Here is a 576716-nt window from a genome sequence, read left to right as displayed (position 1 = left end):
TATTTGCCAGTTACAAAATATTTTACTGATTAAAATCAGTGATATTTCATCAAAAGACACTTTAGTTATGAAAAATAAATTTAATAGTGGTACTGCTTTAAATTAGGGCTATTACACATTATTTTTTCCTAATTTTTTTTAAAATTGAGGTATAATTGATATATAACATTATATTAGTTTCAGGTGTAAAAAGTAACTTGATTTTTGTATACATTGTGAAATGATCATTGTAATAAGTCTAGTTAACATCTGTTAACATACATAGTTACAAAATTGTTTTTCTCGTAATGAGGACTTTAAAAATATTTTCTCTTAGCAACTGTTAAATATGAAATACAGTATTGCTATCTACAGTCATCATGCTGTGCATTATATCCCCATGACTTGTTTTATAACTGAAAGTTTGTGCCTTTTGAACCCCTTTACCACCCCTACCACCATCCCCTGTAGCAACCACCAATCTGTTCTCTTTATCTACACACTAGTTTTTTTGTGTTGGTTTTTAGATTCCACATATCAGTGAGATCATATGGTATTTTTCTTACTTTGACCTATTTCACTGAGCATCGTGTCCTCAAGGTCCATTAATGTTGTCACAAGTGGCAAAGAATTCATTCTTTTTTTATGATGAATAGTATTCCATTGTGTGTGTACATAAATGTATGTATGCGTGTGTGTGTGCATCGCACCTTTATCTTTTCCTCTATCGATAGATGCTTAGGTTGTTTCTATATCTTGGCTATTGTAAATCATGCTGCATAGAACATGGAGGTGCATATATCTTTTCAAATCAATGTTTTTGTTTTACTCAATAAATACCTAGAAGTGGAATTTCTAGATCGTAACATATTTCTTTTCTTTCTTTCTTTCTTTTTTTTTTTTGAGGAAATTCTATACCATTTTCCATTGTGGCTTCACCAATTTATCTTCTCACTAACAATAACACGGGTCCCCTTTTTGCCACATCCTTGCCAATGTTACTTTGGGTACTATATTTATTATCTCTTCTCTTTTTGATAATCATCATTCTAACAGGCATGTAGTGCTATCTCACTGTGATCTTTATTTGCATTTCCCTGATAATTTGTGATGTTGAACATCTTTTCATATGCCTGTTGGTGACCTGTATGTGTCCTTTGGAAAAAATGTCTGTTTAGATCCTTTGTCCATTTTCTAATAGGTTTTTTTTTTTTGCTATTGAGTTGTATGGATTCCCTATTATTTTGGATATTAACGTCTTAATAGTCTTAATAGATTTCTTATTTGCAAGTATTTTCTCCCATTCAGTTAGTTGCATTTTTATTTTGTCAATGATTTCCTTTGTTGTGCATAAGCTTTTTAGTGTGATATAGTTCCATTTGTTTGTTTATTTATTTGTTTGTTTGTTTATTTATTTTATTTTGTTGCCTTTGCTTTTGAAGTCAGATCCAAAAAATCATTGCCAAAATAGATGTCAAGTTGCTTACAGACAGTCTATGATTTATTCCTAAGTTTTAAGTTACCGGTCTTATGTTCAAGTCATTAATTTATTTTGAGTTAATTTGTGTTTATGGTGTAGGGTGGTAGTCTAGTTTCATTCTTTTGCATGTGGCTGTTCCGTTTTCCCAATACCACTTATTGAAAAGACTCCCCTGCCCTCTTTGTATATTCTTACCTCTTTGTCATAAATTAATTGACCATACATGTGTGGGTTTCTTTCTGGGCTTTCTATTCTGTTCCATTGATCTGTGTTTCTGTTTTGTTGTTGTTGTTGTTGTTGGTGGTGGTACCATACTGATTACTATAGCTTTGTAATATAGTTTGAAATTTGTAGGGAGTGTGATGCCTCCAGCTTTGTTCTTTCTCCAGATTTCTTTGGCTTTTCATGGTCTTTTGTGGTTCTATACAAATTTTAAGATTGTTTGTTCTATTTCTGTGAAAAATGCCACTGAAATTTTGGTAGAGATTGCATTGAATCTATAGATTACTTTGGGTACTATGGGCATTTTAACAATATTAATTATTCCAATCCATGAGCACAGAATGTATTTTCATTTATTTGTGTCTTCTTCAATTTCTTTCATCAATGTCTTATAGTTTTCTAAGTACAGTTTTTTTTTTTTTTTTTTACCTTCTTGGTTCAATTTATTCCTAGTTATTTTATTTTTTATCATGTAATTGCAAATGGAATTGTTTTCCTAATTTCTCCTTGGATAGTTCATTGTTAGTGTACAGAAATGCAACAGATTTTGTATGCGGATTTACTATCTTGCAACTTTCTTGAATTTCAATTTGTTTACTATTTTCAACACATTTTTGGTATAGTGTTTAGGGCTTTATATATATAATATCATGTTATCTACGAATAGTGACAGTTTTACTTCTTCCTTTCCAATTTGGGTGTGTTTTCTCTATTTTTCTTGTTTAACTGCTTTTGCTAGGACTTTTAATATTACATTGAATAAAAGTGGGCACCTTTGTCTTGCTCCTGATCTTAAAAGAAAAGCTTTTAGCTTTTCACTATTGACTATGATGTTAGCTGTGGGTTTGTCATGTACGGCCCTCATGTTTTGTTTTTTTTTTCCCTTTGTTTGTTTGGTTTGAGGTATATTCCCTCTATACACCTTTTGTTGAGAGTTTTTAATCATAAATAAATGTTTAGTTTTGCCAAATGCTGTTTTTGCATCTATTGAGATGATCCAATGACAATGTTTTATAATCTTTGGTGCTGATATAATGCTAATATTGTGTGATGTTTTCCTACTTGATTATATCCCACAAGTTCCTTAAATTGTACTGACTTAAACATTTTTTTTTTCCTTTTTGCTGCTGTGGTTGTGTGAGTTTCAATGCCCTGTCTTCAACAAAACTGATCCTTTCTTCTGTTTCATCTAGTGTGCCTTAGAACCCTTTTAGTATATTTTGAAGTTCAGTTATTGTAGTCTTCAGATCTGTGATTTCTATTTGGTACTTTCTTATATTTTCTGTCTCTTTCTTGAAATTCTCACTGTGTTCATCCATTACCTCCTAAGTTTGGTGAACATCTGTATGACCATTACCTTGATTTCTTTATAAGTTAAATTACTTATCTCTGTATCATTAGAGTATTTTTTTCCCCCGAGGTTTTGTCTTGTTATTTCATTTGGAGTATATTTCTCTGTTTCCTTATTTTGCTTTACTTTCAATGTTTGTTTGTTATGTATTAGATGAAACAGCCACCTTTCCCAGTATTGAAGAAGTGGCCTTGGGGATGAGATGAACTTTTTCATTCAACCTTGCACTAAATCTTGGTTGTTTTTCTTTTATGAGTCTTCAAGCAGCCTGTTTTATTTTTAATAGCTCAGAATTGTTGAGGATGTGCTGAGACCCGTCAGTATCTCAAGGGGTGGGATCTTAGTACCTAGTTTCAGGATGATTGGAAGCCAGACACTCAGGAAGCTGATTTGAAAGAATGTGAATCTATACAGTCCTGTGGTCCCACAATCATAAACCCTGCTGGCCTCCAGACCAGATGGTTTAGAGGTATCTGTTGGATGACAGTTGGGCTCCAGAAAGCACAAAGATGACATCCTATGGCCTGTGTTCTCTGAGAACCTCTGTAAGCCTTGAGATGCATGAAAAATCTGAAACCTGTTCCACAGGCTGAAGCTTTAGGACAAGTAAATATGCCTCTTTCACAGCAAGATACAGGTTGTTTGTTTTCTATCTGTGCAAGCCCTGGGGATGGTGGCCTACCAAGTACTGTCTTTTTGATTATTACAGTCCCGTGGGGCCCAGGAACACAAGCCCCCATGGTCATCAGAGCTAGGCAATCAGTGATGTCCCCTGTGTAGCAGCTGCAAAAACCATGGCACCAGACATATGTAAGAGCTCCCCTCTGAGAAACATTGGCACTCTAGAGTGTGGTAGAGAGGGAGCACAAAGATACCACCTGCCTTCCCAGGCTCTGGAAATGTCTACAGTCAGCCCTTAGCTGTGTGTTTAGATAGATTCCTGCCCCTCGGGCTGTAGCTATGATGACAAGCTTATAGGCCTTTTTTTCACAGAAAGATTGAGCTCCTGGTCTGTTGCCTCTTGCTGTGCTCTGGGGGTGGTAGTTATTTAAGAACTTTTTCTCTCTTGGTTACAGTCCTGTGAGACCTGGGAGCATGAGCCCTACGGACTACCAGAGCTAGGCGACCCCTTGTGGCAGATGCAAAAATTGGGACACCAAACAAGGATATAAACTCCTTTCAGGAAGATACTCACAACCTGGAGCAAGGCAGAGGGACAGTGCAAAAACTGTGTCCACCAGCCTCCATTCCTTGAGCACCTCTGTAGAGCTCTAGAAGGGTACCAGACTAGCCCCTCAGGCCAATTCTCCTGGACAAGCAGATACTCTTCTTTCTCACAAAGACTGGGAACATGGTTTAGTCTGCTATCCTTGCAGTGCCTTGGGAGTTGTAGTCTGCCAAAAACTGTCTCCAATAGTTATAGTCACGTGGGACCCTGTAATGCAAGCCCCTTGACCTTCAGAGCCAGGGGATCAAGGAGTGTCCCCTGGGATGCAGCTGCAAAAATCATTGAACCAGATGTAAAAAGAAACCAAAAAAAATGGGGCACCAGACATGTGTAAAATCTCCACTCTGGGAGATACTAGCATTGTGAAGCATGGCAGAGAAAGAGGGCAAAGATAGCACCCACCAAAGACAAAAAAAGATGATACCTGCCAGATTATGCAAGGCAGGGTGTGCAAAGATGGTACTCGCTGGTTGGAGGGTAAAGATGGCACCCACTGTGGAAAAATATTTGGCACCCACTGGCTTTAGCAAGGTAGAGGGATAGCATGAAAACACTAGTGACTTTGTTCCCAGAGAGTATTCCAACAGGTCCCTGCTCTACTGTCTGATAGATGCTTTAAGATTAGCAAATTAATCTCTTTCACATACAGTCTGGACACTTTTCAAATGGCTGCTTTTGTGCTGGGCTCTGGGGTGAGTAAGTCTGCATACAGGCCCTTTAAAAGCAGCTTCTCAGTTCACTACAGCCCTTTTGGTCTCGTGGACGTGAGCCCCATTGGTTTTCAAAACCAGTTGTTTTGAGGACTCATCCCTTAGGTTCAGGTTTTAAAAGTTGGGGTGCCTGATGTAGGGTACAAACCCTCAAGAAGAAGGTCCAGATTTCTGAGTTTCCTACTGATTATGGGTGGCTGCATAGATGGTGGGATTTAGGCAAGACCACATCTCAGCCTTTCCTATCTACCTTGATATGGCCCTTTCCTCATAGGCTGATGTGAAAGAGCTATTCAGCTAGTTTTTCAGGTCTTTTTCAGAGGGAATTGTTTCATATGTAGCCAAAGATTCAGTTTGTCTGTTGGAAGAGGTGAGTTCAATATCTTCCTATGTCACTATCTTGGACCACCCAATCTACACATTATTGTTTTTACATAAGAAAGATAAATTATTGGCTTAGTTTTGAAACAAATTTTAACCATCATAAAAATTGGTCTAATCAAAATTATAAAGTAATTGCTCCCTTTATTTTTGGAAACTTGGTAAACTCGATTATGTGAGGCAGTAATGGTATGTTTGGGGTGAATGGCTTACTTAGCAGTTATAGCAGAATACGTTATTCAGCAATTTGATATATTTTTATCTAGATCTACTCATATGAAGTGTGGTTTCACAAAAAATCAGGTAGTTTGGCACTCAGAATGAATATTCTAAGACCGATTGCTAAGAGGTTGGCTTTACTGATGTAATCAACACATATTCTCTAATTTAACACTGATTATGTCCCAGATACTTTTAGAGGTAATAGGTAATAACTCTTAAACTTTTGTTGGTAGACATCTCACCTGCTTGAAAATTCAGATTTCTAGTATGTATATTGTTCTTTGATTCAGAAACGTTTAGTTGTAAATCAGAGTGACACCCAGGATTCTATAGTTTTAATGTGTACCCTGTTATAAGTTTTCTATGGAAAGCACTGACTTAAGAACAAGAAGGCACATGAGGCTCAGACCCTGCCTTCAGTACCTAATATGGCGAGCAAACATGCACCCTAGTAGGTGTTATAGAATGTGATTCCATAGAAATATGTGTATAGAAGTGTGTGAGTGGTATGAGTACAAACATATATAATCTATAGCACTAGGGGACAAGAAGGACATATCAATTATACTCACAAGTGACTTCTACCATTATTGTGAATATCTACCTTTGTTGTCCAAGTGAAAGATATTCTAAACAAGGTCAGCAGCATGACAGAAAACCAATCAATCAATCAGTGTAGTAAATTAATAATGTACCAGTCGTTAGAAACCTATTATGTGTGTTTAAGTTGGGTTGTAGTAAAAGATGACATATTATTTTAAGAAGTTTGGATTCATGGTATATGTATGGGAAGCAACTGAAGGATTAGAGGCAAAGTAGTGAGGGCTGCATTTCAGAATGCTCCCTAGTAACAGGGTGGAGGAAAGTGCACTGGAAGGCAGGGAAATGACTTGGGTAAGCATTGAGGTAATCTAGGCAAGAAGCCATTGTAGCTGGAAAATATGTGAATCCTCAATCAATATTCACTGAGAACCAAAACAAGGTCATAAGAACCTCTATGTGTACTAAGAGGTACAATAAGATAGCAGATGATTTGCTTCAGGAATTTTGATTAGGGGAATGCTTTTCAAAATTTGTTTTCAAGATACAAATTTTCCCCCCAATAAAACCTTACACAGATCCATATAAGTTAAAAAAGAACAATGGAGCCTCTCTGCTCCAGATAAAGTGGAAGGTATAGGAAAAAATTTCCTCATGAATTTCTCTTCATCTCACTTGCTGACATGGCTGGCTCTTGAGGAAACTTTCTGAAATCTTAGGGTTGTGAACAACTTGAAAATGACCAGATTAGAGCATTCTATAGGCATTTTAAGGTTTTATTATTTAGATGATAATCCAGATCATAAATTAAGATGACCACAGCAGTATTGTTTTAAGAATAAAATCTTAAAGCTATGTGTAAGGAATATCTGTTTCTATAAATATCATAGCTACATAGATAGATAGATAGATAGATAGATAGATAGATAGATAGATAGATCACATCAGATCTAAGGTATAAAGTTGATTAAAAAAGAAGAGGTAGGGAATTGTTTCCAATTTTCATGGAATTTAAATATTACAATTTTCAGACCAACTCATTTTTATATTTTAAAAATGTACTACATTGTGAATAAAACTTCTATGTATTTTTTAAGTCTTTATTGTATTTAATAAATATGGATTCCACTAGCTCCGATCTCTGAAATAAATCGCTATTATTTTCTTTTAAGCTTTAGTCTTTTTTGTCTTTCAGTGTAACACTTTATAATAATAGACTAATCATTCTCAACTCCTTTGGTATTTATTGCAGGGACATTAATTCTGATCGGTTCATTTAGTATTAATGTGGATGTCATAAGTACTTCAGTAGGAATAGGATTTCTACTGGAATTCAGCATTAATTAGCCAGGTCATTACCTCAAAGTGTTACTCTTGCCTTTTAGAACAGCTGCACTTCAGCATACTTTTTCCTGCAAAGTATATCAAGGCTCTTTTGGTAGAAGGGGCGCTTTCAAGTACTTGAATGTATTGAGAGAAAGTTGTGGACATGAACAGGATACAATAGATAAGGTGTGGTAATTGCTAGACAACTGATTAATAGAAAGCTGATGCTTTAATTGAGCTTCTGTAGTCCCTACAATAGCTTAAAATGAATAATGGACTTGATTGCACTTTACAATTCTCTGGAGCTTAAAGAAGCAAAAGCATTACATAAAAAGTTCAAATAGTCCTTCAAGTTTTCATGGAAATTAAAAAAAAAAAGTCTAAAACTATAGCAATTAGTACATTAATGAAGGCCGAACTTGGACTAGAAATACTTGTGTATTCAAAACTTGAGGTATTTGTTTAATGCTAAAAGTACATTTTTTAAAATATTGTACTTGTCTAAAGAAATATACATTTCTTATGCTATGATTTTATTGCATTATTCTAACATGCTTTTTAGTTCTTAGAATAGTTATTTTTATGTGCATCCATGATGCCAAGGTCAGCCTATTATTCATTAAAATAACCAGGAGTTTTAAGTATCTTAACTATATTACTGGGACCTTATCACATTATATATCTTTGTGAAAAGAATTGACTTGATAAAATGAAAATTATTTTAAACTCATATGAATGGAAGGATGAATCTACTTTTTACTCCAGTGACCTCTCAGTAACTAATTTTCTAAGTATTATGGCATTAGAAAAAAAATGCCTTTTTATTCTGAGTTTTATTCAAAGGCTAGGGACACTTTTGCACTGCCCCCTAAGAATGACATTTGGATTCCTAATTTTACTGTAAGGATTATAGCTTTAGTTTGAAAATAATTCCGGGTATTCAATTCATAAAATAATCTTCATCACACCTACTTTCAATTTTTCTATGACTTATCACTGACCATGATCAAAGGAACTCTCAGTTTTCACAAGTGGCAATTATTCCTTTTATGCTACCAAAAGTAAAATAAATTACTAAATCAATTGAAGGCAAGTTTTTAAACATCCTAGTAAATTTCCTAATAGGTAAACTTAAAAACAAAAAATGTTATTTAACACAGAGTAAACATCTTGATATTGAAACACTTTCTTTCAATTTAGAAACAAAGTATAGTGAACAGAACAGGTATAGTGAAAAGAATAGTAGACTGAGTGACAGAATTGCTGAATTCTAATTCTGGAATTCTCACTAATTGCTTAAGTGTGAGGGTCATCATTATTCATGATTAAACCTCATGCCTCTTTGTGGTAACAGAGAGAAGACCAAAATCCTAGGATCTACTCAGTTCTAAAACATTGTGACATATATTACCAGTGGCAATTTTATTTTGATATTTAAATATATCATGAAACCTTTATTGGCATATGTTTCTCCATATTAGGAACTGATAATCTTCCTTTGCTTCTTAAAATATGTGGGAATGTCTGCCTGTAAAACAGTTATAACCCAAAACTTTTAAAGAGGTTATTCTTTGATATATTTTCTGCTGTCTTTCAGTTATTGACCTGTTCAGGTTTTTAGTTGGATCTTTCTTCTTTCCTATCTCTGAATACTGAGTGCCTCAGTTCTCCCTCCTATCACTTCCTCCCTTTTCTGTTTACATTTCCTTCTTAGGCAATATATACCCCCAGGAATTAATTACATTTCCCTGTTGACAATTACCAAATATATTTCTTGTACCCCACACTTTTCTAGAACGTGTTGCATATCCAGCAGACCTCTTTACTTCTCTAGTAGAATGCTTTAATAGGCATCTAACATTGACATAATCCTAACCAAACTCATAATTCCCTTTATCCCAACCAAACTAGTTCCACTTTAGTTTTTTTCTGTTTCATTGAGTAACACCTTCATTAATGTAGCTACACTCTTATTCTCATACCACACTTTTAATCCATCATCAAATATTGGAAGGAGGTAGTAGATGGCAAGAGACCAACACTGAACCTGACGATAACTAAAACAATGTAGACAAATTTAAAAAGTCATAGTTTAAAATTCTTTTGCTATCTGTTGAAGCAGCAAAGATTACATAGGTAAGCTTCTGGACAAAGCTATATGGATGATTGGCTTTGATTTTTTTCCTCTGGGGACATTTGCTGTCCTGAGGACCAGAGCAAGGAAGAAGGAAGAAGGCTGCTGTGGTCTGTGTGAGACAAAGAGGGGGAGTAGGCGGATACTGAGAAACCAGAGGGGATTTCCATGAGTTCTTCAAGGCTGGTGTGACAAGGTTGGAAAACTACAAGGGACCTGGACACACAGCTCATTTTCCCCATAGAACATTTGCTGAAATCTGAGACAGTATAGAGACTACAAGTCAGACTGGAAATATTCAAAAGTCAGAAAAAGATATTCCAAAGTTTTATGCTATATAAGAAGTAAATACCCACCATTCAGAGGTGGCATTATAAACAAAACAGGCAACTGATGACAGCCCTAGAGGAAGTGATGAATTGGAACTAAGATCTGTATCCGCTTTTTACTACAGACACTTAGCATCTGGTACAGCTAAGGGTTGTATCCAAGGTTGGCTTTAGTAGGAGGCTTTCTAGGAAACAGATAAACCAAGAGGGACTGCCAGTCACACAAGGCTGGAGTGACCCTGAAATGACTTAAATCACATGACTCGTCTCACTGTCAATACATCTACGCATTTGGAACTGTATGAGGCAGAAAGATAAGGAGCTGGGGCTCAAGCCTCTGAAAGACAGAAGTGATTATTCTGTAATCATTTGGGACTAAGGAGTCAGAAACTCAAACAGTCCACAATTAAAAGGCCAAACTCTGCGGAAAAAAATGTAACTGGAATTAGACTGTGTTTTACTCAATCTCTAGCCCAAATCCAACCCACCTCTATCCTCAGTTAGACTACAGCAAGAAGCCATTTACCCCACTTATCCTACAAAGGGAAAAAAGCAACTCTGTTACAGAAGGAACATCATCTGGCAGCTATAGAGCCATTATTAACACAATATCTGAGATTTAATTATTAGTAAACAGGCAAGTGTGTTTTATAGCTATTAAAAGAGAAGCAAATAAAATGAAACTAAATATACGGGAAGGGAAAAATCAACATATCCAATAGATTGTTCTCTGAAAGTATTAACAATATTGATTAATCCTCAGCAAGACTAAATGATAAGGAGTGAAAACATAACTTTTCAATAGTTAAAGTGAAAAGGAGAATATTATTATGGAGAATCCTGCAGACATTAAAAATATATTAAGATTTATGAAAACTTAAAAATTTACATATTTATAAGATAAACAAATTAAAAATAAATTTGCTAATTTGTATAAAAAGGACAATATTCTTGTAGTGTCCACGTCAGGCTTTTTTTTTACCCTTGTCAGGGTTAAGTTGGCCTGTACAATGAGTTTCTAAGTGTTCCCTCCTCATAGATATTTTGAAAGACTTTGGAGAAGATTGGTATTAACTCTTCTTTATATGTGTAGAAAAATTCACCAGTGAAGGCTTCTGGTCCTGGACATTTGTTTGTTAGGAGGTTTTTAATTATTGATTCAATCTTCTACTAGTAATCTGTCTGTTAAGATTTTCTTCTTTTTTTTAGGTAAAGTTTATTGGAGTGACAATTGTTAGTAAAGATGAATAGGTTTCAAATGTACAATTCTGTAATACATCATCTATGTATCAAGTTGTGTGTTTACCACCCAGAGTCTGTTTCTTCATGATTCAGTCTTGCTGGGTTGCATGTTTCTAAGAATTTATCCATTTCTTCTAGGTTTTCTAAATACTTGGCAAACAATTGTTCATAATAGTTTCTCATGATCTTTAGTATTTCTCTTATCAGTTGTAATGTCTCCTTTTTCATTTCTGCCATTTAAATTTGAATTTTCTCTTTTTTCTTAGTCTAGCTAAAGATTTGTCTTTTGTTTCTCTTTGAAAGAAAAATCATCAGCTATTACTTTCATCGATCATTTCTATTGTCATTTTAGTTTCTATTTAATTTATTCTTGCTCTGATCTTTGTTATTCCTTCTGCTAACTTTGAGCTTAGTTTATTATTTTTTTTTTTCCCCTAGTTCCTTGAGGTGTGAAGTTAGGTTGTTTGTTTGAGATCTTTCTTATTTTATTAATGTAGCCATTCATCACTACAAAATAATATTAGAACTGTTTTTGCTGCTTGTATGAAACATATTTTCTATAGTTTATTTCAATCTGATAACTTCAAAAACATACAGAAGCTCTACATTTTTACACTATGGTTTAGATATCACAGTTTGCATATTTTACATTGTGTATCCATGAATGATTTTGTTATTATAGTTATTTTTAATATTTTTGTATTTTATCCTTCATATAAAGTTATCAGTGATTTACCCATTGCTATTACAATTTAGAGTATTCTGAATTTATATATTTATCTTTACCAGTGAGTTTATACTTTCATATGTTTTCCTGTTACGAACAAGTGTCCTTTCATGTAGCTTGAAGAACTCTCTTAACATTTCTTAAGGTCAGTTTAGTGGTGATGAATAGCTCCAATTTTTGTTAATATGGAAAACTCTCCTTCAATTCTAAAGAACTTTGCCTGGTGGAGTATTCTTAGTTGGCAGTTTTGCTCTTTTAGTACTTTGACTATATCATTCCACTACCTTTTGCTCTGGGAAGTTTCTGTTGAATAATCTATTCAAAGTCTTATGGCCATTCCCTTGTAGTAAGAAGTTGTTTTTCTGCTTTTAAGAGTCTCTCCTTGTTTTTAACTTTCGGCGATTTAGTTATAAATGGTTCCTAACTTAAGGTGGTTAGGCTTGTGATTTTTTTGACTTTACAATGGTGTGAAAGCAATACACATTGAGGAGAAATAGTACTTCGAATTTTAATCTTTTCCCAGACTAGCGATGTGCAGTACAATATTCTCTCATGATGCTGGGCAGTGGCAGTGAGCTGAATCTCCCAGTAGGCATGGAATTGTGAGGGTAAACAAACGATATGCTACAGTGTATGTATGGTGAGCATTTTTTGGATATTGAGTTCTGAGCACCTTTAAGGTAGGCTAGGCTAAACAATCGTGTTCATTAGGTTAGATATATTAAATGCATTTTAGACTTATGATGGGTTTATTGAGAGACACCCCCAATCATTAGTTGAGGAGCATCTTATAATGCGTCTCAGTGTTGGTCTCTTTCAATTAATCTTATTTGGTAGTTCAGGCTTCTTGGATCTGGATGTCTATTACTTTCCTGGACATTGGAAAGTTTTCAGCCATTTTTTTCTTTGAATAAGCTATTTACCCCTTTTTATCTGTTCTTGTTCTTCTGGAATCTCTGTAATGTGCATGTTGATTTTCCCTCTGGAATCCCATAAATCACTTAAGATATTTCACTCTTTTTTTTTTTTTTTAATTTTTTGTTTTTTAATTTTTTTCCACTGATTTGATGAATTCCACTACTTCCTCTGTGAATTCACTGATCCTTTCTTCCATTTGATGAAGTCTGTTGTTGAAATCCTCTATGGAATTTTTTGGCTCAATTATTTTATTCTTCATCTCTGTGATTTGTTTGGTCTGTATTTTGTTGGTTTGTTTTTTGTTTTTGTTTTTTTAATATATTTTCTATATCTTTGTTGAAATTCATGCTTTGTTCATGCATTGTTCTCCTGTCCTCAGTGAACATCTTTAAGGCTATTATTTTGAACTTTCTATCAGTCAAATCATTTATCTCTATTTCATTAAGATCTATTTCTGGAGATTTATTTTATGCATTTGTTTGGAATACATACCCCTGTTTCTTCATGTTTCTTGACTTTCTGTATTTGTTTCTATGCACTAGATAAAACAGTCACCTCTCTCACTCTTGACAGAGTGGCCCTGTGTAAGACATGAACCTCATCAATCAGCCTAGCTTGGCCTCCTGGTTGTCTCTCAAACTTTTGTGATTGCCCAAGCCACCTTTTTATTTTAATTACTTTCAGTAATTAAAGGTATGCCAATACCAGACACTGTCCCAAAGGGGAGAATTGCAGTCAGCATCTAGGTGCAGGCTAATTAGAAGCCAGACCCTCAGCTTGCAGCTGGGAAAATCACAGTTAATCCCCTTCCAAGAAGGAACTGAGATATGTATATTTTTGCGTATTTGCTCTGTGCTGACCTTAGGTGTATAGCTGTGAGTGGGAGCTTCAATACCTGTTTCAAAACTGCTTCCTTATTTTCTGTAATCCTGTGGAACTCATAATTGTAAGTCCTGTTGGCTATCAGAGCTCACTGATTTGGTGGACCATCCCTTGAGTGGAAGCTGCAGAGCTAGGGCACTGGAGAGACTGGTAACTTGGGATTATCATTATGTGTATATTAGTTCTATTAGTAGTATTTTCCAAACTCTGTAGGCTTTCTTTATGCTTTATTATTTATTTATTTGTTTATTTATTTATTTATTGCTTTTTTGAATGGATACTTTCAAATTATCCGTGTTCAAGCTCTGATTTTCTTCTACTTGATCAAGTCAGATATTGAATCACTCCAGTAAAATTTTTAGAGTATTTATTATATTTTTCAGCTCTAATTTGTCTTTTCAATATTTTTTATCTCTTTGTTAAAATTCTCATATTGTTTTTATGTCATTTTCCTGAGCTTGTTGAACAGCTTTATAATGGAGAATTCTTTTTCATATAATGTATCTACTTCCATTTTTTCAGGGTTGCTTTCTGGAGACTTACTTTTTCCTTTGGGCCATGTTTCCCTGTTTCTTCATTTTCTTAATAGTTTTTTTATTGATATCTATGCATGTGATGAAGCACCCATCGCCCACTATCTTTATAGACTGACTTTGACAGAGAAAGGCCTTAACCAATCAGCCCAGCTGAAGATTCTGGGGCCTCTCAAACCTTTTCTGGATGGGCCTTCTCTGAACTTGTATACGTAGATTCATAATTTGAAGGATTTAAAGAATTTGTTGCCACCCCCACCCCCACCACCAAGAGTTTGTAATCTCTTGCTCCCTCTGGTGTCTGTTTGCTGTAATGTCGGTCCTCTGAAACACCAGCATACCATCCAGATCTTTTTGATCTCAGTGGCCCCTAGTTATCTAGAGTACATACGCATGGTCCCATATCAGCCTGCTGAGTTAGATGAGACAAAAACCTGTCCCTTGGATGAAGAAGATGTGACACACACACACACACACACACACACACACACACACACACACTGGAATACTACTCTGCCATAAGAAAAGATGAAATAGTGCTGTTTGCAACAACTTGGATAGGTCCTGAGATTATTATGCTAAGCAAAATAAGTCACACAGAAAAAAGTTGAGAACCATATGACTTCACTGATATGTGTAATATAAAACTGAAAGCAACAACGAACAAGACAAACAAAGAAACAAAAACTCATAGGCACAGACAATAGTTTAGTGGTTACCAGAGGGTAGGGGGCGAGGAGGGTGGTAGAAGAAGGTAAATGGGGTCAAATATATGGTGATGGAAGGAGAACTGACTCTGGGTGGTGAACACACAATGGGCTTTATAGATGATGTAATACAGAATTGTACACCGGAAATCTATGTAATTTTACTAACAATTGTCACCCCAATAAATTTTCATTGAAAAACAAACAGACAAACAAAATCAGTCCCTTCGGCAGTCCCCCCAAAAGTCCAAATGCTAAACATACATTCCGCTTCTCTTCTTCCCTCCCAAGGTAGAATCCTCAACTTGCGTGTCTTCTCCTAACAGCATAAAGTCATGTCAGACACAGCAAGTCACCTTCTGCTTTCCTTTGTTCTCAGCTTCCTCCATGCATTCAAACTATGTTATTTTAAGCCAATAGCCTTGTGGTATTTTGTTACAGCAACAATAGGAAATTAATACATGGAAGACTCATAATACTAGATATGAAGACGTCATAAGTATATGTGATTAGGAAGACAGTGTGGAATCCATAAACAAAAGGAAAATAGATCACTGAAACAAATAAAGAATCCAAAACCAGACCATATACGGTCATCTGAGAGAAAGCGGCTACTGCACTGCAGTGGGGCAAACAATGATCTTTTTAAATACGTTGTACAGAATACATTTAATATCCATATGGAAAAATGTTTTAACCACCGTTTCACTCCACATATATAAATCAATTTAATGTATATTATAGATATAAATATGAAAGTAAAACAAGACTGTAGAAGGAAACCTTGGAAAGCATCTTTGTGATCTAAGAAAAGGCAAATATTTCTCATTCAGGCATAAAATTGCTAGCTATCACTGAAAATTGATTATAGCCTATATTAAAATAGAAACTTATGTTCATTAAAGCATCATTAAGGGAATCAAAAGTCAACTTACCGATAGGCGAAGACATTTACAACATATATATCCAAAAAGTATGAATGATCTGTTAAAACTTCTATGAATCAGTAAACAAAAGACAGCCGATACATTTTAAAAATAGGAAAAAAAATATTTGGATAGACATTTCACAAAAGACAATATGCAAAAGCAGACTAAATGTATGGAAAGTTGTCTCACTTTAGTAGTTTGCAGGAAAATATAAATTAAACCGAGAAAGTGATATTACACTTTCATGAGAATGGCTAAAATGCAAAAGACAAAAGATAACAAGAATAAGTGAGTATGTGGAAACTTGTGCAATACAAATGAGATATGAAATATTCCAACCACTTCAGAAAATTATTTGGCAGTATCTATTAAATCTGAATATATATTTATCCTATGACTCAATGATTCCACTACATACTGTATGCTCCACAAAGCTGAATTCATAAATTCTCCCAAAAATATCTATTAGAATCTTCATGATAACACTATTCCGAGCAAATGCTTCCATTCCTTATCTCTGAAGGTAGCATGTCCTAGATAGGACCTGCTCTTAACTGTGAAACTCAGAATTAATAAAACACGAGGACTAGCAGCTAAGCATGATGGATATAACAGGAGGAAACTTTGTTTGCAACCTCATTAATATTTAAAGTTTGTTACCACAGCCTAATCTGATAAATATATTATTAGTAATAAAAGTAGTAGTATTACTATTTATAACTATTCAATTATTATTATGTGTTGGGAGTATTTGAAATCATGAGTAGCCAAAAGTGAAATTATGTTTTTTATTAAGAAGAAAGTAGTAATTGCATTTTCACTAATTGAAAAATTTAATTTGCTTAGTAGCACTGTCAGTGATGGGAAAGCATCTGCTAAAGGAAACTGTTGATGCTTGATATATATGTGACCTTAGTTAAATTTAGACCTTTGGTTATAATCTCTTGTTTAATTTAGAGCAGTAATTACATTCAAATATAATCTTAAATATTGTGATTGTGCATATCTGGGAAACTCATTGAATCCTTATAAGTGCTTTTCTTTTATGGAAATTTATATTGGAACTTCCAGGTATCACTAAAATAACTTATTTATGAATAGAATTACATGAGGATTAATAATGCTTAGGGACATCTCTTTCTATCAGGAGTCTTTAGTAGTTTGGGGTTTACTTAGTTTTTTACTTATAAATTTAATTATAAATATTGATCATTGCTAGATAGTTTAAATTTTAAAGATTTTTGTAGACCTTTCAAGATAAGTTAGAGACCATGCTAGGAAAAGAGATATTACAAATGAGCTCTTGAGAATATGACTGATTACATCTCTTAAAACTAGAAAAAAATTAAATCACAGAATAAGGATTTTTAAAAGGCAGGAAATCATTTATCTGAACACAATGTAATAAAACTTGAAATCAATAAAAATGTATAAACAAAATAACTCAACCACTTAAATTTTTTAAAGGCTTTCAAACAATTATTGATTTAACAGAAAAATCAAAGTTGCAAATATAGACTAGTTGGACAACAATAATTACAAGAAGGTCACTTATCTTAAAAGGTTTCTAATACTATTTTCCAGGGAGGCAAAGTCATAAATTATTAGTGTATAATTTACCATATTATGCATTCCAGCCTTTTGCAATTTCACCTGGATTCATCTTTTCATTCTGTGGATTTCTGCCTAGCTTTTTCACATTTGGAACTATTAAGAAGGCAGAATGGGATTAGCTTGCTAAATAGTACAATGTTATTTTTATGCAGGCTTGTGCTGGATTGCTATTTATGACATCCTCAGAATTTCATAAACTGAGAAAGCATTAAGGAATTTCATTTTTGAGGAATTAGATGATGTTGTTTAACAACAGATACTATACAATTTTTCATATCAAATACCACACGTTTATGTACATTCAATGGCTATGTAATAAAATGTATGTTTTCTCTAATTATCTTAAGTCTGCAATTTTTTCCCCTTTTATTGGTAAGGTCTATCCATTTGACTGTCAACATTGATAGGGAGATAGTAAATAAAAAGTAGTGAGGGAAACGCTATACAGAATTATTGTTTATTATTATTTTTTCTATCTTGCGCAAAATACGAGTGTTTGAAAATCAAGGAGTATGCCAGGGATCTCAGAAACAAGGATATATCCTAGCCTTGAGAATGAGCTGGAAGCTGCAATTTCAACTTGACACCTCTGGTCTTCTCTGTTTGCTTCCCCGCCGCCTTAAGATTTTGTTTATGTACAGCACTTTTAAGTTCACAACACAATTAGGAGGAAGGTACAGAGTTTTCCTATATATTTCCTATATATTCCCTATAGACTCGCTTTTGCCCTACAAATGCATAAATACCCCCTTCCTCCCATTATAAATATCATTCCACCAGAATGGTATACTTGTTACCAAGGACCAACCTACATTCACACACCATAATCACCCAGAGTCCATAGTTTACATTAGGGTTCACTCTTGGTATTATACGTTTTATGGATTTGAACAAATGTATACTGACATGTAACTATTATTATACATAATATTTTCACTGTTCTAAAAATCCTCTGTGTCTATTTATACCTCTGCACTCCCCTCCTCGACAACTACTGATTTTTATATTGTCTCCATAGTAATTTTGTCTTTTCCAAAATGTCATATAGTTGAAATCATACAGTATATAGCCTTTTCAGGTTGGCTTTTCTCACTTAGTAATATGTGTTTAGATTCTTCCATGTATTTTCGAGGCTTGCTAGCCCATTTCTTTTGATCACTGAATAATATTCCATTGTCTAAATGTACCGCCATTTATTTCCATTCATCTACTGAAAAACATTTTTGTTGCTTCCAAGTTTTGGAATTTATAAATAAAGCTGTTCTAAACATCATGTGCAGGTTTTTTGTGTCCATACATTTTCAGCTCCTTTGGGTAAATACCAAGGAGCATGATTGTTGGAAAATATGGTTAAAGTATGTTTAGTTTTATAAGAAACGACCAAATTGTTTTCCAAAATGCCTGTATAGTTTTACATTCCCACCAGCAGTGAATGAGCGCGTTCCTTTTGCTTCACATCTTTGTCAGCATTTGATATAGTCATTGTTCTGGATTTTGACCATTCTAAAAGATGTGTAATGGTATCACATTTTTAATTTGCATAACATATGATGTGGAACATTTTTCATATGCTTATTTTCCATCTATGTATGTTCTTTGGTAAGGTGTCTCTTAAGGCCTTTGGCCCATTTTTAAATTAAGTCATTTGTTTAATTATTGTAGAGTTTTAAAAGTGTTTTTTATAGTTTCAATAATAGTCCTTTTTCAGATGTGTCTTTTGCAAATATTTTCTCCAAGTCTCTGTCCTGACTTCTCATTCTGTTGACATTGTTACTCACAGAGCAAAGATTTTAATTTTTATTCAGTTTAATGAAGTCCAGCTTGTCAATTATTTATTTCATGGGTTGTATCATTGATATTGTGTCTAAAAAAGACATCACCATACCCATGATCATCTAGGGTTTCTCTTATGTTAACTTCTAGGAGTTTTATAGTTTTGTATTTTACACTTAGGTCTGCATTTATGTCTTACATTTGTATTTTGCATTTAGGTAGTTTTGTATTTTACATTTTGAGTTAATATTTATGAGCAGGGTAAAATCTCTGCCTACATTCATTTTTTTGCATGTTGTTCGGGAACCATTTGTTGAAAAGCCTGTCTTTGCCTTGCTCCTTTGACAAAGATCAGTTAACTATATTTATGAGAGTCTATTTCTGGGCTCTCTCTTCTGTTCTATTGATCTGTTGATCTGTTTGTGTATTCTTTTGCTAATACTGTCATCCTGATTACTCTAGATTTATATGTAGGTTTATGGCAACCCTGGGTAATAAGCTACCTAGAATTAAAAATGAGTCCTGAATTGCTACAGTCATATGATAAAACTTTAATGAATGAGGACTCGCTTTTTATGGATGAACGAAGAAACTGGTCTCTTGAAATGGAATCTACTACTGTTGAAGATGCTTCGAAAATTTTGAAATGACAAGAATTTAGAATATTATATAAACTTAGTTGCAAAAGCAGTGTCAGGATTTGAGAGCATTGACTCCAATTTTGAAATAATTTCTACTGTGTAACAACATTACATGCTACAGAGAAATTGTTTGTGAAAGGAAGAGTCAATCAATGTGGCAAATTTTGTTGTTGTTATCTTATTTTAAGAAATTACCACAGCCACCTGAATCTTCAGTAATTACCACCCTGATCAGTCAGCAGCCATCAACATTAAGGCAAGGCCCTCTACCAGCAAAAATATTACATTTTATTGAAGGCTCAGAAGATACTTAGCATTTTTTAGCAATACAGTATTATTTTTAATTAAGGTATGCACATGTTTAAGACACAGTGATATTGCACACTTAATAGACTACAGTATAATGTAAACATAAGTTTTACATGCACCAGGAAACCCAAAATTTCATGTGACTCACTTTATTGTGATATTTGCTTTATTGTGGTGGTCTGGAATCAAATCCATATTTCTGCGGTATGCCTATAGTAAGTCTTGAAGTTGGGTACCATTAGTCCTCCAACTTTATTCTTTCCCTTCAGTGTTGTGTTGACTATTCTGGCTCTTTTCTCTCTTCATATAAACTTTAGATTAATTTTGTTGATATCCACAAAAATAACTTGCTGGGTTTTAATTATATTACTTTTTAACTAAATGAGAACTTCATTGTCCTGTTCCCTGAAAATGCTTCTTACAACTCCTCTCAGATTTGAGTTAATGGGAGACACATTGCTTTAACAGAAAACTGCCATTGGTCCACATTTGGCTTTTCTTTTTCCTGAAATAAAAGTCATGGAGACAATGAAATATACTGTTATTAGCAGTAGTAAGGAGAGTGTATCATGATGAGAATAGTAGCAACATGTGGGTTATCTTTTAACCAATTATTTTTTATGAGAAAAAATAAAGTTATCATGTTTATGTATTTGGTACCTTCATTAATATACATTAAATTATTTATTTATTTATTAGCTATAAAATTAAAATCATATCTCTAACAAGTAAAATATAAACAATTAAACCTAATTAAGAATGATTCAAGGGTTAGTATATCTGACGTTTTTAAAAGTTTAGTAGTGTATTGGAGCAGTCTCACAAATTTTTATGGAACAAATGATAGCATTCTGGTAGATTAATTACCATTGTCTACTTCTGTAACTAGCAATATGTAAAAATGACACCTACAAAGCATTTTCTGAACTCCACAGAGAAGCATATGCTAAATGTTGGACAGTACTTATCTGCCCATCTGTCTCTGAAAAATGGCATCTTTAGAGGATTTGGCTGGATTCATGAAGCCCACTGTTCAGCTACTGAATGTTCAACTGAGAATGTTTGTAGGGCTGTTGACCTAAAACCCATTTATCAGAATAACTCCCTGTAGAATTGTCTTTTCATATATTTTGCTGTAATTTTTTTTTTTTTTAATTGTGGGAAATAACAGAAACCAATTTAAAAAACACCTGTATATCTACCATCCAGAATTAACAAATGCTAACATATTTTTGCTTCAGAAGAATTACAAAAAAAAGACCTTTTAAAATACCCTCCATTTTTCTATTTCCCGCCAACTTTTCTTCCATAGATTTATAGTTTTATTCTGAATTCACTATGTATTTTTCTTTCCCATATTTTAATTTCAAATACATATGATCCACATATTATGTATAGTTAATTAGCTTTTAAACTTTCCACAAATGCTGTTATACATACTTATCTAGTGTAGATCCATGGACTAGTCTCCTGCTTAATGAAATGAATATTTGTGATGTACATGGGAGACACACAAGGTTCTTGAAAATTTTATATCGGCAAAAACACTGCTGATTGGACTGAAAGGGAAAGAAAAAGACATAAAATAAAAATTATTGGATTCACAAAATTCTAGCAGCAATGAACTGGCTGATAAAGCTACTCAGCAGCAAAGATATGCTACCGTCTGTGGCAAAATAATGATGATTCAGAGACCAGAGCCTTGAAACAGAAGGCAGAGTGCAATCTGCAGAGGATTATTCCTAGGCCATGAAACCTAGTGGAGTTTGTATGGCTGAATTTCAAAATTGCTTGAGATTAGTGCCTCTGTTTTCCTTCCATTTTCTCCTGTTTTTTAGTGGTGTATTAACTCATTCTATTATTGTCATACCATTGCATGTTGGCAGCATATAACATGTTTATTTAGTTTTACAGGTCCAAACATGGACCTGTGCATTCTAGGTGATCTTCAGCTCTATATTTAAATACTTCAATCCTTTCCTCAGTTGCTCTACTATATTCAACACTTCCATTATATTCACTTTTATTTTGTTTTGTTTTTTAATATAGGTTTTTTTTTTTCTTTTTCTTTTATTCTTTATCAAAGAGTCCTGTTCTTTTTTTATGCAGAACATAGTTTGAGCAAGTGGTATCTGTCTCCTATTATCAGGAACAGAATCTCAAGACTTCTACTCACTGTTCTTGGTATTAGAGTCACATCATAAGGAACACACATCTGAGTCAAGCACTGGAAGGAATGATGCTTTTCTCATGTAGAGAAAAGACAAACAAACTAAGACCAGCTTCAGCAGTGTGTCTCAACCGGTCCCTCCAGCAGGTCTCCCTTGGAAACCAACTCAGGGCAAATGGCCTGCACATGTCCCTCTTGTGTTACCTCAGAAGTACTTCACTTCCCCTCCGCAGGGTACAGATATGGGTGTAGGGTTGGCTAGGGGCCATATGAGACATGTGCTTAAGTAGAACAAAGGAGTATGCATAGAGTGTGAAGAATGGAAAGATATTTCCATAAAAGGTAATGAGCCTGCAAAACTCTATCTCTTAATAAATAAATGTTCCAGGCCCAAGGCCCATTCTTATGGGGCCAAGTGGGTGCTGCAAAACTGTTCACATGATATACCTTTCTCAGCATCTTACATTTTCTGTTCTATCATAGCAATGTAAATCACGTGTCCTGGGCTATTCCAGCATCAGAATGAATACAAAATAGTGTTTCTCTGGTTTTGCCTGTGTGCATATTTCAGGACTTCCAACCATTTCTTCCCAGCTAGTTTGTAGATTTCTTAGGGGTGACTTACATGCACCACTGATGATGTTCTCATTGATGGCCACATGCTTCCTCTCATTTTTATCTGCTCCTCTTTGGGCTTGCTGTGATGCTATCTCCTCATGCTGTTGATGCTAAAATCACCAGTGTCACCAAAGTTGATTAAAGGTACAAGAGTAAGCTAATGCAAAATATTAAAATCTGTCAGGTGCTTGCATTCTTAACCATTATTTTGTTACACATTCTCCAAAATAATACTGCCTTGAATTCTCAATGATTTGCTGAATTTTAAATAAATTATTTGCATTATCATTTGAGTTTTATTTCAGGCTCTCCCAAGACTGAATCTGAGAGAAAAACATTAGAATCTACCTTCCTTATCTATACTTATCCTAAATACCTGAACTAAAATTTTTATCCTTGATACAATTTCCACAGAACAAATTATTTATCTTAGAAATTAATGTAAAATAGATTCTCACTGCACTGAGCATCAAAATCCAGGGATGACCACAGTTTGGGTTCAATCTTGGAATCCTAGAGAATGATAATTAAAAAAAAAAATAAAAGAAAAAAACCACAAACCCTTCTTTTGAGCATAATATTTGAATTAAAAACAGGTACACATTAAGAGATTTCTTAACTTCATAGTAAAAACATCAAAGGCATTTCGTACACTTTCTTTTCCATTTGAAGCAATACAACTATTCTTAATACCCATTCTATTTGCCACTTTATGTAATAGCTCAAACTATAATGTCAACTGTGAATTCACTTAAACTGCTTCTAAGAAAGTAATTGAGAGAACCTAATTTTCTTTCTATGATTTGATACAGGCATAGAAAAATAGGAAATTATCAATTGATCATTTGAAGAAAGGTTGATTGCAAATGTATTTTGTTATTGATGCTATTTTTGCCTTTATCAATACACATGTTGTCCAAAAAATGCAGTTTACTAAGCCAAAAGTATTCCTAATAATACTGCCCAAAGTATTACTTCTCAAATGTAATTAAAACCAAGTACAGTTCAAGAGTTGTTTTTTTATTTGTTTTATTTTTGTTTTTCTTTTCCTTTGCACTACTCTACATACAATATAGCACTAAAAATCCCTGGAGGAAGTTTATAAATGTTTCTAACAAACAAAATGAAGAGAAACATTAGTCAGTTTCAAGCCTCATTTACTCAATGATGGGCGGTAACAATGTCATAAATCACTGACTACCTGTTAAGTCATATGATCTTTTGTGCCATGGGCCTTTTAATAATCCTTTTCTTTAACCAACATGGAAATATTTGAAAAATAAATATTCCTAAAAGCCCAAGAAAGATGAAATAAGAACAGTACATTAGAGTAATGAAGAGTTCTAAAAAAGAATCCAAGGCAGTTGGAGGCTGCAGTTCAAAAATGTCACTTATTAACAATATTTGTTAAAACCATCTTTATAAAGAAAAATCTACATGAGAGAAATGCATATTTAATAACCAACATAAAGTACATGCTGCAGTGCCTTAATAGATAATTTCAGTATTTCCAAAATGAAATATACCTTCATTTTGACTAAACAATGCCCCGTTATTGCTCAGCTAATTAACTACATGTGTGTCACATCATATCTTAAGGATCTGTTTTATTTAGGATGGAAACAAGACATTTTAATGGAAGTGCAAGATTATGAACAATGGTTTATACTTCAAACCTAAGCCATGTAATGAGAGAACACATTTCGAATAGTACAGCCCTATTTAAATGCCCAATTTAAAATTGTAAATCAAATGCAATTTATTTCAACCTGTGATTCATTCCTCACTTCAAAATGTTACTTATTTTCATTAATGGGAAACAATATTTAAAAGACAAAGTCATTGCTAAAAGAAAATGGTTGTTTGGAAAAGTCATAAATAACTCTAAGCACTTTACATGTTAAATCTATCAGAAATGTAAAATAATTACATTTAAGTACTATTTAATGAACACTATATAGTATTTGAACAGTCTATTGATACTTTAAAAATTTTTGAAGCAACTATGTGGAATTCTATATAATTTTGTGCCCTTGTATTTGTTATAAGTTAAAATAATGCTTGCATTCCAAAATGAAGTTATTGAAAACATAAATTGATTCACATATTTTCAGTATAAAATTAAACATAATATGTGTAGACATCTCTTTTGTATCTAATTCTTAGTTACTTTTTTCTTAGTTACTCCAATAATAGAGACTCTCATTTTCTTATTGGTTTTGTTGCTCAGAATGTATCTTCCAAGTGTGAGGTTTACAAGTGCAGAAAAGAATGAAAATGTGGCTCCTTTGAAGATGTTACAGACATAATATCTTTCATAGAGAAAGGAGGTTTTAGACTTTCTGAATGTTTTTGGCAGAATCTATTGCAATGGGTTTCATACTTTGGTAGTATTCAATTCAGAGAACAAATAACTATGCTTTTGAAGGAAATGTTCACTTGTCCCTTTCTTCTGTCTTCGGAGGATGTAGTAAAAAAAAAAAAAAAAAAGAAATGCTATAGAAACTAATCTCTCTGGTCTTAGTTGAATGTGTATACATTTTTTCCCTTCTGTATAATCAACAAACTCAATGTACAATCTAAAAATATGGATTGCTTAAAAATTGCTTCAATCCTTACTTTTTAAAATTATCATAAAGCTTTAAAAATTCCTGTTAATGTATTTGACATAAATCTCACTCTGTAATATAGCAAGACATTTACAATATGCCTGATGTAGTAGAAAATACTAATTGGAAGATAAATTACTATTTTACAAAAAAGAAGTTTTTATATGGCATTACATTCTTCTTATTAGAAATGTAAAATATAATATTTCTAGCAGAATAAGTGTTTAACAACAATTAACATTAAGGATCAAATTAATTTAAAGTCTTAATTGGAAAAATTAAAAAGTAACTGGTTTACGGTCTGTATTCATACTAGCAGTGAGTGACCGGGAGATGTAAAGGAAGAATATTTTTTTAAATATCTAGTGGAAATAAATTGCTTTTGCTATGCGCCTACTAATAATAAGTTAGAACATAGGGGTTGAGTATGTAATTTTTGCCCATTTATCATCATTACAGCGATCAACATCATCATCATCAAAAACAAAAGCAATTACCTTTAGAATATTTATTTAGTTATTATGTATAACAGAAATGTTCAAGTTCCTTTGGAAGTTGGGAATTTGGGTTTCAAATTCCTACTCTGCCTCTTGAACTATTTGAGTGAGTTGGGCAAACTACTTAATGTCTCATTTTACTTTAGGTAAGATGGTTAAAACACTCTCAAATATATAATGAACAATTAATAAATACCATCTATCATTATTACTTTGACTATTATTAATAGTGATGTATTTTGTTCCAAAAATTGTTCTGTAACACATCTACTATAATTGTCTCCTTTTTGTAGATAAATAAACTGTTTAAAAAAGTATCTTAGGTGATATATCTAGAAAGAAATTAGGCAGGGATATAAATATAAGCGTCAGTCAACTCCAGAGCCCAAGCTACCTCTGTGTAAAAATAATGTTAACTGATCTCCCCTAGCGGATAGTGAGCTCACTCAAGATAGGATTCATGTCTGAAAAATGGGATATTGCCAATAAATATCTATTGGATAAACAACTTCTTACACAGCATATCGTGTGCTCGTGCAAACATACAAGTATATCTGACTAAAATGAAGAAGCTAATTTGGTTTACAAAAAAATAAAACCAATTAAATAAATTTATAAAGCAAATCTGATTAAAATATATTTTGAGAAGAAAATGCTCATGTTTTCAATCTTCGTGTTTCTATTTCTAAAGATCTAGATAGAAACAAATCTAGCATCCAGTGAAAAGCAGAGGCAACTGGAGGAAAATAAATCACCAGTCATCATTTGCAAAAGTAGCAACCAATACAACAAAATTCTATCAGCTGGTGAATAATAAATATTTTAACCTGAGTTTTAGAGACGACTGAATAAAGGAATAAGACTCAGGAACATTCAGTCTAAGAAAGAGTAGCAATCTAATCCTGTGGAAGATTAAAACAAAATTTAAGGACAAACCTACTGGTCAACATTCTTCTAGGAAAAAAATAATGAAAAGCAAAAGCATAACTGAGATTAAGTTGGTAATAGACAAGAGATAAAAGACAGCACATTTTGGGAAGGGACTTGTCAACATAAATTGGGGATACAGCATTCAATTACAACAGGTCATATTTTATTGGTCCATTTATACAAGCCTGAGATACATTCTGAGGCAGAAGGCCACAGGCTGTTACCTAGAATATCTTTAAATGGAATCATTTCACAGGAGTGCATGCGCACACGTACACACACACACACACACACACACACACACACACACGCGCACACACAGAGGGTGCCAAAAAAATGTATACACATTTTAAGATAGGAAAAAACTGTAGTAAAATTGTAATACTCAATATATACCAATAACAAAAGATAAATACTAGTCACATTTGACTTCTGGAATTACAAGAGGTTCTCAAAGTGGTTACCATCAGTGTCTAGACACTTCTGATTATGGCGAACTACTGCTTGAGCAATGCTGACCAAAGTGTACACTTGTATAAATTTTTTTGGCACCCCTTGTGTGTGTGTATATATATATATATAAATTAGATATAAACATATGCATATATGTATATATGTATATAAGATGTATATATATATATAATGTATACATCATGATTAGCTACATATGTTGACAAAATATACCTTTAAGAAATCAAAATAAAATTTCATTTAATTAGCTCCACAATTGATTGAAGTAAAATTTCTTTAGGTATACAAATTAATCCCTAAAGAATAAATCCAGTTCGATTAAGAAAGATGCTGAATTGAGAATTAATAAAGAATATCTTGGTAAAATAGTAAAGTAATCTTGGTCTTATACATTTGCATTAAATGTCAATTTTACTGGAAAGTTCTTACTACGGACCTAATTACACACAATTAAAAATAACTTGATTTTAAACAAAGGATGTTTAAGTAAAGATCAGGGGAAAAAAATAGTGAAGATGATAAAGAAACACAGCTTGATACAGGAGGAAAAAATGGTAGTTACAAAACTTGAGTATCCACATAAAACAAATGGTAAAATAAAAATACTTCACAAAATGTGAATCATACTTATACCATTGGGAAGGATATCTAATTTATCTAAAAGTATTCCAAAATTATTGGTGAATATAGAGTAATTACAGTTATTTATTGGCTTTCCCAGTGGATGAAGTCAAGGGCAGTTTTGAACCCAATGATATTCTTCCCTGAATACTTTGATTAAATTATGTGGTTCTCCACTGAATAATCTATCTATCTATCTATCTATCTATCTATCTATCTATCTATCTATCTATCTATCTATCTATCTATCTATTTTTTTTTAAGCAGCCACTACAGTAGTCTGGCCACTCAGAATCAACTCTCTTGTCAGAGGGCATTTGTGAATCTTGCTGATCTGATTCCATCTGATTGATCACTACACATAAGTTCAAGTAGAGTGCAGATACAGACAGATAATTCAGTCAGATTCCAATACAAAGTTCATTAGCAGAATAAAAGCAAGCCATACACTGGAGAGAGAGAGTGAGAGGAAGGAGAGAAAGACAAAATTAAAAAAAAAAAAAAAAAAGGAGCCATAGATAAAGCGGCTGGCAGCTGAAAGGAGAAGAGAGGGACTGCATGCATAATAAATGGCTTTCCTGAAGCCCTGCAATTGCTTACAGTCCATCTCCCATTTTTTGTGTGCTAGAGTTCATTAACATAAAGATTCAGTCAATGTATGGGGTGTTTTATCTATAAATACTTCTTAGTTTTTAGAACATTACAATTCCAGTATCTTTTCCTGGAAGACATACTCAGCAGAGATTTTAGCCAAATTCCTTTTAGTCTATCATCATTTTAAATATCCTCAAATATATTAAGGAAAGAATTAGAGTTTTAAATGAGCTGTAACCAATTATCTCCTTCTGACTATTACAACAGATGAAAGCAAAAATTTTGCACACCTTATTGCATATCACATATCCTTCTAGGCCAAGGGATTCTATGTCACCTGACTCTTGAAATTCTGTACCTAATAGTCCTTTGGGAAGTTTGTTCCACTATAGTGAAATATCAATCCCTTTATTTCCACTACAAATGTTTTTTTTCTTTTTCATTATTCAATTAAATGATTTAATAACAAAGATTCATCTAGTCAACTGTCTCTCTGTGTGCTGAATATACCTAGCGTCATAATAATCATTATAATAGTAACGATGATGACAGCAATACCTGAATTAGTTTCCTATTGCCACTGTAACAAGTACCACAACTTGTGAACATTAAAACAACACATTTATTTATCTCACAGTTCTGGAGTTTGGAAGTCCTAAAATCATTGTGTCACCAAGGCTCCCTTCCTTCTGGAGATTCTAGGGGAGAATCTGTTTCCTTGCCATCCCCAATCTGATATTTGGTATTTGGAGGTGAGGCTTTTGGGAGATGATTTAGGAGGTAATTGGAAGGCTCTACCCTCTTGAATTGTATTAGCACCCGTAGAAAAGAGATCCTAGAGAACTTCCTTGCCTCTTACACCATGTAAATACACAGTGAGAAGAAGACAGCTGTCTATGGACCAGAAAACTGGCCCTCACCAGACACCAAATCTGCCAGGTCCCTTGATCTTGGACCTCCCAGCCTCTGGAATGGTGAGAAATACATTTCTATTATTTATAAACCACTCGGGATAAGATATTTTCATTTAGTAGCCCAAGTGGACTAAGACACACACTTGCCATATACCCAGAAATAATCAGGAAGGTCAGAAACTCTTTGATTCCAATGCTTATTAGTTATGTCCAAGATGTTTCGCCATCATCCATTGGTGGTTCGGTGTCAGCTACACAGACTAGTTAATTCTCAATAAACTCTTTGACATGCTTGTAATCTGGTTGGGGATTAAGACAAATGCATTGCATAATATGTTGTATAATGATGTTTCAGTCAATGACAGACCACACATATGAAGGTGGTCCAATAAAATTATAATGGGGCTGAAAAATTCCTGTTGCCTGGTAGCATCATAGCCATCGTAGCACAAGCAACACATTACCCGTGTTTGTGGTGATGTTTGTATAAACAAACTTACTGTGCTGCCAGTCATGTAAAATATAGCATATACAATTATGTACAGTAGCTAACACTCAATAATGATAATAAACAACTATGTTACTGATTCACTTACTATACTTTTCATTGTTATTTTACAGTGTACTGTTCCTACTAATAAAGAAGTTTGTTGTAGCAGCCTTAGACACCTTCTGTTTACTGTGTCTCTTGGTTGTACCATTTTCTCTTGTACTTGATTTAATATTGTGTTGTTTCATAAAATAACATGTTGTCCTATATCCTAGGAGCAATAGGCTTTATCATATCGCCTAGGTGTGTAGTAGTTTATACCATCTAGGTTTGTGTAAGTATGCTCTATGATGTTCCCACAATGACAAAATAACCTAAAGACAAATTTCTCAGAATGTATTCCTATTGTTAAGGGATACATAGTTGTATATAAACAATGCAAAAGAGCGCATGAAGTGAAATTAACGTTGTAGTATCATTTATTCTTCCTCACTATGATAAATGCTAGAACACTTTCTCTTTTATAAGGGAAAAACAATGAAGCAGGTTTAAAATGGCCAATTTCAGAGGAGAGAGAAATCATTCGTTACTGGGAATCTGTGGGAGTTTTACAGTAGAAGTGGCATTTGAATTAAACCTTAGATTGTTTTTTATTATTAGCAGATGGAAACTTATGGAAATTCCACAAAAGCAAGGAAAAGGGAGGGGTTTATATTTGAGAAATTGAAAATAATCCTTTGTTGATAAAGCACAAATCATGAAACAAGAGTAGAAACAATATTGATGACAGGTCATAGAAGTGTTAAGAACCAAGCAAGATAACTTTGGCTTTTTTCTCCAGGCAAGGAGGAAACATTGAGAGCTTTAGAGCAGGCAAGTGGCATGGTTAGATATGTGTTTCCGTGTGATTCATTTGGCAAGTATATGTAGAACGTATTGAATCAAGTGTGTTTGAAATATTGTAAAGACATCTGAAAGACTCATTTGGTGAAAGTGGCACACAATATACAGAGGGTGCCAAAAAATGTATACACATTTTAAGAAAGGAAAAAACTATTAAAATTGTAATACTCAATATATATCGATAACAAAAGTTGAATACAAATCATGTGTATACATTTTTTTTTGGCACCCCCAGTATATGTTAAGTGTTGTTTCTTCTGCTTAGAACACTCATTGTCCAGATCGTCACAAGACTGGCTCCCTAATTGGATTTCAATTTCTGCTCAATTGTCACCTCCTCAAAGAGGCTGTTTCTAACTACCATCTCTTTCTGAGACACTCCCTCAGTCCCTCTTACTTTGCTTTCTTAGACTTCCTGCTGCCTATTTATGTGTTTAACTTGTTTTCCATCTGGAACTCAAGCCCTAAGAGGACAGTGACTTTGACTATCACATTTACCACAGTGACTCTAGCCTAAAGGAGTTTCTGGCACATAGGAATCCATACATTTTTATTAAAATGAAGAAAACACTTGAGGACAAGGATCCAGATCAAGTTAATAGTGTCATTAAAAGAAAACAGGACACAAAGAATACCTATTAGATCAGAAAGTATAAAAAATACAATTTTCCAGGCCCTTACAAAGCCTAATGCATTTGGGGAAATATACATAAATATATTCAAATGTATTTGAAGATAATCTCAAAAATTAATAACACTTAGCTCTCAACCCTATCCCTACTTGATCTTAACATTATTTCACCTTGGTTCACCAGCCTTGAATTTTTCAATTCCTTGGCCCAAATTCTATCTGCTAGCCTTATTCTAGTTTGCTTTCAATCTCGATGCTTACTTGGAATTTAGATCTTGGAGGCCATGATGAAGGTTCCTTTTTCATCTTTTGTTCCCCTGATACCTAAATCTCTTTCTAGTCTCTAGATAATCTTCCACAAGTAGTGGTAATTTGGACAGAAATTCAATGAAGTGGCCAGTGGTAGTGATGTCACCACCCCCCTCAATTAAAATTTTCAGTATTCGGTCCCCATTCGAAAAGTATTTAATTAGTATCTACCGTAAGTAGAATCTGGCCAACTTAGAGTTAAGATGAAAATGCTCCTTTCAAATGCAAATCAGATAAACATTAGTACCACCCATTTAGATTTTTGGACCAGGTTTACTTTCACATAAGGAATAATGGTCTATATTGGAAAACAGAAAGTTAAACTATGTTCTGTGAAGCTCCCATGTTTGAAGTGTTCATGTTTATATACTAAGCATATATGAATTTAATGAATACATTCAAAATATGTAACTGTGTTTCTTCTCATAGGTTTTTATTGTCACTGTGGGAAAATTGGGAACATTATTTTCTAATGTAGTTTTGTAATATGCCCTTAGCTACATATAACGATCTAAATTTCACACATACCCTGATAGCTTTGTTTCAATCATAGTCTTAAATCATGCAGCTTTTTGTGCTTTAAGAAAATAAACACAAACTATTAGGTTCATATGCATTTATTGTGATATAACAACAAAATAATTGCTAGTCTACTAATGTGTTGGTTTTCATGATACATGTTAGGGTTAGAAACAGTAAGACCAAAAAGAACGATGTATGTAAAGAATATTGATTAATATGATAAAAAAACATAATCCAACTTCTTTTCTATTGCTCAAAATTGTGTTTACTATAGATTTGAGATTTCATTGCCATAAGTTGCCTATGATACCTGAAAAACTTGTTAAATAAGGAGGAAATTTGATCAAAGGAAAGCATTCTGCTCTCTTGTATATCTTGCAAATCTAAAACAGAAATGAGCCAGGGTTTAAACAAGAAGCCCAGATTTTGAAGCATTAATTTATTTTTTCTGCTATTTAAAAATGTCTATGTACAAGAAAGGAAAGAAAGCTTTTAGTCTTAACAGCCTGTCTTTGTCATGAAGAAGTAAACCTTAAGGGATCATTCCACTATTGGGCAATTTCTTCGTTTGAGATATTCCAAACTCTTCCAGAATAAAATGGTTGATGTGTGCCTGTCTTAAATCTTTTGGTAAAATTCATACGGTGGCCAAGACATGGAAACAACCAAAATGTCCTTCGATAGATGAATGGATGAAGAAGTTGTGGTATATATACACAATGGAATACTATTCAGCGGTAAGAAAAGATGATACAGGAACATTTGTGACAACATGGATGGATCTTGAGAGTGTAATGCTGAGCGAAATAAGTCAGACAGAAAAAGCAGAGAACCATGGGATTTCACTGATATGTGGTATATAAAACAAAAGCAACAAAAGAACAAGACAAACAAATGAGAAACAGAAACTCATAGACACAGACAATGGTTTGGTGGTTGCCAGAGGGTAAGGGGGAAGACGAGTGGGGGGTGGGAGATGAGGGTAAGGGGGATCGAATATATGGTGATGGAAGGAGAACTGACTCTGGGTGATGAACACACAATGGGATTTATAGATGATGTAATACAGAATTGTACACCTGAAATCTATGTAATTTTACTAACAATTGTCACCTCAATAAATTTAATATAAAAAAAATTCATTATTTAGCACGTACTACAGATTTGTTTTGTTTTGTTTTTAATTTTCCTGAATAAAATAATTTTAATTGGATACTTTTGTATTCTGAGTATAACACAATGTAGACCTACCTGCTTTTCAGTTAATGTGTTTATGTAACTATCATATAACTATCATTTCTCTTCCTAATACCTGGCTTACTGGGTTTTATTATAGGAGTCAATTAGTTCTAGTCACTAGCTGATTTACATGTGAGATCTTAGAATAGAATAAGAGAGAAAAAGTAATCATTTTCTGGAAAAAGAAAATAAACTGACCACCACATTATATTGAAATTATATGTTTCATGTATTTTTTTTTTTTTTTTTTTTTTTTGCCTCCCTGGACTATAAGATTCTTGATAACCATATTATTTACTTTTTTCAGCTTGACCTCCATTGGACAGCACAGAGCATGGCATTTAATAGTTGCATATTAAATTATATTTAAACAAGCCTAGCAACCACAATTATAGAAAAAACAAATATTTGAAAGTTGTAGAAAAGTTTTATATGAAGAAGAAAAACAAGTTTTCATAATTTTTCTTTAAATGTTTCAAGTTCATTTATCAAAACCATTAATATTATCATCATCAACCCTATGGAACTAATACAGATTTTTATTTTACAGATGAGGAAACTGAGGTTTTTAAGGGGTTAGGTAATTTCCCCCAGTTTATAAATATAGCAAGTAGACACTGATGGGCTTGGAATATACAGTCACACATTACTTAACAATGGGATATGTTCTGAGAAATGTGTCATTGGGCGATATTGTCATTTGGCAAACATCAGAGAGTGCACTTACACGCACCTAAATCAAAAGGCCTAATACATAGCCTAATCCATGTGCTATAGCCTATTGTTCCCAGGCTGTAAACCTGTATAGCATGATATTGTACTGAATACTGTAGGCAATTGTAGCACAATGATACATATTTGTGTATCTAAACATACCTAAAAGTAGAAAGGGTACAGTAAAAATATAGTGTAAAAGATACAAAAAAACAAAACAAAACAAAAATGGTACCCCTGTAGAGTGCTGTTACCATGAATAGAGTTTGCAGGACTGGAAGTTGCTCAGGTGAGTCAGTGAGTGAGAGGCGAGTGGATGTGAAGGCCTAGGACATTACTGGACACTGATGTGGACTTCATAAATACTGTACAAGGTCAGACAATTAAGTTTGCGAACTTGTTGCAACGATGTTGTTAAACTTCTTTGATATCAGAGGGATTACTCATTATGCATTTGTACCAACTGGACAAACAGTTAACCGAGTTTACTGTTTGAAGTGCTGAGAAGGATGCATGAAAAAGTTAGACAAAAATGACCTGAACTTTTCTCCAACAATTCATGGCTCTTGCATTACGACAATGCACCAGCTCATATAGCACTGTCTGTGAGGGAGTTTTTAGCCAGTAAACAAATAACTATTGGAACACCCTCCCTACCACCTGATGTGGCCCCAGTGTCTTCTTTCTTTACCCAAAGATAAAGGAAATATTGAAAGGAGGACATTTTGATGACATTCAGGACATCAAGGGTAATACGACAACAGCTCTGATGACCATTCCAGAAAAAGAGTTCCAAAATTGCCTTGAAGAGGGGACTCGGTGCTGGTGTCAGTGCATAGCTTTCCAAGGGGGGTATTTCGAAGGTGACCATAGTGGTATTCAGCAATGAGGTATAGCACTTTGTCTAGGATGAGTTTGCGATCTTTGTTGTCAGACCCTGTACACTTAGGATACACTAAATTTATAAAAATATATTTTTCTTCTGCAAAATTAAATTAATTTTAGCTTATTGTAACTTTTTTACTTCATAAACTTTTTAATTTTTTAACTTTCAACTTTTCTGTAATAACAGTTAGCTTAAAATATAAACACTGTACAGAGGTACAAAATTATTTTTCTTTATACCTTTATTCTATAAGTTTCTTTCTTTTTAAAATTTATTATTATTTTACTTTTAAACTCTTTTGTTAAAACCAAGCCAGAAACACACACATTAGCATGGTCTACACATAATCACAATCACCAATAGTACTGCCTCCTACTTCCGTATCTTGTCCCATGGGAAGGTCTTCAGGGACAATAAAACACATGGAGCTGTCACCTCCTACTACCAATGTATATGTGGTCTATTGTTGACCAAAATGTCATTATGTTGTACATGTCTGTACTAAGGTCGAGCTCCAAAGTGCAAATTCTTAACTACTACTATACTGCTTAGACTGCTGCATGGATGAGCAACTAAACCAAAGTTGTCTTTGATCCATTGTATTTAACTGGAAACCACCATGTGTCTCTGTCTATATCTACACAAATCAGCTTTTTTTTCAACAGGTTTCTAAGTAAGTTGCTTTATTTCTTTGCTTGTGATCTATTTTGTCAACCTAGAATACAAACTTCTCAAGGGTAATGAACTTGTGTATCTTTTCAACCATTATATGTTGTACCCAGAAGTGGACTAAAAGTTAGTATTGTCTTAGTTCACGTGGGCTGCTGAAACACAATAGCACAGACTGGGTGGCTTGTAAAACAAAATACATGTATTTCGCACAGTTCTGGAGGCTAGGAAGTTCCAAATCAAGGCATCGGCATGGTTGCCTTCTGGTGAGAGCCAGGCTGCAGACTATCAGGTTTTTGCTATGTCATCATCACATTGTGGAAAGGCTGGGTGGTCTGTGATATCTCTTTTACAAGGGCAATAATCCCAACCATGAGGGCTCTGGTCTGATGACCTAATCACCTCCCAAAGATCCCACCTCCTGACATCACTTTTGTTAGAACGGAGAATACAAAAAAAATATATACTCTTAACATCTTTAATACTTAAAACGCCAAACATAATACTTAAAAGGCAGCTCTCCGTGGTATAGTGGAGTCAAGGAGTAAAGCAGTCAAATAGCCTAGGTTCAAAAATGCTCAGACATGAATTAGCTGTGTTACTTCTAATAAATCACTTAATGTGAACTATAAATTGCAGTAATAATGGTATCTAACGCTTAGATTTGTTGGGAGACTAATATGCTATTAGAAATTAAAGCCCTTAAATCAGTGCTTAGCCTATAATAATCATTTAAAATAATTGTTATGGTTTAAGAATAAACTCTAGCTTTCAATTACATTCAATTACTTTATAAAACCCTGTTTCAAAAACAAAAGTAAATTTACATGTTCAGTAACATGCTTTTAACCCCCTTTATGGCTAAAATAAGTTTTTGTTTTGTTACTTTTAAGAGTGATTTGCACTATTTTTTTTTTTATTTTTTTTGTATTGTATTGGGCAATGCTAAATGGCTAAATGTAAACTGTTCCATTTATAACACTAATTTGAGTAGTAGTAATATATATGAATAATTGCATCATACTGCTAATCCAAGTAATAGAAAGTAACACATTATTGTAGCCAAAGTAACATTATTATATTATGCATGTTTATGATCCCTTATTTTGTTAAGATTTTCCTTCAGACTTCTGCTTAACTGGAAAAATATCTAGCATACCAAAGAAATCTTTGAAAGAAGAAAACAAAACTATATTTCCTTAAGCCATTTGTTTGATGTATTAACAATCTTAACTAAAGCAACCCAAGGTATTAACATAGATGACATGACTTATTTCAAAGATCTAGAAATTCATCAATTATAGTAGTGGGTTAAGTATATTTATTCACTATATATTTTTATTGGATAATAAAAAATGAAAATTATTAATTTAATTTCTGAATCAGTATTTCCTAAATTCTATATTAAATTTTTAATTTCAAAATAGTTTTGTTAATTATTTCTACCAAGCTTTTTTTACAATCTTATTTTTTAAGTTATGGTTCTTAATATGTTCAAACTTAACTAATTAACAAGAAAAAAATAGACTGCTAATTCATTGTCACTGTCACAGTTGGTCCTTTACTGATTTTTGTGTAGACCTTACCAATAGCCCAATGAGCTTTAAAAAATTTGATAATAACTTAAACGTCTAAATAGGTACTTACCATTGGAAAGATTTATCTTATCAAATCCTCGTGGTAATTTTGTTTTCTCTTTGGCCTCACTATCAGTTCACTTGGAGTGTAGAGGTCTTCAACTTCCTTATCACGTTCTTGTCCAAAGGAGAAAAAAACAAAGCTTCAAAACCTTTGGTTGTATGTATTTCTGCCAATCAGTGTAATCCAGAAGATAAATTCAACAATACAAAAAAATCCTATTTCTTTGCCCACCACTAATTCATCACACTTTTCACAGCTGGATCTCAAATGAAGTAACACAGATTTGACCTTTAAATCTTAGCTAGGCTGCATTTGATCCTAACTCCCATAGGTATAACTTTGTTGAATTCAGTACTTCCATTGCTCTTTTTCCATAATTTGACTTTGATTTATCGTTTAACTATCAGCAGTCAACATTAGCTCACTAAGCCATAGGTGTGAAAATCAAGCCATGTGTTTTATCAGGCCTGTAATCATATATATCTATTCAGTACTACTCTATTAACTTTGAGACAAAAAATACAATTTAATTTTATTGATTCAACAGCAGAAGAAATTTGCACAATGGGATTTTGAGATCAAGGTACATTTGTAGGCAGAACATAAAAAGTCACTAATGAGGTCAAAATGTAACAATGGTTCAGGTACAATATTCAGTTATTCTTATGATTTCAGATAAAACACTTTTATTGATGTGTTTCTTTATTTTTTTCCCCCTCCAATAGATACTTGGTGCATTCTAAAACTTCACTGAAAGTTAATTCAAGGAGGTTTACTGAACAATAAAAACTTAAATCCTTAAGGACCATTTTTCCCTAATAATTGTTTCTTTTAAACTGATATAAACCTACCTGACCCTACAGTAATTTTTTACTTCTAACCAACTGAAAGTTAATGAACCACAAATTACACTGGGGAAGAAAATTGGCTTTTTACAAGGAGCTGGAATGTGTTGAATGTGGTGAGAGAACATTAACAAGTCTGTCAATTAGCCTGTAAGGTATTTTGACTTTTATGTGTTCTGTTTGCTTGCTCAATATATCAAATGAATTCCTTTCATTTTGTTTAGTATTCTTTCTAATAATAACAATACCCAAACAGCCTTTTTCTCAATCTATAATTTATTCTTCATGACAATTTTCTCCTGTTTCAGACCTAAGCACAAAGTTTCCAGATTCAGAGTATAATTTTTATAGGTATGGTCCTGTTTTATGATTTTCAGTCCAGTTCTCTTAGGGGAGAAGAAGGTTATTTTCCATAAATTCTTTATCAGTTTATGTTAGTAGCTGATCTTAATTTGAATCAGGGTCCTAACCATATCATTTAACAAATCTCAAATGGAGAATGAAATATTACAGCATTTCCTTAAACTTTCAAAGGCATTTTACTGATAACTCTATTCTAATATCTGATAACATTATCTATTGATTAGTGACATGGTAGATTATTAATATTTAGAGCCATTTATAATAATATTAACGTTTCTCAAGTGCAAAGGGGGAAAATCTATCTACTAATATTATCCACTACATTTTAAGCCTATGATTTTCAAACTTTAGTGAACTTGAGAGCCTAAATTCAAAACAAACATAAAAAAATAAAATAGACTTAGGAGGAAAAAAAAGAGGGAAGAAAACATTGCTAAAATGGAAGAAAACACTAATTTTCATTTTTAAATTTCTAGGGCTCAAGAATTAAAAACAAAAATAATCACAATATAGGCTATCATGAGCTAGCACATAAAAATTGATCGGTTCCATCTTTGAAGAAGTAATTATAACTAGAAGTATCAGTATTTCTGTTTTTTACCATAGGTAAATATAATTTTAAGGAGAAATATGATTACTGACTTTTATTCTATTTCTTTAATAGCTTTCCAACAGGTTTTAGGTCTAGGAATAATGTTTAAGAAAATAAGACTATAGCTACTTTACAGTATAAAATAAGATAATTCTCAGGATTAGAAATTAATAACATATCTACAAGTGAACCAAACTAAGAGGATTTAAGGAAACTATATTTTACTTGGTCTTAATTTTCTAAATATTCAATTTATACTTTACTTTTGTAACACTCAGAGGATAAAACTTTAATACTTTATGAATTCAATTGGGGAAATTATGCAGAAAATTATTTATCAGACAAATGGAAACCTATAATAATTGTTAAATCATAGAGATATCTGTGCCATATGTAGTAATAAAGATGTTTTAGAAAATGCTGTGTTTTTTTACTGATATTTTTAGAACCCCATTTACTTCTAACATTGTAATTAAAAATGTATTCCATAAAAATATGCTTCTTTTCATTGAAGACTTTAAAACTAATTGTCTGAGAGAGCATTGCTACTGCAGAGCTTAACACTTACTAATTCACATTTTTTGAATTTTAATGGGCATTGCTTGGATTGGTGGAGTGTTCTCTTTGCATATGATTTTAGGTACATAACTCACAAAATATGAAAAGTCAAATTAGTAAGTAATAAATTACACTCAAAAATAGAAACAAATTATACTTCCTTTTCTATTTTTTTTCCACAAGTGGGCAATACGTCATCAAACAGGAATTTATTCTCAAAAACTATACTTATATGATAATAGATTACACAATTAAATTGAATAAACAAAATCCAGGCTTTAAATAGTCATGTATCCAACTTTCCTACTACATTTGAAAGTTTACATTCTATAGATAATGGACAGTGAATTTCCTTGCATACTAGAAAATACTTATGGATACAATATCTCATAATAATAAGATTGAAATTATAAACAGCAAATATGAAAAACCTTATGTTAAGTTTTTACTCTTCCCTCTCATTCCAGTATAGCAGTTATCTATTGATAAAATAATGCTGATTAAAAACATAAAACAAAACCTCAGGAGCATACAGCATACATTTATTACTTCTCAGAAGCCAGTGGGTTGTCTGAGTAGTTCGGTTGCTCTGGGTCAGGTTTGATTAATCTTCTAGGGGCTCACACATATAGCTGAAAGCAGGTGACAGTTCAGCTAGGAGCTGGCTAGCTTAAAATGACCTCAACTGGAACTACTCAACTCTGCTCTAGATATTTCTTATTCTCCAATAAGCTAATTTGAGTTTATTCCATGGTGATAGCTGTCTTAAAAAAAAAAAAATAGTGGAAATAAGAAAGCATTTCTCAAGCCTGCACTTGTGTCAAGTTTGCTGCTATAATGGAGAGCAAAGACAGTCATATAGCTAATCCCAGAGTTAGTTTGGAAAAATAGACACCATCTCTTGATGGAAGTACCTACGATGCTAAATTGTAAAGATCTTAGATATTTGTATAGATAGAGTGCTGCTACTTAGAACTTTTGCCAGTAATCCATTACACTCTACACCTAGTTGGTTATCAGTTCCCTCTGAATACAAAACCATATGATCTCCGTTGATTCTTTGTGACCTGTTTCTAATATTACCACCCTTATATAAAATCTCATTAATCCTCACTTGAACTATGATAGCGATATTATAACTAGATTTCATCTCTTCTAAGTCTTTTTCCTCCTCACTATTTCCTATACATATTTCAGGTATGTTAATCTTTTCTACCATGTTTAATGACACAGATTTGAGCAGAGAATTATGATGTACTCATGTTTATAACTTCCACAGTTTTACACATGTTGGACACAAGATACACTTGCTTGTTTTCAATTAAGGAATAGATGAATGAATAAAAAGAAGAGAAATCACAAAATAATCAAATCTAAAACCTCAACCTCAATATATTCGGATATAATTATTTCCTTGGGATCTCTATGAATTCAAGGGATTTTTCCAAACCCTTCCAAACTCTTACAAGTATTACTTTACTTGTCTTAATTATTTGCTTTATTTACTGTTAGATAACAGAAGCCAATTTTGTGACATTCTAAAACTTTCTAAATAAGTTATGCTTATTCCGTTTTGCATTATTATTGTCTCTTACATCTATGAAATATAGTGGGATATTCATACTAGAGGCAGTAGTTTGCCCAATAGTTTGTCTCATGTTGCATTTGAGTTTGTAGACTGTACAGTCCTGAGAGAATTCTTATAACAGCAAAGAAATAACATTAAAACAAATGCCCAATTTCCTCTTTGATTGATTGGTATCATAATTATTGTTCCAGATCCTCTCAGTATGTAAATCACCACTGAGGAGTAAATTAGTCCTTTGGGAAGTTTTATCAACTCCTTAAAGTATATACTACATGCAATTATTGTTTTAAGGAACCAACTGATACCAATGTGGCTTAAAGATTTTTGCAATGTTTCCCAAAGGCTTAACTACATCAGTTTATAATGTATTTACTAGTATTTTATGACTCATAGCAGGTTCTGAATGCATAGTTTGTGTCAGAGAATCTATGAAAGTCAATATTTTCCTCAAAATACTTACATCATGATGGATCAGACATCATTAGTATTAAAGTAATCAAACAAGGAGGCCATTAGACTGAGGTGGCTCTATTGCCTTGGTAGACTATGTAAGCAAATTGAAACCTAAGCCACAGTTAATTCCTGTAAATGCCTCAAGAGTAAGGAGAACAACCAATCACAAATTGCCAATTAGACTTTCCCAAATAATGCAACAGCTTAAGCTATAGCCAATGAAATAATTTCCTTCCTTTGTTTCCATGTATTTTCTATAAAAACCTTGCCCCTAGCTCCTGTCAGTAGAGCACTCCTAACCACTTCTAGTTTGGAGCTGCCCAATGGGAATGGATTTTTGCTCAAACAAACTTAAAATTTGTAATATGCCTCAGTTTGTCATTTAACAGTAGGGTGGCCATGTAATTTATCCAAACCTGAACACTGTTGAGGATGAAAGGAAGGAGTGCTAGTCATACTTACTGCAGAAAATACAGAACTTTTCTAGAGAAAATGGGACATAAGTCACCACAGATATTAGCAACCCTTTATATAGGATTCCCAGATCAAACTGGAGTGTGCAATATCTGTATTCCTAGGTGGTGGTATTTGGAGAGGGATTCTGAGATCTTGTGGTTTTAAAAGAAACCAGAGACAGACAGTAGTTAAAGCAGTAAAAACAGGTTGCATTAAAAAACTATTGTGGTAGGGGGAAAGAGATCTTAGTATAGAACTGGACTCCGAATTCTGAATACCTCAAGGATAGATGGCATTTATAGCCAAGAAGCCAAGAAGGATTAGGGGTCAGTGGATAGAAAATTACTAAAAGGAGACATCAAGCAAGGGTAGGAGAATTTTGGCTAAACTGACCTAATGGGATTCTTGCTGAAGGCAAGAATAATCAAATACCAAGGGCAAGGGATAAGTAATTTGATCAGATATGGAGAGTGATCAAATATCAAGGGTGAGAGATTCTATCTAAATTGACTTATGCAGAATACTTACTAAAACTGGGCTATGCGGGCCAGCAAGGATAATGCCTAACTGAGAAAATGGCTCAGAGCAGCCTGACTAAAACTTGGTCAAGGAGAGATTCTTTGTTAATAGGCACATTTTTGCCGTGCTCATGGAATGAATTGGTAGATCTTGGAAACTAGAATATGGTAATTGAATGAAGAAGAGGATAAATGACATATTCAGTGTTGCAGTATAAGTGGCTAGTTGGCTAATGACTACAGCTTCCTTCTAGGTTTTTTCTTCCCTCCTGTCCTTTCTCCCTTCCTTCTTTCTTTCCTTCCTTCCCAAATTATTTATTAGTCAGGCTTATAACAATTATAGTAATAATCAATATACAATAAATCCTTGTTCTCAAGGAATTTCAAGTTTAGTTGGATAGGCAATTGTCAAATAAAAATTACACAATTGAAATTTACTAACAACAAAACAAAAAGAAATCAAAGGGATGGTTATGAGAGGAGAGGGGTGGGGATGGGTGGAAAACATGAACGGGATATAGTCAATAATATTGTAATATGTTTGTATGGTGACACATAATTACTAGAATTGGTAGGATAATCACATTGTAAGTTATAAAAATGTAGAATCACTATATTATACACCAACTATTGTATATGATATACAATATAATAGTATATACCAACTATAATTAAATAAAAAAGAAATTTACTTATTTTTAAAATTAAATTTACAGAGAACTACAGAATGATAGTATATATAATTTTAAAAAACAGCAAACAACAACTGAATTCTTAGGCTTGGGAGGGATTACATCAGGAAATTATTTTCTGAGGAAATGAGATTAATGTGATACATCAGATAATTAGAATTCAGGTAGCAAACATAAAGAGAGGGGCAGTTTTTTTAGCTAGAGGACTCAGATTAAACTACTAATGTGAAAAACAAAAGCCAACAAACAAACAAAAAATAAACATAAAAAGAAACAAAACAAAACATGATCAAAATGATTAGGAGTGATAGCCAGGAAGATATTGAGAAATGAAGGAAGGGTTCAGATCATTAAGAGGCACTTTGGTCATTTTAAGAATTTTTATTTGATACAAAGATCATTGTAAATAAGATAAGATAAATCACAATTCAGTAACTTAATAAAATTAAATATTATTTTTCTCTGGTTTTAGAATTCTAAATGTGGTGTATAGGTGTTGGGGCACTGTATTTGGAGAAAGGAGGGGGGAAAGTAGGAGGTCTGCTCCATGACGTCACTCAAGAACCCAGGCTACTTCCATTCCATAGCTCTGTCACATTGCATTCAAAGCTCCAAATGTTGCCATGGGCATCAAAATGAAGGACAAGAGAGTGAACCAAGATTTGTGCAGGACATTTTATAGGCTGGTGTATATTTTTGTGTAATTCCATTGGCCAGAACTCAATTACTTGACCGTACTGAACCGAGGAAGAGACTGCAAATTGTACGTTAGCTGTGTTTCTTCTTTGTAGGAAAAAACAATCAAATGCATTTGGTGGGCACATAGCGTACTTAGTGAGGACTGAAATCATGTATCCCTGCATTCAGTCTGGACACTAAGTGCAGAAATCATCCCTACTGTATACATTAACATGACTTTTATATTGCAGTGTATTCATTAACATTTATTTACATTTCCAGTAGTTCCTTGCTTAGCAAATGGTTTGCTTTTTAATTATAAAAACTTTCTGAAAGTAACTCTTCATCTCCTCAATGGAAGCATTAAGAGATATTGCATTCTAAGAGTCTTTTAATCTCTGACCTCAAAATATTAACTTTGCTGTTTACACCAATCCTGCACTGTTTTAAAGTGATCCTTATCAGTCCGCTGCATGAAAACATCACCTTAAGCCAAACTTCCAATTCTTAATTCATCCAAACCTAACCTTTCCTCTTGTAGGATACTGCCGTAGATCTAAAGACATAGTGTTTTTCCCTCATTGCAGTAAAGAATAAGCTCTGACTTGCGTTACAATATGTGTTGTTAATATTGAGGAGCTAACATTCAACATTTGTTGAATTAAAGGATTTATTTAGTAAGTTATTTATTTTTAGAATTTTATTAAGATTTACACATGATTGTGTAGCCTACAGTGATAAGAAAGAGAGAGAGAGAGAGAGAGAGAGAGAGAGAGAGAGAGAGAGAGAGAGAGAATAACCAACCTCCAGGAAACTAAAACCAATTCCTGGGGAGTTATATACAGTGGGATGATTTATAATGTCAAACAAGAGGCATTGTAGAATCAAAATATTTCTAAGTTGTAGGGGAAGAAAACACATTTTCAGATTACGCTAAATCTGACCAATGCTCTGATTGGATAAACATTTAATGTGTACAAGTAAAGCCATTTTATAATTCAAGTAAATTTTAGAACTGAGATAGAACTTAAAAACAAAAATAAACCAAACCAATGAGTAACAATCTAGAACCATAGAATCAGTAGATAAAATCCATTTTCTGAGAAATTTCCCTAAGAAATTACCAGCTGAATCAGGTATGCAGGCTACCTAATGAAGAAAAATGAGCTATTTTCAAAACTGCATAGATCCCTGCATAGTTGTGTAACAGGGATGCCTAAAACCATAGAAATAGCACTGTTGATGGAACGGGGTCAAATCTCTACCTTTGTACAAAGGTAGAGGTTGAAGCTGAGATTGTTTTGCAGGTATTTCTTCAAAAACTTGATCATTCTAGTGCAAGCTGTTAAAATCAAGCATTTTGAACACCAGTTAGATCTAACTATATGCTGTCTACAAGAGACAGTTTAGATCTAAGGACACAGATAGATTGAAAATGAAATGGTGGGCAAAGATATTCCACAGGGATCAAAACATCACAAGGTTGGCTATACTAATGTGAGACACAATAGATTTTAAGTCAAAAACTATTATAAGACACAAAGAAGGGTCAATTCACCAAGAAGATATGATATTTATATGCATATACATGCACTAAACATCAGAGCTCCTAAATATGTAAAGCAAACATTGATAGAATAAAAAAGGAAAACTAGGCTTATCTACAATAATAGTAGGAGAATTTAATGATATACTTTAAATAATGAAGAGAACGACATCAATAAGGAAATAGAGGACTTTATACACCGGTTGAACATAACAGATATATATGAAATACTGCATTCAATAACAGCAGCATACACATTCTTCTCAAGTGCACTTGGAACATTCTCTAGTAAAGACCACACGTCAAACCACAAAGAAGTCTTTTATTTAATAACATTAAAATCATATATTTTATATTATATTAAATATATAAAATTGTATATTTATAAAAACGTGTATTTTCTGATCTAGTAGAAAGAAATTAGAAATCAATAGCTAAAGGAAAACTGGAAAATTCACAAGTATGTGGAAATTAAACAACATGCTCTTATACAACCAATGGGTCAAAGAAGAAATCAGAAGGGAAATTAAAAAAATATCTTGAGACGAACATAAAAATATAATATACCAAAACTAATGGGATACAGTGAAAACAGTGCCAAATCCAAAGCTAACAGAGGGAAGGTAATAATGAGATAAATGAATAGAGAATAGAAAAATAGAGAAAAATCAGTGAAACCAAGAGTTGGTTCTTGGCAGAGATCAATAAAATTGACAAACTTTAGTTAAATGTACATTATATATATCCCTTTGTTTGGGACATAGGATTTGGAAGTATCACACTTCAAAAGCACTTATTTGCAGTTGGTTCCATTAGTCTAGCCGCAGAATTCTGCATTATCTTTTGTCTTACAATTGCTAGCATCTACAAATTTAAGTATTTTTCGAATATAAAAAAGGGTACTTTTACTCTTGTCTCTCCCAGGACATCAAAGGTCAAAGATACAAAGATAAATCTGAAAACAGAACATGAAACAAAAAGTTAGTGGCCAGTAGTTTTGGGGGGAATGATTGATCCCCCAAAAGAAGTGAGGCATTGAAGGATGAGACAGGAAAAGAGTAAAATCAGGAAAGGTTTTAATGAACTGGTTACACTGAGGGCACTTGGGATTCAGTCCTTCTGGGACCTAAGGAAATGTGTAATATACACTTCAGAAATGGTTGACAACAGTTTCTGGCGTTGTTTACCAAAAGTATCTGGTAAAGCCCACCCTTTGCACCACTCAGACCTACTCTTTCTATACACAATTCGACTCTAACAGTTTCTCTTCAAAGTGATGGATGGTCACTCAGAAACCTTTTAAAAAGTGTTAATTATCTTCAGCAAGAGAGTTCATAAATGTACTTCAAATTAGAGCCTATTCTAATATTAAAAATTCAAACTTATAGCAGCAAAGTATGTTAATTCCCTCAGAAATATTCCTAACATAAAAGTTTCACCATTCTATCACAGTATTATGTAAAGAGAAATATTACTTTATTAAAAGTCCAGAGTGTCGACATATCTTTGTCAACTTTTTAATTGAAGCTTTCAAGATGGTTTAGGAAATTGGCAGATTAAAAACAGATAATTTATTTGTTGAATGTGTTTGTTGCATGGATAGAATGAATTATAACTTTAATCAAAATATTTATCTCATTTGTTTCCTCATGTCAAGAAAATGGGTGAACTAAAACTAATATAAAATTAAAAATGTCTGACTTTTGAGGAACAGAAATTTCCTGGCACATAAAACAGATTTTGAAACAATTTTGCAGTGCATTTGTGAAAAATTATATTATTATTCAATATTAATTTGAGATTTATTAATTTTTCATTTATACCTCACCTACATTACAAACTGATTTGAAGCTACTACTAAACTGACATTCAAAAATAAAAGAATTACGTTTTTATGGATGTTTCCATTTTACCTATTTGACACCAACTTAAATAATGCCATCTGAGTATCATTTAAAGTGTTTTGTACATTTCTCCCTTTCCTTTCTCTGTATATTGTAACTTTAAATATTTGAATAAAATTAGGAAAAATATGTAATGTTTGAGCAGAAATTTTAAATTATGAAATAAACTATAAAGGATTGGGAGTTTTCCTTTCTTCATTTAGTAAATCTGTATCTTTGCAAGAAAAAAGTAGGTACAGCCAATATCTTCTGAATTAGAACTCCAAATAAATAACAAATGAGAAAACAACAATAGTAACCAAAAGAACAAAAATAAAACAAACCACTTGGAAAATAAAAACATTTTTTATGTTATTTTAGAGTCAAAGAAAAATAAAAACTTGCTATAATCAGACAGCAAGTACATATATCAAAACTAATTGAATGAAATCAAAGATATATTAGAGAAAAAATATAGCATCAAATGTTAGGATTAAAAAGAAAAACTAAAGAAAATAAACTGAAACAGACTTTGCTAAAATACTAAAAAAAGGTAAATAATAAATATAAAATAATACATTACAAAAAGCAAAAATTCTATTTGCTAAAGATGCAAAATTTTCATATTTATAATTTGAAGAAACGAATACAAAATGTAACATATTTAAGGAGAAAAGAAATACAGAATATGGTGAATGTTAAAGATGATACAATAGAGACTGTTATTAAATATATGACAACGCAAATATATAAATTTTAGTAATAAGTTAAAATTCTTGAAATAATTGTTTTATTGGTCAATGTTGATTGAATCAAGATGTAAAATAACTGAATTAGATATTAAAAGTCAACAAGTTTTTCAAAAAGCTAACCCCCAAAATGTTGATCTCCAGTAGTTTCATAAGCAAGTTTGTGAAGGAACAACAGATCACAAATCAGTGACAAACATCCTACTTAGTTTAGAAATACCTAACAATATATATTGCTGAAAGAGATTAAGGATGCCCAATAACATTAATTTTATTTGACATTCTTTACTATGTATAAAAAGAAAATGAAATATAAGTAATAAAATGTAATTTTATTATGACAATTATGAAAATTAATTTTTAAATGATTATAATTAAAAATATTCAGCACCCTGATAAAGGGTTAATATCCAAAATTTATAAAGAACTCATACAACTCAACAACAGAAAAACAAACAGTCCAATTAAAATTCAGATGACCTGAACATACATTTCTCCAAAGAGGACATACAAGTATCAGTAGACGTATGAAAAGATGTTCAACATCAACGATCATTAGAGAAATGCAAATTAAAATCACAAAGAAATATCTCACACCCATCAGAATGGCTATCATCAATAAATTAGCTTACAATTGTTAACAAGGAAAGGGAAACCTCGTGCACTGTTTGTGAGATTGTAAATTGGCGCAGCCACTATGGAAAACGTTTGGGGGGGTCCTCAGAAAACTGAAAATAGAACTATATTATGACTCAGCAAAAAATCTAAAGAACAAAATAAATGAACAAACAAAACAGGAAAAGACGCCTAGATACAGAGAAAAAACTGATGGTTGCAGAGGGGTCAGGGAGGTTGGGGAGCTGGTGAAGGGATTAAAAAATACAAATTGATTGTTACAAAATAGTCATGGAGATGTAATGTACAGCATAAAGAATATAGTCATTAATGTTGTAACAACTACGTATAGTGCCAGGTGGGTACTAGACTAATCTGGGATCACTGAATAAATTATATGTCTAACCACTATGCTGTACACCTGAAACTAATATAAAATAATACTGAATGTCAACAGTAACTGAAAAATATGAATACTTTAAAAAAAGATAATGTGTGAAAAAATATTCAGCACATCTAATTATACAAGAAAGTGGTCAAAAGGATACCTTGCTAGTGAGATGGTACATTTAACACTATTCTGTAAACCAATTTTATAGTATGTATCAACAAACAAATTGCATATATCTTTTGAACTAGCAATTAGTCTTCTAGGAATTTATACTAATGAAATGAGAAATGTGTTAAAATTTATGCACACATATGCTTATTATAGCTTGATGGATAATAGCAAAATATGAAAAATATATTGACTCTCTAACAATGATGAATTAATAATATGGAACATTATATAATTTTATATACAATTATTTCAATTTAGGTTTCAATAGACACCTGTAGAAAATGAAAAAAATAATCTATCTATCATCTATCTATATTACATGCCAAGTGGTACATGGTACACTAAAGGATTTACAATATACTAATTACACTGTTTGGAAACTTGTACACCCAAACCTTAAATATGGCTGTCTCTTGTGGAATCATTTACTTATTCTTCTACTTTATTTGTGTATTTAAATAAGTCAAAGGAAAAAAAAAAGAATAAAGAAAAAAATGTTTTTTATTATGGCAGAGAGGAAAACAAATGCTGATATGGATAAAACCCATGCAACTGATATAGTATGGATCAAGTTGCAGTGTTAGGATAATGATAAAAAGCCTCATAATATTTGAGCTTAAAAACTATTCATTAAATAAAAGTCCCATTGGCTAGTATTTTGCATAGAACAATAAAAGCAAATTGCTTATTTGAAAATTCCGTTATGCTAGTATGTGACCTTTGAAAGTTGCTAGATATTAGGTTGGTGCAAAAGTAATTGCAGTTTTTGTAATTGTTTTTAGCCTTTTAAACCGCAAATACTTTTGCACCAACCTAATAGAAATATTAAATGTTCTTTGCAATTACTAAAAATTATATATGGATAAAATTTTCTTATGATACAATTATGAGACATAGACAAATCAATGAGAAATCCTAAATAAGAAAGACTTTACTATAATTTTGCTTGTATAATTGGTGAGAAGAATGTAGAAACCAGTATTACACCAGCACTATAGTATCTTTGTAGTTATTCTTTACTTATTTAGTTGTGGAGTTTTCATTCTGTTTTAGGGTTTCTACTCTCTCAATAGTTTTGTCTCCATTATCAAGTACCAAAAATTGATCTTTTATTGCAGCCAAATTGTTTTATCAAGGCCTAGATGGAGGCTGCTACATCCAATCGGCTATTTGACATTCATGCAATAATATATTTTAATAAATATTTTTGAGCATCTACTATGTTCTGTTTATGTCTCCATAGCACAGAACATGCCCAGAAAATGAACTCATGATATTTTTCCACAAACTTAGTCCTTTTCCTGTTGTGACTTATACTTCCAGTTGCGAAATCAAGAAATGTTTCAAGGAACTTGGTACGATTATCCAAACACCATATTCAATCCATCACTAAGTCCTGTTGCCTTGCACCTAAATTGTTCTTAGATTCATCTACCTTTCTCCGATGACAGTGTCACTTTATCAGTCTAAGTTTCTATCATTTCTCCTCTGGACTATTGTGATGTCTTTCTCCTTGTTTTCTCTTCAGCCACTGTTGTTTTTCTCTCAGGTATTCCTTAATCTTCCTTATATTCCAAAGAAAGTTATGATCATGGTACTCTATCTCTTACCTCCACTTGAAATTCTAGAATGGCTTTCTCTTGGCCCATCAGATAAATATGAAAATGATAAGAAGGCACTTCATTTTCTTCCTATTTTCGCCAACTCTTCTCACTTCACTCATTGCCTCATTCTTGACATTCCAGGCTGGTTTTCTTAAATTTCTTCAACGTGTCATTTCCCTTTCAGTCATTTCTGGTATTAGCTCCCACAGTACCTTGAAAGGTATACAGAACCTTTACTTAACACTTATCAAAATTTGTATTGATACAATTTTAATATAATTATTTCTCAAATGTCTATTTTTCACATTATACTGTAAGCTGCTTGAAGGTAAAACAAATTGTGTATTTTTACCCAACAATATTCTGTGCACATATCCCATACATACCACTTTTAAGCATGCTATATTGTTGTTACTTAATGAAGCCCCCACCAAACACACAAAGTACTTCTTCTAGCAGCGATTCTTTCTTTTGTTAATTGGAATATAATTCACACACCGTAAATTTCACCCCTTTAAAGTGCACAGTTCAGTGATTTTTAGTATTTTCACAAAGTTCTACCACTATCATCACTATTTAACTTTAGGACATTTTTGCCACTACAAAAAGAAAAACTCAGTAGCAGTCATTCCTCGTTGTACCCTCTCTCTAGTCCCTGGAAAACAGTAATATACTTTCTAATTCTATGATTTGCCTATTTTGGACATTGCATAGAATAGAATCAGACAGTATATGGATTTTCTGTTTGGCTTCTTTCACTTAGCATAATCTTTTCAATGTCCATCCATGTTGTAGCGTGTGTCAATACTTCATTTCTATTTATGGCTAAGTTATATTTCATTGTATAGTCTTTCATCAACTGATGACCAATGTGAGTTGTTTCTAGTTTTAGGCAATTGTGAATTATCCTATACAAACAAATACGTACATTTTTTGTGGGCTTACTTTTTTATTTCTTTCTAGGAGTAAAATTTCTAGGTCATATGACAACTCAGCTTTTCACTTCTTGAGGAATTGCCAGACTGTTTTCCAAAGCAGCTGTGTCATTACATTCCCACGAGCAATAGATGAGAATTACAATTCTCCACATCCTTGGCAACATCCTTTTCTTTTATATTATAGTCACCCTAGGGAGTGTGAAGTGGTATCTCATTGTGATTTTGATATGCAATTCCCAAAGGACTAATAACATTGAGATCTTTGCAGATGCTTATGGTCCATTTGTACATCTTCTTTGGAAAAATGTCTATTCTAATCCTTTGACCGTTTTTTTAATTGTATTACTTGTCTTTTAATGATTGAGTTGTAAGTGTTCTTCATGTTGTCTCAATATTAGTTCCTTATCAGACATACGGTGAGTCTTTTTCTTTTTTTTCTCATTTTTTCTTTGATAGCATAGCCTGAAACACAAAAGGTTTTAATTTTGATCAAGGACGATTTGTTTTTGCTTTTCTTTTAGTTGTGTGTGTTTATGTGTGTGTGTTTTCTTTTGGTGTTACATCTAAAAAACCATTGCTTAATCTAAAGTCACAGAGATTTACTCTTTTCTTCTAAGAGTGTTGTAGTTCTAGCTCTTATAGTTAGGTTTTTAAACTATTTTGAGGGTTTTTTTTTTTTTTTTGGGGGGGGTTAGATAAGTTTTCCACTTGATTCTTTTGCATGTGGATATTAAGTTGTCCCACGACCATTTGTTTTCTAAATTCTATTTCCCTGTATTTTTTGTCATCCTTGTTGAAAATCTATTGCCTATAAGTAAGGGTTATTTCTGGACTCTTAATTATATTTCACTGATATACATATGTCTATTCTTATGCCAGTAAGACAATGTCTTGATTACCATAGATTTGTAATAAGTTTTTAAATCAGAAAGGGTGAATTCTTGAATTTTATTTTTCTTCAATTTTATTTTAGCTGAAGTGAGTCTCTTGTATTTCCATATGACTGTTAGAATCAGTTTGTCACTTTCTACAAAATGGCAGTTAAACTTTTGGTAGAGATTGTGTTAAATCTACAATATATTAATTTAGGGAGTATTGATACCTTAATAATAGTAAATCTTCCAATCCATTAACACAGGATGTCTTTCCCATTCCTTTAGGCTTTCTTTAATTCCTTTCAGTGATGTTTTATAGTTTTTAGTGTATAATACTTTCATTATTTTTTAAAAATATATTCCTGCTTTATTTTGTTTAATATAGTTACAAATGGAATTATTTTTCTTAATTTGGTTTTTGATTGTAAATTGCTAGTGTATAGAAATGCAATTGATTCTTGTATTTGTATATTTTACCCTATAACGTTGCTGAAGTTTTTGTGGATTTCTAAGCATTTTAAACTTATAAAATCATATCATCTACAAATAGAGATAACTGTATGTCTCCTTTTCCAATCTGATGCCTTATTTGTTTTGTTTTGTTTTTTGCCTGACTGATCTTTTTAGAACCTATAGCCCAATAGTGAATACATGGCAAGAATATGTATCCTTGCCTTGTTTCTTACCTTAGTGAAACATTTCAGTCTTTCATCATTAAGTACGATGGTAACTCTGGGTTTTTCGTGCATGTCCTTATTAGGTTGAAGAGGTTCCTTTTTATTCCTTTGTTGACTATTTTAATGTATACCTGCATCGCTTCTCCCCTTTTTAATTGTATTATTTTTATAAATGACATTTTTATACATTATATATCTAGTCCATCTGTCCATATATACAATTATTATTTTATGCAATTGCCTTTTAAATTGTATATTTACAAAAGAATTAAAAGCAAATAAAAATACATTTATACTGTCTTTTATATTTACCCATGTAGTTACATTTATTGGTGCTCTATTCATTCATATGAATTACATGTATTGTCTGTGGTCTTTTATTTCATCCTGAAAGTTACTCTTCAATAGTTTTTGTAGGGTAGGTCTGCTAGTGATAAATACTTTGTTTTTATTTATCTAAGAATGCTTGATTCCTCTTTGAGTTTTGATAGATAGTTTTACTGGGTATAATATTCTCATTTGACTGTCTTTTTCTTTCAGTACTTTGAATATGCCATCCCACTGCCTTCTGACTTACTTTGTTTCTAATTAGAAATAAGTTGCTAACTTATTGATGATCCCTTGCAAATGATGATTTGCATCTCTCTTGGTGTTTGTATGATTCAACACTGTCTTTTGCTTTTGACAGTTTGCTTATTATGTGTCTAGACGTGCACCTCTGAGCTTACTCAAATTTGTTGAGCTTCTTGGAGTTGGAGTTTAATGCTTTTCATCAAATTTTGGAAGTTTTTGGCTATTATTTCTTCAAATACATTTTCTGCTTCTTTCTCTTTCCTTTTCTTCAGGGACTCTCATTATGTTTAATGTTGTTTCACAGGTCTCTGAGGCCCTATTTATTTTTATTCATTCCTTTTATTTTTGTTCCACTGATTGAGTAATGATAATTGACCTATTTTCAAGTCTGTGATTCTTTCTTCTAACAGCTCAAATATGATGTTGAGTCCCTCTAGTAAAATTTTCATTTCAATTACACTATCCAAATTTTTTACTGTTGAAAAAAATATCTACCTCTTTGTTATTCTCTGTGGGGGACATTGTTTCATATTCATCTTTCAGTCTTATGCATTGTTCCCTTTAGTTCTTTGGGTATATTTAAAATAGCTTATTTAAAATCTTTGTTTACTATGACCAATATCTGGGCTTTTCAGGGACAGTTCCTACAGTTCCTATTGACTGTTGCCCCCTCCTTTCCCGACCCCCCACCCTTCCGGAATATGGGCTCTACTTATTTCTATGCTTAGTGACTTTGCTGAAATAATTTTGTAAAATATGTATCAACTGTAATGTGTGGACATTTAAGTGTCTGTTTGGTTAATTTAGTGGTCAGTTAATTATTTATTATACCTAGATTTACTTAAATGTTTGAAACAAATAAGTTTCCTAGTCTTTGTCAAGGGGCTGCATGTGTGTATTGGGTCATGCTTTCAATATTCAGACAGGCAGTTTAAAATTCTACCTTACCTCATTATCTGCTTGCAAAGCCTCAAAGTCATCCAGAGGTGAGAGCATAGAGTCTTCTCAGGTCTTTACTGTGTATGAACAGAAACATATGAATGAACGTGGTCTTTATGATTTCCAGAAATATGTTAGAACTTTTTAAATCCCCAAATGAATATTTTATTCCTCAGATTTTCCTTTTAAGTTTTCAGTCAGCTTCCTGTTGGCCTCAACTGCTATCACTGCCTCAGGCATGTGTTAAACAATTGCTGCTGATTGTCTTTGACAATTGCCCCTAAGGAAAAGTCTGATTTCACATTGAAGAGATCTGAGTCAGGTCAAATAAAGGCAAGCCTGGTGAATTGGGCTTTCCAAGAAAGTTCTGGAGAGGCCAAAAATGACAATTCTCTGAGAATGATGCTTTTGGGGAGTTCCGTACCTGTTCTGTCTTCTCTAGTAGCAGATAGGCTGCTCATTTTCACCACAATGTGTGCAGTTATTTTTCAAGAGTATGTGGAACTAGAAAGAAGGGGATAAAAGTAGGGCTAGTTAAAGGCCCACAAGTCTACTGTTTTAAACAAGATTAAGCTCCTTTTCTTAAATAAGTGCTTCCTGGATTCTTGCATGTCTAAGGCTAATTTCTGACAATATTTGCCAGTGTTCTCATTGCTTTTATGGAGGAGAGGATTTTTAGAGGTCTTGGAAATCTTTATTTTACAACTCCCACTTACATTACTCATAACAGACATTCCTAACCTTTGTTGAATCACCAACATTTTGTGGGATCTAGTACATACGCTCCTAATACACCAAACATTATATTTCTTCATACCTATAAATCAATTAGTGTCTGATAATAACAGTTATGATGATGATGACAAACATTTATTATGAAATTATTATGCGTTAGTCATTATTTAATACTTTACATATATTATTTCATTTCTCATTGGTCTTACCATTTTCAAGTTGATATAACTGAGGCACAAAGAGGTTAAGCGACTTAATGAAAGAAGTTTGGAAGCCAGTGTATCTAAGTAAATACTTATTAAATAAGTAACATTTGAGAATATTTATAAAGAATGAACAAAGTCTGAGAGATCCCCTAAAGCCTGTTAAGATGCCAAAGTTTAAGCACCACTGAAAACATAAAATGCTATTTTACCAAAGATTTCTATCATATTTGCTTGATATTAAGCACTAATAGACTTAGGTAGCAGCTGTATGATTTAATAAATAAATTTCATGTTAATGTGTGCCAGAAAAAAAAGTTTTTAGTGAGGATCTAATATAAGCCAGACACTAGCTATGTTCTAGGCATTAATCAGTGAACAGAACAGACATACTAATAAAAACATATTGTATATTATTGAACTTTCAAGGTTACTCTGCATATTAATAATACAGTGAGAATTTGAACTGAGGTATGTTTGATTCAACATTTCTTGCCGTTCTACTCTGCTACACCTCAAATCTTAACCATTCCTTGAATTAATGATTATATCAATAATATCAACACCCATTTCTAGGTATAGAAATGAAATTATGTCTACAATGACAGGAGTAACTTAGGTGCTGTTGATAAGTAAAATGTTGAATAAATTTTTAAATGGTTTCTTAATTCCTTTAAATAAAGAGATAAACTTTATATGGGTAATAAGATTTAACTCATCTAATTATGAATCTGGGCCACAGTCCAGCAAACCCTGGACAGATTCCATCATCTCTCTCACCACTTCCCACACCATCCCTTACCCTTTCAACTGCTTCAAACATAATTCTAGAATGTAGTTCCAAAACCATACTGTGGTTTTGTACACTAATTTAAAGTGGTTACTCATGTTTCTATATTCTGATAGTTCAGAGTATAACATGGGCAAAGAATATCAGAAAAAAATTGAATACCTACTTTTACAAACTATACTAGTATTTATTTAAACTTTGCTTTTTCATTTATTCTCTTATTTTACTTGTTTTGTTGTCTTAGGCTTACTTTTTAAGTAGAAATTAATTGGAAATACTCTTAACTTTTATATTAAGTTTTGACTGAGTAAATCTTGGATTTACCATATTTTATTTTGTTATTCACAGAATATTGCAGTTAATTATGTTGCATTGTATTATCCTTTGAAAATCTCAACTTCAGAACTCTGGACATTTATTTACAGGAAACATGGAGCCTATTGTAGTTTAGATACTACAATAGCGCATCACCTGCTCACATTCCACGGTACATTGAGATCCCATTTTACATATTATAGTTAAGAGCAATATAATATATTTGGTATTTATTTTTCAAATGATAGAACATATTTCTTTGTCTTTTCTGGAAAGTGTAATATATTTTGGCATTTTTTTTAATTTCACAGAAAAATTTACTTTATGTTTTAATGTTTTTTTTTCTTTTGCATAATGTGTATTCAAGGAATTCCTATTAACTATTCCAGAGGATAAATTGGATAAATATGAGCTCCTTGCATATTGTTCAATTTCATTTAAATTACATTAAAAGGTATTAATCAATATATTCACAGTTCTCTTTCATGAAAATAAACAATTTTCAATTGCTTTACGGCATAGTAACATTTATTCATAGATGATGGGAGATGTACTTTGTGAGCAGTCCTTTGTTTTGATAACCATTAAAGCCTATATTTATAATAGTTAACAACTATTTTTAGATTACTATTATAATGACTAAAGATGGGTATTACCAAGATAACAACTGCCTGAACTGAAAGAACTAATATTTAGTTTCATTATGAAGAGTGCAGTATTGAGCTCAGAAATACTTTTGTTTCATATCATCTTTTCAGCAGAAGCCTAATTATGGCATTACAAAATAAATTCGATTGCACACTGTTTATCACTATTTATGGGTAGCAAAGAGGTTTTATTATGAAAATGTCACCATTTTCCTATACTGTTACTGATTTAATAATGAAGTTAAAGTGCTGCATCACAATAATCATACAAAACATAAAAAGCTGTGCCACTATAATAACTTTGATGTCTCAATGAATTAGTCTGCCATCCATATCCATATAGAACCATTATATTTCAATAATATTCTAGTTACATATTAGGAGAGTGCATTTTATTGTAAGTAAATGTGGTCATAAAATGTACTATGTTAGTGATTGAGACATGCAAGGTTTTTTCCATGGTTCATCCTCTAATAGGGATTAATTGACTGACACTGTAGACTTCCTATAGGGTTAATGATGACCAATGACTATCACATTGACAAATAACAATTTAAATACCAAGAATAGCTTTTAAGTTTTCAAAGATATGATGCAATAATATGAATAGTGTCTGTGACTTAATCCTTTATAATTTGAACACTGACAAACTCAAAACTTGCTGATGTAACCCTCTGTGGTTCATATACTATTAAATTGGCAGATTTTTGCCACTGATGATCTCTCCATTTGCACATAATTAATAATAAATGTGGAGATTTTATTATGACCTAGTTATATATCTCTGTGGAGATCTGTATATTTGGAGAAAATGTAATTCTAGGTAGAATGCATGGAACTAATTTCAAATGTCATTCAATGTATAAATGTACTGTGGATGAAATGTATCTCACTGGAACTTTTTAAAACTGTTGTCCCTGAACATGATTTAAATATCGTGGAACATTTCGACATTTTGAACTTGTAACACAATATTTTTTGATGTGAACGATTACCTCTGATGAGATTATTATTAATCTAAACAACATCTAAAATTATTTAGATCTTTAGAAAAACAATCATGTTTTGTTTTGTTTTTCTATTTTAATACTTATTAAGTCTATTAGATGTCTCTAAACCACATGCCCTAAATAAAATTTTAGACTTATGATCCTTTCAGCTAGGCTAACTGACTAAATTTGTGAACACAGGTGGTATCCTTCTCATTATTTTTGGAATATTTTTGCTAAACTTGTCTAATGGAATCCTATACATAAATACATAAAAATAAAACTGAAGCATTCATCACTGAAATATTTAAAAAGTGATATTTGGTATAAAAGTTCTAAGACTTGTCTGTAACATATGTATGTGTTTTAAAATGTATTACATGTAAATTAATAAAATGCTTTAATTTCATTTAAAGATGATTTCACTGAACTTGTTCCTATGTAGAGGTAGCTGCTTATGCTAAAATTCTGTGGGAAAGGGGCTATAATAATGCAAGCAAACAAAACTATTTCCACTTTTGTATTAGCCAATTACTGTATTTTCAGACACAGAAAAGCTTGTGCAATGTATGAATTGTATTCATTTTATTAAATGCCTATTCCTTATTTAAGGGCATGCTCTCAGTTTCTTTTCTTTAAACTTATCTAATTAAATGTCAATACGTTCCATGATATTTAAAGCATGTTCAGGGACAACAGATTTAAAACATTCCAGTGAGATACCGTTTACCCACAGTACATTTACACATTGAATGACATTTGAAATTAGTTCCATGCATTCTGTCTAGAATTATCATTTTGGGGAATTGCATCCTGTGATTTTCATATAATTCCAACCCTATACTATTGTGGGCTGCACAATCTTTCAGTTTCCTGGGTCACCTTATGAAAAATGTACTGACGGGGATCTCTTTATTTGTGTTAGTTTTCTATTAAATATATTTTACTAAATGTCAACATAACAAGCTTCTGAGAAACAAAATAGAAACTATCTTTAATGAACATTGCTTAGCAGTAAATAATGACGAGATGATCAACATATATTTTTTAATCATACACTCCGTTTTAGCACTCGTCTATTGTCCATCTATTTAAAAAGATATTTATTGAGAATTTACAAATGCTACTTGCTGTGCTTATTATTGGGGATATAGAGAAAAGAGGTCCTTGTTCTCTCAGAAATCCCAGTTTTTCAGGGCATTGAACGTTAAGCATATCATAATCTTCCAAAGTATTTCATCACAATTGTGACACGTACTACTAGTAACTTGTCATAGAAGGGACTATAAAAGCATACAAAAAGGCAACTTGGTAGATCTATGGGGAACATTCAGAAAAAAGACTTCTTTAAAGAAGCCCCATTATAATATTATAATATTAGTAACATTTCATATATATGTATACATACATATATACATATATATATATATATATATATCATATATATATGTATATATGTATGTATACATATATATGTGCATGGTGGAAAGTTTACAAACTTAATTGTCCAACCTCGTGTGTGTGTGTGTGTGTGTGTGTGTGTGTGTGTGTGTGTGTGTATATACGTGTGTAGTCATTCTGGCAAGAAGAATAAGGATATGTGTGGTTCAGGGAGATGTAATAGCAAACAGAAAGCATGTCAGACACTCTCCATTTCTGTATCAGGAGGACGCATAGCATATTAAAAATACAACTACTACTTTATGAATTGGTTGAATTTATACAAGAACATTTTATAATAACTGAACATACACATTGTACTGGTACATAATTTATTCATCTTTGGAATAACTGGATTCAGAGTATCTTCAAAGAAACATATTTCTCATGCAAATACATCTTCAATTGTGGAACAATAAATATTTATTCCTCAGTGTCCAAAATTTAGAACTTTTGTTGCAAGTTCCCAGATATGTGACTTGTAAAAAAAAATGAAAACTTATCTTCTCCATAGAATGCCATTTAAGATAGAGTAGAATGAACACTTGACAGCAAGTTAGAAAAATGCAGGATCTAGTTGCAGTTTTACTGTCATCAACTTGAATTTTAGCTTCCTTTTGTATAATAGGAAATAATATCTTATAGTGACATTGTGAGAGTAAAATTTGATAATATTTGTTATGCATTTTGAAAACCCATATCAACTATATAAATGCAATGTTTTATCATTATTATTTTTTCCTGCACACTCCCTGCATTTTTGTACTTTTCTTATCTTTGATCAAATATGTTTCCTTTATTAGAATGTTTTCAACATGCTTGTTTCTTATCCTCCCCAAAGACCCAATTTAAATCCCATTACTTCTTTGGGGCTTTTTCCCACTATAGAAGAAGTTATTTATTTCTCCCACCTCTAATCTCCCTCAGCACTTATGAGTTATTTGGTGACTGGCATTTATTGACTCGTATAGTTATTTTAATGTGCATTTCAAAAGCATAGTATTTTGATGTTGAAAGGGAAATTAAAGTTCATTTGGTCCACCAGATTTCAGAGGTTGGGCTCTCTTCTAAATCATTTCAACCCACTTGTCAAATAAATTTTGCTTGAATTGCTCTACTGACAGATGACTTGGTATCTTTTGATTAAGTATATTTTACTTCTTGACATCTCTAAGGAATGTTATTCTGTAGATTTAGAATAAATATATCAACTTGCTTGCATAACAAGCAACTATTTCCTGATATTCTACCATTTTGTTTCCTTTTTTGGGCAAAACAAGCTTTCAGGAAATGTACTGATCACTCTTTTCTGAAGATATTTTGTTCTATATCTATATTTTGTATATATATATTCTATATGTATATGAGTATCTATATAATTTTATAAGTTTACCATTTGACTTAAAATGGAGCATCCCAAACTAAATGCATTATGCAAATATAATAAAGCAATTGTCTTTTATTTAAATATTATAATTCTAGCATTGCAGCCTACAGCCCCATTATACTTTTTCAATAGTCATATCAAGTTGAGCTTACTTTATATTAAATCCCCATGTCTCACACACATGAGATTCTGCTAAATTATATATACCCATTATAGATTACTACAATGAATATTTTCAAATATAATTTCTGGGAAGCTAAAATACATCGTGTTAGTTCTGGAAGTAGATAGTAATCCTGCAAACTGAAAGAGAAAACAATATACTTCCTCTTTTTCAACATACTTCAAGCAGCATGTAATGAGAAACCTATATGCTTTCTCATCTTAACTCTATTACATACGCATAATAAACATCATATCAAATAGGTGTCCATTAAACTTTTAAGGGAGATATTGATGATTAGTTTATGTGTACTTTTTGTTCATAAGTATGGATATGTACATATGAGAGTAAATGTAATTGCATATTTGTAATTCATTGTCAAAATGATTAGAATTGCAGACTAAATGATGACATGCTCAAAAACATCTTATTTACATCTTATATATGTGAAGATACACTTGGCATACTTCTATAATATTGCAAAATAATAAGGCATGCCCCATTACTCTATAATAGTTACATAAACATGACATTCCTTAATTTTTCATTCTGCAAATGGTAAGAGAAACATGCCTATTTCACTAACTATTAGGAACTGAAAGATTCTACCATATTGCGACACACTTTCATATTTTCAGCAGAATAGAATATCATAACCTGGATATATTATAGTAAACTGAATGTATTTTTGCCACACTTCCTTCTTCCTAATTTTATGCTTATGTTTCTCATGAAAAATAGCATCGAGACCTACCTTATTTGTCATGTGTTCTTGTAAGCACTTAGTTTTTAACCTTTCCCACATCCAAATCAGCAAACAATAAAACAGGTTGAATATGCAGTATTTCCTTATGCTATATAAAGTTGAACCCATCTAATACATTTCTTCTCTACTAAAAGAAAAATCACATTCTCCTCCTATGTTGATAGAGTGCTAGTTTAAATAACATTACGTATACAATGATGTTTTTTGTGTCAGCATAGTCCCTAAGTTGTGTATTATGTTCAGAGTACAAGATCTGCCAATTAAGCTTGTGACCCCATCCCAGAAAAATTGCTACATACCTCATTGCTGAGTATCACTATGGTTACCTTCGAAGTGCTCCCCTTGGGAAGCTATGCACCAACACCAGCACCTAGTCCACACTTCAAAGCAATTTTGGAACTCTTTTTCTGGAATGGCCATTAGAACTGTTGTCATATTACCCTTGATGTCCTGAATGTCATCAAAATGTCTTCCTTTCAATATTTCCTTTATCTGTGGTTAAAGAAAGAAGTCATCGGGGGCCAGATCAGGTGGTAGGGAGGGTGTTCCAATACAGTTATTTGTTTACTGGTTAAAAACTCCCTCACAGACAGTGCTGTGTGAGCTGGTACATTGTTGTGATGCAAGACCATGAATTGTTGGTGAAAAGGTCAGATCGTCCAACTTTTTCACACAGCCTTTTCAGCATTTTCAAATAATAATCTTGGTTAACTGTTTGTCCAGTTGGTAGAAATTCACAATGAGTAATCTCTCTGATATCAAAAAAGGCTAGCAACATCATTTTGACTCTTGATTTGGACTGACGGAATTTTTTGGTGGTGGAGAATTGGTTGACCTCTATTGTGCACTTTGACGCTTTGTTTCATGGTCGTATTGGTACACCCATGTTTTGTCACCAGTGATAGCATGGCCCAAAACATTGTTTTGCTTCTCCAAAAGGTCTTGGTAAACTTCAGCTCTCCTTTGCTTTGTTCATCAGTGAGCTCCTTCAGGACCATTTTTGTACACACCTTTCTCATGCCAAGATTTTCGGTCAAGATTTTCCTAACTGTTTCTCTATGGATATTTACTTGGTCTGCTGTGCTTCTCAGCTGAGATTTTGATGTACAATTTGATGAATTTTTGCAATGTTTTCATCAGTTCTGCTATGTACTGGCTACCTTCACTTATCTTCATGAGTGATGTGTTCTCTCCCCTCAGAAAAATGTCTAATCCATTTGTACACTGCCATTTGCTTTATAATATCATCCCCATAAACTTGGACTAACATGTCCCTGATTTCATTTCCAGTCTTTCCAAGTTTAACAAGAAATGTAATGTTTGTTCATTGCTCTAATTCAAGCTCAGACATTCTCACGACTGCACACAAAAACATGCAACAACAATAATGAACACCACTCAGCAAGACACCACCACACATTGGCATGAACACAGCTGTGAGACACTGATATACCAAGGTTAGGAAAACTTACCTAGCTGTTTGTATGGTGCTGCCAGTGTAAACACACGGTGGCAAGTTCACAAATTTAATTGTCAGACCTCGTATGAAGGCTAAGCCATATATATATATATATATATATATATATATATATATATATATATTTTAATATTTTATTTGGGAGGGGAACAGGACTTGATTGGGGAACAGTGTATAGTTTCAGGACTTTTTTCCAAGTCAAGATGTTATCCTTTCAATCTTAGTTGTGGAGGGTGCCATTTAGCTTCAAGTTGTTGTTCTTTCAGTCTTAGTTGTGGAGGGTGCAGCTCAGCTCCAGGTCCAGTTGCCATTGCTAGTTGCAGGGGCACAGCCCACCATCCTTTGTGGGACTTGAGGAATCGAACAGGCAACCTTGTGGTTGAGAGCCTGTGCTCCAACCAACTGAGTCATCTGGGAGGCAGCTCAGCTCAAGGTGCCGTGTTCAATCTTAGTTGCAGGGGGCAGAGCCCACCATCCCTTGTGGGACTTGAGGAATTGAACTGGCAACCTTGTGGCCAAGAGCCCATTGGCCCATGTGGGAATTGAACTGGCAGCCTTCGGAGTTAAGAGCACGGAGTTCCAACTGCCTGAGCCACCAGGCTGGCCCCTAAGCCATATTTTAGTAGATAAACAATGCTGCTTCTGCACTTAAAAAAAAAAAAAAAAAATCACACCAATTAAGTCAGTAGGTTGCAGAGTACAAAAATCTGCTTTAGTTTAAAGAGAAAGGAATTTACTACTGACTATCACTAACAAAGTCACATATCAGAACTTGACCAGCAAGGAAACTGCTGCCTGACACATGATTAGCAACATGTATAAACAGAAGGCAAGCTATAGAATTTGGAAACTGACACTGAATCTGCTACTCCAGAATTGCACACCTCTGTCAAAATCTCCAACAGCAAAATGGACACTTTATTCCTCACCTTTTATCTCATGAAACTCCAAATTGAAGTCTTATCCACAGGACCCTACTTATAAGGGAAACTGAGAAATGTATTCTTTTTTGAAGCTTTCTAGCCTCTCTAGCACAAGAAAACACAGTAGAAGAAGACGGGTGTGAATATTAAACAGGCAGATCTATTATATAGATCAATCACATCAAACATTTATCTTCAAATTTCCATGTTGACTACTACTGAAAATAATACTGTGTACTAAACAATGTCCAAAATTTTTTAAGTCTATATTATTAAAATTAAGTGTTCTCAACTCCCAAACAGTTTTATTTCCAAATTACTATTCCTTTATTTTTTAATCCCCTGTAGTGGGAGAGGAAATGTGTTCTCCCAGGGAAGACCATTCTAGACATAAAAGACAGCAAACTTGTGCCTGAATAAAAAAACAATAATAAAAAGTTTTATATATATATATATATATATATATATATATATATATATATATATTAAACTATATATATTTATATGTAATATATAAATATAAATATATATAAATAAAACAATATATATCTATATATAAATGTAGAGCAAGTAAGTCAATGGCAATTGGAAGAAATTTGTGTTTTACTCTAAAATAGGAATTCCTTAGGATTTTTAGCAAAGAAGGGAGATGATCTGCCTTATATTTAATTAGATCACTTGAATTCCATGTTGATAATAGACTGCAAGGAATGAATCAAGGGCAGAAAAAGGCAACTAGTTAGCAGACTATTGTATTAATCCTACAGAGAGGTGATGGAGGAGTGGATCATATTGGTATCATGGAGGTGGTAAAAAGTGATTGGATTCTTAATATATTGTGAAGTTAGAGGCAACAGAATATGTTAATGAACTAGAAGTGTGGTGTGAGAGAAAGAGGAGATTCCAAAGTGTTTGAACAACTAGAAGGAAGTATAGTGTTGCTCTTAATTGAAATCAACAGATGTCTCAGTCCATTTGGGCTGTTACATGCAACGAAGTACAATAGACTGGGTGACTCATAAATGACAGACATTTATTTCTCAGAGTTCTTGAGTCTGCACGTTTGATATCAGGGGACCAGTACAATCCATTCCTGGGAAGAACTTTTTCCTGGGTTTTAGACTACCACTTCTCGTACTTTCACCTGGCATTAAAGATCTGGCTAGTGCTCTAGCCTCACTCAATAAAGGCAGTCACCCTATTCATGAGGCTTTACCCTCATGCTTTAATTACCTCCCAAGGGTCATACCTTCCAAAACCATTGCATTAAGATTAGGGTTTCAACATATGAATTTGAGATGGGGGGGCACAAAAATTATTTCCTAATATTAAGGTTTAAAAAATAGCAATTTTTGATGATAGGGCTATCAACAGCCGAATTTTGAATTGAACATATAGGGAAGTCTACAGAAGAAAATGTTTCAATGAGAACAAGTCTATCATATGATTTTGACAAGTGAAATACTGAGGGCGAGAAATAATCATTGAATTTATCAACATGAAGTTCACTGATGACCTGGAGAATGATAATTTCAGTAGAGCGTTTGGAAGGGAAAACCAGATGAAAATAAGTTGAATAAAGAATGTGAAGGGAGGAATTTAGGTTGAACAAACGTAACTTTTAATAAGTCTTACTGAAAAGTAAATAAAATTAGTATAGGAGTAGTTAGAGAAAAAAGTGACATGTGATTTGTTTTGTTTTGTTTTTATTTATACTGGAGAAAACGAACAAACAAGCAGCATTGTTTTTTTTTCCAATAAGATTATTTTATTTTGCAAGTCACTTCCATGAAATGTTAAGAGTGATTTATTATGGTTTTGTGATTCTTTGAAGGAAAATATATATGTATATAGAACCTATATACACATCCATAAATACCAGTATTGTTTAAGTATTCTGCCATGCAGAAAGAGGAGGCTCCTATGGGATATAAAATGAAACTTAATCTACCAGTCCTGAAAAAATAATGCTAATTAAAAATAAAATTAAAAAAAACAAAAACACTACTATGCTGCTACATGGACCAAATTTTACTTAGTTTGGGCACTTTAATAAATAGAATGAAAGCACACAAGTTTATAAATGTGTTAGATGTCAAGAAAGCAAGTAATTGTGAATCAGAGATAATGTGAGATAGAAAAACTGTCAGTGAAGAAGACAGGAATGGCTTAGAATAATCCTACTGATTAAAGCATAACAGATTACATATTTTTCTCTAGGAAAAGAAGACTATGAAGATCAAATATTTGTTAGATGCTGCTCTGTAACTGGAGGTAAAAGAAAGCCAGTGGCAGAAAGGATGATCTGTAGAAGGAACCAATTAAAAACAGGCAGCTAAAGTTTGCAAAGACAAAGCTGGAAGTTTCTGAAATAAGTATGGGTTAATCTTAGTGAAAGTAATTCAAGGAAATAATATGTGCTTTTATCAATTTATACTGAGAAAAGAAGAAGAAGAAATATTTTTCTAGTGAATGTGTAAGAGCATACAATTTCTGAAAATTAGGAAGAGATATATAGCATATTAAGGCATAATGAAGATCTTATAGAAATAACTATTACATAAAATATAAGGAATGCAAAGGATATTTAGTATTTTAGATACATTAAATAGTTCCTTTCAAAATAAAGTATCGGTGGCTTAAATTGGTTAGTTAACAAAGTGTTAAGTAGATCACCTCCATCTCTTACTAAGTGTTTGACTTAAGACAAAGTACTCAAACTTGCAATACTGTGTCCTCATCTACATAGTGGAGATTAAAATAGCATTTATCTCTTGGACTTATGATGTTTAAATGAGTATATAAAGTGTTGAGAATAGGGAAGATTTGATAAATGCTAAATATCATCATCATTATTATCACTATTTTCAATGATCCTAACTAAGCAGATATAACACACTGGAGGTCAATCCTTCTGTTATGTACAGAGTTAATTTACTAACTATTTATTGTTTCTCTCTATTTGAGACCATTCTAAACGTTGGGAGAAGAATAGTGTACAGGATAGAATCTGTCTTATTCTCCTCAGGGAACTCTGACTGTGGGGGCATACGCAATTAAATTAGTTGAAGTGGAAAAAACAAATCCCCAAGAGAGTCAAGAGTGGATAACATTATTTTAAGAATTAGGTCTTTTCAAGTATTAATTTCAGAGTTTTGGCCTGGTATTTGTAAAGCTAAGGAAGTTTTCATTAAAAGGTAGAAGTCTCTTACTGCCCATTTCTTAATCTAATTGAGTCTAAGAAAGTGTAACTTGGAAAAAGTGGCTGGAATGTAATGCATTTGATAGGAAAAGAAGATGGTGTGGAGTAACCTAATAGGAGCTGAAAAAAATCTTCTGGGAAGAGAGAACGGGGTAGAGAAGACCTCAGAAAAATAACTAGAAAACTATATATTCCTGTAATTAAATGTTTTGTAGAACAATTATAAGGGTATTATACTAAAATACACTCTTTGAAACCAATGATATATTAAGGAAATGGAACGACTGATTAATTAGACTAAAGCAATTAAGGAGATAAACACTAGGATGAGATAAATGTTATTCAAGGTGCATTTGACAAAAACAGGAAAAAAATGTTAAAAAATTGAAAACAAAAATGAGGGAATGAAAATGGTAATTTGGTATCAGGACTATAAACCCCAGCATTACTAGGATTGCTGTATGACATTTCTGTTAAAATACATTTGCTTTCTTCACTCCTCATTCCCACCACTCCACAAAAGAAAATAAGGACCGTATTTGGTTATAGGCTGAAAACATGACAGAGAAAAGAAGATGAATCAATTCATGAAATTCAAAGAATAAGGCCTTATACATAAATATGGTAGAAACTGAAAAGATGATGTATCCTATTTTAAGAGAAAACTTTTCACCTTGACTAGTACTGTCAGTAAACACCACATTTATTTTGGAGACCATTATTTTTCTCTCCATTCCTTCTTCTACATCACATTTCATGAAGAGAATGGTGAATATACTATTAAACCTCAAAGTTATCTGGAAGATAATGCCAACATTCAAGCGTATAGCTGGCCTATAGTCTACTTAAAAAAAAACTAGCAACAAGCTAAATATTATGTGCCAAGTGTATATGCACTTAAGACATTACTATTGAATTCCTTTCTGTTAACTTGTAACCTCTTATGTTTAGATAATTTATTCATTAATCTGTTAACACCACTTCCAACAAATTATGCCTATAAATTTTTAACGGGGTCCAAACATTTAGATATCTTTCTCCTGCAACTAAATTCCTACTATTTCCTTTCCCCAGGTTTAACTAATCATTTCTTGCTTCTCATAATCAGTTACTAAATATCTAAGGCAGCCCAGTCTGTATAACTCCTCAACTGAATATGATAACATCTTAAAAGTTCAGTATTCTTTAGAACTGTGAAAATAATTCAAAATTTGTACATGATGTATCATAGGCTCATATTTATTCATTTATGTATCTATCTATCTATCTATCTATCTATCTATCTATCTATCTATCTATCTATCTATCTATTGCCTCCATTCTAACTACTGTGCGTTTTAGGGTATTAAAGTAAAATAAAATTGTCTCTTAACACCCATCTCTGAGTCTATCTCCTTTTATGTTCAAATCTCCCAAATAGGCTCACAATATATTTTCAGTAAACTCTAAGAAAGAGCTATGAAATCAAAGACCAATTACCTGACTCTTATGTGAGTCATTCTACCCTCTATAGTGACTATTTATCAGTTTGAACATCTAGTTTTGGGATTTGCCTTTGAGCATTCTGTATAGTGTCTAAACTATATTGTCATTTTAAAAATAATATTTGTAATTGCTATTATTGTTAGTTTCCTGTGTCTATGTGAGAACAGTTCTCAGCTTGAAGATATGGTAATTATTTTAGCTGTAATTTTTATCTCTTGTCTTTACATAAAAAGAACATTTTAAACACTTGTGACCATTAATAAAATGGTGTGTGTGTGTGTGTGTGTGTGTGTGTGTGTGTGTGTAGAGAAAGAGAAAGAGAGAGAGAGAGAGAGAGAGAGAGAGTTAGTTAGATTTTAATCCAGGTGTTAACCTAGGGTCTTGGAGAAGTCCTGATTTGAGTAATTGAATTTTTATTAACTCACTTCCTCTTGCAGTTATTCTCCATTTAATGCAGTTCACTGTTTTGTATTATTTTTAGCTGTTAAGCTGTTTCTGTAGTTTAGTGGTAACTACATTTCATCAATGAATAAAGCACTAATAGATAAATGAAATCATTTTATTTTAATAAATGTGCTTTGGAATCCCCCTTTGTTTTAAAACAAATAATGGAAAAGAAAGATGATAGCAACATTAAGTAGAGAAAATCAAGATGTTTGGGGGTTTCCTATTGTTTAAAAATTAGTCTATATTTTATTTCAGTATTATACCCTAATTTTGTAGATCTGTGTTCCAGAAAATAATGGAAGTGAATGGTTTTATTCTTTTATAGGTGCTCCATTTAGAAAGTCTGTAGGAAACAATAGAATGGACTTTAAAAAATGAAATATAATAGAAGATAGATAGGGCTGTTTGTTTTTGTCCTCTGAATAATGGCTGGTGACAACACAGATGTTAAACACAAAATATTACAGGGATTAATTCATAGTGCTCTAGTTTGCATCCAAGGTCATGTGCAGTGCAAACAATAAGTTACATCCAGGCAGTCTGTGGTGGCAATTAAAGACCACCTAGGGTGGGGGTGAAGCTGAAGGTGGCTCCAGCCCTGGGAGGTCTGCAGTCACTTCAGTGTACCTCCTTGGAATGCCTTCTTGTTCATATAAATTAAACAAAAGTGAATTTTCTCCCCGTTAGGGAACAAACAATCCATGGCTCAGATCCTGCAGCCTAAGCATTTCCTCCTCTAGAATTGCAACTGAATCTATACTAAATGCAATTAGCATTTTAATAGTATTAATAACATTTGTGATTTTTAACAATCCAAAGCTTTCTGCTTTTTATTGATGTCTTTTGCTGCAGTTTTGTCTAATAGTGTGCCCAGGGTAGCAAAACATAACCAATTAGAACATTTGCCAAACAGCAAGGAATCTGGATAGTTTCAACGCTACTCAACTAAACAAAAGTGGTTGTATGAAATAACATCTCTGGCCAGCAAAACGAGGGGATATATTGGACATGTAAGTTGGGTAGTCTCTTTACCTTAATATTCTGCATCAAAATTGAAGTGCCTTGGTCAATGTTGCATAACTAGTGTCAGATTAGAAAAATCAATGCTGGCAATCTCATATAGAGTCCTTTGAAGTCTAAACTCCTTATTCTTTATTGAAGGTATAAATATATAGAAAATTATGTAATTTTAGTTAATACCAGGTTGCACTATTTATTTGGGAAAAATTATTTAAATTTAATCTTAATTAAATTTAATTTTATATTCTCTTAGCCTCTTGCATTTTTCAATCAATTCAATATACCTATTTATATAATGATAATGAAGTAACTAAGATTCATTGAGTGCTTAATATGTGCTAGGCATTAAGTCAAAAAGTTAACATGATTCATTTCTTTTCATCTTCAAAACCACCCTTATTCTGCAGTCTATTATTGTGTTTTGTTTTGTTTTAAGTACAGACACTGAAGATTAAAGATGCTGTTTGTCAAAGGTCAAAAGCTAGTAAATAATAAATCAAATATTCTACCTCCAGTTCCCCTGCCTTCAAGTCTATATCCAATATTGAATTGCATCCCTTGTGTGATAGTTTTTGGGGATGAGAGGGTGTTGGTTTTATTTGTTTTTGTAAAAATTCTGCTTCAATGTCTAGACTCTAAGATCTGTGAAGATAAGACTTGTCACTAGTATTGACTTCAGCGTTTTCTCTATAAATTAGCTTGGTGCCTGGTACATGGAAAGTGAATGATAGATCCCTTTTTGAATAAATGAATGTGAATGTGGATGAGATTTGTCTAATTGGATTTTCATATGGCTTTTGGTTTCTAGCTTAGTGTGATTTAGGCCTCTGTGTCCTGATTCCTAAAGGAAACATTCAGAAGTGCGAGCAATTACTGGTACTCCATCTTCTTACCAATGTTCATTTTCCAATAGGTGTATGTGTTTATACATGTGAATACTGTTATATCCTGTATGGGTTCCACAAAAACATTTCAGGAATTACAGCCATCGGCAGTCTCTCTCTCTCTCTCTCTCTCATACCGGTGCATGTTCATGCACATATGTTTGCTGGGAAGGAAATAGGAGTTCTGAGGAATGGTTTTGGAGCACTTTGTGTTGTTCTTACCCAAATCTGACTTAATTCAGCTGAGAATATTATTATATAAAATCATTAGACTGTTAGAAAGTGGTGTATTCTATTGCAAATAAGAAAAACTGTATGTATATATATGTATATATATATACATACAGTTTTTCTTATTGTTTTGAAGATGAAAAGAAATGAATCATGTTAATTTTTTGACTTAATGCCTAGCACATATTAAGCACTCAATGAATCTTAGTTACTTCATTATCATTATATAAATAGGTATATTGAATTGATTGAAAAATGCAAGAGGTTAAGAGAATATAAAATTAAATTTAATATATATATGATGGAATAGCCAGATGAGTAATAGAGTTGGAATAATTTATTCAAGAAGAAAAGAAATTTCAGGAAATAGGGAAAGGGATGATTAATTGTGGAAATAAAGGATTTTTTTTTGTGGAAATAAAGGATTTTCCCAAATGGCAGAATAAAGTCTTAGGACATTATACACTTTGATAGTCACGCTTCTCAAATTTTAGTGTGGGAATCACCTGGAGATCTTGTTAAAACACAGATTCTAGGGCCCCTACACCAAAGATTCTGATTTAATCTGGGGTGGAGTTGAGAATTTACATTTCTAATGTGTTCTCAAGTGATGCTGCAAGACTACACTTTAGCACTGAACTAGGGTATATTAGAGCTATTGTAGGTCAGAAATCAGATATCAAGAAAGGAGTCACTGTAATATTTCTTATTCTCTGCTACCTGGTACTTAGTTTTAGGAAATTAAATGCCTAGTGCTAGATACCAATCAAACAGTGTGATATACTTATATTGCCCTCCTGAAGGGAAATGCAGAACAATTTTTTTTAGGGGAACTTTATCTTACTCTTTCACTTGATTCTGGATATGAATATCCAAATTGGCCCTCATAGAATCTGACTCAATCATCCTACCATAATATTCTCCTATAGCAGTGGCACTATGGTTTCCTTTTTCTAGGTTGATAGTCCACGGTGGTACTTAAGAGCATGATTGGAGATGTGAATTGCCATACATCAAATGGACCTCTGCTCTTTCTAGCTTTCTTTGCTTTTTGACACTGGGAAAGTTGCTTAAGCTCTCTGTTTCCTCAATAATAGAATAGGGAGAATAATTGCATCTACCTTGAGATATTGTTGTTAATACATATTAAGCATGAAACAAATATGTTTTTTATTCGGTTGGTGCAAAAGTAATTGCGGGTAAAAGGTTAAAAATAATTGCAAAAACCGCAATATTTTTGCACCAACCTAATATTATCTTAGTAAACGACTATTTAATATTTTTATTCAGTTTGCTGTTAATGGTGGTTGCTCTTGCTAAACCCTGGGCTCAGCTAACCATGACCGCCTTTTTTATTTTTGTGCACTTTCTTATTTTTGCCTTTGTAAATTATCAGGAACTTCAGAAAGAAATGACATTTCAATCCATGGCCAAGTATATGTTATGTACTTGCATTGTAAACATTCTATTTCAGTACCTCACTAGACCATAACTCATAGCTCAGATTCAAATTAAAACAAAAGCAAATGAGTGATGTCACTCTATGGTGATTCAATCTGTGTAGGAAAAAAAAAAGGGAGGAGGACTGGTTCCCCTAATTTCTTTTAACAATTTCATAGCATTTACTTCTTAGTATTGATGCTACTGATTTATTGTATTCTTTTTAACATTGGTATTACATGAGAGAAAGCTCTTTGATGAAAAAAAAATATTTTTTTATCATTGTATCTGTAGCGCATAACACAGAATTTAGAGCATTGTAGGTGCTAAATCTTTGTTTACAATGTCAAATCAAACACCGTCCTTGAAACTCAACTTGTATTCTAATACTATTTTAACACATGATCTGAGCACCCACAATTTCAAGTGAGAAACTTGGTAGGAAAATAATAATTTCCCTTTTAGGTTTAAATTTTCCATGTTTTTTGTCAAAACCAAAATGGTACTGATGTCAGAAACAAGATGGTGTGAAGGATCCCCTTTTATCTCTCCCCTTCAAGTAACAACCAGTTGAACCGCTATAATTCAACACAATATTCCCTACACAACACAAAAACATGTCTGAAATATCCGCCTATAAAAACATCGGTAGGTGGGTGAATCAGGGTGAACAGGGAAGGGAAGGCAAAATTGCAGAGATGTGTCATCAATGCAGCCCATTGTGGCCCCAGGAAAGGGGCAGATTCAGGCTGCAGTTGCACTGTCTGTGGCCATGACATTCTTTTCTGAATGATCAGCATATAATAGGGCTGAACCCGGTGATCAGGGCAGAGAACCCAGTGATCAGGGCAGAGATCAAGAACTGAATACAGTAGTGTGATAACTGTGATCTAACAGCCTTCACTGCTGGGCAGAAAACAATGCCATGGAGGCTGGCATCCTCCTCCCACCCTCCCAGTGCTAGCAGTGGGCCCCAGAAAACTATAGCAGTGTCAGATTAAAGAGCACAGTATCTATAGCCCTGAGAACTGGAGAGTTTCTAAGTGGCAGACACACACTGTAGCTAATTCTAGTGACAAGGGAAGAGCTATAAGGGTGAGGCAGCTGTGTTCTGCAGTCACCATTACTTGGAGGAGAACAAAGCCACAAACACAATAGCCATCACTCCACCCTGTCTTTCATGGCTGATCTCAAAGGGGGCACCCAGGGCTTTTTCTGAGACACACAGCTCTGCATTGGGCTACATGGGGAGCACTGGGATTTCAGGGGCCTGGAAACTCATTGCCCACCACATCCTCCCAGGGGAGTAATGCCTAGTAGAGTCCCAGGTGACTTAGTCACAGAAGAGACACCCACCTCACCAGGAAATCTTCCACCACCAGAAGCTGTAATAGGGCAAGAGAAAATAAAATGATCCAGCACTACCTACTGGAAAACAAACCTGCTACAGAATCCATTCCCATTTATGGCCAGGAAGAGAAATAACTCATCAATTACCATGAATAACCAAGGCAACAAGACAGCTCAGAAAGAAAATGAAAATCTCCAGAAAATAAACATGAAGACATAAAAATATGGGACTTGAATGTCAGAGAATTCAAGATTGCAATTCTGAAAAAAACAAACAAACAAACAAACAAACAAACTAAATCTCAATGGGATGCAAGAAAATTTAGATAGGAAGGTTTAATAAAATCAGAAATGAAAATAAATGAGCAAAATGAATACTTTATCAAACAGATTGAAATTAAAAAAAAATAACCATACACAAATTCTGAAGCTGAAGAACTCAATAAAAAAGATGAAGGATTATATAGTGAGCTGAGGAAATAGAGCTGACCAGAAGCAGGAAAGAATTATTAATATCAGAGACAGCAATCTCAAAATGATGCAGAGGGAAGAGAAGAGAGACTTGAGAGTTAAAAGAAATGAAAGAACTCTACAAGAACTATCTGACTCCATCACAAAGAACAATATAAGAATAATGGGTATATAAGAATGAGAAGAGAGGGAGAAGAGCACAGAGAGCCCCTTCAAATAGTTGATAAGAACTTCTCAAACCTATGGAAGAAACAGGATCCTGGAATCTAAAAAAGCAAATGGAGCACCTAATTACCTCAATCCAAAAAGGCCTTCTCCAAGGCATATTATATAGAACCTGTCAAAAAGTGATGACAAAGAAAGAATTCTCAAGGTATCCAGGGAAAAGAAGATGGTAACCTACAAAGGAAAGCCCATTAGGTTATCATCAGATTTTTTTAGCAGAAACTCTAGAAGCCAGGAGAGAGTAAAATCAAATATTCAAACTATTGAAAGAGAGAAATTACTACCTAAGAATAATATATCCAGCCAAGTTATCCTTTAGATATGCACAAGAAATAAAAACCTTTCCAGGTATACAAAAGCAGAGGAAATTTTCCACTGCATTACAAAAAATACTGAAGAATTTTATTCTACCTGAAATGAAAAGACAAGAGGATACAAAATTCTGAATAAGATTACTAACAGACAGATAGAAGCAGGAAATTACAACACCCATACAGCATAGGGCAGTATACACTTAAATATAACATAATGAATAAAGGAGATAAAAAATATATAACAAAAGAAAGAAAACAGTAGAGGAAGACAATTTGCTACTGCAACACAGAAATGAACTCAAAGGATAAATAGGAATTGTTTGTGAAAACCAAAACATAAAAGGGGAGGGGGTAAAAGTCTGAATTTGCAAAAGGGAATGGAAATAAGATGCATGCTGAAGAAAAAGAACTACTGTATATACAAAACTTTATATAAACTTAATGGTAACCACACCCCACCCCCCCCCACACACACACATTAAAAAAAAAAAAAAAATCCAGAACTGAGATATATAACATAAAGGGGAAAAAAAAAAAAAAAAAAAAAAAAAAAAGAAGAAAGATTCATAGAATACCACCAAGCTAAAATAACAGACAGAAACACAAGGGCAAGAAACAATGGAGACACAGAGCTACCAGAAAACAAAAGAAAAATGGCTATAGGAAATCCTCAAATATCAATAATCACCCTAAAAATAAATGGATTGAACTCACCAATAAAAAGCCACAGAATAGCAGTTTGGATCAAAAAGCAAAACCCAATCATATGCTGCCTTCAAGTGACACATCTCAGCTTTAAGGACAAGTATAAACTTAAAGCGAAAGAGTGGAAAACAGTACTCCAAGCAAATGGTATCCAGAGAAAAACAGGTGTAGCTATACTTATAGCTGACAAAACAGACATTAGGATAAAAAAGGTAAAAAGAGACAAAGATGGACATTTCCTAATGACAAAGAGGACAACACAGCAAGAAGACATAACACTTATCAATATATATGCTCCCAATCAGGGAGCACCATAATATACAAAGCAACTACTAACAGAACTAAAGGGAGAAACTGACAAAAACAAAATTATAATAGGTACCTAAATACCCCATTGACACCTCTGGATAGATCATCCAAACGGAAAATCAAAGTAAATATAAGCCTTAAAGAAAACATTAGGCCGCATGGACATAATTGACATTTACAGAGTTTTTCATGCTAGAACAGACTATATATCATTCTCTAGTGCTCATGGAACATTCACAAGGATAGACCATATGTTGGGATACAAAACTAGCCTAGGCAAATTTGACTACAATGCTTTGAAACTGGAGATTAGCTACAAAAAGAAAGCAGGAAAAACAACAAATACATGGAGATGACACAACATGCTACTAAAGAACAACTGGGTCGAAGGACAAATAAAAGGGGAGATCAAAAGATACATAGAAACAAATGAGGATGAAAATACATCATATCAAAATTATTGGTATACTGCAGAAGCAGTGTTAAGAGGGAAATGTATATCATTACAGGCCTATCTCAAGAAACAAGAAAATCCCAAATATACAACCTAACATTATATCTTAAAGAACTGGGAAAAGAAGAACAAATGAAATCCAAAATCAGCAGAAGGAAGAGAATAATAAAAATTAGAGCAAAATTAAATAAAATAGAGAACAAAAATACAATAGAAAAAATTAATGCAACAAAGAGTTGGTTTTTTGAAGATTAATAAAATTGATAAACCCCTGGTTAGACTCTCTAAGGAAAAAAGAAAAAAAGACACAAATAAACAAAATCAGAAATGAAAGAAGTGATGTTATAAAAGATACCACAGAAATACAAAGGATCATACAAGAATACTATGAAGGACTATATGCCACCAAATATAACAAACTAGAAGAAATGGACAAGTTCTTAGAAACAACATAACCTTCCCAGACTGAATCATGAAGAACTGGAGAATCTAAATAGACTGATCAACAGTAAGGAAATTGAAACGATCATCCAAAACTTCCCCAAAAACTAAAGTTCAGGACCATATGGCTTCCATAGTGAATTCTACCAAACATTCAAAGATGATTTAATACTTATCCTCCTCAAAGTCTTCCAAAAAATTGAAGAGGAAATACTCCTTAACTCATTTTATGAGGCCAACTTACCCTGAAACCAAAACCTTGTAAAGATAACACAAAAAAGAAAACTACACTTAAAAACATCTTTTATAAATACAGATGCAAAAATCCTAAACAAAATACTAGCAAATCAAATACAACATACATTAAAAAGATTGTACATCATGATCAAGAGGGGTTCATTCCAGGGGTACAAGATGGTTTAACATATGCAAGTCAATCAATGTGATACACTGCATGAACTAAATAAAGAATAAAGATCATATCAATAGATGCAGAAAAAAGCGTTTGACAGGATACAACATCCATTTACGATTAAAGCACTCAATAACATGAGTATAGAAGGAAAGTACCTTAACATAATAAAGGCCATATATGTCAAAGCCTCATGAAAATGATACTTAATGATGAAAAACTGAAGCTTTTTCTCTGAGCTCAGAAACAAGACAGGGTTGTCCAGTATCACCACTGCTACTCAACATAGAATTGGAGGTCCTAGCCAGACCAGTCAGGTAAAGAATGTCATCCAAATTGAGAATAAAGAAGTTAAATTGTCACTCTTTGAAGATGACATGATTCTTTATATAGAAAACCCTTAGGACTCCACCAAAAAACTATTAGAAACAATGAACAAACAAAGTAATGTTGCAGGGTATAAAATTAATGTACAAAAATCCATTGCATTCCTAGATACTAGCAATACCATTTCAGAAAAGGAAATGAGAAAAAAAAAAAATCATGTTGCCATTGCAATAAAAAAGAATAAAATACCTAGGAATAAACTTAACAGAGGATATGAAGGACCTATACACTGAAAACTATAAGACATTATTAAAAGAAATTGAAGAAGACACAAAGAAATGAAAAGATATTCTATATTCATGGATTGGAAGAATCAACATAGTTAAAATGGCTGTATTACTCAAAGCAATATACAGATTTAATGCCATCCAAACCCCAATGGCATTTTTAAAAGAAATATATGGTGACGGAAGGAGAACTGACTCTAGGTATTGAGAACACAATGTAATATATAGGTGATGTATTATAGAATTGTACACTTGAAATCTATGATTTTTTTTACAAAGCACTCTCACCCTGATAAATTTAATTTAAAAAAAGAAGGGGTGGTACATATATACAATGAAATATTACTCAGCCATAAGAAAAGAAGAAATACTGCACTTGTGACAACATGGACAGATCTTGAGAATATCATGCTAAGTGAAATAAGTCAGACAGAAAAAGTGAAGAACCATATGACTTCACTCATATGTGGGATATACGAGTAAAAGTGAAAACAACAAACAAACAAGACAAACAAACAGAAAATCATAGACACAGACAACAGTTTAGTGGTAATCAGATAGTAAAATGGGAGGGGGGTGGTAGAAGAGGGAATTAGGGGGTCAAATATACGGTGATTGAAGGAGAACTGTCTCTGGGTGGTGAACATACGATACAATATACAGATGATATATTACAGAAATATGCATTTGAAATCTATATAATTTTACCAATCAATGTTACCCCAATGAACTTAATAAATATTACAAAAAATTGACTACTTGAAAAATTAAAAAAAATACTGACAAAACTTAAATATCATTATCACTTTAAGAAAATATTGAGTTATTCACAATATAATGAATATAAAATAAATTTTGTTGCCCATTCAGCTTTTGACACAAGTTTTCCTTTTTTTCTGTTTTTGATTAACTAAGATCTCCTTAAGGAGCTCAGCACATACACTTGTTGTTATTGTTGTATGAAGTACTAGGCATCCTAAGTTTTACATACTCTACATTTCCTAGCGAGGTTGTGAATAAACTACCCCAGAAGCTATAAGAACTCTCCAGTTCATAAGATCACATTCTCCTGAGAGGTCACTAAACCTTCTAAGACAATTATAGCATATTAACAATTCTCTGCTTCTGGAGATTATTTTGCCAGGTATGGAGTCATAACTATTTAAGGCATGACCAGAAATGTAGGCTGTATCACTCAGGTCTGTCTGAAAAGGCAGGGTTAAATTAGTTTCAAATGATATATAAGGTATCAAGGGAAATACTTCACAGTTATTTTGACTGCTGTAGCATCAATATTCAAAACAATATCTGGAAATGATGAAAAAATAACAGTAATAAAATTACTCTTTTTCATTAAATTAATGCAATGATTGTGAGATGTTCAAGATCGATAGTCCAGACATCTAAAGTATTATTTTCAAAGAACAGATAACATATTTATAGCAGATAGGTCAGTTTCCTCTGTCTTTACAGTACGTCTCAGTCCTTTTAAGAGTGAAGTGATGAGGAGAGTGCTGATCTTAGGATAGTGTCACTCTATATTAATATGAGTACTCATAAAGTTACTGATCATAAATGTGGTAAATATTAGAGACATTCAGATCTAGGCATAGTCCAAACACATTAATACCTGCATTGTAAATTTATCCTTCACATTTCCAGAGGGTCATAAATGTGAGCCACTTCAGCTGTATACAATATAAACAAAATAAGCTGTAACAACTTCAGTCTCTCTTACACAAAGGAGAGATTGGGAGTGGTGATAGTGGAGGGGAAGCTTGATTATATTTATCTATCAATGTGGGAAGATTAAAAAATTTGTATGAAGTTACCAGTCTCCTGACCCACCCAGAGTAGCATATTTTGACTAGTGTTATTCTAAAACTTTCTTGCAATTAATACAAAAAAGAATCTTATGCTTCATAGAATATGACTCATCTTATTTCATTTTTACAACACAATTAAAATATTACTCTTTAAATAAAAAACAAACAGATTTAGTACATGATTATTATTTTTTAATGTTATTCTTAGAACATTGAGTAATGCTTTAGTAAAAAACATTTAAATCTACAAAAGAGCATCACACCATATACTCTGTTGCCAGCATCATGTTCTACAATTAGTTGGTGTTTTGAGATTTTATTAACTTTTACTGTTGCTGCTTAATTATTTGTTTTTAACTTACAGCATTCACAGAGTACTGCTGAGTGCTTTGGAGAGTGCTTAAGAAATATTAATTATAAACTGATACTTTCACACCAAATGCTACCATTCTTGAACGGACAACTCTATATCATTCATTTAAGTAGTTTTAGTTTATGTTACAAACAAATGATGATGTTAAGAAAATAGAGTTTAGGCTTTAGTTGGAGAAGTAGGAAGGTCCTGATCTCAGCTTCTCCCACAGACACACCAAAGTAATCTAAATGTAGAACAATCATCATTGAGACAAACATGAGGACTAGCTGAACAGATTTTCTACAACTAAGGATACAAAGAAAAAGCTACATTGAGATAGGTTGGAGGGCAGATACATGGTCTAGTCAGGATCCATATTTCCCGTGTGATGATCTATAAGCAGGAGTGGTATTATAACAGTGAGGGTTCCTCCAGAGGAATGAGGGGTCCAGAGAATGTCACCCCAGCCCAACAGACCTGTACCAGAAAGAGAAACCCCATAACATCTGGCATTGAAAACCAGTGGGGCTCACGTTCAAGAGAGCTGAAGGGCTGTAGGAAACCAACCAAGACTCCACACTTAAAGGGCTTGTGCATAAACTTACTCACTCTGAGTTCCAGCACAGAGGTAGCAGTTTGAAAAGCTTCTGGGTCATGCATGAAGAAATTACATTGATTAACTTTAGGGCAAGTGCTGAAGGGGCAGGGATCAGTGGGAACTTTCTTCTGGAACAGAAGCATTGGTGGGTGCCATTATTTCTTTTATTTTACTCTTCTTTCGCCAAGTTGTCCTGGCTCAGGCAGGTGCCAATTCTGACACTCCCCATTAAACAGCTAATACCTTTTGCCCTGCTTCAGCATTCTCCTGAGGTCCCACCCCAAACAGTCTCACCACCTTGGCCAGAGCCCCTCTCAAGTGGCTCCAGATCTGGCACACATGGAAGGTAGCATAGGCCATCACCAGAACCCCCCCGACACACACACACACCCCTAAAGTGGCTTTCAATCTGCAGGTCCAGCCCCCAGACAACAGATGGTCCACAGCATTGTGGTCAGTCCTCACAGCCAGATAGCCTGCAGGCCAATCTCATCCATAAGCTTATATGCAGCAATCATGTCCAAACTACAACAGAAGTGTGCACACAACTCACCAAGGGGCATCCCTGAACATCTGGCTTTGGTGGCCAGGGTATTGTGCCACTGGGCCCTATAAGGCACCTTCTACATAAAACCACTTTTTTCAAAACTGGGGCACATAGCTCATTTACCTAATACATAGAAACAAACACAGAGGGATAGGCAAAATTAAGAGACATAGGAATATGTTCCAAACTGAAGAACAGAACGAAACCCCAGAAAAAAACAAATGACCAAAATGGAGACAAGCAATCTACCACATAAAGAATTTAAAGTAATGTTTATAAAGATGCTCAACATACTTGGGAGAAGAATGGATGAACTCAGTGAAAACTCCAACAGAAAGAAAATGTATAAAAGAACCAATTGGAACTGAATAATAGAATGACTGAAATGAAAAAACAAAAACAAAAACACAAACAAAACAAAACAAAACAAACTAGAGGGGATCAACACCAGATTAAATAATGCAAAACAAATCAGAGATCTGGAAAATTATGTAGAGGAAATCACCCAATCAGAAGAGCAAAAATAAAAAAGAAAGAAATGACTGAAGAAGGTCATCAATGCACAAGAAAGCAAGAGAAAAAGAAAGGAACTGAGAACTACAAAAAGAAATCAGAAAACAATTAATAAAATAACAATAAGTGCACACCTATAAAAGATTACTTTAAATATAAAAGGACTAAATGCTCCAAACAAAAGACATGGGGTGGCTGAATAGGTTAAAACACAAGACACATACATATTTCGCCTACAAGAGTCTTACTTTAGATCTAAAGACGTACGCAGACTGAAAGTGAAGGGATAGAAAAGATACTTCATGCAAATGGAAACAGAAAGAAAGTTGGGGTAGTAATGCTTATATCAGACAAAGTAGACTTTAAAACAAACACTGTAAGGAGATAAAGAAGGGCATTCTATAATGATAAAGGGGTCAATCTAACAAGAAGATATCATACTTGTAAACATCTGTTAGGTGCACCGAAGATAGGGGCACCTAAATACATAAGCAAATATTAAAAGACATAAAGAGCAAGACTGACAATATTACAATAATAGTAGGGGACTTTAACACCCCACTTATATCAAAGGATAGAAAACCCAGATAGAAAATTACAAGGAAACATTAGTCTCCATGGACACATTAGATCAGATGGACTTAACAGACCTTGCCATTTATGACTATAGGCATGAAGCTAGAGAATATTATGTGAAGTAAAATGTCAGACAATAAGAAAAACATTATAGCACATGATTCAATTTACACGTAGAATCTGAAAAAACAAAACAAAACAGACTCATAGAGACAGTGAAAAACAATGATGTTTGCCAAAGGGGAGGAGGGGTAGGAAGACAAAGGCGAAGGGAATTGACAGGTACAATCTTATACTTATAAAATAAATAAATCAATGGGATATAATGTACAACATAGGTAATATTGTCAATAATATCATAATAACTTTGTACGGTGACAGATGGTTACTAGACTTACTGTGGTGATCACTTTGTAAGGTATAAAAATGTTGAATCACTGTAGTATACCTGAAACTGATATGATGCCATATGTCAATTATACTATAATAAAATAAATAAGTAAAGTGAAATGCTCTATGTAAAAAAATAAATAAAATAAGAAAGAAAATGGAGAGCAAGAGTCTTGCTACTTTATAAATGTACCCAGAGATAGGGCCTGTACATATGCTTGTAGTGACCAGGTCAGAGAACCTGGGCCATGTGGTAAATCTGTTGCTTTACTAGGGGAAAAATATATATTATACTTTATACTTGTGATACCTATAAAATATGTGATCTGTACTATCTCTGTGGGTTATGTGACTATCAAGTCAGTCAGGATATAAAGCAATAATTTTGTGCTATTTCTTTCTGCAATGGAAATCATTCTCTGTTGCTTTCTCCAGGTTTTGTATAGGGTAAGTATCTCTTGGACTTTTTATTGGACAATCAAGGGACTCATAATTCCTTTTTATATTTTTCCACCTACAATTCCCATTTTGTAGCAGAAAGAGGGGAGGTTCAACATCTGCATAAGCATGATATTCTTCTGATAGAGTACCAGTGTAGTGAACATCTGATATCAGTTCTGCTTGGTTGGTGTCAGGGCTCAACCAATTGTTAAATACTTTGAAAATCACCCTTAATATAACCATGGGGATTCCTAGGCAGAACAGGGAGACAACAGGATTGTTCTTGTGAAGGAGTGCTAGGTAAAAATAAATAAATAAGTAAATAAAATTACTTCTAAGGATAATTTGCACAGCCCTAGAATTGACATGAAACAGGGTGATGGTGGTTGGTGCTCCAGCAAGGCCTGCACTCTGTCATGCTTTAATCTACACCACACACTCATAAAATCTGTAGTAATGTCTCCAATGCAAATAACTGATGAGAAGCCTAAAGACTAAGAATGTGGAAAATGGAAATTTCCTCAAGTTTTTCTCGTCAGTCAAGACAATTGCGCTGTTAATAATGATGCTGGCTTGTTGACAGATCTGTCACATAATTGTATCACTAATGTACCTTTTTGGTTATCAAAAATGAGTCTGGAAGGACCACTGAAAAAATTTTAAATAGATTCTAGAGTCATAAATTTATTATGAGCTTTATCAGAGATCAAGTTTTATATAATAAAACATTACAGATTCTATTAACCCAAAGCTCTCCTAATTTTGTCTTTTTCAATTTTCAGAAATGAAGAAGTTATTAAAATATTTAGCTTTCTGTAAAGCATTTTATCCATCCTTGCTCATTAAAATGCTTTAAAGCATTGGATAAGCTCAACAGTGTTCAAATCTCAATATATTAAAGCAAAATATTATGTAAAAAATTTTGTAAAATATTATGTAAATAAAATAAACATTTTTTCATGATTATAAAGATTATTTGAGATAATAATATTGATATTGTATTTATCATTGAGAAAGAAATGATGATAAGCCATGGTTAAAAGCATATCATACAAGTTTCTACCAGTCAAATATAAAGTATTACTCAGACATTACCAACTGAAGATAAAACCATTATTTCTCTTGCCTGATTTTTTTTTTTAAACAGTCAATGTCTTGAAGTACAGTAACTATTGTATTACTAGTGGTATAAAGAAACAGAAAATATTGGAGTTCTAATCATCATTCTGCTACTCTTAATTTTTTAATCTCTTGATGTTTTAATTTCTTTATTGATCTAGTGGGAATTTAAAAAATACTATGCATATAGTGACACATAAATGCATTATTTATTGTTTAGAAAGAGCTTTGAATTGTGAACCTCTTAGGTATTAAGACTTATTACTAAAATGTCATTCACTAAATAAATGCAAGAGATAAATGTTGAGTCACAATGGACTCAATACTAAACTTGTTTTCAATATGAAATAGTATGTTTCTCTATATTTTGATCAAAGTATTACGGTCTCTTATTTATCCTCATCACATTTGAGCTTTGATAAATGAATCTATTTTAAAACTCTTCAGCTGGAATTATATTATTTTTCAAGTGGGCAAAACTGATGATGATATTCACATATAGACATAATCATTAACAGGCAATCTTGATACTTATTTTGCCAATATGACAGCTAAAATCCAAAGTTCCTTAAATCTGAAAGTCTTTCCAACCCATGTTCTCTTACGGTGATTAAAGAATAGAATTTTCAGAAACAGATGGATCACAGAAAGAAATATCAAAGGCCAAGGTTTATGTCAAATCAATGCCTAGGTTTAGTTGATTTTGCTGTATTTGGATTCAGCATTGATCTAATCTAGAATATGCTGAGCTCACTATGAGCTCCAAACAATGTGCTTTTTATGCACTGGTATGTCTGATAATAAAATAGAACACAACTTGTCAAAATGCAAAATAAAATAACATTAAAATAAATATAAATTTAAAAAAGTATCTTCAGTATTTAAATGGGTGGTAGATAAATCAGTTTTTCTCCATTACCTGTGTACAGTGTTTATCATTGAGCAGTCAGCTTCTGTTTAAAAAAACAAAAAAAAACAAAAAGCATTTTTTTTATCCTTATTCTTAGTACTCAAATCTGTAGTTTATATTATTTTTATCACATTTTAGATACTTGGCATATTTTTACACATCAGTAGATTAATCTTATAAAGGAAGAAATGTGTTCTAGATAACATTGCAAACTATCCTTATGCTATAGTAAGCATTTCAGCCTCTCCCTCTCTCTCCTTTATGCACAAGTATTGTATGTTGATTGAAATTTGATTTTAAGTACTGATAATCAACAAACTTTTTAGAGTTAGCACTTAGTTCATGAGCATGTCTGAAGAGTTCACTATTTGATGCTGAGGGTACTAAGAACAAAGATAGATCACCCATTTTGATATTTCTAAAGAAAAAGAAATCACCTGTTAGATCTCCTAACTGAATAAAATGTATTTGGGGACCCATCAGTTTTTGTTTATGAGCATCTCAATTATGTGAAAACAATTTACTGTATGGTAACAAGAAGAAAAATGATGGAAAAATATGCAGAGTTGGGAAATCAGAGTTTATACCTCTAGGAATAATGCTTGTGAAAACAAAAACAATGAGTGTGTAACCCACTTAATAAATAACTTTTCTCCTTTACTTCCCATAGAGGGAGTTCAATAATGTAAGGATTGATTTTGAATATAAAATTGATTTTTTAATCGTCCATTAGTCACTAATATTCATATGTATGCTATAACAGATGTAATAAACCTTGTTTTTATGCCTTTCATACTTTTACAAAAGGTCATTTAAAGGAGTGAATTTTGTATCTTGGGCAATTAAAACTAAAGCTTATAATTGGCTTTAATTTAATGAATTAATGTGAATTTTTTTTTGTTAAGCTCCCTATGAATAGGATAGATTACATAGACAGATGATAGATAGATGTACAGATAGACAGATATAGCTATATCTCCATTTTATTTCTATTTAGAATAAAAATCAGTATTGTTTACATAGGTCAGAATATCCTGCATTCTGAAGCTGTGGCAGAAAATCTCCCCAATATCAAGGATAATTCCATCTCCTCCACTAAACACCTGACATCCTTTTCAAAATGAGACTCTCACTCATGATTAATAATTAGTGTTCAATGAAGCCCAGGCTTGTTGTGGTACAGAGTAAGCATGACCCAAGCCTCTTCTACTAGGTTGGTGCAAAAGTAACTGTGGTTTAAAAAGTTAAAAATAATTGCAAAAACCTGGATAGTATAACTACGTATTTCATCAAAGGCATAGTAAGTACATCAAAAATTCACAGAAAAATAAGCCTATTATGTAGTGACAAAAGCTAATGGAAAAAACAAAGTTTATTAAAACAAGTAATGAGTATGGCCAGCAGAGTAGTAAATCCCCAACCGTCAGGCCTGGGAACCCTGTGAGTCTTATGATATCTCTGGATATCTCTAGATAATCCTGTCATCAGTCCGGCTTCTGTGTGGTATGATTTTGAGAAATGAACATTCACATTAATCTCAAACAAGGTGTCTGTCCATGGTTTAAAATTAGTGCAAGGAGTAGCAAAAGAAAATCATTTTCACAGGGAGAATGATAATGCATCAATATCAGAGTATGTGATATTTGGAATAGATTATGCAAGTTAGATCATTGTTGATGCAGGCAGATGATAAAAAGGAATCGAGAAGCTCTATTTAGACAGTCTTGTACAAAATATTTTTACATAATCTTTCAGCAGCACAATGAGTACATGATTCATGAAATTTAGTAAAAACGCAGAGATTTCATGACAAAGTCAATTTTGATAATGAAATTAAAACTCTGGATATAATAAACTGCAAGATGTAAAAATTGCCCATACCATACTCAGAAATGGGCCAAGAAGTGACAATGAGATTGTCTTCATTTAATCAAATGTTTTAAAACAATTAAATTAACTGTAGAAAAATAGACTGGCTGAAAGTTAACAACAACAAAAAATTACTTTATTTTCTTTTCCCCTGAAAGGATAAGATCTGCAATTTTTTGCTGAACTCTCTGGTCATTTGCATATACATCTAAAACTAACTGATTCTCATGCATGTAAAAAAAAAAATAAGACAAAGTCAGCTATGCAAGTAATTAGAATTACAGATTTTTTTTTATATCATTTCATAGATTTGCTTCCATCATGTGTGAAAAAGAGCAGGGATTATCTATTCCTGCCTGATCACTAGTCAGCATTTGCCTTCTTCATTTCAGAGACTGATATCAAAATACATAAAAATTTAAGGCGGTGTTTTTCCAAAACACAATACTGATCTACTCTTTAGACCAACATTCTAGTTCCCCATTTATGACTTATTATTGCTCTGAGCTATGTACTTCTTCTAGTGCTATATTTCTTGAAAATTTGACATAGAAATCTGTGACACAAACTGTCAGCTTGGTGTGGAAGAAATCTCAAGTTCTCTCATTAATATTAAACTTCTGGAGGAAAAATGTGTTGCTGAAATAAGCATCTCTTTTAAGGATGAAGGAATTCATATATTACTATTGACGTGATAATTGAAATCATATTCAGCAAAAGGAATGATGAAGAATTTATACACATGCATTCTCCAAGAAGGAAAGAAGATGGATCAGAAGAAGGAAAAGCATGTTATCACAAAATATGCAAGGACTCAAACATCCTTATCAAAATGATGAAACAATGAAAAGGAAAGTTATTGTGACCATCTATTATTGTTTCTAATGAGCATCAATGGGATTGTGATAAAGAAAAAGTATTGTTAGTCATTGCAGCACAATATAGCTAACTAGCTACATCTTTTTATGACAGTGCAGGCAAGTATCATTTGGATGTGAATCGTGTCTTTTGTCCCCACTTTATAATGTCCTTTCATTATACTTTACACTAAGTGGGGTATGGGCACGGATAGGAAGTCAGATACTCATTTCTGCCTCCCCCTCTAAGGACTCTTTATGCATAACTAGTGACTTCAGAAGGCACTAAAAATTGTGGACATTGTAAGATCTGCTCTTGGGAGTCAAAGAGAAATGGCATTCTCCTTTCTGCCTCTTTTTTTTTTTTTTTTCCCACGTGGCATAAAAACTAAAGGCAATATTCATTTCTCTCTATACCTCCATTTAATGATATTCCTTTGCAGTCAAATATTGGTGTAAGATTTTTTGTTTTCTTTTTTTTTTTTAACCCTTTGGATATACACTATTATTTTGAACTTAGAGAAGATTTATTTTGGAAGGAAATTGAGTGCGAACAGAAAATAAAACTTTAATCTTGTCATACAACTGACTAAAGGAATTAAAATTTCCTATGCTGCCATACCATCATTACCATAAAAATAAAATGATGTGAGTCAAGGCAAAATTATCTTCCAAAGCCAACCCTTTTAATAGTAACTAATATTTAAACAGTACTTTGAGATTAGCAAAACATATCGTTGTATATTTCTACCTACAATCATCATAATAACAATGTGCTAAGAATGCTATTTTGTCACTTTAAAGGTAAGAAAATTGAATTTTGGAGACATACATTCACTTACTTAGTGCCGTACACCCAGTAGAAGCAGAGCTATGTGTCTTAAACACGAGTTCTCATTTAAATCCTGGATTCATTCTCTGTCACATAAACTTCACTGATTTTTATATAATAGAAGATTTTTTTAAATTACCAAGTAAGCCATGAATTAAAATTTTAGTAATTGCCAATGTTTTTCTAGGGCCCAGTAATTACCCTAAAGGATGAATATTATTTTCATAATTGATATGTTTTTGGAGAATTGAGGGGGACCCAAATGCAATATGTAAAGAATTAGCTGAGGTGCTTATTAAGAATGTGCAATCCTGGTACTAATTCCTCCCTACTCCCACACACAAAAATCCTGATTTGTGTATCTAACTGAAACTCTATAATCTGAGTTTTACAAAACTACATTTGGGAAAATCCTGCTGTAGAACACTGTTTGATAATTCAATGTCATCAGTCCATACCTTATTCTTGAATCTGTGGGTAATACTTTTCTTCTCTTTCCTTTTCCTCTCTCTTTGCTTTTTTAGTCATCAACTGGTGTTATCCAATTGCATTGCCTCTTTTACCTGCAAAGAAAATTATTTTATACTGCTTACAGATAAACCAAACAAGTGTATAATATAGCCAAGATTTTTGTAAAAGTTAATTATTTCTTTGATTACTTAGCTATTTTCTTATTGAAATGGAGACATATTTTTTTGGAATATGATGAGCAGGTGGCAAGGGTCTAGAGTCAGATAAACTGAGTTCAGATATTCTCTACTATTGTTACCTGGCTGAATTTTTAATCTCTCTAGTCCTCAATTTCTTCATTGTAAAATTGGAATAATAGCCACAATGTTAACCTTTATCCAATGCATAGCACTGTGACCAGGATATGGAGAATATTTAATAAAAGAAGGTATTATTATTATAGTTTTTACTGAAATTATTGTTAATTAGCCAATTTTATCATTAGAAAAAAAAATGATGCTCCCATTGACCATCTGTTTCTCACTTTTGGACCTTCTTCCAGGAAAACATATAATAATTAATCTTCAAATAGAGTTACTTGATGTGACTATTAGTCTTTAGAGAATGATGGCCAAAGGTGAAGGTTTCCTTTCATGCAGTTACTATTGACACATTACTCCTAGTTAGGTACCATGATTAGTCATATATTGAGCCATTTCTGAGCCACTATATGTTTTTATATTATTTGATAATTTGTTTTTAAATTTTTGTGGTAAATTTTGTTTAGCAAGTTACGTAAACTTTTGTTATATATTCTTGCATAATTTAAACATTTGAAGTATGGTTAGTACTAAATGATAGGGAAGGACATCTACCTGAAATATGATTATATATGAAATTGTCAGATATTTTCTTAAAGTACAGTTGAACTTTACGTTTATATGGTAACTTTAATGAATGTGCAAGTGTCCAATGGTTACTTAACAAAGTAACCATTGATGCTAAAATGTAAACATTTGCATCCATTAATGCTAAAATGTAAACATTTGCACGTGTCAGATGGGCAGGTGGGTGATAATTTTAAGAATTCTGTCTTTCTGAGAATGTATGTCCTTAATCTTTATGAAATTAAACTAACATATATAATATTAAACTTGTGCTACCTATAATGCCCTTAATAGAGTTTATATGATAAGAATTGTAACACCTTTGCATATTTATTTACTCATTCAATATGTTTTAGGCATTGTAAGCATGTACTCACTTATTTAAAAGTTTAAAAGTTCTAAAAAGTACAAGAATGTCTGAATCAAGTGTAACTACTATGAGAACCCTTAAAAGAAATGACGATGAAACATTAGAAAATGAGTTAAATGGAAAACAGAACATTGAAGAAAAAAAATGCAAATGAAAAACAATGAAATCATAGAAAAATGGAAAATAAATAAGCATATTGGGTTAAATAAATCAATTTATTTCATTATCAGGCTATTTGTATTTGCCATTGCATCTATTTAATTTGTTTTTAGTCTAGATAAATTCATGATTTGCTTTTTTTTAATGACATATCTCAGCTCAGATATTGCCTATTAAAAGAGACTTTCCTAGATCATGCCACTAGTAGCAACACAGCTCCCCCGTGGCGATTTTATTATTTTCTCTTATATTCTGAAAATATCTTCCTCGTTAAATGTAAGCAACATGAGAGCTGATTAGTGTACCACCAGTCATCATAGAAGAGCACAGAACACACACACACTCATACACACTTTCTGTTTCATCATTGCAGTTCAGGATTTTGGGAGAAATATAAAACATCAAATATATACACTGTCTATACTGATGGAACTCACTTGATTCATTCTCTGAAACACCTCCTCTGTTATGAGAACTGCTGTTTACAGGGAATGCAGTAAATTGAAAACACAGACAGAATTATCTGAAAGTAAAACTAGGGATTCTATGTTTGATTTTGGGGCCATTAAACGTTTTTTTAAAAAAAAATATTGTTTATTGTGGTTAGATATATATTATTTAATAATATATAACAATTGGAGACTAGTCTTAGTAGTTTACATGGATTTTTCTCATTTAATTCTCAAACCATCGTATGAAGGGCATCACATAATGTGTCCTTTGTAATGGGTTGAGTTGACTAAGCTTAATCTCAAAATTCCTGTTCAAGTATATTTCCTGTCAATGGGAGACCAAACTCGATTTGTATGTAAGATTTGGAGAACAGAAATGAAACAGCAGCCATTTAGTAACACACAAGTTGCTTATCTGATGACTTATCTCTGTAGTGTGAGGCAGTAGAGTGTCTGCAACTTTTCCACCTCCCCTAGGTGTTCCTTTCGTTTCTCTATTACTGAAGCAAAAGTGTGTTTAGCTCTAAATGAAGGGTTCCAGATTCTTCCATGAGCAGAAATGCCATCAGATAAGAGGTAGCAAAAATTGCCAGCTCGTGCTTGTGTATTCAAGTTTGTCCTCGCCCCCCCCTGTTTTATATCCGTCTTTCCTTCCTGACTGCCTGTTCTGCAGATTTAGAAGCTACAGCATCAGATGTGAAAACAACCTTGCAGATTATTTTTTACCAACAATCACAATTGAAAAGCTCAGAACTCTGTAACTAATCTATTTATCCTCCATCTGTCGATCTATCTATTATCTATCTATCTATCTATCTATCTATCTATCTATCTATCTATCTATCTATCTATCTACCATTTAACTGTCCAACTATCTATCTAAATACCTATCATATGTCTGCATCATATACCTCCTAGTAGTTGTTCGGCTTTTCTGATTAAACACTGACTAATAAAATCTTTAAAAGATAAGGAAACTGTGGCTCAAGTTTGCACAGTTAGTAAAGATATGTTTCAACGGCAGACGGTAACCCAAGAATGACTAGTAGTTAAGTAATAGGTTATAGATACCTCAAAATGTTTTAGCAGTAAGTTTATCTGCAGTTTTTTATTTTTTATCCACTTTCTTTGTCCTATGATAGAAATGGGGGTGAAAGACAATCAGCCTTTTTTTGATAGCTATTTCATGAATAAGGACTTAATGCTTCTCAACAATTTCTATTTTATCTATCTTTATTAAATCTTCTAGTAAAGACATACACGTATCATGAATATGCTTCAAAGACAATGACTTTAAAAAGTATAAGCTCCTGGGAAAGGTTTATGTAAGTAAAGTCTTTAAAAAAAATCAATTTTATTAGTCTTCTTAGACTAAATGTTTGATTTTGTTGATCCTCTATCTTGCACGTTTAATTTTTTCCCAATAATAGCAGCGTTTATTATAACTTAAATTCTATTTACCATTATGTATGTTATCTTTTTCTACTTTCAACTTCTTAATTTGAATTTTAAAATTTTTATATTTATTTAACAAATACTTGTATAGTGCATATCATGTGCCAGGCACTGTTCTAAGAACTGTGCAAATATTAACTTATAAAATATTTTTAACAACCATACAAAGCAGGTACTATCATTTTGTCTATTTTAAGGAAACCGAGACACCGAAACATTAACTGACTTATCTGAGATAATTCAACTTTTAAGTTGCCAAACCATTTGAACTAGGTGTCTAGCTCCAGAGTTTATACATCTCAGGATTTAAAGCTATAATTTGTTTTTTAAGTTTTATTTTCTATCATGGGAACAGGGTATGACAACATTCAGAGACCTAAAGAAATGAGGAAAAGGCTCATGACTATATGGCGGAACAGCATTTAAACCGAGAATAGCAAGTGCAAATGTCTGAGGAGGGAGCTTCACTTGGCATGCTTGGGAAGTCTGACAGAAATCAAGGAAAACAGTTTGTGTCAGAAGGAGGAAGGTAGGAATGGTAGAAGACAAGTTCATAGAGATAGAAGGGATCATATAGGCCTTTATAGATAGAGTGATACGTATCCTACTCTGCCCATGACATCCCATTTCTATGTCTGTTGTCCTGGTGCAATTATTAATAGTTCTTCCTTAATGTCCAAGTTTGGATTATAAATTGTAGAGTTCCTTTTGTTTTAGGCCATTGAAAAAACTTTTTTTTTTAAAATCTAATGAGATAGAAATTCACTCTTGTTGTTCTGTTGATAAAATGTACGGTGGGGATGGGGAGTCAGGGCAAAAGATGGATACCAATTAAAAAGCAGTATTTTAGGTGCAGGAACTGATAATAGCTTAGACCAGAGTAGCTGTGATGAACATGTTAAGCAGTGGTGACATTTTGTATGTTTAAGGCAGTAGATATGCTGATAAATTGGATGCTAGGTACAAGAGAAACAGAAATCAAGAATGATTGCAATATTTGGGATTGAGCAACTAAAAGTTTGAAGCTGCTATTTAATGAAAGAGGAAAGTCTGAAGGAGAAACTGGATTAAGGGAAAGATTATGAATACAGCTTTGGATGAGCAAAATATGTCATAGATATCCAAGTGTTGATGTTGAGTTAGATACAGAATTCTAGAGTTCGTGAGAGAGGTCTAGGTTGGGGTTTATATTTGTTAGCAGATTATAGATGATATTTAAAGTCACAAGGTGGGATGACTTCACCTAGACAGTGTTAACAGGGTGAATTAGCTCTCAAAGTTTCTATTATATTTTCTAAGCTAGTGGGTAGTTAATGTCAGAGATATCTAGACAGGAAGTTTAGATATTCCCATTAATATCGGGGCCAAAGAGATTAGAGAAGGCCTATCTGGGAGTGATGAAGAATGAGGCAAGTTCTGGTATAGCAAGGCAGAAAATAGTGTCAGATCGATTTGTCAAACACTGCAGGAAACCTTTAAAGATGCCCAAAGATTGTATTGGATGAAACTTGGTTTTCTGATGCTTTGTCTATTTTTATTGCTAAGTTTTTGTATTATAATTATTTGTCTCCCTTCCCAGAATTTCTGCTACTTCAGGTCAAGAACTGCAATTTATTGTTCTGTGTAGCCAATGACTGCCGTTACAGTTATACCCTTTTAATAGGGCAAATATTTGTCTTTTAATGTACAAAATATCAACTTCTTGTGGTTTGACCTAATAGATACATAATCACTAATAATTCAACAATGGAGTGAATGAATTGGAGGAAAAGACAGAAAATCAATTACTGAAGTAAGGCGCAAGGTATTCAGACCTGTCGATATTATTAACAGGCCCTGAGACAATAAAAGTGTCTACTTACTAGGTGGAATTTATAGAACATCTGTTTTGATAATGGTCCATCTAAAAACTACTTAGGATTCTGGAAATTTTCTCAACTTTTTTTCAGAATGGCTCCAGGATGAGGAGGAATTGACAGATTGAAGGAAAGAGGTCCAATAACTAAGGGATGAAAGAGCAATAAAATAAATGATATACCTTATACTTTTCTAAAGTTTTATAGTTTAGATTTTGATATAATGCCAATATTCAGCAAATGACAATTAAATTTATAAAGTTCATGCAATTATAAATCATTAAAATACATGTGAGAATGTGTATTTTTGGTGAAAGAAACTGTTAATGGCAAGCAGCATTAACACTCTTGTTTGCTATAAGAAGAAAATAATTTTTGTCTTAAGTATGACTCACAGATTAATTATGTCAACAAATAGTCTAAATTATATAAGTTTAAAAACTGCACAGGCATTTTACAAAAATATTTTGTATTTGTAAAATGTTGTATTTATTTAATATGTAAAATAATGCCACATATACATTCCATTAAAATGCTATTGAAACTAGTTTTTTTCATGTTTTATTATATTTTTAAATTTATGAGGATATTATTTTTGGAGTCTGCTATGGACTGCATGTGTATTTCCTCTCCAAAATTTATGTTAAATCCTAACCCCAAGGGGATGATTTTAGGAGGTGGGGCCTCTGGAACCCTCATGAATGTGATTAGTGCCCTTATAAGAGGGACCCCAGTGAGATCTGGTATTTATAAGCTACCCAGGCTGTTGTATTGTGTTGTAGCAGCCCAAACAGACTGAAACAAGATCTATCCTCAAATATTTACAAATATTCCATATAATATATTGATTTTTCCATGTTATCAAGTATTGACTACAAAAATATATCCTTTGCACTCAGGGCTAAATGAAGAGACCTTAGAAAAGCTAATGTCAATATTTCTAGGAAAACATAATATATGTGTGCATAATAATGCTATTCATCATTTATGTTTTTATACACATACTATTTCAGAAATTATAACATGACATGCAAGTTATTTTAAATACATAATGACCTTGAAAAATAACAGAAGTTTGGAAAACAATTACTTGACGTTATGAAGATCAAGTCCTGTCTGGCAAAATTAATCTTCTGTAGAGTGGAAGACCTATCATATTGAGCAAATTAAAGACAAAAAAAATAGACATAACCATCTTGACTTTGATCATTGTGTTGTATAATCTACTTAACAGTAAACAGAGAAATACAGGTTTTGATAATGTAGATATTAAGGAGTGATCACCTTACGTGGTTTTCCATGTTTATTATAGTTATTAACATATCCCTGTTAACCTAAAGAAGCATAGTTGACACACACTGATTCCTTTTACAAATATTTATTGAATTCCTATGGAAGGGAACAGCCTTCCTTATTAAAAATACAGTCCTCCAAGATTAGAGTGGGGAATTATTTCACAAAGACAACATTCAGCTTGGAAATGGATGGAGATTTACCCTGAGCCATTCCTTGGCTGAGGTATTCTCTCAGATTGATTTCCATTGCATCGCAAGACAAACTATTTCTCCTTAACATCTAGGCAAAACCAGAATAAAACAACATAAGTCTTGTTTTTTTTTTTTTTTTTTTTCTTTCACCACATCCACAGACACAGGATGGAAGCAAATTTAAACATAAAAAGGTTTCTGCCTTCAATAGGTGTATAGTCTAGTCCTATTGTTATCACACACTCACAAACAATTGGTATATAAGGCAAATTTGTAGTGCCATAACAGGGAAACATACAGAACACCACTGAAGTGCATAAGACACCAAGTTAGTTATGTTTTGGGGGCTGTGGAATAGTGAGAAGATGGAGGGGGAAAATAGGCTTTACTATGACGTGGTTCTGAATTGATCTTAAAATATAGATGAGATTTTATATGGGTAGCTATGAGATGGTTATTATTCAAGGCAGCAGAAATATCTTGACCAAGAACTTGGAGATGGGACTAGCTAAGGCATCTATGGAGAACTACGGTATGTTCAATGTTAATCATAGCTAGGGTACATGTAAGAGTATAGATAGGGGAGGATGATTTATAAAAATCATCTGTGAATCTTCATTATCACTCTAAGGTAAAATGCATGTTACATTGTCAAGAGAAGGGGGTAAACTTGGTATTTTTTTCACATTAAGAAGTGTTAGTGAAATTAAATGCATCTTCAGGGAAAGAAATAAGATATGTTAGATTTCCTATATGGAAAAAAACACACCACATTTATTTATTGAACACTTTACTCTGGACCCAGAATTTAACATACATTATCTCATTTAATCCACACATCTTATGAGGCAACGAATATAATGTTCATTTTGTACATGAAAATACCTACTCCAAAAGATGTTATGGAATGTGCATAATGAAACAGAATCTGTGCAGGTATTTAGACCTAGTTCTTAACCCTGGCTGCTGCTCATTAGAATCACCTAGAGAGCTTCTTAATCAGTATGTGAAAATACTGATGCCTAGACCCATTCTAAGAGATTCTAATTTAATTGACCAGCAATCTAGACTATAGTTCCTCAAAGATAAGGTTAAAACTGATTGATTTTCCTAATTGAAGGAATTGTCATGAATAAAAACAGTTATTAAAAAAAGTTGAGTAAAGAGTAATAGAGCTTAAAATTAAGAAGTAAAATTGTCACAACATAATTAGAAGATTGTTTCCTAAGTTCCCCCAGATATAGATTATGCATAAAAATAAAACAAATTTCTAATTGAAAATATTCGTATTGAAAACCATGTGTACACATGCACAAACACACACACTCACACATAGAGTTGGTTCTCATTATTCCTGGGTTCCATATTTGCAAATTTTTCTCCTTGCTAAAATTTATTTGTAATCACAAAGTCAATGCTCATAAATATTTGCAATCATTCTCAGACATGTGCAAAGAGTGTGTGTGTGTTGGGGGGGTGGGCGTCAAAAATGTAAGTTGTCTAATGCTCATATTTCCAGGTTAGATTCAATCCCATCTTAGATCAAATGAGACATGCTGCCTTCTTGGCACTGAACTTGGCCGAGGAATCAGGGTTACATGAGATAGAATCAATTCCTGCACTCACAGTTTAATAAATTCATTCAACTCTAACGGGTAGCTGAAACAACTCAACTGGTCATCTATGGGCTTTGAAAGATGGTAAGGAAAATATTCTGCCTACTTAGGGCCATACCTACTCAGTTCATATACCTCTCTAGAATCTGTCTGACTTACTGACCCCATTTTTTGCTAAGAGAAACCCTGGGCTATGATGCTGTCAATTCACCTAACACCCCAGACTTCCCCAAGAGGAGGGTGGCCTCCTCTGCACCTATATTGACAGTGCAAGTCTGACCTAACCCTCAAAAGCTCTGCCCCTGTCCTCACCAATTATAGACTTCAAATGTGCCAGTGGGAGAAAGTCTGTTTGCTGTCACCTAGAGGACACAACGTGTAAGTCCCAGGGACTCAAAACAAATTGACCAATGAGAGTTGAGGAGCAGGAAGAGGAGAGTGAATAAACTGCTCCCCTACCTCTCTGACTCTAAAAGAAGAATTGATCACAGATGCAGCACTTGTATAACACCTTTTGCAGAGATCCTCTGCAGGACTGAGGTTCAGTTATATTTTCTCATGAAGTTGCCAGCTCAGTAATTACCATTTTGTTTTCATTTTCTTCCCTTCTCTGTTTACTTCCTTTCCCCCTCACTCTGGCATGTTTCTGGGATTGCCCTTCCTAATATAGCCATAGCATACGTATAAGCTTTGTCTCAGGATCTGTTTTCTAGAAAAGCTAGACCAAGACCAGGTTGTTATAACTTGATCCAGTTAACTGTATATAATGGATTAATTTCTAATTTCCTTACTAACTTTCTTCATTCCACTTATTCACCAAATGTTTATAGAAACTCCTGGGAATAATATGAGAGGAAAAATAAACTTGACAATGTTATTAAGAGGTTATTTCCTGTGTCTCTGTTTCCTCAGACTTTCAATAAGGATAAAAGAACCAATCTCTTAGCATTAGTTGTGAGGATTAAATGTGATAGTGCATATACAATGCTTGCATTGTGGTGGTAGGTGCTCAATAGATGAACAGTATTTATTATTATTGTTGTCATTATTATCATTACTAAAACTTACTGGGTATGTTGTTTGATTGGTCAACAGATAGATTGGACAGGAAGAAGCTAAGACAGTTTGCTTTGCAATACAAAACTATAATCCAGGCTAGAAAGATATTTATAAGAGTAATAATAAAAAGAAATGAGAATCACTTCCTAAAAAACAGAAGGATGCAGGAAATTTTTTTTAATCTTTTAATTTTTATATAGAAGCTAGTGATTATGTAGAAGCTAGCTGTCTCTATTTTCACTGAGTATAAATAATACAGGCAAAGAGATTTAAACAAGTACATTTGTAATTCACTCTAGAAAACAGACAAAAATGTTCAATCTTTAACAAATTATATTTGAGGTTTAAATATTCACCTTAGGATGTCTTTTAAAATTAATTGGTTACTCTTGGTTGAGAATATTTTGAATACGTGTACTATTTGAGGAGAGGACAATGGAATAGTTTCCATGGATTTCCACTCAAGCATTTGACTTTAGAGATTCTGAAATTTACATTTATGTATTGTGTATTAGTCACATATGCATTAAATACAAGATGAACCAACTGACTCTGAGATAGCCATATTATATAATTTCCTGTGCACTTGAGAACCAAATTCTCAATGTAGAAGAAAGGAAACACATGCAATATAGATTAGATTAAGTAGTCTAGAATTTTAATTGTATAATCAGGATGAATTTATGAGGTATTTTCTCTTCATATATATAATCTGTTCACTGAAAAAGAAAAACAAAGACCAACCCACTAACAGTAACTATATTTATAATACTGATTGTGGTTTCAAAATGCCATTTTCTCTGTTAAAAGAAGGAAATTAGGACTTCTTAGAGAATAGTAGAATTCAGGTCTGAGACAAGAAATATGCAAGATAATCCTTGAGGCAATCTTGTCGTTATGATCAGCAAAACTACTATAGATTAATAGAGTCATGTACAAAGGTTACTATTTTTCCCAAATGGGGCAATCTGAGCTTCAATAAAATGAAGCACTTTAATAAATTGAAACCATTAACCAGTTTAAGTCCATTAGTTCATATTTGGTTACTATATCTGTTATTTATTACATGTTACAAATTGGCCCAAAATTTAACAAATGTTTGTGTGTATGTGTGTGTAGATAGATAGTTCTACATATATATCTATATACATCTATATATATGATATCTATCTATCCATCTATATATATATGTGTGTGTATATATATATGTATATATATGTATATATATATATATATACACACAAAGTATATACATGTATATATTTTGTTTTTATATTAGTTTCTATTGGGCCCTATTAGAACAGGATCTGCTCTGAAGTTCACTCAAGTGGCTATTGACAGCCCTTGGGTCCTTACTGGCTATGGACTAAAGACATCGGTTCTCTGCCACACTAGTCTCTTCACAGGGCAGCTTACAACATTGTAGCTGGCTTCTGTCACAGCTAGTTGTAGAAGCAAGACAATGTAAGACAAAAGACACAGTTTTTTTGTAACCTATTCCCAGATAATGTAATCTATATTTGGCCATATTCTGTTCATTAAAAGTGAGTCACTAGGTCCAGCCACACTCAACAGGATAGGATTAAACAGGGTTGAAATCCTTAGAGGCCATCTTAGAAGTTGCCTTCCATGAACAGAATCAATTAATCATCTGAGAGCTGGACAAAGAAATGATTCCTTTAGAGAAAGAACCCAGCCCTTCTTATATGAAATCAATTCTTGAATAACTAGTAAACGACATAAAGTATCTTATATAATCATTCCAGCTAATCAATTTTCAAACCGTGTTGAATTAATGGATATAGGCATTGGATATCAATTTATCTTGATTTTTTCAAAAAAGAGTGATACAGTAATCAGCACAGAACCTAGTTTCGTCAACTGATAAAAAAAGAGATTGAAGAAGAGCCTTCAGATTAAAAAAAGTTAACCAACTAGCCATATATATATATATATATATATATATATATATATACACACATATATATGCCATATAGATATGCCATATGTACATACAGCATATATATATGGCATATATATATATATATATATATATATATATATATATATAGAGAGAGAGAGAGAGAGAGAGAGAGAGAGAGAGACTGTATTAAAACATAGGGTCTAGGGATGTATACTGGAGATAAAAGCATAAGGAAATGATAACGTTTTTACCGTAAAGGCAGGGAAGTAGTCACTTTGAGGGAGGGAAAGGGATATGATAGGTGGGGTATAGAAGAGGTTTCTAGGGGAGTGTTTTCAAGATTATTCACCTTTTAATAAGTATCAAACTAATTTTTTGTTTTGAGCACATTTCTGTTCCTGTACATTTTTCTAGTTATATTGAAATATAATTGACAAATAGCACTGTGTAAGTTTAAGCTATGCAGCATAATGACTTGACTTTCATATATTGTGAAATGATTACCACAATAAGTTAAGTTAGCTTTCATAATTTCATATAGACACACAAAAAAATGAAAAAAACAGCAATATGTTTTTGTCCTTGTGGTGAGAACTTTTAATATATACTCTCTTAACAGCTTCCAAGTATACCATACAGCAATGTTAACTCTAGTCATCATATTGTTAGTTATATCCATTGTACTTGTATCATACATTAAAAAAAATCAAAAAACACCTAAACTCCTCAATATTTTACACAGGGAATGACATATTGGCACTCCTCACCAAATTAGGATGACATAATCTAAAAACAAAAAGCCACTCTCTCTCAAGAAAGATTAATTGGCAACTTTGCAACATTGGTGCCCTCCAGTAACCTTAGTGGGTGTTTCCTGGCGTTCACATTACATGCAATATATTGCACATTCTGGATCATTCTTTGAGAATTATGACAGGTTATATTGTCCAAAAATATCTTCAATGATAACTTCTATGCCACATGCACTTCTGCTAATGATTTATTGTCCCGTCATTAAGAGATGGTATCTAATCCTCTTCACCTGAATCTGGATGATTTAGTGACTTGCTAAACCAATGGAATATGGCCCAAGTCACATTCTACAAATTCCAAAACACAATTCCATTTCTTAAGTGAATGACAGCTTCTGACTCAGTCTCTTGGAACACTCACTGTTGGGACACTTCTTAAACACAACTGGTGTAAGAGACCCAAGAAAGTCTGAGAGGCAACATGTAGGCACTTGGCAAAGACCCAGCTGAGAAGGGAGCCAACAGCCAGCATCAACTTCCAGCCATGTGAGTGAGCCATTTTGACATTCCCAACTAATTGAGCCCCCATATGACTGCAGCATCATGCAACATGATATAAAATAGAATCACCTACTTAAGCCCAGTCAATGTAAGAGTTAATAGTTATTATAAACCAGTAAGTTTTAGAATGGTTTGCTATACATCAATAGATAATGAGCATTGGAATCATTGAGGGTAAATTACTACTTAAGATCCTCTATGTACTATAGCAGAGTTCAAATCAAAGGCATCCGATGTTGCCTTGACTTTTTTGATTTGTTAGTTTTTGGCAATCTTTATTATGATGATCATTTAAAAATGAAATTTATTATATTTGTTTTACACATACTTTGAAAACAAAATAATAATCTTGTTTTGATGTTCAGTAATGATAAATCTATATGTTCCTTTCTGTGGATGGTCTAATTTATGATACAGAGATCACTTTTCTTCTTCAGTTCTCACATTTTTGAAGAAACCCTTCAACCACTACCTGAACTTGTAACCTTTTAGACTTTTATTTTATTTTATTTGGAGTAGTGCTATATAGACAGACAGATGGATAGAGAAATGGTAGCATTTTTATTGCATCACTTTCCCTGAAGGATCTGTCTTTTTAGTTTCTGCTGCTACATGGCTTCTTAATGCTCTGGTTATGCTTAAACTCTCTTTTGCACCCAACAAAATGTAGAATTCATAACAAAATTTAACTAGTCATCAATTCAAATTATACTTAAGATTTTTCTTTGTTTTGTGCAGTAGTTGCCAAGACAATAGCAAGTCAGTGAACTGAAACACTTCCAAACACCACAATAATTTAAAGAATTGATGAATTTGCAACTAAACATTCACATGAAAGAAGTTTTATGTGTTTACTTTGTATCTACTTCTATCAAACTTTATTCTTTTAAATATATATCAAGCCAGTCAAATACCAGTATCTAAATTGAATTTGTTTATGATCAGTATAAACAAATGTGTAGCCAACTGTGGCATCTGGGAAAATCTTCAAATGTTAACCTCAACATTTTAACCCAACACATTTTGATATTTTTATTGTTGTTGCAATCTTTGCTATAGAGAAGGACTAAGGTTATGCTCTTTCGTTTCCTTATAATCCTTAACTCAAAAAAGAGGAAGGATAATTAGTGCTTGGTATAGTCTGGGAAATGCTATCAGCTTTTAAAGTGCATTTGGTTTTTAAAAACATAGTGCATGTTTTAAATAGCTGTCTATTGAAACTCTCATGAGTTCATGAGGTCATATAAACAGAAGAAATTGTAAATACTATGTGAGAATCAAAGTGAAGAAAATGAAGATCAAAGTGATCTAGTTTATAGCTTTCATGGAACAAGATGCCAGATTTTGAATTCTTTCCCTAATGATACTAACCATATACTTTGCAAACCAATCCATGTGTGGTGGTACATTGCTGAAAATGCTATTTAATATGCTGAAGTATAGACCTACTTCATTGTCCCTAAACTGAAAAAGCAAACAAACAAAAAACACAAAACTTATCACCAGAACAAATTAAGAATATTGGAATAAACTGGGAACTTCAAATGGAGTCCAAAGACTTTGAGGGGAGGAGTGTTGATAAATAACAGCATAGATGGTTTTAACATCTCCTTCACAATTTGGGAACATATACATTTTTTTCCATAAAAGTAATAGATTATAATTATTAAACCAATATTAATTATGGAACTTTAAGTGGATATGATATTTAAAAGGTTATAAATTTCTGTGAGAATTAAAAATAGTTCTAAAAGAAAGCCAAACATTTCCAAAGTCAAGCTGTTGCTTTAAATGTATAATATATAATATGTATTATATATTATATAATATGTAATATATAATATGTATTTAATATAATAGATATAATAGATTATATATATATATATATATATATATATATATATATATATATATATATATATATATTTAATGGATGCAGTGAACCTGAGTACACGTGATAGGCTAGAATGCCCTTTCATCATTTTTTTTTTCCATTTCCCCAGCTCCAGGCTCTACCTTGTTTTCAGAGAATTTCAGGGATCTAAGAGTAGCTCCTTCCATTCATAATTCCTACTAATGAGATCTGTGAGCATGCCCACCATATTGCTTTCTTACAGTGTGTTCTCAGACTTGAGAAAAGAAATAGAGAGAACTCTATAGTATAAGGGATTATTTCAAGTGCAAAATGGATTTTACTTCATTAATTTGATGAAATCACTTTGGTCATCCTCTAGCACCTATTCCCTCCTTTCATCAAAATAGGCTTCACCCCGCTCCCCGCCTTTGGAAATTTGCAGCTAGATATGTTCAAGTGACTAAGTTCTTAAGTGGGGGTGTTTTAAGTCAGGGTGTTCTGTTGCAACTTCCAAAAAGCTTCCTTAAAAGCGAGCTGGCTCAGACACTTTGCCCTCCTTTTCTTTTTCCTTCCTCTTTTCATGTGCAGCCTGTATGGATAGCAGCTTGGACCATGGGGAGGATGGATAAACCATGGGGAGGATGGAGTTGATGGCATGAGTTGAAAGAAATACTCAGTTACTGAGAATTTGTTCGAATAGAGCCACCATACTAGTTCTAGACTACCAAGCTACGGACTTTTATGAAAGAGAGAAACACATTTTTGTATCATTTAAGGCAATGCTTTTTTTTCCTTTTGAAGAGAAAAAAAAAAATATGTTCAGTTGTTTTTTCCAGGTTAACATCGTATGTAAAATAAATTGGTTCATAGGATGGTGACTTTATCTTTGTGAAAATAAAGAGGAGTTGGTAGGTGGTCATCAATATCCTGCATGCTGAGGCAGCAGACTGAGGAATGTGACTTAGGGACTTTATACAAAAAATTGCATTTAAATCTTTGCCTCGCCCATTCTTCTTATCAACAAAAAAATACATGAATACTATCAGCATTCAGAACTTCTTACCTGGCACAAACTTTGCTGGCCTCAGGCAGGGGGATAGAGCTGCTTTTGCAAAAATGTGGAGTATTCCTTATTGTATAAGTTAGACACATCCTTCCAAGTAATATCCTTTAGAATCGATTGACCTTTACTGAACATAGTGGACATGAGGAAACATAGTAGACACAGAGGAGACACAGTGAACATGAGTGCATTTTATTGGTTAGAATGCCCTCTCACCATTTTTTATCTAAGCGTCTCCCTTCTCTCTATATTCAATAAATGAAACAACATAGCATATGTCACCACATAGCATGCCTACACTAAATTACAAAAACTATATATATATATGTATATTCATCTTTTGTTATTGGTATATATTGAGTATTACAATTTTCATACAGTTTTTTTTTTCCTTTTTTAAAATGTATATACTTTTTTGGCACCCTCTGTAAGTAAATCATACATACATATATGTGTATATAATTATATATATGCAAGAGAAGTGTAGACTGAAAATCAAATACCAAATGTGAAACAACTTCAGAATGTCATCACCTTTTTTCACATGATAGGTAGTATTTTCTTAGAAAGCAGGTTCCCGAAGATAACTTTTTCACCTTCAAGATGGCTGCCAGGTAGGACACTTTATAGAGAGCTGGTGCCAGCCTCTCTACATTGTTTGATTTTTGAACCAGAGCAAACTAGCCCCCACCAGGTTCACAAAAACCCCATATCTCCCCTTAGGCATATCTGCCTAAGAGGCAGCTGCCGCTGACACTGTGTTCTGGGGTCTGGACCTGTAGCACCCAGGATGAAACAAGCAGATGAGATCAATGTGAAAGAACAACCTTCAGGTGGAAGCACAGGGTGAGGTTGTCCTTTTCATATTTTTATATGAAACGTTTCTGTGAACTAAGGTAAAAACAAACATAGATTGAGATTTTACAGCAGGGAGTATTGATGATGGTAGAGTTGATTTTCTCTTTCATCTTTGTTTTAAATTTGATAGTATCCTTTTATTTCTTTGTAAAAATGACTCTGTGAACAAATCTGAGTCAATGCCCTGAAAGGTTGAAGAAAATATGGGTAAGATCATTTCCCACTTTTTATTATGATACTTAAGTAGTTTTCTGCAGGGAAATGAATCTGTCATTGAAATATATCTCTGTGCTGTTTCCTTTTCTGAGGGAAAAGTGTAGTTTATAGCAAGTTTTAATGACTGTATTTTAAGTGATTTATTTTTCAAAAAGATTAAGACTCAGGTAAAAGGAAAGCATCCTACTTCTTTTGTTCTAATGTATCTTGTGCTCTCTTTAGATCTTGTTTTTACAAGAGCTAAGATACAATTTCATACATTGTCATATCAGATTGAAGAACTGCCTCTTCCCAGACAATGTCCCTATCCCATTTAAGAAAACCTATGAGAGGCTGAAAGCTATTTTTCAATTTATTCCAAAATTTATGACCACATTTCTTTGAAGGAAAATAATTTTGAGGGTAAATTACTGGAATATATGAAGGAAAATTAAGGAAGAGTGGGCAGAGAATGAAAATGAGATGAGTAAACTGAAATAACAGGACTTGGATTTATGTGAAAAGGAGAAAATTCACAGTAATTACCTCTTCCTTTCCTAACTTTTCCCAGTTCTATTCCACATTTACTTCAAATCCCTTACCTTTCAGTTCTGAACACACACACACACACACACACACACACACACACACACGTTCCTTTATGCCAGTGCTCAATTCCCTTACCTGTTTTGACAAGCAATGCATACTGCAGTCAAACGCCAGAGGCCATGGTTATACAAAAGTCATGGGTCAATAAAGATCACTTACATTTCTTATGAGCCTTTTCATCTTCCTTTCCTCATACGTGGGTAGGGCCAGCAGAAAGGGAAAGAGAGAAATGTCAAGGGACCTTGCTGTCAAATTTTTAAAGAAACCCCTACTCCCTCCAAATAATTTGATGGCCCTTAAACTTTTGTTACCCTGCCTTAGGAAAAATGCCCTTTTCTCTTCTACTCCTCATTACAAGGTATTCTTCTCTCTTTTAAAATAAAGTCTTGACCCTCTTCCTTGATAATATACAATAAAGTTAGGAAAGATTAGTAGGTTTTCTTTAAAATTGTCCTTTAAAAGGAACAAGGGGGAGTGACCTACACTGTACTCTAGTTTAACATATTTGACACATGTTCTGTGAGTTCATATGTATTTCTTGAAGGTCATAAAATAGGCTTTGCACAATTAAATTGACTTTACATTGGGGAATTTTAGATATATTTTCTAATGCATTTATATATTACTAATATTTACATGGTCATTTTCTCTCATTAGTGACCATATACTATACATGATTGGAGCTTATTACTAGAAATAACATTACCGTGCTATCCAAATAATAGTGAAGATAAAGGAAACAGTTAACCATTCAGCCACTCCTTTTATTCTTTATTTCAAACATTTAGAAATATTGTAAAAATATTAAACTTCTCTATTTCAATTTTCTGCTTTGACAATATACTAAATGAACATATTCTTAAAAAAAAATAAAATCTGTGCTCAAATTGTGGTTCAGGGACCTCAAGGATTGCTCTTAAAGTTGATCCCCAAAATAATCTAATACTGTTTCATTACCATGAAAAAATAGTAGCATATTGTAAGGTCAAAATTAATATTAGAAATAGAACTCAAATCATGATTCCTATGTAAATACTTGGAGTTAGATCGTGTTTATGTATATGTGCTGTATATATGTATTTGCGGTTTTGTTTTTAAGTTGTACATGAGAGAGGTACCTGGTTTTCAGAGTTTGGTGAGCAATGGAATCTTTAGGGTAACTTACAAATTGTAATAAAGACAATTGGAAGTTTTGGCTATAAGTTTCCCTTCTCTCTTCAATAAATGGAGCAAGAGTATTTTCCCCAAATTAGATGGAGGGTAAAGTTTACTATCTAATTAGAGAGGCAAAGAAGATACTTCTTTCAAAGACAATTAAGCATACAGAGTGACATAAAAAATGTAATCATCATTAATAAATTAAACTATTAAAAGGGTTCACAAGATGCATGTTTGATTTTTCATTTGTGAGATAAATGTGCATGTGTATGATGGTAAATATGTATGACCTTGATTATAAACTAGGACTCTGACCTAAGGACCTGTAAGTAAAACTTGAGTTACCAAATTTAATGGGTGAAAAATTAAGAAAGGTTAGGATCTTTTTCCATGGTCCCATAACTATAATCTTATAAGCAGTAGGATAAGGATTAATATTTTGTTCTCCTGATGAACGACATTTATTTATTCAGTTATAATTGAAGTGCTATTATGTGTTTAGTTTGCCTGTTTATTTAAAACTCACTCTATAGAATTTGAATAAAATTGCAAAAGAAAAAAAAAAAACAACTGGATAAATTATGTTATTCACACACATGGAGAGACATTTTGGGAACTTCAATCATCACTTATGACATTTGCTTAGTTTTATGAGGCTCGTACTTCAGCAACTCCTGCTTCTATGGTTGTCTTTTTTCCCCCCAAAGAACATTTAATATTGTACAAGTTACTTATTTTTATTAATTATCTTAGCTTGTCTCCCAATAAAATGTGCTGCATTGCTTTAGAAAGATTTGAGTTGCAAAAGCTTGAATTTTCTTAAAATACATGTCTGATATCATAGGGTTTTTACCACAAAAATATTTACGTTTAATCCTGTTTATACAATTTCTCAAACATATATTTAGTTATGTTTTACTATGTCATAAAAGATGATTCTTCCTCATAGAAGAGTGATTTTTAATAGCATAACAATGCATTTATAAAACCCCAAATCATTGACCGTTTAAAGAAAAATAGGTAGTTTTATGATTTGCATGTTTGTGGAAATAATGAAATAGATAGTCACTTAGCCTAGGACTCTGGCTCAGAAAATAAATTACCAAGCTGTTTCAAACTTCCTGTCACTTGATTCATTTTCAGATTTTTTTTTTTATAGTGGTGCTTTTAAAATTATGAGACAAAAGCCTGTATATTCATGCCTTATTTCAAGGGGTTTTGCAGTCCTGGAATATTTATATTAAATTGATTTTTGTAACTATATTCATAATTGTCCTCACTTTTCCATACCTAGCATTGCCTGCTTCCCTTTTGAAACAAGATAAAAAACAAAATAGACAAATTCTGCTTAAGAGTACAAAGGGTCATTGCTTAATTTCAAACCACACACTGCCAAAACCCTGGTATTCTCCTAGCCTGGTCATTTTATACTTGATAAGTAAACCCACTTGAGGAATGTTTATATGCTCTGATGCTTTTGGACAAGTTCACTGACAGAACACATTCTTTGAAGAAATATATCACAACTGTTTATCTCCCTGAGTGTTACCCTAAACCCTGTCAGTGCTAATGATATCAGGACATGGATTAAACAAATCCTTTTGAGAGTGACTGGGTATTTCTGCATTCAAATCACAAATATAGGAATTCTGGCTGTGACAGTGGGCAGCAGTATTTCAGCATGCACAGCGTTCTGCTCGCATGAGAAGCTATAATAGGGAAGTGCTCCGGAGAAGCACTGCTGTCAATCTTGGGTTTAACACACATAAGCAGGAAAAAAAACACACATCTGCAAGATTGCATATGTGTATATCACAGTTGTATTACAGGAAAGGAGCAAAAATTATACAGATATTTTTAAGGTGATGAATATATAGGTATGCTGGTTCACTAAGTAAAAGTAGGGAGTACAAATCATGTATCCTTTCCATCTTCCCTTTTCTCACACTATCAAGGTAGACTGTTTTACACCTCCCTTTTTTTTAGTTTATTGGGGTGACAATAGTTAGTAAAGTTATATAGGTTTCAAGTGAACAATTCTGTAATACATCATCTATATATCACATTGTGTGTTCACCACCTAGAGTACATTTCTATTAATGGAATAGAGCCATTAAAATCTATATGAATAGCACTGTGAATTCTGAGACTAAATCTGTTATCTTTATTTTCAACATAATGTCCTTTTCCTTTCAATGAAAATTATTTTTCAATGAATTGCTATTTTCCAACATTGTTTCTCTGTATGTAAATAATCATTTACTTTAAGACAATACCAACTAAATATTTTGCAACAAAAGGTAACATCGTAAACATAATTTACATGAATTTGTATCCAGAGGTTTTTGTAATACTCATTTTTATGTAAGACCTTCCTATTTAGTTTTAGTTTTCATTTAGTTCATTTAGTTAGCAGAAATGAGTATAATATAATCATAGGTGGCAAAATAGCACCAAAACTTATTATGTTTAATATGTACATTAAATTATAGAAGTAGTTGTTTTAATTCAAAACAACAAATAAGCTTGCTATTATTTCTAATGACATTTATTATAAATAAATCTTTTGACCTTTACTTGTCTTTTTTTTCAAGTTGTCATAAAACAAATTTGTATAGCTAGTATTTATACTCTGGAATAAGTTGACTTATTGTGTTAAAAGTCCTTTTTAAAAAGCTTAGAAAATACGTACTTCATTTAACTATTTTCAAGGTCACTGTATATTTAGTTGTGTGTTACCCAAATTAAGATTTTTTTCTTTTGTTTTTGTTTGTTTCTGACTACAAAGTTAGGTATGTGATTATTTATTACTGGCATTGCAGTTAAATCTTTTATATTTCATTTATTTATGTATTTATTTTGACATTTAATATTATTTTATATTAATTTCAAGAGTACAGCATAATGGTCAGGCATTAATATAATTTAGGAAGTGATTCCCCTGACTAGTCTAGTACACACATGGAATTATACATAATTATTACCATATCATTGAGTATATCCCGTATGCTTCACTTTATATCTCATAACTATTTTGTAACTACCAATTTGTACTTAATTCCTTCACGTTTTCACCCTGCTCACCAACCTGTCTCTGATAAATCCAGCACCCATCTGACACCATACATAGTTATTACAATATTATTGACTATATTTCTTATGCTATACCCTACATCCCCATGACTACTGTGTAACCAATTTGTACTTCTTAATGCCTTCCCCTTTTTAACTAACCCCCAATTCCCTCCTATGGGGCAACCATCAAAATGTTCTCTGTATCTATGAGTTTGTTTCTGTTTTGTTTGTTTAATTTGTTCTTTAGGTTTTACATATAAATGAAATCACATTGCATCTGTCTTTCTCTGTCTGACACTCCACTCAGCACAACACCCCCCAGGTCCATCCATGCCACCACAGATGGCAAGAACCCATTTCCTTCCTTGGCCAAGCAGTATTCCATTGTATATATATACCACCTCTTCTTTATCTATTGACAGACCCCTAGGCAGCCTCCACATCTCGGCCATTGTAAACAATGCTGCAATGAACATATGGATGCACACATTTCCCTTGAAGTAGCATTTTGGGTTTTTTTAGATAAATACCCAGAATTTGGATTACTGAGTTCTTCTTTGTTTCTTGTTATAGTCTTTTTTAAAAAGTCTATTTTATTTGGTATAAGTATTGCTACCTTAGCTTTTTTGTTGTTGTTGTTTCTACTTTCATGAAATATCTTTTTCCCATTCCTTTATATTTGGTCTGTGTGTGTCTTTATTTTTATTTATTGTTATTTTTGATCTGATATGAGTCTCTTGTAGGCAGCATATGTAAGGGTTTTCTTTTCTTATCTGTTCAGCTTTTCTATGTCTTTTCATTGGAGCATTTAATCCATTTACATTTAAATTAATTGTTGATAGATATGTAGCTATTGCCATTTTATATTTCACATTTTGACCTCCTCATCCTTCTCCTCCTCCTGCTCCTTCAAGTACCTCTCACATTTCTTATAATACTGGTTTGGTAATGAGGAACTTCTTTAGCTTTTTCTTGTTTGGGAAACTATTACACATCAATTGGGAGGGGTTCACCCTTCGGCTGATTGATTGTGAGGACTGGCCATGACTACACTGGAAGAGCCATTGTTCAAGGGCTGACCCTACAGAGCAGGGTTCACTTTAGTGGGGCCCTGGCCCCTGCTCAGTCTGCCCTCTGGGTGCGTCATCCTTGGAGGTGGCCAGGTAATGCTCTGGCTTGGTTTGAAGCTGGCCACCAGGTGTGTCAGCTCTGGGGCCTCCTAGGAGGGGACCTATTGCAGGTCACATTTAGCTGCAGAATGTGCTCTTCCTGTGGTCACTTGGTATGAGCCAGAAAGCAATTCACAGATAGTCACTGCCTGCACTGGGCTTAGAGGTGTCTTGAGAGGCCAATCTGTGAACCTACACTGTCTGTCACTAGTGCTGAGCTTATGGCTGCTCAGCCAGAGATGTGGGACATGCTGAAGCCAGTTGTTGCTTATTTGGGTTTTGTGAACCTTTGAGAAATTTTATTAAAGTTTATACCATGAGCTAAGACACATTACTTGTATGGAAAAGCCACTGGGAATGGCTTGAGTGTGCCGACAATTTGGGTGGGTCATAGTCTCAGGGAATCAGTAGGGCAAGGCAGATGAAAAGTAATAGCCAGTTTGATGGAGACTTAGGTATGCTGTCTACCTGCATCTGCATGCAGGGAGGGGGAGGGCTCAACAAAGAAACAATGGCTTCTGCCAGCTCCTCTTTTTCGGAATAAGCTGCCCCTCCAGCCCTCGCCCTAAAGCCAGACAGTTCAGTTCCTCGCCATATGTCCCTGGAGACTTTCAAGCTGCTGCCCCAGTGCTGGAGCTCTGAATGAGTGAGTCTGTCAGCAAGTAAGTCCATGAATGGGCCCTTTATGAGGAGCATCTGGGAGTGCAGCTGCCCACTGTCTCACTCAGCCACAATCTTCACTGGTTTGTTTTCACAGCCAGAAGTCATGGGGACTTCTCTTCCCAGCACTGGAACCCTGGGCTGATGAGCCTGGTGTGGGGCTGGGATCCCTTGCTCCTCCAGGGGGGGGGCCTCCGCAGCAGAGATATCCCTCCCAATTCTTAATGGTAACATGAGGGTGTGGGACCAGCCTGTTCTGTGTCACTGCCCCTCTTACCAGTCTGAAGGTGGCTTCTTCTGTATGTCTGTGGTCGTAGGGCTTCAGTTCAGCTAGACTTCAGGTGATTATCAGTGATGGTTGTTCTATAGTTTAGTTGTAATTGATGTGGTCCTGAGAGGAGGTGAGCATAGTGTTTACCTACTTTGCCACCTTTGCAGATAAAATTGTATTTTAAAAATATTTTTGTATTGCCTGTCTAAAGTATTGTGAAAAAAAGTATATTTGTTTGCGAAAAAAAGAAAATAACACTCTATTAATTTGAGAATTAATCTCAAAATTTAGTGATATTGAAATTGAAACTATTAAGTTGCTGAATGCAATTTTGTTAGTAGTTTATGAAGTTTTAATTATAAAACAACTGGATGAAGAAATTCAAAATCAAACAATGGAAATAATGGACTATTCTCTTTAAACTTCTCTCTTATGTCTGATCTTAAACATAATATGAATAAAGCTCTTCCTTATATACTATTTCATAATTGCCACTAATTTAAAGAACCAGATAATTTTTAGAATCACTTAACCCTTTAAATATCATATAATGAATAATCTTTAAGGATAAAATAGTCCTGTAGTAAAGTTGAAGAATGTTTGCATATATATATATAAATTCAAATCAAAATGCATGTAAGATATTTTGAAAACTATATTTTAGATGTATAAGTAAAACATGTACCTGACATTATAATTGAACTGCAAGGTACTATTTAAGTCTCTTTCCAACAGTTTTTATAAGTATTTATGAAATGGACAAATAAAGCCTACTATAGACAGCTGTATAACAGCCCACTAAACTAGAGCTGCAATATTTCTGTAGCTGTAACTGACTCTTTGAAACTGATGTGGTACAGACTGTGGCAGGATTCAGTAAAAAAAAAAGAAAAAAAGAATTTAAAAAATAAACAGTATTTATTTATTTATGTTTTTGCTATTCATGCTTTTCAGAACTAAATGCTAAACAAAAGAAAGCTGAATAAAAAGCAGATATATTTTTGATTGCCACCTTCAGCCCAAACCATGTTAGTTTTAAAGAGACAGTAGAGTTGATAAGCTACAGTTTAAAAGGTTGGATTGGGGATACTTACTGAAGGCTGTATCTTTATCCTGTAGACTGTCCCAAACCCACTAGAGTTTAAATGTTTCATCTTAGAAGAAATACTCTGTAGTTAAATTGAAAATAAATGAACGAAACACATTCTAAGTAAAAGACATAACAACTAAGGTATATCAATATGCATGTCTTTTATTAGAAATTAACATCTTTGTGTTTACTTATTTATCTTAATAGACACCTGTAATATGCCTTTGACTCTAATATCCATTGTGTATGTGTGTGTGTGTGTGTATATATATATACAATTTATATTTAAAATGTATATAAATGTATATAAAATAATAACCAATAATGGAATCTTACATTCAGAGTTTAATTTACAAGGAACCAAGTGAACAAGCAAACAAACTCTCATTTCACCCTTGATACTTTCACTTTATCGCTGAGTAAAGCTTTGGGTCTTCTAATATTGTTATTTTGGATAACTATGAGAATAAAGGACTTGATTCTTAAATATGACTGAAAGTGAGGATATTCACACTTAGAAATTTCTGAATAGAAGACACACTTATTGTATCTAGAACATTTTTTTATATTTGAATATTATAATTAATCTCTTTTTTTAAAAATAGTAAGCATAAATTATAAATTTACCAGTGAAGACGTCTAATCACATAAGAGATGGTTAAGTATAACCAGTTTTCTTCCACTTCTGATAATTGATTGTAACTTCAAGATCGGGAATACATATAGAGTGCTACTGAGATAATTAACCAAAAATATTTTATGCTATTAATTCAGCTTAATTTTGGTGATTCAGATGTTATAGTCCATGTAGCATGAACATATCAGTGGACTAACTCTTTTTGAGCAGGCTTCTCTTTAATTTGGTGTATATATATATATATTTTTGTTTGTTTGTTTGTTTGTTTGTTTTGTTTTGTTTTGTTTTTAATTATTTTATTGGGGTACAATGGTTGGTAAAGTTACATAGGCTTCAGGTGTACAATTCTGTACTACATCATCTATATATCACATGTATGTCCACCACCCACAGTCAGTTCTCCTTCCATTGCCATATATTTGATCCTGTTTACATTCTAGATCAAATGGAACTGAACTTCTTCCCATTAATTATGAATCAGTACCGTTATACAATAGAATTTAAGATTTCCCTTTCTTAATTTAGAGTTCTGTCCTTTTGCTATCTCTGCAATTTATAATCATTGTTTTCTATGTCAATATTAGTACATGATGAACTATTCTAAAAGTAATTATGCATCCATGAATTACTTTTTTGAAACGTGTTGCACATATATATCAAGCAAACTGGAGATCATAGATTTTCTTAAAATTTCCATGTCAGTCTTGAAATTTTCAAGGCTTTGACTTAGATTTGACTTATTAATTGCTATACATTATAGGTAACATGAGACTCTGAGATGGGCAATTTGCAAAAGTGTCTTGGCGTAACAGCACATTTCTTCATTTACTTTAATGATTACTCATGAAAATCATATGAGAATATTTAAATAAATGCAACCAGTTCATTTGAGTTCTATATAATCCATTCTGATGAATATGTGTCAATTCAAACTTTTGAACTATACATTATTCCCTTTCCCTCATTTTTCATGTGAAAAGCAAACACATTCTATTTGAAAATAACATTAATACAATGTCATGATTGAGTATTTAAATGAACAAAACTCAGAAAAATCAGTTTCTCATTTGTCTAGAGCTGTAGCTTGGCAAAATAGTATATATTGTGAAAAACAAAACTACTGAAAATCATGAGCTATCCCTAAATAAAACAACCATTAATTTCATTTTTAAAGAGAATAAAATATTTTTAAAGAGAATAAAAAGGTAACCTCAAGTCATTGACAAATTAATGTTAACAATGCAGCAAACCACATGAAAAACCCTTAAATTCTTGTAGTCAATTCAATAAAGCTTTGCCCAAGGCATTTGATTGCAAACTAAAATAAGTAAGCCACATAGGTGAGGGGAAAATAATTGTAATCTGATGAACCACCTGGTCTCTCAACATGAATTATTTGTATTCAATATTCAGCAAAGATTGGCTGGAATTTTCCCATGAACATCCAATATTTCTAAACTGTACCCATAGTTATTCAAAATTAGCACAATGATTGAAGTGGAAAATTCTTTAAATTTTTCTATTTAGCAAATTATCCCGGATTACTTCAAACTTCTACAACATAGTTCAGAGTGCACCAAACAATTCCAGTTCTCCATTAATTAGATATTTCTCTTTATAACCTGATTTCTTCAGAAAAGAAAAAAAAAGTAATGAATTCTAATTTTCATGATCTTAATTGAACACTTTATCTCAGTGTATTTGATTACTTTTTCTCCCTAGATGAATTTAACACACAGAAAACCAATGAATGAGAAATACTGAAATCAGAACATTGAACCACTTTGATTCTAGTGAAGTTATACTAATGAAGCTCTGTGAAACGTGTCAGTATAAATAAACCCTGGCGACTCAGAAGGACTGTCTTGAAAGTTAACCCAAGATAATTTTGCTATAATCTTACTGATACATTTTTTTTTCTGCATACAGATAGCTGAGTCAGGAGTGTATAAGTGCTGGAGATATTAATAGAAACAGTTGATCATTGTATTTTGAGAAAAATCGGACACAGGTTGTTGGGGATTTGGAATAAGAAAAGATAGGTGAAATGGGTGAAGTTGGATAAAGTCAATACATACTCTGAGAACACATGAGTTTTGTGACTGAAAAGTCTCTGTATTAAATATTATTTCATTTCTCTTAGAGAATAACAATACGCATTATGTTTTAGGTCCTGAGAAATTTTAGAGTGATGTAATACATTTAATTTTATTTAATTATTTTTCACATTTTTTGATCTTCTAAACCTTTATTTAAGAAGATACATACACATACATATATTCCCTGCCTCAAGATTTTTTTTTCAGAACAGTTCCTGAACTATACTTCAGAAAACAACACTTTCATATGATTAATAGAAAATAACAGAAATTCAAAACTTACTTATTGTGGTTTAACTTGCTGTCTTGCATTGGCATAAAAGATTTGGGGCATATTGCATTCAAGAGAATACCATTGTATTAGCTTCCTAAAGCTGCCATAAAAACGTACCATAAACTTGGTGGCTTAAAAAGAACAAAAATGTATTGTTTCATCATTCTGGATACTAGAAGTACAAAATCAAATTATTGACAGAACTGTGCTGTCTCTGAAGGCTCCAGGGAAAGACCTTTCCTTTCCTTTTCCTAGCTTCTGGTGGTTGCCAGTAATCCTTAGCATTACTTGGGTTATAGACATATCATTCCATCTCTGCCTTTGTGGTTACATACCCCTATTCTTGTGTATCTCTATGCCATTGTGTACAATTTTACCTTTTCTTCTTTTATTTTTTTTTTTATTATTATTTTTTTAATTAAATTTATTGGGGTGAGAATTGTTAGTAAAATTACATAGATTTCAGGTGTACAATTCTGTATTACATCATCTATATATCCCATTGTGTGTTCATCACCCAGAGTCAGTTCTCCTTCCATCACCATATATTCGATCCCCCTTACCCTCATCTCCCACCCCCCCACCCCCCGCCCCCGTTACCCTCTGGCAACCACTAAACTATTGTCTGTGTCTATGAGTTTCTGTTTCTCATTTGTTTGTCTTGTTCTTTTGTTGTTTTTGGTTCATATACCACATATCAGTGAAATCACATGGTTCTCTGCTTTTTCTGTCTGACTTGTTTTGCTCAGCATTACTCTCTCAAGATCCATCCATGTTGTCACAAATGTTCCTATATCATCTTTTCTTACTGCCGAATAGTATTCCATTGTGTATATATACCACAATGAGATATCACCTCACCCCAGTCAGAATGGCTATCATTAACAAGACAAATAATAACAAATGTTGGAGAGGCTGTGGAGAAAAAGGAACCCTCATACACTGTTGGTGGGAATGCAGACTGGTGCAGCCGTTATGGAAGGCAGTGTGGAGGTTCCTCAAAGAATTACGAATAGAATTGCCATATGACCCAGCAATCCCTCTCCTGGGTATCTACCCAAAAAATCTGAAAACATTTAGAGATAAAGACACATGTGCTCCAATGTTCATTGCCGCTTTGTTTATGGTGGCCAAGACATGGAAACAACCAAAATGTCTTTTCTTCTTTTATTATTATTTTTTTTGTAATTAAACTTATTGGAGTGACAATGGTTAGTAAAATTACGTAGGTTTCAAGTGTACAATTCTGTAGTACAAAGACTCCAGTCACTAGATTAGGCCCTCCACTATTGCAGTACGGTCTCATCTTAACTTGATTACATCTGCAGACTCTATTTCCAAATAAAGTTGTATTCCAGATACCAGGGATTAAATCTTTAACATATTTTTTTAAGGGAGACACCACACAATTTAATCCACAGCAAAGCCTAATACTTTCAATCTAATAATTATTAAAGAGATGGTTGATTTTTAATTACTAAATACATAGACAATTAGGTTGAACATACTATCTGAATAGCAAATCTAGTTCAAATGCATTTATATTACAGCTCATTAGACACTTGAGTGTCTCAATTTTTTATTCCAATTCTTATTAAGATAAGTTTAGGTTAATATCTTAAAATATTTAAAAAAAAATAATGTGGAAACATCTCTTGTAGCATTTATGCAGATTCCCCCAGTGTTAATATCTTGCAAACTGTAGCAAAATATCATAGCTATGACATTGATGTTGATATAATCCACCAATGTTATTTAGATTTCCCTAGTTTTTTTTGTACTCATGTGTGTGTCTATTTAGTTCTATACAATTTTATCACATACATTCTTTTGTTTACCCACTACGATCATCAAGGCATGGAACAATTGTATCACAAAAAGCATCACTGTGTTGCCCATTTATAATCATACCCCCTCTTTCCTGACCCTACCTCCCCAACTCTAATCCCGTGTAATTACTAATTCTTTCTCCATTTCTAAAATGTTGTCATTTAAAAAAATAAATAAATAAATGGAATATGTAGTATGGAACGTTTTGACACTGCCTTTTTTGAATCAGCATAATTTTGGGCGGGTCCATCCAAGTTGTTGCCTGTTATCAATAATTCATTCCTGTATATTGTTTTATGGAATTCCATGGTATATATGTATCAGTTTTCTTAGCAATTCCAGCTGTCCTATTTATAAGAATATAATTTTATTTTAATTACTATTTAGATAGAAATAACTTTCTGAGTTCATTTCTCTTTTTATATTTTTATTTTAATATTTCTATATTTCTTTTCCAAACTGCTTAGGTCATTTTGTTTCAGAGTTTGGTGTAAGTGTTTTGTGTTGGTACTTAGGATATTTTTGAGATGATTTTGAGTGAGGACAATTTTAAATCATAAATTGTTAAATCATAGAACATGGAAGATCAGAACCTCCCCTTCCCATTCCAGGTTTTTCATTCAATTAAATGTAAAGAGTACAATGTTAAATCTTCTCTCCCCTTTTGAAAGTGAGAGAGGGACTATATGTTGCATAAAATATGTTTTTATTATTTATTATAAGTATGAGAAAAAGTTATATTAGTTAATATCATATGAAAAAATGACTTCATCACAGAACTTAAAAAAAAGGTAGTCATCTTAACCAGATTTTTCCGAAATGCAAAAAAGAAGAGCTTATGTGATAAATATTAGGGAAACAATCAAGATATTTTGTCAAAAAATGATCTCAAATACATACTTGTTAAATCTTGTTCATTTCACTCTTGCACATTATTTTTGACTACAAACATGATATTCTCTTTAAGGGAACATAAAATAGGAAGTTATAATTTATTGAGTTAATTCTATGTCAGAAACTTTAACCACAGTTTTTCTTTACAGAATTTCTATGAGAAAATAATTCCACCTTTATTTTTATAGATGTTAAAATGTAAATTCAGAACAGATCTAAAAAACAAATATGATTAATGCTACATTTTTTAAAATTATACCTACCTGTATTAAAAATTAGTTCTTCTACTACTATTAAAACATATGAAATTTACATAAATTTTCTCAAACTTCCATTTTCTCATCTGCATCCTGAGGCTAACAATAGCTATCTATCAATTTTTTCATAAATAAGTTAATATAAAACACACTCAAGATACTACCTGAGTGAGCTGTATATTTAAAACATGAATATTTTAAATTAAATTAACATTAATTGATTATATTTTAAATATAATAGCTGGAAAATTGCAGAGAACTTTAAATGTAGGTCTAAGTGTATATCAGTTAGGCTGAGCTAGGTTTTGTTGCAGTAACAAATCACTCTAAATCTCGGTAGCTAGAAATAACAAAGGAGTGGTTTCCACTATTGCTACATGTTTGTCTTGGGTCAGCATGTGGTTTCTGCTCATCTAAGTCACTTAGAAACATAATTTAATGGTGTCCACAATGTTTTGACTGTTGCTAGTCCCTATACCAGAGAAAAAGTGATTTTTATGAAGTATCCATTGTCTCTTAAGACTGTCTGCAAATGACTCCTCACTTTTGTTAATATTTTATTGGTAAAAACAAATTACATGACCACATCTAAAACCAAGAGACAGAGAAGTGGTATCTTATCATGTACATTCTGGAATGTGAAAAATCACTGGTAGTTTTGTTAACAGTCCTAATGCCCTTCCCATTATACTCCACAAGTTATTAAACTCTACAAATTCTTCATATCCCTCTCGTTTTCAGCATACTGACAAAAGGAAGATGTGGAAAATTGCTAATTCCTATATGGAACATTTTGTGAACTCTAAAAATGATAAGAAAGATGATTTTTTTAAAAGGAATGAAATTACGTTTTCCCTCCTCAACATACATGTATATCCACATTCTTAAAACCAACATTGAGCCCCTAAGAGGTCTTGAACATTCATTAGATCACTCATTATTTTTATATTGTAAGCTGGTGCAGAAAATATTCATTATATCTCCCAGGTAGAGATGGAGAGGCAAAAACTGCAATCCAATTTCTACTGAAAAAACGAGCAGAAAAACAAACAACAACAAAACCTCAAAACATAAAAATAAAAAGTGGTTGTGGGTAGTCAACCTAAATATGTGAAATAAAAATTGGAAAAAAAAAAAAAGCTCACTGTTGTCTAACCTGTTCAGCATTTGAAAATGATAGATCTTTGTAAGTCTACCCAACAATAAAAACATAGAGTCTGTAAGTGGAATCTCACTGCAAACTCTGCAAATGAGAGCTAATTAGTGTGTTAGCAAAGCTGTCAGCTAAGACTCGCTCTCTTTTTTTTAATGTATCAGTGGAAAATGAATGAGAATAGATTTTAGAGATATTGAATGCAATTTGGTGTCATGCACATTCATATACATATTCTTTATCTCAAACCTTTGAGAAACTAATAAAAGTTGTTGCTTTAATTTGTCACTTTTACTTGATAAATGGAGATATAATTCTTATACATAATATGTGCTTAGTTATAGAAACTAGTTTCAGTATATACGTAAAATATGAAGTATAGTCAGAGCACACAGGCTGTGCTTGATTTCAGTTCCTTGATTGACAAAGGTGTTGAATATGAGGAAGAGAAGATACAGCCTGTGGAGCTGTGAGCAACAGCAGGGATTTCCTCTAATTAGCTGAATGCTTTAGATTCAAGCACATACAACCACTCACAAATGCAAAAAAACCCTGAAGATGCAAGGAGAATAAAATACAGTAGAGTCGGGTAGAGTAGTGTAGAGTAGAGTAGAGTAGAGTTGAGTAGAGCAGAGTAGAGTAGAATAGAATGGAAGAATAGAATGGAATAGAATAGAACAGAATAGAACTGAATAGAACAGAATAGAACAGAATGTAATAGAGACCACTTTCAACTGACCTAATCACAAGTACTTATTCAGTGATTACTGTTGGCCTTTCACTTCTGATATATTTTAATCATTCCAAAAACGCTATGAAATAGTAATATCCCAGCTGTAAGGAAGAATAACCTTACTCAGAGGAGTTAAAACTTACTCAAGGTCTGAAGTGAGTAGAAATTTTAATTTGAGTTCTCACACATGCTTTAGTCATCCTAGACTATGTTTAGTTTCAGAAATATTCCCAGCTCTTAGCGCTCTCTCAAGACTTAGCACTGTTATACATGTAATACCCGCTTCCTCTCAATCTGAACTGGCAAATGCTTATTTTTTCCCAATTTCCAGCTATACTGTAAACTTAATTATGCCCACAGACCCCTGATGGCAGTTAGGAGACCATAGGGTGGTAGACATCTCATTCTATTACTCAGAAATTGTAAACATGTTACCTTACATGGCAAAAAGGATTTTAAAGATGTGGTTAGGTTAGGGATCTTGAGATAGAAGATTCATATAATGTGTTTTTCAGATTGTGTCCATGTTATGTATGGGAGGTAGAAAAGAGTGAAGGGGGTCAATTATATGGTGATGGAAGGGAGATTTTATTTTGGGTGGTAAACACACAATGCAATATACAGATGATGTGCTATGGAGTTGTATACTTGAAACCTGTATATTAATAATCTTATTAACCAATGTTACCCCATTAAATTTAATTTAAAAATTGCCACACTGATGACATTTGTACCTCAATACACAGTTTAAATATCTTAACATTTAAGAATTTTGAGTACCATTTTACATATATTTAACTGCATTAAAAAAAATAACCTTTACAATGTCATTGTAGATATAATTTGAACCAAAGCACATCATTATTCAATGACATGTTTAAGTTCACATGTCTACTAGATGGTGGAGATGAGATTTAAATTCAAGATTGCTTGATTCCAAAGTCCTTGTTCTTAACCATCAATGGGAAAAGAGCCATTACATTTTAGTGTAATGTCTATATAGAAATGCCTTTCAATGTTTGGCAACAAAAATGGTCAGGGTTCTCCTGCACTTCCACAAAAGAAAACCATGAAATGGGAAACCTAATAATCAAAGGAAGTTTCAGGCCAAAGCTTCTCAAACTCTGTGGGAAAGAATCAAAGTTTTCTTACTTTGTCTTAGCTTCTTTTGTTTTTCTAATCTGTTTCAAGACCAATGCTTTATAAAACACTACAAGATAAATTATTTTTAAGTTTTGGGCTTGCATCATTGTTGACTCATAAAACGAAAAATAACTGATGCCTGATGCTAGTTTGTGAATCACTGTTTATATAAAAATGTTTTAGACAACACAGTGATTCTTATAATGTGTTTTTCAGATTGTATCCATGTTATACAAATTAACATGTCCCATATGGCTGAATCAATGTCTGATGTACATTCAGAAGAACAGTGCTTTGACGCTAGAACCCTAGCTGAACATTATACGAGTAGATATGTAGGAGTTACTGTGGGAAGAGGGGCAGGGGACACAGATAGAACGTTTCCTAAAATTTCCAGTCACACTTTTGTCCTATTCTTCAATTATTACAAGTTACAACAGCAGCTAATATAGCATTCTTTATCTATCCATGCCACACTCCCTTTATAAATAACTTTACCTGGCATCACCTCTCTTCCTAAAGTTGCCACACTAGCTGCCCGTACTGGGCCAGATTTGTATAGCTTAGTCACTAAGAACTTGGCGACTCTGTGTTTCTAGTCCAGGCTCATTTATTTCAATTCCTCAGACTTATCACCTGAAAAAAAAAAGGGGGAGCATAATGACTGTATTTCCCTCATAAGATTGTTACAAACATTAATATGTACTGTATTTGGCATACGGCAAATACTAGTATGTAAGTATTAGGTAATATTATTTCTGATAAAAGGAAGCCTAAGTGATTTCCTTGGAAGTATAGTTCATTTTCTTTAAAATGGGTTTTAAATAAAACCTATGAAATAAAAGAAAATTCTTGCGTTTTTACCCAATCTCAAAATTTCTGCCTTTTATTGAGAGTGTTTAGATCACATTCCTTTAATATAATTGTTGATATGGTTGAATTTACATCTGCCATATTGCTTTTTGTTTTCTAATTATGTCAGTTATCTGTTCCCTTTTTCCTCTTATTATGCCCTTTTTTGGACTAATTGACTATTTTTGTGATACCTTTTATCTCTAATGTTGACATATAAGCTATAACTCTTAATTATAATTTAATAGTTGCTTTAGGATTTATAGCAGACATATTTAACATGTCGTAGTCCACTTTCAAGTGATACTATCAAATTTAAAATATAGGGTAAGAACCTTATAATCATATACTTTCATTTCTCACTCCAAAACTTTGTCTTATTATTAGGCATTGTGCTTTTGCATGTGTTAAAACCCCACGATGCACTGTAATTATTTTTGCTTTAAACAATAAATAATTCTTTAAAATTATTACAAAAGCTAAGAAAGTACTTTTATACTTATCCTCATAATGATCATTCTAATGCTTTGTTAATCTAGACATCCTGTGGTATTATTTTACATCTGCCTGATGAGTTTCACTTAGCATTTCTTGTAGGGCAGATCTGCTGGTGATAAATTATTTGAGACTCTGTAAGTCTAAAAAGTCTTTATTTTGCTTGTGATTTTGAAAGATATTATTGCTGAATATCAAAATGTAGACTGATGATTTTTATACAGTATTTAAAGATTCTGATCTACTGTCTTCTGGCTTGCATTTTCTGAAAAGAAATCTGTAATTCTTATTTTTGTTTCTCTGTACAAAATGTATCTTTTTCTCTGGCTATTTGTATGATTTTCTTTTAGATATTATCAATTCAAGTTTTCTGTGTCTTAGGTAATTTCTTTGTTTGTTGTACTTGAGTTTGTTGAGATTTTTTAATGTGTGGTTTACAGTTTTCATTGAATTTAGAATAATTCAGGTATTATTCTCCTTTGAGGTATATGCAGTGATTACACATATATTCAGACAATTAAAGTTATCTCACAAATGACTGGTAACATTTTCATGTTTTTTTTTTTTATTCCTGTCTCTTTGTTTCAGTGGGAATAGTTTCTATTGCTGTGTTTTCAAGTTCACTAGAATTTCTTCTGTAATGTCTAATCTGCTGTTATGTATAATACTAGTTACAGGATAAGTGCTATGTAACTGCTAAGTAATACATGTATTGTTATTTCTATCTCAGTCAATAAGTTATTTCTATCTCAAAATTTTAGTTTGAGTCTTGTTTATATCTTCTATGTCTCAACTTATTGAACATGTGGAATACAGATATAATAACTATTTTACTGTCCTTTTCTGCTGATTCTAATACCTGTGTTTAGATTTCCATTGATTTATCTCTTCAGTACGGGTTGTTTTTTCCTGCTTCTTTGAATTCCTGAAAAGCTTTTATGTTATCGAACTTTGTGAATTTCACCTTGTTGAGCATTGTATATTTCTGAATTCCTACAAATATTATTGAACTTTATTTTGTGATTCAGTTACATTATTAGAGATGTTTTGATCCTTCAGGGTTTGCTTTTAATCTTGCACATACAAAGACAGAGCACCATTTAGTCTGGGTAGAATTTGTCCCACTATTAAGACAAAACCATTCTGAGTATTCTACACGATTTTTGTCTATAAATTAGGGTTTTCCACTCTGGCTAATATAAACCAACATCTCCAGTACTGTAATAATTTAGAAAGTTGTTGTCTTTAATCCTTTTAGTTGTTTCTTTCTCTGGGTTTGGGGTATTTTTTTCCTCACATATATGAGCTGATCAATATACAGATCTCAGTACTTGAGAGGTTTCTTCTTCAGTCTCTGGGCTTCTTTCTCTGAAAAGTCCTCTCTCTGGTACTCTACTATGCAAACTTTAGCTGCTTTGTCCTCCCTGAATAACAATTCTTCTCATCTTAGAGAGACTACTTGGTTCCCTGGATCCCCCTTCCTGAGCCACAGACAAGAAACTCTACCCCAGCCAAAAAGCTGGTGTTGTCATAAGGCTTAACTCATGTTTCCTGTGTCTCATTGATTACTATTGTTTGTTGTCTGATAGCCAATATCTTCAATGCTGATATTTTTCTTAATGTAGTCTGCCCTTTCTTTTTCTTTCTTTCTTTTTTGTTTTGTTTTGGTTCTTATACAAAAAGATAAATCTGACCCCTATTATTTTATCTTGGCTAGAGAAATAGTCCTATTGAATGTAATTTTAAGTTACTGCTCTTCTCCTGGGAATTTCTTATATATGTGACACTCCACTACATTACATTAAATAATGGAAAAATTCATGGTAAACATTGAAATTTCTATTCTATTTTATCCTATAGACCAGGAAAAAATACAAAGTCTACTTAAACAGTCAGAATTTGACAATTAAAGAGCAAGTTTAGTATTCTTAGGAATTCATCAGTGACTAAGATATAACCACTAAACCACAAACAACAGCAATTATTTGTGGTTTAGTAGTTGTATTTTAGTGATGAAAGCCTTAAGTAAAAGCTAAATAATAGCTTAAGTAAGAATTAATGATAGTTCTGGCATACTTAAATATATTTTCTGTGCAGTAATGCTTGCATAAGATACTGGAACTCTGAATACATTTTAAAAAATATGGGTATCTTCTTATCAGTAAGTAGCAACACTGTCAAAATCCATGAAAATGATCAACAGAAAATTGCTGCACTATCCAGTATAATAGTCCATAGCCACTTGACTACTGAACACTTGAAATGAGGGTAGTGTTACTAAGAAACAGGATGTTTAAATTTATTTAATTTAAAATTTAAAACTGAAATGTTTTTCAATGTGGTTGGAATCACCTGAGTTAGTGAATTTAACTTTTCATGTGTAAATTTTATGAACTCTAAATACATTTTAATATTTCTGATGAAAATTTAGAGTCCAAATTAAGATGTACTGCAAGAGTAAAATAGACACCATATTTTAAAGACTTTATAGGAAAAAAAATCACCTAAAATATTTCCTTAATACATTTTTATGTTGATTACATGCTTAAATGATAACATTTTGAATATATTTGTTAAATAAAAATTATTATAATTGTATTTTCATCTGTTCCTTTGTACTTTTCATAATGTAGTTATTGGAAAAATTAAAATCACTTGGAAGTCTCTTATATTTCTATTAGACTAGTGATAATATAAAGGAATATATTTTGATGTATACATCAAATATTCAATTTATTAAGAAATACTTTGGAAAGTCAGTATAATTCTATGAATGGCAATAAGCTAAGGGAATTAAAACTATCATAGACTCTCCAATACAATAGAAATACTATATATTAAGGATTTTCTGGAATTGCAGATCTGAAACCTTTTACTGAAGTTTGCGACTTAGCCATGCATTTTCAACTGGTGCATTAATCACCATAAATCAAATAATTGAAAAAATGAGACAACCTGTCTGTGTTTTGGGAAACTGAGGGGAAAGAGCCAAAGTATCTTAAAGGCTCTAGATATTGCTAACCAACAGTTTAATATTCAATAATTTATTCAAACCCTGAGTCCTTAGAGAAATAACTAGGTAATAAACACATTTCCATATTATTTTTATAAATATGAAAGAAATGAATCAGCATGTATGTATATGAAGCATGTGCACGTGAGAGAGAACCATCATATGAAGAACATATTCTATTAAAATATGTATGGTTAGAGAAGTATGATTACACAAAACAATTTGTGAACAAATTCTTTATAGATGATAGAAATTCCTTGAGACTAATGAGATAGCCCTGAATTTGACTTTTGGGAAATACAGCAAGGTAAAGGCTAAGTTACTTTTACAACGTAAATAAAATAGAAGTTTACCTCCTTTTCAGGCACTCTCTGGTCTATACAGGCTTGTAGAGCAAGTGCTGTTAAATGTTGTCATGTCGTGGCCTAGGCAAACTCTGTATTTCTTTATGATTCCCTAGTGTGTTGATTTTTGTCTACATGGTTAAACCTAGATTGCTGCAGTATCCATATGATGAGTGGTGGGAAGAAGGGAAAATAAATCCAGGGTAATTAATTTACTTTTAAGCAAGTCAAAAGGAAATTGAATGTATTACCATGCTCACATATCATGAATGAGAATTTAATGACGTCCCCAGAAACTACAAGAGAGGCTAGAAAATATATTTCTTAGTGGGTAGTTATATACCCAGTTAATACTTTTATTTTTCAATAGTGGGAATAATGAGGCCTACTGTAGGTAGAGAAACCTGGTTCTGAGTATCTATGAGCATGGACCTATGTGCATATTTGCACAGTGATAATAGTATTATGTAAGAATGCAGAATACCCATTGAGAGTACATTATTGTCAAATAAATGGGTATAAAATGGTAAAATTTTAATGACAAATATAGATTTGCTGGTTGTGTAATCTCTGATTGAAATGCTTAAGGAAGGTATAATTTATCATGGGAAAGATAATCTTAAGGAAAACCTAAGAGTTGTGATAATTTCTGATTCTCTTCAATCTTCTTACATTATCATTTGTAATTACACTACATCTAAGAGATCTTTGGAAATAAAAGGAAAATGGGATTTTTAGAATAATTTGCAAATTTTATTTCTGCCTCGATTATTTCAAAATTGTTAGACTTTGAATGAGTTTCTTAGTCTCTCTGAGTCTCATTTTTCTTAAATATAAAAATAAAAGAAGATAACATATTTCCAATATTTTTTGTGGAAATTAAATGAGAAAATATATGTGAAACTACCTAGAATTAGTTTGGCATTCAGTATTTATTATGTGGATGAATACATGAAGAATGAGGATCTCTAGTTTGGTTTTATGTTGTGTGCTATAATTACCATCAGTTTATTTTGCATAAAGAACTTCACCAAGGACTGTTTGAAATATATCAGATCATGTCTTGCAGGTCATGATAAGAAATTTGAACTTTATCTTTGGAGTAATGAAAAATTATTGAAAAGTTTAAGAAGGTCAATTACAGGACTACATTTTCATATTTTATAAAGCTGTGGTGTGTAGAGAAATTTAAAAATATTTTGAACTAAATTAAAATGAAAATATAATTTATCAAAATTAGTGGGGTATAGCAAAAACAGCGCTTAAAGGGAAATTTATAGCATTGAATGCATATATTAGAAAGTAAAAAAAGATCTAAAATCAATAATCTAAATTTCTATTTCATGAAACTAGAAAAAGGAGAGCATATTAAACCAAAAATAAATAAGAAAATAGATAAGAAAAAAGAGCAGAAATCAATAAAATTGAGAATAAGAAATCAATAAAAGAAATTTAAAAAGTGAAATCAAATGCTGGTTCTCTGAAAAGATCTATAGAATCAATTATCCTCTAGCTAGTCTAAAAAGAAAAGAGAATTAACAAATTACCAATATCAGAAATGAAATAGGAGATATCACTATAGATCTCATGGAAATTAAAAAGGTAATGAAGAAATACTATGAACAAATCTATGCCTGCATATTTAATAACCTAGATGAAATGGATAAATTCCTAAAATATACAATCTGACAAAACTCACACAAGAAGAAATAGGTGATCTGAATAGGACTATATCTATTAAAAGAATTGTATTAATAATTGATAACCTTCCCAAACAGAAAGGACCTAGCACAGATGTGTTCACTTGTGAATTCTACCATACATTTAAACAAGAAAGTATACCAATTCTCTATTATATCTTGTAGGAAAGGAAAAAAATTCCTATTTTTGTAGGATAGAAAGCAGAGGAAATACTATCTAACTCATTCTATAAGGTCAGCATCGTCCAAGTACCAAAACCAGGCAAAAGCATTACAAAAAAGAAACTACAGACTAATTTCTCATGAATATTGATGCAACATTTCTCAAAAAAAATTAGCAATCAAATCCAACAATGTGTAAAGAGAATTTTATACCACAACCAAACGGGAATTGTCTCAGGTATGCAATGCTGGTTTAATATTTGAAAAATCAATTAATGTAATCTATCAACTCAATAGGCTAAAGAGGAAAAATCACATGATCTGATCAATAAGTGAAGAAAAAGCACTTGGTAACATCATTTACCCGTTCATAATAAAAACTCTCAGTAAACTAAGAATACAGGGAACTTCCTCAACTTGATAAAGAATATCTACAAAAAAAAACACCTAGAGCTAACATCATACCAATGGTGAGAAGCTTTTCCACTACAATCAGGAACAAGTCAAAGATGTTCCCTCTTACCATCCCTTTTCAACATCATGCTAAAAATTCCTGGTTAATGTAATTAGATAAGAAAAGGAAATAAAAGGTATATAGATTGGAGAGGAAGAAATAAAATTCTCTTATTTCACAGATGAAATGATCATCTATGTAGAAAATCTGAAAGAATTGCAAAAATTAAAAAAATAAAAATAAAAAATTTCCTAGAACTAAAACGGGATTGCAGCATTGTTACAGGATATAACATTAATATATAAGAGTCAGTTGTTTTTCTACATACCATCAAAAAACAGGGGAATTTGAGATTTAAAATGAATAAAATTTACATTAACACCACCTAAAAATAAAATACCTAGGTATAAATTTAACAAAATATGCATAAGATGTGTATGAGGAAAACCACAAAGCTCTGATCCACAAAATAAGAAAACTATATTAATGGAGGCATATCCATGTTTATGTGTGAAAAAACTCAATAGTGTTCATGTCATTTATTCCCAAGTTTATTTATGAATCAATGAAATCCCAATCAAAGTACCAGCAAGTTATTTTGTGGATACTGACAAACTGATTCTAAAGTTTATATGAAGAGGCAAAAGACTCAGAATAGCCAACACAATATGGAAGGAGAACAACAAAGTTGGATGACTGACACTATTTGACTTCAGGACTTACTATAAAGCTACAGTAATTCAAACAGCACGGTATTAATGAAAGAACAGACAGATCAATCTAACGAGTAGAGAGCTTAGAAATAGAACCATATAAATATAGTCTTGGACAAAGGAGCAAAGGCAATACAATGGAGCAAAGATAGACTTCTCAACAAATGGTTCTGGAACAACTGAACATACAAATATAAAAAAAAAATCCAGAAATAGAATTTATATCAATCGATAATAGACATAAATGTAAAATGTGCAACTTTAAAACTCCTAGAATATAACAAAGGAGAAAACCTAAATGACCTTGACTGTGGAGATGACCTTTTTTTTACATTACTAAAGCCACGTTTCATAAAAGGAAAAATTGATAAGCTGGACTTCATTAAAATTAAAAACTCTGTTCACAAAAGATGACATCAAGATAATATGGAGACAAGCCACAGATTGGGAGAAAATATTTGTAAACGACACATCTGATAAAGGTCTTGTCCTTTATCAAATATAAAGGACTTAACAAAATTCAATTCAGAAATGGACCAAAGACCTTAACAGACACCTCACCAAAGAAAATATACAAATGGCAAATAAGCATATGAAAAGATGCTCCACATCATATGTCATCAAGGAAGTGCAAATTAAAACACTGAGATACCATTACGTACCTATTAGAATCACCAAAAATCCAGAATGCTTCACATCAAATGCTGGTGAAGACGTGGAGCAACAGGAACTCGTGGTACAGCCACTTTGGAAGACAGTTTGGCAGATTTCTTACCAAACTAAACATACTTTTACCATACAATTCAGTAATCATACTCTGCTATTTACCCAAAGGAGTTGAAAACTTATGTCAATACAATAACTGAACCTGGGTGTTTATAGCTGTTTTATTTATAATTGTCTATAGTTGGAAGAAACCAACATTTCCTTCAGTAGGTGAATGGAAAATAAACTGTGTTATGTTCAGACAATGAAACATTATTCAGCACTCAAAATAAATGAGTTAACAAGCCATGGAAAAACATGGAAGAAACAAATTCACATTAATAAGTGAAAGAAGCCAATCTCAAAAGGCTACATACCATATAATTCCAATTGTATGATATTCTGGAAAAGGCAAAACTGAGGAAAACAGTAAATAAAAAGACCAGTGGTTGCCGAGGTTGTTGGTGGTAGGAAGTTAGGGAAGGATGAACGGGTGGAACAGGGAAGATTTTAAGGGCAGTGAAATATTCTGTGATACTATAATGGTGGATACATAATCATTAGACATTTGTTGATGCCCATAGAATGGACAACACCTAGAGTGAACTGCAGTGTAAACTATGGACGTTAGGTGACAATGATGTGTTGATATTGGTTCATCAATTGCAATAAACATGTGACTCTGAAGGATGATGTTAAGTGGGGAAGGCCATGCATGTGTAGGGTCCGGGTTAATATGGGAAATCTCTGTACCTTCCTCTTAATTTTGCTATGAATCTAAAACTGCTCTAAAAAAATTAAGTCTTTAAACACACACACACACACACACACACACACACACAGACACACACACCGTGCAATTCCATTTATATAAAGTTCAAACCTATTCTGTGGCATTGAAAAATAATACTGGTTACCTTTTGTCAAGAGGACTGTGAGACAGTGGTTGGGAAGGGTAACAAGTGATCTTCTTAGGCACAGGTTATGTTGTATTTCTTGATCCTGCTTGTATGGTAGTTTCATTTTGTGATGATTCATCGGGCTTTACCTTTAGAATGTTTGCACTTCAATTAAAAAAAAATGAGAGAGAGAGAGAGAGAGAGAGAGAGAGAGAGAGAGAGAGAGAGAGGAAGGAAGGTTAAAGAGAGGGAGAGAGGGAGGGAAGGAAGGAGGGAAGGAAGGAAGGAAGGAAGGAAGGAAGGAAGGAAGGAAGGAAGGAAAGAAGGAAGGAAAGAAGGAAAGAAGGAAGGAAAGAAGGGAGATCTGACCTAGAATTCCTGCTCTTATTTTACCCTCTCCAAGTGGAAACTATTGTTTAACTCTTATTCTTGATTATAATCTCAGAATTCAGGCTTTAAATTTAGAGCATGGCTACATGGGGTGGAAAATTGTGAGTGAGAGATCCATATTGAAATCAAGGTCACAGGATATGAAAGAAATATAAATGAACTAAAACATTGTTATCTTGGGCCAAAAGTCAATGTATATATAGGAAAATGTACTTATTTTAATTTCCAGGGAATCTGGAAAATGTGGCATCACAGGCAATTTAAGATATACAGGATATTACTTACCACAGTTACGTCCCCACTATAATAAATTTTATTGGGGAACGTGAGTTTGTATCATTTCTTTTGGAAAAAAGACTTTAATTGTAATGAGAGAAAATAATGTTAGTATTCATCTGAATGTGTGAACATTTAATATTGACCATACAGAATTTTCAATGGGGATTTCAAAAGTGATGTATTAGAGAATTTTAAGTGCAATAAATTTAATAAAATGAAGGTTCTCTGTTTTACTAGAAAGAACTCAGGTTTCCTCATCTTCACAACATACTTAGCAGTGTTCATGTTCTTTTCCTATGGCTATAAATAATCTTCAGAAAAACTTGATAAAATACCTCATCATATTCAGTCTAATGCTGACACTTAGGTAATTAACTATGGCTATGTGCCTTTTAATGACTCATTTCATGGGAAAATAATCATTCTCTGAAACTTCCTGAAGAAAGTACAAAATCTCTTCTGTTATAGGAAGAGAAAAATCTATACAAGGCCTATTTTTATTAAAGGGGTGGTAAAATGATACTTGAAAATTTTCACTTCTGAAGATGACTATATGTTGCTTGATATTTTCTTGACTAGGTTATTGAGATATAATGTGGAAACTTGGCAAAAAAAATGTATTTTTTTTTCTAAATTGTTTTTTTATTGAATTTCACACTTTGTGTCAAACAGCTGGAGGCTGGAGCAAGGATATGCAGCCTTAACAAAGACTGGCTCTGATGTGACCTTGACTTTTAGCTTCTATCAAGTAGAAAAATAATGAACTATTGTGGGCAATAGAAGGGAATAGTGATTATTAAAAGAAGGAAGATTCCTTTGATCTTGTCTATAAGAACTTTAATTCCGAAGATGGATTTTGCCATGTACAACATGAAGTCCTACGAAGAATCAAATCACAGAACCTATATTTGTATGTCTATAGGGTCAAGCATAAATAGAGATTCTAAATATTTATTTAAGAACTTCTCATTTTCCCACAGTTGTCTCTAATTTATACCATGTCTCGGATGCACTTAAATCTTCCATTAGGGACGACTAGCAATCAGCCACTATAATCAACTATAGCCCATCTATGTCTATAATCTTATGTAGCAGAAAATCAAAAGCATTTGTTCTCACCTGAGTTCCCTCCCCAACCTTTGCCATTACTTTAATTTTCCAACTTCATTTACTGTCATGACTCTAACCCAATGCAATATGATTGTGCAGTTATATTTTTAAGCAGTAGACTCCTGTGAAGTTTATTCAACCTGGATTTTAACTTGTAGGTAAAAAAAGTGAAGATGATATGTCACATATTTAGATTATAAGTGATGCCATATGGGAAAACATGGCTTGAGTCAAAGTTTATCTGATTCCAGAGCCAATGTTTATCCACTACTTGACACTCATGCCATTTTCCTTTAGGAGAATTAAAAATAAATAACACCTCTTATGCTAACAGTGCCCATCAGTTATGTTCCCTTTATGACCAGTGGCATCTATCTGTGACATGGTTAATCTTAGGAGTACCATTTCACTTGAGGAATGGGTTAAACTAAGTGCTTTTGGTGGTCACACACTCATTAGTCAGTTCATACGTTAAAAACAAATAGACAGGCCGGTCTTTGAGAACAGTGGCTTGGGGTGGGCTTGGGAATAGAATCCCTCATGTTGGAAGAACTTAAAGGCCAGAAAATAATAGGAGATGGCAAGATCAGTTGGGATCTAGAAGATGACAGGCATGACACATGATGTGCAGGATGCTAATTGGTTCTCCAAGAAAAAAATATGAAAAGTGAATATGCAGCCTTAAATCGAATGTGGACCTAAATACTCAGAAGCACTCCCTTGTGAGGTTTATAAAAATAAGTAATATGAATGGAGTTGATACTTCTCATGAAATGGTGAAATCAAGAGCCCTATCAGTGCTAACAAATGGCAGAATTCGTACAGCATCAAAGTTGTCCTACCAGAGCTTTAGCATCTAATAGTGTGGGAAGAAAATATGAAACACTCTCAGCCACCTGAAGGACTGTGGTATAGCAATTACTACGGGGGGAAAAAAAAGAAAAAAAAAGGCCTCCCCTCCCATTATATTTGATTTAAGCAGTCTTCATTTTCCACAGTAGTAAATTATCTGGATGTGTCTTATAGACCTTAAGGCACTGCGAAAGAAACTGACATTCAAAGCAATTTATTTTAAAATACCGGGAATGATACCACTGTTTTGTCCATTTGAAATATATAAGTTGTGCTATAACAAATAACTCTGTCTAGTGTAATCACTGTCCATTTAGTTGAACTTCTAGGATCAAGAAAATATATTTAAATCTTTTTTTTTTTTTTAATTATAACTGGAGAGGTATATCTTACTCAAATGTGAAAAGACACACCACATAATCAGCTTCCTGCTGATTATATGGCCCGGGGTCTCTGCTTTCTCTCCCATCACCTCCCCCTGCCTCCCTGCCTCTCTGTCTCTCTCCTTCACTGCTACAGTCCTCCACCTTGAGGTGGCTTTTAGAGATGAAGGTGTTAGGTCACAACCTGTGGGACTACTGTTGGATGTATGGGAGTGCTTTACTCTACCCTTGGTTTCCTTTTCTTTTTTTTTTTAGTTTTAAACTACAATCACCTTCCAAGATATTGTCCTCTGCCCACTCCCTTCTACTACCACCCTTGGCCTAAGCATAGACTGTACCCTCCTAATCCACTTTGAAATAATTGGCCTTTGGTAAGGAATTCAGGGATTTCCCCCAACCTTTATGGAAGAAAGCAGCAAAAACGTTCCTTTCTACACTGTTCCCTCCAACACATTCTGTGACACATCATCACTTTAACCAGAGGTCATCAAGTAAGGTTGGAAACAGTCTCTGACTTCCTCATTTGCTTTTGGAACCATATTTAATTACTCTCCATCCACCTAAAAAATGAATATTAAGTGTTAGTCTTAACTATTGTCTGCTTTCATCATTAGCTGATACATTTTTTTTTTTTTAACTCAGGTTTTGATATGGTGAAAAGAATAGTCACCAGGGTTACTCAGAGGGGCCAGTTCTCAAAGTCATTTGTGCTTAAGCTTGAGGAAAAGTGACATGAAGAAACTTGTGAGCACAAACAGTTCCTCTAAATGAATTTTTTATTTTCCTGTAATTACCTTTGCTTTTGAAAATTGAAGAAGTTTTAAGTGTCAAGGGTCTTCTTAAATATTAAGTTTTAAACAACGGAGCTCTCATTTGGTCATCCTTGAAATCCTTGAATTTGGGTCTGGTTTTGTATCCGTCAACTGGAATTAAAAGAACCTCAAACTCAGTGTATGCTTTGGTTTGGTGGTACTGGTTTTCTCATTTTTAGCAGTAATTGAGAAAAAACTGTGTGCACGGCATATCCCCCAAATCGAAAGGCTTGAATTCCTGGCAAATTGCCTTTTCCTGCTTTCCTGATAAGGACCACTAAATACTGAAAATGTGGATGCATAGTGAAATAAAAGCAGTTTGTTGTGGTTTAATACATACAGACAGACAGACAGACACACATACTATGGTACATTAGATATTTGGTCTTTGTTCTTGGTTACTGGCACATAGCTCCTAAAACCATTACAATTTTCTGAGTTATAAGGGTGATAGGAGTGTCTTTTTGTTTTAATGAGGTGACTGTTTGCAGATCCCTAGGTATCTTCAGAATGGAGGATCATCCCAGAAAGACCAAGCTTTGATTAGAAGTTTGGAACTTTTAGCCCCACCTTCCATCTCCTGGGAGGGGAGAGGGAGAGGAGATTAGTCAGTCACCAATGGTCAATGATGTAATCGGGTATGCAGATGTAATGAAACCTTCATAAAAATCCCTAAATGATAGGGTTTGGGACCTCCCAGATTGGCTAACACATTCATGTGCCAGGAGGATGGCACTCCTGAACTCCATGAAAAAGGAAGCTCCTTCTCTGGGAATCCCACCGAAACTGTGGCCCTATGTAAATCTTCATCTGGCTGTTTTTTTGGTAACTTTATGAGAAACGGGTAAACACAAGAAAAAGTGTCTTCCTGAGGTCTGTGAACCATTCTAACAAATTTTCAAGGGGGATTGTGGGGACCTCGATTTATAACTGGTCAGTTAGAAGTACTGGTGACCAGATACTTGCTATTGGCATTGAAAGTGAGGGCAGTCTTGTAGGACTGAACCCTAATCCAGTGGAGTTACGCTAACTCCAGGTAGTTAGTGTTAGAACTGATTTGAACCCTAAGGAACTTAGATTGTGTCAGATAATTGGAGAGTTGGGGAAATGAGGTCGGACAAGACACCATGTGTTTAGTATCAGGAGGGAAAAAAACAACAACACACAAATAAGTAAATAATCATCCCAGGCACATGTTTATTCAAAACAAGAATTTCTATGTGTTTATTCAAAGAAAGGTACTTTCCATCTTTAAGCCTTGCTTTTTAATACATCATGTTAAGTCTGGCATAATATTCAACTTTTAATGATTAATTCATTTAACAATGAAAGAATGCATTTATATTAAGATGCTATTAAACATTTAATAAGTCCTGATTATTTGCATGAGATTACAAAAAATCCATGATCTTGCCTTTGCAGTGATTAGTTTATTGGGCAGGTTAAATTCTACCAAATAATTATAGTATTACATAATAATTAATATGACAAAGGAACTACAAAGTGAAGTGGCAACATGTAGTATAGACAATTTACTCAATTCTAGCAGATGAGATAAGCACTTAACCATAGACAAAATAAACAAATGAATAAAAATTACATGCAATGTTAGAGGGTGATATATGCTTTGGAAGAAAAGAAAGTGTAAGCATGGTTGCAATTTTAAATACTTTGTTCATAAAGAAGATGTTACATGAGCAAAGACCTGAAGGAGAATCAAGAATTATCCAAGAAGTTATTTGGATGAAGAAGATTCCAGGAAGATGGAACAGCAGTGCAAACCCCTGAGGGCCACAGCATACAAGGGATTGTTGGGGGTAGGGAGAGAATGGCAAGAGACCAGTGTGGCTGGAACAGAATAGGATGAAATTAGTGGAGATAATGTCAGAGAAGTCATGCAGAGACAGATTTAGACTATTAAAGAATTTGGCTTTTTCTCTAAAGGAAAGTTTCTTGCAGGGTATTGAGTGATATGCTCTCTGGCAGCAATGTTGAAAATGAAGAAGAGAGGAGGGTCAGTTAGACCAATTAGAGAAGTTTTTGCAGAAGGCCAGTTAGAGAGTTTTTGCTGTAATTCTCGGGCAAAGGATGATGATAACCCTCACTATCGTTGCAGCAGCGGAGGTAGTGAGAAATGAGTGGATACTGGATATATTTTAAAGGTGATAAAACGTCTTGTTAACCAAGTTTTTTTGTTTGTTTATTTTTTTGTTTTGTTTTTGTTTTTTCTTTATTTTTAGTGTGTCAGCACATTGATCATGGGTGGCAACAAAGAAACTGAAGCCTTTGAGTTTATTTCATAAGGGGATGGTGCAGAAATGGAAAAACATGGCCATTGTTTGCCAAAAGGAGTTGTTTTAGAGTCATCTCCTGGGGACTTCCAGAAATAGAGTGAGAGATTTTCTGAAGACTGTAGAGGTGCTACATTAATAAATAACACAGGAAAAGTGTTACTTTTGCATCCCTATTCTCTAATAAGATTTACTTAACATATGTTGTATACAGGAATAAATGAATCATCAACTACTAAACCAATATGCTAATGGTCAGATATTTAACACGTAAACTGAAATTAACAAGATGGATACTTCAGGATTTTATAAATATTTATATATACATATTACAACATATTTATTTTATATAATTTTATTTTCTTCAACTATATAATTTAGTTTTCAGTTTTTCTACTTTTTAGAATTCGAAGTTTTATATATGAAAATAATTTCTTCTTAAAATTATTTTAACCTTTTACATTTATTAGGGTAAACAAAACATTTTGTTGTGTCTACTTTACTATAGTGTTGTGGCAATCATGAATTTTTAAGGTCCAAAATATGTCAGAACTTATGATAGTTAGGTTTTGTATGAGATATTAAAAAACATATGATTCATAGAAACCACATGTACTTCGTAGTAGTAAGATATTTAAATAAAGTATGTAAACAATGAATATTTTATGCCAGGTCTACAATTTCTATGATGCTCCTGTGTGTCTTCTCTACTTTCAGTTTTTCACTTCCGACATTTCTGGGACCAGAGATGTGGGGAGGTTTCCCACACCAAGCAATTCTGCTACACCAGTTGGGTGTCCTACCACTCAACTTAGTTCTTACACTATCTAGCTGGAGTTACCATCAGATCCCACAGGTTAAGGGCTCAGTCCCATAAAACTACCCCCATCCACCAATTCAGATGCCAATTGCAGGTCCAGATCATTACCTGTGCTTTTGACCAACTGGATATAAATGGGAGGTTCCAATGACACCTTCTTCAAATTCAATTATTTTGCTAGAATTGTTCACAGAATTTGGGCAAACAGTATACTTAGTATATTTCTGGTTTCCTAGAAAAGGATAATTCTGTCAGGAACAGCCAGATGAAAGACATGCAAAGAGAAAGATATGTGATCTCTAGGGCACATCACTGTCTTAGCATCAAATAAGATTTACTTAACATATGTTGTATACAGGAATAAATGAATCAATGTGTTTACCAATGTGTAAGCTCCCTGAACTCTGCCCTTTTGGCTTTTATGAAGGCTTCATTTAACATGCAATATTGAGGAAGTCACTGGTCATCGATGATTAAGTCAATCTCCAACTGGAGGTGGGAGGGGGGATTGAACTGAAAGTTCCAGTCCTCTAATTACAGGGTTGGTTTCCCTGGCAACCAGTTTCCATCCTTAGGGGTTTTCCAAAAGTTACCTCATTAGTACCGATTCAGGTATGGTTGAATGGGGTCTGTTAGGAATAACAGAAGACACCTTTATGGGTCTTTTCATTTAGGAAATTCGAAAGGTTTTTCTAAACTCCTAGCTTTTTGACAGAACTGGGATGAAGACCAATATACATTTTTTTAATTGTAAAACACAATGTGACAACCATGTAAACTTTATGCCAAGTTTATAATTTCTATCAATCATTTATTACAGATTTTTAAAATCAGAAGTCTTCTACTTAGTGTTTTATTTTATGGATTTTTGAAAACAATTTCTTAATATAGGTAACTTTTGAACTTCTAAAATTAATATACACCAGTTAAGTGATTTGAAATGCAGGAACAGTTTCTTCTTGTATTTGGCATTCTAAATACATCAAAGTAAAAAAAGTCAATTAATTTTACACTAAATAGTATTAAATTATACTAACAGGCCTCAAGGAAACTTGCATACACCAATGCGTATTGAAAGTGTTAAAAAATTATGGAAATACACCACTTCCAGTTATAAAACAAGGTGGTTCAGAATGCTTATGATAGGCAAGCAAAACTTTTCAAAGAGAGAATATGAATGAAATAGAAGGATTCTGGGGTTATTCCTTGAAATATTTTCTACCACTTTTCAAATGCATCCCTGCATAACTATACAGCCAAAGGAAGTTATCTTTTTATTTTGCTTGCAGAGAGAAAGACAGTGCTTCCGATGTGCTAATGTAAGATAATCCATAATTTTTATTTTGGGGGTGTTGTAAAAAGGAAGTAAACTAAGGCATATGCTTAAGAATATTTTAAAAGTCCAAATAGATAAAATGATTTGCATTCAGTATTGAATATAGGGAAGGATGAAGTGGAAACAAATATCAAAAAGTGCCCTTTGGTAGCTGACAAAAACATAGAAAAAAGTTATGCAAAACACGGTTTTGACCAAGTCATGATAAATAAGTACAGCAAGGATAATCAAAACATATTAATGTTAATTTACATTTTCATGAGCTTTCATTTATTAGAGACTAAAATACTGTATTGGTAATGAGAATGTGTCATTTTAATAGGCTATATGAACTTATAGCACAACTAATTCATTTTATAAAAATAATGAATAACAGTGTCTTCAAATACATCAAAAAAAATTTCAACTGATCAGCCAAACTTAATATTTAATATTTCTGGAATTTGTATGGAATTTTTAATACTTAAAAAAACAAAACAAAACAAAATGTGTTTTAAGTTTTGGACACAACTGAGACGTAAGAAAATTGTAAGTTTAATGGTAGTGTTTCAAAAGGTTCCTGAAGTTGTGGAAAACAGAAACAAAATGAGTTGTGGGAATACACCTGACAAGCTATAAATAAGTAATTGTATTTTTCACATTTTGATCTACAAAAGTTTTGTTGTCCTTTTTCTCAGCCAGAGCACACTTTACTGCTTATTGTATTTTATACTGACTTTGAGTACTTTGTTCTGGTGAATTTACACTTAAAAAAACACATATGCTTTACTGCTGGTTTTTCCAGACCAATTAATCAACAAAATTCAAGTCAGAGAGGGGTGACTGGTCATCTAAATAAGAAGATAAATTTTAAAACTTTGAGGAAATGTTACGTGCCTAAAGGAATTCTCCTTCAGAACATCTATCATTTCATAAATCCATTCAGATAGAAGACATTTAATGACACTGACAATCAGTCCTTCATGTAGCTCACTGTTTGTAGGGCTTTACTTTCTTGTCAGAACCAATCAATAGCCTTCAGAACAAAAACTCAACAGTAGTGAGGCTGAGAGAAAGGAAAAGAGGCATTTTGTGGTCCAGGATGCATTTCAAAAAGCTTAAACTATAAGTGACACATGAGGAATTTAAGCTGCTCAGTATAATGCTACAAATGAAGTGTGTGAGAGAGGTTTTCATTAAAATGAGTGTTACTTCACACAAGCTTATGTGTCTTCCTGATGTGTTCTCTGACTCTCATTAATGGACTTGCAAAGTGTAAAACTTCTTCTACATAGTTTTTCTCACTCACTCCCTATATGTTTATATTTATGTGATATATGAATTTCACCAGGAAAACATCTTGAAAGAGTATTTGAACTGAAAAGTATATTCATAACATGAATTAAACAAGAGTTCTGTTTGATCTTTCCTTGAGAGAAGTGCATTTACATTTTCAAATGTGATCATTTATTAAAGGGCCATAGTTTGTGTTAGACACTGCCCAGTAGAGCATGTCTGTTTGCTGGGGTGCAGGCTTTGGCTACAAGTGAATAGATTCATGAATGAGACTTAGGGTACATATTTATTATTCAATGAATTTTTACATTCTTTATCAATGCTGTACTTACTTAGAAACATGCTTTTGATGAATACCTCCAGGGCTTATAATAAAATTAAGTGAAAATAATTATTTAGAAAGTCTAGATTAATACTGTCATCATGTTACTTAAATTATTTTAAATGAAATATCTATGATAGTTTCCTCATGTGGCTTATTTTATTCTTATTATTTCCAATACATTTGCATTACTCTTTGTAAATAAGCATATGTGTGTGCACAAGCTATTTTTATAACAGGAAATTATGTTTAATGTCTGGGTATTTATATTTCAAGAAAGATAAGAAGACTTATTAAAAGAAAAATGAAACTTAAAGACAACAGAATTATTAGAAAATTGTTTTTATTGTGATAAATTAATAGAGTTTGTTGTTTCATATTTGCATAATGAAATAATGACTCTTGTATAGCTATTTTTATGTAAATGAACTCTACATGCCTTTTTAAAAATTCAATTTATACAATAGAAAACTAAATGACACTGAGATTACCATGACTTACCTTGGTGACTTTTACAAGCTGAAAGTTTTAGTCTTGTGATTTATGTTTAATAATTTAACACATTAATAATATTTTAGATGTGGATTGTTGAACATAAGCATGCAGATTATTTAAATGAATATTTAATTTTTATTCACCTTGCCAGAAGACAGAACATGCATTTAATTGCCTGATATGAAAAATGGAAAAAGATCAGTAAAATTGGTAATGTAAAAAAGTTTAAAATAAAATATGTATATCACTTATTTTTGGGCTACAAAGCAAATAATAATTGGCTTGGAATTTGATAGTATATAATAAAAATTAAAGTATAATTTTACCTTACTTTTCAACTGGAAAAGATTGAGTCTATATGAAGTACATACTCAAATATACATTTTAATTTGTATCTATTTCATTCTGAATATGTTGAATAACATTATGAATATTTTACATACTGAGTCTAGCACTACGCCTAGCATAGATACCTGATAAATAATACTTCCTTTAATTTTGCTTCTGTGTTGATTACTCCTCCCCCCAAAAAAAAAATACCCTGGAAGAAAACTACCCTTAAGTCAGTGTAGGACACTGACCCCCGCCACACTTCACCAACCCCTCCCCCAGACAGTCAGAATGTAGCTGTGAGCAGCACTCTGAATATTGAAGAAATAAATATTTCAATACTAACATGGAAAAGAAGGGTGACATTTATGATGGAACTAAAGTCTAAAATACACAATTTACATTCCTATATAATGGATATTTTCCTACTTTCTTTGGAGTAAATCAGCAATTCAGGGAACAATGTATCACACACACACACACACACACACACACACACAGACACAGCTTTACTATAACTGTATTCTAGAAACACACACAGGGTGAGTTATAATGATTTACTTTTGCAAACTAAAATTCTTTGACTATGATTCACGTGCTGAATTCTGTTCTAAGACAGACACTATTTAAGGAACCTCCATTGCATTTAGAGTACCTAGAAAAACAGGCAGTGATTGGTGAAAGTTGATATGGGAACAGCTATTCTTGAAAATTTGCAAATCAAGCTGTAGCATCTCTCGATGTCCATTTTCAAGCACTGATTCAATTTTTTTCCCCCTGATGCTTTTTTCCACTCTCATCTTTTTAGCTTTAAAAAACAAAATTGTGAGTAAGGACATAATCAAGACTGAAGAGTATTATTGCCATATGGCTACTTCCTTTTTTTCCATGCCCCATATCTCTTCACACCAATCTCATCCTGCCCCCATTTTCAACCTCCATTCTTTTGTACATATGACTTGATTTAAATTGTCCCAATTTTAAAGATATACTATACATAAAGAAAGAAAAGTCTGTCTTTCTACAGTAGGCTGTAATTTAAAGAAAGAAAAGAACACTCAATATAAAACCTTTTTTTTGTATGTGGAAATGGGGATAAATTCCTTTAAATTATTGGGCTAAAATTATGCCTATTACCTCATCTGCAATTTTCTCTGATTGGAGAGAATTATTTCTATCTTATTCAGTTCAGCTACTAGCAAACTTAGTCTCAAGAACAGAAATTTGAGACCATTAGAATGTTTCAGGTACTAACATCTCTACATTTTACTGTCTTTGAATCAACAGTATATTTAATTAAAATGAACAGAACTGACTAGGCTCATTAAAAAAAATGAGTAAATGGCTATCTTTACATATTTCAATTAACTCATTCTAGGCATCTAGGTTTCTTTATTTCTTTTTTATTTTTTAAATGCACAATTTATTACCCTTTTATTTAAGAGTAAAAGCCCTGATTTATTATTTTCTTTCTTTCCTTTTTTTTTAATATAGTATACACATCTCATTGGAAGCAAACATAAAGAAAAACTCCCCATAAAATGTCTATAACCAGATGGAATGTTAGAGAGTTTTTCCCAAGTCCAATTCAAGTCTCAAACTCCCTTGAAACTCACAGCAATATGTCATGTAACATTTGAGTTAGCTCTTTGAGGCACTTACTGCCTGGAAACTTTTCCACTTAGGATTTACACACAGGTACATCAGACTAGTTCTCACTTTTAGGAACTTCTTGAAAAATAAGAAATTGAAGTGTTTTTTTGGTCATTTTTAATTTTTTTATTTATTTAAAGAGGTAATGCAGATGTTATGATGAGAGGCCCTGCTGAGTTTTGTAGTCAGATTGTTGGGTGATATTTTTATTTTAAATGAACAATGCAAACTATAAATTGATGAGTTAGGAGCTTCTGAGCTCTAATCCCAGAGCTGTCATAGTTTCCTCTACTGTAATGGACATGTCATCTGAACACTTCTGCCTGTATCTTTTTATCAGTAATACCATAATAAGACTTGTATTTATTGACCTCAGATGGGTAAAATAGCAAGAATTTTGACATAAGAAATACATATTTTAAATGTCTGGGAAAAGTACTTAACCATATATTCATCATTAAAAATATAGAAGGTCTATTGTACTTATCAGAAAAGACAAAGCACATGTTTGTGACTAAAAAAAGAACTAAGACATATCCTTTCTTTGAGTTTCTTGGCTTCCAACACAAAGACTTTGGAATACAACCTGACTCCCACACTAAGATGATTTCTGAGATTGCTGATGTTTTCATTCCATAAAATAAATTGCTGCTATCACTCTCAAGTGATTCTCTAAAATAATATCATGCTTGTATTGAAGCATGAAAGCTGGAGTTAAAAATTTTATTTAAATGCAAAGCAAGTAAATAATTTTTAAAAAGTTAATATAACCAATAAGAAAGACAACAGAAGACAACATCATTAATTGCATAAGGGGCCTCAAAATTCATTAGGCTATACCACTTTCTCTTGTTCAATGGTATCAGCCGTTTAGAAATGTATCTTATCCAATATCTGCTACAATAACTCCTCTTAGGGATTATGAGAATTCAGGCCTTTCCTCCTGTGACATTTACTCCTTTATAGCTTAGAGCCAAAGTGAATTAATTCTTCCCACACAAAGAAAATATCAAATTTCAAGGAACACAAGTTTAGTGTTTATATATGGTCATTTAAAACACTCTTTGAATTAAAGATATTGGTTGCGTTTAAATAATGTCTTGCTTAAATCAAACATTTTACCCTTAAAGTGTCATACCTGAAACCTTAAGTCTGTTAAATGGCAAAGATTCAACTGAGTAAAATTTAAAGATGTTATTGGCTTTATTAAAGGATTCATGAATCAGGCAGTGTTTGATCTAGCAGGTGGCAAGAAGCTCCATCGAACAGTAGAAAAGGAAAGGTTTTTAAAGATAGAAAGGGGGCAGAAAAAGATAATTATTAGCAAAAAATGTATAGTTACAAGTAAGATTGTCCTCCTGAGGGAAAGGGAAGGGGCCTACTTGTCGGGTGACCTCACTGGTGGTGACCAGGTAATTGCAGGTTGGCGGGTTAAAGTTTACATTCCTGGGAGAGGTTAAGACTGCAGTTAGGTTAGGTAGTAAGTCTTGGTTTGCTGACTTGGAGTTTAGTACGTGTGACTCCATTTTGGGCCTGTTGTTTCTTTTAACAGGTCTATCTATATTTAGTAAAATAATATTTTAATATGTTTTTCTCAGTATAACTGATGTAACTGTAGATGAATTAATTATCTTTGCAATTTGAAACTGGTGTCTCTACTATAGTGAACTAAGACTTGAAAGCCCCTATATATATAAAGAATAAACATAGCATACTGATTGAGTCAGATAAAGTTTTAAAGATTATCTGAGTTTTGGGGGGTTGCATAAATTCATTATTTTTCTGTGATGTTAAATGCATACATGATATAGTTATTATTTATGCATCTTAACATGAAGTGTGAATTAACGACAGAAATTATTAAAGGTAGGGGCCTTGGCTTATTGACTATTTTTAGCCTTAGCACCAAATATTTTATGGCATTATTATCTATAATACTGTTGTTGAATGAATGAATTATTCATTTTGGATTATATGGATCAGTTAATATTGGAAGCTTTAAACTACATGTGAATACAATATGGGTTTCACAAAACAAGAAGAGCCACATTGATAATTCAAAAGCCTAAAATATATTTAAAATTTCATATTCAGGAATAATTTCAGCCTCCACAGAAGTTAAACTTCCTCCAGAGCAGAAGGTAATTATTTTTTAATAGAACAGAGCAAACTGCAAAACACAAGTCAGAAACCTTTAAATCGTAATCTCTACTTTGTTACTTACTTCTACGTACTGTGTGGCCTCAGGCAAGGCACTGAACCTCTCATTTTATTCAATTGTGGGATAATAATATTTACCTAATTTATATGGTATTGTGTGTGTTAAGAAACAATGATTAGAAAGTTCTCTGAAGACTATAGAATATACTATAAACACTGAGCCAAATTCTTCCATTCTGTATCTTCTGTTTAGTTATGGACATAGAATTCAGTATCTATTGGAACAATGTTTGAAGAGTAACTGATAAAATACTGAATACTGAGACCATTTTAGGTGGGCCAGATACTATTTTGCAATTAAGAAGATATCATTTGCCTGTATATCAGAGTTAATTTTTCTCAGAGGCAAGCCATCAGCTCATGGTTACATAACCATCAACAAATGGTTATGAAATCTAATTTAATTATTGTGTTTCATAGTGAAGAAATGATTTATATAGAATGAATTTAAACTATATATAATAATTATATTCACCAGATGACTGATAAATTAAGATTAGAATCAGTTGTGAATTGCAGATAACCCCACATTAGAGTATCTTATATAAAATAAAATAAAATAAAACAAGTTTTTCTCTAATGATTAGCTGCAAGTCATTCGTCCAGGACTGGCATGGATTGCCATAGTATCAGATGAAGTGCTTCTATCTTATTGTTTGCCCATCCTCAATGTGCAGCTTCCAAAATATAGTCTAAAATGACATATCCAGCTCCAACAATTTTCTTTCCAGATGGGTAGGAAAAGAAAAGAATAAATAACAGACAGGACAAACATACACCAGCAGAATCTTGAAGAAATCTTACAGAGACTGACATGTGACTCTACTTATACCCCATTGAACATGTCCTCTTGGTCACATGACTGTACCTAGTGATGGGTTCAGAATACACTACCCCAAAGTATAGCATTTTGGCACATTAAATATAATATCTTAAGCTAAAGGGATTTTTTTAAAAAAGCAAACAGCAAAAGCAGGAAGGGCACTCTGGCACTTTGTCCTTCTTCCCCAAAACAAGTCATACAGCTCCTATGTGAAATGCACCCTCCCTGTACCAAGAGAAAGGAGGATGTTCTTATTACCAGAGATAGGGAATTTGAGGCCAAATTCAAGCAAATCTTGATAACTAACCCTCATCTTCCTAGTTACTTTTTCACTATTTACTACCTTTAACCCAAACCCTTTTGTCTTGATAATCTCACAAATGTATTGTTTTTTCATCTAAAAGGTATAAAAGCTTCCTATGCTAGTCACTTCTTTGGGTCTTCATATCATAGCAGTGTTTTAGGATATTATATTATTAAAATTATGCTTTAATACTATTTGATAACATGGTGAAATGTGGCGATGTGAATTGGAGAGCAAACCATGTTCCTACAAATAATTTGGGGGCTTTTATCACAATGTCAACAATTTATTAGGCCCTTACACAAAAGATGAGATTTCTATGTCCCACTTCTATTGCTGTATTTTAACCCAAGGGCCAGTAACTAAGAAACAAATTCTTTTTTCTCCCTTTTAGAAAATCCAGATGTATCAGATTAGAAGGGTCTTTAAAATTACCCAGTTATTTTTCACCTGAAAATATTTTTATTACTGTAATATTTTATTCTATTTATACCCATCAGTAAAATTAGGATTGTGTCAAGAGTTTGGAATTGATAAAAATGTGGTTCCTACGTTTTGTAGTTGATATCTTTTTAAAAGAACTTGACCAAATAATTTCATCTATCCCGGTGCCTCGGTTTCCACATTACAAGACAAAGAAGACATCAATGATAAACTACTTCCCAGGGATACTTTTGAGTGTTAGTTAATGTTTGCAAAGCCTCCACAGAGAGAAGAGGATGAATAATGAAATAGACTCTCAAAGTGTATTATCACTCTCGTCTTTGGCATTAGTCTCTAAGAGGCTTCAATGCCAACTGTTAGCATTTCAGTTGCTAGAATGCTGGGTTTCTATTTTAATTTTGCCTAGAAAAGTGAATGTTCCTTGAACATCTGGGGTTCACCTCAGCATAATTCCAATAATGCTTCTATGGCATCAGGTATGTGAAGTGTGATGACCAGTATCACAAAGGAATTCATAGCTAATTTTAGGCCTGCTTGTTTCTATTTGCAATTTAGCTTACATTTTAAACCTATTAGGAAACACAATATCTAAGTAACACATTTAAGATTTAGTTGAACTTTTTGTGTGAGAAAATTTTGCTTTAAATTAAATTACATTAAAACCATGTCTATGCAGAATGGGTGAAATGAATGGGATTAGGATTTTGGCAAGCTTCTTTCACCTTATTTTTTTCTGCATATATTGTATTATGACCAAGTCATGAAAAATACATGAATGTGAAAAATAATTTATTTTATTATTTATTCAAAAATAATCTTAGAGGTGTTTATCCTGTGTGCAATGGTATTAGGGACAGAGCAGAGTGCAAAGCCAATGAAAATTCACATTCTTATAGCACCTGTAAGATTCAGGATGACCTTACTATAGTTTCTGTATATTCCCTATCCCTGTCACACTGCCTGTCATTACTAGTCACTAGGTGCAAGTTTGATAAAAGAAAGAATGAATGAGTGACTCAAGCGCACCAACGTTGTATAGACACAGCCAAAAATTTAATTAGCATTAATACATTTCCAGTCACTTATTGTCACCATATGGGCCAATCAGAATTAAATAAATCCTTAAATTATTTTGTAAGGTAGTTGTTGTTTTTAAGATTAGGGTACTTCTATTAATGGAATAAGTGCTAGAGACATAAATATAGATTGATGAACATAGCTGAGTTTTTCTCAGGATTCAGGAAATTAATGTTCATGAGTGGTAACTAAGGAACATGAGAGGGAATAAAGTATAATTAAATCACACTATATTGGTTCAAAGAATGTAGACAATGGTCAGAGTACTTGTGACTCAAATTGCTCTTCAGTGCAGGCATGTAGAAATTATAACTGATTTCTAGGGTAAGTTAAAGTCAAGAACAATGTCATCCAGTAGAACTTTCTGCAATGATGGCAATGCTATACATCTCTGTTCTCCAATATGGTAGCTGCAAGCTACATGCAGCTATTGAGCACTTGAAATGTAGCTAGTGCAAATTAAAGATGAAATTTTTAACTCTAATTAATTTTTATCTAAATAGCAACTATGGCTAGTGACTACCAGACTGGACAATGCAGCTTTAGAAGGAAAAAAAAAGAAAAATAATAACTGAAATAACTGTTTTGCTAACATTCCTATGTGACAACTGGAGCACATGTATCAGAATATGGTGGCAACAACTTTGAAAGTGATAAACCATAACTTAGCCGCTAGGAGTTTGGAAGGTGGACAAGCAGGCAGCAGTGCAGCCTGTGGTTAAAAGCTTCAACTAAGGAATGAGGCAGACCTGGGTTGAAATTCAGATTTCAACATTTTAGTAGTGAGGTTTTGGACAAATTATCATTTGCCCAAAACTCAACTGTGAGGCAAGTATAATATTCTTACCCATATCATAAGGTCATCATGAGAATTATATTAGATAAAGCAAATATAGGGCCTGACACTCTGTAAGTGTGTAGTATGTGATTGTAATTGTTGTTATACTATTATCCAGTCTGAAGTCTTCTAAGATCATACACACATACACACACACACACACACACACACACACACACTCATATAAACATTAATATATTAATGTTATATATTAACATTACTATATAGTATATAATGTATAATGTATGATATATAATATAATATATATTAGGTATGTATATATGTAATACATATATATATATATATACTTAATATATCTTATTTTCCCCGAAAATAAGACCTAGCCAATCAGCTCTAATGCATCTTTTGAAGCAAAAATTAATATAAGACCTGGTCTTATTTTACCATAATATAAGACTGGGTATAATATAATATAATATAATATAATATAATATAATATAATAACGGGTATTAGTTTTTGCTCCAAAAGACTCATTAGAGCTGATTGTCCTGCTAGGTCTCATTTTCGGGGAAATACGCTATTATATATATTATACATTATATATAACATGGTCAAATGATCTGTTACTTACTCTGATAGTCTTCCTGGAAGCCCATTGTCCTCTGACTCTTCTCCCTAGTGACATTTTATTTCATCAAGTCTTGACTAAAATAACATACTGTATATTATTTGCAGTTTTACTGGAAAACAATAGGCAAAAATGTAATCACTATTTTTTGGAGGTCGGGGAGAGAGTGATGCATGCATGCTACCTTCTAGTATTTTGCTCATATTCTTGCCATATTATTTAGGATAAACACTATTTAGGATTTTTACATGGTTAAATTCTGTATCATTTTACTCCTATTTTATAAACAAGCAATACGGGCTCAGAGAGCTTTTCATTACAGAACTGTTAATACTTTGGCTCTCATCAATAGCCCCGTGTGGATAGAACATAATTCAGAAATGTGACATTCCAATTCTTGAAGTTGAAATACTCTAGTTTGTCCTAGAGTTGGTGATGCCATAGTCACTCTATAATGTCCAACAAGAGGGATTTAATGTCCAACATAGGCAATACTATGTCTGCATGTTTAGCAGGTAGCCAGTGGGACCAGTAGAGGATATAAGCCAGTGTAGCCATCATCATACAATTTATTTTAAGAGGTCAGATGGCCAGAGTCAAGGATTGTACAATAAATTCAGTTGTTTGTGAGCAGTATTTTACAAATGAAATACAACAGAATTAATATGAGAGTGATTTTCACAAAACTATTTTTTATTACGTATGCATATATGTGTGCATATATGTGAGTGTACTAAATCATGATGTATAAAGTCTTTTTTATTTGTGTCATGATCACAAAAGATTGAAGGGTAACTTTGAGGATACCATACCCCTAATGTAGTTTTAGGAAAGATGTGGCCAAAAAGAGAATGCAGTCTCAGGTTAGTATGCTGAGAATAATATAAGATGGTGGATGGTATTTAAGGGCAGTAAAATATTGCTTGCTGCATGGAGATTCAGAGAAATTAAATTGTTAAGCTAAGGAGAATAAAATTAGAAATAAATCATGAAAGAGTAAAAAGAAGAAAAGAAGAAGGAAGATATAAAGTCACCTGTTCTGGTCAGTCTAGTAAGAAAGAGAAGGTTTCCGCTAAAGTTGGCAAATGTTTGCAGTGTAATAACTGGACTGAAAATTTAACTGAGACTGAGTTTCTGCAGAAGTAGATATATTATTTTGCCTCCTAGCACCAGGAGTTTGCTTCCCACCCCATTTCTTCTGGGAACTATTTCACACGCTTCTACAAATATCTCACTCAAAGGAAGCTGCCATCATCCTATGCGACCCTCCCCCAGAGACCCTTGACTGATCCAGAGGTGGGCACATGACTAAACCAAGTGGAATTTTTTTCACTGAAACTGAGAGAAGGTTAGTCTACAGTGCTGGTTTTTCCAAGATATAAAACAATGCTTTCCAACATATTTGGGCATCTGTTCTGTATTGACAGAATGAATCTGACACCTTGAGGAAAGCAAAGATAATTAGAGACAGAGCTTTGGCAGATTTGGAGCCATGGCTGAGGCCAATTGTAATTCTACTCTTCCCAAGTTTGCGGTGTCTAGTCCTTTTTAGGTTCTGAGATCCAATACATCTCCTTTTTGAATCTGAAGTGTGAGAGGAAGTACGATTACTCGACTAATACAGTTGTCACGGGAAGTAGTACTAACAAGGTCAGAAAAGAGAAGACATTTTAAGACGCGTGACAGGAAGAGCAAAGATCAGCGCAGAGTAAGATACAAAAACAAGAAGAAAGTACAGAAACAACATGACTAGACTAATGTTATCAATAGTTGAGTGGGAAAGATTGGTGGTCAAAATGAGAAATAATGCTGAAGAGACATTTGATTTACCTTGCTTTATATATGCAAAAAAATAGGCATGCACATGTGACACATATATCTAAGTATGTAATAAACCTGTTTATAATACTTTAGCTTAGAATGCTGTGTGTTTACGAAACTCCTTTTTCTTCTAGTCTCGGAGCTATGTTACATTTTCCAGTCCTTCCGGCAGTTTGGAGTTGCCAGTATGGTTGAGTTCTGACCTGTGGAATATGCACATTGTGATGTGTGCAACTAGAATCCTGGCCCTTAGAAATCTCCCTCAAGTGATTCTCACTCTCTTTTCCCACCCATTAACTGAATATGGAGGACTTTGATGATGGAGAGACAGGGAGAGACACAGTATCAAAAGAGCCTGGATCACTGTATGACCACAGAGAAGGCTGCCCAAGCAGGAATAACTGTTTGGATTAGGAAATAGGCTAAGAATACACTGAATATCAATTTACTGACTTAGGAGAGGAGGAGTTACCTGTTCTAGAAGTCAGTGTAGCTTAAAGAAGACAGCTGTTCAGTGATTTTGAAATATTTCATTTGTACATAATGTTTAATTAAAGTAGTAAACATTAGGATATTGTTAGGCTAGCAATACCTGAATGACTAGATCCTACCCATTAGCTAGAGACTGACAATGGATAATGTTCTGGAAATTGAAACTATGTTTACCTGCTTGCTTCAGTTTGCTCAATGTCAGTGTGCTGAAAAAAATAGACTTACTCTCACATGGCTGCAGAAAGAATTTAAGTCTGATATTTTTCTGTATCTGCAAGGGATTTCTCAATATATTCTACATTTGCAACATGAGTCCATTGATTCTCATACATCATGTTATTGGCAAAGAAAGGTACCTAAGGGACAGATACAGTGTGATAGTCCCAACCGCCAATGATTGAGAGTTGCTGAGAATTTCAAGTTTCAACTTAAACAGATAGCAGCATGTCCTGAGAGCTTTGTGCTTCTTAGTGAAATTATCTGCAGAAGTGATCTTTGCAGAATATAAGAATCTTAATAAATTTCTAAAGGCATGTATAAAATGCTTTTTGATTTCTCCTTGTTGAGAAAAGGGCCATATACGACACTACTTTTAAATGTATTTTATTCATTATAATTGCTGAGTTTTAAGATAGTCTGCTAAAGAAAATGGGTAATTTAGAAAGTATATTTGGGCACCAATACATTTTACTGTAGAAATATAGTGTAGTAGATGTTTACTAAAGATGAGAAAGCCATAATTTTGAATTATACATAGACCACCAATGATTGCATGAGAATTAATGTCAACTGACAGAATAAACTACTTGATATTTTTTGCCTTGATATTTTTAGATAAAAGCAGGCTTTTCTATAAATTTAGATTATTTTCCCAATTTTCCAACTTTCTCCAAGTTTACTGACCGATCTTTGTATCTTGTTGTCCTTTGTCAACCCAGAACCCTATATTATATCAAATGCTAAATAGAATTTCACTTACATTATCTCTGGAATTGTATGTTCTTTATATTAGGTCTACTAAATTGCAGTAAGCTGTATCTCTGTGGTCTGCACATTCCTTCTGATTTCATCAGAAATGGTGATACTGAATCATATTCCTACTATGTAAACCAATGCTTTAACAATGTTAATTTTACACATTAATTACTTTATTTGGGAGGCTGGCATTGTATGTGGTTTTGCAAAGTGTAGGCTCAAAGTCACAGTGGCTGGTTTCAAACCAACTGTGTCCTACTTGTGTAACCTAGGACAAGCTGCTTCACCTCTTTGGGCCTCGGTTCCTTTATATGTAAAATGGGGATAGTATTTATAATAGTTCATACCTCATAATGGCATTATGAGGATAATATGAGCAAGTGCATACTATGTGCTTAAAACAGTACCTAAGACACTAATGTTTGCTGGTATTTTTTTTTATTTTGTGGTTGTTACTATTGATGTTTCTAGGTATAAAGTAGTGTGAATGGGGGAAAAAAGTGTGGGATACATTCCTGCCCTTAAAATACTTTGAATTGTAGTACAGAAAATTTATGTTTACACAAATGATTATTATATTATATGACATATATATGTGTATATATATATATATATATATATATATATATATATATATATATATAGAGTGCTTTAAGAGTTTGGAAAAGGAAGTGAGTTACTATTTTGGGATGTCAGACATTTCACAGGGAGTTGATTGGTTTGGGCTTAAAGAATAAAAAGTGTGCTAGATAAAGATGGGAAACTATTGAAAGCATAGAAAGCAATGGGGAAAACAAAGACTAGTAAAACATCATGTATGTTCAGGAAATAAAAATTAATTTATTAATTCAAAAGTAGTTCAGTTCACTGAGGTTAGAGCAGTGGTTCTCCCTGGTTAATAACTTTGCTTGCTTCACTCCAAGATGCATTATAGCAATGTCTGGAGACATTCTTTTTTTTTTTTTTATGACAAGGAGGTGCTACTGGTATTTAGTGTGTAGAAGCCAGGCATGCTATTAAACAACCTATGCACAGAATAGCCCGCTACAACAAAGAATTATGTGGCCCAAAACATCAGTAGTGCTGAAGTGAGAAGCCCTGGGCTAGAGAATCCGGCAGAAGAAGGAAAGTGATGGAGTACACAGATAGGAATTTGGGTTGAGATCAACTTCAAAAGAGCCTGATATATAATTATGAAGATGCTATATTATGATGGCTACCCAAACTCTATTTCATCAACACCCTCAGTTTCCAGAACATTTATCATTTGATAATTGATATGTCAACAATGTACTATCAACTTTATTTCTCTTCAGTCTAATCAGGAAAACTCCACATTTTCCTCAGAAATCTGCTTTCTTTAGGTGTGGAAACCAGCCTTATTATCATTTTAAGGTAAACATTCTGTTCTCAAAAGTGCCAATCTATGTCCCCCTTAGGCCTTAGACTATATTTCAAAACCACTTTCTCCATTAAACATTGCCCACCCTCTCCATCGTTTCAGTCTGTGTTGGTAGTGGGCCCCTTTCCTTCTCTCCTCTCCCTTCAGCAGACGCTCCCTACACTCTGTGGTGTTCCACTTCCTCGTTCCTTTAGTCTTGGAAAAACAAAAGTAGTAGTCTTTTCACGCACTTTTGTTTGTCTTTTTAGATAATCTAAGGCACAAAGAAAAAGATAGGGAGGGAAGAAGAGGTGTGAAAGGATCAGAAGAAACAATCACTTTGAAGCCTTTCGCTTTTTAGTAAAAAATGTTTCTCTAACAACACGCTGCTGTATGACTAAAGGAATTTAGGAACATTTAGATAACAGGAACAACAAAACAACTCCGTTTTGCTGCTTTTCCTGAAGAAAATCAAAGTATTGCTGAGGGTCTTCTACTTCCTGCTGATTTTGTTTTTCTAAAAATGTGTATTGATTTCCTCCACCTCAGAGATTCATAAATGTTATTAAAAATGAATGGCAGGTCTGACTTACATTAAATGTCAGGTGGTTGATAGGTTTCATAATACATTTTTTAAAAATTTTAATGACATCTGACTTGATTTTGTATTAGAGGCATGAAAACATAGAATACCAAAATCCACAATAGCATGTGCTAAATGAATACATGAATAATAAAGCCCTTGCTTTTTCAAAATAAAAAGGAACAGTAGCATATCTGTATTTGTTATGGCTTATTCCAAAGCCACACAGGCTAAAAAAACACCAAGTTTCTACTCATTAGATAAGACAGAAACTCTACCTTTGACTTCTTTGCTCCTATTCTTGTCTTTTAAGCACAATAATTATGTGAGCAATATCAAATTCCTTGCTGATTTGAAAAGCACTGCCAGACATCAGGATGTAAAAAGCAGGGCGAGGGGTTGCATTTTATTATAGTCTATTATAATCTCTTTAGGGTGAATGTCAACCTTTCAAAATGCCACATTGTATAAGACTCTGCAAAGTGTTCTTTTATTTGTTCAAAATGGCTTGTCATGTGTTTTGAAGGTCTGGAAGAGTAAAATATGTTTTCTATATAGATAAAGGTAGTTTCTGTCCCACTCTTTTCTTTTGCCCAAGTGAGTGTTCATTGGCCATAACTATTGGACATTATACATTTCCAAATGTTTTATCCTCAAACACTTGATTACTATAAATACAACCCCTGTACAGAATCACCTCCACCCAAAAGGCATTCAATTGTTCAGAAGGAAGAAATAAGGATGTACTGAAACCACTACTCCAGGAACTTGACTAGTTTATCACAGGTAGACAATCTGTGTTATTTTCTCTCTTTGTGGAGTCCACCCCATGCTGCTCCTTACAATCCAAAGTAGCACTTTCATTTTTTCCTGATGGTGCTCCCTGATGGATGCCGAAACACTCTGCCACCTCCACTTTACTGATGTGTGGGTTCCCCCACCCCCATGTGAATTACCTCTGTTGAATTTTCCTCTGCGAAATTTCTTCCTGCTGACAAAACCTGCAGACAGCAATGTACACCCTTAACAGACACAGCACCCTGCTCCCAGTAGGGGGACTCAGGTGTTCACAGCTCACACACATGTTGTTTATCAAGTGCCACGGGCAGAAGGTGAAAAGTCTTGTACAATTCTCAGAGGACCTACCCACTCACTCCTTCCTGGTTTTGTTTGTTTGTTTGTTGTTTTGTTTTTTCAAAGCAGGAAAATGAGCACAAGGCCCATGATACTGTATATAAAGACCTTTTCAGATTCCTTGCTTTCTTAAGCTAAAATAACTTGTGTTCTAGGATCACACATTAAGAAATGAAAAGGCTTATAGAATGTAAATTTGAATTCAGTCTTTTTTTTTTCTATTAGTTTCAAGTGTACAATGCAATGTAATAGTTAGACATTTACATCCCTCACAAAGTGATACCCCCCCAATCTACTACCCCTGTAACATTTATATAGCTGTTATATACAATACCATTGACTATCTTCACTATGCTGCACTCCATATCCCATGTGTGAGTGTGTGTGTGTGTGTGTGTGTGTGTGTGTGTATGTATATATGTCAATATTTGACAGTCAATATTATTCTACTTCAGATTCAGATGTATAGCATATTGGTCTATGAAGTGATCCACCTGATAAGTCCAGTGCCCATCTGGCACCCTACATAACCTTTACAATGTTATTTATTACATTCTCCACACTGTATTTACCCCTGTGACTATATTGTGACTAGTAATTTGCACTTCATAACCCCTTCACCTTTTCTCCTATCCCCACGCCCCTCCCATCTATCAGCCATCAGTTTTTTTCTCTGTATCTCTGAGTCTATTTCTGTTTAGTTTGCTCATTTATTCTGGTCTTTAGATTCCATGTATAAGTGAGATCATATGGTATTTGTCTTTTTCAAGTCTGAGTTATTTCACTTTGCATAATATTTTCTAGGTCTATCCCTGTTGTTGCAAATGGTAAGATTTCATTCTGTTTTTATGGTCGAGTAATACCCCATTGTATAAATAAATGTACCACTGTTTCTTTATCCAGTCATCTATTGATGGGCATTTTGGTTGTTTCCATGTCCTGGCTATTGCGAGTAGCGCTGCAACAAACATAGGGATGCATATATACTTTTTCAAATTAGCGTTTTGGATTTCTTTGGATAGATACCCAGCAATGGAATTGCTAGGTCAGAAGATATTTCTATTTTCAATTTTTTGAGGTATCTGCACCAGTATCTGGTGCAGCAGATACTGGCTGCACCAATCTGCTATCCCACCAACAGTGCACAAAGGTTCCCTTTTCTCCACACCCTTGCCAGCAATTGTTATCTGTTGATTTATTTATGACAGCCATTCTGACAGGAGTGAGGTGGTATCTTATTGTGGTTTATATTTGCATTTCTCTAATGATTAGTGATGTTGAGCATTTTTTCATATGTCTGTTGACCATCTGTATGTCCTCTTTAGAGAAATGTCTCTTCATGTCCTCTGCCCATTTTTTAATTTTGTTGTTTGTTTTTTTTGTGTGTTGAGCTGTATGTTTTGTTGTTGTTGTTTATTATAAATTTTGGATATTAACCCCTTAACAGATATATCATTGGCAAATATCTTCTCCCATTCAGTAGGATGCCTTTTTTATATTTTTGATGGTTTCCTTTGCTGTAAAAAAAAAACCTTTTTAGTTTGATGTAATCCTAGATATTTATTTATTTATTTTTTTTGCTTCCCTTTCCTGAGGGGATATATCAGTAAAAATATTACCAAGGGTAATGTCTGTGAATTTACTTCCCATATTTTCTTCTAGGAGTTTTATGGTTTTGAGTTTTACATTTAAGTCTTTAATCCATTTTGAATTTATTCTTGTATATGGCATAAAAAGGTTGTCCAGTTTCATTTATGGGCATGAATCTGTCCAGTTTTCCCAGCACCATTTATTAAATAGATTGTCTTTACCCCAATGTAAATTCTTGCTTCCGTTGTCATAGATTAAATGACCATATAGGCATGAATCTATTTCTGGACTCTCTATTCTCTTCCATTGATCTATATGTCTGTTTTAAAAGCCAATACCATGCTGTTTTGATTAGTACAGCCCTATAGTATGATATGATGTCAGATAGCATGATACCTCCCACTTTGTTCTTGTTTCTCAAGATTATCGTGGCTATTTGGGGGCAGACAGAATCCTCTCTGATTTCCACTACTAAATGTGGGGATTCCCCTTCCAGGAACAGGATCCTGGGGTCCCTCTTCACGTGGAACCTCTGCCACCAAGATGTCCCTCCCAGCATTCTTCCCATCTCTGTGGGCCTGGGGTCAGCTTTTCTCACACCTCTGCACCTCCTTCCAGTCTTTATGTGGCCTCTTCTTTAAATCCTTACTTTTAGTGGTTCTGCTCAGCTAGTGTTCAGATGAATCCCAAAATTGATCGTTCTATCAATTATTTGTAATTTTGGTGTGATCCTGGGAGGCAGTAGGTACAGTGCCCACCTAATCCACCATCTTGGACCCCTCCTTGAGTTAAGTCTTAATTAGATCCCAACTCTATCATTCATTCATTTTACAAATATTTTTGAAGCCCTACTTTCTATCAGGTGCTGTTTTAGACACCTACTCTGTCTTTAAAATTTTTCCTGTCTTCTATTTTTAAACACGTTGATTTTCCCCCATTATTATAAATATCTCCAGAAAAACAAATGTAACTGATCACATGATATTTCTTGTGGCATGGGACCTCCTAATAAGTAACATTAAGCTCTCAGAATTTTTTAGGGGGAGTTTTCAAATCGAGTTCTACATAGGATTGTGGTTCAGAGTAGACTCACTGTAAATATCCATCACCCACTGGGTCTTACTTTAGCATCACATGTCTACAGAAATGGTGCAGAAATTATGTAATGACCTTATGGAAACAGAAATAACTCATGGCATTGTGTCCAAAGATTGTTTATATAGATTTATTTAACGATAATTGCATTTTAAAGCAAAAAAAACAATACACTTACATTGGCAAACATTATGATTGTGATGTATTATTCTACTTTCCATTTAAAGCTTACTTCAAATGCTAGGATTATTTTCCATTGCACATTTTTTTTAATATGGCCTAGGCTTATCAAATGCCTCTGTTTACACAACAACAAAACTGCCAATTAATTCATCGGGGGAAACAAAAACAGGTAAAACAAATCTTTGTTATGACAATTCTTTAAAAAGAGATATTTAAACTATTTTGACTTCAAAAGGGAATTTGAAAAATCTACTAATAGTATAGTGAAAGAACCAAATTATAACACAATAAGTCAATGCAGAATAGAGTTCTGATATTGCAGAAAAGAACTCAGACTCTGACTTTGAAATCACACAGAGCTGATGGAGTACAAATCCCAGTACTGAAAAATTATTAAATCTATTGCATCAATTGATCAAAGTGTGTTTTCTTGTTTTTGATGTACATTTAATGTGTCTCCTGCTAGGGGGTGTGAGGTTTAAATGAGATATTTAAATGAGATAGTATGACAGGTACAGTCATACTATGGGAGTTAGAAAGCATTACTTTTTGGGAACTTATTTAAGAATAACAATGCCATCTATACTCTGTCCTTTTATTTTTGTATTTATCTGCCCCTCTTACCCTGTCAACTATGAGTTTTATGATAATAGCATCAATGTTTACCATAAACACAACTTATATATATGTTGCCATGCAGCAGCCTACCCATCTGTCTCCTTGTACCTGCGCCTAGAGCAAGGAGAGTCTGTGAGATGGATCCTTTCAGGGACTTTGCTTCACCTTTGTGCTTGCACCTTATGTCTCCCTGTTTGGCCCCAGAAAGATGGCTGGTCAGCCAATGACGAGTAAGATTCCCCACTGGGGGGACAACTCAAGCCAGGCGCAGTCAAGTGGGGAACAACAGGAGAATCCACGGGGTTCATAGTGGTTGGCACAGCACCCCACCTTCCCCTGGCTAAGGAGAGCCTCTGCCTCTGTGGCTGCATTTCGTCCCACAATCTTCAAGGGAAGTGATTCAATGGTGTTCTCTCCATCTATTCATATGCATAAAGGTTTTGTCCCTTGGGGAAGTACATACATCCTGAGACTTACTGTTCAGCTGCCTGCAGGCAAGGGTGATTGGCTTGAATCAGTTTCCTATTATAATGTATAGGATTCACAGATCTTGAGATTGACAAGCTTTATCTCCTTTACTTCCCCACCTAACTAATAAAAGCTAATGTGTAGGCCCGATTCAGGGTCCAGTCCTTGAGACTGGGGCCCCTTGGTCTGCTTCACTCTATTCATGGCTACGGTCTTTTCTTAACCCTGCGCCGCCCTCCTCCCTCCCCACAACCCTCATTGCGCAGGATGCGACATGATGTGTTACATACATATAATATATATATATATATATATATATATATTACAGTAAAGGACACATTGCCGTTAATCTCCCTCAAAACACTCCTCACTTCTAACAACACTTATCCCGTCATTCTTGACACTTTCTGAAGCAGTTCTGGAAGTCCTGTTTCATGAGTGTCTTTAGTTGTGCTGTCATGGCTACCTTGATGTCCTGAATAGATTCAAAACATTTACCTTTCATGGTCATTTTCAGTTTGGGGAAGAGCCAGAAGTCGCACAGTGCCAGATTTGGTGAATAAGGTGGATGAGGACAGAAATTGCCATACCAGAAGCAATGTGTAACATGGAGACCTTCTGCTATGATCATAAAATATGGTAAATGCTGCTGCCAAGTGCCATCCAACAGAAAGGCAGGAATCTTTGAAATGGGAAGCAGTGCGTCAAACCTTAGTAAAAGTATGTGACAAGTTTCAACTTGTTCAGTGCAGTCAGTCGGGTGTGAGCAATGGTTGAAAGAAGATGTGTTTTAACGTGTACAATAAATCATCCTCCATCATGACAATGCTCCCTGTAACGCATTTCTTCTGGTATATGGCAATTTCTGTCAAATAAAACCACTGTGGTATATTCTCATCCACCTTATTCACCAGATCAGACACCACGCAACTTCTGGCTCTTCCCCAAAGTCAAAATGATTCAGTATATCGAGGCAGCCACAATAACGCAACTAAAGACACTCATGAAAGAGGACTTCCAGAACTTCAGAAAGTGGCAAGAATGATGGAATAAGTGTGTTTGACGCAAGAGGGAGTATTTTGAGGGGGATTAATGGCAATGTGTCTTTTACTGCAATATTTGTTCTTATTTAAACATTTACCATACTGTTCGACCACACCTCATACTTCTTATTTTCATAGATGGAAAATAAGCAAACAAACATATAAACAAAAAACAAAGATTAAGAACGTGATTTCTTTAAGACTGTATAGCCAAATTGAAATCAGATTCAAGTTACTTAAAACCTATCTTCACCATTTTCTGAATTCAGTTTTGTGAATTGAAATGAACTGAGTCATTTGTACATTTAATCACTTTCCAAATTTTGCTACTTTTAAATATTGAGATCCTTCATTCAGGGATGATTGAACACATGTCTAATTGCTTAATCTACTTATATTATCTTAATGAAAGTGAATTATAACTCAGCCAATTTAGTTTTTGTGATTGACACTGATGATAAAATTCAGTATCAAACAAAACAAGTTAGTTATTTTTCATTTGTTAGGAAGACTCACAGCCTTTGTGTGAAAGTATGTGTCCTTCAATAGTGGAGCAAACCAGGACGTTTGCATCTTTATGGATCAGATCAGAAATGGCAAAAATATTTCATCTGTATTAACTTCAAATGTTATCTGTTTTGTTACCAGCTGGAAAGCAAGCTTGCCAGGTACTCTACTAGGTACTGGGAGACAGTACTAATTAAATGTTCCTATTATTCTATTTAGTAAACACAGGAATATGTGTGATTGTAAATTGCATCATTCACTCCCTAGATTATGGAAAGATCATGGCATGGCATTTATAATAACTAAAATATGCCTCAGGCTCAACTGAATGCAACAAAAATAATATTTGCTTAAAGTAAATTTGTGAATTCAATACAATTCTATTTTAATAAACTATATTCTTTAGCTATGCTGATTGCAAAAATTGAGAAAACATCTCTTTAAACTTACTCTGAGAAATTGACTAGTAAGTTATTTGCATTCAAAGGGAACTTTAAGTACCTATACAGAAGCATTGAAGAATATTTCAAAAAGGTAGCACTATTCAGCCAAAATATTTGATCTACATATAGTCTTTCTTCAATGATTAATTAATAGATTGAACAATAAAAGGCTTAACACTAAAGCAATGTAAAATTACCTAACACTAGGACAAATTCTCAGATGTGAGGCTTGTCTGGTTAACTATCTTGAGCTCTAACCTGGAATTACCTTAAGGAGATATCATTATTATCCATTGCAGTAGTAAAGTAAGGTGGTTCGAATCACCACAATGAAGTGGAAAGTAGGACTGTGACTACATTAACAGTTGTTGAGTTGTATATAGTTTGTATCCTTTAAATTGACAAAGATAATGTTAAGTAAGAAGAATTCAGAGAGATTATGAATGCATGTGACATAAATAATAATTGAAGGAATCAGAGATTATTTGGCTCTGAATGAAAAAAAAAAACAAAAAAAACTTCAGTGAGATATGGCATTTGAATTCAAATGTTTAATGGCTATCATGGAGAAGGAGTACATATTCTGAATACTTCCAGAAGATGTTGGGTAAACATTCTAAAGAAAGCAGATTCGAAGTCATCACAAGGCCCAACTTTTTTTTTTTTTTTAAGAAATAGAGGTATTTGAAATATATATACTTAGCTTGAGATTTCTCCTTTCCATCTGAGATATATTTCTTTATTTCAACAATAACATCTCCATATGTCTCATATATTCCCTCTTCTCCATTTTTACATCACTCCCTTTCTGTTCTAGTTCTATCCTCAATATTAATTAGAAAATATTAAGATAAGCTGCCTCTTTTTATCATTTAACCTTTCCTACTGTCTCTGGAGAGTTGAAACTGCTCTCCCAATTACAAATTCCTCTTCAGCTGCATCGATTCTACTATTTATCTCATGCTATAAATAAATAGCATTGCGGGGACAGAGTCCCAGAGAGCAGTTTCCAGGCTCTAGGCCTCACGTAGAAAGGTGCTGGCTTGGGAAGTAGATGGCCATCAGCTGTGACTAGTTGGCCATCAGCTGTTACCGGTTAGCCATTAGTCACTAATATAACTGCCGTGGCTCTGCGGGCAGGTTGATTGGCAGAGAAGCGCGGATTGCAGCTTGCAAGCGGGGTTGGTGAGTTGACAGAGAAGCAGACAGCACATTATGGATCGTATGGCTCCTGCTTCCTATGTCTCCAACCCAGCCACCAGTGAGATTATAGTGGTATGACTCCCCTATCTATATCTCTGTGGGTGTTCCTTTTTGGCTTCACCATATCTTGCATTCTAGTGCGGGAGCGGGACCAGAGACCACACATGACAAGCATCAATGAGTATTCATTCCAATTATTCTATTTTTCATGGCACATATTTCTATTCATTTTAATTTCATGATATTTTTTTCCTGATTCATATTGCGATTGTTATTCCTCATTTTCTTAAATATATTTATCATGCTTATTTAAAAGCCTTCATCTATCAGCTCTAATAACTCATTTTCAGATGGTAGATGATGTTCACTTGTGGTCTTTTTATAGTAGTTGTACTCCTCAGATGTCTAGTTATTTGACCTGTGAATTCATGGTCCCCTAGAGTTTTAGCTACTGTGATAAATATTCCTCTAGCTGGGTTTCTACTGTCAAAGAGAAGCAGTATGGAAAGAAAACAGTCACCCAGCAGCCATGGGGGTGTGTGGTGAGGGGAGGAGGGAGTGAATCAAGGTCCAAATTTTAATTAAATGCATCCAGTCAATAATATGGCATTTGTATATGATACTTTTATATATAGAGGTAGATTCATGGTGAACCTAATTAAGCTTATGCTTCACTTATCTTAACTTTACCAGTCTATCCAAAGGACCTGAAGTTAATTTTGTATTTCTCATTTTATATTCATTTTCTTTATAGGGCTCTTCAAATATTAATGCTTCAGGTGCAGTAGAAACTTAAAGTTTTCTCTACTTTGATGGCAATAAGATCATCATATTCTGTAGCATCCTGTCCAACTGTAAGTAAGATTTTAAAATTATTCTACTACTTTTTCTCATTGACTTGTTTTATTCTCAGTTATGTATTGATCATACACTGTTATACATGGATTTGTGAGAAGTAGCACTTTATTTTGCCTCCCAAACATTGTAGAGTGTGCACATTGACAGAGAATATTGGAGAAAGAGAACAAAAAGGAACATAAAAGTAACATTTGACAGGTTTGTTTTCCCCTCAAATGGTGTCTCTCTGAGTATACACAGACAATTATGAGTATCACAATTAATGTTAACTATCTGATTTAATCAAGAATTTTAGACAACTGTAAAAACAGTGAAGACTAAAAGACTGGGTGCTCTAAGACTTGAGAATAATTGCACATGCATTTGCATAGTTTGAACGTGGACGTGAAAGGATACAGGGATGTTCTCTATGTTTGCATTAATTTTAGCACATTAGGGTTTTTTTGTGTGTGTGTGAACATAGTTTGCTATAATTTTAGAAGGAAAATATTGACAAATATTGAAAACACAAATGCTATTCTTTTCTAAATATCAAGTCTTCCTAATGTTAACAAAAAAGTACACAAATATACTTTAGAAGTTAAGGGGCAAAGGAAGGTTGTTAAATATGTTGAGGAAAAGCTAATGACTAATTCATTAGATTCAGAAATGCTTGAGAGGTGGATAAAGTAGCAAGTTGAGTTCATCTTGACATAGCGTAAGGAATCAATACAGGAAAGTGATAAAGTGGGACTTTTAAGAAAGAAAAAAAATGGTATTGAGGAATACAGCAGTAAAAATCAAGGAAGTATTGTGAAGAACACTGTGTATACTGTTTTATAGTGGGGAAAAAGCACTTAATAAATATTAGGTAATAAATGTATTAGAAGGGAACTCTCATTAGAGGATATTTAATTTGTGATCGCAAATTTTAAAACCTTTCTCATTCCAAACCACCAAATAATAGACCAACACTCTATGAATATGGACAATGTTGACATGCGCAGTCTCTAACCTATAATGAGCATAATGCTGTGCCAAACTGATTGGTCTTAGATTCATGGAAGAAATAAACCAACACCAGTAGGAAACATGATGGCCTGTCCATAAGGCAGAAGCCTTAGGTTTCATTTATGTATGAGTGGAAGCAATGAATAAATATGTTTTTGTCAAACAATGTTTTGAACAAGTTGTGGAATATCCGTGAAAAACATTTCTAGTGAGATAAAAGTATGATACAATTGATTCAGGGGTATAACTAAACAGGACAACAGAATTTAAAGAATTAACAATGCCCCTTTCCTAAAAAAAAGTTTTAAAATGTTTTGAGAAAAAAAGGTAAAGCTAAATCCCTTAATGAGGAAGATTGGTTTTTGAAGCAGGTTTTTAGCATCTGTGGAATAGGGAGTAAGGGATCATTTGGGGAGTAAACTTCCCATTGACACTGCTGAGATATGACATTAAAAGACTTTTTTTAAACAAGGAATTCTTGTAAATTAAATCAATGATAAAGTTTTTAAGACAGCTAACCCTAGTTTGAATGCATTTCAGAAGTATGTAGAAAATTAAATGAATCGATTTTTTGCCACAAGAGATTTACCATGAAAAGAAACATCCTTTATTTCATCCTAACTAGAACATTTCTTTCAAAAAGACCAATTATGATGTCGCTTTCATATTAACTGCTTAGTTTCACAGATTTCAAGATGTTTTTATTTTTATTTTATTTTATCTTTTAGTTTCCGGTGTACAAAACAATGCGGTAGACATTTCACCCCTCACAAAGTGATAACCCTGCCTCCCCCAATCTATTTTCCCTCTGACATCGTATATATCTATTACAATTCCATTGACTCTACTCCCTATCAAGATGTTTTTAGAAGACTGAAAACATCTGCAAGTTCTTCTCCTCACTCTGCTCCCATAGATAAGTTCCTGTAGCCAAAGAACCCTCTTATCAAGGAGATCAGGCAGAATTCCTACTTACCCCGGAGTAGTGGGTTGCAGTTTCTTGCCTATTGAAATAGGCCAATCTCATCTTTCCTCAGGAACCAGGGTGTCACCAACAGCTCTATTCCCAAATATAATCTCTCTGTGGCCCTTGATGGTTTTAGGTGTCCCCCACCCTGGGCTGTGAGTATTTATGACTAATAAACTGCTGTCAGTCTCATCTGTCCAGTTGTCATGTGTTTGGCCATCTCTATAGCCCTAGGGTAGAAATCTTTCCTTACCAATGGGGTGAAAAGGAGCCTTAAAAACAAACAAGAACAAAGTTCTATTATTTTTATGATATTAATTTTATTTTGAGGAACAGAATCCAAATAACATTATGTATAAAGGAAATAAGATTTCAGTTTATTTTGTAATTTGTGATCATTATGTATATAGAAACTAATTAGATTCTAAGTCATATGGTACATTTTCTAAGTGGATATACAGAGGCACAGTTATCACATTAGATCAAGTCACTTATACAGTAAATTATGAAGGACATAGACACAAGTTTCCTCACTTTAAAGTTTGTTTTCTTTGTATCATGCTGAATTGACAGAGTTATTATAGAGATCTGAACACAATAATCCATATTTGATGATAATCTAATGCCAAAAAATGCATTTCGCCTTTCTCCTATTTTTTCATTAAAATCCTTCTTTTGAAATTTCTCAACATTACTCATGGCAAAGTCAACTAGAGTTTTGTTTTAGTCAAGAATACCTGCTGCATAGAATTTTTCTCTGAGAAAAAAAGCCAAGTGGAATCTTGAGATGACTATAATGTTCCTTCTACCATCTCTCCATTATGGCTCCTCAATAATATCATTTGTTTATTTTCTAGTGTTAGACCAAGATATAAATAGAACAGTAACTGTCAAGTGCATACAATTCCTAACTCTAACTCTGTTCCCATGCTCATTAAAATTTGAGCTCTTTCAGTATTTCAGAGTCCAGTTATTTGCAGGGTAGAGAAACTAGAAAGATAGCCTCTACTCATGACACACGTAAAAATGTATGGTGGCAAACTGAGTATACTAGTTACCTCATCTCTAAACAAAAGTGTTGAGATATCCTATGTTTCTTTTCAAATACAGCATTTGTGTGGTTTTTTTGTGTTTTGTTTTATTTTGGTTTGTTTCGTTTCCCTTGGTATTGATGTTTATATACAGCCATGAAAGTTAGGGTAGAAAAAAGAGCAATAAGAAAAGATACAAGCAAAATGCAATTTTTTTTTGACATGCATGTCTTTAGAAAAAAATCTGTCTTTATGACTGGAGAACAAAATGGATTATTTCAAATGTACACGTATGTCTTTCTGAAATAGTGTGTTTTTTAATGGATGCCAATAGCTGATTTGGTTATGACATTAGAAATCAACTTAATCATTACTTGTTCTGCTATATAATAATTTCTTTAAAATGTTTATTAATTAGTATATAGTTAACATATTCATTGATGTATGATATTCAGTATTAATTTAAATACTGAGGGCAAGATATTGGGATAAAATTATAGTTATTAGAAGTACAGATTTTGGATACAGTTTCTATTATAAAATTCACCATATAATTGAGTTGTAAAAAACAAAAAACAACAGAAGTTATATTAGTGTCTTTTTTAAGGTTGTGCTGGAGAACTCATTAATTTACTTGAAGTATATCTAGCCTAAAAATATGAGTTTTTCCTAAAATAGCAGATATGTGGTTGGTTAACTGTCCACTTGCCAATGTGTTGAGTTGGACCCAACACAGTTATCTCAGGTAAGTTTCTACTTGCTCATTTGGATGCTGTGTACCAGCTTGGGCAAAATGTTGGATGGTTTTCCTTTCAGGCACTTGAACGTTGTGTTGTCTCCAACTGTAAGACAACATCTCACTTAATTGTCAAAGAATAAGAATCAGCAACCATTTGGTAACAGAGAAATTATAGACTCTAGGTACTTAGATAACATAATCTTGGCTTCTCAGTTCTTTAAGGATTTTGTTTTTTTTGTGTTTCTTTCCCAAAAAAATTTTGTTGTGAGAAATAACATTCATGGAGTTTTTCCTAAGTCTTATGCAGTTTATCCACTCTTTTATGTCATAATATTTATCTTAAATCATGTCAACTCATCAGAGATTTTGCTTATCTAGAATAAATTATTTTGAATTTTTAAGAAATGTTCATTATGGAACTTCACCATGTAATCATAGGGTTATGGTATGTTGACGAAAATGTAATTATTTACATAATTCAGTGCTGTACCCCTCATGAGGATCAAACATTTTTTAATTTGTTTAATTTTCTTATGAATGCGATTTTTAAAACATTGCACAGATTTGCTTGTCCTCTTAATTACCCACCCATAGAATTCAGCTCCATACCTGCTCTCCTGACTCTGTTGACTAGGTCCTGCTGCTCTATCTAGATATACCAGTCATTCCTCTCCTTATCAGGTCTAACATGTCCTGTGCTGGTCATGTTGTGACTTAACCTTAATTATTGGCCTAGGAGGGAGGAAGACGCAAATTCTGAGGATGGGTCCATCTTGTGAATGTTGTAACAATTGCTCTGGTACCTTGCGCCTGGGGCTATCCATGTTACCCTCGCAACCAGTTATGGATGTTGTTTTGTTGTTGTTACCAGCCAGGTGGCAGACAATCCAGTTCCCCAATCCCATTCCATTGTCTCCATTTTCAGGCCACGATCGGCACACACAGTTACAGGTTGGGTCCCCTGAAACAGTTGGAGATTAGGAAGCAGGTGTATTAGGAAGGACTCCTATGATGAACACTTATGAATGGGGAGACAGGTAGATAGGATTGGGGAAGAGCTCTTGTGAACTTTTAACAGAGGCCTCAGCCAATCTGACTGGGGAATTTGAAGCTGACATAACTCTCGACTGTTGTCCTGTCCTGGTCCTTTTTGCCCCTGTATCGGTCAGTCATTGGTTTCTGAATGTAAGCTTGGAGGAGGCAGTCCTCTTCAGTTGATGTATTCCCTCAGTTTCCCTAAAGGAAGCTGATAGCTGAGGGCTTTCCCATGATAGTATTTCCTGCAGCTGAGGGAATGAAAGTCTTTTATTCCTGAGGGGGATTTGAGCACTGCCACACAGCATCCTTCATGTGGATTAGCTATTTGCCCATGTAATGTGTTCCACTGAAATCTGGAGGAAATCTACTATATTTCGTCATGTTTATAAACCTCTTTATGTTATTGGCCATTCGGGTTTTCTTTTCTGTAAATTGTAGTTTGGATATTTTGCACATTTTAAACTGGACTATTTTTATTGTTGTTGAATTGTAGGAGTGTATACTATTTATACATCGTCTTTGCAGTTCATATGTGTTCATATGTGTTACATATAAATTCTGAGTCTGTGCCTTGTCTTCACTTTTACTGCAAATTATTTGACTGAATAATTTTAAAGTGAGTATTTTCACTTTAAAATACTCAAATTCATAATATTTCCTCTTTGGTTTGTGCTTTTTATTTATTGCTCAATAACTTTTTAAATCTGCTTTTAAAGAATACAGGTATTTTGATATTTTACTTAAAAATGTTGTGAATCTTTGCTTGTACACTTTAGTTCTTAATTACTCCTGAAATAAATATAGGAAACTTTTATTTTATTCTCTATGACTAGCAATTGTAGCATCAGTCATTTACTAGTCCATACACTCCTATAAAAACCTGCAATGCCATCTTTACAACAAATAAATATTCATATATTATGGGTCTGTTTCTTGGGCCCCTATTTGTTCCATTAGTCCATTTGCTCATCCCTGAGGTGATTTCATTCTGGTTTATTTGTAATAGGCTTACAATGAATGAATTTCAAAATTGGGAGGGAAAGTTTTTTTTCCAAAAAGTTTTAGTTATTTTGACCCTTTGAATTTTCTTCAATCTTTCAGAATCAGCTATAGCAATATTATTTGTAATTTCATTAAATGTATAGATTAATTTGGGGATAATTGATAACTTTAAGTTACCGAGCATTCTTCTCCACAAACATGATTTTTCTTGCCATTACATTTAGTCTTTTTTCAGTAATTTTTTTTGTACAAGTTTTGAAATTTTCTCCATAAAGGTATAACTCAGATTTGTTTAAAAAAATAATATTAGCTACTTAAAATTTATGTTGCTTTTGTAATTGCTACCTTTTAAAATTTACATAAAAAACTATTTGCTATTATTAATGTTGTTAATAACAAATTAAGATTTTAATATATGATTATTTCCAATGTACAAAATTAAATCAATTTGTATATATTTTATAATCAAGCAATCTTGATAAGTCCATATTAATTCTTATAATTTGGCTGCTGAATAGTTTATGTTTCATTGTAGAAAATCATATTAGTTTTGAATAATCTCATATCTATATATGGTTGTACTCTGTTGGCCTAAACCAATTTTACATTATATAGTGATTTTATGTTTATGCTTATGTTTATATTTATGTTATTTATATAAAATCACTGCATGACGATATCCTGCTATCTATCATCTATCTATCAATCTATCTATAGTTCCATCATCTATCCATAGATCCATCCATCAATCTCTCTCTATATATAAATCTATATATATTATAGTGATCTATATATATTATAGTGATCTATATATATTATAGTGATAGCAGGCCTGCTTGATTTCCTGATATTAAAGAGCGGCTTCTAACATTTCAATGTTAAGTACAATGTAGTTTTGGTAGATAACCATTAGCATTTGATAGATGTCATTTAAGGAGATTTCCTTTTATCACTGAAATAGAGTTTTTATTATGAATATTAATAAGTTTTACTGGATGATTTTTCTGTACCTATTGAAATCACAGTAGGTGTTTTCTACTTTAATTTGATATAGTGAATTGTATTTATTGATTTACTAGTGATAAACCATCCTAACATTCCTAGAATAAACATAGTTATTCATGATTAGTTTTTTAAAAATATTATAATGTATTAATTTTGCTAACACTCTGTATGGAATTATAGATTCACTTCTTTATTATTGAAATTGGCCTATAATTAAACTCTGATATTAATATTCTTGTCAGATTCTAATATCTAGTTTGTATAACACTTTCATAAAATAATTAAAAAGCATTCCAATTTTTTGCAAGAATTGTAAATGTTTAGTGTTCAGTAGAAAGCTTATAAAGTTTTCTGGAACTGATGGATTTTGCAGGATGTAGAATGCAGATATATTACTACTGATTCTACTGATTGAGTGTTGTTAACGGTTTGGTTTCAGGTTTATTCAAATGTTTTATTTTTCTTTCCTTGAGTCAATTTTGAATAATTGTGTATTTATGTGTGTTGCGGGTGAGAGTAGATTGTTGCATCACATTTTATATTTACTTGAAGTTGTCTATATATAGTAGTCTTTCATAATTTAATAATCCTCAACTATGTCTGTTTATGACAATTTTAATATCTAAAATTATTTATTTGATCTTTCTCTATTTTTTTCCTGAGCAGTACCCCCTAAAATATTTTCTATTTTATTCATCTTTACAAATCACTAAATATAGGCTTTGTTGGTCCTCTATTTTGTGTTCATTGTCATAATTTTATGCTATATTTATATTTTCTTCCTTCATATATTATTTTGGTATATTCTATTTTTTCTAACATTTTAAATTGGATACCTGGCTTGTTAATATCCAAACTTTCTCCTTATCGATAAACATTTAATGTTGATAATTTCTCTTTATGTGTATTCTCTGGTGAAATTTTTTTCTGTGAATTTCAATTTTTATCATTATGTGTTTTCTAGTTTACCAATTCTCTTCTGTTTATTTTTCTATTCACCCATTATTTATTGTTTTGTTTCAATGATTATATTTTTTATGTATAGATGATCTATTTGATTATTTAAATCCTTGTAATATTTTATGTTATGTTTAATTTTGCAGATATTTGTATCTATCTTTTATTTCTTTAAACATTTTGAAGATTGTATTTTTATCCCACATCTGTTCAACTATCTAAACAACCTAGGAGTTATCTCCTGCTATGGTTCTGTGAATAGCATTTATGATGTCATATTTATTAAACTGTTTAATAGTTTTGGACTGTGAGAGTAGGTTTGGTGGTCTTTCCCTATGAGAATCATATGAGGTCATATTTTGGGCTGAATTTAAAAGATAATATTTAAAAATATAGGTGCCCTGAACTCTCCTTAACTCATAATTATTTTATATTAATTTAGCTCTATGCTTTTCTGCAAGGTACATAGTATAAATCTAATTCTCCAAACCCTGACATGAGAGCAGGTTTGTATTTATGAATCCTTGCAGACTTGTTTCCACCACAGCAGAAGCCAAGACAGATAAGTAGACTCGTCATATTTATTTTATTAGTTTTTTTTTTCCCCCGCAATATTCTTCAGGATGTGTAGTTCTTTCTTGGTCTGGGAAATGGAATTATAGAGCTGTCTTAAGTACACCATCTCCCCTCCCCATGTCACATTCTGATTGCATGGGACAAAGTTCATGCCTCTATTCCCCATTAAAATTTGATTTCTGTCATTGAAAGAGATACAGCTTTTAGCTTATCATTCTAGCTTTCACCTTTCTTTTTGATTTGACCCTTAGGGTTTTTTGTTGTGTTTTGTTTTTAATTTAGGGTAGGATTGGGCTTAACTATATATTTAAAATAATGTTTATTATATTTTGTCCAGGATTTCCAGCTGTATTATAGTGAGATATTTTCAAGATATTTATCTTGCCATAGTGCCAGAAATGTAAGCATGCAATCCAATCCATGTTCTTTATGTGCTCTAGTCACACTGTACATCTTTCAGTAACTCCAAAATCCTTAGTTATTTTTCAGCTCACACTGTTTTTGTTAGGGTAACATCAACCATACTACAGCTGTGAAAATAAACTCCCAAATTTTAATGGCTGTAAAAGAATAGATGCTTTTTGTTTACTCATCTAACAATCTGATCTGGGTGTTTCTTGCAGTCTAGTAACTTTTCTTCATGAGATCTTTCAGGTACCTAGGCTCCTTCCATCCTAGGGCTCGATCAGGGCGAAGAAATGACACATAGCACTTTCATTCAAACTTCTTGAATGGAAATTAGTCACATAGCCGCTTGTTGATGCAGGAGGAAATGAAACAATCCTTGCCTGTACAAAGTTACCTCTAGTGAAGACTGCACATTACAGTGGAGAAACATTTCATTGTTGATGTACAGTTACTCATTTCTGTCACACATGCTGTGTTGTATGATCTTCCATGCACCTGGACATTTTACCTCACTTTTGCCTGTCCAACTCACACCCTTTACCCTTTTTGCACCCAGTCACCAACTAGAAAGGCCTTCCCAGGTTAAGTCAAGACCTGGTTTTGTAAGAATGACCTAGTAAATCCTTCATTCCTTCTTAGTACTTATAAAACTGTAATTGATTTAATATCTGTGCAATTGTTTCCTCAATCTCCAATTCTCCCACTAAAAACGTAAGTTCTATAAAGGAAGAGTTTCTCTCTCTCTCTCTCTCTCTCTCTCTCTCTCTCGTTTTACTCCCCATGATATTTCTAGTTTCCTAGGGTCTATCAAATTTGAACACATAATAAATATTTGTTGAGTGAATAAAAAAAGTATGTATAAAATAATCAACAAATTTATAGTGGAAACCATAGCATTCAGTGTCGTCGCACCACTAAATGCTTCGCTTGTTTAAGCATGCTAATCAATCCACAAGGTTTTGTGAGCATCTCAACAAAGCAGGTTCTGTGACACAGTCCAATACATATCTTTTGTCATTAGGCATCTCATACTTACTTGGGGGTAAGGGACAGTGAGTCATCCACAATCTGGAGCATTAAAACTTTCCTATAAAAAATTAAAATTAGTGAAATAGAAGTTATGTTTATGCCAAGATATGCCAGCTTTGGTATTGCCACAAATATTATATTAGCCTTTCCATTGGAGACTCTGAATATAAGCTCTATGAGGGTAGAGACTCTATCCCCTGAAGACTTTATTCAACAAATTACACAATACATAGTTTGCTGAATAAACAACCTGTTGTCAGGGTATACTTTCACTTTATACCTTAGGAGAGAAAGAACTTGTCCAGTATTAAAGAGCTAACCATAGTTGTAGCAATATCTGTTCCTTCTATTTCTTTCACAGGGTCGTCTCTGAGGTCAATACGCTAAACCCACACACTTGAGGTTTATATGCTGAAAAACCTACTCAGCATCCATAGGCCAGAAATAACTGATGCTTTAGACATTGCTAATAGCACAAATATGATGCTAGATATTGTGACAGTGGTGAGAGTTGCATTATCTCCAATAGCCAGTTAAGAACAGAAAGTTAATTTTGACAGAATTTGGTAAGTAGAGGACTGACATGGGGCTGGCTGAGAAGGAAAGGCAGGTGTCCTTCCTGGTTTTCATTTCCTGCGCTATGCTCTCATTGTGCCTTTTGAAGAGGAGTGAACACTTTGCCAGAATTAGTTGTCAAATGAAATCAGACACTCTTCTTATTTATTTACACATGAGTTTTTTGAAGACATTTCAGAGAAAGACTAACACCAATATCTTTATAATAAATCAATTTAAATTATTGACTTGGCATAAGCTAAATTCAGGTTGTACTCAGCCACTGGACAAAGATGGTTTTTTACACCTCCTTACTCTGGGAACCACATTTCTAGCCTTATTTAAGGAATAAAACTTATTCTATTTAGAGAGCCCACAAAAGTAATATCATACAATTAAATATGCACTTGCTCCCATAATCATTATCTAAAATGATACAGTTGAGAATTTTTATATGCTCATTCATTCTCTATAATTTCAAGAATTAAGAGCTTTATTTTTTTCTCTAAAATAAAATAAAATTACATATTTTTAAAGCAAATACAATGAATTTTGAAGTATATTGTTTCATTAAAGATAGTAATATGTCAAACATGTATTAGCATTATTTTTTCTTTAATATGCTTACAAGCCCTGATATCTAATATAATATTTTTGTCAGCTTTTATTTTTCACTAGTTTTCTTAAGCTTTTCTTTCTATCATTAAAAAATAAAACAGAAAAATATCATGTTTCCTGGCTCCTCTATAGAGCTCCTTACTTTCATGCTGCTAGACTTCTTCAGACCACATAAAAAGAAGGCAATAAATTAATTTGAACATTTATGGTGGAAATCTAACATCATTTGTTAGTTGAAATACAAGTGCACATTCTAGCTAGCATTTTTACCATACATATGCCACTATTCATCAGTGCTGTTATCTCCATCTTAAACTAGTCATGGCAAATAGCTGCTCATTGCTGCTTCATTTTTTCATCTATGTGGTTTTGCTTCGAATGCTTTTTTCTTTTCTTTTTCTCTCATTTTAGGCATTCAGATTAGCCTTGAATTATATTAGGAGAGCAGCCTTTTACTAATCAAGGTCAATAGGACTCTCTTGTTCTAATAAGTCATATAAAGCCTTTGCTGCATGCCATTCTACAGAGCAGAATAGAAGCTGTTTTACTGACCACCCTTTCCTAAGAGGGCCCTGTAGCATTTGCAATTTTTGCCCTAGGAGGCTGGTAGAGAAGACCTCTGCTGCTCTTTTAATCAGTACCAGAATCAGCAATTAACCTATAATTGTAGCTGGTGTCCTAGAAATGAGGCAATGTAATCTTTTCTCATTATTTCTCATGGGAAAATTGCTTTTGACATATGTACTTGAAGGTTGCTCACACTTTTCAAGAAATATCCCTTTAGCCTACATCAATCAGTACACATATTACCTCTTCCCTAGATGGTCACATTTTGGTCTACCTGACCTGAACTGATTGGCATTATATTTCTCCTTTATGCTTCCAAGGGCACCCAGTGCATAGTTCTATCGTAATGCTTATCACCATGTGTTATAATCATCACTTTACTCCCTTGGCTGTACATCTTTTGAGATTAGAGAGCATTTATCCTGGTAAATTCCAGTTCCTAGTAAAGTGACTGGTTCTTCATTAATAACGGCATTTCAGATCAACTTTAGCAGCTAAGATAGTCTCTCTGCACAATGAAGAGTGCCTCCCTAGCACGTTGTCATTTCTCAATAAATATTCCTTAAATATGTTTCCTAATGAAACACCCAGCCCACATTTCTTATATGATAGGCACAGTTATAACTTTACATATATTAATTCATGTAACCCTCAAAATTACCCTAATAGGTAGGGCTAGTATTTTACTCATTTTAGAGATGAATAACTGCTGCAGGAGAGAGGGAATGAATTTCCAAAAGACACACAGCTAGGAAATGGTTGAGACTAGAGTCAAAGCGAGTCAAATCAGTCTGGCTCCCATGTCCATTATCCTAACATTATTGTAGGAAAAATCAGCCTTAGCAGAAATAAATACTTTACTAATGAAACGTTTTTACTTATAAGAGAAAGAAATATTTGCACTTCTGCAAAAGACTGACACTAAGTATAAATATATGTTCTTATAAGTTATGTAAGAGGTAAAGACAACTTTATATTTTGTTTCATGCATATTTCTATGTAACAAAATTATATACCATTTTTTCTAGAGAAGTTTATGAATATAATAAAGTCTCGTTATGTTTTATATCTAGAATTAAAAAACCCAGTATGTATTTAGAAATGAAGAAAGGACTTACAATTCTTAATGTATTATAAGTTTTGGGTAGTGTCTAAATTAATATTACCATGATACTAAAACACTACAAGATAATAAAGATACGTGTCATCAAAATTTTATCATTAATGAATCGTTTTTTAAGCTCTCATACTAATGAAAGAGGACTTAGAATAATGGCATATCAGGATACACTCTCTTTATTCTTGATAATAAAATAAAAGATCTATGTAATAGTAGGCCATGATACAGTTTATAATTCATTTTAAAACCTTTTATTTTCATAAAGCCTTGTAATACCTCATTCAATCGCTTTAGGAAACATTTACAAAGTTTACTTTAAAATGTTACCTTAAATTTTATAATGCACCTCAAAATATTTTAACATAAAAAGGAATAGAGTTTATAGACATACGTAAAAATTATGTTTGAGATACTGTGTACTAATCTTACATGAACCTGTTCCTACTAAATGTATTCTAATTAAAAATGGTTGACTGCATCAGTACATTCTCTGCCTAGAATTCTAAGGGAAAATAAAAAAATCAATCTTTGAATTTAGTTTTAGGAATTATTACAGGTGGATTCATATTGAAGTTAAAGTAAGTACTTTGTTCTCCCACTGGAATTTGAATTTGTTTGTGCAATAGACTCAATTTCCTAAATTTTGAAGATAAAGCTACTTGAAGTTGAAGCTGATTCCTAATTTTACACATGGTATTTAGTTTAGTTTTAAATCTCACTGATATTAGCTCATAATATTGCATTAGCCTCTTTTATTTCATTTTAGATGAACTTAAATGCATATAGATAGATACAAAATTAAGATGGTCTATCTGTTCAGATGTGAGTTGTCCTTCAGTTTTTCCCCTACATGGGCTAGCTTCAAGTGAATCTCTCTGTATTATTGAGCTTGTATTTCAGATTGATGGGATTTTTGCATTAAATAACTTCGATAGTTTTTAATTTTGGTTTGCTTTTTTGATTTTTATATTTGATTTTACGATACAAAGAGTGAATTTTGAAGTACCTCTAATGTGAACACTACTAGGGATTTCACTTTGAGTCACATATCCAAAGACTTTCAAGTGGGAATCAAGCTGCCTCCTTTCCCAAGAATTATACACTCTGGTTGTTTCCTGAGAGATTTTTTAGCACCTTGGGATATTGTAAGGTCTTAAAATTCTTAATACTATTTTCTACAATTAATGAAGGACATGCATTTCTAGGTCATTGTACTTTATGCAAATGTTGTGCAGACTCCTCATAGATTATCCAGTAAAGAAGAATAGAGATTCTTTGATTTGACATTTACGGGGTTACAATGCTACTATTTGGTAATGTAAGAGTAAATTACAATCTCCTTTACACCATGTTCTTTTTCTTATAATTTCTATATTCGTATTTTCTTTAAACAAGGTATAACTGTATACTTTACTTCCTGAAAACTCAATTTCTCCTATGATGATATTTGTGGAACTCCTATAGAATCTCTCATGGATTTCAAGGATACCACTATTACTGGACTACCAGGATGTTTTAAAGTCTTATCTTTGTGGAAATTGTATGGATTAAGTTTATTTTAAATACCTAAAGTTTGCCAACTTTGATTCAGTGGACATTCTCTCCAAAGAATACAGAGAAAATTATTGGCTTGGGGACGTGTGATAATGCTCCACAGATAAAACCTAAGTAATTCAGAAGATCATGCATCTAGAAACTAGTAGCTGGTTGGGATTCTTCAGAAAGAAAAGGACTTAATGGGAATGTTCTCTCAGTGGTAGCAAATGTGATGCCTTTCCATCTATTCTAAGTCTGTTATTAAATTCAATTAAATTCAATACACTATATAATAGTTTTCTCGCTAATATATTCAAAATTACAGAGGATAAACATAAAATGAAAGGTATGTGTGTGTTCTTTGAACTTTTATGTAGCTTTGATAATATCAAATAAAAATTTAATTACAACCATAACTACTTTAGATTAATATAAGCACTGTAGTAATAATGAATAAAATTTACATAGCCTAGAACTTAAGAATATGGGATTAAGTACTTCATAACTGCTTAGTAGTTGTGTGACTTTCAAAAAATATACAGATCTTTAAGTCTTGTTCTACCTATTTGTAAAATAGAAATAATAATAGTATCTATGTCATAGGATTTTTTCTAAAATTCAAATAGTAATAGTAGGACAATTGTGAATATTAAATAAAATAATGCATATAAATCACCAAGCAGTGTAGCTACTATTTGATATAAGCTCAGTAATTATATGTTGTTATGATGATTTACACATGTTTATAATTTATTGGGTGTATATAGTTTACATTTATTGAATTATCTCACCAATGAGTAAGGGGTAGCCAAATGTTTTACTTATTATTGAAGTTATTTAATGCAAAAATACCATCAATCTGAAATACAAACTCAAAATAATACAGAGAGAATCATTTGAAGCCAGTCAGTGTAGTGGAAAAACTGAAGGATAACTCACATCTGAACAGATAGATCATCTTAATTTTGTATCTATCTATATGCATTTATGATCATCTAAAATGAAGTACAATAGGGTAATGCAATAGTGTAAGAAACTGAGGTTCAAAAAGTTAAGGTCAATTGCACAATATCACATAGAATTGTTACTTGAAATCCTTGTTTATGATTTTAAGAACTGTGCTGGGGCAAATAAATTAAATAAATTATTTATTTAAAAATGTAATCTACAAAATATTTGCATCAAAAATAATCTTGTAGCATAAAACAAAAATCCCAATTTAACTTCTTTTGAAGGGCCATCTCGTTCACAATCATGTATAAAACATTATAAATTATCTTAAGTAGTTATGACCAATTTATTCAAATTGTATTTTGTTGTTTTGATAAGTTTCTGAGAGTCTTCTATTGGCAAGTTTCAGTTCCTCACAGACCTGGTTTTGAATCCTGGATCTACCAGTAACAAGCCGCATGCATACTGGGGAAGCTTGGAGAGGGAGGCAAAGAGAAGCTGCTGTGCTCACAAAACTTCAGTCTAGTACAGTTAGTGATTAGAAGTTACAACTACTGTTCTCATTAGAGTACTTTAATTGTCGAAGAGCAGAATTTACTAGTTTGTATCTAGGTTTCTAATATCAAAGTGAATTTTTATTTTTGTTTAATGACTCTATATCCAATATAGTAAATACTTTATAATTTTGGAAATATACTCATTTCACAGTTGCAATTGTTTTTGTAATATAAGTCACATAAATGAGTGAGATCATTTAACTCAGCTTCCAGCACTTTAAAACTTTTAAATCTTAAAGCTTAAAAGTATCCCAGTGATTCAGAGCTAGCTCATTGACTCCTTATTCCAATCAAAGCTGCCTTCTGCTTAGGACCAAATAGGTACCCCCATGACTTTCTTAGATTATTCATACAAAATGTATCTATTCCTGTTTTAACTTTCTGTTTTCTAAGGTTAATGTCCTTAGTTACTTGTGATCTGTTTTGAGAACCATCCCAAACTGCTTACTCTTTTGCTAAAAGCACTTTAGTTTGTCCATAAGAATTCCACCCCCAGTTACCAGCAACCTCAGAGCATGGGGCATCTGTGACATTGGAAGTAGGTTCCTGACAGTTTCTCATTTCTAAGTAACAGTAGCAACTTCTTGACCTCAGGATAGGATTCAAAGAGGCATAACTTAAATGCTAGTGGCAGAGTCCCCAACTTGTCCTTTTCTAGTCTGATCACTGCTTCAATAAGCCCTTAAATTCTTGAAATGCCGCACTTGTTTTAGTTTCCTTTCACTCTACCCCGATTTATCAAGTTGTTAAATGTGTAGTGTCCAAACCATAGTGTTTAGCACTTAACATACTACATTAAGTGTAAGTACTTGAATAAATTCCATTTCACTTAATTTCCTATAACAAATCAAAGAAAAAAATAGAGTATATTTTTAATATGCTTGACCAGAGAAAATAAGTTCAAGAGTGACACCTTCTCTTGTATAAATTAATTTAACAGATAGTCATTGAAGGCCTGTTACATCCTGGAAATTGTGAATGGGATGGTTTAACAAAATAGACACAGTTTACATCTCAATATATCCCATTTCAATTGGCAAATGCACTCTATAGAAACAGAAACGAAAGAATTTTCCTTTCTGATCAGGATTAGATTTCTCCTGGAAAATCTAATGAGCTTTGACTTTAATAAGAATATCCAAGTAGGAGTGTGCCTTTTTGTATGTCTGCTCAGTCACTGAATTTGGTCACAGGTATCTTTTCTGTTCTAGATGTAGCCCAACACTATCGTATAGGCAAGTGTGGGCTTTGCAGAAAACATTTTCTTTTTGACAACCCAATGCCTATAGCTTAATATTTCACAAATGCAAAGATGACGTTTTATGTTATGATGATCTTTCCTTGTCTTCTCTTGTTATGCATATATCACTTAGCAGGATTGATGATGATCCTTCAGATTTTCTAATCAACTTTTCATGGATTTTCTATTATAATATTTCTTTGGGAGCCAAAGAAACTTGTATCCATTCTCCTTCCCCATCTCCTGTTTTACGGCAGCAATACCTGTAGTCTTTCAAGCAGTCCAGCCACTAGAGCTTTTCTTCACCTTGCTTTCAACCAAGTGAAAAATTCTACTGAACTTTCAGTTGAAATCAGTGCTCTAGTTTAGTTTCAGAGAGAATCTGCATTCCTAGATACTTGAGACATATGATTTAAACGCAGGCGAGATGGAGTGTTTAGAGTTCAGCCCAATTTTAGATATTTCAGATGTTAAAAGTTAAATCAGCTTTTGTGGCCTGACATCAGGAACAATAACATTTTACTTTCACTTTTTTCAAATTAAAAAAAAAATTACGAGTGAAAAAAAAAGCATATTTGCCTAATTTTTAAATTTGATATTGTAAGTTTTCCTAAAATACTAATTTTCTGAGTTTTACACAGTTAAGTGGTAGGACCTATTTATACAGTCTATGGTTAAAAGTAAAACTATCTCAAAATAAGCTAACTCTGAGATAAATGTGGATAGAGCAGTTATAGATCTATGTAGAAAACTACATTGGAACATTGAACATAAAGAAATAGCAACCAAAGATTTGATTATTTTCTCAAACATACCTAGTTTGAGATTATTTAATCTAGTATATTTTAGTCTTGCTTCAGATCAGGTTTTTTTTTTGTTTGTTTGTTTGTTTGTTTTTTCATATTTACCATCTGAATATTTTAATCTTCCCCCGTTCTCAGGAATCATTTTTTTATTTTTCCTATTTACACTGAGCCCAAGATTTGTGTATAAACCTGACTGCATAGGGAGTTGAATATCCATATTTGAGGGTAGAGTTGGGCCCATAATGAGTATTGAAATAACAAGAATAATGAATTGAAAACCTGTTCACTTAAATGTATGTTTCCCATTTCTGACTGAAAATGCTGCTCAAATGAAAGCCAATTTTCTTTTTATGAACTGAACTCATAATTAGCAGCTTGAATTATAATAGTCATAGAAATGGTAGTTATAATATAGACATATTACATTTGATTAGATTTTGCACAAGGGAAATTTTCCTTTGTATTAACTGGGCATTTAATTCCAACTCCACAGAAGGTAACTTTGAAATCACAGGCTGTGGACTCTGTGTGCCCTGCCCGAGCACTCTGGCTCAGGCATGGCAGCCCACGGAGCATCAGGGCCAGCTGCTAAGGACTTTTTGACTGGAAAATTGTCATTTCAATTTTTCTGGGTTTCGTTTTAAATTATTTTTTAATAGTGTGGTTGCATTGTCCATGGCATAAATCTGGAAGCAGGATTTGTATTTAGAAAGCTATAAAAGACATTGTTCATTCGGGTATACTAGGGAGGGTACCTTGTACCAAATCACATAAATCAAGATAAGAATACTAAAATCAAAGCAATTTGATTAGGTACTAAATTCAAAACATTACAAGATTGTGGTCTAACAGCCACCAGGAACTTAAGTCATTCTGCATCTATAGCACTGTCTAGTGTGGAAAATTAAAATGACAGTTTTAAGAGATAAAGTCAGTCTTGTTCCTATTGAGCTTTAGGGTTCTTGCCAGTTTATCTTGGTTATGAGGTGTAATGCAATATTATATACGCATCTACCATAAACATTCAGACTTTTATAGACATGTCAAAAGGGTACCACTTGATGTAAAATAAAAGGAATTATAGTCTTGTAAAATGTTCCATGATTTACTCTAACATGGGTATACTCTTTCTCCGTCCTTCTACCATCTTAAATCCCCAGGAGAAACTGTAAATTTTACTTAAAGAATTGTCAGAGCAATAATGTATAGTTTTCCAGAGTCAGGGATCAAGATGTACCTTTGCTTTTATTATGAAATAATATCATCAAAATTTTACATTACAAATGAATAAATTATCTGAAGATTTACAAGCTTATATGCATCTAATGTATGCATGTAATTTTCTTACAGAAGTCTTAGAAAAATCTTACAGATATTAAATTTATCACAAAAATGTTTTTGTTATTTCAAATGGTACAATTTCCCTGAATTTCTAAAATATAAAACATACATCTAGAATATAGATTAGGAACCTTCCTTTTTCAGTGTGGCCTCTCTAATGCTAATAATTTTTTTCTCATATTCTTTAGTGACACTGCTGTGGGCATGACTTTTTTTTTTTTTTTTTTTTTTTTTATGTGTAGGAGATGTTTGCCAAGTAATAGCATTCCTTTTCTATCAAGTTTTACAGCCTTTATATCGCCAGCACAGCCCATTTAAACTCATATTCATTGTATACATACTCACTTTTAGTGATATTTCTTCTTTGTATGCCCTCTTATAATTAGGAAGAAGGCCCCAAAGGGCCCAATTAGCCAACATGTGAGTGTAATAATAACTCTTCATTTTTTTTTTTTTTTCTCCTCGTTTGTATGTCTGTGCAATATATAGCATAAACTATTTGGGAGAAACTTCCAACCATGAATAAATTACATATTGAGCTTTTAGCTAATTTATGTCAAACATTCATCATGGTTACCTAAGAGACATTGTTTCCTTTCATCTATATCAAGGACAGTGGAAAGAGTGGAGCCTCCTTATATAGCCAGCTTCCTTTTGCACTGGGAATTTCAACAAAACAACCATACTTCCAGTCAATCGTGTGCCTGGTATCAAATCATCATGTAAATTTGGGCCTGCAACGAGAGAAATTTTGAAGAAGGCTGAAGTTTGAGTGGTGAATTAGCAAAAGACACATGATCAGTCAGAATTGTTTTAAAGAAGACAATTTATAACTAGAGGAAGTTAAGGCCTGAGGGTAAGAATCGAGACTTTACAGTTCCAAGTTTGTCAGTTGCGATCTTGGTCTGAGGAGTTCTGCAAGGGCTGTCTCAGGTACTAAGAGACACCACTCTGAGAAACTTCTCTCTCTCATATGTAGGAGTTTCTTTCTTGTCTTGGGACTTTTAATGTTCTTCTCAATGCATGGTGAATTTCCAGGGACCATATTTATCATTGTGAAATGTTGTCACACAGCACCCTAACCGTTTGTCCCTACTATCCTTTCCTTAAGGAAAGAGGGTTGTGGGGTTGTCCCTTTTAGGGGTTGAGTCTTAATAGGTTTCCTCTCTTGGTCCCAGTATGCTGGGTCTGCAGTCAAAGACGAGTAAGTTTCCTCAAGGGAGGGACGACTTAAGCCAGACGGGACCCCAGGGACCCCCATGAGTTAATGTGAAACTAGGAGGGATGCCCCTCTTCCAATGCTTTCTGGAAGCTGCTGACGCATGCTTCTGATGTCCGGCACCCTATTGTGCTAAGGAACGTTAACTGAGTGAACTTATCTCGCTTCCTGCTTAGCTCATGAGGTAATTGCTCTGAGAAACCTGCTCCCCCAGGGGTTGTACACACCGCACCTTGATCATGTGGGGACAGCATGCACAGGTTGCTTTGGGACAATATGATTGGGTATTGAAAATATGCTAATAGTGGTGTGAGAGTTTTGCAGACCCTGCCCAGAACCATGTGATGCCTATTGTAAAAAAACAATAAATACCCACGACGACCCGATTCGGGGCTCCAGTCCCTTGAGGCTGTGAGTCCCTTGGTCCTCTGTGGTTTCTTTGCATTCAGTGTCTCTGGTCTCTTTATTTCTATAATAGAATTTAGCCCTTGCCGCCTCCCGCGCTTTCCCCACTGCTTGTGTTGTGCAGGACGCAACAGTGAAATAATGTATTTTCAACATATTTGAGATTAGAAGGAAGCTTTAGTCTCATCCTGAACATGCTAATGAATAACTAAACAAATGCTTTGTGTAAGTGCCTTTGCCTTTGTTTTTATAACCTAGATGAATAACATATTAATATTAGTATATTGTACTAGGGCCACAAGGTACAACTATGCAAATCGTTTACTGTATTAACCCGGAAGGTGCTATTCACATAAACTCTGATGTTAATGATGCCCTCTAGAGCCTGAAGTGTGGTGATTTGGGCTACTCTATGCGCTTGCTTACTCATTCTCTTGCTTTTATTCACAATTAGAATCAACTATCCTAATCTGTCACTATTTAAACTTGTTCACATTTTATTCTTATCTGCTTTAGATGGGTTATAATGATAAAAGCTAATAAGTAAAATTATTTAACTGCATTATCACACTTAATGTCCCTAATAACTTTTAAACCAAATTTAATTACTATCCTCATTTCGCAGGTGAGAAAACAAAAGTTTGCAAGGATACAGCTCTTAAATTGTGGATAAGGGATTTTTAACCCATGTCTTTCTGACTTCAGAGCTAGAGAACTTCATAATTACTTCATAGAAAAACCACTACTGCATTCTAAACAAGTGATCTACATAGGATCTTTCCTCTGCCATATTGTCTCCCTTAGCCTTGGTCACTAGCTTAGCTCCTTTGTTGTCTGTTTTGAATGTCATCCCCACTATCTGTTACCACTCAAATTTCCCATCTGTCTGTCTTACTCTACTAACCCTTAGTAGAGTAAGTTGAGTATATTTTAATAGATGAAAGTATTATGGAGAGAAAACACTTAGGCAATTCAGACCTTTCCTGCCTAGTGAAAAATTTTCATCTGTGTCAGAATATAGTTTTTTCCTAGTGCAATATCTATACATCTTTGGAAATGTGGATGATATTAAAGAATTAAATCTACACTGGGTTCACCCTTATCTGGAATGGTTTAGTTTGTTTTACTTTAGCCTATAAGTATTTGGCTGAATTATCCTTGTCCCCTTGTCCCTCAGTCTGGGCAATGAAGATGCTAGTAATCTGCAGACTTAACATGAGACTCTTACAAATATTGAAGGATCTTGACTTATGGGTGAAGGCTCCTTTTGAGCACTATAGCTGGATGTCTTTCAGAAGAGATATGTCAAGTGAAAGAAGGATGTGGGAAAATCACAGAGGTCTCAATCAGAGAGTAAAGGAATGTAACAATTGGAATAGTCAGAGAAAACATGACAGTAATGAGAAGAAAAAAATAGTGATGTTTTCTGGCTGGCAACTAAAACTAAATTATAAGGAAGTCAAACATGCTGACCTACTTAAAAGGAAAAAAAAAGAACTTTTTTGGGTACAAATATCTTTAGGTATAACTTTATGTACCTGATATTAAATTCAATATAACCAATATTTACTATGCAATGGAGGAATACCAAATTATGATAGGCTGTGCTACAGATTACCTGAAAATTTCACAGGTTAAGAAGATACATATGCAAGAAATATTTACAAATTAAGTTTCCTAATAGGGATAGTAAGCATTATGAGAGGCCATAGAAGATAAAAATCAATGTGGACCAAAATAAGACCTATATTACCATTTTATTTTTTTCTAAAATTATATGTTTTCTCTCATGTAAAAATAAATGTAAATGTAATTTTTTGGCTTGCTAGGATTCTATTTTTTATGACATCATATAATAACATATTGTTCCAATATTAATTTTATTTTCTCTTTTATGCTTTGGGAATACCTGCATAATATCTCAGTTCTAGAGCAAGATAAATAGATAACTATCAGCAAATAACTTGAGCCCTTGCTCAGGTGTGGAAGTATAATAGAGATATATAATTTACCATTCAACTAGCATGGTCATTTGCTACATTATAATCTTTTAAAATATTGTATATTTTTGTTTGCTATTGATGATTAAAACTCAATAATTAAGAAATTGTATCAAATGGCTGGCTATTTAAACCCTAGAAACCTAGAAATAACATCTGAAACATACATTTTAAAGACTCGTTTTATAATCTGTACAACAATAATGAGAAGGGTCTACAGACCACTGATTTTAGGAACCAATGAAAGACAGAAAGCAAATTAGAACAGATGCATAGATGAAAGCACATGCTGATGAAGAGGAAGGAGTCATTTCAGAAAGAAGGAGCCGGAGGAGTCTGGTGCTTTTAAGGAAACTACACCCAGAGAATTGATACTAATCTGCCTTTGTTACTGCACTTCTTGTCTGTACTAGTAGTCAACAAAAGTATTTTTTTTTTTCAGAGACTGAACCTGAAAAGTATTAGCATGAAAAGTTGTGTGCTTCATAGATAATGACATTTAGGGTAGGAGATTCCTATAGAAATCAAGATATCATTGCACCCAACCTAGTAGCACTTTATACTTTTTTTCTAAGTCACGGTAGACATCATCCTATAAGCAAAGCTAGCATGTCCAAATACTCTCAAAAAGGTTTTCCAACGCAGAAAGGGAGCACGCAGGCATAAATTACCAAAACAAGTACAACAGATTATCACACAGGAAAATGAAAAAGTAAATCTGAGAAACAAGAATGTTTAAGATAAACATTGTTGTGCAAAGATGCCAATAAAATTACAATTAAATCCAAGCACTAGTTGGTGAATAATATTAAGACATTGAAACAACATGAAACCAAAAAGTCCGGTATAACATGGAGGTATTTGAACAACAGAAAGAAAGAACTTGGAGGTGTTTCCAAAATGGATATAGCTAGTGATATGAAAAACTATAATTAATTATAAAAAATATGTTTAAACAGTTGTGTTAAATATTAAAGTGTGATCAACATCAGAAAAAAGTATGTGACTATCATATACACACATACATAATGCACACACACACGTCTTAAATTCCAATATTAAAAATAAATAAATACTAAAATATAAAAGAAATCCTCATTATTAATGCCAAAAATATTATTTTTGAAGAATCAGCTCTTTTTAGTATTAATGTTTTTATTATCTTTTCATTCTCTGTTTCATTTAATTCTTCTCTAATTTTTATTATTTGCTTCCTTCTTCTGACTTTAGGCTTAATATGTTCTCTTTTTGGTAGGTTGTTAAGGTACAATTTTAGGTTGTTTATTTGGTATTTTTCTTGTTTCTTGAAATTGACCTATGATGGCATAAACGTCCCTCTTATTACCTCTTTGGCTGTATCCCAAAAGTTTTGTATTGTTGTATAGTCCTTCTCATGTGTTTCTGTGAATCTTTTGATGTCTCCTTTTATTTCTTCTTTGACCTAGTCATTCTTTAGTAGCATGTTGTTCAATCTCCACATATTTGTGTTTTTTCCCACTTTCTTTTTGCAGTTGATTTCCAATTTCCATGTATTGTGGTCAGATAATATGCATGGTGTGATTTTAATCTTAAATTTGTTGAGACTGGTTTTGTGTACCAACATATGGTCTGTCCTTGATAATATTCCATGTACACTAGAGAAGAATATATAATCTGGTGTTCTGGGATAAAAGGTTCTATAAATGTTGATTACATTCATTTGGTTTAATGGGTCATTTAAGGCCAATACTTTCTTACTGATTTTTCTGTTTGAATAATCTATCCATAGTTTTCAATGGGATATTTATGTCCCCTACCATAACTGTGTTTTTGTTAGTGTCTTCCTTTAGTTTTGTTAGTAGTTGCTATATATATTTTGGTGTTCCCTGACTGGGAGGATATATGTTAAGTGTTATGTTTTCTTGATATATCATCCCCGTTATCATTATGAAATATCCATTTTTATCTCTGGTTTCCTTTTTTATCTTGAAGTCTATTTTTCAGATATAAGTATGGCTATAACCACTTTTCTCTGGATGCAATTTGTTTGGAGTATCATTTTCCACCTTTTCACTTTGAGTCTATATTTGTCCTTGCAGCTGAGATATGTCTTTTGAAGGCCCTATATGGTTGGGTTTTGTTTTTTTGATCCAATCTGCTACTATGTGCCTTTTTATTGGTGAGTTCAGTCCATTTACATTTAGGGTGATTATTGGTATATGAGGATTTCCTATAGCCATTTTATCTTTTGTTTTCTGGTAGCTCTGTGTCTCCATTGTTTCATTGCCCTTGTGTTTCTGTTATTCTAGCTTGGTGGTATTCTATGAGTTTTTTCCTTTTTTTATGTTATGTATCTCAGTTATGTTTTTTTTTTTTTTTTTTTTCATGTGTGTATGGTTACAATTAAGTTTATGGAAAAGAAGGTTTTTCATATATAGTCATTCTTTTTCTTCAGCATGCATCTTATCTCCATTCTCTTTTGCAGAGTCAGACCTTTACCCCCTACCTTTTTAAGTTTTTGTGTCACAATTTATTCCTATTTATGCTATGAGTTTATTTCCGAGTTGCAATAGCTATTATCTTTTTGTTTTCTCTCTTTTTAATGTTTTTACCTCCGTTAGCCTTTATGTTATATTTAAGTCTATAATACCCTATGCTGAATAATGGTTGCAATTTCCTGCTTCTGTCTGTCTATTAGTCATCTTACTCACAGTTTTGTATCCTTTCGTCTTTTTGTTTCAGGTGGAATAACTCCCTCCAGTATTTCCTGTAATGCAAGCCTTATAGTGGAAAATTGCTTTAGCTCAGTATGTCTGGAAATGTCTTTATTTCTCCTTCATATCTAGAGGATAACTTTTATGTACATATTATTTTTGGCTTGTAATTTCTCACTTTTAATAACTTGTATATTTGATTCCACTTCCTCCTAGCTTGTAGAGTTTCTACTAAAAAACTCTAATGATAAACTAATGAGATTTCTGTTATAGGTTACCAACTTCTTTTTCCTGTCTCCCTTGAGAATTCTTTGTCATTAGTTTTTGGCAGTTTTACTATAATGTGCCTTGAAGAAGGCCTGTTAAGACTGAGATAATTAAGTGTTTTGTTTGCTCCTTGGATTTGAGGACCCAGTTCTTTCCATAGGTTTGGGAAGTTCTTGTCAACTATTTGTTTGAATAGGCTCTGTGTGCACTTCTCCCTCTCTTCTCCTTCTGGTATACTCATTATTATTCCTATATTGGTCTTTCTGATGGAGTCACAGTGTTCTTGTAGAGGTTTCTGTTGTTTTGTTTTTTGTTTTTTGTTTTTGTTTTTTTTGTCTTTTTCTTATTTTCTCTCGTCTCTCGTCTGCATCATTTCCAAATTTCTATCTTCAATATCACTGATGTTTTCCTCCAGCTGGCCAGCTCTTTTTCCTAAACTCACTATTGTGTTCTTCATCTCTTTTATTGAGTTTTTTGGCTCCAGAATTTCTATTTGGTTCTTTTTTAAAAGTTTCAATCTCTTTGATAAAGTATTCCTTTTGTCTGTTGATTTTTTTTTCCCCTGAGTACATTAAACTGTCTGATTTTGCTTGCATCTCATTGAGTTTTTTTTCAGAACTGCAATCTTGAATTTTCTGTTATTTAAGTCATATATTTCCATATCTTTAAGTTTATTTTCTGGAGATTTCTTTCCTAAGCTGCCTTGTTACATTGGTTACTCGTGATATTTGATGGATTATTTCTCTGCCTAGGCATTTATGAAACTGAAATCTGCTTTTCTTTTTCTTTTTCTTTTTTTAAGACTGATAACTGATACCTCTTTAGCAGGCTGATAAGCGGTCTTTCTTTTGTTTTCCAGTAGAGGGCACTGGAACGTAAGTGTTTTATTTTCTGTTGCACTGCTCCTGCTTCTGGGATTTCAGCAAGTCATGAAAAAAATGCCTTGTATTCCCTGGGGAGGTGGGCCTCTCTTCTGTTACCAGGTCACCTAGGTCTCGGGGCACCCACCCCACTGGGATCATGTGATAGGCAATGGATTCTGAGTCTATGAAATCCTGGCACTGCCTCTGCAACCAGACACAGTGCTGCACTACCTCAGGTGTCCCAGGTGCCCCCTGCTGGGATCAACCATGATGGATGGGGTTCAGGTGGGTTGGAAGAGGCCTCTGGTGTATTTTGGTTTTGTTCTCCTCCCAGTAATGGTGACTGCCAGACCTCAGTTGCCTCGACCCTATATCTCCACCTCTGTCACTGGAGTTAGCTATGATGAGTCTGCTGCTCAGGAACTGTTTCTCCAGTTCTCAGGATTGTAGGTATTTTTCTCTGAACCCGACACTCACTGCTACAGTTTCTTCTGGGGCCCGCTGCTGGCTCTTGGAGTGTGCGGAATAGTGCCCAGGCTGCGCGGCTTTGATTTCTCCCTGGCAATGGCAGCTGCTGGAACACAGCTGTCACACTTCTGTGTTCCATCTCTGCCCTGGTCACTGGGTTCATCTGTATTATATACGGATCCCTCACATAAGAATATTTGGGGCTACAGAGAGTGCACATTGCAATCTGATTTTTCCCCTCTCCTGGGACCCACACTGAGCTCCAGACTTCTTCTGCGGCACCCTTCTCTGCTCTTCTCTCTTCCCTCCTCCGCTGTTTACTCAGATTTGCCCACCTACAGATGTTTTGATGTGTGGATCTTTCAGAGATGTTCGTATGTTGAGCAGGGAACCCATTGTTTAATTATAACTGTTCAACTTGTAACTTCAAGGGGAGAGGACAGTGGGACCTCTCATACCACCATTCTTCTGCTATCACTCTCATTAAATTTCTGTGTTTTTCTCTATTTGCACACACACACATCACATGATATTTCTATGATTAATTATTAAATTAAATTAAAATTAAATATTGGATATTACATATAAAACTACGAAGGATCCAGGTGATCTCTGTTGTCTAGAGAGTTTCTTCCCTTTCTAAAGTTAGGCAGATTGGAGGTTGGTCACCTAAATCCATACAGGGACTGAGCTGAGGTGAGGCTAAGTTTTGATTTTGGTTTGGGTGAGGCTTCACCTAACTCTGGTTAGCATGCCCTCCCAGGTCATAGTCATTCAGAGCATTCATCTCAGAACCGTTGTGTTCACTGGACCTCCTTATGTAGATATTCCTAAATCGAATCTGAATCTCCTTAGAAGATATATTTTTTTTTTCTTCCTGATTCAGCTTTGTCCTGTTGTCTCTCCAGTGTTCGGCTCTGACAAATGTCTTGGGAGAAAGATGCTTGTGTGTCAAGCTCAGTTTTCTGCCCACCATTCTTACTGGCATCTTGGCCAGTTTTGTATTTATAGCCTCCAAAGAGCACCATAAACCTGTTTTTTGTTTTTGTTCTTTTTTTTTTTTTTTTTCCTGTTTCCCAGCAGTGTCCATTTGACTAGGTAAAGTATGTATTCACAGATTTGTACCCTGCACTCAGATTTGGCAATTCATCAGAGGAAAATGCAGCTACAGAAACCCAGCTTAATTTGTTCAGTTCTCTTTCCTTAAGACATTGGCCTTGAAAACCTTATTGTTTTCAGTAGCAATGTTTCCTGTCTTCTGTTGGCTTATTTTTGTTGCTTCTGTTGGCTAGTTTGTCCACCACACACTCCTTTAACTTTTTTGGAAGAAGAATGACTTGAACTAGTCTTAAAAAAAATATTTAAATACAGAAAAATTTGTTGAATGTCTACTGAGTTACATACTATGTTATTTATTCTTCACAATAAATTTTAGGAGTATTTGCAGTCTTTTCCATTTATAATAAATGAATTAAAATTACTCTCCACTCACATAATCTCTAAGAAGCAAGTTCTTAGGTCATCTTTATGTGTTTTGGAAGGAAACCCTGTGCTTTCCCTTCTATATCCTATTTTCTGATGCTGATGAAAATGAAGGAAAGGTAGACATCTTCAGAAACCTCAAGTCCAAGAAATTTGTAACTCTAAGAAATTTGCAGTTGACCCAAGGAACAATTCTGTGGTGTCATTCTCTGTAACCTCTGTTCAGGTAAAAGTACTGGAGTAGTTGTAGCCATCAAGCCATGCAAAAATAAAACAAAACAAAACAAAACAAAACAAAAAACAAAACAACAACAGCAAAAGAAAAATAAATTACCAAAATTGTATTACATGTAATATGAACTGAGAATTATTTATCTGTCAAGCTCTCTACCTGTATTAACATGTTTAGCGCTCCCAGTGACCCTGTGGCCCAGATCCCTTTTTTATTCTCATTTTACTGAGGCTGAAATTTCACTAAGCTTCAGAGATGGTAGTAACTTAGCCAAACCTCATAAAGTAGGGTGAATGGTATAGCTTCAAATTCCAAACATTATGTAATATGTACACTGCCACAAAAATCAGAAGACATTCTCTTTTTCTTGTTAGAGAAAATAAAATGCCTGAACTTAGGAGAACTAAGGAGACATTTTTTTTTTATACTATACTAGGAAGTAATTAACTAATGTTATTAATTTGTTTCACATTATTAATGGTCTCTTTCAAAAATACAATTACTCAGTACATTTGAGTATGAAAATATTATTGGACACTATATGTAAAGATTTTTATATCAATTTGTGACTGAGCAACTGTGGGGATTCTGAACAAGCCACCCCAAGGTGTGCCTCAGTGTTAGGCAGATTATTTTGAGCTAAAGGTTATTTTAACTTCAGGCTCAAGAGAAATGTCTGCCCCTCCCTTTAACTACCTAGAAGAACTTGAATTAAGGGCCTTGCCCATAATAAGAGACTATCAGATAACTTCTTTTGACATATCTATAGGAAAGGACTAACTTCTGTTCTTTTTATCATACTGCAATGACCCTTTGCAACCCCTAAGGTTCATTACCTCATCCCTAGATCATCCCTAGAATGTCTTATATACCTCAATTCCTCTGTCTAGCTCTGAACCTCTCTTGAATGTGGATTCTCCGACTCTCATGTATGTGGGGTTCCCATACATATGTATATACTATTTTGGTTATTTTCTCTTGTTAATCTGTCTCTTGTCTATTTGATTATTAGACCTGCCAGAAGAACCTTGAGGGTAGAGGAAAGTTTGTTCTTCCCCTACATAACACACTAACATATTCTATATTGTAGAATATATCTCTAAAGTGGTGGAAACATGGTCTATATATATGGGATGATATATTTCCATTTTCCATGATTTTTATTATTACAAGTTGGTTGAAATGGATTCATTATCTTATGAATAAAAATTATTCTGATCCAAAGATCTCATCTAAGATACAAAAATTAGAATTGTAGCAGAAGACCTACTGTATCAGAGACAGTTATGACTTCCCCTGTCCATTTTCAATAAAAATGGATCTCTGCAGCAGATGGGCTTCGAAATATTTTAAAGGTTTAAGTGCTAATGCATGGGAGAATTCTAATGCAAACAGTTTCTTTAAAGTATTATAGTTCAGTGCATGCTGGGCTGTGGGAGGGAGCTGGAGAAGGCTCTTAATCCTGTTATTCCTTTAATAGAATGCTATAAAATTACCTTTAACATCCATGAGGAAAGTGGTCTTACTGGGAGAAGTTTCACTTCTTTCTGAGTTATCTTCCCCTCAACTAAAATTTTGTAAACCATTCTAAATAAAGAAACAACTCTACTGCAATGGATGAGTTTCATTTGGGGATTATTTTATTAAATATTGAATATTTTATTTTTTTTAAAGCATATGGCATACAAACGTTGAAAATTTCCAAAGAAGCCAACTTCTTATTGGAATAGTATTCCTTTTCTTTCTTTTTTTTTTTTTTTTTAATCATAAACAATTGGTTAAAGGTAAGAATTTAAAAAGAGAAATATGTTGTTTGAATTTCTGAGTGTAGTTGTATCACCACAAAGTTTGAGTCTATGTAATTGTCTAGCAACGTCAATACAGGCTCACCATAGTCATATTAAGAATCATGGTAACTCGAATTGTGAGGTCAGAGTTGATGATCTGTAATATATAACATATGCTTGTGAATATTCTGCATGCCACATAACAGTGTAGAGGAAAAATAATTTGGGAAACCAATGAACTAATTCAGTGTAACCAAGAAAACTGCTTAAGAAACAGGAAAAATTCTATCATTTCAAGAAATCTACATTTGTTCCATGATCAAATTCTACTTCACTTTTACCTCTTTCGTCATGCCAAATAATTTCATATGTTAATTTGCTCTTGATAAGATACGGTTTTATATTTAAGAATTATATTTTAGACATTAGCCTCCATTTTCTTTATGTTTTTACTCTAGCCAATATACAGTTTAAGTACAGAAAAATCAAATGATAAGAAATGGAAATGAACAATATAGTGAGAGAACCAAGAGGGAAACAAGAGAACCATGTTTTTCTGATTTTCCCTCTTATTTCCATTTCATCCAACTTTATAATAGAGATAGGGTATCCCCTTAGCTGTTGACCAAATGTCAATAACCAATGTGGCAGCCAGAAAGAGTAGCTTTGATATCTCATTTGATCATGCCCTCATTGTGTTCACACATATTGGTTGTGACCAGCATTGTGAAATAAATTCCATCCCAGCTCCTGCCACTTACCAGGTATAAGTAGCATATTTTTGATAAATCACACTTTTGTATCTGCAATGTGAGAATAATCACATGTATACTGTAATATATTTGTAGGAGTGAAATTAGTAATATTTTGAAGTAATTTTTCAATGACAAAATCCTATACAATTGTTAGTAATTATTTCTACATTGCTCTTATTAAAGGCTCTGCTGATATTGGGTCATGAGAAACTATCCTCCCTTCCTCTCTAGTTTACAGCTAGACATCTTTACTCCCTCTACTTTATTTTATAGAGTGGGGAGTCCAGCTGTGAAAGCCTACACTAAATTAGATGAGTAGAAAAACAAAGATCAAGAATGATGTTCTCATTCCAATGTTGCCACCCACCTAAGTTATCCTCACCATCACCCCGTATTTATAACAAGCATTTTACTTGATAAAGTGCCCCATAAATCAAATTGAGGATTTACAAGAAGTCTTTTTATTTCATAGATTTAAACATAGATTGAGTGCTTGGATAAATATTATACCATTTTTATAAAATACTAGCTTAACTGAAATACCATTAAATAGTACAAAACCAATAAATAAACCCGCATCCCACTCCAGACATATCATTAAGGGAGGTAGCAATCAGATCTATAAAGCAGTTGTACCCTATAGGAGGGTGTACTCTTACAAACCAGATGTTTTAATTTTTGTGTAGCCTTTGTATAGTACAATATGTTCTAAGGTACTTTGTAGTCACTAATTGGAAAAGCATCACTTAACCCAAGTATTTTTGTTCCTCCCATTGCTGAATGATATATACAATTTAAAATGCTCTAGCATTGACCTTTAATGTCCTCAAATGAATAATTTCCATCTGACATTGATGATTTCTTGTGATATCAACAATATCCCTAAAATAAATAGGAGCAGATTTTGCTCCTATTTACTTTTTCATGTGCCAATATCTGGTTTGTTTATTTGAAGTAAATTGGAATCTCAGAAGTCTTTCAACATTTTGTTCCTCTTCTAGATACGTTGCTATTCCCAATTCCTTATAAGGAAGTCTTGATGTGTACTGTTTTCTGACATTTGTTTTAATAATAGTTTTACCTTATGTTGATATGCATCTTTGTTAGATGTTTAGAACTGAGAAGTAAGTAAATAGAACAGCATATATTAGAGCCTCTAAAGCATCAACAAATATTTATTGAGTTTATCTTCTGAGCTTATAAAGTCAGAATTATACTGGCTTCTGCTGTGGAGGTAGTAATGACCTGAAAATACAAATGGTCATGTATGAGCATTAGTCAGTGTGAATTAGAACAGTATAAAGAAAACTGGCTTTGGAATCTGTAGACCTAGTTTAGGATCTTTTGCTATCAGACTCTGCTAAATTATGTAATCTCTCTTAAAATCAATTTCCATAGATAAACAAAAGCTAGCCTCATTAATGAACTATCCTGAATAAGATTGAATCGGCTTGTCTTAACTATACATGTGAGTGTCATATGCTCTGTGACAGGGGAAATCATCTATCTAGTCTGTTTTCGTATCAGTAAAATGCTGTGAGTTCCCTTGAAGGAGCTATAAGCTTGGATGAAGGAATGTGCTATGTAAGTCCAATTATTGTGTGGAGAATGGAAAGGGATAGTGCTATTAACATTCAATTAAAACATAACAGTAAGCATGCACTTTCAGAGAAACAGAGGATGGTTTTACTAATGTCTTTTCCAGCAGTGCAAATTAGCAAAGATCCAAGAGCAGAAAAAAATCGGTGTATTACTTTGCTTGTTAGGGTTGCTATAACAAAATACCACAAACTGCGCCGCTTAAACAACACAAATTTATTTTCTCATATTTCTGAAGGATAGAGGTCCTGGATAAAGTGTCAACAGGTCTGGTTTCTTCCAAAGCCTCTCTCATTAGCTCAGATGGCCACCTGTGTTCTCGCATAGCCATCCCTTGGTAGGTATGTCCTCTGTGTCTTAATATCCTCTCATATGGACACCAGTCATATTGGATTACGTCCCCACCTACATGACCTCATTTTACATTATCTCTTTAAAAGCCCTATTTCCAAATACTGTCACAGGGAAAAGTACTTTGAGTTAATACTTCAACATATAAATTTTGGGGAGTAACTGTTTAGTCTGTAACAAACAGCTTTCCACAAAACCCTAAAGCCAGTAACATTGGGGACAATATCCTAAACAACTGAAGATAGAATGTGAGTGACTGTGTGTTGAGAGGTGGCAGCATACTGCAAGTGAAGGAAGTTGAATCCATCAGAGTAGGCAACTGGTTCTAGGACTTTCACTTCTTTATATTAATCTAGTCATTTATCATTGGCCTGTATTTATATTTAGCCAGTGTGTGGTTTTATTCTTTCTGTTGGTCCTTTTTGTTCCAAGATAATTGATGTAGTTTAATACCTGATATGTGTCTCACAAGAATTAAGAAAAAAAGAAAGAAAGAGAGAGAGAAAGGCAGAAAGGGAGAAAGAAAAGAGAGAAAAGAGAAAAAGTGAGGTACCGGTATATAAAAAAGATGGGAAATGCTCCTAAAAGAAATTCTGGTGGACCAATGCAAAATTTTGCAATAAGAAAATGTGAATTTTTGGTAATGTTAAAAAATGAGAACTATGGACAGGTCTGTGTTGTTTCACACACATGAATGTGAGAAAAACTTGAGAAAATAATGCAAGTGATTATTTTGGTGGATCATAGATTGCAAAATAAAAACAACTACAAAATAAAAGCCTCTCTAAAATATGTGTTTTGACTTGACCAGTTTTGACTTGGCTAAATTCTGAATTTGTATTCATAAGTGAATTGAATTATTTCTAGTCATACATTTATGGGTTTATACAATAAATAATGATATGACTACTATAGTGTTACATGTGGTGGTGTTTTTGTTCTTGAACATATAAAGTAAGACAAGGTAAGGTGACAATTTTTTTTATGCTGAAGGAAATGATTCTCACTATGGATAATACTATGGTATATCTATGATTGTGGATGAATTTCAAGTCTTTGAAATATAATTCAAAGTAAACATTGAAAGCACTAAACAATAACTATCATTACAAAAAGTATGGGAAGGAATGAGATATAAAGGGAATATAAATTTTATATATTCCTATGCCAAAATCACATTTTAGAATATGATTAGGTATTTATTCATGAGATTAAATCATTAGAGACATAAGGGCTCTTCAGTCAGCTTCGTAAATCAAATATCTCTGCTTGAGTTATTTGCATTTTCTTCATATATCATTTTAATCAAAGGTCAGAATAAACTCAGTTCAGTGTAGTATTGGTAAACTGCAAGAGAAGAACACTTGAACTATATAGATAATGATTCATAATTAGAAGTCTGTTAAATTATTCTTTTGCATATTTTAAGATGCATCTTTGGAAAAGTTTTAAAAGATATTCTAAGCAATTTGTTTTTCATGAAAAATTCAGGTTAATATTACTTAATATAAATTCTCAGAATGCACCATGGTTTCTCCAAATTGGACTTGTGACACTATGGCCATGTCTTATAGGTTGAATTGTTTCTCTCACAAAATTCATGTGTAGGTGTCCTATCATTAATACCTCAGGCTATGATCTTTGGAAGCAGGATTGTTGCAGATATAATTGATTAAGTTAAAATGAGTAGGAGTAGGCCCCTTATCCAATATGATTGATGTCCTTTTTAAAGGCAACATTTCAACACAAGTGCATACGAGCATATAGGGAACACAATGTGAACCTAAACATGATCATCTACAAGCCAAGGAGAGAGGCTTAGAACAGGTCTTTTCATCACAGTCCTCAGAAAGAACCAACTCTGCCAGCAACCTTAATTTTGAATTTCTAGCCTCCAGAATTGTGAGTCAAAAAATTACTATTGTGTAAACCTACCTGGTTTGTGGCATTTTGTTGCAGCGGCCCTAACAAACTAATATGCTATGTCTCCACCCTTGTGGTATTTTTTCAATCAAACAGCACACAACTGAGATATTCACTAATGACAGTCTTTTGCCAAATCTCTTTGCCCTTGTGAGGAGGTCTTGCTAGTGTGTCACAACATTGAAATGTGACTATTTCTTAAATAAACATTCAGTTTGACAAATAGTCACTAACTAAAGTGCGGCATTTAAAACAAATTACATGAAAGATATTGAAGATATAAAAACTTCATTTTGGAAAGAATCTCTTACGAGTGATCCAAAGTTATACTTAAAGATATATTTGCAAGGAAAATAGCTTCAATTTCTTCTCTGTGGTCCATTTTTGTAAACTGTTTTGCAAAGTCAAACTTTATAGTTAGGAAAATGGCTTTGATATGTATTAATGCTTTAGCATTAGGCAAACCTCTTAACATCCTGAGCCTAAGGTACAAAAATGGACATAAAAAATACTTAAAAAGTTTCTGAGAAATAAAATCAAATGCTCTAAGAAAATACCTGCATTTTTAATTGGGACACTCATTTTTTTAATTGAAGCATCATTTACATAAAAGTATATAAATCTTAAGTATATAGCTTGACCAATATTTATATATGTGTACACCTAGTCCCAGGTAAAAATATCGAACGGTTCCATCCTTCCAGAACATCCTTGTGGGTGTCCTCCTATGTAATAGCCAGAATTTTGACTTTTTATTTCATAGATTAGGTTTGCCCATTTTAAAATTTTATACAAATGAAACCATACAGTTTACACCCTTCATTTCTGGGCTGCTTTGCTCAACATAAAGTCTATGAAATTCACCCATGCTGTTGCACATACAAGTGATTTTTATTACTCTATAATATTCCATTGTATACCTATATCACAATATGTTTATTAGCTTACATAGATTATTGAAATATGAGAAGAAAAGCAATAAGCCTTCTACAGATAAAGGAAAGGAGAATGTCTTCATGACTTTGGAGTAGCAAATATTTCTTTAAATAGACAAAAGAAAACACTGATCACTATGAGACAAATAACCTGGATTTAATTAAAATTAAGACCGTCTGTTTACCAAATATACATCATTAAGAATATGAATAAAAAAGCCACAGTCTGAAAGAAGATTTTTCACAATACCTATAACTAAAAAATGACTCACAATGTATAAAGAACTCTTATAAACAATAAGAAAAAAGACAAATGACCCATTTAAAAAAATGGCAGAATACTTGAGCAGGCCCTTCTCAAAAGAGGATGTTCAAATAACCTTTAGTCATATCAAAAGGACCTGCCATCATTACTCAAGAAAGAAATGTGATATATCTATCAGAATGTACAAAATTTGAAAATATTGTCAATGCCATCTATTAAAGAGGTAACGGAGTAACTGGAATTCTCATGCATTATTGATGGGATGGTTAATTGGTTTGGAAAATTGTTACTCTAAAGTTAAATATATGCCTATCCTCTAACCCCCAAAATCACATTCCTATTTCCAAATAATATTAGTGTATGTTCACCAAAAGATATGCACAAGAATGTTTGCAGGAGAATTATTATAACCCCAAACTGGAAACAAATTAAATATCCATGAAAAGGGAAAGAATACATAAATTATGGCATAGAACAATTATTAGTAGTTGCCACTACCATTATTATGCCATTGTGTTTCTCCAAATTTATAGTGTCTAACTAGATGTCTTGTTTTTTTTCAAATAATGTACCTTTTCGTATTTATTCATGGGGCAAGCGGAACTATAGAAGACAATGATTCTATTAGACAGATTATTGTGTTGGGAGGATGAAAGGACTTTAACAATTATTTGCACACCAAAAATTATACCTAACCTTTTCTCCATAGCTTCACTTCCTAAATCTACCTCAGTCTTCCTTTCACAAATCATTAACTATATCCTTGCTAGAGATTTATACTCTGCTTTATACACTTAAAAAGTCCTTTGCAATTGGATTGCTCTAAATGTTGATTTTGGTACATAGTAAATACATGGGAATGGAATGCATTTAGGAAAGAGGAAAAGAAAGAAGAGAGAGGAAAGAAAGTTATCTAGTATTTTTTAACTGTATTTCTCACTGTATAGTTAATTTCTTATTTTAAAGGATAGAAACACTAAACTATTACATACCAGATGTTTGTTTGATGATATATGCTGTTTTTCAAGTTTTATAGAATTCCCATGGCCAGTATCCTATGGGATATCCAAGTAATCGCCATCCTCACTTATTTTCCTTATTTCTATTTCTTATTTCAAGGTTTTAATACAATGAAATCTGGATTTCACCAGCATCTCATCTCCATTTAATATTATTTCGTTTGTTAGCCATTGATCGAGAGAAAAAATTCAGACCCATATTGCTCTCTTTGCCCACCTCTTGCCTCCCCAAGGACCTTCACCAGGCATGTGATGTAACAGGCTTTGCCGAATTTGGGAGCATGGAGGCATTTAAGATGGAAACAGTGTAACTGAATATTGGACATATTTTGAATGCCCTTCAGTCATTCTAGCAACAGAAATTGATTACTCTGTGTCACACTACCTTTTCTCTCTTCCTTCTCAATTCTCTACCCACTTCTGAATTCATTTCTTTTGTTTTTTTTCTGTTTGTTTGTTTTTTAAGGAGGGCGCAGCTCACAGCGGCCCATGTGGTGATCGACCTGGCAACCTTGGTGTTATAAGTACCTCGCTCTAACAAATTGAGCTAACTGACCACCCCAAATCCTGGGTTCTTGATGTCTATTCATGATTAGTAATCCAACTATCACATTGTTAAATCTTAGTGCTTTCAGTGTGTGCCCTGTTAGATGCTTACAAAATGAGAGACATTACAGTCAATCCCTTACTAAAGCTTTGGCATTACAGTTTTCCTTTTCATTTGGGTTTAAGAAAGAAAGAAAGTCATTTAAAAAAATTCTCTGAATTATACAGGGTTTTGGGGACTGTGCTTTCAGTGCCATGATAAACTGCCAAAACACTGATATGTGATTATTTGTGCAGCAGGCAAGTGAATGGATAAATAATTTCAAGTCTTTGCTTTAACCTATAGAATTGATATCTACTTTTTCCTTTAAAAAAAAATCTACCAAGATATAATAATATGAGCCAACTGAAATTTTATCCATTTTATTCTCTCTTGTTCTGATAGAAAGACCACCTAACCCTATGAACCTATGTATAGGATTTAAAACAGATTATAGGCTGAAAAAGGAAGATACAAAATCTGGTTAATGAGCCACTGAGTGATTCAGTGATAGGTTTTTTTTCTTCTTCTTTTTAAATTAAATTTATTGGGGTGATAATGATCAGTAAAATTACATAGATTTCAACTGTACAGTTCTACAATACATCATCTATATATCACATTGTGTGGTCACCACCATCACAAAAGACCCTGAATAGCCAAAGCAGTCCTAAGGAAAAAGGATAATGCTGGAGCTATCACACTCCCTGACTCAGCTTGTATGTACTACAGGGCCACAATAATCAAAACAGCATGGTATTGGCAGAAAAACAGACACACAGACCAATAGAATATAATTGAAAATTCAGAAATAAACCCATATAAATGTGGACATATAATTTTCGGCAAAGAAACCAAAAACATACAATGGAGAAAAGAGAGCCTCTTCAGTAAATGGTGCTAGGAGAATTCGAAAGCCACATGCAAAAGAATGAAACTAGACTGCTACCTGTCATTGTATATCAAAATTAATTCAAAATGAATCAAAGACCTAAACATAAGACCTGAAGCAATGAACTGCATAGAAGAAAGCATTGGTGTTAAACTTATGGACCTTGGGTTCAAAGATGATTTTATAAATTTGACCTCAAAGGCAAGGGAAGTAAAAGCTAAAGTACATGAATGGGACTATATCAAATTAAAAAGCTTCTGCACAGTGATAGGAGTTTGAATGAAAACTGAATTCATAGGAGCCAAGTTTAAACTAGCCTAAGGGATGGCTCTGAGAAACCTGTGACAAAGGAATTTCCCTGTTGCTGCACACACCATTTGATGTCCTGCAGCAATTTTTCTTAAGATTTAACTTTTATAGCTGTATGTTTCCCTTCTGCACATTTTGAAGTTTGCATTTAAAAAGTCATGGCATAGTAAATGGTTTTAATGCAATAATAAGAAAGGTTGAGGTTATGATTGTTTAAAAACACTAGAACTTTAGAAGTGTGAGAAGGGAATGGGAACTCAAACATGCTGGAGGCCATTACTTTTGTCTTACTTACTTTGTTCTAACAGGGAAAGCCCTTGGCAAAATCGAGAAGGAGGTGTGCAAGTTCCTTTACTTTTCTGATCAAATCACCTTTTCGCCTCAAACCTAGTGATGCTTAACTGTGATCTAATTTCTTTTTATGAATCTTTGTCTCAGTTTGTTATTCTTCAAATACGCTTCAGTGATAAAACATTTAGTTTATATTTGCAATCTGCTAGACATTGCATTTAGCATTTTCCCTGTAATTCACACAATTTTAAGAAGTAGGTAATACTACCGTGTTTCCCTGAAAATAAGACCTAACCGGAAAACAAGCCGTAGCATGATATTTCAGGATGCTCGTAATATAAAATAAGCTCTAATGCATCTTTTGGAGCAAAACTTAATATAAGACCAGGTCTTATTTTCGGGGAAATACGGTAGGGCTTATTTTATTTTAGGAGCATCCTGAAAAATTATGCTGCGGATTATTTTCCGGTTAGGTCTTATTTTCAGGGAAACACGGTATTATGATTGTACTATAAATGCAGAATCTAAGGTATGGAGAGGTTAAGCAAATTGCCTGAGGTCATAGAGCCTGTTAGTGGCAATGTTGTACTGAAATACTTGTCAGCCATCTTTCATAGTCTGAATTCATAATACTACCTCTTCTAGTAGCTGGTAACTGCAATAGAAGGATTTAGTAAAAACAAAAGCAAAAACAAAAACAAACAAAAAAAGGACTCATTCATGTTTATGTGAAAGTATGCATGAGTTTGAGAGAGAGAGAGAGAGAGAGAGAGAGAGAGAGAGAGAGAGAGATCGTGGAAGATAACAGTGTTGGTATTCCAGATGAAAAATATCTGTAGTAGTGGCGTGATGGATGATGGTGTTTGGGGACATTGGCAAGTGTAGTTGGTATAAAGGCGGAGGTGAGGTGGCTGCCCTGGTCATTCAAAATCCTGCACCATTCTTGCGTAGCTAAAATAGACTGTGCTCTACTACCTAAAATATTAATTGACCAACGACTGAAAATGTTTTATTGTCAAGGAGTGAAATCAAATGTTGTCTATTATACTAAAAATAATTTCCTAAACAACAACAAAAACAATAAACAAACATGGAAGAAAACATTTGCTCAATAAATATTTATTACGAGCCTATACTATATGGTAGGTACTGTTTTAGGGGCACAATGGTGAACACTGACATTGTCCTTGAAATCTCAATTGAACAAACTTGGGGGAAATACAAGCAAATAAAAAACCTATAAGGAATAAAAGATAGAAAGAGAGGTATGAGGAAATATGATAAGAATTTTAAAAACACCATTCCTAATCTAGTAAGATTTAGAAAGCCTTCTTAAAGTAAATTGATGAAATTAAGTTTAATAACTAAAAAATAAGCAAGACTTACAGTTGAATATGATAAAATAAAGGTATTCAATTTCACTTTCTTTAAAGCCAAATAAAATTAACAATTAAAAAAATTAACAACAACAAAAAAAATAAATGGCATCACCAGTTAAAGCAGGAGCTAGTAACAACCCTAAACTCCTACCTATAAGAAATAGCTGTCAAATACCATAAAGATTAGACCAAATCAGGGTCAAGCTTTGGTAGCAGATACAGACCTCTACAAATTTAAAGTGATGTATTCTTAGAACTAGAGGCATAAAAGGGGTGACTAACTCCCTTGTCTGGATCAGTTTCCTTCACAGGTCATGGATAAGTCACAAAGTTGTAAAAGAAATATCCTCTAGTTACAAAGGGTGTGGGGATGGGAAGGAGAGTTCCCTGAGATCCAGGCAGATCTGTTTTCCCCAAAGAGGAAAATACTAATTGCAGAGAACTCAGCCAATTTGTTGAGAAAATCTCTGAATCAAACAGAATATAGAAACATACAAATATAACTCAACATTAAGTAAGAAAAATTGACTTCATAAATTGTAAGAAATAATTATGTGTCTAAGAAAATACGAATTTCCAAAATTGGTTACCAAAGCAGTAGAACACCTACACTGGCCTAAATAACATGAAAAAAAATTGAGAAAATTATCATAGAGATGCCAGCCACGAAGTATGGTCTCAAAAGGATCCAGAGGGAATGTTAAGAAATGTTCATAGACAGGTGTTTTCAATGCTTTAAAATATTTTCCACAACACAGATAAAGAAGAGGGAACCCAGTGCACTTTTTTTTAAAATAATAAAGAATGGCATTGCTGTGAAAACCTGAGGAAGATGCTGACAAATTCAGTTATGAATATCTACACATTCCAGGAAGATAAAGAAAAATAATTATATGTTCATTTTAATAGGTTCAGAATAGTGATTTTTAAAAGTTTAATACATATTCTCCATTAAGACTTCTAAATAAAACACAAATAGATAGGGATTCCTTAACATTATGTAGACACACAAAAATTATAATAGTAGAGATGATTAGAATGCTGTTTCTTAAGTGTTTATTATTGTGTTTGGGACTCTTCAACTCTTCTAACCACTCTATATATTATATACAAGCCCATGAGGTAGAGAGAGATATGTAATTGTTAAGATTATTTGTCTAATCTTTTAAAACCATGTGAGCATGTTATTTTTTAATGTCTGTGTGTATGCACACACATAGACATTATATATATATATATACTAAAATGATCTGCCAAGAGGAGGCTATGGTGGGAGTGCAAAGAGGAATAAAGAAAGCGTCTGGAATGGCCTTGAAATGAAAACGATATTCAGCAAAAGAGAGGTAATAAAAAGGTTGAACAAGATCCTAATAGTTGGTTTGTAAATTTACCAGCATTTGATCCCTCATTATGGCAATGCTATAAGTTCTGCAGCCCCAGAACATTCTTACACTGCTCCTAAAAGGGAGGTGACTACGTTTTAATAATACTAACTACTAGCAGTACAGTAGGAAATTATACACTTTCATGACCTACAAAGATCATTTTAATATAAAAAACTAGCTCCTGGGGGATTCCAAAGTCAATGAAATCTGTTAGTTATTTTTCAATAACTGCCAGAAGAGAATTGGTTTCACACAGCTATGATCTAATGCAGACTACTCTAAACCTACTATAAAAGCCACACAGAACAAAACTTCATTAATTTGGACTTGGGTAATATATACAGTATAGTATTCTATTTAAAGAAATCCTATTTTTATAATAATTTCAAACACATATGATAACTGATAATAGGTTAATGAAATGTAGCCTGTTAAAGTCTAGTAAATGTGTCTGTTCTCTGCTTGCATTTATTAGTGTCTCTTTAATTACGGTTCTGTCATGATAAACATTCAAAATTAGCCTTCTAATTCCTGAGGAATCTTCTGTATTATTAAATAAATATTTAGTGTTGTTCAATTGTTATAAACTTTATGTGAAGACTCTAACGATTGTTAACTTAAGCTTGCAATATGTTACTTTTTAGACAAATCATTTTATTAAATAAACAGATAATTGGTCCTCCAAGTATATTAGTTCACTTTGTGATTTCTGCGTATATTTTGTATTGAAAGGGGAACTCATAGACTGTAGAAAAAATTAATAGCAGCTTTCAAAATTGAATATGTACTAATTAATTGAATCTTTTGGAAAATGTTAAATTTCCAAGTACTGAGAAGATAACTCTATAATTCTGATTCACGTTTCCTCCTAAATTAGTCAGCTCTAATGATCATAATGAAATCTAGGACCTTTAGGTTTTTCGAAACATTGGCGATCACTGCACAGTTGTGTAAATGTAGATGTAGAAAGTAGAGAAAAGTAAGAATGTGTTTTGACAGCATAATACAGCCTGGAAGGTATTTTTCTGAATAAATTCCAAAAATTGCCCAGAGGTACTTTTGTCATTTGCCTCTTTCTTGCAGAAGTTGGTGCTGAAAAAGCAAAATGAAAATAGCAATCACAATTCCTAACAATTATTCTGAGAGACTGAGATTTTGTTAATTATGGTTTTACAGTACTTGGAGCTGGATTATTTAAAAAGAAAAGCATAGACAGGTCCCTTTGGTTTTTGATTGCATGGCTTACCTCTTTTGCAAGCCTCTTTGTAAGCTGTCTGCTGCAAATGAGAATTGTCAATCCAATCTCTACATTCTAAATAAGTGAATTTTGAGAAATGGCTTTCTAATATTTCTTTGCTAAAGTAAATTTAAAATTTCAAGCTTATTATATTGCCTAGGTTATTATATTGCCTAAGTTATATATATATATATGAATCACATAGACTACTTTAATGTTTTTCAAAAAACATTTTGTCATCCATCCAGCAAATTTTACTATGCACCTGATAGAAGCCAGGCAGCAAGCTAAGTGCTGGATCCATAGTGATGAGAAAATAGGTACCATATTTTGGCATGTGTAATGAGCTATTTTTTGCCCAAATTTATGAGGGAAATATAAGGATGCAAATTATACATGGGTAGTACTAATTCTGTTTCTATATAAATGTTTTTAATTCTTTTATTTATGCTTATGAGTTAAAAATTTAACTCTAGAAATCAATAACTATATCCGTATGCAAAATAATATCCTGGAATATGATAATTGGTTTTGCTGAACTTATGAGAAACTTGCAATAATGAAGAGTTCTTGGCCTTCTATGATGCATAAATATCGTCAATTTGCTACATTTTTTGTACCTTGTATCTGTTCTTGTGTTTTGTAATTGTGTGTTACATAAAATTTCTTTTACCATAGTGTGTTAAAAAAATGCTAAAATTTCTTTATGATACAAAAAAAAGTACCTAAATGTAAACACATATAAATTTGAATTAAAAAATTAAAAGATTTTTTTTCCCCTGAAAGTTTGGGCCAAAAACATGGGTGCACATTATACCCAGTATTTGTTTCCACCACCTTGGATTTTAGCATCCACAGGGGGAAATAGATATTACTAAATGAAAATCAGCATATACCTCATTATACTTTATATGTTGTACATACTTCTTTTAAACTGCTTATTTTCCACTTAATGTATCATGAAAGTTTTGTTTCATAAGTCAGATCATTCTAGTCCTCTGCTCAGTACTCTCCAGTGACTTTCCATCTGATTCTGAATCAAGTCTTAAGCCCTGTCCTTGGCTTGCATGCACTAAATGCTGGTGGCTCCTCTATGTCTCTTTGATTGCTGCCTCCTTCGTCACCCACTGGGGTCACACTGGCTTCCTTGCTGCTTCTCATTCACACCAAGCCAGCTTTCACATGAGGTCTGGTAATTTCTAGTCATTCATTTTAGGACAAATAGCCTCCAAATGCTTTAGGGTCTAGCCTGTTATTTTCAACACTCAGAGGTATTCATTGGCCACTCAGCTGAATAACCCTATCCTACAATCCATTCCTTAATTTACTTAATACATCTTCACAGCTTTTAATACCTTGTGGCATACTATGTCCTCATATGATTATTGTGAGACTCAGACTCTCCCTTCCAGAATGCTAGTGCCATGAAACTGGGCTATTGTTCTTTTCATGGCTAGCAATCCAACATCAAGGAATATTGCCTGGCACTTAATAAGCATTTAATGAATATTTGTAGAATGAATGAGTAAATAAATAAATAAACAGTTTCCTAGTCACTGAAGGTTTTTATTTGCAGCATTAGAATATTTAATGATATAAATACATCATAATTTATTTAACGAATCTATTTTCAGCCATTGAGGTAAATTAATTTCCTTTTATTTTTTTTCCCTTTTATAAATAATGCTGCCAGAAACAACATTGTGGTTAAATCATCTGGTATTATTTCTTTAGGATAAATTCCAGGAAGTGGGTTTTTTTAAAGACTGTAATTGTTCAGCCAATATTAGATAATGAGAAAATATCTATTATTGCTAAAGAATGTCTATGTCTGAAATAAACTCAAGTTCATTGAAACTTAGTTGCAAAGTTCTCTGTTCCACAGCAAACTTCAACTCAAATTATTTTGGGAACATTTCCATGCCTTTAGTCACAGTTTATATTGAATTCAATTTTAAGGTTTCTCCAGTCACAATTCTTAACCACAGTTTGTCTAGATAGGAAACAGAAATGTGAGTTTTAATGTGTATAATATATATGCCTCAGAAAAATTTTAAAATCTCACCTCTAAAAATGTAATAACTTTATTTTGAGAATCAGAATAGGAAACATAAATAAGGATACCTATAGTGATTCATCCACAACTATTTGACTGGGAAGTAGATTAAAATCTTAAATTATTGCTGAAGTTATCTAAGTTAAAAAAGACTCAAATGTAAGAACTGAAACCCATCTAAGTTTCTCATGTCAGCTACACTATTTCCTACTGAGATAATCTGTGCAAGTAGTATTTACCATTTAAACAGTACTGGTTCAAACACCATTGATGATGTTATATTGCCAAAAGAAAGATCTTCTAACTGACAGTTTATTCAGCATGGGAAGGAAAGAATGAAAGAGGCTATTTGCATTTAGCTCACATTTTAAAATAAAGAGAAAGTAAAGAGAACAGTTTCCAAATTTGACATCATCCCCCCCACCCTTTTTTTTTCTGAAGTACTGTTTTAGTTTAGAAAGAAATTCTAAACTGACATTTAAATGGTGGCAGGGTAATTCTCTGCCTTGCGAAACGGTCTCTGGAAATGTACAATTATGCTGTCATCTTTAGCACTCCACATTGGACAGAGTTTAATTATTAATGTGTTTCCCTCAGAGAATGACTCGATCATGTCACAACTCTAGACAAATACAGCTAATGCAAAATCATAAAATATTCACTTGAATACTGCTGAACTGACAGGAAATTAATTCTATGAACACTTTTGATATTACCAGAAAATTAGTTTCAAATGCATGCGACTGAAATAAATGTGTTCATAATTTGCTCAAGGGTAACGCTCATCTTGCAATCAGTTGGTGTCTTTTTATAAATGTTACAAGGATTCAACATGGCTTTATGATAAAGAGGACAGCTAATGTAATGTATTATTTGTAGACAGTGTTTTACTTGTAAACAGCAGGGAGTGAAGAATTGCTCTCTCAGAAATATTTAAACTCCAGTAATATTCTGCTATTTATCATTTTGTAGAACTGAAAAAGTGCCATCAAATTATTTTTTCAAAGAATGAGAAGCTTAAGGAATAGTAATGGGATTTAAAACTTTTCACTTCAGACCACTCTCCTAAGTCTTATAAAATATTTCAAAATGATTGAAAATGATTAGTATCTTAAGGCTATTTGGTGTCCAGCATTGGACAAATTAAGGATTTTATGTTTTCTGGCAGTTAAAAGTATCCCTCAAAGAAATTTATTTTCTCCTCTGTGTTTGTCTAGCAACTTGCACAAATTTTAGCATATTATTTTGTAATTATTTGTGTACATATTTTCACATTTGCTCAATTAAAGCTCCTCAAAAGTAAAAACTTCATCACTGACCTCTATCATTAATGCCTAGTCAAGTACATGATACAAAGGCTATATGCCTAAGTTGTTTGGTGTATAATTGAGTGAATGAAAAAAAAAAAGTTAAATGAGAAGAATCTCATTAAAAACATCAACGGGGAAATAAATCCATTTTTACAATAAAAATAACCTCTAAAAGACATTTTTAACTGCATCTCTGAGAGTAGCTTCCCTAGTGGTCAGTGATTTCTGCTTTTCTGGGAACTACTCCAGACACATAAAGGTAAGCTTTAAATGATCAACATTTGCTATTTGGCTGTAGCTAATTGATGCAAGCTAAGCTAACAGAATGCCTCCTCAGAATTTGAAATTTGGGGCAGTGTTAGAGGTAAAAGTCACATTTGATGGCATTTTAGTGAGAAAGCCCAGTTACATGTGATGTGATGACGGTCATACTTCCTTCCTGTTATGAGTTTCAGCTTCTCTGTTTTCTTCTAATAAATGTTCCTTTTAGCTTAAGCTAGCCATAGCTTGTTTCTATTGCTAGAAACCAAGTGAAACTTGATTCACATAATAATATATGATAAAACATGTTTGTTTGTTTGTTTGTTTTTTTAAGATTTTATTGGGGGAAGGGGAACAGGACTTTATTGGGGAACAGTGTACACTTTCAGGCCTTTTTCCCAAGTCAAGTTGTTGTCCTTTCAATCTTAGTTGTGGAAGGTGCTGTTCAGCTTCAAGTTGTTGTCCTTTCAGTCTTAGTTTTGGAGGGCGCAGCTCAGCTCCAGGTACAGTTGCCATCACTAGTTGCAGGGGGTACAGCCCACCATCCCCCGCAGGAATCAAGGAATCGAACTGGCAACCTTGTGGTTGAGAGCCCACGCTCCAACCAACTGAGCCATCCTGGAGCTCAGAGGTAGCTCAGCTCAAAGTGCCGTGTTCAATCTTAGTTGCAGGGTACACTACCCACCATCCCTTGCAGGACTCGAGGAGTTGAACTGGCAACCTTGTGGTTGAGAGCCCACTGGCCCATGTGGGAATCGAACCGGCAGCCTTTGGAGTTAGGAGCATGGAGCTCTAACCACCTGAGCCACCGGGCCGGCCCAATAAAACATGTTTTGACAGTATCTCACTACACTAATTTTATGTTTTTCAACAAACCAGATAATCCATATTGCTATGTCTAGGGCTTTTGGATCTTTCATGCATTTTTTTTTCATTTACTTAGCATACAATTTATGTAATATGAAAAGAAAAATATTATAATTACTGAACATTCATTTTATACCATCTGCAAAGATGCTGTAATAAAATATTAAAAGAAACATGGTTATTAATGAATCATACAAGTGAATTTTAGTTTAATAGTTTTAACTTATTTTAAAAATTGCAGGAAATGAAGTTGTTCATTATGCCATAAAACTACTTCTTGTAATGACAAATTGAATGAGGGTCTGAGTTAAATATGACTATATAATTGCAAAAAGACAAAAGAATAAAAATGAATATATGCGTAGAAAGTGAAATATTGCAAACTAATTGAAGAGTGAAAAATCTAAAAAACAATGGTTTAATATTTTTTAAATTCAGTCTTTTAATATTATTCTTACAAAGGTTAATTAAAATGCATACTAAACTTTTATGACATTTTTGCCATTTTTTCAGGAATGGTTGGTTATTCATTCAACAAATAGGAACTATCATGTTTACTTATTCATCTTGCAAACATGTATTTACGACCTACTGTGGCAGACCTAATCATGCTAGGTGCTAAGAAGAATACAATGCTGAGGGAGAAAATTTTCTTCTCTTCAAGTAACTTTTAATCTAGCAGAAATAAGAAAAGTAACGAAACATTATCATGTGGATGAAAATATGCCTGAATGATAACAGAAGTATATATTTGAAATAATAATGAAATTTAGATGAAAGAAAAGGGGAATCATATTAAGTAAGGATGATTCCTAGAGGATTCATTAATAAGATGGCTTTAACAAGATGGAATTGGGCAGGGAACAATATTTTGAAAGATAGAGATGCTCTAGTTATCCAGAACTATCTGAGGAAAATAATTCTTACTGAACTATAAAGCATATTCAAAGACCAGCATCCAGAAATGGTAACTTGATTCTGACTGGGAAGAAGATTATTTTCCTCAACCAATAATCAAATCTTCTCCTCCTATTTCCAAATAAATTAATAGTCTTTTACAGCAAAACTAGTAGAGTTGTTTTCACCCACTGTATATACAGTAGAACCTCGGTTATCGAACATCTCTGTTGATGAACATTTTGGTTTATGAATGCTGTAAACTGGAAGTAAATGCTTCGGTTTTTGAACACGACTCAGGAGTCGAATGTGTCACACGTTTTCCCCTGAGTGCAAGATCCTGAGGCCTCACTGTCAGCTGTTTTCAAATGTTTCAGAGCTCATGGATTACATTCGAAAACTGAGGTACCGCTGTATTTATTCACTTCCCATTATCTCTTAAAAACACTTCAGTCAGGTTTTAGTCTCTATTTTCTCAGTGGGTCACCAATAACATCCACATTTTTAAATCCAATAAATGATTGTCCAAAATTTACTATTAGCAGTATTTGAACACTTGATAATTCTCTCTTCCTAGAAACTCTTCACCTGGCTTCCAGATAACCCCACATCCTTGGTTTTCTCCAATGTTAATGTTCACTCATTTTTATTCTTATTATTACTTGTGTTTTCCACAATTTCTTAACATGAGGTATTCCAGGGCTTAGTCATTCAGTGACTTCTATTTCTGTTTCCTCTTTGTGATGTAATCCAGTTTTATGAATTAAAACACCAAATACACTTTGAAGACTCCAAGATTTACATCAAATTAAGGAGCTTTAAGAATAGACTCATTTATCAAACTGATCCCTCAACGTTTTCACTTCAGTTATCCAGAAAACATTTCAAAACTGCATCTCTGATTTCTTCCCCAATCCAAACCATCTTTCTTCAGCCTTTCCCATTTTTAGCAAAAGGAAACTCTCTTCTTCTAGTTACTCATATCAAAACTTATTGAGCCATTTTTACACACTCTCTTTCACTCACTCTTCCTCAGATCCTGTTGAGGCTAACTACAAAATATATCCGGAATCTGATCATTTCTTATCACCATCACTGCCCTCATGCTGATCAATCTCTTACCTAAATGTGGTCTTGGTTTCTGCCCTTGCTATCCTTCAATCTATTGTCCATACAGCAAAGTTGATCCTGTGAAGATATAAATCAGATCCTATCCCTCTTCCATTAAGAATTGTGCAATAAATTCTCATTTCTTTCAGAGTAAAAACCAAATTCTTCAAAAGGGTTCACTTGCTTTACTCTACCTGGAATACTCTTCTCCCAAATATCTCCAGATTTACTTCTTATGATGGTCAGTTTTATGTGGCTAGGCTATAGCACCCAGCTATTCAATCAAACACTAATTTAACTGTTGCTGTGATGGTATTTTGTGGCTGTATTTAACATTTAAAGTCAGTCGACTTTAAGTAAAGGAGATTATCCTTGATAATCTGAGCATACCTGATCTAATCAGTTGAAAGGCATTAAGAGCACAACTGAAGTTACCCTAAAGAAATTCTGCCTTTGCCTGGAGCATCAACTTCTGCCTGAATGTGTAAGTTAATTCCTTGCAATATATCTATCTACACACATTATATATACACATATACATATATATGTGTGTGTATATATATATATATATATATATATATATATACACACACACACACAGATCTCTCTCTCCATATATATATGTATATGCATATATGTGTGTATATATACATACATACATATATGTATATGCATATATATACACACATATACATATATTAAAATTATGCTGATGATAACCACTTTAACATCTCTTGTAGTTGCAGAAGTCAAATGTGACTTGTATTCATCTTTTGTTATCAGTATGTATTACAATGTTAATAATAGTTTTTTCTTTTCTTAAAATTTGTATACATTTTTTGTCTCTCTCTATATCTATATATATCTATATATCTATATATCTCTATATATACACATATGTATGCATATATATATATATATTCCATAATAACAAGAGTCTAACACATATTACTATGTATTATATATTATATGTTATATACATATATGATTCTTGTTATTCATGATAGCGATGTTCTATAAGTGTCAAGGAACACTGAATTAGAGTTAGTAAATACTGGACCGTAGTTGCTAGAGGAAATACAGGATTAGCTCTAGTCACAACATTTTTGTCAACTGATCAACAAATAAACTTATTTTATGTGTGATTCTGTTTAAAGACACCATATTTAATACATATTTTTGATTTATTAACATTGAACTTCAGCAAACAGCACTATAACTCATGCTCAGGTATAGGTTATCAGACATATGTAGTTCCTCAACAAAGCACATCACAGACTTTTTGTACTAGGGAAAACTAGATAGCCCCATAATATTATGCTTCAGGATCATTTTAAACAGTGAAATCACAAACAAAAATCACAAAAATTAGGGGAAAAAATGGTACTATGTAGACCATGAAAAGTAGGCTTGTTTGTAGTATGATAGGTAAAACGAGAAGGCATAGTGTTGCTTTGTTTGACTTCAGCTGAGAATGTCAGTTAATTGAATCAAATTTCTCACTGTTTTGTGCATGTCTGTAAATGACCACAAAAGTGCCATGCTTATAAATTTGTATTGATTTGTAGGTTACAAATAAATTTTAGCAAGTAGATAAATTTGTAAATATGGAATCCATGAATAATGAGATTTTACACACACACACACACACACACACACACACATCTGTCTCTGTCTTTGTCTCATTGTCTTTGCCTTTCTCTCTTGAGTAGGATATATACATATACTACTGGTTTTGTTTCTGTGATAGAAACCTATCTGATATACTGATATACTTCTCATTTATCTACTTTAAGTCTTTGCTCAATTTTCAATTTCTTAGTGAGGCCCATTCCAAGTACTATAGTACTTCCAATCCTCCCTACCTGCTTATTTATCTTTTATAATGGTTACCATGTTCTAACATTATATAGTATGTTTATGCTGCATATGTATTCATTATTTTTTTATTTTGTTTATTGTTTATTATCTATCTCCTCAGATTCAATGTAAACTTTGCAAGAAAAAATATTTAGGTCTGGTTTGTTCAACCAGATGTATCAACATTGCTAGAATAACATTTGTAAAATAAGTGTTAATAAGTATTTTTCAGTGGATGAATGAGATACTTGAGATAAAACTTATTTTAAGATAATTTGCTTGCTGTACTCACTTCAATGAACTTGAAACCAGATTGCAGCCTCTAAATTTATTTCTTCTTGAACATTTTAGAGTAGGTAGCATGAAGATTACTTAAATACACCCAGTGAGTATCTTTTTAATAAGTATATCTAATTCCTTGGTAGCTCAAATTTGAGAAACCAGAGCACAGCCAGGTGGGGCATTTAATAAACAGTTGTGGCCTCAAGAGTGGAACTAAGAAGGGAGATTAATTTAGAGAATGACTTTGAAGTGTGTATAAAGATTACTGCTAAAACTGGATAAAAAAGTGTATGAACTCTCTGAGGATTAATATATAGACAATTCAATAAGAGTGGAGACGAAATAAAGAGGAGACTAGAGAAATTCTAAGATCAAATATATTTAAAGAACATGAGGAGAAAATTGAGATAATTAAAAGATATAGTGAAGAAAACACTATATCAATCAATCTATCTATCTATCTATCTATCTACCTACCTGTCATCTATCTATCTATCTATCTATCTATCTATCTATCTATCTATCTATCATCTACCTACCTACCTACCTACCTGTCATCTATCTATTTATCTATTTATCTATCTATCATCTATCTATGATCTATCTATCTATCTATCTATCTATCTATCTATCTATCTATCTATCTATCTATCATCTGTAGCTATGTATTTATATATGCCAAGGGGAAGTGTTTGGTATGCCAACAGCGAAAACAAACTAATTCCATTTTAAATAGAGTAGTTAACCCTGACAGTAGGGAAAAGTTCTTCTTTCTTAAAAACATTACAAACCCATTAAAACAATTAAGAGCGTTGATGTCTTACAGGAATGGTACATGAAAAAAGCTCCTAACAAAGCCTTGTTTTCTTTATGTGACCACTTTAAATTTAAGGTAGTAGAAAAAGTGAGGAGGTAGAAGCCAAAGCCACACTGATGGGGTAGACGACAAATAGCCTTCATTGAAAACACAATCGGTTTCTCTTCATAACATTTGACAGCTTTTGGTCCTTCATTAACTGGGTGGCTAAAGAAGCAGAAAGTTAAAAGGCAGGATTTGTACTAAATTTTTACTAACTGTGGAACTCAGTCCTGTCCTTCAACTATTACTGATCTAATAGAGATGATCACCTGATCACCCTATTTCACTAGGAGAGTAAAGGAGAGGGTCTTTATGGGTGAAATGAATTATCTCTACTTATATAGGTCTTTTATGATAAAGTCTGGCTTAACATTAAAAAAAAATACTATACATGCAAAATGAAAGGAAATGTGACTAACAATAAAAAGAAAGAATAAGCAATTAATAAGCCCTAACATGGTCCAGAGATAAGAGTTAGCAGCAGTAAACTACAATATCAACACTAATATAGTAAAGATAGGAAAAGATGAACAAAATGGATAAAATATATGGAGAATTTCAACATATATTGAATCCTATAAAAATAATGCAAATGTGCATTCTAAAATTAGTGTTTAATATCTGAATTTAAAATTCCAATGAATGGGTTTAACAACTGAAGTAAAATAATAAATAAATAAAATTAACTCAAAGAAAGATCAATAAAAAAACATTCACAATGAATTACAGAATTGGGAAAAAGAGAATGAAAAGGAAACCATAGAGTATAAAAACCTATGAATCAGAGAGAAATTTAGATTTCTAGGTAACTTAGTACAACACAAGTTAGTGACTTGAAACAATCATTTGCTATTTCTTTACAATTCTGTAGGTTGGCTTTTCACAATTCTGAATGGTTCTTTGGTTCTGGGATAGCTTGACTAATCTCTCCTGGGCTAGAGTTCATACACCTGGAATTATCTGATAGGTCAGTTAGTAGTTACACAATCTAGAATAGATTCCTATGTCTGGAATATGGCAGGTTATAGGATGGCCAGTTGTTGGCTATGCTATCTCATTTCTTCTCTCCCTGGCATTTCCTTGTCCCAAATTTAATTTAGATTAATTCACATGATGGTTTCAGGGCTTGGAGCACATAAGAGAGGTCAGGTTCCAATACTCAAGTGCTTTTAAAACATTTCTTTGCACCTTAATTGCCCAATGTCCAAAGGCATTCAAATAGCTAAGGCGAGATTTAAGGAGTAGAGAAACAGATTTAACATCTTGATGGGAGAAGCAACAAATTCCCCTTGACAAAAGGTGTGCTTATTTAGATGAGAAAAAAAATGTGGCTACTTTTGCAATTTATCATGACTGGAAATTGAAATTCCAGAAAGGAAGATCAGATGGATTGGGTCGAATGTCATATTTAAAGAGGTTATGACTGAGAAATTTCCAAAACTGTTAAAGATTTCATAACCCATGTTTAAAGACCAGAAAACCACAAGCAGAATACATTAAAAAAATTGATTAAACATATCAAATCAAACATCTATCTAAACATGCATTAGTTCAATTGTTAAAAACCAAAGACAAAGAAAGAAACTTAAAAGTAGCCAGAGAAGTAAGAAAATTTCCTTCAAAGAAACAGAGTAAGGTATTGGCTAAAGTCTGCACAGATATTGTGAAATCCAGAAGATAAAGTAATAGTGTCTTTATATCATCGAAAAATAAATATCTCTCAGAAGCAGAATAAATACATACTGCTAAGGATGTGGAACAAATAGAACACTTGCATATTGGTGAAAGTGCATATTGGTAAAATCATTTGGAAAGCTACTTAGCAATACATTTAAAAGCTAAACATGTAACTTCTCTGTAACCCAGCAATTTCATTCCTGATTATAGATCTCTCCAAAAATGAAGACATATAACCACCAAAATATATGCATAAGAATGTTCATAGCAGCTTTCTTCATAATAGTTGCATATTGAAAACAACCTAAGTATTTTAAAAAGTAGGATGGATAAACACATTCTTATTTTTCAGAAAATGGAATGCTAGTGTTGAGCTTTTAATATTCATATTTACTAATTTTATTCTGAATGTCCACAAGAGGTGATCTGAACTATGCACAACATATCATTATTCAATTAAATAGTAAATAATGACTCCATGGTTTCCTATATCTCAATTTTTCTTCTTGGGTGCTATGATGAAAACTAGGTCAAATGTCCTACAAATAAAAACTTCAGAATCCATTTTATAGGCAAAAGATGGAGACGGTTGATTTTTCTCTGTTTACATACAGGAGAAAGAGGGAGATGACTCCCTCTTTATTCCCAAAAGGAGTGGGGGAAACCCTTGCTCCTTGCAGAAAGGATAGAAAAGATTCTGAGTTCTCACTCCAACCTTTTGGAATATAAATACAATCTCTCTAAAGGCCAAATAGTTCCAGGTGTCTTCAAATTTTACAACCTAGTGATGTCTCCAAAGTCCTGGGCATCTTTTTCTCTTAAAACGTAAACACATATCTCTGGAATTCTTTCATCTATCTATCTATCTATCTATCTATCTATCTATCTATCTATCTATCATCATTTTAAATTTAATTCACAAGACTATATCTCTGCTCATGATTCCAAGTTTCCAATAAAATTTATTCAGAAAGCTCCTACTCAGTAGAAACACAAACATATTTTCTCTGTATTTTATAACAACACAGTGATAAGAGAGAATAAACTACTTCTAAATCAGCAACTTGAATGAATCTCACAGATATTTGATGAGTTAAAAAAAATAGAAAAAAAAAAACAGTGTGTACTTTCTAATTCTATTTATATGAAATTGAAGAATACGAGTAGACAAAACTAATCTCTGGTGATGAAGAGCTGGATGACAGTCCCATCTAGATGGGTTGATGAATGGGAAGGGGCACGTGAAAAAATTCTGGTGCTGGAATATTTTGCACATATATTGATATATGTGGTGGTTGTACAAGTGTTTTCATACGTAAAATTCAATGAATTACACACTTAGAATTTGTGCATTTTACTATATTAGAAAGTGAATATTTCTGAACAGAATAATGTTTCAGATAAAGAGGTCATATCTTTTTGTGGATCCAATCAGAAGAGTTTTGCTATATTTTTCCAATGAGGGTTGTTAGTCCTTGTATAAAAATTAAACAAACAAAACAAAAACAAGCAATTGGATTTGCCAGAGGGTGGGGTATAAAAGATGCAATAAGTATTGATGATGGCTTTTGATTTAAGTTTGACCATGTACTTCACAGTAGACAAATAAAACTAAAATAGGAGATTAAGGAAGGCTAAATAAAATAACTAATAATATAAAAGAACTTCTTTGGAAATTACTCACTTAATTTTATCAAAAACTAAGGCATAGGGAATGTTTTTACATTTCCAAAAATTGAAACCACCAAATAAATATTAAGGTTACTTATTGGTGGGTAAGGAACTAGGACTTAGAGTAAGGTTCAGGAATGATTTTCCTGGCTACAAATAAATATAGCACCATGCTCTGTAAGATAAAAATTTTGAAAAAGCCAAAACTATTAAATAAATTATGAGACATACATAATAGGGAGCATTAGCGAGAAGAAAAAAAAAGGAAGACATAGAAAGATTGTTGCCAAGTGTTAAGTATAAAAAATAGTTGCAGTCTCTTAGATTGCATTTCCTAAAAACAACCTATGAAAAGGAGTTTTTCATGCAGAAGATTTTAAGAATTGCATTTAAAAATGAGATCCTTAATCAGTTGAGGAAGCAGTGTCAAGCAGAAGGTGAAGTTGAACTATGAGGCAATGTAACACAGGAGTAAGTTGATCACAGGGGAGTCCTTGAGCTGGGATGATATCCAGAGCTTCCCAAATTGAGGCAAAAAGTCCAGTCCTTTCGGTTTCTGCATAGACCAGTCATTGGATAAAGGCTGTCCCGAAGGCAGCTCTCTCCCGTGTGCTGGAGGTCAGTTCAGTGAGGGACCTCACTCACAGTGGCTGGCTGAATGAATATCTCAGTCTTGAAGGTAGAATAGATATGTGGGTAGCACACTACTGCATCTAATACTATCCACTCTTTGTGCCATATGGATCTACCTGCTTCTTATAGGTTTACCTTATATAGAATCAGATTGTTCAAGATCTTGATTTGTCTCTTTTCCTGGAGAAACATATAAGAGGAAGGTTAGTGGGATAAACTAGGATCTTGTCATTGGTGCTGGTTTGAGGTAAAAAGTGGTATCTATCACCAGCCTCCTCTCCCATTCATGCTAGATTTCCCTCAGATTCAGCTAGCACCTCTGCTAGTCTGTGATTTACCTCTGGGAATAATTCAAAACCTTACTCTGAAGGGTCTAATTCCCTGGTTACCTTGCCCTTTTCAGACTGTGTGTGCTGCCTTTGTCCATTTGCAATCAAAATCAGGTGAGGGCGTGCTGAAAGATTCTCCATTAGATTGCCTCAGGTACACATATGATCTTCTTTTCTCATTTTAACTGCAGCTCTAAATTCTGCCAAAGAGCAGTCATTTATCCATTCCAGTATGTTGATTATTTTTCTTGACTGCTTTTGTCATGGCATGAGGAGCCTGAAGTGTCAAAGTGGCAGGTAAAGTTTACAGGAAATCTCACTGTGACCCCTTCTGGAAGTTCCCTCTGGGAACCAGATCTTCTACCCTCACAGAGTCTAAAGTCATGGAAACTAGAGGCACATATTCCTCATATGGTTACAGAGAATAAAGCAAGGGGGCTCCAGCTTCCATCCCTGGTTCAGCAATACAGGTATCCTCCTTTCGGGAGACATGGCACCACATTATGCTCATTGAATTGGGATAATGCTGAGTTTCCTTGGGGATCATATTTTACACTCACAGACTATTATCTCTGAGTTGATGTTACAACTTCATCTTCAGCAAATTGTTCTATCACTCTATTATTCTAGTGGCTTCTGAGCTATGATATACTATATGAACTGTGTATTTAATGATAAAGTAGTCAGTGTCATACCTTTGCTGTAAATTGTGTCTCTTGGTAGGATGTGTTATGAGGAATCACATTTTCGCATGTCAAATTATCAGTATACCTTGAAATGCTCTTCCTGTAGACCCAGCTTCTCCTTCAGTCAGTGGGTAGGAGATCTGAAACTACTACAAGCCTCAAAACTGTGCAAGTGCACCTACCTCAAAAAGCAGAACTTCATCCTTAAGCAAGGAGAACAATCCAGTAAAAGGGAGAAGAGGGCTATTCTGATGGACTCAGGATTACATGGGTTTTCAAACTTCTGAAGTGCAATGACTCAGTTGTCTCCAGTCAGTTTCATGATCCAACAGTTTCCCAATCAGGGCCCTGTTCTTGGCATAGGGAGACTTGACAGAGTTGAGAATTCAATTATTTGAAGCTCTAATACCATTCTTGTTAAGTCTTAGATCTGACCCTAAGTGTCTCCTGCCTTTCAGTGTTAGACGGTGGAGGCCTCTGTATGTTGCTAAGGAAGACTCCTGGCTTTCACACATGGCTCACATAGACTGCTGATCATCTTCAGTCTTGATTTCCCTCCCGTCCCCAGTGTATCAACACCACCCAACAATAGATATTCAATTTCACAATCTTTAAAATTGCTATTTCTTCTGTCCTTTTTGAATGCCTAAAATCATGTACCAGTCAAAGTATTCTCTTACATTAGTGTCCTTTTCCAGTTTGTAACCAGTGTAAGTTTTAACAATTACTCTATTAAAACATGACATGGATTAATTATTTCACCTACCATCTACCATACCCAAATGATGAGGTCCTCATTTATGGCCAAGTAACGATTGATCCAGCTTCAAATTCCCATTTTCAAATCTGCTTCCTACGATGATCCCTGGCTTGTAAAACATGTAAATGGCAAGCTTGAATATATAGTAATTTACTAATTTAACAAAATCTACTCTAGTGTTTTAGGTGTACAAAAATGGGGAAACATAGCCTCTATCCTAATGTCACTTGTAAGTGACATGGATTGATAGATAAAAAGCAAGTGTAACTCAGTATGATAACAAACATGTAAGCTGAAGAGAATGTTAATATTATTGTTAAAAGTTACAATTTAGAAAACAGATTCAATGATACTGTGTTTCTGACTCAAAAGAAAAGAGTAATTTTAAAGAATATTGTGAGAACCAATCAGAAGTGGAAATACACCATGTATTACTGGTCTTTTGTGCTTCCATGTTTAAGGTAAAATACATGGGGAAAAAATTGTAAAGCTAATCATTACTTGGAAAGTCCTCTGCATCAGAACTATCTAGTGATCAGAAAAATGTTATTATTCATTGCACTCACTTTGAAGAAATGGTCACCAGCTGTTAAGTTTTATTCATTCTTTAAACTTGGCACCAGTTGATACAGAGAGAATAAGAAAAAAACTATGGTAGGGATTTTCTTAATTTTTCATCAAGGAAATCATGCTGATAACCCATATAAGTTCAAGGTGTAGAAGCAATTCTATTGTATAGGATTTAATAGTAGTCAATTTACTAATTTTGATCTTTGAGGAGTCAATTAAAAATTTTAAAGAGGGTAACCAACTTTGTATCTAGAAGGAGTCTAGTTGATTTGAGGAAAAGAGGTCATCATTCTCTGAGATTAATGGTAAAGTTATTCTACACAGCTATCTCAAAAGGAGACATTAAACATGTAAATGCTAAAAGAACAGTAACCCCCCTCCAAAAAAAAAAAAAATGCTCAACTAGTGCAGTAGACACACTGCAATGAATAGTCTAGTTATGTTCTTCAACTGTTTCTTTAATTGTGTCTGTTTTTTTAAGTTTTCAGTAAGTTCTTAGAATTGGTAAATTATGTGTTTATTACATTTTTTAAGAAAAAAGGTAATAATGTGGTAATGTGATTAGAAAGTTTTTGTTTTCTTCTTAGTTGTTTTTTAGAAACAAAATCTAATTTTCAACATGTAAACTCATCATTATATAATGTGTATGACTTCATGAGTTTAAATTTTAAAATTACAATTTTTCACAGCACAAGCTTTCAGTTACAAATAATGTTTTACTATATTTGTTAGACATTTCTTTGTTTTGCCGTTATCATGAAATCAAATCTGTTTACTGCCCCAGTTGCAGTATGGTAAACCACTATGTTTTAGTGATTCATTTCATGTCTTCTAACCAATTACAAGCCAAATTATAAAATTCTTAAAATTTTCAGGCTTAAAGTCGTTTTCAACTTTAAAGCATTAAAAGCTTGTAGGAAGGATTTCATAAATTTGCTTTTCTTTCTTTCTGTTTTATTTTATTTTATATTTTATACTAGCCTGTGGCAGTTCTTGTTTCTCAGATGAATTCACCACCAGACCTGAGATTATAATACAGGATTTAAAATTGAGGTGAATTTACGAAACTCAAATACTGCTATGGAGCTTCTTATTGTCAGACTGAATTAAGAAACCAAAAACAAAAAAATATAATACTCTAGTTTCTAATTTGTAAAATAAAATGTATTAGGAATTATTAACAGAATGATAACACTGATCTCACAGAGTTTCTATAAAGTGTAAATGAGCTAATGTACATAAAGTATTTACCAAAATGATCAGAATTTAATTTTACTTAAAAAAAAAATATTGGAAGCTCTTCAGAGAAAATTAAACTATCATGGGTTAGAATGTAGAAATGGCTCGCAATATATTTTCTTTATACACCAGCCTTTCCCATGTAGCTTTCTAATGTCTTTCTATTTTGATTCTGGCCATGTGACTTTCTTTGGCTAATCAGATGGTGGCAAGTATAGACTGATGATTCTCTAAGTACTTGTGTTTGCTCTTTTGTGTTTCTGCCTTCACTATGTGGACATACCTGGGCTAGCCTGATGAAGGAAAAGAGGCACATAGAGCAGAGCCAAATTGCCCTCATTGCTCCAGTTGCAGTAATTTTGGATGAGCTAATAGTGTTAAAAATAAACTGAGGCATATTACATTTTTTAAGAGTTTATCTGGGCATTTATTCATTCAAATTGGTCAGTGCCAGACCAGAAATTGTTAGGGGCACCACTTATAGGTGCTCAATAGGGGTTCCGGGAGAGACATTTATAGAGAAAAAGCAGAAACAAAGTAAGAAAAATATTTGTTGGCTATAACTTAAAGCCTAGTTGGCTGTCATGATTAGTCTTTAGGTTTTGATTTTGTAACCTTGAGGCATTTACAGACTTAGATTTTGGTTTGCTTAGGTAGGCCGCCATGGCATTAGAACCATCTCAGTCTAATGGTCTAATTTAATAATAGTCAGCCAGCTTCCAGACATGTGAGCAAGGCAAACTAAGATCTAAAGATCTACCTATTTGACACCCTGATAATTCTACACACATGAACAGTAAGTATTCATCTGCATATGCTATTGAGTAGTTTTGGTTTTTGTTGGTGGTGGTGGTCATGTCCACTTTTTCTGGGATACAAATTTATTATACTCATCAGTACAGTAGAATCTAACCTAACTATCTCAATGAAAAGAGCAAGTTTTAGCTAGGACAGTAGTATTCTTGGGTTTATTGGTTAAATTGTCTTGAAATGTTTTTTTCAGTGGACCCCAGTCAGAGTCTAAATATTTAATGGGCATGATAAACCACTTACCCTTGTTTTCAGAGGTAGCAATCTAATAATTTAGACACACATAAAACTGTACACATATAATAGAAAAGTAAATTAATGCATCGCCAGCTATAATTGCATTTTCTCCAAAAAGGGAAGTAGATTTATACAGAGTGTAATTTAGTGTTTATAAATTTTTATTATCTCATTCTTTATGGACTTTTGTACCAGCCTCAAAACCAACTAATTTTAATATAATATGAAATTATAACTAACAAATGTTAGAACATTAACTAACAAATGTGTTAAATAACACCAAGACTAAGATGGATTATAAGGAATCAGGAGTCAAGGAATGAAACTAAGACATAATCGTCCAAGAATTAGAAGAACTATAGAAATTAAGTTTGAAGAAATTGTTAAGACTATTAATGTAGTCATAACTTGACAAATATGCAAAGAGTTCAGATAAAATTACAAATGAAAGGTGAGCACTATGTTTAGCAATCAGTGTAGTGACTTCAATTAGACAATACTTGGTATGAAAATATGGATCCGATGGCTGGATGAAAGAATACATAGGGAAAATAGAGACTCTAAGAATTATGGATATAAAGATATGTAGCAAAATGGACTAGAACTATAGAGTGCAAAGGTATTAGGGAAAAATCATTGTTGTTCTGGGATGAAAAATGGTTCATCATTTCCTATGGTATAAAGAAAAATTAGTGGAGAGGTGTTGAAGATAGAGAAAAAGGAAAAACATTGATAGCAAGATTTCTTTTTTTACTGAAGAGTTGCGATGGGATGATGCAATAATGTTCAGGGGAAATATTTAGATAGGATACCAAGACAGGAACATAAATCCCTCTGCTTCTTTTATAAAAAGGAAAGAAGTAAGCACAAATACAGATAGAAATAAATATAGATGATGAGACAAGATGTAGAAAGAATTAATGTCCGATAGGCATGGTTTCTCTAGGGAGCATGACCGAAGGTCATGAGATGAGAGGAGCTAAAAATATAGAGACAGAAAGGTATACAGAGATAGAAAGTCGATAGAGATGGAAAGAGATAGAGAAGTAGAGAGGGAAGAGGAGGGCAGTAAAGGAGAGAGAGGTTGGAATGAGAATGTAGAGAAAAATGGTGGAGGTTTGAAATAGGTTTTAGGGGGAATAGAGACATACATAGTTATGGCTGAATATCTTTGATGTCTCATTTAAGTTTGAAGCATAATTATGTAAGGTAATAATTTACATATGGGCATGTTGTACTCTTAAATAATCACCCTCCATTATTAGTATTATAATTTTAACCATAAAAAGTGAGAATCTGGCAGTTTATATTTAATTGTTTTCTAAATATTTAATTATAAGACAATATAAAAGTTGTTTTAAAAATCAGAACTGAATTATAAAACTTAACTTGAGAAACAAAATAATCAACTACTATGTAGCATCATTAAGGAACGCAATGAAAAAGAAATTTCTGAATAGATTTTTGATATGTGATATATAGAAATATAGATATAGATATAGATTTTATTCTACTTTAGATTCAATCTGAATCTATAAATATTCCCAACTATGAATGATAAACATGACACATTATAACATATAATATATTATACACCATTTATACATAGTAAATTATGAAAATTTGAATTAAACAAAAATATATGCATAGTATGTGTTAAAAAGAGGATTTTCTTCCAAATAGTTTCTATTCCCAATTAATAGCTGTTATTTAAAATGTAATAAGTTACTTTGAAAATGTTGTGTAACAAAGAAATATTACTTTCCTTCAAGTAATGAAGGGCCAACTTAGAATACAAAAACATCTGTTTAAACAAAATGCCAAACATCTTTATGTTTGGCAACATAAACTACCCTAATCATAGCAGAAAATGTTTTCATTTTACCTTTACTATCACAATAATTAAAAATTCTGAATTGTTATTGTTGCAAAAGTCTATGTTTTCTAACTTATTGCATAAATGAGTCCATGAAGATTTGCCTCTTATTACTTACTGCTTAGTTTCATTTCCAACTTTTGTCCAAAATTATAAAATTTTAAGTAATCAGAAAAAAAAGCATAACTATCCATCTAAATAATGTTCTTAATTATTTTTATTTGCTTAGAAAGATTCTGGGTATGTTGGCTGATCCCACTGCTTCTATTATTAATTTGTAACATCCCACTCACATGGCTCAATAGGTCTCAAAGCAAATTCTTTCTTTAAAGATTTATAGGAGAAAAAAAAAGAACTGATTAACTAGAAAGTTCCAGGCTTTAAGGTCAGTTTTATCAGGTGCATTGCCAAATCATTGGAACTAAATGAAGTTTTGCTCCAGAGAAAAACATGTAAAGAAAATGTTTTCCTATCAAAACCTCTTTATAAGTTTGTGTTGAGGACTCATGAGCTAAAGCATTTCTGCACTCAAACAGAAAAGAAGAAAAATGTCTTGGAAAGAAAGAACAAAGAGGAAGGAAGGAAGGAAGGAAGGAAGGAAGGAAGGAGGGAAGGAGGGAGGGAGGGAGGGAGGGAGGGAGGAAGGAAGGAAGGAAGGAAGGAAGGAAGGAAGGAAGGAAGGAAGGAAGGAAGGAAGGGAAGAAGGAAGGGAAGAAGAGAGAGAGAGAGAGAGAGAGAGAGAGAGAGAGAGAGAGAGAAATGGTTCCCAAAGTAACAATTACAAAGAAAAGAGGAGAAACTTAGATTGGCAGGAAAATACGCTGCACGCAGGTTTGGAAGATGAGACAATTCTGTCTGTAACTCAGTTATCTATTAATCACTGTGGTCTGGTCTCTATAAGGGACCCAGAAAATTTTGCCTTGCAGAGTTGTGAGTTTAGTGAGGATGAGCCTTAGGCTGGAACTTGCAAGTACTCAGCGAGTATGTGAGGGAATAAATATCTCAAGGAGCTCATTTCAATAGGCCCAGAGGCCAAAGTAGGCAGAACTTCAGAAGCTACTTTCTTGTGTTCATTTCATGCTTCAGTCAGGCAGCTTCTTATTAGGCAGCCACTGTGTTCAGAACGCAGCAACAGAGAATAACGGTTAATGAGACCGTGTGGGTTTTGGCCCTACTGCCATTCATCCGTGTGGCCATAACCTCAATCAGAGACATGACCATGATTCCCCGTTGCGTGTGTGATCATAGGATGACTCCTGGCAAATTGCATGGGAAGGTGGGAAGGGAAAAAAAAAAAAAGGCCGCCCTTTTGCTCAATTTGTTATAAAGACCCAATCATTGTATCTTTTATGATTTGTTGAAAGGATTCAAGGTACAAGGGCTATTGTGGCAGAAGGCATACAGTATTCATAAGGCACCATATAGGGAAATATAGAGGCCCAACAGTACAGCCAGTTTGCTTGATCTCTTTACCCTCCATCACTTTCGACATGTCAAGTGTCTCTGTCCTTGTCTCTCTTTCTCGTGAGAACACACAAAAGGCAATGAATAACCTATTATCCACATAAATAATTGTAGACTTCATCTTTGTCTGTGAAAATGAATAGATGTCTTTGGAGACAATTTTAGAAGTCATAGGTTCCAAGTCCTGTTGTCACTTCCTATCTGAGCTTGGGTAAGTCACTTAACCTCTCTGAGCTTGAGTCACCACATCTATGAAAGTGAAATAATAATAGCTAACTCACAGGCTGCTGTGGGTCAAACGCAATACTGTAAGTGAACAGGTTTTGGAAACCGCAAAGTACAGTACAGTTTAAAGTATTATTACTGACAATGGTTTCTCTTTTCTGTCACAATCAGTAAGTAAAATTGGAATTATTTTCTTATGACTCATTTTCATGAGTCAAAATGGAGTTTATCCATGGAAAACATTGTCCTAGGTTCCCAGAACTGGAAATGGACATAGTTATCTTCATGACTTAAGTGGTTCAACTTGAGTTTTTATATAAAATATTCATGAAGAGAGAGAGAAGTTATTAACTGCACAATGTCTAAGAGGCTTTACTTATTTAGAGTTGTGGAATCTTGTGAGATGCCGAGCTAAGTGTTAAACTCTTAATATCACTTTTTTTTTCCTAGCCAAAATTTAGGACTGAAACTTAAGGTTAGAGTTAGGTTTGTTCATATAAACCTTTGAATATATATATAAAGAACTAGACAAAAACATTTAACAAGAGAATATTCACAGAAATTTCAACCATCGCTCCACCACCATTCTTTATTTTCTAAAGGTAAATCTGTCTTTACCTATAGAGATTCTTCTCTCTTATGCTCAGTGAAGAATTCTTCCATTGCCATATCCATTCCTGAGAGTTTGATATAGAGAACTGATTCATGAAAAGTGAGAATGAAAGGAAGAAAAAGAGGAAGAATGAGGAAGAGAGAGAGGAGGGGACAGCAAAGACGAGGAGAGCAGAGATGGAGACCTCGGGAGGTAGAAATGGTTGATCTGTACTTCAAGGGTAAAATTAACTCTTTAGAAAAAAGAAATAATACACGTAAAAGGAGAGAGGGGAGGGCAGGATGAGAAAGAGAAATCCTCAAAACCTCAGCTTCTACAAAGCTTTTGATTAGTTGCTGAGAATGAGTAGGAATAAAATTAAAATTATTATTTTAATGAGGGAAGGGAAGAAGTAGCTACCACCAATGTATCAAAATGGTAAGAAGTGTAGAAGGTCCGTTGTGGAAACCACTATGCCTATGCATAGAAGTTTGATTTTAATTGCCTTTATTAACTTTTATTTCTTGGGCTAGATGTCTTAGTGCAAATGGGATATTATATGATCCCAGGTATTTTCAGTTGACATTATAATGTTTTCAATGAATGCCATCCCAACTGCATCGATAGAAAGTTAATATATCAAAAAGTGTTCCGTAACCATCAAGTCAGTTGTAATGGGTCAGATTTAGGGGAGAGTAAGTCTATTTTATATAGGCTTGTTTAATAGAAGTTTACATTTTTGTATTTTTTAATTCTTCACTACAGTAATTTATACTAAAAAATGAACAAAACAAGTCTCATAAAAATTAAGTGAATACAACTGTATTTCATTTTCTCTAAAGTACATTTTATCAAAGTTTATCTGTTTTATCTAAAATTGTATTTAAACTGTTTGCTTTGTAAAATTTTATTAGATACTATTAATTGTTTTTTTCTTTGCAAAGAGCAATAATTGTTACATTGAATGAAAAGAAAATCTGATTTGATTTGGCTGGGGAAATGACATCACTTTGAAATTCCTTTTTCAAATATAATACTAATATTTATTCAGCAACTACTGAGTGCCAAGCACTACCCATCCAAAACGTTTAAATCATTGCGTGAAACACAAACAGTCTTTTAATTTAATTGGAACTAGGATTTAGCCACAGGGCATTGGTATGGACAAAACTCTGTCAAGCTGAAAAGTAAAGTACTATATTATAACTAAGAATCACCCTTAAATATAATTGCTTTTCTTTATTTTCCAAGTAATTCTTGAAAGTTACTGTATTAGTCAGACTGTAAGTGAAATCTATGGAATTATTTTTAACTCTGAAACACAGGTTGGCACTAAGAGCTGATATTTTGCCAATGCCACTAATTCAAAACACAGTGTTTAAATTTAATTAAATCTGAGGGGAAAAAAAATGTTGTTTAGTCAGAGCTAGGGACCAGAGCTAAAAATGACCGGTAGTAGCAATACTGTTAGAAAAGTGACATAATGATGCTTATGTTTCTTCGGAGATGAATTGACATGATGCTTATGTTTCTTGAGAAAGTAACTGGATGCATCATAGGTAGGTAACGGTAAACAGACAACATTTTCTAGTTAATATTATGTGCTTTGCACCTTATTGGAAAAAATAAATATAGCTCTCTTGTAAATATTCAATGTCCTGAAAACTTGAAGAGAAATTAGGCCAGTTGATAAGTATATTTCATACCAGAACTTTATCTAAGCTTACAGACAATTGGTCTAAGAGATCAAGAAAAATGATCCTCCATGGATTTGATACTAAGGAAGTTTAGAAAGTAAATTTAACCTTGACTATTATTTAAGCCTTCTTTTGGAACAGTGACTTGATTTTGCTGACTTATAAAAGCTCACTTCTTTGTTTCCAGTCTTAACAGGTTATTAGTATCGCCAATGTTGTTTTACTCAGAAACAAAACTGGTCTGAACACATTGTAAAGTGAATACTATGCAGTTAACTGTCACAGAAAACTACTGCAGGTTGAAGAATTTATCTGGAATATGATTCTTCTATTTTCTTAGACATATAGGACTACTAGTTTTAAGTAATTTTTCCATCCTTCCTCATGAGAAGGCCTTTTCGCTTTACGTGGTAAGAAGGAAATGAAGTGACTATTGGAACAAGCGTGGGATAGAACTAGTGAAAGCAGAGAGCATGGTTTGTATTAAGAACAAAACACGATAAATTCCATTCATGTGTGTTATCTTAAAAAGGCAATTTTATAAGCATCAGGATATGAATATAAAAATATGACTTAGTAATACAAGAATCCTTTGAACTGGATTTTCTTTATCACTGCTTTGAATACTTGCCCTTTGAGCCCACTTTTCGGATCTATAATGCTATGTGGAAATATAAATGACGGTACAACTCATTTTCATTTAAGTATGTGTTTCTAGGAGGGTTGAAAAACCAACCTTTTCCCTTTTTCATATTGTTCAAATGTTATCAATAAAATTACTTAATGATTATTGTCTAAGTGATTACCTAACAAAATATTTGGTTGGTATTATACTTACAATGAGCTTTAATTAGGAGATTATATCAAGAACATATGGGTGAGAAAAAAGGCATTTCCTTCCTCTGGTTTTGAACTTGTGTTCTCTTCCCCCTTTGGAACCTTCTGCTTAATCTGTTTGTTCCACTATTTCTAATATGTTGAATCTCACTCTCTTATCTTGATGCCTTTAAACCGTCATGCCTCCATAGAAATGCTGTATAATTCCTTTCTTATTTCTTGCCTTTATTCTGATATTTCCTGGCACAATATTCTTAGCATCCTGCACTTTTTATTCTCTATTACACTATGGGATCTGAAAGTCCACACATTAAGATCATTAATAATGTTCTTTCCAGTCTAAAATGCTTCTTTCAATAATTTAAATTCAGAATCTTTAACATTTTGACCAAGCTATTTGTTATGCTCTCTTTACTTAAAAGTATTTTATATGTATGGCTATATCTATGGAACTTAATTTTCCTGGTTTTCCTGATAATATTTGTCTACATTTTTTCCCCCCTCAAAATATTCCTAGAGAATTACTCATTCTCATCTCTAGCCTTGACCTTTCCACCTATAAGAAGTTAACAATTTGAATTAGTTACTAAGAATTTGTAATTTAATGTTCTGCTGTCACCTCAAAATCAACACTAGAAAACAAGTTATAGGATTCCTTATCAAACTAGATCCCATTTCTCTTTTTGCTATTTCTCTTATCATCTCAGATCTATCAGTGGTATTTTGCTTATGCCCACATCCCAATACTGCCCTGCCTTGTCTATGTGTCGTTTTTTTTTGTCTATGTATCTTGAAAAACAAACAAAAAAACAACCTTTCTATTTCTTTCTTCTTTTATGTTCCTATTACCTCAACTCTAAATAAGTCATATATCAGTCCTGCTTCAATCGTATGAGATAAAAATATGTAAAGGAACTTTGTCAAATATCTAGTTTAAAGTGAAATACAATGCTTACTACTATGCTACTACCACTACCACAAAATCCTAATTTACCTCGTTGCTTCATATATCTCTATTCAGAAACATCCTGCTTTTAATCACCTGAATAATTTCCTGGAAATAATCACAATACAGAATAATCCCACCTTTAAATTTCAGTGTCTATTTCTTACTACAATTCCTAGAACTAGTATTTACGACTCTGATATTAAAACACCAATCTGCTTTCCTTAGGCATGCTTCTTCCTGACAAAATCCTTGTCTGTGCATTATATACCAAATGTGCCCTCTTCCTTTCCATCCCTAATATAAAATAATGTTCAAATAATTCTCTGTGACTTCACTCTTCCATGGATGTTTCTAAATTATTTTACCACCTAGATAAAGTCCCATCTCTTTTTGTACTTACTATCTGAAGTCAGCAGTTGATACTTATTGCATACAATATTGTGTTGTCTATGAGTGTGTTTTGAATATCAGCTTGATTGTAAGTTCCTGGAAGCAAATAAAATTTTAATAAATTATTTTGTTTCCTTGTGGCATCCTCAAACAGTTGACTTTATGAAACTCTTATTTAATCAATGTATGTTGTTAATATTGTTAATCAATGTATTATTTTCAAGAATGAATGCCCTAATTTTGGGTAAAATAGAAAATACTACAATGGCATTTACATATCCATCCTAAAACTGGAAAGTACTCATTCAATTAGTATTCTCTTAAAACTTCAATAATTAGTATAAGAATATTACTACAAGATTTTTTTTTTTTAGTTTACATAGTGCAAATATAATTCTCCCAATATATTTCTTTACTGAAATTAAGAAAGTCATGAGAAAGAGTAGGACAATTCATAGCTTGCCAACTGAAAGAAATAACCAGAATTAAAAACACAAAACAAAACAAAACAAAAACCTGTCATGATTTTTTTATTTACCTGGACTGAAGGATAGAAAAGACTGAAATAATTTTGACCAACTGACCATGACGCCTGAGTTAATTATTATTGGGGACATACTTTCCCAGTGCTAGTCAGCGTTCTTACAAAAGCATGACATTGACTGAGCAGGGGAATGTGGGTGGACCAGGACAAATTCATTTCCATTTCTAGAGAAATAGCTGAAAGCTCTGACTTAAATGGTAAGGCTCACTCAGGTGATTTGAGGATATGACAGATAGAATACCAACATTTTAAAATATTTTTATTAAAATATAGCAACCATATAATATTAATTTCAGGTGTGCACCATAGTTATTCAACATTTATATAACTAAAGAAGTGATCACCATGATAAGTCCAGCAACCATGTGACACTGTACCATGCTATCACAATATTATTGACGGTATTTCCTATGCTGTATATTTCATCACCATGATTTATTTGTTTTATACCTGGAAATTTGAATCTCTTATCCCTTTCACCCTTTTTCCCCTTTTAAAAATTTTCAATTATAGATTACATTCAATATTATTTTATATTAATTTCAAGTATGCAGCATAGTAGTTAAACATTTATTCAATTTAAGACTAGGTTAGTACCCACCAGGTACTATGCATAGTTACTACCAAATTATTGAATATAGTCCCTATGCTTTACTTTGCATCTCCATTATTATTTTTTAACTACCAATTTGTACTTCTTAATCCCTTCACATTTTTCAGTTTCCCTCAACCCCTCCCTTCTATTACCTAGATAAATCTAATACTCATCTAACACCACCCATAGTTATTACAATATCATTGACGATATTCCTTATGGTATACCCTACATCCCCATGAGTACTTTGTAACAACAAATTTGTACTTCTTACTCCCTTTCCCTTTTTTACCATCATCATCCCATTTGACAACCATCAAAACATTCTGTTTCTATGAGTTTGTTTCTGTTTTGTTTATTTGTTTATTTTGTTCTTTCGATTCCGTATATAAGTAAGATCACATTACATCTGTCTTTCTCTGTCTGACATACTCCACTCAACACACTAACCTCCAGGTCCATCCATGCCACCACAGGTGGCAAGAACCCATCTCCTTCCATGGATGAGTAATATCCCATTGTGTATGTGTACCACCTCCTCTTTATCCATTCATCCATCGCTGGACACCAGGCTGCTTCCATATCTTGGTCATTGTAAACAATGGTGCAAACAACATATGGATACACATGTGCTCTTGAAGTAGCGTTTTGGGTTTCTTCAGATAAGTACACAGAAATGAGATCATTGGGTCCTTCTTTGTCTCTTGTTATAGCCTTTGTTTAAAAGTCTATTTTTTCTGGTATAAGTATTTCTATCCCAGCTTTTTTTTTTTTTTTTTTTTTTTCATGAAATATCTCTGTACCTTTACTTTCAGTCTGAGTGTCTCTTTCAATCTACAGTGAGTCTCTTGTAGGCAGCATATGTAAAGGTCTTGCTTTGTTTTCCATTCAGCTACCCTATATTTGATTGGCGCACTTAATCCATTTATATTTAAGGGAATTGTTGATAAATATGTAGTTATTGACATTTTGTTATTCATATTTTTTTTTCTTTTTTTCTTTTTTTCATCTTCAGGAAGACCCTGTAATATTCTTTACAATATTGGATTAGTAGCAATGAACTCTTTTAGCTTTTTCTTGTCTGGGAAGCTCTTTATCTGTCCTCTGATTCTAAATGATAGCTTTCCTTGGTAGAGTAATGTTGTTTATGGGTCCTTGCTTTTCATCACTTTGAATATTTTGTGCCAATCCCTTCAGGACTGCAAAGTTTCTGTTGAGAAATCAGCTGACAGTCTTTTGGAAGCTCCTTTGTAGGTAACAAACAGCTTTTCTCTTGCTGCTTTTAAGATTGCTTCTTTGTCTTTAACTTTTGGCATTTTAATTATAATGTGTCTTGGTGTGGGCCTCTTTGGGTTCATCTTGTCTGGGAGTCTGTGCTTCCTGGGCTTGTATTTCTTTTTTCTTCACCAGGTTAGGAAAGTATTTTGTTATTATTTCTTGAAATAGGTTTTCAGTTCCTTGCTTTCTCTCTTCTCCTTCTGATACTCTTATGATGTGAATGCTGTTATGATTGACATTGTCCTAGAGTCCCTATCTATTCTTATTTAGTTGTTTGTTTATTTATTTATTTGTTTGATTCTGTTTTATTTTTGCTGTTCTGATTGGGTCTTTTTTGCTTCCTTATCTTTCAAATCACTGATTTAGTTCCCTACTTCATCTAATCTACTGTTGATCCTCTTTAATGTATTCTTTATTTCAGTTATTTTATTCTTCATTTCTGATTTTTTTTTTTATGTTTTCTATCTCCATTTTCATGCTTCCTATCTCTTTGTTGAAGTTCTCTCTGAGATCATTGATCATTCTTATAAACAGTATTTTAATCTCTGTGTCTGGTAAATTGCTTGTCTCCATTTTGTTTAGTTCTTTTTCTGGAGCTTTGTTCTGTTCATTTATTTGAGTCATGTTTCTTTGTTTCCCCATTTTGGCTGTCTCCTGTGTTTGCTTGTATTAGGTAGGGCTGCTATGTCTCCAGGTATTAGTAGAGTGGTTTTATGTAGTAGATGTCCTGTGGGGTCCAGTGGCACAGTTGTCCTGGTCACTAGAGTCGGGTATTCCAGGTCTTTTATGTGGGTTGTGTGTGCATTCCTATTGTATTTGAGCTTTGATTGCTGTTTGTACATCAGTGGGGGGACTGCCCCTCAGGCTGTTTGGTTGTGAGGACTAGCAGTGACAACATTAGAGGAGCTGTTGTTCAGGTGCTGACACTATGAAGCAGGATTCACTTTAACAGGACTCTGGTACCTACCTAGTCTGCTCTTTAGGTGTGCCATCTTTGGAGATGGCTGGATGATATTCTGGGTTGGTCCAAAGCTGGCCATGGGCCATATCTGCCTTGAGACCTCCTGGGAGGTGTTCTGCCACAGGCCAAGCTCAGTCACAGCCTACACCCTGTCTGGGGCCACCTGCCATAAGCCATAAAACAAGCCACAGATGACCGCCATCCTTGTAGGCTTGGAGGTGCCTAAAGAGGCCAAGCCATGAACAAAGAATGGCTACCACTAGTACTGAGTTTGGGGTTGCTCTGTAAGAGGTATAGGATAGGCCAAAATGAGATGCTGCTTCTTTGGATTTTATGAACCTTTGAGAGCTTTTAGGAAAGTCTGAGCATTAGTCAGATAAGCTGTTCGTATGGAAAAGCCACTGAAAGTGGTTTGGGTGGGCCTGAAATTTGGGTGGGTTGGGGTCTCATGGAATCACCAGGGTGGGGAGGATAAATGGTGTTACCTAAGTTGATGTAGACTCAGATATGGCAGCCACCTACATCTTCATGTGAGAAAAGGGGAGTGCTCAACAAAGAAACAATGGGATTCTGCCAGCATTTTTGTTTTGGAGAAAGCTGCCCTTCCAGCCCTGTGCTGAAGCCAGATAGTCACTTCCTCCTCACATGTCCCTGGCAACTTTTGAGCTGCTATCCCAGGACTAGAGCTCAAATTGAGTTAATGTGTCAGTAAGTAAGTCCATGCATGGGCCCTTTAAGAGAAACACCTGGGGCTCTAGTCCCCCTCTGTCTCACCCAGCCACAATCTCTTTTGGTTTTCACAGCCAGAAGTTTTGGGGACTTACCTTCCCAGCACTGAAACCATGGGCTTGGGAACCTGGTATGGGGCTGGAACTCAGTCACTCCTCTAGGATTAGGGGGGCATCTGCAGCTGAGATTTCCCTCTTGAGTTTTTTATAGTTAAATGTGCATGTGGCGCCAGCCCTTTCCATGTCTCTGCCCCTCCTACCAGTCTTAAAGTGATTTCTTCTGTATATCCTTAGTTATAGGGTTTCATTCAATGAGACTTCAGGTGATTCTCAATGATGGTTGTTCTGTAGTTTAGTTTTAATTTTGATATGGTTGTGAGAGAAGGCAAGCACAGCATTTACCTACTCAGTCATCTTGACCAGTCTAATTTTTGTTATTTAGATTTTCTTAACAAAATTATTCATTTTTGTTAAGTACTACTTCTCTTTTGAAACACTATCTCTGAAATATTGTAGAGAGGATCCCAATTAATTTCTAATACTTTTCTTAAAATAATGTTTAGCAGTAACGATATAATAATTTTACCTTAAATGAAGAGCTTAATATTGATTGTGTGTGTCATATATGATCACCAGAGTTTAGTTTATATTAGCTTGTTTAATACTGACAGTGATCCTCTAAGGAAGATATTACTGTTATGAACTCTAATAAAAATGAATGTACTAAATTTTGTTTCATAATTTCCTGATTTCACTATTAAATAAAATATTTAAAATGCTATTTGTACTTGCCTTTATAGTATAGTTTTTGTCCTGGAAATCACTATAGATAACAACAAAACCAAATAGAAACCTAAGAGGGAAAAATCTTTTTCCTAAAAGGAGGTGTACAAAAGATTGTTTTAAATAATTTGACTTTGAAATGAATCTAATCTTCCTGGTGTTTGGCAGACATCTTTGGAAATAAGAGCAGACTAGACAGTCCCAAGGGCAGATTGGTTACGGAATCTTTTGCAAGTCAGCACTACAAAGTTCCCCTGTAGAGAACACATGTGTCATGGAAAAAACAAGCTGTTTACATTTTCAAATTTTAGTGTTTTTTCTACCTTACTATTTTTTTAACGTAATATGCTATAGACACATAAAAACACACATTTATATAGAGGTAGGAAGATGGAAATAGGAAAATGAAAATATCTAGAAAAGATTGCACTTTTGCAACTTGAAATGATAGATTTTTATAATCTTCTGACTTGTGAATTTCTATTTAAAATTTGTACAACTCTGAAAACCTTGTATTACATGGAGTGATAGAGTCTTAAGTCATAGTGATGATTGATATAATAATCTCTATCCATTGGAGGATTTTTAGAGACATTAATGATATATACTGCCCTTTCATATGCAGCATTAAGTAGTTCTAAAAAAATCCATTTTAATAATAATGATACACAGTAGTATCCTTTGAGTCTCCTAATATTCTATGTATCAGAAGATTGCAAAGTATTGTGATTAGTATAATTTTCAAGGATACAAAAACACATAGGAGAATGTTAGGGATACTTTCATTCTAGAGCTGAGCTGTCCAATATGTTAGTCAATAGCCCACTAGCCACCTGTGTCAATATAAATTAATCTTTAAATGATTTAAAATTAAAAAAAAAAATAGGCATTCTGTTATTCACTTGTCCTAGCCTTATTTAAGTTCTCAATAGCCATATGTGGCTAGTAACTTCTGCATTGGACAGTCCAGGTATCACACATTTCCATCATTGTTAAAAGTTCTATTGGACAGTGATGTTTTAGAGTTATATTCTTTAAAAATGTAAAATATATATATATACTTAATTAATGTAAAGTCTTTTAAGAATTCTAAATATTTACTTATAATGTATAATATAAAATGAGCATAAATATTTGTTTAAAATATAAGCCAATTTATCAGCATACTATCATTTTTAATCATTATTCATTTTTAGAGGATTTTGTATAAATAAATGTAAAGATTTTTGCTTTCCAATATCTTAATATGTTAAATGTATTGTATCTTATCCATTCTGCTCATGCAGTACCATAAACACCTCATATTTACTTAATATTATGTTTTATGTTTGAAATATAATCAAGTTTTATACTAAACACACCCCAAATATTTTTGTAACTTATTCATTTCTCATAATTAAAACTATTTTGACTAAATTTCTAAACTAATCTTAATTGGGAATGAATCAGACTAATAGAATCTTCTGTTTTTATAGTTCATTGGTTTCTGAATTCTTGAAGCACACTAAGTTTACATTAAATTTAAAATTGGAGAAGTGCTCTTATTTGCTGCTTCTGGCTTAAAAATAGCCGAGATTTTACTCAAAGTTATGAGTCATTGAAATCCAGAAATTTTTATGACTGTCTGAAGTTAGCTTAACTAATATTTATAACTTTGAAAATATTCGTGTAAATTAGAGCTCTAACACTAACGTGAACCACTTTTAGAGACAAGTATAGCTATGTAATGACCAATAAATTATACTCACTCTATAATTTTCCATATTTAAATCTATAATTGGGTAGTTCAAGTGGACTGAATTCTGTATTAATCCAATTAATGTCATATATGCAATCTGTATATTTTTATCAAAAGATATGTAAATACATAGATGTACAAGTAGATATATAGGCAGACACGTAATGTTGAATGGAATGTGTCCTCTTTTTAAGGATAACATGTAATAAGTGCACTCAAATTTTGAAGAAGATAGTACTAAACTGTCAGACTCTTTTTTTCTCCTCCAGAGTGTCCTAAAAGATATCAAAACACTATCCTGTGTCTCTCACACTCACTGTCCCCTACAAACACACATAGGATAATACTGGAAAATAAAGGGAAATACTTGAGATAGTGAGATTGTAGGCCTACAAGAAAATGTTTTTGTGATTTCTCCTCTTCTCTCTGTGGTGAGGGTGCCAGTCACCCCAAGCTAAACGAGTGAGATTCAAGAAAATCATTCATAATCATTGGGGGTGTTCCCTAGAGGAAGACATTTGTTACCCATCCCATAATGGATGTTTGCTGTAGTATAGAAACTGATTAGCTTATGGTAGTCCACCTGTGTGGAGGAGGCCTGTTTGAATTCTTAGAGGAAATTGTCATGTGGTCTCTGGAGTTTGGAGGACATGTGAAAAGAGACAGCTGCCTGTCTCTCAACTATATGATTCTGAAGATGTGGGAAGCTGGAAGCTACAGCTCACAATAATAGTTTATGAGAAATTAGGGCAGTAGAAGTGTGTGCTAAATTTATTTTGTTTAGCATACCCTTGATACAAAGATTTCCCATGTTGTTTTTGAAGAAGATAGATGGTCCTAAGCCATCTTGAATGGCATTGCACCAAGAAAATGGAGTATTTGGGATGAGGGATTCCAGCAATAAGCTGGTGTAGAATATGTGCTGCAGGAAGGCAGGAGTCAAGGGGATCAGATCATAAACGTTCATGGCTTAATTATGCAATCATTAACTATTAAAATTCCTTGGAGGTTTCTAAGAGTTTCCCAACTGTACCCTGTGAAAGATACAAAATCTGAATAATTGTCCCACAGAAGATCAATCACAAATGTCTTTTGTCCCTTTCTCTTTATGCTTCCTCTCATGACACTGGATTCTATAATATCTTTAAAGAATCAAGATGAATCATGCCTTAGGAGATCCCTCCTAAGTCATGTCTCAGACAAAAGCTGAGCAGGGTAGGGGAGGAGTGGGAGATTGGAAACTATCAGTTGCATATTATAATGAGCGTTTAATGTGGACTTGGCAAGATATTTTAATTCCTGAAAGTTACTTGAAAGATATGGGATTTTTCAAAGATGTTGTCATAAAACAGGGAAGACAGCAAATTAAGCATATTTCAAGGCGAAGGTTGCAGACAAATAAAGATGTTTCTTCTTTGTTCCTCAACAAATTTAAACCTTTCAATAAATTTCTTATACACATATAAACCAAATACTTTTCTAGATAACTATCTCAAAAATGAGTGTTACTGGTCAAAAGGGAAAGTGGATGAGAGAAGATGGATAGCTATTAGTAACTCATCACTGCTACAAAAGGAAACAAACACACTGCAAATGCATAGGATATAGGTATGAGTACTTATCTTGGGTTTTTCAAGTCCACTCAGACAATTTGTTCAACTCTTCCCAATTTTAAGATCATTTTCTTTGATAGAGAAGAAAGAAGTTGAACGGCTGTTTTTTTTCGCTGTCATCTGTTGGTATGCTATTTCACTTAGAAATATGTTTAACTTTCCTTTTTTTTTGTCATTTTACTGCTAACATAACCCAAAGGTTTTTGTTGTTGCTATTGTTTTATTTTACTTTTATTTGTTAATTACATTCTGTAAAATTAAAATGTAGGATTTTGTATTTTAACTAATATTAAGAACTGTTTGGTGAAGAGGAATTGGCTAAAAATTTGGAAGAGGTTTGTATTAAAGTTCATAAAAAAATGGATCTCTAGGTATTACAGGCACCCTGTAGTTTAGTAAAACCAAAAAAAAAAAAAAAAAATTGAATGAAAGACTAATCATGTAACAATAGATTCCAAAAAAGAAATTGTGTCCAATTGGTAGAATGCTATTGGTAGAACTGATATCCTGAAATAAGTATTCATGATTCCAGGAAACTGACAAAAGGTATGGGTACTCAGAATTATTCAGATACATAGAAATCTCTGGTAAGCTCAGAATGTAAAAGAACATATACAGAGTACAGAAGAAGTGGTATATATTGAAGGGCAAGCCTAAAAGTAACAAAACTTTATAAAAAAAGATGAAATGAAAATATATCCTAACAAAAGCTAATGTCTCAGGGGGGAAAATACTGAAATGTGGATTCCTTTTGGAATATGTAAACATTTATGAGAAAAGTTACACTCATTTTTTCCTTTCCCTTAGAACTTTGATTTATTAAAAGTCTTTTTTCTTAAATTTGATATGATTACTTGGTTTTTAAGTAATTTGTTGTTATTGTTACTGATGCGATTCTTCATTGGATTATATTAAGAGAATTTCACTCACAAATTACACTTTTTGGAATAAGTTATGCTTTATTTTGTGCCAAACAAGTGATCCATTTTGATAAATATTCCAAGTTTGTAGGGCACACAGTTCTTCTAAACAGAGTATACATGTTTACTTCTGTAGTTATCTACTTTTGATATAGTTGTATCCAAACTCCCTCTTGTGATCATGATTTTAACACATTCTAGTTATATTTCTATGAAGTTTATGTTGTGAACAATATGAATTTTACACTTCAATACTTGTGTCTCCAAAGAACAAGTGAATCCTTCCATGTAACAACAGTTTTACTATGCCAATTATTTAATATGTCATCCATATTTAATTGCACTGATTCTGTTCAATTGTCATAACCATGCTCTTTATACTGTTTTTAATTTTTTAATTTTAGATACAATTAAAAATAGCTAGCTCATTGTATTCAGCTGACTAATACAATTTACTTTTCCACTCAAAATACTGGTGAGATTCTATTAGTTCAAATAGTCCAGTGCATTCATTTTTATACAATCTATATATATATATATATATATATATAGAGAGAGAGAGAGAGAGAGAGAGAGAGAGAAATCAGTTGTTATTAATTTAGTCATGATACTCTCATCATTTAAAGTCCATGAAAGTTGTTTTTCTTTTTTCATTTGAATTCTTTAGCATAGAGCTAGTTTTGGCATCCTGCTTTAGCCATCAATCTCTGTTTTCTATGGCTCTTTGGGAGTAGCTATACTTATAAATGAATCAGTTTTAAATATTGCTTTCAGGTTGAATGAAGCAGTCTAAGTTGTCTATACAGCAACTAATTAACTCCCATACTTCCTTTTAAACAGATCTTTGGTTTTACTAAGCCTATCAGTCATTTCACATCCTTTAATATTGATTTGAGAATGGGCACAAGATAAATGTGTGACAAATTCTTCCATGATTAAATTAAATTCATTATATATTGTAGTATTTAATTAGATGCACTATGTAAAATTGTTTAATAAATTGAGACACCGGAGGCGATAGCTTGGATTTTACTGAATGCTGTCATATTTTGACATGGTAATTAGGCATCCTATAGCTAACTTGCATTGTTGCAGACAACTATCTCGAGGACCATGCTGCCAGGCTGAGCATATAAGACTGAAGATATGGGAAGAATCTGGATTCCTGATAATGTCTCTCACCAACTAAATTAACCAATAAAAGAAACTCCCTACCTTTTTTCTTTCTCATTATGTGAAATAAATATTCCGTGTAGTTTAATTCCATTTGAGTTGATATCCTCTGTTTACCATTGAGGGACTACTAACTCATGTAAAGGCCCAAGCTTCAAAGCTGTTTTTGCCATTTACTTCTTTTTAGAATAAATATATTATTCAAATATCAAAGCTGTCACTACCATTTGCATTATCTTCATTTATTTTTCATTTTGATCCAAGATTTAGAACTTAATATCAATTCTCCTAGAGGATAACAAATATTTTAAACAAGTAAATCAACACTATGATCCATTTTTAAGCAACAATTAATCTGATAATTTAGTACCTACTTTTTGTCTATCAGTAACCGTCAAAATCCAAATTCAACTGATAGTTATACAGATTATATTGTGTGTTATTGTCACTTTGGTTTATTGTGTAAGTTTGGTATTTCTTCCTTTTTTCAATTTGGTATGTTCATTATAATTTTACAGATGACAAAGATGATGCTCAAAGACAATCTACTGTATAATTTGGTATTGACACTTGTTCCAGGTCCATTAATAGAATAAAATATGTAAATGTGTCTAATGTGTACTAATGAATTTAATTTGATATTTAATTATATTTATATGTAAATATGTTTTGTGTACCCATTTGCAATAAATATATGGCTACATGCACACACACGTAATCAATGGTTTCCAAAGTTTTATATCACTATGCACATCAGTAAATATTCATTGGCTATTTAAATATGTTAAGAGGCCTGATGGTGTATCCATATTGATTCTATAAGCATATTATAAAAATAATCAGCTTTAGTTTAAAGAGTTTTTTTAGAAATTTTTATTAAAGTATAGTTGACATAAAATATTTTATTAGTTCAGGTGTACAAAATAGTGATTCAATGTACTTTATATTGTGGTCACTATAATAAGTCTAGTAACTATCTGTCACTATAGACATTTGTTATGATATGGCTCAGCATACCATTTTTAAATGTTTAGGACAGAAATTTTTTAACCAACAAAAATCATTACTAAGATATTTTCATGTTATCTTTTACCCTCAGCCCCTGGATTTATTTGCATAATTGTTCCCAAGGTAGTAGCGTTTGAAAATACATTTTCACTAATCAGTGGTTTGTCAGGGATCAAGAAGCTCTTACACTGTAAACTCTCCAAAGACCCTTCCTTTATTATTGAAACATAGCTGTTTCTCCAGTCTTCCACAGAGGAGGCCAAATTGACCAGATTCCCAAAATCCAAAAATGGGGAAACAAACGAACAAACAAACATGACAACAAAAAACAATATAATGGAATATCCTCAGAAACATTTACTGCCAATATTGATAGAGGGACACATATCTATATATTGACAACTGATTTTAAGATTTGTAAGTATATTTAGCATCTTTGCTTATGTTCAATATGCTAATGATGTAGTTTTGGGAAATGTTTTAACATAAAATGATTAGCCATCAATGAGTATTTATATTAATAATGTAACTACTCTTTGCGTGTCTCAGCTAAAAACTGAATGAATGTTACATAGCAGTACATAGTAAACTTCTCCTCAAGGAGCCATGTACTCTCTGATGGGTGTTTAATATAGGCTGAATAGCTGTAAACAATAAAAATGGAGGTAACTTCCAAAGTTTGAAAACATATGAAATTAAAGATAACATGGCCTTCTTCAAAATGATGAAAATAGAGGATTCCTAACAAAAGTTTTAATATATGATATAATATAATGCATAGAGTACACTATAATGTATATATGCATATATATGTAATATAGTTTATCATATATAAACTGTTTTATTTAGAATAAATATTGGTGGAGGAAACTCCACAATCTTTACTAATTTTATTATTTATTTTCAAAGGATGTCATGTTAATTGTGGTAAATATATAAGGGCATATTGACATATTAAACAAGTTGGCTTGTGAGGTTTATTTCAGCAGTGTCTAGAATGAGGTTTAAAAGGGATATGAGAACAAGCTTTAAAAGATCTTCTGACCACATGTAATGAAAGGTAAGCATGATTTGAATCCATAAACATGTTGCAGTTGGATAAACAATGTAGAAATAAAAGATTAATAATAGAAGTCTTTAAAGTTATCCTTCATCTTACTTTTTGCTACTTTTATATTTCTTTACAGAATGTTTTACATGTGAACAAAGTATTGTACAATCTAATACTTTATTCACAGCATATATAGATTTCCATTTGTTTTATTTCCTCTACTGATTTCATGAAGTTGCTGATGTTTTTCTCAAGACATCTCATTTCAACATCAAATAATGAACTGTAACTGAGTACTTGATAAATATACAAAATCAGATATCCATACAATCAGTTAATGATATTAAACACAACACTTACAGAAATCTTGAAGAGATAGCTCAGATTATTTTAAGTATACATACAGATTTTCATATATATCCTTGGTTATATATGTATATACTCGTACACAGTCACACACATATATGTGTATATATATTATTAATACATATTAACTCTTATGATTATTATATAATCCTTTATAGATTGAATAGTGGTTCAAAAAAACTTAGAATAACACTATTAACCATAATTCTTTTAAAAAATATTACTTAGGGAAATGCAAAATAAAACAAGATTTTAGAAACCCAAAGCTGAAGAATTGGACTTACAGAGTTACGGCCTCTGTTTATAACCTTATATCTAAGTAATAAAACTATTTACAAAAACTTGACAAAAAAATACATTATACACTGTAGGCAGGAGATCAGCTCTTAATATCTGATATTTACATTTTTGCTATGATTTGATTTTCATTTAAATATTTCTTCATTTAGGTTTTTAAAGTTTCAAAATGTTATCAACTCAGAGAAAATTAAAAATTAAAAAGTCACTGATCATTCCACTATTATGGTACTAATTTTGGTTACTTTCTCTATATGGTCTTTTTTGCATGTTTATTTTATATATCAATTATAATATATGTATTATTCTTTTCATCTTACTATTTTCACTTCTCATTGTAGGAAAAGATTGATTAGGATGCATTTTGGTCTTCATAATCATAACACCAAATGACTGGATAGATTAGGGATTATTTACATAATTGCCTTCTAAATACGTAATTAGCTCAAATCACCATGAACATGCCTGATCATGTGTGATCTCATTTAATCTAAGCAGAATTGGGCCCTGGGATTTATGAAGTATAAAATATGTAATATTATATTTGCATTAAATTCTGTAGGGCTTGTGTTAAAAAAGTAACATAGATCAGAAATTAAAAATTTGGCTCTAGAATCATAAGACAGTGGGCTTTATTACTAACTTTGTGAATGTGGACCTAGCATCTGTCTAAAGCTTGCTATTACAATCATACATAAAGTTGGAAAATTACTTTCCCTTGAGTATGGAGTGTTTCTGTGCATTATGACATTGGGGTCAAGTGCAACCTCTGAGTAACAGAGTTGGGTTTGTATATTGGTTGTTCTTCTTACTAGTTTCATTACATTGAATGAGTTATTTCACCTCCCTCAGCCTCAATTTTCTCATGTATAAGATCAGAATAATACAATAATTAATACAGTATTTTGTTTTCAACAAATGATAAATCTCTATAAAGTAATTAGAGTGACTGACATGATAAAAAACACAATAGATTTTAGCAGTGGTTATATTAGTAATAGTAGTTGTAGTGGAAAAAGTCAATAAATGTTGATGATCTTGTATAGATTATTTTCTATTTTTTTCATTTCTCAATAATGCATAAAGTAATTTTTAAAATTTTATGTTATCATTTTTTGAGAATTGTGGTTAATTTTTCTGTTTATGTCATTACATGCTATATAACAAATATTTTAATGAGATATATTCTTATTTCATTCTATTCTTCCATAGCTGATGACAGAAGTAATTCCAGTTTGAGGTTGAGTCAGGCAATGAAAATGAATTAAGTAAATTTGAATATACAATGGCTAAATTTACAATAAAATTACTTTTAAACCTTCATTTTAATACATCATTTGCAACACATTTATATTAAAATGCATTGATTCTGAAAATAGTTGCAGAAAATTCAGCCATTATCTATTTCTAACAAATCGTTACGACTAATCTCATTCTTGTTTGTAAGGCTTATAAGGCTTCATTTTTCAGTGCATATATTCACAGACTTGACTTGAATTCAGTTGATACATTCATGAGATGAAACCCAAAAAGATAACACAACTACACCTACACGTTTATACTAGAAAACAGATATCACTGGGTATATGAATTCTGAATAATTATTTAAATACATGCTGTCCTTTAAACTCTGGTGTGCATGCCCTCAGTTCCCTAGGAGATCAGTCGTTACTAATCTTATGTATGTGCAGTCTTTAGGCTATTGCCTGAAACCTTCAGGCAGAGTTTTGTGTTTCCTCCTCTGCTCTTTATCGCTTCGTTCATAGCTCTTTCATAACATTGTCTGCAATTCTTTGCTTTCATACTTATATATCTTCCACTGGACACTGGATCCCTGTAGATCAGTTCCTGTCTTTTCATTTCTATAGCCTCAAATAGCTGGCATGATGCCTCATTGAAAAACGAATACACGTTGACAGAACAACTAACTACTGAGATGGTGCACACAGAAGTTCCTCTAATTAGAAAGCTTAGGTTGAAAGCCTATTCGTGTGCCTGAGCCTAAAGTAAAGCTTTGTAAGAGACAGTGAAAGAACTATAATTATGATGCCATTGGTCTCAATTTTTTTGCTTGTTTTAAATTATCTTCCTTGTATATTTGCGTTTACAACTGTCCCTTTCATTGTACTTCCTCCATGGAAAATAATACCTAAACCGAAACAAATGAAAACTTCTATGGTCAAACTAAAATAATCATGCTTTACTAACTAATGTAATTTTTCTAATATTTGAGCTGATTTGACTTGCCCTGAGGCTAAGCTTTTTTAAGTCTATAAAAGTCCTAAGTTTTAAAGTACATAACCAGAGGAGATCTGTATTATCTGAAACCCTGATGGGAAATGCAGTGTTTATTTTCGTTGTAATTAGTCACTGTAAATGTAGGTGACAATATATTTATAGGTAGGTCTTTTATGTTGTTGATTACTTTGTGGAACAGCTGAGGAAAAAATGTATTTACAGGTAGCGATTCTAACAAAGCATATAAGGTTAAATGAAATTCCATTTCAAAATTATCATCCTTTCAGCTAAGTCAGAGACATTTACTTCCTTTCATCTAAGTAAGAGACATTTCCCAAAACAGACATATTTAGGGGCACATAGTTTAAAGCAACACTAGAGTAATAAAGAAAACATAGTGTGCTTTTATTACTTGAGTTTTTACAAACAGTTTTGGATAACTCCATCAAATTATCACCATTATTGAATAAAACACGCAACACTTACCACTACAACAGGAACACCTGCTAGCAAGCTGTTAAACTGTTAAGTTTCCCTATTGCTCAATTCAACTAACAAACTGCTTTAAACTGCCTTCTAATGTCTGTGCAACATCAGAAAAAAAATTTCTTTTCTGCCCACTCTTGGGGCATATTGTAGAGAGCTATTAGTCAGTAATCAAGATTTTTTTTTTATGCTCCAGAGGGACTGAAAGATTGTAAGCAGCAAAATCTCTGTTATTTACTTTAGTGTAAGTACATATATGTATATATATATATATATATATATATATATATATATATATATATACACATATATATACATATATATTTCACATTTCTTTGAGAAATATGTAAGGAATCATAAATCTAATTCAGAATCTATCTTGAATGTTGCCAATATAATATTTCCATATAATGAATACTATATCCCTAGCTTTGAAAACTGATGAGTTCTCTGAAATTACTTGGTAATCAATTATATTTTTGTTATTATTACAAATGTAAGTATTATTAATCCACAGAATATTGCTACCAATAATCGGTTATACAGGGTCAATAGTTAGTGACTTTTTTTGTTATATTTAAAATCTTTGCTACATAGCGTCCTGTGTTAACTAGGTATGCACTGGAACATTTGAAATGCAGCATTTGCATACTGAGTAATTCTAAAACGTAAACTACATTCCTTAATATTAATGTGTTTTAAGTGACACTAGTTATGTACATCTATGATTCATACTGCTGAGCTGTTCCCCTTCCACAGAATGATGTACTGTCACTGTCCTATTCATTTTGAATATTGTATTCATAAGGGTTTTGTGACTAGACATCGCTGTAAATCAATGTTATAAGACTATATTTTCAAACAAAACATTTACAGAGACAGTCATCCCACATTCCATACTCAGAGCACAATACTTGCGTGAAGGTCAAATAAAGTCGACATCAACTTATGGATTCGTTTACTGAAAGAGAAAATGAAACTAACAATTTTTGGAATACCTAAATAAGAGGTTTAACAAATTCATGCTTCACTCCAGAATTTCTAGTGGTGTTAAGAGCTCTTGCTAGAAAATGGAGGGATATATAAGTACTTTAGGTTGTCTTTTCTGATGAAGTACAGGAAATATTCAAAACAGTGTTGATTTATTTTATGACTTGAGGAAATATGTGGTAATATTAACAATGTCTTAATTTACTTCAAAATAAATATGATTCATTTGTGATTACTTATAACTAAATTTGCATTCATAATTGATACAATCTGTCTCAGTAGAACAGGGTTATCTATTCCTTTTTTTTTAATGTTGAAAAGTCCTTTACATTGAAGTAAACAATACTTCCTAAGTTTCTTTTTTTTTTTTTTTTTTTTTTGCAACAATTTAGTGTGATGGAGAACTCAAGTATTTTGTGGCTACCAAATATTTTTATGTAGTGTTCTGTAACTTTTCTTTTTTCTATTTTTATTTTCTTTATTCATATGACTTTAAAAGGACTCATACTATGTAAAGAATATGCTGAAATCAGTAACCTATCACTACATTACAACAAACCATCCAAGTGTAAATAAATAAGAAAAGGAAATGTAATACTCTTGAGATGTGTGAGTCATTCTTGAGTAAGGAGTACCGATTCTGGATTCTTTTGCATAGTTTGGGCTTTCTATTCATTAACCTAAATGTTTCTCAAAGCAAAAAATATATATTTTTGTGAAAGGTGTTTAAATGTTTAAAAAAACATATTTCCCCTAAACAACTAGTAATAATTTACATACAGAATAAGAACTTTCTAAATTTTTGTTCTTATTTCTTCATGTTGATAGCAAATTTGAAAGATTTCAGAAAAGTAATTTTTAAAGTTATAATGTAACAAAATAAAAAATACCAACCAAGAATCACCTTACTTTCATACATAAACATTCTCCTAATAAAATGAATAACCTGAACAAATTAATAAATGCACAGTAATTTGGCAGGTAAAATAAATTCATTTTGTATAGAAAATTGTAATGTGTTACAGGTAGGCTAATTTATCTGAAACCCAAGCCTATATTTTACACCATAATGACAACCATCCATTTTATATTCTGGTACAGCACTTAGTACAAGGAATGCTACACTCATTCATCATCTAGTACCATAATCTTACTTCCCAAGTATGCTTCTTGGGGGGTTCAGTCAAAAGTAACACTGGGCTAACAGCAGAGCTTTAATTAAAGAGCAATAGGTGTGAGTGCTCTGGCAGAATTAACAATATATTCCTCTCATTTTAAGGTAAATTAGGTGAAGACATGATCTTAATTCACATTTGCTGGCCATAAATATTTCATCTTTAGGTTGTTGGAATATTCCAAGTTCTGTTACTTACTTTTAGATACTATTTGAAGGGGGTCTTTTGGTGCCGAGGGTGGGGAGGAGTAAACCAAATAGTGTTGGTTTCATTCCCTTAGTGAACAATAAGCCAATTAAAGAGATAAGATGTAATCTGTCTATCTGAAGGTTTCTTTTAACCATGTTACATCCTGTTTATTTTCCTTTTTACAATTGTCATAAGGATGCCATTCTCACAGTGTACTTTACGTCAGTTCATTGCTATGCAGCACAACCAACTCTGGAAAGTAATGCTCACTTCACAGATGAAGAAAGAAAAGAATAAAGAGACCTGCTCTCTTGCCTAGGGTTACTTTATAAGTTAGTGGCAAAATGTGTATTAAAATTCAGGTCTCCAGAGCCCCAGTGTTTTAATTAGCTTAATAATCCATGCTAGCTTTCATGATTGTTAGGGCTTAGGTTTTGGTATTCTTTAACATTATTCTCAACACCTATGAAAAATGGCTGCCCTTCATAAGGTTAATGCAAACTATGAGTTACACCAATTATGCAAACCCTAATTTTTGTAACTTATCTACCCCCCAGGGTGCTTAGTGCTGTTGAGCATGTATTTTATTTCTTATTCAAAAGAGCGTTCACCCACTTCTATGAGCACTTTTCTTTACACTATTAACAATAAAAACAAAACCATTAATTGAATGTCACTACATTTAAACCTATAATGAAGATATAATTATCTTAACGATATTAATAAAGAAATTAATGTTCAGTGGTTTGTCCATAGTTGCATAGCTAATAAGAATTAGAATAGGAATTTAATTCTGAGATTTATTCCAAGTATCACAAAACATGACCTTTATGTGTAAGGTTGATTGTTTAAAAAAAATGGTTTATTACTGGAAAAATTAAATAAGTAAATGAACTTGAAAATATATACATTACGTCAAATGTGCCTAGACAATTTTTCCCTAAACCCCACCTTCACTTAGTCATGATTTATATTCTACACTTTATTTATTCCTTCATTCAGTTATTCAGTTAGACCTTTGAAAAATATTTAGCTAATTGCTGGGGGCATACAGCCATTGGAAATGGTTTTAGGTTATGTTATTATGTTTTTCTAAAAGTGACTAAATAGTTAATACATTTAAGTGATCTGACTTTAGATGGAGTAGTCAAAAAAGACTTCTCTCAAGATATATTTAAACTGAGTGTTAAAGAGAGAGACAGAACTACCATATCAAGAATGAAAGAAAACTATTTTAGCAGAGACAAATATAGATTAGAAACATCATCCCTGAGTTTATACTCTGTGGGAAGATACAAACAAGAAACAAAATAAATAAGTAAAAGACATAGTATGCGACATTGAGAGAAGAATTGAAGAAATCCAGAAGCTACTAAAAGATGTAGGGGAGTTGTTATTTTAGGTAGGATGTTATAGAAAGTGTTGCTGAGAAAGGGACATGAATAATACCTGAAAGCAATGAGGTAGAGGGGCCAAGCCAATCTCCAGGGGAAGAAGTCCCAGGTAGAAGAACAGCAGATACAAAAGCCATGAGATTAAAGTACGTTTGGTGTGATAAAGAAGCAAGCCATTAAGGTATCATTGATCTTTTGTATTTTTTTTAGACCTATTTTGTTGATTTTCACTTTGATCTTTATTATTTCTTTCCATCTCCTCACTTTGGGCATTGTTTGCTCTACTTTTTTTTCTAGTTACTGTAAGTGTAAGGTTAGATGTTTATTTGAGATTTTTCTTGTTTCTTGAGGTAGACCTGTGTTGCTATGTATTTCCTTCTTAGGACTGCTTTCACTGTGTCCCATAGATTTTGAGTCATTGTGTTTTCATTTTCATATGTCTCAAGGTATCTTTTGATTACTTCCTTGATCTCACTGTTAACTCATTCAGCATTTAGTAGCATTTGATTTAGCCTCCTTGTGTTGGTGTGTTTTTCAGTTTTTTGTTTTTTTTCTTCTTGTAATTGATTTCTAGTTTTATACCATTGTGATCAGAGAAGACGCTTGACACAATTTCACTCTACTTAAGTTTATTGAGTCTTGTTTTGTGGCCTAACATGTGCTCTATCTTTGAAAATGTTCCATATGCACTTAAAAATATTGTGTATTCTGCTGCTTTGGGGTGAAATGCTGTAAAAATATCAATTAAATCAGTCTGGTCTAGTGTGTCATTTAAGGCTGCTGTTTCCTTGTTGATTTTCTGTGTGGAAGATTTGTCCATTGGTGTCAATAGGGTGTTAAAGTTCCTTGTGATGACTGTATTACTGTTGATCTTTCCCTTTATGTCCATCAATGTTTGCTTTATATATTTAGGTGCTCCTATGTTGGGTGCATAAATATTACAATGGTTATATCCTCTTGTTGGATTGATCCCTTTATCATTATCTAATATCTTCTTTGTCTCTTATAGTCTTTGTTTTAAAGTCTATTTTGTCTGATATAAGTACTGCTACCTAGCTTTTATTTATTTATTTATTTTTTTCCATTTCTAGTTGCATGAAATATCTTTTTCCATCCTTTTACTTTCAGTCTGTATATGTCTTTCGACCTGAGGTGGCTCTCTTATAGACAGCATATGCATGGGACTTGTTTTCTTATCCATTCAGCCATCCTATGTCGTTTGATTAAAGCACTTACTTCATTTATATTTAAAGTTATTATTGATAGGTGCATAGTTATTGCCATTTTAGAACTACCTTGTGACCCAGTAATTCCACTTTTGGGTATTTATTCAAAGAAATCCAAAACACGATTTCAAACAGTTATATGCATCCCTATTTTCATTGCAGTGCTATTTACGATAGCGAAGATATGGAAGCAACCCAAGTGTCCATCAATAGATGAATGAATAAAGAAGATGTGTTAAATATATACAATGGACTATAACTCAGCAATTTAAAAAAAATGGAATCATACCATTTGCAACAACATGGATGGACCTAGAGGGTATTGTGTTAAATTAAATAAGTCAGATTGAGAAAGACAAATACCATATGATCTCATTTATATGTGGAATCTAAAGAACAAAATAAGCAAACAAACAAGATAGAAACAAACTTGTAGAGACAGGCAACAAACTTATGGCTGCAAGATAAGAGGGAGGATGGAAGGCTGGAAAAAAAAGGGGAAGGGATTAATAAGTACAAATTTGTAGTTACAAAATAGTCATAGAGATGTAAAGTACAGCTTAGAGAATAGAGTCGATAATTTTGTAACAACTATGTATAGTACCAGGTGGGTACTAGACTAATTGGAGAAATCACTTCGTAAATTATATAAATGTCTAAGCACTATGCTGTACACCTGAAACTAATATAAAATATTATTGAATGTGAACTATAATTGAAAAAACAAACAAACAAACAAAAAGCCGTTAAGGGGTTTCTAGTAAAGTTGTGGCAGTATCTGATTAGTAGTTAGAATGGTAACTTTTGTGGGATTTGGAGCATGAAAGGAAAAATTCAAGAATACAACAGGGGAGTAATTAAAATGTTTTTGTATAATTCAAAGTGAGAGATGATTATAACCTAAACAAGGATGGTGGCATTGCGGCTGGAGTAATAGGTTATATTTTGGAGGTAGAATCAACAGTCCATGCTTTATGGTTAATTATGATGAATTAAAGAAAAAGAGAAATCCTCAATAACTAATTTTTCACTGATAGGTGGGTGCCTTTTACTGAATTATGGAAAATGTGGCGTTGAATTTGAGGAAGTAATAAAATGTTCTGTTTACCCCTTATTAAATTTGAGATGTCTGTAAATTTTTAAGATATTTTGAATAGGCATTTAACACAGGTCTGACATATACACTTGTATTTTGTCAGCAACAAATGACATTTAATTTATAGACTCTCCATTTCTTACAACTCTTCTGCACAAGCTTAAAAATATGATACTGTGGGGGTTAAGAACAAGCCACCAAAAGATGTACCACATTGGTAGGCAGATTACTTTGCCCTAAAGGCAATTTTAGCTTCTGGCTCAAGAGAGACCTCTGCCCTTCCCTTTAACTACCTTGAGGAAATTGAATTAGGGGCCTTGCCCATAGTGAGAAAAGATCAGAGATAATTTATTTTGACCTATTTATGCACAGCATGGCAAACTTCTATTTACTAAATGTCTGTCCTTATCATCCTGCAATGACTCTTTGAACCCCCAAAGCATCTTACCTCAAACCTAGCTCAGGATGTCTTATATACACCTCAATCCCACCTTTCTGTCACTGAACCGTTCATGCATGTGAAGTCTCTGAATCTCTCACGTAAGTGGGGCTTCCATACATATGTATGTATTAAATTTGGTTATTTTCTCTTGCTAATCTGTCTCATATCTATCTGATTATTAGACCAGCCAAAAGAACCTTGAGGGTAGAGGAAAATTTGTTCCTTCCCACAATGCGTAACTATGTATAAATTAAGCTTAAATGTGAAATTCTAATGATTGTTAAACCAGCTTATTCTGGGGCAAATAAATGGGTTTTAGATTTGCATAAATAGATTCACAAAAGAGTTGGTTTTGTCAGAAGCTCAACAATTTTTAATCTGAATATCAATATAACCACCAATAAATAGGCTTTGAACAGAAATATCACAAAAAACAATAAAAATTGAAAACTAATAATAAACTATATTATTTGAGTCATACCTGGCTTTTACTTGATTACTATGCTTTATATGTTTTCCAAAGCACATGATCTGGAACTCACTGACAACTATAATCTAAAATCCAAGTAATAAGACAATATAGATTTCTTGAATGACATAAAGATATACTAAGGGTTATGATTTAGAACTGCCTGTTTGTAATCTGAAGATGTGTTTTGTCTGTCAGGTGTAGTGTTTTGAAAATTATGCATTGAATATTATTGACAACCTGTATTCTTTCTCATTAATCTCAGATGCCACAACCTCCTATTGTCTTCTTTATGCCATTTGCCTGGTTCTTAACATCATTTCACACCTTAAATCTGCTACAGGTACTTTTAACCTCTATCTACCTTTATGTTAAGACTAACTGCAAAGCCCTGAACATGATGATTCTTTTAAATAAGCTCTTAAACAGTTTCTTTCTTGCAGAATTGTGCTTTGGTATGTTTCCATAAGTCTACGCTGAAAGATGTTATAAGAAATATACCTACATATCTTATCAAGATATTCACAGTAAGAATGTTGTTGAAGATGTTATGCATTAGAGCACACAGCATTCCTTTTATGAAATGATAATCAAAAAATTCATTTCTAGTATTATTGAATTAAGTTAATTCAATATGAGCTAATTAATTGGCTCATTTTTATCTCAGGATAATGTTTTTTCTAGAACTGATTTCACTTTGCAGTTTACACTGTTTGCTTGAAAACAGGAGTATGCGAAATAATAGAATATGTACGTATATATATATACACACACACGTATATATGTGTGTGTGTATATACATACATATATACATACACATATCTCCGGTTTCTGGCACAAAGCTCCTAACTCCTAAAAATTTGCTAAGTTATAAGAGCACTAAGAGTGTCTTTTATTCTAATACTTGGTCTTTGACTGCATTTCTTGACACATAACTCTTAAATACCTTGAAATCTCCTGGGCAATAGGAATGCTTTCTGTTCTGATGAGGTGATTCTGGGTGGGCTCCTAAATCGCTTCAGAATGGGGGCCAACGATTAAGTTAAGATTAGAGATTTGGAACTTCCAGCCCCACTCCCACCCTCCAGGAATGTGGTAGAGGCTGGAGACTGACTTAATGATTGATTGTGCATATGTGATAACGCCTCTATAAAAATCCACAAAGTATGGGGTTCGGAAAGCTTTCAAGTTGGTGAACAGATTCACATGCCAGGATAGTGGTACACTCTATCCACAAGGGAACAAAAGCTTCTGTTCTCAGGACCCTTCTGGACCTTATCCTGTGCAGCTCGATCTGGCTGTTCATCTGTGTCTTTTAAAATATCCTTTATTATATAACAAACTGGTAAGCATAAATAAGTGTTCTGAATTCTGTGAACTGTTCTAGCAAATGATCAGACCCAAGGCAGGGTTCATGGGAACCTCAGACTTATAGATGGTCAGTCAGAAGCACAGGTGACAACCTGGGACTTGAGACTAATGTGTGAGTTGGGGTGATAAGGAGTCTTGTGGGACAGAGCCCTTAACCTGTGGGGTCTGTGCTAACTTCCGTTAGTGTCAGAATTGGACTGCATGGTAGGAAACCCAGCTGGTGTCATTGGATAATTGCTTCATGTGTGTAAAACTCACACATCTGATGACAGAAGTAAAGTAGTGTGGTAGTAGTGTGAGAGTAAAGGAGCTATAAGGGGAGTTTTCCAAGACAGTCATGGATGGCAAATATTGGGACTCCATCTTAGCAGAATTCTGATCCCCATTGATACTCACCCTTGTACACTCTTCTCCCCTTGAATGTGGGTGGAACCGGTAGAGATGAGATTTTGTAGGTGTAATCTGAATAGATCTTATAATAGGGAGATTATCTCAGTGGGTCTGTCCTGATCATATCAGCCTTTTAAATATGAATCTAGAGTTTAGAGACAGAAGAAACAAACACTCAAAGAATGAGAGGGGTGTAACCTGAATTATGTTCTGTGTTCTGGCTTTGAAGATGAATGAGGCCCTGTGACAAAGAACATGAGTGGATTGGAGGAGCTAAGAGCATCATCCAGCAAGGAAATGGGAGCCTCAGTTCTGTATCTGCAAGGAAATAATTTGTCCCCAAAGTAAATGAGCTTGAAAGTGCAATCCTCCCCTGGAGACTCTAAAAACTAACAAATCTTGACCACTATTTGATTTTGCCTTGTAAGACCTGAGCAGAAAACTAGCCAAACTGTGCCTGGACTTCTGACCTAAAAAACTGTGAGCAAATAAATGGGTGTTGTTTTAAGCCACTGAATTTGTGATAATTGGTTACACAGCAATAAAACAACAAATACAGACCATTATGTCAAGAACTGTAAAGGGTCTGAAATTATACTCTGCTTGCAACCTCAAATTTAACTTGCCACAGTTTTATTCATGTTGGTAGGAGAGATGAGATTCCTGGACCTTAGAAACATGACCTTCCTATTTGCAGCGATAGCAGAAGCCAGAGTATCAGGATTTGTTCTGGTTCCCTGGACCCCAATTCCCACACGTGATTGGGCCTCTCTGCACATACTTTGGGTTCTATTATAAGAAGGGAACTTCCAGCATAGGAAACAAAAACCTTTTATTATTGGCAGTAAGTCTGCTTGACCTTCACCCAGAATGAGACATTGTTTTTATTAAACTGGATAATATATAAACCTGCCCGTTGCTCCCAAGAGAAGCACTATATCTATCTTTGAAGGCCACTTCCTATGCAAAGACTATCAGTGGTGGTCAGAAACATGAGAATTGTCTCCCAGTATCATATACATACACTTCCCTTCTTGGATGGAGGCAATTGTCACTAATAATATAACATGCATTCCTGAAGAATTGAGATGGAGTAAAGAACGCTTATTAACAAATTACTATCAGTAAACATCTCCAAACTATAAGACTTCAAATTTTATATAGAACAAATTTACCAACCTGGTGTAAAATAAAATGTATCATTTCCCCTTTGCATATGTGTAAAAATGTATATCTTAATTAACCTTACTCTTACCTCAAGTTTATATTTCTAGCTTTGATTTTCTCTCTTTCTTCCTTCCCAATTTCTAATTCATATTCTCATTTTATAGTTTTTGAATCCTTCAAAAAATTAGAAGAATTGTGTTTAAGCTAAGTCAACTAAAACAAAATGATTTGATAAATAGACAAACATGCAGAAATAATACTTTTGCAAGACCTGTGATTGGCTATGTGGCTAGGCTCATGAGACTGGATTAATTGAAGTTCCTAATAGTTTTAAGGGTTTTGTTGCAGGGTATGTTCTATAAAGACAATTATTTAAAGAATATAAGATATTTTTAATATTGCCATGGTTAATCCCAAATCTCTGAATAAGCTTTATATCTGACCGAAGTTCATAGCCACACAACATAGCCACACAACTTGAAGAAAAGAGATGCTCTTTTTGTACTGGTTGGACAAAATGATTTTCCAAGCCCACCGCTGAACCACCTTCTGTGGGAAGAATTAGGCCTATTCACTTAGTCATAAATTACTGTCTATCCAGGAGCCAGTCTTGAGTGCACATCAGATGAAATTAACTGATAAACTTAGATCAAACAGAAACCCACCCTGGCCACTGAGTGGGGAGAGAGGACAAAGTGGAAGGGATGCTGGAACACAGACAGCATGACAGCTACTTGCATCAGGCAGAGATTATTAGCCCTGTATTATAGAATAAGAAATAGGGAACAAATGTGATTAATTTGGCCTCAATCTCGTAGCAGTGGCAATGTCAGTTTTGTAGGCCAGGTTTTGTGACATTAGACTCACTATTCTTGTCCCTATTTTCTATCTGGTGACAAACTGAGTGAATCCATCCGACCTGTTAATGAAAGCAGGGTTTGAAAGGTGAACAAAGGAATGACAATGAGATGAATAGGCTCTTTGCAGGGGGTGGGGGGGGGTGGGAAACAACTTTCAAAGAGGAAAACATGTAGAAATCCAACTGCGGGTTAGATTTGTAAGACAGTGTTTGAGTTCTACACAAATTTGCCTAGGTCAGGACCTTCACGCACTCAAGAGCCAGCAACTCAGTGGTCGATTGCAAAATCTGTGCCATGAGAACACTTTTGCAGATTCACTATCCCACTGTGACTCTTCTCAGAACAGCTCAGACTAAAACAAAGAAAACAAATTCCCATGAAAACCTAACTAAAAGGTCACGGAAAGGAGAGGCAGAACTCATTAATTTTTTTTTCTTTCAGGGCCTGAGGGTTCATTCTTTAAAATCTGTGCCACATTGACACGTGCAGCTTGCATGATGATTTTCTTTTGTATCAAAACACACCCACTCCAGGTTGCAATACCCTGATGCCTGGCTGCCCTTTGGCTTCTTGTCCTGGGCTTAGCTGAGGCTCCCCCGTACATGCAGGAACACATTTCTTTGTGAATCATCCATGATAGACTTTATTCCATCAATAAACTTAGAGTAGTTATTTCCTATCTGAAATGTGTGCAGATGAATTAAAACAAACTAAATAGTGATGCATCATTTACCTAGACGATTGCTAAGAGACAGGGTAAAAATACAAAAAGAGACATAAAACAAAGAAAAAAAACACTACCCTCATGAAGAATACAATGCCAGTATAGCACATCAATTATTTGGCTATTGAGTTTAATATCTAACCAAACAATTGAAAGACATGTGATGGTGAGGGCCAGGTTTGTCTGTTACATAGTACTTCTAATACCTGGCATAAAAATAAGTCAGAACTGTTTGCTGAATAAATAAATTTATGTGCACAATGTTATCTTAAAAATGAAAAAATAACAGAAAATTTTATTTATTTAATATTGCAAAGTTATTATTTTGAATTTAGTATACATAGTACGTTCATTCTGGCAGGGCCTCAACTAGTTGCTTTACTTGCATTATTTAATTGTATTTCCATTAATACTCCATTTTAGATGTAAGAAAAAAAATAAAGGATGTTTTAGAGTTGGTAAGTAATTTCCCTAAGGTCAGTAGCTGGTAAGTGGTGAAACTAAGGCAGTAAGACCCCTATAGCTTTCAAGGAGACAATTAAACTTCTATAGCAGTAAATTAGCAGTTTTTTCAGATTATTTGGACATATGGAAATATTTGATGACATAGATTTCAGGGCTTAAGAGAAATGTTAAAGGATCAATCTGTAAAATAGCTCAATATATTAAACATGATTAGATTTAAGATGGTGTGAACAATGGTATTGAATGAAGCACAGAAGGGTCTGAAGATCCAAGTTGTGATCCCTATTACATCAGCAACAAAGAGAAAACTATATTTCATGGTATGGAAATATAATGCTAAGGAAATCAACAAAAGATGAATAAAATAATTTGCCAAAGAAATTGACTTAGTATCTATTAAGAACTAAGAATCTGTCTCTAGAGAGGAACGGAGATCTAGTACTTAGAGGTTTTACTAATGCTTAATCATTTCTACCTGCTTTTCATGTCCGTTCCCCCCCACCCCAAATTTATCTTCTCCTGAGAAAATAAATAATTAATTGTCACTTAGAATTCATTTCAGCTGTGAGAAACAGAAATCCAAGAAAGAATGTTATTTCTCGCTCACATAAAAGTCCAGAGTACATTGTCTAGAGCTGATAATGGCAACTTCGTTCTATAATGTCCTTAGAATACCAGGCTACCTCTATCTTATTCTGTCATGTTCATCTTCATTCCCAAGGTCAACTCATAATTCTAAAAGACTGTCCTTTCTAGCTATTATACTGACATTCCAACCAATAGGAAGGGGGAAAAGATGATGAAGAAAGGACAAAGTATACACTCAGCTATATATTAAGGAAAATAAGCATTAGAAACATGGAACACCTTAGATCTTGTTGGGTAGAATTTAGTCACATTGCCTGGGATATTGAGCAGTTAGGAGCTGTATGTTTTTCACAGTAGTCATCTAAAGGTAAGCAATTTTATAAGTATTACTATGGAAGAAGGGAAGAGTATATGTTAAAAGACTAGTAGTAGTCTCTGCCGCAGTTAATATTTATTTTAATAATGAAAACATTTCTTTTATTATCATATTTTTAGATTGACTTAAAACTCACTTCTTCCAGAGATACCTTCAATGTATAGAGAGTGAGGAACTTGCTACTGTTTCTAATATTTGCTAAATTTCCTGGGAATTATTTGCCTTTAGGAGCAAAATTTGTCTTAGAATTACCAAAATACCTTACCACAAATTACATTTAACATTGAGACCCATAAAGCCATATGGATTGATTTATACTTTTTCTCATACACAATCTTTGCACTGCTTATTTGTGGGTTCAGTACAGTAAACAACAACAATCTTAACCCTAGGTTGAGTTATTATTCTTAAAACATCACACTTTGAGTTCTGGCCTGGCTCATCTTCTTCTTTCCCCAAACCTGTTTTCACTCCTGCTGTACATTTTGATGAATGGTACCACCAAGCTACCTGAGGTCATACTTTATTTCTGATTCTTTCATCTAACACAGTCAAATACTATTGGCAGGACTCAGTCTTCACTGAAATCTATCTGGGGCAGGTTGATAGTGTAAAAGGTTTTCCAAATAATTTGTACCCATCCTTTCACCATCCTAGCTTCAGTTCTACTAAAGTCTTGACAAGAACCCACTCCTTTCTCTCTTAGGAAGCTAAGAGATTCTGTCTGTATTACCCATTGGTAGGGCTATCACTACAGAAATTCCAGGAACATAGGTAATCAATGTTTAGCTTTAATGTTCCAAAGCATAGATAGTAGTTATAATATCAGGAAAAGTTATTTTTAATTTAAAATACCTTTTGTCTTGAGCGTTGAGTATCTACCAGGTCCTGGCCTAAGTGAGGGGTACAGAAGAATGGTGATAATTTACAAATTGTGAAGTTATTTAACCCAGAGAAGGAAGATAAGAGATCAGAGAGAAGAGTCACTGTGATATGTCTCTGAAAGCTCACTTAGTAGTCCTCCTGGAGTTACACTCTCAGGATACTATAATCCCCAGAAAAATCTGGAATGCAAGAGTGAAGGACCTTTGGCATCATTACCTTGTTCTAATCTAGGGTTCAACCAAACTTTGAATTTTTCCTCACATGGTATTTGTGGTCAAAGAGTAACATAAAAGTGGCGGTCATGGCAAACCTGTATAGAAAAATACTGAGAAAAAGCTTGGGTGAACATGTCAAATTTCCTCTACTTTTCTGAGAACACTGTGGAATTGGCTGAAAAAAAGGCCTAGGAGGACTTTCAATTGTAAAAGAGATACCCTGCTGCTATCTGATTGGACTGTGTGATGATGGCAGAACATGGGAAAATATCTCAGCAAATCCTGATGAAGGTAAATACAGGAACACTGGGGACCGTCACTTTCCACTCCATCCTCAACTTGACTCTAGTAGCTTTGGAAGCTAAAAGACGTCACAGAGAAGGACATACACAGCTGAACCTGGAAGAAAATAAAGGTATAGGAGGAGAAGGTGCTTCTAGGCCACTAAGGCCTTTAGATTCCTTTTCCCTTAATGACTCGATTTTATTTAAACACCAACTCCGACTATCTCTGAATACAGATACAAACCCCAAACATGGTGATGAAGAGAGAATAATCAGCCTATACTAACAACCCAAAGGGTCAGTTAAAATATAAATTACATTGAAGAATTTTAAAATTATGTGCACACACACACATACAAAACATAAACACATCTTGCAAACATCGATTACATATTCATTTTTTAAAAAAATATTTATTACTTCAGCCCTAAATCTGGTTGTCATCATCATCTCTCACTGGAAGCACAGCCCTTGGAGCTTCCCCAGGGCCTGGCTTGCACATTCCTCATCACAGGTTATCAAGAAGGCAGACTAGAGGTACATCTGTTGACTCTTCTGCTGTGAGTTTCAGCCTGTGCTAGTGATGCCACTGGCGTTTACCCAAATTCTTTGCATCAAAGTCCCTTTATTTTATTTTATTTTTTGCTGATTACACTTATTTGACTATAATGCTTGTAGTTATTATATTGTATCATAATAAAGTATTCACTTATTTGCTTTTCCAAGTGGAAACTCTTTAGGGTGAAAAGAGTGTGCCTTATGGAATTAATTCCAATACCTGATACACAACATATGATCAATCAGTTTTCATGAAATAAAAAAATAATAATAATAACAAAAAATAAAAATTTTTCTACTTTACATTTTTGAGTTTTAATAAAATCTTAGAATAATTATTCTAGTTAAATTAAAAAAGGAGAAGCCTAAGAAAAGAAATATCTTGAATGAAGTCCAGAGATGTCTTGTATGGAGGTTATAACAGGGTTACAGGCAAAACTCCCTAATTCTATACTTGCAACAGGAAAGATAAAAATAAAATCAGAATGTGTTTCTGAGTATTTTTGAATTTTCAGTTGTATATGTGTTTAGAGTCCAAAAATATTTCAAAAGCTCCATTTTAATTTAAAAAATGAACTTTGCTTTTGCTCTACAGGCTTTAAGTAAGAGCTTAAAAATGGTAATGTAAAGAAAAATTTTCTACCAAATTCATAATGTAAGTGCAGATCAGTGAAACAAACAAACAAACAAATAGTAGACATTTAGCTATTTCATACAACACTTCCCCAAAAACTAACACACTTTTTTCAATGAAAAAAATTAGGAAAAAGTTTGGTGTAGCCATGGAAGATTGTTAAAAATGACCCCTCAATAAATCATGCCTCTCTATGACCATAGTCTTTTGCCATATTTTTGCTGTTCCTACAATCAAAAGGTAGAGTGTATTTTCCCATCTCTTTGATTTCTCTTGGCCTTGTGAGTCTCTTACCAATACAATGCAAGGACTGATTTCTGGAACTTTTTACACCAAAATTTAGGAGGCTTTTTGCTTCTGCTTTTACTCAGAAGAACCACAGTCGCCATATGAAGAAGTCCAGGATATCATGCTGTACAAAGAAGCCAGGTGGAGAAAGAGCTCTTGGGGATAAGAAACCAAGTAGAGAGAGAGGTCCTGTGAAGGAGAACCAGAGCCCCAGACATACGAGAAAGCCCAGCCAACACCAAGTAAAGACAAAACCGAGCCATCCTAGCCAACTCCATCCAACACTAGGGGTACATGAGTAAAGTCATCTTGCAACCTCCAGTCCTAGGCAAGGTGAGCCCTGACAATGTAACTATGGAGCAGAGATGAGTTGAGCCCCATGAGTCCTGCCTAAATGATAGACCCAAATAATTATAAGCAAGAATGAGTATTTGAGCTATTAAGTTGTGTGGTGGTTGCTTTGAAGCAACACGTAACCAATACAATACCTTAAAGGTTATCATAGTTTTCTGTACCTCCCAGAAATTGGTATAGGTTGGTGGCACACTAATTACTGCACTGTCTATAATAGTTGACTATAGGTGTTCTGAAACTTTTGATTTAAAAAAATAATAATAATTATGTGATTTCTACATGAAAAATGATAACTTTTGCAATATGTTCACAAAAGAGAGTATCTCTTAATGTTAAGAGTCAAAATATATCTGGTCTTGCAAAATTGCCATATACAAAAGAAAACTAAATAATTTCATTTTATTTAAATAAAAAAATATAATCCATATTTCTAAATATGTCATATATAGTAATATATTAAATAAAATATTTAAGTTCCATTAGAAGAAGAATAATGGACATTCAAGTATATACCATTTATGTTAAGAAACATATTTGCTGTTTTAATTTATATTTTCTTGCATACAAATTTTATGTTACCAATTTCAAATGGCATAATAAATCACATTCTTAGTTTATGAATTTTTAGTATTGAAGCAAAACATATTTTAAAAGTTGTAAATGTTATATTAACCATAAAAACAAATGATCCAGCTCGTTTAATTTATCTCATTAGTGTTATTTGACTCATCAATATAAAAAAATAGGAAAAATATAGTTTGAATTAAGGCAAAGAACAATGTTTAGGCATGTCTTACCCTTTTTTCAGTCATGTGAAGAACTATATAATAAATATTAGTCTCTGAAGATTGAAAGATGAACTGTTCTTCCAGAAAAATAGCTCAGAATAAGTAGAGGAAAAAAATCAAATGAGACTTTTTTTTTTATTGTGTTTGTTTTATGTTTTATTGTATGTGACCACTGATCATTTCATGTTTCAGTTTGCTATTTTGTTTTGCTCTTTGTGAATGAAGAGTGAAACACTAAGTGGTGTTACTTAAGGGTTATCACTAGATTTAATCAACCTTACTAAAAATCATACTGTAAGTCAGAGGCTTTTCCATTTCTACATTATACCAAAAAAAAAAAAAAAAAAAAATAGTGTCAGAGATAATCCCCAATTTTTAACAAGGCAGTTTTTTTAAAAAAGCATGTGAAAATACAGAGAATCTTATGAAAATGTTTTATAAAGCTGATTTGAAAAATGGCTCATTTGTTATAAAAAATATTTATAGGTGTTTAATAGTCTCTAGAGAGTAATAATTTTTCTGGAGGGTATTATTCATTGTATTTTCAGGCATTTTGGTATCATTATGGTAAATTTTTGAAAGAGAAGTAATCATAGCTGACATTTCTGAAAAATTATCCAGTTTTTACAATTAAGTTGATTGCCAGTCTATATTTTTCATATAGAATATAATTTGCCACTTTATGAATAACTTAGCATTGATGAATAACACTCAAGTTTGCATACACAGTTATAATGTTCACATAATACTTTTCCCCCCTGTAACATATCTATCCTTTATTTTGCCAATAATTTTATGGACAACAAATTCCCAATAATTCCCAGCCTTAATCAAAGAGAGAGGACAAGACAAACAGACAAACAAAAACTCATAAACACAGACAACAATGTAGTGGTTACCAGAGAGTAAGAGGCAGTTGGTAGAAGGGTTAGGAGGTCAAATATATGGTGATGGAAGGAGAATTGATTGTGGGTTGTGAACACAATGCAATATATAGATGATGTATTATAGAATTGTACACTTGAAACCTATATAATTTTACTAACAGGTGTCAACCCGATAAATTTAATAAAAATTAAAATAAAGAAAAAAGGCTGGGTTTAGAGGCATGAACAAATACAGTAAAAGTAATAAATCGGGTCCAGCTCACTTTTCCTGGGTTCAAAATTATGAGGCCAGAGCTCTCACTTTTTGGATTTTACATTCAATTGATTGAAATGGATTGCATATATTTTAAAATTCATTTTAAACAATGAAAAACTACCATCTTTTAAAAATATAGGAAGCAGAAATTTACAAATGACTTCACTGACATTACTATGCCTCTCAATCCCCTTATGTAAAAAATGGACACATAACAACATGGATAGATGTCTGTGAGAGAGGTTTTGTCTGAAGTTGTAGTCTTGATGATACTCAAAAGGATTTTCATTACCTGATAATCAGCATTCCATTAAATTCAGAGTATTGTCTAAAAATTTTGTTTGTATGTGTGCAATGGCAAAATGTGACAAAAGCACATTTGGTTTGCATTTAATATAGAACCAAACTATCTCTTTTTCTGCACTGGTTGGTTTTAGCAGATTTATTCTATGGCTACTAGGATGTATTTTAGTAACTCATTGCTGTGTAACAAATCATACCTCCTCGCCTCCCTCAACTTTGTATCTTAAAATAAAAATTCACTATCTTCTATAATTTTGTGGAATCCTAGACCCAACTGAGCAACTCTTCTGTTCCACATTATGTTTGATGGGACTGCAGTCATCTGGGGCCTTGGACTGGACTGTCCAAAAAAGCTCACTCACATGGCTTGGTAGGTTTATACAGGGTCTTGGTTGCTAAAAGACGTCACAGAGAAGGACATACACAGCTGAACCTGGAAGAAAATAAAGGTATAGGAGGAGAAGGGGCTTCTAGCCCACTAAGGCCTTTAGATTCCTTTTCCCTTAATGACTCGATTTTATTTAAACACCAACTCCGACTATCTCTGAATGCAGATACAAACCCCAAACCTGGTGATGAAGAGAGAATAATCAGCCTATACTAACAACCCAAAGGGTCAGTTAAAATATAAATTACATTGAAGAATTTTAAAATTATGTGCGCACACACACACACACGCACACATACACATACAAAACATAAACACATTTTGCAAACACCGATTACATATTCATTTTTTAAAAAAATATTTATTACTGGAGTTGGTCTGGATTGTTAATTAGACCAACTGGAGGTCTGGAGTTGTTAATTAGAGCACTTCAGTTTTCTTCCACATTGCTTCTGTATGTGGCTTAGGCTTCTTAGAGTACGAGTATGGGACTGGGTCTCAAAAGAGGGCAATCCAAGAGTGAACCATTGAAGAGGAAGGAGGCAGAAGCTGCTAGTCCTCTTAAGTCCTGGTGTTATTTAATGCCCAGGCGTTACTTCAACCACATTCTTTTGGTCAGAGCAGCCAAGGCCAACCTAGATCCAAGAAGAACATAAGTTCCATTTCTTGAAGTGAGGACTGACATCTGTGATTGTACAGAGAGGCGAGAAATTTCAGGCCACCTTTGGAGACCAACTACTACAGACTCATGTACTAAAGTCTCAAACACTCTCATACCAGCGAAGTCTCCTTATCAACTTTTCCATTCCTCATTTGCTCTACCCTTAAAATAGAGAAAAAGCTTAACTGAGGCATATCTGTTGAGTTCTTACCATGTGCCACACACAACTGGTTATTGTGAGAACGTAGGCTCACCAAATAAAGAAGACATAAAATGGTATCTTTTGAATATCCAAATTATTAGAGATAGAGTTGTCATTGTCCTGCATGTCAAAAATTCAGACTTCTTAATTTCCTATGTGTTTCTGAGGATTCTCATGGAAAGCTTCATGGATGCCCCAAAACAAATCTGCCTCTGTTCCTGTCTTCTCATTTTGCTGTCATGCTCCCACATTTACATCAGGTTACCTGCTAGATGCGGTTTTCTTCCTGGGCCATCTCCATTGGTAATTGTCCTGTTCCACCGAGTTTCTCATAGCATGACTCATACCAGGAGGTAACATTTATCAATGATTCAAAAAGGCTTAATGCTAAGGTAAATGTGACATAAAGATAGCTTGAAATCACTGTTAACAGGGGCTATTCTTAGGTGCCACAGAAGAAACCTCTCAAATAAACCATTGCCTAACTATATACACATAGACCTTTACATTCTGGATTCTGACTCATCCACATTAAAGAAAACACACATTATCTCCATGTCTGGAAGACTGGGCCCAACTTTATTTTATCCCCAGAGACAAGAAAAAGACTTCCCCTAAATCACTGACTCTCTTAGAATCTTAAGCTCCAACTCATTTCCTGCCACTAATTTTCAGAATGATTGGCAGTAAGAATGCCCATTAATTTAGTGTGTAATGCCCACTCCCATAGATATGGTGTGGTCTGGGTCACATGGACAGCAAACAGCAATTTCAATAACTGACAGTGCATTGCCCAAGTTAGATATGATATATTAAATAACACCTTATGTGACAGACATCATTCCAGCTCCTTTGATTCCCTTTCAACAAGTGGGACTTTAACAGAAAATCAGGTCTGATTATCTACTCTGACCAAGTCTGGTCTAGGTTGCTAAAGAAAACAAAACAATTGCTTAAGCCAAAACTTTTTTTCTCTCTCTCTCTGTCTCTCTCTGTCTCTCTGTCTCTCTCTCTCTGTCTCTCTGTCTCTCTCTCTCTCTCTCTCTCTCTCACACACACACACACACACATACACACAAACACACGCACACATCAAATCACAAAGAACATATACATTTTAAGCATTAGATATTCTAAATCCAGATTGAGAAAAAAGTAAACTAAGGTAAATTAAATTTGACTTTTATTGGTTTCCCAAGGCTGCCATAGCAAAATACTACATAGTAGGTGGCTTAAAACAACAGGAATTTATTTTCTCAAAATTCTGGAGGCCAGACTTTTGAAGTCCAAAACATAAGTGCCCACAAGGTTGGGTCCTTTGGGAGTCTCTGAGGGAGAACTAAGAACTTATTCCATGTCTCTCTCCTAGCGCCTGGTAGTTGAACTTAAGCCTTGGAGTTGCTTGATTTGTGGACAACTTACTCTAATCTCTGCCTTCATTGACAGCATACTATTCTTTCCTGTGTGTCTCTGGGTCCAGATGCCCTTGTTTCTGGGAGGACATCAGTCATACAGTGGGGCTTAGGCCCTGACCTAATTGAGTATGACCTCATCTTAACTTAAATAGGGTCTTTTCAAAGACCCTATTTTTCAAATAAGTTCACATTCACAGGCACTGGGGGTTAAGATTGCATCATACCATTTTCAGAGGGCACAATTCAACCCAACACTCAATATTTGCATCCAGAAAAAAACTGCTGTCTTATAGATACACACAAGTCAGGCTAGTTAACAGCCCACTTCATGTTCCTCACTTAAGTGTCTTAATATGTGTTACTTCATTGAATAATTGAAAGATCCCAAGAATAATTTAGCACTTACCTATTTGCCTAATATCTGTATAGCTTAAAGACTAGATCATCCATATTGTCCCTTCCAGAAAAAGGAAAGTCTGCCCCCAAACAAATATCAACTTCCAGTCAATAAGGCAGAAACTGCTTATAACCTCCACTTGGCAATTTTATAACTTCAAAAATCTTAAGCTTCAATCTCCACTGGGCACCTGTTTACAAGGATAAAATGAAGTAATAGAATGAGAAATCCCTCAGCGTTCTTAGGAAGAAACAGTGATATACAAAATCCAGGGCAGTTTTATTATTCTCTTTTCCACACCACTGAATTCATTTTCACAGTAGGAAGCCTTTTCTATCATCCTCTTTTTTTCTACATTCTTTCCCAAAGCAGAGCTTATCTTTTTTATACCCCTTTCACATATATTATGTCATTATCACTAAAAGCAAACTTTAAAAGGACCTAGATATTGGAGCTGTTGCTGTACTCTTGAGAGAATACTATGCTACCCACTGAGAGAGAAGGAATCCTGCTGTTAAGATCTCTGTATGGTGAGATGACCGGGGTAATTGTCCAGGCTCTACCCTGCCAGGAGTTGGACAGGACCCAGAAAAAACACCAGGGGCTCTGAGAGGTGCGACTAAGTTGAGAAAATACCACCCATCACCAGTGTAAAGGGGTTGTAATTCAGACTATTGTCTCTCCCCCATGATTATTTTAAAAAACTTTAAAATCCGACTATTAAAACATACAAAACTGTAATTCTAGCCTGGACATTATGTGATCTAGGACAGGGCTGATAACTAATTGCTGAGAATTCTAAGTGATTTGAATATTCTACTCCAGAGATGAAGATTTCCAAAGATTAAATCTCAAATTTACTTATTTTTTATTATAAAATTATTCTGACATAAAATAACTGTAGAAAATCATATGACAAACTCCATTGTGAATTTCCTATTCAATTGTATTCACTGTTTTTCATTTTTATTATTACTTGCAGCACATCTTTTTAGTTCTAATATATTAACATTTATCACTCTATCCCTTTTTAATGTGCATTTTTGTGTTTTATTTAGGGCAATGTTTTCCTTCCTTGAAGCCATTAAGCTATTCTTCTCTATTTTTTCCTAAAGAATTCAAAGTTTACTGTTTTACATTATATATGTACACCTATAGAAATGTATGTCTATGTTGTAAAGAAGGGATAGTATTTTTTATTTTTTTTAACCCACAAGGGGAAACCAATTTTCCAAGCCCATATGTTGAATAGTACATATTTTCCCATTTGAATTTTGGGAAAGACAAAATTACTGAAAAATTAAGGAGATGATTTATCCTATAAAGCTATAGTAGTTGGAAGAAAATTAATTAATGAAGAGCATCTCAAAGTAAATTAGGAAGGGGGCTTGGGGTTTTATGGAGTTGGGTAAACAAAAGAGTTTCTGTGAGACTTAGAGACACACAAGGAAAGAAGCAAAACAGTCTTATCTGGGAATATGTGAGGGCATATTTTAAGGTTTTCCATTTTCTGAAACACAAAAATGTGGGGATATTTCAGAACACAAAATTGTAGGGTGGGGGATTTCTTAATCATTGCTGCTTTCTGGTAGCACAGGGCTCAGATCACAATCAACACTGGCACTTAAGGTCAAACCCCCTATAGAAAGATTTTCTTTTCCATTTATTTTCTGTTATTATTTTTAAATTAAGTGTATTTGGTATACAATATTATGCTAATATATGTTTCAGGTGTACACAATAGTGATTTGACATTTTTTTATCTTACAAGGTAGTCACCTTACTAATTCTAGTAGGTTTTCTATAAGCCTGACCCTGCTTCTAGATTATTTATGGGTTTGTCTATTCATTTGTTACTATTACCATTTCTTAATTATAATAACTTTATAATAAACTTTAGTATCTCATAAAGTGAAAACAGTGTCCTTGTTCTTCTTCTTTAAAATCCTTTTGGCTCTTATTTGTCAAATTCCAGGAACACCAGTTATGACTTTTATTAATATTACATTGAGTTTAAAGATTAATTTTGGAAATGGTGACAACCTTGTCCCATTAAGACTTTTTATACATTAATTTGGTTTGTTTTTCTATTTACTGAAGTTTGTTGTCATATATTTCACCTAAATTTTCATCACAACTTGCTTTTTTTTTCTATTTTTAATGAAATACAATAATTAGCTAAAATTTAATTAGGTAAATTTTGTTAAATTTATGTTGTGCTAGACTTAGCTTTATATAAGAACATATTTCTCACCACACAGGAAATATTGACTAATTGTAGAAATTTTAGATAAAAGGGAAAATGGTAAAAAAGAAAATATACATTGTCAATATTTTATATATTTCCTTCAAAGATCCTCATATTGAATACATCTATATATGATAACATTGGGATCACAGTTTCATGAGTAATTTTATATTCTACTTTATTCACTTATTATTACAAAGTTTAAACAAACCAATACTGTACTATTATGTGGACTTGCAATACTTACTGTATTTATTTCCATTACATTGAGCAGTTTGGTTGCGTGTAACTCTCAGTGTTATAAATAACATATTTTCAGAATATCTGTATAATAAATCTTGCTAACTCTGCTTAATTTCTTAGGACAGAGGTCAGCAAACTATGGCTCACTGTCTGTTTTTGTAAATAATATTTTTTTAGAACTCAGCCACGCTCTTTTGTTTATATTTGGCCTGTGGCGGCTTGCATGCTACAACAAGGGGTGAAGGGTTGTGACAGACACCATATGGCCCACAAAGCCTAAAACGTTACTCCCTGACCATTTACAGGAAAAAAAAAAAAAATTGCTAATGCCTACCTTAGGGTAAAATTCTACACATAAAATTTCTTGGTCTACATATATACATAATTTGGTAACATCTAATACACTATAAATTTTCTTCCTGAATTTCTGAAGTTACTTTAACAGTATTGTATGAATGCCTGTCTCAAAACACAATCATTGGGATTGGATATTTAACATTTAAACTTAAACAACACATTTTATTCTATCCCCCTAGTGGATTTTTCAAAATTTACGATTCAAACAATTTATCCATATCTTAAAAAATAAACTGATGCTGACTTCCTGCAAGAGATAGTTTGTTATTTTTATATTATAATTTTTATATCGCAATATTGACTTGTGTTTGGCCCTCCACAATATGTGTTCCTTGGGCTTTTCAGTGAAATCAGTGTAACGTCATGTGATGCTTGAAGTATTTGACACCAGCCAAGGGGATAATTATTCATGAGAAAACTGAAGCTGTTTGGGTATTACCCTTCCACTGTGTGCTCATGCAGATTCCCCTGGTATATGCCAGTAAACACCACAGAGTCTGCCTCTTTTCTGCCTCCAAGAAGATTTTCATCCTTCACCATTAGTTTTGCCATACTAAATCACCAGAACAAAAATTCTAGGCCTGTGTGCTCTGTCATCTTCTGCAGAAAAGAGTAAGAAGCATTTATGATTCTTACTATGTTTGGCTTATCAAATGCTGTACTAGCAAGATTTGTGTATGTATACTTACAACAGAACAATTTTATTTAATAGCAAATGAAAACCCAAATAATGACAAAAAATATTTTTCTTTCATCAGCTATAATATCTCTATTATACTCCAGTTATCTTATACAACAAAATTGTTGAGGAGATAAGTGTATGTGGAATGTTCTGCAACAAATAACAGCCAACATATTCTTTAGAGGAGAGACTGCGTCAGAGAGACAGCAAGATTTCGTCTTTGTTAACCCATTTCATTTTAGGATGATGTTTAAGTTTATAATTTACTTGTTCTTTCTGTCAAATCTTTTTAATTAAGGAATTACAATACATTTTAAGGGATTAAATGTCTTTATAACCATTTTAACGTGTTTTGATTATTGGTTAGTTTGTGTCAGGTTTGAGAATAGAGGGCTATTACTGGGATGTTTTAGGGAAGATAAATGCCTATTGGGGTTTGACCTCTTGCTTTTTGTCATGAGAACAATCAAATCCTTTCTACAACTTATTTAAACTCTGGACATGATATTTATTCATGGAAGTGATTCTCAGAATATGAGGCTTTAGTGAGGAGATGACACATTAAAGAGAAATGATGTGTTTCTTTGAGTCTGAGAATTGATGAGGAAAATGGGTATTTATGTATATTGGAAATTCCATACTGGACTGATACCAAGAATCTCATCTGCAACCAAGTTACTTCCTGCCAGGTTTACCCCTTTCTACCATTCTCCTCCTACCCTGGACTAGAAGTAAAGGAAACCATTATGACTGTGTAACCTCTTTGCTAATGACACAGTGCTACATGATGTTCCTTTGGGAAAGGTGGAAATGGCTCTAGGATAGTCATGGCCCTATGAAGTAGAATAGAAGCACTCTGCCTCAGTGGTCAGCTGGGGTGTGGGTTTGGATTTCACATAACAGAAAGCCCTGATAATCAATCACTCTCACCACTGTGTTTTAAAATGTTAATGGGAATAATATCTTTCAGAATTATACCCTCACCTGCTCGTTAATTTATGCGGGTTCCCTTATGTCCACGAAAGAAAGATCTCTGGAATTGAGCTCCAGTGATCTACCTTTCTTTTTTTTTTTTTTTTTTTTTTAACCAATGCCCTGATATTTTTTTATGTAGACAGAGCACTATTTATAAAGAACTATTTTCCACATCCTTCCTTATTTTGGAAATCAGCTTTTGAACTTGATGGAAAACTGGGAGCTTTGCACATATCCATTTTTCATAATGTGTGAAATAAGAATTTGTAATATAGTTAATATAGAGAGCATATACAGAATACACTTAACATACAGTATAATTTAGTGGAAAACTCTGGAGCTGTTGACTCAAATGTCAGTTTTGAATTTTCATTCCATTTTCTAAACCTGATTCCTCAGTAGTAAAATGACACTAAAATTTAAACCAAGAACTGTAACTGAAATATCTTTTTATTCCAAGGTGTCTAGATCGTGTTACCATTTTTTTTACCCTACACAAATTCATTCACACACCCTCACACACATGTGAATCAGCCCATGCCATTCATTCAGGTATGCAGAGTCCTAAATGCCTCACATGGAAGAGTAAAACTTCTACAGTACCATTCTTCTCTTTAAAAATCAATCTGAAGAATGAAGGAATAGGAGTGATACCACAAGAAGAACTTCACTAGTTTGATCTCTATAAGTTTCCAAGAAACTTGGGACTTAGGCAAATATCTTTGCCTGGGGAAACCAGTTATTTTTTCTTTCATTACTGAGGAAAATAGTTTATAAATATTCTTTCTGTGAGCTTTAGTTTTGGAAATGAAAGTAGGAAAAAAACACCCAAAGATAAATTACTAGGAATATCCCCTACATTAACAAAATTTTGGTTGGGAGTGGGGAGTTTTGCATTTTATCAATTACTAGATGAGCACAGTTGGCTGTCACTACAAGTTGAAAGTGGCTCCAGTACATCACTGACTGATTCATATCTTTGTCCTCCAAAACAGACAAATATAGCTCAGCACAGATGAACTCCAAGAATAATACTTTACATCTTGACTTTTCAGATCACTGTGATGTTTTGCAATATTCTTGTTATTAAGTCTAGAGTTCCTCTAGTTATTAGAATATATTGTCAGGAAAACCATTTCCTCAGTGAGTGATAGCTTTAAACTGTGACATTATATATGCCTCAAAACTGTTTCATTGAAATCTCCACAGAGATAATCTAACCTCAACTATCTAATATATTTTCCAAAACGTGGGAGAGTAACTTGGCAAGTGTCTCCAGAGGCATGGAGGGTCTGGCCTTTCCCCAGAGGTTCATTCTTTCACTAGATGTCTCCTTGTTCTGGGCAGATCTTCGAGGTTGTACACATTTTGTGATAGGAGTGGGCCACTAGCTAAAAAAAAAAAAAAGAATACCTGATTTAAATGTTCCTCTCTTCCACTTTCTCTTCTTTCTTTGTCCTCTGATGTCTTATGTCTCTCCTTCTCCCCTTTCTCTCTCTCTCTCTCACTCTCACTCTCTCTCCTTCTTTCACTCTTTCTTTCCTCACCGCTTTTATTTATTTTGTTCTTCCATCATTTATTTTCTTCTTATCTTTCACATACATGTATTAAACTTCAGAGACAGTACTTTGGACAAAATTGGATCATAGTAAATGCTGAAGTATAATAATTATATGTGTAGTACATGTGATTATGGGTCTGTCATGTTAGAAACAAGTGTTTCTTTGTCTCTGGCTAGAACACTCAAAAACACTCTGCTGCAAGTTCAACCAAACTCTGATTTACGTATGGAATGACTTACCAAGGTAGGCTGGCTAGTTTCATGACTTGATGTAGTCCTTCAAATTGACCTAGCAAAATAGACCAAGTTGATGGTATTTCAGGAAAATGTGCTTTCCCACCTTTCAAAATCCTTAATAAATGCAGATCATTGAGCCAGACATTTTTTTTTTTTTAACATTTCATTATTTAAACTATTTCCCTTCAAAATATGTTTATGTAAGAATTTAAACATTGTCACATATACCAGTTTTGGGAAACTTTACTACTCTAACCTCATTATTCTTCTCATTTTTAGTCTTAAGTGCTTCTTTTCCTATCTTCTAATGAAAAAGTTAGGATATCTAGGTAAACTGAGGAAATGAGCATAAAAGGTGATTTTGATTCTAGAAATACATATGTGTGTGCATCTATATATATGTATATATATATATATATATGTGTGTGTGTGTGTGTGTGTGTTTTGTTTGTTTTGTTTTTTTAAGTTTTTGTTTGAGCACTGGCCAAATGCTAGTTATTCTGAGACTTGTAAATCCAGAAACCTGTAATTTCTGTGGTGGTGTTTTGATGTTCATATGTGATAAGGCTGAACTACAATCCTCAGAATATGCTGTCTAGGATGATACTAGCGTGTTATGATGTGCTACAAGAGATAATCTCTTGTGAGAGTTGGGCCATGAAAAGAGACAGTGGCCATTTTTAATCACACACACTCACCTTCTCAAAGGTATTCAAATACTAATCTAGATGTTGCAGTGAATGGATTTTGCAGAAGTAATTAAAATCTCAAATCAGTTGACTTTAAGTTAATCAAAGGGGTGATCCTGATTAATCAGTTAAAAGGCTTTTAAGAGGGCTAAGGTCTTTCCTGAGATCACAGATTCCAGAGAGCTGCTGAGTCAGCAATTTCTCTCCCTTCTGTGGATCTTCCTCCCTGACTGCATGCAGACAACAAAATTCAGATCATATCATGGGGTTGCAGCTTAATCATCAATTTTCCTTCCTGACTGCCTGCCCAAGACTTCAGATTTGTTCAGTCAGCCTCCACAATTGCATAAGCTGCTTCCTTCAATTACCTTTTTACATATTATCTTGCTTAATTTATTTCTTTGGTTGGCCAGTGAATGATACATTGTAAAGGAATAGTAACCTGAAACTGAAGCTTCTACCAGAGACCACTATTAAGATAACTGCATTTTATGTGTGTGTGTGTATTTATGTGTTTGCATGTGAAAGTTGTTATTTTAAAGTTTAAGCACTAAGAAAATTCATTTCTATAATAATTAAGAATGTTTATTTTGTATAGAATGTTCTGTGAGAATACGGGTAAAGTGTGAAAATTTGGGACAAGTATTCACTTGGAGTTATAGTCAGTTCACCAAAAAATAAAATGAAATTGGTAAATTATATATTTTACATTGAAAATGTGAGTAGATATGATGAGTGAACAATATACTTAGACAAAAATTCCATAATACCAATGCTTTGAGATTCATTGTATCAGAATTTTGAAAGATCTAAGATATAGTATGTTGGCTGTAATATGTTCACATTAATGATATTTTTGCTGAAGGTAATCACTCACTACTCAGACAATGTATGTTTTTCATAATAAGGGAATTTAGACCAATGGCATAGTTATCCTGATTATCCCATTGAGAATTTACAGGGTGTAATAAAAAGATAGCTCTGAAGTAGAAAAGTAGAGGCAGTTTGTTTTTGGCTTCTCCTTATTGAGATGATTAATTGTTAAAGGAGAGAACAAGGGCAGAGATATGAAACTGAATCATTATTTACTTTTCTTATAGTATGTGATCTGTATTAGGGAAATGGGCTAAGTTTAATTAAATAGTATACTCTATTTGATATTTTTTGTATTTTTGCAGTTTTCATATAAGATCTGTGTATACAAATGCCCATTGATGGACTAGAAACCCCTGGAATTCTTAACAATCAAGATAGAAGTCAAGTAGAATGATTTAAATTCTACTTTGAATCGATGTTGTAACTTAGCTCAAAACAATTAAAAATATATTGATTAAGAACTTACTGTGACCAGACATTATTCTAAGTACTATGGCAACATAATGATGAAAAACATGGTTTATCATTTTAAGCAAAGTATAATCTAAAACTCTTTAGTCTCATTCGCAAGTCCAGGAAATCTTTTTTATTTTTCTCTATAACTAGTTATGCGCTTCTCTTATTTTTATGGAATCTATTAAGAAAGAAAATGATGGAAATAGCCAGTCTTTTCCCTGTAAGAATTTATATTTTAGTAAGTAAATAAAATTAACATGAATTTAGATCATAGAGGAAATTCATAGGAATTATAAGTAAATATATAATTATCATTAATATGTGACATAATACAAAACAACTAAATATATTTAGTGTTTACTAGTATTTTCATATTAGCACTTGATTATATAGATGCAATTCTTGATGGATTAGGGACTTTAGTTTATTTGTACTTTTTCCATTCTGTAATTATTTAACTAAAATCTAGCTTTTCATATTATTTTATGGAATCCATTTAATTTTCAAAGGTTCTTGAGCCTAGTTGTTTAAAACCTTGGAGCAGCACTCATGAATGTCCTCTGGTTATCACCTTTTCTAAAAGTTGTTTATCTAATGAGAGCTAAAACTTATTCCTGGAACTCAGCATGTCAGCATTGAAAGACATCTTGCTGGCTACAGAAGCCGTTACATTTTCTAATATTTCCTCTCGAGTGAATATTCTGTGATACTGTAGATACATGATATGGTGTTCTTATGCCTAGAATTATCTTGCCTTGGGTTTGTTCAGCTGAATCCCATTTAGTATGCATTTAATGTGAATCTATTTCTAACAATTCTGGTTTTACTTTTTGGGTAGACCATGGATTGGAAAACTATAGGCAATGTGCTAAATCCAGCTAAACGCCTATTCTTATAAATAAAGATTTATTGTAAAACAGCTATTCTCATTCATCTATATATTTTCTCCGGCTGCTTTCTCACAACAACTTGCATATTTGAGTAGTGGTGACAGAAACCATTTCGCCTGTGTGGTAGGCAGAATTCTAAAATGGCCTCCCATAGTTTCTTGCCCTAATTCCCAGGACTGAATATTGAGCTTGTCTGGCCTGCATTGCATCTCAACTTCTCCTTCTGCCCAAGCTTGCATCTTTTGCTCCCTTTTACAGATTTTGATCTAAGGAGCACTTTTTAGTTGGCTTTTTAAAGGAAACAACCTGCATCGCAGAGGTTGATCATCAAAACTCACTGTTTTTCACGGGTCAAATTTGGACCTTGTCCAAACCTGTTATCTTTGTTACTTGCAAATGAGTGACAAATACTTAGCCATTCATGGGAATATGGTGATTTACTTCTGGATGGCTTTCTTGTTTCTCCAATGACCTTTGTTCCTATATCTATTTCTTATTTTAAAAATCTCAGTATTGTGGTTTAATTAAGATTATAATTCCTTGAATTTTGCAATATTGAAGTGAGAGTTGGGGCCTACTTCCTTCCCTGCAGGTGAAGCACCTTGAATCTTAACTGCATCCTAAATCCTCCTCTGCTCACAAGAACTGGAGCCTGGGGTTTGAAAGAAACCAAATGAGCTTCTTTCTTATGTGGCCTTCTAATTTTTCAAAGAAGCTTTCTTGAAAGAATTCTCATTTGGAGTCAGGAAGCATTTGTTAAGGTGTAGAATCAGACACACTTTATTTTAATTCAGGCCATCCTATGCTAGCTGTGTGATCTTACCCAGGTTATATAACATCACTGAATCCAATTTCTTCAACTATAAAATGGAGATGTTAATATCTACCTAATAATTTTTCTGTGAGCTTTAAATGGAGAGGGAAATGTACAAAAGCACATAGTACACTGCCTGGCACATTTGTAAGTCCTTGATAAATATATTAGTTATTATAAGTATTTAAGTTATTAGAGTTATTGTTCCTATTATTACATGTACATGTCTGACCATATTAATCCTTGCTTTAAAATCCATCAATGACTATATTTTCTTCTTTCTTTTTAGGATAAAACCCATAATCATTAGCATGCCTCATAGGGCCCTACGCGACGGAATCCTTGCTTATCTCTCTGCCCCATCTTTGCCATTTTCACTAAATCGCAGACATATTGGCTTCCCTTTGGTTTCTTGACTGCAGCAAACTTTGTCTACCTCAGGGTAGTTCCATATGCTGTTCCTGGGTGTGGTATTCTCATTTTCCCTGTGTTGATTTAGTTAATTGCTACTTATCCTGTAAGTTTCTGCTTAAAGTTAGGTTTAAGGATAAAAACTTTTTATTTTTTCTCCTCACCACCATGACCCTTCCTCCAGGTTTAGATAAGAACACCATATGATAATTAGTCAACTCAGTCCTTACTGTAGCTTCATAGCATTTATTATTAGATATGATTATATTTTTGTGATTAGTTGATTAATGTAGGATGTAGCTTCCATGATAACAGGGGCTTTGCTTTATTCATTGACATGTCTCCAAACCTGCAATACTCCTTGTTCATAATGGGCATTAAATGAATACTTGAGTCAATGTCTGTGTGTCTCATTAGACTAAGACATTTTCGAAAGCAAGAAGTACATAATTTTATATCCCAGTGCCTCAAACAATGTTGACATGTATTAGGATTTCAATAAATATTGGTTGAATGATTGAATACATGAACAAATAAATGGTTCTATAGTTTTATCTGGTTAGATAAATATTTTTTTAAATAAGCAGGTAAGAAAATCTATAAAATGTAAGTTAAACAGTAAAATCTTTATAATATTTGGGTATTTTGTCAGAGATCTAGCTTGTTGTCTGGACTGGGCCTTAGGCTGCCATGATCAGGCGCAACAATATTTTACCCACACTAGTGTGTCCTGATGTACATTTACTAATGAAGTTAAGCATTTGTAAAGGCTTACTGGTCATATATATGTTTAATCTTTTGTATTGCCTGGTTATGTACTTTGTCCATGTTTCTGTATAGCTTTTATTTTCCTAGTTATTTATAAGTATCTCTCATACCGATATTCCTTTACCCAAGTTCTATATCAACTTTTAAACTTGGAGATAGCTTGCTCCAATCTCTGGAAGTTCTTATTAATTTTTCTTCTACTGGTATATACAACATTTACAATAAATGATTATGTTGAACATCCAAGATGAATAATTATTGCTTTACATACTAAGGATGTTAAAACGTTGATTATCAAGTTGGTTATAAAAGTGTTTCTAGGTTGTATTTTGTCTTTTTTGACACATTGAAAAATTTAAATTTTAAGTAGTCAAATCTATCACTCTTTTGATTTTATATGTATTTTCATTTAACATTGATGTTATGCTAAGGGAGATTCCTTAAATAGATTTTTTTTTTTTTAACCTTCATGTTTCAATCATTTTGTAAATAGAAAAAAATGAAAGCGTGTATTTTATAATTAGTCTGATCATCATCACTGATGCATACAGCTAACCCCCTCAGCAGCACTTTAAATTTATTGAATAAGAATTAATTTATTTGGGTAGAATAAGGAGTTATAAAATTATGTATCAAAGTGTTAGGTTAGCTGTGCCTTGTGTTGGCAACATGACCTCAGGTAAAGGACAGGGGTATTAAAATCAAACTTACTCTCAGCTTCTTGGGGGCAGGGGCCTGTCTTATGAATCTGCATAACCCTGTACCTGGGATAGTGTCACACAGAAACACTTAACATTTGTTGGATGAATGAATTTCTTGGGATACTATTAAAACCCCACAATTTATGGGCCATAGAAAATTACCAAATTATTTAATTTCTTTGATCATGCATTTTGTCATATGGAAAATTTATATGATAACTTCTTTTGAAGGCTTGGAATCATTACATTAAATAATTTAGAGTGAGACATGGTAAGCATGCTATATATAGTAGTTATTATCATTTGATTCCTTGCTCATTTGTTAGCTTGGGTTCTAGGAAAGATTTTTAGAGGATTCAATAAAACTTAAACAGAGTTATGAAGGAATAAAAAAGGTTTTAGACATACTTCAGCATACTTAGGAGTTTTGATAAGAAGGTATATATCTGTTTTTATGCTTAAGATTGAAGCTAGGTTTGGCGAGAAAGCTTTAGAGAAACATTCCAGCAGAAATGGTGGTTTGAATCAATTCTACTTTATTACTCATGTAAATTTGGATTATGTTTCTACAAACACTTTCTTTGTTTGAACATTTAATTGATTTCAACTAAGAATTGATATGATGATTTTAAACTTGACTATTGATTCAACTATTCTGAAAATAATCTGGTCAATTTATTCTATGATGAGCATATATCAAAATAATAAAATATTACAATTAATTCTGAAATGCAGTTGCTATGAATTTATTTTTATTATCTGGACTTCATGGCTCTCACTTGACATAACAATTAAATATCGTTATAGAGATAACAAAACTCCTTAGCATAACAATAGGCCTGTTCCTTGCAGCTGTTATTCTTAAATGAACAGGAAGGAACAAAATAGAGGCAGCGTGGATGGCTTTTAATGATTTCTTTTCAATCCACATCTATGCAATATATTGGAGTGCCACTGTAGTTGATAAGAAATTACACAGTTTAATGAACACAGCATTTGTTTCATCAAAGTTTAGAAAAGAATATTGTTTGAGATGATAACTCTCCTATGACATTTTGAATACATGCGTTTTCAAAAATTAGTATTGTGCAACATCATATTATCAGACTTCAAAAAACTAATCCAAACCTATGCATATTATCACACAAAACTGTAGTCTTATCACTTTTTTAGGTGCCAACAAAAGTGTTATAGTTACTTACAAATAAAGAATTCAATAAAATGTTTAAAAAGTTAATGTAGAAAGTATATAAGTACACTGAATCATCCTGTGTGAATTTTACATATTTTATTTGGAATAAACATTCTATTATGATGCATAAGAAATATGTACAGTAAATATTTCATGATACATCATAAAATCTGTTATTATTTGCATTTCTGTAATACAATAGACCTGTATTATAAGAACATTTATATGAAGATATATTTTACTTTTGGTTTAAAATGCAGAGTTGTTTCTTTTGCTGTTGTTGTTGTTGTCTTAATAAATCAATTCTATACTACAATCATAAATACCTGATGTATGTCCTTAATGGTTCTTCATAGAACCAACATTTAAACTCTTACTTAATGCAGGGGAATTTGATTTACTAGAATACGCACCTTGATTGCTGTAGGAAAACATTTACAGAGGTTTCACAGTATTAAAATTGCATTCAATTTCTTTGTACTTAACTGTTAGGAGAATGCAGGGAATAAAGATGAATGAATGACTAATGTCAGAAGGTTCTATATTTGTAAATGTATGACACGCTGATAAGACTGGGATGTCATTAATCTAGTCATATGTAAGTATTAATATTGTGTGTTTCTGATGATACATAAAATAAATTATTATACAGGGAAAGATTTGTTGACATGAATCCCAGCGCATAAACAATATGAGCTTCCTGGGCCAGGGAACTCTGTTATTGGAACATCATAGATCAATATTAAATACAAAAACAATAAAGAACAACTACAGTGCTTTTTCTTTATAATCATTTTTCATTTTGTCTTTTGTGCGTTATTGAACTAATCTGGGTTCAAAGCTCCAAATAAATTAAATATAAGTTTTGGAAATAACTAGATGATTGAGAAATTAGCCCAAGGTTATTTTGTGTGTGGATAGTCAGACTAACGCCAAGCCTGAATGTTTCATTTTTATATCAGAATTAGACAACATCGAATATTTTCCTCTTTGAAATCTGGCATTTTGCTTTTGTGTGTGTGTGTATGTACAGGTGAGTTTGGTTGGTTGGTTTCTGTCATATTATGCTTTGCTAGTTTTTCTGTCAATTTTAAAATCATAAACCACTTCTCATTTCTCATTTTCACAGGAACTTCTTGACCTACTCATTTTTGGTGATACACTGTGTGCTATTCTTGTTCACTCTTCTACTTTTGCATACTTACCTGGGGGAATTTTATCTACTCCCCTGGTTTCAACTGTCAACTCTTTGCAGGTGATTTTAAAGTCAATAATTCCAATCAAATATCTTTCAAAATCCAGACTAATGATACGCAACACTTCTAAAAATTTCTGCCTCAACGCGCCAAAATAACCTGCAAATCAAATCTGGCTTTCTAGTGTCCTTTCCCCAAAGTGATATCTTCATGAGAGGGGAAAAGGCTAATCAGCATTTCTAGTCATATGTGGGCTTCAGCTAGTGCAGAAGAAACAAGAGAAAGGCGAGAGAAGTAAAAGAATTCACAGAATTTCTAGAATAACGGGGGCATCCTCATCTGTAGCAGGAAGTAAAGAATCCAGAATTGTTTCAGAGTGGTGAAGCATGCCAAAGCTCCATAAGGGTTTCTCTACAACAATCCTCAGTAAAGCCAATACCCTAGGCTTGACTTATCCTTGTTGGACACACAGAAGCACAGATATAATGAAAGCCAGAACTTCTCCTCTAATAACTATTAGAAAAAGAAGCAGAGACGCGTTAGTATTTCCAAGAGTGATTGCCCAATGACCCAAACAAGAGATAGTAAAGCATCATGTTAGACATAGGTATTAGAAATTTCCACTCTAAGGCTGTGGAAATTTTTTTCTAATTTACTTCGCTTTGGATTACCATAAAACTATCTTGGTCAAAATGCTGGGGGGAAAAAAAAAAAAAGATAAATTCTCATACTGGCAGTGAAGAGGTTCAGAACTCATTTCCCCAGAATTTGCCACTTTGGCATGCAGGTTATTTTAAGCTGAAGGCAATCAAGGGCAAAGGATTCCAGAAAAGCTTTTTACCTTCCCCTTAACTGCCTAAAAAAAAAATTAGATAGAGGGCCTGATCCAGGAAAAGAACTGCCCTGAAGTGGAGGCAAGTTCTCAAACGGTAACGTTATATCATCAGTATACTGGGACCATGTTACTGACGGGTAGGAGAACGGAAACATATCATGGGGCTGTGCAGGTAGCCTTGGGAAGGCACACAAAAGGTTTACTATTGTCCATCCCACAAGAAGGCAAATTGATCTTAGTCACCAGAAACCTGTGCTTTTGATAAAATTCTTCTTAAAAAAAAAAAAAAAAAAAACACACACACAAAAACCTTAAATGAATCCATTCCAATCTTAGCTTAATTACACACAAAATTTCTTTCTTAAGATTCCTTTTTCACAAACCTTCTGCAAGTTCCACTATTAAAGAGGAAACCATAGGCTCTAAATGGTGTTACTTGTGATAAACTCCATGATACCAAACCTAGACTTAATACCTGACCTAACTACTGTTTCAACCTCTCCCAGAAATATAAAGAATTGCAAAGCTCTCCTTCAGCCTTTAACCCAAAATAATAGTGCTCAGTTACTTTATCTGTATGTGGCCCTGACTAGAAAACAAAAGACCACAGTTTGGGTCAAGAACTCCCTCAGTCTAATGAGCAAAGAATTATTTTTCTATTTATCCAGGAAGAAGTTCTATTCTAATGGTTGAGATTTAGCAAATATTTTTCTAATGGCTAATTTCTCCATGGAACACAGATTGAGTTTTCTTTCCTTAAATGAAAGAAATGATAGTTTCAGTTAAAAACACTTTTTTTTTTCACATTTCAGTTACTGCCATATTGCCCTGTATAAATTTCATTGTTAATTTTTGAAATTAGATCACAATGTTTTCTTTTTAAAGAGAATCTTAAATAGAATCTTTTTACTGATGATTTTCAACTTAAAAATTAATTCTAAACTAATAATCTTCTAAATATATCCATTGGAAAGGTCAGTTGTGTTCATGACTAAATCAATTTGATGTTCTTATCCTAAAAATCTTTATTACTTTTTAACATAAAGAATTATATCTTAAGCTTATTAGTTTTTACTACCAATTTTATTTTACTGAAGTGTTTTGATTTTCAAAGAATAAGATAGTAATGCAAAGATTTTCAGGTCAAGCAAAATATGTACTGTTTTTAATGTCATTCAAGCAAATTGAGATACATTTCTTTAAATAATTGTCATGGTAAAATATTTCAAGAATGTTTTTATTTCAGTTTGGTAGCAAAAATTTATGAGTTTTTGAATGAACTGCATTTTAAATTAATTTAGTAATATAACCAGGTTCCTCATATAGCCAAAAAAGATTACTGGAAATCTAAAATGACCATGAAGTGGCCTTACTAACATATTTCATGAGACAGTTTACAAACTTCATCATTGTACAAACTTATATCTATTAGGTCTCCATGTCATGAAAGATTAGTATCATTAAGAATGCATGGCTTCCTTCCACACCTGGCATGTGGTCCCATATTCTTAATGGTTACTCCAAACCACACTCTATAGTGCGTGTCTACCTTCTCCTTACTTGTAGCACGCAAACTTATTTCTTCACTCATAACACTGAAAAATCATTTCCTAAAAAGCATCCATTCTGTCACTTGAGCAGAGCTTTTCTTTTCTGGAATTTTATGCACCACAGAAAAACAAATATGTAGTTGAGAGAAGAGAGAGAGAAAGCGCTTGTATGTGTGGTGTGGGCATCAAGGATATCCAGACTATTTTCTCTCTTTGGCAAAAAGAAAAGTGGTTCACTCCTCTTCTGTGAAGAATGAGGAGGAAAGCAGTTTTCTTGTGGAGTTGCCTATGGGAGGGATTGAAACTTGAATTTTGTGTGTCCTTTTTATATTTTTATTAATGGTTCTTACTTACTGGTAAATAAAGTATGTTAGTAAATTTAAGTTCTTCTGAGTAACTTGTTTTCAGAGGATTCAGAGAAGGTAGATTTATTCTTATTTCAATGAGAGCCTCAGGAACGCTACCCTACCTGCGTGGAGGTAATAGCAGAACAGGCAAGGGGACTGAACAAAGATGCATTTAGAATCAGAGATGTTGGAGACAGTGTTCTTAAAGGACCCCATTCATCTTTTTTTTTTTTTTTCCCCCAAAACCTCATTGTTGCAAAGAAGATCATATGATTACTTCCCCATCTGGAAGATATGAGGTCTGACAATTAAGTTCACGAACTGGTGTTAATGATATTGCTAAACTTTTTTGATATCAGAGGGATTCTTCATTATGAATTTGTACCAACTGGACAGTTAACCAAGTTTATTATTTGGAAGTGCTGAAAAGGCTGCGTGAAAAAGTTAGACGACCTGAACTTTTCCCCAACAATTCACGGCTCTTGCATGACGACAGTGTACCAGCTCACACGGCACTGTCTGTGAGGGAGTTTTTAGCCAGTAAACAAATAATTGTATTGGAACACCCTCCCTACTCACCTGACCTGGCCCCCAATGACTTCTTTCTTTACCTGAAGATAAAGGAAATATTGAAAGGAAGACACTTTGATGACATTCAGGGCATCCCTACAAAGACAACTCTGATGGCCATTTCAGAAAAAGAGTTCCTAAATTGATTTGAAGGTTGGACTAGGTGCTGGTGTCAGTGCATAGCTTCCCAAGGGGAGTACTTTGAAGGTGACCATAGTGATATTCAGCTATGAGGTATGTAGCACTTTTTCTAGGATGGGTTTGTGAATTTAATAGTCCAACCTCATATTCAGAAGGTGATATTTATTCTTTTCAGTTTTAGTGTTGCTAAATTTGGCTCATTTTTCACATCTGTCCAAATCCTTCAAAATTCTGATTCTGTCATTCAGCTTATTCAGTCATCTCTTCCAAACTATGTACCGACATAGTCAATGCATCACCAGTGTTTTCATCTAGATGCTGGTTTTATAGATTGAGTATAGCCCAATGATATAACTCTAGAAAACTAAACTAAAGTTGACATACGTTTTATCATCTGGTATATTCTTAGTGTATGGTCATTCAATAATGAATGACAATGTAAAGTTGTATCACAAATTCACACAACTGGATTATTGTCTATTCTGTAATGTTTCATCTCATCAATAAGAATATTGTCTACTAATTCATTAATTGGACACGTGAGACAGGTTTTCCCTGCCTAAGTAAAATCCAGGTGTCTATACTACATAACTTTATAAGGGTAGAAACCCAGCAGAAAAGAATTATATAGGATGATATCATGATCACAGTTTTAAATATAAATATTTTATCTCTAGCATTACACTTATTAAAATATAACATTTTTATTATAATGCATAGTGAAAAACATTGGATGCACCATGTTTTTAATTTAAGATATAGTGTACTTTGATTTTCTAAGATTCTGTTATGTGATTTTTTTTAAGTTTCATTTTCATTTGCAGTGTATTTCTATTTTATGAGCTCTTATTCATTAAACATAAAATGCCATTAGATGTAAAACAAAAGAGGTTAAAATTAATTACATCCATCTTTTGGGGGGTAGTTTTGTTATTTTAATTGTTTGGGAATTTGATAGAATACATTTTCCTGTCTATCCCATGATGTTTTTAGGCATATTTATATAATAAGGCTAAAACTGACATATCAGTTTATGGTTGCCAAAATAATTACCATTCACAATAAGTGTACTTTTACTTTATTCTTTATGAAGTTAGAAGGAAAAAGGACTATAATGGTGAGCACTGCACAATACCTATTTATTTAACCTAACAGATTCGTACTAATATGCCTGTATCAGTGTCAAATTTATCAGTGAAAAATACAATTAATTTATCAGTAGGGGATTTACTTATCAATAGAGGTAAGAAATGAAACTAATGGCTCCCTTAAACAAATTCTAATATTATTACCCAGTTCTGGACATGAACCTGTAATCTTTCTGCCTTCCGTCAGGAAGAGAAGAAAAATAAAAAGAAAACAAAAAGAACTGTGGAGGTAAAATAGGATATAAGTAGGGAAGAAGATTAAAATAAATTAAGACTGGCATTTGGATTTTATTTTCTTAACCTTAGAAATGGGTGAACAGTAAAGAAGTATCAACATAAACATACACACACACACACACACACACACACACACACACACACATATATATATATGTAACATAGGTGTGTCTATATATGTGTGTACACACACACACGCAGACATATGTATGTAACTGGAACAAGGCTTTTCCCTTCTCATTTCTCGTACACATTCCTCCTAAATATTGTATCACTGGAATTCATTCCTAACTAATAGAGAATAAAAATGATCTCTGAGAATATCTATTTAACTTTTTTTTTTTGCTTATGCTTGTTTAAAAATGAAATTAAAAAGGTACTACAAATATGGTCCTATTTTAAAATCATAAGATGGTCATGTGAGATGGAAATGGACTAAACTGAATTTGCAATGGCAAGTCAGACAGATTAATTTAACAATTAAAACAACTAATGTGTACTAAGAGCTTTTTCTGTAACTGTCAATATGCTACATTTCATATTATTTTTAAGTCTAAGGAATGAGAAGTCTCAGCATTAGTAGAAGTATCGAAGATAGGATAAAAACTAGTGTACTTAATATTCCTAATTGTTAAAATTTGTGAGTTAATTTCTTATCTTTATAATTAAGGCTATAGTGAGTCCCTACTTTATATATATTCATATTCATATTTATATTCATATTTATCTTTTACTCATATATTTATGTTTTTATGGCTATACTTTTTCCTCTTTGCTAATGATCTTCTTGAATAAAAGGAGCACTTAAATACAAAAAACTGTGAATAATTGTTGAGATAAATATCATCTTAATGTTCTTACAAATATATACCACTATGTTCTGAATTTGTCTATCCTCTTTGGACTTCCTTTAAGAAGGGACTTGGATACCCACTCGTTCAAAACATATTGTTTGATCATCCATTCTGAGATGACCATTTTGATATGTTCTCAGAATACACATAGAAGACAAGATCGCCTCCTTAAAGGATTTAAGAGTATATTTAAAAAAAGCAAACATATAAACTCATAACTGTGTCATGAGCTATAATGGAGCTTTTTATTACAGACTTTTAAGATTCCACAGGAATGAATTATCAACAGTGTCTGGATGGATTAGGAAATTGGTGAGGAAATTCTTGCACTAGACGTTGAATATGGGCAGAAGCTCAACAGGCAATTGAGGGGCAGTAGAGGCTTTCTCCGTAGAAAGAAAGATGGGCACTAATACTAATGTAGCCATAAAACAGAGTGGTAAATTTTAGAAATTGTAAAAAAGTAGTATGACTGCACTATATTGTAACTTCAGAAAACCAGTGATGTCAGAGTTGAGGCAAAGTTCAGATTGTGAAGGGCATAGAAACCACATCAGGATTATGTATTTTAGTCTGGATTTAGTGCAAGTTCTCTGAAGAATTTCATTATAGAGAATTCAATGTTATATTTACATTTGGAAAGACCTCTCGCTCCCTCTCCCCCAAGCAATGGTATAGAGGATGGAAAAACAATGATAAATGAAGATATTCATCACTTTCTAACACTATATAGAGATAACCCGAATTTACCATGTGATGAGTCTTGATGCTAAAGATTTGTGGATTAAATTAAATTTAAGAAAATATTAATTAAAAAAGTTAAATAGTACTGTCTTTAGTTCCTTATAATTCCCAAATGGGTAACAAGAGAAGTTTTAAAATCAAGTAAAGTACCAGGATATTAGGCTGCTAGCCTCTCATTCTGAGGATTGCACATTAATAGTGAGAGCAGTGTTGGTTTTTCTACTAGCAGGATCTTTCTTTTCTTTCTTTCTTTTTTTTTTTTTAAACATTTTCTATTATTACATCCTAAGCCACCTTCCCACTGCTGCAGCTGCCACAGTTTTCCCCCCAGTCCCCACCCCCATCATCTTGCCTTGTTTTGCTGCACCCCATCTCAGTAGTTTTGTACCTGAGGCCAATTTGTAGTTCTCTCCTGTAGTTAAACCAGCTGTTTTGTAATAACATTGTTGATTTCCCTGAATCGGTAGTACAGAAAGCAGCCTTTTACATTGTCATAACATTTGTAAGACATGAGCCCAAAAGGATCTGAGAAAATTTATAGTGTGAGAGAACATAAAACGTTTCTCTAATTTCAAAATGGTTTGTTAACATGGATTTGAAATAATATGAAATAATGGCAGTCACTTGGCCCAGCACTGATTCTAAAGAGAAGTGGTCTTTAATGTCAGGCAAAAAAATGAATGCTGGTCCATGAAGGCTGTACATCTGTTAAATTCCCAAAACAGCTTGACAGGCGAAGAAAGAAGAGGAAGTGGTAGAGTCAAACTTTAGCTGCTTAAATGGGAAGGTATCTGTTTTTATAATCAGCGTAATGGGTTAAGAGTAAAGATACATTAAACTGCCATTTATCTTTTCTAATTATATTTTATTTCCATTACTTCATTAATAAAATTGATGTTTTTAAATTGCATGTAACACATCTGAGCTAGTTATAAAACCCTGAGTGTTTCTATAATGTAATGTTTTGTTAGAATGAATGACTAATATTGGGGGGGAAATTGACAAATATTACACAGATTTTTCATGTGTGTTTCAAAAAAATTAAGAATGAGAAGACTTTTTTCTAGGTCATAAATAGTAAAATGTTGTATTATACACTGTCTCTAACATAAAAGTTGAAGTATGCTAATCATTATGGTATTTAACACAGTATATTTAATTGGAGACATTTTTACCCACAAGCTACTATTTTTGGTTATTTTATCTCTATTTCTATTTTTGACTAAGTATCAAAATGAAACACTCCACTTGAGTTCATGAAATGATGCAGTAAGCCTTTTTACATCATGATTGATGAATTTCTGTAAGATGCTGCTCGTCTACTAGCATATGTTCCAGATGTTAAATATTATGAGCAATCTCTAGTACTTATAACACTAGTAAGTGTCTTAGAAAGAGACAGACCATTATTAAATTTGGAGAGGAAATCCAAAACTGAGGACAGATTTAACATTTATTTCACATTTAAAATGTACTATCTTCCATGAGTAAATTGTATTAGGAAGGAATCATACAGCTAATATATTCCTTTTAATAAGTCTTATTGAAAAACTGGATCAAAGTTTTCCAAGTCATCTGTGGTAGACCAGTCAAATTTGTCACATGTGTAAATGCAGGGTCACTAGTCACCATAAGCTTTCTTTCTATAAAGCTAATAGGATTTTCAGCTGGGATAAGAAAAGTCCAAGAGAAAAAAGAAAAACAAAAATCCTTCTCATTTAGATTCCACCAGAATTCGTATAGGTTGGCACATGGTACTATTAACACAGGCTTTCCCCAATCTTTTAAAAATTTTACAGTTTCAAGGAAATAAATGTAGACCGGCTTAGTGATTCCTCTACTATAATGTTTCTCAAACTTCTGTGTATCAGAATAATCTAGAGAGTTTGTTAAAACCGTTTACTGGGCCCAATTCTGGAGTTTCTGATTCAATAAACCTGAGATGGAGTCTAATTTTTGCATTTTTAAAAAGTTATAAGATAATGTTCACATTGCTCATATCAAAAACACACTTTGAGAAAAACTTTATTCAAGAATAAAAAATAGAGGAAAATTTATTAATTTGACCATTCAATTATGGTTTTCTTTTGACAATGAGACCTGTTTTTCCCCTTGCTTTTTTGGTGTATCTGATTTTTAATTTAATGACAGATATCATGGATGTAGACAGAAGACAGTGAGGCAGGTACAATTAAGTCTGGAAACGGGCTTGTTTCTTCTGTAAAGCTGTTATTGTTGGTTGTGTGAATTTATCAATCCGGAGATGGTCTAGATTTGTTGTTGTATGGTTACCTTCAGTGTACCACACACCTCACATATCTCCGATGCTGCCTTGTGCTTAGGCCTAGGGGTCTAGTTTGGGGTTTTTTTGCGTGTTTTTTTCCTTCTAAATCTTAATGCTCTACGTTCAGCTTTGTCTCTGTGCACGCCAGACACAGAGGGCTTTTCTGTTCCTGATATACGCCCTTTCCACAGCAGTAGGTTGCCGTTGTTTGTTACTTGGTGCTTTAATGGCCTGGTAGTAGGAAGTGGGAGGGTGAAGTTCTCTGTTTTCAAGGTCCAACCACAAACTTAGATAGGTCGTGGGCCTGGGCTTTATGAGTACTGCTTTCTCTACATTCTTAAAATGTTTCCTCACGGCAGCTGGTCGCTGCTTTGGATTTGTGGCCTATTTGTGCAATAATTTCCTGCCTCCCTCCTTCCACTCTGCCCGTGGTAGAATATCTCTAATAGCATTGGTCTAGGATTTTGGGCCTAGAATTGATTTAGCTAATCTCCTATTCATGGAAATGGAATTCCCTTCATTGTTGAAATTTAATAAAGAAAACTGTCTTTTAGGTGCACTGGAGATATGGGCTTCTCTTCTATTGTATAGTACTTGTAAATATTGAGTTGTGTAACTTTACTGTGTTTAATTTTATTATATTGTGGAGGACTTTTAATTAAATAAGCATTAGTCAGTCATTCATGAGAGCTTTAACACTCTCACAAAAACACCTGAGACTGATTTTTATTTATTTTATTTTAAATTACATGATAGGTCTAGTATAGAAAATTTACAATGTACATTTTATTTTATTTTTTTTTGTTAGTCTATTCCACTTTCCAATATCTTCTTTTTTCAATTTTGATAATGTCCATTTTCTTAGAAAAGTATGTGTGATGAACTGAATGTGTTTCCCCAAATTCATGTTGAAATTCTACCTCCTGATGTGATGGTATTAGTAGGTGTGGCCTTTGGGAGGTGATTAGGTCATGAAAATGGAGCTCTCCTGAATGGGATAGTACCCTTATAGTAGAGTCCAGAAGGATCCATCACCCCTTCTGCCATATAAGGACATAACAAGATGGCCACCTCTGTAACAAGAATGGCTCTCCTCAGACTCCGAGTCTGGGGACATCTTGATCTTTGACTTCTTAGCCTCAAGAAATGTGAGGAAAAAATTCTGTTGTTTGTAAGATACCCTATTTACAGTATTCTGTTATAGCAGCCCAAATAGACTATGACAGTAGTTCTTTTAGTTTTTCATATTATAGTATAAATATTATATATGTAATAATATATGTAGTAACTTACCTTATTTTATATTTGGTTGTTTATTTGAGTTTTCTTCTGTGTGCTTTTTTAAATCACTTTGTAACAGATTTACTTGTCTTAGTACTTTGTTCAAAGAATCAGCATCTGTTTATTAGACATATCAATTTTATTTTTTACTTCTCTGTTTTATCGTTATCTGTTTTTATCTTTTCTATTTTTATCCATATTGTTGTTTGGGTCAGTTTACTTCTTTGTTTGTCTATATTCTTTAATTGTTTTCTTAATGATTTTTAAGCTTTCCTGTTTTCTAAAAAAAAAAAAAAATGAATCAAATTTATAGCATATAGCACTGCTATATTCTTTATTTCACAATTTTGAACTATAAATACTTCATTGTTATTAATCTTTAAGTGTATTATAGTAAATTTATATAATTCTTATTTCAAGTGTTCTTTAAATTACCAGACATATGAATAGTTTTAAGCCATGTTTACTATTGCTTTCTAATTTTATTACATTTTAGTGAGAATATATAGTTTTACAATACTGATTATGGGACTGTATTAGGCTTTCTTTCTGACTTGATGCATATTTGAATTTTGTGAAGGTTTTGTGTTTGCTGAAGAAAAATTTATATTTTCTGTTGATGGGTTTATAGTTCTCATGGCTATTAGTTTAAGCAAATTAATAGTATTATTCAATTTCCCATACTTTTGTTATTTTTTTCTACTTATTTTATCAGTGTTTGAGAAAGATATAAGAAAACAACAAAAAGTATGGGCCAGGTGTGGTAAGCTGGGGAGACTGGCTGGGTCTATTTGTTCATGTTCTTCTCTGTGTTTCATTGACTCTGGCAAACATTTGTTTACCAAACATTTGCTCTTCTCTTCCTGTGAATTGACTGCTTCCCCTCTGAAGCCCATGGAGTATGAAAAAAAATAAATAAATAAATTATAATCCCTTCTCCTTAGCTCAGGATGTCATATACGCCTCAATTGCCTGCCTATCTGGGACCCTCTCATGTCTTTGTGATTCTCCTGTACATACGAAATTTGTTTTTCACTTGCTAATCTTTCCTATGTCAATTTAATCAGCCAAAGAACCCAGAAGGAAGGAAGGGAAAAGTTTGCTTTCCTTACAGTGGTTGGTATCACCTAGACTTTTAGTTTTGAGTAGATGTGGATGCACTTTGTCTTATATGTCAGCGTTTTCTTTGTAAAAAGTGAAACTTATTATGAACTTTCTTCATTCTTACTTATCATATAATTTCTTCTCCTTCCTCTTAGATTTATTTCTTGCTTTTTTTAATTGCTAGAATACAAAATTTTAATTTCCTTTTCTCCAAAAAGAGTCATTTTGTGATAAATTCTCTGGGATCCTGTTTGCCTGTGGTTTTTATTCATTTATTTTAACTGCATATGCTTATTTTCCAGGAAGTACAATTAAAGTCCTTTCTTACTATTTTTTTCTCACCTCTCATTTATATAAAGAAATTTGATATTAATCAGATTCATTCTTTTTATGCTATCTGATTTTCCTCTGGAAGTAATTAGATGGTTTCTTGACTTTGATGTTTTCAGATTTCATTATCTTTTCTTTCTTCATGAGATGTATCCTAACATTCTGAGCGTTGCTTTCTTTTTCTTTTTTAAAAATTTCTCTCGAGTTTTATAGATATAGCAAAGTATAACATTTTTCGTGCTTCTTTCTTAATGCTTGTATATCTCAGATGCTTTACGTTTTTCTTTGTGAATTCATCTTTTATTCCTTTAGAATTATGCTTTGGCTAGTGATGACTCCCTGAGGGTAGAGAGAAGACCTGAGTTGTAACCCTTACAGATTATTTTTTGGAGGCTGGGAGGTAAGTATTTTGCCTTAGGACTGAGATCCTAAAGTTTTACAGTTTGGGCTTAATAATTATTTTTTATTCATTTTTTTATACTTGAGGTGTCTCTATGTCCTGAGGAAACTACTGTACTTTCATTCCAGGGACCACTTTCCTCATTCATATCTAAGTACCTTTCAGGGTAATTTCCTTATTTATGGTAGGGAGCGGAGGGGAGACGTGAGAATTCTCAGAAATCTGCTAATTCCCTGACTTGATATGGGATAAAGACACTGCATGCATTTTGACTTTGTTAAGAAAGTATAAAGGCCAGTATATAAGTTAAAATTTAAAAGAACTTTATTTCCTAATTACATGGTAAGCAGACATTAGGTAATGTATCAGATTTATATTGTAATGGATATATCCCCTCTGGACTGGACTCCTTTGGTCTCTAAGCATGTTGACCAATTGTCTTCTTGTTTGTGTTTTTCTCCTCCTCCCTAGGTATTCTCTTTTCTTCTCTCCTACACTCTGTCTTCTGTTTCTCAGACACTTGTTTTTTTATATTTCTCTTCATTTCTTCATTTTGTGTTTTTGTTTTTTTTTTAAGATTTTTATTAAAAATATAGTTGGCATATAATATATTAGTTTTGTGTGATATAATAGTTAGTCAACATTTATATACCTAAAGAAAGTGATCACCATGATAAGTTTGCAACCATCTGACACTGTACCATGCTATCACAATATTATGGCCTATATTCCTTATTCTGTATATTATATCCTCATGACTTATTGGTTTTATACCTGGAAATTTGAACCACTATTGCCCTTCACCTTTCCCCCTTTTTAATTTTTCAGTTACAGTTGACATTCAATATTATTTTATAAATATCAGGTGTACAGCCTATGGTTAGACATTTATATAATTTAAGAATTGATCCCCCTGACTAGTCTAGTACCTACCTGGCATTATGCATAGTTATTACCATATTATTGACTATATTCCCTATGCTTTACCTTACATCCCCGTGATTATCTTGTAACTACCGATTTGTACTTCTTAATCGTTTCACCTTTTTCACCCTGCCCCCCAATTCTCCTCACATCTATCATCCCAATAAATCTAGTATCCATCTGACACCATACTAAGTTATTACCATATTATGGACTATAATCCTTATGCTATACCCTACATTCCCATGACTACTTTTTAACAACCAATTTGTATTATACTTCTTAATCCGTTCTCCTTTTTCATCTACCCCTTTAACCCCCCCCCCCCCCAATCTGGCAGTCATCAAAATGTTCTCTGTATCTATGAGTTTGTTTCTGTTCTGTTTGTTTATTGTGTTCTTTAAGTTCCATATGTAAGTGAAATCACATTGCATCTGTCACTGTCTGACATACTCTACTCAGTAGAATATCCTCCAGGTCCATCCACGCTGCTGCAGATGGCAAAAACCCATTCCCTTCCCTGGCCAAACAATATTCCACTGTATGTGTATCCACCTCCTCTTTATCCATTATTTCTTCAAATAGGTTCTCAATCCCTTGCTTTCTCTCTTTTTCTGCTGGTACCCCTATGTTGTGAATGTTGTTATGCTTGATGTTGTCCCAGAGGTCTCTTAAACTATCCTCATTTTTTTTGGATTCTTTTTTTTTTTTCTTTTTGCTATTCTAATTGAGTGTTTTCTGGTACCTTGTTTTCCAAATTGCTGATTCCATCTTCTGCTTCATCTCTGCTGGTGAATACTTCCAGTGCATTCTTCATTTCAGTTACTGTATTCTTCACTTCTGACTGGTTCATTTTTATGATTTCTATGTTCTTTTATCATGCTTGCAAACTCTTTGTTGAAGTCCCTTGAGCATTCTTACAACCATTGTTTTGAACTCTGTCTCTGATAGATTGCTTTTCTCCATTTTTTTCTTTTTCTTTTCTGGAGTTCTGTTCTTTCATTTGGGACCTATGTCTTTGTTTCCTTATTTTGTCTGCCTCTCTGTATTTGTTTATATGTATTAGGTAGGGCTGCTATGTCTCTTAGTCTTGTCAGATGGCCTTATGTAGTAGATGCTTTGGCACAGTCTCCCTGGTCACCTGCTCCATGTGCTCCAGGAGTGTCTTTTGTGTGTTCCTTCCTGTTACAGTTGAGCCTTGATTGCTATTGACACATCAGTGGGTGGGATTGACACTCACACTGATTGGCTTTGGGGATTGGCTATGTCCACAGTTTATAGGTTGCTGTGCAGGGGGCTTACCCCACTGAGTGGGATTTACCCCAGTGGGCTCTGGTGCCTGTTGAGACCATTGTGTTTTCCGTTTGTGGGGTTAATTAGGTTGTGTTCTGGTGTGGTCTGAGCCAACCTCCAAGTTTGTTGTTCTGGGGCCACTTGTGAGGGCCTCTGGTACGGGCCCAGGTCACCCATGCCTGCAACTGGCTGGGGTCTACTTGGTTGGAGCTACAAAGCAATCTGCAGTTGTTCATTGCCTGTGCTAATCCTGGAGGCACGTAGGAGAGGCCACACTGAACTGAGGATGCCTGTCACCAGTACATAGCCTGGGGTAGCTCTCCAAAATGCCAGGACACCCTGCTGCCTGCTGCCACTTGCTAGCTCCCTTAAGGTTCAGCCTCATGTGGTATACAGATTGGGTGAGGCAGAGTGTCACTAGAGTTGTGGTCACCATGTTAATGTAGAATCTAGTTTGGTGCCAGTGTTGAGCCTGGAGTGGCTCAGCAAAAGTCTCAGAGCACACTGAAGCCAGTGTTACCTACCTGGGGCCAATGGACTCTGGTAGTTTGCCAAGAAAGAGTGCAATTTGGGTAGAGCTGTGAGCTCACAGGGAAAATGCCTCTGATATTGGGTGACTTGGATGGGGCAGAGTCCTAGTGAATCAGCAGGATGGAGTGAGTGGAGCTTACTAGGCCAATCAGTGAGTGAAGCTTATCAGACCTGTGGGGGAGGGATCAACACAGGAAAGATGGTGCCTGCCTGCAGGCTGCATGGGGTAAGAAACCCAGCAGGGAAAATGGAGAATGTCCAACACCCCTCTCTACGAAAACACATACCTCAGTCTGCCCCCCATTTGTTTCCAAGAAGCCCCGAGTTACTGTCCCTCTGCTGGAAACCAAAGTGAATGACTGCGAGTGAGAGTCTGTGTGCAGGTCACTTAAGAGTATGTATGGATTTCCCACAGCCTTCCATCGCCCCCCGCGGGTCAGAATCCCCACTGCTTTTCATAGCCAGATGTTGTGGGGACTCCTTTTCTCAGCACCAGTACACTGAGCTGGGGAGATTGGTTTGCATCTGGATTCCTTTGCTCCTCCAGGGGGAACGTTTGTGTCCAAAGTATCCCTCCTGATTCTCAACCACCTCACAAAGGTTTTGGCCTAGACTGTTTTCATCTCTGCCCCTCCTACCAGTCTCCACGTGGCTTCTTCTTTATATACCTAATTATAAAACTTCTGTTCAGCCAGACTTCAGATGGTTCTCCAGGTTGATCATTCTATAATTTAGTTGTTATTTTAATGTGTTCATGGAAGGAAGCAGGCACAGTATTTATCTACCCCACCATCTTGGATCTCCTCTATCATTACTATGTTTTAGAACTAAAGGCAGTGGTTTAATCATAATGTTATAGAACCATTATAGCCATAAGTTATTCTAAATGGTCTCCATTTGTTCCTTAGGCTCCATTTCTCATTTTTTAATAGTGTCATTTCTCATACTCAAATCTGAGTAGGGAATTCCTATGCTTAAATAACTTTAGCAATTTTAGAATTTGGCAAACTCCAAATTCCTTTGCATAGAAGACAAAAACCAAATTCCTGAACATAAAAGGCTAAGACCCTTTCTGATCAAGCTCTGCTTAGCTCTTCTCTTGTAAATCAATTTTCCCTCCTGACATACTCAATTATTCACAACACCTGAATTTATTGTGCTCCTTCACAAATCACTGCCTTCCACATGCTGCTCCCGCATTATATTCATTTGTAGATTTTGTCAAGTGAATTCCTGCTCATCAGGCAGGACTTAACTCAAGCATTGCTCCTTCTAGACCAGGGATGTCCAAACTTTTTCAACGTTTTTTACCAAGGGCCATATGTGGTAAAACACACAAACAGCTGGGTCACTCACTCGAGGTGAAGTATATATTGCCTCACCTGGTTTATTTAAGTAAACTAAATATATTTTTGGAATTTGCTGCGGGCCAATTAACAATGGATTGCGGGCCGCAGTTGGCTCGTGGGCCACAGTTTTGACACCCCTGTTCTAGACAATGTAATTTGACTCTTCCATTGAAACTAAACAAGTTTCCTAATAACCTCCATAGACTTCTATTATACATTTTGAGAAATTTAACTTTGTCTACTTTGTCTTTCTAACAAAAGTATAAACTCTTTGACTTTAGACACTATGTCTTACTCATCACTGTATATTTAGGAAAAATTAGCAGTCTACAGCATGGTAGACCTCTACCCTTAATGCACATTTTTTGATAATAGAAAGTATGAAAAAAATGATGTTGGTAAAATTCAATTAGTGAATACAAACTTACAAATATACTTACTTGATGCTGATTCCAGAGGGAAAAAAGTCTTTACTAAGAATATAAAATTGTGAAAAATGATTGAAAAAACTTGCAAAAATAGAATCATTATATCATCTTGTATTAAAGGTTGTCACACATAATGAAGGAAAATACAGACTAAAACCACCGAAAACCTTTTATGCGTACCAATCACTAGGATGAGAGCATGATCCTTTTCAAATCCCAGAGAGATTATAATTCAAAAAACTTCCAAAAGTGATGCTTCATTGAAAAACACTGACATCTAAAATAGGAATATGTGGGAAAATACAAGAACTTTTAAAGAAAAAAAATTGGAAGTAGAGATGTATCTATACTTCATTTCTCAATATAAAAAAATACTGAGCTCTCCTTATATATACATAATAACATATTCAGTTTTACTTATTAAAGAGTAATATTACTTCACTTGCTGTAATTTCAGGATTTTGCTATTAAGCATTCAGTAAGATACAAAACATTTTCTTTTGACTTGCATATAATAATATTTTTTATGCAGAATTTAATTTCTTGAGAAGAAAATTGTAAATAGCAACTTATTTATGATAAGTCTACTCAGATTTGACCTGGTGACTTATTCTTCCTCTACTGGACATTATCACACATGGGGTTCATGGATGTACATGGTACAAACCATAAAAAACCCAAAAATGTATTGGCCCAAAATTTAAAAAGGTAATTAGTAGAGTAAAATATGTGACCCCTCACTTTTTTCTTAGCCCAAAGAGAATTGTGCCTAGATCTGGACTAGCTGGACTACATAACCAATAGACAGCATTATGGCAGAAAAACCTCAACCCTGAAATGATCCTCATATTTTAGGAAAAGGGGATCAGAGAAAATCTATGCAGCTATATCACAATGGAGGCTCCCTGTGTAGAAGTGATCCTTTGTAGAAATAGGAAGTGTTTCAGAATTCAGCCTTTAGAATTGGACTATTTTTCCAATTAACTCAATCAGAAGTGCTTAATTGACTCTGAATCTAATTCTGGCTAAGTTATTAAAAGTGATAAATGAAACAAGTCCTACTGTACTTTTCTCTCTTAAGATACAGTGTTCATAGGCTTGTCAAACAATCTATATTGTTCTAACTTGGGCATAATATGAGCAAGACCTTCTACATTTATAAAAATATTTATCAAGATATTAATATGTGCCAGTCATGAATTGGATCTATGAACTAAGGGTATAGCAAGAAATAAGACAGACAGGGTCTCTTTTGTTATGAAGCACATATTCTCCTGAAGGGACACAATAGGAATATTAATTAATACATAACTAAAGGAATAATTAGTAAACCATTAAATATAATGTAATACAAATGGCTTTGTACATAATTAAAATTAGGTAATGTAAAAAAATGTTACTGGGTAACTACTTAGTTAAGTGGTATACCAAAAACTGCTAGTAATCACCAGTATTCATCTTATCCTCTTCTTCTTGAGGAAAACACTAAGCCATATTTTCTAGCCTCTCTTATATTTAATGTGACTATATGACTGAATTCTAGCTAATAGAATATGGGAAAAAATTGATGAAATATATCTCAGAACCAACCCATAAAAGGATCCTGTGCAATTCTCCACAAATTCTCTTCCCTAAATGTGATATGGGCCAGATGCAGAGGCTTCAAGTGGGGATCTCCAGGCCCTATACATGTGTTGGAGCCAGTAAACAGAAGAAGACCCTGAAAGCTTCATGGTGCAAAGCAAATTCTTCCCTGTCACCTCCCCTGTCCCCCGCCCCCCACACACACTACACACACACACATACTGAGTGAAACTGAACTGTGTACAAGTAATAAATAAACTTTTTGTTTGTGTATGTATGTGGTAAGCCCACTTTAGACTTGTTTCTTATGGAAGATAGCTATGTAAAGGTATGAATTTAAATGAATAATCAAAAGTAGAAACTATCCATGGACAAACCATGGACAAGAGTCTTCTAAGGGGTGAAGAAATACAATTTAGTACAATCAATGTAAAGAAGGCCAGTGAAGCTAGCGAAGGGTAAGCTAGTATGAAATGAGGTCACAAAATTAGTAGGATTATATTATAGGCCAAAGCAGAATAAAAATATAATTTTATTCTAAACATGATGAGAGATCATTTGAGGTTTGTAAATAAGACAATGATATTCCAAATTTTTACATATGTGTATATATATATATGTGTGTGTGTGTGTGTGTGCATATATATACATATATATTTTTTGTTGTTTTGTGAAGAAAAAACAATTAAGATGCAAAAAGGAAAACTGTTTAGGAGCCTGTGACAATAGTCCAAGTGACAAATAGGGATGTTTTGTCTGGGGGTCTTTAAATAGAGACTGAAAACAGTGAATAGATTTTATGTAAGTTTTAAAAGTATAATCAATAGGATTTGCTGATAAATTGGATGTATGCCATAACTTTTTGGCTTGGCCAACTGGTTACTGAGTGACAGTTTATTGGGGTAAACCATATCACTGGGAAAAGACTGAAGAAAGATCTGGTTGGGAATGGGAATAGTTTAACTGTTCTGTTTTTTGCATGGTAAGTCTCAGATGCTTATTTGTCATGTATGTGAAGATGTCAAGTAGAAAACTGAGTATATGCCTCTTGAGCTGAGGAGAAGACAGGGCTGCAGAGAGATATTTGGAAATCTTTGACATGTGTAGTAACTGATGAAAGAAGTGAATGGGGTCATGGGTGGAGAGTGTGCAGATAGTGAGCAGGTGACAGAGACAAAGCCATGAAACATTTCAACACTTAGAAGTCAAACAGAAGATGACAAACTGGCAACTGATCTTGAAAAGGAGTAGCCAGTGATCAACAAGATTAAATGCTGCTCAGAGGCCAATTCAGGTACACAGGGGTGACTACCAGATTTGATAAGAATAGAGAGTAATGGTATTCTTGACAAAATGTCTTTTTTTCTTTTTGCTAGTGTTGTTGTTGTTGTTTTATTTTTGTTGTTAATTTTTCAGTATTTGGTCTTGAAACAATGTAGTGGGTTAAGAAGAATGCCACGTGAAGAAGTGTAAATAGCAAAAATTAGCCATTCTCTTTAAGAAGCATTGGTGTGCAGGATAATAAGAAAGTGGTAGCTGGTGGCAGAAAGATAACAGAAAAAGGGTTTTTTGTTTGTTTGTTTTTGTAAGATAAGTATTCTAAGGAATGCTTGCATGCTGGGGAGAATGTGATAAAGGTAGAAATAAGAGGAGAAAAACCCTGGAAAGTGTAAAATTATCAGAGATCTGTCATGGAGAAGGTGAGAGGAAAAGATTTCCCGAGTGCAAATGGTTAGTTTGACTTACGATGGAATTATTCTAGTGCAATAGGAGGGAAGAACTTGTACACAAATGACTTGGCCAATAGGGATGACCTGGACAGAGATTTCCATAGCTCCATCACCCTGATTCTGGAAGCTTCTCTTGGCCCTTCCTTTATGAAGACTGTTTTTTCAGCATTTACTTTAATATTGAATTACCCCACATCCTTCCAATAAGTTACCTTTTACTTTAGTTAACTAGAGCAATTTACTTTGGCTCAGAAAATCCCAACTAATAAAATAAGTAAATGCTATGTGAAGAAAGCAGTCTTCATGAAAATTTGGGAAAGATTAAGTGGAAAGATTTTTCTATCCTAAAATATCTTCTCAAGCTCCCTCATGCAATGCCAGAGATTCCAGCAACAGAGGGTATTCATCATGGTCTCAAAAACTATGGTTGCTGAGAGATCATCATTGGAATACACTGGAGAGACAGTCAGTGTCAGATGAGTAGATATAAAGCAATGAATCTCTTCCCTCTCTCCATTTCAATAGTTGCCAGCCTTTACTTGGCTTCTTCTGACAACAATAAATGTTGTTTTGCATATAAAAACATGTTCTGCAATCAAGGTTGATGTTTCAAAGTAGAAAAATGTCAGGGAGGTGGATTTATCTAGGGCGCTGTTTTCCCCATTACTGCTTTAGCCATGGAACTGATTCATTGAATTCAAACATGCAGAATGATATTCTGTAAAATTAAAAATAGAGCAGTTTTATTTGAATTAGGAATGGGTGTCCATAAGCCCAACTTTGGTCAGCCTTCTCTTTCAATCCTACCCATAATCCCCATAAACCATGGGCTCTACTGTCGAACATAGTTTGTAGAACTACAGCTCCACATAGTAAAATAAATTTATCTATTGTCTGTCTGTCTGTCTGTCTGTCTGTCTGTCTATCTACCAACCTACCTACCTATATGTATCTACTTTTTTATTTGTTGATGTATTTTGCAAATGTTAATATAGCGATAGACTAGTGAATCTTTTATATGTTATATTATGAGTAGCTTCTTTGACCATTTCTAATGCAAATCACAACTGAAAGTGCTTAATAACTTTTCTTCTGATTGTACAAGTATGAACTATAATTTGAATGGTTTGAATACATGCTCAAAACCTTAAATTAACTAGTACCCACCAATTTAACAAATCACATGAATCATTATATGCTAATTGCATGTTTTTTAATTCTATTATTTGTATTATTTTTCTTTTTGTGATTATGCAGAGTAGCAGTGTCCAAACAAATGTGTGGGTGACAATACTCCCTCATTGTAGTGATGAATACTGTTGATTCGAGGCAGTGTGGGCTGGCCCTCCTTTCTCTGTGACTGCTCAGTGTGTGTGCTTCAAACTATGTGGTCATTCAGAAAGTGAGTTTCTCAGGTAGAGAAGGACATTATTTAGCCAACAGAACACAAAGTCCAACGTATTGAATTATTTTTCCTACACTTAGATTAATATATTTGTATCTTAAGAGAAACATACATGCGAGCATGAGCCCTTATTACATAGATATCTTCAAAAGAGACTATCAAAGTTAGATGCATTAAGAACTGCATTCCTTAAAAAAATAATTAGCTATGGCATTTATTTAAAAGAGCTAAATCAACATGCCCACTCTTATACACAGAACCATTCATCAGAGAACAGATGGTCCCCTAAAAGTGAAACTAAACAGTTCTCGGAACATGACAATCCATTTATCTTAATGTGAACATCCTCTAGCAGATATCAAAAAACAACCAAGGCAGATTTATAACTTTTGGAGTGTATTATACATGCATTTGAAATCCAAGAAAGAGTGTTTGCATTTAATAATCTGACTCATATTGGTAAATGACACATGGAAATGTATAGTAAAGCAGTGCTTAAATATTTTGATTATGTTTAATACTACATTAGTAGAAAATATAACATTTATCACCAATATTTTTTTAAGCTTTCTATTCTGTTGTGTGGCAAAAATTATCTGACATTCCCTTCTGAATATCTCTAGATCTGCCTAGATCTTTGAAATCTGAGTATGTTTTGTTGGGTCACGTATTTTCCATTAAATGGAATAATAAATGTGTGTATATATTATTTTATCTTTTTAAGTCATGCATTAATTTCTTGTTTTATTCAGCAAGCAGTTATTGGGCAACTGCTGTAGACCATACCAGAAATGAAAATAAAGAGATAAATCAATGATTTCTCCATTTCCCCTACCCCTTAAAGATCTTATAGTATAAAAGGGAGAGACAGACACATAAACATTTCATAATAATAAAGTGAAATAAGACTTTAAAATGTCGTGGGGAATAATATGTTGGAAATATTAACTAATGTCCCTTCCCTTATTCGCAGTTCCTCCTTGGTACTTTCCAATCCCACCCTGATTTTTCTTCCCTTCATTCTATAAACCAGTCTCTTTCTGATTGTTAAGATTTAACGATATAGGTTCTAAAGAGAAAGAAAATGACTAAGGAAGGATTTTGCAAAGGACTGGGAATGAGCCAACAAGGAAGAGCAGGACCTAGCTAGAAAAGGGTTTTCTGTATTGAAGGGAGAAAGAAGAGCTGAATGGGAAATGTTAAGATTAGAAAGCAATGGGTCCTTGTAAATAGATTTTTTTTCTTAGTGTCTGTTAAGGCTGGAGTAAGAGCTGAGTAGAGATTCTCTAGATCCATTCAGGAGATCTGAGTGTCAAGGGAAACTGTGCCACTGTGGGCCTTGCCGAGGTAGAACCCAGTCATGAGTGTTAGCCCCAGCTAAACAATGATTGCATGTCGTGCTAATTGGACAAGGCTGGCAGATTGTTATGGAGTCCCCTATATAGACATGCGATAATATAGCAACAGTAATTCGTTCATTCATTCATCCATTCATTCACTCATTCATTCATTTTTTTCAGTCATTCAATAAATATTCCAACAAATCTTGGAACTTAGGGTATATGCATTGTGGTAGGCAGAATTTTAAGATGACCCCTAAGATCTATGACCTTATATAATCCCCTCTGCTTGGAGTGCGGGAGCAACCTGTGAATACGATATCATTAACATGACTATGTTACATTGACTGGCAAAAGACAGATTATCTGAATGGGTCTAACCTAATCACACAATTGCTTAAAATCAGAGTTTTAACCTGCTGGTACTAGAAGCAGAAGCCACCAAGATTTTCATCACGAGAAGGATTTGATCTTTGCTGCCTTGAAGATGGAGGGGGTCACATGGAAAGGAATGTGGGTAGTCTCTAGAAGCTGAATGTGGCCTCTGCTGACAGCAAGAAAGGAAATGGGGATTTCAGTTCTATGAGGTCAGACAATTAAATTCGTGAACTCATCCTATAAAAAGTACTACATACCTCAATGATGAATAGAACTGCAGCCACCTTCAAAGTGCTCCCCTTGGAAAACTATGCACTGACACCGGAGCCTAGTCCACCCTCAAAGCTATTTAGGAACTCTTTTTCTGGAATGGCCATCAGAGCTGTCATTGTATTACCCTTAATGTCCTGAATGTCACCAAAATATCTTCCTTTCAATATTTCCTTTATCTTCAGGTAAAGAAAGAAGTCATTGGGGGCCAGAGCTGGTGAGTAGGGAGGGCATTCCAATACAGTGATTTGGTTACTGGCTAAAAACTCACTCACAGGCAGTGCCATGTGAGCTGGTACATTGCCATGTGATTCAAGAGTCATGAATTGTTGATGAAAAGTTCAAGTCGTCTAACATTTTCATGCAGCCTTTTCAGCACTTCCAAAAGCGTAAACTTGGTTAACTGTTTGTCCAGTTGGTAAGAATTCATAATGAATAATACCTGTGATATCAAAAAAGGTTTGCAACATTGTTGAAAACAAGTTTGTGAACTTAATTGTCAGGAACTGACTAATTATCAGGAACTGACTGCAAAAAACTGAATTCGGCCAGCAATCCAAATGAGCTTGGACATGTATCCCCCACTACCTCTACCCCACCAAAGCCTTCAGATGAGAGCCCAGGCTGGTTAATTGACACCTGGATTTGGGTTTGTAAGACCCTAAGCAGAGACTCCGGAGAAGTCCACCCAGACTTTGGACCCACAAAACTGTGGGTTAATAAAGGGTGTTGCTTCAAGGTACTAAGGTTGTGGTAATTATGGTAAATTGTTACCTAGCAATAAAGAACAAACATACATGTGAATGACAGAGACAAAAACCCTGAAGACATGTAGCCTAAAATCTAGTGGGGAGATATAGATAATAAAAAATAAATAAATAAAGCTTCTTATGTATCATTAAAAAAACAAAATTAAATTATGGTAAGTGAAATTGGATATGGAGAGATGCTACAAGTATAGAGAGGGTGACTAAAGGGCAACACGTTGAGGTGGTGATATTTAAGTTAAAAAAATTTCAGGAGGTGAAAAATTTAGCCATTTAGTGTCTGAGACAAGTGAGGTCTAGGAATGGAAAAGAGTAAATTCAAAGGCTCTACATTAGGTCATGTTTGCAGAATAGCAACAAGGCCAAGGTGGCTGGAGCAAATCAGACAAGGAGGAAATTAAGAGATGAAATCAGAGAAGTAATAGGAAATTAGATCACGTAGGGCTTTAAAGACGGTTGTCTGAATATTGGCTTTTCCTCTGAGTATAATGGGTTTTGTACAGAGGAGAAACACGATGTGAATTTCTGTTCAAGGATATCATTCCAGCTACTGAAGAAACAACAAAATGAGTGTGATAGAAACATGGAAGTAAAAGCTGGAAACAAAGTAAAACTCATAAGAAACCTATATATGCCTGTAACAAAGGACCAGATAAGATTGTAAAGTTCTCAGAAAATGCCTTTGAAGACAGACATCCCAGTAGAACGTAAGCTCTATGAAGACAAGTTTTTGTTTTTTTTTCCTTATTTTCTTGAATAGGGTATTCCTGGAGCCTACAATGCAGTTCCACTCTGTAATTAGTGGTTGAATGAATGGAGACATGCCTAAATGAATCCACGATCACTGCAAACCCCTCATTTACCCACTTTGTCTTCCAAACTGGGAGAAGTTGGGGTATTTTGCAATGGATTGAATATATGTTCCTGCCACATTGATGTAAATATATATTTTTAATCTTTATTGACTTTTAAAAATATTATTTACCCAATATTTTTTAAAAAATATTATTTACTTTATTGACTTTTAAAAATATTATTTACCCAAGTTGGGAAGCAATAAACTTGAGGGTAAGGACAATATCTTATTTATGATTATACCCCCAGAGACCAGCAGACTGACTGATACGTTATAGGCACTGCAAAAGATAATATGTATCCAAGAATACAAAATTATTTGATGAAACAATTTGTTTAGTTTTTTATATAATATTGACAATTACTAGTGGGAAACAAATGTTCATGAGGCCCCTCTTAACACACAAATACTGCTGATATGTATACCTTGGAGGCACAGAAAAAACAAAGTAAGCTATGTAAGTGAAGGGATTTTATCCTTCTCAATCACAACTATAGCGCCAGTCCCGGGAATATTGACTGACACAAGAGGGTGCTCAACGAATGGCAGGTGGGAGGTGGGGAGAGATGATTAGATGAGTGCAAAGGTCAATACAAAAAGATAAAAAAAATATTGAGTTATAGTTTCCACTCAGTATCAGTTAAGAAGTTATACTTTTAGTTAAGTAGCTAGAAACTAATGTTTGGTTGGCTGATTTTTAATGTTTGTTCCAAATTGTGCTAGTCTAGTAGACGAGTGGGTTTATTATACTCGTATATCAGTGTTCATTTTTTTTTCAGTTTTGATAGTAGAACTGCTATTATATAGAAAAGTGGTTCACTTGGACAAACACTAACATACTTTGAAATGATAGGGTATCAATTTGTCAACTGACTCAGAAATAGTTCTAAAAAAGGTAAAATAGAGGAAGAGGAGAGACACTAAAGAAAAAAGATGATAAAATGTTAACACATGGGACATAGTAGTGAGGGTAAATAGGAGTTGTTTGTACAATTATTGAAACTTTAACTTTGCAACTATTTAAAATGAAAAGTTAAAAATAAAACAGGGATGTTAACGAGTAATATTCCTTTATTTTTTTCTCCATAAAGTTTCCCATTACAATTATGTACTAGAATTGTAGTACAGGATAAGATCTATCTCTGCAATTATAAAATAATCTCCAAATGTCTAAAGGCTTAACCCTTCGATGATTATTCCCACAGGAAATAGAACGTATGGTTGCACTGTTTTGTTATCTTGCACTGTCCAGCATTGCACTGACATAACCTATGCTTTTTCATCTGCCAAGTCCACCGTTCTCTGATATGCTTGATCCATTATACTCATCCATGAGGTGAATTTTCTGACATGCCTAGTATAATGAGTGAGATTGAATGTCTTTATCTCAGAATGAATCCTCTATCTCTTCCTACCTTTAGCAATAAAGGAAGACTTTATAGCCAGGGTGATTAGAGTTTTGTTTTTGTTTTTTCCTCAGAAAATTCATACCTTAATGCCACTGACTAAAGAAAGTGGAAAAGCAAAAATGGGAATTAAAATAGAAGTCATAATTTATTAACTGTCACATGTGTGCACTTAGTCAAATATTTTATTGTGTATTTTTTATTGCAATGGAGCAGACTTTTTTAAGTGACAGAATAAAAAAATGAAAGATAGTTCATCATATTCAAATATTATTTTTGAAATTAAAAAACAATAATGTGAGTACACACAGAAAGCTGTGATGTATATGAGAGGATGATATTACACCAGGTAATTCTGTGTTTTATTTACTCCTGAAAAATACCTTCTCTGAGTTCTGCACAGTCTGGATTTCACCTCTTGTCTACAAGACAAGAAGTTTTTATATCTACACGTAAAATGATGAAACCTATTGCTGGCTGCTGTACATCACCATGCTCTCTCTGGATGATATTCATTCACTCTACATTCAGCAAACATTTATTTTATTAGGCAGTACACTAGGCTCAGTGGATAACAAAATGAGTAAAATCGTGACAAGGCCCTCTAATAACAAATCATTTCTGCAGCAGGCACCTCTCAGTATGTATGTACACATGCGGTTATTTCCTTTCACTGCCAAAAAAAATAATATCCCATCTCTGGCTTCAGGATTAGATTAGGGTTGAAGACTACCCAAACTCAACCATTGAGAACCTGTTTTAATGAATTTGGAATTAGGACTGTAAGGATCTAGGACCATCTGACATTTTGATTACATTTAAGTGATATGTCCTGGGGAAGCATGGGGAGGCTGACTTCTCCCATGTGTGTGAAGAAGGAAAATACATTTTACTACTGGGCAGAAGAATGAAGAAGATTTTCAGAGACAGAAGAGGAAACATAATCAAGCCTCAAAGAATTACTATTTGGCTTTCAGGTAGCTGTTTAATTTTTGTTCCTAGATTTCTGTGAGATCCTGACGTACTTCACTGGGGTTCTGTGAAATGCCACTTTATTCATAAAATCAATTATCCTTTTTTTCCCCCTTAAATAACCAAAATACTATTAGCAAAGGCTATCTCTGGCAAACCAATGATTATAATGATGTGATTGGGCCTGCAAAAAAAAAAAATAATAATAATAATATATTGCATTAACTAGTACATTTGTCCAGCTGCTTTATAGAGACCAAATAATACTAAACTACACAAGATAGGTTTATTTTCCTCTTTCCCAGAAGTCCTGATAGGCAATCAACTAAGTGTAGAGAGACTACGTTCCAGAAAGTGAACCAGCAACCCAGATTCCACCTATCTTGTTGCTCTGTCATTCCCTAGGGTGTTCCTTCCATGTTCCAACCTAAAGGAAGGGAAAAGAGAATAGAGAGGTCAAGAAGTTCCCCTTTAAGGATGTGATCCAAGAATTGCTCACAAAATTTCTGTTCACATCCCTTTGGACAGAAGCTACTCATATGACCATGTGATAAATATTTAAGACTTTTGGGAGCCCTTAGCAACTTCTGCTACAATAGTGTCATTGGCACATAATAGTGGAACTCTTACCTACACTCAGGATTATAAGGAAGGGTCTTCTGAAGAAAGTGAGTCTCGGTTGAATCTTGTTGATGAGTTTGATGGTGTAAAAACAAGAAGGAAAGTGGTCATTTCAAAAAGAGAAGATATAACGTACAAAAACAAGTATTCATTACTAGAATTTCCTGTGGCTGAAACGTAGACTGTATATGATGAGGGAGTGAGGAAGGCATTAAATGAGTCTGAAAATGAAGGCCAAACTGCAAATATTTTATATTTCCTTGCAAATAATTTTCATTTAATGCTACGGCAGCAAAAGCGTCATATTTTTGTTAACAGAGTGGTGATCTAATTAGATTTGTTTTTGGAAAGATGACTAGCAACATGTAAAGAGTAGACAGTAAGTATAGTAGTGGTGATACATGGGGATCAGGTCATAGAGATAAATAGCATAATCAATATTTCTTCAGGCACTCAGTAAACATAAATTTTGTCATCAATGCATTTCTCAAAAGAAGTAATCTTGTGTGAAATTTTCCCACTGTATTTCCTATTCCTCAGATTGCCTTCTTGTTTTTTTGCTCATCAAAATAATAATAATAATTTAAAAAGCCTAATTTCAATCAGAGTATTACTAAGAATCTAGAGTAATGAATAAAGTAACCTGCAACACATAAGAAAATCCTATTTGTTGAATCCTATTGGTTTAATGTGTGTGTTTGTGTGTGTGTGTGTGTAGAACCTAATATGTACCAAGCACTTGGTAAAGTTTTAGGGATATCCTATTAGTCAGGAAAACAGCCACTGTTAAATATTGTGGGAATACAAGATTTATTATGGGAATATGGGACTTATTATATGAAATAGACCTTATACAAATGTCCTTTAAAAAGGTGCTCTGGAAGTAAAAGTCTGGAAAGAGTTAGTAAGAGGATCAAAGAAAAAGTCACTAACCTCTTCACTTGAAGATTCAGAGCAGGGGGACAAGTGAGCACTTGCAAATAAACCCAAGAAACTGAGCTGCTAAAGTGGGACCACAAAGAGGGAACTTGTGGAAAGCCTATGGAGACTTTTCTGGGTGAAGTATTTTATTTATGTAGGTGTCTTGGTGGTTCCCAGCCATAGTCAAATTGACAGAACATAATCCATTTGTTTATCTGGGGTTGGGGTTGGGCTGGAAAACCAAGTTCCTGCACTTAGCTTTGTTTATTAGGAAGATAGATCTTAAAGAATTAATGACAGACAAATTAAAATAGGAACTCAGATAAGTGCTAGACAGAGTCACATGATGCTATAAATTAAAGAGACTAATAATGTGACCCTCCCCAAGGCAGTGGTACTTGAGAGGAGATAAGATGAAAATGGCCTCAGTAATATCTCTCTCCTCATATTTCTTTTATAATATGAACTTGTAACTCCTTAATTAAGAGGCAGAGTCTAATTTCCCTCCCTTTTCTTGAGTTTGGGCTGGCCTTAGTGACTTCCTTGTAATAAGTAGAATGAGGTGTTATTGTCACTGTCTGACTTCCAAGTCTTGGTCAACAGAAGTCTTGTGGCTTCTGTCTTGCTCTCTTGAAATGTTTGCTCTCCAGATGCTTCTTCTTAGAAACCAAACCTCACGTGTAGTTGTTTTGCTCAATAGTCCTACATGAGCCCAGGCTTCAAGTTTTCCCAGCTAGATGAGTAAAGAAACCATCTTGGACATGGATCATCCAGCTCTAGTTGTTTCAGCCTTTAGCTCTGCAGGTCACCCTCAGTCACTTGAATCACCTTTCCTTCTCCACCATTTGAGTCTTCCAAGCCATGGGTCCAGACATCTTTGATCAGAGCAAAACCATACTCATTGTGCCCCTAACTGAATTTCTGACCCATATATCTTGTAAGCGTCACAAAAATCACAAAATTGTTGTTGTTTTATGACATTAAGTTTTGGAGTGTTTGGTTATGCAGCCATGGTAACTCAAATAATCTGTTATCATATGATATCACCATCCCAGTTGAAAATGTATTTTATCTTTCACCCAACTCACAGTAGTGGAGATGAAGAGAAGCAGAAGTGCCTGAGAGATATTTACAAGTTAAAACAAAACAAACCAAAACATAGTAAGGCATGAAAAACATTGGTGTTTACGACTGCACTATGCCATAGTTGGTACTATCACTTTCAATATTAAGAATACAAATTTATAATCATAAATGCTATGCTTTAATATGTAAATGGCACATTAGAGTGATAATGACTATGGTTTCTATTATAATTTGCAAATAAAGAATTTCCTGCATCCATTTTTCTTTCCTGTCATCTGATTAGACTGATGGTGTTCACCTATAGCAGAAAAGTAAGACACCAGACTATTCAGAATACTTCCCCCTTCCCATCTGTTCTGTGTTCTGGTGATATGGTTAATAGGACTAAAGGGTTGGGTTATGGAGGTATCATGTTCTATTCTCTTCTCACATCATAGAATACATTGTTCTGAAAAAAACAACAACATAGTTATGTCTTCATTTCCATCGCATAAAAGCCAATTTAATGTACAATATCACTGAAAAAAAATCACTAATTACTTTCTGTGCTCACTGTATTATAAAAAATTATTGAGTCGTTCTACACAGTGAATTCTCCTTTGTTGGTTAACCTGGGAGCCCAGATACCATTTCTGAACTGTTTCTATTAAAAAAAAAAAAAAATGTTGCTAAGTTGTTCACTTAAAATTCTTGTGTTCTTGTGTGGAAGATGAGGTTTTCCACTGTTTTTATCTCCAGAATAAGATACAAAATGTGTCTTGTTATAGGAGACAGCATGGTATAATGGAAAAAGTCTAGGACTCAAATTCCAATGTCATCATTTACTATCTCTGTGACCTGAGACAAATCAGTTAACATCTATAGATCTTAGGTTTTATTTCAGAAAAATAAATTAAAATATTTTAAAAATATATAAAATAAAAGTAACATATTCTCTTTATATCATAAAAGTATAAGATATTATAGAACTCTGAAAACTTTAAACCACCACATTAATATAAAGCATTACTACCTCTGTTAGGTCTATCTTGTATTCTATATGATAGTAACAAAAAGGTGACCTATTTCTGCCAAACCTTTTATTAGACTAATAGAAAATGATAAATAATTTTGAATTATACTAAAATAAAATTTTTATTTATAAGCCAACCTTAGCACCAAATCAACAAATCCTCCAATATTTTAACAGAGAATAAAGCTTTTTGAATGACACAAATACCACAGAATTTTTAAATGTGAGAATGAAAAAAAACTAAAGACCATCAAAACATTGTGATAATTATGAAGTTAAGACAAATTGTCTATTTATACCTCGACAATGTCTAATGCATATGATTCCAATAAATTCCATGTGAAATTTTAAAACATCAAACTTTAATGACCAGAAAAGTCTACTAACCATATTGCAATACCTTTTATAGTATGTTTTTGTGCCACAGTGCAATTAAAAAAAAATCCAGATTTCATAATTATATTTTTTTTCTTTTTTCTGTTAAAATACTTCAAAAAACCAGTTTTAAAATGTGTCGATATTCTTCAACTAATGTTAAACAAATTTGTTAATTGTATTACTGAGTCTATAACTACACACACCTATGTAATGTATTTTTGAGAAGTACAGTGCAGATTTCATGTGGCTCTATAACTAGGGAGACAGACATAGGAACAGAAAATTCTCCTATTTTATGTTTGAAGTTCTATGGAATAATATTTAAAGGAATAGTTACTTTCCTGGGGCTTGAAAAGTTAATAGTATTTCACCAGAGAAAAAGAATAAAGGGCATTCTAAACAGAGGGAATAAGACCACATGAATTGTTTCAAGAAATGTGGCATTTTGTGACCAGTCATCCCATGTCTGCATTGCACAACTCCCAAACCACAGTTTATGCTCCGTTTTGCAACGTGTACCTTTTCTAAAACTACTATTTGGTCTTTTCACTCCTCTGTATATAAGTCTTTGGTACCTCCTCACTGCCTAAAGAAGAAAAGCTCAAACTACTTTCTTGGCATTATCTTCTGAATATTTCACAAACCAGAAGTTGTGAAAAAATTTAGACGACACAGGACCTGGACTTCTAACTGATCCTCAAATCCCTTGCAATATTCAGAGTCCTTAACTTTTTCTTAACCACAATTCCATTGTCACATCTTTGAGACTACTTGCAGACATCTTAGCCTGTTCAGAATTCATACCTTGGTCCTTAATACTTGACTTTGTCCATGGGCTTCAACCTTCATTCCTGACCACTGACTTTGTTCCCTGATCCTTTATCACTTATTTATAAAAAGTTCCATATTATACGAACATTGTGTTAGATTTCTATTGTTGTATGACAAATTGTGACAAAGTAAGAGCCTTAAAACAATACACATTTAACTCATAGTTTCTGTCACACATGAATCTGGGAAAGGGTTAGTTGGGTCTTCCGTACGTCTAAAATCAAGGTATTGGCCAAAGGTAAATTGTCATCTGCAGACTGGATTCGGGAAGAGTATGTTTCCAGTTTTACTCAAATCGTTGATAGTATTTCCTTGAAGTTGTGATACCCGTGGTAGCTTCCTTCCTCCCAGTAGGAGAGAGAGAGAGAGAAAATCCAGAGCTATAGGCTAACAAGTTGGAGTCTTTTATAATGTAATGCAATCAGGGGAGTGACATCCCATCACCTTTGTCTTATTCTATTAGTTAGAAGCAAGTCACAGGGCCCACAATCACTCATGGGAAGAAGATTATAGAAATAAGTGAATATCAGGGGGCAGAAATCATGAGGGCCTCTTAAAGTCTATCTGATACACATAAGCATCTGGTTTTCTAGCACATAAAAAGAGTCCAAGCGTGTGTGCATATACACACACACACTCCAAACACACACACACACACACACACACACACACACACACATTAGGTGTCTCAAGTCTTAGGGACATTTTGAAGTTTAATAATTTCATAGGTATAAAATACCACAAATGTATAAATATACAGACTTATAATATTTATTTATTTATTGTACAATTATTCAATTTTGTGAAGATTCATTTTTTAAAATTTTACTGTTTTCAGCCAGTGTTCATTATCCTCAATCAGATCCTCTCCTTTCTCTTTCTCTCCCCACACAAATATTATTTCAAAAGAACTCTCTAAAATACAATGTGAGTGTACATATATATGGAGCTATATATCTATATTATATATAATACTTGTATATATCAATATCTGTTTATCTATGTGTCTATCTATTTATCATCTACTTGTCTATCTAGAGAGATTAATTCAGACATCATGAGAGAGATAAATTGAGATTGGTGACTTGAAGGAAACTCAAAGATTGTGTAGTCTAAACTTCCTCATTTTACAGACAAGGTAAAGATGGATGAAGTGACATGGTTACCATGTTAAGAGAACCAAAATGAGAATTCAGAATTCCTAACCTCTTTATCAGTATTTCTTTCCACTCTCAACACAATATATCACTCACTATATTGTGAATAATTATATAAGAGCAAAGAATAGCATTTAGCTTAAATCTTGGAATACAGTAGGTACTTAAATATTTTCTGAATAAATTCATGAAAATATAAAGAAGAAAGGAAGATTTCTGTAAGATAGATCCTCCTCTTTATCTGCTTAACAACTATTTATTTGTTAACTTTTAGAGATGGATATATATATATATATATCCCTTAAAAGTATACATCTCTGTAAAAAGTTCATATATATAATATATATTTATATGTAAAATATATATTATATATACTATATATAGTATATATAATATATAATTGTATATGTTATATATATATATATATATATATGTATATAAAGTGATTTTATGAAACACTATCCAAGATCACTAATCTAATAACAGATTATAAAGCAGGCATATCAAGGAAATGGTAAAATAGGAACGATGCTGCCAATCAGAAAGAGATAATTTAAAATAAGTAATTATTTTTTAAGCATACCTTACCCTTAGAAGTAGGACAGAAATGGAATAATGAAAATATATAAGAAAGTCAAGATGGTACTTGCATAGGTTTGTAGTTCACCTTGCCGTTATTAACCAAACAATTTTAAAGTGGCTATCAGTACATAATATCCTCAAGTGACTGCAAAAGCAAAAGGCAATTCTACTCTTAAAGACACGTACTTCAATCAAGTTTACAGTGATTTTAAAATGCCATGCACTTAAAGATAATTTTTAATTTCAGTGTAATAAAAATGTGAAAAATATTCTTAGGTTCGATGAAATGTGGTGATATCTACAAAAATTGTATGACCTGGCATTAGGTTTTTAGGTTAAACAACTTATCCAATACCACACTATACTTAAATGGCAGAGGAAAAATGTAAACCCTAATATAACCACAAACTATACAAATCTTCAGAACATGCAAATTGGATTCACTGCATGTTATATAATTTGTGTTTTTATTAAATTATCTTTCTGTACCACAGAAAAAATGCTGAACAAAACCAGACACAGATCAAAATAATCTTGCTTAAGTTAAAGAATAATTAGACTAAAATAAGAATGCTTTACCAACCGTACCATGACATTCTTCTAAATATATGCCAGTGTGATCTAAGATTGTCTTGTAGGACTCCACACTGTCTCCCATATGCACATCCCAGGTAAACAGGCCATTCCCTCAAGGACTTCCAAACTGTGCCTTCCCTTTGTGCCCACAGCCAATGGAATCAGAAACTATGGCTGAGTTCTAATAAGGTAGTCAGATTACTTTGATAACTGACTTTACTTGACCCTGTAAACAATGCTTTCATCAATTTGTTTTTGTAGTAAGTCTTTCCCAGCAACAAGCTTATTGAATAAAAGTATGAGGATGTATATATTTCCTACTCAAATCTGTTGAATCTCACACTCATGAAGTGATGATTAAACAATGCCTACATCCTTTCAATACCTATCTGAACTGATCATAGCCAAGTTTATTTGGTTGACCATCTTGTCTGTCTGCATCCTTTTCATTATTGCTTTGTCCCTGTTGTCAGGCTGCTGTCAGTGCCGTCACAAGAAGTAATGTTATATTTATTGTCCCATATTCACTAAGGGGATTCCAGAAGTATTCCAGTTTTTATTCCCATGCCACAATTCATAAAGTTGTAGCCTCATATTATATAGTTTTATCTATTACTCTATAGCCAAGACCCCCTGAAGGAGCTATTTGAAGAAGCTAATGTAATGAGGTCACAATTATTCTTCTAAACCTGGGAATTAGGTGGAGGCCATTCTGTTCCTCAGAACTTAAGGCATGGTGCCTCACAGCTTAAAAGTAATCACTGGCCTTCTTCAAATAATTCAATACTTGTACATAGAGAATCATGCTCCCTCAGTATTCCTCAACCTGTATTTTACTAATAAATGTCATAATATTACAACTTCCTCTCACTGTGCCTGTCCAGGAAGACAGGCACACTGTTTCACAATTTAAACCCTTCAAGTTTCAGACTACACTACCCATGCATCTTATAAAAGTTTCTGTATGATTATTTCTGCCCCACTGTAGGCCCTCTGCCTTTATCCTAATACAAAAACAAAAAAGCCAGTAAAAAGTACTAGCGATTAACTAAAAAATACAATTGATGTTCATTCTGAGCATCACATACCTTCTTTCTTGGGCCCATTCACACTTAGTTCTTTGATGACCTGGCCTGGTGTTGTGGTTCTCAAGATGAGAACTGATTATGAGCTTCCTTTGACTTTGGATTGTCTTTCCAAACTCATACTAGGTGCTGGTTGATTTTTTTTTTCCTCATGCCAAAGGATTCCCCACCAATTCAGAAGCCTTTTGTGGACTTTACCAAGAAGAGGGTCATTAGGGTGGAGACACTGGTTGAGATATTATGGTATACTGGAAAAAAGTACAATTTAGAATATATGCCATTGTCATTAACTAATTTTGTGACCCCTGGGCAAGTTAATTGATATATCAGCCTTACATTTCTCATCAATAAGAGTATAAATCCAGGCATTGAGCATCCCTGCTAACACAATTTTTAAGTTCTCTTTATATAGACAATCTTATCTGTAGAATTTGTCACTAGCATGCCCAAATAGTGAATTCTGAGCATTGCATTAAGTAAAAACTCAATAAAATTTCATGACTGAATTATTGAATAAATCTGTTATCACAGACATCAAAGAAAACCTGGCTGTTCTTGGGACCTTCCCCAATGGGAACATGATAGAAAAAATATTTTATTTGATAGCTGTATTTATTAAATTCTGCCCTATCAACAATCACAGTCTACTGCATTGTGGGGAGCCATGGTTGCAGTTAACTTTAAAGCCTTAACAGAATGGCTCAGTTTATACTTAACCTATTTCCTCCCCCTGAAGCAATTGTCTCTGCCTGCATCTGGAGAGTGCTTGCATGCTGCTCAGGAATGTGGTGGGAGTGGCCAGTTCCCAGAACAGAAGGCTGATGCCTATCAGGGCTATTGATAAGATAATTACATTTGGGAGTTTCAGTAAATTTTGTGTCTCCTGTGTTAAAGTTAAAGTTTTACTGTTAACTAGGTAATGCATTTTTGTACTTGCTAAACTGCACGTCCACAGAAGGTATAAATTCTGGGGACAAAATAAACTCAGCGTCTCCAGGAACACTGGGGTCCGCGATCGCCATCATCAAAGTGTGAGTGCCTTCTTTCATTCCCACTCCCCTTGTCAGGAACCGTTCGACTCGTGGCGGCTGGCCCGCTGCAAGTGGCGCCTGAACAGGGACTGGATATAGGGGTAATAGTGAGGAACACCGTGTGGCAAGGGCCCAGCTCATTGGAGCTAATCAGTGGATGCACGGTGAGCAAGGCACTGTCCCCTCGGTCGAATGAGTGTGTGAGTAAGTGATAGCTCCACGACTTTGTGTTACGGAGCTTGATTGGGTCCTAACCTGCGGTTCCGGTTCTGTCATACGGCATAACGGCGACTGGGCTTTACAACCCACCTGGCCGGGGGATTAGCCAGAAGGACACCTGGGTGTTTTTCTTTGTTTGAAAGAAGGACCGAGTTAGGGAAAAGGGATGGGTCACGCCAGCAGCAAGGACCTGTATGTTAGAGGACTTAAGAAGTTGCTTACCGCCCGTGGCAGTCGGGTGAGCAGAGAACAGTTAGACAAGTTTTATAAAAATTGCAAAAGAAAGGTGGAAAAACAGTTACAAGATTATTATGCTGCCCATGGACTTAAACAAAAGGGCTGCAAGCTAGAGAAAGTGAAACAAGCTGAAAACGAAAAAATTCTCCCATCTGCCGCTTCTGCCGCTTCTCCGGCAGAGAGAGAGAAGGAGGGAGGGGGCGCAAAGTTGTTAGAGGGAGTTCTTAAAGTTAACAAAGAGCCGGTTGCTCAAGAGTTTCCACTGCATAATAGCATGTTTTAGTGTCTTCAAGGGAAAATACATATGATAATTATCACACTCAAGTATCACTGATTAGAATGGTCTTTTTAGGCTACATGGTATCAATAGTTCCCCCCCTCTTTTTTTTAGATGAGTGTACGCATTTGATGAGCATGTATATGTATTACATACTTTCCCATGCCCAGAAACTGCATTTTAATAATGAATTATTACGTGAAAACTCCTATATATATATATACCATATAATTCAATTCAGAACTAATGCACACTTGAATGTATTCAGAATATTCGATTTTAAGTGTCAGTGGATTTAACAATCAGATTGTTTCAAAGGTGCATGGTTACTGCTAGAGTTTTAAATAGCCATGCTTTAGAATCACTGAAGTTTCTATACATAATAGCTATGATTCAATCTAAAAATGATGTTGATATAGTAAAAATAATACTATTTACAAAGTAAGATTCTAAGCCTACGGAATATTTAGGTCAAAGTTGAATGAATAGCATGAATCATGTTATTTATTTTATAAACTACCTGCAAGTTTTAGTTTCTAAATAATTTACTTCTACGTTTTATATTTAAGCAGCATTTATGCAATATTTTCTTTTTGTGAACTAGAGACAGAAGGATTTTCATTACTGCTTTTTTACTTTTTAATAAACATGTGCTAAAATAGTTCAAACAATATTTTACTGAATTATATTAGGAATTATAAGCAAATAATTACTTCTGGTATGCAAATTTAGTGAAACAACCTAATTAAATAAATATTGATCTGTGGATCAACCTATTAAATGCTCCTTATTTATATCAGTTTTACACATCCTGTGTTTATGGGGAAACCTATTTAAATAAACAAATGATCAAAGAATAACTATAAAACAAGTAATTCCCTTAATTATGTCCACCTTGAAACTATACTTATACTTTTTTTTGTTTGTTTGTTTGTTTAATTCTTGGAAGGAGATTTCATTCTTAAGTGGATGAATTCCAAATAAATGTGGGATGTTTATGGAGTAGGATTGTATTTGATTTATTGTTTTGTGAAGGTAGTTATGTATAATATCACAAAGGAACTAATCACTCAAATGTCAGAAGAAAAAATATTTTATACTTATGAAGATTTACTCCAAATACTGAAATTCTAAATGAGGAAGACATAAAATGTAAAAGTATTTACAGTAATTATATACTCTTATCTCAATTACTAAAAGATATCTTAACTAGCTAAATTTCATTGATCCACTATAAAGCTTTGTCAACTAACACTTTTTTCTTAAATTGATTCTCCAATTTGTCTTCTGATTTTCTCAACAGTGCACAGCAGGAATCGCTGTCTACAGATAGAAAACAGGAATCTAGCTGTAGGCATATGGATAAAACAAAGAGGCCCCAATTAAAGATAAAGAAAAAAACGCTATTACTATTTGATCTTCAAATTATCGATCTTGTCAGTCAGTTATAGTCTTATTTAAATCTGTAATAACAATGTTACAGTTGTATTGCTGACCATTTTAATAAAAAAAAATCAAAGAAATCTATAAGATAATGTGCTGTGATGTTAACCTTGTTTTGACTGCCTATAGTATATCAGTATACATTGTAGTTTACAAACATAAAATCAGTAAAGAATCCTTTGGAATTAGAAAATCAGGGCATCTGTCAAGAGCAGAGACCCATGTGGTTTAGGCCCAGAGTGGGTGGTGATCTTGTTCACTGTGTTTTCTCAATAAAAGGGAGAGTGTTAGGAACAAAGAAAACAGAAGAAAGGGGGTAGAAGGAAGGCACTGGGTTGAACTGTAAATTGAATTGGGTTCGTAACAAGGCCCAACGTTGGTTAAATTGAAGAAGGAAAAACACAATGGGAATCTGCCTGGTGACACGCGGCTTTCATTTACCGTGTATAACTGGCAGATTCTAAGTGAGAATGTTGATTCTCGCTGCTTTTTGCTTCCTTCCACCCAGGCCAAATGTGGACAATTTCTGGTACATCTGTAACAATGCCACATTTCACCTTCACATATACCCATATCCTCTAGTTCATCAAAAAAGCAGACTCTATTTACCAGCGAAACATATTTCACTTTGCCAGTCTTTCCTTCATGTACTGGGAGAACTTTGCTGTTTCTGTTCTAGTAGGGTCAGTCGCACCTTTGAACTTACCTTCCCTTAAACTACAAAGGGGTTTGCACTGAATAAGTAAAAAAATATATGCTCATCCCATACAGACAGAACATGCACAGGGTCCTGCAATACTTTCTGTCACAGCTTGAATCTGCAATCTTGAGTCTATAAACCTTAGGACATGCATGGTAATTGCAACTAACATTACATCAGGTCTTTGTGGAGTTTTATCAAAAAGGACCAAATTACTTATTTAAGGAGTTGGTATCATTCTTTATGGATTCCTTAATCCCCAAATAGATTCCATATATAAATTTTCTTCAATTCCAGTGAAGGTAATGTCGATCGGATGAGTGTTAAAGTGGATTGATTTGGGGATCATCAATACTCCATAATCATGTTTAAGTCTACATTTTTAGTTATTGAAATTGTGAATAATTGCTAGTGTCATCATTATAAATATATACTTTGTGTGAAGGGTAGTCAAATCTTAGCCTTTGAAAACAGTATTCATGATATCTCTAATTATTTTCACATAGAAACACTTCAAAAATAGTTTATTCTGTATTTTTATTTTCCCAAAAGAAGATATTTGTCTACCGAAATACAATGCAAAAACAGTTCATTCCATGAACTAAGTATGCTTTTCCATCAGTAGGCTTTATATAAATATATATGTATATATATGTATATGCTAAAGTAACGAATTGTATTTTGTTGACCTCAAAATAATGTAGCTCAAAAGAAAAGAAAAAAGATTCAGAGGTTCGCAAGCTTAGTTTTCACAGCATCAGGTAGAAAAAAAAAAATAGGTGAACGATGTTCTTTCATTAATTTTCTGAGTTTTATTCAGGGAACTGTATACATAGGCAAGTAACAAGCAGAATTTATTTGAGCTTAATTTTGAAAGCAATGATTTATATTTGTATGATGCTTTATACAGTCATGCAACCCATAGCAACATTTTTATCAACACTGGGCCACATATGTGACAGTGTCTCATAAGATTATAATGGAGCTGAGAAATTCCTATCACCTAGTGACGTTGTAGCTGTAGTAACATCATAATACATCACATTACTCACATGTTTGAGATGATGCTGGTTTACTGTTAGTAAACTTTCTGCCCTAACAGTCATATAAAAGTATAGCGTATACAATTATGTACAACACAAAATGCTTGATAATGATAATAAATCCCTGTTACTGGTTTATGTATTTACTATACTATACCTTTTATTGTTATTTTAGAGGGCACTCTTTCTACTTATAAAACATTGTTTGCTCTAAAACAGTATGCCACGTTATGCAGACAGCAACCTCAGACATCTTGTGTTTACCTTGTACCTTGATTGCCTCATTGTCTGTTGTGCTTGATTTAATCTTGTGTTATTTTGTACAGTAACATGCTATCAGGCTTATAGACTAGGAGCAATAGGCTGCACCGTGCAGCCTAGATGTGCAGTAGGCTATACCATCCAGGTTTGTGTAAGTGCACTCTATAATGTTTGCACAATGATGAAATCACCTAATGACACATTTCTCAGTATATATCTGCATTGTTAAGTGGGGCATGAGTAGTTTATAAATATATCTCATGTATGACATTTCATTTAATACTTATAAGTCTGTGATATACCATAGAATATATTATCATTCCTATTTTATGTATGAGACAGAAACTGAGCCTTAGGAAAATTTTGATTACAAGGAAGTGATAGAACTGCAGAGTGAAAAATTTTGTATCTTTTTACTCCTATCAAGGGATTATTTCCCCTAAATCAGAATGCCTTCCCATCTATAGCATAAATATGAGTAACAACAGTTAAACACTTTAATTTTAGTAACTATTAAATTTATGTTATCCGGAGGAAACAACAACAAAAAAAGCAGTTTTGAAGTGCCCTAAGATAAATGAACAGATTTCTGAAAACGCCATTGAAAAAAAATGGCATAAAGAGTGAGCACTGTATTTATGATCTGGGGATTACAGAAACATTAACATTGGTATGTATAAGATCTGTAACATGAGAAAGACACAAAAAGCCATGAAGGAGACTTGAATATTCAGAAGAACAAAGATCAATCAAGATATACATTGATAACAATAAAATCCTCGAAGAGAGGAGAGCTATGTAAAGCATAGCAAGCTGGAGCAAAACAAATAAAAAGAAAACAAGGAGAATATAAAAATAAAGGACAAACTATATAAGTGAAGGACATTCTGAATTGAAATGGAAATAAAATAAGCTCGAATATAGAAAATATTGTTAAATGTGTGTTGTTATTAACGCTATCACTCTATAATATTTATTAACAAAAACGAAAGGGATATGTATTTAATATTCTCTTACAATGAGAGAAGCTAAAAATTTGAGCCTAAGAAATTTACCACAGACCATAAATAGATATTTCTCTTCCTGGAATCTTGAGGAAAATGGAAGCCAGGATGAGACATGCACTACCAAGGGCAAAAGTGAAAGAATGCAGGAATCTGCAAAAATAGTATCAAGAAGGCTGAACCACAGGGTGAGCTGAGCCTTTTGAAAAGCACTAAAAACAACTGAAATATAATTTCTAAGAAATACTTGCAAAGGATAGGCCTGCTTCCTGGGACAGATGGTGTAATATTAGCAGATGACATTGGAAAGACTAAACTCCTATTTTGCTTCTGTTTTCTCAATCAGGAAAAAAATGATCTTCAAACTCAAAAGGGTAGGACAAACAAGGAAATCGAATCCCGAGATAAGTGAGGAGATAGTAAGAGAGCACTTAGCTACTTAAATGAGTTCACATTACCAGGCCCAGATTGATTACATCCCCAAGGACTGAAATAACTTGTACGTGGACTGAGACTCATCTCTGAATTTGCCTGCTCGTTTCTATCTTTGCTGCCACTCTCTATCCCCTATACTCACAATTTCTCTACTGGCTTATTTTAACAGTCTTCTGTCTAGTACCTGGCCCTAGCCTCTTTTCATTGAGATCAAATCCTCCACACTGCCTCTAAAATGAATTTCTCAAAAAACACATACATGGTCATGTACCTCTTTTGCCTGAAACTCCCCGTCTCTCTCTAGTTTCCCCAGTTTAAACAAGATACACTTCTTAGTATGCTATATGTGCCTTCCCACTGCAGCACTACCTTGCCATTCCAACGTCATCTCTCAACATACCAAATAGCCCATGTCTTGCCAAACCGGACTGTTGGTCAACTGGTCACTCTCACATGTGCTTCCTTATTTTGGAACATGCTGTTCCCTCTGCCTAAAATATCTTATCTTGTTCCATTGATCCACTTGAATTCTTCAAGGCTCAGGTTAATGATAACTCTTCTTTGTCATTTACTCTGGATCTTAAGGTAGAAAGAATTCTGCACCTTTCTGTTTTCCTGACTAGATAAGTTGTTTTTCAAAGTAACTGAATAAGATTTACCTATAGTGAAATCCGAAGGACAAATGTTAAATGTTTGCTCAGATACATGTAATTGTTATTATGCAATGAAATATTTCCATAAATGTTTAGAGAATCATGAGCTACAAAGCATCATTAATGTCCTTGACTTCTAAAATTATGCTTAGTATTTTTAAAAGTAACATATGTTATTAAAAAGATTCAAATGCTATATTGATTCAAGGAATATACCTTAATAGTCTTGCTCTTCTCCTCTCTTCACCATGTACCCTGTAACTGAAGGTAACCGATTGTGTGTGTGTGTGTGTGTGTGTGTGTGTGTGTGTGTGTGTAAGTCAACCCAGCTACATATGTAGATCTACTTCACACTTTTAAAAGGTTACATGGCATTCCTTCACTATGAATGCAAAATGTTTTATTTATTTATGGTAAAGGAAGGAGCAAGGGAAAGAGATTATTATGTATATATTATAGGCCTTTTCAAATGGGCCTGATTCACATACCTAGGAGTGAGAATGCTACAAGACGACATCAGTTCTCTTGAATCTGTCGTTAGGTAAGCATGTTTCTCTGCTGAGAATGATTCTAAAATATTTAAAAGATTTCAGGAATGTGTTTCACTAACCTAACTCCACAAAATCTGCAACTCCACTATATCAAAAATTGCTGAAATAAGCACTCTTTTATATGTGTGTCTGTATTTTGTATGTATTTTTTTATATTTATATGATAGAGTCCACACAATGAATTAATTACTTCACCTAAGATTTTGTAGTTGGAGTTCCTATGTTGAGTGCTAGTTTATTAAAAGTGCATGGCAATTAATAGCCCTTTTCATCAGAGGTTTTTGTAAAATAGAAAACTGCCATCATAATGGCTGATGTGTATGGGGAGCTTATGAAGTGTCTGTCAGGTATTCTTTAAATCTATCATCTAAAATATTTTATTTAGTCCTAACAACTGCCCTGTGTGGTACGTAAAGTTATTATCCTTAGGCCTTAAAATATCACCTACTTTGGCCCTAGTTTTGCAACCAGTAAGTGGCTGCCTGGCTCTGTGTCACTGCTTTTAAGCTTCATGATATACCATTCCCAATGAGTGAAACACACATTTTATCTTGTGATGAGTCACTTTCGAACAGGTTCAAATGAGTGAATGCTAGTGATTATGTCTTGTGCTTTAATAGCCCCAGTACGTTTTTTTTTTTTTTTTCCCTACTATATTTATTAGATGTCTGCAGAGCATCAGCCAGTCTAAGAATAACAGCCGCAAATGCTGTCATGTTAGGGACGCTACTAGTTTCTTTGACCCTTATAGCCTGGCTCTGGAAAGTTCATCTCCCACGTTAATTGAGTTCTTTCTGTCTATGACTTGCGTATTGTAGTACTTCAGCAAATTCTCAGGGATAAGTAGCATGTTCAGTTATTCTTTGAAGTACCGGCTATGGAGGGCAGCGGTACTTTGAAATTGTTCTTTGCCAAACATAAGTTATGTGGCTTTGGGCTAGGTCTTAAACTATCTAGGTATAATTTTTCTCACCTGTATGATAAAGATAATAATAGATACAATATTTTGGATTAAAATGTGACTTAAATAATATAGGGTTATTTTATGGATTACACATAGAAGTTCTTAGCACAGTAACTGACACATGGTAAATGCTAGATAAATGTTAGCTATCATTGTGATGATGGAGATGATGACATCTGTCAGTACAATGTTCTGTACTTCAGTTTCACAGGAAACAGAATGCATGCAAGCACACATGCACACTGCAAATCTTGGTAATAATACACATTGTTGTGCATATGTTTCTACAAAGCAGTTAACAGAAGTTCCATATTGCAATAATTTCGAAAATGTCCTATAACTAAAAAGTATAGTTCTCAGTACAGAGTGAAGTTCCATAAATCATTAAAAATTATCATCCCCACTGAGTCTGGCTATGACACCTCCAGCAGCTCAGCAGTCATTCACAGGCCCAGCAGCTTGGAGGTTAAAGATTCAGTATCTCCAGGTGCCAAGGTCACTTCAGCATTTAACCCCTCATCCAGTCGATTTAAGACTATGCAGATTTGTTCTCTCCTTTGAGACAGGACCCAGCATGGTCTTATCAGGTGGTTATCCCCAGGGAACTGAAACTTAGTCCAGTATAAGCTAACCAACCACATCAAATGAGGGCAGACAAGGAACAGTCCCCTATGTCCCATGTGTGGATGTTCTGGGAGTTATGAAAAGGCCTTCAGAGTGTCATGATAAATAAGGGGAAAATAATACAAAGGAGGATAGTGGGGATGGTTTAGCAGACAGATGGGCCACTGTGGTTGGTTGTCAGAATCTTGAGCAGTTTCTTCAACCTTATGGCCAGAGCAGGAAATAGTTTCAAGAAAAAGAAAATGGCTTTGGGAAAGACATCTTCTTACACAGATATTTATGATTTCAAGGATTGTATATATGGTGCTGTTGTTACCCATTTATACACAATGAAATGATGAAACGAAAAACCAAGCCTCATTTTCTTACATAAACACCTCAGGTGTTTAAGAAAAGCATAAACAGATTAAGATTTAAGATTCATCATACTTTTTTCTACATGCCTGGTTCAATTTATTATAGTTGAGTGATTTTTATAATAAACTATTTTATTTAGACTCATGTAGGGATTGGAGTAATTTAAACTTTTGACTTTATTTTATTTTAGCTATTCTTTTCAATCTATAAAGTAATTAAAAACAAATCCACCATGATGCGATGTCACAAGATATGGAGCATCCCTTTCTTTGTATTTGAAATAACTTCTCTAAATTTTGCTTTGAGGAAAAATGTTAGGAAGCATCTGGATTTATGGATATCTTTCTTTTCCTCATATATATATTTTTTCTCTGAGTCTTATCCTAGAGGAAAATATATAAAATATCCTAGATATTATTACTTTTCCTAAACTTGAAGGTTAAATGATTTACTCACATAATGCTGATATGATTGGGTAGGTATTAATCTATTACAAATATATAAATGTCCAGAAAACATCAGCTATAAGTGGGAAGTTTGCAAAATGGAAAGCTAGAGAAAAGAGTGCAGTTTTTCTATGCTGCAGTATATTATTTAACTCCTTAAAAAAACAAAAAAGAAAGAGATATAGAAACTTTGGTAATTTAAAAACATCACAAAATAGAAGGTATAACTTTTCAACCAAGTTCTACATATACATTTTTAAAGTTCTGATATCTTGAGTAATTGCAAATTTTTCTACCAGCTATCTTTTATTTCAACACTAATGAAATGGGAGTGGCAGTCACCACAATGCATCAGTTTCAGCGCTATGTTGATGGGTAATAGTAAGAGACAAAGAGAAATGCACTTCCATCCTCTAGAATAAGACAGTCTGTCTATACCCCACTTTTATTTCCACAAATATTTACTGCACTCCCATCTGCTATGTGCTGGTTCCTTTGCTGTCTACTTTGCAGGAGAGAAGATGACTGAAATACTCCTTGCTTTCAAGGGCACAGTTTATATTCCACAAGGGGGCATTTGACAAGTACACGAATGACTATACACAAGGTGAAATAAAGGGCATCAAAGGGAAGTAAAACTATGAGAGTACACATGAACCTACAAAATCAACTAGTCTAATATGTTTCATATTATAGATGAGGAAATGAGGTCAAGAATACGTGTTTTACTTAAGGTCATGCGGTTCTAATATGAACACACCTAGGACTGGAAGTCAGGTCTTTTAACTTCAAATTGGGGGCTCCTTTCAATTTAGATTGCGCTGCCAATTTTGGGGAACTTAACTAACTTTAGTTGTTCTTGGGCTTTGGTATGTTTAACTTTAATGCAAGAGTATAACAATATATCAAAAACCTTTCTGGACACAGCAAAATAGATGGAATGAATTAAATTTTTGGCTAAGCAAAGTACCATTTCCCAACTTTCTAAACCCATTCTTTATATATCTGATGCCTTTAAAAAAGAGGTTCTAAAATTCAGAATTATCAGTGGAGCAAAAGAGCAAATACCCATAGATAGGTCATGACAAAAACACTAATTTTTGTTATTCATAGATATCTAAAATTTACCTTGGATTCGTGACAATAGTGCTTGCCAATATTGTTAACACTGTATGGATCTTCACATGATTATAATTTTCCTCTCAGTGAATGTTGATTGAAATAAGCATAGCAAATAGCTAATATGAATTCTATAACAATTTTAAATTATGAGACACAGAAGCATCTATAGACACCTGAACAAAATAATTGTAATGGGTGTGTGTATTCTGCCGTATATATTTCTTCAAAATACCATCTTACATGAAGGTGATATTAATCCCATTCATTCATAACTCATTCATTCAAGAAAAATTTATCTGATTGCAGTCATGAGACATAATACTAACTGTCCTTTTTCTACTATACAAATGTTTTTGTTTTTTGTTTGTTTGTTTGTTTTTCCATATTTATTCCACTGGACTTCCTTGTGGCCAATAGAACAGAAAGTGGTTGTTGGATTTGCTGTGGAACAAAGACAAGAGTAAAAACATAGCTTCTTTAGCAAGATACTCTCACCAACTATACTATTTTTCTTGTATACTTCACAGAACATGACATAAATCACAGTGAGTATCCTACCGGAGAGAGTGTGAATAACCGTTCACTACAGTGTTTGCTCATTACTGACCTCTACTGGGCTCAACAGACCCTGTAAATTACTTTTAAATAGGTTAGGTGGATGGTTCTACTAAGGGAAAGGACAGAAGCTGAAATGTCTGCGTAACGCTAATTGGCACTTATCTTTAATCCAAATTGGCCAGTAAAGAAGTCCTCATTAAAGGTAAGAGATTTAAACTCTACCATGTGTAAGGCTTACTTGGCAGTGTTCTTTTTTAGGTTGGCATGGACTCCATTTATACCAATAACATCTGTTGATATGAAGTGTTCATTTGCGTTTGATTTCCAAATCCTTCCAGTAGTTCTACATACATTTTTAATCTGGCTAAATTCTGAAGAAGTGAGCAGTCTCACGGGCATTCCATAGTTACTTGTTTAGTGAGTTCCTTTTCTTTGCTTGGAACTTTGGTTCCTAGTAACAACAGCAAACCAATACAAATGTGGATGAGGCCAGTCCATCCACGTTGAAACTCATTTACTTTCTTTTTTATTACATTCAGGGTATTTTTTTTTTTTTTTTTTTTATAACTGAGGTATATATTTACATGAAATTTGCACAAAGTGTTGCAATCATGTGCTTGCTTTGTTTTTAATCAGATCATTTATAATAGGTTGTCTAAATATGGATGTTAGTCTCTTTCTAAAATATATACAGCTAAAAAACAGCTCACTAGTTCTAAATCATGCCTTCCACATCGGCAATTGAATTTGGACATCCAGGAAGATCTTTATGGACTGTAACAGATTATGGCTGCCCTCTAGTGACTAGACTTTCTTGCTGTTTCAGTTTAGGTTGGAATAGGGTGTGTTTAAAATTTATGTCCTGATTTCTATTCAGTCAGTTGGGAGTTAAAAATATTTATATAGACAATACAATACATATATTGTTAATTATACTGAAAATATTAATTGTATTCTATGAAATGCAGATATGTATTTTCTCAATCACAGCACTTTTGCAAAATACATTTCCAAAAAAGAAGCCAACTGTTTTAAAACTAAATCGTTATCAATGAAAAAATCCTATATAATTTCAATAATCATAAAACAAAGATTTGGTTTTATACAGTAAGAAGGCTAATTGTCTAACAGTATTGCTAACTATTTAATCTTCCTACTTTCCCAGCCTTTCTCCATCTTATCACTCTTCCTGGTAAAAAGAACACATTCTAATTATTTGACAAGCAATTTGTGTTTCCAACTATCTTTTGAGAAATTACATTTTTTCTAGTTGCTGAAAAGTTGGGAGTTGAATTTGGGTGACCACATATGTGTGGGTACATCAAGCCACATTTAATATTCAACCAGCAAGATAATAACTGTCCCAATCAATTATAGTGAAGCATAGTAATCCAGACCATGGCTGCAAGTTGGCTTTCTTATTTCATATTAACTACAAGATACAACATGGCAATATTTGATTTCATTAATTTCAAATTAGAGAAAAACAAAAAAGAAAAAGAAAACACTTCATTTTGGCCTGTTGCTGATAGAGCTGAATCAAAATAAATCCCATTGCCAAGCCAACAGGAAAAAAATCACCTCTTTGAAGGCTGACAGAAGAGCAAATCATTTTTCATTCACCACCTTATTTTTCCCCTATTCCTGAACCAAAACATACTTTCTACAATGGATAGGTGTTGTTGTTGTTTTTTCTATAAAAGTAAATTTTTACTGCAACTGTGAAAACCTAAAGATCAGCTAACCATAGAGGGAAAAATTCTTCCTGGCCTCTATGAAATAATGAATTCTTCCTTGTTTAAAATACAGTGCTGCATTTGACCTTGGATCCCATTCTGACATATATACAATCAGGATAGAAATGCACAAGAAAATTTGATGGATCTCTATGACTATAGTATCTAACAAAAAATATTGATATTAAAAGGAAGTGGACTAGATAATCTACTCTGACTTTCCACATGGCCAGTCAGTTAACTGGCCTATTGGATGCTCTAAAACTTATAGAATAAATTCAATCAAGGGACCAGTTCTGATTTGGGTGTGTGTTTCCCAATCTCTATGAGAAGACAATTTATTTCTTATTTTTCCTCATTCTCTTTGTAGGAAAGCACGCTTTTCCATCTGTACAATAAAACAACAACATTCTTTTGGGGAATCAAAACCAATTTTTCCGGCTCTGTGATTATGTTAAAATGTCTAAAATCAACTAGTAGCAATACCAATATTTTCTGTTCTTTCCTATAATTCCTGGAAGAAAATGCTGCTTGTTTCAGTTTAATAAATATTTGTGGAGTTTTGATTCTTTGTCAAGTGTATTAGCTCCTAGGGAAGAAAATGAAGATAAGATCAAGTTTTTAAAAATATTTTCTCTCAATAAACAACTACTTACAAATTTATATGTTAAATAATAAGTATATATGTAATACACAAACATAGTACAGAATTGAGATTAACTCCCTGTAGTCCAGGAAAATCTTATTGGAAGTGATGACCTTACTGGGTCAACATTTTGAAAGAGAAATAGAAAAGGTGCATAGAGATAAGAGGAGGAAAAGACATTCCAGCTGGACAAAAGGACCAGTTTTTTGAGTTGAATTAATCAATACTGAAAGGTATTGTATATCTTATCATAAGTGTTGACTATAATATTTATGTTCCAAATTTAGTAGTAGTTTAATAATTTCAAGATTTATCCATGCCGTAAACGGCAGTACTTCATCATTTCTTATAGTTGAGTAATATCCCATTGTATATATGTACCACATTATCTGTATCCAATCATCTCTTGAAGGACACTTTGGTTGTTTCTATATCTTGGCCACTGTGAATAATGCTGCAATGAACATAGGGGTATATACGTCATTATGAATAAGTTTTTCAGGTTTTAGGGGTAGATACCCAGAAGAGATTGCTGGGTCATATTCTATTCATAATTTTGGGAGGAACCTCCATACTGTTTTCTATAGGGCCTTTATCTATCTATCTATCTATCTATCTATCTATCTATCTATCTATCTATCTATAATTTTATTAGTTTCAGGTGCATAAGACAAAGCAATACTTAGATGTTTATCATTTATATCCCTCACACTGTGTGAAACCCCATCCCCCCATCCACTATCCCTCTGACATCGCACAGAGCCATTACATTTCCACTGTCTCTATTCATAATGTTGTACTCCGCTTCCTGTAACCATATACATACAAATATATACATATACATACATATATATAGGATTACAGTTGGCATTCATTATTGTTCAGCTTCAGGTGTACCGTGCAGAGATCAGGCATCTACATCATCCCTGAGGTGGTCTCCCAAATGGGACATATGTCCATCGGATACCCTACAAAATCTTTACATTATTGATTACGTTCCCCAAATTAATTTTCAAAACCCCATGGCCATCTTGTGGTTACCGACTATTTTCTAAACCTCTCACCTTCCCCCTTATCCCCACCTATAGGGCTCTTGATTTAGGAAAACAAAACAGGTACTTTTATCTGTAGGGTTAAAAAAACAAAACAACAACAACAAAAAACAAACAAACTGAAATTAGGAGGATTGTATGAAAGCCTGATTAAAAAGCAGTGAGAATTTCAGATCCCTTACTCTTTTGTAGAGTTAGAGGGGTTGTCTCATTCCAACATAGGAAAAAGAAAAATGGAAGTTGATTATTCAGAGATTGTAAAGTAATTCTAAACTTAGGGCTATTGGGCACATTTAAGCGTGAGTGTAAGTTATGTCATTTAAAGGAATTAGATAAACTTAGTGGGCTTCCAGCAAGCTGAGAGGCAAAAAGTTATCCTCCACACAAAAGATTGGAAGATCTTTGTGGAATTTGACAGGTCCAAGAGGAAGGACTTTGAGAGATTTTTCTACAGAGACTTATGTAATAATAAAGCATAAGTTAACAGTTGACAAGATCCATCCACGGACTCAGCTTCCAATTAGCTTTTTCATAGTAGGATAATGACTTAAAGAGAGTACAAATGGGGGTTTCTGGGGTACTGGTGATATTCCGTTTTTTAATCTGGGAGCTGGTTACCCAGGTGTCATCAATTTGCAAAATTTTGTCAGGCTAAACACTTATATATTATACTTCATTAAAAATTAAATTAAAAAATAAAAATATATATTATACTTCATTAAAAATTAAATTAAAAAGTCCTCCAGGTAGTTATTTCCTTTAAATTATTTTATTTCTGTCAGAATAGTTGCAGAATAGATTTAGTGTCAGTTGAGGAAAAAGAAAAAAAGAGGTCTAGAAAGTTGGATAAACTTTCTCATAAATTTGCACAGTGGTATAACTCAAACTAATATTAGGATTCCTGGGCTATATATTTTTCTGGAGGCTACAATGGCAGTTCTTCACTATCTTCCAAAGTTTTTCACTAAAAACAAAGGCTTCTAAAGCATATTTTCCTAAACTCGTTTAACCAAGGTCTTACTGTATGCATTTGGATTTGACACTATTGAAATTTTATCCCCACAGAGATTTTGCCTGTGTACGTTACCTTCTGATCCCAGGACCTCGGATTTAGGACCTTCATAATATTACTTTTGGACAAACTAGTCATTTCCCTGGTACCAACTGTTAAATTTTAAAATCTCTTACCATTTAGAAACTGTAAGCTGTGTTTGTCACATGGAATACGACTTAATAAATAAAATATTATAAAGGAAGATATGTACAATCCACATCTTTTGCTTACAAAGGAAATCAGCTGAACTGAAGTACTCGTATTTCTATAGGAAGTTGAAAACAAATATTTCTATGTACTGAAATCATGTAGATTAATTCATATGTATTGCAGAAGAGAGTTATCTAAAGGAAAAAAAAAATACATGTTTATTCTAACAGTTGATATTCTTACTGTGGTGAATTTTTCCAAGTTTTGACTCCACCGGAATCCTCAAATTTGTACTTTAGGCTTAAGAAATCCTTGTTACTACTCTGTTCTTTTTTGGCCACAAATCCTTTTTCGTTGAGCCCTCCTGCTGGAAGCCTGGAGAAACTCCAAGACTTCCTTGCTCAGGGGGCTATCCTGCTGTGTTCCGTTAAATATGAAAATGTTTATATTTTGTGGATTCTGCTTAAATTAGATGCCCTTGAGCTCAAAATGCCTAAGAGAACATGCAGGTCTTCAACCAGTAAAAGAGCCAAAGATAACACCGTATAAAGCTGCTGTTTGGAGGCAATGAAGTAGACAGAGAATAACCTCCCTGCCTCCATTCTTACTCTTCTGCTGTCCATTTTCCAAACAGCAATGCTTTATTGTGTGAATCAAACTTTGTCACACCTCTAAGACAAAAAAAAAAAAAAAAGCATGTCTTGGGCTTCTCAGATTTTCGTTGAATACAATTTAAATGCCTTAACAGAAACTGTGTAGTATACTTACAGCATACAAAAGGTAATATATACTGCTTGCACTATTTTTTGACTACACCAAGCACCCAAACAGGTATTGCAATATCTGTGCATCGGTACAGTTAGGTTAGCTGCTCATAGACAAATTGTCCTACTTGTCTAATACTTGGGGTATCAGACCTGCTAAGTTTTCCCGGAACTAAAGGCTTTTGCACTTGTTGAAATGTGCACCCCACCCTCAAACTTGTGCCATGTCTGGCTCTTTCTTGTCTTCAGTTTCACTTAAATGTCTTCTCCTTAGAGTCTACTTCCCTATCCATGTCACATCAACAAATCCCTTTCCCTTTTATGGCAGTCACTCTCTCACAAAACATCAGTTATGTGTGCGTAGCATAGCGTGTGTTATGCCCTGTAAGGATCTTATTTATTCAGGATAATTGTCAATCTCTCTCATTGGAGCCTAAGATTCATGAAGGCAAGGTCCTCATGTCTTAGTTCATGCTGATATCCTGAGTTTTGAGCAGATGGCTTGACTCAGTTAATCCTTGTAAATGAATAAACAAATTACAGGGATTTAAACTCCATTACATAGTTGTGAACTACTATACAGTATTATCACATAAGCCACCCTGACATGCAGAAATAAGGGCAGACAATCCTGGGCCTAGAGCTTTTGTGAATTAAGAACCTAAGTCACAGAGTTAAAGTCAATGAGTTGCTCTGCAAATAAGGTTTATGATCACAGATCAAATAGTGATATTTTAATGTGCAATATGGGAAGAATCATTGGCCATGAATTTATCTTTCCTATATATCTGGGCATCTAGATACCATTAGTAATAGCATGTCTTTGAATGTGAAAATATAGAAAAAGTAAGGATAACACCACTGATCTGCCATGCATTTAACTGAGAATTGCATTGAGATTGGTGAAACATTTTTATTTATTTATTTATTTTTCGTGTGTTTAAAGTCCTCTGAGGAAATAGCTCCAGGAAACATGGTTTCCCGGGAGAAATAGGAGAGCCTGGTGGGCTGACATTTGAAGGACCAAAAATCTAGGGGAAAGGAGGTTCCTAATCTCATATTCCAAATTTCTCCAGATCTGTTCTCTTAAATCATTTCTCTAATCATGAGAACTCTGGTGAACAAAGAGTGTGACTGCTTTTTCCAGGCAAAGAGATCAGCAGTTTTTCAGGGCAATTTTTCTACATCCCTTTAGTCAACTACTCCAATAGCAGCCACTCTAAATTCTCACTAGTGGGAATTCAAAATTTAACTTGCAGAAGTATCTGGAATGGATTAAAGGAGTAGATAAATCAAAGAAATTTCAAGATCTCTCTGTATCCATGACTGCAACTCCACATTATGTTCTATTTTCTAACTCAAATCATGTCTTGCCACATTCTCACTAATCAAAAGTTCTACAATGACATCAACTGATTATATTTTCCATAGTCAATGAAATAGAACCATAGCATACCAGATTTTCCAAAAGCATCCAAAATCCTGTCCTTTTCACCTTCCTAAATTGTTTAAACCCATTAAGAAATTATTTTCCCTGCGGACCAACATCAGAACCAGGCCTGGAGTTGTATTATATTTCTGCTTAGCATTCTTTTAATGCCTCAAATCGATGCTTCTCTATAACACCTTGAAATGTCACCTAAAATATTTTGCCTCTTCTATGCTGATCTTCTACGTCCCTCTACTTTTATCTTTTTAGACATTCAGAAGATGGTTTTTGTGTTGCTTTTACGGGGAATTCTCTATTGGCAGCTTTGAAAGTCTTCTCAATAGTGTCCTTGATTTGAGCTTTCTCTGGTAGACTCATTCAAGTCTCTTATCCTAATTTTCTGCTTTCTTCTTCTGTCAGATATCAGTGGAGTTCAGTCACTTTCTGATCTAGCCACAACTTAAATATCTCTCCCTTTTCTAATACCCTATTTTAAAAGGTTTCACTTAGGTGTTTCATCTTTGTAATACATCAAATCTGAAGGAAAGGATTGAAAAGGAACAGAGCCATGACATTTTCAATTCTTTCTCAAAAATTTGCTTGTTAGATAAGACACTCTCCTCCTCTCTACAGAAGTAATCAAGAGGACAGTTGGATTGCTCTAATGATGCCACATTACTTGATTACAGGATGCCAAAGGAAAGGAAATTCCTTCTCAGCAAATAATAAAATAATAATAATAATAGTAATAATTAGAAATTCCTGAAAAAGTGAATGAACAATAACAATAACAACAAACTACATGAGGAAGTAAAATTTTGAATGTAAAGCAACCTTTAAAAATTTGGAAGTGGGGCGGCTGGTTAGCTCAGTTGGTTAGAGCATGGTGCTCTTAACATAAAAGTTGCCGGTTTGATCCCCACATGGGCCACTGTGAGCTGTGCCCTCCACAACTACATTGAAACAACTACTTGACTTGGATCTGATGGGTCCTGGAAAAACATACTTAAAAATAAATGTAAAAAGTTAAGAAAAATTAGGAATAAAACTTGATAAGATTTAAAAATAAAATGTCAGCAATAATATATTAAAAAAATAAGTTGAAAAACATTATGGATATGGTAAAGCAATAAAAAAAATCTAATAATAAGGAAAAAGGAAAGTCAATTTGAAATATAAAATAAAAAATAAACACAAAAACAGTATAAGAGGCCATACTTCTGAATAGCTGAGAACAATGGCAGCAACAGATTAAGTAGTTCCAAAAATATCTTCCCAGCTCATAAAAAAAACAAGAGAAATTTATATTCTATGAAAAGCCATCATCATAGCTTGAAGACAGAATACCAAACACACAAAATGAGTAAAAAGAACAAAATTACTAAATCCCAAGAGGTGATCTCTCATACTTCTGCCTCAAACTTTGGCCAGCCTGCATGCTTTGTGGTGACAAAGGGCAGACTGGAAAATACTGCAGGGAAGACAGATGAGGATGGCTGGCAGAGGGCCTTAGTATGATTTGAAGCAACCATCCTAAATCTGAACATATTGAGACAGTGTTTGAGCAGATCAGAGTACAGACTATAAGGAAAAATTCTCAAGAACAAGTGATTTAAAGAGTCATGGTTAAAGGGACAGATGCAAAGAAACACTTTTTGAAACACATGGCAGTTGGGGAATTAAATCAAAGAAAAACAAAACAGAAAGATATGTCTCTTGGCAATTGGTTAGTAAAGGGGAAAAAGTAGAAAAGGTGAGGAAATGTGGTGTATGCAAGATTAAGAGAACCATAAAATCAGAGGATTATAACCTTAGCGTCAAAACAAACAGACCTTCTAAAGTATCTGGACTGTGTTATACCAAAAGAAGAGTGTCGTTACACTAGGGACATTTTATATTATTTTGCAATATTCCCAATGTAATATATATAAATGTCATAAGAATAAACAAAAGAAAAGTAAAATACTTACAAAGCTATTGAATAAATTTTGTTTTTAAATGTACACATAAAACATAGAAAACGAATCACTTCCTCCCCCAATAAACAGTAGAGTAGAAGTATCTAAACTAACATTCCAATAAAAAATTTAGGAATATGAAAACAAGCATTTGAATCAGAAATTAAAATAATAATAATAATAATAATAATAATAAGTGGTCAAGAAACAGAGATGAATGAAAAAGAGAGTGGATTGAATTCTGGAAGGAAATGGAAAAAAGGGGGGGACCTCATAAATTAAGCATTAAATTTAAAAGCTAAAGTAGAATAAACACAAATGAAGATTTAACAACATGCATTGAAGAATGGCTGAAAGACCATCTAGGAAACAAAAGCAACATAAAAGAAGATAAAAATGTAAAAGAATGATAAAAATGATCTGAGATCAATTAGTGAAAATGGAAGACAGGAAAAGAAGAAATTATATTTCTGTAATTAGAGTCCCTTAGAAGGTTTACAAATCAGTGGAACAGAACTAATATCTACATATACAAATACAACAAAATAAAAAAATAAATAAATAAATAAATAAATAAAAATAAAAATACAACAAAATAAATGTAATTATAAAGTATAATTAAAGAGTTGAGGTTACATATATCTGCCATATGTTTACATATTCATATTCATCTATTCAAATGTGAACTAAAAACCCCACTTAAGAAAAAGCAAATGTTCATTTTTGCTCAAAAAACAAAACAAAACAAAACAAAAAAACAGAAAAAGCTCAACTATATGTTGTGCATGGAAGACATGCCTAAAACAAAGTGACCAGAAAAGGATGGAAAAAGGGAGACAGAGAAATATAAATTGAAAGACAGAAGGAACAGTGATTCTGATATCAGACACTTTATAACTCAAGCTGAAAACCATTAAATGTGACAAGTGACACTGTACTATTCAGCTTATACTAGAGGTATTAATCAATGCAATTAAACAAGAGAAATCAATTAGTGGATTAACAATGTGTAGGAAAAAGTTAGTCTATCTCTATTTTTATATGATAGTATACCTGGAAAATCCAAGATAATCAATAATAAAATGAACTAAAACTATAAGTTCCAAAAAATATATAATATGTAAAAATAATATACAAAAATCAATTATCTTCATATATATAGACAATAATCAACTATGTAACATTATGGTAACAAGAAAAAAACACATTTACAATAACAAAGATGGTTAAATACTACAGAATAAAGTTGACGCAAAATGCACAAAATCTATGAGAAAAGTTTTATCAATACTCCTGAAACTCAAAAAAGTAGGCTTGAAATAATGGAATGTATATTCTCTATTTTGAAGAGGACAATTCAACATTACAAAGATGTCAGTTCTCACTAAGTTAATATATAAATTCATTGTGGTAACAGTAAAAACACCATCTAGAAATTTATGGAGTTAAACAATTTGATACTAAAGTATATATATACGGAAAATCAACCATGCTAAAATAGCCTAGTAAAACACTGAAAAGAAAAACTACAAGCAGGCAATAACCATATCATACATTAAAACTTGCCTCTATGATTAAAACAATGTGGTACTGTCTAGTGCATAAACAGACAAATAGACCATTAGAATAGAAAATCTAGAAATAGGCCTGACTAGATAATAAGTTGAACCCAGGTTATTTAGAGAAAAGTCAACCCCAGGGCTAGGGCACAGAAAATATGAGATGTGAATGAAACTCTTCTTATGCTAAAATATAATGAAATATTGGAAAAAAAGGATAGAGTCAAGTAAAAAACACATATGATCCTATGAAGAAAAGAATACCCAAACCTGTAGAAAGCTTTATAAGAATTTATTTGAGCCAACTTTGAGCACATGCCCCAAAGTAAAATTTCAATAGAGAATGCTCTGTTGAGAAAATGCTCTAGAGAATGTAGTTTTGCTGCTTATTTTATACATTTAGAATCAAAGAAGAAAGCATAAAGAAGGTTACATGAAATCCACTAGTAGTAAACTAAGGAGGTGGGTAATAGCAAAGTGGGGAAATGTCTAGGATTAATTAAAATAAAATGGAGAAATATATACTCCTTGTACATTGGTGGGTACAGGTTAGTTAATATTTGACCAAATGCATAGAGGTGTATACAGCCAAGAAGATCACAATGAAGGGGCTTTCAGTGTTGACAAGCTCTGTGGCCAGTGAGTGCTTCTGACGGGTCTGGAAAAGAAAATACTCTGACATTTCAAAAGTATGTTATCCTAGGTGTGTAAGAAAGATGGACAGGGCTCACTTAAGGTAAAGATTGACCTTTGCTAAGAAAGCTGTAGTAGGCCTGAGATAGGACCTTCCCAGTTAGAAATTAATGATCAGACAATCCTGTGTTTACTTTTGGTCACTGAGTTTGCCAGGCTCACCATGTAGGCCCTAAGCTTGTTGGGTCTACTCTGTCACCTCTTTTCATTCATAATTTCAAGTAGAAGAAGCTAGTAATGGCCAAAGATGGAAAACGATTGAGCAGTCAATTAAATAGTGGTAGTGGTGCATTACAAACCACAGAATAAAATAATATCCTTGAGTCCATGCTAATGTGAATACATAGTTTAATAAATAATTAAATAGGGCAGAAGAGACTGCCTCTCCATACAAATTTCAATTAGTAACTGTAGAAAGAATGAAAGAAAAAAAAAACCCGTATAAAACCACAATTATGTAAACACCATATTGAAAGCTATTACAGCTAGATACACTGATGAATGCTATAATTGGTAGTTGAAAATTAGAGGAGAAGCAAAATGATTGAATAGCCACAAAGGATCTCCTACAAAATATTTATCAAGTATAAAGGAAAAAACAGTAACTCGGTAGTGATGAAACCCAACAGACACCACCTTAAGCAAGTGATTAAGGTTAAAATCATTGAGATAAAACACATCAACATCATGTCCCTGGATGAGGGTCAATGAGAACACACATGAATCCTGTGTTATTCTTGCCATAGACACAAAACCACAATCTAATCACGAGACAAACCCAAACTGAGAGACATTCTGTAAAATACTGACCAATATTCTTCAAAAGTTTCAAAGGGCATGGAAGACAAGGGAAGACTGAAGAACTGTCAGAGATTAGCAGAGACTTAGAAGACACTAAAGAAATGCAATATGAAATCCTGGGAGAGAAAAAAGACATTCAGAGGAAAAACCTGTAAAGTCAAATGAAGTCCCTACTTTTGTAATGTTGATTTTCTTGTTTTGCTATCAGTGCTATGGTTATGTAAGTTGTTAATATTAGGAAAGCTGATTGAACAATATATGTGAAACCTCAATACATGTTTTTCGACAATTCTAAGCCTGAAGTTATTTTGAAATATGAATATTAAAAGAAGTGCAAGAAAAACATGGTCCAAATATGAAGCAAATTAAATTGGTGGGGTTTTGAGCAACTGGTGAAGTATAGAGAATCCATTTGAAAATTCCCTTTTGAGTAGCACAGGGATTATGACATTTGAAATCCAGAGAGGCTGAGACATTCACATCAAAATGCTTGTCTCTGCAGTGAACCAAAATTACACAGTTACATTGAAGTAAATACTATTTATGTGTTATTAGCATTTACAATCAACCTATAGACAAAATATTGAAGCTTTGATTATAATTGTAAAAGAGAATACAGATAATTCCATTCTTGAAAGTATAAAAGTAAAAATATAATTTCCAGAAATTAAGAGATAGAAATAGGGAGGAGTGGTGTGGAGAAGTGTGCAGTACTGATATCATTCTAAAAAGTGGGGGAAAAGAAAAAAAATACACACATGTAAATGTTTACAGAAACTAACAATGACATTCTGCTTTTTTAGACATTAAGGAGAACCCCCATATAGAACAGAAGGGACTCAAATTCTGCAAAAATTGTGTTCCAATGCTTCTGTGCCTATATGCTATCATTCACTCTTCCAGGTCACAATAGAAAATAATTTGGAATAGAATAGCCAGGTTATGATGATGTCCCTTATTCTTCTTAGCCTGGTTGCCCTCCATGATTAATATGTCTCAATGCTGGCTGAAGACAAAAACTATTATGTTGTCCAATATAGGCAGAGTTATAGGTTGGATTATATCTCCCAAAAGATGTTGAAGTCCTAACTCCTAGTATCTCTGAATGTGACCTTATTTGGAAATAGAATCTTTGCATGTGATCAAGTTAAGATAAGGTCATTAAGGTGGGTTCTAATCCAATGCAGCCAATGACTTTATACAAAGTAAAAATTTGAATGCAAAGATACACAAGCACCCAGAGAAAAGGTCATGTGAAGATGGCCAGAAACCTCCCAGAAGCTAGAAAAGAGTCCTGCCAAAGATCCTTAATGAGTGCTTTCACAGGGAGCATGGCACTCCCTGCTTTCACAGGGAGCATGGCCAACACCTTGATTCCAAACTTGTAGCCCCCAGAGGAGTGAGCCAATAAATTTCTGCTGTTAAGCCACTCAGCGTGTGTTACTTTGGTATAGCAGCACCAGGAACCTAAAATGGACTTTATTAGAAACACTTTCAAGCAGAGGATCAGCAAAATTAGGCACCCTATTTCCCCGTTCTCTTATTTTCTCTTGGAAAAGATCACAAAGATGAGAGAGCACAGATGCATGCAGAGTAAGCTCAAGGAGAGAGACCCCACTCCTGCTGCTCTATCTTGTTATAGGATGTGAGCATAGTCTGGTGAGTCAGACTGGTGTGTGAACTTTTAGTTAAGGGCCAGCTCTCTAGGGGAGTTACTAAGGAAGCTCAATTGATAGCACCTAAGAAGTTAGAGAAAAATTGGAATTTGGTTAAACAGTCTTCCCTGGAAGAGAAAAGCTCTTACTTTGGCTTGTTCATTGCCAGGAGACTCATGGAAAATATCTGAAGTCACTAGAAAGCAGTACTGTTTGTCTTGCTACTGTATTCATTTCGGCAAGCTAATATTTACTGAGTGCACAGTATGTGTCAGGTACTTCTCTCGACGTGTGTGTGTGTGTGTGTGTGTGTGTACTTACCTTACAGATTGGTGATAAAGTTAAATAAGGGTTATGTTTATACATATATATGTGTCTGTGTACATATATATACACATATACATATATATTATATATGATACATATTATATATAAATCATATATATAATATATATAGGTGTTTATACACCCCTCATATATATATATGTATATGTGCATGCATTTTTACATATAACATATAGACACATGTACATATATATGTATACACATACATAATGTATGTGTATATAGAAATCTGTATTGTACATATGTAAATTATATAAGTCCTGTGTTGTTTTATGATGATCCCCATCATACATGTTCTGAGATGTATGTTGTTAAGTGATTTTTTCATTGTGTGAGACTATGCACTTATACAAACTCAGGCGGTATAGCCCACTACACCCATAGGCTGTATGGTATAGCCTATTGCTTCTAGGCTATAAACCTATGCAGCATAGTACTTTACTAAATATTGTAGGAAATTGTAACACAGTTGTATTGGTGTATCTAAACATAACCTAAAATGTAAAAGGTATGGTAGAAATAAAATATAAAAATATATAAAATTTAAAAGATAAAAAATGGTACACCTGTGTAGGGCGCTTAGCCATGAATGGAGCCTGCAGGACTGGAAGTTGTTCTGGGTGAGTCAGTGATTGAGTGAATGTGAAAATTAGGACATTATTGTACACCACTGTGGACTTTCTAAACACTGTACACTTAGGCTACACTAAATTTATATAAAAAAATCTTTCTTCACTAGTAAATTAACCTCAGCTTACTGTAACATTTTTACTTTATAAACTTGTTTTTAATTTTTTTAACTATTTGACTCTTTTGTAATAACAGCTTAAAACACAAACACATTCTACAGCTGTACAAAAATATTTTCTTTCATTATAACCTTATTCTATAAGCTTTTTTAATTAAAATATATATATATATATATATATATATATATATATATATATATATATATATATATATATATATATATATATATATATATATATACTTTGTAAACACTTTTTGTTATTTAAAAACTAAGATACAGATACACACAATAGCCTAGGCACACAGGGTCAGCATCACCAATAGCACTGTCATCCACCTGCACATCTTGTCCCACGGGAATGTCTTCAGGAGCAGTAACTCATATGGAGCTGTTGTCTCCTAGGAAACCAATGCCTTTTTTTGAAATATCTCCTGAAGGACCTGCCGAAGTTTCTTCCTGAGGATGTGTCACTGTTTTCAGAAATATATCAATGGTGGTATGCTTGGTTTGTTTCTTTTTTTCATCGTAGATTTGCTTGTAAGCAGATAATGCACCATTAGCTTTTTATTAATAAAAACCTTTCAGTGTTGGGGTTCATGTTTTCAAAATTTTTAAGGAGTCTGTTGAAATCTGCAAAAGCTCTGCTAAACCCTTTACTGTGAATTTTCTCAGGGGTTCTTCTTTTTCTTTTCCTGAAATTTCTTTATTTTCTCCCCCGCCCCCATTCTTCATCTATGCATTCCTGTTCCAGTTCCATGAACTTCCTCATTAGTCAGTTCCTCAGGAGCCTCATCTAGGAGCCCCTCACTGTCATCCTCATTCAAACTCAGGTTAAAGTTGTTTGCCATCTGAACCACAGCCTTGTTCATTTTTGCAACCCTCTCATTCTGGGCAAATCCTTTGAAATCGAGACCACCCGAGTGTCTTCTTCCAGATGTAATTTATGCCCTCATGGGTGATATTACCCCAAGCCCAAGCATTGTTCTTGATATAGTCACAGATATTGTAATACTTCCAAAATTGCATTAGTGTCTTCTCCGTGTTTTCCTCTGTTGCAGCCATAGCCTGAGCAAATGTCCTCCTCAGGTAGTAGGCCTTAAAAGCTGTCATAACTCCTTGATTTATTGGATGGATCAAAGAGGTGGTGTTTGGAGGTAGAAACATCACTTTGATATTGGGATGAAGATCACAATAAAAGAAAGCTGTCCAGGAGCATAATTACAATAAGCAAAATTTTGAAAGATATGTTATTCTCCAAATAGTACATCTCCATTTTGCTATCATAGCAATTCAGCAGGACAACTTGGAAGAGGAGTTGGGTCACCCATGACTTCTTATCACTCTGTAGTAGACTGGCAGTGTGTGCTTACTGATATCCTTGAATACCCTAGGGTTCTCACTGTGCTAGGTCACAAAAGATTTTCTATTTATAGCCTGCAACATTGCCCCCCGAGGAAGACTGTTATCTTGCCCTGAAAAGTCTTAAAACCTGTCATTCACTTGGCCCCCTTATGGATAAAAGTAATTTCAGGCCTCTTTTTCAGAATAGGGAGATTTAATTCAAACTGAATATTTGCTCTGGCGAGTAATTTTCCTTCGCAATCAGCTTATCTAGAGTTTCCAAAAATTCTTCGGCTGCCTTTACATTAGCATTTTCAGATTCACCACTCATTTTCACAATATGTAATGAAAAACAATTCTTGCCTTTTTTAAACCACCGAGAGCTAGCAGTAAATTCATCATAGTAGTCGATTCCAGCCCTTTCTTTCAACATTGCAAACCAACGTTTGCTTTGATTGTGATTGTCATGAGGGTGAGAGGGATCTTCAGTCAAGGTCATTAGAAGTTTCTCTATATTTGATATAGGTCCTTCTCAAACTATTTTTAGTAGTGTTGCCTTCAATAAAGCAAATTCCTTAACAGCTTCCATCATTTGATTCTTATTCTTCAAGATGATAACTATGGTAAAATGAGACATGCTTGACTCATGAGTGATAAGTGTCACTGATTTTCCACCTTTGTGGTCCTTAACCACTTTTAATTTCCTTTCAGGATCAGTCACTCAAAGTAGTCTCTTACTGGCAACATAAGCAGTGATTTTTGTATGCTCAGGGATCATGATGAACAAAACAACACAGGATTAAATCAAACACAAGAGAAAATGATGCAATCAATAGATGTAAACATGAAATGTATGAGGCTGCTGCTTGCATAATACAGCACACTGTTTCATTTTTTTATAAGTAGAGTGCACTCTTAAATCACAATAAAAATGTAGTAAATACATAAACCAGTAACAGTTGTTGATTATCATTATTATTACGTACTGTACATAATTATATGTGCTATGCTTTTACACATCTAGGTTTGTTTAAATCAGCATCACAGAAATGCATGAGTAATGTGTTGCACTGTGACATTACAATGGCTATGATGTCACTGGGCAATCGGTATTTTTCAGCTCCATTGTAATCTTATGGGACCACTATCGTATATCTACTCTGTCATTGACTAAAACATCATTATGCAGCACATGACTGTACATGTGTGTATATACAGAGACATAAATATACACATCTCTCTACACATCTATTCCTCCTGTAACTTTACCATCAATCTATGAATTATGTCATTTTATAATTTCCCTTTCATAATTCAGATACTGAAGAATAAAGTAGTGAAAAAATTTTACACAAGTAGAAGTAGAGCAGTAGTACAGTAGATAAATAAGGAATTTTTTTCTGGAACCAGAGTCACCCTTAGGAAGGGAGTAGAACCAGAAACTGAATATATCTAACTCTTGTCCTATTTCCCTCTGGCAATTGCTTTTTTTCCTTTTCTAACTATAAACCCATTTTCTTTCTTTGTTATTCTATACACTATTCTATATGGCTAAAAGAGATAAGATATACACTTTCTCCTTTCAAGTACAATATGAGTATATGAGTATGTCACCTAATAAAGTTGAAATCATGTATTCTCAACCTAAAATTCTCCAAAGAAGAAGTTCATTAGCTCACTATGAGCCAATGGGCCACCCTTAGTCCAAAAAAGTCTTACAAGCCTGGAAGCACAAGATAATGCTTAGTGACCATAACTTTCAGGACCCTGCTTTTGTATCTGTGGGTTTGAGTGGGAGGAGAGGCAGCTTGTAGAAAAGTAGGATGTGGGGATGTAACTAGTTCAACAGGCATCCACTTTAAGATGCCTGCATTCAGCTTACAACAGTGGCTAAGAGTAGAAAGTCACAAATTTAAGAGAAAACTCATGCAGTAGGTGATCTTCAGTCCTCTTCCATTTACAGGCATACCTCAATTTATTGTGATTTGCTTTATTACACTTCACAGATAAGAATGCATTTTCATCAACATCCAGGCAAGACCTTTCACCACCAATAAAGATTATGACTTACTGAAGGATCTAATAATGGTTAATGTTTTTTAGCAATACAACAGTTTATAAATAAGGTATATACATTTTTTAGACATAATGCTCTTGCACACATAACAGATAGATTATATTATAGTGCAAATATAACTTTTACAGGCACTAGAATACCAAAAATTCTTGTGATTTGCTTTGTTGTAGTATTTGCTTTATTGCCATGGTCTAGAACTGAACCTGAAATATCTCCAAGGTATATTGTATAATACTTTAGGGTTTTAAAATGTATCATTTCCTTCTTAGTATCTGAGTTTATTATAATTAGGATTTACGGTCATTTTTAGAAAACAGTCCTATTATTTATCTATTTTCTCAGCATCCACTCGTTGAACATCTAAATATGGTTGTAGGTTGAATTGTGTCCCTCTACTCTCCAAAAGATGTTGAAGTTCTAATTTCCAGTACCTGGGAATGTGACATTATTTGGAAATAGAGTCTTTGCTGATAATAAACTTAATATGAGATCATCAGTGTAGTCCTAATTCAACATGATTGTACTTTTCTAGAAAGAGGAATTCTGGACATAGAATCAGACATGTGGACAGGGAAAATGCCCTATGAAAGTAAAGGCAGAAATTAGTGTGATATATCTACAAGCTCAGGAATGCCAAAGACTTTCAGCATACTACTAGAAGCTAAAAGAAGGACATGGGACAGTTTTTGGTATTCTCTTATGACAGCCCTAGGAAAATAATGCAAACATGTATGCGAATGACAGTTGGCCCTCAAGGAGCTTATAGGCTATGTTAGAGCGATAGACTTATAAACAAATCTTATAGGACAATGGGGGAAAATAACATTTCCTCAATCAGAAATGCTTTTGGTCAAGATCTGAATAGATGAGAATTTAATTCACCCATCTCCCCCAACCTCTTTTAAGATTTCATTGAACTTTTCTTTGAAATATTTTGAGGATTCTTTTGAATTAACATATTTGAGGGCTATTGACCTGGATATATTTACCCTCGTATTTTGAGTCAAATGTCTCTTCTATATATTCTTAGAGAATCACATGCTTTCTGAATAGCAACAATTATCATAATGTGCTTTTATCTCTTCAAAATGTATTATACAAACCGAAATTATTTGTTCTCATATTACAGAGTGACCTTCTGAAAATGAGGGGCAATATTTTATTAATGTCTATGTCGCCAGCTCTTAACAGGGCAGTCTAATATATTTTATTGAATGAATGTACAAGTAAATATCATTTAAATATTTATAGGAATATCACCTTTACACGGCACCAAGTCTTGTCTCTTTTATGTAGCTTCCAGAAATGTCTACCACTATTAAATAAACCCAGTTTGAATTCAAGAGGATGAAAAAATATGTGGAAGTTAATTTTCTTCATACTACTCTATATGCTTTCCTGGGTACATAGTGCAAGACCCAGAATAGCATTCCATTTGTTTGAATGATGGATTAATTGATCAATTTTTATGACAAACAGCAAATGCTGGTTGCAAAACTCTATCTTCAAACAACTTCTGTCATTCAAAATTCAACTGAACTATATTCCTAGGACAATCTAATCCTAAGGAAATATAAGAGAAAAATTACCTGAAGGGCCATTGTATGCTGGGCCATCGACATTTTTATTTAGGAGTAATAAAAAGAAAATTTTAAGTCTAGTTAGGGCAGACCAGGCACTCACAAATATCTGTCACCACTGAGACAGCAGTAACATTCACAAAGTTCTGGGAAGTGAATCCTCCGGTCCCCCTCCCTTGCCTTAGAGAATAAATGAAGGAGTGTCATGTTACCATCCCTGCTCTGTCTAGGCCTGGATAGCTAAGAATCAGAGTCCACCTGGAACTCCTTTCCTGATTGCTGCCTCTGCTGTGTGAGTATGATGAAAACCAGAAGGATATGGATGTAAAGAAGAAACTCAGCCTCCCTGAAGTCATAATTTTACCTTTATTCCACTTATCACCAGGGGACCCTCTTCTATATTCAGACTGTAAAAGATACTATGCAGAGTTGGCCCTAGTGTTATTTTTAGTTCTGTTGTCTATGATAGCCCAAAGGATTTTAAATGCAAAAACTGGGCTACCAGGCAGGAAACCTGGTTTACTCTCCTGGCTCTGCCTCTTGGTATGTGATTTGATGGGAGGAATATATACAATATATAGCTACTAGGGATATCTTAAAAATTCTCTTACTAGAATTTCTTTCCTTTCATCTAGCCTTTCCACTCTTTCTTACATTAAGTGTGCATAATTTCTACCTCGGCTCGTAGAAAGCCCTTCTAACTAGAATATATATCTGTTTTTATTTTTCCTTCTCCAACCTGACTTTAAATTAATCTTCTTGAAGTGGGATTTTTTTCTTTTTCATGAAAATAGCTAATTCAAAAACTTGCAAAAAAAAAAAAGTCTACAGTAATTAACACATTTATTCATCCTTCTATTAAGCAAGCATTTGATAAATATCCCCTCTTAGCTCCTATAGTATTAAGCATAATAATGGGTCCCAAAGATACTAAAATGAACAAATTTAGTACTAAACTTCAGGAGCCGACAATAGAATAGCCACATATAAAGTCAGTTCTATTTATCTGCAGTGGTTATGTTCTATAAAATCACCATGAACACCCAATTAGCACATAGAGGGTTAGGTTCCTGCGAGCCTCTGGTCACATTTTTGCCAACTTAGTGCACAAACTTGATTCATCATGTATTTCTGTCTAAAGACACCATATTATATATATATATAGTTGATTCATTAACTTACGGATTCACAACTTATTGTTGACTTATGGCCAACAACGGTATAACTCATGCCTTACAGAAACTTATCTAACACTTATATCGTCTCCATAAAGCACATTAGAGTCTTCTTGCACTTAGGAACAATAGAGAGCTCTACATTTGGGGGCCATTTTAAACAGCAAAACCATCAACAAAAAACACAAAAATGTAAAACAGAAAATGTATCACCAAATATATTACATAAAGGACACTTGTTGAGCGTAGGAAAGCTAAAACAAGAAGGCTATGTTGCCTTGCTTTACCTCAGGTTGGAACATTTGTAATGAGTGACAACTTTTTCTGCACTCTGCACATGTTCATAAATGACTGTGAAAGTGCCATGAATATTGGGGTTGCAAATAAATTTTACCAAGAAGGTAAATTGCAGATACAGAATCCATAAATAATGAAGATCAACTGTATGTTAAAAAAAATATATAAATAAAAGTGTTACATCATTACTAGTACAATGCCCAAAAGAAAATGAAATGCAGAGGGGAAAGAAGTTAACTGTACTTAGTGCTGTTGGAGAACATTCCATAGAAAAAATGGTGAGTGAGATTGTGTTTATTGGTTTCTATCAATGAGGCAAAAGCCCACCAGGACAAATAAAATGACATATTAAGGTCATGATGACATGAAGCTATGTGGCATATCCTAGAAGTATAGTAGCTACATAATCCTTGGGTCTGAAGCTCAAAGTGGAGGATTTAGAAGAAGTGTCTGAAGAGGATAATAGTAGCCAGATAATGAAGGATCTTAATGTCTACCTTAATTGCTTGGAATACTTTTTACGATGAGAAGCTTAAATGAGTATATGGCATGAATAAGTTCTGTTAGCACTGCTTCAGTATCTTGTGAGAAGTAAGTGTTAAATAATTGAAGAATATGTCTTTAAAAAAATTTTTACTATGACTTGTTCAAATCATGTGTCATGTTTTAACAGAAGAAAAAAAAGTTTTATATTATTTATGAAAGGAACTTTAAGGAAAACATTCTGTAGATAGCTAACTGAAATGGAAATCTTAGAATTATAAAAGGCCTAATTTGAGATTAATTAGTCCAGTAAAAGCACAGTATTTCATCATAAATTGGATCATGATTTTGAAAAAGTCGTTTTCTTTTTCTAAATAAATTTTCTCTGGCCACATCCCCTACCCCTAGACTTTGTGACATTACACTCCTAGACTTTAGATTCCTCAAACAGGTTCATACTCAGTGGTAGATAATACTGAAACTTCCTGTATATGATTTCCCGCAACAACTTGTCCCTATCCATGTTATAGCTTTCATCAAACTACACTCAGTCTACCTTAGTATATAGCTAACTAACTCTTGATTGCGGGAATTACTTTATTCACCATTGTGGCCCCAAACTCCGGCATATGTCTTTCGTTTGATAGGTGTTGAATAAATAGGTAAATGAGAAAATGAAATAGTAGGCCAACTTTAGTGTTTAGTGTCAATATCCTTGCTCTCCATAGGGATAGAAGCAACCCCAGATGCTTTTTTTCACACTCAAGTTCTACATCTAAAAATTTGAGTAGTCAGACGTAATTTAGGAAAGATGTTGGTTGTGAGCCATTTTATTTGAAAATCATCTCATTTATACATGCTTAAGTGGGTAATATGAAAGAAGTTACAAAGTTGGACACTTTTAAAAATCAGATATATAGTGTATTCAAGAAAGACAATATGCTTTCTGAAGAAATCTCTTTTTTGAATTTTCTATAAGTAACCTAGCGGCAATTATTTTACGTGATACATGCTGTTTAGAGTGTTTCTGTGACATGACCTGCTGCAATTGAAGAAGCCACCCTACAAAGGTACTTATCATCGCAACTGTCATGTTTTTCTTTTTGCTAGGGATTTTAAATCTCACCACAAAGCCAACCCAGAAATCCCACTGTGGCCCATGTCTTATGCTCTGTGCATTGCTCTTCTGACATTCTGAGAAAGATCAATCAATTTCTTCCACCAGAAACTGAGTGGTCATGACATCACCATCAAGCTTAGCCCTGTTCTAGAAAACCAATTGAGCTTGACCAAAATGAGCAGCAATTTATTTTCAACCAGGGAAGCTCAGTCTCTACAGGATTTTAAATATCAGATACTGCTGCTGAAGTTGAGTCTAGGAGTACCTCTACAGAGCCAAGAAAGGAAGGGTAAAGGAAGATCAATGTGCTCATTTTCAATAAATCACTAGATTAATCCAGGTGGGATTGTGCAGCTGTGGGTGGAAAGCAAAAGGAGATCATTATTTGTATTTACAAGTGTAAAAGCAAAATCAATTTTTCTTTTCTTTTCTATTTTTTTTTTTTTTTTTAATCAAGGTTCAGGAAGACTGACTGATGGAAGGATAGATATACAGAAAACAGCATATATTTTTGGATTAGGAAAGCTTTCTCACCCCTGCCACTCATTAATGTTAGTGAACTCCACATTTTTGAATTCAGTCCGGATGCTATATTCAATACATTTTATACTATTAGTAATTTATTTAAAAGGGGCTTGCTTTGCAGACTGTTTATGAAGAAATTAGTCTCACCAAGATTTTTTCAGTCACTGTTTTTTGGTTTTTTTTGGTGTTTTTTTTTTACCTATAACATCAATATAAACTAATGAAACTGTCTATTACTATGGTCTTTGGTTATATATATGCAATTGCTAACACTCTCAGCACATACAGTTTTATTACTCAGGCTTAATAGCCTCCTCAGGCAAAAGAATATTATGTATGAATATTAAATTTTCCAAGAAAAATATTGAAACAGACATGATACTAATTATAATGCTTTACAATTCCTATATTTTTTTGTTAGAACAATTTCTATAAACCAGTATATCTAAGTAGATACAAACAAAATATTCCTAGATAGATAATTATCAAGATATATTTAGCTTGCAGAACTTATTTCCTTGTGGTCTCTCAAAATTAGCTTGAATACAATTTTATTTAAAGTAAGGTATTTAATATGAACTATGTGTATCAAAAGGTGCTTGGTCTTTTGAAAGGAGGTAAAAATATGGCAAAAATAGCAAATAGAATAAAATAACAATTGCATAACTATGTAAGGCCAGAGAAGAAATGATTAGTGTGATGTTGAAATGGTTCAGACAATTTGTGAGACTTAAACATGAATTTGAAGAACATCTTTTGGTATCGGTAGAGAAAAATCGGTACCACATTCCACAGTATGGTGATGGTATGGACAAAGATACCTAGGTGGGAACAAACATCACGTGGTTCTTTAGACGTGATGTTCTAAAGACAATTCTAAATTAGACAATTAGAATTCCAGAAGCAGTGTTTCTGAAAGGCATAGCTGAAATCAGAATTATTGGGCTGACTGTAAAAAAAGATATATTTTTGGATTTTAATGCAGAACTTTTTGGTGTGGATGCAAAGACTCTGGTGATTGTCATGCACACCACAGTTTGAGAGCCACCACATGTGGGTAAAGTTTAGCCGGACTTAAAACTCACTGTCAGCACTGGCCTCCCTTTCCAAACATGAAGGAAATTTGCATAGAAAGATCACCCTTGCTTTCTTGGGGAAAGACATATTCAAGCAGTTAGAAGCAAAAGTCTTGGAATCCATCTGACCTCAGTTTGAATCCAAAGGACAAGTTGCATCTGCTCTCAAAGAACAAATTATTTATTTATTTATTTTAATCCATTCCATTAAATTGTTTCAAAGGGAGGGGTCATGTCTTTTTGGTTTATAAAATTATTGGTTTGTACAGAAGGTGATGATGTTTATTATCAATTAAATGAGATAATGTTAATCTCAGTAGAAATATGTTGAAAACACTGAAAATTTTGAAATTATTCAATTATATTATCAAGTCAGCCATTGTGTTTTGTTTATGTAGACTTTCCATCCCTAACATAAGTCCTGGGAATATAAGGATAAAAAAAGAAAAAAATCCATGACCTCAAAGTCTTACCATGTTATGAAGAGAAAGGCAAATAAATGAAGAATTGCATTAAAATGTGATAGAAAAAAAGAGCACACACTAGCATGAAAAAACTTCCAGATTAGCTGGAATAGTGAGATGAGACAAAACAGAAGAGACTTCTCTGAGGACATTATATGACATCCGTATTCAATTTTCTGGGGCTACTAAAACAAATTAGCCCAAACTAGGTGACTTAAGACCATAGAAATTAATCATCTCAGTTCGGAAAGCCAGAAGTCCAAAATCACGGTGTTGGCAGGGCCATGGTCCCTCTGAGGGCTCAGGAGAAGACTTCTTCCTCACCTCTTCCTATCTTTGGTTATGTCCCACAAATCCTTGACATTTCTTGTTTTATAGCTACATCGTTCCAATCTCAGCTTCCATATTTATGTGGCTTCTTTCCACATGTGTAGCTCGGTATGTACTTTCCTCTTCTTATAATGACGCTAATCCTTGGATTTAGCCTCCCCACCACATCGATTATGACCCCATCTTCACTAATGATATCTGCAAAGACCCTATTTCCAAGTAAGACCACATTCTGAACTTCTGGTGTACATGGATTTTATGGGGACACTATTCAACTCACGGCAACATCGAAACAAGAATTTTGAACTGTAATTTAAGGTCAATCTCACCAAAAAGATGAAAAATAACTTATCTATGATGTACACTGTGTTATTAGTGGCCTGGCCACACAGACACTGACACTTTACAGTCACCACGATCTATACAGACACTCCAAGCAGAGAACCACTTCTCCTACTTAGGGTTACTGTTTACCTTTTGCAGTTCCTGTATCTTTCAGTCTTGCCAATATACTGTGGAAAATGGAGGTCAGGTCTAGTGTGGATTCCAATAACCCTCCCCGCCTTCATTTCTCACCGGTTTGGGAGAATCACTTTGCTTTCCATACTCAAGATTCCTTTCTTATAGAAGCTAAGGCCTTGGTTGTAATTCCTCTCCCAGATAGAAGATACCTAAATTTGGTTTAACAGACAGAGATCATTTTATAACTTTAGCCAACCAGTTTTAGTGCCTCTTCAAAACCAGGAATAACAAGATTGATGCCAGTCTCCTCTTCACAGCTCTTATAACAGCATTTATTATAAAGAGAGCAGAGGGAAGACTTGATGAAGTTGAAATAAAAAAACTCTCATGTCTATTAAAAAAATGATAGAAAGAAGTTTGTGTGCTTCTGTTGCTTTTCCTGCCTACTCAATCTTTTCTGCAAAAGTATCCAATAATTTTTCTCTCCTATATCTAGAAAATGAGCCAGAAAAGGGGTGTACTTCTTTTCCAGATTCAATAGAATCAAAGACCAAGCTTTACATGTACAAATTGTAGGGTCTACTTGAAGAAACCATCTGTGACCATGAGGGTTTCCTGCAAAGATTTGCTTGGGATTACTAAATTTTTCTGCCACTTTAACGTAAATTGTTAACGTTAGGTGGTAGCATAACGAGCTACCACCTACACCCTCTGGAAAAACAATGCTGCATTTCTCATTGCCTTCATTCTTCAAGTTAATGACATTCTTCTAGGCAACATGGCCTCATTAACCACCTGTTCCACAGGAGGAAAATTACATGACCAGAAACAGAGTTTGTGTACAAGGTATAGCACCTGTAAGAAGAAGAAAAAGAAAAAAAAACAAGAAAAAAAAAAAAACTCAGGAAATGTTTTGTCCAAAGCTTTATCAGATAATTAAAAATTTTGGTTTCATTTTGTATTATCTTTCTTTAGATTAACCTATTTCCATTCCTGACTTCTCAATAGCTGTGGCCTAACAAAGCAGGGGGAAAGTAAAAAAAGTAAATTGTATTTGCTTGCATTAGAGCTAGTATTTATAGGCAGTAAATAACCACTAGTTTATCTGAATATAAAACAGGATTAAATCAACCAACTTGGTAAAACAGAATTTTAAGTGGGACATTCTTCAAATGATATACTAAAATTGCTTCCAATGAGAGTGCCTATATTTATTTATTTTTAAGTGAATATCATCATATTCAAATATTTGTATGCATTTTGGATCAGGTACTTGTTGCACATTGAAAACAACTGTTTTAATATGAAAGTGCTGAGAATTTAATAAGGATACCCACTTTGTTAAAGCTTATTTACACTTTTTTTTTTTTTTTTTTGCAGCTAGCCTAGACTTTTATTTAGAATTCATAACTTTGCTTAGATTAACCTGTAAACCCAATTAGATAACCCTAATAGTTTTTTTTTTTTTTTATTAATTTCAGGTGCACAAGACAAAGCAAAACTTAGACGTTTATCATTTAATTATTTACACTTTTTGATAATAATTAAATAATAAATATAACTATTTAACAATAAAAGCAACTGCTGCTGAAACAGTAACTAGAAACAAGAAAAGCTGCATGATTTTTCATATGTTGATGTAAAAAAATGATCAAGGGGCATAAACTAAGTATGAAATGTTACATTTTCTGGTAATGAAGGTTTTTATATATTTTACATTATCTTTTAATATTTCATTGGAGGCAAAATTTTCATATAAAATTTGAGAAAAGTACACTTTCTGCAAATGCAAATACTATGTTGCATTTTCATTATAATTACATTTATGTAACCATTTCTCCTTCCATCTCAATTTAATAACAATTTACACACACACACACACACACACACACACACACACACACACACACAGCACTTTGCTTTTGAAAAGGCAACATGATTCAAAATGAAGATTATACATTTTGCTACTGACTAGCTAAGAAGCCTATATGAAATGTTGCAGCTTATCTAAGCTTCATTTGTGGAGAAGCAGTATAGTAGCAGTATAGTAGTTAAGAGCATGGGCCCTGGGTTTGATATCTGCCAATTATTAAATAGCTGACTTTAATTAGGTTAGTTAAATTATTCATCTTTACTTAGATTATTCATCTTTAAATAAGAGGAGTTACAGTACCTATCCCATATGATTGTTGTGATAATAAAAATAATTAATACCTGCATATGTACAGGGCTTAGAGAAATACCTGGTGATAAGTAATTAAGACATGTCAGCAATTATCATTTTCTACAAATGGAGATATTAAAGTTCTCTCAGAGTGATTGAGGTAATTAAATTAAATTATGTGTATACAAAGCCTTTTTTAAAACCCTAAATTTATGCAAATGCTGACTTATGACTAAGTGACTGGCAAATATGTGCCCTGTATCTCTATTGCTAGCATGTACCATGTGGGGTACAGCAAGTTTTCTAATCTATTTGTCTTGTCTTTAGAGCACCTGTAGTTGCTTTGAGGGTGCACATGAAATCAATTTACAGACAGTAAATGGTTATATAAATGTAAATTATTCTCATAACCAACACCGATAGCTTGTATAGTTACCTTTTTTTGTATTTACATTATTATACTGTATTATGGATGGAACAGATATTATCACCACTTTCAGGAGAGAAAACTAAGTAGTTGAAACATCAGAAAGTCATTCAAAGTTATTCAAGCACTTTGTAGTATAGTTGGAAGTTAATGCAAGTTTCTCAAATTCAAGGTCACAAGACTGCACTTTTAGAAAGAAAAGTCTGTCACTATTATATTTAAAGCAGCATGGCCAATTGAAGTTTATTTCCAGCAGCACACTGTTTCAGTTATGGAGCTGAAAGGTAAGTGCTGACAGGATCAATTCCTATCAAACCTGATGAAAAAAAAAAAAAAAAAAAAGATTTCTAGGATTATAAAGGTGTTGTTGAAAGCTTTCACAGTCACTTGTTTTGTCTAATGGGTCCTTGATGATTATTTAACTCCTGACATAGACAATAGTTAAATAAGATTCCAGTGAAAATAAAATCTGTGTTCAGCAGCCAAACTTCTCCGAACATTATATCTTTGCTATATCTTTGTTTTCTCCCCAAATTTTAGTATTAGCATTTCCTCAACAACCTTCTCTGCTCACACACAAAGACTTTACCAGTAGAGACAAATCCTTTTTAGGGAATGAAGCACATATACACAAGCTTATTTGTAAATACACAAATAAGCCTGTTCACTATATAATTTATTTTCTGTCATGTTATTGTATTGGTTAAGAAACATTGCCTTATAAGTTGTCAGACATATTATAGGATAATATAGGCTATTTCCAAATTGGAATCAATTATTCTATTGAACATGATGTTTTTTAGTGAACTGAAGCAAAGTGACTACTTGAAGAAGCCATACATTAACTGCTACAGAAGATCAATTAAATTCCATTCTGTAATTAGAAACATATTTTTTAAATCAGTCCTTGCATGTATGAGTTTATCTTTTGATGTTAACCTAAGTACTTGATTTAATTATTAGGTATGATCAACAAACACGGTGAATGTTTAAATTTAAAAAAAAATGTATTAAAGTAAAAGACATATTGCCATTAAACCCCCTCAAAATACTCCCCTGGCTTCGACCATACTTATCCCATCATTCTTACCACTTTCTGAAGTACTTCTGGAGGTCCTCTTTCATGAGTGTCTTTAGTTGTGCCGTCTTGGCTGCCTCAATGTCCTGAATTATTTTGACTTTGGGGAAGAGCCAGAAATCATACGTTGACAGATCCAGTGAATAAGGTGGATGATGACACACCATAATGTTATTATTTGACAGAAATTACAATATGACAAGCGATGTGTGACGCGGAGGCTTTCTATTGTGATCAAAGAGTATGGTGAATGCTGCTGCTGAGTGCCATCTAATGAAAAGGCAGGGATCTTCAATGGGAAGTGGGGCATTGAATCTTAGTAACAGTGTGTGACAAGTTTCAACTTGTTCAGTGCAGTCAGTTGCGAGCTATGGTCAAAAGAAGGTGTGTTTTATTAAAGTTTGTCATAAATCGTCTTCCATCATGACAATGCTCCATGTCACACATCATTTCTTGTATATGGCAATTTCTGTCAAATAAAAACATTATGGTGTGTCCTCATCCACCCTATTCACCAGATCTGGCACCAAGCGACTTCTGTCTCTTTCCCAAAGTCAAAATGATTCAGGACATCGAGGCAGCCAGGACAGCATAACTAAAGACACTCACATAAGAGAACTTACAGAATTGCTTCACAAAGTGGCAAGAATGAGGGATAAGTGTGTTCGAAGCAAGGGGAAGTATTTTGAGGGGTATTAAATAGCAATGTGTCTTTTACTGTAATAATTGTTTTCTAATTTAAACATTCACCATATTGTTTGATTACACCTTATACATCTGTAACTTTGCTTCTATTTGCAAAAGATCAAAAAAAAGGGAAAAGATGGATTTTCTTTTATGCAGAGACTACTATCTTTTCGAAAGTTTTTAGGTTCTACAGAGAAATTCCAGGCTTTCATAGAATGTTTATTTCTCAACTCATTTGCATTTATTGTTGGGTAAGACTGTGGCAATCCCTGAAAAAAATGTAGAGAAAAACATTTCTAGAGAGGTTAGGCTTGTGTTTTTTCTTCTGTTATTGTTCATGATGTAGTCATAGGCACTTGACTTCAGATTAGAGATGTATTAGACAGCCTTGGGTTTTAGCTAGTACACATTTCTTTATGTCCTAAAGCCTTAGCTGTCAGATTCAGCCTAGGTTTAGAGGGAGACCGAATTAGTGATCTTTGCCTGTAGGAGAGTGGTTTTAAGATAAGAATAGAATGTTAGATTTAACAGAGTTTTATATCTCATTTCCTATGATGTATTTTTGACATGATTACAGTCTTTTAGTGAAGACGCACAATCACATAATGATCCATAAACAATTAATCCTGTTATTTTCCCAAGGTTCTAGTACATGAATTTTCTGGGTGAAGACACCCTAGAAATGCATTGCCAAAACAAAAAAATAGTGCAGTTTTTCATGTTCCCCTGCCCTTCTATATGTTGAGGGCAGATTGTGATAATGTGTGATAGAACTTTAGTCTACTGGTCATTTCCACAGGATCATTAGAAAATGATAGACAACACAGCAAACCACTGTCCTTGACAGTTCCCTGGACTATGCAGGGATTTCCATGACTGCAAATGCATAGGACGGTTTGCTAATGGATCTAGTTACAAACAGTGGGGCCCTTTTAAATAAATAAATAAATAAATAAATAAATAAATAAATAAATAAATAAATAAATAAAAAGTTTATTGGGGTGACAATGGTTAGTAAAGTTACACAGGTTTCAGGTGTATAATTCTGTAATACATCATCTGTATATCACATTGTATGTTCATCACCGAGAATCAGTGCTCCTTCCATCACCATATATTTGATTCCTTTTACCCTCATCTACCACCTGCTTTGCTCTTACCCTCTGGTAACCACCAAACTATTGTCTGTGTGTATGTGTTTTTGTTTCTTCATTTGTTTGTCTTGTTCCTTTCTTGTTTTTAGTTTTACATCCCATATATCAGTGGAATCATATGGTTCTCGAGGTTTTCCGTCTGACTTATTTCGCTTAGCATAATTATCCATAAAGATATATGTGCTCCAATGTTCACTGCTGCTCTATTTATGCTGGCCAAGACATGGAAACAACCAGTGTCCTTCAATAGATGATTGGATAAAGAAGATGTGGTATATATACACAATGGAATACTATTCTGCCATAAGAAAAGACTTTTAAGTGAAATTGTTTGGGTATTTATAAATGTTCTTATAGTAATTGTTTTAAACTTCATTTCTATACATAGGAGAACTACTGCAATTTTTTTTTATTTTTTTTTAATCATAAGCTGCTAGGGCCAAGGTAGTTTTTTTTTAATTTTACTATCACATATTTTATTTTGAGTTTAATTAAATTTGAGGGTATCAATTGCCATTATTTACTTGCAATTTCTTTTAAAAAACAAAAACAACCTATTGAGGTATAATTTATATGTAATATAAGTAACCGATTGAAGAATATGATTTAATGATTTTGTGTGTGTGTGTGTGTGTGTTTGTGTGTGTTTAATAGTGTATTCAAAGAGTTGAGCAACCATCAACAAAATCTATTTCTGGAACATTTTTGTTATCAGAAATGCAGTGTCTAACATTCTCCCCACCACCCCCAACCACAAGCAAGCTAGTGTTTCTATAAATTTCTAACCACTTTCTGTTTGTATAGATTTCTAACCATTCATAAAAATGAAAGGATTCATTACATGATTTTTTTTTTTTTTGTGACTTGTTTTTTGGCGTAGCATAATATTGTCAATTCTTAACCATTTTGTGGTATGTATCAGAACTTCATTCCTTTTTTATTGCTCAATAATATTTCATTATATAGATATACCTACCACATTTTATTTATCCGTTCATCAGTTAAATGAATGGATGGACACTTGAGTTGTTTCTACTCAAGATGGACACTTGAGTTGTTTCTACTTTTTGGCTACTGTGAATAATGTTTCTGTGGACATTTAGTGTAGATCTGCAGATTGTGTGTAGATTTATGTTCTCCTTGCTCTTTGGTATATACCTAGGAGTGGAATCGCTGTGTTACATGGTAATTTCATGTTTAACATTTTGAGAAACGACCTGTTTTCTTAAGCGGCTGCACTATTTTGTATTCCATCTAGCAGTGTATGAGAGGGTCAGTTTCTCCACATCCTTGTCAACATTTGTTATTGTCTGCCTTTTGATTATAGCCATCTTAGTGGATGTGAAGTGATATCTAATTGTGGTTTTGAGTTCCATTTCCCTAATGACTAATGATGTGGAGAATATTTTCATGTGTCTGTTGACAATTTCTGTATATTTGAGACAATGTATATTAAAATACTTTTTCCAGTTTTTAATTACATTAGTTGTCTTTTTATCATTGAGTTGTAAGTGTCCTTTATATATTCTAGATAAAAGATCTTTATCAGATATGATTTGTAAATATTTTCTCCCATGCAATGAATTGTCTTTTCGTTTTCTTGATTGTATCATTTGAAGAATAAAAGTTTTTCTCACTTCTTTATTCCCTCGCCATGTTTCCCATTAAATTACTTGAATTGAAATCCTTTTCTCTGGTGATGCTTTGAAAGGAACTGATCTATAATATTTACCATTTAAAAATGCAGATAGGTAATCTTGTAAGTCTTATTAAAATATTAAGAAAGCAGTATACCATCAGATAGAATTTCAGTATATTCTTTTATTTTAATTCATTTGCCAACACTTGGTTTTATTCAATTATTAAACTCTGAATTAAAACATATGCCTATTCATTGATGTTAAATGAGTATAGAAGTCTGTATCATATCTGTCACTCATAACCTAGCAAGAAAATCCTGTATGTAATCTGAAATATGTAATACTTTTCTTTCTGTAAGAAATACTTTTTGGTTAGAAAGAGTAGGGAGTGTCTCACTGCAAACAAAACAAAACAAAACTGTGAAACAACACATGAAACTCCTGGTTTTTCTCTCATTTCTACTATTTCACAAGGAAAAAACAAAACAAAAAGCAAACAAAAAAACAAAAAACATAGTAACTAAAAGTACATCTATCATAGCACCAAAGCATAATAGACTGCACATAGTAAGTCTTCACCAAATCTTTGGTGCATAAAGTTTGAAAAAATTGCAGAGGCCAGTAAGTTGAATGAGGAAAGGGAATTTAATTAACATAATAGCTAAGAGCAAAATAATTGAAGAATACATAATAACCGAGCGATTGTTATATTAAGAATGTACTCTGTAAAGAAAAAAGTAACATAAGGTAAATCACAGAGCAGAAACAAAAGTTATTAGATAAAAGGAGAGAAATCAAATCAATTAAAAACTTTTAAATTTTAACTTTGTAACTGACATTTTACTTTCAAAACTGGAAAAGACTCTTTGATACATGGTAAATAATATTTGACAAACTCTGGTGGTTCTTACCCCCAACACACTGATAAAGGGTGCACCAGAGTTGTCTGAAATTCCATTCAAAGGGAATTTAGCAGATAGGAGGCCCTCAGATGGTTTTGAATGACTGAGGGATCCAATAAATAAACTCACAAGGACTCATGAAATTATTAAAAGATGTTCATAGAAAGATTAATTCAAAAGCTTTGATTTTGGAGTGTGTTAGTAAATGTTAATGACTTTCTGTAAAGACATTTCAGAATGGGGTGGTGGTAGAATGCCTATATGAGGAAGTGAGGCAACTCCAACGAAATCGTAACTGTGGGCATAGAAATATCACTTTGCTCAAATTTTAAGACAGAAAACCAAGAGCCCAAAACAAATGAGAAATGAAAAACTAGTCCATTTGAGACTGCAATTTTTTTTTCCTTACAGTAGTCCTCCCTTACCTGCAGTTTTGCTTTTGATGGTTTCAGTTACCTCCAGTCAACAGCAGTTCAAAAATACTAAATGGGAAATTACAAAACAAAACAATTCATACGTTTTAGATTGTGCACTCTTCTGAATAGGATGATGAAATCTCCCACCGTCCCACTCTGTTCTTCCCAGGACATGAATCAGCCTGTTCACTGTCTAGCCTATCAACCTTGTAGTACCGTACAATAAGACATTGAGAGAGAGAGATATCACATTCACATAACTTTTATTATAGTTACATTGTTATAATCATTGTTTTTCATTATTTGGTATTGTTGTTAATCTCTTTCTGTGCCAAATTTATAATTAAACTTATTATAGGTATGTATGTATAGGAAAATATGAAGTATTTATAAGGTTTGTACTATTCGCGGTTTCAGGCATCCACTAGGGTTCTTGGAAAGTTCTCCCATGGATAAGGGAGAACTACTGTACCTGTTCTAAACACTTGCTTCCTACAAAGCAGAATGCAAAACAGATTGTTCTTATTATAAGCAGATTAGAACCTACAAATGTTTCTTAATCAGCCTTTCACATGGATTGATAACCCCCAACCCCTGAAAACTTACATAAAAATAAAGTTAATAAGCACAGTTTAAAAATGTTCCCTTTAAGTTTTCAGAATATTTACTACCCTGAGTTCAGTTTTCTGTAGTAGCATATAATTAAATGGTGCTTCCTGGTTCTGAATGACAATATCCTATTGAATTCAGAAAGGAAAACTGTCAGCAAAATGTAGATTTTTCATTTTGTGAATTCAAGGATCTTGATTTGAATGAACTACTTCATAAAATGTAGGAACGAGGGAGGCAGATGAAACAATTGCAAAATCCTGATGAATTATATTGTTTGGAGAATTAAATTTTTCATGTTAACTAAGAAAAAAAGACTTGTGAAACTAATACAGTCTAAAAAAGAACACTATCAAAGATTCTCTTTTGGCAGAATGCCAGGCAGCTTGAGCCAGCTTTCCACAGCAATATCTTCAGGTTTAATTTAAATTGAAATAAAGCCTGATGTCTTAGCTTTAGCTGGCACAATGAAATGCACAGCTCCTTGCTCAGTTCCAACGTTAGTCCTACAGTTGCATGTAGCGATATATATTTGTAAATATATATACCATAGTGTTTTTACATAGCTTGCCAACGATTATTATTAAAACTCACTATTCAGCTAACAGTAAAATAAATGAATAGGTACATAAATGATTAAATAAGTAAATAATGAAATAAATAAATAAATAAATAAATAAATAAATAAATAAATAATAAGACCTGGAGTTTCATAGATTCCTTGCCAGATATAGTTCAGTTGGAAATCAAAACATCTGGAAATAAAATGCATGTATCATAGAAATTAGGTTGACCTAAGTAGGGTTATCTGGACTTATTCCTTTAAATGAGACTTTTTTACTGGGAATATAATTGATTATCTCCAATTCAGTTTTTAATACCTTAATTGATAGGACTCTGGAGACCCTTGAGTTAGTCAAGTAGATTTGCATTTTGAGAATATTTGTGTATTCGCTATTCTGCTTAATGATGGGCCTTCAGTTTAAGAGTCACTACACTCTTTTAAACAGATATTTTGTGTGCATACAAACCATCTATTAATAAAGCCTTGCATCTACACACACGAAGCACATTTATGGTTATCATATCTCATTTATTGAACCCATTATTGAAATATCTCCCCTTTTTAAAGAATGAATTTACTTTGCTTTTATATAGTGTCATTTCTTATTTTTTTAACTACTACTTTGCTTTTTCATCTGGTATATATATGCACACTATTATCAAGTGTATTTCCAACACAAGAAAATGCTAAATATTATTTTGTGTTGAGAACAGAAATAATCCTACCACTAAATAATAATCAAATTTTGTTTGAAAACTTACCTTTGATCTCAATATGTTGCACTAATGCACTTGCAAAATAATTAGTTTTATGTATAATTTTTATAATAAGCTATAGTGTTTTAATCAAATCATTTTATTCTATATGGTAATCAATATTTATTGAATATTCACCATGTATAAAACATATCCTAGTTGATATGGAGAAAGTTGATTTAAATATCAAGCATAGTTGATCCTCTAAGGCCCTTGAAATATAGTATGGCATAAAAGACTTGAAAAGCAAACAGAACAAACTAGAAATGAAGAGGAAAGGAAATAACTCATACTTTTAGAATAGTATACTAATATTATAGTTTGAGCCACACCCTGAAGACCAGAAAGACTCAGAAATGGGTATAGAATGGCATAAACTGCCCTTTTTTGGGGGGAGCAATATTTTTATATACAAAGAGAAATCCATAGCATGATGAGGAATATAGTTAGAATAAGTTATTTGTGATAGAGGACAGATTTCAAATAGAACAATATCAGAAAAACTAAGGGGAGAAAACAGGTAGCCAGATGATGGCCAATTTACAAAGTGACCCATTTAAGTTTACATGAAGGATTTTGAAGTATATAGCAATATCAAGCTTAGAAGTCAATGACCCATATTTCTAGTGTGCCTTCCCTTATAGCCAGTGTTGAAAAATAGCAACTACATATCCTATAAATCCTTGCACCTAGGTTTCAAGATACTAATTGATTTCTATCCTATAGATGCACTTGCATTTGATTTGGAAGATAAAAATTAGTGAGACTTTTCTCCCTGTTGGCTGTTGCTGCAATGCATGGTCATAGATGCACTGGGGATTTCTGCAAGAGCATTCCAGGGTCCAGTTACTAATTGTGGATGCTAAGAGGCAGTTGCCATAATCGTAGTAATAGCTCCTGAATTCCTTAATTGTAGCCCTAATAGAGTCTTTCTATTCTCCTTTCTGATTTGAGCAGAGGTAATATCCCTAATTGGCCATTTCAATGGTGTGGTCTCAAGAATCATGGGATCTGGAGGCCTAGGACAGGGCCTACCTTTGCATCTCATCTTTTGAAACTCATCAGATATTTTAATGAGAATAAAATTCCTCGGATGAAATAATTTTTTATATAGATAAATAAAGCGGATTATGTTTTCTGCCCTCAAGATCTATTTGATCAACAGCAAAACAGATTTTCATTGATATTTGATATTAATTTCCAGTAGAAACTTTAGAAAACCATGCTTGGAATCTGTGAATTCAAAACTAAGATAACTTCTGATTAACATTATTATACACCTTTTGTATAGTTTGTCTTGATTGGAGAGTTTGTCTAAATAAATTATTGACTATTCTTCAACTTTCTTTGTATGGACTAAATAGCATGTAATTTTAATGTCCAGTGTTCTATTTTAATAATCAATACTGTTCTACACAGTAAAACCTTTACCTTCTAAAATCTCAGGGAATAAGAGCTCCAGCTAGAAGATTTTCCTAGATAGCCAAGAGTATTAGATATAATATTATACATAGAAATTTATAGCTACACACACACACACACACACACACACACACACACACACACACACAGAGCTAATATCCAGTCACAAAATGAAAAATTAACATTATTGAAAATAGAAAAAAATGCAAAAAAACTAAGTGAGAATCTCATAATTCCATTTTATAAATAAACCTGCTACTAACATTTTTTAGCACATATATTGTCCTTTGCAACATTGGGTATTTATTTTTATACTGCTTCATGACATGTTTTTAAGTCAAATGGACCATGCTTCATGCTACATCATAGGCATGTAAAATTAATAAACACCCCTTCTTTGTTGTCTATTACTTTATTTTTTTAATTATTTATAATAAACAGTATAGTGATATTTCTGGGATGTTTAAATTTAAACTATTTCATGGAAGTTGTCCTAACTGAAACAAATGTACATCTGTCTAAGAAATAAATACATGGATGTGATTAGGTGTTCCTTGATAACTCAGGGACAGCCTCAGAATAAATGTTATTGTGATGTGCTATAGATGGAGATGGAGTTGGTACATGGTATCGAAATCAGTGCCTAATGATTTGTGTTATTTTTTTAAATGGTTTCTTCAAAAGAAAATGATATCTCACGCTCCAAATAAGGTTCTTCTTCACTGTTGGCCTTTGCACCATTCACAGCACTTTAAAACTCTGAACACTATAGTATCAATATAGCATCACAGGCACTTTCATTTGGTATATTTCCTCTTCTGTCTTTTTCACACTACATATTTTTAATGAGGAATCAAGAGACATCACGGATCTTTTTCAAAAAAAACATGTACCAATGTCTCGTATCAGCCAAATTCAATGCCACAAATATACCTCAAAGTAAAATAACGGCTTTTATTTTTACTTCTGTTAAAGCTGGATTAAAGTATTTTGCTTGGTCCCAAAGACAAATGCTTTCACAAATCTTTCCAAGCCCATCTTGTAAATTAATACTGAAACACACTACCAAAAGAAATGTAGACTTCACAAAACAATCATGGGTAAACTCAGACTAAGAGAAATTTTTTTATATGAGCACCAAACCTATCTTGTATTTTTAAAATTTATTTCATTTGTTCAACGTTTTATTTTAAAATGATTTCAAACATACAGAAAAAGTAGCCAGAATAATGCAAAACATCTCTATAATTTTTACCATGTTCTCATGTTGGTAACAGTATACTGCATTTACTTTATCATTTCTTTATGAATTTATACGTATCATTTTCTCTTGCCCATTTGAACATATAATGCTTGACCATTTGAAAGTGGTGTGCATTTCCTTAAAACAAGGGCATTTCCTTCATAACCATAACAGAATCATCAAAATCAGAAAATTCACATTGACATACTATCATCTAATCCATAGACCTCATTCAAATTCACTCCATTTTCTCATTTACATCCTTTAGAAATTCAGGATTCAATGGGATTTGTGTCATATTTACTATTTATTCAGATGTCCTAATTGTCTCAGATTTGGCATCAGAAATAACCTTATATTGATTCCCGTGTCTTTTCGACATGATGGCATGATAATGCACCTCATTCTCTTATCATGGCCTTTTCTTTTTTCTTTTTGTTTTCTGGAACAAAATGGTGTTCCAGGTTTAGCTTGTAGTTTTCTTGATCCAAGTCTGGAATCACTCATTTCTCCAAGAAGCTCTAGTTTCTTTTATTGGTGCACTAAATGGAGAAGCTAAGATACAGATGATAGGTTTGCTCATTGATACCGGGGTTTTATTGTTCCTGGGGTGTCAGCAGGCAAAGTTAGAAGTCATACACACATATCCAGATATCTGTTTATATCATCTCTACATCTATATAGTTATAGACTGATATGTTAAAAGAAATGAGTTCACACCAATATTTCCAATTTGGATTCAATATCCTATGGTTTTTATTCTACCTTTCTCCTTTCCATATCTGTTACACTTTTCTCCAACTGTTAGAAACATGATTCCCATTATCTTCAATATAATGATGAGGTCTCATAACTGTTTTAATTCTTTAATCAAAGGGTGGAACCAGTTAATTAAAAAGACAACAAAAATCTCTCCACGAGCTCCACACCCTCCCTTTGTATGGTAGGCATGAATGTTAGAGGTTCACATGTTCAATAGGAATGGGGGGAATATGTTGTCAGCAGAATGGGGTACGGTATGACTATGATCAAAACTGAGGCTCACGTGGTCAACACATATTTACTCAGTACCTACCAGGCATAAGATGTTCTAGTAGGTGTTTTGGGGAGTGGTTTAGATCTAACTGTATTCATGTGTTTTTTCCTTCTTATTAGTATAATTTAATCTCATCTTAGTAGAGAACATTTTTCTTACCTGTCTTCTCATCAATGACCCTTGTCTCTTATGACCCTTGTCTGTCATTATGGCTCTTATACTCCTTGTGGTCTCCATGATCCATGTCAACTTGAGTTGATGGGAAAATATGACAATCATGGTGTGGCACTGCTTAGAGCAATTGCAAATACCTGATAATGGACACACCAATGTTTCCTACCTATATGCATTGTTAAAGCTAGGTTGTAGAGGAAAGTTTGATTAGTAATATATGCATATATACACATACCACAAGCTCTAAAGAAGGAAACAAAACAGTGGCATGATAGAAAGTTCTCCCATTCTTCCAACTTTGCCATGCCAAGCTGTTGTCTGCTCCTAACAGATGGGTTTATTATTAGTTTCTTAACAATTTCTGGATAATTTTGCATATGCTTTATACTCTTCCTCCACCACGCTCAAAAAGAATATACCCCTGAACTTTGGTAACAAAGCTGTATTATTTTCTCTCTCCCAGGCTCTATTCTTACTTCCTCCTCTTTTCAACTGCTTTCTCCAGTTTAACCACTATTATCTATAGCCCACACCTCAAAGCAGCATATTCCTTTGTTATAGCAAAAGGCAGGCATAGTTGAGAGATTTGGAACACAATGAGTAGAATATTTAAAGCAACGATCCTGCTGTGAAACTACAAACATGTATACAACACTAGAAATGATCTCACATTTGTTTGTTTTCTATATGATGCTGTCATTACACTTGCCTCATGAATAACAGTAATTATTTACATATCTATTCACATGTCTATTTTCACTGTAGTAATGAAGCCAGTATGGCAGGGATCAGGAAAAGGTTTCATGTGTTTGTAATGAATTTTATTTTTAATTTTTTTCATTAGTACATATAGACTGTATCTTTTATATCTCTAAACCCAGATACTGACACAATGTCTAACATAGAACTTAGTAAGGTCTCTATATATATTAAATATTTAATAAATTAATGATACCTGTGGATTAATGGATTAATGTATTATTAACTGCCTTGATAAAACTTAATTTCAGCAAAGTTCAACATGCTAGAGTAAATCAAAGCAACAGCATGTTCTAGAAGTATCTCATTGATATTAGAAAGGGAAGGAACTAGCTTTGAACTTGATTTCTGTTCATATGTAAAATTTCTTTGAAAAGTCTTTCTGGCTTTAATTACTGAGTTTTTTGAAAAATATGTCTTCTGGCTCTTTATATCAATGGTATATAGTTAGGTTTTTATATTTTTGCCAGCTTTTTATTTTTGATGTTTTACTTTTCCCCTCTGTATTATAAGGACTGATCTTAAAGGAACTCCCTTTCCTTGGTGACACTGGGAGAAGGAAACAAAAGAGAACCTAGATTTTGTTATTAAGCCAGATTCATACAAGATACTTTCTGGTTATTTCAAGCCTAAAGCAATACTTTTAAAAATTCATTAAAATTATTAGGACTTTTTTTTCTCTGGTAATAATTACCTAGTTAATGGAATTTTGCTTTTTAACAAGGACTATAATCATTATAAGTTGTTGCATTGAATTTAACAAATTTAATATTCTTTTGATAGGACTGATTTCATCTTTACACCTATACTGCTAAAATGATGGCTTAATGATGATATTGAGCTATAATAATATTTTAAATCCAGATAGACAGTCTCAAGAAATGGTTCAAAGAATAGAACAAGTAAATCCCTCATTCTTTTTCCTAATCCATGCAATGGAAAATATGTGAATTTTTATTTTATAACACAGACCTAAACTATCTTATTTTAAATTCATTGTAGGAGCTTGAGTTGCAAGAGAAAAAAAAAAAAAAAGTCACAGAATATTTTGAAGTCCTATTGCAGTGGAGAGTAACATCAACTCCCTATGGAAATGTAGACACAACTTTCTCTTCATCGATAATGATGCATATTTCCTGGGAAGTGTAGGCTGGACCTCACCATCAACATATGACTTTTCAGTGTAATCATTGTATAAAAGCATTGGTGACACATTTCATTGAAAAATAAATCAAGTTAATTTAATGTTTCAAATTACTTTAAAACAGATTTTGGTGTAAACATAAAATCCTTTTATTTTCTCTGTGAGGGTGAAAGGGAGAAGAGATGGGTTGCAAGGACTGTTCATTAAAACAGATTTTAATAAATATACAAATTACTAATAAACCTTATTCAAATTAAGGATCCATCAGCGATAGGCATAACAGAGTGTTTTAAAAGACTTTATCTAAAATGCACAGTGATATTCGTATATCTTGACTATTCATTTTCCACTCTAAATGAAAGTTATGGTTTTGAACACTAGGGGATGTTAGTAAATGAAATAACTGCAAAGTAGGAAATAACTTGTTCTGAAAATCTTTTCTCAAGTGATTTTTAGAGTAAAACCTATGCAATAGAAATTTTCCTTTCCCTCGAGTGGGTAAGGAAGAGAAACTATAAACCTTAAAAATTATAATTTTAAAACACATATGGCATAATCCCTATTTTTAGTTACCAAAAATATTTTTGACATGAAAAGGAAAGGGCTAGAATCTGGGAGGGCAAGTAGACATGTACTTTCTCAGTTGTATTACATTGATTGATTTCATAAAGCTATTTAAAACAAGCTATTTAAAAATTATACTCTATTACTTATCTCCTTGTGCTCTTCAACAGATGGCACCTAGCAAAAGAGGCATGCCATCAATCATCTTGTGTCTGGCCCAACACTTTTCCTGTCCCACTTTCCTCATGCCTTTCAGCATCATTTTCCACTGTGGCATCTCCACATATCTGTTTACTGAAGCAGTCAGCTGCCATAGCTTGGCTTCCTAAGTCACTTGGCCCAAATTTCAGTCTCTCTCTTAAGAAAAGCTAGGCACAACGCATTGTGTTCACATCTTCACATCAATATGCATGTGATGTGATTTAGAAAAGGGGCATGAGCAAAGGGGGCATTTGTGCTAAACAATCTCTTTAATTTTTATAAAAGTCCATTGGTCTACAATGATTTTCAAAAGTTAGATTTGGTGGTGCATCATCTCTTAGTGCAACTTATTTTGATGGCTTGGATCGATAAACTTTTGCATTCAGAAGTATTTCCAAGTTTTGACAATTCATGCCAATTAAGTTCAAATGTGTCACAAAGTGACTTATCTGACAGTATCTTGTCAGTCAGTTGACAACAAGTTGCTTCTATTGCATGAATTATAGACATGATCAATCCCCAGAGGGGTCCTTCAAAAGGGCAATGGCAGGAACATATTAAAAGGGTAGAAGATTTAAATTTAAAGGAGATGGGAATTAACTTTCACTAAGTAAGTAAGTGCTTACACTCTTTTGGTTACTAATATGTATTAGTTAGTACTTAGGAACGTATCCATCTTAATGATCAAATACTCCTTCAAAATGTTAGTGCACCAAAGTTGAAAAACATAAAAACTGTAGAATTCTAATCATCTTTTTGTTGTAAGAGAGAACTTAGTCTATTTGAAAATGAGTAAAGAGATTTCACAGGCTGAACCATTTGCAGCAATAACAATAAGCTTTGCATAACCTGTTTCTTTTATAGATGATATATTTCATCTCACTGTAGCCTATTTGTTAGACACAGTGGTTTGGCTTTCTTTTCACTCTATCAGGGATTGTGAATACCATTCACTTTATTCTTACTGCATTCTACCTTATAATGTCAATGTTATGTGTATGAAGGTTCATCTATATGATATGTGGGCCTAGTGCAAAATGGAAACGTAGAGTCCTTTGCCCAAAAAGTATTATGACTTTTAAGTTAGTGACAGCAGAACATTAAGCTGAACACAGGGCACTAATGCGCATCATATCTTTCTCACTCCAGTTTAAAATCTTTGAAGAGAGATGCTTATGCCTTCTTTTAGTTATTTTGATTATACATGAATATTCTTTCAATATCAAAACATATCACACGACATACAATGAAAATTGAGCAACCTTCTTGACCAAAACCTTCAGTCATATTGCTCAGGAGGTATCACCTTGTGTGGGATGTGCCTTGTGCACAATGCCTTTATATTTGGTAGAAATTAAATAAATATTTGTTGCTATATTACAGTGTGTATTCTGGATATACCAGCAATGAAGTGCATCATTAACAGAGAGAATGCTTGACAGCTTATCTGAAGAGAAAACATAAATATGCAGCTTCATTTAATGAGTGAACACATAATATCAATAGTTTCTTTTAATATTAATTGTGCTCATTTATAATACTCAGTGAAAATTAACTTTAAGAGATACTAATTATATTGTACCCACATAGAATTCACCATTGGTTTTAAAATGAGACTTACTTGAAAAAAATCAACTGAAATTGAAAGTATATTGGAATTCCTTTAACAATGAAACTAATTAATTTGCATTGAATTATTTGAATTATATTAGGTTAAAATAAAACTTATTTGCCGTCCTACTATGTAACAGGAAATTTAATTACATTCTCATGGTAGTTGTATGCATTAGTCGTATGCATTGTCATCACAATTTTATATACAAGAACATGAAGGCTGAAAAATGGAAGGAGCCAGTCAGGGTCACCAAAGGAAGTAAATGATTTCCAAGTCTGTACATACTATAGTTCTTACACAGCTTCTTGAGTTTCCATGTTATAGAAAACTGTTAAAAATAGCTTATCCAATACTTATAGGTTATTCATCTATTATAAGCTCCTTAAGCGAACTGATAACTGTACTGCTCAGAAAATTGTATCTTTTGTATTTGGAAAGAAATATTATCTCATCAGAATTCATCAACACTAATCAAGTGTGTGAAAGGGGAAAATCAACATAACTAATGTCTAACCCTGAAAAACAAAAATAGGAGATACAAAGAAATGACCTGGAGCCCTGTCTGCAAGCATGACTTATTTATTTATATGCTAGTTTTATATTGTGCCTTCCTTCTGAAGAATTGATATAAAATCTTGCATGTTGTATGTCTTGAAAGAGAAACTACAAAATCAGCCTGGATTTGGAGGTGGATAACCTCACACAACATATTCCAAGCAGTTGGTGAATGAGAAAGAGCCTCACACCACCTTAAATGGATAATTAACATTTACTTAGCAGTTAACACGTTTCCAAATGTTTTGCTCTTATTATTATTTTTTTCTTTCATGTTAAAAAAATGTAGTTTTTAGTTGTGATGACATGGTGTCTGGATGGGTATGCTTAAAAGGAGCAGTAGGTAATCTGGAGTCTTTTCCAACCAGAGCACATGCAAAGACTACCCATTATTTCAAGCCCTGGGGGAATAAAATGATCTTTTGCATCATTTCTGAAGTGTGAAATGAGAAATATATCGTTGGCAGTGTTTAGATTTCTAACCACATGAAGGGTTGGAAGTGTTTTTGTTCTAATGTAAAATGAGATGGTGGTGTGATTTCAAAATATGTCTGAGGAAAGGATAGAAAAGTAACATTTTTTTTCAGTTTATTTATTTTTATTTTTGAAATCCCCAAATGGACCATTTATTTACTCATTTATTTTCTGTTTGTCAATGTCTACCACAGGTAAAACAAGATAAACACGGGTATTTTCGAGTCATGATCCCAGACCTCAAAACAATGTGAGGTAAAGATGAGTAGAAAAGATTACAGGGAACACATTCCATAGTGAGACACTATTTGAAGGAGCGAAGATGGACCATGTATAATTGGCTGAGTATGGGATTAAGTAACCTCAATGCCCACGCTGAGGTGCCTCTATAAGTATTTCTGGAGAAAACATAATCTTATAATAAAGTCGCAAAAAATATCTTGACAAGCCATCTCTCAGATCTCTGATGCTTGCATGAAGAAATTTAAACATAAAGAAAAACGGACAGGAAGATGTAAATACATTACTCTGAATGTGATCATAAGTGAAAGTGCAAAACTGCCTCCAGCTGATATGACTGCATAAATTGTTCTTGTTTGTAATTATGTATATTTTCTCCTTGAGAATCACTTAGCAGTGCTCACTCTAAAATGGATTCTATGCGATTTGATTTTCCACTAATCTGGTATTGTTTATTCCTATGTGATACAATGCTTCAAATCCTAAAACTAATTTTTTTCTCACATTAACAGCTTTAGTAACTACTTCACCTAGAAAAATCTATTGTCACCTATTTTCTATCCCTGTCCTTCTCCGTGAGCTAATTTATTACAGGAAATATTGTTTCAATATTAAGATAAATATGCTATCATAGAGCACATTATGTTTATAATTTTTGATTAGTGTTAATGTAAACAGTAGCCTGTAAGTTTGTTGGAAATAAAATAAAATAAGGTAAGGTGCTTCTCTCTTGGAATTACTTTATATATCCAGTTAGGGAAAACAAGGATATCGTTTAATTTTCCTGAAAGGGTAGCTAATTTCTGTCTCTTCCTGACTGAAAAACCTTAGTGTATTACTAAAGTTCATAGGATAAATCTTGGACTCTTAATATTGATAATCAGCATCTCGTGCAGTTTGGTACAAATTGAATTATTTGGTGAAAACTGAGCTCCTTGGTAAACACCTGCTTCTTCCTGGAATATGCGTCTTGCTCATTTCCATATGTTCAAATTCAACCAGTGTTTTATGCTCATATAACATTTCAGCTCACCCAAAACTCTCCCATTTATCTCAATGATACATAATCTTGCCTTGCTCTCAATTTACATTGTACTTTATCTGAACTTCTTTATGGTATTTGTCACTTTCAACCCCATATAATAGTTTTTATGTAACATATCAAGGACACGTCATTTATATACATGTTATTTTCCTTTCACTCTTAAGATAATAAGTTTAGTGATGCTCATGTCTAAATTTGTCACTGTTTCTCACATAGCCAAAAGCCATTTGCTTTGAAATTAGAATGTATGCAGTAGATATTTTTTTTAGTTAATGAATGAAGACTAATGTTGAAATGACGAAACAGGCAGGTAGCAGTTCAACGATTTTCCCAAAGTCACAGAAAAAATCTGAAGAGGAAGGAAAAGTAAAAATTTAAGTTCAGTAAATAAAACATTTAAAAAACATCCATAGGAGTTAAATATGAATTCACTAAATATTCCCGACCTTTTGACATAATAGAACCAATCAGCATTTTGGAGGAAGACTCAATATACCCCCCCAACCCACGTCAGACTTAACTTGATTTTCACAAATTGTTCATTTATTTCCCTAAGGATTAAATAACATATGGAATTACTGGAACACTGAGGTGTATAACTTAAATATTTTAGAAATTAACAGGTCATATTTGGAAGTTAAAACACTCTTGACTAACAAATTTGTGGTTCGATTATTTTATTTTTGTGTGTAAGTCAGCCTCATCTAGAAATATTCCAATCTCATGAAAAATGCAAAGCTATTGGTATTTTATTGAATCTAACCCACAGAATCCTTGACATTTGGTGGAAAAACTTGTGTTTTTTTTTAAGTTGTCATGCCCTTTTTCAGTTACATGTTTCATTACAATTTGTTTTTCTTTTTTTCTTTTAATAAGGGGAGAGGAAGTGGTGGTTATTCAGAATCATCACATCATACTTTGTGTTATATTGTCCAATTTAATAAATCAAAAGAGAATAACTAGAATTGCCCTCTTGCTCTTGTTGTTCCTATTTCAGTCTAGTGTTTTCACTATCTCAACTTAAAAGTAACAATACAATACAGACTGTAAGGAAAATTCCTCTGTCTTTTTAGCAAACATTTGACAGCACCAGTGTTATTATTTTGTTTATTGCTAGTGCCTAGTATTTGTTTTCTAGATTTTATTTCCCCACAGACTCTTACATACCCTTCCTCCATTCCCACCCTTTATTTGGTTTCATAGCTTTAAGAACTAGAAGAGATATTGAAAAACATGTAGGCCTAATTTCATATTTTATAAATTAAGAAACTGAAGTTCAGAGAGGTGACATAACTTATTAAAGTCACATAGCTACAAAGCCTTCTGGTTCATTTTTGAATGAGTATATTGATTGGAAGGCAAGTTGAGGTTGGTAGCAGTGAATTAAATCACTGAACCGAGAAGAAAGAGTAGAAGCTATGTGGGCCTTATGTAAAAATAGAAACAAATATCTGGAGAAATATGGAACATTTTGTATACTTAAGGTCACAAAGGTGAGGTGAATCAGGAACATGGTGAGAGTTTGATCAAATATAAATAAATTTGTATTAAAAGATAAATCACTATCATTTGCTCTTGCTAATAAACTTGTATTGACAAAGTCACTTGTAGAAAAATTGAACAGTAATTGTAGCTGAAGCCATATAGATTAGTTTTAATTTGGCACAAAAAAAGGGAAGTTTGAAGATTATTTTTTCTCCAGAAAAAAGATGAAGTCATAAGAGAATAAGGCTTTGAGTTATGTATAAAAATATGTATTTTGAGTCTTGCCTTCCAGAGCTTTGAGTTATTGCAAATTTGCTTATCCACTCATAGAGTCTGTTCAGTGCATAATTCATGAATTTATGTGTACAGAGTGTCTCGCCTCTTTTTCCCACTGGGTTCACTGCCTGGAAGTAACATTTGCCTAGGAATGATCAAAATCCTATTCTCCTGGTGGCATGTCCTTTTAGCTTCATGTCAAAGTTATGATAGTACTTTGTCTCTTACAATCTCCTAGGCATATTGTGAGTAAAATGAAAGCCAACATTTCTGGTTTATTGTTATCCTTGCCCCAAACCTCAACAACCCATATATTCCTAGGAGGAGTAGTGATCTTACTGCAACTTTAAGCTTAGCATTGATAGTGAAGGGGGATGGAGTGGACTAGACTGGTCAAGCTATTCCCTTTCTTTACAGAAGTCTTCTGGACTTGAATAAAGCTTTCTGTCACAAAGTGAAGAGTATGAGATGCTGGCTTTCATTTAAGAACTTCCAAACATGCGTAGGACACATTTGAAATAACTTTAAATTTATTGATTATCTACCGGTGTTTAGATTCCCCCAACTTCTCAAGGCTTTCCTTCATTCTGCCAGTCTGTGGTCCCACCATCTTGCACTTTGGCCTCTAATTATATCTTTTTAAAGATAATGAATGCTGCATACCCTAATAATATATAGAAAGTATATGAGGTAAAATCAAATCTACTTCCAACTATGGGTCCAATTTTATAAGGATTTATTTAATTACTTAACCTGTTTGTTTCCATTTATTTTCCAGTTAAGTTTAAAGAAAATTTATAAATTATATTATGTAGCACTGAATTAACATATTTTATATTAATTTTAACTTCTTTTTAAAGGCAAAATAAAAAATGGAATTAAATGTAGTTACAAAAAGACAAAAGTCAAATCTTAAATTCTTTTAGAACAATTTAAATATTTTAATCTATATTCAGCAACATTTCAAGTACAAATGAATTTTATTTATGTAATATGTTTATTTATTTGTATTTTAATTGATAAAATTCAATAAACCAAAATGCATACAGAAAACAAAACAAAAAACAAAAAACAAAATCCACTCAATTCCATAAATATTCTAGAAAACCAATTGTGTTTTTTTTTTACTTTACAAAATGCACCACCATTGTTTCTTGAGTAGCATTACTTTGATCAAAACAATAGAAATAAATTATTTCTGATAAAATACTGTGTATGTCTAGTTTCCAATTAAAATTGTGGCAGATACATATCAGTACCTAAGTTAAGCTGTACTTTTAGAAAGTTACTTGATTAATAGGAAGTGAATAACTATAAAAAAAACAAATAAATAAAGAATGTATTCCTTAATATGTTAACAGATTTTGAAGTAAAGAGAATGTTAAAATAAAAATGAATTAAATTATTTAAAATCAAATTTTATTAAAAAATTTCTTTTATATTTCTATAGTTGAAATTAAGCATAATTTGCATCAGCAATACAACAATTGTGTAATACAAAATCTTTCTATCTTGTGGGTTGTTTCATCCTCATAGTTACATATGAGAGAATATTTGAGCAATAATGACATGGACAATTATTCTTTCCCACTCCTGATATGTACTTCCAGTGGGTACAATTATTTTAAGTCTTGTTATCTTTCCACCTCTTTCTGCAAAAATGTTGAAGATCTTTTATGATACGTAAATTTGGGAAGAATAAATTAAACATGATTAGCTCAGCCACACCTTTCTGCCGGCATAGGTTATCTTGTATACGGTGTTAGAAAATTCAGAGGGCTTTACTTGATGTGAATATTTTATTGAGTGGAAAACAAAGTGTTCATGAACAAGGATACTGCAAACCCAAAACTAGTATGAAGCTCAGGGACGCAACACTCCAGAATGGCTTATCAAGTGAAAATGAGGACATTGTTTAATCTTTACAATGGTTGGGGATTACAGTGGGGGTTTCTAGATGGCAAAGGATTGGTTAAAAATGATTATCTTGTACCATATTAGAAACATGCATTACGTTTCTTTATGATTTTCAGAGGCATTTACAAGAAATAACATAAGATTTGTTTATGTTCATGAAATAAGCTAGAATTAGTTTTGTTTATGTGGCTTAAATGTCTGCTTGAGGGAGTTTCAAGACTGGTCTCTATTTTATTTATGTTAGCAATGCTGTCTTTCAAAGTTGTTAATTCTTACTCTTCTGGAATTCATTGTTAGTAGACAATTTGACTTTCATATCATGTTCATGTCCTCCAACCTGGCTTCTGTAAATACATACTTATATACATACATGCATACATGCATACATACATAATAAAACAAGAAGAAAGGAAAGAAACAAAATTTGATTTTTAAAATTTATTTATTCATCCTTTTTCATATATATCAGATTGGGTCAATTTCTACTTTCTCAATAGAAGAAAAACTGTTGCCTATTTTTAGTGGAACGTGTTTTAGTTGACATAAAATTTTTTTCATCCCAAAGTGTGTTCCACAAAGCTATAGAACTATTTGTTGTACCTTTGAATATTATAAAGAATTGTGTAGTTATCATGATAAGACTTCAAGGATTCATAGAAATTCTGAAGTTTCTTTGCACCAAGTTTGAAATGTGGTAAAATTATCCATGCTGATTAGATGCTTTTACTGGTATGTCTATGACTTTAATTAATAAAAACAAGAAATATTTCCTTCATCTAATACTTGGGAAAAATGATGCAAAGAAGGTAGATTTTCAAAATAGCATTGATTGATTTGTATCAATCCATCCATATAGATATAGATATAGATATAGATATAGATATAGATATAGATAGATATATATATGTATTTTTTTCACTCTACTGTACTGCTTCTTTAGAAAGACTGTATATTGAAACTTAGCAAAAAGTAAGTAAATAAATAAAAAAGACCTAAATAAATGGAAGTATCTTATTACTGATTTTTTTATTATTTTTATTATTTTATTTATTAAAAGAACAGTGTCTGTTCTTTTATTTTATAGTTTATTTTTAATATATATATTATTTTAATATATATTATATATATTATTTTTATATATATTATATATATATGTATATATATATATATGTAAACAATGTTTCCTATAGAATAACCTCTATGAGAATAAATATTGCATTTTGAAATCATTTTGAAAGGCTCCAAAAAAATCATAAGATAAACAATAATTTTTACTATGTATAACAGTGATAAATCTTATCTACTGAATAATATGAAGCTTCCTTTAAAATAGAACACAAGAGGTAGGTGTATTTTATGGGAATCATTTTTTTTTCTGAACCACAATTATTGATCAAAGCACCCTATGTTTAATCTTTAACACTAACTTGTGTGTGTGTGTGTGTAAATATATAATATGGTAGATCATGCCTACAAAGCAATATTTGCTATATTGCAAGAAACCATCGTGTATTAGTTTTCATGGTTGCTGACCTAGAAAAATCAGACATTATTCTTGTATTAAGGAGCATGGAAAATGAGCTAAAATATAGTATAAAATCAAATATTAAGTAGTAGTTTAAGGAGGTGTAGTCAAGATTATTAGAAAATGGAGCAAAATTGTGTAGCTAAAACTTTGGGGAAAGCTTTTTAGATACAAAATCTTGCTTAGTCCATATTCTGTTTTTAATAATCTTGTTGTGTGCCATTTTCTCTCAATGGTGTTAAGTTTTGAGCTTCTTAGCCCTGCTTTTTCTTCTCTTGGAGCTAATTAATGGGATCGTAGCTCTTGGTCTTGAAAACTTCAAACCCTTCTAACTGCAGTGAAAGAAATCTTAGCAAGTTGAGAAAGAGAAAATATTTCCTCTCTTACAGCTGTAGAAAATAAATATAATTCTGTGTAATACGCTGTTTTTGCAGTTATTTTAAGAAATCTAAGACTCTTAGACTCTAAAGACTTTGGTATGTCCTGTAAAATTAAGTCTTAAATGCTGTAGCATCTGTAATTCTGATTGGCTGTAACCGAATAATTTATTGCCCTGATAATATCCAAACTGACATCTCTGATTTCTGAAACAGCAAAATCTTGTTTTCTTATACAATCCAGAAGAGGGTTACTGATATTTCTTTTTTTCCCACATGCTTGTAAGTCAATGAGTGAGGTGGGGAGCCTAATTCATGACTCTGCTATCTTTCTCATTTCAATAAAGAAGTTAAGATAGTTTGCCACATTTAAATTAACAATTTCTTGGAGATGTTATTTGAATTGCACATGTAAAAGAGGACAGATTTTTAAATAGATAGGTAGTATTAAAGGTACAACGGTGATGATTAGTAGAAAGATTACATAAAATGAAAGTTATGAGGAGGGGGAATAGGTTCTGGTGCCAACTCTATCACTAGCTCATTATTCATTTATTCATCATTTCAGCATACTTTATTGAGTTCCCATTTGATACTAGAAACTCTTCCAGTCATTTAAATGAAGAGATTAACTTGGAATCAGAAAAATTTTTGTTTGAAAAATTCAAACCTATCTCAGAAAACTTGTGACCTTGAACAAGATAGTTACCCTCTATATCTGTTATCTTTTTTCATCTTTCAAATGGAGAACAATGATAAATGCTGAATTAAAGTTCAAAATAGACAACAGGTATAATAGTAAAATTAATAAAAGATAGCATGGTTTATAAAATAGCTGAGACATATAGGGAAAGTAGATCTACAAATGTATAGATACTATTCAAAATTTTAGAAATCTAAAATATATGATGGAGGTCAGGGGAAGTGTCAAAAAAAGGTTTGTATTAGATGCTGAGATTATGCTTGTACTCTGATAGACATGTGGGGGGATGGAGACAAAAGTGTGAATATCTCTACACATGTTATTTTAATTGAGAAACTACTCTTATGGTCTCAACATCCTTATTTGTTAAGTGAGTTAATTTGAACACTAGAATACAGCATAATGTAATTTTATGTGATCCAGAAGCTATTCTCCATGGCTCCATTATGGCCACTTTTTGTTAGACAAATAATTTTTCCCCATGTAAAAGTTTGTTCTAGAGTAATAACTATTGTTATATTGCATCTTCTCTTAAGTAAGTTTGTTTTCCAAAGGATAAAAAAATCCTATGGTTTATCCCTAGGTTCATTCTGACTGTGAGTATGTTTTCAGCATCAAGATTCTTCCGTGATGTCTTTCACGCACGCATTTCTTTTATTCAACCATTATCTTGCTGGTGCTTTATGGTTAAATTGCCTAAAGTTCCTAAAATTCTTAGAGAAATTACAAAGTCTTTAGATTTGTTTCTTTGTTCTATTTTTATAATTTATTTTAATATTTGTTTTCTCTCTCAGGTATGAGAGATTGAAAGGTCTTATAAAAATATTTAAAGCACTAATATAGTTGTCCATAGACACCTAATATTTTTCAATAGACAAGAGTGGGTGTGAAAAAGTCCTGCTTGAAAATTAACTAAATTTATTTCTAATAAAATAAAGCAGGAGAATCGTTTTATTTTATTTTAAATTTGACCTCAGGAAGAAAATGAGATTTAGTTGAGATTTGCCTGAACCAGAAACTTTAGCTCTTACAGTAGGGAGCAGAAATAAATTCTAGGCACAAAGAACTGGAAGTCGCTGTGACTCACAAGTCTCTACATTGTCTAATGAACAGAAGAAAATGTCCTTTAAAAGCACCATTCCTCATTTTAAACAAGCTGTAGCATTTCATCTTCACCATATCACTAAGGCAAAATCTTGTATAGGTTATGGTCATCAATCAAAGTCCCTGTTAAAAAGCTCTTTCTATTTTAACTACTCTAGAAATTTTCATTTAGGAGATTCAATTCACTGAGCCAGATCAATCCATACTAAAGCAGCTATCATGACCTTTATCTTTATTTTCCTCTTTCAAAAATGTAATATAAACATAAATAAAAGAGAAGGCAGTTCCCATAAAATTGTCTTTCTAGTTTGGTTTCTTGTCATTGTTTATTTTGCTCTTTCTTTCTCTCTCTCTTTCTGACAGTCTTTCAGAAATTCTTACTTTCTATCTCTGTATCGTGTTTCCCCGAAAACAAGACAATCAGCTCTAATGCCTCTTTTGGAGCAAAAGTTAATATAAGACCCAGTATTGCATTATATATTATATCATGTTATATTACATTACATTATTATATTATATTATATTATATTATATTATATTATATTTTATTTTATTTTATATTTTATATTATACTGAGTTTTATGCTATATTAAAATAAGACCGAGTCTTATGTTAATTTTTTGCTCCAAAAGATGCATTAGAGCTGATGCTCCAGCTAGGTCTTATTTTCGGGGAAACACGGTTTAGTGGATGCTATGATATTCTACCCAGATCCTCCTTTCATGACTGAAGCACTCATGTGTTGGCTGTAAGTGAAGGGGAGGTGCTGGTGCTGACTCTTATCAGCTAAGTCCCTCCCTAGAAACTGGACCAAAAGACCTTGTCAAGGATACATCCCTTCCTGAAGGAGATGGGCATCTGATAATTAGTCATATGAAAGTGAAAAGAGGTGGCCTCTTTGCCTCAGTGGAGGATTACCCCTTAGGGCTATATCAGCCTCAGAGCTGAAGACTTTGTTCTTGTAAATGGCAATTCAACTCCTCCTTCTGCCCAATTCTACTTTCTTCATTACTTCCTTCATTCCACATTATATACTTCCTTCGTTTCACAATCCTAAAAGGATCAATATCTTTGTAAACCTGGGAAACTAACCTAAGACAGATAGTTTAAAAAAGTTATTATAATGGTGGTGTAGCATATTATGAAATTCTTTTGTTTCAAATGACACCATCATTTTTCCATCTTGGGCACATCTTACCTCAGGTGTAGCTTACTGCTTTCCTAAGGACTCAGGTTCAGAAAATTTAAGAGAAGAAAGTAAAATGACATCAGACAGAATATAAGTCTGTTTAAAAAAGTGTTGCCTACTCCCTGCCTGTTCCATTTTTAAACACCTTTCTTTTATATCTCCATACATTTTAACTTTTCGTTTTTATCTTATATTTCCTCCTGCTTCCACCCATGCTACCAACATCACAAGTCAATAGTCCAAATTGCAAATATAAATATATCGCTCCCTTACCTTCAATAATACTCTGTCATTCACCAGGAAAGAAAGTCATCATTTTTTTAGGTTGTATGGAATACAGGAACAAGTTAGTTTACACTTACAGCTTTAGCCCTGTAAAGAACTAGAAGTGGTGATACTTATTTTAATATTGAAGATGTTTGTACAACTATTGCATCTAATTTCAATTTGTCATACATTTTACTGGAAAAATTCTGGCTTTAACAGAGAACTTTGATTCAACTAAAATCATTCTAAGTAAAGCATTGGTAATTATGAAAAAGTGGTTTTGAGAAGATAGTCAAATTCAAAATATTGTGTGTTTTCAACTATTTTATCTTCAAAAGCAGTTCATGTTCTAAAGAAATTGAAGGCCATTAACATATAGAAACAATAATCACTAATGTATTATATATTGTTTTATAGAAATAACCTTAGAAATTGACTTCTCTTTGGATGTCAGAATGTTGAGAATTAATGTCAGTTAAGAATGGATGTTCATAGAATTAATTTAACTGCCAATCTTCTCATGAATTCATGATGAAATGATAATCAGAAATATGTCCTAAGAATGTTTTATAATCTATATATACATATATATAATTATTATTTTATATGCATATGTTTAATTACAATGTGTATGTTTGTATGTAAACACGTATACATTTAATTATACTTTTAATTTAATATCTACATAACAATTTTTTGCATTATATTTTCTAAAATTTAACTCATGCCAGTTCAGAAAGTGTTTATTGAATATCTGACATTCTGCTCTCTAGAAATCTAAAAACAATGAAAGATCTTATCTGTTAAAAGGCTAACTTAAAATTCTAAAAATTATGGTATAGGAAACTATAGCTACAGATTTGCCTAAAGGAAGAGCTGTGTTTATTAATTTTTTAGTTAAAATGTCTAACAATTGTTTAAAGAATTGTGTGTATTTTGCAATACAAATTTATTCATGACATTTGCAGTATGCCTTTATTTCTAAGGACCATTCTTTGAGAGACAATGGTGCAAAACACATTCCATAACTGCTTTGTCCACAGCCATCACATGCTTTATTCATACAAAGCTAACACTCCCTTATGTTCATTTAAATGCACAAACACTATCCCAAGTATTCTTACTCTCCATGATTATAAGACATTTTATTTACAGAGAGTTTCCTACAGCACATGTATCATGCCAGCTACAGTAAATTTGGTAGATTTACTTCCAAATCTCAATGCACTGTAGACAGCCCAAATTTCCATACTCAAGAAACCAAAATCTATGCTGGATGCTATCACAGGTGGTGCAAATATTAAACAGAAAAAATGAATCTCTTTTTTCTGCATGGCTGCACAAAACTACAAAGTGGAATAGTTATAAGTATTCTATTAATTAGCTTTGTTGTATGACATATATTCTGTTCGTAATTGAAATGTAAATTATATATTTTTTCCTACACCCATTTGTTTTCTAAACAAAAAGTTAGATAAATGAGTCAAAATCCAAACAATTAAATAAAATTTACTTAACATAATATGTAAAATTTATTATCACTTTATTTTTTCCCCACAGGATATAAAATAGTTTCCAAATAACATTTGTCTTGAAAAGCACTGTAGCATTTTATTGTAGTTTTAAAAATCTCAAAGTAGACCCAAGGGCAAAGCTACTCATTATAAAATAAATAGGAATTTTCAAGATTCATTTTTGAGGCAAGTGAAAGTGTTGTGCAAAGTGGACCTAGGAATCATGGGTGATATAGCAGTTTATAGTGACGATATACTTAACTTGCATCGTTATTCTTTTTGAATCTGGTTGTTGAAGTCACTATCATAAATTTCATCCTTTAACATACTTCTAGAACTCCTTCAAAGTCTGAGCTAACTTACCACCTCTAACTGCAATTGAAATATGCATTTGGATTCGAACTCTAAGATTTTGATTGCCAGACATGTTAAGTACAGAAAAAATTATAATATATCAACATTTTACATTACTTTATTACCATGTGAATTTAATTCAGTCAACATTTGTTTAGTGTCCATTTTACAAGTATATTAGTCACTATGCTAGGCACTATAACAAGAATGTGCAGGCTGATCAATGTGTAAGATTTGCTTAACAAACAACCATAGTAATATTTCAATTTAATGAAGTCTATTTTATAGTTATAACCTATCACTTTTAAAAAGGCACATGTGTAAGGACATTTATTGTCATCTTTGTATAATTTAATATGCTAAAATTATAACTATTACGAGGTTTCTATTGCACTTTTATTCTGAGATTGCCAGGAATTCTGTATGTTTCCTCTTTTTGCATTTTAGTGTCTAAAGAAGCTTGAATTCATGGAAATATAAGATGTTCAGCATCACAGAATATTGTAAAGAACTTTAAATTTTGTTTCATGAAGTTAAATTTGGTTTCATGATAAATTTAAGATGGTTTTAGTTTATATGTCCCTAAGGAACCAAATTAGGCCTGAAGAATAATCAGCATGAAGGAGACAGATTTTCTTTCTGAATAAGGAGACACAATCACCCCCAAAATGAAGACAATTCTGTCAGTGGGTGGTGATTTCCATGTTACAGGAGAGTTTAGTCACAGCATTCGTTGTGATGATACAGAACAACACAGCAAATAAAACTTCCTGCAATGCTGGAAGCATTCCATATCTGTGCTTCTAATACTGAGTTACTAGTAACACGTAATTATGAAACATTTGATATGTGAGTAGTGTGATTAAGGAGCTGATTTTTATAATGTTTAATTAATATAAATCTAATTTTAAATAGCCAGGAATGGCTAGGGACAATTATATCAGATTACAGTTACCGAATATATTCAAGCAGAAGTCACAAGTGACATTTAAGATTCCTTCTCACACACCATCAATGGTTCTGTGATTTTTAGACACTCAAGACTACTGACAAGGCTTCCTCCTCAGAACGCTCTTCTTCATGCTCTCCATTACACAGAATTCACCACTGTTTTTAGTGAGATTGGGTCCTGGATACCAGCCATGTTACATTTGTCACGTGACTGGAAAGTAAAAAGGTTTTAATAATACTATCAAAATCAAGTGCTTTTACAAAGTCACATAGTAGGTTGCTTCCTGTGTGGTTAACCTTAAATAACTTCCAAACTGCATAATATGCTTAGTGGCCATCCTGATTATGCAGTGGTTATTTCATGTCATTCCTTATGAACTAAGTGAAGTGAGAGTTTTCCGGATGTGTAAAGCAGACTTAGTTGGCAAAGAAGTCAGGCAACCATTATTGTGAAAGTTCAAAATCAGTTTTTCATTTTCAAAATTTGCTGTTTGTGGGATGAAGGAATTATAACCTGCCCACATTGCAGAATTGTTTCCAAAGCAAAAGACTTTTAAGCACTAGACAGTATGTTTCAGTGAAAGCATCATTCATGGGCAGCTGCAGAAAGGGAAGTAAATAAGTAAGTAAATAAGTAAATAAGTAAATAAATAAATAAATAAATAAATAAATAAATGAACTTTTGCCATTTTTTCTGGATGTACTACAATGCAGACTTCTTAAATTGACATTAAATTCCAGCCAAAGAGGGCAGCCAAAGTTAAATATTTGTTTTTTCTCCAACAGACTACTTTCTCCTTGTTTCATGACTTTTTTCTTACAGTTTTCTCTACCTGAAATGTCTTTTCTCACAACTTTATACACTGAAAGAATACCTGATCCTTAATATTCATCTTTTCCCTGTTTTTCTTTATTCCATCTACCTGTAATTATTATTATTTTTTTTTTTCTGAACCTACTTATATGTTTAGAGTAAGAAAATATACATGTTTGCCTCACTCTCTTAGGTCATATGCTACCCATAACTGATGGCCCACACATCCTTATAACCTACACAGTGTTTAGAACAGGATGATGCTAATATTAGGTGAAAACAGATACGATAAATTAACAAATGAATGAATGGATGAATGAATGAATGAATGACTGGAGAGTAAATGCTTAGGAAATATTTCACTGGTAAAGGGGTCTGAAAAGTAAGTTAAACACTAATTTAAAACATTAATAATTTTTGAGAACTCTTTACACTACAATTTGCATAAGTAAATCATATAAAAGCAAAAGAGGAGGATTTATTGAATAAAGTAACTTGAATAGTCTTTGGAAGATGAGGCTCCAGCAAGTTGGAGACAAAGTTTGAAACGACATCCACAGGCTGGATTCTTTCTTTCCTTTGGTTCTGCTTCCTCTGCCTCTTCAGGGCTTTATGATGGCTGCCAGCAGCTTGAAGGATTCTATCCTTTTATAATAGGTTCATGTCTAGTGGAAGAGTGATGAACCTCTCCCAGTAATCCTGACAAAACTTGACATTCTTTCAGGCTTCTGCAATGTGATACACCAACTTCCTTTTCAGGTCACATCTGCTATCTCAGGACTTGTCTGAAGGTATAACCCCACAAGATGGTGAACCGAAGTGAAGGAAGGGTGACATCCTCCTAACGCTCCACCTCCGACCTACAGGGGTAGATGGCAGAAGAGGGAATGCATGTTGAGGGACAAATAACAAATGCCCATAGAGAATGAAACAAAATGAATTTTAATGAGTCATACTCCAACTGAATTTTATTCAAGCCTACCATAAATTATTTGAGGACCCAATGAAAGGTCTTTATTCTTAGTATACTATTTTGGGGGTTACATTTTCTTCAGAGTAAGAAAATTCATCAGAATAAGTTATCTTTTGCATGAATCATGGTAGAGAAGATTTTCAACTAGCATTTCCTCCCATGTGCATCTTTCCTAGGTATTCTGAGTGCTTCTTCAATAGGGAGCATCTGTTGATAGTGATAACATATCTTTAGCGTATGGTTAATGTTACTATTGGTTTCTCTCAGAAACAATCTCTTAACAGGCATGACTGAGATTGATAATGCCTCCTGGGATAAAGAATAAATACCCACTCTTACCAGGGTATAATTCAGAGCTAAAAACCCTCTAAAATGGTAGCTATCCCTTGCTATTATTCATAATTTTCTGGTTTCTTGTTTGATTTTGACCTTAAACATGGCCTTAAATTTATATTTCTGTGTATTCTGTAGAAACAGGCCTTTCTTTGACTTCTAGGAATTATTCTCAGTTTTTATTTATTTATTTATTTAAAAGAATATTTTCTCTCTCCTTTTATCTATGGAACAAAACATAAGCTGATAGTTAAGAGGACAGGCCTTGGGATCAGATTTCCTTTCCCATATACAACCTTTAATTAATCATAGTATGGTTTTATTCCCTGATCTACAAAATGAAAATAATGTCAAAGAGTTGTTGTGAAGACTAAATAAAACACATATAAAGCACAGTGCTTAGCATAGAATAAATGTCAACTATTATGGGCATCATCATAATTTGTTATTATCTGTTAATTGAACAGTCTATTATGAAGATGGGTATCTAAGAACAGACTTGCTTTTTAGAACCATTCATTTTCAGTTCACTATAACACATCTAATTGGAAAACTGTGGGCCATATGAAAATAATAGAGGACTGAAAATATTAGACTAGTCATTAGTTCACAATCATATTTTCACCCTTAACATTTTATTTATTACTATTACTATTTCCTAGTTTTATTTCTCTTACCAAATGTGCTTATTCATATCTGTCTTCTGTCTCGCTTTTGACTCTCCTTTACTTACAGGGCCACATCACAAAACTAAGTCTAATCCCATCAAAGATAAATTCTTAAATATAGTGATAACAGATGAATCACAAAAACTCATACTCCTTTGTTCATGTTCTTACATACTGTCCACGTGGCGTCATTGCCACCTTGCCTTAGTTTTCCTGAAATATGCCCTAAAATAATGATTTATAAAAAATCGTGATAGAATTATGACTTACCTAATTTGAACAAGCTGGAAAAAATGAAATCATCTTATCAACAGATTTGAGCTACGGTGTTTGTAAATATGCTTCTTAACTCATTTTCAGTATTTCTAACTTAGTTCAGGTCATCATTTTTCTCTTTCTCATACCCTACATGATTCAAGAAATATTCACTAATATGTATTACTAAGTTTCATATACAGAGCGTAACAAAAAAAGTATACACATTTTAACAAAGAAAAAAACTATTGAAGTTGTACTACTCAATATATACTGATAACAAAAGATGAATACAAGTGATTCATATTCATAGAAAGGAGAAAGGTATTTTTTCTTGCTCCAATTTAGACAATGTTAACATTATTCACTGCTGTAATAGTATATAGCCTTGCCCATTCACTAAATGACAACTTATTTGAAACATCAAATATTTTCAATGTATTGTTTTAAATATGATTTGCAATCTTGTCTGGATTCTGCCAGTACTCAGACTTACACATCAGAAATCCTCTATTCAATTTTATATGAAATTTTACACATTGCAGTTGATCTGCAATTGCTTCTATTAGTGACAAACTTTGGCATCATCACCTAACTTTTTGAAGTACCATTCTTTTAGTCATGCATTATTCATATTAATGTATACAATCAATGTATAAAGTATATTCAACATACTGGTCTTTTTAACCATTAGTAAAATAACTTTTATGGTGAGATTTTACGGGCTGCTTGTTTACTAAAAAGTGCCTAAGTGATAAATGATCATTTACAGATCTGATGATCAGCTCTTAAATTTGGAAGTATTCACTATATTCCAGTTTGTATGTCCTGCTCTTTTGCCTTATGAGAGAATAATAATTTGAATTTCATGATTCTTATGAAATTATAATTGCTAAATGTATTTTCGATAATTAATCTTCCAGAATATAAAACATTATGTTTAAAAAATTGAAAGCTTCCCCAAGAAACAGGGAAAATACATTAAATTAGATTAATATAGAGGAAGATATATTTAGACACTATCTCTACAAATTTGTTAAAATGTATATATGAATAAATATTTTCAAATAAGGTAGTGATCATTTGATTTTTACATTTTTATTTTTAAATTTATGTCCAAATTTTACCAGTGAATGCAAGTACCTAGAATGTCACTTTGACTAATGATATTTTATTAATATTGCATTTGATTGAAATTCATGGAAACATATCAGGATTGAATATATATATGAATAGAATAATTCAAAATGTTTGCAATCAGTTCAATTACTTTCACTGATTCTGCCCTCCTCCTACACTATAATGTGAGCTGAAAATGCTTGAATACTACTGGCACCTACTTCTTGCCAAACTTACATGTGGTGATCTTCCAGTATTTTATTGGTGCATCACTTTCATATCTTAGCCAAAATTATCAACTGTTTTGTTTAGTAGATATATGTTTAGACATACCCCAAATTTTACCACTATCTTTGTATACTTCTCCTTCCTGTCTTTTAGTACATATTTCTGGGTTGGATTTGCTTTTTCTTGAAATTCATGTTTCTTTAAATAAGGTTCTGGGAGAAGAATTTTTTTTTAATTTTTATTATTTTGGTTAATTTGTAAAAAGATGTTTGGGATTAAGTGAACACCCCCTCCCACACATGTATAATGGCTAGCCTATTAAAATAATGATTGCTTGCCAGGATCAATTGCATTCTTTCTACTTATACCTATTTTTTGACTATATTGCCCAACTGATTGAATTTATTCATCTTTGAAATGTATCACTCTCTTCACCCTTTCCTTTTCTATTGAAGAAGTAGAATAATACAATAGTAATGGTGTCTCATTCAGAGATAATTTGATGGGATCTAGCTTGTTAGGCTGCACGAGGAAAATAGAAGAGACTGACCCTATTTATAAAGTGAATGTCCACTATCATGGGTTACTGAATAATTCATAAAATAAAAAATACTGCCCATCAATAAGGCCATTGTACTTTTTCACAGTCAATTTCCTAAATATTTCCTGAAGTCTTCTCTTATCTGATTCCAGCACTAATCAGTATACAACTATGGACATTACATTCTAAGAAGGGCTTGAGTTGACTTTCAGCTTTCACTAAAATAGTCTTCTTCATTCTAAGATAACTAAAGGGTCTTCCTCTCTACCAGAAGCTATCTAATTATGTAAAGAACAGTGATTAACTGATTATGATGAATAAATTCATCTCCATGGAGATGCACAAATTCAGACATTTCTAATTAGTATAATTTTCATGGGACAACTGGAAAAAATCTCTATTCTTATTAGCAATGATTAGCAGAACAATAACTAATTTTTGGCAGTTCCCTAAAAAATTATTAGAATCACCCTGAGGATACAGATTAAAGAATTGTAAATTCATAAAAATGCTGGTAAAAAGCTAACTGTAAGCAATAGCCTTAACAGCAAACTCTGTTTCTACTTTGAAAAATTCTCACCTTCCTTTGTTATGCTTGTCTTCATCATCATCATCATCATCATCATCATCACAACTAATACCATTGATTAAGTATCTACTAGTTGTATTACAAAATGCTGTGCATTTTATATGATGAATTAATTTTAACCCTTATAGCAGCCCAATGAGGTCAGTTCTATTATTGCCTTCAAATTAATGATCATGCACAGTGGAAACTTTATTCTGCTTGGTCCTGATTAAGCTCCAATTTCACGAAAATTGCTGTTTTTTAAATTATCATTAATATTTTAAATTGTTTTAAAATTTGTATTTGAACATTTAAGAGAACTATGTTCAATTTATTAAACCCACACTGAGCTAGGCATTGTGAAAATATAGAAAAGAAACAAAAGATAGTTATGATACTACTCTATATGCTATGTGTCTAGATAGGACATACTTTCACTATAGGTTTAAAATAATAGTTCTCTGGGTTTTTTTGTTTTTTTCCCCTCAAAAAATCAGAGACTGAAAATGAAGACTCAAACAATGTTAGAATACTTGTTTTTGTTTGTTTGTTTGTTTATTTTTGAAATGAGATTTAAAGGTATAGAATTCACAATAGAATTAAAAACTATAAGACAGGGCATACCCTAAAAAACAAGATTCGAAAGTTTGAACCAAATGTGATTTAAAAAATTCTTTGGAAAATAACAGGAAAAGTAATATAAAGGGAAACAAGCAAACAAACAAAATAACATTTTTACCAATGATCTTTATCATTATATTAAATTCTTGTGTTAAAATAACTACATTTAAATGTATGGTCCCATAGAGAAGTTGGAATACTCTGAATTGTTTGTTTCCTTTGATCCATCAAAAGTTAAAATGCAATATTTTTAATGAAAGGAGTACCTTTACAAAGAAAAGACGTCTATGATATTCATATAGATTTCCTAATTCTGAATGGCTACCAGAATTAATTTCCAAATATTGTTTCTTACAGACATTTGCAAAAATAAGCTTGCCAATCAAGAAAATGTGAATAAATAATATTTGTCTATTTAAAGTTTGCCATGACTACACATGAACATGAAATATAAAAAATAAAACATAGAATATGAATAGTGACAGTATAAAAGTAGCAGTCCCTTTGTGAAGACAAATAGACTAAGTATCATCTATGCATGTGAGCATTTGGTAACAGATTGTCGTTACCAAATAGACTGGACAGAGTAACGGGATAGCAGGAAACCAAAAGCAAATGTGTTATGTCAGCCTCACTGGGGGTCAATTAGAGGAAATTATGAAGCATAACTGAAAACGGAACATGGTAAGGGGAAAGAAGCAAATTTATGATATATACATACAACAACGATGATCAAGTTTCAAAACACTCCAGAGGTTTCCTTTTCACTCAGAGTAGTGTCCCAGGCCTTAAAATGGCCAATGTGGCCCTTCATACTTGTGTCCTGTTTACCCTCTCACTCTTTGAGCTCCGACAATCCTGGCCTCCCTGTTCTTCCTATGATATTCCAGCCACACTCATATCTCAGGGCTTTCTTACCTACACTTGCCTCTGCCTGGATCGTCACCTTCCAAAAATGCCTGGGCTCTCTGGCTTCCCTCTTCCAGATTTTGGTCCAATGTCACCTATTCATTGTGAGCTTCCAAGGCCAAGTTGTTTAAAATGGCAATACTCCCCAGCCTTCCACATAACCCTGTAGTTTTGCCACTGATCACCATATAAAATTGTCATTGCTGTCTTCCCAGGGCCTAGAATAATGCTGGCACATAATAACTGAAAAATGTTTGTAGTTTTATAGTTATAAATTCACATAAGTGATATATTGTATGCATTGTATACATATGTACTGTTTATTTGCAATATATATTGTATTTTAGTGTTGCAAATTTGAAAAGTTTATGTCTTCTGAAATATATATACGTATTTGTAGAATGCACACACTACACAGACACACAAATGGCTGTGTGTCTGTGTGTGTGTGTGCCTGTGTGTGTGTGTTGACTGAATGAAACCCATTGCCCAGTATGGACAACATGGTATAGTGGAAAAAACCTAGGGTTGAAGACTCCTATGTGTGTTTTAATCCTGGTTCCTCTGCTTGCTGGCTGAGACAAATGGGGAAGAGAGATGGGTGTTCATAGCAGAAAGAATCTCATGAGGAGATTCAGAGAGCTAAGCAAAGAATGTGCATTACTCAGGAAATGCCAAATTTTCCAGAAGGGCCACACCCTTGATTAGATGAAAGGGAGTGCTTAGATGGATGACGCTGGAAATATAATTGAATATTGGAGACTAGAAGGATTATAAATTTATTTTTCTACATAAATATAAGTACGTCTTTGAAACACTCCAATCTTAAGTAATTTGTTGATCTTATTAATTTAGATTTCTTCTGTCCTAAGAGTGCCTTCTGATTACTTGCACTAATGAGAATATCTCTGAGGTGATCGATCTGAAGCGTCATTAAGGTACACCCAACACTGATCTCTATAGACAGTCAGGGGCTGGCAAAGTTTTTCTGTAAAACATTAGGAAATAACTCTTTTAGATTTTCTGGTCCATAACATCTCTACAGGAACCACTCAAAATCAACTTTAAGTGAAAGCAGCCATAGATGATGTCAACATATAAAATGGGTGTGGCTGCCTTTCAATAATATTTTATTAAAATAATAAATAACAGGCTTGAGCTGGATTTAGACAAACAGCTATAGTTTACTGACCCCTGATTTAGATACCCATTCAGTAATACGATTAACAGTATTTTCCCAGTGGTAAGCACCAGGAATTGTTCCAGGAACTTTATATTGCATTATGAAAGAACAAAAACAAAACTGCTGAGGCAAGAACAACTATTGTACCCTCTACCCATTTTTACAGGTGAGGAAACTAAGTCATAGAAAAACTAAGTAGCTCCCACTAGGTCCTGATAAGAATGGCAAAGTCAGCTTTCAGACTTGGGCAGCTTGATTCCAAGTCCCATTTTCCAACTAAAATTTTGCAGGACTTCATAAAATATATGTTATTAAGTAGTTCTTAGAATAGAATACAGTCATGTCCCATTTAACAACAGGGACACATCCTGAGAAATGCATCATTAGGCAATTTCATCACTGTGCTAACAACATAGAGTGCACTTACACAAAACTAGATGGCATAGCCTACTACATACCTAGGATGTAAGATATACCACCATTGCATATGTGGCCCCTTGTTGACCAAAATGTTGTTATTTGGCACATGACTGTAATTTAAAACTGACAAGATATATCACGTATTAGCTGCCTTAAATTCACTCAAACAGAAACTGTAAAATACAGTGGAATTGTACATTGGTGGTCACAAAAAAAATTCTTTAACTTCTTTAAGTTTCTTTGCTCCCCTCCAACTTTGCTATTTTTTTTTTTTTAAAAAAACTGGGTTAACTCTGTGCTCTATAGCAGATGTTACAATACATAAATACATACAATTTGATTTTCCTGTGGGATATTTCACTTTTTTCTAATCAAAATACATTTTCAAGAAAATGAGTAATACAACTATTAACCTTCTCCCTTCTGCTTGAGAAGCAGCAAATTTATCATTTAAAATGATAGCAAAGAACATTTCAGTCAATTACAGAATTCGCTTAGAAATATTCCTCACTTAAAATATCAGAAGTTTTAAAACTGAGGCAGTGAAGATCATGTCAAATTCAGAAATAACATTGTGCCCCAAGTGTGAGGTTACTTAGAAAATACAGGTGTTTGGTGCCACAAATAGTCTTCTTTTTCAATAATGATTTAAGGAAAGCAAATTGGGACAGCTGTATTTAACTTATGATGAGGACTCATGGAAATGAACTTTGTGATGGGTGTTAAATCCTGTAAACCAGAGGATTTTTTCTTTTAAATGATGTCCACGCTTCATTTCTTGGCTTTCATGATTCATCGGTGGCTAAATTAATTAAAAACTGCAATCTAGATGTTTTCTCTAACATAAGAACTCCACTCAGAAAAGTCCATAAATTATGCAACCAAGAACATATAGAATTTTTGTTAAATTGAAATTTGTCTAATTTAGTTATAAATACCTACTGTATTTACCTAGGTGAAAAAGGGTGTTAGCTACACTTATGGTCTTATACATTGTTATTTCTGAGGAATTCATCTACTAGAGTGAAACTTTTTTAAAATACTTTTATTAAAAATATAGGTAACATTCAACATTATGTTAGTTTCAGGAGTACACCATAGTTATTCAACATTTATAGACCTAAAAAAGAAGTGATCACCGTGTTAAGTCCAGCAACCATCTGACACCACACTATGCCATCGCGATATTATTGACTCCTTTCCCCATGCTGTGCATTACATCCCCATAACTTAAAATTATACTCATTTTTAAAAATCCTTTTTTCCTATTTTGCTGTTCTGATTGGGTGTTTTATGCTACCTTGTCTTCCAACTCATTGATTCGATCCTCTGCTACATGCTCTGCTGGTGATTCCTTCTAGTGTATTCTTTATTTCAGTTGTTGTATTCTTCATTTCTGACTAGTTCTTTTTTATGGTTTCTATGTCCTTTTTTTATGCTTGCAATCTCTTTGTTGAAGTTCTCACTAAGTTTCTTAAGCATCCTTATAACCATTGTTTTGAACACTGTCTCTGGTAGGTTGTTTGCCTCCATTTCATTTAGTTCTTTTTTAGGGGTTTTTCTTCTGTTCTTTTATCTGGGATGTGTTTTTTTGTTTTTTTGTTTGTTTGTTTTGTTTTGTTTTTGGTTTCCTCATTTTGGCTGCCTCTCTGTACTTGTTTCTATGTATTAGATAGATATACTATATCTCCTGGTGTTGGCTGGGTGGCCTTATGTAGTACATGTCTTGTGGGGCCCAGTGGATCAGTCTCCCTGGTCACCTGCTTTGGTCCCTTGTGGAGGTTGTGTGTGCTCTCCTGTTATAGTTGAGCCTAGATAGCTATTGGCACTCAGTAGGGGGCATTGCCCCTCAAGATGATTGGCTGTGGGGTTTGGCCACATCCACAGCCACAGGGTTTGACTGCTGTGTGGGAGACTTACCCCACTGAGTTGGATTTGGCCCACTGGGCTCTAGTGCCTGTTGAGACCAGCCTTTGTTTGTAACACTTGTGGGGCTAATTGGGCAGTGCTTTGCTATGGCTCCAACTATGTTGGTTCAGGGGCTTCTTGGGAGGGGTTCCGGTGCAGGCCCAAGGCAGACACTGTTTGTGTGACTGGCTGGGGGCTACCTGGCATGAGTTACAAAGCCATCCGCAGTTGTTCGCTGCCTGTGCTAAACCTGGAGGTACGTGGAAGAAGCCACACTATGTGCCAAAGATGGCTGTCACCAGTACCAAACCGGGGATAACTCCACAAAAAGCGAGAATAGCTGGAGGCCTGCTACCACCTGCCAGCTCCCTTAAGGTTCAGCCACTGATAGTCTCACCCAACACTTGAATTGAGTGAGTCAAGGTCTCAGGGAGTCACTAGAGTGGCAACAGTTGTGGTCATCAGGTTAACGTAGACTCTGGTTTGGTGCCAGTGCTAAGCCTGGAGCAATTCAGGAGAAGTTTCAGAGCACACAGAGGTCAGTTGCCACCTGCCTGGGTCCCATGGACTCTGATAGTTTTCCAAGAAAGAGTGCAATGCTGGAGGGGCTGGTGCTTGAGGAGGAGAAAATGCCTGTGGTGGTGGATGAATTGGGTGGGGCAGGGTCCCAGCTGAGTCAGCAGGGTGGAGCAGCCTAACTCACCAGGCCAATCATATTCAGGTTTGACCTGTGGGGGGTGGGATCAAAACAGGAAAGATGAAGCACACTTGTCTGTTGCTCGGGATCAGGATTCCTCAGTGGGAAAATGCCAACAGTCCTCCAGTCCCCCCCCTCCCAAGCCACACTCCTTAGTCTGCCCACAGCATATCTACAAGGACCCTGAGGCACTGTCCCTCTGATGGAGCCCAAGGTGAGTGCCTGCAAGCGAATGAGTCTGTGCATGGGCCGTTTAAGGGGACGGCTGGGTTTCCTGCAGTCTTCTGTCCCACCCAAATGTTTGGAATCCCCACTGTTTTTCACAGCCAGATGTTGTGGGGGCTCCTCTTCTTGGCACCCATACTTCAGGCTGGGGATGCTGCAATGGGGGGAGGGGGCAGCTGGGATCCCTCACTACTCTGGAGGGGACGTCCGTGGCTGGGATACCCCTCCTGATTTTTAACCCCCACAGAGAGATTTTGGGCCCATTCAGCACCTCCTCCTCTCCTACCAGTCTTGATGTGGTTTCTTCTTTATATTTTTAGATATAGACTTCTGTTCAGCTAGATTTCAGATGGTTTTCCGGGTTGAATACTCCTTAATTTAGTTGTAATTTTAATGTGCTCACAAAATGACGCAGGCACAGTGTTTATCTACTCCGAAATATTTGAATATTTTAGAATTTATGTTTAGCTTTTGTCTTACTGTGTAAATGTTGTATGTAGCTATACAAAGTCTTGCACTTAAAAAAAAAAGTGCAAAAGGAAAGACCAAGGTATACTACTTGCAGTCATGCATTATTAAAATAATATATTCAGGAAAGAAAATCACATTTTATATGTATTTAAATAGAATTCCAAAAACTTGATGAAATTGTTGTTTACTTAAACCTGAGACCACAGACTACTGGCTGACTTATGTTTTCTGGCTGCGTGATTGCCCAACGAACTTATTCTGATCAACATTGTAATGATACTAAACAAATGCATGATGATGATTACTTAAAACATACCTTTTTGTGTAATAGCACTAATTACCAGCCACCCTTTACAATGAGTAGATAATTGCTATTAATTTTTTGGCATTCACTGTAATTACATTAATCACGATGAGCTCATTTGACTTTAATGTGAATATAATATGTGACACCATAGGAATTCCATCATAATTTAATAGTAAATAATGTCCACTGATTGTGAAGCACCATGAACTTCCCTCATAGAATGTGAAGTCTTTCATAACTTTCTCTCAAATGTGAATTACAGTCCCTTGATTCTTGGTAATAAAAAGTGTTTATTAAAATACAAGAAAATTTTGGGAAAAGGCTTATATCAAGCCAAAATATTAAGTTTTGGAAAAAAATGGTTAAAATATTGCATATTACTTATGTGGTGATAATGAATATAGAAGGTAATTGTCCCAATAGTTTGAAGGCACATTTGCCAGCAGGACAATTAAGAGTGAGATGTCAAGACACAGATTACCAGGCTATGTAAATTGGTATCTATATTATTTTGGCAATTGACAATCCCTATATGCATTCAATTTCTCACATCCAAAATAAAGATTAGCTCAGTGCCCACATTATAGGAGTTTCGAGAGAATTATAGATACAAAAGCATTAAGCACAATGTCTGGGACTTAGTAAATGCTTAATAAAATTAACTGTTAATAATAATGTTAATTGAGAATAAACTTAAAGTTGATGAGATCTATGGAATCTGTTGTTTAAAATATCTGTGATGATTCTAAAGCTTTTTTTTTTAGAGCTATTAAATAATCCAGCTTTAGTCCATTCCACTTTTTATTTTCTTTTACTGTTAAGAATGAGATTTCCCTACAAATGGTAAACATTTTGCTCTACAGTAGGTCAAACTGGGTTATTATGACAGCCACATGCTGCATATCTCCAAATTTTCTATCACAATGTTTCCTATATCCGTCAATCTGCTACTCATATCAATGAGCTATTCTAAGTGTTATTTTTTTCTCGTTTCATCTATCTTACCTTGTTTCAATTTCCTTGAGTTAATCAGAGAAATGCTTCTTCCCCTAAGTGCCTTGTTTAAAGTATCTTGTTATGTCAAGCTAAGTAATGTCATTTATAACAGAGGAAGAGCATTGTTTGTCCAAGGAAAGCAAAATATCCCTTTGCAAACTGACAGGTATTCCTGTTTGCTGACTGGCTGAATTTAAATTGCCTTGATTGGCACACCTCCCAACTGAGCCTTCTTTTTTTACTTGGTGCTGCTTCTGACAACACTTTGCATTTGCATACCATTAAATAATGCCACTGTGCTTTATTTATGTTTCCTTTAGCTGTGCATATATTTTTCAGCTTCTAAAGTTTCCTTTTTCCTGAACCCAATCTAAAATATTACACAGTCTATGGAGGCGGTAATGCCTGATGAGTCCTTTGTCTGTTTTTTTGTTTTCTTATCTGTTAGAGGATATTGTTGTATCACATGACATCACGATCATTCATCCTCCAGGATTTACTGGTACATTTGGAAATTTAGAGAAAAGTTCACTTAAAGTCAGGAAAGACTTCTTCTTTTTTTCTTTCTCTTCAATTATATTATCTAAAGTGAGATTTTTTTCCTTCATTTTGCAGACTGGTAGCATAATCTATTCCATCACTTTAAACTCCCATCAAGTCACGCAAAGTTACTGTAGAAACAAAGCAAATCTTATGTCAGAATGGAGTATACAACATAAAATAAGGGCTAATGAAAATACAGCTTAGAAATAGGAAATAAGATTAAAGGTGACATATTATTATCAGCCACAAGGGATTCTTCAGGCAGCCAGGAAAAAGACACACACAGCTCTTCTGGTTTTGTCATCATACCAGACTTCCATTTACTAATGAATTCAGAAATAATTGACACCTTAGGGCTCTATAGAGTAGAATGATTTAGAGTTGGATAGTTATAAACACTAGTATAGGAGGGCAACTTACAGTTTGCGTACCTCGTTGCCTGAAAAAAAGCCCAGAGTAAAACAAACTCATATGAATTCTTTGGGCTTTTAAGTGCAATTAAAAAAAAAAAAAAAGATTGCTAAGAACTCTTAGCTTTAACCTACAGTACATAAACCACATCACCATTCAATTATCAAAATCTGATCACCTACTTAGCTATATAAGCACATAAATCGTTTTATATGACTTGTCATCCAATATAATCACATCAGCTGTATTTGCTCAGAACAGAGGCTCTTGATGTCTTAGGGTGATGACTCAATGCTAAGTAGAAACATAGAGATAAGTTACAAATGTGGAGACATATAGCTAACACACATGATTGATTAGTTGATGAGGATAAATAAAAGACTGCTTTAAATAGTTGTGGTGCAGGTATTTGTGAAATAAAGCTCAGAGATTTCTGGCTTCAAAGCTTTAAAGTGCTTTTTATCTAGATAAATTACTGAAGTGGCAATTGAGTTCATGCAATTTAACAGTTATTTCAAGATTGTGGGAAACGATTAAGTGATTGTTACTAAGAAAGATTCTATACTAGCCCGTGATTTTTTTTTATTCTAAGGTTCTTCCATAATACTGGAATATTCGTATAATAGACAAAATTTATCATTTTGAGCTCAGCAATGTTGTTGTCTGTAATACAAGCTATAGAATGTAAGCTTCCTACTATATAAGCTTCACAGAGGTAAAATGTCTCTTTGTTTATGCTTTTAGATATATTCTGAGAGTTAGAACAATGTCTGGGATATATCCAGTGTTCAATAAATATATATTGACTGAATGAAAGTTTGTCTCAAAGACATGTGGTATATATCTGAGACTAGTAGATGGAGCATTGATCTTGTAAAAATAGTTATCTGGTTCTTCTAAGTATGTGATGTCAAAGAAAGTTTGCACTCATTTTCTGTTTCTGTAGAGACTGGGCAATGTTACTCTGTTGTGAATTCCTTAAACACATCGGGCTTTGCAGCTCAAGTGTTGGGTTCAAATCTCAGTTTGGTCTTTTACTAGCTGTGTTACCAAGGTCATACAAGATTTCTCTGTGCTTCCCTTGCCATAGCAGGAAAAGAATTTAATGAGTACCTAACTGAGTGATGAAGATGCATTTAAAATTTGTAAAAGATAATTTACACATAACGAGCATTTAATAAAGCATAGTCAATCTTATTACTACTGCTACTAATGCGGAAAATTTACAATATATTTTCTTATGCTGGATATCCACATTTAAGTGGAATTATTCCACAGATTAAAAGTGAATTATTTTCTTGGTAATTGAAAAGCATTTCATTACTCTAGATATTGATTGTACAAGTATCTATATTAATATAGCTTATTTACATATATATGGTATTGTTGTGACTTGTTTTTATATCTGTATGTCCCACCCCAGACCACTGCTTCTTTAGAATCAAGACCTTGCCTTTTTTAATCTCTGTATTACTAGAAAACAGGACAGTGTCTGATACATAGAAGTTCATAAAGTATATTTGTACTGACTGATGAATGAATGAAAAAATGAATGAAAGCCTCCATATATAAGTGTATGGCTTCTATATACACAGATGATACCTTTTCTGCACTGGTTCATACACTAGATTACATGCTCTGAAAATAATTATTATACAGCATAAAGATTTAAAGTAATAAAAAAATTCTTATTTTCAACTTAATTTCTGAATGCCAAAAATTTAAAAGATATATGTTTGTGTATCTATACTAGTATAGTGAAACATTTTCTCATAAACGTTTTTTAGGCTTTGCAATTTCATCAAAAAAACAACATTATAAAGAAAAGGTAAAAGTTCTGAACACAAAAATGATTTGATGAAAACAACAATTCTTAAAGGAATTTGGTGAAGAGGTTCCTTGTTTTTGTTTCTATTTATAGAAACAAATAGTTTCTAGTAGAAATTATATATGTTATTACAAAGACAAAATCCTTAAGATCAATAATCCCTTATTATTCAGGGTATCCTGTCTCAATGAAACTTTAGTGTTTGGCATAATGTACCTAAAGTTTAGGTCACTTAATATATAATTAGAAAATCTATAGAACTCCTTTCTATATTAAAAGAAAAAAATATTTATAATTCTTAGATAGTGTAAAAGTGGACTGTGAATAGTGAATCTCTCTACTTTCTTCATCACAGAATTTATTTCTGTATATTGAAAAGTCCTAAGTTTATGTAGCGATAAGTTTAGGTCATCCACAAAGCTATTGTTATTTTATATTGAAAAGTCATATGAAATTTCTTTGGGGAGCAATATTTTTTAAATGTCGATGCACTTAAACTCACAGAAAATGTCAAATACTTTCATAATTGTGAGAGTCAGATTCATGTTCAACAAAAACTTTCAGGATTTCAGTCTTTAAGTAAAGTGGCAAAACTGAGATTTGATGAATTTTTTCTATGCTCTGTTATTACCTTCTCAGCACCTATGACATTTTGACATACCTTTTTTATGATCACAGACATTTATATATTATTTCTCAGTAATTCTTTTTTAGGCTCAATAAAAGAAATGTAATAAGCTAATTCAGTACATTCAAAGAAAATAATAGAGTTTCAATTATATTCAGAATCTTGTTATTAGTTTTGGTGTATCATTTTATAGTCAATTAAAATAAAATGTGAAATCTTGGGGTCATTTCAAAATTCCGATGAAAAGAATACAGAAAGTCTAGCACATTTTTTATTTCAAATCAAAATTCAATGACTTTTTAAAAAATTCAAGTGATAATATAATTGTAGAGAAAATTAAATAATGGATATTATTCTTACAGGTTTAGTTAATACTTTCTGTTGATAGATTTTTGGTGCAACATGCATAAGAATTTTAGATACTGAATAGTTTTTGTGTTTTTTTCTTTTCCTTTTTTTTTTTTTTTTTCCCCCAGCAAAGCTTCCTAACTTACAGTTTCAGCCTTATAGTGAGTTAATGTTTTGGCTTATGTAGTGTCATTTCATTATTGCAAGTTTTTGAAGCAGTTTTTTTTTTTTCTTTTAATTTCCTATGAAAAATAATCCGTGTTCATATATGTTACATTGGGCACAACTCAAATAAATAAAATGTCTTACTCCAAAGCAGTGAATGCACGATATCATTTAGGTTTTTGTTGTTGCTTGTTTTAATTTTGGGATAGGCTTACTAGATCGTTCTGTAATGCTATTAAAGTGATTTTAAAAAGATTAATGCATGTCATTTAACTATCATAGTCTCAGAAATTTTACTTAAAGCCATAATTAACATTTCTGACTTTAAAAGATTTTCTTGTCAAAATCACTTATAAATAATTATTTTACATTAAAAAACACACACTCTTCAAAAATTGCATGAAGTTATATTCATTTATTCAAAGTACTTAAGCTCTGATGATTGTCCTAGCTAAAAATAGTGTAATATTTATGATTTTCATTTTAGAGCTGATGGATGCCAGGATCTGTATATGAAATGTAAACTAACTGATAACATGAAAAGAAAGAACACAGTCTCCTACAGAGATTAAGGGTCTTTAGCACCAGGACTAGCTTGTCTTGTCTGTGTTTGGAATAATAGATTCTTCCAATCTAGCATGACATTCGATGACAGCCTTTATCTTCCATTGTCAGTTAAAATATGGGGAAGAAGTTTCCTTGAAATTTCCCCAAAGTACCAGACATACTGCAATTCCCAGTTGTGCACTTGCTTGCAAGGCAGAACCAGAATCAGCTAGAATACTAAACTACTTAGTTATACAACAGTGACCAGAGAATTTCACAAATGTGAATTCACCCACTGTGTTCTTCAAACCACATCCCCTAAACTATTATTCAACATTTGGACATTGAAGCTTTCTCATCTTTAAAAAAAGAAACATTCTGAATAGTTAATGTTTAATTTTAATGTTAGTCTTGTCTAGTGTTTAAGAAACAATTTAAAATACTGTAACCACAAGGGGTTTATTGAATACATTTTGAGTAACAGCTGGTAAAATTTTCAGACTCTGAACACATATGCACATTTTTAAACTTTATACTTTTGCCAATATATTAAGAACATCTAATTTCAAAAAATTACAGTAGCTGTCATAAAAATATTTAAATCTTTTGAAAACACTTTACTTGAAATAAAATTGAGTCAATAAAATAAGACACTATTGTTTACGTTTACTAATTTTTATTGAAAGCATTTATAATGACATTTGCTTAATTAAAGAACACATTTTGTAATGGCTTATGTATATAGTACAAGCTAAAATGTAATGATAACATAAATTTAATGAAACGTGAATGTCATAAATGAAAGATCTATGACATTAAGTATATGTTATAAACAATAAGTACTACTTCTGAATTGCTATAAATTAAAATAAATTAATTTGAAAATCACATGAGTATTGTTAGGTGTAGTTAGAAAATAGTCTAAGATAGTGCAAGTAATGTGACTTGTTGATTCTTCCTTTTTGTTACTATTTTTAATTCAAATTAAAATGAATATACAGAGAGTGTATTAGATTAATAGAACTGAAAAATAAGTGCATGGGTTGTATTATGTCTTTTTTTCAAAGATAAGAAAAATGGACTATTTAATTAATAATATTTTCACCCTAGTGTTACTGCATTCTTAGGTTCCTACAAATATTAGGTAAAATTCCAACTATACATATATTTACTTTGACCTTCATTATAGTCCTACATTTGTTTACTAATGATATGTAAAGATCAGATAATGGACATCACTGAATACCAGAGTAAGTTTCTTTCTGAATTTCTCTCTCTGCTTCTCACATAAGTAACATCACTTCTACCCACTAATTCCCCTCTATCACTTTGATGTTGTCCCCTACTTGGAATTCTTGATTATTTCCTCTCCACATAACATGATGGATCCGTAAAGATATAGGCACATTTTTCTCATTCATCTATCCATCCATCCATTCTTTTATTCAACAAACTTCCTTAGAATATATACCAAATGACAGTTGCTTGTCCAGAACTCCAGCAGTGAACAAAACACAAGTCTTTCCTTTGGGGAAAGACTCCTCAGTGGTTTAGAACTTTCCTTGAGACACGTAATGTGGAAAACAGTTCTCTATTCTGTAAAAATGTTATAGCCCTCGTAGTCTGTGAAATTTTTCGCACTGAGTTTATCCAGCTATTTGTGATAACAAGTATCATTTCATGGCATACACTGTGTCTAAAACTGGATCACAAACAGTTTTTCCATAACACTGCAATGGATGAGGTATTACACTTAGCTGGATCTCAATAAATATTTGTGGAGTGTTTTCTCTGCCCAGATCTCCTTTTCCCGATATATTTATTTCATCTACTTTCTCCCTTTATTTAGGTTTCTGTCAAAGTATGACCTTATGAGAAGAGGCTTTCAAAACAACTCTCTCTAAAATAAGACTTCCTACATCATCATCCTCTATCCTATTACCTTGTTTTATTTTACTTCACAATACATGTCAACTACCTGACATATGAAATATTTGTTAAGCTTCTCCTTTTCCCCAACCATATAATCTACAATGTAAATTCTAGGAGGGCAAGGTCTTTGCCTGTATAAATGTATTGTATCCTATACCTCATAGTGGCTGGCACTGATTGGATGTTCAGTGAATATTTATGAAATTAAAGAGAATGGTTTATTATTTCCAGTCAAATGTATTATTTGATTATATTTTTGTTAGAAGTACAAAATATAAGGAACATAATTTTCATTCTCATTTATCAAGTATACTGTTTCTCTAAGATACAGTTAATAAAGTAAAACATTAAAAAAAATTCGAAATTTATAACTAGATTTTCAAGTACAACGAAATATGCTATATGTTGAAAGGATCATGAAAATATGAACTGTCCAGCTCTAACTTTCTATCCTAGTATGTGTCTTTTTAAATGCCAAGAGCAAATTTAACAAAATTTATAGCCCGTGGGATGTAGGAAGCCTTAACTATGTTCACATGCTATTTTTTTCAGTATCCTTAAGCAAAGAATAATCTGGTTTATATCCACACTTCATGATGATTCTTATATAAATTCTCTTATTGCATCATTGTCCCTGTAATTGCCCTCCCTTGCTCCCTCAAACATACGTAGGTTTATGGCATGTGTTATACATTCACAGATACCTTACATGCATTTAAACATGGAAAGCAGACTGAGCAGATGGCACATTTTATGGTTTCACTTAAGCTGTGAAATAATGGTTCTAAAAGGTAAATACAATTTTTTTATGCTAAATTTATAAGTTTAGAATACTTTTTAATATGTCATCATTTTTTATCCTTCCTTAAGGAATGATGGTTTAAAAACTTTCTCAATAGGATCTGCTTCATTTTAGATAGTTCTAATAATGAAAATATAGCTGAGTCGATTTATTTTCAAAAGGTCGATTCTCAGTCAACTAAAGAAAGAAAAATTTGTTAGTCAATTTTAGAAATTTAGTTAATAGATAAACAGTATCTGAATCATTACAGATATTTCAGAGCAAAGACTTGAAGTGTGAATCTAGTCTATTGACTCTTTTTCATCCTATTAAATTGCTATGTCTCTTTCTGAATCTGAAGATCTTAATCTATTTTTTTTTTTTTTTTTACTTCGGTCCTCTTAGTAATCATTTTGTTGCTTACTTCCACAGACATATATTGCATCTTTTCTCATGGTGTGTGTATGTGGGTGTAACTAGTTGCTGATTATGGCTTTATATTATGGTTTCTCCTTTTTCATTTTGGAGACCTTACTACTAGAGTGATATATTTTTATTTGTTTAGTTAGTTATTGGTTATTTTTTAGGAAACACTGTCTGCTAGTTAAGAGATTTTCATTTTTCTGGCAAATTCCCCCTCTTGTAGGCCTTAATAATTTCTTTATGATTATCCTTGATTGATCATTTTATTGTTCTACATTGAACATGACTTCTGTATAGAAGGTCTCTTAATATTTTGTTATAATTGAAGAAAAGGTTTTGTATAATTGTTTTCCTACAGAATGTAAAATAATTCTTCCCTTTGAAAAATACAGAATCAAAAGTTATATACTTATGTTTATGTTAAATCTTGAAGTTGTTTAAAAATTATATAATTCATTCAATATGTCTCCATATTTGTATGGTGAGGGTAGTGGTGGTGTGATCCATGCTAGTTTAATCTGCTGTGTTTCCAAACCACTCTAAGTCTCTTTTCACATCTACTTAATTCCACTCATATAAATAACTAGCTGTCTTAGTTTTCTGGTCCACATTGTGAGATCATGATAAATGTTCATCACTGAAACTCCCAAACTGGATGCATTTCATTCCTTTGAATAACACACCCACTGCTGCTCACCAATCCTACATTTGTTCCTATTACCATGGACATCATGTCTATGGGGAAATGTAGTGCTCAGCATATGACAGGCTCCCCAACAAAAGTGTGTGTGCTCATTGACACCTGACTGTCTTAGAGTTCCATTCTAATTGCTTTTAACTGAATATTCACATACACTCAGTTACCTGCTGCTGTTCAACAAACTTCTCAGAAGTCCAAATTTCATTATGACATTCCTATACTTAAAAACCAAGCAAAGATTTATCATCATTTCTAAATAAAATTCCAAATATTTCCCAAAACAAACAAGAGTAATTATATTCTGGATTAATCTTTCTCTACATTCATATTTCATTCTTTCATTTAGCCATATTTCGCTACTTGAGTTTTGTGAATAACATTATAATAGCCTTATTCCCTTGAATGTACTCATCTTCATTTCTTTAGTCCATGCAATTCTAATGTCTTTTAATTTGGGGCATAAAATCAAGAGACAATATTTGAAGATACCTTCGTCCCTATGGGTATAGTTTTAGATATGTGTCCATCAGGTATGTTCCCATTACATAAGTTTGTGTTTATCACCCTGAATTGTAATCATTGATTAGCTAGTCTTTCTCCACATTATAATCTGTGTTTCTTCTTGGGAGGAACCATGTCTTAAGTATCTTTGTATACTTAAGCTATGGTTCCTCTGGAAAATGGACATATTTAAAAAATGTTTCTTAAATGTATCTATGTAATATTTAAATTATATACTTATAAAGAACTTTTAAAACTCACCATTAAGAAAACAAACAACCTGATTAGAAAATGAGCCAAAGAACTTAACAAACACTTTACCAAATAAGATATACAGATGGTAAATGAGCATATGAAAAAGTACTCCACATCATATGCCATCAGCAGAATGCAAATTAAAACAGTACTATATACCTATGGCCAAAAGCCAGAAAATTTACAACACCAAATGCTGGTAAAGATACGTAACAACAAGAATTCTCATTAATTGCTGTTGGGGATGCAAACTGGTACAGCCACTTTGGAAGATGGTTTGACAGTTTCTCATAAAACTAAACATACTCTTAGCCATATATGATCCACAAATCATGTTCCTTGGGATTTTCCAAAGAAGTTCAGAACTCATATCCATACAAAAGCCTGAACATGGATGCATATACCAGCTTTATTTATAATTGCCAAAATTTGGAATGAATGCATTGTGATTCATTCGGACTTTAGAACATCATTAAGTGCTAAAAAGAAATGAGCTATCCAGCCTAAAAAAAATAATGCTGAACCCTAAATGCATATTACAAAATGAAAGAAGCCAATCCAAAAAGACTACATACTGAATGATTCCAATTATATGTCATTCTGGAAAAGATAAAACTATGGAGACAGTAGATCAGTGAGTGGTTGCTAGGGGCTAGGGGTAAATAGAGTACAAAGAATTTTTAGGGCACTGAAACTACTCTGCACATAATATGCTATAATAGAATTTTTAGGGCAGTGTAACTACTCTACATATGCTATAATAGTGGATATGTGTCACTTAATACATTTGTCCAAACCCACAGAATGTATAACCCCAAGAGAGAAGGCGGGCAGGGTGGAAGGGAAACAGGAAGGAAGGAAGGAAGGAAGGAAGGAAGGAAGGAAGGAAGGAAGGAAGGAAGGAAGGAAGGAAGGAAGGGAAGGAAGGAAGGAAGGAAAGAAGGGAAGGAGGAAGGGAGGAAGGAAAGAAAATACTATGAAGGTAGTGTAGTTATAGGTGATCGTATTACTATTTCCATCTATTTCTATCCCTCATCTCAACTACTAGTTCCTTGTTGTCATGTTATTACAGTGCTTCCTGTGGGCACTTTTCTTTTTCAGAAATGTCAGTCTTGGACATTGGCATGGATTTAGGCAACAAGGTGTAAATAAATTTTGCCAAAACATTCCAAAGATGTAACATAAAAGAAAACCTCAGACCAATATCACTTGTAAATATAAAAATCTGAAATGAAACATTAGCAAATAAAAATTTATTGTCTGATAAAAAGAAAAACTGGCCATAACTGAGTAATATTTACTTCAGATAAATAAGAGTTTCAATACAATGACTATCTTAATAAAATTTATTTTATAAATACATAAAAAGATAAAGATTATATTTTGCCTTCCATATTCACTGAAAATGGTTTCCATAAAATTTAATATTTAAAACAAATCTTTAAAAAATAAGAAGAGATAGATACTTATTTTTTTTAATTGAAGTTTATTGGAGTGACAATTGTTAGTAAAGTTACATAGGTTTCAGGTGTACAGCTCTGTAATACATTATCTATGTCTCACATTGTATATTCACCACCCAGAGTCAGTTCTCTTTCCATCACCATATATTAGGCCAATTTACCCTCTTCCAGAGCCCCTCTCCCCCGTTACCCTCTGGTAACCTCTAAACTATTATCTATGTCGATGAGTTTTTCTTCCTTCATTTGTTTGTCTTGTTCTTTTGTTTTCAGTTTTATACACCACCTATCAATGAAATCATATGGTTCTCTACTTTTTCTGTCTGACTTATTTTGCTTAGCATTATAATCTCAAGATCCATCCATGTTGTCATAAATGGTACTATTTCATCTTTTCTTACCACCGTATAGTATTCCATTGTGTATATACTTATTTAACAGATAAAATATATCCATATGCCCAACTACCAGCAACATACCTAAGAATTTTCTTCAAAGGAACAAACAGTAAGAATTCCCATGACTGATTCTATTATCTAACAATGTTCTGATAGTAATAGTTAATATAATTAATAAAAAAAGAAGTATAAAAATTAGAGGAGGAAATAAACATCATTATTTACTAGTGATGTGATTTCATATTTGAAAAACCAAAAGGACTCTCTTTTTTAATTACAAAAAATAAAAAAATTAGAATAAAATTTTCAGGTAGAAAACAGATGTATTTTCTTGTCATCATATTTACAGATAATATTTGACTAGGAAATAGAAAAGACTTCAGTTATAATAACAAAAACAATATAATGCTGAGGGATAACTTTAACAATAAATATGCAAAGCTATGTGGAAAAAAACTATGGACAGTTATCAGTCATAAAATGTAAAATAATAGCTACAATAACAACAAAACTGAAGTATTCAAAAAGAAAAAAAAAACCTGCAAGGCTTACCAGATTTTCACATAAAAAGATTCAATACTACAATGACATGAATTCTCCTAAAGAAAATCTAAATATAGCTTGATTTCAATAAAAACACCAACAGGTTTTTTTTTTTTTTCTATTTTAATAAATTACAGAACTACTCAAGCTCATTTGGAGGAAAAAATGGCAAATAAGAATGCCCAGAAAAATCTAAATTAAAAGAGAATATGATAGACCAAAACTCCTGTTCTCATATTAAAACGTTATACAATATCATTAATGAAACCATGTGATTTGTGGTCTGAATAGGCATTAAGACAAGTGAAAAAAAGACAATTGAGAGGTCAAAATAAATATTAAAATTTAGTGCATGAGAAAGGTGGCATTTAAATTAGTGTGATAAATGATATTGATACATTTGAATGTCTCTCTGAGGAATGAAAAGTAAATTGAATAGCACACCTTATGGAGAAAACAATTTTCAGAAAATAAATGTAAAATTTAAAAACTGGAGCTATGTGAGCATTAAAAGAAGACACAGGAGGTCATTTGTAATAATGTAGAAATGGAGATGACACAAATATTGACATATAAAGTACATAGAAAAAAAAAGCCAAGAACCTTACAAGAAAACCAAAAAAATCAAAATATAAATGACAAACTGAGAAAAAAAAATATTTATAACTCAAATCATAGGTAAAAGAGTAATTTTCTTAGTATATAAAGAGGAACTTAAATAAATAACAAAATACCGAAACATCCAGTAGAAAAATGGTTCAAGCAAACACAGCACATAAAAGAAACTAAAAATAATTCTTAGACATATGTTATGTATTAACTTCAACCATGACAAGAGAATAAACCCTAATACTTAATAAATACATACATACATACATACATACATACATACATACATACATACATAAAAAATCTTCCTTTTTTACTACTCAGATTGGCAAATATTAAAATGTTTGATAACAGTATAGGGTGATAAAATGTTTAGAAACAAGAACTCTTACATTGCTGGTGAATTTATGAGCTAGGATAGCCTTTCTGAGTGTTCCAATACTGACCTAAATTTAGAATGTTTATGTATATAATTGATTCTGTGGACCTCATTTCTAGGAATACACTTTATGAATTTATTGAATCATGTCAGACATTAGCATTGGTTGCAACAGCAATTTATATAAAATTTATTAGATAACATGGCAGATAAAAGCAGTGGAATATAATATGCTTTCTAAAAGTATTAAAATATGCTGTATTGACTTGGGTGGAAAAATATCCAAAATTTTATTTAGTAAAAAATGCTATATGCTAAGGAGAGTCTATTATGATCCTGCTATTTGTCAAGGAAACAAAGACAGGAAGGAAGGAAGGAAGGAAGGAAGGAAGGAAGGAAGGAAGGAAGGAAGGAAGGAAGGAAAGAAGGAGGGAAGGAAGGAAGATCATTAATTCTTCCAATATTTACTGAGTGTGACCTAATTCTCAGACTCTGCTCTATATATTTGGAATATATAAGTGAGCAAAGCAGACAAATTGTACTCTCATGGATCCTCCGTTTTAATTTATACATTTCCTTGTAAATGCTTAGAATATTGGAAATATATACAAAAAATAATTTGATCATAATTTGTCACTGCAACAAATGCTATTGAGGTTTTTTTTTTAAAATGGGAAAGCACTACAGTAAATGTTGAGTGAGGAAACAAGACATTTTTCTATACAAAGCTAAATCATTTTTGGATTTTAACGAAAATGACTAACATATATTGGCAAAGAGAAAGTGGTTTAGGTCTGGGGATCTGGCAGGGTGTAAAATGAGGTTAAAATGGCTATAGATGGAAGTGGATTAAAACCCAACTCACTTGATTTAAGTGGAAGGGATATGAGAGAGATTAGTGAGAAATAAAACAATAAAAATTGTAGTCAAAATATTTTTGAAACACTAACCAACAGCAATTTAAATTTGGAGAAGGAAATGATATCATAAAATTAGTGAAAATAATAGAGTCAAATTAGATAAATTACACAAGAAGCAGACTCTACAGAAGATGAATTTTCTCCAGGAAGGAGAATTGAGAAGTTTGTTTGCAAAATTAGGATGGAGATATATTTCAGGCAGATATAAAGACTGTAGACAGTCTTTAGTATTTTGAAATTTGTTCTATGATATATATTTCCTATACAAAAATGAATTAGGTTAAAAAATAAAATAAATTGTAAAAGTATACATATCTTTCAACTGAAATTTTGAATTCAGTAATTCACTCAATTAAAATCCCTAATCTATCATTTACCAATAATTACCTTGGGCGAGTTATTCAACTCTTTTAAATTCCAGATTCTTTGTTTATAAAATTGGATCATAATACTTCTAAAATTCCTGAACTTATCATGCACAGACATTTAAATATGATAAATATTAATAACAAATACATATATATGTCACTGAACTACATGAGAACTGCTGTTTTTATTTTTTTGTAATTTTGCTCGAGACTGGTAGATATATACATACACAATCCATTGTGTATGTAAAGGGAAATAAAACGTGAAACACAGAAGGTTCTTTCATTTATAATCTCAAAATCTTAAAATAAAATAATTACTGGATATTTTTAAATCCACAATGTATAATAAGAACTATTTATAATCAACTCTGTTGTTACTTAATTTAAGACTTAGAGAAATAAATAATCTAGACCTTGAGCACCATTTCAAAAGCTTCATTTCACCTGCTTCTATTGTTGAATCCTTAAATTCTAAACTTGAACCATATTGACCTACGTTCAAGTCGCCAATTCACTGTGCTTCTATAAGGTTTTCAACGTGTTTGAATATGTCTGTCCCCTGCTTAGGTTCTATCTTATACCCTGTTCCATACCCTCCCCTGTTCCTCCACTTCACCAACTTACATTTGCCTTCAGCCAGTCACTTCTTCCCAAAAACTGTTCCTGATCTGGAGTCCAATGACCTTCATATGCATCACGTGTAACCCATATCACCTATACCTACTTCCACTAGTAATAATTAGAATAATATCTTCATTGAGTTTTTACCATGTATTGGCACACTGCTAAACATTTCACATGAATTTTTCATTAACTGTTCTAATATACTTCAAAACATCCAAACTTTAAATATTTCCATTTTTAAAGTATGGAAAATAACATTTGGAAAGGATAGGTAATTTGCCCAAGAGCATGGGGTTGAAAAGTAGATCTAGGATGCAAACATAAAACATAGATTGCCTGACTCCTTCTAACAACCTTCCATGATTCACACTCACTTGTGCTTACCTGAATTTCCCAATAATCTTTAAAGATTCCTTAGATCTGAGACAGTACTGTTTCTTATTTTATCTCTAATAACTTTCAAAGTCCGCTGTTAAGGTGTGACTTCAGGTCATTGATTATGATGGAATTTAGAATGTATTAAGAGCCAGATAATTATAGATGTTATCCAATGGGAGACCAGGCAGCAAGATAAAAATAGGGAATTTTGGTTACGGTCATCCTTCACGGAAGAGCTGCTTGTTAAGGGCCAGCCATCTGACACTTCTAGGATGACTTTGGGTGTGACAACATAGCCTACATCATAATTTGTCTTGTGGCCCCAAAGAAAGCAGGGAATGGGAGTGTTAGTGCCTTAGAAGCTGAGGACAGTGGGTGACCATGGTATCAACAAGAGTGCTGAGCAATCATCCATATCATACCCACCCATATTTAATTGTTTTTTCCACAATGCTAAATAAATCTCATGAAAGTAAAGGCTCAATAAATGATATCTATTACTATAAAGTAGGCTTATTCACCCCCATTTTACAGATGAAGAAATTCTGTCCCAGAGAAAGTAAATGTGGTCAAGATCCCCCATCTGATAAGTAACAGAACTGGAACTTGAACTATACGTAGCACACCTAGCCCCAGTGTCTGTGCTTCTAACCAACACTCCATATTGCCTTGGTTCCTGACTTTAAGACATTTTTAGACTACTTGGTAAGAAAGACATATTTTTTTATTAGTTTCAGGGGTACAAAACAACATAGTGATTAGACATTTACACGCCTCACAAAGTGATAACCTCAACAAGTCCACTACCCATCTGACACCACACATAACTCTTACAATACCACGGACTATATTCCTTATACTGTAATTTAAACACATATAGTTTTAGTCATGTATTGAAGTGAGATTCTTTCTCTCATGAGGTTTGAACAAAGACCCAAAACAATATAATCAATAAGGGAAGGTGCCAGAGTACTTGTAAAGAACATGCTCATAGATTATGAAAATAATTCTACCAACATTAACTTTTCAAATGCCTTGAAATTTGGAAATAGTTAAAATTAAAATGACTGGAAAATAGTGTTCTTTCAAGGATGTTGTTCGTGGGCTGTATATTCCCTCATGAAGGAAAGTAGGGCTACTTTTTCTCCAACATAAGTTAAGGTTTGGAGGCTTCAACAGAAACATTTAGAGAACTTGACATGAGCCTGAGGTTTTAGAGGAGCACAAAATAGGTTTTAACTTTACTGAGAAAATTCTAAGTGTAAATGGCAGAGGCTAGATGGGTTTGATAGAGTAGGTATGATAGGGTGGGTACATCTGGAGGCCTAACTCCATCAGAGCCAAAATGTCTTGACATGTTTTTAAAAAGTAATCCCACACAAGAGGATCACCTAGAGGGGCAAATATACCACCCTCAGGCTTCGGGGGTAGTGGCTAATCAACAGTGGGCACAGCCAGAAGAGTGACGCTATTCACATCACACCAACTTATTTTCTGTTTGGATTTTCCAGTAGAAGGTTCTACGGAGAAACTAAAATAATGTCCCATAAGATAATGAGCCCCATCTGTCATCAGAAGACACTGGAGTCAGATTACAACTGTACCAGTTAAGTAGGATCATCTGTTTTATCACTGTCCTTCCCTCATCCCCAGCTCCAATTTGGAGAGGCCTAATGTTATAGCTAGTTTAGTAAATTGAGGAAAATAATGGACTAGGACTAATGAAAATATCGACCCTATGCCTTCTTACATCTAAAATCACCACTGAAGCTTCCCATCAGGGCTGGAGAAACTTTCAAATGGTAAGAGCTCAGACGTGTGATATTACATTGGCTGGAATTAATTAGTAAAATGAGTCAGCTCTTGTGACTAAAGGTAATCACACTATATTGGATCTGTCACAAATGCCTTCACCTGACATAATTACAGTAGGTCTGGAAACATAAGATGCATAAATGCACATCATAGCTCAGAAAAAGAAAGGTAGCCATTGATTTTTAGATGCACAGAAGGTAGAATTTGTAATATCTGGTAACCAATGATGTAGGAGGTGAAGGAGAAGAAGGATTCCAGAATAATTCTGAAATGTTGACTCAGTATGACTAGAATAGCGATGTCAATTACACTAGACCATTCACATTTATAAAAAGGAAACAATAATAGGAAGCATCTTAAATCATGTTTACATTCAGTATTAGATTGTTTATTATTTAGTTCAGATATTACACATTAAATTATATTTCCTGGTCAAGACAATACTTGGCAAAAAAAACTCTTATGTACTCCATTATTTGTAAAGACAGTACTAACCCTTTAAACCAGAATAATACATTTTCCCCTTATTAACTTTTACTACAGAGATGATTTTTATTTATATGTATAAGTGGTATTAAAATTCTTGCCATGAGAATGCTCTCAGAATTTTTTGTGTTGTTTTTTATATCCTAATCTTACTGTCTCCAAAGCAGGTAACTACTTCAACCCATATGTGTAGTGTTACACCCATTTCACACTCAAGAACCACTTCTAAATTTAGGATTATTTAAGGAACTTTATCTTGACAAAATAAGATTCGAACAACAAGTTGTTAATCTACCAAGACATAATATATCCTATTCCTATTAACCAGTCCTTGCCTCATTCTGAACTTAGTGCTTTGTCCTTAACTGGGAAGCTTAGTGCCTGCTTTCATTGCCTGGAGCTGAATCCCAGTTCTAAATCTATATCCTTGACCTCACTGGAGATGTCAGATTGGTTATTATCACTGGTGCTATTATAATAACCTTCATACATATTTGTATGTATATATATATATACTGGGGATGCCAAAAAAGTGTACACATTTTAAGAGATGTTATCTATGTATTACTTTTTGAAATTCAATTGAATTACACTAGCAATGTGTGGTATGACGTTTGCTCAAAAGATGGTGTTAATCAAATGAATGCTAGCGTCATTCATTGTATTACAATTTTAATACAGTTTTTTTCTTTCTTAAAATGTGTATATGTGTATACACATATATACATATATATAATATATATATATATATATATATATATATATATATATATATATATGGCTATTGCCCTCAATCCAGTACTGTGTTGTCAGAATTACTTATATAACCAGGAGTGATAGTTAAAATATTTAACATGGATGAGGTCATGGGCATCGATTACTCAGAAATGTTGCTGCCTGGGGCTCTGAAACAGATTTCCTGGGGTTTCCTTGCTTAACATGATATTAACTTTGTGGTTGCTGACTTATGGGCAGAAAAGAGGTCACAGGGGAAAGAATGGAATGACAGAGAAGTTAGGGTAGAAAGAAGTACTCAAAGGCTTACCATAGTGATCATTTATATGTTTCATCACGTTAATGGCTGGTCCAGCCATTCTTGTGTGTACAGGCTGCATTCGTGACTAAACAGAAAGTCACCTTATTTGAAAGATCTTGCAAGTTTGTGAGAAGAATGAGGGAGTTCCTGATCTAGCTCGACTTGACAGTATTTACTCTGTCAAATCAGTTTGTGATAACTGTTCTTCTTAGCCTACTCTCGCATCTAATTGCTAGAACAATAAATCCATGAATCTGATATATTACAGATCTGTTTAAAAGCCTCAATTGTTCTCTTTTCCTTATGGAGCCATGAACTCAAATCCATGATACTGTCATCTAATGTTGTAAACAAAGATACAGAATGTTGTGCCTTTCCACTACTATTCCCCACCCCTTGTGCGTTCCAATCACAATTACTCAAATGCATTTTGCATTCCCGTGTCATGTCCTTGATATTGTGTTATGACAAGAAGATTAATGAGTCTTTGTCTCACAGTCTGCAGAGTTACACATCCAATTCAATAATTAAAGGCTATGTGATGAGTGTTGATAGTATTATGTCCCAAGTTTTGTGGGACCAGATTTAGAAGTGACTCACTGAGCATGGCAGAGCAGGCAGAAACAATGGAGTCAGAGAAGACTTTTCCAAGGAAATGACATATGAGTTTACTCTGAATGAATGAGTAGGAGTTGGGATTCACCGATTCTTGCAGAAGAGGAGAAAGTAGCAGAGCAGGCCAGACAATTTTCAGACACTAAAGTAAGAAAAGTAATGCCCTCTTTGGAAAAGAATACACAGTCGGGGAAATGTGAATGGGAGATGAGGAAACAGATCATAAAGTACAACTACAATACGCCAGGGAGTTTTTAATTTACTTACGAGGCATTAGGTGGCCATGTTCCATAATTATAATAATATCCTTGTAAATATTCTCAAATGTTCCCTATTGCCTTCAAAACTAAGCAGACTGCTAAGATTTAAATTAAGGAAAGTGTATTCTAAAAATGGTGTGGATTAATGCACTGTGATTATTGGTTTATCTGCCTCTAGTATAAGTGTACGAATTCTTTAAAAGGTTGAAATGTGACACATTTATATTATAATTCTGCTCAACAAATATTTTGAGTAATATTTATTGTATTAGGTAAAATGAATGATACCTGAAAATCACCAAACCAAAACAAGGATCTGTATGCCTTGTTTCTCCGTTCTATGGCCTTATAAACTTCATGAGTAATGTAAATATAGTTTCATGATAAACTATTCCTGGCTTCAATGACACATGTAATTTAAATATTTAAGGAAATGAGATGACATCAAAATGTTGACCCTGTCATAAGTCCCTGTCCTTGATGAAATTTATTAACTATTTTAAGAAAAGATTTACTATAGCAACATCCTACTACTGAAATTCAATCTAATCCAATTGAATCGCAAGGGCACTTCCTCTGGACACTTGTTCTACACTTGCAGTAACTGTTTTGATTTCTATTTGTCAAATCCTAGCTCTAGGTCCAGTTTTATGCAACCCTAAAAAAAATCTATATATTTTATGTAAAATCCTTCTCTGAGTTTCAAAACATACATATGGGGTGATACAGAAAGACTGCCATGAGACAATTGTAAAGAGATTTATTATAATTTCTCCCCCATTACAAGGTGGAACCACCTGGGAAGAAGTTGGGAATTGATTGCTCATTGGTAGATAACTTCACAGATTGGGAATTTCAGGCCCAAATATTACCAGTCTATAAATCTATCTCTTAAGAAAAGGAAAAACTAGGGCCTTTTCCTTTTCCTTTTCAGACCATAGTTGCTATTACAATACCACAAAAACAAAATTATATTCTGCTAAATCCATAGAAGTAGTTCTAAGTTAAATTTCATTCTTGTCATTTCTGTTTTTATTTATTAGTTTTTACAGTTAATGTCTAGTTAGAGATTATTATATGGCATCCACCATAAAAAATGACTTGCATGTTTGGCTTCTGTTAATACTCCCAATAACCTTGTTAGGAAGACGTAATGTTAGCCTTTGTTTATGAGTAGGGAAACTGCATTTTTGATAAGAATGTGTCTATGATCTCTCAGAATGAATGACCTGCAGAACCAGAATGCAAACCTAGGCAATCAGGCTCTACTGATGAAGATGCCTTCTCCTCACTGTACAGCCTTTTCCATTTAAACTGTTTGGTTTCTCCTTTCTTTGTGGAAAGCAGATACGATTAAGTGTTCTTGGACTTATTGATATTACACCCTTATGGACTTCTGATTTCCTTGCTTTATAAGCTAATAAAAGCTTCTGTCAACTACCATATTGATACAAAGGATAAACGCCTATTCAGTATAACTTGCTGGGCTCATACAGTCTCTGTGTAAGAGAAATGATGACTGGTTTTATTGTGTACTTTATTTTATATTGTTTTATTTTTATCCATACAGCATGCATGTAGTAGTCTGCTAGGGCTACCATAACACAATACCATTGACTGGGTGGCTTAAGCAATAGAAATTTATTTTATTACAGGTCAGGAGACTGAAAGTCCAAGATCAAGCTGTTGGCAAGTTAGGTTTCTTCTGAGGCCTCTCTCCTTGGCTTGCAAATGGTCTTCTTCTGTGTCCTCACATGGTCTTTCCTCTGTAGGCATGCATCCCTAGTTTCTCAGTTCTTGTACGGACACCAGTCATGTTGGATTAGGGCCCCACCTTTAAGACCCCATTTAACTTTATTCCCTTAAAGACCTTATCTACAAATACAATCTCATTAAAGGTTAGGGTTATAACATGAGGTTTGGGGAAACACAATTCCACACATAACAATGCATATCCTTTAAAAATATAAATTATTATAATAGGCTTACAATGAATGGAAAAGGTCTCTGCCAAGCCCTATTACTTAGAGGCAGTTATTTTGAACCACTTTGGGTTCTAGTTTATCACATGCTCCCTTCTAAATATCTATATAATATTGTTTTACTGCTTTTTCTTGATATATAAATTTTAAACATCCTCTTGACTTATTCACTATGATCAATGATACTTTAACTACATTTTCTGCCTCCCTCCCCTCATTTCCTCCTCTTTACTCCCAAACCCACCATTCTCAGCTCAACCATTGGTTATCTCAGCTTCCTCAGGCAAAACAAATGTCCACTTTTTTTTTTATTGAAATACAATTCACATGCCATCAAATTTCTCGTTTTAAAGCATACAATTCATTGGTTTTATTATATTCACAAAGTTGTTTCAGGTACCTGAATCTTTATTCGATTTCACTCCTATCTTCTGATGTGCCTATTTCTCACGTAGGTGGTTAACATACTTGCCACTCCAGGGACATCCTGAACTTAGAAACAGAAGTAGAACCTTTGAATCCTAACTTAACTAGTCATTGGATGTGGGCTGCTCATGGGGAGGAGCTGTAACTTTGGGTGGCATTTCTTTTTGGTTGGTTCTTTATTGTGCATGGGTCAGTATCAGGCCTCCAAAGCTCGATTTCCCTCCTCTACATGGTTAGGGCACACCATAGTAAGCTGTGGCCAGTGAACCAATGGTCTTTACTTTTAGGTAGGATAAAGGTCCCAGGACGTATTGACCACCTTTCCATGATTATTCTTTTTCCTTTGAGTGAACCACAATACCTGAACTCTAAGATTTTCCTGTATCTTCTCACTCCCCCAACTCCCAACTTTGCTATACTACTCTGGACTCCGTTTCAAAAATTATTTTGCCCTGTCATGGCAGGCACAATGGCAGGTCCACTAACTCTTAGTTTATTATTATTCATAACACATAGGACCAGAGATGAATAGACTATCTCCTTGTCAGGTCATACTGTTGCAACCTATTAATTAAACATGTATATGTAACATCGGAAATACCATTTTCACAGTACAGTCCTGTCCGGGAGACCCACATAGAGGAGCAGATAAATGATCCTAAGAAGTTACCTCAAATTACTTAACATCCCCTGCCAAGGTGAAAGTCTGAAAAAAAGAAATGATAACATGTTTCTGGTTACTTTTCTACCCCTCTTTCCTTTTTCTCTTTCTATTCCTACATGGTACCTTCCTGCTACCATGAGAATTATTTATTAATAAATGGGCTTATGCTTTATTTTCTGTATATTAAGGATAAATCTGTGTACTAATTACTATAGTATTGGCCTACAGCATTCTTGAAGTAGATTAAAAAAAATACTTTTGTGCTTTCTCTGTTGATAGACTAGCCTGAGTTTTAAGATTATCTTCCAGCTGCAAAAATCATTCTTTTACACCCCAGAAGCTGAATCTTATCTTGGCATTTCTCTCTGATGCTTCCTATATGATGAATCCTCTTGTATAACCACAAATCACCATTACCACTACCACCACCATCCACCTAGGCAGATGTATGCCTTGGTTGGAAAAGAGAAAAGATCTTGCAGACAGAAAAACAAAAAGGAAAATAGCAAATGATTTTTAAAAAGGTCATATATATAAATATGAAATTAAAAATTATATCATGCATAAATACATATGTGAAATGTTCAAATAAGCAAAATTAAACAGCCTTCACAGAACACCAAACATAATAATATAAGATGTGTATATTCTTTTGGGAGTTATATTAAATAGCATTTTCCATATGCATTTGACCAGATAAGGAACTATTGTTTAAGTTACTATAATTTTTATAATAGTCAATAGAATAATGTTTTTAAGATTTGCTTTTAAAATTTAATGCCAATTCTAATAATCAACATAGATTCTGCTTTTGTCTGAAAAACAAGTTCATTGTTCTTGGTTACATTTATTAGTTACCTTGAAGTTTTCAACAGAAATTTTAAAAACAGATTTTATTAAAATGAAAACAGCTAATTTCTAAGATGTTAGAATGTTAGATTTCTATTATATGTTAATCTTCTAATTTATGTTAACATTTTATTTTGGCTATATTTGTTTGGACCAGCAATGCTATTGAAAGTAATGTGCTTAAATTATTTCAATTTTATTTTTTAAATTTTCTGTTATCCTGTAAACCAAGTTTGATTCACTATATTTTAGATAAAAGGTGTGAGTTGTCTTTGGGGGAATTAAAATAATAACAAATGGCACAATTAGGAGCTGGTTTTTTTTTCATAAAGCAATGAGTGATTTATAACAAAAGAAATAAACGTGAGTATAATATTTCAGCATTCTAAAGCAAATTAACCTCCAAGTATTTTACAGGGAGACAAAAAGGAAACCATCTTAATCATTTTTAAAATTCTGTGTAACTATTGACTAAGTTTTACAGTGATGTTTTCTATTTCTTAGTGGATGTTATATACTTTGAAGGGCCTCAATGTGCTATATATATATATATATATATATGAATTGAATGCCAAGCCCATTGATGAGCTAGGATAAAATATCATTATTCTTTTGGTAGGTTTTATAAAATAAAATCCATATTTAATAAACACAGCTATTCTGTGATTGGTATGTACTTGAAAAGTAAATGAAAATTGATTACTTACAGGCAAGATATTAAGAAGTGTCATCAGCTGTTTCCAATTTGGAAAATGTTTTCAACTAATCTCTTGAGTCTACTTAAAATTCTTCACACTTGGAGAACCACAAGTTTTCCTGAAATCAGACTGGTTGGCTAGAATGAAAGAGTTTATGAGGTATTTGTGGTATTTTCCTGGTAATTCGATAAAGTGTAAAAAACCCAGTGCAATGATCTTTAAAATCCATTTATTTAGTAACAGAGCGAAGTTTGAAATAGAGTATAGTGAACGATATAAAAATTTGGTCAAACAGCATTTCATAGAATTTTCACAAGTCTCTGAATCTGTATCCTCAGGAATTACAAATATTACATTTTATCAAAATAAAACACCTATGATTGCAATGTTGCAACAATAAAACATCCAATTTTTAAAAAAAATAAAGTGATTTACGTTATTTTTACAAGTTTATCATCAGGTTAACAGCCCTACACGTAGTCAGAAGAGAAAATAAGAAAAGTTACATATAAGAGACATTCCTTTCAACCATAGATCCAACTGGACTTCTTTAAAAAATTCAAACACAAAAAGCAAAAATGATTTTGAGAAATCTCTAGAGTCCAATTAAAAAGGGATGAATCCATGTGAGTATGGTAGTTATCACATTTTATAAAATTATGGTATCCAATTATCGTTAAATATTTCTAATTTATGATGATACAGCTGATCTAATTTAACTGTTTTATGTTGTTACTCAAAACAAAATATCTGTCATAATTATTTGTAAAATGTGTAAATGTGTATATGTACTTTTTGTATCTATATTATATTTACAGTAATAAAATACTGAGGGTGCCAAAAAATGTATACACATGACTTGTATTCATCTTTTGTTATCGGTATATGCTGAATATTATAATTTTAATATGGTTTTTTCCTTTCTTAAAATGTGTATACATTTTTTGGCACCCTCTGTATATACTTAATATGACAGAATTTGGGGGGTATGGCTGCAGATATATTTATTATGAAGTAAACAATAGTTATCTATACATGGTGAGATTTGAAAAAAATGAAATTTTTCTTGATACTTTCTATAGTTTCTAATTTTTTTTATTATTATCAAATATCATTTTTACAAAAACAAATTTTCTCTTAGCTCATTTCATTGACAAAGACATTTAGTCCAAGGTTGAATAGCATGATGAAAGTGACTATTATCTTATACCAGGCAGATCAGTTAGCAGCCCTGTACAGGACTGAACTGATTCTAAGCTGAACTTCAGTCTTTACAAGCTTTTGTCTATTTGTATTTCTCTCTCATTCTTAGAACACAGCCCTCAGGCCCCTAAGAAGAAGCCTGGATAGTCACAGGTTCCTTTCAGCCTTGCAGGTCCTGAACTCCTGTTTTTGTCCCTTCATCTTTGAGAAGCTTCTAAGACTCCCGCCAGCTTCTCTGCTTTTCACCCTTTGCTTCTGCTCAGATGCTTAGTTTCTTAGATTTCACCTTTGAATTGGCAAATACCTCAGGAAAAAAAAAAAAAGTTTCAAAAGTCAGATTCAGGACTTTGTTGTTCTGCTTTATTCAGAATGTTGACCTCACAAGTCCTTGAATCTTTCGTAGCTTTCTGATAACTTTAAATACATATATTAAACATTTTGTTTAGCCTTGCTGGTTGTTATTGGTGAGAGCTGGTCTAAAATAAGCTGGCCCATCACTGCCAGTTGTATCACTGTCTCCATTTTAAAACAAAATATTCAGCTTTGAGTAAGATTCTCTTTTCTTGTTTATCTTTTCACTTAACTTTAGGAATAAAATATCCATTCACAATATTTTCTGTATAAATGCTACTATTTGGGGAAAGAGTTTTGCCTTGAAAATTCAAAATATTTCCAAGGAATTCTTAATTATTGAGAAGGTTAGAATTGATTTCTCATTCTCAGTTTGTTTTTTACCCTCAAACTGTATCAACAAATTGCAAAATATCAAATGCATATTACATTGGTCAGTTTGTTTTCCCAGAGTTTCTCATCTTGAAGATGTACTTTTCTTACCATTGATAGATATTGTCCTGGTTTACATAGCTTCAAGTTATTAATACTGTAAATTGGAGGAAGAGGCTTTAAAAAAACACACAAAAAACCTATATCACCTGTCAAATATTTGTTTATTACAAGTAAATCCACAACAGTAACTAAGCAAAAGAGACAGATGATAAGTAACATGCAGAAAAAATGCCTAAATAAGATAATGTGAATAAGGAGGTCAGGCCTTATGCAACTTATATTATTAAAGGCAAAATTTACTATTACTTGTAATAACAAAAGAAAAAGAATCTGTGTCATAGGCAGAGTGATGTACCCAAAGGATAAATTCAGTTTTAAGATAATGGGTGCAGTTATAATGCGATACTAAATTTTTATGGTCTTGAAAAATTGCTCGTTTCTCAGTTCAGTTGGTAGAAAGAAATGGATGCTTATGAAATCATTAATAATGATGATATAAAATTAGAACAATTATAACTGAAAACATTTATCCAACTCCTCCTTACCACAACTACATTTTTGATACCTCATTGTCAAGTTTTATGTAATACATAATACATATATAAGACATAAAGACAATATATTACACAGAAATCTTCATTATCAGCTGAAGTGCCTATTGTACATATGGTGAGAATATTATTCATAAAACCTGGTTTAAAATTTATACTTGATTATAAAGGACAGGAATGTATTTTTTAAATGTCCTCTTGAATACAAAGCTAGATTCTCAGTTCAAAAGATACATACAATGGGCTTGAACAAATGGTGACACATGATGAAAATATAATATTAGATCCATGATATTTTCCCTGTTCTTCTTTATATGTTCGTGTGAATGTCGACAGAGGTCTAGCTGTGCATGGAGATTAATATAAAAAAAAAAAAAAAAACAATACCTCAACTAATCACTTCGTCTGTAATCTTGCCAAACAACTTATATAGTAATTTTTAAAAAATTGAATAGTAGCTATCATAGATATATACTAGAATTTCCAATCCTTTCTTACATGTTATTTAACTTATATAATCATTTGTCTCATATTTTTTGTAAGTATAGCTACCACACCCTCACTAAGCACAGGGCTTGCTGTATAGCAGATTATAAATTAACATTTACTGACTAAAATAAATAAATATTTTGTATCATCATTTAAAGATGAGGAAGCTGTTGTACATAAACATTAAATTAACTACCCTATTTTACAAATCAGTTAAATCTTGTTTTCAGATTCCTATAACTAGTTTTCCTCACAGTCAAATTCTAAAATCTACTCGGTTTGAGTCAATGACTAGCCCCAATCTTCAGTACATTTGAAAGCTATTTAAAATATATACACATTAAAATAAATAATGAGTTACTTTCTAGATTTTTGAATGGGGAGATAAACATTCACTTATTCAGTTATTTTACAAATGTTTGAAATAAAGTAAAGCTATGATACAATTTGTAAGGAACTGTACTTATTTATTTATGTATTCAGCTAGTTAGTTTTTAGAACAGGTTGTAATAAGAAAATAAAGTCATTGATGGACTTTAATTAGTTTACTTACAATGCCTATTAGTATGCATTAGCAAGACATGGCCAGTCTGCCTTAGGGGACTTACCCTGATAGGATGCTTACATATGGTTTAACTTATAATTTTCTCAAAGGAAGCAAAAATAGCCTCATATTTATCTGATTCAATTAACTTTTGGAGTTATAAGTTGTGTCTTGCTGATTTTTGTCTTGACAGAGTAGAGAGGCTAGAATTTTGGCCTAAATATATTTTTAAAATGTTCAATGAAGAATCTCAAATAATAAATACATTGAATCATTCACTTCATTCAATAATGTATGGAAGGTAAATAGTATATGAACTTTACCTTATTAATATCTAGTTTAGTATAAGAGCAGTAGTATATTAAACTTTCCTAGTTTAATAGAAAGTAAACTAAGCAAACAATATTACTGGAATATGTGGAGTATAATTTCTACTAGAAAAAAATAACTTATTAAAAAACCAAGATAGTAGAAAGAAACAAAATATAGGGAGTGAATATGAGTTATGTATGCAGTTTTTAACAAGATAGCCAGAACAGGATAGCCAGGGAAAGCCTTTCAAAAAATAGAACATTCTAATAAAAACCTGAAGGAAATGAGGAAGAGAGTCATCAAGTATTTGGGGAAAAGAATATTTAAAGAAGTTGGAAAGATAAATGTAAATAGTCTACATTGAAGCAGAACTGGTGTTGGGAGAATAGCAAGTAGATTGGTAAACAGAGTGAGGAAGCAGTATTGCAGAAGGAGGGGATAATCAGAAACACAGACAAAAAAGTAACAGGAAGAGAAGAGAAAGTCATGTTGGGCTTCATAGGTCATTATAAAGATTTTGGCTTTTAGTTGGAGTGTGATTGGAAGACAGTAGATTGAACCCATTGTTTTATGGATTCATGAGTTTGCTCTGACTCCTATGACAAAAGGGTCAAAGAATCAAGGAAAGTGGTCAAAGGCTATTGCAAGATTGAGTAGAGAAATGACGTTGGACTGGATCAGAATAGTTAACAGACTTAAATTAGTTTTACTAATTAGTGGAGCTGTTGAGAAACAGTCAAAATCTGCATATTTATGGTGAAGCTGGGGTATTTGCTAAACTGTTGGAAACAGACTGAGAAAAAGAGAAGAGTTGAAGATGATTCAAAGCTCTCTAAAAGAAATTGTGATACTGGAATTTCTATTATAAGAGATGGGATAAACTGGAGGGAGAACAAGTTTGGAAAAAAGACTTAAGTATAGTTTTTGGTACTGTATTTGATATATTAATTCAACAGCAAGGTGGTGGAAAAGTTGATTTGGCCAATGGAGATTGGAGTATGGAGTTTAAGAGAAATTCCACACTGCAAATAAATATATGTTAGAAACTAAAGCATATTGGTAGCTATTTAAATGCATAGGTCGTCTCGTACATTGTATTTCATACTCTCTCATGTAATTAAGAACTTTTCTCTTGCAGACAAGCATACTGAGAGTTCATCTATCTAATATACACATTATACAAGGTCTGACAATTAAGTTCACAAACTTCTTGCAACGATGTTGCTAAGCTTTTTTGATATCAGAGGGATTATTCATTATGAATTTTTACCAACTGGACAAACAGTTAACCAAGTATACTATTTGGAAGTGCTGGAAAGGCTGCATGAAAAAGTTAGACAAAAACGACCTGAGCTTTTCGCCAACAATTCATGGCTCTTGCATCATGACAATGCACCAGCTCACACAGTGCTGTCTGTGAGGGAGTTTTTAGCCAGTAAACAAATAACTGTATTGGAACACACTCTCTACTCACCAGATCTGGCCCTGATGACTTCTTTCTTTACCTGAAGATAAAGAAAACATTGAAAGAAAGATATTTGATGACATTCAGTACATCAAAGGTAATACCATGAGAGCTCTCATGGCCACACCAGAAAAAGAGTTCTAAAATTGTTTTGAAGGGTGGACGAGGCACTGGCATCGGTGCATAGCTTTCCAAGGGGAGTACTTCAAAATTGACAGTAGTGATATTCACCAATGAGGAATGTAGCACTTTTTCTAGGATGAGTTCGCAAACTTAATTGTCCAACCTTATATGTTATCTCAATTTATTTTTTACCTAATATAATCATTTGGCTTTGAAAGCTGAATTTTTTTCATACTTATAGTATTAGGCTTAAGAACTTTTTCTGGTTATGTTTATGAGGGAATTTCCATTTGAACTGAATATGACAAGTTTATATAAATGTGAATGCTCATTAAATCAGCATTACGCAGGAATGTACAAAATACATTTTTAAACAAAAACTATATTTGATTTAATTTTCTCTAGAAAAGGAAGAATACCAAGGTAAAAGTAGAAAAATCATATTAGTATTTACGAATATAGTTTGCTTCTCTAACCTGACCACAGTAATGGCAAAACCTTCAAAATATCCTTAAATTATTAAGATTTCTTTACTTGTCATAAATTTTATTTGAGAGGCTTAGTTTGATGAATTTTTATGAAATAATTAAATTGGTAGATTTAGTTGCTTCATCTGATCATGATGTCCTTGTAGATACACATATTCAAACGTATTCCAAAGTTTTTACATATTATACTGAGATGTGCAAATTTTTATAAAATATAGACTCTTCCAGGAGAATGCTTGAAGTATAGTAGTTATTTATTCCCAAGGTGTTTCATAAGAAAAAAAAGACTTCTGGGCATGTTTAATAAATTTAAAACTACTTCAACTTTTTATAAAGTTTATTAAATTCCTTTTCCATTTAAGCTATTGATAGAGTACAGAAGTTATTTCAAGGACTTGTAACGATCTAAAAATGTACCTCCAGAATGCTGCAGGTTGATGAAAGGCAAAATTAGACAATACAATTCTTGGCTCTCACTTCAGCCTATACAGCCCCATTTTTATCTGTTTTATATATTGGCATTCTGCTTAAGGTTATGTTTGAAACAATAATTTCTACTGATGAAAATAATAACAATGAAAAATATGTAGTATACAAAAGTGGCCACTAGATTTCATGATGTATTTTGTCTATATAACCATCCTACATACAATACAAATGCCTTATATTTAATAATTTATTTTTCATTAATCCTCACTATATTTCAAACTTCAAAGGGCAAATATGTTAGTCTGCTTTTTTAAAGGTTGCTATAGCACCTAAAACTGCTCCTGATATACATTAAATGCTCCATAAATATTTGTTAAACAAATGGACATGGACACAGAAGTCTGTGCATTTTTTTTTAATCTCTCAATGTTTCTCTTTATTTATTTTGGAAAAAATGGGGGCACTGTTACCACAGTTGTGAAGAAAAAAAAGATAATGTGTACAGAAATACTCCATGAACTATTGAGCATTCTCTCTGCTAAGTATAAAGTATAAGGTACAACTATTACATTAAATATTTGTTTTCATTAGCCCAGTTTTCAAAGGCACAAAGAATAATACGTGAGTAAAGTTGTTGATGACATTTTTTCCAGTAACCTCAATTATCATAATAAATTTTAAAAATATATATATTTGGGTAATCCACAAAGAAATGGGACTAAAATAATTAAACAAGAAAGCTTTATAAACAGATAAAGGTCCAATAGTCTTATGTAAGAAACAAAATAGCCCAATAAGAGGAAAACAAAAGCAAAACAAAATCAAAGTTCTCTCCTGACTTCAGACTATGTTCTGGAATATATTGTTTCAATCCACCAGAGTAAACTTTAAAATAACCCTACTGTTACTACAGATATGACACTGATTGCATAGAACACAGAGGCACCCATAGAATGTTCTTACCAGAGGAAGGCAGAATGTTTAGACCATGGTTATTTTAATAATTACATATTCTCTATCATAATCTGATTTAGGCATTTTATATACGTGATCTCATTTAACTGTCATAACAGCTCTAAGAGTTCCTTATTATTTTTCTCATTCAAGCGGCAAAGAAGTGAATGGGTTTGTACAAATTGACCCAAGCAAAAAGTGAAGGATTTGAAATTTGAATTCCACTTTCCCCAACTCTAAATTGTTTGTTCATTCCATTTTGGGAAATGAAGCCATACATCAGTAAAAAATAGGTGGAAATAATTTGGCAGAGCAATACAATTAAAGTCCCTGTTATAAAAAAGCAACATCTTAGCGTAGAATGAGATGCTCAGAATACCACCAGAATCTAGATTAATGAAAACTAAGAAAAATAGTCTGAGCAAAGCAAATTATTTTATTATTAAGAAAGTACTAGAAATGTATAACAGAATGTATACACAGTGCAGTATTTATAGTCATTGCCCATACATGTATATAATTATGCTTATATTGACAGTTTACTTAAATATGTAAAGTTATTTTCCTACTATAGGTCAATTTTACTTAACTCATTTTTTTATAGTCTTCTAAAGTTTCAACTTCAAAAAATGTCCTGATTTGCTGGATGAATACAGCAGAGCCATAGTAGAATCATCCTCTCTTTCCTGCTAGAAACCCCACAAAATCAAGATGGACAATAAAGTCCTAAATCTGCTATAAGAAAGCTAACGGATGGAGAAAAGCTACATAAGCAAAAATGCATATTTTTAAAGATAGTAAATATTAACAAAATTCATCCTCAAAGTAAGTGGTCAATTTCATGAATCACTAGCAAAAATACTGACTTTGAAGTGCCAGGAGAGTATCTGTAGTCATATAGCCTAAATGCTGAGAAATGGTAGGAGACAAGAGTTGTAAGGAAAACTTCTCCTGGGCCCGATTTGGTTCAGAGAGGCAGACACAAAGAAATATAGTGTACCGTATGTGAAGGCAGCAATTGGTCTCTGTGACAGCCTAGAAGGGACTCTTCAAATTTGAAAGTCTAGAAAGCAACCACCCCTCATCCACTGTTGGAAAATACTGCAAATGGCTGGTTCATGAAACTGTAATTCATTTAATTATTAATAATGTACAGGAAATGGCACAACTTCCATACAAAGATCAAAATAATTTAGAAAATAGAAGTGACACTTCTCAATAGATAAAAAATAATTCCATGGGAAAATGTTGCCACACAGTAAATTAAAATTATAAACATTTTATGATTATTGCTGTGCAAGATGCCCAGTCAACCAGATCACTAATGATATAATGTCAATTATGATAAGATTTATCTTACTGTTCATGAATAATAGTATGATTTTATAATTTTCTAGAGCATTTCATCTGAGCCCCTGATGATTTCTTCTTGTATTAACAAATAAAAATGTATGTACTAAGAAACTGGATCTTTACTTACAAGGAAAGCACCTAACTCAGTGCTTTCCCCAGTCATTTTCAAAGCTATGAGAAAACCTGCTGCTCTGCTTAGATTGCAATCATTTACATGATTATTGGGTGTTCTCTAGCAAATTTTTCACAGTGGGGGACTTTCTACAGATAAAAAATTCATCCGTGATAGAGGAATAGATTGCAAACCTATCTAGTTAAATGTTACTGTAGAGAAGTTGTGCATTTTGTCTATTTAAATATTATTGCTTTGTTTTGTAGTGTAGGTTCAAATAAGCTTTAGAATATAACATTTTCCAATAAGTCATTTTCTTTAAGAAACTAGCTCAGTTAAAAATAAACTTTTGTCAGCATAAAATCTGTTTAGCTCACTGTAATCCTTAGCCAGAGAAAAGCAGAAGGAATCAAACTTCATCAATTGTGTGATAAATAGCATGGGATGTAGACCTTTCAAGCAATGGGTAATCATGTGAGAGGAGCACACACGCAAGACAACATTTTAATCCTTTAAAGTCATGGGATTGGGAGTTAGGGAGTTTGAAGTAGAGGCAGTTATTAGGTTTGAAAAATAATTCCTTTTCTTTTTTGTTTTATTTTAATTCAGGCAGTGAATAAACTTTAAAAAGCTACTTTTACCCAGTCTGTACGGCTATAAATAGCTGAATCCTTGGGAGATAAGTTTAGTTCAGCAGGTTAGCTAAGTGGAAAATATTGACACACAAATTGACCTGCTCCTTTCTTACCTCTGAAGTTACAAGCCTCATATTGGTGGGAGGAGCTAGGGCAGCATATATAGAACACATAAAGTTGTATTTGTGCAAAAGTACTTTTTAGAGAAATGGAAGGGTTATAATCAAAGATAGATAAATATCAAATGGTATAATGCAAAAATGGTCAATGGTGCCTCAAAGTACTCATGGCATTATTTTTCTTTAATACTTGCATTAAAATAGCATGTAACTTTTAATAATTTAAATACATAACCTGCATATATGTGTGTGTATGAGCTCAGACAATTACGTTTGTGAACTCATCCTAGAAAAAGTGCTATGCTGAATATTCACTATGTTGACCTTCGAAGTACTCCCTCTGGGAAGCTATGCACCAATGCCAGTGTCTAGTCCTCCTTTCAAAGTAACTTTAAAACTCTTTCCTGGAATGGCCATCGTAGCTCTCATTGTATTATCCTTGATGTCCTGAATGTCATCAAAATGTCTTCCTTTCAATATTTCCTTAATCTTCAGGTAAAGAAAGAAGTCATTGGGGGCCAGATCAGTTGAGTAGGGTGTGTGTTCCAATACAGTTATTTGTTTACTGGGTGAAAACTCCCTCACAGACAGTGCCTTGTGAGCTGGTGCATTGTCGTGATGAAAGAGCCATGAATTGCTGATGAAAAGCTCAGATTGTTTTTGGCACCTTCGATTGACTTAAATTTTGACTTTTTAAAAAAATATATTTTAGTTCCATTCTATTCAAAAAATTTGCCATAGGTATTATTTTTATTTGTTAACTAAAATTTTGTTTTAAGGACCTCCATTTAAGTCAATGTAAAATTCTGGGGGAAAAAAAATGTATGATAGAGTTTGTAGTCTGCATGCAATCATAATAATAAGTGTCTTTGTAATGAGCAGAAAAGGGTAGTAAAGAGTGTAAGAGAAAAAAGAAAGAGAAAAATAAATGCAGCTGGGTCAAACAGACACCAAGATATGCAGATGCAGAGAGACTTCAGACTCAGCATAGACAATGGGAGTTTTATTCTCAGTATATTCCCCTCCAACCAGTGAAATACACTTTAACATTGTGACATGTCTCTCATTTTATAAAGAAAACTGAGCTTGAGATAGAGATATGGATTTTTTTAATCGACTTTCTCTTGTTTGTTTCTGTTACTTTTGAATTTTTTTCTATAGAGGTTAGATGTTCTATTTCCATCTCTCTCTAAAGTAAAATACTTGAAATTAGTGGACTATACTCATTTTTTTTTTCAATTCCTCTTCTGTAATTATCTCTTGAAACTATTACAATCAGGCTTCCATTCCCTTCATTCCACCCAAATTTCTCTTGTTAGTTACCAGTGATCTTCAGTTAAGTTAATCCACTGGTGAGCTCTCAGCCTTCATCTGACTTGACTGAACTGTAACATTTGGCAAAATAGGTGAACTCCTTTTTCTTAAAAACATATATTTCATTTGCCTTCTGGGCCTACACTACTACTATCTCTTTAGTCTGTTTTTCTCAGTCTCATTTCTAGCTTCTACCATATGTCCTTTTTTTCTGTTTGATAAATCACTCCCCACAGTTCAGGCCTCTATCATTCTATTAAAATAGTTAGTGCATTTACATTTAATATAATACTTATATGGTTATACTTCTTCACTTACTGCCTTTGATTGATTAATTCAATATTTTCTAGTATTCTATGAGATTCCTCTATTGATTTTAGTCATATTTTCTTTTTATTGTGGTGATATTGGTATACAAGATTATATATATATATATATATATATATATATATATATATATATATATATATATATATATATATATATCTCAGATGTACAACATTATAATTTGCTATTTGCATACGCTATATAATCTTCATCACTGTAAGTGTAACTGCCTTCCTCATCTTACAATTGACCTTCCTCTCTGGTAACCCGTGGTCTGTTTTCTATATATATGACTTTGTTTTCTTTGTTCATTTGTTTTTGTTTTTGTTTTTGCTTTCTGGATTCTGCATATAAGTGAAATATCATGGTATTTAAATTAAGGCTAGCTTGATAAAACAGTATACAAAATACGGACTTTATTAAATCTTAGTACTTGAACACATGCTATTTTGTGTGGTGTAATGTGATATACCCCCAAAACACTTTGCTATACTTCAAAGCACAATAGTTTTCACTATTAAAAGCACTTGTGTCATGGAACACCACATTTTTTTTGCAGCAATAACTGACAAACTATGATTAATCAGATTTTTATACTTATCAGGAAAAAAAGCCATCTTGCCATGTTAAAAAAAATGGTTACATGATGTCAATAATATAATTCAACTTTTGAAGCAAAAAATTGAATTTTGGAAAATTTGTATTCACCACACTGTGAACTTGAAACTTTCTGATATTAAAGAATGCTTTTTCTGATGAGATCAGTGGTAATATTAACAAATGTGATTTTTGATACTCTCTAATAAAGTGTGTCATCTTTCTGAAGGTCTGTATAAATCAACAAACCAATAATTTTGCAAATGAATAATATATGATGTCACAAAATTGTTCATATTTAAAACATCAATTCAAAGAACAAGGTAGTCAAATTTCAATGTAACTGCATGAAAGTTTTCTCACTTCCCTTTGCCACTCACCAGCAGTGTCCTCCAAGCTGAGAACAGTCTTTTTGAAGCAATTTAGGCTCTCTCAAATGCTTCAAATATCCTCTCAACCTCTGCCCACTGCCCAGTACTAATGCCACTCCAACATTTATAGATATTTGTTCTCCAGCAACTCCCTTCAAGGTACCATATCTGCATTAGTTATCAATAGCTGAGTAACAAATTACCACAAATGTAACAACTTAAAATAATACCCACTTATTTGGGTTCTGAATGCAGGCATGGCTTAGATGGGTCCTGCTTTAGGTTGTCTCACAATGCTACAATCAAGGGATTCACAAAGGCAAATATCCCATCCAAAGTCAATGCCAGGAAATAACCCACTTCAAGCTCTCATGGTCATTGGCATGATTTGGTTTCTTGCAGGTTATTGGACTGAGGACCTGTATTATTTGCCAGCCATTACCATAGGCTACTCTCATTTCCTTACGTGGATGCTTATTTCATCAAAGCATGTGCAATGAGAGAGAATAGAGCCAGTCTCCAACAAGATGAAAGTTACAATCTTAGGTGACCTAAGTGTCAAAGTGATGTCTCATCTCCTTTTCCATATTCTTTTAGTTAGAAGCAAGCCACAGGTCCTTCCCACACTGAAGGACAGGGGTAACATAAGAGAGTAAAACCCAGGACATAGGAGTCATTGGGAGTTTGCCTGCCATAGTTATTAATGGTGATTTTTTCCTTTTTGGTTGTTGGAATTATTTGTGTATTCCTTTTTTTGTTATTGTCATTTATCTGTGTTTTCTTAATATTACTTAGATTAACTTACACTGCTTTCATACTAAAACATTATAATTAACTTAGTTGAATCTGAACATTTAGAAGGATCCTTCCTTCTATAAATTTTTTTCTAAAAATCTAAGATAATGTATATTACGTTGTTTTTAATTCTAAGGCACTCTGAGTCAAATCTGAAGTTTAATTATAGTATGTGTGTTAATCCCGATAGCCTATTTGATTTTTTCTCTTTTCCAAATATCTTTTTACTTAATTATATTTTAATAGCAGTATATGAAGGTTGTACCTATCTAAAGTATATAAAATGTATTATGTTATCTAATAATTCTGGATATGTGTATGTGTGTGTAGATAAGCAGATAGATAAATAGATTGATAAATAGATTGGGAGATCTGTATCAGTCTAGATATTGAATTATAATAAAATTACTATACTCAACCTTTTTTTTTTAATTCCACATCTTTTTTTTTTTAACTAAAATGTATTGGGGTGACAATGGTTAGTAAAATTACATAGGTTTCAAGTGTTCAATTCTGCAATACATCAACTATATATCACATCGTGTGTTCACCATCCAGAGTCAGTTCTCCTTCTATCATCATATATTTGACCCTCTTTACACTTTTCTACTATCCTATATCACATCATTTTTAAATGCCCTTTTATAGGTTTTTTAGGACGTGGTGTCTCTATAATACTTTCTATTTATAAACCATAGTAATTTGCCTATACATTGGTTCTACAATTTTCAGTTAGAGTAGTCCCCCATTATCCATAATTTTGCTTTCTGTGGTTTCAGTTACCCCATGGTAAACTTCAGTCCAAATAAATTAAATGGAAAATTTGAAAAATAAGCAATTTATTAGTTTTAAATTTTGCTTTGTTCTGAGTCATGTGATAATGTGATGCCATCCCTCCAAGGACATAAATCATCCCTTTGTCCCGTGTATCCACGCTGATATGTTACCCACTCATAAGGCTCGTAAGTCACTTTGTAGCTGTGTAGGTTATCAGATCAGGTGTTGCTGTATTGCAGTGCTTGTGCTCAAGAAACCCTTATTTTACTTATCCTTGTATTGAAGTAATGTTGATAATTTGGATATGCCAAAGGGATCTGTAAAGTGCTTCCTTTAATTGAAAAAGGTCTGTATGCATAGGAAAAAGCATAGTGTATATAAGCTTTGGTACTACCCACAGTTTCAGGCATTCACTAGGGGACCTTGGAAAGTATCCCCCACAAATAAGAAGAAATTCCTATATGAGAATCTCTGTTATATTTCTAAAAGTTTTCTGTGAAAGCTATCTGAGATAGCTTCAAAAATTCAATATGTCTGTTTTAAAGCTAAAGATACAGTTTTATATGCCAGAACATTCTCTTTGACTCAAACTTGAGTATGGGATTCCCAAAGGGCTGTTTTACTCTATTCGCAATGATCAGAGTTACAGATTTTGAAGGCAAATAGGTCATACCTCTAGCTTTCTGATTAATTTCTTGATAACTCCTGAGGCAATAACAGAAAGGCCAGTATCTCCCTTTAGAGTCTCTATCATAAATGATCCAACTATGTGGAGGCACACTCAATCTGACAGGAGTCACTGGTTCTACTTCAAGCACTAAGAAAAGAGGCAACTGGAAATCACTTTGGTTTCTCTGACACTATCAGTCAAGCTTCTTTTAAGAATTGGCTCATACAATTTGGGGGCTTGCAAGTCTAAAATTTTTAGGACAGGCCAGCACTCTAGAAAGATAAGAATTGATGTAGTCCAGGCAGAATTCTTTCTCCCTTGGGAAATCTCCATTTTGATCTTAGGACCTTTAACTGATTGGATGAGGTCCACCCACATTATCAATGGAAATCTCCTTTACTTAAAATCCACTGTTTGTAGATATTGATCACATCAACACAACACCTTCACAGAAACATCTAGTTAGTGTTTCACCAAGCTGGGCACCATAGCCTGGCCAAATAGACACATAAAATATAACCATTACACTGACATATCATCTTTAAATTGATGGGGTACATTGCAGCAGACAGTGTGAGTGTTTTAGTGATGGCATACTTGATTTTAGATCCCTAACAACTCGGTGGTGTTGCTCACTTAATACTAGAGCTTCAATATTACAACTTGAAACAAATATTTTCTCAAAGCATAACCAGAGTGCTAGGATTATAGGGTCCATTTGCGGTTCTAGTCACATAAATTGCCACATCCAGGCTTCTCACATGGCACTTGGTCTATCACATTGTCTTGGAGTTACTGGCTTGCAATATTTATTTATTAATGGAATTTTATTTCGAGACTCTCTTCGCTGTTTGATCCCACTTTTCTTTGGTCAAGGAAATCCTTATAAATCACAATAAGTTGCTAAACTTATAATTAATTCCTTCAAATAGAGATCTCATTTCATTTACAGTCCTTCCCATAGACTTTATCCTTCCTTTTTGTAGACTATTTTCTCTGCCTGGAGCAATGTCTCTTTTCCTTGTGCCCCATCTTTTACTTAAACTCCTCATAGTTTTCAACAGTTACTGCACCTTGGATGCCTTTCCTGACCACCTGTTCTAAGGTAAAGTCCACCCTCTACCCCCATCATTTTATACTTTTTTATTATATTCATCTTAATCACACTTCTAAGGAAGTTTTTTGTTCTGTGCTGTTTGGGATTTTTGTGGTTTTTTTTAGGGTTTTTTTGGGGGGGATGTTTTTGATTTCCAGTAATGATTTATTTAGCATCTATCCTCTATGACCAGTACCACATTTAGATTCAGTAAGAGAGGTTTCTGCATTGGATCTGTGTTCTCTAGGGTTCCATCCTGATCTTCCCATATGTGTTCTTCCCATAGGTTGAGGAGTCTGTGGGGTCAAGGGGATATGCCTACAATCTGCCATTTTCTTGTCCTCTCACCCCAATCTGGGTATTTAGTGCTCTCAGATTTCCTGCTTAAATGACCACCAGTTTTCTTCTCCTGAAGGAGGACACCTAAACCCAAAGGATAGCCAAAGGGGAGTGTGGATGTAGACGGAACTTGAAAATGTAGTTTGAGATGTCCACATGTGTGCAGTGAATAAACAACATAGTGTGGGACAGAGGTAAGTTTTAGGGAGGAGATGGGCTGTTGCATGTTGCAACTTGTGTGTAGGAAGATTGAGAACAGGGGGCTAGGGCCAGGAGCTGATTCAACATCTTGGCTGGAACTCTGAGAAATCCAACAATGTTACATTCAAACCTAGCTTGCCTCTTGTTATGAAGATATATTTGGCAAAGTAAAAGGATAGAGCATGTTTTATTTATCAGTGATTTATAGTTTTTAAATATTTTGACAAATGGTACTTTGCTTTATCTATGGTAGGTTGTGTGCTTAATGAGAGAAAGGAACCTCTCTACCTTGTTTGCTGCTTTTCCCAGATCATGGCACATGCCAGATAGTGAAGATTTGTTACTGGGGATGACGTTTTCCTTGGTTCTTGCCTTCTTGAAGGAAAGAATTCAGTCAAGAGACAGAGATAACCAAGCAGCAGAAGGCAGAGTTTATTTGCAAAGCAAGCACACTCCAAGCATGGAACTTGCTGAGCTGAGGGTGGGTAGTAGCCTCTCTCCCTGTACCGTATGAAGTCTTTTACCCTTATGGATAGGATTGCCTCCTCCCTGTCTACGACCTCCCCTTGTTTTCTGTTGACATGTCCCATCTTCCCTTCTTGTCTAGGCTGCAAACGGGAGCCCATCATGCCAATTTCCCAGAATTACTTGAAAAGCCCACTAAGGGGGGCAAAACCACAATGTAGATAATATGATAGTGATACTATAATGCTTTTGGGGTTATTAGAGGGCTTAGCTAGGTCTGTGCGCATATTCCAAGGTCTGGAAAATCCCCGCAGTCCTGAGTATCCAAATAAGCAGGATCTATATTCTGAGAAGCAGGATGTTGGTGAGCGCCAATTGGGGCGACAGTAAGGGGACTTGGTGTGGTCCTAATGGAGATTTGAGCAGAACTAGTTCTTCCTTACCCTGCTCTTTTCTATCTTTCTGTCTACTTGATCAGATTCACCTTTGAAAATTTCATAAGTGAAACATTCTAGATTAGAACTTAGAAAGACCAAGTTTCTGTTCTCAGGCTGCCTCTAAATCACTATTTGGATTTATGCAAATTATTTGGTCTCTTGCCTTGCAATTGTAAAATGTGAGAATTTGAATTTAATTATTGCTAAGATTATTTCAGATATAAAATTTACTTGTAAAAGTTTTTGTTAATATGCACTCATGAATATTTAACAAAGAAAAAAAGTAGAGCAGAGAGACATAATTATTGTAGTTAAAAGCAAAAGTGATCAAATTCAACACCTAAACATTAATCTTTACAGTAACCTGTACATCTCTGCTATACTGTTTAACCCATCTCAGGTTGTGAACTGAGTTACTTCTCAGGGATAAGACTGAAGAGAAGCCTGCAGAGGTGGGCTTTCATGCTGCTTTCTTCTCCCAACCATGCATGAGTCACTTCTGATGATAAAAATAAAAGAAATCTGATAAATGGTGTCTTCAATTTAAAATCACCGTCTCACTGTTTTTTTTTCTGTTCTACTCAACTATATGTTAACCTCTTCATTTCAGTCTGTTACTTGTCTTTTCCAAGATATATACACCTTTAATGTATTAGGTATCTATAATCATCAACATATCATTTTTTGTGTGTGTGCAATATAATTTTTCTTTGAGTCTTGTTAATTTCTGTATGTATAGCTCCAGAGCAGAAATGCATATCCTATTTTACAGAAAAACAATTAAATCTACTTTCATCAAGGTGTCCAGGTTTAGTTTCTCTAGACCTGAACTGCTCTTCATCTTACTTTTAGTTTTCTCTTGTGATAAAGTTGTCAAAACATAAAATGCAATAATATTACTGAGTTCTAACAATGGTTAGTGTTACATATTTCATATATTGAAATTTATAGGAAATCTTCAGGAATATTTCTGAATTATTCTTTTTAATTTCTCACGAAATTATGTATATGAATTTTAAAATATTGTTATATTGATAATTTGTAATACAGAGTAAAGTTTTTTATTGAGATCTACATTTCATTTTTAGCTGAGTGAAAGAATAGTAGATGTAGGAAGATATAGACAAAATTTTCAAGTCTGTTCAAATTAACACTTTGTTTAATAAATAGTATTTTAATCAAATAATAAATATTGATTTTAAGATACATAATGTTAGCTGAAATGAAAATATGCACAAGAAATAGCCCCAAACTTGTGGAATTTCAATAGAAGTTACCTGGCAACCATATGAATTACCAATATTTTGCCAAATTTCAGATATTAAGATGATTTTTCCAAGCATATAGCTATATTTTATTTAATATTTATAACTGTATTTTTTTAAATACAGGTACAAATACTGTACTGGAGAGAAAAAAACAGATGCAGACACACAGAGTGAGAAAGAGTCAAAATAGGGAAGTAAAAGTCTAATTCAAGAGAGGAATATTTAACACTGAGCAAAAGTAGCCAAGGTTGTCTTTCCTTGAAACTATCAGTATCTATATTCATAGGCTTATTTTGATTAGTTAATTACATGATTACATTATCTAAATGAGCCATATTTACTTTTTTTTGATTGATGCTTAGAGGCTTGTTCCCATTCCCTCTTTGAATTATCTTCAAATGTCAAAAGCAAACTTGTGGGACCAAATTACTGTATCATATTTCCTACTTTATGTAATTCCAAGATGTTCTGGTGGCAATTAAATGTAACTAGATACACACTTCTGCTCCTTTTAATTTTATCTTTTATTCAGCTTACCAACTTCTCAATAGGTTGCTTTTTAGCATCATTTACCTTTAAATGAGATCAATGTGATAGTGTTTAGGACTGTGGGTAGATGGTTGAGGTAGGAAGTGGAAGAAAGAAGTTCAAGATACTCTCTTCTCCTGTTGTGACTCGAAACTTATTTTGCTGACAAACTGACTACTTCACCAAGTTAAATGTAAAAGAAGTACATATATATATATATATATATATATATATATATATATATATATATATAAAATCAGCCAGACATATTACTGTAGACATATATACTAAAATGTTATTGGTATTTTTGTTTGTTTGTTTTTGGTGAAAGGAATTTCAGATAAATAAGAAAGGCATGTTTTACTGATATAAACATACACTAATTTAGTTATCAACACATGATAATTTTACTTATGTAAAGTTACCCCTAGAAAACTTTACTAATTAAACCCAGGTTACATTACTGGATTTGTTTGTTTGTTATCATGAAAATGTTATCTGCTTTAAAATTGAACACCATCTTAAGATTTTAAAATAGCATTGCTTCTCACACACAAAGCTTTTGTTCCTGGTGTACAGAACTATCTCTCAGGACCTCCAAATTTTCTCACCAAATCTACTAACATTTTATATTCTATATGCAGGTTATATAATTATGAAACTTTTTTTCTGTATGCTAATCATTTAAAGCTGACTAAATGCTTGATTAAACATTGTATTAGAGATATTTACATTAAAATTAGGCATTTGTTATTTAATTAAAAATCTATCAACCACTTTGGAACTTAGTGAAATCTTTAAGACCAATGGCAAAAAGCACTTGGGCATATGAATTGTATTCTAGTTGGTAAAGTTATTGTCCATGAAGATGTGCATTAACAATTTTGAAACCAATATATATATACACATATGGAAACCACATGTACATATATACATAAGAAATTAGACAAGTGAATAAATAGTGGATAGTGGAAACCAAGTTTACCACTGTTGGAGGAGAAAGTTACAGATAATCAAGAAGGGAAGACTAGATTGTTACATATGTTAATGGATTAAAGTTGAAGAGATTACTATGAACTCATGTTTAGCTTAATATAGATACAAATGGAAACATTGAAATATTTATAGATATGTATATATGCACATGTTAGTATGCCCATATATATTTTCTTGCTCTGTCAGCTGAGGGTCCCTTGAACTAAGGACACTCCAGTAGTAATGAGAACACCTAGCACACAGATCTTGGTTTCTAATACCATTTTCTTTCAAATACAAGGAACCAGGACTTCTTGGATAAATAGTTCCTTCTATGACTGGGGCAGGAAATATGTCAAATGTGACTGGAACACCTTCTAGCACTGAAGAAAGGAAACAGGGAAGTTCTCAACAAAAATAAAATGGTATTATATACAAATTTTATTATATAAAAAACATTTAAAAGGACTCCCAATGGATAAAGCTGGAAAAAATTGAGCAACAACTAGCATTGGACTCCCTAATAAGACAAGTGCCCATCTGACACCCTATAAAAATCTTTACAACGTTATTGATTGTATTCTCCAAACTGTCTTTTTTATCCCCGTGGCAATATTGTGACTACCAATTTGTACTTTCCAATTGAGCTCACTTCATGGACTGTGTAGATGCCTGACCACTGTACTGTACAAATATACCTGAAGCTGAAGCTGAAAAATATTGAATGCCAACTATATATGTATATATATATATATATATATATATATATATTAGATTTGGTGAGAAAATTTGTAGGTTCAGAGAGTGTATCTGTATATACATATATATACACACACGTATATACATATATTTATACATATATATATACACATATATACATGTATGTATATGTATATATATACATATGTACATATACATATATACAGACATGCACACACACACACACACACACATACACGAGGTCAGACAATTAAGTTCGCGAACTCATCCTAATAAAAGTACTGCCTACCTCATTGCTGAATATCACTGCAGTCACCTTCGAAGGACTCCCCTTGGGAAACTATGCACTGATGCCAGTGCGTAGTCTACCCTTCAAAGCAATTTTGGAACTCTTTTTCTTGAATGGCCATCAGAGCTGTCATTGTATTAATCTTGATGTCCTGATTGTCATCAAAATGTCTTCCTTTACATATTTCCTTAATCTTCAGGTAAAGAAACAAGTTATTAGGGGCCAGATCAGGTGAGTAGGGAGGGTGTTCCAATACAGTTGTTTGCTTGCTGGCTAAAAACTCCCTCATAGACCGTGTTGTGTGAGCTGGTGCACTGTCTTGATGCAAGAGCCATGAATTGTTGGTGAAAAGTTCCAGTCATCTAATTTTTTTTTAATCAGCCTTTTCAGCACTTCCAAATAGTGAACTTGGTTAACTCTTTGTCCAGTTGATACAAATTCATAATGTACAATCCCTCTGATATAAAAAAAAAGGTTAGCAACATCATTGCAACAAGTTAGCGAACTTAAATGTCAGAACTCATATATATTCACAGGCTGTGGAATACAGCATACAGAATATAGTCAATGGAATTGTAATAACTCAGAGAGATAGTAAAATGGGGGGGTTATCACTTTGTGAGTGTTATAAATGTCTAACTATCACATTGGTTTGTACACTTGAAACTAATAAAAAAAAAGAAGTATTGGATTATAATCCAAAGTATAAAATAAATAACCATGAGGGAACACTGATATAAATACATGATTGAATTTAAAAATGGAGAATAAATAAATCTCCTGTGCAGAAGTATTTCAATTTATGTATGTAGATACTCTGTCCTCAAGGAGATTGGGAATGACTTCCTTCTCTTTAAGCATGATCTTCACATAGTGAATCCCATCCAAATACAATATGTAGAAGGGGAAAAACAAAGCATAAGAGTGGTGAAATCTGACCTGCAGTACCTCAACTAGGAGATCAAAGCTGATATCAATAGTGATAAATTATGTTGATAGTAGATGCCCTTGATAAGAATCACTCTTTATCTCTATGGTCTTTTTCCAAACAAAACATAAATCCCATCTAATCATGAAAAAAAATCAGACAAATTCCAGTAAAGGGCCATTATACAAAATATCTCACAAGTGCTCCTCAAATCTATCAAGATCATTAAAAACCAGAAAGTCTGAGAAACCATTATGTCTAAGAGGAGCCCAAGGAGTCATGATAACTAAATGTAATACGGTATACTGGAACACAAAAACAACATTAGGTAAAAATTATGGAAATCTGAATAAAGTATGTACTATTGTTTATAGTAATGTAGCAATATTGTTTCATTAATTATGAGAAATGAACCATGCTACAGTAAGATGTTAGTAAAAGAAGAAATCGAGTGTACATCTATGAGAACTCTCTGTACTATCTTTACAGATTTTCTGTTTCTCTAAAACTATTCTAAGATTAAAAATTTATTTTGAAAATGTGCATTAAAATTCAAAGGAAAAATATCCAACTTCCTTTTATAGGACTATTTTTAAGAACAAATCAATTTTGATTTACGAAGCTCCTATTTATATAGCTACTTCCCAAACTGACATTTGTGTGGCACTCACTACAGTTTATTCTGGAACTCCTAATAAACTGAATTCTTAAAAAATAAAACAAAAACAAAATTTACAATCATTACAATCACCTCTGTAAGAGAAAAAAACATGAGAGAAAAAAATTTGCTATATTTTTATTACAAAACTCAGATCCCACTGTTAGCAATGTAATGTTTCATTAATGTTTTAAACATTTATGTAACCATAATCTAGCTTATTAATAATATAATGCTGATATATAGTATTCAAGAAATACATAGTTTAGATTACTAAGCAATAAAAATTATGCTGTTATTGCAAAATATATCATATAGAAGATTATATACTACTTATATGTAATTTAAATAGTAATAATTATAAAACATGCTTGTATCCTCACCATCAAGTTTAAAAGTAAAAAAAATATTAGCTCCTTAGCATTCCCATGTTCACTTAATTACATTTCTCCTATCCTAACTTTTGTGTTAATTATCCCCATTGATTTTCTTTTAAATTCTTTCTCTCGTTGACGTATACTTGAAACCACATATGGTTTAGTTTTGTAAAACTAAGCACCGAGTGTGTACTTACCCTATTCAAAGTAGTTTAATATTGTTAATATTGGTTGGAGGCTCTTTGGAAATAAAAGTTCAATAGAGTCCCTGGCACACATCTAGTTCCAAGTTCCTTGAAAGTTTATAGGAGTCTTTTCTGCATAATTCAGGGGGAAAAACATGAGTTATTCGAGCAAGAGGGCTCATCACAGTTGGGACATATGGCCCAGCTGCAGTGTGGGCCATGGGCTGGATTTCCAGTAGGTCAGTGGGAGTCAAGTAACCTTTATTTCCTGCCTATAACCTCCCCATGAGCTATCTCCCCAGCTCTTAGCAGAAGCCAAAACAGAAACTTCTCTGGCGCTATCCTCCCATTACCTAGTGCAGAAGAGCATGGAGGAGAGAGAAGAAACTTAATAAACCCATGGTAAAGACAAACCAGCTCAGAAAAGAATTGTGTTCAATGTTTCCCAGAAGAGACTCTTTATTATATACCTCCAGAGATAAATATCTAGACTAGGATTGTGGGAAAGGAGGTAGTGGGGAGGTCACCTGGTGTCATGGTGGTGGAAAGTGATATGGAGACCTAAACATTTTTCAAGCAGTTTTCAGCCACCTTTATTTTAACCCCAGCCATTTCACTCCAGAGACATATGGTATGTAAGTAAGTTTCTAAGCATTTTAAGGATTTTTTTAGTCTGTAGTATAGGTTCTTTTTCAATATTCTTTTGTACTGGATGAAAATTTAACTTTTTTTATTGTACTAAGTCAGTTACCATTCAATTATCCATTTTCCAGAATTCAAAATTTTGCTGTTATTAATATTTATTTTTTCCATCCTTGTGACACACACACACACACACACACAGACACACTTTAATCATTTGACTATAGGTTTTGTGGGGTATCAGCCACAAACCTAACTGAATATATGTGTTCAATCTGTCACCTAAAACCAGAACTTCAGACCTGAAATTGCTTTGAAAAATGATGAAATCACAACTGGTATAATCTTTTGATTTCAGTGGCAGCAAAATGTTTGCTACATTGACCAAACAGTAGTATTAAAACTTCTGATGTCCATTTGCTCAAAGTATTAACTTCCACTCTTTTCTAGATAAATCTTAAATGTAGAACCAATCCTACTTATAGATATACAATTATTTAGGATAGTAAGCATCAATATATCAATCTTTAGAAATCAGTTTTTCAATAGCCTCTCATTCCCAATGAACAAATCTCAATAATTCATTATAATTATAAACTGAGAAGTCAAAGATCATGTTATCCCAACCTAATATTTTGAAAAATAGAAAAGCACTTATTTTTTTCTAAGTAACTGTATCAGCATTAACTGATATTCAAAATGAGTTATTAGTGAATTGACAAGAAATTGAAATTTGCCAAGTGTACAGCATTAACACTATAGTTGTTACTTAAAATCTAATAGAAATTTTATTATACCTATTATGTAGTCTTTAGGAAAATTTATTACCTGAATTCTGCCACTTGGTTTTAGAACCACCTTATCCTGAATTTCCATATGCTGTGCCATGTATTTTTCTTTTACAAATAAGGTAAATGTCATGTAAGCACATAATTTTAACACTCTATGGTAAGTGCTATGGTAGAGGTAGGCACTGAATGCTATCCGTATACAGGAGGAGGGCAGAGTGGGGGACACTGGTGTCAGGAAAACTACAGGAAAGAGGTTATACCTGGACTGAGTCTTAAGATATTAGGAAAAGTTAGACAAATAAAGAAGGAAAAAGCGGACATTCCACGAAGAATAAATTAAGCAAAAGCAAAATAGCAACAGTCATATGTCTAGGCTACCTAGATCAGAAATAATGGAATATAAAATAGGAAGTGGAAAGAGACAATGCGGGAGAAACGTGAAAGGGACAGATTAAGAAGACCTTATGCACCATACTGTGGACACAGCCTTAAGACAAACACATACTGAGTTATTAAAAAGTTTAGGCACAGAGTTGCAGTGGTTTAAATTGCAAATTATATACATCTCTCTGGAGTCAGCATAAAGGATACACCTTTGTGCATCCTTTAAATATATCACTTTCATCTCTTAAAAAATGAACACATGTTATTTTCCATTGCCAAACACTCCTTACTGTGAAATAGATTTTCTCCTCAGAATATCCCTTTGGGCCTAATTCAATGAACTTCAACCCATAATGTTTGTATATTCTGAAAGTGGAAATCATTAATGTCTGAAATCGTTCTATTAAATTAGTAACAAAGCCGATTCATTAAATTATTCAAGGATGGTCAAGGAGTTAATATCCAAAGTGGGAGGTTAGAGGAGAGAGAGAGAATGAATAAATCTAGACAGTAGAAATCTTAAATGCAGTTTAACTCTAGAATATTAGCGATAGCAAAATATGCATTTATTTTTTGTTTTTAACGTTTTAAGCAAGAAATTGCCATTATCAGTTATCTATTGCTTCATAACAAACTATCCCCTGAATTAGTCGCTAAATAGAGATGGATTATTTGTTATTCTGTAGGTTGGTGGCACTCATCTAGGTTCTTCTATCCCACATCGTGTTGGTCAGAATCATACATACAACTTCTTTCACTTAGGAACTCAGCTGGGATTAGAATTATCATGATGGCTTCACCCTTAGCTACAGTGAACGAAATGGCTAGGTGTTTCCATGTGGAAGCTTCTCTTTCCATGTGCACGGGACTGGACTAATTCATTTAGTGCTCTAGTCTGAGCTTCGGTACATGGAGGCTCTATCCCAAGGATGAAAACAGAAATGCCCTTGGCCTAGAAATTGTGTAGTGTCACTTCCACAGCATTCTGTTGGTACAAGAAAATTATAGGGAAAACCCAAATTCAAAAGATGGAGAAATAAATTTTATCTCTTGATGGAAACAGCAGCATGCATGTAGAGAAGGGATTGAGGGTAGACATATATGCAAATAATACCATATTGTCTTTAAAATTATAAGAAATGGAAATATATATTTTAAGGAATTAATGCAGTTTGATAGGTATTAATGCAATCAACATGCACAACTAAAAGATCTCCTTTCAAAAGGAAAAATGCCGTTATTATTCTATTATTGTGTCCAAATTTTGCCATATTACCCATTGGATTATCTGAGAAAGTTTAATTTAAATATGATCCACAGTAGGAGTTTCACAAACATTTGAAGTTCTTTTATGGTAAGATTAATGAATGCAGGTTGTGTAAAACAATGAGTTCATTAAATAAATATATATCATATACATGACTAAAACATCAAATATATGCATTTCTAGCATTCACATCAACCATTTTTTTTATAAGGAATGCCAGCCATAAGAGACAAAGAAAGACACACTAAAAGAGATTAATACCAATTATAAATTTACAGCTTATTATGCATTGTTCAAATTAGTACAGATACAACATCATTTAAGGTTGGAAACTGTGGCTAAAGGAATTAATCTGCTCTGCATGGAACTGGGTTTATTTAATCAATGTTGCTTCCACTAGAAACATGGATTAGTTTCTCTTTAAGACAGAGTTAAAAGTTTTGCAGCTAATTAATTTTAATAAGCATTCTTACTGAGGGCTCTGAAGAAAGGTGTGTGTGTGGGGGGGTGCTTGGTAAACTGTAATGAAGCACTAGGAAAGAAATTATTTTTCTAAGGTGGTTAATGAATAAATTAGCCACACTGCCAGCTTGCCATTTGTATAGAATTTATTACTTTTCTTTAAGAACCATATCATGACAAAGTCAATTTTTCTCCTGACTGCAAGCTGATTGATGGGGCAATGTCTGGCTGTGAAAAGCGTCCTCTTCATCATTGTTTTGGCGCTGTTGATATCAAAAAGAGAGCTTGAAGTTTTCTTGAGTTCACGTTCTCTTACATAATTACAAATGACAAGAATGTTAATTCTTTTTTACAAGCTGTCTAATCATGTAAACTACAAAATGAATAACTTATATGTGACCAAATGTATATATGTTTTAAAGCTAATACTTATTATTTTTCTTGAAATTTTGCACAGTTGTTCTGGAAAACTGATATTTCCATTGAGGTTGAGGTGAGTAGACATTGTAGTGTGTTACTGTTTTATGTGTATGGGACAAATCAAGTTTCTAGGCTGGATGAATTGGTCATAAGTTTTTAATGTTGTTTTTTTTATCATGCTAGTGACTTATTAATTGAAAAATGAGCATGTAGTCCTCTTGAAATATCTAAAATATTCTGCATAATTTCATTACAAATAGTTACATGTGTAATATGATAGATATATAGTAAGTGTTTTTCTTTAGTAGATTTAACCTTTCTGCCTGCTTACACCTAAGATATCAGGTTCTATGTCGGGTGGATGAAAGGTACAGCATAACACTGAAATATCAAATGCAAAATAAAAATAATGAGTAATCCAAACACAGCCTTGCAAAATGCCATACCAAGAGATATTTTTAAGCACTCAAAATGTGCATATGTCCATCCATATCATTGCAACTGGTAAGATTTCATTCTTCTTTATAACTGAGTAATATTCCATTGTACAAATGTACCACAGTTTCTTAATCCAGTCATCAACCGATGGGCATTTTCGTTGTTTCCATGTCCTGGCTATTGTGAATAGCAGTGCAATAAACATGGCATAAATTTTTTCAAATTAGCATTTTGGAGTTTTCTGTATAGATACCTAGGAGTGGGTCATAAGCTAGTTCCATTTGCAGTTTTTTGAGATACCTCCATACTGATTTCCACAGTGGCTGCACCAGTCTGCAATCCCACCAACAGTGCATGAAGGATCTCTTTTCTCCACATCCTCGCCAGCACTGGTTTGTTGATTTATTGATGACAGCCATTCTGACCAGAGTGAGGTGGTATCTCATTGTGGTTTTTATTTGCACTTCTCTAATGGTTAGTGAGGTTGAGCATTTTTCCATATGTCTGTTGGCCACCTGTATATCCTCTTCAGAGAAATGTCTCTTCATGTCCTCTGCTCATTTTTTAATTGGATTGTTTGTTTTTTTGATGTTGAGTTGAATGAGTGTTTTCTAAATTTTGAATATTAACCCCTTATCATATGTATTATTGACAAATATTTTCTCCCATTCAGTAGGCTGCCCTTTTGTTTTATTGTGGTTTCCTTTGCTGTGAAAAACTTTTTAGTTTGATGTAATCCCATATGTTTATTTTTATAAAGAAGAATGAAATCTTACCAACTGATTTATTACCAATGAAATCTTGCAACTATTCTCCTTGACAGCAGTAATCTCTAATGATGTGGGAGTCTGTATTAAAACTGGACAGTGATGACAAAGACATGATGATCACTCTTAGGTCTGTGCCTATTACTGCAAACTAGACTAAGATTGATAATTTCACCAGTACCTCAAAGTAACTTAATGACTAATTCAATACTCATAAGCATCTCCACATGAGTATTTGTATCATCTTACAAGAATTAAAAAATCTTTACTCCTAGGCATAAGAAATCATTTGTAGTTCTGATATTGGCCTGCATCCCCACAACCCCATTCATCCTGAAGTGTCTGAAGTGGTATAAAGGGTTAGGTTGGCTCAGTGATATTTTATTGGATTATAGTTCTGAAGGTGGATATTTCTTGATCCTCGGTGTTCTCTCTCAGACACACTATTTTTTTAAAGCAAATTACTCTAAACTCAGGATCACATTTGCTTTCTTTGCTCACAGATTTATTTTTTTATTCTCTCTTTTATTTATTCTTCCAGGAAGTTACTTCCCTAGACTGAAAGACACAAAGTTATAAGAAATGCAGAAGTCTCCACAAAAATCTAGGGAGAAAATTAATTTCAAAATGTTAAGTACTAAGATTATAAAATGTAAGGTGAAAAACGGTCTGATAAAATTTTAATGTAGATAAATTATCTATGACCACAATCAATATCTGTACGTAAGAGTAAGACGAAAATATAAGACACAGTTGATGGTACAAGGAACAAAGGGATTGAAATTAGGACTGGCTTCATAATTTGTGCATCACAGTGCAAAATGAAAATAAAGGGCCTCTTTTTCATAAAATATTAAGAAGTTATAAATTGCACACTTGTGAAGCTGGCCCTGACAAAAGGCTATACCTTAAAACTTCATAGTTTTCTGTTTTGATTAGTTAGAGAAAACTGTAAAAGAGTGTTAATACAGTAGTTAAAATAACACACAGATCTTAACTCTAGTAGATAATGGCATGAGAAAAAAATAGTAAGGTTGATTTTCCCTCTCATGGAAATTTGTCTTATTCTATGTAACACTGGGCCTTTGCCTATAAGCTTTCTCTATGGACTAAATCTATTTTTGCCTTTTCTTTCATGGGACAGATACCTTTTCTTATCTATTTTCCGTCACATGGAAGAACTCCTTTGGCTTCACTGATGAGTATAAAAAGCCTTAAATAACTTTGGCTACCTCCAGGAAAATGAGACTCCTTTTAGTGCTTAAATTAGAAAGCCAAGCTTTTTATATCTCAAGATCACCCATAAAAACTTGATTTTTTTTTAACTTCAAACTTTGAAATCGAAAAGTGTAAGCATAGTTTCTTACTATTCTACATAAAGCAAAAAAGCAACTTGTCTTTTTAATTTAAACTGTTGTACCATTTTTTAAATGTTTATCTCCTGAAATTCCAACCTACTTCTTTGAAGAAAAAAATACCCAATGATAATAATAAATGAAATTTGTAATTAAATAAATACTGCAATTTTTATTTTAGATTCCTACAAATTACAAAACTGTTATGAACCTGTTTTTATGAATACATTTATTTTTTTAAATACTCTATTTTGATTTAAATGAAGAACTTAACGTGCTAGACCTTTGTGCCTGTATTTAAAGGTTTCCATTTACTAAAATAACTACTTTTTGTTAGGAAATTTATTTTGGAAGAGGTCACATCATAAATATTAAATTGTGTTCTTTTCTGGGGTTTGACTTATTGAGGACCTCAACTGAAATTTAGGGCTTAACAAAAAAACATTTGTCTTTACTGTGTGTGTGTGTGTGTGTGTGTGTGTGGTTATTGTTTTTAAAGACAATATCTATGTAAGATGTAAGAGATCCCCAATTTAAAAGTGAATATGTTCTTTTACCAGAAAGCAATAATATTAAAGTTTACCCATCATTTTCCTTAGAAAAACAAGACTATGAAATGTCATTTTAGAAAAAAAATGTTGTATTATAGTATCAAACGTATGTAAAACTTACAAGGATAGAAAGAACTGCTGTAAATTTCATATTATTTCATACATAATTATCACAATCAGGAAATTTAACATTGGTAAAATATGGTTATCTAATCCACAGCCTATTTTCAGATTTTATCAATTGTTTTCGAAATGTTCTTTTATAGATAATTTTGTTTCCAGGATCCAATTCTGAATCAGGCATTGCATTTAATTTTCATGTCTACTTTATGCCTTTTTCTGAAATAATTTCTCAGCCCTTCTTTCTCTTTTTTCACCTTGAATTTAAAAAAAAAACACAGCACAGGACATTTATTGTATAGAATGCCCTCATTTTGTGTTTGTGTGATGTTTCCTCATGATTAAATGAAGGTTATATGTATTGGGCAAATATACTACAGGTGTGGAGATGTGTGTCAGAACATTATTTCAGGGGCAACATGATCTTGATTTGTATCAGTGTTGGTGATAACAATTTTGAGCACTTGGTTAAGGTGGCAATGTCTACGTTACTTTTCTATAATTACCATTTTTATTTTGTAATTAATAGGAAAATTACTTATAATTGCTTGGGGGGCTATGTAATTAATGTTTCTAATCAAACATTCACGTATTATTTTTAGCTTTCATTGATGACTTCCAAAATCGATCATCATCAAGATTTATTATTAGACTTTTTTGTTGTAAGAAATAAATTTTCTTGCCTCTTTCATGTATGTGTGTATGTGTGTATGTATGTATATATGTATGTATGTATATTTAATGCACCCAATAATACAAAAGAAGAACTTTTGTAAGATAATGCAATATATTTAATTTAATTTTCTCAACAAATATTTATTTAATATTACGACCCAATTTTAACAAACAATATTAACAAAATATTTTTCACATATAACTGTTTTGTGCATCATAATCAGAAGCCTATAGCCACAGACAACACTGAAGAAAGACGATAAAAAGGAGGAGAAAGTATAGGAGGAATAAGATGAAGGGAGAGGGAGAGAAAGATAGAGGAGGGGCAGTGGAGAAGTAAATTGGGAATAAGGAGGAAAGTAAGGACAAAAAAAAAGTAAGAAAGTGAGATAAATGATAATGAGAAAAACCAACTATTTTTAATGCAGTTAAGATTAAAGCTATTATTTAATTATATCTCTCTAATATCTTGTCCAATTAGTGGTAATTTTTAATATTTTTGGGGGGTAACTATGAAAAGGAAATAATTCCTTCTTCTTTAGTACTCTTACCTAACAGTAGGCTGCTTCCATCCTGATCCACAACTTGAAACGACTATCTCTGAAGACAATAGAGGGGTGAAGAGGTGGTAGGCATGGATCAGTTCCATTTTTTTTGCCAAGTTAAAAATTTTTCCTGTGTTAATCTTTTTCATTAATTGACAATTTTTTTTTTGTAAATACAGAAACTAAGGACATACTCCATAAAGAATCAAATTAAGAGTAAGTCAACATTTTAGTATATGGTTAAAGGACGTATAAAAATTGTGAGTTACTTAAATAAATTATGGTAATATTAATCTACATTTAATTGACATGACTTTTCAAAGTGGGATAAATCAAGGAGTATTTTCACAAAATTCAAGCCACCTAGGGAGCATAAACGTAGGCCATCTGCTTAACTATCTGTTTTCTTTTTTACTAACATTTATAATCTTTAACATCTAGAAGAACAGGACTTTGCATGTTATTGAAAGAATAAAAGTAAGCTATGTATATGATTTTTAAGGAAATTTAAAGAGTACAGTGTAAAACAGGTTAGAAAAAGGTCCATTGCAAATTCCAGCCCTCAAAACTATCTACCTTCCCAAAGATAATCATATTTAAGTTCTTTGAACATACATCTAAGAAAAATGTTTATGCCCATACTCAATTATTATATATTTAATCATCTAGACAGTCTTGCACCATTATTGCTTTTTATACTGTTAATTTCTTTCTTTCTCATTAAAAAAGTAATATTTATTCATCAAAGAAAAGTAGAAAATACACATCAAGTAGAATGTTTAAATAACATGTAACATAGTATCCATATTAAGTGAAAGCAGTTTAATATACGGTATTAGTTTTAGTATATGTTTTCTCAAGATCCGCCTCTCTCATGAATATTCTTTTTTCTTATTCTAATTTTATTTCATTTATCTAACTACCAATGAATCAGCTGATCAATCAATATTTATCAATTTACCCCTACCTATTTACCTAATATACTTACCTATTTTTATTTTTAATGTTGGTATATATATATATATATATATATATATATATATATATATATATATTTAAGTTGTATTTTTGCATTTAATAGTATATCCCTTCAGAATGGAATATTATTTTTAAAAGATTTTTTAAAAATATAGCTAATATACAATATTATATGAGTTTCAGCTATACAACATAGTTATTCAATATTTATGTATTTACAGAAGTGATCATGATAAGTCCAATGTGTGACAGTTTAGTGACTTCATATTTCTCTGTGTAAAAAAAAGAAATCTTAGTTAATTTTTTATGAAGTAAAGATATAATTGTGCAAAATCATGTAATTGTGTACAAGTCTTGTATGTATCTCATCATTGCCTTATACTTAATACTCAAATGTTCAAAAATATTGATTTTGAATTTTTATTCAAATTTTCTTTCAGAAAAGAGTACTGACAATGAATGATAGGAATAGTTTGGAACATATGAAGATATTATTATCAAAAAACATTTTAACTCACACTAAAGGCAATTGATATGGTTCACTGTATGATTTAATATCACTGGATGATTTTCTAACTTTTCTAATTATAACACTTACAATACCTCATTTACTTCTTTGAAGACTAGAGAGATCAAATGTGTTCATATCTATCTGTAATCAATTTCTTTTATGTGTTTATGCATTGATTCTTGCTAAACAATTTCATTAAATTGTTTCTTTGAATTTGCAAGCACTAAATACTAATATTACTTTTATTATAATAATAAACATTCTGCAACCATGTTACCATTTTTTCTTCATCTTTAGTTTTTATTGTCTTTTTTATATACAATATAATTTCTTTTATGCTAGTCAAATCAATCACTTATTTCATATTTTTCTTTTCTGTTTGGAAAGTACTTGGTTTTCCTAAGATCAAATCAACATCAGTCGATGTTTCTTTCTGTTTATGATTTTATTTTAATATTCTTTTGAGTTTAATATAGTTGGATTTAATTTTTCCAAAAATTTAGTATACCACCAGTATTTGGAATCTTTCTTTTATCAAAAACTAAAATTCTTATATATGTGGTTCCTTTACCTTTTTATTCTATTCATTCATCCATCCTATTGATCAAGGAGCACATTATTTTAATTATTGCTATTTTGATTATTGCTATTAATCTGATAGGCCAAAGGAAAAGCCCTTGCAGTTTTTCATCTCTTTTTCATTAGTTTAGCTACTATTAACTTACTTTTCTTTTTTTTAATTGTAAGTGAATTAAATCTTTGAATTCATATAAGGATAATTGGAAAATGTTGTCTCACTGAGAAAGCTTATATTTTTGTAATTTATTCCTGTCTTTAATAATATTATCATAATTTATAGACCATTTATATGCACAAGATATGTGCAAAGCAGTTTACAATTAGTATCCATTCCTTCAGTAAATATTGATTTAGAGTTTATTGTGGACATGGTACTCATGTAGAAGGGTGGTGATATATGGGTAACAAGATAGTTAAGATTTCTACTTTTGTGAAGTTGATATTTAATTGAAGAGAGTATATTGCAGATAATCAGATGGAGAAAAACTGATCCAAAAATTATATAAGTAAGATATTTCCGGAGAAAGACAAATCTAGAAGAAGGAGGAGGAGGAAGAAGAAAAGGAGGAAGAAGAATCAGATTCTGGACAATGTTATGGGAAAGTGAAAGTGAGTTCTGTTTGTTTGTTTGTTTAGTTAGTTAGTTTTTGGTTATTAGATTAATTCTTTCAATAGGATAATCAGAGGTGTTTCTTTGATGACAGCTGAGAGCTGCATCTTTGAGGATCCTAGGAACAGCAACCAGCTTTGGATAACTTCATCAGAAAAAGGAAAGTGTTTAGATAGCTAAGAGACTTAATAAAAATTCCAAAGAACCAATCTTGGAGGATAATAAAATGAAAGGGACTAGAAAGCAGGAAATATTGTTCAAGTCACACCCACACGACTGCTTGTAGGTAATAGATCTGCTGGTAGCTAGGCTGCTGGATACTTGATACCATCTGTAGGCCAATGGCATTGCAGCAAATAATATCTAATCATTCCCTCATTTTTGTGTGGGTGAAAGCATCTGATTGTTGCAGTCTAAGTTCAGTGCCCATACTCTGGCTATCATAAATAATAAGAAGGAATATTTGTCATTTCTACTCCCTTCTATCGTATGCTTTAATGTCCAGTCATCAATCAAAATTTTTACCATGAGATTTTGCCAAACTGAAAGTACAGATATTGGCAGCCAAAAAAATAAATAAATAAAAAGATAAATTCCCATTATTTGTTGACATTTGAGCTCTACCTTGGATGTAGAAAAAGACTGTAATGCAGAGATTACAAACAAGTGGAAGATATAAACATTAAGGCTTTGAGACAGGAATAAGATTGTAACATTGAAAAAACAAAATGGAAACCAGGGTTTATGGAGCAACATATGATATATGCTAGTTTTGAGATTTCTTTAATCTTATTATAGGAAATCTTTCTATATCTAACATTGGAAATGTATTTTAAATGAGACATCTGAGTGCTTAGATTAGCTTAAAGAATTATATTAAAAGCTTTTTATTTTGTATCAGTTGCTGTTATCTATTTGTTTTCACCTTTTGCTCAACAAAGATAATAACCATTAAAAATTCTTGATTTAAAATTATTTTAATACACTCTTCAATTTGGTTCATATTTTTTATTCACAGATCAGAAATCGATATTCAAAAGAGAGATTGAACTTTAATATGTTAATGCAGTATCACTTTTTTAAGAATAATCTGACTGATTCTACATCTATGAAGTATTTTGAAATGATTTCCGTTTTTATGACCTAGAACAAATCATATAGAATGGGAATACATACACACATACTTACATACACACATACATACACACACACACACAGATATATATATGTATGTGTGTGTATATATATATATATATATATAATTTTAATTTGTAAACACCGTCTCATAAACTATCTGTGTGCAACCTCCATATTTTAATTCACATATCTCATTGACTACTGACTATGAATGATTGACAGGTATGAGCTCTGGTGGCACCTTCCTTCATCCCCTCAGGCAGAGCTTAAGGGAGCCTGAAGTGCCTGTAGGAGTCACAGGATAAGTTTGGGTATCTCCAAACTGTCTCTACTCTTACTAATACTATTATTTCTATCGTGTCAGGATTTCAGTTTTCAGAAATGGCCTTATGTCTTGCTTGACCTGGATCTATTGACTTACTTCACTGAGGTCCTTGAGAGTGTTACTGCCAGCTAAATGAACATGCTGGCAAGAGATTCCAAAGTAATTAGACTTCTGATTCATCGCCTGCTTCATTGACTTATGCACCAATCCAACAATAATTTATGAAACTTTTTCCTACTACATGAATATAAGCAATGGAGTCTTACTGTCTCAGATTTATTCCTGACCTGAAAGCTTATTAGTTCTGTGCCCTTGGGAAAATCACTTAACTTTACTAGGTCTCAGTTTCTACACCACAAAATAAGGATAATCATTTCATCAAACTCAGAATTTTATTTTATTTTATTTTATTTTATTTTATTTTTAACCTAACATATGAGAAATGTTTTGGTGTATGGTTCCAGAAATTTTAATTCACGTGTAATCACCATGAAAACCAGTATATAGGTCAGTCCCATAACTGCAAAACCTTCTATGTTATACCTTTCTATCCATACCTTACCCCACAACTAACTCCTGACAATCACCAATATTTTTTTCTAAACCTGTATTTTTGAGGACATCATGCAAATATAATTATACAAAATATAAACTTTTGAGACTGGCATTTTCATTAGCATATAGCTTTTGAGTTTCACACAAGTTATGTGCCTTAACAGATCATGTTATTTTGTATTTTTATAAATGAGTAGTTTTCCATAGTTTAAAAATGTACAAGAGTTATTATTTTTACCTATTAGATCATTGAAAGATATTTTTGTTTTCATCTTTAGGTGATTTTCAATAGAGCTTCTATAAATATTCTTGCACAGGTTTTTAAGTGAAAAATATTAAGTGCTTTTATTTCTCAAGATGAGATGGATAGATCATATAGTACGTGTATGTTTCTTAGAGCTGCCATGCTGCTTTCCAGAGAGGCTGTGCCACTTTGCAATGTATGAGGAAGTTGCTTTCCACTATTGTCACTTGCTATTGTGTATGTTTACATATGTTTGCCATTCTAATAGGTATAGTAATATCTCATCATGTTTTAATTCACATTAACCTAACAGCTAATGATGTTAAACGTCTTTTTATGCACTTATTCATTATCCATATATTCCCTTTGTTGAAATGTCTTTTCAAGTCTATTGGTCATTTTTAGTTGAGTTGTTGATTTTTTTTATTGCTGAGGTTCTTTTTTTAATAAATAAACTTTATTTTTTAGAGGAGTTTCAGATTCACAGACAAACTGAGTGGAAAGTACAGAGAGTTCCTGTATACCACATGTCCTCTCACACATAACCCCACAAACACCACCTCTCCCGCTATCAACATCCATCCTCCTCCCCAGTGGTACATTTATGACAATTGTTGAACCTACATAGACATAGCATTATTATTTATAGTCCATAGTTTACCGTAGGATTTATTTTTTGTGTTGTACATTATATGGGTTTTGACAATTGTGTAATGACATGTGTCCACCATTGTGGTATTATGCAGACTGTTTTCTCTGCCAAAAATCCTCTGTGTTTTGCCTATTTATACCTTCCTCTCCACTAACCTCTGACAACTGCTAATCATTTTACTGACTCCATAATTTTACCTTTGCCATAATATTATATAATTAAAACCATGCAGTATGTAGCTTTCACAGGTTGATTTCTTTCACTTAGTATTACAAATTTAAATTTTCCCCAGGTCTTTTCATGGCTTGATAGCTCTTTTCTGTGCTGAATAATATGCATTCCATTGAATGAATGAACCAGTTTATCTTTTCACTTACTGAAAGATAACTCTGTTGCTTCCAAGTTATGGAAATTATGTTTAAAGATGCTATAGGCATCCATGTGTAGGTTTTTGTATGGACATAAATTTTTGGTTCATTTGGGTGAATACTGAGAAGCATGATTACTGGATTTTATGTTGAGAGTATGTTCAGATTTGTTAAAAATCTGGCAAACTGTCCTCCAAAGTGGCTGTCCCATTTAATATTCCCAAAAACAATGAATGGAAGTTCTTGCTGCGCCACATCCTTTGTAGCATTTGGTGTGGTCAGTGTTTTGGATTTTGTCCATTCCAGTAGGTGTGTAGTTGTATCTCACTGTTGTTTTGATTTTCAATTTCATAAAGGCATATGATGTTGAACATCTTCTTACATGCTTATTGCCCTCTGTAAAGCTTCTTTGGTGTCTATTCTTATCTTTTGACCATTTTTTAATTGAGTTGTTCTTTTCCTTATTGTTGAGTTTTAAGAGATCTTCATATATTTTGGTTAATAGTCTTTTATCAAATGTGTCTTTTGCAAATGTTTTTTCCAGTCTGTGATTTGTCTTCTCATTCTCTTGACATTGTCTTTTACAGAGTAGAACATTTTAGCTGTAATGAAATGCAGCTTTTCAATTATTTCTTCATAAATTGTTCCTTTGGTGTTTTATCTAAAAAATTATTCTCATACCCAAGGTCATCTAAGTTTCTTCCTATGTTATCTTCTAGGAATTTTAGAAATTTTCACTTTACATTTAAGTCAGTATTCCATTTTGAGTGAATTTTTATGAAGAAATAAGGTCTGCATCTAGATTCTTTTTATTTTATTTTATTTTATTATGACTATTTATTTATTTATTTATTTATTTATTTATTTATTTATTTATTTATTTTGAACGTGGGTGTCCAGTTGTTCTGGTACCTTTGTTAAAAATGCTATCTTTTCTCTAAGGTATCACTTTTACTCCTTTGTCAAACATCAGTTAACTGTATTTTTGTGGGCTCTTTAATCTCTGCTTCATTATCTGTCTGTTTTTTCACCATTACCACCCTGTCTTGATTACAGTTGTTTTACAGTAAGTTTTGAAGTCAGATAGTGTCAGTGTTCCAACTTTGTTTTTCTCCTTCAATATTGAGTTGGTTATTCTGAGTCTTTTTCATCTCCATATAAACTTTAAAGTCAGTTTGTCAATTAATGTTGAATTTTGAGAGTTCTTTATATATTCAGATACTGGTTCATTCTTGATTATATAATTTACAAATATTTTCTCCCAGTCTATAGCTTGTTTTTTTTTTTTTTTTTTTTTTTTTTTTTTTATTAAATTTATTGAGGTGACAGTTGTTAGTAAAATTACATAGATTTCAGGTGTACAATTCTGTATTACATCATCTATAAATCCCGTTGTGTGTTCATCACCCAGAGTCAGTTCTCCTTCCATCACCATATATTTGATCCCCCTTACCCACATCTCCCACCCCCCACCCCCCACCGCCCATCCCCCTTACCCTCTGGCAACCACCAAACCATTGTCTGTGTCTATGAGTTTCTGTTTCTCATTTGTTTGTCTTGTTCTTTTGTTGTTTTGGTTTATATACCACATATCAGTGAAATCACATGGTTCTCTGCTTTTTCTGTCTGACTTATTTCGCTCAGCATTACACTCTCAAGATCCATCCATGTTGTCACAAATGTTCCTATATCATCTTTTCTTACTGGCGAATAGTATTCCATTGTGTATATATACCACAACTTCTTCATCCATTCATCTATCGAAGGACATTTTGGTTGTTTCCATGTCTTGGCCACTGTAAACAAAGCTGCAATGAACATTGGAGCACACGTGTCTTTATCTCTAAATGTTTTCAGATTTTTTGGGTAGATACCCAGGAGAGGGATTGCTGGGTCATATGGCAATTCTATTCGTAATTTTTTGAGGAACCTCCACACCGCCTTCCATAACGGCTGCACCAGTCTGCATTCCCACCAACAGTGTATGAGGGTTCCTTTTTCTCCACAGCCTCTCCAACATTTGTTACTATTTGTCTTGTTGATGATGGCCATTCTGACTGGGGTGAGGTGATATCTCATTGTGGTTTTGATTTGCATTTCTCTGATGATTAGTGATGTTGAGCATTGTTTCATATGTCTATTTGCCATTTGTATGTCCTCTTTGGAGAAATGTCTCTTCAAGTCCTCTGCCCATTTTTCAATTGGGTTGTTTGTTTTTTTGTTGTTCAGTTGCATGAGTTCCTTGTATATTCTGGATACTAGCCCCTTATCGGAGGCACTGTTTGCAAAAATCTTCTCCCATTCAGTTGGTGGCCTCTTTATTTTGTCAATGGTTTCTTTTGCTGTGCAGAAGCTTTTAAGTTTCATATAGTCCCATTTGTTTATTTTAGCTTTTACTTCCATTGCCTCTGGAGTCAAATTCATAAAATGCTCTTTGAACCCAAGGTCCATAAGTTTAGTACCTATGTTTTCTTCTATGCAGTTTATTGTGTCAGGTCTTATGCTTAAGTCTTTGATCCATTTTGAATTAATTTTGGTACATGGTGACAAATAGCAGTCCAGTTTCATTCTTTTGCACGTGGCTATCCAATTCTCCCAGCTCCATTTATTGAAGAGGCTGTCTTTGCTCCATTGTATGTTTTAGCTTCTTTGTCAAAATTATCTGTCCATATTTATGTGGTTTTATTTCTGGGTTCTCAATTCTATTCCATTGGTCTATATGTCTGTTTTTCTGCCAATACCATGCTGTTTTGATTATTGTGGCCCTGTAGTACAGGCCAAAGTCAGGAAGTGTGATACCTCCATTATAGTTCTTTTTTCTTAAGATTGCTTTGGCTATTCGGGGTCTTTTGTGGTTCCAAACAAATCTGATGATTTTTGTTCTATTTCTTTAAAATATGCCATTGGGATTTTGATGGGGATTGCATTGAATCTGTATATTGCTTTGGGTAATATGGCCATTTTAACTATGTTGATTCTTCCAATCCATGAGCACGGAATGTCTTTCCATTTCTTTGTGTCTTCTTCAATTTCTTTCAGAAAAGTCTTATAGTTTTCAGCATATAGGTCTTTCACATCCTTGGTTAAGTTTATTCCTAGGTATTTTATTCTTTTTGATGCAATTGTAAAAGGAATTGTTTTTGTATTTCTTTTCTGAGATTTCATTGTTGGTATATAGGAAGGCAATGGACTTTTGTGCGTTGATTTTGTAGCCAGCAACTTTACTGTATTCGTTGATTGTTTCTAATAGCTTTTTGGTGGAGTCTTTAGGGTTTTCTATATATAGCATCATGTCATCTGCAAAGAGTGATAATTTAACTTCTTCATTCCCAATTTGGATGCCTTTGATTTCTTTCTCTTGCCTGATTGCTCTGGCAAGGACTTCCAACACGATGTTGAAAAGCAGAGGTGATAGGGGACATCCCTGTCGTGTTCCTGAACGTAGAGCAAAGGGCTTCAGTCTTTCTCCATTAATTATGAGATTAGCAGAGGGCTTGTCATATATGGCTTTTATTATGTTAAGGTATTTTCCTTCTATACCTATTTTATTAAGTGTTTTAATCATAAATGGATGTTGTATCTTGTCAAATGCTTTTTCTGCATCAATTGATATAATCATATGATTTTTGTCCTTTATTTTGTTTATATGATGTATCACATTGATGGATTTGCGTATGTTGAACCATCCTTGTGCCCCGGGGATGAACCCCACTTGGTCGTGATGAATAATCTTTTTAATGCATTGTTGTATTCGATTTGCTAGAATTTTATTTAGGATTTTTGCATCGGTATTCATCAGAGATATTGGTCTGTAGTTTTGTTTTTTTGTGCTGTCTTTACCAGGTTTTGGTATCAGGGTAATGTTGGCCTCATAAAATGTGTTGGGGAGTACTGTTTCTTCTTCAATTTTTTGGAAGAGTTTGTGCAGAATTGGTATTAGATCCTCTTTGAAGGTTTGGTAGAATTCACTAGTGAAGCCATCTGGTCCCGGACTTTTGCTTTTGGGAAGGTTTTGGATGACTGATTCAATTTAGTTACTGGTGATCGGTCTGTTTAGATTTTCCAGTTCTTCATGGTTCAGCCTTGGAAGGCTATATGTTTCTAAGAACTTATCCATTTCTTCTAGGTTGTTGAATTTGGTGGCATATAGTCCTTCATAGTATTCTTGGATGATCCTTTGTATTTCTGTGGTGTCCGTGATAACTTCCCCTTTTACGTTTCTGATTTTGTTAATCAGTGTCTTCTCTTTTTATCTTAGTAAGTCTAGCCAAGGGTTTGTCAATTTTGTTAATCTTCTCAAAGAACCAGCTCTTTGTCACATTAATTTTTTCTATTGTCTTTCTGTTCTCTATTTCATTTATTTCTGCTCTAATTTTTGTTATTTCCTTTCTTCTGCTGACCTTGGGTTTTACCTGTTCTTCTTTTTCTAGTTCTTTAAGGTGTAACATGAGGTTATTTATTTGGGAATTTTCCTGTTTCTTGAGATAGGCCTGTAATGAGATAAATTTCCTTAAAACTGCTTTCGCTGCATCCCAAAAATTTTGGTAGGATGTATTTTCATTGTCATTTGTTTCTATGTATCTTTTGATCTCTCCTCTAATTTCTTCTTTGACCCAGTCCTTCTTTAAAAGTATGTTGTTTAGTCTCCATGTATTTGTGTTTTTTCCCGCTTTCTTTTTACAGTTGATATCCAATTTCAAAGCCTTGTGATCAGAGAATATGCATGGTATGATTTCAATCTTTTTAAATTTGTTGAGACTGATTTTATGTCCCAATATATGGTCTATCCTTGAGAATGTTCCATGTACACTAGAAAAGAATGTGTAGTCTGATGTTTTAGGATGAAGTGCTCTATAAATGTCAATTATGTCCATTTCATCTAATGTGTCATTTAGGGCTACTATTTCGTTATTTATTTTCTGTTTGGATGATCTATCCATAGCTGTCAATGATGTATTTAAGTCCCCTAGTATAATTGTGTTTTGGTCAATTTCTCCCTTTAGTTCTGTTAGTAGTTGCTTGGTGTATTTCGGTGCTCCCTGACTGGGGGCATAAATATTGATGACTGTTATGTCTTCTTGTTTTACAGTCCCTTCACCATTATGAAATGTCCATCTTTGTCTCTTGTTATCTTTTTCACCTTGAAGTCTGTTTCATCTGATATCATTATGGCTACACCTGATTTTCTCTGGGCACCATTTGCTTGGAGTGTCAATTTCCACCCTTTCACTTTGAGTCTATGCTTGTCCTTGTAGCTGAGATGTGTCTCTTGGAGACAGCATATGGTTGGGTTTAGTTTTTTGATCCAATCTGCTACTCTGTGCCTTTTTATTGGTGAGTTCAGTCCATTTACATTTAGGGTGATTATTGATATGTGAGAATTTCCTGTCATTCTATCTTTAGTTTTCTGGTAAGGCTGTGTCTCCATTGTTTCTTTGCCTTTTTGTTGTTGTCTATTATTTCTGTGTGGTGGTATTCTATGATGTTTCCCTCTGTTTCTTCTTTTATTTCAGTATATATTTCAGTTCTGGATTTTTTTTGAGTGGTTACCCTTAAGTTTATGTAAAAGTAAGTTTGATATTTAGAGTATTCCATTTTCTTCAGCTTACTTTCTCCATTCCCATATTCGGTTCAGGCCTTTATTCTCCCCCTTTTTGAGTTTTGGTTGCCACAAATTGTCCCTGTTGATGGTGGTCGAATAGCCTCCTTTAGTATTTCTTGTAGTGCAGGTCGTGTATTAGAAAATTCCCTCAGCTTCTGTATGTCTGGAAAGGTCTTTATTCCTCCTTCATATCTAAAGGATATCTTTGCTGGATATATTATTCTTGGCTCATGATTTCTCTCTTTCAATAGTTTGAATATTTGGTTCCACTCCCTCCTGGCTTGTAGAGTTTCTGCTGAAAAATCTGATGATAATCTAATGGGCTTTCCTTTGTAAGTTACCGTCTTCTTTTCCCTGGCTGCCTTGAGGATTCTTTCTTTGTCGTTGATTTTAGACAGCTTCAGTACAATGTGCCTTGGAGAAGGCCTGTTGGGATTGAGGTAACTAGGTGTTCTATTTGCTTCTTGGATTCGAGGGTCCAGTTCTGTCCACAAATTTGGGAAGTTCTCATCGACGATTTGTTTGAATATATTCTCTGTTCCTTCTCTCTTTCTTCTCCTTCTGGTATGCCCATTATTCTTATATTGCTCTTTCTGATGGAGTCAGAAAGTTCTTGTAGAGTTCTTTCATTTCTTTTAAGTCTCAAGTCTCTTTCTTCTTCTATCTGTGTCATTTCCAGGTTTCTATCTTCGATGTCACTGATTCTTTCCTCCATCTGGTCAACTCTACTACCTAAGCTGGTTATTTCATTCTTAATTTCTTCTATTGAGTTCTTAATCTCCAGAAATTCTATTTGGTTCTTTTTTAAAATTTCAATCTCTTTCGTAAAATGCTCATACTGTTCTTTAATTGAGTTTCTGAGTTCATTTAACTGCCTATCTGTGTTTTCCTGTATCTCGTTGAGTTTTTCCAGAACCGCAGCCTTGAATTCTCTGTCATTTAAGTCACATATTTCTGTATCTTTAAGTGCCTTTTCTGGAGATTTTTCACTTTCTTTCTGAGCTATCTTGTTGCCTTGGTTACTCATGGCGATTACTGGTTTACTATTTCTCTTCCTAGACATCTACAGGAGTGACTTCTGCAACAAGTTGATAGGAAGAGGTCTTTCTTTGTTCAGCAGTTCTGTTTACTCCTGCAGGGAACCGCCCAGATAGGTGGGGCCAGGGGCGGGGTGAGCTGTGAGAGGTGGCCCAGAGCAATGGCAGCGACCACCACCACAGCCTGTCCTGCTTCCACAGCTCTCTTCCCTTTGCTGGAACTAGTTGGGCTGTGGATTTGTGTTTGTGGGCCACAGTTCTCAAATATAGCAAATTTTCTGTTGTTTTGATCTGACACTGCTACTGTTTCGCTTCTAGCACCGGGCAGGTGGGGGCGGGGCGAGCTCTGAGAGGGGAGGGAGGGGGCGGCTAGTCTCAGTGCCTAAGGCTCCGTTCTCTGCTCGGCAGTGCGGGCTTAAACCACCGTTTTCAGCCTTTTTCCCTCAGTCTTTTCTCCGAGGTCTCTGCCGTGAGCGTTGGGTTCAGCCTTGTTATATGCTGTCCCCTCAGCCCTGTGGAGCCCTGGCGGAGCCTCGCAGTCCGATCTCGCGCAGCTGCAGTAGTTCCGGGAAGCAGCGAGCTCGGCGCACTGAGCTGGGTCTGAGTCCTGCGCCAGCTGCGTCTCCGCTTCTCACTTTCCTCCTCCCCCAATCTCCCACCTGTAGGTGATTTCAGTCGTAGTGGGCCTCTTCGTCTTGCCTGTCTGCTGTGCAGGGAGTCCTTTGTGGAGTTTTTGTTGTTCGATTCTTTGTAAATTCCAGGGGAGCTTTACAGAGGCTCACCTCACTCCGCCATTTTTCCGGAACTCTATATAGCTTGTTTTTTCATTCTTTTTTATACAGCCTTTCTCAGAGTCAAATTTTTAATATTGATGAAATTCAATTTATCTTTTTTTTATGGATCATGCTTCTAGTATTATATGTAGATTTTGCTCCTCTATTTTCTACTAACATTTAGAGTTTTGCATTTTACATTTAGATATGTAATCATTTTAGACTTAAGTTTTATAGGCTGTGAGGATTAGATTGAGACTTATGATTTTGCATGTCAATTTCAGTCATCCCCAAATTATTTGTTGAAAAAACTATAATTTTCTTATTAAATAATCTTGGCACTTTTGTCAAAATATAAATTTGCCGTATTTGTATAAGTTTTTTACTCATTATTCTGTTCTATTCATCTATATATCTATATTTACCAATACCTCACTATCTTAATAAATGCAATATAATAAAATCAAATGGTGATAATCTGCCCTCTTTGTTCTTTTGCTTTAAAAAAAAAGTTTAGATACGCTAGATCCTTTGTTTTTATGTATAAATTTTAGAATGAGCTTGCCCATATCAAAAAAAAACTTCAGTGACTTTAATTTAAATTGTATTAAATATATATATCAATATGAGTTGATTAAAATTTTACTATGTTAAAGCTTCCAATCGTGAACACAGCATATCTCTTAATTTCAATATTTAAAAAAAAAAATCCCCTTTCAGTAGTGTTTGTGTTTTACTGAATACAGATTATATATTTACTCTGTTAGACTTATACCTAAACATTTTATTTCTGGAGTTATTGTAAATTATATTATTTATTGGTTTCAGTTTCCAATTGGTCATTAATAGTATATAGAAATGCAACTGATACTTACTATTGAACTTATGTCCTGGAACCTTGCTAAATTCACTGAATAGTTCTAGGAGTATGTTGTTATTATTATTATTATTATTACTTGGGATTTTCTATGTAGACATCAAGACATCTGTGCATACAAATATTTTTATTTTTTCTGATTTCTTACCTTTTATTCCTTTTCGCTGCCTATTTGCACTAGCTAGTCTGCTCGTATGATGTCAAATAGGAGTATTGAAATTGAATATCCTTTCATTGTTTCCTAATATTTAGAGATAAATGCACTGTTATCTATGATGTTAGTTGCAGGTGTTTTGTAGATGCCTTTTATTGAATTGAGGAAGTTTCCTTTTATTCCAAGTTTACTTGTTTTTATCATAAATAGAGGTTGAATTTTATCAAAAGTATTTTTCTCCATCCACTGATAAGTTCACGCAATTTTTCTTCTTTAGTGTTTTAGTATGTTTATTCTGTTATTATGATGAATTATATTGATTGAGTTTTTGCATATTAAATCACCTTGGCAGTCCTGGGATAAACCCCACTAGTCCATGATATGTTATTTTTTAAATATATTACTAGATTAAATTTTCTAATGTTTTGTAAACTTTTCATGTCTGTACTTTTTGTTTTTTTAGTTTGTAGTTGTTTTTTCTTGTACTGTCTATGTCTAGTTGTGATAGTAGGGTAATGCTGGCCTCACAAAATAAGTTGAGTAGTGTTGCCTCCTGGTTTTTGGAAGAGATTGTATGGAATTGGTGCTACATTTTTTAAAAACATGTTGGATAGAATTTATCAGTTAACATTGGGCTTGTAGATTTATTTTTTTTAGAAAGTTCTTAAGTATAAATTCAAATTATTTAATAGTGAGAATATGATAGATTCTCCTGATGTGTTCTCAGTACACATCAGTGCCCACATCTGGGTTTAGAGCATTGCAATCAATCTGTATTGATTCCAAGCCAGAGAATACAAAGGGGGAAACTGTGGTAAAGTAACCACAATTTCAGTTGTTACTCAAATTTTGGTCTTCTTGCCTTCTCTGGTGGCTATTATTTACTTTTCAGAATGCCTCAAAGAGCTGGAGAGACAGGGTGGACTGTGCTTACGCCATCTTTCTTGAACCTGGAATCAAACTTATAGTATATTAAGGGGTAATATATTAATATATGGACGTTTCTTACAATAGTGCTTGAAAATACTTAAGACTCAATAAATTGCAGTTATTCTCATCATTATTATTATTGTCCAGCACTGAGTTAAATACAGGATAAGTTTGCTACCTTCATGTTGCTTACAGGGTAGAAGAAAATACTATATGTACCAGAGGTGCCAAAAAAATGTATACAAGTGGACACTTTGGTTAACGTTGCTCAAGCAGTAGTTTGCTCTAATCAGAAGTGTCTGGACGCTGATGGTAACCACGTTGAGCACCTCTTGTAATTGCAGAAGTGAAATGTGACTAGTATTCCTTTTGCTATCGGATAAGTATGTATTGAGTACTACAATTTTAATACAGTTTTCCTTTCTTAAAATGTGTATATATTTTTGTGGCTCTCTCTGTCTCTGTCTCTCTGTCTCTGTCTCTGTCTCTCTCTCTCTCTCTCTATATATATATATATTATATATATAATATATATACATATGAAAAGGCAGAGACGATTGGTTATAATCTTTTAAAATGTTATAAAAGAAAAGTAGACAGACTTATTCATGATGAATTTATTTTATGATTATACATATATTTATGTATATTGTCAATTCCTGGGAGTTACAAAATGTTTTGGTTACTCATGGATCTATACACTAAGTGTATTATCGGTATATATTGGAATTACAAGAAAAGTTATAGAGCAATTGTGTCTTATCAGACTTTTTACTGTTTTATTTAACAATTAAAATAATAGCTTTATTTTGATGTTGATTCTATGCCAGGTATTGTATTACCTTTATACTCAGGTTTCTTAGCACTTTAATTGTATCACCTAATGCTCATCTTTTACCATTCTTTTGATCAAATGGCAAGATATGTTCTTGGAATGCAGCCAGTCTACCAATATTAATGCTTACAGCCTCTCAAAGAGTGCTGAGCTGGACATGTGGGGAGAAAGGATATAAGTAAGACCCTAAAACAGCTGTTCTGTGGTCACCTGAGAAGGAAGGGCCCCAAGCAAGTTGAGCAGAAGAAATGTTAGATGACATATGAGAGTAACTTTAGCTTAGACCCTGAGTACTGGATGGAGACAACAGCAGGCTGTTGACCTCATTGATTTGAGTGAACGTACCCACAGTCTGTGTACGTGTACCTTCTGGAAACCAAAATAGCTCTAGACTAAGAAGTCAAAGAAAAGCTCCTTTATATACATTGCACAAACTAATACATATTTTCAGTATGGTACACTAGTAGGACAGAAGCTTTATGTAGAGTTAATCAAGTGTAATGCTTATTTTGTAGGATGGCTTTTAAAATAAAGGATTTTAAATTTGTTAAAGTCATAGTTCCTCAAGGAAGACATCTTTGTTTTGAATCAAGGTTTTTTGACATGTTCCCTCCCACAGTTGTTGCAAAATTAGGTATACATAAAATTTATTTGGGAGCTCAAAATTCACTTCCTCAGGGAAGACTTTTTGGAATGACCACCAGAGTCAGGTATTTTGTTTCCATAGATTCTTTTTTTAGTGGTACTCATGCTATGTTGATTTTGCTCACCATTGTATTACCAGTGCCTGGTACTTAGTAAATGCTTATTTAACAGTTAATAAACAGTATAATTATCCACAAATGATTATGGAGCACTTTGTGAGCACTAAACACTCTGTCACAGGGTGAAAGAATAAGATTTGTGCTCCGGGAATATTTACAGTCTAATATGAAAAGGCATGCATGCAAGAAAATGAATAAGCATGGCTGAGTTCTAGCTTTGTTATCATTTAAATAATGAACTGGTCTTGGTATAACTGCCAAGAATACAATGGACAGTCTTTTGGGTAGGGTGAGTAAAAGAGGTTGACAAGAAAAGCATCAAAGAAAAACTATCACTGAATTAAAACATGAAGAGAAATTTCCCATATGTACTGGAAATAAGTATGCATATATATATATATATATATATATATATATATATATATATGCACTACTGGCCTAGCACAGTTATTATAAATCACCTGCCATGCACACATAATAGTGTCACAGATCAATTATGACATCTTCAATATATGCTTTCAATACTGTGGTAAGAAATGTCCCAAGTACCACTTTAATTTTATTCCTAATTTAACCATAATATAATCATGACATTTGCTTATTACAGGCAATTTTGTTACAATAAATTCTACAACTGTGAACATTTTTGTAAAATAAATCATTCCATGATCCAGTGTATATTATTTTGGCAACCTCTTGAATGCTCGCCAATCTTCTTTGAAAGGTAATATGGATCTAAACTTTAATCCTTCACAGACAAAACAGAGTATCACAGTGTGTTATTTATAATGGTTATTTAGAGAAATAACGTTGGTATTAACAGGGTGTATTTTCTCGACTTAAATTGTCGATCAGTCTCTCGTGACCTTTTTCACTATTTTAGTGTCATAGTGTCTCAGCCACAATACCAAAGTTCTTTTATTCTAAATCTATTCTGTAGTGTAATGATGAGATTTATTCAACTACTTTGTAACTGAAGCATTTTGCATAGCACCAACTGAGAATATTTTATTTCCTGCATCTGGGTGTCACAGATAGAGTGACAGCACCATGATTGAAAAACAACATATCTTCAAATCAACTTAACTGTTATTTAGCCTGCTCACTGAACTCAGACTTTATTATAGCTAAATAAGGGCACCAATGAATCCTATAATTCCACCTATTTTTTTAATATCAATAAAGGAAGAAGTTAATTGTTGAGGTGAAAAAGAAATGTGTGCTTTTTAGGAGCAGAATATCCCAGAGGCTTTTCTCTTTTACCTCATTAAGCCTGAATAAATTGCAACATCTTCAAGTAAAAGTGTGGGGAAGGCATTTTTGTTATTGGCCTGATGGTGATCTACAGGTGCAGGGAATTGCAAACACGTAGATGAGCTCTAGCATCACACCTGCACTGACAGAAAGTGAGCTGACGGAACAGTAAGAGAAAAATGAAAGCTCTGCCCACTATGTGGACTTGCTATGCCCATGGGCTAAACTTCAGTTTTCCTTCTCTTCCTCTTGCTCCATTGGTCTATATAAAGTGCTGGATGATTAAAAAACACATTTTCCATTATCTCTGAATTTAAAAGATGTATTTTAAAGCAAGCCTATATCTCTTGAGGAATGTATTATAAAACTATTATGTTAAAATTACTTTTTTTATATTGGAAAGCATGTTGGAAGATGACTAAGGTTTCTCCATCTTTTCTTTTAATTACTGATTGTGCCCCAATTGTTTCCTTATCAAATTGTATGAATAATACAATGAAACTTTAATAGGGCATATGGGTACTTCAACATGTATTTCTTTTAAGCACTTAATATCTGAATTAAATTATCACCATGCTGGGATTAACTTTATAATATACTCTAAATTGTTAAGTATTAGAGAAGGAGCCAGAAGAAGAGACTATTTCACAGATTTTTCTGAAATATCTAGAAATGCATGTAGCTAAGTGCCCAACATGATACGTTTATTGAGAATAGTTGAGGTTACCTTAGCTTACCAGCTCTGGTCACTTTTCAGAGTTTATCTCTTTAAATCCATTTGTTGACTCTGAAATCACCTTTCATTGGGCAAGATGTAGACAAATTAAATTCACCTGAAAGAATAACTGTGTAAAGAGAATGTTTTCCATGCACGTTCTACAAAAATCCTTTACATTTATTTGGCACAGTCCAGAGATTTACAATCTCTCTTGGAAAGGGATGCATTGTTTGAAGGCAAAATTTTGTAATAGACTTCCAAATTTGAGCAAAAATATATTCACTGAAATATTAACATGTAGTCCAATTGGTCTAGATATCGATTTAATAATATGCCTAGAGTATTTTTTTGACTTGGATTTCATAAGGAAAACATAAATAATTAAAATTGCTCAATATGTATAATAAAATTGGAACTGTATAATAACTTATAAAAATTGTTCCATGTATTATTATAGATAAAACACAGATGAAATATATTGAATTTTGCATTAGGTTCCAAATTCCCCTTTTAAGAGAATTAATTTTAAAACAAAACAAAACAAAAAAACAACTTTATCCCCATGAAATATCTCAATCTTAGTCCCTGCCAGATTTATTTCTTGGTATTCCCTTGATGGCTATCCTGCTAATCCTAATATGCGTCCCATCCTTTGCTCATCTTACTACCCATTTTATTAGAAAGACCCTTATGCAGTAACAGAGAAAAGCTAATTTATTTGAAAACAGATGTTCAAAGTTCATACATAAGCCTGTGTGATATTTTCATTCTGATTTTTCTATAGTTTTATTATGTCTTGGTCATACTCTATAAAAAAACAACAACACATATCTATTAAACCTATAAAACAGTGACACAGATTTTGGTCAATATTTTGGAAAGCATACAATTATCCTGAAAATAGCAATAGATTATCAACAGAAAAGTGATTACTTCTTTATTATAAAATATGCTCAACATATGGAGGATTGACATAATAAGATTCATGTATGTTTTACTTTCAGAATCAGACATTAATTGGTAAATTGTTTAAAAACTATACAATTGATTCTGTTCTACAGAAATTGCCAATATCCAATAATATTCTGGACATCAACCTGCTGTTTCACAAAAGTGTTTTTTGATCATAGGCTGTTCTTTCATTGTGAAGACTTTGTTTTTCCTCTTCATTTCAAATAACAGAATTGATTTAGTATTAATCTTTTTTTCTCTCTGACATAGAAACAAAAGACAGATGTTGCTGCACATAACATCCCTACCAACAATTCCCCATGACAGAGACCTGTGTCATCTTTCTTATTTCAATACAGGAGCTTTTCTGAATGCATATTGCAAATTATAGCCATTGTGATGAATTATCCAAATTTAAAATGACAAATGGGATTTATAAAAACTTTCCTTTTTTCTTATTTTTTCACACTTTTAATCCAGCTGATATAGATAGATGATAGATAATAGATACATAGATGATAAAAATATATAGATAGAGAGATACAGCTAGACACATAGATATATAGATATAGATAGATAGGTAGATAGTAAAATTCAACAGAAGCCAGCTTGACTTGGGTCACCTGCCCATAAAAATTGTATACATTTTCAATATTTCTCTTCATGTCCATTTAATAACCAACAAAACCCCTGGTTGCACTTTGTAAGCTCTCTTCTCTGATGATCTTTTCCTCCTCATCTCTGTTTGAAGATCACTAATTGTTTTCATCATAATTATAGTCTACCTTAATTTACTTTCAACTAGGACTCTGATTCTCAAGCTTTAATATACCTACGAGTCACATGGGCTTAACTGAAACAGATCCCCATGTTATAGCCTTAGAAATTCAGCATCAGTACATTTCAGCTGGGGTTCAAGAATCTAATAATGATGCACTTGGATTAGAATGTAGACAGTTTAAGGAAAGGAAGAGGTTTTATCAATCTGTATATTCCTGTTACTATGGTTTACATACGACAGATGCAATTATTACTCATTGAACTGAATTAAGAGGCTTAATCAGGAAAATAAATAGCTTTTCATAATTTGTGAATATTCCCTGTTGACAAATTTTATCATCCCAGTTAGAATATGTCAAACTTTTGAGGCTAGGAACTGGTGAAACTGTGGACTCAGGGAATATTTTCTCCCCTACTATCCATGTACATCTTTATTAATTCTCCTGTCATCTATTGCACCCCCATCTGAATCCTAGGCTCTGTGCTAGATGCTGAGATATCAAATTGCATAAGGTTAATTCTTCACTCTCAGGGAATGTACAAATTAGAGGAGAGGTAGGTGAATAGCCTGAAAATACTGAAGTGGTCTATAATAAGAAATGAACAAATTACTTTAAAAGCATTAAGAAATGAAGGCCAAGTGTATTTAAAGTCTCCTTCGATATTTAAACTTCAAGAATCAGCACACTGTTATATTGTTGATATTAATACAAATCATTTTCTATGCCAATTCTTCAAAGGAATTGATGGCATTAGAAACTGTCAGTGTGCTAACACTGTTTGTCATTAAAAATGAAAGCAATAAGAACATACACTATGCCACATGGCAGCATCCTGGCCAGATTATCTGCTGAGCAAAAACTTCTGGTGGATTGTCTCTTGTTCCTGCTTATTTCAATTTTATGATATCAGCTTCAAAAATTATATTTCACTTGGGACAGCTGAAGTTAGGTTATTTACTGTAACAAAGAACTCTGACTAAATTGATTTTTAGTTAGTGAGAATTAGAACCAAATCTTCTTGATATTTTCCCTCGTTGTTGAGATATTTCTTGGTAAAATGCATCATCTCAAGGCAGTTTAGCAATGTTTTTAGACTGAAAAAATGTGAACATTATTTTACTACACTGTGCTATAGTTTTAAAATAATTATGTATTATTAGGTCAAACATGTTATGAATAGATAAAAATATAAATAGACACACATTGATATATTGATAAGGTAGGACTACACATATATGCAAATGTCACATTTGCTCATGCCAAATAATATATATTTTAAAAACTTGTATTATTGCCAGTTTCAGTGGTATTTTATTTTGATTGCCACATAGCACTTTAGTGTATTTGCTGCAGTTAGTATTTATGTTTCTCATTGCTTTGAGTTTTAGTGTGCGCATCTCAATCCGACTATTTAAATGATAATATTATGTTTGGGCAATTTTTCTATAAAAAATATTGAATTTGACAAGGCTTGTTCAGAATGCAACAAAATAATTATCTACAATCTTAAAAATTCCACAAGTTATTAAATACTAAGGAGTCTATTCAGGAATATAGTTTATTTCCTTTAGGTAGGAGATTGCAACACTTTTCTTACTGTTGGGGCTCCTCATATTGTTGAACCTGGAGAACTACACATACCGTTTCCCGGAAAATAAGACCTAACCAGACATCAGCTCTAATGCGTCTTTTGGAGCAAAATTAATATAAGACTCAGTCCTTTATATTATATTATATTGTATTGTATTGTATTGTATTGTATTGTATTGTATTGTATTGTATTGTATTGTAATATTATATTATATTATATTATATTATATTATATTATATTATATTATATTATATTATATTATATTATCAACCGGGCATTATATTATATTATACCCAGTATTATATTATACCCAATGTTATATTATGTTTTATTATATTATATTATATTATCCAGTCTTATAGTAAAATAATACTGGTCTTATATTAATTTTTGCTCCAAAAGACACATTGGAGCTGATTGTCCGGCTAGGTCTTATTTCCAGGGAGACATGATAGATTTTTGTGAAATATAATTCCATAGATGTCAATGCAGTTCTAAGACTACATCCAAGTCCCAAATAGTCAATCCACATACATTTGACATTTAGAAATCCTTTTATATTCTCATGTGAGATAAACATACTAAAAATAGAATAAGGCAACGAAGATATATCCTATCTTTTATTCATATTTTTCCATGGACTTATCACTTTAATAATTTTCAGTTTATTATTTTTCTGTTAGTTATTTACCTTCTGTACTTACACATTAGCTATAGGGCTTTTCTATTTCTGTGGGATATTTGGGGCTGGTTTAGAGAAGAGAGTATACAATAGGGCTTGAAAATATTACATAGATGGAAATGGAAGTCATGACCATTATTCTACTATCTAAAATCTAACACAGTATCAACTTTAAAAGAACAGTATTTATGGTTTTCCTGGCAGAGGACCTGGTACATAGCAGATACTCATGAAAGGTTAATTCCCCCCTCCTTTTTTTTTTGTGGCACACGTAGGAACTGAACTGGCAACCTGGTGCCATCAGCAACATGCTCTATCCAACTGAGCTAACCAGCCACCGCTGGTTAATCTCTTTTAATCAATTTATGTTAAGGGGAAAAAAACAATAAGTAAAAAAATATATATGTTTTGATTTGAAACTATTCACAACCATTAATGTGATTAAATTTCAAAATCTGGTTACTAATCAAAGACGTAAATATATACTATAAAAAGCAACTCTTTTATTTACTGTAGCAAAGTTTATGTGCTTCTCTTGATCTTCTTCCTTACCACTTTAAATTTTCTGCGATATTTGGAGATTAGAGTTATAACATTTTATGAGTAGAGTAGAATCAAGCCTCTAATGTATTTAAATATTATAACTTAAAGAATAAAATTAAACAAACATTTTCTTCTATTGTTTAACAATATTTTCTGTTAAATTTGACAACATTGTCCATGCCCATAATGATTAAATGCCATATTTATTTGATCAAAATAATTATATAAAAACAGACATTTAAGTTTGAAAATATTTTAAACATCATTTTCAAAAAGTATATTAATTAAAAAATAATTATGTTTTTAATATTTCCTGGAATGATCTTAAATGTCTGAAATAATTGAGTGTTTGAAGAACTACAATGGTATGCAAAATTGTATACAGTGCATTCAGAATAATATTTTTCACTTGCATACAAACACTTAACACTGGCATGTTCGTTTAGCATGTCAGTTTCAAACAAACTGTAGCATTCCAAAAGGACGTGATGGGGAATAACCTCTTACTTGTTTCATTTTTATTTTCCATTCACATGTATTGAACATCATTTTAAAATATGATATTATACTAGGTTCTACAACTGCAGAGATAAATAGGACATGATCCCTATCCTAAAGAACTTTAAAATGTGTTGAGGACACAATGGAATGAAATTAGCTAAGGCAAATAAAATGGAATATTAAGGAGCTGTATAAGTGGCATGTGTGGGGATGAAGAGAAAGAAGCAAACCTTAGAGACAAGGTATCCAGAAAGTTTTAATTTCTAAATGAAAATATCTGACAGAGGCTTTAATAAAAAAGTGGATAAGGAAACAAAGTCCATTTGAAAATGTTTGAAAATCATAAATAAAGTCACAAAGCTGGGGACATGCTTGGTAGAACAGTGAGGAGAGAGTGAGAAGAGGAATGTTGTGAGTGAGAAGGAACTAAGCTTAAAGGGAGAGCATGCAAGACTTTGAAGGGAGTCATTTAGTCTTCTTTAGGTAAAGGGGAGTCTGCAGCTTCTTCAAGTCAGGATGGCATGATACAATCTATGTTTTAGAAAGGTAACTCTACTATGAATAATAACAACAAAAAAAAGAGAGCTAAGTAATTTTAGAAGATTGGTACTGGGGATAAAACAGAGTAAAATGTGGATAATCTGTTAAATTACTAGAGGAAATTATTTTTACATACAGAGTAGCCCTTCTGGAATAAATGTCTACTCAGCAAAAAACACACAGGGGATCAATCTATACTAATGTGTTGGTAATCTCTAAGTAATACTATTACCAAGATGATACTAAGTTTTAATGATATAATTAATATAACTGCATTTGTCAGAGGTTAGTCTCCCAAGGAGTAGCACACATTTAGAATATCATATATATATTAAAAAAAAAAAAAAATATATATATATATATATATATATATATATATATATATATATATATATATATTTATTTTTTTTTACTTAGAGCATAAATATCAGAAAATGAAAAAAAAAGAGCATCTTTTAGGAGAGAATGATGTCATGATGTGGAATATAGGAAAGTGGAATTAAGAGTGATTATTAGTGAGTAGCAAAAGGATAGCAAATGTTTTCTCCTTGCCCTGTGGTGTTTTGTGCCACCTTTCATACACGTAGCTCTCTAAGCCACTTTCCAGACAGCAGAGCACATTAAATGCATTCATGATTTGTAATTTAAAACTACAGTTGTGCGAAATTGCAGTTTAAGCTTGTATGGATCCATACCCATTGAGTTTGAATTAAGATTTACAAATATGTATTAGGTTTGATAGGACAGTCATCGAATAAAAAATACAATCTGTGGTATGAAATGCAGCAAAAATATGAATTTTTAAAATATGTATGAAATCTTTCTCAACTATGCTGATTAGATCTTAGGCAATGCACATAGCACATTTCAGTAATCAATCAGGGTGTATATTCTGAATGACATGATTCTAAGTTTCTTAATTTAAAAATAAATTGAAGGAACTTATTCTAAAAGTAATTATTTCAGAAAATCATCATGTCCTACAAAACTCATTCATAGTCGAGACTGACAAAATAAATCAAACTTTTAAGTGGATATGGCTGAAAATCTAAGGTTAAAGCAATAAATTGTTGCCATACTTCTACAGCTCTTCCAACAAAAGAAAGTTCTAGAATGATTCTAACATCCATATTTAAATAAAAAATGGCAAAGAGCAAGATAAAGAGGTTGAACAAAATCACACCATCATGTCCAACAATACTGGAATCATGCTATCTTATCTGAGAACACTAATGATAAACTGGTACAAACCGAAAACATTGTTTTTCAGCCAGTAATAGCTCTACATTACAATAGACATTCACAGATATCATCTCCAGATTATATCATTTAGTAGGTCTATTTTTACAGTATCTGCAGATCGTTTTAATGTTCAGTCATGGTTAAGAATCACTGGTCTCCCACAAAATATTAACCAATGTGATTTCCCAATTTTTAGATAATTTCAATTCTGGTAAACATCTATATGTTAAGATTTGATCCAGACTCATAACTTTCATTCACTGAAATTACATTAGCACTTTTTACTTCTTAAAAAATACTTCCCTGATTTTACCTATTTTATTTCTTATAAGGTATAGGTTATATAGATGATGGGATATTTGAATTGTTTTTATCATGATTAAGACTAGCTAATATTTAATATGGGTTTGCTGTGAAGCTCACACAAACTTAGGTGCTTCACGTAAAATAAGCTTTTGTCAGTTCTAGAAGGTAGTATTATTATTATTACCTCCATTTTAAATATGAGAATATTGAAGTAGAGCAGATTTTAAGATATGGCTCAAAATGCCTTATTAGAGAGTACTGAAAGGGGAGATTTGACCCAAGCAGTTATGTTCTCAACCACTCTACTGTACCTTTCAGAATGCTTATTGTAGATCATTTGAGTTAACCAAATTGTAGTTACCAATCATTTTAATATTTATAGATAACTGTTATCCCAACATATTCAATAGCTCAAGAACTTTCACTTATTATTGTTTTTTTTATATAACCTTGTTATCCACTAGTGTTTACTTGTCACTAGGAAATCTAGACAAACTTGGCTTCACTGATCCTTTCTGGCCAATACCATTACTTGTGATATTTCAAATCATATCTCATGACCTTTAAGAAGTCTTGGGGGCTTAGGCCTTCATGGTTTTCATTGTTTCCAGCAACTGAATTGTCATTAAAAGCCTTTATTTTACTCTGAATGTAAAACTCCTCTCTTTTATATGTTCATATACCAAGGCAAAAATCCACTCATACCATGCATTTTATGTATTCTGTCTGATTTGTTAAAGATACATGAGTTAAAGAAAGGTTATCCCATGTGGAGGAAAGCCTTCTGATATCTTATGAGCCCCACTCTTCCTATTTCCTCCTTTTATCTCTGTGTCTCATCCCTTTAACTCATAACCCAAGCTCCCAAATCCATTGAATACTCATTAGAGAAACAAACAAATAAACAAAAAACAAAAACAAATGGCCTATAATAAATAGGATATACTTCCTAAAAATGCTATCGGGGTTATGAATATTATATTTTTTATCCTGTTAATTGGGTATCAACTTATTTTTTTTCATTTTTTACTTCCCTAATCATAATTTTCTGAATATCTTTCAGTTAATTGTCTACTTTATTTTCTAATTAACATGCTGGTTTTTCATTAGTGTGTGCTTCTCAACAAATCAGAAATGAAATAACCATTAAATCTTCTTCTGTGGTTGTTTTGGTGATAATTATAACAGAGAAAAATTCATTTGCCCTGCTGTTAGCTATAGAAAGAGAATATCGTGTTTCTATGTCCCTCACAACAATGATCATACCTGCAAACTATTCCAAATGCTTGGAATCTGTGTCCATCTAGCACAGATTTTTAGCAAAATAGAAGCCCAAATAGTATAAGGTATAACCGGGCCTAACAAAGCATTCTTGTATTTGACACCCTGGAAAAACAATAATTTCAAAGCTTTGTTGAGATTTGTTGAATCTGGTTGTTTTAATACTTTGTTGCACGGGTAGTCACCTTATAGAAAAAAAATATGATTACAGGAATCTCTGAAGTGTAATAGATGAAGTATTTTAATTATGCCAAAGACTAGCCAGGACTTACTGGTAAATTACAGAGTTTAGACTGTGTAGACCAAATGAGTTAAGCTGCTCTGCAAAATGTTAAAAAAAAAACAGTGCGTGAAGTGTATCTGCAGTTCATGTCTTCTTTAGGAAATACTTCTTAACACCATTTAATCACATCACTGGTTTTTCCCCTTGGTGAAGGTGTGTGTGAGTGTTTGCATGTGTGTGTATGCATAGGTACAACACAGGCATTTTTCTTCAAGCAGTTACCCAAGTTACCCAAAGGTTTGCTTGTGTGCCTTGGGTTACACAATTATCCACAGCAGTGTTGGACAATCATGTTGGATAATCATGTATCACTTATGGAATGTGCAATCTGAGGGAAGATGTAGAGCAATCTAAGATATTCTGGGAGATATCAAAAAGGTATTGAATAAATTGGGGAGAGAGTGTTGTCAAAGAGGCTTCTCTCGGTGTCTTGTCTGGGTTTTCACTGAACTCACACCTTCTTAGCTGTGCTTGCACCACCCCTGCCACCTTTCATCCCATTCACCCTCTGACAAATATCTCAGCATTGGAAGAATGCAGGGTTCAGTCCTAGGCAGCTATTTTCTTCCTCTTTTTTTTTTTTTTTTTCAAGCTACATTTTTTTCCCCCTAAGACACACCTCTAATTCTGTGGCATTAGATCTACTTGCACTATTTATATACTATCAACAATTTTAAATTTTATATTTTCAGCTCTAATCTTTCCTCTGAACTCCAGACTTGTGAGTTCAAATATTGATATCAGGCTCTCTGTATCAGTCATTTTCCAGAAGAAGACAGATGGAACACTACAGTCAGATCATTTGAGGAAAATTTAGCACAGGGACAATTTCAAAGGCTTGAGTGTGGTATAGGGACACCGCAGGAGAGAAGGAGGAGACTGTGCTAGGATTGAAGGGAAAGGGAAGGGAGAGATTACTGGAAACAGGAGACAGAGAGGTTATGTGGACAGGGCTGCTTCATGGGAACCATGACCTTAATTCATGGGAGGTCAGCGGAGACAGCAAATCCATGGGACCTCTGCAGAGAGGTAGTCCAGGGCAAACATACTTAGACTTCATTCTCCTCCCTCCAACCTTTTGTTGATACTCCCTGTTAGCTGAAGTCTACAAGAAGCTGGAAAATAAGAGCAATATAGATGGGTCTCTTAAAATTGGCCTCCCTGGGGCACAAAGCAGAATGGAGAAGTTAAGTATGAGTGTGAACTAGTTCTATATATGTAGAATGAGTGTATTCCAGGGAACAGCATATGGAAAAGTCATAAGGAGAAAGCCCTCAGACTAGGAAGTTGTTCGATATATCTAGAAAAAAGAGGTCAGATTGACAATTAAAGGGATGAAAGAGATAAACAGGGGACAGATTATAAAAGTCTTTTAAACTCAAGTAATGACTTCAAATTTAAAACTTTAATGCAGAGGTGTGTCATGCTAATATTTATAAGCAGAGAGTAGGACTCAAGGCTGAAAGGCCAGTTAAATAGTTGACAGTGAGATTGCCAGGACACAAAAAAGAGGAGTGATAAGATAAAAACAGGAAGACACATTGATGAGAGATTTAAAAATTAGAATTAATAGGATTTGGTGATTGTTTAGATGCTAGAGGTAAAAGAAAAAGACAAGTCAAGGATGAGGAGGAGATTTCTGGCATGCATTAATTATTTAGAGAATAACAGTACCATTTCCAGTGACAGAAAAGAAACTAGAAAGAATCTCTAGATTCTAGAAGAGAGAGGAAAGAAAATGATGAGTGAAGTTTTATACATATTTTAAGACTTTAAGTCAAGTTGCCTGTGGAACATTTTAGTAGAAATGTCCAATAGAGAAGTGGATATGTAGTTTAGCAGCGCAGAAGACAGAACGGCAACATAGATGTAGTTTTAAAAATTATGGATGTATCAATACTTATGAAGGAAGTAGAGTGGCTGAGGAAATTAGATGACTTACCAGAGAATTACATTTAGGTATGACTGGTCAAATACCTACATATTTTTCAATATATCCAACTAATAACAAGTTTAAGGATTTTGTTTAAAAAAAAAAAGATTTTTAATTCCAATAGTACAGGATAGGTAGTTAATAAAGCTCATCTTTCAAATCTCATTATTTTCCATGGATATCCCCTAATTGTTGTTTGCTAATTTAATGCTCTATGGAGTAAAAAACTTTTCAAACACGTTCTAGAGAAGTCATTCTTATTATGTTGTTGGAGAAAACAAACAAACAAACAAACAAAAACCAAACACAAAAAAAAAACTCCAGGTATTCAAGTGGTACAACAGACTTTGGGGGTTAGAATTAGAATGCACATTTGAGGTTGGTTAGTTGTCTCAGAAGTCTCAAGTTTTAGATGATAAAGCAAAGTACCAGATAGATATACCAATAGGTAAACCATTCCCCAATACATTATAAAGAGAGTATATATTAGTCCTGGTATCTGAGTGATTCCCAGGGTCCAGTAAAAGGACCAAGTTTCCAGAGCCCTGAAGACACTCCAAAACATGGACTCATTTTCCACTCTACTTTCATTGTCTCAGCAGCTGCCGAGAACAAAGGCACTATCTCCCAATACCTGGCAAACAAATGCAGTGTTGCCTCATGAAATGATCGCTTCTCAGAAGTGTCCATAAGTGTATTTAAGGAGAAGCTTCGAGAACAAGTTGAGGAGCAGCTGTCCTACTATGGGAATGGAGAGATTCCACGAAAGAATCTGGAGGTCACAAAGGAGGCAATGATTCAGGATGAGGAAGAGGCTGCTGAGATTACTAGGAAGCTGGAAAAACAGAAGAAAAAAACAGTTGAAGAAGGCAAAGAAACAGTTGGCTGCAAATGACCTTGCATCTTCAGAAAATAGTAGTAGTTCACTGGAGGAGTGTGGAGAGACAAGGGAAAGACCGAAAAAGAAGAAAAGAAAGCAAAAGTTCCATGGAGAATGGAATGGAAGACCCACCTGTCTCTTCATTCAAACCCAAGAAAAAGAAGTCTTTGTCCAAGAGGATCTGATTAGTAGTGATCTTGAAGAAACATGTGGCAGTAGAAGTCTTCTCAAGAGGAAGAAATCTTTCCCCAAAAAAGAACCAGTTAGTGATCCTGAAGAGGCAGGAAACAGGAGTGTCCCTCCAAAAAGAGGAAATTCCCTTCCAAGGAGGAGTCACTCAGCAGTGGACCTGAAGAGGCTGGTCTCCAAAAGCTTTCCCAGGACAGAACCCTGATGGGGTATAACCACCCACAGTGACATTTCCCCGACCCATTGCCTATATCCAAATAAAAACCAATTAACAAGACAAAAAAAGAAAAACAGAAAAAAAAAAGGAAAGTAAATATTCAGTTAAGATAAATAATGACAAGCACGTGTATGTGTTAATCAAGCATCTCCATACAGAGCAATGTCTGTGGCGTAAGGCTAATGGGGATCAGGGGACTGAGAAGAAATTAAACAATAGGGTGGATACACTATAGAGTTGACTGTAATTAACATCACCCTGATGATCTGATCCTCAGAAGATCTCCAATACTCCCAAGAAACACCATAAAATGCAAACATATTTATATTTAAGGCTGAAATATGGGAAGCTGCTAAAAACATGGATGCTGAAATTGCTAACATTTCATAAAAGATGAAAAAAATCTCACTGTCTTAATGGAAACTGAATCAAACCCATAGAGAAGCAGATGTTTCCCTTTAGCAAACTTTTTCAAAGCAGCAGAAACTCTCATTCAGTCAGGAAACTGGCAGAGCCTCTGGAGCCATTTCTAAGTGGCTATGAGAGTTGAGAGAATGTCCTTGAAGACCTGTGCTCTGGTTAAAATGGAAGTAGAGATTTTGGCAGACTGTATTTTCGGCTGACTGCCAGCGACTTTGAAAAGTATGACAGCTAACGTGGCTGCCCAGATAGTTCTTTGGCTGTACCTCTGGTTAGAAGTCATGATTTTGAAAGAACTCCGCACAGGAATTCCATTTGGCAAAGGCTTGCTTTTTGGCAAGGGTATGGAAAGTCTTCTTGAATAAGCATTGAAGAATAAATTGTGTCTGCCTCCGAATGAAACTTCTGGGGGATAGGGAAAGAATTAGGAGGCAGATTATACAGAGGCAGAAAGTTTTCAGACTGGCAAGAGACATTAGAAATTTGCAATCAGCAAAAATCACCCGATTGCAAGAAAAAAATTTGGAAAGTTCTTCAAAGGACCCAGAGAAAAGGGAACTGGTTTGGCTGCTCAGTCATTGCTCTGGATGAGAGAACAAAATAATAAAGATCACATGTGAGTCAGAAATGGGAAAATGTACATTTAATTCAAGAAAACGTTTATCTAAAATATTAAAAATGTTTTGAATTATGTAAATCATATCTTACAATGTAGAAACCTGGCACCACACTAATCATGAGTTCATAAAATGCTGACCTAAATTTGTATGCTTGGGTTCCTCCGTTACCTGCTGTCTAAAATAGCTTGGGGAACCAGCTACATTCGGGTTATTAATATGAAATCTGACATGTAATACACAGTGTGGAGCTTTCATTGCTAGTATTCTCACAAAGCCTAACAGTGTCCACATGCCTCCCTGGCATGTAAAACGTCATCAGGTCTTGGACTCCATCAGTTCATAGACAGTTTCTGATATGTGAAAAGCAGCATAATGTTTTGGCACTGATTGCTAATAAACGGTCATATTGACTATACAGGTTTTTTCTGTTTTAAAATATGTAATCATGGCTGCTTGAATCTTCTAAGAGAAAGTTTGTGTTTCTTTAGATTGCCAAGTAAACTGCAGCCTGCTCAGTTTAATTTGAATTTCAGATAAACAGTGGCGTGTGTGTGTGTGTGTGTGTGTGTGTGTGTGTGTGTGTGTGTGTGTGTGTGTTTTCAGCTGGCAATATTTCTACTCATAGAGAATACAGGTTTATAAGTTAAAGTATTTTTTTTCTTTATCCAGACCATCCTATCTCCCTTATCATTTTTTCATCCTTATCTTATGCTTCTTTAATCATAATAAAATTGATTTTACTCTAAGTTCGACACTAAGCCACAGTGATCTATTTTTTCCATTTTCTATTTTAATTTATTTACTAAGTCTCATGCTATGTACCTGAAGGCTCTCCTAACTTTCTTTTTAGGTGATGCTAAATGATACTACACTTTGAAATATAAATATTAATGGACCAACTTTGAATTCCTTTTAAAACTTTATAATCTGAATAATAAATGTCTTCTAGAATCTACCAAGTTTCAAATTTTAAAACACTTTTGAGAGACTAAAATATACTGGGTTCTCTATAAATTCTATGAATAAATAATTAACACAACATTTTTCCCCCCACTAGGACTTATTCCCAGAAAAGTTGGTGGATTCTTAGGATGCAGAATACATGAGAACTCAATCTAAGATTCCAAGAACATAAACACATTTCTGTTCTTGAAGTTCCCAGTATTGATCACTTCTATTTTAAATTGTCTTTATTAGGTTCTTAAACCTACAGCATTGTTTTCATTTTTACTTTCTCACTTTTAAAAAATAAAAAGAGTGATTTTATGGTTAGGCAGATTTTTCTTATCCCTCTAATTCATATCTGTATAATTATTTTGCCTTGTAGTTTACCACCATCATTACTGTCAGCTGCCTAAAAATGTGCTCCAACATCTTAGATTTAATAACCACATTAAATATCTGTGTTTCTATAATCATTAGTTTCATGATGATATACTTAATAAACGTAATTTCTTCAATAGCTTGTATAAATTAACAGCAACAACACATCCATTTGGTGCTGCGAGGATCCTATATTAACATGGAACCCCCCCAGGAGCCGGAGGAAATATCTAAGGAGCAGAGCAGGAGTTGGGAAACCCACTCCTATCCCTTCTCAAATCTTTGCACTAATAATGACTTTTCTGTGCTTCAAGAGCAGAAGAATGGCACAAAGCCAGCGGTATTTAAACTGTAATAGACCATGATAATTTAAATGTGTGATTCTAAAAAAGGGCAGAAAGAAAAGTTCATAGCACATCCTCAGGAGTGTGATTTTCTTTTTAAATCTGCAGAAATCCTAGGGGCATGTATGACCTTTATCCTAGAACCTTGTTTTACAAACACCACAACCTTCAGGTTAAAGTCAATCAATGGGTGTTCAGGAAGAAACCTTTTTTTTCTCAAGCAACAACACTTCACAACATTCCTCTCTTTTACTTGAATAAATCTTTGAAGTACTTCCCTCCCCTTGTTTGCTTTTGCCTGATCTTTCCAGTTGTCGGAAGACAGGTTTTATATCTTGGGAGGAATTGTAAGGCACATAATATCTCACGTTAGATGATGAACATTCAAAACACATGCTATTAAGTTAATGGCAATTATTGGAATATTTTACATGTAAGTTATCCAGTGAATACAAATTTAATGCAGCTACATTTCAGCATAAGTCATCAAATAACAGTGCATTTATTTTAAAGAAACATCTTTATATTTCTTTCACAAAGATAAGAAAAAAATCTATCTGAAATTGTTTGGAACTAAAGAAAGAAAGAAAAAACTTAATAGCGTTTTTTCTGACTCTACATAAAAGATAATTTTTTGCCCCAAAGCGATTCCTGTCCATTAGAGATACTTGCCAGATGACATAAGATCTCCTACACTGGCAGATTCTGTGGCTATTTGGAAAGCTTCACCGCCACCTGCAGCTGCACCTGCTGTGCGATTTGCACTTGTAGATTCCTTGGTGAGTTCAAAATCTATTGCCTAGATTAGTAAAATGAGCCTAATCCTATAAGCAATTTTCTAGCATAGTTAAGGAGTTTCCCTGGGTAGGAATGGACTATGCGGACATGTTTTTCCTTCGCATATCTCTATGAACTAATGAATGCGTAAACAATAAATAAATTGTGAATGAAGATGTAACTGTCTTCATTAACTAACATTATTGTACTAATATTGACTAAGTCAGACTTTACCATAAAGTTAGTTTTCAGAACAGTAGTGAATTTTTAAATTAGATGAAGGAAGTAATTGACTCAGAAATTCCCTACTTTTTCTATTTTGTAACTGCATTTGCTTCTGGCAGAAACTTTTAGAAGTATTTGTGTTTTGTGATTTTTATAATGTTGTATTTGTCTCAAAATAGGCAAATCTTTGATACAGCAAACTGATAATTAAAAAATCTGCATTCTGTACCATGCCCTAGAAGGTACTGGTTGATGCGGTCCCAAGCTATAGCTCTGATCTCAACTCTCAGAACTCTTCCCAGTACACACTGGCCCAACCACTCTGGCCTCTTGAAGATCTGCAAACATACCAGGAATACTTGCCTAGGGACCTTTAACCATGCTCTTCCCTAGGTCTAAAACAGTCATTCCTCAGATATCTGCACAGCTGGGCTCATTCACTTCATTTAAGTTACCGCTTTAATGTCATCTTAGCAGAGACACCCACCCTAAATACAGCAAATAACAGCAATGCCTCCCGAGGTAGTCATTCTCTGTTCTATTACCCTAATTCATTATTCTAATTCTCACCACCACTAGATATGGTATAATTTATTTGCATATCTTTTTTATTACTTGTCTCCTCCCAAAGAGTATACATTCCTCAAATACAGGAACTTTGGGTATTTTATTTCATGATATAGCTTCCTGTGCAAAGTGTGTATTTCACAAATATGTGTTTAACAAATCACTAAACTAATGACACATTGGACTCTGGTATAGCTTTTAAGACCATTTTTCTTAGTTTTCAAAATTAATAAAATGTGCTGCTTTTAACAGATTACATAACTGAAGTTGACTTTTCTTGTGTTAGGAAATTAACACTTCTAGAAATTATATAATGTAGTAAGCTAAGCTTTTACTTAATAATATTCTAATAACTTCAAACTATGGTAGAATGAGAGGTCATATTTTGGTAAAGATTTATAGAGTCACTTTCTTATTCATGATCTTATACATACACCCAACAGAAAATCAGGACCATGCCTCCAAAGCAAGACCTGGCAAAACTTGTTTTCAAAGTATCAAAAGAACCACCAAATCAGAGGTTTTTACTGAGATAGGGACAGTCTCAAAGCATCTAAACTCAAATCAATGTAACTTCTCTTCCTTTTAAATGAGAATTGGACTACATTTATTTAAGGATGTATTCAAACAAACAAGCCCATGGTTCTGTCATTGTTAATTAATTCCAAAAGTATGCTTCTACTCAAGATGTCAGACAACTTTTTTTATTAAATGATAAACTGACTTTCTATTAAGAAAAGCCTAATCATCTGTTTCTCAAAAACAAGCAAACATGTAGAGATTATGTAGAGATTAAATAACATAGTTCTGTTTATATAGATTATATTGAGTTTAAAAACGGTCATGTTATTTTTGTTCAAAATTTTCTGGGTATTGTTGTAAAACAAAGTGTTTATTCTGTAATCTCAGATGAAGACTGCCAGAGTTTGTCCATTATAATGTTCTTCAGCAAAAAAGTTAAATAAAGAAAACAGTTTGAAGACCCAATATCATTTTTAATAGCTCTGCTACAGCTTTGAGGACAAAAGAATCACCATGTAAAAAACACCTATATTATATTCTTAGTATCTTTTAAAATTATTTTTCCAGAAAACATTTATTAACAATGAAGCCAGATTTAATATTTTAGATCCTAGTAACAGAAACTATAAACTCCCATTAATGTTGAGAAATATAGGGTCAAACAATGACATATATGGAATAACTGAAAACATGTGACAATGTCTATGCTACTTGTACACATATACATGCTCGTGCACAATTTTCTAATATGTGCGTATATGTTGATCTATTGTCCTCATTTCTGAATTTAGTAAATGCTAGATCTAGTGCCATTTTAATACTTATTTTTGGCATCATTGTGCTTTACATGACCCACAGCACATGCAATCTATTTTATTTTTTAATGGTGTTGCATAGTCAATATATATTTTTAAGTTAAAAAATGTGGAAAAAAGGTGTTATTCTTATGCGATGCTAAATTTTTCAGATCTTACTCAGTATTAGTATGAACTTCACCTCTAGGTATCATAAGGTAAATTATTCCCAGGATCCTATTTTTGAAAAATAAATAATTTACAAGAATCAAAAGGAAAGTAAATGGAAATAATTTTTTAAAAAGTGTTTGTTCAGTTCATTGACAAAATATTTAACAAATCAATGAATCAGTCCATCCATCCATCATCCATCCATCCATTCATCCCTCCATCTGTCCATCCAATTTTGGAAGTAGAATTAAGTCATATTTTAATCAATACTGCCTTATTGTGGTCATCAAAGAAAAAAAAGTATTTCCTGGATTCTTAAGGATAAAATAATGCAATTTAATTTAACCCAATTAACACTATGAACCCTATTGACTAAGTATAAAAGTTTAGCATTCATTCATTTATTCATCCAATAAGCATTAATAAGGGTTCTCTCAATGCTAGCATACTCAAGAAGTTACAGTCTAGGAACAGAGATGTTTTACATGAGTAGGATATTGCACTGAATATAAGAGAACAATGAATGCTCTAGCTGTAAACAACTGAAAATCAAGCTCACAATGGTAATCACAATCTATTTATCGTATATTACCAGAATTCAAGCAGGGGCAAATGTGAGGGGGGGTTTTGTGAGTCAATAATGGATCAGAAAGAATATCTGGTATTTTTCTGGCCTGGCCTTCATAATAACAAAAGCTATTGAAGCTCTGGGCATCTTTTCTTCTTTCAAGATACAGATAAAGAGTGGAAGTTACATATAGTAGGAAAGAAAAACTTCCCAAGCCTATCCCAAGAAATCATCCACATATGTATTAATAATTCATGGGTGTAATATTAAATCCTTAAATGTAGGCAGGCTGGAAAAGTATTTAGGGTTTCTAGCTTCTTTAGTGATGGGAACAGAGGAAACGAAGTTTAACTTTGAACTCATAATTTTTTGTGTATTTGATGTTTTTCAATACTCTACATTTATTGTTATTTGTGATTCTCAGTTTTCCTACCTTGAGTGTAGACACTATCCAGGTAATTCCCACATAATTTTGACATGACTGCTTTCAAATATGAAACGTCTTTCAGGTTTTCTGGTATATAAAGATTTCCAAGGCTTGTCATGGACTACTTTCCCTGCCTGTAAAATAGAGTTAGACATTTCTACAAGATATTCTGGTTTCTTTCAATAGGGAGTAGAATTAAACAAGATATTATGCTAGGGATGTTTATTGCTATGGGAGGTGATGAAACTTCCAGGCAAACTTACTAAAATAGCAAGAATATTTATATTTACTAAGTCATAAGTTTATGTTTTAACTCAATTATAATATTTCAGAGTTTTTATTTAGTATCTTTGATTTATAATTCTCTTTTTATTTTCTTTACCTTATAAAAGAAAGTTTATAACTTATTTAGTTGGTTAGTTAGAATTCATTCAACTTAGAATTCATTCCACTAATAAATTCATTCAATATATTGTGCTCTAACATCTCTTGAAACAAATCTTTCTTCTATGCCTATAATACTGATCCCATATGTAATTAGGTTTATCTGTGTGTTTTTTCATCTACTTAAAACTAATCAATGCATATTTATGACTAAAGTTAAAACTTTGTACAAAAATATTCGAGGTCTGACAATTAAGTTTGTGAACTTGTTGCAACAATGTTGCTAAACATTTTTGAAATCAGAGGGATTATTCATTTGAATTTGTACCAACTAGACAAACAGTTAATTAACCAAGTTTACTATTTGCGTGCCAAAAAGGCTGCCTGAGAAAGTTAAGCGACCTGAACTTTTCGCCAACAATTCATGGCTCTTGCATCACCACAATGCACCAGCTCACTCGGCACTGTCTATGAGGGAGTTTTCAGCCAGCAAACAAATAACTATATTGGAGCACCCTCCCTACTCAACTAATCTGGCCCCAATGACTTCTTTCATTACCCAAAGATAAAGGAAATATTGAAGGGATGACATTTTGATGACATTCAGGACATCAAGAGTAATAGGACAATAGCTCTGATGGCCATTCCAGAAAAACAGCTCCAAAATTGCTTTGAAGGGTGGATTATGTGCTGGCATCTGTGAATAGCTTCCCAAGGGGAGTCCTTCGAAGGTGACTGTAGTAGTAGTAAGTAATGAGATATGTAGCACTTTTTGTAGTATGAGTTCATGACCTTAATTGTCCGACCTTTGTGTGTGTGCGTGTGTGTGTGTGTTTCTATAAACTATTTGTGTCTTACCGTTTTTCTTTTTCTTTTTTTTTTTTTCTTTGTCCTGTTCTTAATAATTACTAGAAGGCTCTTTCTCTGTTAAGGAAATTAACCCATTGTAACATAGATGGCAAATATCTTCTCTCAGTTGGTTATTTTCATTTTTATTTTCACTTTCCTTTGGTATGTTTTTGCCAAGCACTAGGTTTTTTTTTGTTGTTGTTGTTGTTGTTTTTATTTTGTTTTTGAAGGTACTCTGATTTGACATTTTACTTTTTACCATAGACTATCTGAATTGAAAATCCACTGTGATGATTTTGTGCCAGATGTGCCATAGCAAAAACATTAAAGTAACTCATAAGAATTGGTTATAATGTGTGGAGTGGACTGCCGTCATCTCTCCAGCTTTTGTCACTGTAGGATCATACCTCCTGCCAGGAATGTTTACATGTTCTAACTCTCACTAACATTCACCCACCACTGCTCTGAAACAGTGCCTGTAAATTTTGTCTTTCTTGCCATAAAATCTCACTTGAGCATTTCTCCAAGTGGTAAACACCACATTTTTTAAACTGTCATTTTTGTTTATTTTGTTAAGTGTTGTTTAGATTTTTTATGTGTTTGGAACAAAATATTTAGTGGCATTTACTTACGTGATAGCTTATGTTTACTGCAGAATAGAAATAAAGTTTAATTTGTATTGAATACCATAGACAATTACCGCATACTAGACACAAATATTCCAACTAATAGGTTCTTTGAGTGTTAAATTATTAGGTAATTGATGTTTTAAATGCTTTATGTTATGCAAAAGTCCTTGGAGGATTGTTTTATTGCTGTTTTAGAGTATTTATTGATATCTGGGGAAATTAGCTGGAGGTTTTGGATATGCCCACTGGATTATTATTTCCATTTAACATAATGGAATAGAGGCTACCTCTATTTCACAATTTGCTATCCAGCATGTTTTTCACAGATGGATTAGTTTCAAATAACAAGATTATTTATACTTGTATGATTTCTTTATTTTTTCACATTTAGATCTTCGATGCATTTGAGATTTACCCTGGTATTTTGTATAATCTGTAGTTTCAAATTTTTCATTTTTCCATATCGCTATCTATCAATAGTTATCCCAACTCCATTTAATAGATTCCATCTTTAGTCAATTTCTTTGAGGTGCTATTTCATAAAATATATTCGCCTATGTACTTGTGTTGCCCATCTCTTAAATATTATCTCTCTTGGAGGTGCAGATATCTTTTTTTAAAGATAGTAATTACATTCCATTTGGTACATACCCAAAAGTGGAATTAATGGATTGTAAGGTAGTTCTACTTTTATTTTTGAGTAACCACTATATTGTTTTCTATAACAGCTATCCCAATTTTTACATTCCCACCAACAATGCATAACGGTTCCCGTTTCTCCATATATTCACCAGGACTTGTTATTTCTTGTCTTTCTTATGATAGCACTTCTAACAGGTATGAGGTGATATCTCATTGTAGTTTTGATTTGCATTTCTCTGATGACTAGTGATGTTGAGCACCTTTCCATGTACCTATTGGGATCTTTATGTCTTCTTTGGAAAAATGTCTATTCAACAAATTTGCACTTTTTTATTTTTTCAATTTATTTAAACTAAACAAAAACATAATCAGTTCATCCATTTCTTCCACCCTTTACCCCTGCCTCTGGCAACCACCAATATTTTTTCTGTATCTATGAATTTTTTAATTTTATTTTTGATTCCACATATAAGGAGATTATATAATATTCATCTATTTGTCTTTCTCTGTCTGCCTTATTTCACTTAGCATATGCCCTTGAAGTCCATCCATGTTATTGTAAGTGGCAAAGTTGTATTCCTTTTTTATAGCTAAATAATCTTCTTTTGTATGTATATATCACTGTTTCTTTATCCATATATTCATCTGTGGACACTTAGGCTGTTTCCATATCTTGGATATTATAAATAAATCTGCAATGATCATGGAGGTGCATATATCTTTTTGAGTTAGTATCTTTGTTTTCTTTATATAAATACCCAGATGTGGAATTGTTAGATCATATGGCAGTTCTATTTTAATATTTTGAAGAACATCTATATGTTACAGCATTATTCATAATAGCCAAGACATGGAAACAACCTAAGTGTCCATCAGTGGATGAATGGATAAAGAAAATGTAATAAACACCACACACACACATACACACACACACACACACAAACACACAAACAAACACAGATACATACATGCACTCACATATAAAATGGAATATTATTCAACTATAAAAAATAAGGAAATCCTACCATTTGCAACAACATGGATAAACCTGGAGGACATTATGCTAAGTGAAGTAAGCCAGACACAGAAAGATAAATACTGTATGATTTAACTTACGTGTACAATCTAAAAAAGTGAAACCCAAGGAAGCAGAGAATAGAATAGTGAACGCCAGTGATAAGGGTGTGGGAAATGTGGAGATATTCGTTAAAGCTACAAACTTTCATTTGTAAGATGAATAATTTCTGGGGAACTAATGTTCAGCATGGTGATTATAGTTAATGATATTGTATTATATACTTGCAAGTTTCCAAAAGAGTAGAACTTAACTGTTCTCACCACACACACAAAAAAGGTAACTATGTGAAGTGATTATTGTGTTAATTAACTTGATTATAGCAATCATTTCACAGCATATATGTGTAGTAAATCATGATGTTGTACACATTAAAGAAAGATACCACATTGTACAACCTAAATATATGCAATTGTTATTCATCATTCCTACCTCAATAAAGCTGGGGGGAAAAAGTGACTGCTAAAAATGTCCCCAAGTTAATGACAGACACTAACCACAGATCCAAAAAACTCATTACACAGGATAAATAAAAACATGTGTGTATGCATATGTGTACACATCTACACCATTAGACATATATTTAAACTGCAGAAAAATAAATTGAGTCTATATTTCATTGTTCTTGGAGTTTCTGTTCTGTTCTATTGATCTATTTCTCCATTTTTATGCCAATACTAAATTGTCATGATTATCGTATCTTTAAAATAATTCTTGAAGTTTTATATATATCTATATCTATATTTCTATATATAGATATATAGATATATCCTTCTTTAGAGCTTTGTGTAGGCTTTCTTATCTTCTTATTCTCTTTACTATCCTTCATGAATTTTAATCATTTTAGAACTTTGTCTTCTATATGCCGATGAGTCTCAAATATAAACTTGTAGCCCTGTTCTCTTGAGCATTGTATCTGAATATCTACTTTCATACTTCACTGCTTTATTGCCTGAAAGGAATCTGAGGCTCAGAATATCCGTAACTTAATCAGATTTCTTCCTCATGCATTCAGTATCCAGTGTCCTCTTTGTCAGTTAATAACAACACCTTCCGTGCAGTTGCTTACTTCTTATATCTACATCCACATCCAAATCATTAATAACGTTCCCTCCCCCCTCTCTTATTTCTGAAATAACTGTCAAAATTATTTATTTCTCTCCACCTTTACTTCTGTTATCCTAGCCACGTAATTATAACCTGGATCCTTTCTCTTCCTTCACTCATTTTTACACCACTCTAGTCCGTTCCTCACACTGTTTCAAACACAAAGATTGTTTTAAGTAGAGATTTCATCATGACATATTCTCATTACAATTCTTTTATGGCTTCCACTTAACCATGTAATAAAGTCCAATATATTTTACATGGTTTACAATGCTCCCTATGATACGTTAACTGCCGACCTCTTATTTTTCTTAGTTAAACTCCAGACCTATGGATTTCTTTCAAGTCTGTAATATGTCATGCATTTTCTACTTCTGAACCTTTACATATAGTATTCTCACTTCTAGTTATAGTCACTCATCCCTGATAATATTTTCTGACTAACATTCTTCATTTTCCAGTCTTAACTTAAATGATATTTCTCAAGGAAGCATTCACCAACTCATTTTTTCAACAAATGTATATTAAAAAACTTACTATTAAGCATGCATTTGAGGTATTGGGGATAAAATATTTTCTAATATGTAAAATACAAATCTTATGGAATCCATATTCTAGTGTGGAGGGAGGCCGATACAAGTGAATATAAGTAAATAAATCCACAGAATAATAGAGATAGGCAGTACTGATACACACTCATATTGCATGGCAAGGTGGTTCCGTTGGTCAACATACTGAGATATTTCAGCTGTTGTCTTGAGCTTCCAAGTATCCCCTTGTAAACTGTTTAATACAATTCTTCACTCCAGACTTTGAGACCATCTAATAATCAAAAGGTGACTGGCACAGTGGAGTTTCTCCTGCTCTGCCTTCTGCATTTGTTTTGCTTAAGTTAGTGTTAGAGTCATTCAATCTTTCAAAGGTCCCAAATAGCCAAGCACTACCAATTGATCCCATAGGGATTCTGAATATCTCACTCTTCTAACAAACATGCCTCTGTGATTCTGGTAAACCACACTTGTGCCCTATTTAGAAGTTATTCTCCTGGCCAGCCCACTAAGTCTTCTGTTTATTGATCTCCCTCTCCACTTCTTAGCATCCTGGGTGCCTACCCAGAATCCAACAGGAGAGGTATTATTCCCTTGAGACAGTACTGGCACATCAGAAGGCAAATGTCCAGCACCTCCCTCCAAGCAAAGCTGTGACCACTAGCCTGAAAATAATCTCTGAGTCACCCTCATGTGGCTGCTGGTGGAAATGGCTTGATTAAAGTGATCCAGTAAAAAGGAAGATGATGTAGACACAAGAGAGAAGGAGGAATTGTGTTAAAACCAGGGTAAAGACCAATGTCACTGGGACGCAAATGTATTGACTCTTACTGAAGACCTTTTTCAATGAAAACAATCAAATCCAAATGTGCTTTAAAAAAATGACATTACAGGGTCCTAAGAACAGGAACTGGTAGCAATTTAGCAAGACAATAAACAGCTTTCAATAAAGCTGTTTTATAAATAAAGTAAGAATTCTGGTTTCCCCTACAAGAACTAAGTTTCATCAAATACTTGGAAACATTCTCAGTGTTAGACAAGAGAAGATGCAGTTGCCTCAGAAAACAGTTTCATTGATTTTGCTTCTTTATTTAACAAATGTTATACTGAAAATGAAGTAATAGTTATACCACGACCTATTTTCCTTATAATATCAAGATTTTTAGTGCAGATATGGTCAATTCTTATCCTTTTATTCACATAATAACCTAAAGCTTCTAGAAATGACAAAAACGAAGTCAGTTTGTTAGGATTCATTTGCAAACTAATCAATTTTTTAAGACCACTGACTTTTAAGTCTGGCCATACATAAACCCTCTCTTCAAATCTTTTTCTTGCCCTGTCCTCTAACCATACCTTTGTTCCCATTCCCCACCCCCACCCCGTTTGTTCCTGTGTTTTCCCTTGTATCTAAGTTCCATTGCTTGTCATCGTCCTAGAGCTGACTGAATTTTTTTTCACGATCTTTGTATGAACACAGCTCATGTGTTTACTTCACTGTACGCTGGATTAACTGACTGATGTGGGAAGTGATAACGTAGGTAGGCACGACTACAAGAGGAGAAAGTGACATTCACAAATGTGAGAGACAACAATGCAATGAAAATTGATGATCAGGAAAACAAGCTGTGAATTATGCAGTCACAAAATGAAAGCGATATATACGAGTACTCTGCAATTGCTACACTCCTTATACCTGATCTTGCATACTGTTTAGCAACCTTTGAATATTTTGAGGGACAAAACTAAGAACAAAAGGTTTAGAACACTCCAACAAGCAAATCTTTGCCTGGCTTGTCCAATTGTACATACTTACTTTACAATTTATTCACAGCTGGTGTTCCTGACCTGACATCAGGCTAAGAGATTCAAGAGCAGCATGTTTCTATACCTTAGCATACTCTCCTATAGAGACACTTTGATAGCTTCTTTGGAAAAGTGTTGCATGCTCAAAAACAAAATAACTAGGAGGTTTTAACCTCACAAGTGCTGAAATATAATTTACTTTCCTTACATTTGTTTTTATTTTGATCATTTGTTTTGTTCCACATGAAGTTTTATGTTTTGCTCAGCTAGAGAACGAACTCCTGTAGTGTGTGACCTTAACTTACAATGTCTACCAGAGTACCAACTACCAAACGCTACTATATGTACTGCGGAATGTTAAACATGAAAAAATGAGACATTTATTTATGAACAAATTCAGCAATCATGTATTAGCCTCTGTATTCTAGACACCATGTTATATCCTTGAAATGTAAATATAATGAAAAGAGCTTCAGTTCATGGGAATTTATTTCTCTCTCTCTCTCTCTCTCTCTCTCTCTCTCCTTCCTTCCTTCCTTCCTTCCTTCCTTCCTTCCTTCCTTCCTTCCTTCCTTCCTTCCTTCTTTCTTTTCTTTCTTTGTTTGCTTCTCCACAGATAGTAACATGCAAACAACTAAAGGTTCATTGGAAAATAAGACTGATATTGTTCCTATGCTTATAAACCATGTTTCCTAGTTGGGATGAAGACAGTAAAACATTACAGATTTTTAATTTCAATTTGACCATGCTGCAAATAAATATATAGGGCACAATGAGTGCATATCAGGGGAATAAGACCTGGACTGGAAGGTTGTATCACAAAATTGTTTTTTGTGTGTTTGTTTGTTTTTCACAAAGTGGCATTTGAGTTGAGTTTTAAAGATTGAAAGAACAGGAAAGTGAAACTGCAGAAAGAAAAAAAACATAAGAGGCCTACTGTATTAGTATTTCTATTTAATGAATGAAAAGTATGAGCCTTAGTAGTATTAAGCAACTAGTCCAAGATTACTCAAAGAGTAGCAGCAAATTAAGGATTAAAAATAGACGGGCTGATTTGAGAATACAAGTCTGGATCACAATTCTGTCTCATTAACGACTGATCACACTAAGTAAAATCAACCTCACAACAGATGCTATGTGATAATTGTTAAGCATAAAAATTATTAGGGAATATTTTTGAATTCTCTGTTCATCAGTTATTAGTTTTATGACTCTCAGTAAATTTCTTAACTTCTCTGAGTTTAATTTTCATCAATAAAATTAATATTCAAAAAGTCAGTACTATAGTTTTGTTATCAGAATAATATAAATGCTCTGCCTGGCACATAGTCAGCATTTAAAACTGTTATTCTTCTTTGGTAGTCTCCAAGGCAAATATAGCTCTATAGTTTTCAATAGACTCACTGTTGTATCTCTATTCTTATATTGAATTAGTAAATACAGATCTGTTAAAATTTCCTTTGAAGATATAGTTGAATATTTTTCCATAATTCTTTCTATCATGAAGACAAAATATTAACTCCCTTGTAGTGTCCTGCCAAAGATGTAGTGCCTACAAATGGCCACTATATCTGTTGTCCTGTTAAATTAGCATTTTGGGGTCATTTTAGACCATTTTTCTCCAATTGATTAGCCATTGGTATAGTTGTTTGGATTTAATCATTAAGATGCTTTTTAAAAGGTATACTCTTTTATTTAATTTTGTGTATTTAATTTCATCAGTTGTGTTCTACTTATAAACATCAGATTACTAAGATTACTAATTTCTTATCCTATCTCCTCTAATTTAAAATATCTTCAACTTCTTTAAACTTTCTCCTGCACACGAGTCAACAAATTGCTCTTTTAATTTTTTTTTCTGTGCCAGATTTTTAAAAAACACATTACTTTCCTGAGATTCAAAATGATAGGCCCATCGACATCTATTTATTGAGTGATTTGTATGCGAAAATCATTATTTTAGGATCCCTAGCAAAATCATAAATTATCATGTCTTGACCCATTGCCTTCAGGGTCTTGTAATTCAAAATCAGAAAGGTGTCTCTTAACCCCAGTTTTCTCAATACATACCAATATCAGCTAGCTAAAAAAGCTTATACTTGCTTAAACAACCTTTTTTTTTTTTTAACCAGAATAATCATGTTCCTTTACATCATGCTTTATGCTTTCCAAAGTGTTTTCAATGATATTATTGCATTTCTGTTTCACAAGAATCCTTTGAAGAGAATTCTACCCATTTCACAGATTGAGAAATTTAACTCTCTGGGACTCAGTGAGAGTTATAACCACGTGTTAACTGATTGTTGGCATCCAAAAGAGGGAAGATCCTAAAACATTTCCTTTCACCGTCTCCACTCCTGCAAAAACAGGGAAGACTGTAATCGAAGTCAAGAAGAGGGATTCAAAAGGACACATAAAAGTAATGTCCTCTCTTATTTCTCTCCCTTCTGAAGGGAAAGGGCCAAAAACTATTCCTTCAAAGATTGGTTTTCTCTTCCTCATTCAGTCTACTTCTTCACAAATAGCATGAATATTAATTTGATTGTGAGAATTCTAATATCATAATTTTGTGACCAAATATCTAGATCTTTCTGCAGTTTGATATCTGGCTCTGCTTAAGTGACTATGGAGTTTTTCAGTTTGAACTCTCACTCTATGTGATGAACTGAACTTTCTGCACTGTCCATTTAACCATAAAACTTGTTTTACCAGATTATTTTGCAGACCCCAAGGGAAACTGGGGTATTGGCCCATTGCTTGTGACCCTTCCTGCTGACCATGCTTTATGTATGGAAATTGGGCCCTGTTTCATGACCCCATCTATTGATCCTAAATTAGCTAAAACTGTAAAGCCCCATTACCCCAGCCAATCAAAAACTATACAGTGTATATTTCTGGCTTCATTTTATTTACCAACCAATCCCCTTGACGGCTGGCTCTCTTATGGCTTTTGCCTTTAAAAACTCCATCCCACCTCTCCCTCTTTGCAACGTACTTTTGGTTTATGCCAAAGCAAACCATAGATGAAGAAAACTCTCTTTCCCCTCCCAGAAGGGTCTTCTGGAATTATTGTTGACAGCCATAACCAAGTCTCTTGGAGGAAAAATGTAGTTTTGCTCTCTCTGCTTCATTCTTGCTTGGGCCATCAGTGTACTTCAATATCACAGGTTATAGGACGCACTTAGGGAAAACAATTTTCAGATTTCAGAATTTTAATATTTTAAAAGGGTGACACACTACATATATAATAAGGCATTTATGCCATTACCCCTCCCTCACAAGGTAATACAATGTAAATAATGCGAGGGTTTGGCCAGTGACCCTTAATTTAATATAATACTATTTCCTCACCAAAAATTGAGGATATGTATAATAAGAAATATTTTCAGTAGTTCCAGTCAGATTTGCACAGCAAATAGGTATACCACAAACTTTGGAAAATATTTTGGTGCCAACAGCTTTTTGGTTTTAGAATTGTAGAGGGATTGTGATCCTAGGGCCTTAAATTAAGTGGGAGAATGGTTAAAACAGAGGGAAGCCTGATTTGATCTGAAATTTAACCAAGTGGTCAAATCCAGACTCCAGAGCCAGGAGTCCACATTCAGCAATACATTGTTATTTTAATTTCCTTTCCCTGAAAACGTTCATTTGGAGAAGGATGGAGAGATCTGAAAGGGTTCTCTGCTTTTCTATTTTTACCTAAAAAAATACCAGTAGGTAGGTTCTCTCAAAATCACTCTTTTCTTTTGTTTCATTTTTCATTTGTTTGTTTTGTTTTCATTTAGTTAGAGAGATAGGAAAGGAATCTAAAGTTCCTGACTTCTAGTATGAACTTTCTTCTACTCTTATTTAGCTACCGTTATAGATTATATATGTTTTCTCATTACTTGCATTTAGTGAACTATTTCCATTTCATGCTTGGGTAAATTGATTTTTGAGACTAACTTTTAATTAACCTCTCCTCCTACTTCCCCAATGATTTTATTTGAAACTTTATTCAGCTAAATTTGTCTCCTTTGACTGCGTTATTCATAATAATTAACCTTATGTTTGTCATCCCTGCTATTGTAAACTCTGATTATTTTATTAAAAATTTGTTTAGCAAACATTTATTTGTAGTTAGCATGAATTGTGTGAATTCAAATGATAACCTCTCATAGTATCTTGCACTTAATTATTTTCTTCTCCTTCTCTTCTTTTCCTTCCTTCTTTTTTTTCCTCTTCTTCTCCTTCTCCTGCGCCTCCTTCTTCTTCTTTAACATGTAGTGTATTTGCAAATTCTTTTTCCATAAGAAGTGATCTTCGTCTATGAGTCATGGTTTTTGTATTCAACTTGGTGCCCTCAGCACTTAATCCTAGAACATAAAAGATACTCAAAAAAATATTTAATGATTCAGGAAACTTACACTTACCTAGAACCTACTATGTGTAAAACTATCTCATAAGAGTTTTACATATGGTATTTCATTTAATTATCAGAGTAATTCAGATCCAATTATAAGTTCTTTAAATTTTGTATTGTTTATAGAAAATCTAGTTTTATTTTTTATTTAAATATGAAAATATTTTTAAAACTAACCATTACTTAAAAGAAGAAAAGAATTGGGGATAAGAAACTTGTTTGTCTTTGCATCCCAAACCTTCAATATTTAATAGATGCCTAAAATAATTTATGTAACTCTACTTTTCTCAACTCAATATTTACTGATTCATTAATAATTAAACACCAGTTACTAAAAAGAAATCCAACTTTAGATTTTATCCTACATTACAGGGGTTTACTTGCTTAGAGTAAAAGAAAAAATGTTTCTTCATTGTTTTAGAAAGACCTTTGGTAGAAAAAGGCAAGGGACATTTATTGTTTTAGTATTTTATCTCAAGCAAACATTACACTCTAAAGAAAAAGGACACATTGAGAGAAAGCTATATATTCTCTAAATCAGCGTTTAATATGTGGTGCTGTTTCTCTGATAGCCAGGATTGACAGGTCCAGGAACCAAGGGATGGAAATGGTAGTGGCACCACTAACTATTATCCCTAGTGACACGTTAGCAAAATTTTTGCTCCTTGGTCACAAGTCTGTATTGTTTGGGTGACCTAAAGGTTTTAGCTCCAGAGGGAAAAATGCTTCCACCAGGAGTCATGACTGTGATCCCATTGAACTGGAAGTTCAGATTGCCACCTGATCACTTTAAGCTTCTCCTGCCTCTGAATCAAGAAGCAAAGAAGGAAGTTGCTGTGTTGGCTGGAGTGATTGATACCGACTATTAGGGGGATATTGGATTACTACTCAACAGTGGAGGTAAGGAAGAATGTGTCTGAAGTACAGGAGATCTCTTAGCATACCTCTTAGTGTTACTAAGGTTCTGGACTGAATTCCAATGTGTGGAGTGGGGCTGGATTTCCCCACATACCACCAAGCGATGCTTGGGACACAAGTTGGGTGTCCTACAATTCAACTCAATTCTGACACTATCTACTCAGAGAGAGCATCAGATAACACAGGTAAAGGGCTCCTCCCACAAGACTGCCCTCCACTTCACATGCTTATTTCAAGCCCAGATTGTTGCCTGTACTTCTACTGACTGGCTATAAAGCAGAGGTTCCCAAAACCTGCTCTCTAAGTTGAATCAATTTGCTGGAGCAGCTCACAGAATTCAGGAAATTCATTTACTTACTAGATTACCAGTTTATTAAAGGAAATTAAAGTCAGATCAATAGCCAGATGAAGAGATATATAGGGTGATTTCCTGGGAAAGGAAAAAAGGAAAAAAAAAAAGCTCTCTCCATGGAGTTTGGAGCCCAGCAAAGTGGCTCATGGAAAGTTGCGGTTTCCAAAATGGAAGCTGTCCCCATACATCCTTCTTTTCTTGTGTTTTGGAAGCTTCATACATAGCCATGATTGATTACATCATTGGCCATTGGTGCTTAATTCGACTGCTAGCCCCTAGAAATCAGGGGTTGAGAATGAAAGTTTCATCCCCTCTATTCATGATCGATTCCCTTGGCAGTCAGAGTCTATTCATGGTGCTTTCCAGAAATCACCTCGTTCACATAAACCCAGTTGTGGCGGAAAGGGGCTTGTTTTGAATAACAAAACATATGTTTTACCTTTATGGCTCTGAAGAATTTTCAGGACCTAAAGACAAGAGACTAAATATGATTAAAGATGCTCTTATCACTCAAAAAATTTCAAGGGTTTTGGGAGCTGTGATCCAGGAACTGTGTACAAAGAACAAATATGTATGAAAAATATAATTTGGTCATCTGAGTGACCAAATTTATCCTTTATGAATTACAATGTATCAGTTACCATGCCTTACAATTAAAGTCAATGGAAAACTAGAGCAATCTAATCCAGGTATGATTACTAATAACCCAAACCCTTCAGGAATAAAGATTTGTGCCACTTTATCAGATAAACAAGCGCAGCAAGATAAAGTACTTATGAAGGGCGAAATGAATGAAAAGTGGGTAGTAGAAAAAGAACTTGTTAATACCAGCTATGGCCAAGTGAACAGTTACAAAAATGAGGACTATAATTATCATGAGTATTTCCTCATTTTGTCACTGAGTATATGTATGTGTGATCTTTGTTTATATTCCTTTCCTATTCCTTTATTACGTAACATAAGATGAATTGATTTTAATCACAGAATTTAAGTATCTTTAATTTTACATCATAGTATTTAATTTATGGGATATTAGAAGAGTAAATATCACTCAAGAACTTTACCTTTTACATAGAAGGGGTGAGTGCATTTTCAGTCATGTGCAGGATAGTTATAGCATGTTAGGCTGAATTAAGACTTTGTTATTATCTTTATTTGGAGATTAAGTATGATTTAAGGAGATGTGTATGTGTGTCAGTTGACAAAGGGTGGACTTGTGATAGTTAATTTTACGTCTCCACTCCATTAGCCACAGAGTGCACAGATTATATATTATTTGTGAGTGTGTCTGTGAAGGTGTTTCCAGATAATATTAACATTTGAATGGATTGACTCAGTAAAATAGATCATTCTACCTAAAGTGAATAGACATCATCTAATCCATTGAGGGCTTGAATACAACAAAAGGAGGAGGACAGAAAAATTCATCATTTTTTTCCTGCCTCACTGCTTGATGCGATATCTCATGTCATCTGCTGCCCGTCTCTGGGATTTACACCATTGGCTCCCTTGGTTCTCAGGCCTCCAGACTCAGACTGAATTACACCACTGGCTTTCCTGGATCTCCAGCTGCCAGATGGCAGATCAATGGACTCCCCACGTTCCATAATTACATCTTATAAACCAATTCCTCATAATAAATCATATACACACACACACACACACACACACACACACACACACACACACACATATATCCTACATTCTACTTGTTCTGTTTCTCTAGATAACTGTGCTTGATACATGGAACTCTATTTTTCCTCAACTCAGTATTTATTGATCAAGCAACTACTTTATAACAGTTATTTTAAAATTTCCAACTTTAGTTTTATTCTAAATCACAGGGGTTGAATGGCTGGGAATAAGAAAAAAGTGTGTCCATATTTTGGGGAAGATTTTTCTTTTTGGTAGAAAAAGAAAGCGAATGACTTTTATTATTTTGGTATTTTATCACAAACAAAGAGTAGACTCTAAAGAAAAAGAACACACCTTGGGGTGTACAAATTTCCTCATTTCTCATGCTTTTTTTATTTGTTTGTTTTTGTTTTTGTTTTTTCCAATGGCTACTTCATTATTTTGTTGAAGGGGCAGAAGAAGAATTTTAACTACTTGTCGCTACCTACCTATCATATCTCAGTCATCTTGAACAGGTCATACATGTATATAATAACTAAAACTTATGAGCTCTTTATTACATGTCAGACTCAAAGATATCAAAATCTTGGCCAAGTTGTCCTGAATTATCAGTGGAAAAGCAAGAGATATTTAAGAATTGTGGCCTCAGAAACAAAATCTAATTACTATGGGATATTTCTTCTCCTACAAAAGTATAAGGCTCATGAGATTACAAACTATGATTTGTTTACTGCTATGTTCCATGTGATTATATAGTTCCTGCTTGCAGGTTAAACACTCAATAAATATTACGTTATTTATTAAACACATATTAAGATTCTCCTTTGCATGACACCCTTTTTGACACCTTATGTGTGACAACTGTCACCAAAAATACACTGGTTTTAAGTGAAACAATGTTAAAAAAAATATGTAATCACAAAAATATTTAATTTCAAAATGTTGAAGTAGAGGAAGTTATACAAATGTATAACAGAAACCCTTGCTTGTGTCTTGGGATTCAAGCAGAGTTTCTTTGAAAGAGTAATGTCTTTCATGACTCTTTCATTCAATGTTCATTACTGAAAATTGAATCATGAGTAAGTGCTAAATATATAGAGAAGAATTTCCAGGACAGAGGACCTGAGATGTGGAAATGCATGCCCAGTGTGAGGAATAAAAAGGGAAATCCAAGTAATTCAGGGGAAAAGTTGCAGAAAATTGTGTAGGAAATAAAGCTTTAGAGGTAAGGTCAGGTATCAACATGCAACGTTTTATGAATTACATGAATATTCTCCTAAATTTATTTTAAAAGCAGCACACTGCTATCGGAGACATTTACATCAGGGAGGTGACTATCAAGACTGTGAAGGGTCTAAAGTTGTACCCTACTTGGAAGAGTTTGGCCTGCCAGTTTCATGAATGCTAACAGAACACAAAGACTCCTTTATTATTGCTCACAGCAATAGCAGTAGCAGTGTTTCAGAATTTGTACCAGTTCTTGGAAATCTAGTTCCCATATAGTGAGGCAAAGAGGGCCAAATGATACCTATTTTCATGGTAGTCTCCCTTTAGTTAGGGAAGCCAATCTTTTAAAATTGGCACTAAGCCAGCCTGGCTTTTGCTCCAAAGGCAGACGTTTCCTTTGCTATATTAGACAGTAAAGCAACTCCCCCTTTGCTTAGGATGTGTGCAGTGTGTAAGGAGGGGATAGGGCGGGGCATCTCGGTCTTTCAAGGCTGTTTTCTCTGCAAATATCTTAGATAAGATAGTCCAGAAGGTGGCCAGTGCCCTTTCTCACAAGATATGCAGAAATGTGAGAGGCCATGGAAAATTTTTTCCTAACAATGTCTTCATAGGATCATATGTGTTACAAAACTAAATATGAAGACATTATAAAACCATTGCTTTGTTTTTTTAATCAAGACTTCATATAAATTATCCACACTTTTACCACCTGATTATCATATATAATTAAGAGTTAACTGTCCCAGTTCTAGTTCCCAAACAGATAAAATTATAAGTGGTTTAAGCTACTTATGTGGCTTCACAGTTGCATATGTTTTTGGATATCATATTAGTATTTCTCATGAAAAGCAACTAAGTAGAATAAATTCAGGAGTCAGTTCTCATTTTTAAGTTAACGAAACAGTACTACTGAATCACTCATTGGGAGTATATTATAAGTAGTATGTCCCAAATTAAGTGCTTGCTGTATTTTTAAATACTTTCTTCCTTTAAAAATGCCCACACTATTTTAATGTTTGGAAATTCTCTAATGATAAAAGATAAGAATGAAAGTTTCATTGGCTAGTTATTTGAAAAGTATAAAAAACTATTAATTATCCCATATTTTTACCTGAAGGCATTTATAAAAAATGATATGGTATCTGAGGCCAGATTCAGCAAGTTGCATCTTTGTATAATATATGTGTTCTTAAACCATTTGTATACAAAGCAGTCACTTTTTTTTTTTTTTGGTTATAACTAGTAATCCAATAACCACTTTTGGCCTTTAGATACTTTGAAGTCAAATCTCCCTGAGGATTTTGATTTCATTTACAAGTGTAATTTGTTTAAAAATATAATGGATTTCCCTTACTTGAAATAGTTTGTGTTAGAAAAATAAATAAATGCTAATAGGAACACAGATGGAGGCTACAGAACTGGGGAAATCAACTCTGAATACATTCATCGATGAGAATATATTATGTGTGAGTTTCAAATCATATATTCATTTTAAGGAAGAAAGGGTTTGGAAAGGGAGGGAATAGTTCAGCAAAGCAAAACGTTTATTTTTAAAATATGTTTTTTTTATATTTGTATATAAGAATTTTTTTATTCTGTGGGTGATTTAAGGTGGCTAAAGCAAAACATATTTTGTAAATAGCTCACTGAAGTCAGCAAAATAACCATTAAGTAATAAATAACTCATTTTTAATTTTTAATTATTATACTAGATTAACCTTTGAAACAAAAGTAACAAAAGTGTGTGTAATCAGTTACAGTCATTTTTAATCCAAAAGAAAATGTAAAACTTGATAAAAATATAACTGTCATAAGACAATGGAAATATGATCAATGTATAATAAGGATTTTTCAGTGGAGGTGATATTGACCTCAAGGGGGAGAAAATTGGTCTGGGAGCGTGACAAAAGCTTAGATATTACAATGGTTTTGTTCACTCCTGAGCTCAAATCTATAGATAAACTCTTATTCCTTAGTATTTAATATCTTTTGTTAGTGTTGTGATAATTTCTTCTTACAGACAATAATGAAAAAAGATTGGGAAATACTACTGCAGAATATGTCAAAGGTTTTTAACTGTAAGATATATCACAAGCAGGCTGGATGAAAGTTATTTTAATGAGCCTTTATTTAATTATTTCTATAAATGCAAAATTCTATATATTTTTTCCTGTAAGAAATTTTGGACTCAGTATTTTGTTTATTTATTTTTTGATAGTGGAGCAATACTGATAGCCAACAGTTACTTAAGTGAATCTTCGCAACATTTTTGGTGTTGACAGAAATACACATCCATAAAAGAAGTGCACACACACACGCATTTCCACATCAATTATACTGAACAGGACTTTCACAATATTTTTTTTCTCATGTTTTCCTTGTCCTGGTTTAAATAATTTTAGAATATAATTTGAAGAAAAAGTTAATGTTGTTGCTTGTATTATTCTACCTCTCCATATGATGTTCTATATTCCAGTGAATAACTCATCATCAGTCCATTGACAGTCTATTCCCCTGAATTTTCTTCCAAAGTTCAACATTATAATGCACACAAATCACTCGTTTGATTTTTCATCCCTACTCCCAGGAGAGGGCAGTGAGGCAATAGATTAGAAAATGGAATTATGAAATAAAGGCTAATGACATAAGTAAAATGTAATGGCATATTTGTCTTTGTATCTCTTTTTAATCTTGGTAATAATATTCTTCAATCGAACTATGTCCTTGAGTTGTATATACAGAAAAATGTACATTTTATTCAGGCATTCAAAAGCGTCAAAACACATTCATCTATATCCTGAAGGACATGTGTGATGCAAAAACAAACAGTATAAAATTACATGCTAATGTTAAGGTGTAAATGGCAATTAAAACCCATGACCTGAAAAATGTATAAGCACCCTTGTGATTAAAGCACCTGAAAGGTAAATATAAAGCAAAAATAAATAAATCACCCTGTCCACCTGTAGTTGTTTTAGAAAGCACAGTGCCCTTTATGGTCCAGTTTCTAGTTGGTAGTTACAATAAATAGTTCTATAACCTAAATGCTTGAGGGCAAATATGCTTGGTCTTTATGCAACCCTACATTTCCAGTCATTTTGTACAATACTATCCACTGAAACAAATCATTTTCTCCATAACACTCTGCTTTTAAGGTTGCCTTTCCATCAGTGCATAGCTGAGAGCTGGCCATTCGGGGCCAAGAAAAGAAAAAATAGAGAGAACTTAATGAATCAGTAAATGCTTTTTAATAAAAGTGCAAAAAAGTTCTGTGTGAATGATGCATGCTTTTTTTTTTTTATGAATTTTGCCCTTAATTGTAATTCATAAATGAAGTTCTGATTATAGTTCTAGCTCAACCTAATGTTCTGTGAATAACGAGGAAAACACTTTAATTCTGTCTGGAATTTGAGTCTTTTTGGGTAGCCATCCCTTTGAATAAATGGCTACTATTAGGTTGGTGCACAACTTATTGCAGTTTAAAAGGTTAAAAATAATTGCAAAACTGCAATTACTTTTGCACCAACCTAATATAATATTATATATCTGGAACAGCCCATATTGTACTTTCCATATAGAGCTAAATCTGTTGCTTTGAGATCACTTTAGGGGTAAAAACTCTTCAAAGATATCTGCTTGCTTTGAAAATCCTTTTTCCTCTCTACATGCAATCTAATGCCTTACAATAAGCTTTTCACCAAACAGGCTGCATCCAGGAACTTGCTGTGCTTCTAATAATTACTCACCTTGCTGCTGTTCAGGTTCAGAAGAGAAAACTGTTGTGGAGAAATAGCTCTAGTAGTCTGGCATAGAGAATAAAATACATTTTTCTGACAGTAATCTTTTTTCTCATTGTAAATTTTCAATTGGCTTCGATGAAACTTACGATGAAAAAATAAAATTAGGACATTTTGTGCGTAATGCATTTTTCTTAAAAATTATTAATACAGAGATCAATAAACTCTTCCAGTTTAGTGTATGAGTTGCCCAGAGTATCATTGGCCTAAAAACTCTCAAGCTGGCACTAGCACTGTATAGGACAGCTGTTCCTGTTTCTTCTTCTGAAGTGGTCCGATGCCTTCCCTGGCAAAGAAAGGGAACTTGGATGACAGAAAAAAAACAAACAAAAAAAAAAACACGATGACAACAAACACTAAGCTTACATAATGCCAGAATAACCAGAGAATTATTTCAAAATTAAAATCAATTCACAAAGGAAAATTGACACCACAGTAAGATACAATATACTTTATGTGCCTTTGAAAGTTTGTAATACACATCTTCAAATTAATCAATAATGATAAATATATAACATATTATAAATCTTGACATGTTTCACACTTTATCATGCTATTTTGAAAACTGTCAATTGTGAAGACATTTACAAAATATGTTTCTTTTTCTCTTTCCATTGCATTCTTTAGAGCTTAATATGAAATTAACCAATTCATTCACTTACTCAATAACTATTGATCTGGTGCTTACTACATGCCAGACCCTTGACCTAAAAGACTGTTATAATTAACTATCATATAATGTTTTTATTCCCACATCATATCCTATGTATATAACTTTCTATGAGAATAATTCAAATTGTCTACTGACTATCCTGGTTTATTTACAATGACAGACAGGAAATTTAAAATGAAGGTCAGATCTTTTTATAATGTGTAAACTGGCACTTGCTATATTTTTAAAGTTCATTATTTAGATGACAAATAAATAGCTTTATAGTGAAACCTCATCTGAACAAGACAGAACAGTGTAATGAAATGAACCTAATAGAAAGCATATCCTGGTTGATAATGGCCTACTATGGTCTGGTCAACATAAAGCAGAATAAAAAATTATAAATGAAAATGTATGCCCACACGTGTATTTACAGCTAAAGATATAATAAATAGATAGGATTAATAGAAGAATGGTGAGGTGGGCAGAACCATGTACCCCTCCCTCTAAATATGTCTATCTTATAATCTTCAGAATCTATGAATATTTAGGTTATATGGCAAATGGGGAGCAAAGGTAGCAGATTTAATTGAGGTTGCTAATCAGCTGATCTTCAAATAGTAAGATTATTCTGGATTATCAAAGTGGGCCCAATGTAATCACAAAGACCTTAATAGTGGAAGGAGCAGGCAGAAGAGGGAGAGTGGAAGAGATGCCAGAGTAAGAAAAACTCATTCCAACATTGCTGGCTATAAAGATGGAGGAAGGGTGCCATGAGCTGAGGAATGTGGGTGGTCTCTAGAAGCTGGGAAAGGCGAGGAAAATTCTACCTTAGAGCCTCCAGAAAGAAGACAGCCCTGCCAACACTTTTTTTTTTTTTTTTTTTAACTTAGTGAACCCATTTCAGACTTCTGATTTCCAGTATTGTGAGATAATACATTTGTTTTATTATAAGCCACTAAGTTATGATATTTTTTCACAGCAGTAAGAGGAAACTAACACAGATAAGTTCAACAGAAAAATAAATTAGTTAAAAAGTCTCCTAGAGGCCAGTAGGGAATAATTTTTAAAATGTTATGAGATATAAAAAATGACAAAATCAAGTCAATAGAGACTTGGAGAAAACAGGACGTGCTGCAGAAAAAAAGGAACTATTTGAAGAAGAAGAAACTGAGGACTCAAAAGATTAAATATATGTTATAGTTGTCACAGTTACTATGAGGTGAAACTAAGCTTTGTCACAGGTGATCTGATTCCCAGGCAAAAGCTCTCTTAGTACAGCGGCCTCTCTAAGGCAGAGAGCTCATTAGAGAACCTTTGCTGATAACTACATCAAACAGCTACCCACCTTCCCAATAGTTATTAGATTATTCTTTTAATAGCTTTTTATAGAACTTACCTGTAATTGACTTAGATCATTTATTTGTTATCTTCATTACTGTCACCACATCACCAAGAATGGTGATCCCTTAAAGCAGAAACCTTATTCATCACCATATCTCCAGTACCTAAAACCATGACTGGGTCATAGTAGGCTATAAACATTTGTTGAAAAATAATTTGTAAACTGTTAACTATGTTTGAGGCTGGGGACGTTCTTCTTAGGTCACTCTCACTGCTTATATAATGAGAATTAAAATAGACTTCAGGGAGTCTAGCAAGCAGTCAATTTATAAAGAAACTGTGGCAGGAGCAGCTGGGAATGGTTCAAAGGGAGGGTGAACATTTTGCTAGTGTAAAGTGAAAACAGCTGTTGAAATACAGTAAACATTCTGAGTACTGAAGGTAGAGGATTAGGGCTATTTTTCTTAGGTAGCAATACAATTTAAATTGTTCCCTTCTTTCCCAATACAGAGAGATGTGTAAAAACATTTCCATGATTCAGCTGCTGCAGATATACTGAGTTAGGAGATAGATACCCCTTTAGCACTTGCACAGCCATGTGAAATAGCAAACAGAAAACAATACTGCAGAGCTATTAAAATATAATTATTAATGGCCATATTTTAAAGAATGAAATTTGGATAGTTACAGGAACATAGACATGAATTTACAACAGCTAATTAATTAGTGTTCAATCTGAAATGAGTCAGTATGTAACATGTGGAAATACAATACAGAATTTGATTATTGAAAATGATGAGAAAAGAGAACCATACAATGTCACTAAGAAGATACCCCCTGTCCTATTTTTGCTCTATGTAATAAACACAGTGCCAAAATGATAAGGCACTTATAGGTAACATTAAAATTGAACAGTAATCATGCCATATATTAATTCTTGTACATATGTATGTATGATACACAAACATATATTTTTTATTAAATTTATGAAATCAAGTTATATAATCTAATATATACTTATATATTTAATACTATTCTATGTATTAAATAAGATAAAATTATATATGGTATCTTATATATATATATAATACATATTTGTATGTATTTCTGTGCTTGTGTACATATGTACATACTACTATATAGTGAGAGAGAGAGAGATTCATTTGTGGCTTTCTCTTATTTTTTTAAACTTCTGAATTAAAAAAATGAACAGATAAGGCCATGATAGAGAATCTTAGTAGAGAAATGATAACCATAAAAAAAGATTTAAATGAAAATTCTAAAATTGGAAAATTTGCAATATATAAATTGAAGACTTCATTGGATGGAATTAACAGCATATCGGACAGTCTAGCAGAAAGGCTCAGTAGATCAATAGAAAAATGGTCAATAGAAATTATTTTATCTGAAGACAGACCAGTAGGTCTTATCCCATCTGATCTGAAGACAGAGCAGTAGGACTTAGCCCATCTGAAGAGTAGGGGGGCGCGGAAAATTGACAAAATAAAAAGAAAGCTGCAAGTGACATGAAGGACAATATCAAGCAACTTAATATGTGTATTCAGGTGGAAAGAAAAAGTATTATTTAGAAAAAATTAAAGAAATGACGAACAGCAATTTCCCTAATTTAGTAGGAAAAAAACATTAATTTATAATCCAAGTAAACCATTCCTTAGCACTTTACTCACAAACTACTAAAAAAAGAAGAGAAATAGGATCTCCAAAGCAACTAGAAAAAAATAAAAATGAAACAATGCAATTGTGTATGCATGTTTTTAAAAATATAACTGATTTCCCCAAGTTTTGTGTTAGCCTTTGTTTTAAACTGTAAGGTTTATTATTATTGACGTGTGATGAGGTCGACAGGAGATAATTGTCATTGAAAAGGTATTTTGTGACTCACTGTTGCAAAAGAAGGAGGCAAATCATGCCATATAGGACGACATAGAGAACCACCAACATTCCTCAGGAGACAGAGTGAGAGCAGTATATAGGTAAGAGCTTTTATTGTGGCTTCTGTGGGAAGAAATGGACAAGGCAGGGTGAACAGGCTTAGGACTGGCTAGTGAAAGACTTAATTTACATATATAAATTATATACATATATAATTTATATACATATATTTTATATTTTATATATACATATAAATTTATATATAATATAAAATATATATAAAATATAAATATATATATTTATATATTTTATATATAAATATATATAATTTATACACACACACTTGCACACATATGTACATATAGATATTCACATATATGGACAGTGGACTGCTATTAGGTATAACAAGAGGTACTGACTTGGTCTGGTTTTTCCTATAGGCTTCCTTACTGAAATGATGTTTGAATAGAATCGTTAAATGTAAATTAAAAATGTTAGCTTTTATCCCACATTCACCAGTAATTTACTCAGCTCTAAGCTCAACATGGCACATTGGAGGATGTCTATCTTGTTTAATAATACAGTTACAGTGTCTAACCCATAGCTTGTGCCCATTCACTGAGCTTTAATTCAGCCGCCCATAATGGATGGAAGGCGTTTCATATGTAGTACTTAAGAACAGAATTAGTCATAGGGAACTGTGAAGGAATGATTTTGAGGTTTACATTTCACACAGCTGACAAGGCATATTTAAAGAATAATAATAAATATACAAATGTACATATTTTTTAAATAGTCATCATGGAAAATGACCTAGACAATCACTTTAAAGCCTATAGCCAATAAACTATTATTTTATCAAAAGCGTAATTTATGTATGTCCTTTTATTATGGACAAAGAATGTTTTATGTATATAAAATTATACATAATATTATATATAACATAATATATAATATAATGTATGTAATATTATATATATAATATTTTTCTACATATATATATATATATATATATATATATATATATATATATATATACAGTCCTGATAGGTAGAAAAACTTATCCATTTTTAAGGATATTTTGAATATGAAGTTTCCTTTAATGTTTTCTAAAAGTATCTCTATATATTTTTAATAATGTCACTTAGTTTATTTAGCTTTACATTTGGACAAGTTAACACTGGTAATTGCAACTAGAAATGGCCAAGCTGTTGTGTTTATAGCAACATGTAGATTATTGCTAATATAATGTAACTTTGACTTTTAATGAGTCTGGCAATTTTACAAACAAGTATGTCAGGCACATCTTGTCATTACTGCCTAAGACACATTAATATGATTATTTTGTCAAACATCTCTACTACAAGTTAAATAATATTCTCACATTCATGTGCATTGTAAGAACACAAAAGCGAAGCTCTTTCTTTTGTTCTAATTAAACAGGATATTATTTTACCATTGTTTTTTTCAAGGTACTACATGATTTTCAATGTCAGCAAAAAATGTGCAATTGAAAATAGCACGCTTTACTCCCTGTTTAAGCTCTACATGCAAAATGGGTTATTTCTTTAGGATATGAACTATCTCTTCAGCCACAACCACATTTTATTCAATCATACGGTCCTATGATCTAAAGCTATGTATGCTTATTGATAAACACTCATGGGGCTGCTATGGAGAAGATGTCTGATAGCAATATAGTTCGAATAACCAGAAAGTCAAGATTTAACTTTATTCTAAGAAAAATGTCTATAGAATTATGGTCTATAGAAAATGTCCCATTAATATTATACAGTATATTCCAAAGAACCACTATGGAAGAATGATCAAGTCTTTCATATCTAATATAATAATGCATCTTGTAATGTATTGCTTCTTCATTGAGAAACTACAAGAAAATGTGCAATATTTAATTAACTTTTATTAAATATAAAATTATTCACATCTTACTAAAAATAGTGAGTAGCACAAATTATACACACACGTGTGTGTATATGTGTGTGTGTGTGTGTATATATATATATATATATATATATATATATGACTATAGAATTTCACCTATAAGTGTAGAGTAGCATGGACCTTAGAGAATTGTCTGTACATTCCTATAACTTTATAGTGTGAAAATTGAGAATGGGATTAAATGATTTAGTATCACCTTACAAATCATTGCTAGAATTTGGGCTGAAAGTCACTTCTCTCCACCTTTCTTGACACTTTTCTTGCCATTTTAGTAAAACATTAATATTTACAGATTAATATAAAATAAAGTATATAGTTTTTATTCACAAGCATAAACATGCATAATAAAATGTAAACAAAGAATTATTTAGTTTTATGCTATCAGTGGTAAGAGATCGTTTTCAGGACTTTTTAGCCTTTCATCAACATCAATCCTACTCAATCTCTATGAAATCTAGGTTGTGTTTCCTATGAAAACACAATTCAAGACAAGTGACCTATTGCTTCCTCAGTCCTACCACACACCCATTCCAGAGGCATCTCCTCTATGAAAGTCTGGAATGTAACTGTTATTCTCTGAGAGAAAATAGGATGATCAAATGTGACTCACCAGGAAAGACGGTACTGGATTTGCATGGACCCTAGAAATAATCCCATTCAGCATGCCCTATTTACTGATGAAGAAACCTGCCTCTTGAGTTTCATTCATCTTCTCGTATATTTTATGTAGACAGTGCAATACTCTCTTTGGTTACAAACCAGAATTTTGTTTGACTAATTATTTTTGATAAAAACTAGTTTGACCCATTTTGTTGCTAAAAATTAAAACAAAGCAGTACAAAATAAAACACTAAATTTGCATTTTTCCATATTGGAGTGTGGACAGAATAATACAGAGCCCTGAAATAGGTCTTAAACAAATACAAATATAGATTTGGTTTGCGTGCTTAAAACATATTATGTAATTAATCCTTCGATGTTAATCACATTCAATTTCTATAATAATAGCTAGTATTTATTGTCAAGAACCGGCCCGAGCATTTTATGTAAATAGTATTTTTTGTTTGTTTTTTTAGATAGTATTTTTTAATCTTTTCAACAACCCTATGAAATCACTTCACAATCATATTATGCATCTGTCAAAGTTTGTGTTGATTTAGTGTTGACAATATTTAATTTTTAATGCACCTATCAGTAAGCCCTTTTCCTATATTAACTGTACATATACTAACTAAACTAATCATAAGAGCAGCACTATAAGGTAAAGATTGTCCCTGTTTATTATTGAGAAATCAGACAGGTTCAGTGGTTTGTCCAAGATCAACTAGCAACAAAGTGCAAGAGTCAAATTTTAATTAAAACTTCACATTTTGAGGTTATAATACTCAGGGACATTATATAAATAAAGTTCCCTAGAATTCCATAGTCAGCCTTAATCCACAGCTCAGCTATAATATAGTCAAAGAGCATAGAACTGCAACACAGGGGCTAGCAAATCTCAGGATCAATCACATTCTAATCAAATTTCCTTAGATTAGTCACTTTCCCCATATGCGTATAACCTGGAGATCATTTTGATGAATGCATGAGATTTCTTTTATGTGAACAAGCCCAGCACAGGGTTAAGAATATAGTAGTTACTTAACAATGATTATCTATTTGAATCAATGATATACATGTTTGTCTAAAAGGAAATTAAACTATTTGGATGGACCTACTCACCTGTTTAGAAGAGACAATATTGAAGTGAGAGGTCACACACAAAATGACTATAAAGAATTTGATGCCATGCTACATTATAAAAAATTAAATGTTAAGGCCATATCTTATTCCTTTTATACTACCACACGGAGTGTATCTAGCATATCAAGAGGTGTTCAGTAAATGACTGTTGAACTAAACTGAGACCTCACTGTCATGCATGTACATTTTCTTATGTGTGAAAACTAGTATTTAAATAAACAACAACAAAATACTACATTTATATGGTGCAAATTAGAACTGGTTGTTAAGTCATTTCTTCAAACAGGCATAAACATATTTAAATTCAGTTAGTTTCTCTCTCCTTACAGCAGTCAGAAAAGATCCATCAGTTCTCACAGAAATCTGGACTCTGGATATAGGCAGAAGCTGAACAGAAGAGCCACAGGGGCAAGCGAAGGGCAGAACTGGTCTTGGGCTGCCTGTTATTCTCCATTGCACTATCCTAGAGTTGTCACTGCGTTGTCAGGATCAACTAAGTCCTACATAACACTTACAGCTCTTTAAGAAATGTCTCTCTCCAAATGCCAGGCAGGAGCCAGATTTTCATAGTCTGTCAGGGAGGACATGAGAGAATACATTTTACTCTTTTTCAGCAGCCTATTTTTCTCCACCTATACATCATTTCTCTTCATAGAATCAGAAAAGAATAAAAGAGTGAATTAAATTACTAGTTACCTTTTCCTTACACTTAACCTTCACAAAGTTTCATAGAACCAGTTAATTAATCCAATTTGTGATTGTAGTGGTCATGCTTAACATTCATGAAAGTACATTTTAATCCATAATTCGCTAACTAGAAGATCAATTGTTCTTATCCTACAACTGAGATACTAAACTGTGTGTAAATATAGTTGAATTTATATTTTAAAATACCCTCATTTTTTAATGCTTTGCTCATTCTAATTTGTCTTCTTTATATTTTTGCAAAACATAAAACACACACACACACAAAAAGGCATTTTCTCCCAGTCAAATACATTTTCATTTCATTACATCTTGCATACTAGTATTTTTTTCTCAGTGGTTGTCCTGATAAGTTTTCATTACTATCATTACCAAAAAGATCAGCTAATTCTAGTCTTCCCATTTGACAGATGAGAATACTTAGTCCATAGAGTTTAAGTGATAATCCTATGCTAAGTTAGTTACCTGACTAGTTAAATCTTTAGCTGAATAATGGCAGTGCTGTGATCATACTTCATATAGCCTAACTCTTGGATAAAATTTATGATAAAAATTTATCAAAATGCTCACTAAATTACCATACTCGAATTAAATCATGAAGTATGTCATATTCATTCAGAATATAAATATATGATTTATCTTTTTATAAAATTTCCTATGTGTCATAATGTTGTATTGTGAAGTTTCTGTATTCTAATTCTCTAAAAAATAACAAATTATAATCATAAGATACATAACGGTAAAATAGCTTCTCCATTGTCAACTCTAAATCATTTTATGTAATTTTAATGAGCACTTCTAAGGAAATATACCCCATGCTGACTTGATGGAAATTATGTTAAACTACGTGTATATGTATATTATTTGAGTACACATGAGTAACTTGTTTGATAAAAATACATTAATGGTATTATACAGGTAGTGTGTGTACACAAGGTTGGACAATTGAATTTGTGAACTCATCCTAGAAAAAGTGCTACATACCTCATTGCTGAATATCACTTTGAAGTACTCCCCTTGGGAAGCTACCCACTAATGCCAGTGCCTAGTACACCCTTCAAAGCAATTTTGGAACTCTTTTTCTGGAATGGCCATCAGAGCTGTTGTCCTATTATCCTTGATGTCCTGAATGTCATCAAAATGTCTTTGTTTCAATATTTCGTTTATCTTTGGGTAAAGAAAGAAGTCATTGGGGGCCAGATCAGGTGAGTAGGGAAGGTGTTTCAATACAGTTATTTGTTTACTGGCTAAAAACTCTCTCACGGAGTGTTCTGTGAGCTGGTGCATTGTGATACAAGAGCCATGAATTGTTGGCGAGAAGTTCAGGTCATCTAACTTTTTCACACAGCTTTCTCAGTACTTCCAAATAGCAAACATGGTCAACTGTTTGTGCAGTTGGTACAAATTAACACTGAATAATCCCTCTGATCAAAAAAGTTTAGCAACGTCGCAACAAGTTCGCAAACTTTATTGTCAAACCTCATGTGTGACATATTCTCTAAGATTAAACAAATAAGAATTGACAAAATTATTTTTTGAGTGGTTCTTTAAAAACTTATTCAATCCTCTCCTTGATCAGATTAAATTAACTTTTCAGAAAATTATTTGGCATTTCACAAATAGTCTTATTCAACCTCTGGTGAAATACTTTATAGGAAAATCTTGTGAGAACAGAAGTGATGATAGGGAAGATGAATTGTCAATTGTCAATTATATACTGTTATCAAAGGTAATAGTTGTTATATGTCTAAAAGAATTGATGTATGGACATTTGCTGAGATAAATGACAGGAAAAAATTAAGTTCCAATCCCTATCTGTTATTATTTCCAAGAGAACAACCATGTGGGAAGATTTATGAGCACTGTGATCAGAAAAAGTGCAAGGTAAAATTTACAAGCCAGCCACACTATTGAATGTATTTTTTCTCCTTAAAAAAGAAACAAATAAACAAAAAGAACGTGAAAAAAGACATATCTTCCCCTTGAACTGAATGTTGTAGAGGTATAGAGTCATCTGATCACTTAAGAAACCTGCAGGATGTTTAAAATTGTCTTTAATAAGCTGGAAATGGCTACTATGTACCCATTTGAAAAGAGGATTGTGTAGAATATCTGTGATCAGTGCATAAGTTTAGCTACAAGTGTACAAATAATCATCCAAAATGAGAAGAAAAAAAAACTGCCATATGTATAGCTAAACTTATATATATTTATATATATAATTTTGGGATTTCAGCAACTATATTCAGTATTTGTCATCTGAATTTTAACTGAATAGAGTTATCATCCCTATTTTAGAGTTGATAAATAGAGTTGTCATCTCTATTTTAACTGAATAGAGAAAGGTCTGCTATTACAATTGTATAACATGAAATACTCCAGGTGATTACTATGCTTATTATACCAACTCAAAATTGTTTTCTCTAAATCACTTTACCTGACACTGTAGTTATCAAATAGAGGAAGCGAGAATAAAAGAACAAAGGATTCAGTGAAACAGCAGTAAAGCCTCTCAAAACATGTGTATTAACCTAATAACATAGTTTCAATATTTATAAAGTAAAAGTTGATGGAACTATAAGGAGACATAGATAAATACACAAATGTTGAACATATTAATATACCTCTCTAAATATTATATAGAACAAGCAGGAAAACATTAACACATTAAGCAGGACATTCATGATTTGAAAACCACAATTCACTAACTTTAGCTGATTGACCTATATAGAGGTCTACAACCAATAAATTTAAAATTTATTTCATTCTTTTTAGGTACTCATAGACATTTAGCAAAATAGGCCATATCATAAGCTAAAACAGATTAAATTAATTATTAGTCTGTGGTCACAAAAATCATAATAGGCATTAACTTTGGGGGATGTTGAGAGTTAAGGAGAGCCTCTGGAATCCTGTAAAGGTTCTATATTTTCTTATTGGTAGTGTTTACACAATAGTACATAAATATACACATTCATTACTTTGTATAACTAAGATTTGTGTGATTGTCTGTATGTAACTTAGACCACCATACCAAATAAATAAAATAATGTCTAATAGGAAACTGAACAAAATTCTAAAGTTCCACCCGCATTAAAAGAAATTTTGTGTACAGAACACTGAAGCTTCTCCATATCTTCCCTATGCTTCAATATTTAAGAATTAATGAAATTATAAATGATAGAAGGTATTTTATTAATTCTAATAATCAAAACTATATATATATATATATATATATATATATATATATATATATATTCTTTCTTTTTCTTTTAAGGCACCATTTCTTGACCAGCACTGAACTGTCTGTTATACTGTTAGCACCAAAGGAACCGTACGTCTACAAATTCCCTTTGATTTGGGCTGAGACTGTAACTGCTTTAACCAACAGAGTGTGGTAGAACTGACATTGGCCTAATTGGAAGTTTCTGGCCTAGGCTTTATGAAGTCATGGTTATTTTCAATTCTCCATGCTTGAGAACTAAAAGTCCAGCTGTTCTCCTAGGGAGGCTACGTGGAGCAATCACACAGAGAGTCCAGATAAAGAGGAGAAGTCCATAATCACATAGAGAGTGAGAAGTTCAGCTGTTCTAGGGTCCGAGCTAAGCCCAGTTTCTCGCCAACCTATTACCTGAATACATTTATCCAATAGACTAGAAAGCTGGGCAGCAAAACAACCACTCAGCTGAATCTAGCTCTGATTGTAGGACTGCGAGCAAATAAAATGGTTGGTTTTTAAACCACTAAGTTTTAGGGTGGTTTGCTATGTAAAATAAACGTAACTGAAACACTGTATCATTAACTTTTCCTGGGTTTGATGTTAAGTTTGATAATTAGGCAAAATTGAAATGGAATGGGGTTGTCACAGTGACTTTTATGTTCACCTAAAGTAAGAGTGATGAAGCATGGAAGAGATTTTGAGTCTTTTAAAAGTGCCTAAATTTCTATCAAAAGAATTCTCTTTATCTTAATTGGAGTTGAGTTAGTATTATGCTTGCAAAATAGTCATGGGAGGCCTACTGACCTAGCTTTTGTATAGAAAATCAAAAGGTGAATCTTAATTTCACAGGCATTCAGAACTTCCATGCTTGTGTTTGAATTCAGAGGTTAGCATATTTAAAGACCTTTTATATTTTCTTATTAAGATAATTTAAAATGAAAGTAAAACAATATGTGTTCCACAAAGGAGAATATTTCTTTTAATTGCTTGGATAATTCAGAGAGAGAAAAAAATTCAAATTACATAAATAAGAAACAGTATAGCTTTGCTAGATAAACACAGGGCACCCAGTTAAATTTGAATTTCAGATAAACAACGAATAATTTTTTTTTACAAGTATGTTAGGTGCAATATTTGGAACATACTCCTACTTAAAACAAAAATCCATTACTTGTTTTATTTCAAATTTAACTAGCATCTAGTATTTTTTATTTGCTTAATCTGGCAACCCTAAAATAGTAGGCAACAATTCAGATGGAAGAAGAAAGAATGGAATTGAGTGTGGGGTGAGATAAGGGTGTAGGTAGTCAGGGAAAGGATGAAGTAAAGAAGTTTAAGAGCAGAGGTAGGTGGTGTGGAACCATTGTTTGGGAACCTGTTTAACCTTTCTGGCTGACTCAGTCTGTTCTGAGAAAATGCTTAGTAACTCAGATTCTACCTCTTCCCACTCACCTTCCTTATGATGGTGCTTAGAGGGTATGTGAGGATTACATTGTGCTGGGGAGGGGAGCACTCATGCACAGGCCTTGAGTTGAAACACCTGTTTCCACTGTGTCTGCATTTGCATGTTGGCCTCTATTCTCATGGAACATGCCGGTGATATAAGGAGTCCTACCTGGAAAAGTGCATGGTGCCGTGGCAGCTGAGGTCTGAGCCTGCTGTTGCGGGCTGTCCCCTCCTGCTTACCCAGTCACATTGTAGACTTCGCTTACATACCCATGCCTGGTAAGAGAGATGCTGGAATACAGGATTTGTATCCTCTCACGTGTCAAAGGAAAAGATTTGTCAAGAAACTTCTGAAAGATAATTTATATGTAGTTGTACTTTTATAAAATAGTCTAGACTGAGTGGAATTGTTTTGTATATTTTATTTGAAGAACATAATCATTCTATGAAATAGGCAAAGATAAATATTTATGAAAATGTAGGTAATTTTTTAATATCTACTGACAGATGGGCTCTGTAGATTCTGTATTTATTATCTGTGCCTTGCTCCCACCAATCTTCTTCATTCCATATAAACTTAGTGTTTACCTGGGGATATATCAATAGTTCATGAGTTTGATTTTAAATAAGAATCCCTATGTTGTGGCACAGCGAGACTCATTTTTCTGCTTTTTAAAATGTAATCAGTACCCCAAATCAATATCACTATTCTTTTTAAAGTCTAAGTTTTTATGTTCACAGAAAATTGATACCTTATTAGTCTAGGAAAAGAGCTGTTCCTTTTGAAACATGAAAAAAAACACAAGCATCTTAAATATGCATTAGAAGCTATTAATGCTGAGGGGATATCTGCTATACGTTTCCAAAACTATAGCCTCTTACTCTGTTTGATAAAGTTAATTTTTTATCATATGTTTTTCTTAATTTTATTGGGGAATATTGGGGGACAGTGTCTTTCTTCAAGGCCCATCCGCTCCAAATTGTTGTCCTTCAATCTAGTTGTGGAGGGCATAGCCCAGCTCCAAATCCAGTAGCCGTTTTCAATCTTTAGCTGCAGGGGGTGTGGGAACAGAACCGTTAACTTTGTTGTTGACAGTTTGTGCTCTAACCAACTGAGCCATTCGGCCACTGCTCCGGAGGCTCAGCGGCAGCTCGTTGTCTTCTGTCTAATTGTGGAAGGCACAGCTCACTGGCCCATGTGGGAATCGAACCAGCAACCCTGTTGTTCAGAGCTTGCACTCTAACCAACTGAGCCATCCAGCTACCCCGATAAAGTTAGTTTTTAATGACAATAATTTAAAAGAAAAAATCTAAGTATTTATTTTGAATTTAGTAACACTTTGTGAATCTGCACAAAGTATTGCAAAATTGTAGCTTTGAAAACTGAATAATTTTTCAGATTTTAAGTCATCAAAATGTGTTTGGTAGTAAATGTTTATTCTAACCACACAGATACATCTGTGGGCTGATGGAATGACTCTTCACATATTTTCAGGTTATTTGAGTAAATTACTACATACTTAAAAATCCTTTCCACAGAGTGATTAAAAAGTGGACAGTATAATGGTAATTATATTATTATATGGAATATAATGGAAATTATATTTTTCTCAGAAGAGAAATTACATAGAGAAAAATCTTTAAAATTTTAATATACTATTTGTTATTTTTGCAACAACATCTGACACAAGGAACAACATGAAATCAATTATAACAAAATAATAGATGATTTCAGAATGACATTATTACTTTTTAATTGATTTCAAACTTTAAATTAATTATATTATTTGATCCTGACAGCAGCTCTGTACTAGAAAAAGGTCAAGCATTTCCCTTCTTTAATCTGTAAAGTAATTAAACCTCAGAGAAATCAACCTTATAAGCAAATGCCAATAAATACTAAATGTAAGGGGTAAAATGGACCCCAGTTTTACCCTGCTGTCTGCTTAGTACTCTAGAAGCTACTTTCATTTTTATACTTGTGAATTTAAAGCATCTACGTTTACAGTCTTTGTTTTCTAAAAGTTCTACCTGTAGTATATTGAGAGAAGGGACGGTATCTAATTCATCAGGTCTAGTTCCCGCAAGTGCATGTTTGGTGAATATTAATTTCAAAGTTTAGGCCAAGACAGAAATGATCTTCTTAAAGAAATTGTAAATGAAAGTTAGAAACCTTCTTCTGTTTCATCTTCAATAGGAGGAGACCAAAAACAGAAAACAAAACTAACTTCATAAATTTAATATTCTTTTCAAATATAATAGCAATCACAAGACATAGTACACATAAAATATTAGCAAAGACAGAACCAACAGCCGGAAGTCACATTTGCCAAACTTGGTGAAACAACAGTTTTGTCTTTCAAATCAAGACTAAACTCTGTAGGGGGAAAACTTATATTGTGATAAACAGAGTCCTAAAGTAGTATGTGATTGGCAAAATTTACTATGCATTTATGGTATTATGAGTTTAGTGTATTTGGGTTTATTCAAATAATCTCACATATCTAGTAGAAATTGTATCTTATGTGATGATTTAATCAAACCACAGCTGCAGCAATATAAATTACACTTAAGACTGTGCTGATTGATTATAATCAGTTGTAATCATGCCTTATAATTACATTGCATTCTAGAGTCAGAGGCTGTTTAAGCCTACTCAGCACTGAGCTATATAAAGAAGATTATTTGTTACTTCTGACAGTCTCAGTCAACATTCAAAATTGCCTACAAACAATAAGTTTTATTAAATTTATTGTCCAGGCATCAAATAAGTTTTTTGATTTATCCACAGAAATTGAAATGGAATTGCAAAGCATTCTAAAGCTTATTAACTACTATTTATACGAAAAATATCTTTAAAACATTCATAATTCAGAATATGAGTTACATTGATCTATCAATTTTTTAGATATGTTGTATTTCAAAGTATGTACATTGTACCTAAAAAATAATAAGTGAAAAGTTGGGGAGTATGGAAAGGTATAGAATAAAATAATTGTCATAATACTTATAATTTAATAAAGCAGGGTAATAGTATAACAGAGGGGTTTATTATACTATATTATTTAATGTGTATATACTAGAAATTTCCATAAAAATAACTGAATCAACATTATGTATATGCATATGATGTTATATCTATATGTAGTAATGACTAAAGTGTTCTTTAAAATTTAAATATCTAAGTTGCTGTGTTTATTTCTTAGGGAAATACTTTGCCTTTAAATTCCCAAACCCCAGTGGACTATTTTTGAATACTCTTGATATTATTTTATCTAAAGCTACAGCCCCTTTTCTTTCCTTTTAGCCTAGCCTTCCCTATTCTCTCTTATCATGATGTCCACTTTTCACCTGCACTCTCAGTAAGCCTTAGAAAGCAGTCATAGAGGAACAGTGTAGTACTCTGTCATCAATGCTTTTTTATTAATGATGATTATACTTTATACAATTAACTATAGCTCCCACATGAAACATTAGTACTATGAAAAAGTTGCACAAAATTATCTGGAAAGGCTCATTCTGATTAGAATTCTACCTGTATTGGAGTAAGTGAAAAGATAAAAAGATTGTAGATTGAGATTCCAGATTAGTTACTAAATAAATTTGTTTAGATTTTGGCAACTTACTTAACCTGTTAGGCTTAATATTTTCATCTTTTTTTGTATCTGGATATAGTGAATGTAAACCCATATGGTAAAAGTTTGATCTAAAAAATTAATGTGGATCAAATATTTGTTGTCTTTGATTTTTCACCCACCCTTACTATCTAATATTTTTATGCATGTGAATGAGGATTAGACTATGGTTTGCCAATTCATTTCTGGAACCAAAAACGTAGTGCTGACCTGGATCACTCTCATTAACATTAACACTTTTACACTTGTTTGGACTTCCTTACATTACTGGTATAAGAGGATGTCAAATAGGTCTTTTTCTTGACCTGGCATTTTAGCTCAGGTCTCAAAACTGAAGACAATAAATTTCAAATACCTACATATTCAAAAGAGAACAACTAGAATTCCTATGCCCTATAACTTTAAGATACAGCCCCAAACTAATTTGTCACTATAGCTTCTCATCCTTCTTCTCCTCCTATAAAGGAGGCCAAATTTAATGGGAGACACAAGACTGGAAGTGAAGAAAATCATTAGAGAGCTGTTGATTCTGCATACTCTGCTTATGGTAAGGAGTACAGGGATTCCACTTTCCACTCTTCATCATGGGAGGAGAACTTCAAGAATCTGTGGATCACAGAGACTGGTTGCTGACATCTGACTAGAAAAATCTAAGGGAGAGAAGGTTGTAATATTTGCCAGTGATAACAGATGGGTGAGAGTGAAAGCCAGCTGCACATACACAGAAAGGGTACACGTTTCCTCTAGGATACCATAGAAACTAAAGAAGATAAACACATATGAGAAATATTAAAAAGACCCAACCAAGAAGACTATCCTTAGCATAAGTAGTGCGTGTGGCATGCACAGTCAGAGAAATAGCTAATGGGGAAGTGATATATGGCAAAGGACTGTGTCACTTACTAGCTCATCAAACATTGAGAAGCCCTCAACAGGGGGAAAGTAGGGCTGGTCCTTGAACAAAACTAATAAAAGTTTCCCCATAGGTAAACACTAACACTTGGGGACCTGCCAATTCAAAAGTCCCATTACCAGGTGACAACAGCACCTACTACAAAAGATTGTTGCACCTAGAACATGCCCAAATAGGAGAAGAGATAGAGAGGGGAAGGGATAGAAAGCAATTCTCTTCTCACTGTTGTTTTTCGTAACCAGATTGAAGCCTGAACTATAGGATAGGGGTCTTTGGTAAGGTTTGAGCTGAGGCAGAGGAATAATTTAAACCTGAAGTGAGTCTGGTGATTCATGACAATTCTGTAATGCAGGGCTGTGCTTATTGCAAAATATCAATCGACAGCCAGAACTATGAGGGCCGTCATCCCATTAACCTCTAAAAAGTAGAGAAAAAAACGTTAGTTTTATTCCATTTTTTTACAAAGATTTTTCTACAAAGGAAGAATTTGTGAATTTTTTGAAACTTGTCAAGGAATAATCATGTCAAGAAAAGAGAGTTTTGGAAGAACAAAATATGGCAATAGAAGGGAAACCCTACTCAAATGTTTATGACCATAATGAGTTGTTTTTTCATTTCTTCTCATAATTGTTTCAATAACCAGGTAGAATACCCTTCCCCAACATTAAATTAAATTGGAATAAAAATAAAAGAAAATCTCAAGCTTACAAAACAAACACTACCACCAATGCAATCTTCTTTATATTCATCTGCTCCACATAACTGATTCTCAGATTTTTATAGAGAGAAAATAAGGATAAAAGTGATAGTTTTGAGGTATGATTCTCATGTTCTTGAGGTTATGGAAATGTGAAAGGTAGATGCTGACTTACTAAAGCAAATGATAGAACCCCCATTTGTATATGCATTTCTTGAAAGAAACTGAAAGGAGCTCAGAAAAATGAGAACAGATTATAACTACATATTAAAATACAATTTGAAATCTTAGGTCATATTCAACATGCTTCAATATAGTTTAGCTAAATGGATCAATCACTAACCTTTTTCATGTCAGTCATTGATTATCAGACCTCCTTTGTAAATAGGTTTCTTGACTGACTCAACCATTAAATAGAAATCACCATTAAATCACAGAAAAAAGCAGATTGAAACTAATATGAAATAATATTGAATGTCAACTCTAATTGAAAAATTTAAAAAGGGGGGGAGAAAGACCAATAATATTATGATAGCATAGTACGGTGTCAGATAGTTGCTGGACTTATCCAGAAGTTAAAAAAAAAAAAAAAATCACTTGTGTCTAAAATTAGGCAAAATTACTTTTTGTCTTTTTATTCTCTTTAAAATTCATTTGGAAATTAAAATTCCATAAGAGATTAAGTTAGAAGGATAAATTTAAGTTTTGGTAACTACACTTGAAGAGTACCACATAAAACACTTAGTATATGTCACAGCCAGACTACCTGAGTTCCAATCCCAGTTCTGTTATTTCCTACTTGAGGGACTTCATGCACATTACTTACTCTCTCCACGCTTCAGTTTCCTTAGCTGTAAAATGTAGATATCAATATGTGATAGAGTTGTATAAAGATTAAATGGTTACTATATCTGCAGAGTTTAGACTCAGCGTCTGGAACATAATAGGAACTTTATTAAAGTTACCTGTTGTTAAATTCTATACTAGAATTATACACACACACAAACACACACACACACATACACACACACACACGGTATTAAGGTAAAAAATCACCTAATATTCAGCATGCGTTAATAAACTCTATATATTCACTTTTCAAACTATAAACTATTCCTAATTTTGTGTAAAACGTTTGAGGAGAAGAAAAGAAAAAGAAACCTCAATTTAATATTTTACCACTGCAATATACACACTGCTATTATACTCTGTTGGTGCTAAAGCTGGCACATCCCCAAAACATCTATTTGAAAAGTGTTGGCAAGGAGAAACCATGGTGAGATGGGCATGAGTGCATGTGGCTGTGAGCTGGGCAGTTCAGGTCGAATACAAATGGCATGTAATGCAATTATGTTCTAAATACATTTTCATATCATCATTTTTTTTGAGAATTTACTTATAGGTACTATTCATGGGAAGTGTTGGCATCTTGTTCTATACATTTGTCCAGGCATGGCACTTCATTATGCTGCTGTGATACTCTGCACTAATCACTAGTAACTGATTATGACATTGGAAAAATGTCCGTCTTGTGCTATGCGCTTGGACAACACTATGCCTGGAAAACATGCTTTAGTTGCAATATTGGATGAATGGTAGTAGGTCATCGATGATCCAAAGCTATCTCACCTTTCTCACTCCTTTAGTATTGGTCCTAAAGTCAGTGTAGGGTACACATAGGAACATGGGCTCTGGGATCAGGAGGCCCTACCTTAGACTCCCAGCAAGATGCTCCCTCTATCACGCTAAGGAAGTGAGGTACTAAACCTATGCAGAGCTCCTTTTCCTTATCTGACCAACTGCTCAAGGGAGATTCCAAACAGAGATGTGCGAAGAAGTAAGGAAGAACGGCTTGGTTTCTTCCTTTTACAGCAGTTCTAGAAAACAGTTCTGGGTATGCTATATCATTCAACACATTCAAATCAGCTCGCACTGATTCACTTAAACTGAAGTGGATAACTGAAGTAATTCTTGTAATTCAAGCAGAGAAAACACTTAGTCTCAACTATTTAAATATTTCAGGCAATAGAGTTTGTTGGGTCTGAATTATGAGAGGTTGCCCTGTGCTCCACTTTTCCTCACATGGGCAAACATAGCCCAAGTGTGCAGCAGTGATTTTAATGGGCTCAGTCAGGCTAAAATTCTAATGAAATGGTTGCAAGATGAAAATCCAACAGCACTTTAACTCCAAGCCAGTGCATTGAGGGAACTGAAAAATCACCTGGGAAAGATCAGTAGAACAATTACATGAACAGAGAAATGCTACTAATTGCTAATGATCAGCTAAAATATATGTGGATGCCTGGGATGTTGCTGTATAGGTGAGGGATTCCATTTGACATTTGTCTTAGATTTAATGTGTGACATTTGTGTAACTTCCAATTAAAACAGAATAATGATAATTAAATAAGCAAGGATCTGTTGTTTAAGCCCTAAAATTTCACTATGTTCCTTACATAAAATACTCTTCACTACATTGACATTTAACTATTTTTTTTCTTCTTGCTCTATGAAACATGTATCAACAGAAACTAATGAACCTTATATTCCTCCAAATTTTTTGAGATTGATAGTCTAGGCAAAATATGAATACGTATATTAATAGACCCGATTTTAAAATACAGACACAAGGCTGATGTGCAGTAAAGATGTACCAATGTGGCACCACTGTATTTTCCACAGTAGTATCCATACTGATAGGTCAGTACCATTGTCTTATTGGTTGGTGTCTGTGCTAGCAATTGGTAAAATTTCAAAAATCATCCTGGTTCATAAGTATCATTTTTTTAAAAAAATCTCCTTTTGATGGTATTTATACCTATATTAAGGGTTTGGGAATGGTTTAAAATATGATGATTAAAACAATTAATTTATGTAAAACGATATGATAAACTTTATTAAAATGAGAATTTCTAGGCATTATTAATCACAATGGCTTGTTTCCCCCCCCTTCTGCAACCCCCCCCCACCTATGGGTGCAAGTTAATTAGTCATCCAAACATTTTCAATCAAATAAACCTTCACTTAAAATATCCACATAATGTGGTTTAATGTTCAAATTATTTTGATTTTATTGTTTAATTATCCAGTTTAGGTTGTATGAATACAAACAGCCGTAGGTCAAACTTAAATACTTCAATTTTCTGGGTCACTTTTTTATAACTAGTCTTTTTATTCTCCCACATTTATTTTTGCCTGATTTTTGTTTTGTATGTCTACTAAGTTGCATTCAAGAAATCTGTGATTAAAATTGGAAAAAATATAGAAAGAAGACATTAATTTGATCTATTAATTCTGAAACACATTTTAGGGGCTAAGTATCTTTTTTTCTAGAAAATTGTATTTGAAAAAAAAAAAAGCTGTCTCTCATATCCCAATGGCAATATTATTCTTTTACCACGTGCTGATAATTTATTTTCAATCCGGGTTTATATATAGTTATCAGCTAACTTGCTTCTAAAACACATAAGAGAATGTTATTGATTCATACCAGAGAACTAGTTGAGAAGAAAAAAAATCAATGATGTTTTGAAGTAGGAGTCCATGTCGTTTGATCAGGCAGGGAGCTACACTCCATGCTTGGGTTTAGAATTGAGAAAGGGGAAGCAGTCAAGACCCAAGTGGCTAATGAAGTGTATAAGGACACTTTAAGGATAGCGCCCTCCAGCAACTGCCACGCTGGTTATGGCCTTATTTATTCAAAGATGAATAATTTCATATATGGAATGGGGGAGGGTAGATGTATATATTAATTAGTATATACATGTATACACATGTATCTAAAATTGAAAAAGCACCTGTTGAGTGCTTTTGTTCTAAATAATATGTAATATATTTTATATTCTTTAATGTATGTGATCCTATGAAGAAGATATTATTAGTTGAATTTTAAAAAGATAAAAACTGAAATTCAGGGAGGTTAAATTGCTTCCCCAAAGTAAAAAAGCTGGTAAGTGGCAAGGGGAACATTTGTTTCTAGTCCATCTGGCTCATGCCCTTAATCACGCTTCTAATGCATTGAAGACTGAGAGCGTCTCTAGAATCACTTTTCTACAAAAAAAGTAACACGAATTCAGAAACATCCTCTGAGATTTTTTTTTTTTTTAATATGAATCTTAAAATGTGTTCTTTTGTATGAACAAGGATTCAAGAAAAGAAAAGAGATTAGTACGGAGACAGATATGCCAAGTAATGAATGCAAAGAAATTCAAATATAGTAAAGATAATTAAAATCTCCATCACAGATAATAAGGAGCCATATATAAGCTATAGAAAATGAAATCAATATGTTGACTCAATTTAACGTTCTGTCCAAAAATATCCCCAGGTCTGATATTAAGCCCAATTTTAGCCATTTTTCCCAGGTCTAACTTAATTTTCTTTTTCTTCCTACCCTTAGATTAAATTTCATTTGACTAGATCATGGGTTTTTAACCTTGGCACATTTTGGGCCAGTTAATTTTTTATGTATGGGGCCACATCCCTGGCCTTTATCTCATAGATAGATGCCAGAAGCACTGCCCTTCTCCTTCCACAGCTGTGACAAACAAAATTGTCTCCAGAATTGCCAAATGTCTCCTGGGGGACAAAATCACCAAGGTTGAAAACCACTCTAATTAGTTCAATAATGAGAAATTTATCATTCTTTCATTTTGATTTACTTTGAATGAATGAAAAAAAAATTATGGAATCAAACTTTGTTACCCCATAATGAACATTTGCAATAAAGTACACGGAGGAAACCAAAGAAAATTTATTTTTGAACCCAATCAAGAATTCCTCCACACATTCAGTGGTTTGCATGGCTTTCTTATCCCTACTATTTTCTGTACATCTCTGAAAATTCAACTACTTGAAGAATAGAGAAACAGAAAAATTTCCTGTAAGCTAATGGAGTGGGGTATAACAAGTAAGCTAATACATTAGGTTGGTGCAAAAGTAAGTGCGGCTTAAAAAAGTTAAAAATAATTTCAAAAACCGCAATTACCTTTGTACCAATCTAATACAAAACTTATTTTAACCAATGGTATTAAAAAGATACTCCAACATGTATTTCTTATTCAGAAACATTTGTTTCATTGAGGTCTGGTAAGTGTAGAAGACCACATACAGATACAATTCTAAAAATGTAAGCAAAATCACTAATTATGTAAGTACACCTTTCTATAGAGTTATGATGGAGTTATAGAGTTTTCAACATTCTTTGGGATGTAGAAAAACCCTTATACTTGGAACAATGTGGCACTATGAGCCATCTTCTCTTACCTAAATTGCTTTATTATTATTATTTTTTTTATATATTAGTTTTACTATTGCTTCTATAGCGAGTTGCTTCAAAATACAGGGTATCTCAGGTAATAAACTATAACAAACCCCTCACATCTTCCATTGTCTTCACTATGTTAAACATTTTTATTTGTTCACATCTTATCAGATTCATCTCTTGCTTTCATTTCTCTGAAAGAGGGATGAGTTTACCAAAGTTTTGCAAATGAATTTGAGGACCAGCTTCTTTGTAGCCTCTTCCGTATTTTTCTTCTTTTTTCTTCTTTGCACTCTCATGGGAGAGGTTGGATTTTCATTTGTAACCCCTAATTAAATAAAATTAACTTAAATGTTAAGAAAACAGTTATGGAGAAGCCCTGAGTCTCCTTAAAGCAAACAGAGAGAGGAAAACTATTAGCTAAAATTATTTTTTGCATTTTGTTTTTCTGAACATTCAAAGCAATGGTTTTAAATGAATATGTACCACTTACTATGCCCCCTGGGTCTAATACTTAGCACATGAAGCAAAAAGCCCTTTTACAGTTTTATCATCGACTAACTCTGAAGCATACATTTATTGGAATTAGATTTATTCTAGATATTACTGAAAGCAAAATTTTGCTATTATTCCTAATGTTTGTAAAATATTACCATTTCTTATTAAAATGTCCAAAAACTTATTTACATATTTTTTCATACTTTCACATATACCCATCATAATCAGAAAGGTGTTATTTCCTAGTAGTACTGATAATTCCCACCTCTCTTCTAAAAGAGGACACTCAGCAGGTCACTGATATTTCAGTCTTTGAATGAATCTCTTCTTTACATTTCAACTTAATGTATTTTGCAGGGAAAAGCCAAAGCGATCTTATATTTCCATAAAATCATAGTGATAAAAGCACAGCATACATACAGCTCTGTGTGTTGTCGTGTGTGTATAATAGGGTGGGGGGGAGAGAAGTGGAGAGAGAGAGAGGATAGAGAGAGAGAGAGAGAGAGAGAGGACCCCCATTTACTTTACTATTAGGTGGAATTTTAAAAATGCCACATTGAAGCAAGTTGACCTTTCTACTTGTCATTCAATACTTACATCCAGAATCTATGATGAACAGACTCTGTGATGACTAATGAGTTGTCCCTGCAATTGTGATGAGCAGTAGGGGTCTATAATAGAAGCCATAACTACCATTTGAATGAAAAAAGGCATAATTTTAAACCTGAACTAATATCCTTAAGCTGCTCCATTGTAGTCCCAGGGATTTGCACATTTAACTAGACCTTTCTAAACTGGGATATTCGAACTACTCAGGGAATAGCTCAATTGTATCTGAAGAATCTTTGCATGATAATAACAGCTACCATAAATTCAGAGCTTACCGCATATGCTCAGTGTTACATATACTCTTTATAACAACCTAGTGAATTAGAGGTAAATATGTACAAGGACCTGAAATTTAGAGAGGATAATGACCTGCCCAAGGTTACTCTTCTAAGTAAGTAACAGATGTGGAATACTAACCTACATTCTTCTGACTTCAAACTTTGTGCAATTAGGAAAAAGTTCATAAAAATATTTTTTTAAAAAAATGATAGGAACTGTTCAGGATAATTCTTAGTGATCTTTTTGTTTATATGTATCTTTGGACATGGGCATAAGAAAATAACAATAGCAACAACAGAAATGATACCTAAATCTACTGAGTGCCAGACTTTCTAAGTAATTTATATGCATACATTTATTTCATTCTCCCAAACACTTTTTGTTATGGGTCCTACTTTGACCCCCATTTTAAAGAAACTGAAAAAAAAAGTGTGAACGCTCGAATAGTAAGAATTTTTAACCTTCAAAACAGAAGCAAAAGTTTGCATTGTTATAAATAGGGTCCTAAGTTTGACTATGATTTGGCTAAAATATGTCATGAAACAAAATATAAGTACATTGCTAGTAGAATAACTATATCTATTACTTGTGTCCTAATAAATAAGATAAAGTAGCATTTAGAGCCAACAGTGAAATCCCTTTCCTCTACTGGAATCTTGAGACGAAATTAAGCCAATGAAAAATAGGAGGGAGGAGTCTCCACTGCAGTTTTGACATGATAGCTGGAGGAGACCAGCAGTGTGATTACGCTTTCTTTGGTGGATAGAAGAAGGGAGAGGAAGAGAAAAATGGAAAAAGATGTGGGCTCTGTTCTTGTGTTTTTACTTCCATTTGTCTTGTTAGATTCATGTTCTGTGATACAGATGCAGATGTCCGTCTCTGTGTGAGACAAGAGAGGTAAAGATCTGAGCAGCCCAAAAGGTCTGTGACTCTAGGTCCCAATGACCCTTGAAGAGTTAATGCTATGACCATGAGGATCTTGAACCTCATATCAAAGAACATAGCATGGCCAGGACTGGGTTATTGAAGCCATCTCTAATCTTTTATTTTCCCCAGGGAACCAAGGGGTGGGTCTCTTCATTTCACACACGCCAGGCATTAAAAAGCACCAAATACTTGAACAATGTGAATGTATTAAGCAAACATAGATGTAAATAATACGTTGTCCTAGAAATCGTTCTATAATAGAATATAATTGTCAGAACTAAAACTAGAGAAAAGAGAGGATATTGCTTAGTCCAATGATTTTGAAAAGGTAGGTAAATATTGATGGGGCCCAGAGGCTAGTCATCAAGGCAGACCTGGAATTTTTTTTTCCTTTTCAATAAGAATCCAGGAGTAATCAACAGTTAGCAAAATAACTACGTAAGTTCTAATTTGCAAACCAGTTTTTGGCACATGAAAAAAAAGTAAAAAGAAAAAAGTTAAAAATCAATCAATAAATCAAATACACCAGGGGGGGGGGAACCCTCAAAAATGTGGATTACTTTCACTATCTTTGGTCCTGGACTCTGTTCCAGGAAGGATTTACCCAAAGGCTTCAGAACCTCTTCTAGTCACAAGTAACCCTGGGATCGCCCACAAGCAGTAGGTGCTAAGAAATCCAGCACAGATAAAATATCTGTGCAAGAGAATCAGAGCTCATCTCTATCAAGACATAAAATGTGCCCTTTTTCAATTCTGACTTCCCAACTCTAGGTCTCACTTCTTCACATCACAACTGATTTTACCATTCAGTCTGACAAGGGCAATGGTGCCTATTCTCCTTTGAGTCCTGCATCCACCTCAAGAATTTGATGTTCACGTCTTCCCTTCCTCCCATCCTTCCTTCCTAGGTAATAAGACATGATTTCTATGAAGACAGGGACTACATTGAGGTACTCAATAAATATTCTTATTGACTAAATGTACTCATTCAATTCATGTATTCAGGAAATACATATTTCACACTTAAATTCAATTCTGTGTTTTATTGTTTCTCTTCCATGTAAGAGGAAAAAACAAACAACAACAACAAAGAAAAAACGAGTCTCCTAAGGGTTGTTGTGTGAATTAATTTAGATAAAATAAAGTGCTTAGCATAGGGTAAGCATTATGGAAAGTTTGCCATCATAATTATGATCACTACAGTTAGCCAATCAAATGAGTACTGAAAACCAGCTCCACCAATCATCCTGCTACAAGTCACATTTCTCATTCTCATTTATCGGTCATGCAGGCCAGAAAGTAGACGATCTGCAGGCATTAAGGGGGAGCTGTGACTAGGAAGGACAGGTCTCCAATTCCTGTTATAGGAAAGCATTTTGTCTGTTTGTTTGACTTTTTCTTTTTGGCCACAAGCCCAGAGGTTTTACACTGAATGTGAGAAGCAATCCTAGCATTCCCCACCTGGCAAAACTGGTAATTAAGAACACCTGGCTCACGTGGAGGGGTCTATGTGTGCAGAGGAAAGCAGCTGATTCCAGCAGGCTGCCCTGATGTTGGTAAAATCTAGTTGGACATAATCAAACTATTCCTAAAGCTATTCCTGTAATATGGCCAGTCTCTCCTTCCACTAGATGTTGACCTGCTCTCCAACTGTTGTGTTCCTTTGAATTTTTGGTCCCAACTGCATAAGACTGGTAGAAGACAAGAAGACTTCTCACATGGCAAAATTCATTGTCATAGAGCTGACAACTGAGACACAAAATATCATGTTTCTTTCCACTCTACCGCAGAGACCCGTACAGGATTTTGGCGTAGGAGCTCACTCCTGAAACTGCTCACAATTCTTTTGCTTGCCCTGGTTACAGTTAATCCAACTCTGCTTTACTTCTCTGTTGGGCCCAAGACCCTGCTTTATCACATGCTACTCAGATAAAAATTTCAAACATTACCTTGTAGTAATACCTGCAATATCATAAGACAGTTGAAGCTGAATAATTTCATTAATGGACAAACCAAGGAAAGTTGTTAATTACACAAAAAGGAAAACTGGGAAAAGAAATTGTTAACAATATAAATGATTTACATATTTACAAGGTAAAGAAAAATCTGTATTATGATTAGTATGAAACGTGTAATTGCCTAGCAATATAATTACATAGGAATTCAATTTTTTTATGGGTGGAGATATTGGTACTTAGCAATGCCACTGAAAAAAAAGAAACAAATCTATTAAAGTAAGACAATATAAGAGAAATGAGATAAATTTCTTATTATTTAAGTCATGTGAAATTCTAAGAGTGAAGCAAAAAGACTGACCTTCGGCTAGCCTCTTTGTCTGACTGAGGAGTTCTTAAGTGTGAAAATAACTTCTGCATCCCCTTCTAAATGCTTTCATATTGAGAACAAGGTGTCTCTGAGTGGAGAAAGAGTTTAAAGTCTCAGGTCTCTGATAGAGAAAGCTTTCTCCCATCTTGAGAGCTTAACCTTAGGAGCAGGATGTTATAACCCTGGGCTTCATAAAACATAAACACTAAATGCAGTGCTAGATGGATTTGAACAGACTCATATCCCTCCCCATCCAAGGATTTAGTTTAAAATGGAGTCCAAATTATATCTTTAGCAATTGTAGAGAATGAAAGAGAGAAAGGCTATTTGACCTGATTCTTTGAATGAGATAGAAACAAATCTCTTCTTTCAAACTGCATTAACTTTTGTCAAGTACCCAGAATCATTTAATAAATTGCTTCTCTCTAGTGACCAGAAAGAGTTAAGATACCTCTAAATGGCAAGATGCTCTCAAGCTCTTAGGCAACAGCATGTGAGACAAGTATTAAGAGAAATGTGAAGTACAGCAGCTAAGAGAGAAGGGGGGTGCTTATCCAACAAATTTCAGTGGTAAATACCACCTCATGAAATGTACTTATTAAAACAATAATGGACACACAGGTAACTGCACAAAGTGACCTGGAAACATAAAGCAAATGTGAAAACAATTATTGGAAATAAAATGAGACAGTAAAAAGAACTATAAAAAAAACATCTACATGTGCATTTCCATTACGGTACAATCAGAATTTATGCCCACAAATTTCTTTGATCTCTTCTGGGGTGCCCCTTCCACTCCTTTGAAATGTTAGTAAGGCCAAAGAAGAAGTGGAGACTAATCTGTCTTAGGAAGGACAGAGAAAGAAAGATCACTGTGGTTCAACCCTGTGAACACAACCTAGATGTTGCTTCTTCCCCTTCAGTGATCTTACTGCTTTTTATGTATCTGAAATGATTAGCTGTGATGACCTCTAATTATACCTTGATTATATCAAGTCCTTTCCACAAATCCATCTCTTTAATATAAAACAAAAAAATAAATAAATGAACTAAGCCTTTGTCAAAAGCAATTTATAAAATAGTGATACATTATTGTATAATATATATTCTTATTATATTGCATTTTCATGCCAATTAATCTAAGAAAATCTTATATAACATGTAAACCTAACTAAAGAGAGTAATTATTATTGTATTTAGTTTAGTTACACTTTTATGTTATCACCTATATCTCAAGATTGGAAACCTACATTGTGATTAAATATAGTTTTATTAACAATATTCACCATTTAATATTGTTACCATAGTATATTTACACATTAATTAAAAATATTTTTGAGACAATTTATTCCAAGGATTTCACATAGTGTTGAATACGTAACTGTATCTTCAACTGTATTATTAATGCACCATTTTTAGCAGATGAGACTAATGGAATGCTCTTAAACACCCACCACCTAGTTTCTGGCATAGAATAGATGTTCAATAACCACATCTTTTTTATAGGACATTTACTAATAAGGATTAATGCTTCTTTTATTACCTTATACTACTTAATATGTTTTTTTTTATATTAGGCAGTTCTATGCAGATCTTCACTATTCTGAAGTTTGGATGGTCCTTGAGGGCAAGTGCCACTTGTATCATTCAAAAGAATCTTTCAAAGCATCAGCAAGATAGTCATGCACAGGTCAAGTTTTTAATAAATGATACTTGAAATGAGTAAAGGATCAATTGAACAAATTTCAAATGCTTGGAGTTTCTGCATCATTAGCCATCATGTACCAAGAAGAGAACTGCTGCCCCAATATTAACTAATTGATTAACTAGACGATATTTGAAGAACCTCAAGAGGAATGGGGGTAAAATGATGTGCAAAATTCTTAACTATAATACAAAAGTATAATATTATTTCTGGCCTAAATTTACAAGCAAAAATATAACTTCTTTTCCTTTAGAGTTGTGTTTCTTAGAAATGCAATTTCTGATGTCTCTTAAAATTTAGCTTCAGTTAATTTTGCTTAATGTATTTTCAACACTGCTCATATTGCCATAAACATGGAACTCTACATCAGGGTTTGATTTGAAGAAGTCAGGGAATTATTGTTATTATTACTGCTACTGTTATTATTATTATTTTGCTGAACATGAACAAGGTAATACCATGCATTTCCACCCGAGTAGTTATAAACAAACTCATTCCAAAATTGGAGAATACAAGAGAGCTACACTATGGAGGGCTGCATTCATTATTTTGTTTGTATATCTTTGTAGAATGATGTAACATTATTAATTACTATGTACGTTAACCTATAAATCCATTGATTCCATTTACTATGCCTCTTACAAGATTTTTTGAACCATTTTATTTTCTTAAGTGAGCCCCGATAGGTTTGATTTGTTCAGCACTGGCTCTGTAACTGTCACCATGTTGCATGGGAGTATTAGTAACGTATTCCACTGTGGTGCTATTCTGAGCTCCCCAGTAAATACTGTAGATTATTTAAGCAGTTTTTCTACACAACATACATTTGTACATTTTTATGTGGCTATCCATATTTATATGTTTTAAAAAGAACAATTTTGTTTACTGATACAGTTCAAGTTTATTGGGAAATATATATTTATGAATGTTTCAAACCATGCTATAGATTACATGAATATTCATTTAGTTACTTAGCCCCAAGTCTTCAGAAATTCCTTTATCACCAATGATTGTACATTTCATTTATGATAAACACTGCAAATTTTAACTTTGCAGATATTACCTTTTTCAAATAACAATAACAAGGATTGCTAGATGATAATTAATATTTTGTTTTTAGAAACCATTTGTGAACTTTCTAAAAAGAAAAAAAACACAGAAGTTTGATAAAAGAATTTCTAACTAAAAATAATTTGAAGCTACTGTAAGGCAGATATTTTTATGATTTTCTGTCTACTGTTTGAATCATAAGCCTGATGCTGAGGTTCATTTATTCACATTAATACTTCCTGTGTGCTGACTTTACTGCAGGTAGCAGTGCTGGAAAAAATGTGGGTACAAATGTGAAAAAGATATTTACCATTCTCTAGCTGTTTATAGTTCAATATAATTAAAATTTCCTATTAATGTGATTCATATCATTATAATGTCATAACCTATGTTATCACACCTATAAACACTCTGTTATTTGAAGATATTTCATTATGACTTGGCAAGTTCTAGAGAAACGTGCCACTCCAATTACCATTCCATTTTTTCTCTTCATTGCCAAATATTTAAATGAATTCTTATTACCCATTATTTTCATCATCTCACCTCCCATTCACAAGTCAACATGCTATTATCTGAATATCACTTAGCACTTCATCAAAACAGCTTCACCTAAAGTTTCTAGGAACTTTTGGGTTACTAAAACCCAAGGGACATTTACCATATCACATTTTCCTTAGCCTATCAATAGGCTTCGATACTGTATATGTTTAGATATAATCATGCTCTAGAATTATAGCTTGTACTTAGTTTATCAATTGTTCTGAGTTCTGAAATAAAGAATATGTACTTACAATTTGAAATATCCAAATATACATTTATAGATAATTAGTTAAGGAGTAATGAGGACAAAATTAACTGAGTGTAAATATTAAAGTATCACTTATGTATGTGTGCAAATGCAAATTCCTAGGTCTCATCCCATCATTTTATGCAGCTTAAGATATATGTTCTTTTTTTTCTTTTTTTTTCTTTTTTTTGAATTATCTTAAATCTGGTGATTCAGCTTTCTGGGAAGCTAACAAAAAGTTTCAAGTAATTAGCCTAGATGGGCATATAGATTAGTGTTTCCTCATTTTTAAGTTAATTTAATGCATCATATGAACCTAAAGGGATTTCTAGCAGGATCTAAATGTACCACTATTCTATAAACTCATAGATGTTCATGTAAAATGTACTAATTAAAAGTCATTTGATACCGATGATATATTTTTTTTTAATTGTTCATCTTCCTGAAAAACTTGTAGATAATCTAAAATCTCACTACTCAGTTCCCACTCACTAGCTGGATGAGAAAATCTTGAATGTTGAAATATAAGTCATTTCATAAAGGGATGAGAGTAGAGTATTTCAGAAGATTCAGGATACTATTGGTTCTGGCTGATTTGCTGTTTCAAGTGGGCACAGTTAATGAATTATAGGAGCTGACCTGATGCCTAAGAAATGTATGATCATTTATTTGGGATTTTTTTGGAAATGTCAATTGGATCTTCTCCCCTCCCTTACTTGCTGCTACCTCTACTACTTTTAAAAATTGCAAAATTTTGTGGCTTAATGAATCATTATTATACCTTTTTATCTACTACCTGATAAGAAATAGAACTTTGCCACTCAGTCAAAGAAGCCCCTTGAAAATGCGTGGTTCCAATTCCAGCCTGCCTCAACCTTCCTTTTCCCTATGTAACCACTATGCTAACCTTTATAGTAATCACTTCATTGCATTATTTTATAGCTTTATTAACCAGAGTGTCTTGTTTAAACACAATAGCTTAGTCTTGATCATTTAAAATGTAATTTAATGTGTTTTAAGTCTGGTTCAATATGTAAGTTCTTCCCTCATTTTTGCGTACAATAGCAAGCTAACCATTTAAGTTAAAGTTACTTTTAGTGCAAAGTGGTATTTTAAGATCACAATCTGAGCATTAGGGGTGTTCATTGTTACTGGGTTGATCAGTTTGCCATTTAGTGCTTACAGTAGCTTTATGAGGCCAATACTGTCACTAGCTACATTTCAATGATAATTATACAAATATAGCAGAATTAAATAACATGCCAAATGCAAAGAGCTACAGGTATCTAAGGTTGAATTCTAACTTAGAAAATTCTTAGCAAATGTGATACGATCTTCAAAAAAAAATGATAAACCTAAACCTCTGAGTCTAAAGTAATGAAAAAGACAATTGGCCAAAATAATATTCTAGTGGAAATGCACGGTACTGCAAAAATGTCTCCTGGGGGAATAGATCTTATTGGCATGAAACAGCATTAAGACATTGTGTACAGGGTTCATGGAAATGAGGAAGGGACAGTGAACACCAGGAAAGCTCACTTTTTACTTTTGCTTGAGACAGGCCTGGTTCCTGTCCTATGAGATCTTGTACCTGAGATAGATGACCAACCAAAACTTTAACATATTAAACAATCCAATGTACCGCAAAGATAAATGTACTAATTAAAAGTCCAACAGCCGACCTTTCAGAAATAGTTGCACTGAACTTGAGAGTCAGTGTGTCCTGTGCCACACAAGGAGGGATAATTCGTTTGGCATATTTCTTTCCCTCAGAGATGTTTCAATTTAGAAAGAAAGATAAGATGTGTTTATGAATAATTTAAGACAGTAAATAATAAGAACCATTTATGCCACAAATATCAAAAGCGTTAGGAGTTTAGCAGAAGGACACACAGTACATGTGACTAGGGCAGTTACAGACGCGTAAATCGGAGCTCAGAGGTGAAGTGAGACCTTAAAAGAGAAGGAGAGTCGAAGGAGAGGCATCATAGGAAACAGGGTAGTAACCATGAGATGAGAGTGCTGAGGTGTCTTTGGGACAAACAAGAGCCTACAGGACTTGCTAAGTATTTTAAACAATTTATCCCTATTTCATAGATCAAGAAGCAGAAGATGTTTTATGGAGGGAAAAAAGGTGAAAGTCATCAGTTACATTTAGTAGTGAAGGAGTCTGGGGGTGGGGGGGCAGGAGAAAGAAAGACAAAAAGGTGAGTAGGCGACCTTGGACAGTAGCTTCAGAAGGCTGGGATGGTGGACAGCCGCAGGGTGCAGAGACACTCCAGAGGGTATAACCAAGGGCTGCATAGATTGTACCCATTTACATACTCACAGGAATTGTGAGAAGAGATGAACTTGTTTCTCAGACTCTCACAGTGACCTATGTTGGTTCTTAAGCTTTCCCACAGTGCAAGGATTTTGGGGTGTCCTTTAGCAAATTTCTTTACATATTTGAGGCCAAATTGGCCTGTGGGTGACTCTTGGAGGTATATTAATCAAGGCTGGTATCAGATAAGATGGCTTGACAGTTCTGAATCTCAGGAGCTGCCTCAGTGATAGAGACACAAAGCTCCATTTTGAGGCTAATAAACACAATCATCCTGTCACAAATCTCAAAAAAATTATAAAAGAAAGGACTCAAGTTACTGAAAGAATGGACTATATCAGATCCTGGTAGGTAATCCTATAATCCATTCTAAGATCATTTTACACAGGAAACAATTCCGCAAGGTAGAAGAGTTGCAATGTTGCCTTCAAGTGAAACAAAAAAGGGAAAGAATGATGATTGTTCTGTAATTTGAACTAGAAGCTGAAGATACTTTGACTATAGGTGCTGGCCACAGAAAATGCGTCCTCACTCTTTCTAATCTAAAGAATGGTTCAGTTTCTGGAAAAGTGAAATGCATTAGTTTCAAAAAGATATTTTAAAGTTTATATCCTCATGAAATGCACTTACGGCATTTGAAGGATATGCATTTGTCCAGATTTTTGTACATTCACCTGTGTATTTGCTGAAATGCGTAAATGGATACATATTTTATATAGACTTTAAATACAATTAAAGCAAATGTAGAAATTACACAGAACCTTAAAATTAGTTTTATATTCAATAAATAACTGACCAAAAAGCAAAATGCCAATCATGTTTTCTAGCTGTATACTATATAATTCCAATCAACAGAAATTGCTGTTTCACAATTTGATTTTAGGAACATGCTAGATCAATGTTATTGACTTAAGAGATTCATTTATTATTTATTTTAAACTTTGTTTATTACCCAAGTTTCATATAGAGACTAATTATTTAGGTAGGAAACTGCAACTGTCTAAATTAATATTAGGAAAGTGAGCATTTACCCTGAAGCAGCAAAATTGGACTTTGTCACGAAGCCAGTCTGAGGAGGTTGTATGCTACAAAATGCTTAAAATTGGCCATTAAAGGGAAAGACCGTACAGTCGTTATTTCCCACAAGAGGATAATTAAATACAAATAATAAAGGCTTCATTGTCTCTTAAGCTCGACATTTTCCATTTGCAGAAAATGGATTCATGAATGGCAGCTGTCAGAGGGTTCTAACTATATAGTCCTGAAGAAACAGCACTTTTCTTCGACGAAAGGAGAGGATACTATGACCACAGCCAGTGGCAAGCAACTCAACAAAAATGCAGCTTTAAAGCAGAACTAGATAAACAAAGACTCTGGACAAAAGGGGTCACATTAAGAACAAGCTCTCTCTTCATTCATGAAAGCAGCTCTCACTACTGCTAAAGCAAAATCAACAGAGGATTTATACCCATCCCTTTGAAAATTAGCTTGGAGGGCTGATGGGTCACATAAGAATAATCACTCAAAAAATTTTGACAGCAGCTCTCATTAGTAAAATCTTTTCCTATTATTATTCTGACATTCACAAATTCATTTGACGACTCCAAAAAATCTTCCAGGTAATGTTTTTTAACTTCCCATTCAAAGCAGGGGAGAGATGTCAACGCTGGAGCCTCAAATAACAATGTGGTAGAGATTCAGTGGAGCTGGCTAATAAATTTAATAAATTCAAATACATTCTTTCACTTCATATGAAAATACATGTTTTGTTGTATCCTATATGCCATATACTATAGTAGCATAGTGTATAATACCATTATATCCTGGTACTAATGGTCTTCAAAAGAATCAAATGTATACATGTTTTTTAGTGAATATTTGACTACATTTTTGTGACTCCAATAGATGGTATATGTCTAGTTTTTCTGTAATCCTACACAAAGTCATGTAATTGAGAAAAAAATAAAGCAGAAAGCATTATGGATTACATAATTTCAAAAGCAAACACTGAATATCAAATACCCAAGTAATTATTAATAAAAGAATGGTGACATAGAGAGTTTAAATATTGTTTATGATTAAGAATGTAATAATTAGGACCAAAGTTAAAAATCAGAATGGAGTGCTGTCATCAAATGCTTCCTCCTTTTTCTTCTTCCCTTCCTTTTTTCTTTTTTCCTCTTTCTCCTTTTTTTGGTAATTTGGTAAGATTGTTTTCATTAAATTTTGCATGAGACTTGGTTTTATTCACATATCACATGTTGTTTCAAAATTGTTTATCTTGGTTTGTAGAAATAAATTACAAATAACAAAACTTTAAATCATTGCCATATAAATGTGTCAAGATATTCTAGAAAAAGAGATAAAATGCAATTTATATCCATCCATACACATATTCTTCCTTTATATCATAAAAATACTGTTAATTAGTTAATTTGAATACAAAACTATCATTGAATTTCTTCTTATCTGTTGGGATACACCTAATTTCACACCACATATATGGATATACATGGCCAACGGCACAACTAGATTGGAGACAGATGAGCGATATATTTTCTAAATACATTTCTACTGTTTCCTCCCTCTCAGGAGGTTTGTAGTCCTTGTAAATGATTGCATCAAAGAGCTGCTCCAGTGTAATGCACATTCCAGCTGTTTCTCACACATCAGTTTGCTTCCTTATTCATTCCCTGGGTGCTCTTATTACCCCAGCTGACCCTAAATCCCCTTTTCTGTACACATAAAAAGTTATTAGTATGGGGGGGGGGGAAGAAATACATATATTTATTATGAAACTATCTAAATTTTTTTCTCAAGTCAGGATTCTTAAAACCATGCAACCATGAATAATCAAATCATTATGTAATCCATTTTCTCTCTAAGACGTTCACACATATTAGAATTTGACTTTCTTCTTTTTTAAAGAAGAGGTTCTTGAATCTGTTTCTCACAATGTTTAAAGAGCCACATTCTATTTTTGGTAGGTTCCTCGTTTTTTCCTAATGTGCATGCCATTTCCTCTAAGGATGAACTGCAAATTCAACAAGGGCATAAAAATTTTAGGGCCCTATTTAGTAGAAAATTCTAGTTCCACAGGTGCCAGGTGTAGAGGATCACCAATATCCATACGTTAATGCTCACTGCAAATGATCCAGACTTAGACCAAAGCATCTCCTGCTGGTCTTTCCTGCAGCTGACAGGCTGTGTAAAACACAGAAATACTATTTCAACCTGAGATGACTGTTGTAGAGCAAGATCTGACATAATACAACAGGATTTTGCAAGGCTTTGTCAACTTGTTTTACTAATCTAGCCCAATTCTAAAGAGCACTCTGAAAGAATTAACACTTATGGTAATAGATATAATAAAAGCAGGAGGGTTACCTATCACTTGGAATATATTTTCAATATATACCATGTATGAGAAATGGTATTAGGTACTCAGACCACATTAAACAAATAAATAAACAAGAAATTCAAACTTTATCTTTCATTTTACAAACAGACATAGCAACTCAAAAGCTTAAAAGAAATCTAGGCATATAGGAAAATTTCCATGTGAACAGTGAGGCAATGAGTTCCATAGTTTGGGGCAACCAGAAAAAGTGTGAGCAGGGTATTGGTTTTCTGTTCCAACTGAACCTTAAAGAATAAGTTAGATTCTTAATTGAACTATGCATTGCTCTATAGCCTAATAGATGTACCATTAAAAGTATAAAATATATATCATTAATAGATGTTTTAACGAATTGATTGTGATGGACAGAAAATAGTATTAAAAAGTTATAAAAATTAAAGGTCTGTTAACAATTTTTAGCATGACATGTATTTGAAATGGATTTCCAAGGTTCTACAACAGATTCTTAACTGTCTATATTAGGTTTTTAAAAATGGAGCAAATTGGAAAAAAAAAATCCATTAAAAATCTCTTTCCAGTAGTTTTTTAGGTCAATATAATATAGAATTCAACTAAATGGACTATTTTCTTCCAACAGAAAATAATAGATTCTTTGAGAGTTGAATGTTAACAAATAGCATATCTAATTACTTTTTGCCTCTTTTGGAATTTTAATGAAGAATTCTAGTAAATAATTATAAGTCAAAAGGAATTTGGAAGGCAATTTGATCAATGTGATTGACCAACGTATTTGACATTTATTCCCTACAAATATTCTGCAGTAGCAATTAAAATGGCATCAGCCATAAAAACAAATCCATAATTTTGAAATAAATCCAAAAGCATGCATTTTTCTGAGTAGCAGTAATGACTTCAGCGAAAGACACTTCCTGGGGATTACTGACTGCTACAGCTTTATTGGACTCAGCTTTAGCAAAACCCTCCGATTTTCCCAAGCAGTCATTATAATCCTGAAATTGCCTTCCATGTTCATTATTTTTACTTAATTACCCTTCTATATTGGGGGGGGGGGGAATCACAAACAGTAAGGATGTAATCACATACAATATAGAGTTGTTTTTTTTTTTAATTTCATGTTATTTTTTTTTCCTTGAGGTGTGACAAATGATACACAATGGAAATTTATTTCCTAATAATTCCAGAGCATAGAAACAAACAAACAAACAAAAAACTACTATTCTTCTGAAACTGGCAACAATAGTATTTAAAGGAGAAAAAGCAATTATGCCTATTGCTTCTCAAAAATCACCAGAAACTTCAGCTTGGCATTTTATAGGGGTCAGATCTTACTTAAGGCATTTAGTCTCCATATATACTGAAAAAATGATAGTGTTCCATCCCATGTAATTCAGAATAGAAAGACTGCCAAATTATAGTAGGTGAAAACGTCCAACAAAGTTCTGAGGTTCGCTGAGGTGATTTCTTGATTCTTAAAAATATATATATATTTTAATAATAAACAGTATATTTAAAATATATAACATATGGGTGTATATACATATACACACATATATGTGTATTTCTCTGATCTATATGTATAATTTCTCTGATATATATATATTTATATTTATATTTATATACTATGTATATATATTATTTATGCTTTGTTGCCTACTTTTGTCATATGCCCTCAGCAAGTACTTACACAATCTGTTTAGTAGGCCTTCCATAAAAGAAGATAACATAGAGTGAGCAACATAAACAAACACATACACGTAATATTTTTTCTCATTAAGAAGCCATTTCTCCATTGTCAATATAACAGGAGTAGTTTTCCTGTCATTAGCCATGTTTTCAATTATAAAGAGTGGAACTAGGGTATAGTGGTTACAGCAGCAAACTCTATAGCCAGATGAAAAAGTTTAAAATTCTGTTCCTAAATTTACTAGCTGTATGACCTTGGGTAAATTGATGTAGTCTCCCCATGCCTCATTCAGTTTCCTCATCTGAAAAATGGGGAAAATAATACGTCTATTTTATAGGGTTTTTATATGGTTAAGGGAGTCATGCATGCTTATAACAAATAAAGAGCTTATAATAAAGGGTTTATAATAGAGACTGGTATATAGAAAGGGCTCAAAGAATGCTAGTTATTATTATTTTTACAACATCCAAACATATATTATGTTAAATCAGAAAATTTCTCTGTATCACCCCTGCTTCTAAAAACTTGAGTGAATTTAAATGAAGCACTGGATAATGAGTTACCACTCAAATTTAGAAGAAACTTTAACTATACTCCAGAGAGAGAATCCTAATTATTAGCTGATGTCATTTCGGTAATGATGGGTACTGTACACAGAGGTTGTTGTCACAGAGGTTGTCATTGGTAAAAATAGATATTTGAGTCATAATGTAGGTCCAGTAACTGTTGCTGCTCCTGCCACCTTATCTTCTTCTGCTGCTGCTGACTTGTCTTCTTGGGTGATTAAGATAGAGAAAGGCAACTTTTGAGCCCAAGGCAAGACAGAGAAAGCTTCTCCCAAGGGTGTTGTTGCTGAGTCTATAGCCCCAAGTGTTGCAGCTGCAAACAATACAGCTAACTCTTGGGCTGTCCAACGTGAGGGCTGCAGCTGAGCCTGCTCCCATTCCAGAGGCCAGCACCAGACTCAGGGCTTTCTGGACTACTGATCACTGATCCTTTTGGCACAGGTTGAAAGAGCCTGGGAGAAAGTATAATGACTCGTCATCTCCTTTGCTGACAGAAGTCTTATTTTATCTTAAAATGGTAATACTTATATTTGAACACTTTCATCATTCCAAATGTGGAGTAAGGGGAAAGAGCAAATAACCTTTCGTTAATGTTCTTTCATTGAAATTTGTTTCTACCAAATTAACTTTATAAAATTTGTGAAGCCTCTGATTACACTCAGAATGTTCATGTGTAATCAATGTTTCACATAAAATAAAAGCATGTTGTTTTGAACTGACAAAATATTATTCTCAGTTTCTTTAAATACCTCAGAATAATTATTGGCTTGTTTATTTGGAAACCAATGGTACACGTTTGATGTATTTGTTCTCTGGTATTTGTTGTTGTTGTAAAAAAATAATACTCATCATTCATATTCTAACTTAATTTATTATTCTTCCATTATCCACACTCCACTGTTTCTTTTCAAAGGTTACTGCTGCTTTCAGAGTCAGGATCATGACACTGATAACCAGTGACAATTGTATGAATTTAGGTAAGTCTTACTGTTTACAAAGTACCTCCTACATGTTTTCATTTGAGTGTTGTAACAACTGTACAGTGGACAGAATGAGGAATATTATTTACATTTTAAGGCTAAAGAAACTGAGGCAGACATGAGATTCAGTTACTTGTCAAAGATCAGTAAGGGAGACAAGATCAGTAAGGGTCTGAAATCCAAATTATGAGATGTTCCGCTCTTGGTCTCAAGGAAGGGTGGGCTAATTGAACAAATAATGTGCTTTAAAGTCAGAAATACCTGGGTCTCAAATCTGGTTTTGCCACTTACTAGTTATATTATTTAGGGTAACCTCTGTCAAGATTTTTCTCAGATTGAAAGTAGGAGACCCAGATAGTTAAACAGAGATGGAGTTTAATAAAATTTAAAACCCAAAAACTAACAAAACAAAACAAAAAAGACAAAAAACAAAACAAAATAATAGAGGGCTATCTGTAATTGGTAAGAATAACTAGAAATTATTGGCTTGACTCTATTCTCTCTCATTGCACCTTTCCACCTGGGCCTGCTGTTCAAATAAGAGTAAAGTTTTTGATTGAACCATGTGAAACTACAAAGTGTTAAAGAGGAAATGATCAAGTATCAGCAATTCTATACTGTTCTATCTAAGACTTACTGAGGCTTGACCTTGTCATGTTCTCTCAAGCCTTCATGATGTTTTGATTTTATTTTTTGTTTTACCTTTGTTATCTTTTTTTTTTTTTTCAGAGTAGGTTATATATATTAGAAAAATGTAAAAGGCTCAAAACATGATATAGGAAAAATCTAAGTCCATTGCTCATCACTGTTCTTTAGTTATCCAGTTTTCTTCCCTTGAAGCAATCACTGAGAAAGAATACTTAGGATACTTTCCGAGGATACTTTATTCATTTGTAAGAAAATATGTATAATATTTCATTTCTATATTTTTAACCAGATGTTTGCCTGTTTGCCTAATATATACATTTTACCTCTTGACCAAACAAGGCAAAACAAACAAACAACAAACAAACAAAAACTGATAGATATTCCTCACAGACCGAATGCAGAGGGTGAAGGGAATTACCCAATAGGAAGCTGATACAGTGTTCCTCAAGAAGAGAGAAAGAATGCTATGCAAGCAAAACAATAGATGTTGATTCACTAAGCAAGGCTCCAGGCTTAGATAGTAGGCCCAAATCAGTGCTCCCAGAGCCTCCTTAGACACAACCATAGATGAAATGCTACATATATAACTTGTTCTCACATTAGGCAGTGAGCCCTCAGAGGGCAAGAACTTGAATTTGTTCATCTCAGGATCCATAACAAAAAAGCATACTTAGTTCTTGACAAATAGAAGGTACGAATACATTTTGAAAGCATAAATGAATATTTTCCTACTTACTGAAATGTTTCTCAAGCAGTTTCATGAGACCCACTTAACACTGTCACGATATTACTATCCAATGTTTATCTTTCCTAAGCAGATGTTTTCCCACGTGTAACATATCTGTTTTGCAACTCTTCTTATTTCTCTAAATCTTGGTAAACAATCTAAATTTCATGTACTGGAGTTAGGAGACTAGAATGGTTATTTCTTTTAAATATATAGCACTGGCAGTAAAGGCTTTATCTGGAAAAAAATCTTGTTTTGGACATTTTTTAGTTAGCATAGCAAAAAGCAGAGTGGAACATGAAGGCTGGATGGCTATTTGGCCAAGGTTGAACAATAGATATTGCAATCCATTTGAACGTGACTATAAAGTATAGTATAAAGTACACATTTTATAATGTAAGGAAAAAAATTAAGTGTGCAAATAACACATAAAGAATCCTTTCTATCTCTAGCAAGCATAGATACTATGTTTATTGGAGACTGGAAAACAATTCTCATCGCACGATGCACAACTAGCGCAGATCTAAGTATCACTGAAGTGTGAGAACACAGCACTAAAGGGGGAATGCATAAATCTGTTTCATTCCTGTGTTCAATTTCCCTTCAGAGGACAGGAATACGTTTTTATTCCCGGGACTGCACACAAGGATTGTAACATTTAAGTTCAATTGAAGAGTAACCCATGGAGCAATAAGTCAAGAGGTGCTTGAATGCTACCACTGCATGATGGACAAAGCCTCAAAGATACAAACAAGCACACTCTCCTTCATTTCAGCAAACCTGAGCATCCTGAGCCTCAGTACTGGGATCTGGATGGACAGGAGTTGCTGAAAGAGGGGTTAAAATAGGTCTTGACTGGAGGCGAGCCACAAAAAAGAATGCAATAGCAAACAACGGAAACCAAACTTTACCCAGTTCCTCTCTATACATGACAATTTGAGATTTAATTCAAATTGTTATTAGACTCCATATTTATTAATAATTCTACAAACTTCAAATTGTTAGTAGGATTAAATGAAGCTTTGTAAACAGAATTGTTTTACTATTATGTTCTCCACAATATCTAATACATGCATTTCATATTTTAATGTGCTCAAATGCCTTGGGTTAAATAATATAAAAATTTTTTTGGGGGGGAATAATAATATAAAAATTTGACCTTAATTATCTTAGAATTGAGAAGTCTTCTTGCTCAGATATTTCACCTATAGTTTATTTATTTAAATGTATATGAAGTTTTAAAGTGATATAAATTTAATCAATTAGGAGGGCTTTTTCTTTATAAATGTGGACACCAACAAGTTACAAATACGAAGGGTGCCAAAAATATGTATACACATTTTAAGAGCTGTTATCTATGCTCAGGCAGTAGTTCGCTGTAATCAGAAGTGTCTGGACGCTGGTGATGACCACTGTGAGCACCTCTTGTAATTACACAACTCAAACGTGACTTGTATTCATCTTTTGTTATTGGTATATATTGAGTATTACAATTAATACAGGTTTTTTTTCCTTTCTTAAAATGTGTATACCTTTTTTTGGCACCCTCTGTATATAGCTCTCTGCTATATCTGTCTGTTTCATTGAGAACTCAATCTCAATGCCTAGTATGGACCTTTTCATGTAGTCAAAGTAAGTATTTGTTGAATGGGTGTTTGAATTAATAATAGCAGGTATAGTTATAAATAAGAAATGCCAATCTATTAGTAATCAAAATCTTAAAGAGCAGACTCTCTATAAAGCATTTTGAAGTCAAACTGAGTCAGTATCTCTAGCTATTTCAAACCCATCCGCTGTGAACCCACAGTATTAGAAGCCAAAATGACCTATTCCATAAAAAGAAAAATCCTAAAAACGAATTAGACTTTGTGCCCAAATGGCAGCCTAGAGTTTGTGCATATATATATATATATATATATATATATATATATATATATATATATATTATTTACAGGGTTTCTTTTTCCATTCTAATTGAATTTGTCCTGCACAGTACTGGGCACCTAAAAAAACATAGACTACTATGTGTAGAATTAAAATGACGTCTGTATAAGCCCAGCCATAACTATTGCTGCAAGCTGCAATTCGCCTACTCTATAATATCAATGAGGCATCTGTCTCCTACTCTGTCACTTTCCCCCTCGGGCTTCAAAATGAAAGCTATAGAGGAATAAGTGGAATCATTATACATGTGGCTAGAACAAGAAGTACACTGTGTAGGTATTGAATCGTATTTCTGCAATTTCATAAATGGCCTGTAATTCAATGATAACCATCAAAACCTTATTAGTTTCATTTCAGTTTGGCTATAAATGAGTTTCCTACTAAAACACTCATATCCATATTTTCTACCATTTTAGTGGTGGTTATTATCATAATGATGATGGTCTTTCTCTACAACAATAATATTAGACTAGTTCAAACCATTTCTGAAAGTAATTAATATTTTTTACATAAGGCCAATTATTTAATTTCAACCAAACTTTTTTTTTTTTAAAAAAGGTTGCCTTGTATTGTTTTGTTTTAGTTTATCTCCAAGTTTAGCAAATCCATTGTTCATGGGTTCATTATTACAGGAGAAATGTTAGCGTATAGTTCCTGTGTTATGTTCTGTTAATCCTGTCATACACATACTTATGATTTAGTTTGATATATTTATTACATTATGAAAGTAAATACTAAAGGGAGATATTAAAACTGTTAGCAATACAGCATGTTTAATTGACTTAAAAGATAAAAGAAAAAACAATAAATCTTAGTGTTGAGTTTAGTGCTACATTCTTTGTTGGACTTTAAGCTTGTTTGCTTACCTAAATAATATTTACCTTCAGGGCTGTAGGCATTTCTGTGATTTGTAATACATAAAAAATTATTCCTAATGGAAAATCTGTTTTATTCTTTAAAGGCAAGATTAACAAATGTTTTTTTGATATCACTGTATACAAATATATAGTACTCTAGAAAGCACTATTAGGTTTTTTTAAATAATGACAATATAGATATCATAAGTTGATCAAAATATTCATATGTACTTGCTTTTCTGCCATCATATCCAAGTGACCATAAAAAAACTAATTAAAAACAAACAAACAAACAAACAAACAACCCTAAGCCCCTGAAGAATAATCAGGGATTTATTTTGACATGTAATTTATCAAGCTGTGAGACTTCTACTATTATAAAAAAAGAAAAAAAGGACAAAAATAAGAAAATAAAATACATAAATAAATAAATAATATGACCACAATCTTGGGGAAGTTCCTTTGAACAAAATGTGAATTTGGGTGTTTTGCATTGCTATTATAAATTACAAAGCTCACCTATACATATTAAACTTAATTTGGTGTGTTAAATAATTGAAAAACAGTAATTGGGAATAGTTGGAATATTTGCACTAAGTGTAGAAAAAAATCAGCTTTTGACCATTTATTTATTTTGGTAAATACTTTAAAAATACTAATATGTCTCAGATAAACCCCTGAAATTAATCCTTAATGCTCCAAAGTACTGAGTCTGGATTGACACAGGATTTGTAACGGAAAGAAGGGATTATCTTGTCTACAGCATATATTAGTGTTCACCACACCAAGTATTTCCTTGATGATATTTATCCTTCTGTACTGTATAGTCTATCTTTTGGCTAGATAATCGCAGATATTTTGTTTGTTTGTTTGTTTGTTTGTTCTAAATCTCAATTTAAATTATTTAAACCAATAATGATAGACTATTTAAAGTTGAATCATGTCACTGCAGTGTGAGGATGTAGTGGAAAAGTAGAGTTCCAACCCTGATATTGTTTGTTTGTGTGTTTGTTTGTATACTTGATTTTTTATTCTAGCTTTAGCTTTCATATCAAAATGTTACCCTTTCTTCATGAATACTCTCATTTTCCCAAATAATAGTCAAAATGGAAAGCTATTATTCTCTATAAAGTGTCAATTGGAAATTATCAATTTTGAAGAATTGGCACCTCACTTTTCAACATTTCAATCTTTTGGAGGCTTTTTTCTAAATGTATTAGTCTTCTCTTTGAACTATATTCCAATTGTTGAAGCTCATGTAGTATCGTAAGGTCCCACACAGTCATTTAGAGTGTTTTTGTGAACCTGCTAATTTTGAGAATGCAATGCCCCATGATATTTTCTTCAAGTCCACTATGATTTATTGCATCAGTGTGTTGGAAACAGTATTTCTGACCTTCCATTGTTCAGAATCAGCCCAGCAAATACCTATGTTAGACAAATTTGAACGCTATGCTTTACGACCACTTTTAATTTGATAAAATAACACTCCTGGGTTATACAGATTTCATATTGAGGTTTGATTTATGTTGATGGAGAAGGCAAGAACAAATTGACCCTACTTTTAGATACAGAATTGCTTTGGCAACCTCTCCTGTTAGGACCTGTGTGTACACAGTTCAAGATATAAAGCTCAACCGAATTAGTACAGCTTTTGGAGAAGCTTATAGATGACCTGCCTGTGTTGTGCCCCAAGCAAATGTTAGCTACCTCTTTCCAGAATTGTGAAACTCACTCTTCATCAACTGTATTAAATGGTAAAAAATAGAGGCAATGGACCATGAAAACCAATTTCCCCATTCTATAATTAGGTATGGGTGTGTGTGCTATGTGAATGAGTTGATATTTATTATTTTCTGTTTTAATATATCTGTGCTGTGGATATGTGCATCCTTGTGTGTGACCACATCAGTGTTATGTATTGAAATGAATTAAAGTCAAAGACATGCATTCCTGAGTCTTTTTTTTTTTTTTTTTTCAGTTAATTTCACTTTTTGCAAATTATTTCAAGTAAGCATCAGGCACTGTGGCATGGCGTCTGGCACTACGTAATTCCTTATTTAATAGGAGAACAAGAAAGCATTTACAGTAAAATATTCATAAATTGTCAGCACATCTGTTGTTACTGCCCCCAGGGCCACATTCATTTAAGCTTCCTGTTTTCCAGACATTTTTCTATTTTCAAATATATATTGTACTTTGATCTGGCACATAACCAATCAAGCTGCTTTTTATAACCTGGCTACACCTGCTCCTGCAGGTGTAGTAACTGAGAGAGGGCATTTTCAGGATGGAGAAAGGGCTACCCGGGATTCATTTTTGAGGCAGTGATTTTCTCACAGCAACCCAGCAGGCAGATTTGGGGAATTTTTCATGAAGCATATCAGTAGGATTTTTCTCTTTCATATCAGTGTGGCTTTACTTAGAGTAAGAATGTATCATATAATATGTTTTCCAAATGAGCTATCTATAACTAAGAGGAAAGATATTTTTAAGAAAGATTTTAAATTATTTTGTAATATTTTGATTATTTTACCCTTCTTTATTAATTTTGTCATATGTGAATTTACATGTTGGTTTATTGTGTGTAAACAACTTTTACAATACCATGTTATTTTATTTTATATCATTTCATCAATATACAGTCATGCACCACTTAACTACTGAGATACCGCCTAAGAAATTTATCGTTAAATGATTTCACCATTTTGTGAACATCACAGAGTGCACTTACACAACCTAGATGGTGTAGCTTATTACACACCTAGGCTTTATGGTATAGCCTATTGTTCTAGGCCACAAGCCTGCACAGCATGTTGGTTACTGTACAAAACAACAAGAGATTAAATCAAACACAAGAGAAAGTGATGCAATTAAGAGGCACAGTAAACATGAGATACATGAGGCAGCTACCGGCATAACAGGCATACTGTTTTACAGCAACCTTTATTTATTTTTTAATAAGTGGAAAGAACACACTCAAAAATAACAATAAAAAGTATAGTAAATACATGCCAGTAGCAGAGTTGTTTATTGTCATTACCAAGTATTATGCACTGTACATAATTGTATTTGCTGTAAGATTGGCAGAGTAGTTTGTTAACACCAGGATCACCACAAACACCGGAGTAATGCCTTGCGCTACGACCTTATGATGGCTACAGTGTCACTAGTAATAGGAGATTTTCAGTTCCATTGTAATTTTATAGGACTACCATCACGTATGTGGTCCATCTTGACTGAAATACCATTATGTGCTGCATGACTGTATTTATTTATTTGATTTTTGCTAATGGTGTGCAATCAATAATAACCCTCATAGTACAATAGGGATGGTTTTACCTGACTTCATTTAATCTGTTCACCCAATATCAGTCACACTGATTTCCTCCTGTAAAGCATGCTTACAGATGCTCACAAAATATCTCTAGCATGTCTGTGCACTTGTGCACCCACCAGTTGAATTGCATGCTTTCCAGGAGTGAAAAGCATGGTTTCACAACCTTTTATACTATTGGAACTTACTATCACAATTAGGTAAACATAGTAACTATTGCTTGAATCGAAAAGAATAAAGTGTAAAACTGTTTAGTATTTTTGCCCATTAAAAATTGAGAATAGCACAATGATTCACGTGGCTTTCCCAAATGCTATTGAATTTAGACGTGAACAACGAAATCATAAACTATTTGGTGGGGGAAGGGGTAAGTGGGGAACATAAAATCAATACAATACCCACTAGCCACATACAGGTCTTCATATTCAAATTAATTAGAATAAAATTCAATTAAACATTCAGTTCCTCAGTAGCTTCAGGTTCAATAGCCACATGCAGCTTGTGGTTACCAAATTAAACAGCACAAATATAGAACCTTTCTATAATCACAGAAATTTCTATTGGATAGCGTCAAAGAGAGATTCTATGCTCAGATAAATCTACAGTTGTCTAATTCCTTCCCCCAAGTTAAAGAAATCAAAACTGAAAATTGTAGATGAATAATATGTTTGTGTTTTAGGTAAGAAAATGATTCATAACTCTAATTAAAAGATTGGCAACATATACATAAACATATACATATTTTGTGTTTAATAATGTTAAATATGTTCTAATGACTCCCCATTTTAACCCGTGTTTCAATTAGCTCTCCCTGCTACTGTCAGAGAAAGCAATTTGACTCTGATGCACGGGATTATGATAAAACCTATCTGCTCCAGAGAGAGTTGTGATTGTACCGTGGCTATTTCACCAATGCCCTGTGGAAATGTTGTTTCCAAACTTTTGTTTCTTTATCTCAAAAATGCAAATCTTAATATAATTTAAATTATAGGGTTTTTTATAGGACTAAATGAGTTGATAATAAAATACTTCTGTATGTGGATGGAACATAGAAATAGTAAATTACAACATGAAAGAATTGTGAGACAACTTACAAGCTGCCATTATGTATACCATTTCATTTAATTCTCAATTAATCGTTTTTCTTATTTTAGATAGAAAAGAGATCACAGAGAGCTATAGTGAATTGCCAAGTTTGATGTCAGGAATTCCTTTCTCTGACTTCAAAACATATCATTATATCCATGCTAAGTAATACTTTTCTACATGATCTACTCAAAAGAGCATGCGTGCTACTGAATTATTTTTTATCTGAAGAAAGTCTCCTCGTTTATCACTCATTTACAGATTTTATCAGTAATAGACACCATGGAAAATTGTGATGATTTGAGACACTGAAGGCTAGCAGATTTATTTTATTTGATATGTCTAGTCAATAGAGCAACTCAATTGTGTTTTGAAACAGAGAAAATAAAAAAGTAATTTTCCTCCAGCTGAGCATTCATTAATGAGCTCATATAAACCTATTTGATCAGTAGAAAACAGAGTTGGAACCCATACCTTTTATCTTCACTTGAAATCATATACTAGATCTAGTATAAGGTTTTCCATACCAAATCACCTAGGACCTTGATTATTGAAAGAAATCTCTATCATAAACAACATCAGTGTAATAAGGACAAAGACCAGCTCTGGAAATGTCTAAAATGTGAATATTGATTCCCTATCTAATATAATGCAGACTCCTGTGACATGGCAGCCACAGAGGAATGCAGACATAAGCACTCATAGTTTCCTCCAGTTTTTGATCTGAGTAATGCCACTCCACCTTTTTGCCCCTTCTAACAATTTGTACACCAGTCCTCTTTCTGCCTAACATAGCTAAGCAGAGTTCCATTTTGCTGATAGAACCTTTAATGAGATAATTAGGGAAGGGCAAAAACAAACAACATATTAATAGAAACATACACATGGAAAAGTTGGGACATGTTTTGGGTAAAGAAACTATTATACTTTTCCTAGCAATTGGACTGTCAATGCAGTTCAGAACTGTCTTAAATAGAGATTGTAATGCTCAGCTATTCAGTTTACAATTCGCTTGTATTCTGTCCTACATCTCTGACCGTTTCTTTTTAGAGTTCATGCTTTACCTAGTCACTTAAGCCTCATTTTCTTTAGGTTTGAAAAGTTGGGAACTCATCAAATCCACAGATAACTTTAAAAGAAAGAAAGAGAAAGAAAGAGAGAGAAAGAGAGAGAGAGAGAGAGAGAGAGAGAGAGAAAGAAAAAGAAATTCATTAAAAGAAAACAAAAAAGGCAGACAAAATAACAATTAAATCGATACCTATGACTAAGCTCAGTGAGTTTATGCACTAAGCCATGGATATAATAGTCCTGGCAAAGTTTCCTAAAAAAAAAAAAAAAATCGAGGCCCAAAGATGTGAAGTAAATCCATGTTGATTGTAAACAAAAAAATTCTAACAATATAAAGTAAAATTCCCAGATAATATCCACAGTGGTTTGTGGGTTGTGTAGGGGGAAAAGCCAAAGTAAAGCATTCCACAAATCTTGTCTTGGTAGGAGACAGCTTTACATAATCATTAACATTTGATGTTTGGAAAATACAAGTTTAAGTGTGTTATTTATTTAGGGATATATAATAAGAGATTAGAAGAAGTTCTGACAGTTACATTACTAGAATGGAAAATCAGTAGAAAAAGCACTCACCACAATAAGAAGATAGCAAGGAAACTAAGACAATAACAATAGGGCATGGCAAATAGAAAATGCAAAATAGGTATCAGTTGGGATAAAGATAAATAACAGTACTCATTAAAAATTTTGATTGTTTAAAACCAAAATTGTTCAGATTAAATAAAAACAGAAACAAAGCCAAAAAAAAATCCAAAACCAAATTCAAAGCAAAATGCCCTAAATGCTATAAAGAGACATAATTCATATTGATAGAAATAGCAACATACCAAAACAATGTTATAGTCACAAATCTACATGCACCTAAAAAAATCTTTAAGTTACTGTATATTTCAAAAACTGACAAGTGCTAAAATGACAAATCTTAAACTTTAGCAAGACATTTTATTGCACATTTCTCAGAAACCATAGATCAAATCAACTAAAAAAGAAATAAACACATCAAATATTTCAATAGAACAATTGAATTGTGTACATTAGTAAGTAGATATGTAATGCAAAACAAGATTTCATACTTTATTGAAAACATTAATAGAACATTGATAAACTAACCATTTGTTGATACTTGTCAATTAACAACAATCAATTCATTTGACAGATATTTAGCAAATGAGTATGTTTTAGACGTACGTTCCCACACTGTTTTCTCCCTGGGGATTCTAAAGTGTGGTGACAGATGACAAATGCCATGGTAAAAAGATTGGAAAAATGTGATCTGATTTACATTTCAAAAGATTGATCTGCTGCAATAAAGAATCTCATAAAACATAATATTAACTTATAGAAACTATAAAATTTTCTCAGAAGTTTTTATTATAAGATAGAAGACTAGAAAACTTAGCTCCTTTTGCTTAGCTCACTGAGCTTATGTCTCAGGTAAGAGATACAATGCTTCTGACAAAGTTTATTCTAAAAGAGAAAAAAATAAGTATGAAAAAAATGTACTGTTCTTGATTTGCCAGCAAAAATTAAATGAGAGAGTTAGACATTATTTAAAATAAATAGATTAAGGATAACTTAGAGAAACTGATAAAAATTTCTATAGTGTTGTGTATGTAAACCAAATATATTTTTAGAGGTAATTTTTATTTCTATACATTTTTGTCCTCTTCCTTGATGACTTTAGAATTTAATCCTAAAAAATATGTCACCCCATATAACTACCCCATTGACTAGTTTGGAAAAATATTATATATGTTTAAAATATTTACTAATGAGGTCAACTGCTTATGTGGGTGTAAAAATGAGTTCCTTTGGAGGGCAATTTAAAAATACATTTTCTTATTTAAAACCGCAAATAGGAAATATCCAATTCCTGATCTTTATCCTAGAGAGAAATGCATAAATATGGAGACAGGGAAACATTTACAAGAATGATCATTCTAGCATTGCTTGTACTAAAAAATTTGAAGCAGACTAAATGTCTCTTAATGGATGAATACTTACTCATGTTAAGGTATTTCTTATCCTATGACCCTATACAACACTTAAGAATGAGGAGTTAAATGGAAACGTCTTCAAGACATGTAGAGCATACTATTTCACATAGTATACCACTATTTAAGTTAACATAGATACATATGGACATGTGCAAATGCATGGAAAATGTCACAGTGGATAAACACCAAACTCGTAACAGCAGTTACATCTGGGAAGTGATCTGGTTTAGTAGCATAAGGTATGTTTAGAGAAAAGAGGAGAGAGGATTTAGGCTTTAGATTTAAGCTTGTCTACAATATTTCATTTTTTTTTAAAAAGGAGAAATCATTCTTATATGAATGAGATATTCACAGCTTAGGGAGAAAGGCAACACGGAATTATTAAAGTGTAGTTTCAAAAGTTAAAAGCAATTCTCATACATATGCAGAATGGACATATGTCAGATATTTTATTGAACTAATTAATGAATGAAAAAAACAGTAACATGATAAAGCTGGTTCCAAAAGACGTTAAGGATTGAAGATTATACAGCCATCAGAAAAGACACATTTTTAAATGTGGATATTAAGATAAGGTTGTTAAATTACATATATTAAATTACATACAAAATTTGCTAATATTCCACAAGGCATTGAAACCACAACTGTTAGAATTACATTTTTTACAGGGTAGAAATCTACAAATCAACATGTAACTCTAGTTAAATAGAAAAACCGAACACAGGTACATTCTCCCTGAGAATGAAACAATCCTTGAGGGTGCTTGTAAAATAATGAACTAGCATGACGTTAAAAGTGTCTGCCACACCCTCTCTTTGCTTATTTCCAAGTATAACTTTCTTAATGAAGCAAACAAAAAGAATTAGAGAAGTCCACTATTCAGAGCAGTGGTTGAACCAGATATTATTTTAATCACGTACTGGGAAAAGTGAGTAGTTTTTGGAAAACTGTAATAGAACTATCCAAATACAGATGGTGGAGATGTATAAATATGAAAAAAATATATATATGTTATTTCAGAAAGAGAAAATCAAAATTCCTTACATTAGGTATATAAGCCCTGATACTAGAAAATAGCCATTCAAATGCTAACAGAGCTGTAACAGAAGATAAAAGTTTTTAAGTAAGACCAGGAGAGAGATTGCCATTAGCTACATGTGGTCAATTATTCCTAGTTAATAAGGAGTGTTACCATAATTCAATTTATTCTGTATTTATTCTGTATACTATTTTTAGTTTATATATGAAATTCCCAAAGAACATTTCATGCTCTCTCTCTCTCTCTCTCTCTCTCTCTCTGGTGCGTGCATTGCACATTTTTCTTCTCTAATTAGATATTATAAATCTCTCCAGTTATAGAAGCCTGGATAAACTCTAATCCCAAGTACAATCAAGATTCAGGTAACAACTGTGAGTTTCAAATAAGCAGAATGATAAACATAAAAGAAACTTACAACATTCTTGGTGCACTGTTTGTCATCTAAATATAAAACATTTGTTTTAAAAATCATCACATAATTTACATAAACCACTATTTTCAAATTTTGTTTTAAATCAGGATTAGCTTCATGAGATACTTCCTTGTACATTTTTTTTAACTCATTTTGTCTTAATTACTTGAAGAAATTTTGTTTAATAGACTATAACACAAATAAAGGTTGATTAACTATGGAAAGAGCTTAAAAGAACCCTCAAGGTCCCTGATAATAATGAAATATTAGTGCTTTACATTTTGTGATCTTAGTTGAATTTTCTGATATCTTTATCCTGTCTGTTGAAACTCTAGGAAGGAAAGCTGTCAAAACCAGTTAGTAAAAACAGAGCATCAGATTCTATTCTAAAGTTGAGGAAACAAAGACAAGCCTTCCAGGAAAGTTAGTTGGAGGGCTTAGAGTTTATTGTTATACAGTTACTTAAGTATCAAAGGTGATTATTTTCCACTATTATTGGAAAACCAAGCGAAAAGTCCTCTAAAATAAAGAAACTGCATTTTGAAACTGTATTTCTTTCAAGGAATCTAGGGCATGCATATTTACATTTACATTAAAAAAAGAGAGTGTTGATTTACATAAATTAGCATATGCTGTTTAAGTATGTAAAACTAATTAGTACAACTGAAAACAATGTATTCAGGATTCATATTTAAGGTCATTCAAAGAACTGAGGTCAACCAAGGTTTGCAAATTAGGAAATCTGACTCCACCAGGGTATTTCTCCCAAAGCAGGGATCATTTTCAAAGTGCTTTGCCTGAAGACAAAGGCTTCCAATCTGATGACTCTGTAAAAACAAATGTTGATTTCCTAAATGTTAAAGTAAGAACCCTCTAAATACTTTGAATGTTTGAGCTGCTACTTTAATTGACTCCTTGTCTTGAGATAGTATGTTATATCATTCTGTCTGGTAACTGAGGAGGCTATCAAGTGAGCTGCCTTCCACTGATCAAGTCCATGATAGGAAGCATTCAGTACTCTTAAAAAATGGCATACAACTTCAAAAAGATTCTTTAAAAATTGTCAGCTCTGCTTTTAAACCTCAATGGCTTAAGCTATTTATAAAAGAGCCTAAAATAAGAAAGTTTTCTGTTTTAAATAAGATAACCTATGAAGTTTTAAAAGGTGCAATACTTTGAGCATTATATTTCCTTCCCTGAGCTATGAAGGAACTTTAATAAAAAGTGTCAGTAATCTCAAATCCATTTAAAGTTGCTTTCTGGGATGTACTGATTTACAGAGCCATGATCTGCCTGTGATGGACCATAGCTGATCAGGTCATTTGCTGATAAACATATTTCAGAGGATTTTTCTTTCCATTTTCTGTTGAAATTCTTATACTGTAATGATATGTCCTTGCAGAGTCTGATTCCCAACATTTCTTTTTTCAAGAAAAGTCTGTTTTCTGCAACTATAGCTCATCCTGTAGAACTAGCTTTGCTGTGTATTAAAGACCTTGACCTTGTCAAGTAACTAAAGTGCTATCTATTGAGATAAAATACATTTAATCAAGCAGTCAACTTTTTGAGCTCATAGAGGCTCAATTGTTGGATAATTAAGATCATTAATGTATGTGGCAGGAACTTTCCCTTTGCCAGAGGATAAGATTGTTTTTTGGGTTTTTTGTTTGTTGTTTTTTTGTTTTGTTTTGTTTTTTTGTCCTTGTCTTGGAATTTAAGCATATATTTTCTGATTTTCTGATTTATTTATTTATTTTTATTTTTAATGGCTCCTTTCTCAATTCATTGCATATATCTCTGTACACCCCATCCAAAAATAAAAATAAAAATCAGAGGGGGCAAATTACTGTAAAAGAGAGAAAAGTTTTCCTCAACCCTCTCAGGATCCCTGGCTGGGTCTGAAAATTGAACTGATAGACATATTACCAGGTGAAAAGCATATCAATTTCACATATCTTTTACATGACTTGGGAGACTTCATAAGGAAATCAAGACTTGAAGAAACTGTTAAGCCTGAGTATTTTTAATGCTAGCTTTTGTCAAAGGTTCAGAAATAGCCAAAGCAAAATCATTATATCACTGAAGTTGTAATTGGTAAAACTGTATTGGGCACACACGAAAAAGACAGTTGGCAAACCGAGAGCACTCAGACCAAAATACGGAATGAGGCTCAAGGGTATAACAAAGCAACTTATATAGTGAGAAAGCAGTGTTTTTACAGTCATTGGTAATTAAATTAAATTATTGACTAAACTGATTTTGTCTGCTCAGGGAAACGTCAAAGCTGTTCTCTATTTGCTTTTGATTTTAAAAGTTTGATGAAAAGAGAAGAGCACTGAAAAATATGATAGGCCAAAGAGTGTGAAGTAGATATGATAAACTGGGGGAAATTAGCAAGGTCTGTTTGTTTGCTTTGATTTTTCTCAGCATCTTTTTGTCTTGATGCTCCTTTCCGTGGATAAAGGAAGGGTAACTCTCACAGGAGGGTTTTACGATTTCTTTTAGCGAAGAAGGGTAAGGAGTGGGAAGGTCAAAGTGACCTTCATGCTTCTGTCGTTTTCTCAAATTTCTTTAACTGAAAATATTCAATATGCCATGGTGCCTATTTGAGGGTATCCTGTCCTGAACTGGGGTTACCCAGTTCTAATAATTACTCAGCACCACCAAAGTCCCCTGGCTGGCATCAGAGGGCCTCCATCATCTAGCCCTGTCAATCTTTCTTTGGGACTTTACCTTGGGGCTTTCATTGCCTTAAATACCTTTTTTGGTTCTCCCCATTTTCTAATTCTTAGGAATTTTTTTTTTTTTTTTTTTTTTTTTTTAAGTATACAGCTCACTTCCCACTATTTCTACAAAAGACTTTCATGACTACCTTATTTCTTCATTTTAACTCCATCTTTAAGGCCCTGCTCACATTCTCCCCCTTGAATAAATATCATCCTCTTACCCCATATTGTTACCTATACTAATAAAATCTCCCATTTATCTAACAGGTGTTATACATTTGGTTGATGAGGAACTGAGACATAGTGAGATTAAGAATATTAATTACCCAAAGAAACAAAGCTGGGATTATTTTTTTTCTCTCTCTCTCTACGAAGCCCTTGATAAGTACATAAATCTACTGACTTCCTACATAGTATTCTTTCATTTCACCTTCACAAATATGCTATTTTTATCATCTAATAAAATCCTTGTTTAATTTAATGACACTTGTGCAATTGTGAAATACTTAACATATTTTATGCTTCTTTTTGTTTCCTGAAACTTAGGCATAGAGTAACTAAATAAACGTTAATGCATTTCTTTTCTTAGCTGCATTAAAGTCATTTCAAACTAGTGATAAGTGCCTTATAAAAGTAAATATGAAAGTATATGGAACACCCTATAAACTACCAAAAATTTACTGAATTTTCTTGATTGTTAGATATCATTAACCAATGAATAAATAACCAATAAAATTAATTATAAATTTATACTTTCAGAAAAACACTTAGATAATAAAATACTTTTTTTTTTCAGTCTTATGAGTACTTTCAATTAAGTAGTATCTTAGAGAAATGGAAAGAAAGTAATTAGGAGTGAAAATTTCTAATTTTCTACTAGTTCTTTTGACATATGAAGACATTTTTAATAAAAAATTAAACAATACATTTTCCCCAAAATTATGTGTATTATTTATGTATAATATATCAAAATCAAAGCTCTCTTATCATTCCTGATGCTGGGCATTTAAAGTATCTTTAACTGTCATTTACTGTTAGAATAGAACTTTGTGAAAGAACCAGATGAAGGAAGACATCTAACATGTCTAATTATCTTTTTAGTTTCATGTGGATAATATTGACTTGATCTTCCTCTGATGCTTATAAAAATGTTAACTTCTGGACTATAGAAGGAAAATCGAAGGAGGCCACTAAATTGCAGAAGAAAATTTTACTTTCCCTTCACTGCATGTGATCTTTATGTTTTTATTCTTTCTGTTTCTTTCTTTATCCTCTCTCTCTTTTCTCTCTCTATTACTTAGCTAATTTCACTCTTAAATTAAAATTCAGTAATTTCATTTTGTCTCTAGTATAATTTTAGAGAACCAGATAACATATTTTATGTTGGTCTTATTAGAAATTAAGAGAAAAGATTTGCAAACTGCATATATGATAAAGAAATATTATCGAGAATATTTAAAGAACTCTTAAATCTCAGTAGAAAGCAAACAATTAAATTATAACATGGTCAAAAGACATAGACAGACACTTCACTGAACAAGATACGAGTATATAGAAGATAAATAACTACTTATGTTCATCACCTTTAGTCATCGGGGAAATACAAATGAAAACTACAATGACATATCATTTCATGCCCATTAGAATGACCAAAAAAAAAATAGAGACAATACCAAATTCTGGTGAGGATGCAGAGAAATTGAATCATTTATACATTACTGTTGGTGATACAAAATGGTACAGACACTCTGGAATACTGTTGGGCGGTTTCTTAAAAAAAATTAATCACTCAGTTATCATATGGCCAGCAATTTCACCCTTGTGCATTCATTCCAGGAAATGAAAACAAGTTCACACAAAACCTAAATGCAACTACTCAGAGCAGTTTGTGTGTGTGTGTGTGTGTGTGTGTGTGTGTGTGTGTGTTTGTGTGTGATGGCCAAGAATTTCAAACAGTACAGATATCCTTCAACTGACAAATAAACCAATTGTGGTACATAAACACCATGGAATACTATTCAGCAACAAAAAGGAATGAATACTGAGATACACAACAGAGAATTACACTGGGTGAAAATAGCCAATCCCATAAGTAAATCATACTGTATAATTCCACTTATATATAATTTTTTCAAATGACAACATTTTGAAAATTGAGAACAGATGAGAGTTTTCAGGGCTTAGGGTTATGAGTGGGGTGGAAGGGAGTGAGTTATGTTTATGAACGGGCAACTTGAGAGAATTTTGTGGTAATTGAACTCGTACATATCTTGACTATGATGGTAGTTACACAAAACTATAGATGTGATAAAGTTGCATAGAATTAAATTACAAACTCACATCCTCCTCCCACACACAAACATAAATGAGTACACGTAAAACTCGGAAAATCTAAACAAAACTGATGGACTGTATCAATGCCAATATTTTGGTGGTAATATTGCACTATAGTTTTAAAATATTAGCATTGGGGGAAGCTAAGTAAAGTGTTCATGGAATC

The 576716-nt window shown here is 33.3% G+C and overlaps 1 pseudogene; it reads left to right on the top strand.

Annotated features, from left to right (window-relative positions):
• The first annotated feature begins 135688 nt into the window (after positions 1 to 135688).
• On the top strand, positions 135689 to 136121 carry LOC141572319 (ubiquitin-conjugating enzyme E2 variant 1 pseudogene; annotated as a pseudogene).
• Positions 136122 to 576716: the final 440595 nt, after the last annotated feature.

Source organism: Rhinolophus sinicus, linkage group LG06 (genome assembly GCF_036562045.2).
Source record: "Rhinolophus sinicus isolate RSC01 linkage group LG06, ASM3656204v1, whole genome shotgun sequence".
NCBI lineage: Eukaryota > Metazoa > Chordata > Mammalia > Chiroptera > Rhinolophidae > Rhinolophus > Rhinolophus sinicus.
Note: the sequence above shows the minus strand (reverse complement) of the source record. Positions and strands in the feature narration are given on the sequence as shown.